This window comes from Carcharodon carcharias, chromosome 1 (genome assembly GCF_017639515.1).
Source record: "Carcharodon carcharias isolate sCarCar2 chromosome 1, sCarCar2.pri, whole genome shotgun sequence".
NCBI lineage: Eukaryota > Metazoa > Chordata > Chondrichthyes > Lamniformes > Lamnidae > Carcharodon > Carcharodon carcharias.
In genome coordinates this window covers 172325815-172824821 of record NC_054467.1, presented here as the reverse complement: position 1 = coordinate 172824821, position 499007 = coordinate 172325815, and the positions used below count along the sequence as shown (strand labels likewise).

The window sequence follows — 499007 nt, the reverse complement described above, 5'->3', positions numbered from 1 at the left end:
AAACTGGGGTTTCAAAATTATCTCTTGGCTCTGAACGTTTCCAGCAGAATTTATCACGAGGAAATGAAGAGCTCTGAAGAAGTCTCGAAACGTTAAACCTGCTGAGTATTTCCAGCATTTCCTGTTTTTATACCAGCATCCGCAGTATTTTGCTTTTATCAAAATGCAGAGATCAATATTTAAGTGGTGAAATCACGGGTTCAGGTGCAAAACAAAAATCCCAATATTTGCGAGCTCCGGCGTGTCCCGCTTTGAGGTGCTGCTTACAGTAGGACAGACATTACATTGGTGTTGGTAATTCAACCGTAGCAAATTCTGCTCTCTGCAATTTTAAGGCAGGCATTTACATGGGTTAATATAATAACTCCAGCAATTTATACGTTAATATTTCAGAAAAGAGCCCAGATTCGCCAGGTCGAGCTTTAACTTCACCAACAGCCAGAATGGGAAATTCCACCTCAGGAATTTGAGTCTATAATGCATTTAAAATAGTGGTAAAGTAAACAATGAGAGCTAACCTGCAATTTATATTGCAGGAGATCATATTCCAAGTGAAAATAAGTAATTGCTTATCTTATAATGCACTGCTACAACTGGGTTGGACCAACAGTTACCACCTCATTTTAGTTGCAGCATAGAAATATGACTCACTTAATAACTCAAAAATACATTCGTAAGCTCACGGAAATGTCAATACATGTCATTATATGTGCTTGCATTTACATAGCACGTTATCATGTTATAAAATGCTTCATGAACTTTTGGAGTACAATGACTAATGTTACATAGGCAAACAGAATATCTATGCTGCACTAGAATGTCACCGTAGATCATAAGTTTAGGTGCTAGGGGCTTAAACCCACAATCGAGTAGCCCGAAGACCAACCAATTCAGAAAATATGACAGTTGAAAGATCAAGATAAGAGGTAATTTTCAAAGAAAAATATAAATTCCATACATAATTGCTGTTTTCATTGTCTTAATACACAAAAAGCAAGTTCTGATGAAGAGTCAGTTGGATTCGAAATGTTAACTGTGCTCCTCTCCGCAGATGCTGTCAGACCTGCTGAGTTTTTCCAGGTATTTTTGTTTTTGTTGAAGCAAATTACGATGTCGTTCTGACGCCATCAAAAGTAAACAAAGCAGGTGGAAACACCAGTTTTTTCTGCATTCGCTTATTATATATTACTGAAGGTTTGCAGTTTTGAATAAACCACGAGGATAATTATCACAAATTAGCGAATTAAAAAGCAGGGGATATGTCTGTTGACTCTCAAAGGATTTTTTCCTTTTCCTCGGACTGATGTACGCAGCAGTGTAAATTTTAGAACAGACGACATATTAAGAGGCAATTCTCGCACTTCTTCAGGATACAGGCACTCAGTTTGTAAGCAGAATAATGAAAAATGCGTTTGTGCATCGTTAGCTCAATCTCCAATAGAATTCCTCTATATGAAAAGATATAAGCTGCTGTCCAATTCTCAGGACACGAAATTTCATGACCCCGTGACTATGAACAATGCACAGAACCTCAATCGCAACTTTTTATATCTATTGCTTTATTTTATCATTCTAATAACGTCAGTAATCCTGAACTTTTCTCTCCTGTTCTTTTCAATTTTCAATTACAACATCACCCACACTTGTGTGAACCTAGAAAGTGATTGCAGGAAATATCATTATTGAGCATAACCCCGTCCTCACTTGTAAAAATCATATCTTCATTGAAGACAAGGCTCGGAAAATATAGTTATCAGAAGAGACTTGAAATGCTGGATTTATGGACTTGATTGGATAAAGCTAAATAGAAAGGGCTTTGATTAAACCATAAGAACATAATATGTTCGAGCAGAAGTAGGCCATTTGGCTCACCGAGTCTGCTCTGCCATTCAATAAGCTCATGGCTGATCTGATAATCCTCAACTCCACTTTCCTCCCTTTTCACCATACACTTTGATTCCCTGATTAAAGATCTGTCTACTCATCTTTGAATATACTTAATGACTCAGCCTCTACAGCCCTCTGCGGTAAAGAATTCCACGGATTCACTATCCTCTGAGAGAAGAAATTCCTCCTCATCTGTTTTAAATGGGCACCCCCTTCTGAGGTTATGGGTCAAGGGGAATCAACCTCTCAGCATCTACCCTGTCAAGCCCCCTAAGAATCTTATATGTTTCAATAAGGTCGCTTCTCATTCTTTGAAACTCCAATGAGTACAGGCCCAACCTCTCCTCATAAGAAAATCCCTCCATCCTCTGGATCAACCTAGTGAACCTTCTCTGGACTGCCTCCAATCTCAGTATATCTTTCCTTAGATGAGGGGACCAAAATTGTTCACACTATTTAAGTGTGTTCTAATTAGTGCCTTGTATAGTTTTAGCAAGACTTCCCTATTTTTAAACTCTATTCCCTTTGACATAAAGGCCAACATTCCATTTGCCTTCCCTATTACCTGTTGAACATGTATGTTAGCTTTTGGGGATTCATGCACAAGGAGTCCCGGATCACTCTGTGCTGCAGCATTCTGTAGTCTTTCTCCATTTAAATAATATTCAGCTCCTCTATTCTTCCTGCCATAGTGGAAAACCCCTCACACGGCCATGTTATATTCCATCTGCCATGTTTTTGCCCACTAACTGTCTTTATCCCTCTGTAGACTTTTTGTGTTACCCTCACCACTTGCCTTCCCACCTATTTTTGTATCATCTGCAAACTTGGTGTTAGTACATTCATTTCCCTCATCCAAGTCATTAATATATATTGTAAATAATTGTGGCCCCAGCACTGATCCCTGTGGCACTTCACAGGTTGCCATCCCAAAAATGCCCCCCTTATCTCAACTCTATGTCTTCTATTAGTTAGCCGGTCCTCTATCCATGTTAATATACTACCCCCAACACCATGGGTTCTTATCTTATTAAGTAGCCTTATGTGTGGTACCTTATCAAACGCCTTTTGGAAATCCAAATATATTACATCTACTGGTTCCCCTTTATCAAACCTGCTTGTTACCTCATCAAAGAATTCTAATAAATTTGTCAGGCATGATTTCCCTTTCATGAAGCCATGCTGACTGCTTGATCAGATTATGCTTTTCTAAATGCTCTGCTATTACATCCTTTATAATAGATGCCAACATTTTTCCATGACATATGTTAAGCTAATTGGCCCATAGTTACCTGTTTTTTGTCTTTGTCTCTTTTTGAATAAGAGTGTTACATTGGCCGTTTTCCGATCCTCTGGAACTTTTTCAGAATCTAAGGACTCTTGGAAGATTACTACATCCACTATCTCTGCAGCTATTTCCTTTAATATCCTAGGATGCAACCCATCAAGTCCAGGAGACGTATTGGCCTTTAGGCCCATTAGTTTTCCTAGTACCTTTTCTCGAGTGATAGTTATTGTATTTATTTCTTCCCCTCTTTTGTCCCATAATTATTTAGAATTTTTGGTATGCTATTAGTGTCTTCCACTGTGAAGACTGATGCAAAGTATTTATTCAACTCCTCTGCCATTTCCTGGTTCCCCATTATTATTTCCGCAGCCTCATTCTCTAAGGGGTCTATATGGACTTTGGCCTCTTCCTTTTTATATATTTAAAGAAGCTTTTACTGTCCGTTTTTATATTCCTTGCTAGTTTACCCTCAAAGTTTATTTTCTTCCTCTATTTTTTTTGATTATCTGTTGTTGTTATTTTAAAACTTTCTCAATCATCTGGCTTACCACTAACCTTTGCCACATTGTATGTTTTTTCTTTCACTTTGATAGTATCCTTAACTTCCTTGGTTAACCATGGTTGTTTTTTCCCCTTCCTACAATCCTTCTTCCTCACTGGGACATATCTTTGTTGTGAGTCATGAACTGCTTTCATAAACTATTTTCTTAATTAAGTGAATAGGAAAGGACCATTTTCTACTGTTATGGACCCAGGAGTTAAGGATCATCAATTTTAAATTTTCATTAACAACTTGGATTTATACAGTATCTTTAATAGAATATTCAGTCCAAATTTGACACAAACCACATAAGGAGACATTAGAATTGATGACTAAAAGCATGATCAAAGAGGTAAGTTTCAAGGAGCATCTTCAAGGAAGAGAGGGAAGCAGAGGCAGAGCGGTTGAGGGACGGAATTCCAGAGCCTCGAGCCAACACAGCTGAAAATACACAGCTGCCTCTGGTGGATCAAAGGAAAAAGGAGATACACAAGAATTGGAGGAGAACTGAGAATAAAACAATCATATACAGCAATGGGGATAGTATACAGCTGTTTAGACTGATGATTTAAGATGGACTGTATGGCCTTCTGTATAATTATGTATTGAAAGAAATTTGAAAAGATTTCTTTATAGTGTTGTTGAAGCATTGAATGCTTTGCACAGTGCCCATTGCATTGTTTACTGGAAAACTTAATATGTTTTTGATGAAAAAGGTTATTAGGAGAGACAGCAATAGGATTCATTTTAGATTGCTTTAGCAAAGGGTCAGCACAGGCACTATATTCATGCAGCTTCCCTCTCTGCCACAAACTTTGCTATGTATGTATGTCACTGCTGGAAATCAGTCCTCAGTCAATCACTGTGTGGGGGTTATGGAGGCAATTCAACTGAAATGTGCTTAGGCCACTCTATTTATGGCTTACAGATTACTGTCTTCATTAGTTCAACACCTATGTGAATTACACAGCCAAAGAAAAATTACATCATTGGTCCAACTTGCACTCAAATGTTAAGGAAGAGTGCTCCAAAGTACCTGTTATAAAGACTTTTGAGAATGGAAAATGTCTTCTTCATTTTTGTCCCCTTGCTACTTTTTTGTCTTTGTTTTGCTCTCCAAAAAGACAATTTGAATGCTTTTTCACCTTTGATATAACGTCAAATTCAAGCCCAACTGCTAATGGAGCCTTACATGAAATAATGTTGGCAATCTCAATCCAGGTGCAAATTGGCATCACCCACAGCAGAAAACTGTAACTAATTTAGCAGGATTAGCAATGTCACAGAGAGAGGCCAAATGGAGGTGCACATAAATGCGTTTGCAAAATTTAGAAGATGATTGGGGTCTAGCCCCAGCCATACAGGGTTCAGCTAAGTAATACAATCCATTCCGTTTCTCATGCTTTGCCAAAAGCAAAAACTTGTGATTCTTCCTCAGTTTCTTTACTTCTGAGTTCCTTCTGAGCCTGTTTAGTCATTTCAACTAAAGGAACCTGAGGGCAGATTCAGATAGGACAAAATCAGAGCAGGGAGAGGATGACAGAAAAATAGCGGTTGACTCTGAAAGATAAAGAAGCAAATGTTAAAAGGCTTACAGCACAGGAATTTGGCGATGTTAAAAGGTATTTATTTAAATGTAAGGAGTATAGCAAACAAAGCCAATAAGCTGAGGGCATAGATAGACACATGGCAGCATGATATGATTGCTATAAAGGAAACCTGGCTTAAAGAGGGGCAACTGGCAGCTCAAGATCGCTGGATATAGGGTTTTCAGGGAACTAGTTAGGGGGCTAAAAAAGTGCAGGTGTAGCATTATTGGCTAAAGAATCAATTACAGCTGTGAGGAGGGATGATATACTAAATGAATCATCAAATGAGGCTATATAGGTTGAGCTCAGAAATAAAAAAGGGGCAGTCACACTGCTAGGAGTGTCCTATACGCCCCCAAATAGTGAGAGGGAGATACGTATGCAAATTTCTGAGTGCAGAAACAATAGGGCAATAATAGTTGGGTACTTCAACTGCCCTAATATCAGATAGGATACAAACAGCGTAATAGGTACAGAGGGTGCAAAATTCTTGAACTTGCATTCAAGAGAACTTTTTTAGCCAGCACGTAACAAGCCCAATGAAAGTGTAATTCTAGATTTAGTCTTAGGAAACAAAGCTAGGGAAGTGGATGAAGTAGCAGTGGGGGACCATTTTGGAGTTAGTGACCATAGTATAGTTAGATTTTGCATTATTATGCAAAAGGATAAAGGTAGAACATGAGTAAAATTTCTAAATTGGGGAAAGATAAATTTTACAAAGCTGCGAGGTGGTCTGGCAAAAGTGGACTGGATACAGCTACTTGAAGGGAAATCAGTGACAGACCAGTGGGAGGCATTCAAAAGCGAGATTCTATGGCACAGTGTACACATGTCGTCACAAAGAAAAAGGGCAATACTGCCAAATCTAGAGCCCCCTGGAAATCTAGAAGCTTAAAAGGCAAGATAAAACAGAAAAAGAATGCTTATGATAGTCCCAAAAACATAATACAGGAAAGCCTAGAGAAGTTTAGAAAGTACAAGGGTGAAGTAAAAAAGATAATTAGGAAAGCAAGAGGTGATATGAAACAAAATTGGCAGGTAAAATCAAAGAAAACCCAAAGATGTTTTACTAGTGCATTACGAGCAAGAGAATAACTAAGGAAAGGGTAGGGTCTATCAAAGGTGGACATGGTAACTCGTGCACTCTTGCTGAAGATGTGGGCAGGGTTCTCAATGAGTACTTTGTCTCTGTTCTTCACTAAGGAGAGGGATGATGCGGATATTCTATTTAAAGAGGAGAGTGTGAAATGTTAGATACAATGAGTATAGTTAGAGAGGATGTATGGAGAGACAGATATCCTTGAACGTGGATAAGTAACCAGGGCCGGATGGATCGTATCCCAGGCTGTTAAAGGAAGCCAGGGAGGAAATAGCGGATGCTCTGAGGATCATTTTCCAATCCTCACTAGATACAGGTGAGGTGCAAACATTGTACCATAATTTAAAAAGGGTGCAAGAAATAGGCCAGATAATTATAGTCTGACTTCAGGGGTGGGCAAATTATTAGAATCGATTCTGAGTGACAGGATAAACTGTCACTTAGAAAGGAACGGAATAATCAGAGATAGTCGGCATGGTTTTGTTAGGGGAAGGTCGTGTCTTACTAATTTAAACACATTTTTTGAGGAAGTAACAAGGAGGATTGATAACGGTAATGCAATTTATGTTGTCTATATGGATTTTAGTAAGGCATTTGACAAGGTCCCACATGGCGGACTGGTCAGAAAAATATAAGTCCTGGGATGCAGGGGAACATGGCGAGTTGGATTCAAAATTGGCTCAGTGACAGGAAACCAAGGGTAAGGGTTGATGGATGTTTTTGTGAATAGAAAACAGTTTCCAGCGGCATTCCGCAAAGCTCAGTTTTGGGTCCTTTGCTGTTTTTTTGTATGTATTAATGATTTGGACTTAAATGTGGGTAGCATGATTAGAAAATTTACAGATGACACAAAGGTTGGCTTGTAGTTGATAATAAAAAGGATAGTTGTTGTCTCCAGAATGATATCAACGGTTTGGTTGAGTAGGCAGAAAAGTGGCAGGTGGAATTCAATCCAGAGAAGTGTGAGGTGATGCATTTGGGGAGGGCAAACAAAGCTAGGGAATACACATCTAAATTGGTTTAGATCAGCTAAGGATCTGTACCTAAAGTGCTGTAACCTGCAAGGCTAAGGACTGGTGCTGGAAGGTGGGATTAGAATGGTCAGCTAGTTTTTAGTTTTTCTTTTTCGCCTGGCATAGGCATGTTGGGCTGAATGGCCTCTTCCTGTGCCATAACTTTTCTATGGTTCTAACCAGATTATGATTATTAACGCCCAATGCATGTTATCTGGGGTATAGCACAGTCCAAGTTTCTTGATTCTTATTGTCTGAAGTTCCAGTTGTGCATGCAGTTGTTCTGCAGTGGTGTCATTCTGTCCAGCAAGATAATCCACCATCATATTCCAAAGACTGCAAGTGCACTTATGTGGATCTCCCCTGTGGTTTCAGAGTGAGACTGCCAATTTTGTACTTGTTAATGTTCAATTAGATGCAATGTTGCACTATATTTCTGCAAGAAATTGGAATGGGGCAATTGGAATGGGTTGTGCAAAGTTTTTCTCAATCACAATCTTACAGTTCAGGCTGTTTTCTCAATTCTCTGCGTTCACAGTAAATTGCATGTTCCACAAACAGATCAACGTCCTCTACAGATTTAAAACTCACCTTTCTGTGTGCTGAGAATAGAAATATTGTATCATAGTATTCATAATTTACATTTTATTGATAAGCACTGGAGATCACATGAACTGCCCGCCATGCACTCCTGTCCACACTGAAGGGCAAAATACACCACTGCAAGTCCTTACCATTCAGTCAGAAAAAAGACCAAAGCAACAACATAAAGCAAAATGACGCCAAAGCAAAACAAAAACAAGAAAACTTAGTGGTAAAATAATGATAAAATTACAGAATTCAGATCAGTCTGTAAGAATTTAAATCACACTACTTTTCTCACAGTCCAGTAAGTTACAAGATTTTTGCAGATTTTCTGTTCTGATACTTAGCCTCGGAAGAGGTGATATACCTGCCCTGAGTTCAGATGTCATCTTAGACACTGCTGACTAGTTTGGGAAGAGTTGGGGATGAGTGTGAAGCAGGTCATGATCACTGTGAAGAGACTGGGAGGAATGTGAAGAAGATGAGGGTCACTGAAGTGAGGGAGAGTTAGAAGTGAGTTAGGCCTGGTGAGCGATGGGAATCAGTGAGGGTGGAGTGGAGCTTAAGACAGTGCAGAGAGTGTGAGACTTCATTTGGTGAGTGGTGGGAAACAGTGAGAGCAGAGCAGGATTATCTGCCACCACCAGGAGCCAGTCCGTGGGTTCAAAGCCAAATCGAGATGTGACACCACAGAGAAGCAAATAGGTGAGTATTAGGGATTATCACTATTAGTTGGGCTTAGTAGTATTGGTAAGATTTATTAATATTAGTAAGGTTTATTAGTATTGGTTAAAGTTAATTGGCAGTAGGAAGGTAATTAACTAACAGATACAGGGTCAGGGCTAGAGAGGAACTTGGAGTGAGAGGGGAGGGACCAGTTGTCATCGTCCATGTTGGTACCAACGAGATTGATAGGATTAGAAAGGAGATTCTGCTGAAAGAATTTGAACAGTTAGGAGCTAAATTAGAAAGCAAAAATCTCCAAGGTAATAATCTCGGAATTGCTACCTGAGTCACGTGTAAACTGGCATAGGATAAATAACATCAAGGAGTTAAATGAGTGGCTCAGAGATTGGTGTAGGAGGAATGTGTTTCAGTTCATGGAGCACTGGCACCAGTACTGGGGTAGAAGGGAGCTGTTCCGGTGGGACGGGCTTTACTTGAAATGTGCTGGGATCAATGTCCGGGCGAACCGAATAACTAGGGCTGTAGAGAGGGCTTTAAAATAAATAGAGGGGGATAGGGGGCTGGAAAGGGGATACGTAAGCTTACAAAGCAAAAGGACAAGGCAGCTTTGCAGGCAGCTATTTAGGTAATGATACCCAGAGTGTGATGGGAAGGGAAAGAGTGTACAAACATAAAAAACAGCAGCAAATATGGTCAAAAGGGGAAAAAAATAGTAAAACAGCAAAATTAATGGCCCTTTACATAGTATTCAGAACAAAATAAATGAATTAAAGGCACAAATAAAGGTTAATGGGTATGATCTTATGGCCATTACGGGGATGTGATTACAAGGAGATCAAAGCTGGGAACTAAACATTCAAGGATATGTAACTTTTTGAGAGGACAGGAAACAAGGAAAGGGTGGTGGGGTAGCTTTATTAGTACAAGATGGAATATGTAAGATAGCAAGAAAGGATCTTGGATTGGAAGATGTAGAATCCATATGGGTGGAGGTAAGAAATAACAAGGGGAAGACGACACTGGTGGGAGTGGTCTACAGGCCTCCTGACAGTAGCTTTACTGTAGGATGAAGAATAAATCAGGAGATAATGAGGGCATGTAAAAAAGACAGTACATTAATTATGGGTGACTTTAATCTTCATGTAGATTGGAAAAGTCAAATTGGCAGAGGTAGACACAAGCAGGAATTCATAGAGTGTATTCAGGACAGTTTCTTAACACAATATGTTGTGAATTCAACCAGGGATCAGGCTATTTTAGACCTGGTAATGTGTAATGAGGCAGGTTTAATAAATAATCTCAGAGTAAAGAATCCCTTTGGAAACAGTGACCATAATATGGCAGAATTTAGCATTCAGTTTTAGAGTGAGAAACTTGGTCGGAAACAACTGTGCTAAACTTAAATAAGGGTAATTACAGAGGAATGAGGGCAGAGATGGTTGGAGTGGACAGGGAAAGCAGTTTAGCAGAAAAGACTGCTGACGAACAATAGCAGATGTTTAAGAAAATAGTTCATGACTGTCAACAAAGATATATCCCAGTGAGGAAGAAGGATTCAAGGAAGGGGATAAACCAAGGAAGTTAGGGACAGAATCAAAATGAAAGAAAAAACATACAATGTGGCAAAGATTAGTGGTAAGCCAGAAGATTGGGAAAGTTTGAAAAACCAACAAAAGATGACAAAAAATAAAGAGGGAAAAAATAAACTTTGAGGGTAATCTAGCAATTAATATAAAAATGGACAGTAAGAGTTTCTTTAAATATATAAAAAGGAGGAGAGGCCAAAGTCAATATAAGCCCCTTAGAGAATGAGGCTGAGGAAATAATAATGGGGAATCAGGAAATGGCAGAGGAGTTGAATAAATACTTTGCTTCAGTCTTCATGGTAGGAGACATTAATAGCAATCTAAAAAATACTAAATAATCAAAGGGCAAAAGTGGGGGGAGGAAATAAATACAATATCTATCACTCGAGAAAAAGTACTAGGGAAACTAATGGAGCTGAAGGTCGATATGTCCCCTGGGCCTGATGGGTTGCATCCTAGGATATTAAAGGATGTCTCTACAGAGATAGTGGATGCACTGGTAGTAATCATCCAAGAGTCCTTAGATTCTGGAAAAGTCCCAGAGGATTGGAAAACTGCCAACGTAATACACTTATTCAAAAAGGGAAGGAGACAAAAAACAGGTGACTATCGGCCAGTTAGCTTAACATCTATCATTGTGAAAATGTTGGAGTTTATTATAAAGGTTCCAATAGCTTAGCATTTAGAAATACATAACCTAATCAAGCAGAGTCAGCATGGCTTCATGAAGGGGAAATCATGACTAACAAATTTATTAGAATTCTTGGAGGAGGTAACAAACAGGATAGATAAAGTGGAACCAGTAAATGTAATATATTTGGATTTCCAAAAGGTGTTCGGTAAGGTACCACACGTAAGGCTACTTAATAAGGCAAGAGCCCATGGTGTTGGCATGGATAGAGTATTGGCTAACTAATAGAAGACAGAGTTGGGATAAGGGGGGCATTTTCGGGATGGCAACCTGTAACTAGTGGAGTGCCACAGGGATCAATGCTGGGGTCTCAATTATTACAATATATATTAATGACTTGGATGAGGGAAGTGAGTGTACTATCACTAAGTTTGCGGATGACACAAAACTAGGTGGGGAAGCAAATGGTGAGGATTACACAAAGAGTATGCACTTTGGCAGGAAGAATAGAGGAGCTGAATATTATTTAAACAGAGAAAGACTGCAGAAGGCTGCAGCACAGAGGGATTTGGGAGTCCTTGTGCATGAATCCCCAAAAGCTAACATACAAGTTCAACAGGTAATAGGGAAAGCAAATGGACTGTTGGACTTTATTTCAAAGGGAATGGAGTTTAAAAATAGGGAAGGCTTGCTAAAACTATACAAAGCATTAGTTAGACCACACCTATAATAATGTGAACAATTTTGGTCCCCTTATCTAAGGAAAGATATACTGGCGTTGGAGGCAGTCCAGAGAAGGCTCACCAGGTTGATCCCAGGGATGGAGGGATTTTCTTATGAGGAGAGGTTGAGTAGGTTGGGCTTATACTCATTGGAATTTAGAAGGAGAGGTGACCTTTTTGAAACATATAAGATTCTTAGGGGGCTTGACAGGGTAGGTGCTGAGAGGTTGTTTCCCCTTGAGGGAGAGTCTAGGACCAGAGGGCATAATCTCAGAGTAAGGGGTGCCCATTTAAAACAGAGATGAGGAGGAATTTCTTCCCACAGAAGATAGTGAATCCGTGGAATTCTTTACCATAGAGAGCTCTAGAGGCTGGGTCGTTAAGTATATTCAAGGTTGAGATAGATATCATTTATGGGGACAAGGCAGGAAAGTGGAGTTGAGGATTATCAGATTGGATTATTGAATGGCAGAGCAGACTTGAAGGGCCGAATGGCCTACTTCTGCTCCTATGTCTTATGATCTTATAGAAGAATGGCAAGACTGCTACAACTTCTAGAGTGCACATCTTGTGCTATGTAGGAACTCCAGGACACTTCCACGCCCTGGATAACCATTTGTGCACGAAGTGCCATCAGTTGCAGCATCTTGAGCTCCAGGTTTCAGAACTTGAGCTACAGCTGGCAGCGCTGCTGTGCATCCATGAGGTTGAGAGTTTATGGATAGCACATTTATAGATGTGGTCACCTTGCAGTTTAAGATTATGCAGGGAGAGACAGTCAAGTAGAAACAGGCAGGTAGTGCAGGAACCCGATTGCCTCCCACTTTCCAACCAGTATTCAGTTCTGAATACTGATGAGTGATGGTTCATCTGGGGACTATAGCCAGAGCCAAGTCCATGGCACCTCAGGTGGCTCAACTGTATGGGGGCTTACAAGAAAGACTGGAAGAGCAATAATGATAGGTCTTTCAAAAGTTAGGGGAATAGACAGGTGTTTCTGTGGCCACAGACATGAATCCAGGATGGTATGTTGCCTCACTGGTGCCAGGGTCAAGGACGTCATTCAATGGCTGCAGAGCACCCTGTGCAGGGAGGGTGAACAGTCAGCAGTCATAGTACACATTGGTATGAATGACATAGGCAAAATGAGGGATGTGGTCCTGTAGTCAGAATTTAGGGAGCTAGGTAGGAAATTAGCAAGCAAGACCTCAAAAGTAGTAATCTCTGGATTACTCCCCATATCAGGCACAAGTGAGTGTAAAAATAGGAGGATAAAGCAGATGAAGGTGTGGCTGGAGAGATGGTGCAGGAGGGAGGGCTTTAGATTCTTGAGTGATTGGAACTGGCTCTGGGGAAGGTGGGACCTGTACAGGTTGGACAGATTGCACCTAAGTGGACTGGGCACGGAGTTTCTTATGGGATGATTTGCTAGTGCTCTTGGGGATCGTTTAAACTAAGTTGGCAGAGATATGGGAACCAGGAAGAATTATTGGAGAGGAATACCAAGTTGCACAGAACACTGGGAGAGATAGATAGCACTAGAATAGAGAATAGCAAATTAATAGGTGGAGTCAGAGTAAGGGAGAAAGTAATAAAAACTAAATCGGGGGCAGGATTTTTCACATGGCAGGTGGGCTCGGCACTGATCGCTGCCCGCAATCGGCTCTGTGCCACCATTTTGTGCGGGTGGGCCAATTAAGGCCCGCCTAGCGTAAATCATGGCTCCCGAGATCAGCGTGAACGGGTGGGCGGCAGCAGGAGGCCAATGGTCATTGGGTCCAATGGCGACCCGGTGGCCTATTCAAAAACAGCGCAGGCAGCTGTCCTCAGGCTGCCACTGATCTCGGTCAGGAGCATGATGGAGAACGTCCTTGGAGAGCAGGGCAGGTCGGGGGGGGGGGGGCAGTTGGCCTCGAAGTTCTCGGATGCGTACCTTGTTGCCCTCCTTGAGGAGGTGGCAGCACGTCGCGAGATCCTGGTACCTAGGGACGGGAGGAGGAGGCCACCACCCCCCACAACAAAACGTGCCTGGGAGGAGGTGGCATTACGGGTCAGCTCCCACGATGTGGTGAGACACACCTGGGTGCAGTGCCACAAGTGGTTTAATGACCTCTTGCAATCAGGAAGGGTGAGTACCATGTTGGCATGGGTCACTTAGCATAGCAGTTAGGTTGGTCCCACTTGCCACCTGCCGATCCCACACTTCAGAATTTTGTTTTTGTATTCATTTATTCACGGTATGTGGACTTTTCTGGGCGAGCACTTAATGCCCAACCCTAGTTGTCCCTGAGAGGGTGGTGGTGAGCTGCCTTCTGGATCCGCTGCATGTGGTGCAGGAACACCCACAGTGCTGTTCGGGGGCGAGATCCAGGATTTGGACTCAGCAACAGTGAAGGAGCAGCGAAACATTTCCAAGTCAGGATGGTGAGTGACTTGGAGGAGAACGTCCAGGTGGTGGTGTTTCCATCCATCTGCTGCCCTTGTCCTTCTAGGTGGTAGTGGCCATGGATTTGGAAGTTCTTAGAGTGTGAGTGGCGAATGTGATGGAGGCAGCATCTGGGCAAGGGGGTCAGCCCTGGCTGCTTGGAGTGAGTGTATTGCAGCTCCAGGGTCACGAATCAGATGAGCCCTGCAAGGTTTTCCTCGGGGGGGTTGGCCAGGCTGCAATGGCAATGCAGTTACAGGTTGGACTAATCAATGCTCCTCTCTCCTTTCAGAAGAAGAAGTCCCACAATAATGCAGAGCGGCTGCGGACTGGCGGAAGGCAGCCCCACCTCCTGATCCTTGCCAGATACAAGCAGGAGACACTGGAGCTGGAGAGACGCCATGCGCCCAGGTCAAGCATCCACAGTGAGGTTGGGGTGCCACTGGGAAGTAAGAGTGCATGCACCAAGGTCACAATGTCTGTCAGTGCAAACATTCTACTGTTGACTGTTGATTTCAGCCTCCAACATGGGATGTCCATTGATAATGGAAGGAGGAGCGCACCTTGATCCGGGAGGCAGGCATGCACATTAACATTGTAACGACTGCAACAAATTAAATGTCCTTGTTCTTCCTTTCAGCCTCACCAGAGCATGCCCGGACCCAGGAGGCTGAGGGTCCGCCACTGACTCCTCAGGCCACGGAAGACATTAATGTACCAGTGTCACACCTTCTCAGCCAGGCAGGTACCAGCGCAGATACCAGCATCTCGGTGGGAATAAGATCATCGGCTAGTATCTCGGTGCGCAGCAGTGAGGGCACTTCACACTCGCTTGAGGTGCAGGTGGAGGCAGAGAGTGCCCAGGGTGCCCAGAGGACTGCTGGGGACCAGGAACATGCTCAGTCGGTAACTAATGATGTTCCTCTGGAGTTGTCCCTGAGGCAGCAGATGCTGGAAGTCCAGCAGGGTGTGCAGGAAGATCTGGCGGAGATACATGAGGAAATGCGTGCCACGGTCTCCGTGATGGAGGAGTCCATGCGGAGCGTGAGCAATGCAATGACCCTCATGGCTGAGCGCAATGCCTCCTCCATGGAGAGAGTGGTGACTCTCATGGAGGGGCTCCTCCAGGAGAACCATCAGTGCTTTCAGGGGATGTGCTCGGACCTGCAAGCTTTCACACTGGCAGTGACCTCAGGTGGTCAGTGTCCGTGTGGGAGATGGATTGTGCACCCAGTATCCCAGCTAGGTGCCCAACCATCAATGGTGAGCAGGGAGATACAAAGTGATCTCATGTTGGCACACAAGCTGGCTGTCATCTCTGCGGGCTCCTGTCAGGGCACTCTGGATGACAGCAGCAGCTTCTCTGCCCTTCTGCCAGTGACTGTGGCATCTGATGAGGCTGGGCAGATGCCAGCCATGGCACTAGCTGCTCCCTCCCAGGCGGGGCCAGCATAGGCCCCACAGGCCAGAGGATGCCTGCTAATGTCATCAAGTCCAACAGGACAGCAGAGCGAGCAGGCTATCTCCAATGCCGGTACCAGCGAAGGGGGAGCACCTAGACGTAGCACCCACAAACAAAAACTTAAAACACCTTAGGCACAACATGGGCTTATCACTAGTGATTTTCTTTTGTCCCATTATTAGGTTACTTTTTAGTTGTTGTGCTGTTAACATTTTTTAGTGTACTTTGATTTCTGTATGCCAAGTTGCCAATCATTAAATGTTTTAGTTCTCAACAAGCATCTGGGTGCTTCATTGGTTCTGTAGGCGACGGGGAGCCCATGATGTTATGAGTGACTTGTTTGTTATTGAGCTTTATCGACAAGACATATAGTTCATGTTACTGACCAAGCAAATGTTGCTCTCAGGTATCGAGTATGGAGCCTGCAGCCCTGGCACGTGTTGGTAGTTCAGCTTTGGTGGGCTAGCTGAAGGAGTGTTGGATCAAAGCCTCCTGGGTGTCCCTGCCTCCCTGGAACTTGCCCAGCTTGGCATCTATCCCCTCAGCATTCTCCTGAGCATGATCATCCTCATTACTGGACTCATCATCTGCTGCCAGAGCAGCTGTGTCAACATCATCTTCCTCCACTGCATCGCCCCTTTCCAGCACCAGATTGTGGAGAGCGCAGCATGCAACTACTATCAGTGACCCACGATCTGGGTGGTATTGCAGTGCACCCCTGAACGGTCCAGGCATTGGAAGCGCATCTTGAGAAGACCGATGGTTCTCTCTACCACTGCCCTTGTGGAGGTGTGGCTCCTATTGTACCGCTGCTCGGCCTCTGTTGTTGTATGGTCGAGAGGCATCATGAGCCACCTTTTGAGGGGATAGCCCTGGTCACCCAGCAGCCATCCATCCAGCTGGGCTGGAGCACTGAAGAGCCCCGGCAACTGGGAGTGTCTCAGTATGTAAGCCTCATGGGAGCTGCCTGGATACTTTGCACAGACTTGCGGAATCTGCATGCTATGGTCACACACTATCTGCAAGTTCATGGAGTGGAATCCCTTCCTGGTGGCAAAGGCTCCCGGCTCACCCCTGGCACCTTGATGGCCATGTGTGCAGTCAATTGCACCCTGGACGTGGGGGAAACCAGCAATTACAGCAAAGCCTCTGGCTTGCTCGGTCTGGCTGGCCTTGTCCGTGCGGTAGTGAATGAAAGTCAATGCACGCCTGAACAGAGCGTCTGTCACCAGCTTGTCACAACAGTGGACAGCTGATTGGGAGACTCCACAAAGATCACCCACTGACCCCTGGAAAGAGCCGGAGGCATAGAAGTTGAGGGCAACCGTGACCTTCAGCGCCACTGGCATGGGGTGTCCACCCACACAGTTTGAGCTGATCTCAGAGCCGATCATCTGACGGATGGAGGTCACTGTCTCCCTTGAAAGATGGAGCCTCCTTCAGCACTGTACCTCAGACATAGAGGTAGCTGCATTGCTGCCTGTAAACCCTGGCAGCAGGATATTGGCCTCTTCTGTGGCCCTTTCTGCTTTGGACTTCCTGTTGGCCCTGCGCCCCTTGTGCCTGCACCTGCCCTCCCACAGGTGGCTCCCCTGGAGGCTGAATATGGAGTCCTGGACTTCTCCTCTTCTGGCCCTCTCTTCCTCCTCAGAGGAGGTGCCTCCAACAGAGACCACAATCCCCATTCCTAGGGTAAGGGAAGGCTGTCTGATACCTGGAAGGCCCCAAGTGTTATGATTCCTCCAGAGTCCTGAACTGAAGCCTGTTCTTTCTGTCAAAGCAGCTCTGAAGCAAAATGAAGTTGTTCTGTTCACACAAGCAAGTAGCAGTAAGTAATAAAATTAAAGTTCTAACAACTCACCTTAGCTAGCCCACTCACCCCTGTTATCCTGCCTGTGAATGAAGTTTTTAAAAATGTGGCCTATCCACCTGCCCATTGTGTCCGTGCGACGAACTGATAATCGCACGGGCTGTGAAAAATCATCTTCCATTGCTGCCACAAGGTCCTTAACTGGCCCATTAATTAATGGTGGGCACGCCTCAGAACTCATAGCGCTCGCCTTCCGAAATATCACGATGGTGCACGGTGACGTCGGGACACATGCCTGACGTTACCGCGTGTCATTTTACGCGTCAGTGTGTTGGGCCTAAACCCGCACGCTGACCGGAAAATTCGGCCCAGGGTTACTGTGCATATTTACGCATTCACGTTGTGAATGCACAGAGCGTGGTGAATAAAATTGGTGAGTTACAGGTGCAGATTGACATGTGGAAATATGATGTTGTGGCTAAAACAGAGACCTGGCTCAAAGAAGGGCAGGACTGCATGGAAAATGTTCCTGGATACAAGGAAAAAAAAGAAAAAAGGTGGGAGAAGATTAAATATGAGGGTAAACTAGCCAGTAATATAAAAGAAGATTGAAAGAGTTTTTTTTAGATATATAAAGGGTAAGAGAGAGGCAAAAGTGGACATTGGGCTGCTGGAAAATGATGCTGGAGAAGTAGTAGTGGGGAACAAAGAAATGGCGGAGGAACTAAATAGGTACTTTGCGTCAGTCTTTACAGTGGAAGACACAAGTAACATCCCCAAAGTTCAAGAGAGTCAGGGGGCAGAGGTGAGTATGGTGGCTATTACCAAGAAGGTGCTAGGAAAACTGAAAGGTCTAAAGGTGTATAAATCACCTGGACCAGATGGATTGCACCCCAGATTCTGAAGGAGATAGCTGAAGAGATAGTGGAGGTGTTAGTGGTGATCTTTCAGGAATCACTGGAGTCAGGGAGGGTCCCAGAGGACTGTAAAATGGCTAATGTAACCCTCCTGTTTAAGAAGGGAGTGAGGCAAAAGACGGGAAATTACAGCCTGACCTCGGTCATTGGTAAGATTTTAGAGTCCATTATTAAGGATGAGATTTCAGAATACTTGGAAGTAAAATAGGGCAAAGTCAGCATGGTTTCATCAAGGGGAGGTCATGCCTGACAAATCTGTCAGAATTCTTTGAGGAGGCAACGATTAGGTTAGACAAAGGAGAGCCAATGGATGTTATCTACTTGGGCTTGACAAGGTACCGCACAGGAGGCTGCTCAGTAAGATAAGAGCTCATGGTGTTAGAGGCAAGGTACTAGCATGGATAGAAGATTGGCTGTCTGGCAGGAGGCAGAGAGTGGGGATAAGGGGGTCCTTCTCAGGATGGCGGCCGGTGACTAGTGGAATTCCGCAGGGGCGAGTGTTGGGACCACAACTTTTCACCTTATAGATTAATGATCTAAATGAAGAAACTGAGGGCATCCTGGCTACGTTTGCAGATGATACAAAGGTAGGTGGAGGGACAGGTAGTATTGAGGAGGCGGGGAGGCTGCAGAAGGATTTGGACAGATTAGGAGAATGGGCAAAGAAGTGGCAGGTGGAATGCAACATGGGGAAGTGTGAGGTCATGCACTTTGGTAGGAAGAATAGAGGCATAGACTATTTTCTAAATAGGGAGAGAATTCAGAAATCTGGAGCGCAAAGGAACTTGGGAGTCCTAGTCCAGGATTCTCTGAAGGTTAACTTGCAGGTTGAGTCGTTAGGAAGGCAAATGCATTGTTGGCATTTATTTTGAGAGGACTAGAATATAAAAGCAGGGATGTGCTGCTGAGGCTTTATAAGGCTCTGGTCAGACCACATTTAGAATATTGTAAGCAATTTTGGGTCCCATATCTCAGGAAGGATGTTCTGGCCCTGGAGAGGGTCCAGAGGAGGTTCACGAGAACGATCCCAGGAATGAAAGGCTTAACAGATGAGGAACATTTGAGGACTCTGGGTCTATACTCGATGGAGTTTTAGAAGGATGAGGGGGGATCTGATTGAAACTTACTGAATACTGAAAGGCCTGGAGAGAGTGGACGTGGGGAAGATGTTTCCATTAGTAGGAGAGACTGGAACCCAAGGGCACAGCCTCAGAGTGAAGGGAAGACCTTTTAGAACAGAGATGAGGAGAAACTTCTTTAGCCAGAGAACGGTGAATCTATGGAATTCATTGCCACAGAAGGCTGTGGAGGCCAGATCATTGAGTGTATTTAAGACTGAGATAGATAGGTTCTTGACTGGTAAGGGGATCAAAGGTTACGGGGCGAAGGCGAGAGAATGGGGTTGAAAAATTTATCAGCCATGATTGAATGGCGGAGCAGATTCGATGGGCCGAATGGCCTAATTTCTGCTCCTATGTCTTATGGTACTCAGAGAAAGATGAGAAAGGAACAAAAGGGGGTGGAGTGGCAGTATTGATTAAGAAGAGCATTTCAGTGCTGGAGAGAGAGATTATCCCAGAAAAGTCAAGGACAGAATCTATTTGGTTAGAGCTAAGGAACTGAAAATGTGCAATTACATTGATCTGTGTAGTCTATAGACCATCAACTAGTGAAAGGGAATGTAGAGGAACAAATTTGCAAAGATATTACAGAAAGATGTTCAAAAATCTTTTCCACAGCAGTATGTTGCTGTCCAATGGGAGGGGGACACTTCTGGACCTGGTTCTTGGGAATGAGGAGAGCCAAGTGGATCAAAAGAACAGTTAGGGGATGGTGATCATTGTATCAAATGGTTTATGTTGCCTTTGGAAAAGGACAATCTAGAATAATAATTAACTGGGGGAAAGCCACCTCAATGGGGTAAGCATTGATCTGGACTGAACAAATTGGAATCAAAAGTCAGCAGGAATAATAGAAACACTATGGGCTATATTCAAAGAAGAGGTAGTTCAGGCACCGTCAAGGTATATTCCCTTGAAAAGGAAAGGTAGAGTAAATAAATCCAAAGCTCCCTGGATGACAAAAGAGATAGAGATTAAGATAAAGAAAAAGTCTACTTATAACAGATGTCAGATCGATAATACAATAGCAAACCAGGCTGAATATGATGCTGCCAGACCTGCTGAGTTTTTCCAGGTAATTGTTTTTGTTCTGAATATAGAAGATTCACAGAGGAAGCGAAAAAGCAAATAAGAGAAGCAAAGAGGGAGTATGAAAAAACACTGGCAGCTGACATAAAAAGGAATTCCAATGTCTTCTATAAACATAATAAATTGGTAAAAGGGTGATAAAAGGAGTAGGGCTGACTAGGGACCAAAAAGGGGATTTAACTGAGGTATTAAATAAATAGTTTGCATCTGTCTTTACCAAGGAAGATGATGCTGCACAGGCCACAGTGAAAGAGGAGGTAATTAATACATAGAGGATTTAAAACGAAAAAGAGGTATTAAATAGGCTGTCTATACTTAATTGTTAAAGCACAGGTCTGGATGAGCTGCATCCAAAGATACTGAGGGAAGTGAGAGTGGAAATTGAGGAGGCACTGGACATAATTTTCCAGTTTTCATTAGACTCGGGGTGGTTGCAGAAGACTGGAGAATTGTTCAAAAGAGGATGCAAAGATAAGCCCAGCAAATACATGCCAGTCAGTTTAACTTTGGTGGTGGGGAAATCTCTGGAAACAATAATTGAGGACAAAATTAATAGTCATATGGACAAATGCAGCTTAATTAAGGAGAGTCAGCATTGATTTCTTAAGGGAAACTCATGTTTAACTAACTTGGAGTTTTTTGAAGAGATAACAGAGAGGGTTGATGAGGGCAATGCTGTTGATGTGGTGTACATGGACTTCCAAAAGGCATTTGATAAAGTGCCACACCAAAGACTTGTAAGCAAAGTTATAGCTTATGGAAGAAAAGGGAAAATAGCAACATGGATACAAAATTGGCTGAGTGACAGGAAAGAGAGTAGTGGTTAAAGGATGTTTTTCTGGCTGGAGCAAGGTTTGTAGTGGAGTTCCCCAGAGGTCAGTGTTGGTAACCTTGCTCTTACTGATAAATATTAATTACCTAGACCTTGGTGTGCAAGGCACAATTTCAAAATTTGCGGATAATACAAAACTTGAAAGCATTGTGAACTTCGAGGTTGGTGTTAGAACTTCAAAGGGACATTGACAAGTTGGTAGAATGAGTGGACAGGTGGCAGATAACGTTCAATGCAGAGAAACGTGAAGTGATTCATTTTGGTAGGAAGAACATGGTGACAATATAAAGTAAAGGATACAACTCTGAAGGGGGTGCAGGAGCAGGGAGACTTTGGTGTATATGTGCATTAGTCATGAAAGGTGGCAGGACAGGTTGAGTGTGGCTAATAAAGCATACAGTATCCTAGGTTTTATTAGTAAGGGCATAGTGTACAAGAGCAAGGAGGTTATGTTGAACTTGTATAAGACACTAGTTCAGCCTCAGCTGGAGTGGTGCATCCAATTCTAGACGCTGCACACTAGGAAGGATGTGAAGACGTTGGAGAGAGTACAGAAAAGATTCATGAGAATAGCTCCAGGGATGAGGAACTGTAGTCATGAAGATATATTGGAGAAGTTAGGACGGTTTTCCTTGGAGAAAAGATGGCTGAGAGGAGGAGATTTGATAGAGGTGTTCAAAATCACGAGGGGTCTGGATAGTATAGATAGGGAGAAACTGTTCCCAGTCATGACAGGATTGAGAACAAAAGGGCACAGATTTAAAATAATTGACAAAAGAACCAAAAACAATGAGGAAAAACTTTTTCATGCAGCGAGTGGTTGGGGTCTGGAATGTACTGCCTGAGTGTGTGGTGGAGACAGGTTCAATTGTGGCATTCAGAATGGAATTAGACTGTTATCTGAAAAGGAAGAATGTGCAGGGTTACAAGGAAAAGGTGGCGAAATGGCACCAGGTGAATTGCTCAGAGATGATGGGCTGAAAGGCCTCTTTCAGTACTGTAACAATTCTGTGATTCTATGATTAGAAAAATTTGTATCATTTCTTCGAGTCTCCAAAGTAGAAAATTGAAAAGACCAAAATAGTTTTCTCCCACCAGGAAATTATGTTATTAATCAATATTACTACACATATTGAAGAGTGTGAACCTTATCTGATGGGATGTTTCATTTACTTTTAACATACGACCTGCATATGGCATAGCTTGCATGAAGAATAACCCTGTTTGTCATTGACAGTCACCTGCATATTTCTAATTTTTGCTGCAATCAATTAACAATTAGCAATCAACAGGACTGTGAGAAACCAGTTGGCTACTTTTTCAGAATGCAACTGGAAGTATGTGGAGCTCTCCTGTCACACTTTGTATTAACCACCTGAAAAGGACAACTGTTACCATTGGACTCATCTGCTTATGCAAATTCCATTTGTCTCTGATCAATTTTGTTTTTGTTCAGTATAGGCATTTTCAACGGACACAACTTTCCATTGTTTTGAGTTTGTATCCCTAATTCATTCTCAAATCTGCTATCTACAGCAGATCTGAAAGAATAGATTAGAGTTTTAGGGATTGTTTTCTTAAGATCTTCACATATGATTCACAAGCAGGCCCAACAAACTATTTTAATTTTAAAATTGAATACAGGGTTAAAGGTTAACTGATACTTGTAATATAGGGCTATTTATTTTCATTGAAATATTATAGGTTCATTTTACATGCCCTACTGGAATGAAACATCCCTATTATTCTTCATTCCTATATATTCAAGTGCCATATAATAATGATTTTATATGTAGTCTAGAAGCTATTTAAGTTCATTATTAAATAATTATTCATTTGACTTTGGTTAATATAAATTGTGGAAACACCAATGAAAGAGTAGCAAATATTTACACTTCTCAGGCAAGGAACACACTAGCACATGTAGCTTACATGAATCAAACCCAGGGACTTTTTGCAGGTTCATTGAATAATAATGGTGGCAGGTCTGAAGATTGGACAGGATATAAAAAACAGCAAAGATTAATAAGGAGGGAAAGATTAGAGTACAAGAGTAAGCTAGCTATAAATATAATGACAGATAGTAAGGCTTTCTATGGATATTTGAGGAAGAGAAGAGTTAGTCCTACAGAACGTGAGTCTGGTGAATTAAAAGGCAGATGAATTGAACCAGTATTTTGCATCGGTCTTCACTATCGAGGATGCAAGTAACAACCCAAAAATAGCCGTACATCAGGAATTGGAAGGGAGGGAGGAACTCAGGAAAATTACTATCATCAGGGAAATGGTACGGAGCAAATTGTTGGAATTGTGGGTTGACAAATCCTTGGGTCCTGATGAATTTCATCACAGGGTCTTAAAAGAAGTGGCTAGTGAGATTGTTGATGCGTTGGTTTTAATTTTCCAAAATTCACTAGATTCGGGGGAGGTTCCAATAGATTGGAAAATGGAAAATGGCAAATGTAGCTCCTTTGTTCAAAAAAGGAGACAGAGAGAAAGCAGGAAGCTATAGGACCGTTAGTTTAACATCTGACAAAGGAAAATGTTAGATGGTATTATTAAAGACATTATAGCAGGGCAATTAGATAAATTCAAATTAATAAGGCAGAGTCAACATGGTTTTGTGAAAGGGAAATTATGTTTAACCAATTTATTGGCTTTCTTTGAAGAAGCAACGTACTGTGCATAAAGGGGAACTGGTGGGTACACAGGACTTGGTTTTTCAGAAGGCATTTGATAAGGTGCCACATCAAAGGTTATTGCAGAAAATAGAAGCTTATGGTGTAGGGTCTAACGTATTGACATGGAAAGAGGATTGGCTAGCTAACAGGAAACAAAGTAGGCATAAATGGGTCTTTTTCTGGTTGGCAGAATGTGATGAATGATGTCCCACAGGGATCAGTGCTGGGGCCTCAACTCTTTACAATTTATATAAATGATTTGGATGAAGGGACCGATGGTTTGGTTGCTAAATTTGCCAATGACACAAAGATATGTAGGAAAATAAGTTGTGAAGAGGACATAAGGAAGCTACAAAAGGATATAATTAGGTTAGGTGAGTGGGCAAAGATCTGTCAAATGGAGTATAAAGTGGAAAAATGTGAAAGTGTCAATTTTGGCAGGATGAATAAAGAAAACATATAATCCAAATGGTGAGGGATTGCAGAGTTCTGAGAAGCAGAGGGATCTGGGTGTCCTAGAGCATGAATCACAAAAGATTAGTATGCAGATGCAGCAAGTAAATAGCAAAGCCAATAGAATGCTATCATTTATTGCAAGAGGAATTGAATACAAGAGTAGGGACGTTTTGCTTCAGTTATACAGGGCATTGGTGAGGCCACATCTGGAGTAGTGTGTACAGTATTCATCTCCTTATTTACGGAAAGATGTAAATACATTGGAAGCAGTTCAGAGAAGATATACTAGATTAATACCTGGAATGGGTCTTATGAGGAAAGGCTGGGCAGGCTAGGCTTATATCTGCTGGAGTTTAGAAGAGTAAGAGGTGGCTTGCTTGAAACATATAAGATCCTGAGGGGACTTGACAGGGTGGATATGGAAAGGTGTGTCTTCTTGCGGGAGAATCTAGCACTAGGGGTCACTGTTTAAAAATAAGGTGTTGCACATTTAGGATGGAGATGAGGAAAAACGTTTTCTCTCAGAGGGTTGAGACACTTTGGAATTCTCTTCCTCAAAAGGTGGTGCAGGCAGAGTCTTTGAATATCTTTAAGAGGCAGATAAACTCCTGATAAGCAAGGGGCTGAAAGGCTATCAGAGGTAGGCAGGAATGTGGAGTTGAGGCTAAAATTAGATTAGCCATGATCTTATTGAATGGCAGAACAGGCTCAAATGGCTGAATGACCTACTGCTCTTAATTCATATGTTTATATGATCAGGAGCAGAAATCCTGGCCAATTTTAGTCCATCCTTCCCAAGGAACAAGAAGAAAATTGTAACTGCCACCTCACTAAATCAGAACAGACTTGGGACCAAACCTAACTTCTCCCTCATCTCTGCATACAGCACCATAGTTAATCAAATTTGTTTCAGAAATTTAGATAGAATTTACTTTCAAGTTACAACTATTAAATCATTGCTATTACATTATTAAGATTCGCAGATCTGTTTCAGCATTGTAAACTGTTAAATTCTCCTGCTGTATTACATTACTTGATATAAATATAAATCAAAAAGGAACTCATAAGTAAAATGAGCTTTTTGATTTGATTTTATTAAATGAAGTATTTTCTTTGAAAAAGTTTGTCCAGTAGGGAATTTTTTTTTAAACAGATCACACATTCAAAATGCACAAATCCAACATTCAAATTTAACCCCCAATAATCAAACTTTCAACCTCTCAAATTAAAAAATGTCTTCTGTTTAAAACAAATGCTTCATTTTGTCTTTATATATAAAAATGTTTAATGTGCTTTATATCATATTCATCAAATCATTTACAAATAATTCAACTTTTCAATCTTTACATATCAAACTTAACAGCATAGATACTTGCCTTTATCACAAACACTTAGAAAAACCTTCAGACAGCTGTAGCAGACCGTAATCTAAAAAATGGAAGGAACCAAGCTGACCAGCAGTCAGGTATACACCACCGTACAAATGCAAAATACAATAGCCTGCAGTTTGATACTCAGGTTCATCCATCACTGCCACATGATTCTAAACATTATCTGATGCAAATTAGGTACATTACAGCAAAATAAATTCCAGTTATTTAAATTGTACATTGGCTATATGAATGTGCACCTGCGCATGTGCATGGGGACAGGAATTACCTTGGCATAAGTATAATTATTAATTCATATCAAGAATCAGTGTTATTTTTGGATGAACTCATCAGTCAATTACGAAAGATTATCCATTCTCAAAAGGAAAAACATTGGAAATAAATCAATGCAACATGCTAAATATTCTACAGTATCTCATGTATTTAAATCTTCATAGCTGATTGAGAACAATTTTATATTTGTCTTCTTTTTGTGTCCTGTAGGCTTTGGCAACTCTCCAGTTCTTCTTTCAAGTAGTCATTGTTTCTATATGAACCTAGGCAGTGACTTTCAGTAGGCTATCCAACTCTGATCCAAACAAAAACACTTTTCATAAGGGGTAACTGGATAACAGTGAATTGTTGGAGCCAATGCCAATATTTTCCCTCTTCCGAGGTTGGAGACAGGAACCTATTGTAGCACTGTACTAGCTCTCCTGGCTGAGGTCAGCTACCTCAGATCAGTCATATGATCAGCCTGAGTCTGCTTGGCTTCATAACATAAAAAATGGTGCATTTACTCACTAAACCATTGGAAATCCAAGTTGCTTCATCTAGCTGTAAATGCTAGCAGAATAGTGAAGGTAGAGTAGTATTTAACGTTTGAACAATTTTGAACTATTCTACAGGAGTGTATACACATTCGGAGCAGTTTCTTGCTCCGAGAGTGTAAACTGGACTTCAGTTTTCATCATCACTGCTGCTCCATTCATCCTGGAAGATGAGATTCTGAGAAGTTCTAGTTTCAAACTGCAGAAATAAAAAGAACAATTAGACAGTATAAATTAATGTTTTATCACTTCAAATTTATTATTTACCCAGTAAAAGAGATATGAAGTAGTTAACATTTCCTAAATTATAATTCACATTCATTATCACTGAATTTTTAACTTGTTCTTGCAGATTGCAATTTATTCAGATGATGGTGAATTGCAATAGTTCAACGGGTTCAAATTCTACAAAACTATTTTTGCCCTCCTTCTCCTATACAAAAGTGTGCCATCTTTCTCAGATGATGCAGCTAAACTCAAAAGACATTTGTACCGGGCCATTAATGTCATCTCTTCATAAAATTACCAGAAGGGGAAAGATGGGGGAAGTAATTCCTTCATATCTAGGTATTCTTTCATGACCTTCAAAATTACGAAATTACTTGACCTTAGAGAAACTCCAAGCATAAATACCAGTTGAGGCACAATGAATCTAAGGAGGGACTGCATTTCAAAACCAACATCCTTCTAAGGTTGCAATAGATGCATGCAATTATGAAGGAACTAGATTGGGGCCAGTGCACTCTTTCCAACTAACAGTCAGCAGCTCTATCTGGCCCAATTGTTTTTTTTTCTAATTTTGACCAGTACAGTGGGAAGAACCCCTCTGTTATCCTTCACGTTATGCCATGGGATATTTTACTTCCAGCCGAGAGGGAAGACAGATCCTCAACATAACACATTATCTGAAAGACAGCACCTCCATTAGTGCAGCACACTGTCAGTACTGCAGCACACCTTCAATAATGCAGCACACCTACATCATGTGGAAGCAAAATTGAAGGATGAATCTGACAACTGGCTCAAGAGAAGCAATAGCAGAAGTCTTATGCATTGAAGGGTGCATCACAACTGGAAGAAAAGGGGCTTAGGGCAGGGATAAAAATAAAATATATAAAAGATGTTTACCTGTGTAAATACCATAAAAACTGCCATACTAATTAGCTTTTTTTTGGGGGGGGGGGGGTGTCAAGCTACTGACAGTTAGCATTAGCAACAAAAGCAACATCATACATTGAGGTGACAAAATCAAATATTTAATTATCCAACTGGTTGGTAAAAAGGAAGCACTGGATGTGACCCCTGCACTGTAAATTCAACACACAAAAGACATTTGAATTTTCTTTTAAATATCTGCAGGATTTGTTTGAGATTGAGAGCAGAGAAAATATGTACATTTTCAAATGAGTGCAAAATGAATTAAGCTTTGTTTTACAATGTGTGCATTACATCAATTGCAAATACATATTGCTGTGAAGTCACAATATAAGTACATATAACACGTTTGACAAAGAATTGTCATGGCTCAAGGGGAAATATGCTCCACCCTGACTGGAATGCTACCCCATAAACAAAACATTTTTTCATGTTACATTAGTGTAGTGAGTATCTCAACTAAGAATGCATGAAAGATAACATGAAAATCTTGTCAATGCCAATGTCAAGCTCTGGAAGTCTCATAATATAAATAGTATTTTACATAGACCTTTTTGATATATTTTTGTTATTTTCTTCCCTTATTTAATAAGCCATTCCATAGCCACAACACAACACAACAACAATCTCAGGACAACTGGAGACAAGCATTAAATGCTGACCTTGCTAGTGACATTGATATTCCATTAATGACTAACAAAAATGGAACTGGAGTTGGTCAGTACTTAGATTTTAAGTGTAATTTAACTATTAAATTAACTACTGCTTAAATTAAAAGAACAAACATGCAATTATGTATTGCCTTTCATATCCTCAGGGTATCTCAAAGCACTTCAAAGCCAATGAAGTATGTTGAAATGTAGTCATGTTTTAAGCAATTTAGGTAAAATCAGCAGCCAATCCATGTATGACAAGGTCCCAGATGTAGCATTGTTTTGGTTGAGAAATAAATGTTGGCCTGGAAAACTCTATGGATTTCTTCAAATGTACCCTGGGGGCATTTATGTCACATGAAGGGGCAGACAGATTTAATATCTCATCCGAAAATGGATCTCCCTCTAAATGGCACGAAAGTACTAGATTATAAGCTTGATTTTCTGGAACATGGCTTGAACCTGTGACATTGTGTTTTAGAGGCCATCACTGAGCCAAGGCTGCAACTACATGGAAAAATTTTGGTAAAAGGCAAATGGAGAACTGATTATCATAAGATCCAAGGAAATTATTTTTTCTTTCATGGGATGTGGATGTCACTGGCTAAGCCAGTATCTATTGCCCATCTCTAATTGCCCTTGAGGTGGTGGTGATGAGCTGCCTTCTTGAACTGCTGCAGTCCATGTGGTATAGGTACACCCACAGTGTTGTCAAGAAGGGAGTTCCAGGATTTTGACCCAACAACAGTGAAGGAGCAGCGATACATTTCCAAGCCAGGGTGATCCAAGTCAGATTTTTGGATACCATATTGAACTAGTGAAGATTAAGGTTGCTTTGACTGAAAAAATAACAAAATTGATATATTTGCTTCACTTCTCCTTTTAACTCAAGAATCTCTTCAGGTCCAGGTCAGAGAAAAAGAGCAAGAAATAGTTGGGAATTCTCTTAGTTTGAAAACTTATGTTAGAAAAGAGAGTTCTGTGTGGTACGCGAAAGGTAAGTGTAACCAGTCAGTTAAGTGCGAAGAAATAGGATTAGATAGATGTATTTGGGAACTTGAAGTGGCTAGAAACAATGGCCATCTCATGCTCCAAAATTTCCAACTGGAAATTAGACGATGAATATTAGCAGACTATTTAACCATGCATCACAGTTGTGCCTGATCCTGTTCTCCACTGATATTCACACAGGTACTTGCCAGCAGTATCATTGGATTAGTCATGAGAACGATCTTTAGCTGACTGACTTTTCCTTTTACGAATCCAGGTGCACCAAATCTAATTGTAACACTGCAATTGCTTTTCTAGAATCAAACATTGACCCTACCATTTAGCTGAGAGAATAATTGAGCAATCTTTTCACCATGTAGGTCACCAAAAGAAATAACTCATTTTCTAAAAATGTTAATTAAACTTTTTTTGAATGAAAGTCATATTTCTATGTTCCTTCATTAAAAAGTGTTATAGTTTCAGTTGGCAGCCCTCCAAACATAATTCCCTGACTGATACAGACACCTATTCTAATTAAAGCGTTTGCTGAGAGGAAATAGAGCAGAAATGATAGAAGCAAAAAGTTAAGATGAATGGTGTTCCCCATACTGGAAGGCACGGACCCCAGATGCCAATGCTAGGTCCCGTGGGCCTAAAGCGGCAATCATTAATTTTGGTAATTTTATATTTGCTTCACTTTTGATTTTTAAATGTACCTGTAATGAATCTTACTTTGTAGACATTGATCTATTCCCAGATGTGACTGTACTTTGACTGATTAATCAATAATAAACAGGAGTGACGTGTTTTCCCAAGACTTTGTTTTTCACAGCTGGCATTTGGTCTACACCTTTGTTTTCCCTTTCTATGATTGAATACTAAAATAAAAGTTGTCTTTTTATTTATCATAAGCCCTTTTTCTTCTTACTGCAATCAATGACCCTTGAACTACAAGCCAGGACAATGACTTGCCTTACATGTGTGGTCAACTGTAGTTCGGAATCAGGAGATGGAGTTTCATTGAATGACATTCAACCTGATTGATGAAAGATGGGAGACACCATCAAAAGATGCGTAAACAACTTGAATATAGCAAAGTCCACGAAGCCTTGCTGTGGCTGTGAGGAGAATTGATAAGGACTTATGTTTACTGGACTTGTTTTGCGAATGTCTGAACAAGGCCTCGAAAGGCTAGCATGGAGCCTGAAGCTTGGCTTAAAGCGACACTGCTTTGAGGGTTCGGGATTGCAGCTTAAAGACTATGGCTGAAAGTGACTGGCCGAAGAGTCCACCCCCATGTAAGACTCTTCAGAAAATTGGTAATGTATGTACTAAGGGGCAGTTTTACCAATTTAGGGTCCTGTCAGTAAGTTGGGGTTATCCATTTTGGAGAGCTTTCGTGGAACCAACCTATATATATATATATATATATATAAATACACACATTTTTTTTTATAGGTTCTTTCCTTCTTTTTACTTCTCTATATTATCAATTTATATTTTTTATATTGTCAACTATAATTGTTATATTATTTTTATTCTAATCATAATTATCATTATTCAACATTCAATAAAGTTGTTGTTTTAACACTTTAGTTAGCATTGTCACTTATTCCTGTTATGTCCAGAGTACAGCTGTGAAACTAAGTGAATTTTTGGCGAGCTGCCAGGGCCTGAAGACGAACTTGGATGAGGCTATAGAGAAGTTTCTTAGAGAGCTAAGTTAACCCTGATAGAGGGATGGATTCAACTCATGATCCAGTCTTTGGGGCTGAACTCTGGACAGGGCAGGGAGGGGAATCCATCCATCCAGGACTATTAAAAGCAGTGTGGTTTTTGGTACTAAGGGAGAAATGCATGAGATTAGAGAGCAGATGATGCAAATAAGAGTGTGGTGTAATGATCAGGAGCTAGAGTTGGAAGAGTATAAAATTAAACTAGCTGACAAAGAGGCTAAATTGATATAGAAAGAAGAATTGGCACATCTTTTCAGAGACAAGGAAAGGCAGCAAGCAGTTACAGAACATACTCTGGGTCAGCTCCAAGAAGAAAGGGAAGGGAGAAAGGAGGACTGGGAAAAATATGCCACAAGAATTGACTGTTGGGCAGGAGAGGTGGAATATATTCAAAACCAGTATGTGGAGGCATGTGAAAGGCAGGGAGCTTTGGAAAAGTCAAATGAGGACTTTGGTTGGGAATGTCAAAGATTAGATAGGGAAAAGGAGGATGTGAAGGCGGCATTTAGAATGCTGCAGAGAGACAGAGAGGAACAAGGAGTTGGCTGCAATACAAAGTAAACTGCAATGGCAGCATGGGATGGTCTGTGCATTAAAGACATCAGACCCCCATGAGTTAGATAACTGTGGAACTCCTGATGAGGAAGGAGAGGATAGTGATGGACAAATGACTGACCGCCCTACAGGAAAACCAGGAAGAACGGCATTTGTGCAGCAGTCTATATATCAACAGCCCATCACAAGTGCACTGGAAGGGGCTTTAGGACCTTGGACAGGCAGCTTATTGTCCCATATACTTCAGAGGAATTACAGAGGATGGCTAGTAAAAATAAGATATTGAGAAGAGGGGAAGCGCCTTACGGACACTTCCTGGAAACTGATCAGTTTACAGGATTACATGGGTTAGGTGGAAATGAAAAAATCAAATTGTTCTTATTTACTTTTAGCTCCAGATGTTTACCCGGCCCTGCCTAGAGAAATGAAAATGTGACGGGGTACATGGGAAGGGATGAAAAATCAGGTAGTGGAGGCTATGGGTCTGACAAGAGGAATCCCCTTCAAGATGCTGGAGCAAACTCAGCAGTGACTGGATGAGAGTCCAATTGCATTCGCAGATAGGCTGAGAGCTGTTTATGCCAGAACAAATACAGCAGTTGGTGCAGATTGAGACAACTTAGTTTGGACAGGCCCCTAATCACTGGCTCTGGATCTTAGTTAGCCTTGCTCTACCAAACATAAGGGAGGGATTTGAAGATTTTGACCCAAAAAGCCAGCCAACAACCGAGGAGACGGTGGTATGAAAAATAACCCTTCATTTTGAGAAATGACTGAGGGAGAAAATGGCAAGAGGTTACAGGGAAAAGGGAAAGGTGGAGGAAATAAAAGTGGGGAAACAGTCGAAGCAGGAAGGATCCCACAAGGAAATGATGGCTTGGAGTGTTTTAATTGTAAAAAACCACTTAGAAAGGGAAACGCAAAGTTCCCTCAGGAAAAGGGAAAATCAGGGACGGAGGGTCAGAATCAGGATCTGGAAAAATGGATAGCAGCAGCAATTGATGCTGTATTAGAGAAAAGGAAGGGACTGATTGCAACTGTGAGTGGAGAGGCTTTCCCATCGCCATTGCCTCCAGTTCACCAATGACAGGACCACTCCTGGCCCGAGTACTTGTGTCCATTCAAGTATGATTCTTACAGGTGCCTTTACGTGTGTGTCGGAAGCTAGAGGGATGGGGCGGAAATTATTTAGTGGATACAGGAGCATCTCACACAGTTATTTATTGTGAGGTTCCATTTAACATTCCTTGGTCAAGTGGGGCAACTTACTCACTAGAATGTTTTGCTGGAGATGGTTCAATGGGAAGTGTCAATTCCTCTGGAGATTGAGGTGGGACCATACAAACTCAGTGGCCATACATATTAATCAACCCCAGACACAGGGGTTGGAATATTGGAATCAGATTGGATGAAGGCCCATGATGTTGTAGAAGATCGTTGCAATCACTGCTTGTGAAGGGGAATAGAAGAGGGGAAAGAAATTTGTTATTCCCCCAGTAAACATAAGCAGAAGGGACAGAAAACAAGTTTATGGTCGGACAATTTAACCGACCTAGTGCAGTCAGTCTCTCCTGGGTTTCAGGAGTTAACACCACAGAATGGAGAAGTTTTTGCCCAGCACAAAAATGATTGTGGGCGAGTTAAAGGGTAGAGATTAGAATTGATGGAGACCCCATATCACAATCTCAAAGATCGTGTAATTTTCCACAGGAAGCAGAGGCAGATCTGACTACTATAGTTGATTCCTTAGTAGAGAAAGGGGTATTTTTTTTAAAAACTCCATTCATTTGATAATTAGTTATGTAGACACATGATTGAAACTAGAAATGATGGGAAGTGCAGCCAGTAGGAATCAAAGCTACATGCGGAGACCCCCATGCATTTGCAATTTGCACCTACACCACTTGACCACTAACAGAGGCTCATTCTTTTTTAAAATCTTTTTTTCCCCTTTTTAAGACCAATTGTCACGCATGCTAGTTCTTCTATTTGGCCAGTTCGTAAATCAGATGGGTTTATGGAGGCTGATGGTGGATTATCAGGTCTTAAATAAGAATGTTCCTGCCTGCACACCTGCGATAGCCGCAGTGGCAGACTGGATAGCAGTTATACTTTCAACAAGTGTTTTCTGTGCTAGACTTTAAAAAAAAAAATTTGGTCAATTCCTATGTGTCAGGAAGATTACAAATTTGACTTTAGCTTGAATGGTCAACAATATATATGGACATCCCTTCCATAGGGTTTTCGCAATAGTCCCTCCATATTTCATCAACATGTGGCAAATGAAATGAGGGTTTTCAGCTGACCTGAGTGCTTGATTCAATATGTTGATGACCTATTCCTGATCATGAAGAGTGAGCAGGAACATGCTGCCTTCTTTTGAGAGCTTTAGCATTTGTAAAAGAGAGCAGGACTGAAGGTGAACCCTTAGAAAGTGCAGATAGGAGCAAGAGAAGTCCAGTTTCTGGGATTAGGTCTTAAATCAGGAGAAAGGAGTATTGAGCAATCAAAGAGGAAGACAGTAGCCAAGTTAGTGCACCCCACCTCAGTGACTACCCTACGATCTTTCCTTGGACTGATGGGTTATTGTAGATAATGGGGGCAAGTCAGTACCACTGCTAACCCTGTTGAAAAAGGGAGAACCGTGGAACTGGACATCCAATTGTGAAGAGGCCTTTGAGGAACTGAAAAGGGGTCTTCAGGTTATGCCAGCTCTAGGAATGATGAGTCAGAAAAAGAGATTTGTTTTGGAAGTAGCACTAGTAACAGCAGCCTTAGTGCAGTATTAATGCAGGAGATTCACGGGAAATGTAGACCAGTGGCATACGTCTCTTAACCAAAGTAGAGAAGGAGTACTCAACATGTGAGCGCCACCTACTGGCCACCTTCTGGGCCACAAAGCATTTTGCAGTTTACACTGGGACTCAAGACTATTATCTTATTAACCCATCATGCACCGACAACTGGAGGGAAAGATTAAAGATGGAACAGTATCCAGTGCCAGGATTGCTCAGTGGACTTGCTTTTACAGGACACAATTCTGAAAGTACAATCATTGCAAGATCTTAAATTCGCAGCAAATCTGTTACACAAAGGAGAACCACGAATGTTCGGTTGAAGGTATCTGGGTAACAGGGGAAAGATTTAAAGCAGGAATAGGCCCAAATGGGCGAGACATCTATGTCAAAAACAAAAACAGAATTACCTGGAAAAACTCAGCAGGTCTGGCAGCATCGGCGGCAAAGAAAAGAGTTGACATTTCGAGTCCTCATGACCCTTGAACAGATTGTGGGATTTATGATCCTGACAATCAGATGTAGTTAGGTCTAAAACTTCCTAGCCACTTGAGTGCTCAGCAGGCAGAGTTAGCAGCTGGAGCATATGTGATTATGAATCCAGGAAAGTTTCCACCACCACCATCTAATATCATTTGCTCAGATTCAACGTTCACATGCAATGCACTGACTGAGTTTCTGGCAATATGGGAAAGATGGGGATATACCTCAGCAGATGGGAAACCACTGACCTTTAAACCCCCTTTACAGATAATTTTGCAGGCAATCTGACAAAGCCCAGAGTAGTAGTACTACATCCATAAAGTGAAAGCCCATTCTAAATCAAAACCCAGATATTTTTTTTTTTGGGGGGGGGGGGAATTGTGAGGCCAACAAATGGCCAAGATAGAGACCAAAATGGGGATAACATGAGATCCCTTTTAAGGGGGAAAGGCACAAGGCATTACTAAATGTGGGACTGAGGGAATACAATTGCCCTGTAATCTAACCAAAGCCCAAAGTCAAGATCCAGCACTGATGGCAGCCATTGAGGCTATGAATAAAGGTAAGCCCATAAGAGGGCTGATGGGAGAAATCCCAAAATAAATATAAAACAGGGGATGTTATTTAAAGCTGATAGATGGATAGTACCAGAGACATGTCACCAGGAAATGATGGAATTTGTCCATGGAGGTCCGGGAGTGGATCACCTGGGCCCGGAAAACACTTGGGGAAAGGTTACGGCATGTTGGATCATGGCCTGAGATGAGAAAGAATGTGGGGCATATATGTCAGCGATGTTTGATCTGTGCTGCCAATAATTCTGATCCACAAAAGAGGGATACACTAAGAGGTGAGGGTCCATGGCAAGGGATCCAAATTAATTTTATAGGACCTTTACCTCAAACAAAGAGAGGGAACAAGTATTGTCGGGTACTGGCAGATAACTTCACCAAATGGGTAGGGGCATTCCTCTGCAAATCTGCAACTGCGCTGCGGACAGCTAAGACACAGGTATGAGAAATATTTAAAAGGTGGGGTTTACCTCAAATAGTGGAATCCGATCAAAAAAGTCAGTTCACCGGTCATGTAATGCAACACGTTCTACAGCTGCTACGAATTGAGTGAGGTAGCATGTGCTTTACAATCCACAATCATCCAGGAATCGCACGATTAAAACTGTACTGAGGAAAGGGTTAATGGCCCAGCGGGGGTGGGAAATGGGATGAAATTCTATCGTTGCTCTCTCCCTCTGTTTTAAGTCTCGCTGCTCTTTCTCTTTATGACGTCTCAATGCCCTCTCCCTCTTGCACTCGTTATGAAGTCTTGCTGCTCTCTTCTTCTTGCACTCATTATGAAGTCCTGTTGCTCTCTCCCTCTTGCACTCTTTATGAAATGTCACTGCTCTCTCCCTCTGTATGAAGTCTAGTTGCGCTCTCCCTCTCGCGCTCTGTATGAAGACTTGCTGCTCTCCACCTCTTGCGCTCTATTTGAAGGTTTGCTGCTCTCTCCTTCTTACACTCTGTATGAAGTCTCAAGGCTCTCTCCCTCTTGCGCTCTGTATTAAGTCTCACTGCTCTCTCCCCCTCTTGTGCTTCTTTATGAGGTCTCAATGCTCTCTCCCTCTCGCGGTTTGTGGCAAACCTCCTACAGCTCTTGCAAGGCCTCCACTATGAGGCTGCAGGAAAGATAGGGAAGATGCATCATACTAATAAATTGCTCCTAGAATCAGCCAAACCACAAGAGTGGAATATAGGTCAGCACGTTATGATGCGACATTATGAGAGAGCGGGTCTGTTTGAATTCCTGTACAAAGGACCAAACAGCATTTTGAATAAAGCCAGCCCAATGGTAGATATGGACTAACTTCCTAAATGGCTTAGGTAGTTTCGTATTAATCAGATGAAACTATTTAAAGGGCAATGTTTACTGAAAGGGAAAGTAGCCAACATCAGGCCCACGGACCCAACAGTATGGAATCCAGAAGAACCACTTCCCAAAGGGACACCTGAGGAGGAGTTCAAGCTGAGAGCCAGCCCTGTCCAGGAAGGTAAAGCGCCAGCAGAGATATGCATTACAAAGACAGTGTTAGGGCTCAAATGATTCACTCCTGCGCAGAAGTGATAGGGTTAATAGAGGTCACAGAAGAGACAGGCAATGTTGTTAACCCATAACTACTAGCCTGCGTCCAAAAGAAAAGTTTCACCCTCAGAGCTTGATGTATTTTGTTTTATCTTTCAGAAAGATCCAGGTTGATGACTAGTCGAAGATGTGAGCCCAATCATTAATGTTAATAGCTATCCATATTCTGGAAGAGTTGACACAAGTGCATTTTAGTAATCTAGATTGGAAAGGAGATACCTTTGACCAGTCCAGCCTTAGTTATCACAATTTCACTTTTTCCAAACCCCAAGTCATTCCTGGGGACAGTAGACAATTGGGAATATCATGGAGAGATTAAAGGTAACTGTCTAGTCAGTTGCTCTCTTCAAGGAAGATGATGAGCATAGCAAATAATGGAAGGAAAGGGAGTATGTTCATCTGTGAGTTTAGATGGAAGATACTTATGTCAGAGTCTGAAACTACTCTGCTCCTTAGACATTCCACGTTTATCACTTTGAGTCAAGTTGAGGAGAGTGTTGAATGGAAAAAGGTGGGGGGTTATAACCCAGGAGACAACCCGTGAATAATGATAACAGAATTACCTGGAAAAACTCAGCAGGTCTGGCAGCATCGGCGGAGAAGAAAAGAGTTGACGTTTCGAGTCCTCATAACCCTTCAACAGAACTGAGTGAATCTAAGGAGAGGGGTGAACTATATTTCACCCCTCTCCTTAGATTAACTCAGTTCTGTTGAAGGGTCGTGAGGACTCGAAACGTCAACTCTTTTCTTCTCCGCTGATGCTGCCAGACCTGCTGAGTTTTTCCAGGTAATTCTGTTTTTGTTTTGGATTTCCAGCATCCGCAGTTTTTTGTTTTTATCCGTGAATAATGATAATGGGCCCGCCTGATAATTTCCAGTTATATTGGTCCAATTGGCAAGGTAAATTCCATTCAGGAAACTATATATTTCTTAGGGGAGATGATGTTCCAGCAGTGTACGCAAAAACGGTGCTCCCTGAGGCAAAGTGTATGTCAGTCCCCATCATCCAAAGACAGAGAATGAACCAAGGGAAGGAGACTCCCATCTTACGCACCAAACTTAACCCATGTGGCCCTGACTGTGATCATAGTTGTAAACAAGGGGTCCCACGGATTTTGTTACAGTGAGCAGCTCCACAGTGTGTTTAAAGAACTATTAAACACATTCAGCACTCCTTAGGGCAAATGAATCGGGTTGTCCGAAATACAGTGGGGGGACCAAAAAATGGTTCGGTCTTGATTCCAATGGGAAAGATTGTATCATATGTACCACCATGAGGTAGTACCTGTGATGCTAAATTTGACAGGAATGACATTATCAAGTTGGTGCAATGCAAAAACATAGGTCCTGTACAAAAGTCTGTTGCACTAAGTTAACAAGTTGGGCATAAGGTTAGATGAATGACTGATCACTGGGACCAAATTTATGTTCCAAACAGAAGTAGTTCACCCAGAAGTAAAATAAATGATTTAGCAACAGGATTTAATACCAGAGCTTCAGTGGTAAATAGTATAGATCTGCCCACATTAAATTGTGCAATTAAAAATCTTAAAATACAACTGAAAAATATGCTCCGGGAGGGGAACACCAATCAGGACACTGAATTATGGGAAGATCAGGTAATGACAAATTACCTGAAGGATATTTTGGGCAAATTAGAGAATCATGCAAAACAATTAATTAATTAATCAGGGAAGGCTGTAATGTTTTGATAGAAGCAGTTCAAATGATGTGTGTGCTACGTACGGGTCCTGGCTGGCGGAACAAGCCCAAGAGAATATTAGACAGATACACAAGGGCGAAGTTCCCTTACGGATCACTAATGAATGTATAACTTCCCTGTCAAAGTATAAAAATAGCAACCTGCCAGCTCAGGGGATTGGTTCAGTTTTACCCTGTCCAGATCAAATATGAAGCTACTAATTGGACCATCATTAGTTTAATTCCGTGTCTATCAGTAGTGACGGGTGAGACTGGACCATTGCCAATATATCGCGTGGAAAACATAGGTTTTGATTTGGGACAGTAGTCATATACAATATCACAATACCTATCTATATGCAGTAAATTTGGGAGATTATGTATTAGGAACTCGGCTAGAAGTTGGGCGAAGTGATTGTGTGCTTGTACGAGATAAGGGGCCACCCTGAAGCAACATGTGGGTTTAATCAGACACAAGATAGATAGAGTGGACAGGATACAATTGTTTCCCTTGGTGGAAAATTCTAGAACCAGGAGACATAGATTCAAGATAAATGGCAGAAGGTATAGGGGGAAATATGAAGAAGAACTTTTTTACGCAGAGGGTAGTCGGTGTCTGGAATTCGCTGCCCAAGTTGGTGGTCGAGGCAGAAACTCTAAACTCTTTTAAAAAGTGCCTGGATCTGCACCTTAAGTGCTTTAAGCTGTAGGGCTACTGGCCGGGTGCAGGAAGGTGGGATTAGAAAGGGCCCCTGGGTGTCCTCGGGCTGGCATGGACAAGATGGGCCGAATGGCCTCCTGTGCTGTAACTTTTCTATGGTTCTAAGCAAATTGTACAATGGAAGCTGTTAGAGCTGATCTGAAGCAGACACAAACTGCATATGTAGAAGAAGGGAGGCTAACAATATAAAAAGAACATCATTTTGGAAACGAAAATCCATGACCTGTTTGCGAAACAGCCTTTTGTTTAACCCCAAAAACAACTGCCAGAATTGGTGATCAAGAATTGATGAATATTTACAATCACAATATCATAGAAATTAGTTTAAAAGATAGGATGAAAGGACAACTCTATGGGAGTTTGTGGAAAGATTTGGTTATAATGTCCCACGATTGTTAGAACTTAAAGAATTGAAAGACAGAATTGCTAAATCCCAGAAAGCATATTTCTGCTTGCAGCAACATAATGCGCCTTAACTTCCTTGGAGTGGCAATGAGCATCAGATTACCACGCCATATCCAATTACTTACACTAAATTTCTTCCGTACCTGTCTCGCCCAACCTTCCAACTCAGGCCGGGCGGGATCCAGGCAGCGCGGCTGTCCTCGAGGCCCAGTGTCACACTCCAGCAGAGTTGGATTGATGGAGAACATGCTCCCTTTTTTGACGGCACTAGCTGTAAGCCGTAAGGCGGGGGTGGGCTGTTGGTCAGGTCGGACCTGTGTGTGGAGGTGGCGGACAGATCAAGTTGGGTTGGGTGGGGGTGTTACCCATGCTGGTGAGAGTTGGGGGCGGGATGTGGAATACCAGGGGTGTGGGGGCAGTCCCCTGGCAGTCGGTCTGGGTCTGTATAATAGTTACCTAGAAGAGGCTTTAATTCCTAACTTTTTTCTGGGTAACTTTTTGTGCAATACAGCTGGAACCATCCGAAGTTTGCAGTTTAAAATCGCATTTTCGGATGGCTCCCAGCACAGGGTAAGTTGAGGAAGTTTGTGCTTCTGGGCAATTGCCATGCAAACCCTTACTTGTGAAGTGCTGAGAAGGATTCCCCATTTCAGTACCCTTCACAATCTAATGCCGGGAAACCCGGAATTCAAGACCCAATGTGTATATTAATAAAAATATTGGTGATATCAAAATTATCACATGGTAGGAAGATTTATGGAATTAGGGCACGAATGTAAATATTTATCTATGGATTAGGATTATATCGCATGTATTGGTTTTTGTTCAATTACTGATAATTCTGTTTCTGCTAATTAACTGCTTTATACAGCAAAGTGTGAATGAAGTGTGTCAATGACTGCGCTCACGAGTAAGGGAACTCGAGCTATGAAACTCCAAAGGGATATAAAAAAAGGATTACTCTAACTGGATAAATTACGAAAAAAAATGGTGATTTTGGATTATAAAATTTTGTATTTTTGTGTGGGGAGGCTGTCGGCCTACAGCTGGCAATCACTAATTTTTGTGATTTTATTTTTGCTTCACTTTTGATTTTTAAGTGAACCTGTAATGAATCTTACTTTGTAGACATTGATCTATTCCCAGATGTGATTGTGCTTTGATTAATTAATCAATAATAATCAATAGTGACATGTTTTCCCAAGACTTTGTTTTTCACAGCTGGTATTTGGCCTACATCTTTTACTTTAGTATTATGGTTTAGAAAGGGAAAACAAAGTTTTTTTTTATATCAGTAGTCCCTTTTCTTACTGCATTCAATGACCCTTGAACTACAAGCCAGGACAATGAATAGCCTTACATGGGGTGGTCAACTATAGTTCAGAATCAGGAGATGAAGTTTGATTGATAGCAGATGGCGACACCATCAAAAGATGCATAAGCTGCTTGAATATAGCAAAGTCTACGAAGCCTTGCTGTGCCTGTGAAGAGAACTGAGAAGGAATTATGTTTACTAGACTTGTTTTGAGAATGTCTGAACAAGGCCTTGAAAGGCTAGAATGGAGCCAGAAACTTAGCTTAAAGGGATTTGGGGCTGCAGTTGGAGTGGATTAGTCAACCACTGAAGACGAGGGAAGAAGGGACATCGGAGTGACTGGCCGATGAGCCCACTCCCATGTAAGGTTCTTCAGAAACTTGTTAATATATGTACCAAAGGTGAATTTTACCAATATATGGTCCTGTCGTGGAACAGATGAATTTGAGGTTCTTATTTGTGCTTTAAAAACGTCTTTCTTCTACTCTTCTGATATATATAAGATGCTTTCTTCATTCATTAAGTTAACTTTCTTTCTTCTTACTTTTCTATATTATCAATTTCTACTTTTTATATTATCAATTAAAATTGTTACATTATTATTCTAATTTAATTATTCAATAAAATTGTTATTTTAACACATTACTTGGCATTGTTACTCATTCCTGTTACATCCAGCGTACAGCTCCAAACCTAAGTGAGACTCCACAAGGGATTCCCATGCCCTTACAGTCCTCTTTTGTTCTCTATATACCTGTGATTTGGACTTGGGTATATGGAAGACAATCTCCAATGTGCAGATAAAAGTAGGAAGTTTAGCATATAGTAAACAAGAATGAAAAAAATTCAGGAAAGCTGGTGGATAGGACAGAGATAGGGTATGAAACTTAACGTGGAGAAGTGCAAGGCATTACACTTTAACTCGGAAAACAAGGAATGGGAGTATACACGTAATGGAAAGACACTGAAGGACATGGATGAATCAAAACATGCAGGAGCAGTTCAAATACAGAGAGGGAAAAATTTGTTTGCATAGCATCACTTCCCCAGGAATGACTGCAAGTCTGTTCATGGCTACTCTAATTTCTCCTCCATTATTCCTTGAAAGTTTATGGCTTTACCTGCCTGTAAAAAATGGCATGTTGTATTTTATACACTGTGGCATAGAGTACAAGGGGAAAGCAGTGATACAAAACATTGGTTAGTTTCTAGTACTGCATGCTCTTTAAGTATTCTATTATAGAAAGGACATTAAAGCCAAACAGAATGTACAAAGTGGTGTTACCAGAGTGACAGAGGGATAGGAAAAAATAGTCCCGAGGAGAAATGTGAGATAGTGGGAGTTTTTCCACTGGGAATCTTGAGTAGATTCTATAAATATTTTTTAACGTTATGATATTTTCTTCACTTGAGTCTGTGATGAGGGGATTCATCAATTCATAATTGCCACGAGGAGCCTGAAGAGATTTTAAAAGAAATTTCTTTACATGGAGCATGGAATAGTTGATACAGAGCCTATTGTATATTTTGAGAAAATTCGGTAAATACTTGAAGCAGGAAATACTATGGGAGAGGGTGTGGTAATGCAATTTGTTTTGAATTGGTCTGGAATAGGGAGAACACAGATGTGATCAGCCGAAAGGCTTCTTTCTGTGATTCTATGGTAGAGATAGTACAATGCCATATAAAGAGCGGTAGTTTCATTTTATAGAAATAAATTATGCTGCATAATTTTTTCTCTTACCCCCTTAGGTTCATCATTTTCCAAACCAGTTCGACCAAGATCTGGAATCCATGCTAAAATGTTAACATCACTGCCACCGCTGTAAAGTTCCTGCAAAGAGAAACTTACATTTAAAACACATTTCTGTACATAAAAACAAAAAAACTGCGGATGCTGGAAATCCAAAACAAAAACAGAATTACCTGGAAAAACTCAGCAGGTCTGGCAGCATTGGCGGAGAAGCAAAGAGTTGACGTTTCGAGTCCTCATGACCCTTCGACAGAACAGTTCTGTCGAAGGGTCATGAGGACTCGAAACGTCAACTCTTTGCTTCTCCGCCGATGCTGCCAGACCTGCTGAGTTTTTCCAGGTAATTCTGTACATGTTGGCAGACCAGTTCTCAATACAGCAGACTTTCAATGAGTGATAAAATTCACAATTTTCTCCTAACAGAAGATGTTTTTATTCTATAAAAAGAAACTAACTGTGGGGAGCCACTCAAGTTCAAAATTCTTGTTTCACCATCTTTGCTCCATGCACAAAAGAACTAGAGTTTCAACTGCAAGAACAGCTTATATTCGCATGGTACCTTCAACATAATGAAATGCTCCATGGCACTTTTTATAGGAGCATTATAAACAAAATAACACCAAGCCATATAAGGAGAAATTAGGTCAAATGCTTGGTCAAAGAGGTGAGTTTTAAGGAGTGTCTTTAAGGAGGAAAGTGAGGTACAGAGGTGGAGAGTTGTAGGAAGGGAATTGCTTAGCTGAGGGCCATGGCAGCTAAAAGCATGGCTACCAATGGTGGGGTGATTAAAATCAGGGATGCTCAAGAATCCAGAATTATATGAGTGCAGATATCTAGGAGGGTTGTTAGGTTCGAAGGGATTAGAGATAGGGAGGGGGTGAGGCCACAGAGGGATTTGAAAACAAGGATAAGAATGTTGAAAACAAGACATTGTCTCTCCACCTGCCAGTGTAAGTCAGCGAGCACAGGGGTGATGGGGAACTGGACTTGGTGCAAGTTAAGATACAGGCAGCAGAGTTTTGGAAGCCCTCAAGTTTACAGGTGATAGACTTTGGGAAGCCAGCCAGGAATGTGTTGGGATAGTCAAGTCTAGAGGTAACTGAGGCATGAATGGTGGTTTCAGCAGCAGATGAGCTGAAACAGGGGTGAAGTCGGGCAATGTTATAAAGCTGGAAGTAGGCGGTCTCAGCGATATTCAGAACCTAATCTCAGAGTCAAATATGATACTAGGATTGCGAACAGACTGGTTTAGTCTCACATTGTTGCCAGTGAGAGGAATGGAGTTGGTAGCTAGGGAATAGAATTTGGAGCAGGGACCAAAAACAATGGCATCAGTCTTCCCGATACTTATTTGGAGAAAATGTCTGCTCATCCACTACTGGATGGTCAGATAAGCCATTTGATAATTTAGCAACAGTGGTGGAGTTGAGAGATGTGATGGAGAAGTAGAGCTGGGTGTCACCAGCATACATGAAAACCCTGTGCTTTTGGATGATGTCACCAAGGGGCAGAGTGTAGCTAAGAGGGGGTCAAGGATTGATCCTTGGGGGACTGCAGAGGTAATGGTGCAGGAAGGGAAGAAAATCTATTGCAGTGATACTCTGGCTATGATTAGATAGATAAGAATGGAACAAGGTGACAGCAGCCCCACCCAGCTAGATAACTGTGGAGAGGTGTTGAAGGAGGATGATGTGGGTCAACAGTGTCAGCAGCTGCAGACAGATCAAGAAGGATGAGGAGAGATAGTTTAGCTTTGTTACAGTCGCATAGGACGTCACTTGAAATGCTAATAAGAGATATTTCAGTATTGTGGCAGTGGCAGAAACCTGATTGGAGGGATTCAAACATGGAGTTCCACAAAAGATGGGAATGGTTTTGAAAACCGAGAACGCGTTCACCGACTCTGGAGAGGAAAGGGTGGTCAGAGATCGGATGGCAGTTTGCAAGGATGGTGACATCAAGGGTTGGTTTGTTGAAGAGAGGGGTGATTATGGCAGATTTAGAGGAAAGAGGGACAACACCTGAACAGAGAGAACCATTTACACTTTTGGCTAACATAGAAACCAGGAGGGGAAGTTGGGTGATCAGCGGTTTAGTGGGAATAGGTTGAAGGAGCTGCAAGTGGGTCTCAATAATCTCTAATGGGTTGTAAATGAAACATCCACATAATGGAAAAACGTGAAGTCCTTAAGTTAGACATTTCTAGAAATATCAGCAATATCTCAGTCACTGCCTGATTGGAGGTTTCAGTTCATCGGTCAGCTGCACACCTTTAACCTATTGCAAATAAAGTATAGACTAAATAGTTTACTTACTTGGAAGTAAGCCTGGAATGTGCAGCAGTTTACATAATTATAATGTCCCCTGAGTTCAGTTAACAGTTGTCCAGAGAAGATGTCATACACCGCAATACAACTATCAACAGGAACAAAGGCAAAATCTGGACTGCAGCCACTGGACACTGTAAACTTGAGACCTTTTCGGCTTTCATTACACACTCTTCCATAATTGACCTGTAAATGTTAAATCATTGTTATTACTTCTTAGTTTTATACGTTTTTAGTTTTTAATAACTTTTCTAATTTTATTATCCTGAATTATTCTGAATTAGGCTAAAACTGCAGAATTTACGGGCAAATACAATAGTAGATAAACAAAAAGCAAATTACTGCAGACCCTAGAAAACTGACATGAAAATAGAATATACTAGGAACACTCACTTGGCCAAGCAGTGTCTGTGGAGAGATATACAGGAGATTAATCTTTCAGTTCTATGGCTTTTTGTCAGAATAGTTCAAGAGAATGTTGGTAAACTAATATAACTTGATTGAGGATTATCCCAAATTCCCCAAAAGGTGATGTGATGTTCTGATTTCAGTCGGATGGACTGAACAGAAGCAACCTGCTTCCTTAATTGGGAGAAAGGAGCAATTTCAAGACTGGCTGAATTTTACACTGCTCTGCAGGGCGGGTGTCTGATCTGGATTGCCGAATTCCACCCCCACCTTTCAAAGACACCTGATATTGTGTCTTGTGGCCCATTAACGGCCACCCAGCAGACAACCGGCCAACTGTTGAGGAGAATGGTTGGCAGCTGTCCCAATCAGGTAGGAAAATCAGGGAAACAGGGGGCAGGCCATGAATTGGAAGTCTCAGTCAGGGCCACCCAATCAAAGGTACCTCTGACATGGGACAGTGGCAGCTGCACCAGAAGAATTAATTTGAAGTCAGAAATGTTTTCAACATTTTTAAATCAATTGAACTATTGCAGCACTAGTAGTTAAGATCTTGGTTTTAAATGTTGATGACTACTGTGCTAGTCATGATCATTCAGGACCCTTGTCAGAGAGGAAAGAACATTTGAATGCAGCTGACTCATTCCCCTTATGGATAATAAGTGTTAGGAAAAACCTCAAAATCAATCTTTTCATAAATCCATGTCGACTCAGAAAATCATGATTAAACAAGTGCACTGTTACCACATCCCTAATAGATTCTAGAATTTTGCCCAGTATTACAGTTCCCCTTTCTTAAATAGTAGTGTTTGCTACATTCCAATTCTTGGGAACTGTTCTATAATCTAAGGAATTCTGGAAGATCAAAACTAATCCATGCACAATTTCTGCAGCTTTCTCTTCTAAAACCCTAGGATGTAGCTCATCAAATCCAGGGGATTTGTCACCACTCAGGCTCATTAATTTGTGCAGTACTTTTTCTTTACTTATACTGATTTATGGTCCTTTTTCTTGCTGGACCCTTTGTTCCCCATTATTTACAGAATGCTTTGTGTCCGCCAAGATGACAGATACAAAGCATTTGTTTGATGTCTCTGCTATTGCCTTATTATAACTTCGCCTATCTGTGCCTCTTATGGGCTGAGGTTTAACTTCACCAATCTTTTCTGATTTACATACACCTATTTTTATGTCTCTTGTTCGTCTCCTCTTATAATCTCTTTCCTTATCAATTTCATGATCTTTTTTGCTGAGTTCTGAAATTCTCCCAATCCTCAGGCTCACTATTCCTTTTGGCAAATTATAAGCCTCTTTGTTTGATCCAATGTGGTCTTTAACTCTTGTGAGCGCATTCCAGACCGTCACCACCCTCCGGGTAAAAAAAGCTTTTCCTCACATCCCCCCTGAACCTCCTGCCCCTCACCCTGAACTTATGTCCCCTTGTGACTGACCCTTCAACTAAGGGGAACAGCTGCTCCCTATCCACCCTGTCTATGCCCCTCATAATCTTGTACACCTCAATCAGGTCACCCCTTAGTCTTCTCAGCTCCAACAAAAACAACCCACGTCTATCCAACCTCTTTTCATAACTTAAATGTTTCATCCTAGGCAGCATCCTGGTGAATCTCCTCTGCACCCTCTCCAGTGCAATCACATCCTTCCTAAAATGTGGCAACCAGAACTGCACACAGTACTCCAGCTGTGGCCTCACCAAGGTTCTATACAACTTAATGCTAATCACTGATGAAATTAGCTACATGCCGTTTCTGAGAATACAAGCTATGTTATATAATTTCAAGTGTGACCCTTCACACTTTCTTGCCTGTCCTAAAAGTTTTACATTGATTTCAATCCCATTCTCACCCAATGTAAATTTGTTCTGCTGAATAAAAAATATTTCTTTAAAACGCAATCTTTGCTGGAAATGTTTATTTTTGCGTGGATCTTGACTGTCTTGTGTGGTTGACCAGTCGACAACACACAATAAATAGCAATGTACAGGACAGCCAATGTTGCTGTGGGACTATGACACCAGAATGAATTTCTGTATCTAGGAGAGAACTCTGAAAGGAAAAGCTGGAAGAAGGAAAACACTCATGCCTTCTTTACTTGGAACAGAGATCTCCACAGCAAGACAAGATCAATCCTGTAAAGTAATTTCAGCAATACCTGTGCTAGCAGAGGCATCAAGATTCTTTTTGTGATTGAATTTTCTGGATTCTTCCAACTACCAGGTAGTAGAGACAAATGCGAGAAGCTATCTTTTTGCACAGATCCGCAGTCTTGCTGACCTCCTCAATGATCCGATAAGCTTTTGTGTTGCTGATTCCTATGAATCAGGCTCCAATATTAAGGAAAGTTTCAAACAAATCAGTCGAGTCCCAAATGCAATTTTGCCAATAATTGTGCAAGATTCAGAAAAATACAACTGCACAAGTGAGAAAGGCTAAGGAGAGGGACTCCATAGATGCAACAGAGAGGAAGTCATTCAGTGGAATGACCTACTAATTATTTAACTGGAAACCTTGTGTGGCTTTTTTCATTTTCTTAAATATTTGCACATCTGTTGTTGCTCTGTCTCTGGCCTCAAAATATCATCCAACATCTTCCATTAACTAACTCTCTCTCTATGATTTCCTACTCATTTTTCACTCCATTTTATCCAATCTTACTTAAATGCCCGTTTATCCATCAGTCAGTTTTGATAAAGAGTACACACAGAAACATCACAACCTGTCTTTTTCTTACAGATGCTGACCGATTTGATGAGCATTTTTAGCATTTTCTGTTACCCATAACTTGTAGTTTTCCATTTTATTGATAACTTGCAAACATTTATTCTTAAGTAAATAAGGCAGCAGTTATTATATTCTTTACTAAGCAATCAAAAGCATTTCTCTAAAATACTTAATTAAATTACAATTATAGTCTAGCTCCATTTCGGCTTATGATGTGTGGAAAGCAGTTAAGTACCAGCGTATTGTGTCCCGTGGAACTATTCCAGAGTCTCATGCGATCGTCTGTGCCAATAGTTAAAAAGTGGAGTCCATCAGTTGTAAAACATAGACCATTAACACGCCCATTATGAGCAGTATTTGCTGTCAAAGAAGAAACAAAATGGGTTAAAGTTCATGCTTATTGATATTTCACTAATGACTGATAATAGAAATCATGGTATTCTTTAATTCAAAGGGTGAGCTTTAATGACAGTCAGCACCTGAATCATTAACCTGCCTTTCCTCTTCACAGATGCTGATGGTTTTATGATATTTCCAGAATTTTCCATTTTTACTTTGGGTTTCTAGCATTTGCAATAACTTTCTTGTTTGTCTAAAGAGGTCATGCATTTCCCCTAGTTAATTTGCTGATCTCAACTTGAGTAGTAGTGAGATTTTTGCAACTGGGTTCAGCTTCTCTGTTCTATGAGGTTAAAAATATGTAGGAATAGTTATATCACAAGAATTATCCAAAGACTACTGCTGAAGAGTGCATGTGTGGACATGTGACAGGACAAGACTGGACTCTGCTATTATACCTCATGTGATAGAATAGATAAACGAGGCTAAGTTCAAATACGAAGTAAAGCAACTTGAAAAATAAACAAAGTTTACTTTTTCCCAGCAAGAGTCAAATAAAAACAGGAAAGAATGGTTTCAGTAATTAGTAGCTAATTATAAAGTATTAGCAAACATATGAACAGTAGTAGACCATTCAGCCCTTTAAGACATTACACAAAGTCACATGTCTAGGCCAGACATGGGATTGGAGATGGGGAGGTGGTCATCAAGAAAGGGCTTGCAGGAAAATGAATAAAGTCTTACAAGCAAAAATTTTTACAAGCTTATTACCTGCCTCTGAAGAAGATTTAGCAATCTCACCATTGTGCTGATCAAGCAAAATTAAACTCCCAGAAGCTTTTCGTACATCCCAGATCCTAACTTTGCTATCGGCACTAAGAAGAAAAGTGAATAAAAAATATATTTTAGAAACAGGGAGCAGCAACCTACTGTTCTTGGAATCACTTCCAGCGAAGTAGAAAGGTATGTGTGAATACTAACAAATGGTGGGATCCAGCTCTACTGAGCTCTTGCTGCTACAACTTGAATATTAATCCTTCGGGTTATCAAAAATAAGACACAAAATGACCCTTTCCAAATTCAGGGGTGCCAAGGGCAATTGTAGTACTCCACTGCATAATCAGTCAAAATTAGTTGACTGGTCACAAATCAGGAATCCTGGCATTAATGTTCATTTACTCACTAACTTTACCAGCTGAGCGACCATGGGAGCTCTCTCCTGTTACCTTCTACGAGTGACCTAGATAATTCAGGTCTCACTGAATAAATGAACTAAGCCATTATTGGAGTCTCAAAGAAGACAGGGATCCAAATCAGCTCACATTTTCACTAATTTTCTGAGATTCTGGAAAGCATTAAAATAACACATTTATTTATTTTTAAAAATTGAAAACATTCTTGAAAACTACAGAGCACCAAGTTTAGCATCTACTGTAGGAAACACCTTCAAAATTATTTTGAGATTATTGGGAGAATACTTTGAAAAATAGTTGCTTGATAGTACAGAACTTGAATACTGCCGAAAGAGGAGACATGTTGCTGAAGCACTCATCAGGTCAAACACAAGAATGCCAAATTTCAAACAATCACAACAATTGATACGACAGGAGAAAAGGGTGCTGATTGGTTGGCAAGCAGCTTCTGATTGGCTGAGACATTGCCATGGAGAAAGCAATGGGAGAAAGAAATTGGCTCTCCAAGCTCCCAAGTAATTCAAGAAGGTGCAACGCTTAAATATATTCCTTTTGTTTACAGAGAAGCGGTCCTGCATGTGAATGTATGTCACTTCTAACAAACATAAATGAGCCACAAGCTTGATTGATTATATTAAATTGGTTGTTAGTGCAACTATTAGCACAATCAAGATTGTTCAGCAAGTGTTGCCCAATTGTGAAATCAAACCTAACAAAAGACATTTTCTTTTAGACTTTGCAAGTGCAGGGTGGTTGAGTATGATTACGAGAAACTGAAGGAACATTGCTGTTTGATTCAATCAGCCAATCATTGGGATGTACAGCCTATGTACCTGGCATCACACCAGTAGTGAAAATTATACACAATATTTCTCAATTATGTGAATTGCAGAATGTCTTTTGGACTGGCAGCAGCATCCTGCGAGTGAAAAATACCACTCATGTTGCCACTGCATACCAGCAGCATGAAGTGGCTTGCTTAACCTGTAGTTCAAATTTTTGAGATACTTTGTCTTTCTAGGGTAATTTGAAGTGGACTGGGCACTTTTCAGGTCCGAAAGTGGTAGCCTATGTGAGTTTGTACAATGCACAACAAACGATAATCTATGAGGATAGCCAACCTCACACAGGATACACTATTCCTGCGTCAAGCTTGCAAGGTGACCAAATGTCGAGGGCCATATGTACACTGAAAATTTACTATTTACTTTGAAAAATATAACTTATTGAAAGAGTTAGGATAAAGGCAGTGTTTAACCTGGTCAAGATTTTTGGGAACAAAGGAACAAGAGTAAGCCGCAGAGTTCCTCTTCCAAGACATTATTAGCTATGATGAACAGAAAAAACAATTGATACTGTATACATGGAATTTCAGAAAGCTTGGGAAAATATTCCACGTTGGTAATTTATGGTTAAAGCAAGAAAACAAGGTTCCCGACATTTAAAAAAAAAAGGCTTAAAAATTCAGGCAACCACGTCTCCTGCGACTAAGCTGCTTTAAGCAGTGCGTTGCGGAGCCCTACAAACCAGGAGATCCAAGGTTCAACCCCCAGTCCACACCGAGTAAGTGGATCTCAGGCTGCTGATAGAGCTCTATTAATGATGTCATTCATGTTACAGAAAGGCAAAAAATAGCTTGGGCTGTCATTCCTTATCACCATCATGTGAAACCTGATGCAAATAAATACATTCAAATAAGGACTGAAGGGGGAAAAAAACAGGTAATTACAACTCCATTAACTTAATACTCAGTGGAAAAACCTCTCAGCCCAGGCTACAGGTGCAAATGAACAGCTGGAGGGCATATATAAAACTATAATAACTGCTTCTTAATATGTAAGTGATATGTCACCCTTTACAAACCTACTTGATTTCTTTGCATTTATAGCACCTTTAACATAATAGAACATCCTGCAAGAGCATTATGGGATAAAATTGGACATTGAGCCTCATAAGGAGATAACAAATTGGATGACCAAAGGCTTCATCAAAAAGGTAGGTTTTAAGGTGTAACTAAAGGAAAGAGAGGAAGAGAAGTGGAGAGATATAGGGAGGAAGTTCCAAACCTTGTGTCTACAGCTGCCTAGGCCCTCAGTCAACAGTGGAGCTATTAAAATCAGGAATGTTCAATAGGCCAGAATTTGTAGAGTGCAGAGGTTTAGGGGGTTTTAGGGCTGAAGGAGATTAGAGATAGGGAGGAGCAAGGCCATGAAATGATTTGAAAACAAGGATGAGAATTTTAAAATCAAAGCATTGCTTGACTGGGAAACAATGTAGGTCCTTGAGCAAAATGAGACGAGCGAATGGGACTTGGTGGGAATAAGGTTATGAGCAGCAGAATTTTGAATGATTGCGGAGGGTAGAACGTGGGAAACAGGCCAGGAGTCTTTGAATACTTGAGTTGAAATGTAACAAAGGCAGGGAAGAGGGATTCAGCAACAGATAAACTAAAACAGGGATGAAGTTGGGTGATGTTACAGAGGTGTTAAGCGATCTTGGTGTTGGTGTGGAGGTGTAGCAGGAAGCTTAGGGTCAGATATAACACCAAGGTTATGAACAGTAAGCCAAAAGATGAGGATAAATCGGTAGGTGCAGTTGGATTTGAAAATGGTGTTTGCCAAAGTTGTTAATGTGAGATTATTAGAGAAGGTTAAAACTCAAGAATGGATAGTGAATTGTTTGTATGAACGAGAGTGCTGAGAACTGGAAATGCTCGTCCTAGAGAAAAAATGAATTATTCTGGGATCCCTCATGCTCAGAATATTTATGGATGATATTGAACAAGTATTTGTTAATGACAGAAGACTATGTGGAAAAGTTAGTAGTAGAAAGGTGATCAAGGGAATTTTTCATCTTCATAGCCTGTACGGTAAACTGGCATAGCAGGTCAAAATTCCAGATCTAAAATTGACAGGCGCTCCACTCCATCTATTTAGCACCCATGGGTGAAGGTGAGAATTACCCTCTTATCTTCAGACAGACTTGCACCAATTATGGAGAAGGATTGAAATACAGCAAATTATTCTTGTGCAAATAAATGGAGGGAAATTTATATAGGATCAAGGTTACATTAGTTGGTACATTTAGCCACTGAACAATTAGGTCAGTCTAAACACTGTTGGCGTAATAATCTAATTGCGCATCAACTTTATAATGCTGCTACTCGTACCAGAGCTGACCGTAGAGGCAGTGCTGGAAGGTAAATGAGACAATATTGATGTTTCGGCTGGTGCCTCAAGAGGTGTTTTTCATGAGCATTTCAAAGGCTCATGCTTACCCCCATAGTGGCAGTTTCATAACAGTTGCCTTGTATTAGAGAAGATCAGGCAGGAGGTTAACATCTTTTCAGCAAAACACTGTCTCATTCTAAAACTCATACAGATTTGCAATGAATAGCCGAATAGCACAGACTAGCAGAGGAGCCTGAAGAACATAACAAATAGGAGCAGCAGTAGGCCACACAGCCCCTCGTGTACTGCCATTCAGTAAGAACATGGCTATTCTTCTACTTCAACTCCACTTTCCCAGCCTATTTCCACATCCCTTGATTCCTTTTGTGTCCAAGAATCTTTCAACTTCAGTAATCAATATACTCAATGACTATTAAATCGTCTCCCAATTAAGTTCTCTTGGTATCCTGGCCAACACTTAGCAATTAACCAATAACTTCAAAAGTACACAAACACAAAAAATACTGGAAAAACTCAGTGGGTCTGACAGCATGTGTGGAGTGAAAGACAGAGCTAATGTTTCGAGTTCATATGACTCTTCTTTAGAGCCGAAGAGTAGAAATGTGGTAAAATATATGTTATATATATGTTTAAGGGGGGGCGTAACAGGTGAAGCTGGATAGAATGCCAGCAATAGGTGGAGGCAAAGGGGAGATTGCGAAAGGTGTCATAAACAAAAGGTCAAAGGGTTGTTAATGGTGGTGTGGTTAAAGGAGGTGCTAATGGTGACATTAAGAGTGGAAAGCAGAATGTGATAATGGCAGGATCAGGGTAAGCACTATGGAAAGTGACGGATGGCCCTAGTGGGGGTGGGTGGGGTGGGGGGAGCCGACGGTGGTGGGAAAATAAGATCGAAAACGCTAAAGCTGGGGATAAAACAATGAATAAAATAGAAATAATCTTTTTTTAAATAATGAAAATAAGTAGGAAATAAAAATTTAAAAATAAAAATGAATAAGGAAAAAGGGGGTGGGGATCAGAAAGGGGTGGGGATGGAGGAGTGTGTTCATGATCTGAAGTTGTTGAACTCAATGTTTAAGTCCGGTAGGCTGTAAAGTGCCTAATTGGAAGATAAGGTGCTGTTCCTCCAGTCTGCGTTGAGCTTCACTGGAACAATGCAGCAGGCCAAGGATGTACAAGTGGGTATGAGAGCAGGATGGTGGGTATGAGAGCAGGATGGTGTGCTGAAATGGCAAGCGACAGGAAGGTCTGGGTCATGCTTGCGGACCGACCGGAGGTGTTGAATGCGTAGGCTGCTGGGTGAAAAGTGAGGATAAGGGGGACCCTATCATGGTTCTGGGAGGGAGAGGAAGGTGTGAGGCCAGAGGCGCGGGAGATGGGTCAGACACAGTTGCGGGCCCTGTCAACCACAATGGGATGGAAACCTCGGTTAAGGAAGAAAGAAGACCTGTCAGAGGAACTGTTTTGGAAGGTGGCATCATCAGAGCAGATGCGACGGAGGCGGAGGAACTGAAGGAATTGGATGGAATCCTTACAGGAAGATGTGGGTATGAGAGCAGGATGGTGGGTCTGAGAGGAGGACGGTGTGCTGAAATGGCAAGCGACAGGAAGGTCTGGGTCATGCTTGCGGACAGACCAGAGGTGTTCCACAAAGTGATCACCCAGTCTGCATTTGGTCTCTCCAATGTAGAGGAAGAGACACCTCTGTGTGAGGAGCTGTAGCCGAGGTAGCTTTGGGAACCGGCAGGCTTGTAATGAATATTGGTGGACAGTCTATCACCAGAAATAGAGACAGAGAGGTCAAGGAAGGGAAGGGGAGTTTCGGAGATGGACCATTTGAAAGTGAAGGTGAGATGGAAATTGGAAGCAAAATTGATACATTTTCCCAGGCCCAGACGAGAACATGAAGCGGCACCGAAACAGTCACTGATGTACCAAATAAAGAGTTGTGGGAAGGGGCCTAAGTAGGACTGGAAAAAGTCCACATACCCCATAAAGAGACAGGCATAACTGGGGCCCATGCGGGTCTGAGGGTCACTGTTTCTTCCTTGAACAGTGGCCCGAACAATCTCCATCCGCCACCACTCTCCTCCGTCTGGCTGAATTTGTTCTCTCACTGAACAATTTCTTCTTAAACTCGTCTCACTTCCTTCAAATAAAAGGTATGGCTATGGGTACCCGCATGGGCCTCAGTTATGCCTGTCTCTTTATGGCATATGTGGAACATTCCTTGTTTCAGTCCTACTCAGGCCCCCTCCCAAAACTCTTTATTCGGTACATCGGTGTCACTTCATGCTCTCGTCTGGGCCTGGAAGTATGCATCAAATTTGCTTCCAATTTCTATCCCTCCATCACTTTCAAATGGTCCATCCCCGCAACTTCCCTTCCTTGACCTCTCTGTCTCAATTTCTGGCGATAGACTTTCCACCAATATTCATTACAAGCCCGCTGACTCCCAAAGCTACCTTGACTACAGCTCCTCACACTCTGGGATGGAGTCCTTACAGGAGGCATTCTCTCAGTTCCTTCGCCTCCGTCGCATCTGTTCCGTTGATGCCACTTTCCAAAACAGTGCTTCTGACATGTCTTCCTTCTTCCTTAACCGAGGTTTCCCACCCATGGTGGTTGACAGGGCCCTCAACTGTGTCTAACCCATCTCCCGTGCCTCTGGCCTCACACCTTCCTCTACCTCCCAGAACCATGATAGGAACCCCTTGTCCTCACTTTTCACCCCACCAGCCTACGCATTCAAAGGATCATTCTCCACCAACAATGCCACCACCAAACACATCTTCCCTTCACCCCCCACCAACGTCAGCATTCTGCAGGGACCATTTCCTCTGGGACACCCTGGTCCACTCCTTCATCACCCCCAACACCTCAACCCCCTCCAACGGCACCTTCCCATGCAGTTGCAGATTATATTATTTTTTAAATTTCTAATAGTTTGAGTAGATTCTACACAAATAGAAACATGGCTTTCAGCCATAGGGCTCAATTTATACCTCCCATGTTCCAGTGAAGCTCAATGCAAACTGGAGGAACAGCGCCTCATCTTCCAATTCGGCTCTTTACAGCCTGTGGACTTAACATTGAGTTCAACAACTTTAGACCATGAACTCTCTCCTCCATCCCCATCCCTTTCTGATCCCCTCCCTTTTTTCTTATTCATTTTTATTTTTACATTTTTATTTCTTTATTAAATAATTTTTTCCTACTTATTTTCATTATTATTTTTAAAATTTATTTCCATTTTATTCATTGTTTTATCCCCAGCTTTTAGCCTTTTCCATCTTTTTTCCCACCACCGTCCCATCCCTCCACCCCACCCCCACTCGGGCCATCTGTCACTTTCCAGAGTGCTTACCCTGGTCCGGCCATTGTTACATTCTGCTTTCCACTCTCAATGTCACCATTAACACCTCTTTTAGCCAGAACCACCACTATTAACAACCCTTTGACCTTTTGTTTATGACACCTTTCACAATCTCTTTGCCACCAACTATCGCTGGCCTTCTATCCAGCTTCACCTGTTCCACATTCCCCACCCCATTAAACAGTATATATTTCACATTTCTACTTCCCTTCAGTTCTGAAGAAGTCTTACCAACCCAAAACATTAACTCTGTCTTTCTCGCCACACATGCTGTCAGACCTGCTGAGTTTTTGCAGCATTTTTTGTTTTTGTTTTAGATTTCCAGCATCCGCAGTATTTTGTTTTTACACTTCAAAACTACTTCATTGGCTGTGAAAAGCTTTAGGACAGCCAGAAGTCATGAAAGATACAAAATAAATGCAAGTTCTTTCTCTTTCTAGGAAGGTCCCAGGTGTAATTCTTAGGTTGTGGTGAGTTAACCAATGTCAGCCAAAATGGTGGAAGGTTGATGACTGTTGCCACAAATGGCCAGAGCTCCTCCGCCTAATTCTCAATAAGCAAACAGTGCATCATTGTGAATATTAGTTGAGGACAGGATGGCGTTTGGCTCTGACGCCTTCACAATGAAAATGTTGGCTTACATTCATCATCAAGAAGCAAGTAGGCAAGATATCAGAAGGTGCTTGACATATGTGAGACATAAGGAAGGCTAATTTTGACTTTGTGCAATAGTGAAAAACAAGTGATAGTTATTGGGAAGCCCATTTTACATCTCTCCCAATTCTTATTTTCACTGGCTTCGATGAAGCTAAAAATTGGAAGAGATGTATAGGCTAATTCCCTATCACTCATTTTACATTACTGCACACTTAAAATTACATCTTATATCTTCAGGAGACAAGGCGATGGAGGAACTTGCCAGAGGAAGTTGGTAAGAAAGTACGAATTCATGGCATTTGAGAACGTATTTGCGATGCCGTTAAGGAATTTCCAATTACAGATCAGTCAATTTAACTTCAGTGGTGGGGAAGCTTCTAGAAACAATCATTGAGGATAGAATTAGTTGTTACATAGAAAAATATGGGTCGATTAGGAAGAGCCAGCATGGGTTTCTAAAGGGGAAATCGCATTTAACTAACTTGCTGGAGTTTTTTGAAGTGGTAACAGAGAGGGTTGATAAAGTTAATGCTGTTGATGTGGTGCACAAGGACTTTCAAAAGGCACTTGATACAATGCCACACAACAGACCTGAGAGAAAAGTTACAGCTCATGGAATAAAAGGGACAGTAGCAACGTGGATACAAAATTGACTGAGTAATAGGAAACATAGGATAATGGTAGATGGATATTTTTCAGGCTGGAGGAAGGTTTGTAGTGGAACTCCGTCCGGGGTTGGTATTGGGACCCTTGCTTTTCCTGATATATATTAAATGATCCAGAACTTGGTGTGCAGTGGACAATTTCAAAGTTTGTGGATGATATGAAATACGGGAGTATTGTAAACTGAGAGGAGGACAGTACATTACTTCAAAAGGACATAGACAAGTTGGTGGAGTGGGCAGATAGCTGGCAGATGAAGTTCAATGCAGAGAAGTGTGAGGTGATGCAATTGGGTAGGAAGAATAGGGAGAGACAATATAAAATACGGGGTACAATTCTTAAGGGGATGCAGAAACAGAGGGTGTATATGTGTATAGATCATTGAAGATGGCAGGACAGGAGGAAAGAGCAGTTAATAAAGCATACAGTATCCTGGGCTTGATTAATAGGGGCATTGAGTACAATAGGAGAGAGGCTATGCTGAGCTTATACAAGACACTAGTTAGACCTCATCTAGAGTACTGCGTACAGTTCTGGGTGCCACACTATAGGAAAGATGTGAACGCATTGGAGAGTGAAGAAGAGGTTTACAAGAATGGTTCCAGGGATGAGAAACTTCAGTTATGATGATAGATTGGAGAGGCTGTGGCTGTTCTCCTTGGAGAGAAGGCTAAGAGGAGATTTGATAAAGGTGTTCAAAATCATGAGGGGGACTGGATAGAGGAGATAGGGAGATGTTCCTGCTCATAAAAAGATAGAGAATGAGAGGTTACAGATTTAAAGTGATTTGCAAAAGAAACAAATGTGATGTGAGAAAGAACTTTTTCACACAGCGAGTGGTTTGAGTCTGGAATGCACTGCCTAGAAGAGTGGCGGACGCAAGCTCAATCAAGGCATTGAAGGGGGCATTAGATGATTATTTAAATAGAAACAATGTGCAAGGTTATAGGGAAAAGGCAGGAGAATGGCACAAAGTCATAATGCTTATTTGGAGAGCTAGTGCAGGCATGATGGGCTGAAAGGCCTCCTTCAGCACACTAACAATCCTGTAATTCTGTGAAAATACCAGAGATGCATTTGTACACTGGATCAAAAATAGATGTTTAATTAAAAATAGACAAACTACCTCGCTGTTACCAGGATGTGTTCATGGCGTGGTGACCATTTCACTGACAATACCTCTTCTCTGTGGCCTATGGTTGGGGGAGGGGGGGGGGGTGGTGGGGGAAAGTTTAAAAAAAAATTAGGAAGTATGCATGGGTGATTAATGTATAGACATTTATTAAGAGTAGGCACCTAGTAAATAAATAAGGCATTGGGTCTAGCCATTTAATTGAGAACTAGTGATTTTTTGATATTTCACCAATTTTACCATCAGCCACTTTTACAATTTTAACATATAACAGAATGTCAGTGGAGTATCTTTACTTAAACTTTATATTATTTTTAAAAATTCTAATAGCTTGAGTAGATTCTACATAAATAGAAACATGGCTTTCAACCATAGGGCTCAATTTATACTGCCTCCCATTAGGTTTTGATTTTTGTTGCATTTAAAGCTGGTAATATGTTTACTTTTCAGGCTATGACATTAAGCATTTTACATCTGTTCCCTTACAGAAACCAGATTTTATAAAGGGTAGTGTTTCAATTTTCAATGCTACTACTTAACAACAGATGCATACACTAAAATAGTTCTGCCCCGAGGTAAATAATATATAATTGCAAGTATTTAGCATAATAGTTACCCTTACTTATGGGCTTTTGTTGTTCTTGGCATGTCTTGCAGACATTTTGCATTATTTAAACACATTGACACCACACATACTGTTCCATTGCCAACGGTTGTAGCTTTCATTCGCTCTAAAGTAGCTTTGTAAAGTAGCTTTGTAAAGTAGCTTTGTAAAGTAGCTTTGTAAAGTAGCTTTGTAAAGTAGCTTTGTAAAGTAGCTTTGTAAAGTAGCTTTGTAAAGTAGCTTTGTAAAGTAGCTTTGTAAAGTAGCTTTGTTTTAGCACTGTTTAGTCTTCCTATGCACACTTACCCTGCAGAATGTGGGTGCAGGATCCAGACTTAAGATCACAAAGCTGTACTTTAGGATTCTTGGTACCAACTGAAACAAAGACAACATTGAGCTGTTTCTTTAAAAGAAAATAATCACATTTTTACTAATGTTACATACTATACCAAGGCCAAATGTCTACTAGTAGTCAGACACATTTAAACTGTTTTAAAACACTTTAAATTTTTGAATTTCTTCCTTAGCATAAAAGCAACTTTTTTATTCTGTTATACATCTCCAAACAGATAGAGCTTTCAATTATATAGACTCGGTAGTAAAATGCATGAAAACACCTCCTTTACACTTGAAGCTTCTGTTTGAACGATTCGTACTTGTTCATGGTTTGAAGGGCACCAGCAACCTTCAGTCCTTCGCCCAACTAGCCTGCCCTTACTCACCAGTCTGGAACATAAGTGTTAGAGGTTGGTGCCCTTCCTACGCCTACACACAAACTGTCAGAAACACCAGTGATGTGGAATGGAACCAATCTTTTTTCTCTTAATCAGCCTGGGGACATCAGGCCAATTAAATGCTGTTATCAGCACCTGGCTGAGATAGACTAACTCAACTGAAACTGATGAATCAAACCTGGAATCGTCTTCATCTTAAGGAAATGTTTCACACGAGGATGCACGTTTAGGAACATGGTTACATTAATTTGTGCCACAACACTAGGGAGAGCACTTCCTTCACGTGCACAGATGCAGCATCAGTGTCAGACTGTGCAAAATAAGAGAATCTTTTAAGTGCAGCTCTGCTTTCTGTTGCTGAATTATGCAATTTTTTTTGCAAGCTGGTGTCTTACAACTGTTTCCTTTATAACAAAATCAGTTAGTTAATGGAAAAAATTACAACTAGACAGCAACAGTTAAATGTCAAATGTGATTGCATTACAGTCAATGTTACTTAAAGCCTTGCCCATATGTTGGAGATATGATTGTCTCTATTACTCACTCAATTAAGCCCAAAAGGTCATCATCCTTTGTTGCCTGTTAAGCAATAAATCAGTCTTCTATTAACTCTAGAAATCACTACCCCCCCATCCTCCCCATCTTATCAGTAGACATATTATCACAATGCCACAACACTCAAGAAGCTTGACACCATCCAGGACAAAGCAGCCAGCTTGATTGGCACCACATCCACAAACATTTACTCCCTCCACCACCAACACACAGCAGCAGCAGTGCATACCATCTACGAGGTACACTGCAGGAATTCAACAAGGCTCCTTCGACAGCATCTTCCAAACCCACGACCGCCACCATCTAGAAGGACAAGGGCAGCAGACACATGGGAACACCACCACCTGGAAGTTCCCCTCAAAGTCACTCACTGTCCTGACTTGAAAATATATCACCTTTCCTTCACTGTCACTGGGTCAAAACCCTGGAACTCCCTAACAGTGCTGTGGGTGTACCTACACCACATGGACTGCAGCAGTTCAAGAAGGCAGCTCACCAGCACCTTCTCAAGGGTAACTAAGGATAGGCAATAAATGCTGGCCCAGCCAGTGAAGCCCACATGTCGTGAATGAATTAAAAAGAAAATCAATTTCTGGCAAGTTAAATCTTCAATTACTATAGTTGGTCCCTTATCAGTTGTTTCCTTATCTATTCCAGATCAAGGCTTTCACTGTAGTTTGGGGGTTTATGGCATTTCCACAATAAGTGAGCCATTACTGGAAAGTTTTTACATAATGGTTTGACATTGTGCACCGACCACCTACAGCAACCAACATTTTATTATACTAACCAGCTATCAGGCAGTGCTTGGTTGCAACTGGTGACATATGATGACAATAGACTGTTCCTTCGAAGCTGAACACTTCAGCAGGCTGCAAAATAAATGAATTAATCTTTCATTAAATTCTTAATCCATTCAGTAAAAATATTGGAAAAGACTGTGCATAAATATATTACATTTGCATTATAAGTAATGCAAGATTGCGGTCAGTGTTAAAGAAAATTTAGAAGAATGTTGCAATTTAACTTCATGATCTTAAAAGTCATTACCAAGCACCATTTGTATAGAAACACCATTTATGCTGCTATCTACAATATAGTCTCAGTATAACTTTAAATTTTAAGTGCTTTTTGAAACACAACATTGTGTTCAGCTCTTATAACTCAGTGTTGAACAGGCACTAAAGTACAGAACTCCCTTTATCAAAACTCAAGTTCTATAAAAGAGATTTATACAGTACTCAATTCACCATTAGATTTGAAGTTTAATTTTATTTATTATTTGATCAATCTTAAATGTGTAAAGTTGGAGACAAGGCAGTGAAGCAACCAACTGGAATCGAACTACATGGATTCGTTACAATATGACTTATCAGCTATAAAGACAGAGGCCTAGAATTACATGTTATCTATCTAATTTGTCAAGGAATGGCGTGGGGCTAGAAAACCAAACTGCTTGTTTGTTTTGTACTCAGTACAATTTCTACATTTTCCCCCATTCCTCTCTTTCATCATCCAATATGCAGAAGGTTCCAGCAGGAGTCACGTGGTAGCAGTGAAAAATTAGATTGAGCTCATTCTTCTCTTTCCTCGAACAATTATAGCACCACAGCTACCACCACCACCCTGAGACTAACTAGCACAGAACATAGGTCTTACTGATCTTCACAATTCAGTACCATATCAGGCAGGATATTTACTCACTAACCCACTGAAGGGGCTTTGCTTGCAAATTTCTGTGTGTAAAATACATAAAGGACAAAAATTCCATTCCTTTCATGTATTGAAGATCACCCTTCTGAATTGTTTTTCCAAGAATCGCCCTTCCTCATTGACTCTATGATACGTAAGCTTGAGATTTACAACGAAATAAAAATTACCCAAAACTCCCATTCCCGATCACTATCCAATGACCTTGCTAGGTTCCTTGTGTGTTGACACTGGAAGTGGACAAGGTCAGGATCAGCAGTGATACCTTTCAAAGTCAAATAGTCTCCCTTATTATTCCTGCATGACCCCAATAAGATATTGAGGTGTTGGCAACCATCGAACCATACAACAGTATGGGTTAGTGGCTTTAGGAGAGAAAGGGTGAAAGATAAAAATATGTTTAATCTGTGTCCTTATATTATTTATAATCAAACAAATAGAAAATGTAGGCAGCTTTTTGAAAACATTTCTATATGCAAACATAAAGGCAATAGTCATGTACTTCCATTACGAGAATTATTTGTACTTACTAGTAGTCTGTTTGTGTCCCATATTTTCAAAGTTTTATCAAACGAGCTTGATGTAAACATGCCAGTGTCACAAGGATACCACTGAACAGTCTCCACACTATATTTGTGAACGTGGCCATGGGACCTTTAAAAACATTATAAACGTATAATATTTTAAGTCAGCAGTTATGTTTTAAATGATAAGCACAGTAGTATTCGATTGCTGAAAAACAACATTTTGTTGAAACTTTTTGTCTTGCACTCATCAGGACAATCGCAAGAATACCAATGTCAGGGGGAGTAACAACTTTACACTGTATGAGAAGAGAGTGCCAATTGGTTGGCAAGTGGATTCTGATTTGTAGATGGGTTGCCATGGAGAATGCATTAGTTAATGGTGACTGACATTCAACTGCCAAGCATCATTTGAAATTTAAACCAGGCAGCTTGATTCTGATTGGTCAAGACATTGCCCCGTGGAAAGAACCAGCGAATAGTTATCACTTATTTTGTTTAGCTGAAACAGACACAATGTGTGTAAATGTTCTGTTTGCAAAGAACAGGTCCCTGTGTATTAGTATTGTAGCTTCCAGTACAAGCAAATGCACCACACTGCAAGCCCGACTGAATCTTAAATTGGTTGTCAGCATAATTTTTTTCTCATATAGTATAAAGTTGTTGCTTCCTCTGACATGGGTATTCTTGTGATTGTCCTGATGAGTGCAAGATGAAAAGATTTGACAAAATGTTTTTTTCTTCAGAAATATAGTAGTATTAACAAAATGGTGAATTAGATTTTTCTTACCTGCCCACTGTACAGATGGCCTTGCAGGTATACTGCAGTCTTTTAGTGGCATTCTCCAAATCATATATTGCAATTACGCCATCTGATCCACCGGACAACATGCTAATTGAAGGGTAAATAGGAGTAATGAGAACAATCAATTGCAATGTACCTGTTCGACAATTGGACAAAAGTTAAAATCCACAATGCAAATATTCAATAAAATTATATCATAAGATGATTACAGCATGGAAGGTGGCCATTCAGACTATCAGGTCTGTGCCCGGTCTCTGCAAGAGCAACTCAACTAGTGCTACACTACTGCCTTTTCCCTGTGGCCCAATGGCACAACATACTTCATGCCAAATAATGACTTTTAATCCACTGGTTGGAAAATTGAACTGAACTTTTGAGAACAGAGACTTTTTTAAAACCAGAGACTAAAATACGACTTGAGCTTACATCAGAGATGGTTACCTAATTTGCATCACTGTACTCTCCACATTGCAACCACTGAGATGGAGACACCGCATCTGCAAAAACCCATCAAGGACAATGGCCTAAGGAGAATATGAGTGAGCCACATATCGTGTCTTCATTAGCAAGACATCAAGGCCCTGGGATATTCAGTAGAGGGTTAGCAAACATTAATTCATCTAGCTACAATGGGAATATGCTAAAACCAATCACTTGAACAATGGGGCACTGGCTGAGAGAGAGGATTCTCAGACATGAACTGATCAAGTTACAAGGGGAAAGACACTAGTCACAACCATGTTTGAATTACTGGGTGATGTATGTGATAGGCCCACCTTGTGCATGTGTTTGAACTTCTGCTTTCTCAGAAGTAAGAGGCCAAGCTGAGATGCTGATGAGAGAAGACCCGAGTGGGGTACCTCCTTTCTTCGAACCCTATTTGCTGACTGACCAACCTGAGAGGCCCCTGCTGCAGACAGAGATTTCTTAAAAGAATTAAACCCAGCACAAATACGCCAGGTGAACAGCCAAATCAGCTGCCTGCTGTCTACTGTCTACTGAAGGAAAGTCACAAGACAACTGAATTCAACCTGATGCCAGTCGAGTCATCGAACTACAGAATGTATAATAAAAACAGGAAATGCTGGAAAAACTCAGGTCTGACAGCATCTATGGAGAGAGAAAAAGAGTTAATGTTTCGAGTCCATGTGACTCTTCTTCAGAGCTCTGAAGAATTTTTCCAGCATTTAATGTTTTTATTTCAGATTTCTAGCATCTGCAGTACTTTGCTTTTATTACAGAACGTATATCCCTTTTATTTATCCGACAAATCGATCCTTCTCCACTCTGTAGTCTATTGAAGTGCATGTGTGAACTTCAAGGGTGTGTATATGCACGCGCACGCATTTTACTTAGATTACATTGTTAAAAGTATAATAAAGCCAACCTCTTTCTTTGTTAAACTCAAGAAAACTTGTCTGATTGGTTCTTTTATGATCACAGTGCGTAAACAATTAAACAGTCACTGATGTGGCAAGTATGTTCTTTTCGAAACCTGTTGTAGTTAAAGGAGGAGACGGAAAAGAGGGGAGCCAATCGACTCCTCCTCACCCGATTGTACCACCAGCAATTTTTTTCTCTTCAGATAATTATCCAATTCCCTTTTGAAAACCATGACTGAATCTGTCTCCACGCTCTCAGGCGCTGCATTCCAAATCCTAACCATGTGCTGCGTATGAAAGTTTTTCCTCATGTCGCCACTGATTTTTTTTGCCAATCACCTGTTATGAGATCCAACCTACCCTCTTGTGGAAAGGAGGTTGGGAACTCCAGGTCCCGACAAGCCTTGGGAATTCCGCGCTTGCACAGACCGGGAACAAGCAGCGCAAGTGCAGTACAGCATTTGAAGCTGTTCAGGCTGAGGACAGGGGCCTGGTGCACCAGCACAAAAGGAAAATGGTGCAAAAACCCCAATATGATTGGGAGCTGAGTGCCATAATCAGGGTCAAAGATAAGTCCTCAGCAGGAGACAGGGAGAGGTCCCCAAGCAAGAGCCTCAGACAGGGAAGCCGCAAAGGGGACAGGGAGGGGTCCCAATAAAGAAGAAAGAGGAGCAGAGAAAGAAGCTCCAAGCAGAAAAAGAGCTGTGGTTGGTAGAACTTTTAAGAGCAGAGGGCTCAGGAGAAGGCCTGGCGGCCGAAGCGGGCTCAGGAGAAGGCCTGGCGGCCGAAGAGGGCTCAGGAGAAGGCCTGGCGGCCGAAGAGGGCTCAGGAGAAGGCCTGGCGGCCGAAGAGGGCTCAGGAGAAGGCCTGGCGGCCGAAGAGGGCTCAGGAGAAGGCCTGGCGGCCGAAGAGGGCTCAGGAGAAGGCCTGGCATTTGAAGATGACTCAGAAGCCTCTTTGGACTAGTGGCTGCACCAAGCAGAACATTAAAGAGAAGTTGTGGTTGTGAGTTGGTGCTCGAGTGCATACTGGGAAATCCAGGGGAACAGAATCTCGGGAGATGAGACTGAAACCCTGTGATGTGCACCGTCATTGAGGCGACATTTTGGAGAATTCCAAGGCAAGATCTTTGAAGGTTGAAGATTGGAATTCCTCATGAGAGAGACAGGGCTTCAATGAGATTGGCTGACTCACAGAATTTACTCATGTCTGGGTGAGTTATTGAGAAATCCATGAATTCTGTCTTGGTCACGCCATTTATTGTGTAGTCTGGTGTGTTTGACCACAGTTTGTCTGTTAATTCAACTGTACCTCATATTAACCCTGAATGTTGAGTATAAGATAGATATTGCTATCTAAGCTTTTTATCTTGCACTCATCAGGATAGAAATTATCAAATTATAATGGGGGAGTACAAGTTCTGTACTATGAAATGCCTGTTTATATACCTTCAATGGATGTTGTAAATTGTTTTAGCTTTCTGACCTTGTACAGTAAAGTTTATTTTTGGTTATTCAAAGATAGTGGAATCTTGTAGCTTCATTCGTTTTTTTATTCGTTCACGAGATGTGGGCATCACCGGCTGGGCCAGCATTTATTGCCCATCCCTAATTGCCCTTGAGGAGGTTGTGGTGAGCTGCCTTCTTGAACCACTGCAGTCCATGTGGTGTAGGAACAACCACCGTGCTGTTAGGGAGTTCCAGGATTTTGACCCAGCAGCAGTGAAGGAACGGCAACATAGTTCCCAGTCAGGATGGTGTGTCTTGGAGGGGAACTTGCAGGTGATGTTCCCATGCATCTGCTGCCCTTGTCCTTCTACGTGGTACAGGTTGTGGATTTGGAAGGTGCTGTTGGAGGAGCCTTGGTGAGTTGCTGCAGTGCATCGTGTAGACACTGCTGCTACAATGCATTGGTGGTGGAGGGAGTAAATGCTTACTATGGTGGATGAAATGCCAATCAAGTGGGCTGCTTTGTCCTGAATGGTGTCAAGCTTCTTGAGTGTAGTTGGAGCTGCACTCATCTAGATAAGTGGAGAGTATTCCATCACACTCCTGACTTGTGCCTTGTAGGTGGTGGACAGGCTTTGAGAAGTCAGGTGGTGAGTTACCCTCTGCAGAATTCCTAGCCTCTGAACTGCTCTTGTAGCCATTGCATTTATATGGCTAGTTCAGTTCAGTTTCTGGTCAATGGTAACCCCAGGATGTTGATAGAAAGAGTCTTGAATCTCAAACTTTGTCTACTTTAAACAAAAGTTATTGGTCCCTAATCAGATCATACCTAACATTTGGGGATCTAGTCCAGGATCATAACGCACCTTAAATCGATTTCCTCTCATTCTTGACCCTTCTGCAAACGGTAACGGTTTCTCCCCATCTACTCTTTCCGGACGCCTCTATCAAATCTCCTTTCAATCTTAGCTCTGAAGAAGAGTCATATGGACTTGAGACGTTAACTGTGTTTCTCTCTTTACAAATGCTGCCAGATCTGCTCAGTTTTTCCAGCATTTTCTGTTTTTATTTCAGAATTTCAGCATCCGCAGTAATTTGCCTTTACTTTATAGGGAGTTAACCTAAACATTTTTATTTAACTTTAAATATCTATATATCTCAGAATTTAATTTACTGAAAAATTCAGAACCCTTTAGTGTTACAATCCCTTGCTACTTAATTTTAAACTTTATTCCCTAGATCTGATTAATTAATGACTAACTTCTGATGATGGCACCAGGAACACGCGTAGATCTGCACTTGTCTCCCAAGTCTCTTTGGGCCTCCTCTGATTCTAGCTTTTCACCATTTAGAAAGCAATCCGATCTATCCTTTAGGTCCAATTTGGATGACTTAATTACTAAAACTGAAATCTATTTGCCAGAGTTCTTACATTGAAATTCAATCGTCACAGATCATAACCATTGCTCCCATTCTTTTTCAGATGGCAGCTATTGATAATGATTCTGCAATTGCCACTTAAAATGCCTCTCAGCCCATCGCTTGTTCCGCCACCTGTCCCATCACTATTTATTTTTGTCTTGCACCATAACACACTGGTAACTTAATTGCTATTGCCTTCACAGATTTTCCCTTTTTTTCTCAACTAGCCCTCCTTTTCCTGTCTCTGTACTTGCTGAAAATCTATTATATTGTCAAATGATGAAAGGTCTCCTCCAGCATCACCTCCAAAGACAAGTGCAAGGAGCTCTACTTTGTATCACAATGATTGAGACTATCTGTTCAGCTGCTTCTGCTGCTTTCATCCTTTCCCCCAATCTATGGGCCAAACTTCTCCTAAGGGCCTGGTTTCCTAAACTCACATCTAGTTTTTCTCCCATCTCCCCTCATGCCCTCTTCCCCCTCTCATGACCTCTGCTCATCTAGTTTGAGAGACTCTCCTGCTCCCCTGGCCCTATTCCCACCAAACTGTTGGCCACTCAACTTCCACTCCTGGCTCCCATGTTAGCTGATGTTAACAGCTCCCACTCCTAAGGCAGTGTTCCCCACCCTCTTCCATCATCATCCCTTTCCACAACAAAACCCCATAACATCTCTTTGTCCTTGCAAACTACTGTCCCATCTCTAACCTCCCTTTATCTAACATCTTTAAAAGTGTTATCTCTCCCAAATTCATGCAAAACATTTCTGCCATTTCCTGTTTGATTTCCTCCTCTACTACTGTACTGAAATGGCCTTTATCAAAGTCACAAATGACATTCTAAGTGACTGTAACAATGGTAAATTATCCCCCCTCATCCTTCCCGATCTGCAGCCACAGCATCATCTTGTTCAACACCTCTCCACTAACGTCCAGCTGGGTGGATCACCCCTTGCATAGTTCCATTCTTAGCTGAAGAATTGTAGCCAGAGATTCACATGCAATGGCTTCTCTTCTCCTGCTGCACCATTGCCTCTGGAGTCCCCCATGGGTCTATCCTTGGCCCCCCTCCTTTTTCTCATCTATATGTTTCCCATTGGCAACATCATCCAAAAATGCATCAGGTTTGCATGTACACCATCACCTCTTGACTGTTCCACTGTCTTTGCTTGTCCAACATTCAGTGCTAGCTAAGAAGAAATTTGTTTCAACTAAATATTGGGAAGATGAAAGCCATTGTCTGCCACAAACTTTGCTCCCTGACCATTGTTTCCACCCCGACAACTGTCCGAGGCTGCGTTACACAATTTGCAACCTTGGTGTTGTGTTTGACTCCAAGATGACCTTCTGAATATATCAGCGCCATCACCATGACTGCCTACTTTCTCCTCCATAGAGTTGCTTGTCTCTGACCGTGCTTCAGCCCATCTGTTGCTGAAAGCCTCATAAATGCCTTTGTTACCTCTAAACTTGACAATTCCAATACTCTCCTGGCTTGCTCCCATATTCTATAGCCCTGTAAACTTTAGGTCATTCAAAACGTTGCTGTCTGGGTCCTAAAATGCATCAAGTACCTTTCACAAACGATCCTTGTGTTTGGTGATCTACACTGAGAACCAGAGGACACCAATTTAAGGTGAATGGCAAAACAAAGGCAATATGAGGATTTTTTTAAATGGAGCAAGTAGTTAGGATTTGGAAAGCACTGCCCGTGAGTGCAGTGGAGGCAGATTTAATTTCAAAAGGGAATTGGATAATTATCAAAGAGAAAAGAATTTGAAGGCCTATGGGGAATGGGCCTGGGGAGAGGTCTGACTGGGGTGCTCTTGCAGAGGGCTGGGCACAGACATGATGGGCTGAAACCATTCTATGACCTGTCCTGATAGCTCATTTTGTGATTCAATGTTAATTCTTTTTTATTGATGTCGTTCTTGTTGAACACTTTGGGACATTTTGCTACATTAAAGGCACTATAAAAATGCAAGCTGCTGTTGAATTAGGAAGTAAGGGTTAAGTCCTTATGGACCGTTGGACGGATTATAGATATATGTATATACATACACATACGTGCGTAGATAGGTAGACATACTTACTATTTTCCCTCAACAGGGTCAATGTCAAGAGTATTAACTCCACTTCCATGGATTCTCTGTACATCCCGGTCTTTGTTTAACTCTAGATTTAACACCCTGGATATCAAAATAAAAGAAATATATATTTAGAAGTTATTTTCACAAAACTCAAAACAGGCTTTAAAAAAAAAGTTTGAAGGGAAGACCTTTGGCCTCAGGAAATTGTTCTTGAGCAGTCAGCAGTCTCCTAGGCCAGAATAAGTGCAGATCTCTCAGGTCTGCAGCTGTGCTATTTCCACACTCCTCCCAATCCCTGCACGATGCCTTGCCAGGGAATGGGCCATGCAAAGTACAAGCCAGGAAAGTAAAGATTACTTCTCACCTTCCAGATGCAGCAAACTTCAAGCACTTAACTCCTGTTGGTACCACCACCTCCCCCCACCCCCAAATAAAGCTGCCCATAAAAGAGTCTCAGTAGTCAAAATCCTTATACACGCCAACAACTTTGATCATTTCCCCTAATAATGCTTATGTGGTTTGGTGTCAAATTTTTGTTTGATTATTATGTTCCTGTTAAGCACTTGGGGTGTCGTAATATGTCAAAGACACCATATAAATGCAAGTTCTGGTTTCAGTCGTTGACAAGAAAAAAATTCATAAACACAGCTGAAGCTGGACAGAAGAAAAATTTGGACAGAGAAGAGCTTTTGGAATAAAGTTCCAAAGAGAAAAGGGCATAATGACTGAAAGATTGGGCACCAACATGAGATGCAGGGGCTCTCAGTAATCCAAAGATGAGACACAATGGAATAGATCCCTCACTTGGACTGAGATGTTAACAAAGATGTTGATACTTTGTAAAACAAGAAATCAGTGGCACTTGGCAAAGACATAGATGAAATGCATGTGGATTTTTCAGCAACTGAGGACTTCTGTCTATATATCTACATTAATGGAAATTAGTGAAAGGTAAGAGAGTTTGGCAATGGTGGCATGCAAAAAAGGGAACAGTAGCAGAGTGGTATCATCACTGGAATAGTAATCCAGAAGTCCAGAGTAATGATCCTGAGACACAATTTCAAATCACACCACGGCTGGTGGGAATTTAAATTGTCTAATGTTAGATGTGATTCTGTGATTGGGCAGCACTTGCTAAACAATTACAAGCGTGCTAAGAATTACACTAATAATCAATTTAAGACTAACAATCTGGCTCACAATATAACTCACTTATGGTTGCTAGAAGCCATATATTCATATGCAAGGTTCTCTGCAGGCGAAAGGAATATGTCTGGACATTGTACCTTTTTTGAATAAACAAAAGGATGGGGACAATAGCTCCCAGGTGCATTCACCATAATAACGTCTTGACTAAAAAAAGCCAACATGCCAACCAATCTGCATTCCTTTTCTCACTGTAGTATAAACTGTTGTTCCCTTTGAAATTTGGCATTCTTGCATTTGTTCTTATGAGCGCAAGATGAAAAGCTTCAACACCGTCTCTCTTTTTTCAGCAATACTTAAATTTAATTAATAAATCTTGTTAAGGACAGGAGGGGGTCAGTTCAAACAGCACTGTTTTTCTCTTACAAACCGATCCGTAAACAGAAGGTGTTTCGGATTAGTTTTTTAAAAAAGAATAAGTGGTGGCATATTGTATCCCAACCCCTTGGCTTTTGTGTGATCCAATTTTTTTTTTACAAATAACCCCAAACAAAGTTGAGTTAGGATCAAATCAGAAGGTTAGTTTATTTTTACACATTCAAAAACCCGTGAAATGGAATGTTGCAACTTCCCACTCTGTATTCACACAATAAAGAGAGGGATAGAGAGAAGGGGTTTACAGTAAAAGGACCACAGAAAAACAGTGAATATTGGTTCACGTTGGTCCCAGAGTCCCAAAGTCAGAGTCCAATGAGGAAGTCTTTCACATAGGCATTTGATGGTTGTCAGATTTGCCTTTTCAGGTAATGTTTATGTCGCAAGACGACGTAGGCATGCAGAGGTGGTGTCAGTTCTATAAGTGATGATACAAAATCTTCCAGAAGAATCAGGTTTGATGGGCCGGTGGTCCAACCTGGACAAAGCTTGTTTCTGTGTGGCCTGCCAGTTGGATGTTAAACAGCAGACTGGCTGCACAGCTCAAAGTAAATAGTAAACTGCTCAAAAGGCCATAGTCTTGGGTCATGTGACTTTCCTTCTCCATAGCGACCTCAACAAAAGGTTGAATTCAACAAATCCAGTGTCTGGAATTTGGCTTCGTTTTCAGGACTGATTATGTCTCAGCCATTAGGGGTTGAAAGGGGTGTCATTCAAATTGAGGGTCCAGTGTTTGGGAAGCCATTGTCTCAACAGATGCACAGTCTCCTTGAGCAAGATTGGTTATCAAATGCAAATTACATTCCTGTAGCTCCTTTTGAAAGGGGGAGGTGGTGGCACAGTGGTATTGTCACTGGGCAAGTAATCCAGTGACAATACTACTATGGGCCCAGACAATATTCTGGTAATAGTGCTGAATACTTGTGCCCCAGAAATTGCCACACTCTTAGCCAAGCTGTAACAGTAAGGCTTCAACACAGGCATCTACTTGGCAATGTGGAAAAATGCCCAGTTATGTCCTGTTCACAAAAAGCAGGACAAATCCAACTCAGCCAATTACTGCCCCATCACTCTACTTTCTATCATCGGTAAAAAGTGATGAAAGGGGTCATCAACAGTGCTATCAAGCAGCTTTTGCTTAGCAATAACCTACTCACTGACGCTCAGTTTGGGTGCCGCCAGGGTCGCTCAGGTTCTGACCTCATTACAGACTTATTTCAAACACGGACCAAAGAGCTGAACTCCAGAGGTGAGGTGAGAGTGACTGCCCTTGACATCAAGGCAACATTTGACTGAGTGTGGCATCAAGGAGCCCTAGCAAAACTGTAGTCAATGAGAATCAGGGGTCAAATTCCACACTGGTTGGAGTCATGCCTAGCACAAAGGAAGATAGTTGTGGTTGTTGGAGGTCAATCATCTCAGTTCCAGGGCACCATTGCAGGAGTTCCTCAGGGTAGTGTCCTAGGCCTAACCATCTTCAGCTGCTTCTTCAATGACCTTCCTTCCATCAAAAGGTTAGAAATGGGGATGTTCGGTGATGATTGCACAATGTTCAGCACCATTCGTGACTCCTCAGATATTGAAGCAGTCCATGTCCAAACGCAGCAAGACCTAGACAATATCCAGGCTTAGGCTGACAAATGGCAAGTAACATTTGCGCCACACAATTGCCAGGCAATGACCATCTCCAACAAGAGAGAATCTAACCATCGCCCCATGACATTCAATGGTATTACCATCGCTGAGTCCCCCATTATCCACATCCTGGGGGATTACCACTGACCAGAAACTGAACTGGACTAACCATATAAATACTGTGGCAACAAGAGGTCAGAGAACAGGAATCCTGCAGCGAGTAACTCGCCTCCTGACTCCCCAAAGCCTGTCCACCATCTAAAAGGCACAAGTCAGGAGTGTGATGGAATACTCTCCACTTGCCTGGATAAGTGCAGCTCCAACAACACTCGAAGCTTGACACCATCCAGGACAAAGCAGCCCACTTGATTGGCACCCTTTCCACAAACGTTCACTTCCTCCGCTACTGATGCACAGTAGCAGCAGTGTGTACCATCTACAAGAAGCACTGCAGAAACTCACCAAAGCTCCTTAGGCAGCACCTTCTAAACCCACAACTGCTACCATCTAGAAGGACAACAGCAGCAGACACATGGGAACATCATCACCTGGAAGCTTCCTGCCAAGCCACTCAACATCCTGACTTGGAAATATATCGCCGTTTCTTCACTGTTGCTGAATCAAAATACCTACACCACATGGTCTACAGCGGTTCAAGGCAGCAGCTCACCACCTTCTCAACAGCAACTAGAGATGGACAATAAATGCTGGCCTAGCCAATGACACCCACATCCCATGAACGAATTTTTTTAACAAAAAAAAAATTGGTCTATGCAGTCCCATGTGGTCTGTTAGAAGCTCCTTAGGCATAACGAGGTGTGACATTCCCAAAACTGAGAAGAGAATGCTTTTTTTCTGGAGACTGCTGGGGGCTAATTTCCAGATAAAGGGTTAACCGTCTTCATTGTCTGTGTTCAGCAGACAAGTCCAGTTTAAAATAAGAAATAGTAATAAGGACAAAGATTTAAAATATATACAGGGTTGGGTTTCTCTTCAGTGTTGCAGGGACCCAACAATCTGGAATTATAAAGCTATTCTTTGTAATGGTGCATACCGCTCGATTGGTGTAAAAGCCCATCTGCTGTCTTGTAGGAAAGGAACTCTGCCATCCTTATCCAGACTGGCTGACATTTGACTCTAGACTCATAGCAACATAGCTAGCTATTAACTGCTCTCTCAAAGTTTTGACATTGCGTAAGGTAAAAGCAAAATGCTGTGGGTGCTGGAAATCTGAAATAAAAACACAAAAAGCTGGAAAAGTTCAGCAGGTCTGGCAGCATCTTCAACTGAAGAAGAGTCATACTGACTCGAAATGTTAACTCTGTTTCTCTCTCCACAGATGCTGCCAGGCCTGAGTTTTTCCAGCATTCTCTGCTTTTATTTTATATTGTTGCAATTATTGCTTATTAATTTTGCTTCAAAATTAACAGCATTTACAGATCATAATCTCTTTACAATTTGGTAGCATAGGGGTAATGCTACAGGACTTAGTTCAGCGGTCTAGAGTAGACCAATGCTCCAGGTTCACAGGTTCAAATCCCATTATGGAGTTTAAAGTCAATTCAATAATAAATATGGAATTAAAAGCTAATGTCACTAAATAGAGGCCATGAAACAATTGGATTATCATAGAAAACAAATCTGGTTCACTAATGTCCTTTGGGCAAGGAAATCTGCTGTCCTTACCTGGTCTGGCCTACATTGACTCTAGATCCACACAATGCAGTTGAATCTTAACTGTAACAAACTCTGACATTTACCTTAAGGTGAGGTCATGAGTCACAGTTCGGGAGCTATGGTTCCCTACGGGCTTCAAGATTTTGAAGCATAATATGACTGGAAAACGGCCCTGCACACATGCACAGGAGGAAAGAAAACAAAGTAGTGAAATAGAGCAAAACTGGTGAGGTGACCTGAACTGGAGCATCACCTGCGAGAGGTGCTCCTAGCAAGCAGGACACAGGGAGGGGGGCATGGAGAAAGTCCCAAACCAGGGACTGTGACAGAAAGAGGCCCCCAGAAGAAAGTCCCAGGCAGGAACAACGACAGGGATGAAAGATAGATCCTGTTGAGCCAAGATAAAAGGAAAGAGCAGAGAAAAAGGCTCCAAGTTAAAGAAAGCTGCAAGAAGCAGACTTGAAGTTAAGTGGGCTCGAGAGAAGCCCAGAAGATCCAAGGGGTCAGCTGAAGGCTGGTGACTGTGCTGTGGACAAAGGTACCCTTTTGGAGCAGTGGTGTCCTGCTTGGCACAGCCAAAGATCTGAAAGTGCGCTTGGAAGGTGAAGTGTGAGGGTACTCAGAGATCCAGGGAAAAGGAGTCTCAGAAGGCGAGATTGAAACCCTGGAGGTGGATCTTTGTCGAAGCCACCCAAGTGGAAGCAACTTTTGGAGAAAATTCCGAGGTGAGTTCTTCGAGCGTGGAAATTGGAAACCCTCGTGAGAAAGACAGAGTTTCAGTGAGACTGGTTGGCTTATGGTGTGACAAGTTGTTGAGAAATTCATAGAACCTGCTTTGGTCGCATCTGTCATTTACTTTGGAGTGTGGTCTGTCTAACCACAGTTCACCAGTTGGCTCACATGTACTGCATATTTATCCTGAATATTACTGTGCACAATAGATATGGTAACTTGCTTTATCTTTCCAAATTTGTATGTGGCTGTAACAATACAGCTGGGGTTAAGGAATAGTGAATATTTGAATAATCTTTTTATGTTTATATTGAGATTTTTCCAACCTTTTCTGGTGTAATATAGTTCATTTTTCTTGTTTTAATAAATATTTTATTTTTTGTGTTAAAAGTTCATCAGTGGGCTCCTATGAATTTGTTCAATAACTTTTCTCCACAGTGTCATAAAAAGTTAGGATCTATCAAGCCAAGTTTCCCTCTGGAATTTGACTTGACCAGTAGTAAACATTGGATGGGATCTTAACATTAACTGACTTCTGAAATGTTTTAGCAAACCACTCAGCTGTACCAAACAGCTACTGAAAAATCAACAAGGAATAAAACTGGATGGACCACAGGCATCAGCACAGGCAGTGGAAACGACAATGGTAAACTGTGTTCAGTCAACCCTGCAAAGTCCTCCTTATTAACACCTGGGGCTTGTGGCAAATTTGGGAGAATTGTCTCACTGTCAGGCTGTTGCTTGCCTAGTCTGTCATATTCACCAAATCATAACTTACCATCAATATCCCAGACACATCCACCCCTGCGTATATCCTGTACCATCAGCAGGACAGACCCAGCAGAGCCAGTGGTACACAGCCAGGAGAAAGTTGCCCTGGGAACCCTCAACATTGACTCCAACCCTATGAAGAATCAGGACATCAGGTCAAACATGGGCAAGGAAACCTCCTGCTGATTACCACCTACTTCCCTCCCTTGTTGATGAAGCAGAATCCCATTTTGAATACCATTTGGAAGAAGCACTAAGACTAGCAAAGGCACAGAATGTGCTCTGAGTGGGGGACTTCCAATGCCCAACATCAAGGGTGGTTTGGTAGCACCACTACTGACCAAGCTGGCTGAGTTCCAAAGGATAGAACTATCAAACAGCACTTACACAGCTCATCGATGCACAGTTTGGGTTTCGTCAGGGTCACTTGGCTGCAGACCTCATTTTAGTCCTGGTTCAAACACGGACAAAAGAGCTGAACTCAAATGGTGATGTGAAAGTGAGTGCCCCTGACATGAAGGCAGCATTTTACCAAGTGCAGCAACAAGTAGTCCTAGCAAAATTGAAGTCAATGGAAATCAGTAGGGAAACTCTCCACTGGTTGGAGTCATACCTAACACAAGGGAAGATGGTTGTGGTTGTTGGGAGCCAATCACGTCAGCCCCAGGACATGGCTGCAGGAGTTCCTCAGGGTAGTGTCCTGGCCCAAACATCTTCAGCTGCTTCATCGAAGATCTTTCCCTCATCATAAGGTTAGAAGTGGGCACGTTTGCTGATGATTGCACAATGTTCACTACTGTTCACGACTCCTAGATATTGAAACAGTCCATGCCCACATACAGCAGAACCCGTACAACATTCAGGCTTGGGTTGGCAAGCGGTAAATGGCTTTTGGGTCACACAAGTGCCAGGCAATGAACATCTCCAAGAAAAATGAATTTAATCGTCTCCCCATGACATTAAATGGCATTACCATAGCTGAATCCCCAACATTGATATCCTGGGGGATATCAATGACCAGAAACTGAACTGGAACAGCCATATAAATACTGTGGCTCCAACAGCAGGTCAGAGGGCTGGGAATTCTGTGGTGAGTAACTCACCTCACCACCACACCCCTGATATGCCATGTTGATTGTGGACAGGCCTTGGGGTGACTCCCCCCAAGCCTGTCCACAATGTTAAAGGTGGTGGATGGGGTGCCAGTCAAGTTGGCTGCTTTGTTCTGGATGGTTTCGAGCTTCTTGAGTGTTGTTGAGAGTTGTACTCATCCTGGCAAGTGTAGAGTACTCCATCACACTCCTGATGTGTCTTGTAGATGGTGGACAGGCTCTGGGGGGGAACATGCTACACTTTTGGCTTGATAGGTTGAGGAGTTTCGCATCTGATCATATGTGTACTCCTTACATGTTGACAGGTAAAGAGAAAACGGTACCAAGCAGAGGAAGGACTAAGATGCAGCTCTGTTTTATTGCAATCTTGATCTCAAAGTTGTCAAAGGTGGAGCCATTCAACTGAATAATATCATGCATATTATCATGGAAGGCCTATGAAGATGGACAAGACAGCGTACCTTGGATCTGCCTGCTCTGAAACCATGCTGTGCCTTTGGATATATTCTGTTAGTCGATGGAGCCTCATTAGAATGACTCTGGCAAAGGTCTTCCCAATGATGCTGAGGAGCAAGATGCACCGGTAATTGTTATAATCCCCTTTGTTCCTGTATAAGGTGAATAACTTTGTGTTCCATGTATCCTGTGGGACAGAGCCTTCTCTCCAGCAAAGGTGGTGGTGGATGTTTGGCAGCAGGTGGGGGTTTCCATACTTGAGTAGCTCAGCTAGTATTCAGCCCTTTCCAGGCTTTTCATGTTGCCAGGGAATCAAAGGTCTTTGAGGATTCTGCATCAAGCTCATACATGACAGGTAGCTGCAAAAGATCATAAAGCACATGCAGAGAGATCCGTTCAGAGCAGTGCTCTCCGCAGTGGGCCGTTTGTTTGTTTCTGTGCGTAAACACATATCCTCCTGTGGATTTCAAAGGGACAACTTTGGTGATGGTGGGGCCAATTGCTCCTGATAACGTCATATACAGCGCAAAGGTTACCATTGTCACTAGCAGTTTGTATTTATACATAAAGATTGATGCAATACTTGCTGGCACAGTACCTTGCTGTCTTCTGCACAACTGCCTTGGCCAGCATGAGATTGTCATGTGCTTTAGGGTTAGGAGACAGGTTGTAAACCAGATTAGCTGTGTCCTTCCCTTCAATAACAGGAGTCATTTCTGCAAGGTGTGTCTCAAACCAATCTACGTTGCTGTTTCTTCTTTTAACAATCGTGGTTACTGCAGCTCCATAGATGATTGACCAGAAATTTCCATGCTGCATCAGCGAGATTTGGTGAGCCCTCAGGTGGAAGGGACATTGTTATCATCCCTGATATATGGCATGCTATTGGGTTTGGACATGTGTATTTTCCATGATTGCACCTTCATTCTGTTACTGACAAGCAAGTGATCTGTATTGCAATCTGCACTGTGATAGGCATTGGTGTGAAGAACAGATCACGTCTTCTGGTGATTATCAAGTCAAGTGATGTCAGTGGCCAGATCTTGGATGGCGCCATGATTCTTGTACCAATGTTTTCTCTGGAAGAGGGTGTTGGTATCGCAAAGTCCATTATGCACAATGTTCTTGTAGCCGCTGTTCATCTTGCCAATGCCATGACCACCAAGGCCCGTTTACCATGAAATTCTGTCTGATTCAATTCTTGCATTAAATTCCCCCAAGAGAAATAACTTTTCTCCATTTGGCAGATGATCTAGAAGAACATCTGGAATTTCGAAGTGATCATCGTCTTTAGCATTGGCATACAGGGTTGGTGCATAAACACAGATGGTGATGACAAAATTTCCAATGCTAGATGAAGAAAGATGGGACATTCAGAAGTCACGACAGGCATCTCAATTATCTACGTCGATCTACTGTTGACAGAAAAGATCACTCCATGTTCACGGTTGTAAAATGCACTTTTGCCATGCCAGTAGAAAGTATAACTGATATCATGTGCTGATCCAGTGTCGGTCAATCTAGTTTCTTGGAGAGCACCAATGTCGATGTCAATCTTATGTAGCTCATGGTCAATCAATGTTATCTTACGTACATTGTCTGGTGACGGCAAAATCTCATACATGCCAAGACACAGTCCTGATGTTCCAGATTCCAAGCTGCAGAATCTTCACCTTTTGTTTCTTGGGTACCCACTGACCATCTGCTTGTCAGGATAGGAACTCTAAACCTCATGTATTTATCAAGGAAGGCAGACATTTGTGGGTCAGCACCTTATTGGCAGGGGGCTGACTAGCTTGAGGCTAGTTGAAGGGTCGTGAGGACTCGAAACGTCAACTTTGCTCTTCTCCGCCGATGCTGCCAGACCTGCTGAGTTTTTCCAGGTATTTCTGTTTTTGTTGAGGCAGGCAGTGACTGACCAATAGAATGCAATGATCCTTCCTTCTGACAGAGGCATCCCTGTGGTGCCTTTCCCTTACGCCAATCGAGCTGGTCTTATACCTATAAGCCCATGAGCCGCTACCTCCTGTGTTGATCCCCTAATTGCTAAGAGTAAGAATGAAGTGTCCTCTCCAATACTTTTTGGAATAATAATAAATTATGCTTTCAAAAATGGGAAAGGATCAAGAAAATAAGGAGCTTATTCACTTGTGAAGAATTATAAATAACTCACCAGTGCAAGTTGTGATAATTCAGCTTCTCCGCCAGTTATATAAATACATACATCTCGGGATTAGAAATGGTGTCATTTGAAAGGGATGTGTTAAAGTAGAACAGCCACAAACTATTTTTAGAGAGAAATTATTTCCTTCATCATATTTCTGATTTTCCAGCAGGTGGCCTTCAAACTCAAAATTTTCTCCCATTCCCAAACTATTGACTCAGACCTTTTCAACAGTTAAGTACAGAGACTTTGGCAGTGACAGTCTATCAACAAAGTAAAAGTACTGCAGTCCAATACTTTTCACAAAGTCACTTCAGCATTACACTGCAATTTAGAGAATTCTACCAACAATATATAAAATTAATCAATTGACTTTTTCTGATCTTGAACTCTGGAAAGAATAAAGTATCATAATTAGGCCCCACACCTCTCCACCCATATTGGTGTCACTTGTTCTAAAGTGATTGTGAGGACCAGAAAATTATAAATCCTACTGGTTTTCAACCCATTTCCAGCTCTGATAATTTGCACCATGGTAGTTCCCAGCAACATGTAACTGCATGCTAGCACTTTGTTATGTTATTCTTCTGAATTTTTCTGCATGTTTAAGTGAAGGATGCCGATAAAATTTAAAGGACTTGTCCTATTTTGGATAGATTACTGATTTTAGAAACACAAAATATAAATTTAAAACAGTTAGATGTTAAAGGTAAAATAAACAATAATTTACCATAGTTGCAGGCAGTTCAATGTTCACCATTGCCAGCAACTCAAACTGAGACCTCCACTCCTTCCAAAGTTTTGGAAATAAATCTTCTCTGAACTGAAATTGTTTATCACTGCATTTATTGGAGGTTCAGGAGGATGCATATCAATTACTGGGAATGGAATTAAAGAAGAATCAGTGTTACTCTGGGTGTGTTGGAAGAAAATGACTAAATTAACAATACACTGACAAACTTCCTCACTGGCTGAGTGGTCAAGTTATTTTCTCAGCCTTATTGGCTGGGAAGATTCCAGGTACAAACCCAAATCTGTGATGAGCCAGCTGATTTCAGCCAGGGCATGAATAGGTGGCCTGCAATAAATCTCAGCGAACTAGAACTACAAAAGAAACCTGCTCCTGATTGTTATCCATCAGTCTCTGCTGGAAGTGTGTCTGATTGAGGACGTGATCAGGTTCAAGTATAATGTCCTTCACAGTCAGCCTGCCTACCGATTGACAGAATTCAGATGGATAAAGGTCACTTGGATGGAGGGTGTGGGCTGCTTATGGAACCACATCACAGCAATTCCATGCCTTCTAAAATGTGAACAAAACTCGAGATACTTAATCAATTCCACATGGGAATCATGGGAGGACAGAAAGAAAATACCAAGAATATTTACTTTCCAGTTAAACACAACAGAATTCAAGTAATGTTGAATAGTCTTCCTGCCAACTCCATAAATAGCTCTTTGGCTATATCAAAATGCATTTTAATGCAGTTTTTGCAAATTCATCAAATCTGGCTTGGACTCAAATAACAGTTTTTAAATTGTCAAAAATTAGTCTAAGTAAACCTAAAAAAAAGCTTACATTCCAAATGGTAACCAACCTGTAAACCATTTATTTAGCAACAATTTGTGCAAAACCTACTATGGCTTCAGATTGTTGTTGGTCTCTCTTTTTCCTCTCATGTTTCTTGAAGGCACTGGTCATCCTGGTGTTTGGTTCCACTAGTGCTGGTGAACTTTCAATAAGTTGCTCAAGTGACCATGTTTTACATACGAGATGGAGCCAAATGTCAACTAAACACCAGAGACATCACATCCAGGTTCTCACTGAATGGCCACCAATGTACACTCTCCAATAGAAGCCAATGCAGAATGTAAAGCAACTGAAACTTTGGCTAATTCTTCTTCTCTCCAGCCTGAAGGCACGGAGGCAATTACAGACCTCGAATGCTGCTTGATTGAGGTCAGCTAACACAACAGATCAGGCGTCAAAACTGGGATGCTCTGGTCCATATAGCTCTGTCACTTTTAAATAAAAGTGGGATGGAGAGCATATTCAGGTACATACTAGATTCAGATTCTGTTATCTATAAGTTTTGGTAATGGTGTAAAATTATTGCTTTATCTCTTTGAGGCTTAGCTTTTACTAACAGTTCCAACAAGCTGAGGACACAAACCCAGCCAACAAAGCCACACAAAAATATCAGGTGACGATGTAAAAATGACAGTAGGTTGGAAGCCATCATCAGTCTGATTTGGTTCAGCGTTTTAATGCCTACATCTTGAAAACGGTAAAGGGTTAATAAAGGACAGAGAAGGGCAAGAGTTTCAAGAGCGTTTCAGGAGAATTTTGTACATCAGTATATGTCCAGTCCATTGCTGGATCTAGTTCTGAGAAATGAGATGGGTCAAATGGAACACGTGTCGATAGGGGAATATGTAGTGATCGTTAAAACTTCCATCGGAAGATGAAACTTCTTGGGCAATTCCCATGGAGACCTTGTGTAGGGAATTCTAAATGGTCCTGTAGCACATCTTCCTAGTATACCCGGTCTCCAGCCACCTGGAGTCCGGAAGATCTGGACTGTTATATTGTCAACACAGGAAAAAAAAATTGCCAAGCAGATATTAATTTGTATATTTTTAAAATTTAAAAGGCAATTAAGTTAAACAAAATTTTGCTAAAAAACAATAATTGCTAAACCAGATACCAGTCCCTCAGATTCAGTTAAAATGGTACCAATTTAAAGACAGCTTCACTGACAAGTCTGTGTTGGACAACATTATTGCAATTGCTTCATCATTCGTTGGGGGAAGGGCAGGATGGTAAAGGTGAATACTTCAGCTGCTCAGCAACTTATTTTTCACCTTGGCTGTTGGGAGTTTGCTTTGCAGTATAAATGAAGTAGTTTGAACAGCAACAGAGCTCACAGCAAGTACACAAACTTTAGAAAAAGATTTGATACAATTAGTGTTGATCACAAATGTTTAGCTTCAAAACGAATATAAGGGGGAGGCAGTGGCATAGTGGTACTGTCACTGGACTAGTTATCCAAAGACCCAGGGCAATGCGCTTGGGGCTTGGGTTTAAATCCCACAATGGCACTTGGTGGAATTTGAATTCAATCAATAAATATCTCAAACCATTGTTGATTGTCATGAAAATCCACCTGGTACACTCACTTTAGGGAAGGAAATCTGCTGTCCTTATCTAGTGACTCCTGATCCACAACAATCTGGTAGACTTTTAAAATGCTCAGAGTGCCTAGCAAGTCACTCAGTTTATCAAACTGCTAAAAAGTCAATAAGGAAATCGATGGACAAGGCGGACGGACCACACAGCATCAACCCAGGCACCAGAAACTACAGCAGCAATCTCAGGCCAGTCGACCCTGAAAAGTCCTCCTTACTAACATCTGGGGCTTGTGCCAAAACTTGGAGAACTGTCTCAGACTAGACAAGCAACAACCTAACAAAATCACACTCACGGAACCATACCTTAAAGCTCCAGACACCATCGCCATCCCTGGATATGTCCCATTCCACTGACAGGACAGATCCAGTAGAGGTGGCAGCACAGTGGTATACAGTAGGGAGGGGATTGTCCTGGGAATGTTCAACATCGACCCCATGGAGTCTTATGGCATCAGGTCAAACATGCCTCCTGCTGATTACCACTTACCATCCCCCTTCAGCTGAAGAATCAATACTCCTCCATCTTGAACACCACCTGAAGGAAGCACAGAGGGTGGCAAGGGCACAGAACGTACACTGGTTAGGGTCATTAACATCCATCATCAAAAATGGTTTGGTAGTAACACTACAGACCGAGCCCTAAAGGACAAAGCTGTTTGAATGGTTCTGTGGCAGGTGGTGAGGGAATCAACAAGAGGAAAAAACATACTTGATCTCATCTTCCACAACCTGCCTGCCGCAGATGCATCTGTCCATGACGGTATTGGTAGGAGTGACCACTGCACAGTCGTTGTGGAGATGAAGTCCCGTCTTCACATTAAGGACACCCTCCATAAGACATAGGAGCAGAAAGTAGGTCATTCGGTCCATCAAGTCTGTTCCGCCATTCAATCATGGCTGATAAGTTTCTCAACCCCATTCTCTTGCCTTCTCCCCATAATCTTTGATCCCCTTACCAATCAAGAACCTATCTATCTTGGTCTTAAATACACGCAATGACCTGGCCTCCACAGCCTTCTGTGGCAATGAATTCCATAGATTCACCACTCTCTGGCCAAAGAAGTTTCTCCTCATCTCTGTTCTAAAAGGTCTTCCCTTTACTCTGAGGCTATGCCCTCGGGTCCTAATCTCTCCTACTAATGGAAACATCTTCCCCACGTCCACTCTATCCAGGCCTTTCAGTATTCTGTAAGATTCAATCAGATCCCCCCTCATCCTTCTAAACTCCATTGAGTACAGACCCAGAGTCCTCAAACGTTCCTCATATGTTAAGCCTTTTATCCCTGGATCATTCTCATGAACCTCCTCTGGACACTCTCCAGGGCCAGCACATCCTTCCTGAGATACGGTGCCCAAAATTGCTCACAATATTCTAAATATTCTAAAAAGAGCCTTATAAAGCCTCAGCAGCACATCCCTGCTTTTATATTCTAGTCCTCTCAAAATAAATGCCAACATTGCATTTGCCTTCCTAAACAGCGACTCAACCTGCAAGTTAACCTTAAGAGAATCCTGGACTAGGACTCCAAAGTCCCTTTGCGCTCCAGATTTCTGAATTCTCTCTCCATTTAGAAAATAGTCTATGCCTCTATTCTTCCTACCAAAGTGCATGACTTCACACTTCCCTACGTTGTATCCCATCTGCCAATTCTTTGCCCATTCTCCTAACCTGTCCAAATCCTTCTGAAGCCTCCCCACCTCCTCAATACTACCTGTCCCTCCACCTATCTTTGCATCATCTGCAAACTTAGCCAGGATGCCCTCAGTTCCTTCATCTAGATCATTAATGTATAAAGTGAAAAGTTGTGGTCCCAACACTGACCCCTGCGGAACTCCACTAGTCACCGGCCGCCATCCTGAGAAGGACCCCCTGCCAGACTGCCAATCTTCTATCCATGCTAGTACCTTGCCTCTAACACCATGGGCTCTTATCTTACTGAGCAGCCTCCTGTGCGGCACCTTGTCAAAGGCCTTCTGGAAGTCCAAGTAGATAACATCCATTGCCTCTCCTTTGTCTAACCTACTCATTACCACCTCAAAGAATTCTAACAGATTTGTCAGGCATGATCTCCCCTTGATGAAACCATGCTGACTTTGTCCTATTTTACCATGCACTTCCAAGTATTCTGAAATCTCATCCTTAATAATGGTATCTAAAATCTTACCAACGACAAAGGTCAGGCTAATCGGCCTGTAATTTCCCGACTTTTGCCTCACTCCCTTCTTAAACAGGGGGGCTTACATTAGCCATTTTCCAGTTTTCTGGGACCCTCCCTGACTCCAGTGATTCCTGAAAGATCACCACTAACGCCTCCACTATTTCTTCAGCTATCTCCTTCTGAACTCTGGGGTGTAATCCATCTGGTCCGGGTGATTTATTTACCTTCAGACCTTTTAGTTTTCCTAGCACTCTTCTTGGTAATGGCCACCATACTCACCTCTGCCCCCCGACTCTCTAGAACTTTGGGGATGTCACTCGTGTCTTCCACTGTGAAGACTGACGCAAAGTACCTATTCAGTGCCTCTGCCATTTCTTTGTTCCCCACTCCTACTTCTCCAGCATCATTTTCCAGCGGCCCAATGTCCACTTTTGCCTTTCTCTTACCCTTTTATATATCTAAAAAAAACTCTTGCAATCTTCTTTTATATTACTGGCTGGTTTACCCTCATATTTAATCTTCTCCCTCCTTATTTCTTTTTTAGTTGTCCTCTGTTGGTCTTTGTATGCTTCCCAATGCCCTGGTTTCCCAGTGCTCTTCGTGGCATTGTATGCTTTCTCTTTAGCTTTTATGCTGTCCCTGACTTCCCTCGTCAGCCATAGCTGCCTCGTCCTCCCTTTAGTATGCTTCTTCTTCCTAGGGATGAATTTTTGCTGGGTGTCCCAAATTACTCCCAGAAACTCCTGCCATTGCTGTTCCACTGTCTTTCCTGCTAGGCTCATCTCCCAGTTAGTTCTGGCCAGCTCCTCCCTCATACCTCTGTAGTTGCCTTTATTCAACTGTAATACCGTTACATCTGATTCCAGCTTTTTCCTCTCAAATTGCAGGGTAAGTTCTATCATATTATGGTCAATTCCTCCTAAGGGTTCCTTCACCTTAAAGCTCCTTTATCAAATCTGCCTCATTACACATCACTAAATCTAGAATTGCCTGTTCCCTAGTGGGCCTGCTCCAAAAAGCCATCTCGTAGACATTCCACAAACTCCTTTTCTTGGGATCCACTACCAACCTGATTTTCCCAGTCTACCTGCATATTGAAATCCCCATGATCACTGTAACCTTGCCTTTCTTACACGCCTTTTCTATCTCCTGGTGTATCTTGTGCCCCATATCCTGACTACTGTTTGGAGGCCTGTACATAACTCCCATAATTTGTATTTTTTACCTTTGTGGTTCCTCAACTCTACCCACACAGATTCTTCATCATCTGACCCTACATCATTTCTTGCTATCGATTTAATTTCATTTCTTACTAACAAAGCAACCCCACCCCCTCTGCCAACCTGCCTATCTTTTCAATAGGATGTATATTCTTGGATATTTAGCTCACAGTCCTGATCCCCTTGCAGCCATGTCTCCGTGATGCCCCACATCATACCTGCCAATTTCAATCTGCACTACAAGCTCACTTACCTTATTTCATATATTGTGTGCATTCAGATACAACACCTTCAGTCCTGTATTTCCCGTCCCCTTTCTCATTGTTGTCCCTTTATCTGATGTGCTTGAAGTTAGTTTTCTAGCCCTTTCCAAACACTCTGTCCTATTTTGTGTTCTGGAGACTTTAATAGCCTTTCCTGAGCTCTCCTTTCTTTTCCGTTTTTTCATAATTTTCCATGAAGTTGAATCCACCCTCCATCGAGTTGTGTGGCACCACCACCATGCTAAATGGGTTAGATTTCAAACAAATCTAGCAACTCAAGACTGGGTGTCCATGAGGTGCTGTGGGCCTTCAGCAGCAGCAGAATTGTAATCAATTTGTAACTTCGTGGCCCAGCATATCCCCCACTCTATCATTACTGCCAAGCTGGGGGATCAGCCCTGATTCAATGAAGAGTGCAGAAGGATATGCCAAGGGCAGCACCAGGCATACCTAAAAATGAGGTGTGAACCTGGTGAAGCTACAACATAGGACTAATTGCATGCTAAACAGCATTGGCAGCAAGTAATAGACAGAGTTAAGTGATTACACAACCAACAGATCAGATATAAGCTCTGTAGTCCTGCCACATCCAGTAGTTAATGGTGATGGACAATTAAATGACTCACTGGAGGAGCAGGCTCCACAAATACCCCCATCCTCAAAAACAGGGGAGCCCAGCACACCAGTGCAAAAAAAAAAAGGCTGAAGCATTTGCAACAATCTTCAGCAGAAGGGCTGAGTGGATGATCCATCTTGGCCTCCTCCTGAGGTCCATAGCAGCATAGGTGGCAGTCTTCAGCCAATTCAATTCACTCCTATATCGATATCAAGAAATGGCTGAAAACACTGGATACAGCAACGGCTAAGGGCCCTGACAATATTCCGGCAACAGTACTGAAGACTTGTGCTCCAGAATTTGCCAAGCCCCTAGCCTAGCTGTTCCAGTACAGCTACAACACTGGCATCAACCTAGCAATGTGGAAAATTGCCCAGGTATGTCCTGTACACAAAAAGGACAAATCACCACCCCATCAGTCTATTCTTGATCATCAGTAAAGTGATGAAAGGGGTCATCAACAGGCCATCAAGATGCACTTGCTTAGCAATAAACTGCTCACTGCTACTTGGTTTGGGTTCTGCAAGGGTCACTCAGATCCTGACCTCGTTCCAGCCTTAGTTCAAACATGGACAAAAGAGCTGAACTCCAGAAGTGTGGTGAGAGTGACTGCCATTAACATCAAGGTAGCAATTGACCAAGTGTGGCAGCAAGGAGCCCTAGCAAAACTGGAGTCAATGAGAATCAGGGGGAAAACCCTCCAATGGTTGGAGTCATACCTAGCACAAAGAAAGATGGTTACGGTTGCTGGAGGTCAATCGTCTCAGTTCCAAGACATCACTGCAGGACTTCATCAGGGTAGTGTCCTAGGCCTAACAATCTTCAGCTGCTTCATCAATGACCTTCCTTCCATCATAAGGTCAGAAGTGGGGATGTTCACTGATGACTGCACAATGTTCAGCACCATTCTGACACCTCAAATACCGAAGCAGTCCAAGTCCAAATGCAGCAAGACCTGGACAATATCCAGACTTGGCCTGACAAGTGACAAGTAACATTCACGCCACACAAGTGCCATGCAACAAACATCTCCAACAAGAGAGAATCTAACTGTCACCCCTTGACATTCAATGGCATTACCATCACTGAATCCCCCACTATCAACAACATTGTGGGGTTTACCATTGACCAGAAACTGAACTGGACTAGCCATATAGATCAAAAGCAAAAACAGAATTACCTGGAAAAACTCAGCAGGTCTGGCAGCATCGGCGGAGAAGAAAAGAGTTGACGTTTCGAGTCCTCATGACCCTTCGACAGTTTTGTCGAAGGGTCATGAGGACTCGAAACGTCAACTCTTTTCTTCTCCGCCGATGCTGCCAGACCTGCTGAGTTTTTCCAGGTAATTCTGTTTTTGTTTTGGATTTCCAGCATCCGCAGTTTTTTTGTTATTATTATAGCCATATAGATACTGAGGCTACAAGAGCAGATTAGATTCTAGGAATCCTGTGGCAAGTAACTCATCTCCTGACTCCCCAAAGCCTGTACAAGGCACAAGTCAGGAGTGTGATGGAATACTCTCCACTTGCCTGGATGAATGCAGCTCCAACAACATTCAAGGAGTTTAATACCATCCAGGACAAAGTAGCCCACTTAATTGGCACTTCATCCACCACCTTAAGCATTCATTTCTTCCACCAATGCACAATGACAACAGTGTGTACCATCTACAAGGTGCACTGCAGGAATTTACCAAGGTTCTTTAGGCAGCACCTTCCAAACCCATGACCAACACCATCCAGAACGACAAGGGCAGCACCACCACCTGAAAGTTCCCCTCCAAGTCACTCACCATCCTGACTTGGAAATATATCACCGTTCTTCACTGTCACTGGGTCAAAATCCTGGAACTCCCTCCCTAACAGCACTGTGGGTGTACCTACACCACAGGCACTGCAGCAGTTCAAGGCAGTAGCTCACCACCACTTTCTCAAGGGCAATAATTGCTGGCTTAGTCAGTGACACCACATCCCATGAACAAATAAAAAGGTAAAGACCTTTTTATTCTGACCTCCTTGTTCTGATATCCCTATCGCCCTTGACACAAGTCCAGAATAATCAACTCCTTATCACAACATTTCCCAAAATTACAATGCTTCCGGAAGTAATTAAGTTGTGATTTCTATCTGTCCCCTTTGCTACAGTCTTTCCTGGCAATAAGTCCAGAACCAGCTGAACTCCAACAGCTTCCAAATCAAACTGCTGTCTTTCTTCTTCTATGTGTATGTCACTAGGCAACAGCACTGTTTTTCTACTCATGTGTCTACCATTACCTTATAGCAGTCGTAAACACGTAAACACCTCATTAGAAATGCAAGCAACCTTTTAAAGTGAAACTAAAACTCAATTTGACCTCTTTTAACACATGGATACAGAAATACAAATCCAACTTAAACTTTAAAGGAATTCGTAAATCCAGATACAAACACATACTTAAACTATCCCTATTTCCTAACAACACTGAGATCAACAATTTCAAATCATAACCTCTGCCCCCCTTTTTTGTTCTTGAACAACAGTTGGTGATGATTCTGTTATTTTAATTTAGACTTCCTTTAGACCCATCCTATTTCTTGCCTTCCATCCTATGCTCTTTCCCTCCCACCCCTCTCACGGCTCTCTGTTACCAGTTCCAATGAAAGGTCAGCAAATTGAAACGTTAACTTTGCTTCACATTTCAAAAGAAATTAACTGAGTGTAAAGCGGTTTGGAACATCCATCCAACTTTGTTTCTAAATGGGCTCATGCTACTGCTGGGTTCACTGGAACAATGCAGCAAGCCAAGGACAGACACGTGGTGAAGCCCAACACAAACTGGAGGAACAGCACCTCATCTTCCGAATAGGCACTTTACAGCCTTCTGGACTGAGTATTGAATTCAACAACTTTAGATCTTGAACTCCCTCCTCCATCCCCACCTCCTTTCTGTTTCTTCCTCCTTCCGTTTGTTTTTCCAATAATTTATATAGATTTCTCTTTTCCCACCTATTTCCATTATTTTTAAATCTTTTATACCCTGCTAGTCTTTCCACCCCACCCCCATTAGAGCTGTACCTTGAGTGCCCTACCATCCATTCTTAATTAGCACATTCATTTAGATAATATCACCACCTTCAACACCTCTGTGTTCTTTTGTCAGTGTCTTCTTTTGATTATCTGCTCCTATCACTGCTTGCTCGTCCCTACAACCACACCCCCACCTTTAGCCAGCTTATATTTCACCCCTCCTTATATTCACTCAGTTCTGTGGAAGGGTCATGAGGACTCAAAACGTCAACTCTTTTCTTCTCCGCCGATGCTGCCAGACCTGCTGAGTTTTTCCAGGTAATTCTGTTTTTGTTTTGGATTTCCAGGATCCGCAGTTTTTTATTTTTAGCGCAGCTTTGTTAGTCCGCGTGATTTTGGGTTGTGGGAATTGAGGATTAAGAACAGTCACACTCGGTCCACCCAGCACTTACCTCCTAGTGGACTCGGCTCTCCTCACCCGCAGAGGCTCATCACAGCCGCTCTGACGAGCTGCCAAAAGAGCGAGCATCGCCGTAAGGCCCCGGTCATCCACATCAAACCAGCGGACGTCTTACCCAGGCATCCGCTGACATGACACCCGAGGCAGACGGTGAAAAAGCCAGCGGCCTCCGACCGCAGCTAGACTGGCACCCACCGTTCACATGACAACAGGTGCCGCCATGTTGGGAGAGAAAGGGACGTCGCCAAGAGCCAGTCTCTGATTGGTTGTCATATTCCAACGCACCAATAGGTCCCTGCGATGCTGGGAAGGGCAGAGAAGAAACTCCAGAAGTTTGGGATGTAGGTTAAAATCTCGCCTGTTCGGGTCCGAGACGGCAATGAATCAAGTCCGTTCGCTGTTGCGGAAAATGTTTGGGCTGGTTAAACATCACATGGGGACTGATCAGTTTGGAAACAAGTATTATTACATTCCTCAACAGACAAACTGGACTGGTGAGTATTTATTACTGTCATCGCGAGTGTGGGTTTTCTGCTCGAAACCCTCTGCAGTGACCAGATCGGCATTAAGTATGGATTTATTGTAACGTTCAATGTCTCATCCTCAGTTTGTGAAATTTGGTGCCTCCCAGCAGGATCTGGGATGGAGTTCAATTTTAGAGGAATTGAAATATTTGAAATGTCGTTCACATTTTACTGACTTGTGAGCGATCTTGAGATGCGCTCAGGAAACGCTCCATAATTTGTTGTTTGTCTTGTTATAATTTCACCAACCCTTCAGATAAGCCACGTGCAAAAGTCTAAATTTCCACACTTCACTCCAAATTTTAAATCCCTACTGTTCCTCAGCTTAGAGATGAGATGCACGAGTTGATGTGCCAAGCCCTCTTCAGGAGATCACTAGCTAGGTGAGTGTCTATGGACGTATGGATTTCACGATGGCATTTGATCAGGTTCTGCAGAAGGAGTTATTATAACCCAGTGACATACATTGGTGATTGGTTGAGTGGTAAGAGACAGAGTAACAATGATTTTTTTCTTATTTCATGGGATGTGGGCGTCAGTGGCTAGGTCAGCATTTGTTGTCCATCCCTAGTTGCCCTTGAGAATGTGGTGGTGAACTGCCCTCTTGAACCACTGCTGCCCATATGGTGTAAGTACACACACAGTGCTGTTAGGAAGGGAGTTCCAGGATTTTAACCCAGCAACAGTGAAGTAACGGCGATATAATTCCCATTCAGGATGGCGTGTGGTTTGAAGGGCAACTTGCAGGTGATGGTGTTCCCATATGGTGCTGCCCTTGTCCTTCTAGGTGGTAGCAGTCGTGGATTTGGGAGGTGCTGTCGAAGCAGCCTAGGTGAGTTGCTGCAGTGCATCTTGTAGGTGGAATACGCTGCTGCCACTGTGCATCAGTGTTGGAGAGAGTGAATATTTAATGTGGTGGAAGGGGTGCTGATCAAGCAGACAGCTTTGTCCTGGATGATGTTGATTTCTTGAGTGTTGTTGGAGCAGCATTTATCCAGGAACGTGGAGAGTATTCCATCACACTCCTGACTTGTGCCTTGTAGATGATGAGCAGGCTTCGGGGAGTCAGGAGGTGAGTCACTCACCACAGAATTCCCAGTCTCTGACCGGCTCTTGTAGCCACAGTATTTATGGGACGGTTTGAAGGGTCAGATAGATAAGGCGTTTGGAGGTTTGTGCATTCTCTCCATCATCTCAACTTTGCCTGTTTGTGTCCCCATTGAAGCCTGTCGATCTGTTCAGTGCCTCCCTAAATGAACCTTCTCCATTTTGATTGGTCACAAGCCTGGGACTCCCATGAGTTGGGGAGAATGTTTGATCTCTTTATAGATGCTTTGATGGCATCCCTGAAGTGTTTGCGTTGTCCTTCCTGGGAGTCTCCTTTTGTGACTGAATTCCTAGTAGAACAATTGTTTCAGGAGTCTGGTGTCAGGTATTAGAACGATGTGTGCTGTATGGTGGGTGTGGTTTTGAGTGATTAGCACCTCAATGCTGGGCATGTTGGCTTGGGAGAGGATGCTGCTGTTAGACCACACTTCTTCCCAGCAGATTTGGAGGATCTTGTGAAGGTACTGCTGGTGGTACTTCTCCAAAGCTTGCTGTAAAGCCTCTGAAGCACAAAGGAGCATGGGGATCACCAGCACCGTAGTCTCAGGTTTGATATCCTGGTCCTCAAACACTTCTCCTCCAGTGGGCCGAATGCTGAGCTGGCACATTGGAAGTGATAATGAATTTCGTTGTCCATATCTACCTTTGTTGAAGGGAAGCTCCCAAGAAATGGAAAATGACCCACGTTTTCCAGGATAATTTTAATTGATCGGAGGAGATTGTGTTGTGAAAGCTGGTTGAAAGAGGACCTTAGTTTTCTGGGTGCTGAGTGAAAGACCCATTTTCTCATATGCTCCAGAGGAGGAGTCATCAATGACCTCAGTTTCTGAGTGAGCATATGCAAAATGTTTTCTGAATACTGAAAGTTGAAGTGATTTTGATTTTGGATTGAAAGCGATGTCGGTTGATCAGTTTCTCTGCTATCTGGTAGATTATCTCTGCCTGTGGGTAATTTGCTAGAGGTGAGGTGCAGTATCACGGTGAGGAAAATGGAGGAGGGTTGGTGCAATGACAGCTTGCATGTCATCATGGAGTAGATGGAGCATGGCGACAAACTTGAGGGCAGCCAAAATTGAGGAGGGTGCTCCTTAAGTTGAGGTTGACAGAATCAAAGGCTTTTGTGAGTCTGAAAAAGGCCATGTGCACTGGTTGGTGCTGTTCCTTGCATTTGTTGTGCAATAAAGATCATATCTGTGGTGCTTCTCTTTGGAGGAAAACTGCATTGCGACTCTGGAAGGGACTCTTCAGCCACTGGGAGGAGGCGATTTTGAAGGATCCTTGCAATGATCTTCCCTGTGGCAGTTAGCAGGGAGATTGCTGTGTAGTTACCGCAATCTGACTTGTTTCCCTTCTTGAATATAGTCATGCCCAAAGTGTCCCCAACATCCTCCGCCAGGCACTCTTCCCAGATGAGAGATATGAGATTGTGCAACCGTGCCAAGAGTGTAACTCCGCTATGTTTAAGAATTTCAGCAGGGATTCCATCTACTCTAGAGGCCTTTTTGTTCTTCAGCTGTCGAATGATGTTTTCAACTTCACTCCGGACTTGGGTGCTTGGATGTTAACTGACCTGTAGATGGCTCCCCAATGAAAGTAAACACTGCAGCAATTACACTCCGTTTTCTTTTGTATTACTTTGTTACCAACAGAGACCCACAAAACATTTTATGGTCAAATAAATGGGAATACAAAAGTGAGGAATTGATACTTCAGTTGTACAGAGCTTTGGTCAGACCTCATCTGGAACACTTCAATTTTGGCATAAAATCTCCGGAAAGTTATGTTGGCCTTAAAGGGGGTATAATGCAGATTCACCAGAATGACACCAGGACTCAAAAGGGGTATGAGAACAGATTACATAACCTTGAGTTTAGAAAATTATGGGGTGATTAAGTTGTTAGGAATGAAATAAGGATTCAATAGGGTAGAAAGGGCAATTATTTCCTCTACTGGGGGAATCCAAAGTAAAGGACTAATAAAAAGGAAGCAAGACGTTTGGGAGTGAAATTAGGAAGTTTTTTTTTACGCCAAGGTTCGTGGAAATATTGAGCTCCCTCCACCAAAGGGCTGTGGATGCTGAATCAATTCCCAAGAGTCAGATTAATAGGCTTTTGTTAAGCAAGGGTATTCAGAAATGTGGATAAATGGAGTTGAGGTTCAGATCAACCATTGTCTAATTGAATAGCAGAATAAGTTTAAAGGCTGAATAACCTACTGCTATTTCTTGATTTTTCTTGTTGCGGACTATCAGGTTGGATAATAATGCCAGTAATGAACCTCCCCAACTGTTTTCAAAGATAAAAATGTCTGTGCTTATAGAGGTATTTTTGCTGTAACGCCGTTGTATTGATAAAGTGATCAAAGTACAGGCTCAAACTGTTACAAGCCGCTACTGAACCTTCAACATGATTAGGCAGAAGACACTGATCATGAGAGGATCACAAGCAACTGAGAGGGCTTCAACACCTGCCTGTAGCCAGAAATCTTCAGCTTGCTGAAGCATATTTCAGCTGCTCTCCTGCGTTAACCGTCATGTCTAACATCTGTCCCAGTCCTTCCACTCTCGATTAAACTGCATGAACTCAAAGACTAACATTGTTGGTGCGGGCAAACATATGGCAGATGCACTATAACGTGGACAAATGTGAAGTTATGCGCTTTGGTGTGAAAAACGGAAAGGCAGAGTATTATTTAAATGATGATATATTGGGCAATGTGGATGTACAAAGGGATCTGGATGTCCTTGTACACCATTCAATGAAAGTAAATAGGCAGGTGCAGCAAGCAATCAGGAAGGCAAATTGTATGTTGGCCTTCATTGCAAGAGGATTTGAGTTCAGAAGTAGGGATGTCTTACTGCAGTTATACAAGGCCTTGGTGAGACCACACCTGGAGCATTGTGTGCAGTTTTGGCCTCCCTATCTAAGAGAGGATATATTTGCCATAGAGGGAATGCAGCGAAGGCTGATATCGGGGATGACAGGACTGTCGTATGAGGAGAGATTGGTTTGACTGGGCCTGTATTCACTAGAGTTTAGAAGAATTGAGAGGGAATCTGATTGAAACGTATAAAATTCTAACAGGGCTAGACAGACTGGATGCAGGGAGGATGTTACTCCTGGTTGGGGAGTCTGGACCCAGGGGCCACAGTCTCAGGATACAGGACATAACTTTCCTGAGATGAGAAAAATTTCTTCACTCAGAGGGTGGTCAGCCTGTGGAATTCTCTACTACAGAGAGCTGTGGAGGCCGGGTTACTGAGTATATTCAAGAAAGAAATTGATAAATTTTTGGATATTAGGGGCATCAAGGGGTATGGAGAGAAAGTGGGAATATGCTTTGAGATAGACGACCAGCCATGCTCACATTGAATGACGGAGCAGGCTCGAAAGGCCGAATGGCCTACTCCTGCTCCTAGTTTCTATGCATCTGTTGTTATTCTTGTTAAGTAACATTGCAGGATCACCAGCTATGACAGGAATAGTCTCTGCACATAATTATTTCAAAAAGGAATATGATTTTACTTAGTTACACAAGTTCTAATCACCACCCTAATGAGAGTTTTTATTGCCTGTTCTCAGTGATCACTTGCATCCTATGATGCTCCTAGGAGTTGCTCCACCCATGGTTTTAAGAATGAGTGGTAGATGGCTGATGTGACTCATTCAAGGGCTCTGAGATGTTTGTGGTTGGTGACTTCACGGAATTTGGACTGAGAGGTCTCAGTTGCAGCAACTTGATGCCTGCTGAGGTTGGCATTAAGATTGCGAGGGTGATAAGGGTGCAGATATATCGTCATCCTAAGAGAGAGCACCATTGGAAGGAATGCTGTCCAAAAATTCAGCTAGGCCATCTGCTTTTCTGCCTGATCACTTTTGCCAGTGCCATTATTGGCTGTGTCCTTAATCTTTGCAGAGTTAGCAGTGTACTGGATCTCCTCCTGTTCTCATACTTTTTTATTTGGCCTTGTTTCACCTCCTGCAAAATGAATGGCTGTGGGTTAGAATATGACCTGTTGAACAGTTTTGACCTTAGTATGGAGGAAAAATCAGCAAATGTGGATGAGAGAGAAATCATTTTGAATGCAGTAGTTTCTGTTGTCTGTAATTGGAGGAGAGGAATGGGAAATGGGACAGAGAATAGTTGATTTGGAGCTCAAATAGGGTGGTGCTGTGCTCTACAGAGAGTGTGAATGATGCAAGTGTGAGTGATGCACAGCCCATCCTGGTGAGATCTTTAATATTCCTCCTTCCAATGTAGCCAGGTCCTTGGAACAGTGTGATGGCATTGATTTACTCAACATTCTTGCTGGCTAATTTAATGGAGCACCTGCCATCCATGGGAGTGGAAAAGGACCTGCTTTCTTTTAGTTTGTTTTATTAGCATCTCCATGGTTGCACCAGAGAAATGGGGTGCACTGGATGTCATGCTAGCTGCTGCTTCAATAACCTGTTTTCCCATGATATTGTAAAGTAAACATAAATTAACAGATTAATCATGGTCTTTAAGAACTATAAATTACCCATGGGATAGCAGATACAACAGAGACCATCTCACTGTGTTGGTAGGCAGTCCACTCTGCCTATAGGTCCCTGTTTCAGCTACATAGGTCTTCCAAGTCTTCCAGGTCTTCCAGTCCCTTTCCTTCCAAGAGTTACCCCTGATTCTCCACAGGCGGCAGCTTCCATATATACAGGGTTCCACCCGTGCAGTCTTCCTTGCATAGTGTACTTCCTTCTGGAACCTTCTCAATTCCTCTTAGCACTTCCGCTTCTCTTTCTGTCTGCATCTGTGTGCTCATCACCTTCTGTTTCCAGCCCTCCTGTCTTGTAGCTCTCCTTTGTGTTTGGCCACATGGCTTCCTTAACTTGCTTCTTCTTGGTATTTTTTCCAGGTCAAGGATCGCCATGTCAGATGGACCAGTATTTCTTATTATCCAAGAAAATTACAATTGATCCTTTTTGTAAAATTCTTTCATGGGATGTTGGCATTGCTGGCTAGGCCAGCATTTATTACCCAGCCCTAAGTGATGAGCCACCTTCTTGAACCACTGGTGTCCATCTGGTGTCGGTACCTTGTCAGCAATGCTTACATCCCATGAACCAATAGATTAAAAAAAATCACTGGACTATTTAGATGGGTGGCTTTTTCTTCTCTCTAACCCAAAGGATCTAATGCAAAAACAGAATTACCTGGAAAAACTCAGCAGGTCTGGCAGCATCGGCGGAGAAGAAAAGAGTTGACGTTTCGAGTCTTCATGACCCTTCGACAGAACTTGCGTAAAAGTTCTGTCGAAGGGTCATGAGGACTCGAAACGTCAACTCTTTTCTTCTCCGCCGATGCTGCCAGACCTGCTGAGTTTTTCCAGGTAATTCTGTTTTTGTTTTGGATTTCCGGCATCCGCAGTTTTTTTGTTTTTATAAAGGATCTAATGGTTGATTGTAAGGCTCCTTGTGTTGCTTGAGGTGAAGGATCCAGATTTCCTTGTCTGCACAGCTCAATATGCATCATGCCTGTGGTCCTTCCCACTGAAAAGTCTCATTGAAGACTTTTAACCAAATGCAGAGTTTATCAATTTTCTTATTCTCAGAATGTATACTGAAAATACTATTGCAATATGGTTTGTATTTCTGGTAGCATAAAAGACACAGGAGCATATTTTCCATCAATAGTGTTATTATTCATTGTTTGTGCTAATTTGAATGATGGATGAGGAGGAATAAATCTATGAATTCTGTTCCACTGTAATAAACACGGCATTTCTGTCCAGAAGATGGCAGCATTTTCAAAAGAAAAATCCAAAGGCAGATAGAAAATGTTAGTTTGGTCCACCATACTTATGTAAATTTGCTTGTCTTACAAAGTCATTTACAATTGCATATCAATAAAACATTTATTAATGCAGAAATCTGAATGTCTGATTTCTGCAATCACAGTTTGAAAAAAGCAAGTCAGTGATTTGGTGTTCAGTGCTTTTGTCCTATAGTTTGAAATTTCCAAGCATTTTCTTACCTGCAAAATTTCCCAACCGAACAACAATTAAGATACTTTACCTGACCCTGTTAAATTGCAGAAAAATAGTTGGCTAAGAATGATACTGGAGTCAATTTTTACTCAGTCTTACCTTTATTTACTGAGTGAACCATTACAAACATTTACACTTTAACTCAAATCCCCCACAGTTTCAATAAGTGTCTCTTCATATGTGTTCCGATAAACCCCAGTTAATGCCTTCCACCTGAGTTTACTTACTAGCAACTAGATTTTGTGACTGCAAGGGGCACAGGTACACAGTAGCAGCAGAATATGACACTTCTCAATTTATGGTAAAATATCCCTGTCTACTTCCGCCCTAATTAGTCCTTCATTTATCTTCCCGGTGCAGGTACACTATCCGCATTTTGGTTTTTCATGAGACATGTCTTACTGACATACTTCAAACCATTTGTGTGTTTTATTGATTATCTCTAAACTCTTTGTTATTCCCAAAAAATAGTTCATTCACATTATTACATAAACATGTTGTACATGTTTTATATTTAACAAGCATAGTGTGCATAGAAAATTTACTTCTAGATCAGCTTGGCGTGCAAATTTGCCCTTGGGGCTTGGGCAGAAAGAAAATGTTCATAACAGATAGATTTACTTGTTCTTTCAATTGCCTGTGCTCATGATAAGAGTACTGCTGTTTTCTTGACGACTTGCTTCATCATGTTTTGGTAATACAGCGGTCAGTAAGGTATTTTTTCAGTGAGAAGGCAATTGGTTAGTCTGCTACAGTAGTCATCTGGGCATGAGTTTCAATGTTATTCTTTGAATTTATAGTGCAACAATATTGGGCTATGTTGTTAAATTGCTAATATAATAGATTTAACCCGAATGTTTAGCAAACAATTCCACGTATCTTCATCCACCCCAGCTTACTCCTAGTAATAGTGTTGGCATTTTTTTCCCTGTCCTGCTGTCCTAAATCATCTGACATCAGGGTTAGAAAATTTTAATGATGCTGTCTTCGCTATTGTCTTCAAGGTCTGTCTTCACTTTTGATGCTGTGTGCATTTTGGTTGTGCTGCATATTTACCATTTCAGCAGAGTAACAGCAAAGTTGCTTGTTTTATGAGGAGAGATTGAGCAGTTTAGGCCTATACTCACTAGAGTTTAGAAGGATGAGAGGAGATCTAATTGAGGTATATAAGATGCTAAAGGGGATAGACAACGTAGACGTGGAGCAGATGTTTCTCCTCGTGGGGCATTCTAGAACGAGAGGCCTTGGTTTTAGGCTAAGGGGTGGTAGATTTAAATCAGAAATGAGGAAGAATTACTTTTCTCAAAGGATCGTGAATCTGTGGAATTCACTGCCTCAGGGTGCAGTGAATGCCAGGTTGCTGAATAAATTTAAGGAGGAGATAGACAGATTTTTAATTAGTAATGGGTTGAAAGGTTATGGTGGGGAGAGGGTGGGAAATTGGAGTTGAGGCCAAAATGAGATCAGCCGTGATCGTAATGAATGGCGGGGCAAGCTTGAGGGGCTGAATTGCCTACTCCTGCTCTTAGTTCTTATGTTATCTGCATCTATTCATCCAACTGAATATCACTACATAGGCCCAGATCTTCCGGTCTCTGGATGGTCGTACCCTGGAAGACACACTGGGGTGGCAGAGAAACTAAATGATTACTTTGTGTCTGTTCACCGAGGAAGACACCCCTCAGATGTCCCCATGCACTGAATATACAGGAATTGCCCAGGAAGTTTCGACTTCCATTGAGCAGTTAACCTGTGTCTGGAACCCTGCGAAACTCTGAGTCTGAGTCAGAGACTTTGGATGGCTCCAACTCACTGAGCAGACCCAGGAAAAGTTAGAAGGATTAAAACCAATTCTAACTCCTAGGTAACTATACTAATGAGCCCCTCATGACACCACCCTGACCACCTGACTACCCCCTTCAACCACCAGATGACTTCACCACACCGTCCTGACCTGGCAAGAAATGTGGAGCTCTAGTGCAAGGTAAGTAAATGGGATTGGAGTGGAGTGGCGATCAGGTGGTGATTGCCACTCCTTGGAAGATTTGACCCATGGAATTTCTGTTTACTGAAGGTTTAATCTGTCAGTTAGAATAATAATGGTCGTAAATTATAGAGGCTAAAATTGATTTTGAAGATTCATCAAAGTAAATTGAGTGGGCAGAATGAAAAGAATTATTAGTTCAAATAGTCGTTTGGTAGTACAGAACTCGAGTATTTCTGAAAAAAAGGTATGCTGTTGAAGTTTTTCATCTTGCACTCATCAGGACAATTTACAAGAACACCAAATGTAAAGGGAATAACAATCTCTACCGCATGAGAAGAGAGTGCTGATTGTTTGGCAAGTGGACGCTGTTAGAGATGTTGTCTTGGAGAATGCACCTGTTAACTGATGATTGACAGTTAACTGCCAAGCTTTGTTTAAATTCAAACCAGGCAGGTTGCTTCTGATCAAGGCATTGTCCTGGGAATGAACCAGAGACTGGCTATCGCCCATTTTGTTTAGTTGGAAAAAGTGCAGTGTGTGTGCATGTTCTTTCTGCCTGCAAAGGACAAGGCCCTGTATTAATATGTGTAGCTTCTGACACACATAAGTGAGTCACACTGTGTACTCAACTGATGTTCTTAAATTGGTTGTCAGTGTTATTCTAAGACACTCAGGGTTGTTTAGCAAATGTTGTCAAATTGTGGAATTGCACCTAATGTTGGACACTAGGTTCTGAGTTTTGCAAGCATGGCGAGTTGTGTATGGTCAGTACCTTGCCTGTTGCGAACAGCCAAAGGGACATGCTGTTGATACGATCCGTCATTCTTTGGGACACAGGGCCTACATATCTAGCATCACACCGGCACTGAAATTCATATACCACATTACTCATTTGTGAAAGGCAGAATGTCTTTTTGGCTTGGTGGAAGCATTATGTTAGTGGCGAACCACCCCTTGTGTTGTTACTGCATAGTAGTAGCATGAAACAGCTAGCTGCACCTGTTACTCAAATTTTTGAGATACTTTACCCTTCCAGGGTAATCTGAGGTACACTGGGCACTTTTTGGAATTGAAAGTGGCAGCTGTAGACCAATTCATGAATTTGCTCACTGTATACATGCAATGATCTGATCAGGGTAGCCATTATCTTGTAGGATGGCTCTGATGTGCCCGATTTCAGCATTAAGTCTGCAGAGTGAGCAAATGGTGTGGGGCCCTATTAACGAGGTTGCCGATAGTGCCAATCTTATAGTGCGTGACCCATTCATTCCTACTCTTTGTTTTCTGCCTGTTAACCAATTTTTAATCCATGCCAATATATTATCTCCTATCCCATGTGCTTTAATTTTGCTAACCAACCTTCTGTGGGGGACCTTATTGAAAGCCTTCTGAAAATCCAAGTAAACTGCGTCCACTGATTCCCCTTCATCAATTCTGTTAGTAACATCCTCAAAAAAACTCCAACAGGTTTGCCAAACATATATTTATGAATAGGAAATCATATAGACTATGCCCAATCAGGTCATTATTATCTAAGTATCCAATTATCACATCCTTTTATAACAGATTCCAGCATTTGCCCTATTACTGATGTAGGCCATCAGTTCTCTAGGTCCCCATTTTCTCTCTCGCTCCCTCTCTTCGTAAATAGTGGGGTGTCATTTGTTACCTTCCAATCTGCAGGAAACATTCCAGAATCTATAGAATGTTGGAAGATGATCACCAATGCATCCACTATATCCATAGCTACCTCTTTCAACACTCTCTGGATGTAGAATATCAGGTCCTGGGGATGTATCAACCTTCAGCCCCATTAATTTCTCCAATACAACCTTCCTACTAATACTAATTTCCTTCAATTTCTCATTCTCCCTAGTCCTTTGGATCTCTAATTCTGGGAGATTCCTTGTATCTTTCTCGGTGAAGACCGACACAAAGTAATCATTTAGTTTCTCTGTCATTTGTCTATTCCCCATTGGGCATAGTGAACATGCATTTATGAATGGGAAATCACGGTTGACGAACCAGTTGGAGGTTTTTTTTGAGGATGTTATTAACAGAATTAATAAAGAAGAGTCGGTGGATGTAGTGTACTTGGATTCTCAGAAGGCTTTCAATAAAGTCCTCCACAGGATGTTGCAAAATTAAAGCACATGGGATAGATTATATACTAGCATGGATTAAAAATTGGCTAACAGGCAGAAAACAGAGTAAGAATAAATGGGTCATTCTTGCGTTGGCAGGCTGTGACATATAAATTCCCCTGACTCTGCCTGTAATGGACTCAGAATTGTCTTAGCCAAACATTTCCTTTTTTGCATACCTATAGAAGCTTTTACAGTCTGTTTTTGTTTTTGGCTAGTTTACATTCAAATTCTGTTCTCTTTCTCTTTATCAGCTTCTTGGTCCACCTTTGCTGTGTTCTGAAATACTCCCAATCCTCAGGTTTACTACTGCTTCAGGCAACTTTATAGGCTTTTTCTTTTAATCTTAATCAATTGCTTTACTAACTGACGGTTGACTGATTTTTTGGGTTTTTGTGCCTTGAAGGAATGTATAATTGCTGTAAACTATGTAAGAATTCTTTAAAGACCTTCGTACCTTTTAATGTACCTCAGCCAATTTTCTGCTCATGCCTTAATAATTTCCTTTGTTCAAGTACAAAGGGCCCTGTCTTTTGCAGACTGAAAGAACATGTACACATATTGCGCCTTTTCCAACTAAACAAAACAAGCGACAGCCATTCTCTGGTTCATTCCCCAGGGCAATGCCTTGACCAATCAGAGTCAAGCTGCCTGGTTTGAATTTAAACAAAGCTTGGCAGTTAACTGCCAGTCATTAGTTAACTGTGCACTCTCCATAACAACGTATCTATCAATCAGAGTCCACTTGCCAACCAATCAGCACTCTCTTCTCATTCAGTATAAATTGTTGTTCCCTTTTATATTTGGTATTCTTGCAAATTGGCTTGATGGGTGCAAGATGAAAAGCTTCAACAACATCTTTTTTTTCAGCAATATTTCCAATTATTAGTTCCTTGGTAGTACAGAACTTGAGTATCGCTGAAAAGAGAGACATGTTTTGAAGCTTTTTGTCTTGCACTTATCAAGACAAACACAAGCATGCCAATTTCAAACAATTACAACCATTTATATTACAGGAGAAAGGGATGCTGATGGATTGGCAAGTCTGCTCTGATTGGCTGAGGCATTGTCATGGAGTAATATAAGTTGTTATGTAGCAGCAGTATTCAAATTACTAGCTCCTGCCTTCTGAGTCCTTATGTGTCTAAATTTGAAGAAAGAACACAAAATGCTGTTAACATTAATAGAGTCATTGAATTATTGAACGGTTACTGCATAGAAGTAGGCCAGTCAGCCCTCATGTCCATGCTGGCTTTCTGCAGGTGTGCTTTGGTTCTCGATCCTTCCACCATTGGGAACAGTTTTTCTTTATCTCCTCTGTCCAGATCCTTGATAATATTGGACACCTCTATCAAATCTTCTTTCAACTTTCTCTAAAGAGAACAAGCTCAGCCTCTTCAATCTATCTTTGTAACTGAAGTCCCTCACCCCTGGAGCCATTCTTGTGAATCTTTTCTGCACCTTCTCTAATGCCTTCAGATCCTTTCTAAAGTGTGGTGCCCAGAATTATACACACTACTCCATTGAAGCCAAACCACTGTTTCATAAAGATTCACAATAATTTCTTTTCTTTTGACTCTATGGATACAATATTACAGGCCCTTGGCCTGCAAAGTGCCTGGTGGGGGACCATAGAGTAAAAATGTTTCCTGAATGGCCTTTCAACTGTGCACCCCCCCACCACCCCCCAACCCCCCCCGACCCCCCACCCACCCACCCACCCACCCCGGACATGCTCGACCCTGTAAAATTGCAGACGAGACCGAGAGTGGCCACCTGCCCTCGCCCCAGTTGAGGCCCTTGGTGGCACTTAAGGGCTGCTTCCCGCCTGGCCTCAATTTTGAGGTTCTCCCCCATCCTAACGTTTGTGGCCCATGGATGCTTCTTCCCACACATGCCTCTCCCTCAAGACCCCCATTCCCCTCTTCCACCTAGGCCTCACCTCCCCTCCCCACTGCGAGACCCTTGGTTACTTGGTCTTGGACTCCAGGACGTAGAATCTGGGGACTGTTTTTAGTCCCAGCCCTGGTAACTGCTGGGACTGGAGAGCTGCCGGAGGTTCTCTGAGGTGAGACCTCTTCCCAGGTGAGGGGCGAAAGTCCTATCTCCACTCAATTAAAGCTCCTTGTAGTCTTAAATGGCTGGGGTGCTGCCGTGATCGGTGGGGATCCATCTCTTCGCGTGGCAGAGCTGGAAACTTTGGTATCCAATAAATTCTGTTCTAAAGCCCAGAGTCGTGTGTCACATTAACTGCTTCTCAACCTGTCAGTCACCTTCAGTGATTACATATACTTCCAGGTGCCTCTGCTCCTGCACTCCCTTTAGAATTGTATTCTTTTCTTTCTATTGCTTCTCCTGTTCTTCCTACCAAAATACATCTCATCACACTACCATCAATTAAATTTTATTTGCCATGCGGCCTTTCAACCAGCTTGTCTACTTCATCTTGAAGTCTGTCACTATCCTCTTCACAGTTCACAATACTTCTAAGTTTTGCGTCATCTGTAAATTTTGAAATTGTGCCCTGTACACCCAGCCTAGGTCATTAATATATATCAAGGAAAGCAGTGTTCCTAGTATTGACCCCTTGGAATCTCACTGTATACCTTCAGTCCTAAAAAGAACGATTCACCACTACTGTTTCCTGTCACCCAGCCAAGTTTGTATCCATGCTACCACTGTCCCTTTTATTCCAAGGGCTTCAACTTTGCTGGCAAACCTATTACATGGCATTTTATTGAATGCATTTTGGCTGTCCACCTATCAAATGCATTACTTTGTTGACCCTCTCTGTTACCTCAAAAAAAAACTCCCAAGTGAGTTGAACACTATTTGTCTTTAACAAGTTGTGCTGGCTTTCTTTAATCCACACTTGTCCAAGTGGCTGTAATTTTGTCCTGAAGAAGTTTAGGCACATGACCTATCATTTTGTTTTACGATGTCATATCAGTCAGTTAAAATACAGACTGCTACATTGAAGTGCTAATTATGTATGAAGAGTTTGGCTTCATTTACAAATGTTTCCTGATCCAATTTGTTGTGTGTCTCAGACATGTTAATCATTTTATTTTGTTTAACAATACTGTGCCCCTTTTGTTTTGCTGTTTGCAATATAGTTTATTTTAATATATGTGGTTACAACAAGGAAACAGGTATTCAGCATTTACCTTGCACAAGATCAATGATGAATCACAATCCTAAAGGAGACTTTTGAATGTTCCATTTGTTTCTGCATAGAAGTGAGAACAGGTAATCAGATGCTGTTATTTTGCTTCCGTCCTGCTATGATTATCTGAGCGAGGGAACCATTAGTTTGTAATAAAGTTTACTTCAACCTCCTGCCGTGCTGTGTTGTGCTTAAAGTGATAAATGACTCTATTTCAACAGAGGTGGCTTAATAGCACTTTATTACTAGGTCCAAGGTGGATCCATTTGTAGCCATGGAAAAGATAAAACTTCTTCAGTAAGCAAATTTTAAACAGTTACTGTGAAACTGCAAGGGTGGTGGACTTATGTGTCAAGTATAAAAGTGAACCACTAGCAGGGATCTGGGTGGTGTCGATTTTGAAATGTCATCAGCATCCAATGCAAAGAGTGGATGTGCCTTAAACTCCTGCACATTTTAGCAATACGGCCCATATCGCCTGCTTGATCCCTTGCCTCCAGTTATAAGGTACTAGTAAGTAAAACATGCATTTGTGGATGAAAAATTCAGGCTGAGTATAGCATGTCATGGCTAAGAAGGGGCAGTTGATTTATATGCTGCGTATATGCAAAACATGATTTTTGGGACCGGGTAAAATGGTGCCATTTTATAAGCCAACTTGTATGCCATGATTTACAGTAACTTGTACTCTGGCTTCTTTCTATTTAGCTGTAGTTCTGCACCTCAACTAATGCAGTAAAATAGTTTATTTCAACGTAACGTTCAACTTAACTAGCCACACTGAACTTGCAGGCCTTTAAGTACCTTCAAATGTTTTACCTTGTTAAAACGCTATATAAATATGAGGACTTGTATTACCAAGTTAAAACATCACACTGGTATGCCTTCTCCTGAAGAAGCAGTGCATCTGGTTTAGTTGTTTAGTAAAAGGCATTTTTCATTTGAGACAAAAATGGTATATCTTATATTAGACTTTGGCCCAGACTTTGCTTTGATAACGATGGTGAAACGATCAGCTCTCGATGTCAGTACTCCACTGAAATTGACAGAAACTTCAGGAGTTTGGGCATGTGCAAAATAACATGGAAATCCAATAATTGCTGTCAGTGAGCCCATGCTTTCCGTATGGTACGTTGTAGAGATTACCACGGATTGCTAACTCCCTTGACATCATGAATTGACCAGAAATTCCACTCTAACACTGTTGGTTTTGCAGTAAAAACCCTTGAAAAGGTCAACTGGGTTTTTAACCGTGTACTAACTTCATAATTACTGCTAAACACCCTCATTGGCCCTGAAAAGCTAACCTTATAACTATGGCATATGAAATTTCACCTCAATGATTTAAATCCTTTTTTTTTTAAAAAGCATTCTTTTAATAAAGCCTATTTACTTTTATTTTAACTTCTAAAAACAGTCAATCATTTGTTTATCTGAAAATTTAAATTAAAAGTGAGGAATTTTAAGTGCTTTTATTTTCCTTGTTTGCTTTACGTGTGAATACTTCAATTTGGTTGCCTACCAGCTTGCTGACATCACTGCTGCTGCAGTCAACACCCTTGATTTGATGCCAGATTTACTTTATGTGGAGAAAGGGTAAATTCCTGCCATTGAGATTACTACTAGGTTTTTGTAGGCAGCCTCTTTGAAGTCAGTCCAATTGCCCTTGGTTTGACACTGGCTGCAGAATCCAGGCCAAAAAGAATGGTGGCTTCACCCCAATTGTACAAAGGAACACTGATAACAGTTTTAGTGCAGTTTTTCTCACAGGTTGTAGCATAGTCCACATCAGTTACGCCGCCTATTTTAAATCAGCCAAAATGTCAATGTTGTTGCTTCCAATTTGGTTATTTCTTTTGGTGTTTATGCACTACAGAGTACCTACAAGCACCTAAAAACAACAGTATGATTGCAAAAAAAATTGTGGCTTTGACATCTTGTCAAGTGTAATCCATTGCAAAGTATTTTATCATGTTTAAAGCACAATATACTTGCAAATTGTTGTTCAATTGCATTTTTAGGACACATTTGGTACTGTGTTGGGACCAGGGAATTCAGGTTGCATGGGTTTGGAAGTTACCAGAATGGGAAACTGCAGAAGACCATGATGTGCGTATTGAATGAGTATTAAGTAACGGATGTGTGCTGTCATATTGGTCTAAATGTAAAAATGTTTGTTTTGATTTTTGAACAATGATACTTATGCTGAGAGAGTTTCTGTTACAATCTAAGGGATATATTAGCATTTCATAGGAAGAAAATCTGAAAAGTGAGTGAAAAATGTCCTTTTGAAGTTGTTTAGCATACTTTCTGTGGAACATTAGTTGGCTTATTTATTGGATTCTTTAAACTGTTACAAATTTCACTCAGGTTTTGGAGGACTTTATTCTGTCTGATTGTACTATCACTCCAATGTTCTACCCTCCCAGTGATATGGCACTGTGGCTGCTGAGGGACACGAGTTACTGCCTAATGACATGGCTCATGAGGTTCCTCACTGGTGCATGCATGTGAGCTTAGTGCTTGGCCTGCCACCCAGCCCCCCAAACCACCCACCCATTGCACTCATGTTCCAAGTTAATATCAAGGCTGTTTATGAATTATCAGCAGCAATGCATGGTCTGTTCATCTCAATATTGGGACCTTAAAATTGAAAACTGGCTTATTTAAAATCCTATCCATGTTTGTTTTTCAGGATCTGATTTTTATGAAAATTATTGGAATTTGAAGTTGTGGATCTAGTGTTACAATTGATCTTATAATGGGAATCGCACACAAGGCTCTACCATCTAATTATAGAAAGCGTGATATTGCTAGCACAATACCTCTATCTGTAAAATACAACCATAAATTGATATAGTGCCTTTAGCATTGTAAAATATCTAGGTGCTTCACTGTATGTAAACAGTGGGGATAAATCTTACAAAATGTAGTTCCATAAAATTGACCCTGTTGTGATTTAGAAAAGCTATGAAACATTTTTAAAAATTCATTCACAGGATGTGGGTGTCGCTGGCTATGTCAGCATTTTTATTGCCCACCCTTATTCCCCTTGAGAAGATGGTGGTGAGCCGCCGCCTTGAACCACTGCAGTCTATGTGGTGTAGGTACACCCACAGTGCTGTTAGGAAGGTAGTTGCAGGATTTTGACCCAGCGACAGTGAAGGAACAGTGATTTTGTTCCAATTTGTCCCTCTGCAGAATTCCCAGACTCTGACCTGCTCTTTTAGCCACAGTATTTATATGGCTGGTCCAGCTCAGTTTCTGGTCAATGGTAACCCCAGAATGTGACATTAATTTCTTAACTGTAGCAAAGTGCAGTACTGATCAAAATACATTCAGATACATAAATGCTGATATTTGAGCAGAAATACTGGTATCTTTGATATTCAATATGTGCAATGCAGAGGTGATGTTAGTTAAACTGTTTAATCAAAAGTTCTTGGGGTTATTTAGATCAATACAGTCTTGAATTTATTTAAAACAGCACATTACTTCCATTGCAGTACATCACAAATTTGTGGTATATAAATCCAATAATTAATTGGGCAACATATGCTCAAAAACAAGATGTCATGATATTGAGGAATATGTAATCTGCAGGCTGTTCATACTTTGTAACATCAGTTTGTGGGCTATTTTGAATATCAGATTAATACTTATCTTCTGTTAATATATACACACAGCATTAAGGTGTGATTACATTGCACATTTACCCCATTAAAATCTCTCATGTTTTTCCTGTTGTGCAGAGTTTATCATCTTTGTAAATTTCAACATGCTTTTTATTTGGTGACTTCAGATGAACTAAGATTGCAGACATAGGCCTGAATTTTTCGCTTGTTGGGTGGGCTTGGCAGGGCTGGTCGGGAACCCGACCACTGCCCACGATCAGCTGCGCACAACAATTTTACACTGACGGGCAGCTAAGGCTCACCCAGCGTAAGACATGGCAGCGGCAACAGCGAGAAGCGGGGAGACGGGAGCTCAATGTCTGCTGGGTCCAATGACGACCCGGCGGCTGATTCAATAGTGGCACAGGTAGTCCCTGAAACGCTGCCATGAGGGACGCAAACTTGTCATGATGGATCCAGTTGCTGATGGACACGGCAGGTGGGAGAGCAGGTTGGCAGAGCAGTTGGCCCCACGTTTCTCTGACAAGTGCCTCGCTGCCCTTCTGGAGAAGGTTGCAGCATGGTGAGAAATCCCTGTCCCCAGGGACGGGAGGAGGTGGCATCCTGGGTCAGTAACCTTGATGTGGTGAGATACACATGGATCCAGTGCTGGAAGCGCTTCAATGATATCTTGCTATCAAGAAAGGTGAGTACCGTTTTGGCATAGGTCACTTAGCACAGCAGTTAAGAGCTGCCCATGCCCCCCTTGGACATCACGGGTCTTACAGTGTGAATGGCAAATGTCATAGAGGAAGCATCTGGGCAAGGGGTGAGCCCTGGCTGCTTGGACTGAGTGTCTTGCAGCTCCAGGGTTACGAATCAGCTGAGACCTGTGAGGTGTTCCTCAGGTGGGGTTGGCCAGGCAGCAAGGGCGATGCAGGTACAGAATGGACTAATCAATGCCCCTCTATCCTTTCAGGAGAAAACATCCCATAACAATGCCAAGAGGTTGCGGATTGGCAGGGGCCCGCCCCACATACTCATCTTGACCTAATATAAACAGGAGACCATAGAGCTGGAGAGATGCCATGCACCTAGGTCAACCAGCCACGGTGAGGTTGGGGTGCCACAGGAAAGTAAGAGTGCAGTGTGCTGAGGTCAGAATGTCTGTCATTGCAACTGTTTCACTGTAGTCTCTATATTGATATGAGCCTCGAGCTTGTAATCCCCATTGATAACAGAAAGAGGAGGGTACTCTGATGCATATCTCTGTCTTATCCGAGTGCAGGCATGCACAATAACAGTGTAATGACTTCAACTAATGACATGCCCTTGTTCTTCCTTTCAGGCTCACCAGCAGCCCATCAGGGTGAGGAGCCTGAAGACCCACTCCTGACCCCTGAGGACAACACCCAGCAGAATGCACCTGCGTCACACCCTCTCTGCCAAGCAGGCACCAGCGCAGATACCAACACCTCAGTGGGCATTAGATTGGTGGCTAGTATCTCGGAGCACACTAGTGAGGGCACTTCACACTCGCTTGAGGTGCAGATGGAGGCAGAGAGTGCCCAGGGCGCCGGCAGTCGGAGGAGTGCTGGGGACCAGGACAATGCTCAGCCGATGGCTGATGATGAGCTTCTGGAGTTGTCCCTGAGCAGCAGATGCTGGACATCTAGCAGGGTGTGCGGGAGAATCTGGTGGAGATACATGTGGAAATGTGTGCCACTTTCTCTGTTGTGGGGGAGTCCTTGCGGAGCGTGAGCAATGCAATGACACTCATGGCCAAGAGCAATGTCTCCTCCATGGTGACTCTCATGGAGAGGTTCCTCTAAGAGCTGAATCAGGGGTTCCTGGGGATGGGCTCAGACCTGCAAGCCCTCACACTGGCAATAACCTCAGATTGTCACTGTCAATGTGGGAGATGGATTGGGCACCCAGTATCCCAGGTAAGTGCCCTTCCATCAATGGTGAGCATGGAGGCCCAGAGCAACCTCACGTTGGCACACAAGCTGCCTGCCATCTCTGTGGGCTCCTCTCAGGATGCTCCGGATGAGGGCAGCAGCTCCTCCCCCCCTCTGCCATTGACTGTGGCATCCAATGAGGCTGTGGCGACTGGGGAGATGCCAGCCATGGCACTGGCCACTCCCTTCCAGGCGAGGCCAGCACAGGCTTCACGGGCCAGAGGACACTTGCCAAAGTCATCAAGGCAAACAGGACAGCAGAGTGAGCAGGTTGTCTCCAATGCTGGTGCCAGTGAAGGGGGAGCAGCTAGACATAGTGCCCACAAGTGCAAACTTAAAACACCTTAATCGCAACATGGCCTGAGCACGGGTGATACTTATTTTCCCCACTTTTAATTTAATTCTTAGTTGGTGTGATGGAGAACACCTCTGAATTTCATTTGTTAACTTTATGGCAGGCACCATATCATTAAGTGTGTTTTTGTACAACAAGCCTCTGGGTGTTTCATTTGATCTGCAGCTGCAGGGTAACCCATGATGTTATGAGTGACTTGGTTCTCATTAAACTTTATTGCAATGGCACATAGTGCATGTTGTTGACCAAGCAAATGTTCCTGTCAGGAATCGAGTATGGAGCCTGCAGCCCTGTCATGTAGTTGTGGTTCTTATTTGGTCGGCTAGCTGAAGGAGCGTTGGAACAAAGCGCCCCGGACATTGCTCTGGTCAGCTTCTACACCCTCAGTGTTATCCTGACTGTGCTCGTCATTGGACTCACTACTAGACTCATCGCAGAGCAGCTGCGTCAACATCTTCTTTCTACACTGCGCCTCTCTTTCCAGTGCCAGATTGTGGAGAGCGCAGCATGCAACCACTATCAGTGACACACAATCTGGGGGGATGGTACTGGAGTGCGCCCCCTGAATGGTCCAGGCATCGGAAGCACATCTTGAGAAGACCGATGGTTCTTTCTACCACCAGCCTTGTGGAGGCCTGGCTCCTATTGTACCGCTGCTTGGCCTCTATTCTTGGGTGGCAGAGAGGCATCATGAGCCGCCTTTTGAGGGAATAGGCCTTGTTACCCAGCAGCCATCCATCCAGTCGGGCAGGAGCACTGAATAGCCTCAGCACCTGGGAGTGTCTCAAGATGTAAGCGTGGTGGGAGCTGCCTGGGTACTTTGCACAGACTTGTAGAATCAGCATCCTGTGATCACACACTATCTGCATGTTCATGGAGTGGTATCCCTTCCTGTTGACGAAGGCACCCGGCTCACTTGCTGGCACCTTGATGGCCATGTGTGCAGATGATTGCACCCTGGACGTGGGGGAACCCAGCAATTGCTGCAAAGCCTCTGGCTCATTCTGCCTGGCTGGCTTCATCTGTACGGTAGTGAATGAAAGTCAATGCACGTCTGAACAGAGCGTCTGTAACCTGCTTGACACAAGTGTGGACAGCTGATTAGGAGACACCACAAAGATCCCCCACTGACCTCCGGAAAGAGCTGGAAGCATAGAAGTTGAGGGCAACCGTGACCTTCAGCTCCACTGGCATGGGGTGTCCACCCACACAGTCAGAGCTAATCTCAGGGCCGATCCTCTGACAGATGGAGGTCACTGTCTCTCTTGAGAGGCGGAGCCTCTTTCGGCATTACATCTCAGACATATTGAGGTAGCTGCATCGCTGCTTGTAAACCCTGGCAGCAGGATAGTGGCATCTTCTGTGGCCCCTTCTGCCTTGGACTTCCTGTTGGCCCTGCACACCTTGTGCCTGTGCCTCCACTCCCATTGGTCGCTCCCCTGGAGGCCTGGAAAACAACACGGAGTCCTGAACTGAAGCCTCTTATTTCTGTCAAAGCAGCTCTGAAGCGAAATGAAGATGCTCTGTTCACACAAGCAAGCAGCAGCAAGTTATAAGCTAGAGTGGAAACTACTCAAGCTACTACTTAACAAGCACATTCACCCCTCCTCTTATCCCGTCCATGGATGAGGTTTTTGAAAATGTGGCCTGCCCGCCTGCCCGTTTTGCTCGTGAGTGAAAATCACATGGACCACGTAAACTCCGAGACAAAGGCCTTAACTGGCCACTTAATTAATGGTGGGCGAGTCTCTGTCTTCATCAAGCGCCTGCCTAACGAAATGTCGCGAGATTGCGCTTTGACATTGGCATGTTCAGCCAATGTCAATGCGCTTCGCTTCTCGGCCGGACATGTTGGGCGCGCACGTGCACGCTGACCTAAAAATTCTGCCCATGATTTCGGGTCAATTTAAGCTTTAAATGTCAGAGAATAATTGAATTTAGAATAATAAAATTGCGGTACAGAAGCAGGCCTTATGGCCCATCGATTCTGTGCATACCCCATGCAAGAACAATTTAACTGGTCCCACTTCCCCCACACTTTCTCTGTAACTATGAAATTTTTTCTCTTTAAGTTCTTATCCAATTAACTTTTGAAAGACACGATTGAATCTGCCTCCACTACACTCTCAGGTATTGCATTCCAGATCCAAACCAGTTGCTGGGTAAAAAATGTTTTCCTCCATGTCGCCTTTGGTTTTTTTGCCATTCACATTACATTGGTATCCTTTGGTTCTTTACCTTTCTGCCAATGGGTTCAATTTTACTCTATCCACCTTTCTTTAGACCCTTCATGATTTTGAACACCTCTATCAAATCTCATCTCAATCTTTTCTCTAGGAGAGCAACCCCAGTTTCTTCAATCTGTTGATTCATCCCTGGCACTATTCTCTTTCACCTCCTTTCTAAAGTGTGTTGCCCAGAATTGGACAGTATACTCCACTTAAAGCCAAAACCAACTTTTTATAAAGGTTCACCATTGCTTCCTTGCTTTGTACTCTGCCTCTGTAAAGCCCGTAGTCTTGTTTGACTGTGTAAGGGTCTTTCTTTGCTGCACCGAAGCAGTTTTCCCAAAGGCTATCCCTTCACTGAAAATTACCTCGCCCTCTGGTATTTCTGATCTGGATTTCACAGTGAGCAGTGAAGCGATTGTGCAATCCCTGACATGGATTTCCTCTTTTCCTGATGTTAGTTTTAATCTAACACCAAGTCAATGGTAATATATTGGGAAATGTGGATGTACAAAGGGACCTGGGTATCCTTGTACACCTGTTAATGAAAGTAAACAGGCAGGTGCAGCAAGCAATTAGGAAGGGAAATGGTATGTTGGCCTTCATTGCAAGAGGATTTGAATTCAGAAGTAAGGATGTCTAACTGCAGTTATACAAGGCCTTGGTGAGACCACACCTGGAGTATTGCATGCAATTTTGGTCTCATTACCCAAGAAAGGATATACGTGCCATAAAGGGAGTGCAGCGGAGGTTCACTCGGCTGATACCGGGGAAGGCAGGACTGTCGTATGAGGAGAGATTAGTGAATACAGGCCCAGTCCAACCAGAGTTTAGAAGAATGAGAGGGGATCTGATTGAAATGTATAACATTCTAACAGGGCTAGACAGACTAGATGCAGGGAGGATGCTTCCCCTGGTTAGGGAGTCTTGAACCAGGGGCCACAGTCTCAGGATACAGGGCAGGCCATTTCGGACTGAGATGAGGAAAGATTTCTTCACTCAGAGGGTGGTCAACCTATGGAATTCTTTATCACAGAAGGCTGTGGGGGCTGGGCCACTGAGTATATTCAAGAAAGAAATTGATAAATTTTTGGATATTAGGGGCATCAAGAGGTATGGAGAGAAAGTGGGAATATGGCGTTGAAAACAGCCACAATCATATTGAATGGCGGAGCAGGCTTGAAGGGCCAAATGGTCTGTTCCTGCTCCTAGTTTCTATATCAAGGGGATCTCAGATATCAGATATCATTAGTAGGATAAACAATCAATCACATAGAATCACATTTTTTTTCTCACGGCAAACCATGAAGTAATTCAGTTAATTAAGACAGAAAATGCAAGAAATATTCAGCAAATCAGGCAGCATCTCTAGAGAGAAAAGCAGAATTAATTTTTCAAGTTGATGACGTTTGATCAGAACTAGGAAAAGTTAGAGATGATAGGTTTTGAGCAAGGCTTTCATCATGTGAAAGGGTGGAAGACATGAGAGATTAATGACAATCTTCAATGTGCCCTATGGGAAAGTACAGAATTTCTTGCAGCAATTTTCAGATTTCCCTGTTTAACTGTGACTGTTCAGACTCCAGAGGAGCAATGATGGCAAATGCTGACAGTTTTGCTATCATTACTTCCACAGATTCCACACCATTTTTTTTGTGCACGTTAATTTGAGAGCTGTTGACACTGAAAAATGGACAGCTTTCCCATTACATGGAAAGCAATTACTGAATGCTGCTGTGCAGAGGGATCTGGGTGTTCTCATACATAAACACAAATTCAGCAGGTAATTAGGATGGCAAATTGAATGTTGACCTCAATCGCAAAGGGGCTGGAGTATAATAATAGGGAAGTGTTGCTACAACTGTACAGGATGTTTGTGTGACCACACCTAGAGCACCGTGTGCAGCTTTTGCCTCTTTTTACTTCAGGAGGCATATACAGCTTTAGGGGTAGTTGAGAGAAGGTTCACGGTTGATTCTGGGTTGAAGGAGTTGTCTTATGAGGAAAGGTTGAGCATTTTGGGTCTACACTCATTGGAGTTTAGAAGATGAGAGATGATCTTATGGAAATTTTGAGAGCGCTTGAGATTCTGAATATTGAGATTCTGAGAAGGCTTGACGAGATAGTTGCTGAAAGAATGTTTCCCGGTTTGGGGAAAGCTAGAACTGGAGACATGCGGCTGGATTCTATGGGGCACGGTATTTCCCCGCCCCCCACCAACTGACGAAAGTTGATCATCAGTCCACCTACCCAAAACCCAGCTGCCCCGCAGCAATATTATGCTGGGAGTAGCCTTAAGTGTTTAAGTGGGAATTTCGCCGCCACTTGGGAGGAAGTCCCGCCTTAGAGAGCTGAGGGTCAGTCTAATTGGTTGACAGTTCTGTAGTTCCAGCAGCAACAGGAGCAGTGGCCGCGGCTGGGACTACAGGCTGTCCCTGAGGAAGAAGAATGATGGAGCCTGGTCTAGGATTTTTGACGGGCCCAGATGGCAGACCCCATTGAGGTTTCAGGGGAATGGGGGCTGGGTTTGAGAGGCCAGAGGGGGGCAGGATTAAAAGGGGAGTATGCTCTTTATGGGGGTGGGAGGGTTGGGGGGAATGCCCCCAATGAGCACAGGGGAACCCAAAAGGAGTCCTGGAGTCCCCCCCCCCGCTCAACAGCAGCCCGCCCAGTGAAAGCTGCTGGGCTACTGCCTTGCCTTCACCTGGAGGAGGTGAATTGAGGCCCTTTATTGGCCATTTAAGGGGCTCAATAGGCCTCAGTTTAGGCAGGCTGCCTGATGCCTTTCCCGCCACCGTAATATGGGAGACAGGTCGGGGGTGGGCAGGAAGTTGGTGGGAAGGCCACCCACTTTAATTCGCAAGCTCCCTCTGCCTTCAAATATACTGGTGGCGGGATTGGTGTGGGGGCGGGGGATGGGGGATGCTGGGTGGGAAATCCAACCCATAGTTTCTGAATAGGGGTCACCCATTTAAGATGGAGACGAGGAGGAATTTCTTCTCTCAGGGTTGTGAATCTTGGGAATTCTCTAACCCAGAGAGCTGTGAAGGCTGAGTCATTGAATATGTTTAAGGCTGAAATGGACAGATTTTTGAATTGTAGAAGAGCCAAGGATTATGGGTAGCCTACAGAAAAGTGCCGTTGAGGCCATGATCAATCAGTCATGACCTTACTGAATGGCAAAGCAGTCTTGAGGGGCCTTATTACCTAATCCTGCACCTATTTCTTATGTTCTTCCGTTCTTATTGTGAACATCTAGCATTCTCATATAGCAGTCTCATATGCAATGGCATATTTAAAGATTATTGTACATGCAATAATGTGCAGTAGCCCCAACCTCAAGAGCAGCCTCTGCTGCACCAGCGTGAGATTTCCTTTTGCAAAATCAGATGCCCCAGTGGCTTGTCTGAGATTATCATGTATGTGCAATTCCTTTCTGTTAATCCACATCCATTTGGATCTGTTAAGACTGTTAACAGCAAGTAGGAACATTATGGATAGTAGATGGAACAGACATCTCAATCTCATTATTTTAGCTACATTTAACCCCTGGTACCAGGGATGAAATAACAACCCAGTTTTCCCCTGAATCTTTCACCTTTTTTAAAATATCCCTTTCCTTGGGTCTCTATGCATTTTCTATGTCTTTCCTTGGGACAATAATCTATTACTTAGCCAGTTGGCAGGAGCTGTATAAGGTAGTTCCAAACTTGTTGTATTATTTTCCCTTTTCCCTTATGATAGCATAGTGGAAATGCAAAATCTCTATTTGGAAAAAATTGTGGATTTATGTCTGAGTCCTATTGCTTGTTGTATGGTGCAGTAGATAGGAAATGCAATGCACCATGTATTTTCTCACTTTAAAAAAAAAATTCTGTGATGACACAATTAAAATTGGGAATTCTCTGTGGAGAACTGCTACTACCAACGCTTAGCCCACTGCTTGTGCTCTACCTAAAAGCCCACATGGCCATTATGGGCCAATTGGTCTCCTTTGCTGTAAACTTCCATGGTCCTAACACAGCTCCCCACTATTAATTTCTGAGAAAACCTGTTCTCTTTCATTCTGAAACCCTTTTCACTATTGTCCTTTCTTAGAATTTGTTAGCAATTTCATCATCCCAACCTAACCTTTCTCAAGTGTGATGCTGAATTGCTAATTTATCTACTTGGCTCATGCAGGTTTGAATATCTAATGCTAAACTATTATTGAAGAAAATAACATCTCGTTATCTCATGCATACATGAATTATCATCCTGTTTAAGTTTCCAAATTGATCCAATGAGAAACCTGCGTGTGGAATTCCAAATGCTCTGAGATCACATTATATAACGGAACTCGGTATAATGCAGCTATGTCATGAATCTCAAAACTTTTATGCTAGTTTATCATTTCAGAACATCATCAAAGTACAAATGCTCCACAAACGATTTAGAATCAGCCAATACGATGGCAACCTTGTGACTAAGGTGCCATTTTTCTCTGTAGAAATACTGGCCAAACTTACACTGATATCCATAAAATGATCACTGTGAAACTGTGTACTGAATTATGAAAGAGAAAATTTTGCACCATCTCTGAGAAGCTGAAACTCGTTGTCAAGATCAAAGAAGGTGCCACTCAGGCACCTGTTCTGTAAAGAATGGGGATCGCTGAATCAATGTTTTGTGGGTGGCTTAAAGATGAAGAGAAGTTGAGAAGGGCGTCGATGGAGATAGATGAAGGTGGCCAAGGAGGAAAACTTGAAATGCTGACAGCACACCTCTTGATAAAACTGTATACATGGGGGTTCATCAGCAGAGAGCTGAAGGCCTACCTATTATTCAAGCTCAGCCGGGGTCTATGGCCAGTGTGCTCAGCTGTTTCTTGCTGTCATGTGGAGTGAGTTTATTTGGCTGTCAGCCGTATAAAATAATTTTCATTATGCTATTGGAATTTATTGTAAAGTAGAGTAATAGTGGGGACTGTGTCTGTCTGTGTGTGTGACTTAATTGAATTAAAGGCATCTTGTTAAAGGCTTTGATGTAACAAGATAAACTAGGTTTGAAATGTTAAGTAGATAAACATAGGTGTAAAGGGAACACTTGCATTTTTAAATAAACCAGACTAGATTGATTTCAAAGGAGGGATGAAATATTACACCTAGCCAGGAGAAGTTAAGAAAAAGTGTGTTTATTTTTCCTAAAGATTATTGATGAAATTAGTACTTTGATGGATTTTATTATTGGAGAGGTAAAGTCCAAAGAAATAGTGAAACAATGGGAATTTGCATTCAAAGGGGAAAATATGGATAAAGGAGCGAAGGTTGTGTGCAAGGGCAGGCATTCTGAGATCTAAAACAAGCGTGAAAAAGCCTCCAGCATCTACGCCTCAAGCTGCTTTCTACAAAGAACTGAAGTTAAGAAAACTTACTTTGAATTGGATTGTTCAGGGTATTGTTTCTTTGCCTGGGTCCTTTAAAATCTATGCATCTATGCACCTTAGCAAAAGTGTAACAGGGAGTTAGATTAACTAGGGGATTTAGTAGTTATCACAGTAGTAATTTGTAGATCTATGTACTTAAAATCATCTCTTTTTAATATAGGTTTAATTTAGTTTTGTGAGAAACCTGTAAGACTTGGTGGTCTTATTATTACTGAATTTAAGGCACACATCTCGAAATTTATACAAATCGCAAAACAGTTGTGGTAGTTGTTTCAAGTTTCCCTTTGGGATTTGAGCAGCTCTGGATTTACCATCGGCTGTGCCATAACATTGGCTGAAGACCAGCACTTGTGATGGTGGGGACTTAAGAAGGTGGCCAAGAAAGTAGATGGCAACTCTTTGATTGGCAAGCTGGAACATCAAGATCACTTGCATGGGATTAACAGATGACTTGCAGCTGATCACTAACATGCACAAGACAGCTGTGATCGATATGGAACCTGATAGGCTGAACATTGACATAGCATCCCTACAAGAGACCAGGCACGCTGAGAGCGGAGCACTGAAAGAAAAACATTACACGTTCGTCTAACGGAAAGAATTTGGAGGAAAAATGTGAGCAAGGTGTAGGATTTGCTGTAAGGAACTTGCTGCTCTTGATGTTACAACCCCCCACAAATGTTTCCAAACATATTCTCTCCATTCACCTCTCAAATCAATCAGGGTCAGCTAACCTCTTGTATATCACGTGGCATAGATACTCAACTAAATTTAACAGCAATTCTGAAACATGAATGAATTCATATAAAAATGAACCTGTCCTGTCAAGATATAAAGAATTATTTTAGAAACTGGAGTTCAATGGCCCACAGGAGCCTTGTAAGAGAGGTTACACTTTGTCTTTTTCATCTCACTCAGTTACTGATGCTTTGAAGAACTTTAAGGATGGAGAGGAAAAAAACAACCAATATAGTTGATGCTTCAATGCATCATTTCAAAAGGACGGTTGCAGGAATGCTTGTGCTTGAGAATTCATGATTATGGCCATGTTAGCAGGAAAATTGGTGTGTGAATGTTGCACACTTGTCCAACAGAAGAAGACACCTGCTGGGATGGGAGTCTAAAACACGAGAGTACAGACTCATAATAAAGGGCCGATCGTTTTGGACTGAGATGGGGAGAAATTACTTCACTCAACAGATTGTGAGTCTTTGGAATTCTCCACCCTAGAGGGTTGCTGGATACATTTAGTGCTGGGATAGACAGCCTTTTGGTCTCTCTGGGAATTAAGGGATATGGGAACATGAAGTTGAAGCCCAAGATCAACCATGATGATGTTGGATGGTGGAGCAGGCTTGACGGGCCGTATGATCTTCTCCTGCTCCTATTTTTTTTGTGTTCTTGCAGGATGGATGAGAACACACATGTGAATAGGTTGGTGCTTTTTGAAACCTATAGCACATCAGATAATTAATGATCTGCCTGACTGGGCACAGGTTCTACTTCTTTTATTTGTTTGTTGGAATGACTTTTGAGGAAATAAGTTAAGATAAATGGGGAAAATAAATGCAATGCCACTTCTTGCAATGCAGCTTAATATGACTTTGGTGTGACTCACTTGTGCATGTTCTTCCTGCAGATTCAGACTTCAGTCATAAATCAAAAGTTGTCACACACATGACAATGTAGACCACAACTACATGATGATAAAAGCATTTGGATATAATGTACAACAGCAACACTGTGTTAGATAGTGCAACAAGACAACATTCTGCCAAAATTATTGAATACTTCAAACCAGTTTTTTTTTAATTGCAATACTTACAAATAGCCTCAGTCACAATGTTTACTTAATAATGTTGGGCTTAAATAGCTATTAACTTTGGGCACAGTTACATGCCTGAATATGAATATTTTGGAAGAGAATTTTGGTGCCATTTTTCAAATATATTAATATTTAACTATCAGAAGGCATTGAATGGTAGTGTGAGGGTGGGTGGACTGATGAGCTTTATAACAGCATTTTTTGTGTATGGATTTCTTGTTACACCATTGGATGTCAAAGAGCAGAAGCTGGGGGTCACTGTTTAGTGCATCTACTATTCCCACATGAGTTTTGAGTGCAGGGACTTGCATGTGTTTCATAACTTTTATTTTACGTTTAATGTTAACAAATAGTAAGCTAAAGTGACTGTTTAATGCTGTGATTTTTATTTATGTATGTGGCATGCTTTGTAGCTCTGCAACAAAGTGAAAATGTTGGCTGTGCAGAATACTAAATCCTCAACAATGAATAATGAAAGTGCACATTAATGCTTGGGCTGTCTGATTGAGCTTTGTGCATATTATTTTACAGGGCCTTTACCATCATTTATAATGTAATAGAGGTGGCTTTGCACTGGTAGGTCGATGTTAGTCATTTCTAGACAATCGAGAAGATCTCCAGACATTATTAGTGGGAATAAAATGCATTGTTTATTTCCTGATGAAGGTTCTTAACACTGCAGTGTAATTACCCTTTGTGCCCCATCTTCAAGTTGCAAATGATTGGGAAGCTTTGTCAGTATCTTGTAATATTTAATAGTATAATTAAGTCTTTATGAATCATTTTGATAAAATCATCAAACAGAGCACTGCCTGTGATTTATTTAATTTAACTTAGCAATTTTGAAAATTGACAAAAAATGTTTTTTGTCCCAATGTGCTTCCCTCATTACTATCTGAAATATTTCAAAACACAATGTCATTGTGTCATTAAACATATTCCTCTTTTTCATTCTGTTATCTGGGGTGTTAATTAGGGTTCCGATGGGTATGTAGGTGACTGCCAAGGCTGATCTATGCACTGGAGGTTTTGTTGCAGATAGGACAGGATGCCAAGGATGATTGAGCTTAAGACGAGTTGCTGAAGCAGGAATTCCTCTCCTTGCATTTTCTCTCTGCCTCTAATATGCGCTTGCTTTCAAAGGAGGCTGCACTGTTTTTCATTGTTTGATTGCACCAAGTGCAGTGATCCTGGGTGAGCTTCTCCCAGGACTTGAAGTTGATATCAAAACTCCTAAGCGAAGCCTTCGGAGTGCCTTGTAGCACTTCCTTTGATTGGTGTGGCAGTACATCCCAAACTCAAGCTTTCCCTCAAGATTTGCTTCATTAAGCAAATGTCAGATATCCTGGCTACATAATCAGACCCAACTCAGTTGTGACTGTCTCAGTGTGATGTGGATGTTTGGCTTACCAGCTCAAGTAATACCTCTGCGCCTGGTATTTTGTCCTGCTTTTGATCTTCAGAGGCTTCCGAAGGCAGCTCAAGTCAAAGTGGTTGAGCTTCTTGGCATGATGCTCATCGACAGTCAACATCTTGCACGTAGAGAGCAGAGTGGGCAGGGAATATTGCTGTGTACTTTCACTTTGGTATGCAGACGTACTCCACTTCATTCCCAAACTGATGTTTGAAGTCTGCCAAAGGGGGCACTTGTTTTGGCAGTTCTTGCACGTGTACCGTCATCAATGTAATCAGCTCGAGAGTGCTGCTGTGATAAGTTCAAATGGTCAGAAGTTGGGAGTTTGCTGATGATTGCCCAATGTTCAGCACCTTTATTGACTCCTCAGGTACTGAAGCAGTTCATGTCCAAATGCAGCAAGACCTGGACAATATGCAGGCTTGGGCTGACAAGTGGTAAGTAAAATTTGTGCCACACAAGTGCCAGGCAATGACCATCTCCAACAAAAAAGAATCTAGCCGCCACCCCTTGGCGTTCAATGGCATTACCATCACTGAATCCCCCACTATCAACATCCTGGGGGTTACCATTGACCAGAAACGGAACTGGACTCGCCATATAAATACTGTGGCTACAAAAGCAGGTCAGAGGCTAGGAATCCTGTGACGAGTAGCTCGCTTCCTGACTCCCCAAGGCCTGTCCACCATCTACAAGTGTGATGGAATACTCCCCATTTGCCTGGATGAGTGCAGCTCCCAGAACACTCAAGAAGCTTGACACCGTCCAGCTCAAAGCAGCCTACTTGATTGGCATCCCTTCCACAAACATTCACTCTGCCTCCAGTGAACAGTGACAGCAGTGTGTACCATCTACGAGATGCACTACAGAAACTCACCAAGGCTCCTTAGGTAGCACCTTCTAAACCCACTAGCACCTCGAAAGACAAGGGCAGCAGACACATGGGAACACTACTGCCTGGAAGTTGCCCTCAAAGCCACATTGCCGGGTAGATCCAGTGTTGTACCTGTACTGGAACAGCTTGGCAATGGACATGGCAAGTTCTTTAGTACTACTGCCAGAATATTGTGAGAGCCCAAAGCCTTTGCAGTATCTAATGCCTTCAGCCGTTTCTTGATATCACGTGGAGTGAATCGAATTGACTGACGTCTGGCATCTGTGATGCTGGGTACCTCTGGAGGAGGCCAAGATGGATCATCTGCTCAGCATTTCTGGCTGAAGACTGTTGCAAATGCTTCAGCCTTACCTTTTGCACTGATGAGCTAGGCTCTTCCATCATTGGGGATGGGGAGATTTGTGGAGCCTCCTCCAGTGAGTTGTTTAATTCGAACCTGGTCAGAGCATTACTCTGGGTCTCTGGATTACCAGTCCAGTGGCAATACCACTACACCACCGCCTCCCCTGACTTTTTCTTGAAGGTAGGATGTAATATTTAAAAACAAGTTTTACGCTAATCAGCATGGAAATGTATTACAAGTGGGAAACTGCCACAGGATGGCATGAGGCATGACGCGCCACAAACAAACTTAGTGTCTGCATCTCAACCTGCCATCACAATTTCAGCTCCCTGCTAATTCAGTCATCCTGAATGCATTTTTACAGGCTCCATAAAGTACACCCCCCACCCCCCGCCATGTACCTCCACCCTGATGGTGTTCCCTGAATCTAAAATGTTTGGTTTATGATCAGATTTGCTTGTTTATTTAATCTTCAACCCTAGTTCAGTGAGGAGTGTAGAAGACTATATGCCAGGAACAGCACAAGATGTACTTAAAAGTGTGATGCTGACCATGTGAAGCTGCACGAAGCAGCCTACTATGGTCAGTTCCAAGTGATAACACAACCCAACAGATCAGATCAAAAACCCCACATTTCATTTAACTTTTTACAAATTTGTCTGCATGGATATGTACACTTTGATTTTTGAAGATTTATGTAGCTGCACCCTTAGATCTCTCTCTTCCTTCACTCTGGCAAGTTCTGTTATTTATGACATAGTTCCTTTCAACTGCTTTTCTCCCCTAAAATACACTACTTAATCTTTGGTGCATTAACATTACAGATTTTGCAAGTATACAATTTGGCTGCTGTTGATTGTTTCATCAATGCCCAGTTTGGGGCTTCTAAGTCTATTTTTAATCTGTTCCACTTAGCATAGTTGCAGTGCCAAACTGCATTGCAGAGATGGCAATTTGTCTACATGTGGTGGTTGTACCAACCAGTGCTAGCCTGACATTTCTGATGGGTAGGTTTGTTTGTATATCTTTCTGTCTCAGACAGGCATCGAAGTAAGTAAGTATTTTCAAGACAGACTGTCAAAAATTAATAGTTTTACAAATTTGTTCATATCATTACATCAACATTAATGATGAAGATTTTGCCAATAATTCTCGAAGAACCAGTGTTCATATAGATGATTGGAAATGACATTCACTTAAAATCGACAAAATGTAAATATGTTAATTTTAAGTCTTAAGTTTAATAAATGATAAAATGATTTTTTGGACATAATTATAATCAACGTTTTTTTTTCCTCATTAGTGTTTTTGTATTTAAGGTGAGAGATTTTGATGATGGGAAATGGCATGCTTATTTACAACTGGTGCTGAATTAGGGACAGTGCCCAATCTACCTCAGATTACCCTGGAAGAGCAAGGTATCTCAAAAATTTGAGCAACACGTGAAGCTGGCTGTTTCACGCTGCAACTATGCAGTAGCAATGAGTGGTATTTGTCATTAGCAGGATGCTGCTGTCAAGTCATAAAGACGTTTTGCCTATCACACAACTGAGTAATGTGGTATATGAATTTCAGTGCTGGTATGATGCTAGGTATGTAGGCTATACGTCCCAAAGACTGGTGGATCATAAAGCATGTCCCTTCCGCTGTTCGCAACGGGCAAGGTACAGACCGTACCCAACTAGCCTGTGTATGCAAAACTCGAAACACAATGTTCAATGTTAGATGTGATTCTGTGATTGGACAACATTTGCTAAATAATTAAAAGATCTGAAGGAGAGTCATATGGACCCAAAACATTAACTGTCCACAGATGCTGCCAGACCTGCTGAGTTTTACTAGGGTTTTCTGTTTTTATTTCAGATTTCTAGTATCTGCAGTATTGTGCTTTTATATTTGCTAAATAATCCAGTCCAATATGTTGCTAATTCTCTTTCAGGGTGGAATCTTGGGAAGATTCCACCCGAAACAAGGCGTGACCATTCTGGATCTTTTGTAACAAGTGTTAAACTTTACTGCAATAATACTTCTGTATTATAACAAAGCATGATCGAAATTATGTGTTTTCAAGGAACACCCCATGAAGGAATTTTTCTATTGTTTAAGCTTGTTTCTATTTCAAATGTAATGTGAACTTCACATTTTTGTGGAAAAATGGCTGATCGAATCAATGCTGGTTTAAAATTTGCAAAGAAGATCACACACCAAAAATATGAATGTGAGACTAACATTGCAAAAACAGGCACTTCATTTTATTTGCCAATTTCTCTTCCCCTTTTTCTGTTGAATTCAATGACCCATACTTGAGGTATAACTCCATGGTTGCCAGCAGCCCTCATTGCTGCCCCGATACCCATTCTTCATGTGTGATCCTGTATAGCGAAGGGCCTTTGATTATGGAGATAATTACAGCTAAGACAAATTATGTCCTCAATCAGTGTGCACATCTACACACACTTTGTAGCAAGAGACGGTCACCCCTGACTGGTGGTTCTTCCTCTGTTATAGTTGGTTCTTCCTCTGTTACAGTCCAGATGACTGTGTTATCCAAGCTGAGATCAACTAGCTTAGTATAGACCAGGAGTCAAACCTTCAGCCTTCCAGTGTGTATATTGTAGGATTACACTTAGTGATGTCTTTACCCTATCTCTTTTTAATTGTATTAATTACAGCCTATGACTATTTTAATTAAAGAAACATACCTTTTTGTTCAAGCTGTCATTGAAGTAAAAGATATATGCTTTGACTTCAAATCATTTTGAAAATCAAGAACAATGAATTGTGCATAGTCTTGAAGAACAAAGGCTGAATGTGAATTTTATTATTATTAATAATTTAATTATGATCAAGACTATTCCACACCTTCCAATTGCATGTTTAGGGCAATCAACTAAAATTAGGCTTGCATAATCTCTACCCGCTTCCCCCATCTCTCTCTCTCTTTCTATTCGTATTTTGTATTTTTGATATTTTATATGTCATTTCCTCCATAGCTAAAAAAAACATGGAATTGTAATCATTAGAAAGGATGGAGGATGGTAGACATGGTGATTGTTTTTCTCTTGTTCTCTTTCAGTGTCCCTTTCCCCATTATGGCAATTTATTTCTATTATAATTTCACCTTTGCCCCCCTTCAGCCACTGTGTCATCCCCAATTATGCTATTTTTCTTGTAATAATTTGTTTTATCAGATTTTACAGTCAAACCAGCTATCTTCAGCAATCACCTTGCAGGTTCCATGACACAGCAGAATATGGTCTTCAGATTCTTCTTTGAATAGGCCAAACAAATTTCATTTTGGATAACATTCTGTGATACTGATTTGAAAGTACATTGATTAATTTTACATTTGCAAACATTAAAATCATTTGCTTAGACTTCACAATCTGAATTTTCATGCAAATTTTATAATCTTGTGCAGAATTTCAGTTGAGAGTGCAAAAGTTTTTTTTCTATTTGAGGCATAATTTTCATGAATTATCTTGGAATATAGTTATGACCATTTTACTAACCTGTGTAAATGATTCTATTGATCTAAATGATCTAATTTGTTTGGCTCTTTGTGACTGTATCATTCAGTGGTTGATAAAGGATTAAATCTTAAAGTCAGCAATAAAAAGGTGACTTTATATGACCTTAAAGCTACGTAGTTATTTACAATTTAAATAACCTACTCAAGGGCGAAGCACAATTTTATTTTGGAATTTCCTTGTATAAATTTCTAGACTTTCACAAACACACAATCATATATTTTTAGCTGAGTGGCTTGTGTGTGGCTGGCTACATGCTACAAAATTGTAAGTAGACATATTCTGCTCAGTCAACTCTAACTGTAGTTTAAAATGTTAATGTGGATCATGCTTCAAGAAATGTTTCCTCTCTTTAGAAATTACATTCCGAGCATAAAATTATTTCTTTTGTTCAGTTCATAGGACATACGTGATAAATCAATTACAAATAAAACTTTTAATATTTATGAAGATTTAAAAAGATTATACATCTTTAGAGTCACATTGGGCTGAATCTTCCAGTCAGCATGAGGGGGTGAGCCCGACACGCCAACGCATAAAATGGCATGCGATGATGTCAGGCATGCGTCCCGTCATCATCTCGATGTTTCATTCGGCGGACAATGGCCTATTAAGGCCATTAAGGAAGTAATTAAACTAGTTAAGAATGCTGCCCGTCCAACTTTAAGGTTGGTGGGCAGCCAAAAGGCCAAAGCGGCTTTCGCGTTTTTCAGGAAACCTCATCCACGGGTGGGATGAGGTTTCCTGAAGTTTCCATAAAATAAATAAATTTTCCACCTTCACAAACATGCCCCAACTCATGTGCCACTGTCATGAGGGGACATGTTTAAAAAAATTTTCACATCATTTATTAAAATGCCTTATTCTCCATTCAATCTCCCTGAGGCAACTCCATGCCTCAGGGAGATTGCTGCGCTCTTTCGTGCACATGCGTGAACAAGCACAGGCCCTGACTCCCCCTCCTCCCCCCCCCCACCCCCCCCGCCCGCATAGGTAGCACTGAGTGCTACCGCCATGCATTACATTGGGCGGGCCTTAATTGGCCCGCCTGCGTAAAATAGCGGCGTGCAGCAGATCATGGGCGGTGATCAGCTCCGCTTCCACCCAGCCCGCCCGCCATAGGAAAAACCCAGGCCATTGTTTTTGAATGGCTTATTATCTTAATGAATATTTCTAAAATGAACTGTGAGCCATGCAGCTTTAGAAGATATAGCATTTTTTTTTGAAAGGAAATGTAAAAAATATGTGCCAACATAAATTCATTTGGTAGCTGAGGAAGGTCAACATATTTGTTACAAAATCCAGCTGATGGTTGTCTTGTCTGAATAGGTGTGCATTTTACCAAGTAGCTTCCCACATTCTTCCTTAATATAACCATCTTAATTTTTAAGATTTGGCTTGTATTCAATTTACTTCTGCTGTACATGATGTCTGGTGCCATTTCTCATTAAATCTCCAATAATTGAAAGACTTTTAATTTACTCTGTATTGACACAAGATCAGTGAGTGAGTTGCACCACAAGAATCCCAGATTAAAATTAGATTAGGGAATGCATCTCAGAACATTCTCAAACTTCTAAATAGAACCTTTCTCCCCCCATAGTTTCACATTTACTGTAAATGACAATGTATAGTCAACCCAGCATATAAGATCACCCCATTTATCTGTCCCCAAAGATCAAGCTTTTACATATATTGATGTCTCAGTCAGCCTTTTCAGCTGCGACATGCAATACTGTCATAATTAGTCAATCTCAATTTTTCTCCCCGCAAATGCATGTTTTACTTATAACTGAGCACAAGGGATCAAGCAAGCGATACAGGCTGTGTTACAAAGGTGCATGGGAGTTTAAAACACACACGCACCCTTTGCGTCAGAAGCAGGAGACATTTCAAAATGGTGACCATCTATGCCAGCATTTCACTTCTATACTCGGCATGTTTGGAGGGGTGTTTTGAGGCTTTAAAGATCAACTTATATGCATATATGTTGAATAGTTACTGGGTGTTAGCAGTCTGGCAGTTTATTTCGAATAAACCGAACATTTTCAGTAACACCTCACAACTATTCCATCTTCCTCTGTTAACTTGATAACACCACATTGTGGTGTACAGTTTGATGATTTAAGCACAGCAGTGGTCCTTAACGGTCACAGTATGACACATCTTTCTTCAAGCAGAGCCTGAACAGCAGTGTCACTGTTTATTTCCTTTATTCCATTTCCCTGTGGTTTAAATTCAAATGTTGGAGAAATTGTGGAAATTTACAATTCAGTGTTTTGTCAGGGAAAATTTCATGGCTTGCTTTGACACAGTGATGGAAATTCAGCATGAAGATAGACCTCTCATGAAATTTGCAGATGCTGGTTGAATTTATATTTTCATCAAGACCATCAAGCAGTATTGCCTGCAGGGGTAGTGAAATGATAAAAATTGTGAGCTTTGCATCTTTTGAGGCACTGTGTTTACAGTTTTTTTTAAACGTTCTGCAACAAAAATAGAAAAATTAGCATTTTCCCTGAGGGAGAATTGCTTATCAGCTGAATTTAGCAAAAGGAAATTGATTTTAAACTCAAATTGTGCAAGTTTATATTAAAACATTAAAATATGTTTTAGTAAATCATTTCTATTGAATGTAAATCTGTAACTGGACTTTATTGCAGTGAATAAAATAAACTGAAAACAGACCAAGCTGTAAAATGGCAGATTGAAAGTAAAGATGAATAGTTTGTATTTCTTTTAAAGGGGTGAGTTACTGTGCTTCATCACCAGCCTAGCCTTTTATTGACAATGCAACTTAGGAAACACTATAAAGCTGTTCTTCTTATCTGGAGTAAACTTTTATCTAAATGGTTCTACATCAGTTTTTTTTCCCTCAAGATTGGAGTATTTCATAATATCACTGCAGACCACATACAGTGCTGAAACGTTCATGTTCTCATTTCTATGATATTGAGGTAATCCTTTTCTGGTATACTGCAGAAAGCAACAATTTTTATTCTAGGTAAATTTAATATTATGGAAACTGGAAGCAGTAACAAAGGTCCAATATTGAGCAACATGAAATGAAGATGGTAGTACAGACCTGACGCTGAATGACATGATCAGGGAGAAGCAGATCGTAACACGAATATCGTAGTAAGTGATATGAGCACAGGAAGACGTACAAAGCAACACTTGATGACATCACCTGAAACATTTTAAGATCATGGTTTTACATAGCTTACTACAAGGGGTGAAATATGATGAGCTGCAAGTTCTACTTTTTTTTGTGTTGTTTTATCCATGTTGCTACAAATTGACTCATTATTCGAGTGCAAGAGAAATGCCAATAGAGGTAAAAAGAAATGTTCACCTGAAAACAGTGTTAAAAGTATAAACCAAACAACATATCTTTAGTGAGGCACGTTTAGTTATGTTTTAGCTTTTTTTTTTCTATAATTATATTCCCTTCTAAATTCCACATGATTTGAATGAGCTTATTCCGTGAGTAGATGACACATATAGGTGAGGGAAATTCTAGATTCAATTCTTGAATTTATTGATTTCAGCCATATGGCGACGATAGTTATCAGTGGGGGAAATGGGCCATGTTTTCTGTCCCTGTTTTTTCGAAACTCTTGCTGGAAGTATGCAAATATCGACAGAATGCTTGTCAGCTATATTGCCGCCTAGTGGTTGATCAGCTTGCCAAAACATTTTGACAAGATATAAGAGGGTCACAAGCTCCTGGGAGAACATATCCTGGCAAGGAGGCAGCAGCTTCAGGGTATGCGAGGCAGGAAAGAAAGCAAAATTACGCCTTTCTTAATTTGCTTATGCAAAGGAAACTGAGGGGGTATGCAGCCTAATTCTGTGCTCAACTCCTAGGATGTACCAGGGGGTAGCTACAGATGATTTTCTCAAAAACAAGCCATTGGTGCCAGTAAACTTATGATGTAAGTTATTTTACAATCATATTTTTTCCTAAAATTTTCTCCCCTCAAAAATATATATTGGAAAATTGAAGTGTATTATTTAGAAAAGGAACCAAACTAAATACTGCTGTGAATTGATGTAAAACTGGGCCTCTCAACCAACATTAGCTCCAATAATTATAGCAGAGTGAGCTGAGGAGAATATTGAATGTCTTTGAATAGAAGAAACAACATTTAGATCCTTAACAATCAACAATGCCACTTGCAGTTTCCTAATGTGGGAAGTGATGCTTAGGTTAATTTATCATGCCAGTTGCTTAAATCTGCATGTACAATCCATTATGGAAAGCCCAAGCATTCAATAAAGTTTGTGGTAATTAAAAGTATTCATTTTCAAGTGAGTTTATGTGGAGATCTTATTTCAGGAATTTCTGCCAGTAATATACTAAATGAGTCCAAAGAAAAAAGAATTGGAAAGCTCAAAAACCCAGTCTTTGTAAATTTGATGACGTTTACAGTGGACGACTGAAAGCAAGTTGATGAATGCTTTTCTCATTCTTTATAGTGCATGGGTAACAATATAGGAAACCCAGTCTTTGGGGGTGCAGGGGGAGCGTATAACATAGAAGATACTAATAGCATTCCAAAACTCCGAAATAATCATGGGGCAAAAGGGGGAGGAAATAAATACAATAACTATAACTAGAGAAAAAGTACTAGGGAAACTGTTGGGGCTAAAGGCCGATAAGTCCCCTGGACCTGATGGGTTGCATCCTAAGATATTAAAGGAAGTAGCTACAGAGATAGTGGATGCACTGGTAGAAATCTGCCAAGAATCCTTAGATTCTGGAAAAGCCCCAGAGGATTGGAGACCGGTCAATGTAACACCCTTGTTCAAAAAGGGAGAGAGACAAAAAGCAGGTAACTATAGGCCAGTTAGCTTAACATCTGTCATTGTGAAAATGTTGGAGCCTATTATAAAGGATGTAATAGCCAAGCATTTAGAAATACATAATCTAATCAAGCAGAGTCAGCTTGGATTCATGAAGGGGAAATCATGCCTGATAAATTTGTTAGAACTCTTTGAGGAGAAGCAAGCAGGATAGATAAAGGGGAACCAGTAGATGTAATATATTTTGATTTCAAAAAGGCGTTCAATAATGTACTGCACATAAGGCTACTTAGTAAGATAAGAGACCGTGGTGTTGGGGATAATATATTAGCATGGATAGAGGGTTGGCTAACTAAAAGAAGAAAGAGTTGGGATACTGGGGGGCAGATTAACATTGAGTTCAATAACTTCAGATCATGAACTCTCTCCTCCATCCCCACCCCCTTTCTGATCCCCCTTTTTTCAATAATTTATAATTTAAAAAATATATATATTTTTATTTTCCCACCTATTTCCATTATTTTTAAATGTATTTCCATCCATTGTTTTATCTCTAATTTTTAGCCTATTTTGATCTCTTCCCCCACCCCACCCCCATTAGGGCTTTCTGTACCTTGCTCGTCCTGCTTTTTACTCATAATGTCACCATTAGCACATTCCTTAGCTAATATCACTACCATCAACACCCCTTTGTCCTTTTGTCTATGACATCTTTGGCAATCTCTTCTTTGGCCATCTATCACTGGCCTTGTCCTATCCCCCTCAACCAGCTTATACTTCACCTCATTTCTATATTTCCTTAGTTCTGATGAAGAATCACGTGGACTCAATGTTAACTGTGTTCTGCTCTGCAGGTGCTGTCAGACCTGCTGAGTTTTTCCAACTATTTTTGTTTTTGTTTCAGATTTCCAGCATCCACAGTATTTTGCTTTTATAAAAATAGGGAAGTCTTGCTAAACCTATACAAGGCACTAGTTAGACTACACCTAGAATATTGTGAACAGTTTTGGTCCACTTATCTAAGGAAGGATATACTGGCATTGGAGGCAGTCCAGAGAAGGTTCACTAGGTTGATCCCATGTATGGAAAGATTTTCTTATGAGGAGAGGTTGAGTAGGCTGGGCCTGTACTCATTGGAGTTTAGAAGAATGAGAGGTGACCTATTGAAGCATATAAGATTCAAAGGGGGCTTGACAGGCTAGATGCTGAGAGGTTGTTTCCACTTGTCGGAGAGTCTAGGACCAAAGAGCATAATCTCAGAGTAAGAGGGCAGCCATTTAAAGTAGAGATGAGGAGGAATTTCTTCTCTCAGAGGGTAATCAATCTGTGAGACTCTTTATTGCAGAGGGCTGTAGAGGCTGGGTTGTTAAGTATGTTCAAGGCTGAGATAGACAGACAGATTTTTAATCAGTATGGGAATCAAGGGTTATGGGAACAACACAGGAAAGTGGAGTTGAGGATTATCAGATCAGCCATGATCTCATTGAATAGCGGCGGAGACTCGATGGGCCGAATGGCCTACTTCTGCTCCTGTGTCTTATGGTCTTATGACGGGTGGCTGAAAACTAGCCAAAGTAAGACTAATTTGCTAAGCAAATTCCAATATAGAATCTCAAGGTCTGATGCCAGAATATGTTATATATAGAAAATGCTTGCCAGATTTGTTATTAGTTTTAGCCTCCTCTCCCAATTCATTATGTAATGAGTACGGGTAAACATCTCTGCATTTTTTAAACCCTTAACAAGCAACAATGCCATTTGTAGTTTCATACATTAATCAAAGTATAACTTCTTGTCGTACAAAGCCAGTTGCTCAAATATAATTGTACAAACCTTTACAGATTTTGCTGTACCACGTAAAGGATACTTGTAGCAACTGTCTTGTGCATTCTGGGCTTCGAATGAGAGTGATACTCTTCAACTTTCAATGGAAAATGAGCTTTCATCAGTTGTTCCCCATTATATTGCCCATTACAACATCTTTGTACAAATTTCTTTATTACTACTACACGAAAGGTAATGTCAGAATCCTTTGTTCTTAATAGTGAAAAGATAGCTGGGATTTTGTTGGTCCAGGGGAATCACGCTCACCAGTTAGAGAGCCGCTGGTGAATCTCTGTCAGTGTCGTGGGGGAGGCCCAGCAGAATCAAGTATCCTGCAGACACTTAAATGATCACTGCAACAAATGAACTGTTTCGAAGTTCAGACTCGAATAGAATAAATGATGACACTGGCAATGGTGTAAAATTTTTGAATAATTTATTGAACTATGTTTCAAAATCACAAGGATATGAATAGCACACTGGTAGCTGACGCAGAGGTGAATACAAAGTCCTTGCACGACGTTGATTCACTTAACAACGTTAAAGTGACACAATGCTAATAAAATAGTGTCAGTATATCCATTTAACATTGCTAGTTTCATTTTAATGTTGTTTGCCACAGCCTTCCCCTTCTGTGGCCTGTCTGTTTACCACCACCTTCTCACGGGCAATTAGGGATGGGTAATGGACCCTTTATAACAAATTCCAGGATCTGAATCTGCATCTTTGCAAAAACTAGTTGGTTCTTCCTTGGGCCATAGCAAATTTGTGTACCAAGTTTTGTTGAAATCTGTCCATTAGTTTTTGAGATATACTGTTTATAAACAGACTAACAAGCAGGTGCTAAAACATTACCTCACCCATTTTCAGTGGCGGAGGTAATTAAAATGCCATGAACAGGTACAGGAAATAATCAAAATGGCTAATGGAATGTTACTGTTTATATTCTAGAAGACTAGAATGCAAGGGGGTAGAAGTCATGCTTCAGAGGCGCAGGCCCAAGAGGGAGTCAGGAGGCGTTCCAGTGGTCTTAGCAATGATGTAACTGCAGCTTTTTAATGATATTGCATGAGGCATTTGGCAACCTCTCAGAAGCATCTCTGAATGAGTGCCTCCCTGGTCTCCCCAGCTCCCAAAAGCTGCTGCCCTGCTCATCATCTGTCTGGGCTCAGCATCTTCCTAGCCTCCAACACACTTCCAGCTGTCAGAGGTGATTGTGATGTGCTGCACCCATCCTTTGTTACTGTCTGTACGGGTGCACTGAGTCCCACTGAGGCGCCAGTATTTGAGTTGGTTCAAAGTGCAGGGCGAGGATGTGATGTGGGGGCATCTAAAGGGAACCCTCCTCCTCCGCTATTAATGGTGGACCATCTGGATCCTAATTTGGTCTGGACAATGATCCATCTGATAGATGAAAAACAGCCGTGAGTATACATAGCATTAACGAGGCAGAGTAAGTAACATATGCAGCATTCTACACATGGGCATGGCACACTTCACAAATATGATGCGGGATTTCAAAAGACCAGTCATCATAACCTCGTATTCCCTGCCCCTGAGCCCTTCAGATTTCATGCCACCCCCACAAAACTGTATCCCATTCATTTTCACCTTCCTCAGACACCCCCATCTCTCTTCAACCAGCAGACCTCACTCTTGCTTGCGTGTCAGCTCTAGAAGTGTTGGCACTGCCAGATTTGTATTGTGCTTCCTCTTCTGTGAGGGCGAGCACTGTATTAAGTCCCTATTCTACATGGCTGAGGGGTACATGGTCATCCCAAACATCATTGGGCCATGTGCCCAACACATTGCAGTACTTTTCCCTTCTAGGTATGCCTGCCATTAGCCTACCAAATGCATGAGCAGCCGTATACATTCATTCAAGATGTTAAGTGCCTTCCTTACACATCCTTGTAGCTAGAGAAGGTCATTGACCCTTTTCCAACACTGCACCCAGGTCTTGCACACAACTCCATAGCTGTTCACTGTCGTCACCATCTCTGTCCAGGCTTTCTTTGTTATCATTATCTCCTGTTAATCACTGACTGACAGCTTGCAGTCCCTCCTGCAGGCATCGGAGAAATGAGCTGCACGTGTTTGCACATTTATTTGCATTGCCACTAGCTTGGCTTTGTCCTCTGGCTGCCATGTTTCAAATCTCTGAACAGGTTGGTCCTGCCTGTGTTGCAGGAGAGCAGAGATTGGCTGTTACTGAGAGGGTCCTGCAACCGCACATGCAATCCACAATTGTTGTTTCAGTCTCTCCATTGTCATTGCACACTACTGGCAGCCTTTTTAAACTTCCTGCCTGCAGCAACCTCAATGGAAGAGGCAGACCTCCTGACATCTCTGGCCCTCTCAGCGAACGCCCTTCTGCAGTTAATTAGGCACCCAGCCATAATTGCTGTTGGCAGCCAGTGTTGGGCAGGAGTGGACATTACATCCTTCACACTGTAATATTCAGGCCTAGGTGTAGTCTAACCAAAGTTCAATACAGATTTGGCACAACTTGCTTACTCTCCCATCCTAACCCTCCAGAAATAAACCCTAGTGCTTGGCTTGTTTTTCTAACCTTGCCTTACTAACCATGGCTCAACTTTTAGACACTGGTGTATTTTTACTCCAAGGTCCCTTTTTTTCTTTTACCCTGCCTAGACTTTCACCCTCCAAGTAATAAGTGACCTCCCTGTTCTTCCTATCAAAATGTATACCTCACATTTATGTGTTGAATTTTATTTTCCCATTCTGTAAGTTTATTAACGTCCTCCTGTAATTTGTTGCAGTCCTCCTCGGTATTGAAATTGTGTTTTTGATTCCAAGTTTAAAATGTTACTGTAAATTGTGAACACTGCTGGTCCCACTGATCCCTGTGAAACACCCCTACCCACCCTCTGCCACTGTAAATAGCTACCCTTTACTCCCACACTCTGCCTTCTGTCTTGAAGCCAGGTAGTAATCCATTATGCCACTTGCCCCCTGACTCCGCATTCTGTGTTGTCATTCGTGAGCCCTTTATGGGGCAACCCATCACACGCTTTTTGAAAATCCAGATAAATTACAGCTACTGCATTACCATTATTTACTATTTCTGTTACCTCCTCCAAAAATTCAAAAGGTTCGTCAAGTGAGATTTTCCCTTTTGAACTTCATGCAGAGTATTCATTATTATATTTTTCATTTCTAGATGTTCTTTTATTCTCTCCTTTCATAGGGATTCCATTACTTTTCCTACCACTGATGTTAAGCAACTGCTCTATAATTCTTATGGCATTTCTTATGTAAAATCAGGACAGAACAAATTTTTTTCAGAGTGCATTTGTGAAAGACAAATATCCTATTTTAATCTTTTTATAAAGTATTTAAATGCAGATATAAAACTGGTTTACGCCAACAGTGCAGTAATTTGTGTTTGAATTCATGCTGTGGTTGGTTGCTTTGTTCTTATAATGGAGAAGTAATTTGCTGGCTCCCAAATTGCCTGTTATCCCTTCACTTCCCACTACCTTTTCCCCTTCATATCCTACCACCTCAATATCTCTACATCTCTTTTGAACCACTCACACCTCTAACTTTCCCCTCCCGCTTGCTCCATAGTCACCAAACTCGTTCCTTAACCCTTCATCTTGTCTCACTTATTTCCTATAGAGCACTTGGTAAGAGATCAGAGAATTCCTCTTGAACGATATTTTCCTACAATCCTCCCCGCTTACCTATATACCATAGGGGCTTTATTTATTTTCAAAACTGCACTCATTTAAAAAAATGATCTCTGCCTGACATCTGTAAACAATTTTTCTTACTTGTCAAAAATGCAGGTAAGATGATTGGTTTCTTCAACATTTAAGGTTATTTTTAATTGAAGCAGTTAGTTTCGAGAAAGCTTTTCTCTCATCTCTGTCACAACTTACTGCGCTTTCTGAAGTCTATAGAATTGAAAACAAAAGCCACAATGGAATTGGTACACTTTTTTCTCTTTTTCTTCCTTCCTCATTTTGCTTTTGCTTTTTGTTTAAATCATAATTTATCTCAAAGTTTTGAGATTTGTCCTAGTGTTTGTTTTCAAAATTATTTGAAGGAAAGCTACAGAGACAATATTGCCTCAAATGAGCCAGTGCTTCCAAAAGGTGAAGCAAGAAGAGTGGACAAAATGGATTGGGAGAGAAAATATTGTCAGAATTGTTGAGTGAAAATTGAAAGCTGACAAGGTATTTAAATTGTTCTTCAGGTTGAATAGTTAGTGAATATCAAACTTCCCTTATTATTGTCTATAAAATTGATTTATTCTTACTGTACATGGATTTACTGGTGTATTTTGTGTATTTGAATGCATGGAAATGAACAATATCCTGGTTTTAGGAACAAAAATATTAATTTCTCATAATTAAACATCATCACTTCCATAACCTTAGTTTTTATAATTATTTAAAATTGACTTTAAAATAAGTCATGAATTAATCCCTGATTTCTGACTCCAGACATCTCCATGGAATAGCCTACATTAATGTTTCACGGCATCTGTAACTTCTTGACATTAAATCTGCAATTCATGCCCTTGATGTCTTTTTCATCTCAATGCCCTCCATGGAGTCCTCTTTTTGTTTTCCTTTATAGGTTATATTTCATTATTTATAAAAATCGATGAGCAACTACTTCCTTATTGTGAAGCGAACTCGTATATATTTCACAAATGACATTTTCCAACATAGCATACTTTAACATTCTTTCAGAGAAGAAAAGGCTATTGAATGTTGGTCCTACCTGCAAAATGTTTGAAAGTTTCTACCACAAAGAAATGCGCAATATTCTAGCAGTAGAAACCTTGAATTGTTTACATCTGTTTATTTCCTTCAGCAGTAAAATGGAATAGTGGAATAAGAGAAAACCATTCTTGACTATCATCTCCAGCATGCTACGTTACATTATTGGCTAAAGTTAAGATTGAATCAAGTTTAAGAAAAAATTTTGGCTACCGAATTTCCACTTGTGCATGTAAACTGCATAATCTTTATAAAATCTCTCAAGTTCAAAGGCAAGGGCAATTTTAAATAAATAATGGCTTGAATTTTATATTGTCTGACCAACATAATGATGTGATTATTTTTCCAGCGCTCCTTAACCTTGAAATGATTTAGATTCAAATATCTACTCAACCTATTTGGACATGCAAATCCAAACTGTAGAAATAAAATCATTACATATTCACAGACTAAAGTCATGAATAAAGTCATGAATATCATAATGTTCATAATTCAGGGTTACTCCCAGTTTTAATATTTACTGTTTCCCTGCCCCACCAAGCATTTCAGTTACTATGGAGAGAACATTTATTCATGACAGTTAGGCATGAGCCAGATAAAGTACTTTCCAGGATTAATGTGAATTCAAAGCATGAATTATCAAAAATTTCACGAAGCCACAGAAATTGTATACATAATGCATTCATACTGCACTATGTAATATATCAGTGGGCTGAATTGCAACATATGCGAACAGGCTACTTTCTCCTTATAAGATTGGCAGAGTTGCATACCTTTCCAAACCAATGGTTGTATGTTTGTGGTCTAACGCACTTTTAGAAAGTTGCAGCTGTTCTTGCTTCTTTTACCAGACAGAGTACCTTACTGTGATGGGATGTTGTACTCCGTGGAAAATAAAAATTTGTCAGACTGCCTCACCTACTTTCAGGTAAACCAACTGTATCACATAGATAGTGAGTGCATTGAGTTCATCATGAGGTGTTCTCCCCGCTCTGAAAATGAATTAAAACAGTGGTGCCTAGCTGTCTGAAACCAGCAAAATCATGTTGGGGCAAGAACTGGTTTATCATTGCAGTGCTTGTTCCTAGGACTGCTGCATCAGTTCTGCAAATATAACTTACACTGTTGTGTCAAACTCTAATGCAATTACTACTGTTCAGCATGCTGTAAAATATTCCTTATAAATTGGCTTTTTTTTTGATGAGGAAACAGAGAGGGTTGATCAGGGTAATGTTGTTGATGTGATGTACATGGACTCCCAAAAGGCATTTGATAGTGCCGCACAACAGACTTGTGAGCTAAGTCATGGAATAAAAGGGGCAGTAGCAACATGGATATGAAATTGGCTGAGTGACAGGAAATGGAGAGTAGTGGTTCATGAATGCTTTTCGGATTAGAGGAAGGTTTGTAGTGGAGTTCCCCTGGAGTCTGTGTTAGGATCCTTGATCTTACTGATATATATTAATGACTTAGATCTTGGTTTGCAGAGCACAGTTTCAAAATTTGCGAAATGATATGAAACATGGAAGCTTTCTGAACAGTGAGGAGGATAGTGCAATACTTCAAAAGGACATACACAGGTAGATGGAATGGACGGATAAGTGGAAGATGAAATTTATGCACAGAAGTGCGAAGGGATTCATTTTGGTTGAAAGAACACAGACACAATATTAAATACATAGTACAATCCTAATGGGGATGCAGGAGCAGAGGGACTTTGCTGTATATAAGTCATTGAAGATGGCAGGACAGGGTGAAAGCATGGTTGATAAAGCATGCAGTATCCTAGGCATTATTAATAGGGGAACAAGAGTACAAAAGCAAAAAGCTTATGTTAAACTTGTATAGAATGCTGGATCAGCTTCAGCTCAAGTATTGCGTACAGTTCTGGGTGCCGCGCTTTAGGAAGGATACAAAGGCATGAAGAGAGTGCAGAAAAGATTCATGAGAATGGTTCCAGGGATGAGAAGCTTCAGTTATGAAGACAGATTGGAGAAGTTGGGACTGTTTTCCTTGGAGAAGAGAAGGTTGAGAGGAGATTTGGTTGAGGTAATCAAAATCATGAGGGGGTCTGGACAGAGTAGATAGAGTAAAACTGTTCCCAGTGATTGAAGGATTTAGAACAAGAGGGCACAGTTAAAGTAATTGGCAAAAGAAGCAATGGCAGCATGAGGAAAAACTTCTATGCAGCGCATAGCTGGGATCTGGAATGCACTGGGAGTTTGGTGGTGGCAGGTTAAACCAAGGCACTGAAGAGAGAATTGGATTGTTATCTGAAAAAGAAGAACTTGCAGGGCTATAGGGAATGGCATTAGGTAAATTGCTTCTTCAGAGAGCCATTGCCGACACGAAGGGTTGAAAGGCCTCTTTTTGTGCTGTAACTGCTCGTGATTCTGTGGTTACATTATGTAAAATTACTTCAAGTTGTCAATGATTCCTTTTGGTAACTTGAGATGGCTAAAGACTGGTGACTAATATTTATATTGCAACTCATTCTTGAAGCCCCAGCTGCAGTTGATCTATACAGACCATTTCATTCATCATTATCACAGTCTTTTTGTCCCTTCATCATCTCATATTCTCTTTTGAAGGTGCTTCAGCTTGTTCAGGATAGTTTAATGGATACTAGCAAACACTAGTCCCTTAGCTCAGTTGGCAAGATGACAAGCATGTAATGCAGAATTATGCCAATGGCACAGGTACCAGCTGTAGTAGCACATGGAGATCTACCTTCTCTCCTTACCCCATGCTTGCAGGTTGGCGCCCTTCAAGTTATATAATTGTTTCTCTCTAATGAAAAGAGATGCCTATGATCTTTTGTTGACTTATTACTAATTACTCTCGTCCCTTTGGCAAGTAAAGGTTCTTCCTATTTAGGCACGATAGTGAGCATCAGGTTATTTGACCATAGAGGACATAGCGAATGTTTTCTGTTAGTTGATCATGTGTAGTGAGTCCATTAAGACTCCCCAGGTCTCTTTTAACTTCATCCTCAGCTATTTCAACACCATGGGCTGACTTTTATACTGGGGTTGGGGTCAAGCCCACCTCCATTTGGCCAACCTACCCCTTAGCCATAATTGGCTTTCGGCAGGCTTTCTGTCTCCACCTCCAAGGGCTGCTGGCCAATCAAATGGCAGCACCACTAGGAGTGCTAGTCATTGTTATGAATGCAACAGTTTCCAAGGGAATTGAGCTGCGGTGAAACCCAGTTGAAAGTAAATCACAAGAGGCTGTTGCATAGTGTCACTGGGTTAGAAATCCAGAGGCCCAGGCTAATGGTCTGTTGGCATGGGTTCAGATCCCACCATGGCAGCTGGTGGAATTTGAAGCCAATTAATAAATCACGAAGGCAAGGGGAGGCAGTAACATTGTGATATTGTCACTGGACTGGTATTCCAGAGACCTGGGGTAATGTTCGAATCCCACCATGGCAGATGGTAAAATTTGAATTCAATGAAAACCTGATAACCACAAAACCATTACCGATTGTTATAAAAACCCCACCTGGTTCATTAATGCCCTTTAGGGAAGGAAATCTGCCATCCTTGTCTGGTCTGGCCTACATATGACTCCAGACCCACAGCAATGTGGTTGACTCTTAAATGCCCTCTGAAGTAGCCTAGCAAGCCAGTCAGTTGCATCAAACCGCTGCAAAACCAAAAAGGAATGAAACTGGGCAGACCACCCAGCATCGACCTCGGCACACCCAGCCATGCTGACCTTGTGAAGTCCTCCTTAATAACATCTAGGAGCTTGTGCAAAATTGGGAGCTGTCCCACAGACTAGGCAAGCAACAGTCTGATATAGTGATAATCACCAAATCATATCTTACAGACAATGGCACAGACGCAGCCATCACCATCCTGTTCCACCGGCAGGGCAGACCCACAAGAGGTGGCCGCACAGTGCTATACGGTCAGGAGGGAATTGCTCTGGGAGTCCTCAACATTGACTGTGGACCCCATGAAGTCTCATGGCATCAGGTTAAACAAGGGCTAGGAAATCTCCTGCTTATTACCACCCATGCCACCAATAGGTTTACAAGAATGGTTCCAGGTATGAGAAACTTCAGTTATGGAGATAGATTGGAGAGGTTGGGAGTGTTCTTCTTGGAGAGGGGAAAGCTAAGAGGAGATTTGATAGAGGTGTTCAAAATCATGATGGGGCTGGAGAGAATAGATAGGGAGAAACTGTTCCTGCTCGTAAAAAGGATTGAGAATGAGAGGGCACAGATTTAAAGTGATTTGCAGTAGAAGCAAATGTGATGCGGGAAAAAACTTTTTCACAGTGAGTGTAATGCACCACCTGGAAGTGTGGTGGAGGCAGGTTCAATCAAGGCATTCAAGAGAGCATTGGATGATTGTTTCTATTCAGATAATGTGCAAGGGCACAGGGAAAAGATTGGTACTAAGTCATGATACTCATTTGGAGAGTCAGTGCAGGCACAATGGGCGTCCTTCTGTGCCGTATCGATTCTGTGATGCTGTGATATGCATCCCTCCCTTAGCTGATGAATCAGCACTCCTCCACGATGAACACCAATTGGAAGAAGAACTGAGGGAGGCAAAGGCACAGAATGTACTCTGGTTGCGGGACAAGCAATAACACTACACAAATGCCAGGCAATGACCATCTCCAACAAGAGAGAATCTAATCATCCCCTCTTGACATTCAATGGCATTACCATCGCTGGATCCCCCACTATCAACATCCTGGGTGGTTGCCATTGACCAAAAACTGAAATGGAACAGATATATAAATACTGTGGCTATAGAAACAGGACAGAGTATATGATTTCTGTGGTAACTCACCTCCTGGCTCCTCAATGCCTGTCCACCATCTACAAGGCACAATTCAGGAGTGTGATGGAATACTGTCCACTTGTCCAGATGAGTGCAGCTCCAATAACACTCAAGGGGCTCGACATCATTCAAGACAAAGCAGCCGGCTTGATTGACACCCCATCCAGCACATTAAACATTCACTCCCTCCACCGCCAACACACAGTGGCAGCATTGCATACCATCTACAAGATGCACTGCAGTAACTCACCAAGGCTCCTTTGACAGCACCTTTCAAACTCATAACCTCTACCATCTAGAATGTCAAGGGCAGCAGATGCATGAGGAAACCACCTTCAAGTTTCCCTCCCAGCCACACACCATCCTGACTTGGAGCTATATCACAGTTCCTTCACTGTCGCTGGGTCAAAATCCTGGAACTTCCTTCCTAACAGCTCTGGGTGTTCCTACAACACATGGGACTGCAGCGGTTCAAGAAGGCAGCTCACCACCATCTTCTCAAGGATAATGGAGATGGGCAATAAATGCTGGCCTAGCCAGCAACACCCACATCCCGTGAAAGAATAAAAGAAATGTCCGGGGTGTCGCTAGGCCCAGCCTACCCAGTGAGGGGGATGAGAAAGGGAAACACAGAGGGGAATATTTGATGGAGCTCCGGGAACAGGGGGCACAGAAATGAGACACCTTCCCCCACTAACCCCCACCTCCACTTGCCTGGCCACCAGTTCATCAGATTTCACATCCCCCATCACTTTCAATTGGTCCAGAGTCAAACAGGCTGCCCGACACTTCCACTGCCAGTGGCAAAATTGCAATGGGAGTGGACAGGGTTGGGTAGGCTCCAGGAAAGGTGCCACTGGCATGGTGCCCAATTTTACTCTGGCTCACATCTATTTGTCCTTCCTGATTTTCCTTTCTATGTGCAGTCCTTCATAATTGTCTGATCCTGACCTGATATATGACCATGAAATTAAGAATAAGAATTTTGGGCCAGTGGCGAACTATAAAAACCTCAGCCCAAGATGCTAAGACAAATAGTAGTGTAATATCTGCTACCTCAACTGAGATCAGTTAGTGCAGCAAAAACAGGAAATGGAACCAGTAACCTTGATTTCTGTGCACTTTAACACTCTACCAGATGATGGTTTTGCCCAGTGTCTGGGGGAAATCTGATTCCAATTTTCAAACAGTTATAGAGAAGCATTTATTTCATTGTTGCAACTGATTCTTGTGGAATCTGTCCTCTGTGGAAATGGAATTTCACAGCATGATTCTGCAGTGTTAAAGGGCTTTAAGAAAACTCCACGATAACCAAACCCTTGTGGGATAAAGTTAAATGTAATGTTTATGTCTGTGTGGCTCTTGTGGCATCACACATGATAGCCAGAGGGCATGGTCTCTCTCTTGACTGTCTTTGCCATATCTTTACCTGTCTTTGTTCTTTTGCTTTGATTTCTTTGTAGCTCTTTTCTTCTCTTCAATTTCCCACCCCCAACCCAATTCCTTTTTGTTTCTGCTTGTTTCTCTGGTGGATGTTGTGAGAGATAAATTGAGCTGCTGATGGGGTACAATGCACATTTTTAACCCCCCCCATTTGCTCCATTACTGTAATTGTGTTCTCAACCCCTTTGATTCAGCGCCAGCATCCTCACTCTATCACACTGTTGCTCCACTTGTTCCCCCATTGCACTATGTATTCTACATGTATCTTTGCCTTTTCCTTACTCCATTCTTACCATTTGTCTGTCTTATCTTTCCATTCACTTGCTGACTCCCCAATGCTTCCTTTTCTTTATATCCTTCTTGAGAACAGGTAGTGAGGCCAGCTTGACCTCTCCCTCCATCACCACCTGTTTTCCTCAGCCTATTCATATATTGACATTTGCTATCCCCAGTATTGCATTAAATACTCTCCATCTCATGCCACCTCTATCATCTGAGAGTGCTAGCCCTCCGTCTCCTTTTGAGCTCTGCTCCTGTCTGCATTGTGCACTCTACATTCCCAATGCAGCCTCTATAGCAACCTTAGAGGAACACTTCAGGCCTACTGCTACCCACACGGCCTCATTGCCTTGCCAGATTGTCCCTGTCCTAATCCCATTCCTGTTTTCCTGTCCTGCTTTCTTCACCTGTTACCTGTTCCCTTGCTCTGCTATGAGTTGCCTTCTGTCTACTGTCTCTGCCAGACAAAAAAATAATTGCATTTGCAAGAAATTTCTAAAGATGTATCTTCTCCAATTATTTCTTAAATAGTTTTGGGTGTTTTGTCACTTTCCTAAAGTCCATTCAATGTGCTATGATGATTTTCCTGATAATCCTGAATTTGCCTTATAATACTAGCATGAAATTTTGTACCCTTATCCAACTCTCAAAAGCTAGTTTTAATGTTATTTTCTAGATGCACTTTTTCCATACTGTTTGCTGTCATATATACCTCTAAGATCACTTCTTGGATGTCTCCTTTCAAGGTTGCACAGCTAAAACCCTGGTTTTTCTCCAAAACTCAAACTTTTGACATAAAGCTCCAGCCTCAATCTCTGTTTTCTCTACCTCGAGCATTTGAAGGTCTCCTTTGTGATCTAAACTAGGCAGAGTACTCAGGATGTGTTTGTTGGATTTCTGTAGAGGTTCGCCTGATCTCCCAACATGACTTGGACATAAACCCTACAGAATTGGCTATTTATAACATTTTAGCCTTGGTTTTTGCCTGATCTTCTGCCAGTTATGAAAGAACTGTGGATTGTATGAATACTTATTCTTGTTTTCAAATCTTGTCATGGCCTTGCTGCTCCCTATTTCTGTACTCTCCTCCAGCCCACAACCCTCTGAAATACCTGCATTCCTCTAATTTTGGCCTCTTGTCCATTCCCAATTTTAATTGTTCCACCATTGATGGCTGTGCCTTCAGTTGCCGAGGCCCTAAGCTCTGGAATTCCCTCTTTACACCCCTCTGCCTCTCTACCTACTCTCTTGTCTCTTTGACCAAGCTTTTAGTCATCTGATCTAATATCTCCTTTGGTGGCTCAATGTCATACTTTGTTTGTAATGCTGCTGTGACGAACCTCGGGATGTTTTATTATGTTAAAAGTACCAAATAAACATAAATTGAAATTCTAGGTAGGATACAAGTTGAACAAACTCTTTGCCTTATATTTGACTGTTTTGGCTATGCATTCCACTGACTTTATTGGTTACTGTTTTACATTTGTTGGACTCATTGAGTAGCGTTCACTAAGATTCCTTAGTTATTTTAATAAGGTGAAGCATGTTTCTTGCTCATTTTTTCCCTTCTGCATATGGTATTTTACATCTATCTGCAGTGAATTTTATCTGCTATTGTACTGCCTCCTTGCATACCTTTTGTGCAACTCGCTCTGTTGCAATCTGCAATTGCAATGTGTGTGCCCCTAATTCATATCATCTTTTGAATTTGACCGGCTTGCTGTGAGTTTTTGAGTCAAGTTCCTGAGGTAATATTGAAACAACATCGGTCCTTTGGGCACTTCATTCAGTACTTCTCCCCCACCCCAACCTCACTCTTTTAAGAGCTGGTTATCTATCATTCAGCCAATTTCCTATCCATTCTCAAATGGGGTGGGGGGAGGTTGGAACTGAAGTGGACGCAGACCCAGACGCGATCGGGTCCATGCCGCCATTTTACGCAGGTAGCCCAATTAAGGCCCGCCCAGCATACTTCACGTGCATAATGGGAGTGGGCAGGCGGCGGCGGACACGCTCAGCCCGTAAAGGCTGGGCGAAGGGCTCTGCAGAGGGGTAATGGAGGCTTTGCAAGTCCAGAGGGTAGGCCATCAGGGCAGGCCAGGCCAGAAGGTAGGTCATTGGGGCGAGCCAGGCCGGAGGGTAGGGCGGGGGGCCACTGTGCCTCTCGTTTTTCCAATGAGTGCCTTGCTGCCCTCCTCGAGGGGGTGGCAGCATGGCGGGAGGTTCTTTAGGATGAAATGTGCGTGGAAGGAGGTGGTGAGCTCCTGTGACGTGGTGCGGCGCACCTGAATCCAGCGTTGCAATCACTTCAACGATTTGTTGTGCTCTGGAAGGGTGAGGACAATGTTAGTGTTGGCCACTTAACCCAGCAGGTCGACTTTCCCCTCTGCTGCCCCACCCCGCCCCCAAGTCTGGGTGTAGTGACTGCAATGACTCATTGACAGCGTGTGTCCTTTGCTGGGTGGGCCAGCAGATATTGCCCATGCCAACGTCAGCCTGAGAGTGTGGTGAAGAGATGGGCTCTGTGCCCACAACATGTGTTACACTGAAACCCACATGACTGTTTTGGGGGAAACCTGGAGGAGCTGCGCCTAGGTGCTGTGCTTGAACTGCAGGACATGTCCAAGTCAGGGTGATGACATGCTGGGAGGGAAGCTTCAAGGTGGCGTGACAATGAACCATCTGCTGCCCTCTGTGCTCCACGTGCTTGCGCCTCCTTGCAATGGAAGGATATACTGTGTGGTGCCTAATGTAATGTAGGCAGCATGTGGCCAAGGGGGGTGGTGGGGAACAGGCCTAGCACCTTTGTGTGAGTGTTCGGTAGCAGCGGGGTGAAGAAGCGCTGGAGCCCTGATATGTCCCACTCTGGTTGTATTTTGTCATTGTCTCCACATTAACTGATCCTCGGAGGACTTCAGGGGACCAGGCACATCATCAGGTACCAACTGAGCATGTGCTTGGTCCCCTGCAGTCATCCGACTGCTAGCGCCATGGGCACTCTCTATCTCTGCCAGCTCCTTGAGCAACTGTGAAGTGCCCTCAATGTTGTGCCCTGGGACACTAGCCGATGTTCTAATTCCCATCGAGGTGCTAGTATCTGTGCTGATGCCTGCCTTCAGGTATGGTGTGTCGCTGGTGAGACTTCAGGGCCATTAGGTATGACAGAGGTCCTTTGATGCTTCTCCTCCCGGCCCTGCTCCGCTGATGCTGAAAGGAAGAACATTGGACGCAGCAAATGCAGGAAATGTGGGAGCATCTGGGGGAAATAAATGAGGCTATGCTTGGCTTGGTGTTCATGGTGGAGGAGTCTACGTGGACGATCGCTGAAGTAATGAGCCACATGTCCGAGCACCATGCATCCTCCATGGAGAGAGTGGAAAGCCTCCTCCAGGAGACCCATCAGGGCTTCTTGGGGATGCGCTCTGACCAGCAAGCCCTCACATCGACATTGACCTCAGCTGGTCAGTGCCAGTGTAGGAGATGGTGTGGGCACCATATTTCCCAGCTCAGTGCCCATCCATCCACGGTGAGCAGGGAGGTCCGAAGTGACCTCATGTCGGTGCAGGAGCTGCCTGTCAACTCTGCGGGCACCTCTCAGGGTGCTCCGGATGAGGGCGGCAACTCCTCCGCCCCTCTCCCAGTGACCATGGCTGTGACAACTAGGGAGATGCCAGCTGTGGAACTGGCAGACCCCTCCCAGGCGAGGCCAGCACAGTCTCCATGGTCCAGAGGATGGCTGCCAAGGTCATCGAGGCCAACATGACAGCAGAGTGAGCAGGCTGTCTCAGATGCCACTCCGAGCGATGGGGCAGCACCAAGACATAGCACCCGGAAACGTAAACATAAGACACCTTAGGCAGACCGCGGGTTTATCACTGGTGCTTTTGTGTTGGCCCGAGATGAGGTCTTTATGATTTGGTTTGAATTGGAACTCCCTTGTCATTAAGTTCCTTTGCCTGTGATATTAAATTCTGACGTGACCATGGCTGAGGTTGCCTCTTTTCTTCTGCATGTGTATGATTTCCAAAAATGTTAGGAGTGCTTTGTGGGACATTCAGCTTTATTAACAAGGCCCTTAGTTACTGTTCCTAACCTGGAAGATTTGGAATCAAGGTATTGAGTATGGAGCCTACAGCCCAGGCTTCTCCTGGAGGTCCACCTGTGGTGTGCTAGCTGAAGGTTCGTTGGATTAATGCCTCCCGGGTGTCCCTGCCTCCCTGCAGTATGCCCGGGTCAGCATTTACCCCCTCAGCATTTCCCTGCGCATGCTCATCCTCGGACTCACTGCTCGACTCATCGTGTACAGCTGCAGACACTGCGTCAACATCTTCATTGTCCACTGCGTTCCCCCCTTTCCACTGCAAGATTGTGGAGAGTGCAGCATGCAACCACTATCACCAACACATGATTTGGGGGGCACTGGTGTGCCCCCCCCCCCCCCGCCGAGTGGTCCAGGCATCAGAAGCGCATCTTGAGAAGACCAATGGTTCTCTCCACCACAAGCCTTGTGGTGCCGTGGCTCCTATTGTACCACTGCTCAGCTTCTGTTCTTGGATGTCGGAGAGGTGTCATGAGCCACCTTCTGAGGGGATAGCCCTTGTCACCCAGCAGCCATCCATCAAGCCAGTCTGGAGCACTGAAGAGCCTTGGCACCTGGGAGTGTCTTGAGGATGTAGGCATCGTGGGAGCTGCTTGGGTACCTTGCACAGACTTGTAAAATCAGCATCCTGTGGTCGCACACTATCTGCATGTTCATGGAGTGGAAGCCCTTCCTGTTGACGAAGGCACCGGGCTCACCTACTGACACCTTGATAGCCACATGTGTGCAGTCTATTGCACCCTGGACACGGGGGAAGCCAGCAATGGCCGCGAAGCCTCTGGCTCGCTCTGTCTGACTGGCCTTGTCCCAACAGAAGTGGATGAAGGTCAACGCACGCCTGAACAGAGCATCTGTAACCTACTTGACACAAGTGTGGACAACTAATTGGGAGACACCTCGAAGATCACCCACCAAGCCGTGGAAGGAACCAGAGGCATAGAAGTTGAGGGTAGCTGTGACCTTTAGAGCCACTGGCATGGGGCATCCACCCACACAGTTCACGGAGATCTCAGGCCCAATCACCTGACAGATATAGTTGACTGTCTCCCTTGAGAGACAGAGCCTCCTTCAGCACTGCACCTCAGACATATTGAGGTAGCTGCTTCACCACATGTGTACCCTGGCAGTAGGATAGTGGCGTCTTCTGCAGCCCCTTCCGCCTTGGTCTACTTCTTGGCCCTGCACCCCTTCTGCCCAAGCCTGTCTTCCCAAAGGTGGCCCCCCCCAGAGCCTCAATGTGCACTCCTGGCCTCCTCCCCCTTCTAGCCCTCCCTTCCTCCTCAGAGGAGGGACCTCCAGTAGAGAGTTCAGCCCCCATTCCCAGGCATTCAGAAACCTGCAGGCCCAAAAAAGATTCCTCACTGCAGAGTGCTGACCTGAGGATTAAGAGTCCAGACAAAGCAGCTGGTATGTGTTTTGAAGTATTGGAGATCACACAGGCAAGTTTCAAAAACTTAAAAAAATCAGTACTTGAGAGAGCACAGTCGCGACCCAAGTGAGCCCTCTTATCCCACCTGTGGATGAGGTTTATACAAATGTGTCCTACCCACCTGCTCGTTACACACGTGCACCAACCCGAAGATTGCATGGGCGCCAAAAAATCGGCGTTGTTTAGTGAGTCGAGGGCCTTAAGTGGCCCGCTAATTAATGGCGGACACGCAGCGGATATCATCACGCGCACGTCCAATGAAATATCGCAATGGCGCGCAGTGACGTCGGGACGCTCGTCCGATGTCACTGCATGTCATTTTACACGTGGACGTGCGTGGCCCGCCCCCACATGCCGCTGGGAAAATTCTGCCCTTGGTCTGTAAATCCCTCTGTGGCCTTTCCCACCATATCTGTGCAATATCTTTCAGACTGGTATTCTCTGCTAAATGCTTGGTTCCTCTATTTCCAGCCCTTTCAAATTCTTCTCTGCATTGTGCTGATCATTGGAACTTCCTCTCTAAATCTTTATATTTCAAAACAATATATTTTAAAAAATTCTTCAAACTGCCTTTTGGTCACCCTTCCCAATATTTCCATTCTTGATCAGTGTCCAATTTCCTTGCGTCTATTTGAGAATTTTCTGTGTATTAAAAGCACCACATAAATGCAAACTGTTTCATTTATTGCCTGCTTTTTCTTCCCTTTCTAGTCATAAGTCTGTCGATATTCCAGATAAATGAACACAGGCTAAAGAATAGTAACTTCTGGTGATTCCACTTTCTTTTAAGAGGCTTCAAATCCAACTTTTCTAATGTACAGACAAAATTTTTAATGTAATAGTAGGTCAGCTGTGAAAATATTCACACAAGACTTTAACATAGCGGAAATACCTCGCCACGGGAACACAGTAGCTGCAAGATTTTCTAAACAGTATTTATGCTGACAAAGTTGATAGGCCAGTTGAATATTTTCTGTCCTGTTGTCTTAAGTGCACCATATGCACCTTTTTGGAACAATTATGTAAGCTATTTAGAGGCTGTGTACATATTTAATTTAGAGGCACTGTAACAGAAAATGATTTGTAATTTCATGCACAGGGTGTTCTGCCTGAAGTTTTATTTTTCAAATTAGTATGTTAATTATTTTCCTTCTAATATTGTCTAATTTCTAATTACCTAGCAGCAGCACATCAAAGTGCTTTATTTTGTACATCTTTTCTTGACCATTAGTATTCCTGTAATAATTTGAGGATTGAGCAAGAGAATGAAATTAGACGAGGTGACAACATAGACAGAGATGCCAATACAGATTTAATGCCCCACATGGTCTTTTTGTGTGCTGGGCAATTCTGTAACTTTGAGATGGTCAGAGTCATGATGGTAGTGTCCACCTTCCTATAGGGTTGGGATAGTTTTCAGGATTTCTTTTTTCTCATGCAAGCCTACTAGTCAAATAGTCATTGGAAGGTGTGCTTCCCAAACTTGTTCTTACTGTGACCCCCATTTTGAGGCTTGAAAATTGCTGTGACCCCAGAGTGTATGTGGAAGAGCAGTGTGGGGGAAGCTGTGAAAGCTGTGAGAGCGGAGTGGGGGTGGGGAGACTGTGAGAGTCGGGTGGGGGGGTGGTGGTGGGTGGGTGATGTGGAGAGATCAGCGTGGTGGGGGCAGGGCTGTTTAAACTGCAGGGGTTTTTTAAATAAAAAGCACCTTCACTGGCCTTTTTTGCAAGCAGCAATCGGGGTTCAAAGATTGGTCAGTTAGGCCATAAGTATAATTTAAAAAGAAGAGAATTTAAAGGGGCCTTGCAGCTGTCAACACTGTGTCAGAGCCGTATGTCAGCCATTGCTGCCTTAGAGCTCGCAGCCCCAAAATTTTACCCACTGTTTGGGAAGCCTGGCTTAAGCTATAAACTCAATCACTATTATTTTCGAAGAGATTGAGTTAAATGGAAAGATTGTAGATACAAATAAGTCTCACATTGGTGGGAAAAAGTGATATTTCAGTCTGGTAAGTAAGCAGACCATTGTTGATCTTATGTTGAATTTTATTTTGCAGGAGTGTACCGGAGAATAATTGAGAATCAGATTTCAGGTTTAGTGTAGGAAGCAAGGCTGCGATTTGGTGGCTTGTCTTAATTCAGGGTGTGGCATCTTGGAATCTTAGAAATGTTGATTTAAAGAGTTTCAGGCCTTCCTGATTGCCCCAAATTCAAATCCCTTCTTGTTGCTAATATAGCACAATTCAATTTCTCAGCTTTCTCCACATCATTATCTTCATCCTCTTAGAATTTTCTTTGTAATGTTTCATTTTGAGGACCCTGCCTTTTTGGTTTGGGCCGTTCACCGCATAATAATATTTTGAGTCATAGCTGAAGCACTTGTTACCAGCTCCTTGACATTCCTGAGATTCATCGATCCAACATTGTTTTTCCAATTTTGTCTCCTGATATAGTAGCCAGATCTGCTAAAGGTGCCTTCACCTATCATTCTGCTTGTCTTTAATCCTTCTGTTGTATTGGCATCTGCATCTAATATCTGGACTTCTCTGAAATTTGGAAATCATTGAGTCATCTATTCTTTGTGCCACTTTGGGATGTCTCATTTGTCTGATAAAGGCTGATGACAATGATTGTTTCCCCAGGATTTTTTTAAGGCAGCAGACATCTGATCCAACAGAGTCTTCTTCTCGAGAACAGAACACTAGTTAGAACCAATTACCTGTCCATAAGAGCTACCTTGGCGCAACCCAGTAATATAAATGCTAGTACCAATTCAGGGATCCCTAAACTGTATAAAAAGTTAACAAAATTCAATCTGTTGAAGTCCGTGTTATATCTTTCCATGAAATGACCATTTGTTTTCCAAAATCTATCAAATTATATAAACCTAATGGCCATACTCCCAAAGCCACTGTCCAAATAATTCATAAAATGAAGAGGACCAATCCATAAGGAATGCGACTTGTCTCCAGGTCGAATCTGGAGTAATGTAGAGTGAGGTTCTTTTTCAGAGACATTTTGAAAGTCCAGGTGAACCTTATTTACTAGGATACTACCTCTACTTCTAGTAACTTCCTCAAAAGGACTCTTAACTAAATTACTGGACACAACCTATTTTCCCAGAAGCTATGTCAGATCTTTTTATTGGGTTCTTCTCTTTTGTGTTGATTAAAAAGGGCATCTGGACCTTGGTAGAACACTGTTCAGATGGCCAAAAAAGTTCTCCTCCAGGAAGTCATGTTTTCTTAACTCTCAAATGGCCAGCAGATCAAGAAAACGTTATCAAGACATTCTGAAGCTCCCCTTAAAGTGCAGTGGCATTGATTTTTAAAAATTCATTTACTGGATATGGGTGTTGCTAGCTGGGCCAGCATTTATTGCCCATCCCTAATTGCCCCTGAGAAGGTGGTCGTGAGCTGCCTGCTTGAACCACTGCAGTATATGTGGTGTAGGTACACCCACAGTGCTATTAATTACTGGGAGAAGTTTGTTACCAATCGCTCAAAATGGAAACAGCTTGTCCATCGAGCTGCATCATACTTTTAGCCCCTATGCCTTAATGATGAGGCAGCGTGGTGGAAGGAAAAAAAGGAAGCAAATCCTGCACTCCAGATCCCACTACCTTGTGGGGTATCCTGCCCCATGTGGCCTCCTGCCTTGCCCAAGACGCCTGGAGGAGGATATGTAGGGAGTTATGTCCCCTCCCCCGATCTTGCTATGGCCGTACCCATGAACAAGATCCCGAGGCTTTATGGTTGCCCTGAATGGCTGATCACGGGCAGAAAATTTGTTGGGTAGGATGCTGAAGAAAGGGTGGTGCCAGGCAGCTGAGGGGGGTAGTTACAGGCAGCCAGGGTGTTGCAAGATGCTGAAGAGGGGCTGGTCGCAGGCAGATGAAGGATCTTATTCAAACAATTATAATGCACAATTCATAGGCGTTCTTCCAATGGAATGCAGCTTGCTCCAACCGAGAATACTGCAAAGAGGTGTCATTCAAACATGCTGCCAGTCCCTTCTCCCAGGTCATAGAATGAAGCAGCCACCACCTTACCTCCCACCTCCAATTGTAGATTCGTCGGCGACCCCACTTTCTGGCCACTAATTGACCAGCCAGCGCACAATTGCGAAGGAAGAGAAAGACTGGAATGGGAGGCCTTCGCCACCTGCTTCTGCTTACAACCACGCAACCCCTCCAGGTGGCGTTAAATTCCAGCCTTTCTCTATTATCTCACCAAAACGCCTTTTCCTCCTCCAATCTAGTTTATTTAGCCTGAGTAATATGAAAATAGATTGAGTCAAATATAATGTTTAATTCATATAAATATTTGCACTGAATAAGCTCATCTATTTTAATGTCAAAATTTTAGCTGCTGTAACTTAATGATGTTGAATTTGTTATTGTAGAATAAAGTGCCTTTGGAAGAATATTCATCCTAAGTGACTCCAAAAAAAGTCATCTCTGAAATGTGGTGTCATTTATAAAACAGCACTTTCTAAAACAAACCAGTAGCACCAGATTAACCTGCAATGTCAGTTGCTCCCCTGTGGGAACGTTCAGAAGTAGCATTGATTGAAAATCCAAGAGAGTGATTAGTTCTTCACAGTTGTGGAATATTGTGCACAAATTGTTGAAGGTCACAGGTCAAGCTGAGAAAGCAATTAAAAAGGTGTATGGTGTCTTGAACTTTATAAATAGAGGCATAGAGTACAAAAGCAAGGAAGAATGAACCTTAATGAAAATGTCTTAACTGGAGTATTGTGACCAATTCCGGCCACTGCACTTTAGGAAGAATGTGAAGGCTTTAAGGAAGGTATAGAGAAGATTTACAAGAATGGGTTCCAGGCACTGGGTACTTCAGTTATGTGGATAAATTGGAGAAACTGGGGATGTTCACTTAGGAGAAAATAAAATTGAGAGGAGATTTGATAGAGGTGCTGTTGGATCCAGTGCCCGGGTCTAAAGGACCAGGTTGCATTCTTGTTTCGGGTGACCGAGTTGGTACCAAGACAGAGAAGATCAGTAGACCATCCTTAGAAGAAATACATTCTGTTTATTTACAGAAGGAACTCAGCAGCTACACTTGTGTGCTTACAACTCAAAACTCTGTCTTTACACTTCAAACTCTAGCTCAAGACTACTGACTACTAGCCCTCACTACTCTGCTAGATCATGTGATCTTCCATTACAACATTTGTCTTAAAGGTATATTACACATCAGATTACTACATCCCTCCCCCTTTCCTCAGAAATGAATTTTACAATTTTTCTCAAAATATAAAATTATCCACACACATCAAGAATTTACAAAGTCAGTCTTTCTGGGGGTTTCCTCTACAGCTCTGATGTTTGATTTGGAACCTCTTTCACTGTAGTCGCCTGAGCATCTGATTCTTCAGTAAGTACCTCTTAATCTGATTCTTGGACTCTTTCAGGTGCAGTCGGCCCTTCAGACACATCTGTGCTCAGTTATGTTCTTTCAACAGGAGGCATTGATTCAGTCACAAATACTGGTGGAATTATTTCTGGGTATTTTGTTTCTCTTCTTATATGATCCACATGTCTCTGTATGATTCGATCTTCCACTTTCACGTGGTGGGAAAGAGGTCCCGTTACTACACTTATTTCACCAAACAAACATGTTGATCCTTTTCTAAAATTCTTCACATATACTTTCTCTCCTACATTAAACATCCTGTCATCACTGTACAGTCCTGTCCAATTTTCTGACTTTCCTGACTTCTTTCCACCTTCCCTCACAAGTTTGGCATAATTAGGCTCAATCTTGATAGGAGATGGTGTTTCATCAACAGTTCCACAGGCATGACACCTGTCGTATGAGGGGTGGTCCTGTAATGGAAAAGAAAACATGCTAGTTTAGTCGCAGTAGAATCTCCAGACAATTTCTTCATACCAGATTTGAACATCTGAATGGCTGTCTCGGCCAGTCCATTTGAAGAAAGGTGGTATGGTGAAGTTTTAATATGAGTAATACCACTGAGGATGATAAATCGGTAAAATTCAGCACTCGTGAATACTGTTCCATTGTCTGATACGACCACTTCAGGTAGTCCATTGCTTGCAAAGCTTTGTCGTAGCTTGCTTATTGTAGCAGAAGATGTCAGTGACCTCACTTCATATATGTCCATCCATTTTGAATGTACCTTGACAATAAGTAGAAACATTGTTCCTATAAAAGGTCCCACATAGTCGATGTGTAATTGCACCTTTGGCCTTCCTGGTAACTCCAAAGGGTGTAGTGAAGCTGTTGAAGGTAACTTTTGTACTTGCTGACACTGCATATGTCCCACTAATTTCTCTATTTCTCCATCCATTCCAGGCCACCATAAATAGCTACTTGCTATTACTTTCATTTTGAAAATTCTGGGATGTGCACTGTGAAGTTCAGATAAAATGGCTCTCTCCTTTTGGAGAAACAATCACTCTTCCCCACAATAAGATACCTTCTTGGCTGGTTATCTCATATTTTCTCTGAAAATACAGTTTCATTTCATCAGATTCCTGTTCTTGAGGCCAACCATGAAGAACTTGTTCTCGTACTTGGATGAGACTGGGTCTCGACTTGCTAATTTCTAATCTGCCTAGCACATATTGGTGATGAGTCCAGCAAGTTCAATAATAAAACGAATTCTTGAGGAATTGGAACATCCTCATCTTTTACTTGCATGGGCAAATGACTGAGTGCATCTGTGTTTGCAATTTGACTTCCGGATCTATGAATGAAAGTATACTCATACACTGCCAAGATCAATGCCCATTTTTGTACTCTTGCTGAGGCTATGGAGGGTACAGCCTTATCTTTGCTGAATAATCCTAATAATGGCTTGGGTCTGATATAGTGAAATGACAACCGTGAACATATTGGTGAAACTTCTAAACACCGAAAATGATTGACAGGCCTTTTTCTATTTAAGAGTACCCTTTTTCTGCTGTATTGAGTGTTCTCAATACATATCCTATAGGCCGTTCTGATCCATCATCCATTCAATGGGAAAGCACTGCTCCCACTCCATGGAGAGAAGCGTCACACGTTAATACCAATTCTTTTTTTGGGTCAAACTGTACTAGAAGTGTGGATGATTGTAACAACTGTTTCACTTTTGTAAAAGCTTCTTCCTGTGGTGTTTGCCAAGATCATCACTGGCTTTTCTTGAGCAAGTAATACAGTGGTGCCAGTTCTGTCAACAAACTAGGCAAGAAGCGTCCACAGTAACTAATCATCCCCAAGAATGATTTCAGTTCTGATGTATCCTTTGGCACTGGTGCCTCTCTAATGCTTTCGCTTTTTCCTCAACTGGATGTAGACTTTGTGTATCTACCTTGTGACCTAAGTAGGTTACTTCTTGCGCTTGGAATGTGCATTTTTCTTTTTTCAAGCACACTCTCTCCTGTGAAAAATGTTTTAAAACTTCTTTGAAGTTTACCAAATGTTCCTTTTCAGTAAGTCACCAGAGTGACATCTAAATAAACTACAACCTGGGGTATTCCCTGTAGTAAACTTTCCATGGTTCTTTGGAATATGGCACAAGCTGAAGCTACGCCAAAAGGTAAACAGGTGTATTGGTACAACCCCTTGTGTGTATTAATGGTGACAAACTTCTGGGAGGCCTTCTCTAATTCGAATTGTTGATAAGCATGACTCATATCAAGCTTCGTGTAGGCAGTTCCACCTGCCAGTTTAGCTTACAAGTTTTCAACTTAGCCACTTTATTGACTGTTAATTTGTAGTCCCCACAAATTTGAACGCTTTGGTCAGGTTTGACAGGTACAATTGGTGCTGCCCATTCTGAAAACTGCGCTGGTTGTATCACTCCCAGTTTTTTCTAATCTGTCCAGTTCGGCACCAACCTTTTCCCGTACTGCACAAGGTACTGGTCTTGCCTTCATGAACCTGAGTGTTGCCTCTGGATCCACGTGAATTTTTGCTCATAGCTCCTCAATCTTTCCAAGTTCATCCTTGAAGACTGAGGCATATTTTTGTAGTTCTCAGTTGGAAGATTTCAGTTCATTCCAATTTAATTTCTTTCAGCCGTTTCGTCCAAGGAGACTAGGATCCTTGCCTGCTACTACAATTAAGGGTAATTTCACGTAGCGTACTGTGACTTTATATATGCCCTTGACTTGTATGTCTTCTCCCATGTAAGTTTTCAATTTGGCATCAGTTTCTTCCAAATTTATTTTACGTTCCCCATGATTCAGGTATTTAAAAGTATGCTCACCTATCACTGTGATGGAAACTCCTGTATCCACCTCCATTCTGATTGGCTTCTCATTCACTCTCATGGCTACATAGATTCTGTACCTCCTACATTTAAATTATCTAACAAATAAATATATGAATCTATTATTTCAGGCTTTTCAATCTTAATAGGTTTTTGTTTTGTCTGAAAGTCTCCCTAATTCTATCTTTACAATGTCCATGAGGTGTCCGTTTCGATGACAGAAAAAATATTCCTTTTTTTCAAACTGTGGTTCATTACAAGGTTACCTGCTTCCACCTCTGTTACCATTATGCCATGTTTTTTGCTGCTAAGTTATCTCTATCAATTTGTCTGCTAGCGGTGGCTGCTTCCTGCTTCTGGTTAAAGCTTTGCACTTTTGTGCTCCTTTTGGCTGAGGCTCCCCACCCAATGTGGAAGATGGCGCCATTTTGCACTTTGTATATGGCTTTCGAGTCCCGCACTGCACCTTCCACTGCCAGAGCAATTTCCAATGCCTTCTGAAAATTCATATTTGTTTCAGATAGTAATCTCTTCTAAAAGGCATCTTCATTTATATTGCACAGCAAATGATCTCTAAGCATATAATTTATAGATGTACCAAACTCGCAATATTCTGTTGGTTGTTTCAGACTTGGCACAAAACAAGCAACGGTCTCCCCCGTGGCTCTATTCCTTGAGTTAAATTTGAACGTTGTATCGTCACCAAGGGCTTTGGCTGGTAGTAATTCCTTACTAAGCTCACTAAGTCATCAAAACTTTTTGAATAGGGGGCACTGGGTGCCAACAAATTCCAAATTAGTCCATATGTCTCACTCCCACACATGGAGAAGAGGATCGCGTGCTTCTTCCCCTTCCTCACAATGTCATTCTTCCACAATGGAAGAAAAACACAATGCATTCAACATAGAGACCAATCGTCCAAGACTGGATTGAAAGGTTCAACTCTGCCAAATTGTGGCATTCTCTCAGGGGATTGTTTCGACAATCAGGCCGGGAATTTTTCTTTACTTACAATTACTGTGTGAGGTGCGGCCCGATTTTGGTCCTCTTGATTTCCTTTGTTCTTTCTTGCTTTTCCTCATCCTTCCATGTCTTTTTCCTTTGCTTTTTACTCTCATCGTCAATTTGTTGGATCCGGTGCCCTGGTTTGTTGGGGCTAAAAGAACCGTCAGCGTTTGCCGGACGGCCTGAAGACCTGGCGTGGGCCCCTCTTCTACAGGAAAAATCCCAGCTTCAGCTGGCAGAGACCCTTATTTATCCACTTAACAGCCTCAATTGGCCCTTGGGCAAGTGGGCCGCCTGATGCCTCCCCGCTGCAGGTAAAATACCCCTGGGATGAGAGTGGGCAGACAGGTGAGGAGCGTGATGCTGCTGGCATGGCATCCAATTTTATGTCTGACCGCCTGTCATCCTGCCCCTGGGGGAGTATAAAATTCAGCCCCTTTTTCTTTGCTTCATGATAAATAAATCATGCTGATTTCCTCAGCAAGGTAGTTTTTTTCATATAAACATTGTTAATTGCATTCTCAAAAATGTACATTCACATTCATGAAGATATTTGGGAGCAATGTGAGGTAGTAGATGAAGAAAACTTATAAATAATTGACTCATAAGCAAATTATTTTGAAGTTAAATTATGGAGCATTTCCATTTGGCAGTAGTGTAACTGAAAAGTGCAACAATCATTTTTTCAACATGTAATATTCTTATTCTGTTTTGTGTGAAGTTAAACACACTGAGTACAATTTCCGCTAGTTTTATTATCGCAGTCACCATGGTTGATGCCATGTGGAGCAAGTTCCTGAAGCGTCCCTCCCTACTCTATCAGAATTTACATATAAAAACGCTATATTCATGAACTGACTACAGGCAATACCATGGGTAATTCGCAAATGATGTTTTATGGTTAAAAAATAATTTTGGCGCTCTTTTGAAGGCATTAGATGCTGTGAAGGTTTGAGGAGTTAGGGTCCAAATTAAAAAGCCGAATCTCAAAAGTAGTTATGTCTGGATTGTTACCTGAGTCATGTGCCAATTGGCATAGGGATAGACAGATTAGAAAGTTAAAAGTGTGGCTAAAGGAATTGTGTGGGAGGCAGGGGTTTCACTTCATGGGCCATAGGCACCAGTATTGGGGAAAAGTAGGAGCTGTTCCATTGGGACAGGCTCCTTAAAGTGGCCTTCAATGGTGCCTTGGCGATTTGAATAAGTAGGGCAGTAGACAAGGCTTAAGGGGAGATGGGAGGGTAAATTCAAATGCTGCAGAAGAAATGTCGAGGCTCAAGAGCAGAGCAGCATATTGAGTAAAAATAAAGAAGAGTGGGTCAGGAAGGGGCAATGAGAGTAACAAAGGTAATGGGGTATTTGTGACAAAGGTGACATCAGAGAAAATTCAAAAGAAGTTAAAGCTAAAGGCACCACATCTAAACGTGTAAAGCATTTGCAATAAATCAGATAAAATAATAGCACAAATAGAAATAAACTAGTTTTCATCTAATAGGTATCGGAGAGATGTGTTTGAGAACTAAATATTACAGAATAATTAATTGTTAGAAAAGATTGGCAAAATGGAAAAGGAGGGGGGATATCCCTGATAATAAAGGATAGGATAAAGACAGTAGAAAGAAAGGATCTTAGCTCAGAAAATCAAGAAGTAGAATCAGTTTGGGTGGAGCTAAGAAACAGCAAGTTCAGAAAACCTTGGTTTATAGGCCCCTTAACAGTAGTTGTAGTTTAGGGAAGAGTATAAATGGGGAAATTAGAAGTGCATATAATAAGGCTAAAGCAGTAATCATGAGGGACTTCAACAGTGATATTGTGGAGGACGAGTTCATGGAACGTATACAACTATGTCAAGGAACCAACTTGGGTACAGACTAAAACAAAAACAGAATTACCTGGAAAAACTCAGCAGGTCTGGCAGCATCGGCGGAGAAGAAAAGAGTTGACATTTCGAGTCCTCATGACCCTTCGACAGAACTTGAGTTCGAGTCCAAGAAAGAGTTGAAATATAAGCTGGTTTAAGGTGTGTGTGTGGGGGGCGGAGAGATAGAGAGACAGAGAGGTGGAGGGGGGGCTGTTGTGGTTGTAGGGACAAACAAGCAGTGATAGAAGCAGATCATCAAAAGATGTCAACGACAATAGTACAATAGAACACACAGGTGTTAAAGTTAAAGTTGGTGATATTATCTAAGCGAATGTGCTAATTAAGAATGGATGGTAGGGCACTCAAGGTATAGCTCTAGTGGGGTTTTTTTTTTATATAATGGAAATAGGTGGGAAAAGGAAAATCTTTATAATTTATTGGAAAAAAAGAGGGAAGGGGGAAACAGAAAGGGGGTGGGGATGGGGGAGGGAGCTCACGACCTAAAGTTGTTGAATTCAATATTCAGTCCGGAAGGCTGTAAAGTCCCCAGTCGGAAGATGAGGTGTCCACCTGGAGAATTGAGGGTATAGTGAGAATGAGAAACTTAAAGAAATTAGTGGAAGTAAAGAAATAATACTGGAGAAATTAATGGAAACTGATGGTGACAAATCTCCTGGACCTGATGACGTGCATCCTAGGGTTTTAAGTGGGTACTGTCAGGTATTGGTGAGGCCACATCTAGAGCACTGTGTGCACTTTTAATCACCTAACCTAAGGAAGGACATGTTTGCCCTGGAGGGATTGAGTTGACTCTTGACTGGGATGACAAGTGGTCCTTTGAGGAAAGATTGTGTAGGCTAGTCTGATATTCCCTGGAATTTAGAAGAATGAGATGTGATCTAATTGAAACATATATAAAATTCTTAAAAGGACTTGACAGGTTAGATGCTGAAAATGTTTGCCTTGGCTAGGAAATCTAGAACTTCGAGGACAGAATCATCCCAGATTTATACTAAGTGTGATGGTGGGTGGGTAGAAGGACGTTTTACCCGCCGGCCACAATAGCTGTGTTTTGCGCCGTATCGTCCCATTCGCGCCTCTTTAATTATGCAGGCACAGGAAACATGCTCGCTTGCAGGCGATTTGCCCACGACGCCGTTACATCACCACTTCCTTATTTAAACTGCAGCTGCGTGCACACTTCTCAATGCTTGCAGCCCAGAAGGGCACCAGTGAAGACATGGCCCCGAAATCCAAGAAGAGTGCAGCCCCCAATTCAGTGACATATCGCTGGGACGCCTCCTGGATATTGTGGAGGCCCGCCGCAATGTGCTCTACCCCGGCTCTGGCTGCAGGAGGCTCATCAGTCTCACCAATCTGGCTTGGGAGGGTGGTGGCAGAGGTGGTCAGTATCAACACTGCACACAAGAGGTTGACCATCCAACACAGAAAACAGATGAATGATCTCATGCGTGCCACCAGGGTGACCATTTCATCACTCTAAACTCACATACTCACAAGGCCATCTCACTCACCGCCAGCTCAAGGGACATTACCACTCACTTTCTCACACAAACCCTCATCACCATCTGGCTTCATCTTCTCTAGAGACTGCCTCCTCAGCCCTCACCATCTTGAGGCCACTTGCACAGATCAACATGTGCTCCTACACACACACTCTGGGATATCCCTTTCTCCAGTACAGCCCTCGCCCTGCAGCCTCTTCCATTGCCCCACGCCACTTCTCCCCCTTACCCAAGCAAGCCCTAGCCCTGCAGCCGTTGAAAAGCCACCCCTGTCTTACAGCTGATCTGGTAGGTAGAGACCTGCCTGTGAGCCCCTTAAGTGATGTGGTGCTACCTGTAAAGCCTGGCACTAATGATCGCGAATACTGCCCAAAGAAAGGTAGGCAAACGAACCTCAAAGTCCTGAGTGAAGTACAACTCGCCAGGTGCATGCTACTTCTGTACAATTGTGAAACACATTGGCGTGGATCCAGTGTGGTTGGAAGATTCCAACAAGCAGGCCTTATAATGGTATGCAGATGTATTAAAATGACATTCCTGACGTCTGGCAGTGGGAAACATGGCCCGACATTGACAGGAAGATGGGATGATCGCAAACTGGTTTCACAACGTTGTGAAACCAATTTTTGGCCTTCCGGACATATTGTCTGCTTACGGCTGCCATGATGCCCAATGCCAACAGGGTTGGAAAATTCTGGCCAGAGTCACAGCCTTATAATAAGAGATCAGGCATTTCAGATTGAGATATGGAGAAGTTTCTCCATTCAAAGCCTTATGAATCTTTGGATTTCTCTAACATACGAGTATACGAACAAGGAGCAGGAGTAGGCCATTCAGCCCCTTGAGCCTGCTCTGCCATTTAATAAGATCATGACTGATCTGATAACAACCTGAAATCTGCACCCCACCTACCACTGATTGCCTATCACCCCTTACTTACCAAGAATCTATCCATCTCTGCCTAAAAATATTCAAAGGTAGCTTCCACCACCTTTCCAGGAAGAGAGTTCCAAACACTCACGACCCTCTGAGTGAAAATTTTTTTGCCTCATCTCTGTTTTAAATGGGCGCCCCCTTATTTTTAAACAGTGACCACTAATTTATTTTTAGGGATTGGTGGATGTCTCAAGCCATTCACTTGTTCAATTACATCTTCCTGCCCAATACTCCAGTTATCAAAGGACTCAAATTGTACCCCTCCCCAGGCCCTGGTCTATGAGGTCACCCCTCTGCTTATGTCTTGGATAGAATCTGGTTAATTTCACCCAGACAGGTAACTAGTTAAGTGGGCATGAGCTTCCACTGTACCAAGCCCGGAAATGTCTCCATAAAGACCACCTTTTGTTGTGCCTTTGGTCAGATAGCAGGCTTTATCCTGATAAAAATGTAAATCTATCCTGACTGCTATTCCATATCTGTGTCAACTCTGGCAGGCTGTTGAAGAACTTTTCTTAATAAGGAAGAAAGAGAGAGCTGTTTCTAAAATTATTCAATTCATTTTTTAAGATTTTATAAGATCATTAGACAGCCATTTCTTACAAGGTACAGCAGGTGATTAGGAAAGTAAATGCTGTGTTAATCTTTGTTACGGAAGTTTAGACTATAAGAGTGAAGAAATGTTACTGCAATTGTATAGGGTCTTGTTAAGATCACACCTGGAGTACTCTATATAGTTTTGGTCTTTGGTAGAAAATGGGGAATGTTTTGTTTCTAATTTATGAACCAAGCAAAAATGAGCTTATTTCACAAACTGGAAAAAACATTGAAATGGTGCCATTTGACAGTTGTGCTGCTTTGAAACAAGTGTAATTCGTAAGATGCATTTATTAAGAAATGTAAGTTTTAATCCAAATATTGTCTGAGAATAGAGTCATAGCCTTAGGTTACAAAGTCCACCCTTGAAGCTTTTTCAATATCTGGAATAGGTAGCTGAAAGAATTTCAGCTTCCAAATTAAAGGTGTGGCTATGGGTACCCACATGGGTCCCAATTATGCCTGTCTCTTTATGGGGTATGTGGAACATTCCTTGTTCCAGTCCTATTCAAGCCCTCTCCCACAACTCTTTTTTTAGTGCATCAGTGACTGTATCGGTGCTGCTTCATGCTCTTGCCTGGATCTGAAAAAATTTATCAATTTTGCTTCCTACTTCCACCCCTCTATCACCTTCACATGGTCCATTTCCGACATTTCCCTTCCCTTCCTTGACCTCTCTGTCTCCATCTCTGATGATAGTCTGTCCATCAATATTCATTACAAGCCCAATGCCACCCACAGCTACCTCAACTACAGCTCCTCACACTCTGCTTCCTGTAAGGACTCCATCCCATTCTCTCAGTTCCTTCACCTCCGTCGCATCTGTTCTGATGATGCCACTTTCCAAAACGGTACTTCTGGCATGTCTTTCTTAACCGAGGTTCCCCCCAACTGTGGTTAACAGGGCCCTCAACCGTGTCCAACCCATCTCCTGCACCTCTGCCCTCACACCTTCCCCTCTCTCCCAGAACCATGATAAGGGTCACCCTTGTCCTCACTTTTCACCCCACCAGCCTCTGCATTCAAAGGATCATCCTCCACCATTTCCGCCAACTCCAGCATGATGCCACCACCAAACACATCCCCCCCCCCCCCACCTGGTCAGCATTTCATAGGGACTGTTCCCTCCAGGACACCCTGATCCACTCCCCCATCACCCCCAACACCTCATCCTCTTCCCACAGCACCTTCCTATTCAATCGCAGAAGGTGCAACCCTTGCCCCTTTACCTCCTCCCTCCTCACTGAGGGCCCAAACACTCCTTTCAGGTGAAGCAGCACTTCACTTGCAGCCCCTTCAGTTTGGTCTACTGCATCCGCTGCTCCCAATGCAGTCTCCTCTACATTGGAGAGACCAAACGCAGACTGGGTGACCGCTTTGCGGAGCACCTCCAGTCTGTCTGCAAGCATGACCCAGACCTCCTGGCCACTTGCCATTTCAACACACCATCCTGCTCTCATGCCCACATGTCTGTCCTGGCCTGCTGCAATGTTCCAGTGAAACCCAACACAAACTGGAATCTCCCACAGGGCCATCTGTTACTTGTTCCATGTTGTTCTTTCACTGCGCGTCATTCAGATCCTCAGTTCGGCGAGGGCGCACCGGAATTGACTGTGCACCTGCCGAACTTTCTACGGCCTGTTAAGGTCATTTAAAAACCAAATAAAATAATTAATCCATGGGCGGGATGAGGTTTCATGAAGGCTTTTAAAGTTTTAATAAAAATTTTTAATACAATTCATTGACATGTCCCAGCTCATGTGACACTGTCACATCAGGGGACAGGTCTTAAAATATTTTTCTTTTCTTTATTAATATTTTAAAAATTCAAACTAATCTCCCTGAGGCAGCTCTGTGCCCCAGGGAGATTTCTGCGCTCCTTAACGCACATGTGTGAAAGACCACAGGCCCTGACTCAGTCTCCTCCCCCTGCCCACACAGGGAGTGCACAGCACTTCTGGAGTGCGCTCAGCACACACCACCACCACCACCCCCCCCCCCCCCCCCCCCCCCCCCCCCCCCCCCCGACCCCGACCCCAACAAAGAGAAAATTCTCCTCATCAGTGTTTCTGAGCAGGAACTCTGAAAGAATCTGGTTTCTAGAGTGAAAGGTGAGGTGTATTTTTGAAGAATTATTTGTTACTATTGTTTCATTTTTTGATTAATAAAATGCATTAGACAATATAAGTTTGATTCTGTGATTTGCTGCACTAACAAATAATGAATAAGAAATAGTAAAGTATAATGAAGTAAAACACCAAACAGTGCAGTTATAGCTTTTGTTATTCTGAACTTTGGTAAAGTGGGAGAAAGCATTTTGAGCTCGCTAACACAAATTTGAAGTAAATCCATCACTGATAATGGTGAGAACATTTTGAAGCAACAAATTACAACCATAAAGCATATTGGCTTAAGTACAATATTTTACATAGCTAAATAAGCCTAAGAATAGAAAGAATCAAGGACATTAGATCATATAACAACCAGCCTCCTTTTTTGAGCTGATCTCATTGCTACATCATACAGATTCAAACACAAACCATGGGACTTTGTATGAGTGGAATTTCATTCCTGCATTCACTGCTAGGTGGCCCTTCATTAGAGAAGGCACTCAGAAGAATTAGAACATGCACCCAACACTGCTCAGATTGGAGTATCAGGGAGAGTAGTCAGTAAACAAATGAAGTGCTAAGAAAACATAAGTACCCTTTTTACTTCTCACACTAAGGACTAAAGTGCTGTTGCTGTTTTTAGACAGCCATTATGGCTACTGCAGATCTTTCAGGCTATGGGAATATTTGACACGCTACTGAAAATACAGATGCATTCAGGAAAAGTACATTTTAGTTAAACCCACCTGGTTAACACCCAGAAAGGGGGAGGGGAACTAGGAAAATTGGCCCCATTCCTTCGTGGTAGTATGCGACTTTGTCATGTTTATTATGTAGGACCTAGGCCTAGAGAGGAAGCGACTTGAGTTGACCTTTATGGTGATGTATAGCTTAACTGGTGTGGCACCTGAACCCACAAGCATTCTAACTCTAAAATTTAAATGACACCAGCAAAACTGACAATTGTATTGTGTAGATTTTCATCATTGGTAAATGCAGCCTGACACTGGGCATTATGGAACTGGAAGCTCCCATATTTTGTCTTTGCATTGATCTCAGCTTCAGTTGTGATGAGATGCTACAAATGGTCTTAGTGCCTCTAGGTTACGTAGGGAAAATAGCAAGGTTCCTACTCCCTAATTGATATCTGGTAACTTCAGCTGGAAATGTGCAAATATTGACATGAGTGGGGTCTGGATCTTCTGCTGTCTCGCCAATACCTGCTGTGCTGGCAAACAAATGAAGAATGGTCACTTTTGGGAAGTTATCAGAGAGCAGCTGTGAAAACCTTACCCTTGGGAGAGGAAAGAGAAATTTGAAAAAGGTCTAGGAATTATTAAAATATGTTTTGTGAACAATAACCTTGACCTTTTCAAATGACTGTGTTTTTGCATTTTCATTTTCTATGTTGGAAATCTAAGTCTGTGATTCTCTCTTGGGTGTATTTTATGATTACTGCAGCACTGTAGAAAGACAATGGATAATATGATTATTGTGTGTTGAATATTCATTCTATAGTGCATCATCATTTATCATGTTACACAAAAGTAGGAAAATGGGGAAGTATTACTATATTGAATATTACACAATATATCATTGTTTCATTACATTGTGACACCACTACATTACATACAGAAACAACTGGAGCAAAAAGTATTGTTTAATTAATTTAGCCACACCAAATGCTGATGTGTGCCCACGGCATCTTTATCAATCTTTCAGCTAGCCTGTAATGAAATTTCATGTAATCTATACTGAAGCAGATTGGCTAAATCACAAGTACGACTGGGATTCTGGATGTACTTTAACCATATGGTACTGAGTTAGAATATGAAGTATTCCACGAGCTGAGTAGCTAATTGCATGTTTTTGATTTTTTTTCTAATGTGTGTGCATTTCTATTAGACAGTAGGAACAGCTTTGGTAATTGAAAAAGGGAAATATAAGCAGCGAATATTTGAATAGAAGTATTTATTCATCAGATTGGGTTATAGAATTATAGTGATTTTTAAAAAAAATTCACTCTGTTCATGATACTCAATCTCTATGTAAAAAAAAGTGCAACTCAAATCATCACACATAAGATGGCCTAACAATTTAATCCTGAATTTAAAAAAATTCACACAACAAAAAAATTTACTTTCCAAATTTTGAGACTCATCAAATAATTTTCTGATACTGTGAGATCACTTGGCTACATAGTCTGCAATTGCTTCTTGCCCTGTGCTCAAATGATCATCTGCAGCATTCCTACAAGATTCTATCCTTATGCCTCTCCTATTCTTTGTCTGAATGCTATCCCTTAGACACATCACCTGCAAGCATGGAGCTGGCTTCCAAACATATTTATAGGAGTACCCGTTATAGATTCTACAACAGCATGTTCAACCTGAACCGGGGATAAGAAAGAATATTCTCTTACTAGAAAAATTAAGATCATCCTGCTGTGCCGACACAAACATCATATCCTAGCCTCTGATTTCTATTCCTCTCCCTAGCTGCTCATTTATCAGGGGCTTCTGGTGCAATCTTAGTGTTCCATCTGACACTGAACTGAACTTCAAAATTATGCATCCAGTTCACCATCAAGACCACCTATTTACATCTCAATAAAGTGGTCTGCTTCTGTCCGTATTTCAGTCTCATCACCATTCATTACCTACAGGTACAGTTTCTCCAATGCTATCTTTGTCAGCTTCCTCTGAATCATCCTACATATACTCCAACTCATCCAAACTCCGCTCGTATCCTATCAAAACCCAAAAAGTAAGTAGTATAATCATAAGCAAGCTGAACCTACCGTAATACTACTTCCAGATTTGACGCCTCTGCCCCAATCCAGAGATGACAGTTGTGTCAACAACTGAACAAAATATCACCATGAATGAACTCAACATTTCAGAAGGCAATCTTTCTTATAATCCTAACCCAAAATACCTGGGCATCTCCCTGGACAGAACTCTCAACCTTTGGCTTCATCTCTTAAACACTAACCAAAAATAAAAATCAGGGTGAACCTTGATCTGGAAACTGTGTGGAATGTCATGATGGAGCACAGGCAGAACACTTTGCGCTGCAACAATGGCCTGCGTCTACCCTGCTGCAGAATAATGCTTATAGTCCTGCAGCTGCCTCACAAAGATGATGGACGTGTAGCCAAACGCTGCCAGGATAGTATTCGGGGTGTCTCCTAGTGCTGACCCATAGCAACCTGCATGCTATTCACTGTAATGCCATTGTGATCCATGAGATGGAAAAAAATCATGAGCAACTCCCATCTTTCAATTCAAGAAAATGTTTGAGAAAGATCTGCCGCAATATTGCTTAAAATCGTGCCAGTGATTCTGATAAACAGCAGCTAAGATTCATGCAGCTGGTATCAATCCACTATGCAGATGGACAAAATCATGCAGCATAAACAATAAACACCTCATCACTGACTCAACAGCAGAGATCCCTGGCTTCATCTGCCTCCAAGATAATGGGCAATGCTCAACTGAATCCATACAGGGCCTGGATAATGGTGCCACCTGCTCCACAAGTGGAAGACAAGGAACAACCAGAAGTGTGTGTGTGGCTATGAGTCCCAGACCATGGAACACATCATATCAACCTGCTCATTAAGGGCTTTTACAGGAAGCACTTAATTTCTCTACTTGGGATCTCAGGAGGCCCATTATAACCTTATCCCATCGTACAAAAGGCATAGTAGTAGTAGTAGTAGTAGCATAAATCCCATTTGATACTCCATCCTCGATTTCCCCCGCTGTCTCCATGTCAGCCAGTAAACTTGATTTCAAAACCCCTGTTCTTGTTTTCAAGTGAATTTGTGTTCTTGCCCTATCCTTTTTCTAGCTGTACTTTCCACTCTTCAAATTTTAGCCAAATGCACAACTTCTCCTCTGCCCAATCCTTCTTGTCAAACACCTCCATTTTCCACATCTGTCCCCATACTCAAAAGCCTTTCTAAAAACTATCAGCTCTGTCTCTGCCATTGGTCATATCCTTCAAATCTCATAAGACTTGCACAATCACTATGAACTCAATACCACCCCATCTCACGAAGAGCCTTGGCATGTTATATTACATTAAAGGCACTATTTTTTTTAAATTTGTTCTTGGGATGTGGCGTCACTGGCTAGGCCAGTATTTATCCCTATTTGCCCATGTTCAGAGGGCATTTAAGAATCAACCACATTGTTGTGGACCTGGAGTCACATGTAGGCCAGACCAGATAAGGACAGTAGATTTCCTTTCTAAAGGACATTAGTGAACTGGATGGGTTTTTACAACAATTGACAATGATTTTATGGATCATTAGATTTTTAATTCCAGATGTTCATTGAATTCAGATTCCACCATCTGCTGTGGTGGGATTCGAACCCAGGTCCCCAGAGCAGCCCAGTATCACTATGCCACCGCTGCACCAAGATAAACACTTGTTATTTAAAACCATCTATTTGCCTCTGTGGTCATTCAGCTGTTCTTGAGAAACAAAAGTAAGTTTAAAAACAAAATTTTATTGTATGAAAAACAACTATGCACATTGCATTTAAAAAAATGTCCACGTGGTCCTCATTACCTTTTGAGCTTGTATGTGAAAATATCTGCCAACTGTGTACTTAATGTGTTAAAACAGTCTTCATTTGGTATTGCATCTTTCATCAATCATTAATATTCACTTTCCCTCTGATATGCCCTGCCCCCACTCATACTCTTTTGTACCTGGTAGATCATACGGAGGCACAGTTCTGCGGACTGTGGCAGCCCTCCAGTTACCTTTGCACATAGCTGTTCTTGATAGATCAATCTGTGAAATGAATGTTGGTAGGCCATTTAAATAGGACATCATTGTTTAGCTGACTTCTGATCATAGATATCACTTCCAATGGGTATCAAATAGATAGTCCAGTGATGTCTTGGTCCATTCTACCACTGTATTTCTATTCTTCTTTGAAATAGTGTTGCAGAAACTTTTATGTCCACCTGAAAGGACAGGCAATACCTCTGACAGTGCATCTCTCTCAGTACCACACAAGTGGCAGGCTGAATTGTTGTGCTCATGTTCTGGAGTGGGACTTGAACCCACAACCTTCTAACTTGGAGAGCAGAGTACTGCCCACTGAACCACGGTGGAAATTTAGCTAACTATAGAACCCCTTTCTCAAACTAAAAAGCAACACTAACCTGGGATCAAATCCAGGATCTTCCCAGTCTATATGAAAATATTTTCTTATTGTCTTTAATTGAAATTGTTAGTTTAAATTACTCAAAAGTGCCATGACACTATATCATAGTTAAGTTCTTCTGTTCATTGTGCGTTTAACTGCTTTCTTAATAGTTTTGATTAAATAGCTTTGTACAGTTGAATGCATAACCATGGGTAGCAAGAATTAGTTGTTTTTGTGAATACAGTTGAGAATGCACATAGAAGTGAATTGTGTCCAGTAACATAATGCTGCATTAATACTTCAGTGTCAACTGAAACCGTCTTCATTTTGTGCACAGCAAGCTCCCACATTGCAATGTAGTAATGGCCAGACAATCTGTTTGTGATATAGATAAATATTGGCCAAGAGATTGAGGATAATGTTTCTATTCTTCTTTGAAATAGTGTTGCAGGAACTTTTATGTCCACCTGAAAGGACAGGCAACACCTCTGACAGTGCAGCTCTCTCAGTACCACACAAGTGGCAGGCTGAATTTTTGTGCTCATGTTCTGGAGTGGGACTTGAACCCACAACCTTCTAACTTGGAGAGCAGAGTACAGCCCACTGAACCACAGCTGACATGGTTGGAAGTACCTGTTTTCACAGAGGACTATCAATCTCGAGTAAGTTCAAAAGCAAAATGCACCTGTTCCTACAAGTGAAAGGCACCTCCAAATTATAGAAAGGAAATGGAATCAACAGTGTCAGTGATGCCAAGCACCATGGTCTGCTGGAGCTTGCTTGAGTGCCTGCAGGGGTTGGAGACAAATTTCCTGGAATTATCCTGTTTTTGCCTCTCTCAGGAAATTGCATAATTGTGTGGGGCAGGTAGATGGATTTAACAATACATGCAGATTTCATCAAGTTTGGACAGAACAAATTTGAAGGACCTGTTTGTGTTTTTGTGTCATTTCCCCCTTATTCTACATGTTGCAGTTGACATTTGATCTCTTGTACTCCTCAACTGAACCACACTGCTTGCTCAGCTGCTGTGACTCTGCCCTTCCACTCAATTTCTTCAAGTTTAAAATAGCTTCTTCCAACTTACGGTGACCATTCCCAATGTGTTGCTGTACCCTGCTGGTCTTTAGTACTGGCTTCTTAACTTTATTTTGCTGCTATGTTGAGTCCTGGAAATCCCTTTTCCTCTGGACTAAATTCCATTACTCCACTGGATTTTGGGTTTTACTGTGACTGACTTCCACCTTTGCCACTGCTTTCTTCTGAGGTTGGACTGCTTGGACTATTTTCTGCTGGTCTGCCTTTATGCCATTACCTGGCCTGTTTCTCCAGGCTCAGCTTTCTGCTCTTCTGCTGGGGCTTTTCATTCTTAGCTGAGTTAACTCTGATTCATTCATTCTGGTTCGCATCCTACTCTGGATCCAAGCCTCCTGCTGCTAAATGATTATCTGTTGTGCTGATATCCATATATTTCCAATGATTGATGACACTGCTCAGCTGCACTCATCCTTCAGAATACCTTTGTCGCCCTTATCTGGGTTAGAGTCATAGAGCTGGATCTTACAGGCGCTTGGTCCCTGGCTATAATGTCGGTGGGAACTCTGTCCAGGGGAAGAACGGCTGCCGTACTTTTATTTAATGGCCAATTGGTCATTAACAAGCTAGAGGTAGGTTTTCTGTAGGTTCACTAAATTGGTTCTTGGGATGAGGAGGTTGTCCTATGATGAGAGACTGAATAAATTGGGCTTATATTCTCTGGAGTTTAGAAGAATTAGAGGTGATCTTATTGAAACATATGAGATTCTCAGGGGACTTGACAGGGTAAAGAGATTGTTTCCGCTGGTCGGGGAATCTAAAACATGGGGTCACATTCTCAGGAAAAGGGGTTGATCATTTAGGACTGAGATAAAGAGGACCAAGAAAAGGATTAGGAAAGGGAAAACAGAATGCGGGAGTAAACAAGCAATAAACATAAAAACAGACTATGAAAGCTTCTACAGGTATGTAAAAAGGAATAGATTAGCAAAATTAAATGTGGGTCCATTACAAGAGGAGTCAGGAGAATTTGTAATGGGAAATTAAGAAATGGCAGAGATACTTTGTTGTCTGTCTTCATGGAGGAAAATACTAAAAAAAACTTCCAGAAATAACAGAGAATCAAGGGACTAGTGTAAATGAGGAACTGCAAAATATTAATATCGGTTTTTTTAAAAAGTACTAGAGAAGTGAATGGGAATTAAAGTTGATAAATCCCCTGGACCTGATGATCCACATCCCAGAATATTGAAAGAGGTGACTGTAGAAATAGTAGATGCATTGGTGGTCACCTTTCAAAATTCTTTAGACCCTGGAATGGTTCCTGCAAATTGGAAGGTGGCAAATGTAACTCCACTATTTAAGAAAGGAGGGAGAGAAAAAATGGAGAACCACAGATCTGTTAGCCTAACATCAGTCATAGGGGAAATGCTAGAATCTGTTGGGATTTTTTTGAGGAATTAATTAACAGAATAGATAAGGGGGAACTGGTGGATGTGGTATATTTAGATTTTAAGAGGAGTTTTGATAAAGTCCACCCAAGAGATTAGAAAACAAAATGAGAGCACATGGGATTGGGGGGAATATACTGGTGTGGATTGAGCGCTGGTTAACAGACAGAAAGCAGAGAGTAAACAGAGAGTAGGAATAAATAGGTCATTTCAGGTCGGCAGGCTGCGGCAATGGGGTACTGCAAGAATCAGTGCTTGGGGCCCAGCTATTTACAATCTTTGTTAATGATTTGGACATCGGATTAAATGTAATATTTCCAAGTTTGCAGATGATACAAAACTAGGTGGAAGTGTGAGTTTTGAGGAGAATGCAAAGATGCTTCAAGGAGATTTGGAGAGGCTAAGTGAGTGGGCAAAAATTTGGCAGATGGAATACAATGTGGAGAAATGTGAAGTTACCTACTTTGGTAGGAAAAACAGAAATACAGAGTATTTCTTAAATGTGAGAGGCTGAAAAGTGTTGAACTTCAAAGAGACTTGTCCTTGTTCATGAGTCACTGAAAGCTAACATACAGGTATAACAACCAATTCAGAAAGCAAATGGTATGTTGGCCTCTATTATGAGAGGATTTGAATATAGGAGTAACAATGTCTTACTGGAATTACATAGAGCTTTGGTGAGACCGCATCTGGAGCACTGTGTGCAGTCTCCTTACCCAAGGAAAGATACACTTGCCATAGAGGGAGTGCAACAAAGGTTCACCAAACTAATTCCTGGAATGGAGGGATTGTGCTATGGGGAAGGATTAAATAGACTGGATCTGTATTCTCTGGAGTTTAGAAGAATGAGAGATGATCTCATTCAAACATACAAAATTTACACAGGGCTGATACAGAAAGGATGTTTCCCCTGGCTGGGGATGGAGTATCTAGAGCCAGGGGACACAGTCTCACAATTTTTTTTTTTATTCATTCATTCACAGGATGTGGGCTTCACTGGCTGGGCCAGCATTTATTGCCCAACCCTAGTTGCCCTTGAGAAGGTAGTGGTGAGCTGACTTCTTGAACCGCTGCAGTCCATGTGGTGTAGGTACACCCACAGTGCTGTTAGGAAGGGGGTTTCAGAATTTTGACCCAGCGACAGTGAAGGAACGGCGATATATTTCCAAGTCAGGATGGTGAGTGACTTGGAGGGGAACTTCCAGGTGGTGGTGTTCCCATTTATCTGCTGCCCTTGTCCTTCTAGGTGATGGTGGTCATGGGTTTGGACAGTGCTGTCTGAGGAGCCTTGGTGAATTCCTGTGCATCTTATAGATGGTACACACTGCTGCTACTGTGCATCGATGGTGGAGGAAGTGATTGTTTGTGGATGTGGTGCCAATCAAGTGGATTGCTTTGTCCTAGATAGTGTCCAGCTTCTTCATTGTTGTAGGAACTGCACTCATCCAGGCAAATGGGGAGTATTTAATCACATTCCTGACTCGTGCCAGGTCGATGGCAGACAGGCTTTGGCGAGTTAGAAGGCGAGTTACTTGTCGCACGATTCCCAGCCTCTGACCTGCTCTTGTAGCCACAGTATTTATATGGCTAGTCCAGTTCAGTTTCTGGTCAATGGTAACCCCCAGGATGTTGATAGTAGGGGATTCAGTGTTGGTAATGCCATTGAATATCAAGGGGCAATGGTTGGATTCTCTCCTGTTGGAGATGGTCATTGCCTGACACTTATGTGGCGCTAATGTTACTTGCCACTTGTCAGCCCAAGCCTGGATATTGTCCACGTCTTACTGCATTTGAACATGGACTGCTTCAATATCTGAGGAGTCAGGAATGGTACTGAACATTGTGCAATCATCAGCGAACATCCCCACTTCTGACCTTTATGATGGAAGGAAGGTCATTGATGAAGCAGTTGAAGATGGTTGGGCCTAGGACATTCCCCTGAGGAAATCCTGCAGTGAAGTCCTGGAGTGAGATGTCTGACCTCCAACAATCACAAGCATCTTCCTTTGTCCCAGGTATGACTCCAACCAGTGAAGTTTTCCCCTGATTCCCATTGACTCCAGTTTTGCTGGGGCTCCTTGATGCCACATTCAGTCAAATGCTGCCTTGATGTCAAGGACAGTCACTCTCACCTCACCTCGGTAGTTCAGCTCTTTTGTCCATGTTTGAACCAATGCTGTAACGAGGCCAGGAGCTGAGTGACTCTGGCAGAACCCAAACTGGGCATCAGTGAGCAGGTTATTGCTAAGCAAGTGCCGCTTGAAAGCACTGTTGATGACCCCTTCCATTACTTTACTGATGATGGAGAGTAGACTGATGGGGCGGTATTGGCCGTGTTGGATTTGTCCTGCTTTTTGTGGACAGGACATACCTGGTCAATTTTCCACATAGCCGGTAGATGCCAGTGCTGTAGCTGTACTGGAACAACTTGGCTAGGGGCACGGCAATTTCTGGAGCACAAGTCTTCAGTACTGTTGCCAGAATATTGTCGGGACCCATATCCTTTGCAGTACCCAGTGCCTTTAGCCGTTTCTTGATATCACATGGAGTGAATCGAATTGGCTGAAGACTGGCATCAGTGATGCTGGGGACCTCCGGAGGAGGCCAAGATGGATCATCCACTCGGCACTTCTGGCTGAAGATTGTTGCGAATGCTTCACCTTATCTTTATCTTTGCTGGGGCCCTCCATCTTAGAGGTTGGGGATATTTGTGGAACCACCTCCTCCAGTGAGTTGTTTAATTGTCCACCACCATTCATGACTGGATGTGGCAGGACTGCAGATGCATTGGTTGTGGGGCCGCTTAGCTCTATCACTTGTTGTTTATGCTGTTTGGCACGCAAGTAGTCCTGTTTTATAGCTTCACCTGGTTGACACCTCATTTTTAGTTACGCCTGGTGCTGCTCCTGGCATGCCCTCCTGCACTCTTCATTGAACCAGGGTTGAGCCCCTGGATTAGTGGTAACGTTAGAGTGGCGGATATGCCACGCCATGAGGTTACAGACTGTTCAAGTACAATTCTGCTGCTGCTGATGGCCCACAGCGCCTCATGGATGCCCAGCCTTGAATTGCTAGATCTATTCGAAATCTATCCTGTTTAGCATGGTGGTAGTGCCACATAACACGACGGAGGGGTATCCTCAATGTGAAGGTGGGAAGCTCGTCTCTAAAGTGACTGTGCGGTGCTCACTCCTGCCGATACTGTCATGGACAGACGCATCTGCGGCAGGCAGGTGGTTTGGATGAGGTCAAGTATATTTTTCCCTCACCACCTGCCACAGACCCAGTCAAGCAGCTATGTCATTTAGGACCCGGCCAGCTCAGTCAGTAGTGGTGCTACCGAGCCATTCTTGGTAATGGACGTTGAAGTCCCCCTTGCCACCCTCAGTGCTTCCTCCAAGTGATATTCAATATGGAGGAGCACTGATTCATCAGCTGAGGGAGGGTGGTACGTGGTAATCAGCAGGAATTTCCTTGCCCATGTTTGGCCAGATGCCATGAGACTTCAGAGTTGATGTTGAGGACTCCCTCCCAACTGTATACCACTGTTCCATCACCTCCGCTGGGTCTGTCCTGCTTATACCTATAAGGTATGATTCCATGAGGGTGACCATGTTGACAGACTGTTGCTTTACAGTCTGTGAGACAGCTCTCCCAATTTTGGCACTAGCCCCCAGATGTTAGTATGTTCGACAGGGTTGTGATTGCCGTTGTCGTTTCCGGAGCCTAGGTCGGTGCCAGGTGGTCCGTCCGGTTTCATTACTTTTTTGTGTCTTTGTAGTGGTTTGTTAGAACTGAGTGGCATGCTAGGCCATTTCAGAGAGCATTTAAGAGTCAACCACATTGCTGTGGGTCTGGAGTCAAATGTAGGCCAGACCAGGCAAGTGAACCAGACAATGGTTTCATTGTCATCATTGAACTTTTAATTCCAGATTTTTATTTAATTCAAATTCCAACATCTGCCCTGGCGGGATTTGAACCTGGGTCCCCAGAGCGTTATCCTGGATCTCCGGGGATTACTCGGCCAGTGACAATATCCGCATGTCCACCGGCCGCTTAAGGTAGATAAGGACAGGTAGATAAGGTGGTTAAGAAGGCATATGGGATACTTGCCTTTATTAGCCAAGGCATAGAATATAAGAACAGGGAGGTTATGCTGGAACTGTATAAAACACTGGTTAGGCCACAGCTAGAGTATTGCATGCAGTTCTGGAATCCGCATTATAGGAAGGATGTGATTGCACTAAAGAGAATGCAGAGGAGATTTACCAGGATGTTGCCTGGACTGGAGAGTTTAGTTATGAGAAATTGGATAGACTGGGGTTATTTTCCCTGGAGCAGAGCAGATTGAGGGGGGACATGATTGAGGTGTATAAAATTATGAAGGTCATAGATAGGGTACGGAATCCAACCCATAGAGACATTTATGGCACAGAAGGAATCCTTTGAGTGCATGCCAACTCTCGTGGAACAATCCAGTGAGACTCACTCCCCCACTCAATTTCTATAGCCCTGCAGGTTTATTTCCTTCGCATGCCCATCCAATTTCCTTTTGAAATCATTGATTGTTTCCGCTTGCACACCTCTGCGAAAGCCACTCATTATTCAAAGTTCACTGTAGAGTACAGGTAATCTGCAGCTTCTTTTAAACTTTACCAAACATTTACTAAATCCATCTCCCCGACTTCCCCTCATTTACCTTCAGCTATAAGTTAGATGGACATCATGGACATCCTTGTCACTTCGATTGAGAAACCATCTGCTCAACTGCTCCTCTGTGTTCCTTAAACCCAGCTCCCCAATAGCCCCTTATAACCCCTCTGAGCTCAACTTATCTGTAAGACCCACCATCTGCTGCTATAACCCCATTCCACCAAACTGTTAATCACCCAATTTCCCTTTCTTGCTCCAGTGCTGAGCTAACATTTGTAAATGGTTCCTTTTCCTCATGTGCCAGAATAGGCCAGAAAATGGCAGATGGAATTTAATGCGGAAAAGTGTGAGGTGTTACATTTTGGAAGGTCAAACCAAGGTAGGACATACACAGTAAATTGTTCCTCCACACTGAGGAGTGCGGAGGAACAAAGGGATCTGGAGTTCAGATACATAGTTCCCTGAAAGTGGCGTCACAGGTAGACAAGGTTGTAAAGAAAGCTTTTGGCATACTGGCCTTCATAAATCAAAGTATTGAGTATAGGTGTTGGAATGTTATGGTGAGGTTGTATAAGACACTGGTGAGGCCAACTTTGGAGTATTGTGTGCAGTTCTGGTCGCCTAGATTGAGAGAGTGCAGAGAAGATTTACTAGGATATTGCTGGGTCTTAAGGAGTTGAGTTACAGGGAAAGATTAAACAGGTTAGGACTTTATTCCTTGAAACGTAGAAGGATGAGGGGAGATATGATAGAAGTTTACAAAATTATGAGGGGTATAGACAGAGTAAATGCGAGTAGGCTCTTTCCACTTAGATTAGGCGAAATAAACACGAGAGGACATGGCTTTAGGGTGAAAGGGGAAAGGTTTAGGGGGAACATTAGGGGGAACTTCTTCACTCAGAGAGTGGTGAGAGTGTGGAACGAGCTACCATCTGACGTGGTAAATGCGGGCTCACTCTTAAGTTTTAAGAATAAATTAGATAGATACATGGATGGGAGAGGTCTGGAGGGTTATGGACTAGGTGCAGGGCAATGGGACCAGCGGAATAATATTTCGGCACAGACTAGAAGGGCCGAATGACCTGTTTTCTGTGCTGTAGTGTTCTATGGTTCTATGTTATGATCACAGCTGATGTTACCACTGGACAAGTCAGATTCCAGGGTAAATCTGGCTTGATAGATCCTAACTTTTATTTTTTGTTTAGAAACGTGGTTGGGGGGGTGTGCTACTGAACAGTCACAGAGTCTGCTGATGTACTTTTAACAAAAGAATTAAACATTTATTAAACAAGAAAAAGATGAACTATATTACACTACTCCTTCACCCACAACTATATCTTTACAGATATATACAGATTCGTAAGAATGACACAAGTTACAAAAGTTATCTGTACTCTAATGTTCACAGTAAGTACAGAGTCCATGTAAATCAATAGGCAACCTGTGGTCAAACCCACTACACTCTGAAACCAAGTGTTAGACGCTATGGACCTCATTAACCACCCCCAGATGCTTGTCACGCCTCGAGACAACCAGTCTCACTGAACTCTGCCTTTAACATGAGGATTCCCAATCTCCACTTTCGAAGAGCTCTCTTTGGAATCTTCTCCCAAATGACGCTTTCTCTTGGACACCTTCCACAAGGGTCCACTTCCAGGGTTTCAATTTCTCCTTCATACGTTCCTCACCCCTGTATCACCAGATGCATTCAGGCTTCGCCTTCCACGACTCTCTCACAGATACCGAGCCATGTCAACAGAACACCATTGCTTCATGTGCCCATAGTAAGAAGTCACAAACCTTTGGCTCCTCACAAGCCCGTTTTGCCTTGAGTCTGCTTCTTGCAGCTTTCTCTTTACTTCAGAGTCTTTCCTTCTGCTCCTTACTTTCACTGAACGGGACCTGTTCCCGATTCCTGTTCTTGTTCCTTGACTTAACTGTCTTCCTGGGACTTTCTTTTGTCCCCACTCTCTGGTTTCTGAGACTTTCTTCTATCCTTTTGGGAAATCTGCTCTCTGCAATTCCCTCTCCTCTCCAGCTTCCTCGCCCTGTGGTATCCACAGACCAACTGAACTCAAACTGCTTTTCTGTTTCTCTCTATATCTGTGTGTGGACCCCCTGTTGCTAGGCTACAGCCCAGATTTTTCTTCTTTGTTTTAACTTCCCTAAACCACTTCAAGAGTCATAAAACTTTATTAAAAATGCAGGTGTACAAACAGAGCTTAGGGACTTCTCATCTCTACTTCACAGAACCTCTAAAATGAAATCAAACCCAGGATTCACTTTTCTCAACACTCAAATTTAAAAGTATATATATTAAACTATCCCTAGTCCCTAACACTCTAGTTACCTTTCAAAACAGCCATTATCCCTCTCGACCAGTGTGTTATTTTAAACAATCACCCTATCCCATCTTCGTTCATGGGATGTAGGCATCACTGGCTAGGCCAGCATTTATTGTCCATCCCTTATTGCCCTTGAGTAGGTGGTGGTGAGCTGCCTTCTTGAACTGCTGCAGTGCACCACCAAAATCTTCGACATGAATACTGTAGACATCCAGCTTTACCTCTCGACCACCTCTCCCAACCCTTAAGTGCTTCTTTGTTGTTAGCTCCTTTTCCAACAGCTAGTTTTGAATATGCCACAGTTTCCTTCAGTTAAACACTTAGAAGACCAAAGCCATTGTCTATGGCCTTTGCTTTCCATGCCCATACTGATTAAATTCCCCTTCCCCATTCACAATGTCAGCTCAAACCAGATTGTTTATAACCTTGGCATCCTACTCAATCCACAGTTGAGCTTCTGGCTCCATGCCCTCTCTGTCATCAAAGACTACCTTCTCCCACCTCCACAGCTATCTCAGCACAATCTTATTTATGTCTTTGTCACCTCCAGACTCCCATATTCTAATACAAAACAAAAATACCTGGAAAAACTCAGCAGGTCTGACAGCATCTGAGGAGAGGGATACAGTTGACGTTTTGAGTCCGTATGACCCTTCATCAGAACTAAGACATATAGAAATGAGATGAAATATAAGCTGGTAGAAGGAGGTGGGACAGGAGAGCTCGATAGGGGGCCAGTGATAGGTGGAGGCCCAGAAGAGACTGCCAAAGATGTCATAGACAAAAGGACAAAGGGGTGTTGACAGTGGTGATATTATCTGAAGGATGTGTTAATGGGGACATTAAGGGAAACAAGCTAGTGGCATTGGCCCTAGTGCGGGTGGGGTGGGGGGAAGGGATTGAAATGGGCTAAAAGGTGGAAATGAAACAATAGATCAAAATAAATTTAAAAATAGGAGGGAAAAGAAAAAATATATAGTTGTAAAAGGGGGTGGGGATGGAGGAGAGAGTTCATGATCTGAAATTGTTGAACTCAGTATTCAGTCCAGAAGGCCGTAAAGTGCCTAGTCGGAAGATGAGGCGCTGTTCTTCCAGTTTGCGTTGAGCTTCACTGGAACAATGCAGCAGGCCAGGGATGGACATGTGGGCATGAGAGCAGGGTGGTGTGTTGAAATGGCAAGCGACAGGGAGGTCTGGGTCATGCTTGTGGACAGACCGAAGGTGTTCCACAAAGCAGTCACCCAGTCTGCATTTGGTCTCTCCACTGTAGAAGAGACCGCATTGGGAGCAGCGAATGCAGTAGATTAAATTGAGGGAAATGCAAGTGAAGTGCTGCTTCACTTGAAAGGAGTGTTTGGGCCCTTAGACGGTGAGGAGGGGGGAAGTAAAGGGGCAGGTGTTGCACCTTCTGCGGTTGCATGGGAAGGTGCTGTGGGAGGGGGTTGAGGTTTAGGGGTGACGGAGGAGTGGACCGGGGTATCCCAGAGGGAACGATCCCTGCGGAAAGCTGCCAGGGGGGCGAAGGGAAGATGTGTTTAGTAGTGGCATCATGCTGGAGTCGGCGAAAATGACGGAGGATGATCCTTTGAATGCAGAGGTTGGTGTGGTGATAAGTGAGGACAAGGGGGACCCTATCATGGTTCTGGGAGGGACAGGAAGGTGTGAGGGCGGATGCACGGGAGATGGGCCGGACATATTCTAATGTTCTCTTGCCTGACCTCTTATCCTCTGCACTCTCTAAATGTTAGCACCAAATATAGTCACCCCTCATCTTTGTCTTTGCTGACCTGCACTGGCTCCAGTCCCCCCACATCTCAAAATTAAAATTCTCATCATAATGTTTAAATATTTTCATGGCCTTGCACTTTCCTCTCTATAATCCTAATGCTCTGATCATCTGACTTACTTACACATTCCCTCTCCGTTTACCTGACCTCTGGTGGTGATCCCTTCAGCTGCCCTTGTACTCACACACTGGAATTCGTTCTCTGAACTGTTCCGAATTATCACTCCCTGACTTTCTTTAAAATCTAGCCCTTGAAGATTTTCTATGCTTCTAATATCTTCCTTTGGCTCAGCACCCATGTTTTTCATCATACCTCTGAGAGAACTTGGGAGTTTTTTTTCTAATAAAGGCCTGATATATTTGCAAGTTGTTGTTGGATTAACTTGAACGTTCTCTAGAAGTCCTCTACTTTTATTGCTCAGTAAACTCAATCAGCTGTAAATTTGTCATCTTGTGGTTATGCAATAAAATATTAAGCCTGCCTTGGACAACTATAGTAACATTTCTAATTCAAAAGAACAGCAGAAACAAGAAGACATAGAGTAGTGACTGTTTGGGAGTGAACATAAAATGTAAAATTAAAGCGCATGGGATTGGGGGTAGTGTATTGAGATGGATAGAAAACTGGCTGGCAGACAAGAAACAAAGAGTAGGAATAAACGGGTCTTTTTCCAAATGGCAGGCAGTGACTAGTGGGGTACCGCAGGGGTCGGTACTGGGACCCCAGTTATTCACAATATATATTAATGACTTAGATGAGGGAATTAAATGTAATATCTCCAAATTTGCTGATGACACAAAGCTGGGTGGGATGGTGAACTGTGAGGAGGATGCAGAGATGCTTCAGTGTGATTTCGACAAGCTGAGTGAGTGGGCAAATGCATGGCAGATATAGTATAATGTGGATAAATGTGAGGTTATCCATTTTGGTAGCAAAGACAGGAAGGTGGATTATTATCTGAATGGCTATAAATTGAGAGAGGGGAATGTGTAACGAGACCTGGGTGTCCTTGTACACCAGTCGCTGAACGTGAGCATGCAGGTGCAGCAGGCAAATGGAATGTTGGCCTTCATAGTGAGAGGATTCAAGTATAGGAACAGGGATGTCTTGCTGCAATTGTACAAGACCTTGGTGAGACCATATGTGGAATATTGCAAACAGTTTTGGTCTCCTTATCTGAGGAAGGATGTACTTGCTTTAGAGGGAGTGCAGCGAGGATTTACCCGACTGATTCCTGGGATGGTGGAACTGACATAGAAGAGATTGAGTCGATGAGGATTATATTCGCTGGAGTTCAGAAGAATGAGGGGGGAGCTCATAGAAATCTATAAAATTCTAACAGAACTAGACAGGGTAGATGCAAGAAGGATGTTCACGATGGTGGGGGAGTCCCGAGCCAGACGTCACAGTCTGAGGATATGGGGTAGACCATTTAGGACTGAGATGAGGAGAAATTTCTTCACCCAGAGAGTGGTGAGCCTGTGGAATTCGTTACCACAGAAAGTAGTTGAGACCAAAACATTGTATACTTTCAAGAAGGAGTTAGATATAGCTCTTGGGGCGAAAGGGATCAAAGGGTATGGGGAGAAATCGGGAACAGGCTACTGAGTTAGATGATCAGCCATGATCATAATGAATGGCAGAGCAGACTCGAAGGGCTGAATGGCCTATTCCTGCTCCTAGTTTCTATGTTTCTATGATATGATTGAATGGTTCAGATGACATCCTAAACTGCAAGAGCTGAATGTGAGTAATTTATAATTCCCTAGTTTTTGTCTTTGTTTCAGTTTTATACCTCTTATTATTTGTGTGAATTTTATTCTGCTTCAGTCATTTATTGTGATTGAGGTGGCATATGTCAATTTTCTGCACATCTCACATTTTTAACTCATCTTAAAATTCACAAGACATGATTTTGATGCAATTAATCTAGGATTCTTGTCAACTTGCATAGAACACCTTCTAGCTATGCCCACATAATGGGAATTTAATGGCCCCTCCAGTGGTGTATCTGAAGGAGGGGTGGGAAGGTGATGTAAGATAAAAAGGGAGCCAACCCACCGCCTTCCTGCCCACACCCAAGCAGTCTCCCATATTTCAGTGGGCGGGCAAGGCGTCAGCCAGCCCACCCACCCTTAGGCCCAGTTAGGCCCTACAGTTGCCAATTAAAGGCCACTTAGGGACATCTTTCCATCTCCACTGCCATAATATGGTGGGAGGGAGAAGGCAGGAGGAAAGTGGCCAGCCATTACTTTCCCAGCTTGGGGTAAAAAGCAGGAAGGAATGTGGGGTACTTCCTTTTTGGGGGGGGTGGGGTGGGTCTGTTTCCATCAGGGGCACCCCCCTCCCCAAGATGGTACCCTCCCTCCAACTTTCTGCCTCCATCCCTGGCTTCTCAAACTCAAATACCCCGCCTCCATCCCTGCCCTCTCACGAGGTCCCTGATCCCTCCCCAACCAAAAAGCCCCATACTTACTTTAAATCCCGGTATCCATGAACTTCATCTCAGAGCTCCCTAGTTGTCCCAGCTGCAGCCACTGATGCATTCTGGCACTGCTGAGACTACTCACCTGCCAACCAAATAGATTGGCTGGCAGATCTCAAAAGCAGAGCTTCCTTTCCCTGAAGTACGCAAGTCCCGCTCTCACCTTGTTAAAGCTGCTCCCAGCGTATTATCACAGTGGGCGAGCCTAAAGTCAGTGAGCTGCCGACTGACTTTTATACTAGAAAAGTGAGAAGAGACTTCATTCAGTGCAGAGTGGGAAAGAGGTGCTTCAGGTTTACTAAGGTTTACAACAAGAAGTGAAATGTGCTGAGTGGGGAGTTTGGTGAAAGGTGAGGAGGAGGTGTTTTTTTTTCTTCCACTCTTTTTTAGCCCCCAGTATTTGATTTCCACTTTGGAAGAAGTAGGTAAACTAGTAACTGGTACTGTTAGTTTTATCAGTATTGTGAGTACTGTATTGTTTTATTACTATTGTAAAGTTTACTGGCAGTGTCAAAACTTATTGGAAGATGTAGGTTTTATTAGTTAGAATTAATCAATTAGCAATTATTAATTAACACATATTGGAGATGGCAGGGCAGATGATGTGCTGCGATTACAGGATGTAGGAGCTTCTGGATACCGGTGTGGTCCAGGGCAAACATGTCTGCAGTAAGTGTTTGCGGCTACAGGAACTTCAGCTCTGAGTTATTGAGCAGGAGGCCGAGCTGCAGACACTGTGGCATATCAGGGAGGGGGAAAGTTACCTTGACACTTTATTCCAGGAGGCGGTCATACCCCTTAGGAAAGAATCTTTTGGTTTGGTCAGTGGTCAGGGACAGGAGGGTGTGACTGCAAGTGAGGCAGGTAAGAGGACCCAGAGGCCAGGAGTGCAGGAGCCTTGGTCCTTGCAATTGTCCTACGGGTTTGAGGTCTTTACAGCATTTTTGGATGAGAGTGGGGCTGCAGGGTGGATGAGTTAACTGGCCATGGCACCCTGGCACAGGAAGCCATTCAAGTGGGGGGAGTTGCAAGGAATGTAGTGGTAGTCGGGGAAGGTATAGTCTGAGGGATTGATACCATTCTCTGCAGCAAACAGTGAGAGTCCAGACTGCTTTATTGTCTGCCTCATGCCAGGGTTCAGGACATCGGCTCAGGGCTGGAGAGGAACTTTCAGAGGGATGGGGAGGACCCAGTCATCGTGGTCTATGTTGGTGCCAATGACAAAGACAAAGAGAGAGGCTCTGCATTATCAGTACAAGGAGCTTGGCACCAAATTAAGAAGCAGAACCTCAAAGGTCATAATCTCTGGTTTTGTATCTGAGCCACATACAAATTGGCATAAGACAAATCATATTAGAGAGACGAATGTGTGGCTGAAAGCCTGGTGTTGGAGAGGTGGGTTCTGATTCGTGGGGCACTGGCACCATTACTGGGTAAAGTGGGATCTGTGTCGTTGGGACGGTCTACACCTGAACTGCGATAATGAAAGAGAGTAACTGCTAGATACTTAAAACAAATAAACATAGTACAAAACTATGTTGGGCTTTTCATTTAACCTTGTTTAAGTAAGATGCTTACTGAAATGCAAATGTAAATGAATGTATGGAAGTAGAATACAAGTTACTTCAGCGAACAACACTATGGTTCAATAGTCTAATGAGAAATAAGAAGAGCTCATTAACAGGCCTTATGAGCAGCCTTAGATATAAATAATTATAGTGGAATAGACACAAATAAAGAAACTTCTGGGAGTCAGTTTAACAGCCAAAGATATAATGTTCTGGGAAGGATGCAGCTAATCAGGGAGAACAACTTGAGATGAGGGAAGGAAAAGATAATGCAAGACCTAATTGATCAAGGAAAGAAGGTACTTTAATTATATGATCGCCCACCACCATTCATGACGGGATGTGACAGGACTGCAGAGCTTTAATCTGATCTGTTGGTTGTAGGATCGCTCAGCTCTGTCTATAGCATGCTGCTTGTGCTGTTTAGCATGCATGTAGTCCTGTGTTGTAGCTTCACCATTTGGCACCTCACTTTTGGGTCCTGTATGTCTAATCCTATTCCTGGCATGTTCTTCTACACTCCTCATTGAACCCAGTTTGGTCTCCTGGTTTGGTGGCAATGGTAAAATGAGGAGCATACTGGGCCATAAGGTTACATATTGTGGTGGAATATAATTCTGCTGCTGATGGCCTGGGGCATCTGATGGGAGCTCCATTTTGAGCTGCCCCATCTATTCTGAATCTATACCATTTGTCGTATAGCCACAGATCACAATGGAGGGTGTCATCAGTGTGCTGACAGGACTGTGCAGTAGTCACTCCTATCAATTCTAATGGATAGGTACTTCTCTGATGGGTAGATTGGTGAGGACAAAGGCAGCAGGTTTTTCCCTCATGTTGGTTCTCTCACCACGTGCTGCAAGCCCAGTCTGGCAGTTATGTTCTTCAGGACTCAGCCAGCTTAGTCAGTCGTGGCGCTACCAAGCTACACCTGGTATGGACATTGAAATACCCACCCAGAATACATTCTTTGCTTATGCTACTCTGTGCTGCTAGTTGTGTTCAGATTAAAAGGTGTACCTATTCATCAACTAAGAGAGGGTAGTTTGTGGTAATCAGCAGGAGGTTTCCTTGCCCATGTTTGACTTGATGCCATAAGACTTCGAGGGATTCGGAATCAATGTTGAGGGCTCCCAGGGCCACTCCCTCCCGACTGTATATCACTGTGCTGCCACAGTCCTGTCAGTGGGATAGAATGCACCCAGGGCTAGTGATGGAAGAATCTGGGACATTGGCTGTCAAGTATGATTCTGTGAGTATGACTATGTCAGGCTGTTGCTTGACTAGTCTGTGGGACAGCTCTCCCAGATGTTAATGAGGAGGACTTTGTAGTGTCCACTCGGCTGGTTTATACCTTTGTCGTGTCTAAGCCTTTTTATCACAGTTTGCTCAAACTGAGTGGCTTCCTAGGTCATTTTAGAGGACAGTTAAGAGTCAGCTACTTAGTTCTGGATCTATAGTCACGTATAGGATAGATGGGGCAAGGACAGCAGATTTCTTTCCCTAAAGAACATTAGTAAACCACATGAATTTTTAGGACAATCCAGTTGTTTTCATGACCACCATTATTGACCCTAGGTCTACCAGGTTTCTTTAATTAACTGAATTCAAATTCCCCAGCTGCTCTGTTGAGATTTGAACTCATGGCACGTCGACGGGTAAAATGATGCGCGGTGACTTTGAGCGTGCGTCCAGACGTCACCACACGTCATTCCGATCTTGCATTCGGCAGGCTCGTGCTGGAAGCGGCTGCGTGCCTGCCAAACTGTCAAAGACCTGTTAAGGCCATTATGACACTAATTTAGATAATTGACAGGGCTGCCCATCCAACCTTAAGGTTGGTGGGCAGGCGAAGAGCCCAAGCGGCCTTCACGTTTTTCAGGAAACCTCATCCACGGGTGGGATGAGGTTTCCTGAAGGTTTTATTAAATAAATAAATATTTTTTACAGAATTCATAAACATGTCCCAGCTCATGTGACACTATCAAATGAGGGGACATGTCTAAATAATTTTAATCTTTATTTAAAACTTTCAATTTGAACTTAATCTCTCTGAGGCATGGAGCTGTCTCGAAGAATTCTGCACACTTTCACGCACATGTGCGAAAGAGCACAGGCCCCGACTCTCCCTCCTCCCCCCCCCACCCACACAGGTAGTGCTGTGCGCTACCGGCCATGTGTCATGCTGGGTGGGCCTTAATTGGCCTGTCTATGTAAAATGGTGCGCAACCGATCGCGGGTGGCAATCAGTCCTGCGCTGCTCCCAACTGGCCTGTCCAACGGGCAGAAAACTCTGCCCCATGTCTCCAAATAATTAAAGCAGACCTCCAAATTACTAGTTCAGTAACATAACCACTATGCTACCATTCCCAATGTGTAGACCAAGATTATGTTCTGAGGCCTGTTGTTAAGAGGTTTTTGTTTGTTTTGACTGTTTATTGAAACTGAATAGTTTAAACTTGAATCTGAAATAATTTAGATGTTTAAATTAATTTGTTACGTACCTGTGTGGGTGGGGGGGAGGAGGGAGAGTTTTGAAGTCCAGTTTGTCCCATTGAAATGGATAAAGATGGAAACAAAAGTGAAAATTGTTGAACTTCCTTTATATACTGCACCCAAACATCCTCAGAATTACAGCTTAGAATTACAGTGAATTTAATTGTAGTGCAAATTATTGCCATTTTAAAAAAACATTCCAGCAAATACTGTGTCCATGTTCTGTGCTAGGTAAATGAGTCTCTAAATCATTGCTAAATATGTCCAAGTATTGTTTAAAAAAGTAATAGTTCTTTTCATTTGAAGATAGCTGACTGTGGAAGCTCTCAAACTGTGGGAAAACAGCCAAAAATCAGTACATATGACTGAAACAGGCAGCCACAGTATCGAATTTAAATATTCATTTGACCTAGTTGTCGAGACAATCCATAAACCTGTATGCAAGGCATACTCTCCTCTGTTCAACAGTGTAAGCCAATGCAAGAACAATTGCATTACCAGTTCATGTCAATCAAAAGGCCTGAAATTGATGGCAGGTTTGAAGTGTTCTCTGGTTGTGTTTGGTCTCCTTTGCAAAATGTATACATTTTCTCTCTAAATTTGTCTCACTGTTTTTCCTGTGTATCCACTCCTACAGGTACACAAAAGAAAAAGTGTGGAAGCTATTAAAACAAGCTTTGAGCCAAATTTATATTACAACATTTCGAGATTGTATTTACCCTCTCTTCCTTTAGCTTGGATTGTCTGGCCTTTAGCTTTCTCACCAGTTGTCAGTATTGCTCATTAGTTTTCTGATCAAATTGCCGCATCTTAAAGTGAAAAATGGAATCACAGAATAGATTTTCATTTGGAACATTGTGACAGCTGGCAACATGAAGAAAATGGTTTACAGAATGATGAATTTCTGGGCACTGATCAAATTGAAGTAAGTTGTGTGATTTAGTAAACTAGGAATTACTAAGTGAGGTAAGACTAAGATCCATCCGGTTTGCTTTCTACTATTCTGATAGTTTCTGGGTACAATGATGATGGAGTTGTTGGCTAATCGTTTCAATCGATCTCTATCGTTTCAAAGGAAAACCTTAGTGATGGAGCCAAAGTCACCTTTCTCATCCCAAGGAAAATACTGCACATATCCTATTCTATGTCCCAAAATGTTATTTTCTGGAAAAAATGAAATTTGAATTTGAATGAATCAATACCAACTGCTTCCATTGTCTCCATAGGGAGTATTTTCCATAATTGACCACTTGCTAAAGCAGTATTTCCAAAGAGGGGCTTTGAATTTACCCCTATTCAAGTGGAGGCCGTGTCCTCTGCTTTCACTTTTGCTTTATAAATGCCAGGTTACAAATCATAACAATAGATTGCAAACTTTTTTGATCCTCTTCTGAGGACTTGATAGCACTATATGTTAACACATTGGCTTTTTGCATGGAAATTCTGTTCAGATCAAGTAAAACTGACATTGAAAGATTCCTTTCCTGATGATTGAAGGAATCCTTAATGAAATGGTTATAAAAACAAAAAAACTGCGGATGCTGGAAATCCAAAACAAAAACAGAATTACCTGGAAAAACTCAGCAGGTGTGGCAGAATCGGCGGAGAAGAAAAGAGTTGACGTTTCAAGTCCTCATGACCCTTCGACAGAACTTGAGTTCGAGTCCAAGAAAGAGTTGAAATATAAGCTGGTTTAAGGTGCGTGGGGGGGGCGGAGAGAGAGAGAGAGAGAAGTGGAGGGGGTGGTGTGGTTGTAGGGACAAACAAGCAGTGATAGAAGCAGATTATCAAAAGATGTCAACAACAATAGAACAAAAGAACACATAGATGTTAAAGTTGGTGATATTATCTAAATGAATGTGCTAATTAAGAATGGATGGTAGGGCACTCAAGGTATAGCTCTAGTGGGGGTGGGGAGAGCATAAAAGATTTTAAGATATTTAAAAATAATGGAAATAGGTGGGAAAAGAAAAATCTATATAATTTATTGGAAAAAAAAGGAAGGGGGAAACAGAAAGGGGGTGGGGATGGGGGAGGGAGCTCATGACCTAAAGTTGTTGAATTCAATATTCAGTCCGGAAGGCTGTAAAGTGCCTAGTCGGAAGATGAGGTGTTGTTCCTCCAGTTTGCGTTGGGCTTCACTGGAACAATGCAGCAAGCCAAGGACAGACATGTGGGCAAGAGAGCAGGGTGGAGTGTTAAAATGGCAAGCGACAGGGAGGTTTGGGTCATTCTTGCGGACAGACCGCAGGTGTTCTGCAAAGCGGTCACCCAGTTTACGTTTGGTCTCTCCAATGTAGAGAAGACCACATTGGGAGCAACGAATGCAATAGACTAAGTTGGGGGAAATGCAAGTGAAATGCTGCTTCACTTGAAAGGAGTGTTTGGGCCCTTGGACGGTGAGGAGAGAGGAAGTGAAGGGGCAGGTGTTGCATCTTTTGCGTGGGCATGGAGTGGTGCCATAGGAGGGGGTTGAGGAGTAGGGGGCGATGGAGGAGTGGACCAGGGTGTCCCGGAGGGAGCGATCCCTACGGAATGCCGATAGGGGGGGTGAAGGGAAGATGTGTTTGGTGGTGGCATCATGCTGGAGTTGGCGGAAATGGCGGAGGATGATCCTTTGAATGCGGAGGCTGGTGGGGTGATAAGTGAGGACAAGGGGGACCCTATCATGTTTCTGGGAGGGAGGAGAAGGTGTGAGGGCGGATGCGTGGGAGATGGGCTGGACACGGTTGAGGGCCCTGTCAACGACCGTGGGTGGAAAACATCGGTTAAGGAAGAACTCGCAGACACTTCCTCCTACCTCTCCCTGGACCATGACCCCACCACTGAACATCAAGCCATTGTTTCCAGGACTGTCACTGACCTCATCTCCTCTGGGGATCTTCCTCCCACAGCTTCCAACCTGATAGTCGCCCAACCTCGGACGGCCCGCTTCTATCTCCTACCCAAAATCCACAAACAGAACTGCCCCGGTAGACCGATCATCTCAGCTTGCTCCTGCCCCACAGAACTCATTTCTCGTTATCTTGACTCCCTTCTCTCTCCCCTTGTCCAGTCCCTTCCCACCTACATCTGTGATTCCTCTGACACCTTACGTCACATCAACAATTTCCAGTTCCCTGGCCCCAACCGCTTCCTCTTCACCATGGACGTCCAATCCCTCTACACCTCCATCCCCCACCAGGATGGTCTGAGGGCCCTTAGCTTCTTCCTCGAACAGAGGCCCGAACAATCCCCATCCACCACTACTCTCCTCCGTCTGGCTGAACATGTTCTCACGCTGAACAATTTCTCCTTCAACTCCTCTCACTTCCTCCAAATAAAAGGTGTGGCTATGGGTACCCGCATGGGCCCCAGCTATGCCTGTCTCTTTATGGGGTATGTGGAACATTCCTTGTTCCAGTCCTACTCCAGCCCCCTTCCACAACTCTTTCTCCGGTACATCGATGATTACTTCGGTGCTGCTTCATGCTCTCGTCGGGACTTGGAAAAATTTATTAATTTTGCTTCCAATCTCCACCCCTCCATCATTTTCACGTGGTCTATCTCTGACACTTCTCTTCCCTTCCTTGACCTCTCTGTCTCAATCTCTGGTGATAGACTGTCCACCAATATCCATTACAAACCCACCGACTCCCACAGCTACCTCGACTACAGCTCCTCACACCCCGCTTCCTGTAAGGACTCCATCCCATTCTCTCAGTTCCTTCACCTCCGTCGCATCTGTTCCGATGATGCCACCTTCAAAAACAGCTCCTCTGACATGTCCTCCTTCTTCCTTAACCGAGGTTTTCCACCCACGGTCGTCCACAGGGCACTCAACCGTGTCCGGAACATCTCCCGCGCATCCGCCCTCACGCCTTCTCCTCCCTCCCAGAAACATGATAGGGTCCCCCTTTTCCTCACTTATCACCCCACCAGCCTCCGCATTCAAAGGATCATCCTCCGCCATTTCCGCCAACTCCAGCATGATGCCACCACCAAACACATCTTCCCTTCACCCCCCCTATCGCCCTATCGGCATTCCGTAGGGATCGCTCCCTCCGGGACACCCTGGTCCACTCCTCCATCGCCCCCTACTCCTCAACCCCCTCCTATGGCACCACCCCATGCCCACGCAAAAGATGCAACACCTGCCCCTTCACTTCCTCTCTCCTCACCGTCCAAGGGCCCAAACACTCCTTTCAAGTGAAGCAGCATTTCACTTGCATTTCCCCCAACTTAGTCTACTGCATTCATTGCTCCCAATGTGGTCTCCTCTACATTGGAGAGACCAAACGTAAACTGGGCGACCGCTTTGCAGAACACCTGCGGTCTGTCCGCAAGAATGACCCAAACCTCCCTGTCGCTTGCCATTTTAACACTCCACCCTGCTCTCTTGCCCACATGTCTGTCCTTGGCTTGCTGCATTGTTCCAGTGAAGCCCAACGCAAACTGGAGGAACAACACCTCATCTTCCGACTAGGCACTTTACAGCCTTCCGGACTGAATATTGAATTCAACAACTTTAGGTCGTGAGCTCCCTCCCCCATCCCCACCCCCTTTCTGTTTCCCCCTTCCTTTTTTTTCCAATAAATTATATAGATTTTTCTTTTCCCACCTATTTCCATTATTTTTAAATATCTTAAAATCTTTTATGCTCTCCCCACCCCCACTAGAGCTATACCTTGAGTGCCCTACCATCCATTCTTAATTAGCACATTCATTTAGATAATATCACCAACTTTAACATCTATGTGTTCTTTTGTTCTATTGTTGTTGACATCTTTTGATAATCTGCTTCTATCACTGCTTGTTTGTCCCTACAACCACACCACCCCCTCCACTTCTCTCTCTCTCTCTCTCTCCGCCCCCCCACGCACCTTAAACCAGCTTATATTTCAACTCTTTCTTGGACTCGAACTCAAGTTCTGTCGAAGGGTCATGAGGACTCGAAACATCAACTCTTTTCTTCTCATTAATGAAATGGGTTTGATGCAGTCTAAATCCCAATTCCTAATGCACTTGGGTCACACTACAAAACTAAGACTAAATTGACATTGTGAAATGTGGCGCTTCAACAAATGGTAAACCCCAGCGAATTTCAGAGATGGTTCTTGAAGTATTTCATAGTCAGCAATCTAAAGTACATTGTTTAAAATTTATGGTGATGTTATCTACCAAGAGGAAGAACTGGTATCCATAGGTAGCTTACATACAAAAATGATCTCCTTAACAAAATACACTGTCTTGGTTGTAGATTGGATAGACTGCTTTCTGTAATCTGTAGAATGTGTTATTCACCTGTTGCAATTGGCTGGTCATCAGGGTTGAACAACTCAGTCAGGGCCTCTCCACAGATTCTGAAGCAAAATTTGAAGGATCCTTCTATTAGCAGCTATAGTGCAGTCTCCAGCAGGTTCTGTGCTAGAATAATCCTCATGATAATGAACTGGTTCACTGTCTTTTGTTCCCTATTCTAACAGAGAACCTGCTCGAGATTGAACTCTTGCCACAGTAACACTATCTTCCTGAGTTCTCATTTAAACTTTTAACAAAATTACTTTGCATAAAGAGCAAAATGGTGCATAGTGCCTTATAAAATATATTGGGAAGATCTAAAATAAATAAAATAGCACTAATGAACGACAATGTATATTGTTTAATGCAGCAACATTCTGCTACACCACCTAAAGGGGCACATGCTGAGTTCACAATTCAAGCATTAGCTGTTCGAACATAATTGTGTCGCATTACAATGGATCCTTTAGGACATCCCTATAACCCGAGTCAAGACAAATCAGTGCCTGAACAAAGCATCAATTTTGTAACCTTTATAACAAAGTGTGTTTGTAGGAGGAATATTTTAAGATTGTGTTATAACACGTGTGGAGGGAAAAAAACACACCAGTGAAACTTCAACCACTAGTTCATGGAGGGGCCATGTAAATTGGCATGTAGAGAAGGAAAAAGCCAAAATTAGGGTTCAAACTGGATCTTTCTTTTGGTGGAGAGAGGTGGCGAGGGATGGGGATTGAAAATTGATGTCTTTCTGATTCATAAGAAACAAAATCAAGCAGTGGAATTTTGTGTGGCATTCAATTACATCATTCCACCTTGCGATGGGTGGAGGGCTAATACTGGAGAAAACAGAACCTGAATTTTTCAGGCACCTTGACCTTGTTGAGCAGGTACATAAAGGAGCAATGGAAAGCCGGAGGTGCACACCTTGCTTCTTTCCTGGCAGTGCGCCCTCCCTCCCTGTCTTCAGGCCAATGCCAAACTGAGTCAGAATCACTCAGCTGCCCTCAACAGGGGAGTAGCACAGACACCTTCCACCAGGGACTGCAAGAAGTTTTTTTTTCTTCGTTCATGGGATGGGCGCATCACTGGCTAGACCAGCATTTATTGACCATCCCTAATTGCCCTTGAGAAGGTGATGGTGAGCTGCCTTCTTGAACCGCTGCAGTCCATATGGTGTAGGTACATCCACAATGCTGTTAGGGAGGGAGTTCCAGGATTTTGACCCAGTGACAGTCAAGGAACTGCGATATATTTCCAAGTCAGGGTGGTGAGTGGCTTGGAGGGGAAGCTTCCAGGTGGTGGTGGTCCCAATTTTCTGCTGCTCTTGTCTTTCTAGATGCTAATGGTCATGTGTTTGAAAAGCACTGACTAAGGAGGCTTGATGAGTTGCTGCAGTGCATTTTTTTTATTCATTCACAGGATGTGGGCTTTGCTAGCTAGTCCAGCATTTATTGCTCATCCCTAGTTGCTCTTGAGAAGGTGGTGGTGAGCTGCCTTCTTGAACCACTGCAGTCCATGTGATGGAGGTACACCCACAGCGCTGTTAGGAAGGGAGTGCCAGGTTTTTGACCCAGCAACAGTGAAGGAACAGCGATATATTTCCAAGTCGTGATGGTGAGTGACTTGGAGGGGAACTTCAAGTTGCTGCCTTTGTCCTTCTAGATGGTAGTGGTAATGGGTTTGTAAGATGTTGTCGAAGGAGCCTTGGTGAATTCCTGCAATGCATCTTGTAGATGGTACACACTGCTGCCACTGTGCGTCGATGGTGGAGGAAGTGAATGTTTGAGGGTGGGGTGCCAATCAAGCAGGCTACTTTGTCCTGGATGGTGTAGAGCTTCTTGAGTGTTGTTGGAACTGCACTCATCCAGGCAAGCAGAGGATATTCCATCACACTCCTGACTTGTGCCTTGTAGATGGTGGAGAGGCTTTGGGTAGTCAGGAGGTGAGTTCCTTGCTGTAGGATTCTGAGCCCCTGACCTGCTCTTGTAGCCACAGTATTTATATGGCTAGTCGAGTTCAGTTTCTGGTCAATGGTAACCCCCATTGGGGGATTCAGCAATGGCAGATCTCGCAGGTCAGCTGCAATTTCCAGCATCATTAACTGGTTGCAAAGAGCCAGTGGGATTCTAAGGATATGAAGTACAACACTGCCTCTCGAGAGAGACCGGTTAAGCAGTAGACATGAATTAGAGTAAGTGGATTATGTTTTGATGGTTAGCGGCCTGAAGAGACACCTGCTGGTGTCTTATTGATTGGAAGGGAATGAGGACTCTCGGATCCATTAGTAGATACCTGGAGCTCCTTGTGGCTGTTGTGTCCAGGTCTACTATATTCTTCAGCACCGACGTGGCGAAGAGGATGTTGGAATAGAAGAACTAGTGCCGCAGGTAACGAGGCATTGGGCCACGCAGCAAGGAATATTGTGAGTGAAACCAGGGCTTCCACCTTGATAGAAGCTCATGCTTCTGCTCATGATGCTTTGTGTACCTGGAAGGTGCAGTGAATCATATTTTTGTCTCTTACTGAGGCCTTGTGGGATCAGATAGCTGCCATCATGCCTGCTTTCAGATGACTGGAGCTCCTGCTCAAGACTGCAGTGGAAGGTTAGGAAATGCAATCTAGGAGCCTGCTGCTAACATATTTTAGAGTGGCGGCCCCAGCCTTCCAACATTAAGCATGCTTCTAAGGACATGACAAACTGCATGAGGCAGTTCAGAATATTCCTGCCGAGACACAGCCAGCATCAGTTGTGTTTCAAGAGTGTATGGTCGTCGGCGCAGACCCGGAGCTGATTAGCCCACCATCTTTCTACCACTCTGCAGGGAAGATAATTGCAAGTGGGAGATGCAGTTTTTGATGGTGAAATGGGGGAGAGAGAGAGCCTAAAGAGAAACATTGGGTGGAATTTAGTGGACCTGCCCCACCAGCAGCAAGTTTGAAAGCAGGTGGGCACTTACAGGTGCAGATTACAGACCGTGCTACCTTCCTGTTTCTGTCCGGTTCAGTCCTGGGCAAGAAGACTCGAGTACAGCCTGGATGTTAATTGAAGCCTGATGTTAATTGGTTCTCCAGCCATTGGCCAAAACCCCCATCGCAACATTAAGTCCATCTGATGTGTACATTGTGCTGTCATCAGTGCCAATAATGCCATACGAAGATAAGATTGAGTTACATTGTGGTTGGGACCGAAAACATTTGTGATTGAAACTTGTATTAGCTATTTGGTAAGTATTACTGTGATTAATTTGAAAGTAGGAACTTAACCAAAATGTTCAGATCATGTCCTAAATTGAGAGTTCAAGACAAGGTTCTGCAACCACCTAAACTCTGAGATGAAAGTGGGATTTCAATTCTTTCCTGGTGTTCATCACTTTTTAGAGTTTGCCTGTAAACTGTTTGTTTAATCTGGAATTTTTTTTAACTGTTTTTGCTAAATTTGTACTGCATGTGACTGTCGATGCAGACTCGCATTCATGCCAAGTACTCCTTGGCAGTACATGACTGTGTTTAAATGAGGAGATTAATGATTTGTAATATCGTTGTTTAGGTTTGTTGTGAAGTAATCTGCATTTCAATACTGGAAATTTCTGTACTGAGTAATCTCACAAATAAAATAGTAATTTAATATATTCAAGGCTGGGTTGCACAGATTTTTGATCTACAAGGGAGTTAAAGGTAATGGGGGGGCAGACAAATAAGTGGAGTTAAGGCCACAGATCATCCATGATCTTATTTAATGACAGAGCAGGCTCGAGGGGCCAAATGATCTACTCCTGCTCCTATTTCTTATTATATATGCTATCAATTAGAACTTGGCATATTGGCAACTTCCCATAAAACTATACCCCACAGAAGGAAGCTATTTGGTCCATCATGCCTATGCTAGATATGGGAACAAGGTCAGTAAATGTGATTCGAACAATTTGCTCATGTTGAGGACAAATATTAGCATTTACTGGTTGGGCCAGTTGGCCTATTTATGTGTTGTAACTTCTATCCATAATTTTGCGGGAAAACTTTGGCACAAATCAATTACATATTAGATATAAACATTTTACACACTATGGTAATTGTGAAAACAGGCAATAGAGACATGAGGGAAAACTTTTTCATGCCATGAGTGGTTAGGATCTGGAATGCACTGCCTCAAAGTGTGGCGGAGGCAGGGTTAATCAAGGCATTCAGGAGGGAATTGGGTTATTATTTGAAAAGGAAGAATGTGCAGGGCTACAGGGAGAAGGCTGGGGAGTGGCACTAGGTGAACTGCCCTTTCAGAGAGCCAGCAGACATGACAGGCCGAATGGCCTCCTGTGCTGTAACCATTCTGTGATTCCAATCCATATAGTTAAAAGTCACCTTATACATCTCACCTTTTCAAATGACGTGCCAGAGCATCAAGCCTATAAAATGTCACTACTACAGGGTAAAAAAAATGTGTTTGGCTTAAATAACCATTTATCTGTTATTGCCATTAAGCAGCCAGTTGCCTAAATGAAAAAAAAATTAGAAGATGTTTTGAAAATTACCAAAGAGAACCAGAAAGCCAGCAAAAAATCAACCAGTCAAATCTCTTGATTTCCCCCTCTGCAAAGATACCATTCACCAACCTAATATGTACCACAAAACAGGCCCATCAGTTTCAAAAACAGAATTACCTGGAAAAACTCAGCAGGTCTGGCAGCATCGGTGGAGAAGAAAAGAGTTGACATTTAGAGTCCTCATGACCCTTCAACAGAACTAGGTGAATCCAAGGAGAGGGGTGAAATATAAGCTGGTTTAAGGAGGGTGGGTGGGGGGTGGTGTTGGGTGGGGGGAGAGAAGTGGAGGGGGGGTGTGGTTGTAGGGACGAGAGCAAACAGTGATAGGAGCAGATAATCAAAAGATGTCACAGACAAAAAAACAAAAGAACACAGAGGTGTTGAAGTTGGTGATATTATCTAAACGAATGTGCTAATTAAGAATGGATGGTAGGACACTCAAGGTATAGCTCTAGTGGGGGTGGGGGAAGCATAAAAGATTTAAAAATAATGGAAATAGGTGGGGAAAGAAAAATCTATATGAATTATTGGAAAAAACAAAAGGAAGGGGGAAGAAACAGAAAGGGGGTGGGGATGGAGGAGGGAGTTCAAAACCTAAAGTTGTTGAATTCAATATTCAGTCTGGAAGGCTGTAAAGTGCCTAGTCGGAAGATGAGGTGCTGTTCCTCCAGTTTGCATTGGGCTTCACTGGAACAATGCAGCAGGCCAAGGACAGAAATGTGGGCAAGAGAGCAGGGTGGAGTGTTAAAATGGCAAGCGACAGGGAGGTTTGGGTCATTCTTGCGGACAGACCGCAGATTTTCTGCAAAGTGGTCACACAGTTTACGTTTGGTCTCTCCAATGTAGAGGAGACCGCATTGATGCTGCCAGACCTGCTGAGTTTTTCCAGGTAATTCTGTTTTTGTTTTGGATTTCCAGCATCCGCAGTTGTTTGTTTTTATTTAGGCCCATCAGTTTACTCAGCAAGATCCTTACACAAATTTCATCCACAACTTTTCTTCCAAGGATTTACCAATCTAATTAGTTACTAATGGCTGCAAGAAGCTTTTCTGAGATATGCTTGTTCTTTTGGGTGTAGCCTGACAGTTGAATTAGAAATTTCACCTGGACCTGGATACTGAGAATTTCCAGCTGCTTTTGACAACTGTTTGTGCCTGTGGGTTGCTTATGTGAGTAGCAGTTTTCACCAGAGGGAACTGCAGTTGATCAGACAAAAACATTTAAATATAACAGCTGTGGGTCTAGAGAGCAAAAAAGAAGATTTTATATCTTTCAGCTTTTTATATGGTTTATGGCATTAAATATAAATGCTGAGGGGGAGACTAATATTACAGCGGAATCAGAGGTGGGATATTTGAGATGCTTCAATTTAACCTAGAATGCTGAACCTTATATCAGTCAGCCAAGCACAGACTATGAAGAATTACCTAAAAACAGAAGATGCTGAAAATACTCAGGTCAAGCAGCATCTGTGGAAAGAGAATTGAGGTTTCAGGTTGATAACCTTATTGGAGACGATACAGTGCACAAGCACCTACAAAGACACCGGTACACCAGTGACAGTTACAGTAAGAAATATAAGTTTATCCTCAAAAGTAAAGAAAATAAATAGCTTTTGTAATTATCTAAATAGCCGAGGAAAGTTTTTGAAAATGGAGCAAGATCATAAGATATTTATGATGAGAATGCCCTTCAACCCATCTTAATGAATCCAACCAAAGGCAAGATAAACAAATAAACATTTTAAGCAAACATGTCAAATTCCTAATGGGACATAGAGCAAAAAAAACAAACATCTTATAATTTAAATAACTGGGAATAGGAGATTTGAGGGAGGAAATAACAGGAAGTTTCTTGTATCTTAAGCAACTTTTGTGATTGACAAACTGTATTAAAATGTGTTTGAGACCTGTATCTTTTAGTTTCAGTATGATTTATAATATTTTTTTGCCTCAAGTTAGTCACATGATATATTTCAGTAGATATCTGTATTTCATTGTTGGGCCATTTGCTTTTGTATTTAAGCTGCAGCAGAACTGCTGAAAACATCAAAGCTACACTATAGGTCCAAACCTGTCAGTGATCAACACTACAATGAGTTATATTATTGTATTAATAAATGTGTTTGCATTGAATGGTAATAGAGCTTTGCTTTTGGATTTGTACCATGCATTACAGTGGGAATATTGTAGTGGTGGGGTGAGTGTGGGGTTTGGGAGAGTAATAGCTTAATTTAGCTTTTCGAGGTATTAGCACTTACAACAACAACTTAGGTTTATATAATGGCTTGAACGTAATAAAATATCGCAAGATTCTTCACAGGAGCATGATTAAAAACAAAATATAACACAGAGCCACATAAGGAGATTAGGTCAGGTAGCCAAAAGCTTGGCCAAAGAAGGAGAGCTGTAGTGGGGAGGTATTCCAGAGCTTAGGGTCTAGGTAACTGAAGGCACAGCACCAATGGTAGAGTGATTAAAATCTGAGTGCTCCAGGGGCTAAAGTTAAGAGAGCTTAGATACTTTGAAGGGTTGCGGGGCTGGAAGAGATTACAGAGAGAGAGGCAATATTATGGAGGGATTTAAAAAATAAGGATGAGAATTTAAAATCTGTTCTAAATATGCTGCTTGAGTAGGAGCCAGTGTAGGTCAGCGAGCACGGAGGTGATAGGTAAATGGGAGTTGGTGTGAGTAGACACATGCAGCTGAGTTTTGGGTGCTTGCAAGTATATTGAGGGTAGAATGTAGAAAACTAGCCAGTTTTGGAAATTCAAGTCAAGAAGTAACAAAGGCATGCTTGAGGGTTTCAGCTGCAGATGATCTGAGATATGGGCGAAGTCAGGTGATACTACAGAGATGGAAATAGGCAATCTTCGTGATGGTGTGAATGTGAGGTCAGAAGCTCATCTCAAGGTCAGGTATGACACCAAGACTGCAAACAAACTGGCTTAATCTCTGACTGTTGCCAGGGAGAGGGATGGAGGTCAGTACCTAGATAATGGAGTTTGGAAAGGAAACAGAAAACCAGGGTTTTTGTCTTCCAATATTTACTTGAAGGAAATTTCTCCTCTCCAGTATTGGATGTTAGGTAATCATTTGTTCTTGGTTCTAGGACAGACTATTCGTTCAAAAAGAATAATTGAAGCGGTCAATCCAAAAGAAATTGATTATGAAATTGGAGACATTCCTTCTGAATGGGAAGGTAAGAATATGCCTTTTCAACATGTAAGCTTAGAATGTTTCATAGCAGCTTGTGTTCTAGTCAACAGTTAATTGTGAACTTGTGGGGTTTGTTTAAGCATTCTTTTCTAGTTTATGCCAACCATAAACAAGTTACTTGCCCTATTTCTGCTCCATATTGCTGTATGAAATGGAAAAGCTTTGTAGCTGGAAATATTTCTTAAATTAAAAACAGGAAGATAGTCTTATTAATACTTACCCACCGTCCTCCTTTACTTTAAACATATGTTCATCAGTCAACAGAGTACCTCCAACCGGAACAAGTGAGGATAGCTGGTCCGAATCAGCAAAAATTATAATGAAATACACATATATAATGATTAACACCTGCAAAATCACAATAGAGGTGTTTTAAAGAACGAATACATTACTTGTGCATTGCCCTAATTACTCATGTCTATGACCTTAAATTCTTGGGACTGTGCCACACTGTGTTGTATGCTAATTTCCTCCACACATATATTGTACATTCCCAATATATTGTGCTTTCCTGAAGGAATACTGAAGAATTCTGCAGTGGCTTTTACTTGATTTCTTCAAGGTGTAACGCATTGTCAAACATTTGTCGCTTGCTCATTGGTATTGGAGTATGATTTTCGCTTAAGTTTGAGCAAATTAATAATTATAAAGAGCTCATACAAAGCAATGATCCTACCCTACCTGAAATACTTACGCAATTCTGGTCACTGTACTGTTTGAGGCCATCATGGCATTGGTGGAGATATGTTGAGCAGCAACTAACACCTGGAATTAGTTGTAAGGAAAAAGCTATGGAAACTGGAGCAAAGAAGGCTTGGAGACTATTTTATTGAGGTATTCAGGACTCTATAGGGCATGGATAAATTAAACCTGAATAATAAGCACAAACTCTACAATAAGAGGAAACTGACTCGAGCTCAGTAGACAGGGTGATGATAAATGTTTGGTCTTAACTGTTTTACAAACTATGAATCAGACTGCCAGGGAGGCTGTGGAGGTGAACACACTTGGTAAATCTAAGAGAAAATGGATAGATAAGTGATTGAAGGGCATGAGAGAAAGAGTAATGATGTATGATGTTTTTTCAAACATTTAGATTAGCCGAGTAAACAAGTCCTGTACGTTCATTTGAGCAAATAATGTGGTCCAGAAAAAGGCCTATATATGTTGTCTGGATAAGTTGTTAACCTTCTAGAAGACAATATGTGTAGTGTGTATCTTTTCCCATTGACTCCATTCCAATTTTTAGCTTTATATCTTTAACAGAGAACATTTATGTTTCTTTTAGTATCTTCAAATCCCAACTCCCCCATCCAAGCTTTCCTTGCTTTTCAAACATTGTTTGAAAACTGAAATTAGGAAGTTTTTCAACTACCCAGTGAAGATCAGAACTTTATTGGTTTATTTTTTCAGTTCATAATTGGGACTGTTTAAAACTATTTATAATACCTAAATTGTTCTGTGGCCAGCCTTCAATAGATTTGGATATATTTTAACACATCTCCTCACTCATCCTAGGCATCTACCTGATTTATTTTGAGATTTTTTGCCTTATCCTCTTGGTAAGCAAGTAGTAGAAGCTATAAAGCATAGTTTGCTGTGGGGATTCCCCTTTCTCTTGGGCTACTCAAGCCAGACTCCCAATTGACAGTCAGCTGCACAGCAAAATATACTGGAATGCCAGATCACAAAGTCACAGGTTTGCAATCCCATCCATCCTCTCTTCGTTTAACAGTCTCTGTAACTCAGCCAGACGTACATGTGAGGATTTACAATCCCTCTAGGGGTCTAATAAATTTGCTTGATTTTCTTGGCCCAATGGAGCAGAATCTCAAACTGAAGGATCATAGAAGCATAATTAAGTTGAGGTAACAAATTTGACCTCAAGGCTTTTCTTTTGATTTCCAGAATGACAATGGGCAACCAGCATCTATCTTCCTTCATTTCATTAGTAATTCTAATTATCCTGTAGCGCTGTTTCTGAGGATCATAGCCCTCGACTGGTATCACAAATTTTGGAATCTGTAAATAGTTAGATGAAGGCTGCCAGCATCATTTGGGCTGAGGTGAGACTAGAATGTCCAATAGAACTCTTCAATAATAATCGTCTGTTTTAGAAGCCTCTTCTTTTATATGTAACTTACCCAAGCTATCTGCTCTGTTATTTATTAGTTTTTATGACATTTTTGCATGACTAAGGAGAATGTAGACCATTTGTGCTTTTGAAAAAATGCGAAATGAAACAACAGTCTTCATAATCTTCTCCTACATTGCATATAGAATGACTTTGTTGTCTTGAGGTGCCCTGTTTCTAACTTCTAAGTTCAAAAAGCCTACATTTCCACATGGATAAGTACAAACTGCAATGATTTAACAGCCTACATTTTAAACTGAGCTCTGGTGCATGGTCTCCTTTATATACACACTTGTCAGAAAAATAGCTTTTCTGCCCTTTCTTCCCCTCATGGATGACTATCCAGTCACGGCCTCATGACTCTTTTTAAAGTCTCCCAATGTTGCTGCCAACAGTACTGACCCTGTATCCTCTTGAAGGAAGATCATATGTTCTGTCTCCATAGCTTTTTTGACAAGTGAGCAACTATTTTTCAGGGATCCAGTGATATTGAATAGTAGCTCTGGGAAAGTATTTTTATTGTTTTTGTATATGTATTTTATGTGTAAATATTATGCATGTAAAGGCATTCTCTGAATCGCATGAAACACAAGGATCACGTGGGAGTTGTTGGTGATGTCAAACCCAAGTAATCTAAAACCCAGTCCTCCAGGCCCAGAATTTTTAAAGTGCTCAAGATATTCAAGCTCCAAGTATTCAAGCTTCAAAAGTGGAGAAGAAGGAGGAAGGTGAAGGGAGGAAAAAAAGGAAGGGAAAATTTGGTTGTTCATATTCATGGGTGGTCTTTTTTGTGTGTGAGGGTTCCATTTTTTTTTCGTATGTTGGGATTCTTACTTTTTTGTACCAATATGAGTCTTGCTTTTTTGTGTATTGGGTATGGAGTCTTGGAAATGGAGTACTCATTCTTCATGTGTGGCAGACAAAGCAAGGGAGGATATTGAGGGGTTGAGGAAGTGAGAGACCTTGGACTGCATGTCCACAGGTCCCTGAAGGTGGCAGGACAGGTGGACAAGGTGGCCAAGAAGGCATATGGAATGCTTTCCTTTATTGGACAAGGTATTGAATACAAAAGCAGGGATGTAATGATGGAATTGTATAAAACGCTGGTTAGGCCACGCAGAAATTTTGTGTGCAGTTCTGGTCACCACATTACAGGAAGGACATAATTGCTCTGGAGAGAGTACAGAGGAGATTTACAAGAATGTTACCAGGGCTTGAAAGTTGCAGCTATGAGAGAGATTGGATAGCTAGGACTGTTTTCCTTAGAACAGAAGAGACTGAGTGGATTGCCTAATTGAGGTGTACAAAATTATGAGGGGCCTAGATAGGGTAGACAGGAAAAACCTGATTCCCTTAGCTGAGGGTCACTTACCAGAGGCATAGATTTAAGGTGATTGGTAGAAGGATTAGAGGGGACATGAGGAAACGTTTTTCATCCAGAGGGTAGTGGACGTCTAGAATTCACTGCCTAACTTGGTGGTTGAGGCCGAAATGCTCAACTCATTTAAAAAGGTACCTGGATCTGCACCTGAAGTGCTGCAACCTGCAAGGCTACAGGTCAGGTGCTAGAAAGTGGGATTAAAAATGAGTGGTTAGTTTCTTCTTTCTCTCTCTTTATTTTTAGCTGGCACAGACACGATATACTGAGTGGCCTCTTTCTGCATCATAACTTGTCTACGGTGTAGCAAGTTCTTGCATTTATTGTGTAGGACCACTTAGAATTTGTGTGTGATCATATAGAGCTCACTCATTACCCTTAGGCATGTGTATATGACCCTCACATCCAAAAGGTAGGACATCCCTGCCCTGTGGGGCTGCACATTTCCCATGGATCTGCTGCTTCCAATATGGTGCATTGGGTGCAGAAGATTGAGAACTAAGGGCAGATTTTTGTGGAGTCCTTCTGATTCCGTGGACCTTTTAAAAATGGCGTGTGGGACCTGAATGCAGGAAGCCCTCCCCCATTTCCGACAGATCCTGTAGGGAAAGGGGCAAGGCGTGATCACACAGGGGGCTAAACCTAAACTCAGCAGGGCCATTTGAACTCAGTGCTGAATTCAAACAAACCCCATTTTGGCTGTTGCAGGAGCCTTAACCCACATTGTAGGAGTCACGAATGGATGGAGTTAGATGTATGTGCTCCTGAAGATAGAAAAGGTCTGTATAACTGTCATGACCTGAAGTTTTTTAAATCCCCTGTTCTTTTTTAAGAAAAAAGACTGAAGCTGCCAATGAGTGTTTAAGAAAAAGCCCTCTGCTGGACTGCTTTGATTGACAGGCATTTCACAGCCAAAGAAGTATTTTTGAAGAATGGTCGCTGTTGTAATGTAGGAGACATGGTAGCTGACCTTCATGCAACAAAGTCACACAAGTAGTAGTGAGAAAAATGGGCAGCAAATCTGTATTAATGACGTTGGTTGAAGGATAAATATTGGCTGGAGAGAATTCCACTCCACTTCAAAACAGTACCTATGAGATCTATTATGTCTACTTGAGTTGGGGCCCTGGTTTAGCATTTCAGCCAAAACATGGCACTTGTTTATTTGTTTATCAGATATGGAAAAGTCAACTTTTATTGTCCACTCCTAATTGCCCTTGTGATGGTAAGCAGCTTTCTTGAACTGCTGCATTCCTTGTAGTGCAGGTTCTCCTTTGGTGCTGCTAGGTAGGAAGTTCCAGGATTATTAACACAGCAACAATGAAGGAACTGAGATTTTTTTTTATTCATTCATGGGATCTGGGCTTTGGCTGGGCCAACATTTATTGCCCATCCCTAGTTGTCCTAGAAGGTGGCGGTGAGCTGCCTTCTTGAATTGCTGCAGTCCATGTGATGGGGTACACCCACAGTGCTGTTAGGGAGGGAGTTCCAGGATTTTGATCCAGCGACTGTGAAGGAACGGTGGATATTTCTAAGTCAGGATGGTGATTGGCATGGAGGGGAACTCCTAGGTGGTGGTGTTCCTATCTATTTGCTGCCCTTGTCCCTCTAAATGGTACTAGTCATGGGTTTGGAAGGTGCTGTTGAAGGAGCCTTGGTGAATTCCTGCAGTGCATCTTGCAGGCGGTACACACTGCTGCTACTGTGCATCGGTGGTGGAAAATTTCATCGTACTTTGGCTTGTCCTTTGTGACATCCCATTCATCTTCATCTGTTGCCTGTAAGGCTCCATCAATGTTTGTGGATGTGGTGCCAATCAAGCGTGCTGCTTTGTCCTGGATGGTGTCAAGCTTCTTGTGGGAGCTGCTCTCGTCCAGGCAAGTGGGGAATATTCCCACTCCTGACTTGTGTCTTGTAGATGGTGGACAGGCTTTGGGGAATCAGGAAGTGGGTTACTCGTCATACTATTCCTAGCCTCTGACCTGCTCTTGTAGCCACAGTATTTATATGGCTAGTCCAGTTCAGTTTCTGGTCAATAGTAACCCCCAAGATGTTGATAGTGGGGGATTCAGTGATGGTAATGCCATTGAACATCAAGGGGCGATGGTTGGACTCTCTCTTGTTGGAGATGGTCATTGTCTGACACTTGTGTGGTGTGAATGTTACTTGCCTCTTGTCAGCCCAAGCCTGGATTTTGTCCAGGTATTGCTGCATTTGGACATGGACTGCTTCAATATCTGAGGAGTTGCGAATGGTGCTGAACATTGTGCAGTCATCAGCAAACATCCCTACTCCTGACCTTACGATGGAAGGAAGGCCATTGATGAAGTAGCTGAAGATGGTTGGGCTGAGGACACGACCCTGAGAAACTCCTGCATGATGTTCTGGAGCTGAGCTGACTGACCTTCAATAACCGCAACCATCTTCCTTTGTGCTAGGTATGACTCCAACCAGTGGAGAGTTTTCCCCCTGATTCCCATTGACTCCAGTTTTGCTAGGTCTTCTTGATGCCACACTCTGTCAAATGCTGCCTTGATGTCAAGGACAGTCACACTCATCTCACCGTGGGAGTTCAGCTCTTTTGTCCCCGTTTGAACCAAAGCTGTAACAAGGTCAGGAGCTGAGTGGCCCTTGCGGAACCCAAACTGGGCATCAGTGAGCAGGTTATTGCTAAGCAAGTGCCACTTGATAGCACTGTTGATGACCCCTTCCATTACTTTACTGATGATGGGGAGTAGACTGATGAGGCAGTAATTGGCTGGGTTGCATTTGTCCTGCTTTTTGTGTACAGGACATACTTGGGCAATTTTCCACATAGCCAGGTGGATGCCAGTGTTGTAGCTGTACTAGAACAGTGTGGCTAGGGGCTTGGCAAGTTCTGGAGCATAAGTCTTCAGTATTTTTGCTAGAATATTGTCAGGCCCCATAGCCTTTGCAGTATCCAGTGATTGATTTCATGTGGAGTGAATCAAATTGGCTGATGACTGGCATCTGTAATGCTGGGGATCTCTGGAGAAGGCCAAGATGGATCATCCACTCGACACTTCTGGCTGAGGATTGTTGCAAATGCTTCAACCTTATCTTTTGTACTGATGTAGTGGGCTCCTCCATCATTGAGGATGGGGCTGTTTGTGGATCCTCCCCCTCCAGTGAGTTGTTTAATTGTCCACCACCATTCATGACTGGATGTGGCAGGACTACAGAGCTTAGATCTGATCCATTGGTGTGGGATCACTTAGCCCTCTCTATCACTTGCTGCTTATGCTGTTTGGCATGCAAGTAGTCCTGTGTTATAGCTTCACCAGGTTGGCACCTCATTTTTAGGTATGCATGGTGCTGCTCCAGGCATGTCCTCCTGCACTCTTCATTAAACCAGGATTGATCCCCTGGGTTAATGGTAACGGTAGAGTGGGGGATATAGCGGGTAATGAGGCTACAGATTGTGTTTAAGTACAGTTCTACTGCTGCTGATGGCCCACAGCGCCTCATGGATGCTCAGTCTTGAGTTGCTAGATCTGTTCGAAATCTATCCTATTTAGCACAGTGGTAGTGCCACACGACACGATGGGGGTATATCCTTAATGTGAGGCCGGGACTTCGCCTCCACAACGATTGTGCAGTGGTCACTCCTACCGATACTGTCATGGACAGATGCATCTGCCAAGGTCAAGTATGTTTTTCCCTCACCAACTGCCGCAGACCCAGTCTAACAGCTAGGTCCTTTAGGACTCAGCCGTCTCGGTCACTCTTGGTGGTGCACATTGATGTCCCCCACTCAGAGTACATTCTGCGTCCTTGCCACCCTCAGTGCTTCCTCCAAGTGGTGTTCAACATGGAGGAGCACTGATTCATCAGATGAGGGAGGTTTCCTTGCCCATGTTTGACCTGATGCCATGAGACTTCACAGGGTCCAGAGTCCATTGGCAACTCCTTCCCAACTGTATACCACTGTGCTGCCACCTCTGCTCGGCTAGTCCTGTGGTGGGACAGGACATACCCGGGGATGGTGATGGTGGTGTCTGAGACATTATTTGTAAGGTATGATTCCGTGAGGATGACTATGTCAGGTTGTTGCTTGACTAGTCTGTGAGACAGCTCTCCCACTTTTTGCACTAATCCCGATTTTAGTAAGGAGGGCTTTGCAGGGTTGGCAGAGCTGAGAGTGCCGTTATCGGTGCCGGGTGGCCTGTCCGGCTTCATTTGTTTTTTGTGACTTTTTGTAGCAGTTTGTTACAACTGAGTGGCTTGCTCGGTCATTTCAGAGTCAACCACATTGCCGTTGATTTGGAGTTACGTGTAGCCAGACTAGGTAAGGACGATTGATCTCCTTCCCTAAAGGCCATTAGTGAACCAGATGGGTTTTTACAACAATCGACAATCACTTGACTTTTAATTCCAGATTTTTATTGAATTCAAATTCCACCATCTGCCACGGTGGGATTCAAACCCGGGATCCCAGAGCATTACCCTAGGTCTCTGGATCACTGGTCTGGCAACAATACCACTATGCTATCGCCACAGAATGGTGTGTGATTTGGATGGAAACTTGCAGGTGGTGATGTCCCTATGTTGTTGCTGCCCTTGCTATACCTCAGAGGGTAAATGGGTCCTCGATTTAATGTTTCATTCACAAGGTCTTTCTGAAGTGTCAGCCTAGATCATTACTTCAAAAATTCACATCCTTCTGGCTCAGAGGTAAGACTACTACCACTGAGCCATAGCTGATCTCATTTAGCGCTACAAGTTGTGTCAAATCAGTTTTGAAAAGCAAATTCTCCATGCTCCCTGTGCAAATTATCTAATTGCATGATGCACCTAGAATGCTGATGTCACCTTGCCTCTTCAGAGTAACAACTTGATTACAATGCAGTTTAATTTGAGTGCTTAATTTTACGATCATTATAGCTATTCTGCACCAGTCCTCACATTAAAGCTTGATGCAAAGCTCATACATACTAATAAGCATGCAAATTAAAAAGTGAACAAAGAGTATTGAAGTCTAGAGGTATGCTGATGTGATGACCTACAGCAGCTTTTTATGAAGAATTTAAAAAATAATTATAAAAGGACTCTTTAACCCACAAAAATACTTTTGTATTGAAGTGCTTGTAGATACATAGTTATTCTTTCCACGAAGCAATGTTTGAGTGTCCTGCTAATTTTTGCAATTAAAGCAGTTCAGACAACACTGTTTTGGCTCAAAGTGTGGCTCAGGTCATTCAGAGTGATGCATACAACAGATATTAATAATAAATGTGGCTTTTTTTAATACTTGAAATTCATTTGGAAGCATGAAATCTTGTTACAGCCTCTTTAAATGTGTGTTTAGTAATTCCATTTTCTTCTAATACTGAATTAAATTAGTTCTTTTTCTTTAAGTTTTCTTTTACTTTCTGTTCTTTTTTTATCCTCCTTTTCCTTTAAATTTTTCTACATTTTTATCATGGCCTTAATATCATCTTGTATAGCCCCGAAAATCCTTGGGCCTGAATTTTCAGCTCAGCGGGCAAGCGCGGTCAGTGGGCCCAGGAGTGGTCGGGAAACAGACTGCCGACCGCGATTGGCCCCCGACTGCGTTTTCACGCTCAGTGTTGCCAAGGTGTAGACGGGAGGCGGGTGGGCCCTATGTCAGCATGGGCTCAGACGAGTGCTGAGAGAAAGCTCCCCGAAGGCGGAGAACTGCCTCAAGAAGCTGCAGACCTGAAAACCATGAAATAAAGTTTTGAAAATCCGGAAAAAAAAATGTCCAAGCATCACAATCAGGCATTTGAGCATATAGATAATAAAAATGCTGTCCACAGATTTTTATTTTTTATGTTTATTCTATTTAATAAAGGAAATCTCATTCTGCCCTTGGAGGAAGTTTGATGAAAAGTGCAAAGTCCACTTGACTGATTCGCCCATCCGCCAACCATAAGATTGGATGGGCCACAAAAAATTGGAGACAATTGCACCGTTAAGGGGCGTAATTGCCCTCTTAATTGTCGATGGGTGCACTTCTGACTTCTGTGCATGCCTGCCAAGCGAAATATCATGCAAGTGTAGGGTGACGTTGAGATGCTCGCCTGACGTCTTTTCATGTGATTTTACACCTCATTGGGTTGGCAAGTGCCTGCCTGCGGGACTTAAAGTTCTGCCCTTGATTTTAGTTTCTGTGCTTTCTTGCCACTCTCCTTTCCTACAATTGGTCTTAAGCCCATTCCCTGATTAGCATGAAACTTTCTGGAAAATTAGGAAAAATATAAAAATTTATTTTATGGAGAAGCAAAATGAATCCGAGCCTCATATTTATATTTTCCTTTTTGCAAATGTTAGCTTTCTGACAGCTAGTATTGAAGTGGTAGATTTTGTCTTCCTGCCTGTGATTCCCATAATCAATTTTTGATCTTAGTCCTGGGAGATTTAGAGCTGAGATTAAGCACTTTCCAATTAGACCGAAGGATTTGCAATCATTGTGTCTTTCCCAGAAACCAGATAGAAAACAGCATGAAAACTAAGAAAATATGGAAAACAATAAAATTGTTTATTCCATTAAACCTGCTCCTTTTTAAGACCATCAGCAATTGTCAATTGTTTCTATTGTAAATTCTATTCAACCCATTCAAACTCCTGCAATAAGTTTCTGCAAAATTCCTCCTTTCTTCCTTAAAGTAGTTAAAGCAAGCTCCTTAGCAATTGCTATAACTTTAATTGCTGTCAAGTCTCGTTTTTTGATAAGATATTTCTTCAGGTCCAAGCAGCTCAGCAAGTATAGTAGGCAAAGTGGGAGATTTGAAAATTGTTTTTAAAAATGTTTCATTTTTGGACAGTGTGTCTGAGCTACTGGCTGAACTTTGTTACGGCTTGTGCTAGAGTTACTTGCCTTCTTTACTCATCCGAGATGGGTGACCTGGTGGCACTGGAAACACCTTTGGGAGCCCTTCAAAATTCTGTGAAAAACTGACCCCAAAATTCAGCTAAGATCAGTGGCAGAGACATGGAGTAGGCAGAAGTTGCATTGGCTGAGAGGGACATCTGCCTTGGTGTTTCAAGTTTTGCCTGTTAATAGATTCACTATCCAAATTACTTACTTCAACTTGGTCAACTGCTCTTAAGGTATATCTCAGTCCATGATTAACCATACTGATAACTGTCTCACGTTAAACGGTTTATGAATGACCAATTACTACAAACTCTTGTCCCTTTCCATTCCTACTAATGAGCATCCCTAAATCATGCACATGTTTTATGTTTATCTTGATTTTTAAAAAATCCTCCATTTCTTAATCTATCTGCTAAATCCCATTGAATTCGATAAATCTCCTCCTGTAATCATTACTTGTACACATGGCTTAGTGCTTTTTTTCCTCATCTTGTATGGGATGTGAAGATTGCTGACAAGGCCCAGCATTTGTTGCCATCCTAATGGCTTTTGAGAAGTTGGTGGTGAGCCTCTTTCTTGAGCCACTGCAGTGCATCTGGTGTAGGTGCATCAAGTGCTGTTAGGATGGGAGAACCAGAATTTTGACACAGTGACAATTCAAGTCAGTATGGTGTGTGGCTTGGAAGGGAATTTGTAGGTGGTGGTGTGCCCATGCGTCAGCTGCCCTTGTCCTTCTAGCTGATAGAGGTTGCGGGTTCTGGATCTTTTCCCTGCCCAGATGAAATTACATTGTTTCATAATTTGCCATGGTGAGATTTGAACTCTTGATCTTGGGGTTACAAGCCTAGTACCATCACCACTTGGCTATCATACCAGAACTGGTTGCGGGTTCTGAAGGTACTGTCAAAGGAGGCTTGGCAAGTGGTTGCAGCTGTAGGGATTTGGGCTCTATACTAAACCCCAGAGTAAGAAAATTGTAGTCAAGGAATGAATACCTTATTGGCAAAAAGGACCATCTCTAATATAGAATGCAAATTAACAAAGTTTATTGGACAATAAAGATTGATACTTAACATTTCACTAGTCGAGGTATGGCATGTTCAATGCATGTCAGATTGTCTTTCCCATGGATCCCTGGTCTTCTGGGGTCTTCTCTTCTTGGTCCTTTGAACCTGGTCTCTTGACTCATGATGTTCTTTAAGATTTTAGCTTAGTCAACTTAACCCTAACATACACACAAATCCCTTTTCAGTTACTCAGCTCTAGTGGATTATTTTTCAACCCATAACTTAGCAGTCTACCTTAACTACTGAAGTTTCCAGTCCACCTTAACTGCTGAAGCTACATGCTTTACAGCTGCCTGCTGCTGAGTGTTCTCTCTCTCCACCTCGCTTGCTCTCTTTTCTTTCTCGCTCCGTCTCTCGCTCTCACTTTCTTGCTTTCTCTCTCACTCTCTTACGCGCCCTCTCTCCCAGAAACAGCTTCTGAACAAAGACTGTAGCTTTCACAAAATGACCACAACCACTACCACTGATTCTCCCAAGCTCTACTTTAACTGATTGAAGCACTGATCCCCAATACTGGATTCTTACGGCAACCCTCAGCCCTGGGACAATTATTTCAGTTACTAAACTTAATACTCGGTTCTAACAGCAACTCTTCAACTTGTGACAAATATCTGTGGACTGGCATTGTCCTACAGAAATACTAACTTCCTATTAAGTGCCTACTCCTAACTCTCGCAACTGCCCTGTGACTAATACTATCCCTCGGCAAGTGCAAAGTGCTCAGTGAGGCACCCCTATTTTTATATCTTTTTTGCAAGTAGCCTTGCAGCATTTAGTCCAAGTGCACTTGTGTCAACACAACTAACAACATCTAATCCAATATTTGCAACTCTTGACCAATAGGAAGAGCACTCCTGGCTTCCTCACAACAATCGAACCTTAACTTGTTTCTCTTAACTGGAGGTCCTCAGAACTTCTAGTCCTCAGACCATCTTCCTGGCCATTCAGTATTGTAGTTTTGGCTTCTGTTTACTGCTAAGCTAGACTCGCTAGAGCCCCAATGCACCAATGTATCCTAACTATAACTCCAGTTCACTTTGTGTTCTTTCTTACAGCTACATCACAGTATTTGGCACTTAAAGAGATGCCAACTTTAAGACTTTCTTAACAACAAGCCCCAAAATTCATGAATCATCCCAATAATACATACAAGTTTGGCCTTTTCATCAATAAATTTATTCACAGTACAATTTGACAACTTAAGCATTATTATTTACACAATGTACTAACGAGGTAAAGTCTAACATAGCACATTTTGTATTTGCTATTTGTATTTGCTGCCATCATACGTCGGTGATGATGGAATTGGATGTTTAAGGTGGGGACGGGATACCAATCAAGCAAGCTGCTTTGTCCTGGGTGGTGTTGAGCTTCTTGAATGTTGTTGGAGCTGCACTTATCCAAGCAAATGGAGAATATTCCTTCAGTCCTGAACTGTGCCTTGCAGAAGGGCAGTCAGGAGGTGGGCAGTCAGGAGGTGAGGGCCTCACTGCAGAATTCTCACTCTCTGACCTGTTTTTGCGCTCACAGTATTTATATAGCTGGACCAGTTTCTGGTCAATGGTAACCCCCAGGCTATTCAGGGTAAGGAATTCAACAATAGTAATGCCATTGATTGTCAAGGGGGGATGGTTAGATTCTTGTTGGGGATGATCATTGCCTGGGACTTGTGTGGCATGAATGTCATTTGCCACTTATTAGCCCAAGCCTTGACTATTGTCCAGGTCTTGCTGCATATGTCACAGACTGCATCAGTACCTGAGGAGTCATTAATGGTACTGAACACTCTGCAATCATCAGTGAACATCCCCACTTCTGACATTATGGTGGAGGGAGGGTCGTTGATGAAACAGCTGAGGATGGTTGGGCCAAGGACACTACCTTGAAGAACACCTGAGGCTGAGATGATTGACCTCCAACAACCACACCATCTTCCTTTGTGCTAGCTATGACTCCAACCAGTGGGGAGTTTACCCCCGATTCCCATTGACTTCAATTTTGCTAGAGCTCTTTAATGCCACACTCGGTCAAATGCTGCCTTTTTGTCAAGGGCAGTCACCGTCACCTCACCTCGAGTGCAGCTCTTTTGTCCATCTATGGACCAAGCCTGTAATAAGATCAGGAGCCAAGAGGCCCTGGTGTAAACCAAACAACTTATCAATGAGCAGCATGTTACTCTCTAAGTGCTGCTTTATAGCACTATTGATGACACCTTCCATCACTTTGCTGACGATTAAGAGAAGACTGATGGGGTGGAAATTGGCAAGATTGGATTTATTTTTCTTTTTGTGGACAAGACATTCCTGGGCAAATTTCCACAGTGTTAGGTAGATGCCAGTGATGTACCTGTACTGGAACAGCTTGGCTAGGTGCGGGGCTAGTTCTGGAGCACAAGTCTTTAGTACTACTGCCTGAATGTTGTCAGCGCCCATAGCCTTTGCTTTATCCAGTGTTTTCAGCCATTTGTCCATATCATTTGGACTGAATCTATTGGATCAGGACCAGCATCTGTGATGCTGGGACCTCAGGAAGAGACTGAGATGGATCATCCACTCTGGTTGAAGATGGTTGCAGCTGGTTCAGCCTTCTTCTGGAGCACTTGTGGTGTTCTGCAGGGATCAGTGCTGGGACCTTTGCTGCTTGTAGTATGCATAAATGATTTGGAGGAAACTGGGCTAATTAGTAAGTTTGCAGACGACACTAAGGTTGGAGGGGTTGCAGATAGTGAAGAGGATTGTCAAAGGATACAACGGGATAAAGATCGGTTGGAGACTTAGGCGGAGAAATGGCAGATGGAGTTTAATCCGGACAAATGCAAGGTAATGCATTTTGGAAGGTCTAATGCAGGCAGGAATTATACAATAAATGGCAGAAGCCTTAAGTGCATCAACGGGCAGAGGGATCTGGGTGTACAGGTCCACAGGTCACTGAAAGTGGCAATGCAGGTGGATAAGGTAGTCAGGAAGGCATATGGCATGCTTGCCTTCATTGGCAGGGGTATTGAGTATTAAAGCTGGGAGGTCATGCTGCAGCTGTATAGAACCTTGGTTAGGCCACACCTGGAATATTGTGTGCAATTGTGGTCGCCACATTACCAGAAAGATATGGAGGCATTGGAGAGGGTGCAGAGGAGGTTTACCAGGATGCTGCCTGGTCTGGAGGTTATTAGCTATGAGGAGAGGTTGGAGAAACTCGGATTGTTCTCACTAGAGCGACGGAGATTGAGGGGTGACTTGATAGAAGTTTACAAAATTATGAGTGGCATGGACAGAGTAGATAGTCAGAAGCTTTTTCCCAGGGTGGAAGAGTCAATTACTAGGGGACATAGATTTAAGGTGAGAGGAGAAAACTATAGAAGAGATGTGCAGGGCAAGTCTTTTACGCAGAGGGTTGTGAGTGTCTGGAATTCGCTGCCAGAGGGGTTGGTGGAAGCAGGTACGAGAGTGGTGTTTAAGAGGCAGCTTGACAAATACATGAATAGGATGGGAATAGAAGGATATAGACCCCGGAAGTGCAAAATGTTTTAGTTGACGGGCAATATGATTGGCGCAGGCTTGGAGGGCTGAAGGGCCTGTTCCTGTGCTATACTTTTCTTTGTTCTTTGTTGTTCTATTTGTTCTTTTTCCCATTGATCTGCTCTGCTCTTAAATTGACCAGAAACTGAACTGGACCAGCCATATAAACACTGTGTTCGTAAGAACAGGTCGGAGAGTGGGGATTGTGCAAGACAACACCCTCCTGACTGTATACCACTGTGCCTACCTCTGCTGGGTCTGTCCTGCCATGGAACAGGAATTACCCAGGGATAGTGATGATGGTATCTGGAAAATTGGCTTTAAGATATGATTCAATGAGTATGACTTTGTCAGACTGTTGCTTGACTAGTCTGTGGAACAGCTCTACTAATTTTGGCACAAGCCCTCAGGTGTTAGTAAGGAGAACTTTGCAGGCTTGACAGGGCAGGATTTGCCATCATCACTTCTGGTGCCTAGGTAAAAGCCAGATGGTCCATCTGGTTTTATTCCTTGTTTTGGTCTGAAGTCACATATAGCCCTGACCAGTGTCATAAACATGTAATTATGATATTGCAGATTTTAAGGACATCTTAAAGGTACATTTCTGTTTGTAAACATTTACATTGAGTTTAAAAGATTTTTTCAAAATGGAAGAATGGACAGACAATATGGCACCTTTCTGTTTTGGTCAAACCTTGTCAGACTTCATTTTCTCTAGAGCTGGCTATGAAGAATCATTAAAATGCAAAGATCCTTCCTGGAATGCCTATTGAGTCTTCTCAAAGGTGTGAAAAACCCATTTAATTTTAAGGGAACGGGAGATGGGAAGGGATTTCAAAGGACCAGAATGTAATTAACTTCTTTGCCCGATGAAACAGCGACTCCTTGAAAATGAACATATCAGCCATTTTGTGTTTTTTGAACTGTATAAAGGGGGTTTGAGTGGCAGTGTGAGAGACAATAGCAGCAAACAGTTTCACCTGAAACAGCCAGGAACCCCCCAAGAGGAACTTTGAGAGATGTCATCCAAGGGGGTTTTCTCTCTCCCACCGGGAGTCTCAGAGGAAGGTATTAAGAAATCAGCTGCTTTTCTGCTGAAAGAGTCCAGGTGTCGTAACAGCAGAACTAATGAGGAACAAGAAACCTCCTCTCTCTCTCTCCCTTGACCTGCTAAGTCCACCTGAAAAAGGTGAACATCAACTGGTCAACTGCAAAAGCTATTGCAACTGCTCAACCAAAACTCAAGTTTCGATGCCTTCACTTCAGAAAGATGCAATGGGCCTGCAATGAGATCTCAAAGACTGATTTGAAATCTCATCTTGGTATCTTTTTATCTTCATCTGTTTTTAACCTTTGTATCTGCATTTTATTTCATAACTTTATCCCTTTTACCTAAATAACTTTCAACAGTAGTTTTTGTAATAAACTAATATTTATCTTGTTCAAGTTTAAAGCTTGTTTGCTTGGTTATTTTTAAATTGAACCGCTCATAAATTAAAAGGGGGCGATATGTGCACGCGCACATTCTTAGCTCACAGACCACTTTAAGGAAAGTCCTTTTATGTGATCATGACACCAGGTAAGGATAGCAGGTTCAAAACAAAAACAGAAACAAAAATACCTGGAAAAACTCAGCAAGTCTGGCAGCATCGGCAGAGAAGAGTACAGTTGACGTTTCGAGTCTTCGCCAATGCAGCCAGACCTGCTGAGTTTTTCCAGGTATTTTTGTTTCTGTTTTTGTTTAGGATTTCCAGCATCCGCAGTTTTTTGTTTTTATATAAGGATAGCAGGTTTCCTTCCCTAAAGGACATTAATGAACTGAATAGGTTTTTATGACAATCCAATAGCTTCATACTCACCATCACTGAAACTAGTCTATTTTTCATTTCAGGTTCATTAATTTATTTACTATCAGCAAACCTTATATGATTATTATTACAGGAAGTGCACTCCTCTCTTACATAGTATGAACGACAGGCCAGCCAGAAGTGGTTGTATCCATCTGCAGCTTTTTTCATTTCCCCTTCTGCTTTAAATGTTCCTCCAGGTTTGCCGATTTCATGAATGTAAATCTTCTTTATAAGCCTCAAATTTGGAACTTCTCATATGCCTTTTTCGAATCCAAATAGATTATTACATTTTCTGTGTTTGTGCTTGGCAAGCAATTTAGTTGCCTTCAAAAGAATTCCAGTGTAAGCACAAGGCTCATGTTGTTGGGTATATTATATAGTCTACGCTGTCTTTAGATGAACATTGATGGCATCTTATAAAATGCTCTGGAATTTTTTCCGTCGCTGATATAAGACTTATAAATTAAAATCATAGAATGGTTACAGTACAGAAGGAGACCATTTGGCCCATCAGCCTATGCCAGCTAGGAATATAGGAACACAGGTGCAGGAATAAACCATTTGGCCCCTCGAGCCTGCGCCGTCATTTAACTAGATCATGGCTGATCTTCTACCTCAACACCATCTTCCCACACCATCCCCTAGAAAACTATTGACCTCTGCTTTGAACATACCCATTGACGGAGCCACCATTGCATTCTGGGGTAGAGAATTCCAAAGATTTACCACCTTCTGACTGAAGAAATTCCTTCTCCTCTCAGTCCCAAATAGCCTATCTCTCACTCTGAGACTGTGTTCTCTGGTTCTAAAACCCCCTACAACTTGGGTAATCATCCTTTCTGCATCTGCCCTGTCAAGCCCTATAAGAATTTTGTGCACTTCAGTGAGATCACCTCTCATTCTTTGAAACTCTGGAGAATACAGGCCCAGTCCCCTCAAGGAACAATCCCTCTGTTGCCAGGATTAGTCTGATGAATCTTCATTGCACTCCCTCTATGGCCAGTATATCCTTCCTTAGGTAAGGATACCAAAACTGTATATAATACTCCAGGTGTGGTCTCAGCAAGACTCTATACAACTGCAACAAGACATCCTTATTCCTGTACTCAAGTCCTCCTGCCATAAACACTAACATACATTTGCCTTCCTAATTGCTTGTTGTATCCGCATGTTAGCTTTCAGTGACTTATGAATAAGAACATGCAGGTCCCTTTGGACATCAACATTTCCCAATCTCTCTCCGTTTAAGAATTACTCTGCATTACTGATTTTCCTACCAAGGTGGATAACTCTACATTTTTCCAAGTTATATTCCATCAGCCTTTTTGCATCCCACTCACAACTCACATTTCCACCAAGTTTTGTGTCATCAGCAAACTTGGATGTGGGAGCGAAATGTAATATTTCCAAATCATTGATATAGACTGTGAGAAGTTGGGGCCTAAGCACTGATCCTTGTAGTACCCCACTAGTCACAGCCTGCCAACCTGAGAATGATCAGTTTATCCCTACTCTGTTTTCTGTCAATGAACCAATTCTCAATCCATGCCAGTATATTTCCCCCAACCCCAGGAGCCCTAATTTTGCATACTAACCTCTTGTGTGGGACCTTAATGAAAGCCTTCTGAAGATCCAAATACACCACACCTACTGGTTCTCCCTTATCTATTCTGCTACTAATATCCTCAAAAAACTCCAGCAGGTTTGTCAAACATGATTTCCCTTTCATAAATCCATGTTGACTCTGCACAATATCACTATTATTTTCTAAATGCCCAGTTATCACAGCTTTTAGAATAGATTCTAGCATTTTCCCTACTACTGATCTGCAAGAGCAACCCAACTAGTTCCAGTCCCCATGGCCATGCAAATTATTTCTTCAGGTGCTTATCTAATTCTCTCTTGAAATCCACAATTGAACCTGCCTCCACCATTCTTTCGGTAGTACATTCCAGATCAGAACCACATGCTGTGTAAAAGAAGTTATTCCTCATATCACCTTTGGTTCTTTCGCAAATCACTTTAAACACGTGTCCCCAGATTCTCAATGCCTCTGGCAACGGAAATAGATTTTCTCCACCCACTCTGCCTAGACCACTCTAGGTTCATGCCTTATTTTTTAAATGTTACATTTGCTTTCATTAGGTGCATGGCATTTGATTCAAGATCCCTCGACGCATTTTAAGTATCAGCTATGCTCATTGTTAGCTCTGTCATCTCTCATTAAGAAGATGTTGGGTTCAAGACTCGACCAGATCAGAATCTAGGCTTACAGTTCAGTAGTTAGGCCATTGCTTGATATGCTACCTTTTGAATGAAATATTAAACTGAAGTCATGTTTCTCCAGTCAGGTGGGCATAAAAAATCCCAATCCACTATCTGGCTCTAGCAACGTTATTCCTCAAATATAAACCACCCAAGCCAGATTAGCTCACCTTCTGGTTCCCCAAAGCCTGTCGGCCATCTACAAGGCACAAGTCAGGAAACTGATGGAATACTCCCCACTTGCCTGGAGTGCAGCTCCAACAACACTCAAGAAGCTTGACACCATCCAGGGAAAAACAGCCTGCTTGATTGGCACCCCATCCTCCACCTTCAACATTCACTTCTTCAACCACTGACGTACAGTGGCAGCAGTGTTTACCATCTGCAAGATGTACTGCAGCAACCCATCAAGGCTCCATTGACAACACATTCCAAATCTGTGGTCACCACCAAGAAGGACAAGGATAGCAGATGCATCAGAATACCACCACCTGCAAGTTCCCCTCCAAGCCACATACCAGCCTGACTTGGAACGAGATCGCTGGGTCAAAATTCTGGAACTCTCTAACAGCACTGTGGTTGTACCTACACCACAGGGATTGCAACAGTTCAAGAAGGCAGCTCACCACCACCTTCTCAAGGGAATCTAGGGATGGGCAATAAATACTGTTTAAACTGTTTAAAAACTGATTGTTGTTTACATTACCACGTGCAGATTTGCATTTGCCTATACAACGATTATGTTTCTAAAGTCATTTATTGGCCATGACACCCTGAAGCCATGAACGATGTTATATAATGAAATTTCATTCATCTTTAAGTCTGCATTTCTTCATGGCATAAACCATACAAACATACAAATTAGGAGCAGGAATAGGCCACTCGGCCCCTCAAGCCTGCTCCACCATTCAGTAAGATCATGGCTCATCTGTAGGTTGTTTGATTGTCATCTCTGATAGAATTGGCACATAGTATGAAGTAGCGGGGAAGGAGATTGGAAATATCTACCGAGAGACTCTTTAAATTTAAACCAAATAAGGGCTTGAAGAGATTCATTTAAAAATTGCACAAAAAGCTACAGTAGATCGGATAGTTAAAGTACTGAAAGGCTGAATTCTCAATCAGCAGTCTTTAGTGTTATAAGCTGTTTGATTGGGGTGACTTTGCCTCTGAGCTTCACCTCCTTTCACACAGTGTCCACAAATAGATACTTCCTGTCAGGGGTTACTGGATCATAATTAGGAAGGGGAATTCAGGCTGCTTTTTGTTTTGTTTCATCACTAAAAGTTACCAGGCATGGAGATGTGGGAGTGTAAGGTTACATCTATAAAATACGTGCATTTATATGGCACTTCTCAGGACTTCAGGATATGCTAGAGTACTTTTCAACCAATGAATATTTTTTGAAGTGCAATTATTGATGTGGGAAGTTAGCAACAGCATAAGAAGAGTTTTTATTATTTTGAACTATCTGCAACATTATATTCATCTGCACAGAGCATCTTATTTGTCTGTTCAACTGGGTGTTGGTGATGCTATGGCATGGTTTGAAGAAAAGCAGCAAGTTCTCCTATTGTGTTGAGTAATATTTCTCTTTCAACTGATAAAAAAATAAAACAGATTAACTTGTAATTCTTAATCTTATTGTTGTATACAGGATAATGCTGGTGCAGAATGGCCAATGCATCCACAACTGTCTTTGCACAATAAAAGGATCTCATTTTATGAAACACTTTGACAATGCGGAAGTTCTATCTAAATCCATGAATTATTATATTGACTCCTGATGCTTAATTGCCTCAATATTTTAGCCAGTCATGTGTTGAAGTGCAGTTCAATATTTTATAATAAGCTTTTCAATATAAACAGAAGTTAACTAAATATCTTGTGAAATATTTGATCTGTGCCCCCTCACCATAGGAAAAACTTAATCGATGGTCTGTTATGATATGTACTTTAAGCTTGTACTCTTTATCTTAGAGTAATAGCTGCACTACAATACAGAATTGTTGTAAAAAGAGCATGAATTTTAGAAGATAATTTTTAAAAACTTGAAAGAGATATGTTAATGTTTTGAATGGATGCCAGCATCAGAACTTAGGACATTTTGTCACTTATTTGACTTATTTATTTCTTTTCCAAACACATAGGAAAATATTGCAAGATATTTGATTTTAATAAATTTTGATTTTCCTTTATTCTTAACAGCTTGGATACAAGGGCGCAGAAAGGACCCACCCACCATGGAGGTAAGTTTCAAGGTCTTTTTATTACCTTTTCCTTTAAAATGATTACAAAACTGTATGTTAAATATCTAACAAGAAACATAAATATAATAAATTAACTTAAAACTTGTAAAATGAACATCACATCAAACTGAAAAATAGCACTCCTTGTTAAAAAAAAATGGCATTTAGTGCATATAGAACACTGTCCCTGTTGCTCAGAAACTACAACAGATAATTTCTTTTAAAAATTCCAGCCTTCATTGTAAAAACTATAATCATGGTCCCAAAAGCTGGATTATATGCTAGCATTTAATAAGGTCTTTATTGTGAATAAACTCTGTTAGTAGTGTAATTCCTGACACATTTTGGTTTAAGTGCCCTATTTGTACTTTGGAATAAGTGCATGGATCGCCTTAACATGGGAAATAAGGCAATCACTCCCTAATGCATGTATTTTCCAGCAGGAAGAGTACAGCATGATATCATTATTATTCTGCAGCATTTGGCAGTCAGCAGTTAGCCAAGATGTAAAAGATCAGTAAAGGCTTAAAAGGTTGGAGGAATTACAATTGTGCTCAGGCAACTGGGTCAGAACCAGAATTTGAAGGATGGTAAATTGAACAAAGCTTCAAAAACCTGGATACAAACCTAAAAGAAATGGGTCCCTGAAATGGGCACCAGAGCCACAAAATTAGTTTGGTTCAAAATACAGTTACTAAAATAAAGCATTTACATATTTTGCTTGAGGTTATATTATAATCTTGCAGCCTAATAGCCATTTATAATATTTTCACCTCTTGCTGGAAAATAAAGCTACAGAAAGATGCCTGTACAATAGCCACCCTGTGGGCAGAATTTTACGTTCGGCATGCAGGTGCACGGCCGACATGCTGGAATGTAAAATGACGCGCGATGATGTCGGCTGTGCGTCCCAACGTCACCGCGTGCCATTGCAATATTTCGCTAGGCAGGCGCGCGATGAGGATGGAGGCGTGTCCATCATTAATTAACAGGAAGTTAAGGCCCTTGAGGCGACAATTGCCTGTAATTTTCCGCAACCTGTGTGATTTTCAGGGTGTCGCACAGGCGCAACGGGCAGGCGGGTAGGCCACATTTTCAAAAACCTCATCCACGGGCGGGATAAGAGGAGTGAGTGGGCTCACTAATGCGTGTTGTTTGTACTTTAGCTTCTAAGTTGCTGCTGCTTGTTTGTGTGAACAGGACAACTTCATTTCACTTCAGAACTGCTTTGACAGAAATAAGAGGCTTCAGTTCAGGACTCTGGAGGAGTCATACCATCGACCCACAGAAAAGTTACAGCACAGAAGGAGGCCATTCAGCCCATCTTGTCCATGCCAGCCCGAGGACACCCAGGTTCCCTTTCTAATCCCACCTTCCTGCACCCGGTCCATAGCCCTGCAGCTTACAGCACTTTAGATGCAGACCCAGGTACTTCTTAAAAGAGTTCAAAGTTTCTGCCTCTACCACCAACTTGGGCTGCGTAAAAAAAGTTCTTCCTCATGACCCCCTACACCTTCTGTCACTTATCTTGAATCTATGTCCCCTGGTTCTAGAATTCTCCACCAAGGGAAACAATTTTATCCTGTCCACTCTATCTATTCCCCTCATAATTTTGTACACCTCAATCAAGTCACCTCTCAGCCTTCTTTGTTCTAAGGAAATTAACCCCAACCTATCCAATCCCTCCTTGTAGCTACACTTTTCTAACCCTGGCAACATTCTTGTAAACCTCCTCTGCACTCTCTCCAGAGCAATTATGTCCTTCCTGTAATGTGGTGACCAGAACTGCACACAGTACTCCAGTTGTGGCCTCACCAGTGTTTTATACAATTCCAACATTATATCCTTACTTTTATATTCTATACCTCTGCCGATGAAGGACAGTATTCCATATGCCTTCTTTACAACCTTGTCTACTTGAACTGCTGCCTTCAGGGACCTGTGTACTTGTATGCCAAGATCTCTCAATTCATCTATCCCTCTTAGTATATTCCCATTTATTTTGTAATCCCTATAACTGTTTGACCTTGGGGCCTTCCAGGTATCAGACAGCCTTCCCTTACCCTGGGAATGGGGATTGTGGTCTCCACTGGAGGCACCTCCTCTGAGGAGGAAGAGAGGTCCAGAAAAGTGGGGGGGTGGGGGGCAGGTGTCCTTGTTCAGCCTCCTGGGGAGCGACCTTTGGGAGGACTGGCGCAGGGCCAACAGGAAGTGCGAGGCGAAAGGGACCGCAGAAGATGCCACTATCCTGCTGCCAGGGTTTACAGGTGGCAATGCAGCTGCCTCAATATGTCTGAGGTGCAATGCTGAAGGAGGCCCTGTCTCTCAAGGAGACAGTGACCTCCATCTGTCAGGTGATCAGACCTGAGATCAGCTCCAACAATGTGGATGGACACCCCATGCCAGTGGTGCTGAACGTCACAGTGGCCCTCAACCTCTATGCCTCCGGCTCTCTCCAGGGGTCGGAGGGTGAACTTTGTGGAGTCTCCCATTCAGCTGTCCAAAGTTGAGTCAAACTGGTGACAGACACTCTGTTCAAGTGTGCATTGACTTTCATTCACGACCGCACAGACGTGCCAGCCAGGCAGAGTGAGCCAGAGGCTTTGCCGTGATTGCTGGGTTCCCCTGCATCCAGGATGCAATTGACAGCATGCATGTGGCCATCAAGGTGCCAGCGGGTGAGCCTGGTGCCTTTGTCAACAGGAAGGGATTTCACTCCTTGAATGTGCGGTTAGTGTGTGATCACAGGATGCAGATTCTGCAAGTCTGTGCGAGGTACCCAGGCCGCTCCTATGACGCTTACACCCTGAGACACTCCCAGGTGCTGGGGCTCTTCAGTGCTCCAGCCTGGTTGGATGGATGGCCGCTGGGCGACAAGGGCTAACTCCTCAAAAGGTGCTTCATGCCGCTTCTCCACCATCCAAGAACAGAGGCTGAGAAGTGTTATAATAGGAGCCATGCCCTCATAAGGGCTGTGATGGAGAAAACCATCCGTCTTCTCAAGATGTGCTTCCGATACCTGGACCGTTCAGGGGCCGCACTGGAAAAAACCCCCAGATTGTGTGTCACTGATAGTGGTTGCATGCTGCGCTCTCCACAATCTGGCGCTGGAAAGGGGCGACGCAGTGGAGGAAGATGATGTTGATGCAGCTGCTCTGGCAGCAGCCGATGAGTCCAGTAGTGACTCCAAGGACAAGCACGCTCAGGAGAATGCTGAGGGGATAGACGCTGACCCGAGCAACCTACAGTGAGGCAGGAACACCCAGGAGGCTTTGATCCAATGCTCCTTCAGCTAACCTACCAAAGAAGAACAACCACCACATGCCAGGGCTGCGGGCTCCATACTCGATCCCTGACAGGAACATTTGCTCGGCAAACAACATGCACTATGTACCATTTCAATAAAGTTCAATGACAATAAAGTCACTCATTACACCATGGGCTACCCTGCACCTGCAAAACTTATGAAGCACCCAGAGACTTGTTGAAGACAAACACACTTAATGGTGTGGTGCCTGGCATACCATAATACAAATTAAATGGAAAGGTGTTATCCATCACACCTAATAATAATTAATGTAAAAGTGGGGAAAAAAAATATTATCAGTGATAAGCCCGTGTTGTGCTTAAGGTGTTTTAAGGTTTCTTTTGCGGTTGATACATCTCAGTGCTCCCCCTTTTCTGGCACTGGCATTGGAGGCAGCCTGCTCACTCTGCTGTCCTGTTGGCCTTGATGACCTTGGCGGGCGTCCTCTGGCCCGTGGAGCCTGTGCTGGCCCTGCCTGGAGGGAGTAGCCAGTGCCACAGCTGGCATCTGCCCAGCCGCCACCGTCTCATCGGATGCCACGGTCACTGGCAGAGGGGCGGAGAAGCTGCTGCCGTCATTCGGAGTGCCCTGAGAGGAGCCCTCAGGGACAACAAGCAGCTCATGCGCTAACGACAGGTCGTTTTGGACCTCCCTGCTCACCGTTGATGGACAGGCGCCTAGCTAGGATACTGGCTGCCCAATCCATCTCCCGCACTGACAGTGACCACCAATGCAAGTCCGAGCGCATCCCCAGGAACCTCTGATTCAGCTCCTGGAGGAGCCTCTCCATGAGAATCGCCACTCTCTCCATGGAAGAAGCATTGCCCTCGGCTATGAGGGTCATTGCATTGCTCATGCTCTGCATGAACTCCTCCAAAACGGGGACCATGTCACACATTCCCACCAGATCCTCCCACACACCCTGATGGACTTCCAGCATTTCCTCCTCAGGTACGACTCCAGAGGCACATCATCAGCCACCGACTGAGCATTTCCCGGTCCCTAGCAGTCCTCCAACTGGGCACTCTCTGCCTCTGCCTGCACCTCAAGCAAGTGTGAAGTGCCAGCCCTGCTGTGCACCGAGATACTATCCGCTGATCTAATGCCCACCAAGGTGCTGGTGTCTGCACTGGTGCCTGCTTGGTTGAGAAGGTGTGATGTAGGTATATTTCTATGGTCGCTGTCCTCTGGGATGAGTGGTGGGTCTTCAGGCTCCTCACCCCAATGGGCTTCTGGTGAGCCTGAAAGTCATTACACTGTTACTATGCATGCCTGGCACCCGGATCAGGGCGCCCTCAACTTTCCATTATCAATGGGGATTCCACGTTCGAGGCTCATATCAATATAGAGACAACAGTGGAATGGTTGCTATTACAGACATTCTGACCTCAGTGCATTGCACTCTTACTCTCTGTGGCACCCTCAACCTCACCGAGGCTGCTTGACCTAGGCGCATGGCGCCTCTCCAGCTCCAGGGCCTCCTCTCGTATCTACTCAAGATTAGAAGGTGGGGCTATTCTCAGCCAGTCCACAACCTTTCTTCATTGTTACGGGACGTCTTCTCCTGAAAGGAGAGAGGAGCATTGATTAGTCCACCCTGTACCTGCATTGCCATTGCAGCCTGGCTAACCCCAGCTGAGGAATTCCTCGCAGGGCTCAGCCGATTCGGGACAATGGAGCCGCAAAACACTCCTTCCAAGCAGCCAGGGCTCACCCCCTTAACAGATACTGCTTCATTGACATTTGCCATTCACACTCCAAAGAACTCTGAGGTCCGGGGGAGTGGGTGACCCATGCCAACAAGGTACTCACCCTTCCTGATTGCAGGAGATTATTGAACTGCTTACAGCATTACACCCATGTGCGCCTCACCACATCATGGGAGCTCACCCTGGATGTCCCAGGTATTTTTGGTGAGGTGGGGGGGCCTCCTCCTCCCGTCTCTGGGGAAAGAATATCTCTGTGCGTTCCCGCCGAGCCCACCCGACGAATGTAAAATTCTGGCCTATGTGTTTTAATACCATCTTTGCAATGGTTAGCTTATAAAATCAAGAAATGACTCTTTATTAAATTATTCTTTCTCTTGGTGTGTACTTTTATTGCCTTTTCCTAGTTACCCTTAGAAGGTGCTGGATTTTCATGAACGACTGCAACCTGTGTGGTGAAGGTACTCCCACACTGTTGTGAGCTGGAATTTCAAGCAATTAAACCGAGCAATGAAGGACAAGCAATAAATGTCCTTGACAGGATTGTGTGTGACTTGGAGGGAAGGTTGGAGATAATGGTTGTTCCCCATGCACCTGCTACCTTTATCCTTCTGAGTGGTGAAGGTCAGGCGTTTGGGAGGTGCTGTTGAACAAGCCTTGGCAAAATGCTGCAGTAAATCCAGTAGGTTATTCTGTCTTTGTAGTATAAGTCTCTAGAATGATCAGGGTGGTAGTCCAAATTGCTAAAGGCATCGTGAGGGTTCATTTGACCAGCCAGGAACTGCTTGGTATAGTTGGCCTACATTGAAAAAGTATGTAAAACAAAAACATAAACAGAATTACCTGGAAAAACTCAGCAGGTCTGGCAGCATCGGCGGAGAAGAAAAGAGTTGGCGTTTCGTTTTCTTCTCCGCTGATGCTGCCAGACCTGCTGAGTTTTTCCAGGTAATTCTGTTTTTGTTTTTGTTTTGGATTTCCAGCATCCACAGTTTTTTTGTTTTTATCTCTGTGTTGAAAAAGTATATGTTGTCAAGGTGACATCTGGAAGTTTTTTTTTGTTTATTTTCTCATTATTTCTACACTTTGCTATATTACCACGCATCCACCTCTATGAAGGACTGGAAAATTAGCAATACTGATAAAAATAACTCCAATTTGAGATAAAATACTTTAGCTTCCATCTACACAAAAGGTTTTTCTTGTTTCTTTTACATTTTTTTAGATCCAGTTTCATTTTATTTGGGATAAATGGACTCACCATTTGTATTGCACCATGCAGTTACCTCATTCTCAGAATTAATCTGGATGATGTGCAATGTGAAAACAAATTTAAAAAATCAAATGTAAATTATATTCTGACACTAAATGAAATAAGGATAGGGCACACTGCATTAACATAAATTCTAACCCATAGGTTAAATATTCAAATCAGCCTAAGGATTTACTCCAGAGTCTCCCCACTATGAATTGAACATAGAGTCAAGGAGCTCCTGCGCTGGCAGGGGGATTTAAAGACGGAGGGGGGCTCATTAAATCCAATGGGTGGCCTGCCCGCCACCTAACTGCCCTCCCCTGCTTCCATTGCAATGATATCAGTGGCAGTGGGTGTCAGGGAGCCTGCCTGCCAGTGGGCCAATTGAGGCCCTTAAGTGGACAATTAATTTCCACTTGAGGGCCTCATCCCTCTGCCATTGGGATTTAACCGGTGGCACGAGAGGCCCTTGCCAAGCTGCCAGCCCAGCAGGTTTCCATTCATAGGCAAAGTGGTGTTTCCTTAACTGGTACCCTGGGTCCACCAGAGGGCCCTGCCAAGGTTAACTCACCCCAGCTACCCCCCACCCCCCCCCCCGTAGGGTTGCCCTCCCCTCAATGACATCTGAAACATCAGCCCTCCACCGTCCCTTGCTGGGGAATGCCTGCATGGCACCCAGCAAGACCCCCAAACACTGACCTAAATCCCAAACCTGCGGTGCATGCCTCTCTCCCAAAGTACTGGAGAGTTGCCGGCCTCTGTTTCGCTGGCAGCTCTCTGAGGCAGGACTTCCCTTTCCCTGAGGGGTGGAAATCATGCCTCTTTTCTGATTGTGTTCCATCATGTTTCCCTCAGCGGTCTCCCCCCAACCCCCCTGACTTTTTAGCCTCATATAATTCATTGAGTCATTATGGCACAGAAATAGGTTATGCAATCCATTGAGTCTGTGTTGGCTCTCTGTATTTGTGGTACATTGTACAGCTTCAGAAAGGCTAATAGACTTCAGTTTGTGGTAACTATTTGTCAGGTGTCGTAGTGAATCATGTTGCAGACAGAATTTTTTTTCATTCATTGATGGGATGTGGGTGTCGCTGGCTAGGCCAGCATTTATGCCCACATTCAATGAATGAATAATAAAAAAAGAATGGAGTACTGTGATCAGTAACATATGGATGTGCATCAACTGGAACAACCCTGAGGGAAGGCCCAAAGTGATGTCCATAGTACAAAAAATAAGTAATCTGCAAGGTTATTCTTTGAAATTATGCAAATGAAGAAAACCCTTTACATTGACAGCACCCTACCCTAAGAATTTCCATTCTTTTTATCAATTTACATTTTATATTGTCGGATTTCTATATATATTTCTCTTACCATTCATAAAAAATGATTTAAAAAAATCAAGTCCTTTTTCTTTTAATTTTATTCACTTTAAATTGACTTCAAATTTGCTTATCAATTGCATTTTTCAGTCATTTAATTGATTATCTTATTTTAGTTTTTTGCCTTCATCTTGCTTTTCTCTTTGTCGTTCACTATCTTTCCTTGATGTTTTTAGGGAGGGCTGTTTGGGGGAATCATTAGAGACAGCTCTCACGCTTCGAAGGAGACAAAGAAGCTAGTGGAATATAATTTATAAGACTTTATAAAGTCTCTACTGTATCACATGACATTTACAATTCAACAGGCATCTCCACTAATAAGCCACACTTTTTCTCTAAGTATGGGAGACTGTTAATTTGAAAAGCTTTAGTTATCTCGGTGTGTGTGATTGTTTTCTGTTGTATCCTTATGAAAGATTTTAGATGCACTTAATCACATGGAAGTGCCACTGGTGGTCATTTTGAATTTTGATTTTGCTTTTGCTGATTCCTGTCTCACTTCCAGAGGAATTTAAATCTCGATAGGACATTTAATAGGATTTGATTGGTTTTCAGATTTACTCTGTTCTCAAGAAAATTCAAGTGCTTTGCTTTTATCAGGTTATCTAATTTAGAAATGAAGCAGGATTCTGCTAACAAGAATTAGATTTCAGATTTGCTAGCTAGTTGAACAGTTTTATTGTAGCCTTTTATGTCTTGTAAACTCAAATTGCATGCCTTCATGTACACTTGATAGTTGATGCTCGCTAGCTATAATGGAGACCGACTTAGGAACAAACTGTGATTGTTTATTGCAACAGAAGGCAGAGCACTAAATCCTTGCATGTTCTCACAACCACCTCTGGCTCTAGACTTACAGTTGACCAGTAGCCTGCGCTGTACAGTGATTGATCAGTACGGTCACATGGTTAGTCCACTTGCATTCTCTTAAAGGTACATGGTACTCCACTTTACCACATCCCTCCCCTTTACTTAAAAAATACAGTTGACAAACTTAATAACGGGCACTATTTACATTAATAACTACTTACAAATCAAGCCTCTGAGGAAGCTTTCTCGGATGAGTTGAGCGTTGCAGTTCAACAACATCGGTTGATTTTTCCAAGACCTCCTTTCCAAGGGACAGTTGTCCACTAGGTCCCTCAGTGGATGATTTCACCATCTTCCAGGTGCTGTCACGTTCACTCCTGCTGCCCCTCCCCTCCAAGCTGAAACAGATAAAGGGCAACAAGCGCAAAGCAATACAGCGGTGAGCTGCATAAGGTCTGAAGAGAGGAGAAAGAGGAAAAGGGATAAAACAATTTTTGTTTTTCTTTTCAAGGATTATCAATAATTCCTCTTTTTTTCCTGAGTGTCCTTTTCTTGGTAGCACTGATCCATATCTCGGTTTCTCTTTAATTTTGCTGTTGGCTTTACTAGACTCAGGTGTGAGCTGAACATGAGTGAGTTCACTAGTTGGATTTTCTGACAGCTCTTCTGAGAACTCAGAGCCCTCTAGTTTTAAAACTTCAGGGCTTCTATGCAGCTGCTGCTTCAACTCTTTCAATTCTTTCCTATTCTCATTAATAGTTTCCTGGAGAATCTCACATCCTTGCCCCTTCTCAGCTAATAACATTCCTTAACTCTGCCAGGGGCAGGTTTAACTCTTTTCTTCTTCATATCTTTTCAGTGGCACAGATTGGGAGCTGATTGAATTCTGTAGCACATGAAAGTCCTTTAATAGGCTTTCATTTTCTCGAAGGATACTAACTTCAGCTTGAACTCTGTCCCGGTAACACTTCTACAGGCTTCTCTCGTTGGGTCTTTGCACTTTTTTTCTGCATTGATGCTCCTGGTTTCCAATTGGGAACTTAGTGGACCCTCAATGTTTATCTCTCCCAGCCAGTCCCTTCCGAGGAGACTCAGTCCCCTGCCTGACATTACAAATAGGGGTAATTTTGTAGACTGTTCCTCTTAGTGCTCCTTGACTCGACATATTCCTTTTGGTCTTATTTCTTCACTGGTGTATGTTTTCAGTTTAATGTTCAAAACTTCCAATCTTAAAGGATGGGTTCCTTTATTCAAGTATCTGAATGTATGTTCTCTAATGACAGACATCGACGCTCTAATATTAGCTTCCATCTTAATGGGTTGTCCGTTGACCATAATGACTATTTGGATTGGCTTGGTTCTACCCACTTTCAGGCTATACATTGAATGGATTTCTGATTCTGTTTCTCCTAGTTCTTCCATGTATTTCAGGATTTCTCCGTTTGCCTTTAAAATGCTGTCTTGAACTATCTCTGCAGTGTCGCATTATGTAACTGTAGCAGTGGCAGAAAAAGTATTCGACTTGTTTGAATTGTCGATTGTCCACTGGATGCCTGGATGTATTTCTCACATTCACTTTGTGGGTTTTCACTCTAGTACTGCAGTTTTTTACTGATCTGTACGTAGGGGGCATTTCCCGCCTTTCTGTGGGGTCCGATGTTTTTGCATCTTTTGTTGCCGGTCTGTCCTGCCCTACCAGATGGACTGCACCATTTTGTGTTTCTCTTATAAATTCCGAATTTCTAACAGCGCTCTCCATGGCTGTGACTAATTCTAATGCCTTACTGAAGTCTAGATTAGCTTCGGCTAGCAAACGCCTTTGAATAGTATCATCTCCAATCCCGCATATCAGTCGGTCTCTCAACATATCACACATTCCGAATTCATAATGTTCGATTAATGCCTTTAAAATGGCAAAATAGTCAACAGTTGCCTCCTCTGGAAGCCTGTTCCTTGAATTGAACTTGAAGCACTGCATAGTGACTGAGGGCTTTGGTCTCAGGTGGTTTTGTACAATTTTTATTAACTCATCGAAAGTCTTTGAGTCGGGGTATTAGGTGACGTGAGGTTGCGGATCAGCCCATACGTTTTGCTCCCACATGTGGACAAAAGAATCGCTCTTTTCTTTTCCTCCCCTGTGATGTCGTTAGCGATAAAAAAAGAACACGAAGCGTTTGACATACTGAGACCAGTCATCTGAAATGGGGTTGAATGGATCGACATGCCGAAGTGCGGCATTGTGAACGGCTGCAAGGGGACTGCACTTCCAACAGGCTTTCCAGGTAATGGACGAATTTAGGTGTTTGGCTTACCGTGGCTCTCTTGGCTGCCGTTGATCGATTCATATTTTGCCTTCCACAGAGTTGCCCTCTCTCTGGGGTGTCTCATAATTTTCTGTCCATAGCCATTTTTCTTGTACTTACACTTTAAATGTATTGCCATTTTATAAGCAGTCACCATTTTTATTTAACTCCGTCTCTGCAGCTGTTGGCTTTCCTGTACAGTGTTTCGTGCTCTATTTGAGTTTTGGCGAGATCCCTGCAATTGCGATTCTGCAAAGTTTTTTTTTCTTTTTTTTCGAATTGAAAACTGCAGCACTGCTTTCTGCTCTGATTGTAGCCTATTTTACAACTTAAGTACAGATTCTCTTCCTAATGATTTGCTCACCCGTCTTGTCAATTCTCACTCAGGGATCTTACACTTTCACTATTTTCATCCTCATCGCCAGTTTTATGTCCTGAGTCTGAGTTCACTAATCAAGTAAACTCAAATTGCATGCCTTCTCTGTACATTTGTTAGTTGAGGCTTGCTATCAATAATGGAGAGAGACCGACATAAGAACAAACTATGATTGTTTATTGCAACAGAAGGCAGAGCACTACATCCTTGCGTGCTCCCACAACCATCTCCAACTCTAACTTACAGTTAACCAGTAGCCTGCCCTGTACAGTGATTGGTCAGTACTGTAACATGGTTAGTCCACTTGCAATCTCTTAAAGGTACATGGTACTCCACTTTACTACATAGCCACAAAATGTTTGACACAGGGTCTATTTGTTTTTAAAGGGAAACAAGTATTGATTGTCGTTCCATATAAAATTTAGTAATAGTTGGTGCAGATTTTGTGATCAGCTGCAAAGTGATGGCACTTGCCATCGATCTTGAAGAAACCTGCCACAAAGTTCTAGAGATCTCTATGGTATGTATTTCCCCTTTAGCAGTGTTAAGTTGAATCTGGTGCCAAGTCAAAGAAATCTCCAGCCTCCCAGCAATACTGATATCATCAAGGAGGAGAATCAGCAAATCACAATGAAGAATTCCTACAGACAGCAAACCAAAAAGTAAAAGCAAAATATTATGGATGCTGGAAATCTGAAACAGAAATAGAAAATGCTGGAAAAACTCAGCAGGTCTAACAGCATCTATGGAGAGAGAAACCGTTAACGTTTTGATATGACTCTCTTCAGAGCTTAGGGGTCTTCTTCAGACAGATGCTGTTAGATCTGCTGAGTTTTTCCAGCATTTTCTGTTTTTGTAAACCAAAAAGTAACATGTGATGATTACCCTTCACTTTTAATTGAATTTTACAGAGAGTGAAATAAACGATTGTGATATATGTATATAGGGGATTAAGATAGAAGCTGAAATATCAACAACAACTTATGTTTATATAGTTTCTTTAACATAAAACTTCCCAAAGCACGTCACAGGAGCATTATAAAATAAAGTATGACATAGAGCTGCATAACGCGATATTAGATCAGATGACCAAAAGCTGGTCAAAGACGGAGATTTTAAGGTATGCTTTAAAGGAGGAAAGTGAGGTAGAGAGATGAAGAGGGAAAGTATGTTAGAGCTTGGTGCTTAGACATAAATATGTGGAATTTTTTCATCATACTGGAAAAAATTGGCATTTTACAAATTGAAAATTAGATTTTTTAGGTCAGTTTTTTTTCAGCATTAAATATGAATCTAGTATGCTGTTAAAAATCAAGATACATCTCATTCAGAAAGGCTTTTCAAGAGATTTTGCAGCAATGCTAATAGCATAAAAGGTAAGTTTTAATCAGTTCACTGCTTTCTATTTGATTGCAGTTTGGGGGGACTTCAACAGCATATCCTATGGGAAGCAAGGAATCACTGATAACAACTTCTGAATTTCCATGTTTTATTGTGCATGTGCAGAATCCGGAAGTTGCTGACATTTTCGCAGTAGTTACTAATTTAAAATTCAGACCATTAATTCTTTGGATCATCGTAGAGTTAATACATCTTTTCCAATTTGCGCTTTTTTATTAAACAAAATGATGGGTAGAAAGCTAAATCTAAAATTCAGTGATTACAGTTTCAAAATAGTTGTTATGAAAACAAACTGCCATTTGCCAATAGAGGGAGCTAATTGGTTGCTTTGCAATGACCATCATTACAGCTACAGGATGTGAAATTGGTCTTTGACGAAAGCAGAAGGTGTGATCGTGAATCAACAGCCTGTTTTAATTTCTAGCAAATGTTCTTTCCCATTGAAACAATGTAAAATGAACTGACTATTCACTATGGCTGGACATCAATTGCACCTCCATAGTTTCTCATTTAGTGCTCATATTATTTGATAACATTTTCATTAAAATTATTACTGTAGTACTGAACGGTACGCTCAAACAATCTTAAAAAATGTAGTTTGAAGTGTTTTCCCTTTTCCACAGTGTAATTGAAGACCGATCTCATTCAGTATAGTGCTGCAATTTCCAAGATTTTGAATGCTGCATTGTGATAGCTATTTACATTTGGACTGTGTGATTTCTTCATTATATATTTCAGAAAATGCTGAAGGTTTTTAAGCAGTCTTTGTTGCTTCACCCTCGACAGTTCTTTACAAAATGTTAAAATATTTTTAGAAATACTTGGATGAAATGACAGCTACTTTTAATTATCTGATTCAGTTTCAATTAAATACCTCAGTTAAAGCCTTATTTTATAAAAAGGTAAAAATTCTTGGTTTATTTCATTTCTTATGCTGTGTAATATTCCTTACCTTGCTCAGGTTCATAAGAATACGTGGGATCAGAGCAGGAGTAGACTATAATACCCTTCGAGCCTGCTCTGCCATTCATTATGATTGTGGCTGACCTACTGACTCAACTCCACTTTCCTGCCCACCCCCAATGTCCCTTCATTTGCTGAGAGACCAAAAGTCCATCTATTTCAGCCTTAAGTATATGAAAAGATGGAGCATCCACAGCCCTCAGTGGTACACAGTTCCAAAGATTCACAGCCTAGAATTGAGTGGAAAAAAAATTCTCCTCATCTCATTCCCAATTCAGCAACCCACTATACAAAGGCTCTGTCCCCATGTTCTAGATTCTCCAGCCAGGGAAACAGCCTGTCAGGACCAGACTTTTGCCAAGTCAGGTTGACATGGGAGTCCTTTAAAAATGGTGGGCAGAACCTAATTCCAGGATTACCAACCCGATTACTGTTTCTGGCAATTTTGACCAGTGCAATATGAGGGTGTGGGTAGCCACTGCCACCCAGGGAGTGGGAGGTTTAAATCACCCCCACCCCCAATGCAACTTCTATGGAGCCTGGCCCCATCCATAAGTAGATGTGGTTCACGGCTACTCAAAGGAGCTATGAGCCATGATGGATCACTAAAACACAAGAAATAAAAGCAGGAGTGGACCATACAAACAAGGAGCAGGAGTAGGCAATTCAGCCCCTTAAACCGGCTTTGCCATTTAGTAAGATCTTGGCTGATCTGATTGTAACCTCAAATCTGCATCCCGCCTCCCCAGTAACCTTTCACCTCCCTTACTTACCAAGAATCTATCCACCTCTGCTTTAAAAATATTTTAAACAGTGACCCCTGGTTTTAGATTCTCCCACAAAAGAAACATCTTCTCCACATCCACACTGTCAAGATCCCTCAGGAGCTTATATGTTTCAATAAAATTGACTCTCACTCTTCTGAACTCCAGCGGATGCAAGCCTAGCTTGTCCAACCTTTCCTCATAAAACAACCATTCCAGGTATTAGTCTGGTAAACCTTCTCTGAACTGCTTCCAATGAATGCACTTACATCCTTCCTTAAATGAGGTGACCAATACTGTATACAGTACTCTAGATTTGGTGTCACTAATGCTCTGTATAACTGGAGCATAACCTCCCTACTTTTGTATTCAATTTCCCTCACAATAAATGATAACTTTCTATTAGCTTTCCTAATTACATGCTGTTCCTGCATACTAGCCTTTTGCGATTCATGCGCTAAGACACCCAGATCTCTCTGCATCTCACAGCTCTGCAGTCTTTCACCATTTAGATAATAAGCTTCTCTTTTATTCTTCCTGCCAAAATGAACAATTTTACATTTTCCCACACTAAATTCCATTTGCCAGATCTTCACCCACTCACTTAACCTATCTATATCCTTTTGTCCTTATGTCCTCTTCACAACTTACTTTCCTACCTATCTTTGTGACATCAGAAATTTTGGCAACCATCCCACCCATCTCTTCATCCAAGTCATTTGCATAAATTGTAAACAGTTGAGGTCCCAGCACTGATCCCTGTGGCACACCACTTGTTAATTTTGCCAACCCGAGAAAGACCCATTTATGCTTACTCTCGGCTACCTGTTAGCCAGCCAATGTGTTATCCCTTATACCACGAGCTTTTATTTTGGCATAGTGGGATTCTGGACTAGTAATCCAGAGACCCAGGGTAATGCTCTGGGGACCCAGGTTCAAATCCTGCCACGGCAGATGGTGGAATTTGAATTCAGTAAAAAATCCGGAATTAAAAGTCTAATGATGATCATGGAACCATTGGCAATTGTTGTAAAAACCCACCTGGTTCACCCACCAATGTCCTTTAGGGAAGGAAATCTGTCGTCCTTACCTGGTCTGGCCTACACGTGACCAAACCCACAGCAATGTGGTTGACTCTTAAGTGCCCTCTGAAATAGCCTAGCAAGACACTCAGTTGTAACAAATCGCTACAAAATCACAAAAAAGGAATGAAACTGGATGAACCACCCGACATCGACCTAGGCACTGGAAATGACAACGGCAATCTCAGCCCTGTCAACCCTGCAACGTCCTCCCTACTAACATTTGGGGGCTAGTGCCAAAATTGGGAGAGCTGTCTCACAGACTAGTCAAGCAATAGGCTGACATAGTCATCCTCACGGAATCATCCCTAACAAATAATGTCCCAGACATCATCATTCCTGGGTATGTCCTGTCCCATCAGCAGGACAGACCCAGCAGAGGTGGCAGCACAATGGTATACAGTCGGAAGGGAGTTGCCCTGGGAGTCCTTAACGTCAACTCTGGACCCCATGAAGTATCATGGCATCAGGTCAAATATGAGCAAGGAAACCTCCTGCTGATTACCATGTATCGCCATCCCTCAGCTGATGAATCAGTGCTCCTCCATGTTGAACATCACTTGGATGAAGCACTGAGGGTGGCAAGGGTGCAGAATGTACTCTGGGTCGGGGACTTCAATGTCCATCACTAAGAGTAGCTCAGTCGCACCATTACTGACCGAGCTGGCCGAGTCCTAAATGACAATGCTGCTAGACTGAGTCTGCGTCACGTGGTGAGGGAACCAACAAGAGGGAAAGACATATTTGACTTCATCCTCACCAACCTGCCTGCCGCAGATGCATCTGTCCATGACAGTATCAGTAGGAGTGACCACCGCACAGTCACTGTGGAGACAAAGTCCCGCCTTCACATTGAGGATACCCTCCATTGTGTTGTGTGGCCCTACCACCATGATAAATAGGATAGATTTCAAACAGATCTAACAACTCAAGACTGGGCATCCATGAGGCGCTGTGGGCCATTAGCAGCCTCAGAATTGTACTGGAACACAATCTGTAACCTCATGGCCCGGCATATCCGCCCACCCCCACTCTACCATTACCATCAAGCCAGGGGATCAAGAGTGCAGGAGGGCATTCCAGGAGTAGCACCAGGCATACCTAAAAATGAAGTGTCAACAAAGGTGAAGCTATAACACAGGACTACTTGTGTGCCAAACAGCATAAGCAGCAAGTGATAGAGAGGACTAAGTGTTCCCACAACCAGCGGATCAGATCTGAGCTCTGCAGTCCTGCCACACCCAGTCGTGAGTGGTGATGGGCAATTAAACAACTCACTGGAGGAGGAGGATCCACAAATAACTCCATCCCCAATGATGAAGAAGCCCAGCACATCAGTACAAAAGATAAGGCTGAAGCATTTGCAAAAAAGGCTATGGGCCCTGACAACATTCCAGCAATAGTACTGAAGATATGTGCTCCAGAACTTGCCACACCCCTAGCCAAGCTGTTCCAGTACGTCTACAACACTAGTGTCTCCTGGCTATGTGGAAAATTGCCCAGGTATGTCCTGTGCACAAAAAGCAGGACATATCCAGCTTGGCCAATTACCGCCCCGTCAGTCTACTCTCAATCATCAATAAAGCAATGGAAGGGGTGATCAACAGTGCTATCAAGTGGCACTTGCTTAACAATAATCTGCTTGCTGATGACCAGTTTGGGTTCTGACCGCGTCACTCAGCTCCTGACCTCATTACAGCTATGGTTCAAACATGGACAAAAGAGCTGAACTCCCAAAGTGAGGTGAGAGTGGCTGCCCTTGACATCAAGGCACTTTTGACCGAATGCAGCATCATGGAGCCCTACCAAAATTGGAGTCAATGGGAATCAGGGGGACAACTCTAAGCTGGTTGTGGTTAATTGGAGATCAGTCAACTCAGCTCCAGGACATCACTGCAGGAGTTCCTCAGGGTCCTCGACCCAACCATCTTCAGCTACTTCATCAACAACCTTCCTTCCATCATAAGGTCAGAAGTGGGGATGTTTGCTGATGACTGCACAATGTTCAGTACCATTTGCGATTCCTCAGATGCTGAAGCAGTCCATGTACCCCTTGATGTTCCAGAGCATTACCACCACTGAATCCCCCACTATCAACAACCTGGGTGGTACCATTGACCAGAAACTAAACTGAACCAGCCATATAAATAATATAGCTACAAGAGCAAGTAAGAAGCTAAGAATCATGTGACGAGTAACTCATCTCCTGATTCCCCAAAGCCTGTCCACCATCTACAAGTCACAAGTCAGGGGTGTGACGGAATACTCTACACTTGCCCAGATGAGTGCATCTCCAACAACACTCAAGAAGCTTGAAAACATCCAGGACAAAGCAACCCGCTTGATTGGCACCCCATCCATAAACATTCACTCCCTCCACCACCGACGCACAGTGGCAGCATTGTGTACCATTTATTAAATGCACTGCAGGAATTCACCAAGGTTCCTTCGACAGCACCTTCCAAACCCACAACCCCTACCATGTAGAAGGACAAGGGCAGCAGATAAATGGGAACACCACCACCTGGAAGTTCCCCTCCAAATCACTCACTATCCTGACTTTGAAATATATCGCCATTCCTTCACGTCGCTGGGTCAAAATCCTGCAACTCCCTTCCTAACAACACTGTGGGTGTACATACACAACATGAACTGCAACAGTTCAAGAAGGCAGCTCACCATCACCTTCTCAAGTGCAACTAGGGATGGCAATAAATGCTGGCCCAGTCCGTGAAACCCACATCCCGTAAATGAATAAAAGAAGTAATAACATTTGATGTGGCACTTTATCAAATGCCTTAAGTATAGTACACCCACTAGTCCCCCATTATCCACAGCACATGTTACTTCCTCAAAGAACTCCAGTAAGTTGGTTAAACATGATTTCCCTTTCACAAAACCATGTTGGTTTTGCCTGATTACCTTGAACTTATCCAAGTGCCCTGCTCTAGCTTCTTTAACAATAGCTTCCACCATTTTCCCCTCTAACAGATGTTAAGCTAACTGGCCTGTAGTTTCCTGATTACTGTCTCCCTTTTTGAATAATGGAGTTACATTTGCTATCATCCAATCTAATGAGACCTTCTTCGAATCTAGGGAAGGAGTTTTGGAAAATTAAACCAATAGATCAACTGTCTTACTAGCCACTTCTTTTTTGTTTCCCTAAGATGAAATCCATCAGGACTTGGGCACTTATCAGCCCGCACTCCAACAATTTACTCAGCACCACTTCCCGGCTGATTGTAAGTTTCTTGAGTTCCTCCTTCCCCTCCATTTCCTCATTTATAGCTGCTTCTGGGATGTTACTTGTATCCTCTATAGTGAAGACTGATGCAAAACACCTGTTCAATTAATCTGCCAGTTCCTTGTTTTCCATTATAAATTCTCCAGACTCATTTTCTATGGGACCAATGCTCACTTTGTTAACTCTTTTCATGCCGCTTGTTGAGCCTACTCTGCTATTCAGTATGATCATGGCTGATCTTGAGCTTCAGTGCCACTTTCCTGACTATTCCCCATATCCCTTGATTCCTTGAGAGACAAAAAAATCTGTCAATCCCAGCCTTAAATGTATTCAACATGGAGCATCCACAACGAAGGTAGAGAATTCCAAATATTCATAGCCCTTTGACTTAAGTTAATTTCTCCTGATCTCAGTCCTAAATGATCACTCCTTAACCCCATGTTTTGGATTCCCTAACCAGTGGAAACACTTTCTCAGCATCTACCCTACTAAACCCCTTCAGAAATTTGTATTTTTCAATGAGATCGCCTCTCATTCTTCTAAACTCTAGAAAATATAGGCCCAATCTACTCAGCCTCTCATCCTAGGGATCAACTTAATTAAACTTTACTGTACTGCCTTCAATATAAATATATCCTTCCTTAAATATGGAGACCTAAACTGCACACGGTATTCCAAATGAGGTCTTCCCAAAACCCTGTACAGTTGTAGCAAGACTTCATTATTCCTGTACTTAAACCCCCTTGCAATAAAGGCTAACATGCCAATTGTGTTCCTTAGTCTCAAGTGGGGAACCAAAAAAAAACAACCACCTGCTCCTGGAATTCTTTGATTGACAGGTCACTTGCTTTGAAATAGAAAAAAAATCTATTATTTCCATTTCAATTGGCTCTCTTGGAGATGGTTTGTTTTGGCAGCTGAGCCTATTATGAATGCTTGGCTGAGTTTCAAAAGAACCACTTATCTCAGCAGATGGCTGTGTACACAATTTGAGTTTTGAGAGGTTATTAAAGAATTATCTTTCTTTGATGCAGTTACTGAATAGATGTTTAATTGTTTTTACAATTAAATAACTACTTGAGGGGATTTATGTTTTTTTCATTGGGTCTAGAGTTTCTTTTCAGGATGGTGTATTTGAGTGACAGCTCAGTTAGGTTGTTTGAGTTCTTTCTCATGTCCATTTCAAAACCTTACCATTTCTATTACACGGCTTCTAAGGTCTGTCCACAGTGGATAATTGGTGAGTGGCAATTAAGGGCATGGAGGGGATATGAGGTGGCATGTGGGGTGGGTGAGGAGTGAGGGTTTAAGTGCCTGACATTACAACTCCGGATGATGTCCCAGTAAACAGAGGTGGGCATTCTAGCCTGCCAGCCCTGCCAGCAGCCCGCCTCTGCTATCGCCATGGCCCTGCGTCCAGAGGCGGCGGGCCCAACTGCCCCCGCCTCCCCAAAATGAAAATATGGCAGGTAGGGGGCCTTTTAAAAGGAGACTGGTCTGCCGAGGTGGGAAGTTTCCTGACCCGATGTTCCCGCCTCCTTCATGAAAATCTGGCCCTTGGTGTCTACTTTGTCAAGCCTCTTGCATGTTTGAACGTTGGATGTTTCAATGAGATCATCTTTCATTCTTATAAACTCCAGAGAATATAGACTCAGTTTATTCAAGCTCTCCTCATAGGGCAACCCAATTAACCCTCAATCTAGTGAACCTTCACTGTGCTGCATCCAAGGCAAGTGAACTGATAGTGCAAATAGAGATAAATAAGTACGATCGAATAGCCATTACAGAGACATGGCTACAGGAAGGGATTGATTGGGACCTGAATATTGAAGGGTATGTGACTTTTAGGAAGGGTAGGAAGTTAGGAAAAGGTGGAGGGATGGGTCTGTTAAATAAAGACGACTTTAACACAATGGAGAGGGGTGGCCTAAGTTCAGGAAACCAGGATATTGAAGTGGTTTGGGTAGAGATGAGGAATGGTAAAGGCAAAAACTCACTTGTGGGAATGGTGTACGGACCCCCTAATAATAATCGCACGGAAGAACGGGGTATGAAAGAAGAAATAGTGGGAGCCTGTCAGATAGGCAAAGCAATTATCATGGAGGATTTTAATCTACACATAGACTGGAACAACCAGATGGGCAAAGGTAGCATGGATGATGAATTCATAGAATGTTTTCAGGATAATTTCTTAGATCAGCACATTCTGGAGCCAACTAGGGAGCAGGCTACACTAGACTTGCTATTGTGCAATGAGATAGGATTAACTAATGACCTCATAGTGAAGGGACCCCTAGGTAGAGGTGATCATAATGAGATTGAATTTTACACACAGTTTGAGGGAGAAAAGACTGAGTCTAAGACTCGTATTTTAAGTTTAAATAGGGGCAATTACGAGGGCATGAAAGCAGAGCTAGTGAAAGTGAACTGGCAATTTAGGTTAAGGGATAGGTCAATAGAGATGCACTGGTAGACATTTAAGGGGATATTTTGGAATACACAGTAGATACATTCCAACAAAGAAAAATTCCAAGCGGAGGATCCACCATTAACTAAAAAAGTTAAAGATAGTATCAAACTTAAAGAAAAAGCATATAATTACGCAAAGATGGGTGGCAAGTCAGAAGCTAGGACAGAATATAAAAAAAGCAAAGAATGACAAGAACATAAATAAGGAGGGAAAAATTAGAGTGCAAGAGAAAGCTAGCTAGAAATATAAAAACAGTAAGAGTCTCTATAGATATTTTAAAAGATAAGAGTTAATAAAGTGTTGGACCTAGAAAAAGTTAATCTGGGGAATTAATATTGGAAAATAAGGGGATGGCAGATGAATTGAATAGGTATTTTGCATTGGTCTTCACTAAAGAGGATACAAATAACATTCCAGAAATAGCTGTAAATCAGGAAATGGAAGGGAGGGAGGAACTCAAGAAAATTACAATCACCATGGAAGTGGTACTTAGTAAATTGTTGGAACTGCAAGTTGACAAATCCCCAAATCCTGATGGATTTCATCCTAGGGTCGTAAAAAGAAGTGACTAGTGAGATAGTTGATGCATTGGTTTTAATTTCCCAAAAAACACTAGATTCAATTAGATTGGAAAAGAGCTAACGTAACTCCTTTATTTAAAAAGGTGGGGAGACAAAAATCAGGAAACTATAGGCCAGTTAGCTTAACATCTGTAATGGTGAAAACATTAGAAGCTATTATTAAAGTTACAACAGGGCACTTTGATAAATTCAAGGTTATCAGGCAGAAATCATGTTTAACCAATTTATTGGAGATTTTATTCTATTCGTCCATGGGATGTGGGTGACACAGGCTAGGGGGTGCTGGCTAGGCCAGCATTTATTTCCCATCCCTGTTGCCCTTGTTCAGAGGGCATTTAAGAGTCAATATTGCGGTGGGTCTGGAATTACATGTAGGCCAGACCAGGTAAGGACAGCAGACTTCCTTCCCTAAAGGGCATTAGTTTTTACATCAATCGGCAATGGTTTTGTGGTCATCATCAGACTTTTAACTGCAGATTTTTGTTGGTTTCAAATTTCAACATCTGCTGTGGTGGGATTTGAACCCGGATCCCCCAAGAATTACTCTGGGTCTCTGGAATACTAGTCCAGTGCCAATACAACTATGCCACTGCCTCCCCCTTTGGGGAAGTAACAGGTTCTGTGGATAAAGGGGATGTACTGTACTTAGATTTTCAGAAGGCATTTGATCAGGTACCGCACATAAGGCTACTTAATAAGATAAGAGCCCATGGCATTGTGGATAGTATATTAGCATGGATAGAGGATTGGCTAACTAATAGAAGAAAGAGAGCTGGGATAAGGGGGGCATTTTCAGGATGGCAGCCTGTAACTAGTGGAATGCCACAGGGATCAGTGCTGGGGCCACAATTATTTACAATATATATTAATGACTTAGATGAGGGAAGTGAATGTACTATTGCCAAGTTTGCGGATGGCACAAAATAGGTGGGAAGGGAAGTGGTGAAGAGTCTACAGAGAGATATAGTGAGTGGGCAAAAACTTGGCAGATGGAATTTAATGTGGGAAAATGTGAGGCTATGCACTTTGGCAGGAAGAATTGAGGAGCTGAAAATTACTTAAATGGAGAAAAACTGCAGAGGGATTTGGGGGTCCTCGTGCATGAATCCCAAAAAGCTAACCTACAAGTTCAACAGGTAATAGGGAAGACAAATGGAATGTTGGCCTTTATTTCAAAGGGAATGGTGTATAAAAATAGGGAAAAAAGCAAAAAACTGTGGATGCTGGAAATCCAAAACAGAAATAAAAATACCTGGAAAAACTCAGCAGATCTGGCAGCATCTGTGGAGAGGAACACAGTTAACGTTTCGAGTCCGTATGAATCTTCAACAGAACTAATTAAAAATAGAAAAGAGGTGAAATATAAGCTGGTTTAAAGGGTTGGGGGTGGGTGGTAGAGCTGGATAGAAGGCCAGTGATAGGTGGAGAGAGCCAAAAGATGTCATAGACAAAAGGACAAAGAGGTGTTGAAGGTGGTGATATTATCTAAGGAATGTGCTAATTAAGCGTAGAAAGCAGGACAAGCAAGGTACAGATAGCCCTAGTGGGGGTGGGGTGGGGTGAAGGGAAGGGATCAAAATAGGTTAAAAGGTAGAGATAAAACAATGGATGGAAATACATTTAAAAATAATGGAAATACGTGGGAAAAGAAAAATCTACATAAAGTATTGGGGAAAAAGGGGGCGTTCGGAAAGGGGGTGGGGATGGAGGAGAGAGTTCATGATCTAAACTTGTTGAACTCAATATTCAGTCCAGAAGGCTGTAAAGTGCCTAGTCAGAAGATGAGGTGCTGTTCCTCCAGTTTGCTTTGAGCTTCACTGGAACAATGCAGCAGGCCAAGGACGGACATATGGGCATGAAACAGGGTAGAGTGTTGAAATGGCAAGCTTCAGGGAGGTCTGGGTCATGCTTGCGGACAAACCGAAGGTCTTCTGTAAAGCGGTCACCCAGTCTGTGTTTGGTCTCTCCAATGTAGAGGAAACCGCATTGGGAGCAACGAATGCAGTAGACTAAATTGAGGGAAGCCTTACTAAAACTATACAAGGCATGAGTTAGACCTCCCTAGAACACTGTGAACAGTTTTGGTCCCCTTAACTAGAGAAAGATATACTGGCATTGGAGGCAGTCCAGAGAAGGTTCACTAGGTTGATCCGGGGAAGGAGGGATTTTCTTATGAGAGGTTGATTAGGTTGGGCCTGTACTCATTGGAGTTTAGGAGAATGAGAGGCGACCTTATTGAAACATATAAGATTCTTAGGGGGCTTGACAAGGTAGATGCTGAGAGGCTGTTTCCCCTTGTGGGAGAGTCTAGGACCAGTGGGCATAATCTCAGAGTAAGAGCCTATTTAAAATAGAGATGGGGAGGAATTTCTTCTGTCAGAGGATAGTTAATCTGTGGAATTCTTTACTGCAGAGGGCTGTAGAGGCTGGGTTGTTAAGTATATTCAAGGCTGAGATAGACCGGTTTTTAATCATCAAGGGCTATGGGAAAAGGCAGGAGAGTGGAGTTGAGGATTATCAGATCAGCCATGATTTAATTGAATGGTGCTGAATGGCCTACTTCTGCTCCACATCTTATAGTCTTATGTGCCTCATCAAAGATTATTGCAGAAGTTAAAAGCTCATGGTGCAGGGAATAACATATTTGCATGGATAGAAGATTGGCTAGCTGACAGCAAACAGCAAATGGAGGGAACACCACCACTTGGAAGTTTCCCTTCAAGCCACTCACCATACTGACTTGGAGATATATCGCCGTTTCTTGACTGTCATTGGGTCAAACTCCTGGACTCCCTCCCTAATAGCCCTGTGGGTGTACCTACACCAAATGGACTGCAGTGGCTCAAGAAGGCAGCTCACCACCACCTTCTCAAGGGCAATTAGGGATAGGCATCATATTGGGATCACATATTGGCTTGGATAGAAGATTGGCTAGCTAACAGGAAGCAGAGAGTTGTCATAAACGGATCTTTTTTGGGTTGGCAGGATGTGATGAGTGGTGTGCCATAAAGATCAGTGCTGGGGCCTCAACTGGTTATAATTTATATAAATGACTTGGATGAATGGACCGAAGGAATGGTTGCTAAATTTGCTGACAACACAAAGATAGGTAGAAAAGTAAATTGTGAAGAGGACGTAAGGAGGCTACAAAGGGACAAAGATAAGCTGTGAGTGGGCAAAGATCTGGCAAATGGAGTATAATGTGGGCAAATGTGAAATTGTTTATTTTGGCAGGAAGAATAAAAAATAAGCTTATTATCTAAATGGTGAGAGATTACAGGGCTCTGAGATTCAGAGGGACCTGGGTGTGCTAGTGCTTGAATCACAAAAGGCTAGTATGCAGATACAGCTGGTAATTAGGAAAACCAATAGATTGTTTATTGCGAGGGGAATTGATTACAAAAATAGAGAGGTTATGCTTCAGTTGTACAGGGCACTAGTGAGACCACACCTAGAGTATTATGTACAGTACTGATCTCCTTATTTAAGGAAAGATGTAAATGCATTAGAAGCAATTCAGAGAAGGCTTACTAGATTAATATCCGGAATGGGCAGGTTGTCTTATAAGGAAAGATTGGACCGGTTAGGCTTGTATCCACTGGAGTTTAGAAGAGTAAGAGGCAACTTGATTGAAATATATAAGATCCTAAGGGGACTGGACAGGGTGAATGTGGAAAGAATGTTTCCTCTTGTGGGAGAATCTAGAACTAGGGGTCACTGTTTCAAAATAAGAGATCGCCCATTTACGACAGAGATGATCAACATTTTTTTCTCTGAGAGTTGTGAGACTTCGGAATTCTCCTCCTCAAAAGGTGGTTGAGGCAGAGTCCTTGAATATCTTTGAGGCGGATGGATTCTTGATAAGCAAGGGGGTGAAAGGTTATCGGGGGTAGGCATGAATATGAGGTTAAAATCAGATCACCATGATCCTCGAGATCAGCGGAGAATGCTCGAGGGGCTGAATGGCCTACTCCCGCTGGTAGACCAGTATCAAATGAGCAACCATTCAGTCAACTGCACTACACTACAGCTACAAAGAGGGATGCTACTGATCCTCAGTTGTAGTCATTTGCTGCACACTCACCATCCCTATCTAAAACAGCTGATTTTGCACTCATGATAATGTGGCAGTTTGAAGCCAGGTATGTCATGGTGCCGAGTGATGAGGAATGGGTCTCTTACAGAGTTGCAGCTCATCGCTATTCTGCTCACCCTAATGAGGCAACATCTACCATGGAAACATTGGTAACATATTCCGGATTGGCCTTTAGCTGATGAGTGAGGATGAAGTGCCGCCCATTTGTATTTAAAAAGTAACCTTTCCTGGATTTTCTCAACTGGGTTTTTTGTTGCAGTATGACAGCTCTATGTTAAGAGGTTGCATACTTTGAAAGGACTGATAGTCAATCTGTGTTCGTTAGTCACATAATCCCTACTATTATTCTCATGGATATAATCGTATATATACTAGTTTTGTGTGGAAAGAAATTAACCTCACATGGGCACTATATTCTCTAACTCAACAGAGACCTAATGCCGATTGTTGCAATGTTTGAGCATTAGCTCCTAAGTTGAGCTTTCAGGTTTATTTAGGAGGTCGTTTCTGCTGCTGTTCTTCTGAGTTACTTCGGGGATTCTGTTCTTTTGGGTCCTCTATGTGCTCAGCTTATTGCCAAGAATCACCTGGAATGGTCTGTCTTAAAACATCACCTCTGTGGTCATAACCCACTGAGGTACATCTTTTGACACCCTGACCAGTAAGCCAGTGTGTCAGGCAGTTCCCATCTAAACAGCAACATAGGTCTGGATTTTCTGCCATTTAATGGCAGATGGGACCCAATTCCAGGAACCCAGCCACCATTCCTGGCACCCTCAATTTTCTTTGGTGTGGGATAAGGGTGTAGGTACCAAGCCCACACCCTGGACTTCTGAACTGGCCAGCTCTGCTGCAAATTTTGTGGAATCGGGTCAGCTTCTCCATGATTTGTAGTTCATGGTCCTTCAGAGGAGGGTAAGTTCAAAATAACCCCCATAACCCCCATGCTCCTTCCATGTCCCCCATGCTCCCTCCATTCCAACTCCCATGCCAATTCCCCCCAGTATGCACTATGTACATAACCAATGAGCCATATAATATAAATGGCAAGCGTGGAACTTCTGAGAAAAAGAACACTAATTCACAATTTTTTTTTTTAATTGCTGCTCCGACAACCCCATAGAAGTGTCACTCAGACAGACCGTTAAATATCAATCACAGAGGCTTCAAGCAGTTCACGCCTCTTAATCATGTCCAAATAAACATTGAAACGTTGACAAGAGAGATCACAAAAAGAGCAATTTCTTGTAACCACTTAAATATGTCAATGAAGCAAAGTTAACAATTTAGTTCACTTATCAAAACAGAAGCCCTTGCTGAGCTAATGCTTTTCTTGGTCTGGACTGATAGCCAAGCCACATGCTACCCACCTCAGTAGCCAAAATCCAGCAAATAGTTTCTGTCTTCTCCCTTCTGTTGAAAATCCTTTTCTAAGTAGACGGTAAGAGCAAGAACTTGGTCACAAGTTCTATTTGGTCTGAAGCCTAACAGGTCATTCTTCAGAGCCTGCTCTACAATGAACATAATACTCTGCAGAATTAGTTGCTCCATAAATTTGTAAGCACAGTTCAGAAGTGATAAAGGATAGTAGCTAGCTGGAAGAAAGTAGTTCTTCCCTGATTTTGGCATATCTTGTACATCTTGTTCTCCTAGATAATATGAAATAAAAGTTTAACAGCCATTTTATTCTCTTCTTTCCAAACTGTAGAAGCATTTCTGATGAAATTTGTCAATGCCGCATGTTTTCCTGCTTCCATGAAAATCAGTGCCCTCTATGACCTCGGTGGAGTATAACTGGGAGGTAGCTTCATCACAATAGTTGAAGCGGACTAATGCCACTTCAACCTTACTGATTTTTCAAAGAGATCTTGCTTGTTGGCTTTTGCAAAGTTATTCAGTCGCAGTATTGTTCTGGGACATTTCACACTGATATATAGTTTGCTTCGTGCAGCCCCAATTTCCTCATGAATGACCGCTTTTTTGCTGGATCTTTTATGTCTATTATCTAATGTAGCTTCACCATTTTTACATCAATGGAGAAAGTTGTTCTGCTGATGGTTTGGAAAGGTATTTACTCAAGAAGTTCTGAATCAACTCATTTGCATATACAAACACACGAATCAGAAGTGGGAGTTAGCCATTCAGCCTCTTTAGTCTGCTTCAGCATACAATAAGACCATGGCTGATCTCATTGTGGCCTCTACTCCACATTCCACATGCTTTGACTCCCTTGTTAGTGCCTCCACTGCTGCCTAGGGAAGAGAGTTCCAAAGAATAACGACCCTCTGAGAGAAAAAAAATTCTCCTCATCTCAGTCTTGAATGGGAAAACCCATATTTTTAAATGGCGTCCTCTAGTTCTAATCTCTCCCACAAGTAACAGTTAGCGTAAAACCCGTGTAAAATGAGAATACCGTGTTGGAGTGTATGGGCGTAAGAGTGCAGCCTTTAGCAGAGCAGGCTGGAGCAGCAGCAGCCAAGTCGAGAAAGAACAGGGATTGCTTTACCTTAAAGCCTAGTGCCTGCCTTCAGTTTGGAGCGATAGGATCTGGATCTATGCTGTGATTCCCCAAAAAATGGCTCCCCCCAGCTTTAGCTAAGTAATTACAAAGGAAAAGAAAATCATAAAAGATATCATCATGGACTGTCATGTGTACGTTTTACTGTCTACTTACAGGATTGCATTAGCAAAGTCTGATTGAGAACAGACTATTTACCAGCAGACCATAGATGCATTTAATGGGAAGCTAGACATGGATGCACAGACAAAGAAGTCAAATAAATATATGAATGAAAGAAATTGAAGGATATGCTGAGAAGGTTGGATGAAGAGGGATTACAGGAGGTTCACGTGGAGCATAAACACCAGCATAGACCGGATGGGCTGAATTACCTGTTCTGTGCTGTAAAATTCAGAAGCTGTTTGTAGGCAGAATGCAAAAAAGTCGCTGCACAAATCAGTACTGAAACTCTCTGTACTTTACAGGCTTACTAGCTCCTCTCTTATAGCTGTCCCAATTGATGCCAGTAACAGTTACGCCTTAAAATTTTCAGTCTACCACACCATGGGAGATCCATTAGCAGTATATAAAAATGTTAAACATGCACAGTATGTTCTGTGATTTTGATCAAAATTCTTCACTGTCCACTCATGTTTTCCCTATGTGCACTCCAGAAATGGTTCAACTTGTGTTTTATTACAAGCTGTGTGAAAGTGCCCCCAGTTTGACGGGCATTAATGCTTAAAATTGCAGATACTGCAACTTTAATGTACACAACTGGGCTGTGCTTTTCTGGCTATATCTTATGGATCCTGACAGAAAACAAGCAACTGACTTCATTTGAAAGATATTCTTGTGATTAATGCAATTGCAAATAGACTAGGTTATTAATTTGGCAGATATTCAAATAAGAGAAAAGCTTTTAAAATAAAGCTGGATTTGCAAAAAAACAAAACAGAGCAAGGCATTGTCCCTCAATTACAACAGCTATTCAGATTAATTTGTTGATTGCTGTGATGTCTTTGTGAAGGAAGAATAAATTGTTACGATTTACAAACGTATGCCAAAATAACAAGCCCATTACAAATTTTAATTAGTGTCTTGTTAATCAGAAGATCTGTACAGTGACGCTAAATATTCAATGAATAAGTTAAACAATAGAGTGTTTGTCAGATGCTAACTATTGGCAAGCAAAAGCACGCCAGCCAACTCTGCCTACAGACTGAAGCCCCTTACGATTATCTGTTTATTACGTTCCTATTTAAACAGTTGAATATTGAACATACTTTGAACTTCATACTACACAAATATGCCTCATGTCCCTTTATTTGAATATGAGTGGTAATGATAACAGTAATTAAGATGAACATAGTTGCACAGATCATAGGATAAGAATAAATCTGCACCTTCATTTCACTTTAAAGGTACTTAACTCACAAGCAAGTAACATAAGGCTGAATAGTACGGGCGGTTGGGGGTGTGTTGGTGGTGCAGCATGCAACATCCGCGCCCCCCCCCCCCCCCCCCCCCCACACCGCCGGAATCCATGTCGGCATGGAACTGATGTGCTCCATGTCAACCTGCCCTGCAACCATAAAGCACTGCAGGGAGGACTAACAAGGGCCGAGTGGGACTTCTGCCCCTCACTGAGGAGGAAGTCCCGCCCTCTGCAAAATCGTGATCAAAACTCAAAAAGAGTGCGAAACCCAGCACAGAAAAGCCAACAGCTGCAGAGATGGAATTGCAAAAAGTGGTGACTGCTCTTAAAGCAGCAATACTTTTGAAGAGATACATGCAAGAAAAATGGCTATGGACAGAAAATTATAAGGGACCCCAGAGAGAGGGCAACCCTGCACAAGGCGAACACAGATCGATCAACGGCAGTCAAGAAAGCCGCAATAAGACAAACACCTGAATTTGTCATTAACTGGGAAGCCATCGGAAGCGCAGTTGCAGCAGTTCATGATGCTGCAGTTTGGGCATGTCAATTCATTCAACCCCATTTCAGATGACTGGTCTTAAGTTTGTTAAACACCTAGCGTTCTTTTTTTACTGCTAACGACATCGCGGGTGAGGAAAAGAAGAGGGCGATTTTTTTGTCCACATGCGAGAGCAAAACGTATGGGCTGACCCGCAGCCGTACGTCACCTAACACCCCCGACTCAAAGACTTTCAATGAGTTAATAAAAATTGTACAAAACCATATGAGACCAAAGCCCTCAGTTACCAAGTTCAATTCAAGGAATAGGCTTCCAAGGAAAACAACAGCTGACTATGTTTTAAAGGCATTAACTGAATATTGCGAATTTGGAACGTCCACTAGTGATATGTTGAGAGATCGACTGATATGTGGGATTGGAGATGATACTATTCAAAGGTGTTTGCTGGCCGAAGCTAATCTAGACTTCAATAAGGCAGTAGAATTATTCACAGCCATGGAGAGTTCTGATAGAAATTCGGACATTAGAAGAGATACACAAAATGGTGCTGTCCATCTGGTAGGGTGGGACAGACTGGCAACAAAAGACTCAAAAACTTCGGACCCCACAGAAAGGCGGAAAATGCCCCCTAAGTACAAATCAGTAAAAAACAGCAGTACTACAGTGAAAACCCACAAAATGAATGAGAGAAATGCATTCAGGCATCCAATGGGTGATCGACAGTTCAAACAACTTGAATTGTTTTTCCTGCCACTGCTATGGTCACATAATGCATTTTAAAGACAAAGGGAGAAATCGTGGCACATGTCTCATGGAAGAACCAGAAGAAATGGAATCAGACATCCATTCATTATATAACCTGAAAGTGGATATAACTGAGCCAATCCAAGTAGTCATCATAGTCAGTGGACAACCCGTTAAGTTGGAAGTTGATACTGCAGCGTTGATGTCGGTCATTGGAGAGCATACATTCAGGTACCTGAATAAAGGAAACCATCCTTTAAGATTGGAAGTTTTGGATACTAAACTGAGAACATACATGGGTGAAGAAATGAGACTGAAAGGGTTTTGTCAAGTCTCGGTGACGTATGGCGATCAATCTGAAAGGTTGCCCTTGATAGTGGTAGCAGGAGAGGGCCCCAGCTTAATAGGCCACAACTGGCTCGAAAAGATTAAATTGAAATGGGCCAAAATTTTTCAAATTACTACAAAAAGCTTACAAAATTGTTGTAAAAGTATGCTTCTGTTTTCAATAACGAGTTAGGAAGGAATCGAGGACAATAGGCCAAGATCTATGTCGACCCAAATGCAACCCCCAGATTTATAAGATCCAGACTAATCCCTTATGCTCTATGGGACAAAGTTGAAACTGAACTGGACAGACTGAAAAAATTGGGCATCCTACAACCAGCGCAATTTTCTCAGTGGGCGGCACCGATTGTACCTTTATTGAAGCCATCAAAGCGTGCGTTTATGCGGCAACTATAAGTGTCAATAAAGTGGCCAAACTTGATAGACACCGATAATCAAGATTGAGGAATTGTATTCAAAGTTGGCAGGGGGCACCACATATTCGAAATTAGACATGAGCAATGCCTACCAGCAGGTAGGGTTGGAAAAGGATTCTAGGGAGTTTGTCACCATTAATACACACCAAGGATTGTATCAATACACATGTCTACCCTTTGAGGGGGTCTCAGCATGTGCTATCTTCCAAAGAACGATGGAAAACTTGCTCAAAGGATTGCCCCATGTTATCATTTACTTGAATGATGTATTGGCCACGGGACTGACCGATGATGAACACTTAGCAAATCTAGAAGAGGTGCTCAAGCGCTTTGCACAAGTGGGATACGTTTAAAATGAGAGAAGTGTCTGTTCCAAGCTAAGGAGATAGTTTACATGGGCCACAAGGTTGATGCGCAGGGCCTGCATCTTGTGGAAGAAATAGACCAGGCCCTGCACATCTGCTCTGAGAAATATCATAGAGTTTAATGCCTTCTTAGGTGTGGGAAACTACTACGTCTGATTCCTCCCAAATCCCTTGACTGTGCTGGCCTCACTGGACAGCCTGTTAAGAAGAACCAGAAATGGAGTTGGCAAGCCCCACACCATGATGCCTTCCTGAAAATGAAGTGATTGTTAAGATTGTCTGCCTAGTTAGCCCACTTTGAACCCAAGAAGGAATTAATTTTAACATGCGACACGTCCCCTTATGGAAGAGGGCTGTCCTTTCACATCGGATGGCAGATGGCTCTGAACAACCCATTGGTTAAACATCTCGCACACTTAGTGTCGCAGAGCGACGATATTCCCAAATTGAAAAAGAGGGCTTATCTGTTGTGTTCAGCATCTGAAAATTTCATCAATATCTCCACAGTCGCCATTTCCATATAATAACCAAACCACAAGCCCCTACAGAGGTTATTTGGAGAAGATAAAGCGATACCCCTATACATCGGCTTTCATCCAGAGTTAGGCACAAATGTTAGCTGTCTACGAATACACTTTTGTTCACCATTCGGGTAGTCAAATTGCACATGCCGATGTACTAGGCCACTTTCCCCTGCCAGCTAATAACTGGGAGGCTCTGATTCCCCAGGAACTGGTCTTAGTGCTAAATTTTCTGGATTCCTCACCTGTTCAGACCAGACAACTCCGTGAGTGGACAAGCTGGGAACCTCTATTGTCTAACGTCCGGGAGCAATAAACAATCCTATGTTGGCCCTCTCCGTTATTGATGGCAAGCATCAACTAATGAGTGTATATGATGGTGTGCAATCCAAGTATACTCAACTAGTGAACTCATAGACTCAAGACATAAAACACACCAAATGTTTTATGGCATAAGCAGCATATTATTAGGGTCATTATTATTGATAGCAAGCCTAACTTGCTATCATTCATTTGATTATTCATTTAAGTATGGTGGGCGGCGGTTGCCGAAATCAGCAGCTGACCTGCCCCCTTACCACTGCCCCCTCCCCAATATTATGGGGAGAGCTCAGGGTGGGTGGAAAGGTGGTTGGATGGGTGCCGCCCCCCCCTCCCCCCGACAGCCAAGGGAAACACCTTCACTGGGGACACGTAAAAGTCAGCCGATAGTTTGTACATGTGCCAGTTTTTGGTTGCAACATTTAACCCTCTGAATGCTATTCTGTGATATACAATAGAGCAGGCAAGTAGATTTATTTCGGTGGGTATAAATTGGATAAGACACATTAAGGTGCGGCAATAAATTTTGATAAAAGATGCTATTTCCGAGAAGCACATTCTCCCCCAGCCTTTCAGCTGCATGCACATACATAACTATTATCAGGGGCCATCTGCTGATTAGATGCAGCTCTCCCTATGGGAGATATTACACATCAACATTTTGAATCTTTTCAGGCTTCTTTCCAAGTACACACAAGTGTGTAAATGTACAAGCATGTTAATATTTCAAATCATGACCACTACGTCTTTGAGAAAAACAGTACCATTAGCGCAACCTTCCTCAAACTATGATTGGATATATAAAAGTAAAGGCTGATTTGTTGTTAAAAAAGAATAAAACCTGTTTGTTAAAAAAATTCTCTATATCGACGTTAAAAATGGACTTTATTGAGGTCTAATTGTCAGACTGTATCACTATTTTAGAATTAAAAGTTACAGTTGAAATTGGTAGCCATCCTTTTCTCCCTTAGGAGTTCCTCAGAGTAGTGCCCAAGGCCCAACCATTTTCAGCTGCTTCATCCATCACCTCCCTTCCATTAAGGTCAGAAATGGGGATGTTTGCTGATGATTGCACAATGTTCAGTACCATTTGCGACTCCTCAGATACTGAAGCAGTTCATGTCCAAATGCAGCAGGACCCGGACAATATCCAGGCTTGGGCTGACAAGTGGCAAGTAACATTCATGCCACACAATTACCAGGCAATGACCATCTCCAACAAGAGAGAATGTAACCATCGCCCCTTGACATTTAATGGCATTATCATCGCTGAATCCGCCCCCCCATCACCATCCTGGGGGTTACCATTGACCAGAAACTGAAATGGACTAGCCATATAAATACTGTGGCTGCAAGAGCAGGTCAGAGGCTAGGAACCCTGCGGCGAGTAACTCACCTCCTGCCTCCTCAAAGCCAGTTCACCAACTACAAGGCACAATTCAGGACTGTGATGAAATACTCTTCACTTGCCTGGATGAGTGCAGCTCTGACAACACTCAAGAAGCTTGACACCATCCAGGACAAAGCAGCTGCTTGATTGGCACCCTTTTCACAAACATTCATTCCCTCCACCACCGACGCACCGTCGCAGCTGTATGTACCATCTACAAGATGCACTGCTGAAACTCACCAAGGCTTCTTAGGCAGCACCTTCCAAACCCATGACTGCTACCATCTAGAAGAACAAGGGCAGCCGATAGATGGGAACAACACCATCTGGAAGTTCTCCTCCAAGCCACTCACCATACTGACTTGGAAATATCACACCATTCCTTCACTGTCGCTGGGTCAAAATCCTGGAACTCCCTCCTTAATAACACTGTTGATGTACCTACACCACATGGACTGCAGCGGTTCAAGAAGGCAGCTCACCACCACTTTCTCAAGGGCAATTAGGGATAGGCAATAAATGCTGGCGTAGCCAGCAATGCCCACATCCCGTAAATGAATTTGAAAAAAGATCTGAAATTTAGCAGTCTTCAGCTGTGACAAAATCTAAGTTAGTATTAAATTCAAAGGGCTGAATTTTCTGGTCCCCGTCGCAGTGGGTTGAATGGCGGGAGGGCGAACGATGGGGACGAGAGGAATGAAGAGATGGGGTGGGTGTGCAGACCTCAAGGGGGACGGGGGAAATTAGGGTGTAGGGAAAAAAGAGATTCAGCAGGGGTCTTGCAATGGATGAGTTGGTACGGAGCAGGAGGGTGCAAAGGGCCATGTTAGGTTGCAGTGGGGGGGAAGGTGGGGGTGCTTGTGTATGTGTGAAGGGGAATGGGTGCTTGTGCAAAGGTGTGGACGAGCATGGGAAGTTTACTGAGGGGAAAGAAGCTCAGAGAGAGGAGTTAGTGGAGGACTCCAGAAGGGCAAATGAGGGTACTGGTGGTAGGAGGGGATGGTGACAGTTAAAGGGGGCAATGGGAACCAGTAGGGTAAGAGAGCACCAATGCCATGTGACGGGGTGCTGAGGGTTGTTGTTGGAGATGCAGAAAGACCATAACACCATAAGGATCATAAGTAGGCCGTTCAGCCCATCAAGTCTGCTCCACCATTCAATGAGACCATGGCTGATCTGATAATCCTCAACTCCACTTTCCTGCCTTGTCCCCATAACCCTTGATTCCCCTACCGATTAAAATTCTGTCTTTCTCAGCCTTGAATATACTTAACGACCCTGCCTCTGCAGCCCTCAGCGGTAAAGAATTCCACAGATCAACTGCCTTCTGAGAGAAGAAATTCCTCCTCATCTCTGTTTTAAATGGGCACCCCTTACTCTGAGATTATGCCCTCTGGTCCTAGACTGTCCCACCAGGGGAAACAACCTCTCAGCATCTACCCTGTCAAGCCCCCTAAGAATCTTATATGTTTCAATATGGTTGCCTCTCATTCTTCTAAACTCCAATGAGTACAGGCCCAACCTACTTGACCTCTCCTCATAAGAAAATCCTTCCCTTCCTGGAATCAATCTAGTGAACCTTCTCTGGACTGCCTCCAATGCCAGTATATCTTTCCTTAGATAAGGTGACCACAACTGTTCAGAGTAATCTTTGTGTGGTCTAACTATTGCCGTATACAACTTTAGCAAGACCTCCCTATTTTTATACTCCATTCCCTTTGAAATAAAGGACAACATTCCATTTGCCTTCCCTATTACCTGTTGGACTTGTAGGTTAGCTTTTTGGGATTCACACACAAGGACACCCAAATCCCTGTCTGCTGCAGCCTTTAGTAGTCTATTTAAATAATACTTAGCTTCTCTATTCTTCCTGCCAAAGTACATAACTTCACATTTTCCCAAACTACATTCCATCTGCCAAGTTTTTGCCATTCACTTAACCTGTCTATATGTCATCCCACCTATTTTTGTATCATCTGCAAATTTGCCGATAGTACATCCACTTCCCTCATCTAAGTCATTAATATATATTGTAAATAATTGTGCCCCAGCACCGATCCCTGTGGCATTCCACTAGTTACAGGCTGCCATCCTGAAAATGCCCCCCTTATCCCAACTCTTTGTCTTCTATTAGTTAGCCAATCCTCTATTTATGCTAATATACTACCTCCTTTTTCAGGCATGGTTTCCCCTTTATGAAGCCATGCTGATTCTGCTTGATTAGACTATGCAATTCCAAATGCTCTGCTATTACATTCTTTATAATACTCCTATGTTTTCCCAATGACAGATTGGCAGTTTTCCAATCCTCAGGGACTTTTCCAGAATCTAAGAATTCTTGGAAGATTACTACAATTGCATCCACTCTCTCTGTAACTACTTCCTTTAATATGCTGGGATGCAACCCATCAGGTCCAGGGGATTTATCGGCTTTTAGCTCCATTAGTTTCCCTAGTACTTTTTCTCTAGTAATAGTTATTGCATTTATTTTCTCCCCCCCATAACTTTTATTTACTTCACAAACATGTCCCAGCTCATGTGACATGTCACGTAAGGAGACATGTTTAAATTAATTTTCACTTTATTTCTTGAAAAATTTCCACAACCATTCAATCTCCCCGAGGCAGCTCTGTGCCTCGGAGATTGCTGCACTTTTTTGCGCACATGTGCGCTGAGCACTACTGGCCGCCCATTATGCTAGGCAGGCCTGAATTGGCCTGCCCGCGTAAAATGGCGGTGTGCAGTCAATCGCGGGCGCCAATCGGCTCTGTGCTCGCCCCCACCCACTCCCAAACAGCCCACCCGCCGTAGGAAATATTCACCCCTTAGTATTTTTGAAATGCTATTAATGCCTTCTACCATGAAGACTGTTGCAAAGTATTTATTCAACTTTTTTGGTTCCCCATTATTATTTTCCCAGCCTCATTCTGTAAGGGGCCTATGTTCACTTTGGTCTCTCTCTTCCTTTTTATATATTTAAGTTCTTACTGTCTGTTTTTATATTACTTGCTAGTTTACCCTCAAAGTTTATTTTCTCCCTCTTTATTACTTTCTTGGTGATCTTTTATTGGCTGTTAAAACTTTCCCAATCCTCTGGTTTACCACAAATCTTTGCTACATTGTATGGCTTTTCTTTTAATTTGATACTGTCCTTAACTTGCTTGGCTAACCATGGTTGGTTTATCCCCTTCCTTGAATCCTTCTTCCTTACTGGGATATATCTTTGTTGTGAGTCATGAACTCTTTTCTTAAATGTCTGCCATTGTTCATCAACCGTTTTTCTGCTAAAACCCTATCCCAGTCCACTCCAGCTAACTCTGCCCTCATTCCTTTGTAATTATTTAAATTTAACACAGCTGTTTCCGCCATAAGTTTCTCACTCTCAAACTGAATACTAAATTCTACCATATTATGGCTACTGTTTCCTATGGTATCTTTTACACTGAGATCATTTATTAAACTTGCCTCATTACACATTGCCAAATTCAAAACAGCCTGATCCCTGGGTTGGATCCACAACATATTGTCCTAGGAAACTGCAGCGAATACACTCTGAATTCTTCCTAATGGCTACCTCTGCCAATTTGATTTTCCTCATCTACATAAAGATTAAAGTCACCCATGATCAATATACTGCCTTTTTTACATGCCCTCATTATCTCCTGATTTATTCTCTGTCCTACAGTATAGCTACTGGTTGGAGGCCTATAGACCACTCCCACCAGTGTCTTCTTCCCCTTGTTATTTCTTACCTCCACCCACATGCATTCTATATCTTCTGATCCAAGATCCTTTCTTGCTATCGTACTTATTCTATCTCATACTAACAAGGCTACCCCACCACCCTTTCCTTCCTGCCTGTCCTTTCGAAAAGTCTCATATCCATGAATATTTAGTTCCCAGCTTTGATCTCTTTGTAACCACATCTCCATAGTGGCTATAAAATCATACTGATTAACCTCTATTTGTGCCGTTAATTCATTTATTTTGTTCCAAATACTACATGTATTTAAGTAAAGAGCCATTAGTTTTGCCTTTCTGCCATATTTTCCCCCTTTGACCCTATTTATTGCTGTTTTCATGTTTGTACACTCTGTCCCTTCCTGTCACATTCTAGGTGTCAATACCTAAATAGCTGCCCTGCAAGGCTGCCCTGTCCTTTTCCTTCATAAGCCTACGTGGCCTCTTTCTAGAACCCTCCCCCAGGAAAGTGACTCGGATTCAGGGTATCAGAAGGATGAAGGGGGGCATGTCTATAGTTATGGGGGTTGGATTTTCGGGAAGGTAAGGGACCTCTTCATTAATCTGGACGGGACGGAAGGTGATGGACGAGGGTTGAAGGGAAATGGTGGGGAGGTGAAAGTGACTCCTCAGGTTGGGGGGTTGGTGGGTAGAGGTCAATGGTTGTGGGGGAGTGGGTGTGAGTGACCCGGGAAGGGGAAAAGGAGCTAGGGTACAGCTCAAATGTTACCAGCACCATGGCTGGTCACAACTATGCAGTGCCTTGTGGTAGAGATCTTGAGAAGCTGCATGGGAGTTGGGTCATCATGGGTGGGCAGAGATGCAGGTCATCTCAACTGGACAACTGAAGGGGAACCCCGCATGTAGCACTTACAACGCTAGGGCCTTGGGACAGATAAGAGTGTAAAGGGCAAAGGCTCAGCGTACACGGGAGACTTCTTGCACACATCTCGCAAGGGCCCTGGCAAAGAACTTTGCCTCCTTGCAGATGCCTGATTCCATGGGACATGGGGTGCCCAAGGAAGATGATGGAAGTTGGCTGTGGTGGGGGGGCGTGCAAAAGCTTAAGGACTAATGCAAGTAAGCCACATCAGACATGATTAAAGCGCAAGTGAGACAACAGTGTGACACATGTAACAACCATAGTGCACCCATGCAACCACTTGAATTCAAAACTTTTTAACTTTTCTTTCTCTTGCACTTCTTCTGAGTGCTCCCCTGACATCCGCAGGAGTAGCGGCAGCCTGCTGACCAGTTGGCCCTGTTGCCTTGCATGATCTTGGCAGCTGTCCTCTGGAGACCCAAGGCCTGGAGGGCCTTGGCTTATTTTGGACGTCCTGCAGTGGGGCAGCTGCTTCCTCTGCCGTGACAGAGGACGAGGTTGAAGAGGTCGAGGGCAAATGGGATTCGGAAAGGCCGGGCAACCTCAAAGTCCTGAGTGCAGGTCCCACTCCTCCTTCTTTTGGGTGCCCAAAGCCCCTTCCTGATTCCTTGAGGGGACGGGGCATCTGGTGGGTGGTCAAGGTGCCCCTTGCCCCCCTCACGTAGATGCTGCAGAAGCTCACCCATGGCTACCGCAGGGCAGGCTGGTTGATGCGTGCCCCACAGTGCAAAACGTCAGAAAATCCACGACAGCATAATTAATGAGGCCGCTGTTGTGCGATTTTCCAGGGGCTTCCACGGCGAGAAACACTCCCCATCCCTGTCCCCACCCTGTCATGGGATTTACTCCTGGAGGGGAAATTTCCACCCAAGGTTTCTTCAACATTGGGAATTTTCACTTAATTTAATTAGCAATTCCATTGAAAGACAAATACTTTGCCGCGCATAAGCATCCAGGCTGTTCATACAAATAATTCTTGCATTGCCTGTGAGTTTTAAACTCCACACACAGCACATTGGGTCATGGAATACGGGTCACATTCTGGCTCAATGCCAATCCGGTTTGTTCTTAACAATTTACCAGAGCTACAGTCCCGACTGAAAACGGTCAGGGTAATGACAGTAACATCATGTGTGATTTACTCGAATGCTCAGACAGTTGTAATAATTACCTTGGGCTTTTTTCGGTCTCACTTCAGTGATTACAGATGTCTCTGATGCAGATGTGGCTAAGTTAGTCTCAGATATCTAACTCTCCTTCCTTATAAAAGGATAAGATTATGCTTTGTTAATATGAAAATAATATATTTCTGCTGCTAACTTGTGTAGTTTGGTTTCTTGAAACAGGAACCTAATTCCATTTCAAAACCTAAAAGGTACATACTGTATGATGCTGAGGTATTGTAATTATTCCTTAAGTAGCAAAGACCTCATTCCAGAAGGAATTCTATAATTATCATTGTAGTTCACTTGTTACTGTTGTGACTGGAATGGAAGGAGGACACAGTTTATCTAGCCCCCCTACTCCACAGATTATACCTTAGTGTAAATGTTTAATTCACTTACCAAAATGGTTGATTATTTACCTTCACTACTATTAGACCCAGAATAAAAGATACTTTAACCAGGCTTCTTTCAATAACTCATAATGATTGATTTATTTAAAATGAAACTTCTTTTTAAAAACAAGTTGCAAGAGCAGTTAACACACAATTTATAATTTGGAAGGGTAACTATCTATCCCTTATAAAATTAACTAACGCATACACAAATAAAGGACAAACAAATAGGGTCTCTGCAAAGATGGGTGTGTGAAGAAAAAACTTCATGAAAGGGATAAAGTTCACAGGTTTTGACACTGTCACTTTGGTGCTCCCTCATGTGAGGATGGGTCACTAGTCCCAGTAGATGTCTGGAGGTCTTACCAATGGAGCTTCAGCTTGGAGGACAATAGAGCCAGATCAATCATTCTCAGCCTCTTGGGTTTCCAAATACAGACAAGTTCCCCTGAGATAAGAATTCCTAGCTGGAAATTGATACTGTATTTCAAGGCAAGGCGAGCGTGAGCTGGGCAGCTTTTCCCCTTCTAGTTCATTCCCAACTGAGTTCAAAACAAAAAGTTCAAAACATAAAGTTCCTCCATCAAGTGATTTCCAGTAAATCATCTGGCCTTTGCCTTTAAAACAGTTTTTATCCCCATCAATTAGTGATTGCAGTTCAAATAAACAAAAAGCCCTCCTCCACAATAGCCATGCTGATCATTTAACTGACGTCATGTGATTTCTTGGAAAATGCATGATTGCTCCAGTCCAAGATAAACTTATGACCTTTTTTAAAAAGAAACCGAAGGCAGTTCCCAAGTGTCCAACTAATGCATTGTCCTTCCAAACTTTAAAAGAAAATAGGGTTCTAACATTACCATTACCATTCATTTTTTAGATTAGATCGGGGCCCACTTAAAGTACAAATTCATATTAGCAGTGTTTGAAGCTGGGGTAGCATTTAAAACATGGACTATTATAAGTCCTCACAGAAGGTTTTTTGTTGTTGGCGCTAAAGCTGGTTTAACCTTTAGCTCTGCAGTACACTTTGCAGTATATTATCATAAGTACCAGTAGTAGGAACCATGTGGCATTTGTAGCATCTATATTTCACTAAATGAGATAAAGAACAAATTTGCATTTATGTAACACCTTATCAGAGTCTCAGAACATTACAAATTGCTTCACTACTAGGAATTACTTTATAGTGTATTCACTGTCATATCGCCAATGCAGCAGTCAGTTTACACATGACAAAGGCCTGGATTTGCATCGTGATAGAGAAGCATTGTGGCAAAAATGGCAGAAATGCCTGATATTTATAAGTCCCACCCTGAAACACAAAACTTTCCACTTTCCGGGGGGCGCTTTGCATTTCTCACATGTGTGATTCAGGGAGGCAGCTGACCATTTAAACCATCAGCTGCCTACATTGAAGTTAGATTTAGGTAGCCTTGGAGTGAAACCCGAAGTGTGCAGATTAGCCCTGGTAAGAGCAAGTCTGAAATTTATAAAGAGGTAAGATACCTCTTTGGATATGGTCCCGGTACACCTTAAAGGTAAAGTACTCTTTGGGGGAAGTCAGGTGCCCTTTGGAATTGTTAAAATTAGGCATAAATATGTGTAAAAAGTGCATAAGCTCATTAACTGTCAAGTTCATTGGAAATGTCAACAGACCTGTCAGAATGAACTGTTAAAAACATCTTTCAAGAGGACATATCAAAAGTGTCAAGAGCAACTGCCAAAAGCACCTGTCAAGGAGACCTGTCAAAAGTGTTAAGAAGAATTATTAAAAGTACCTCCTGTCAAGCTATCAAGGCATTTAAAAGTCCTGTCCTTTAAATCTTTGAAAAGATAGAGCGTTAAGAAAAAATCATTGCCTGCTATTTCACTTTGTCTGTTGACAAGCCTGTTGGCTTCCATGACTTGAAGACTGCTGCATGACTGATTTCACAACCATACATTATCACAGTTGAGTGCCTGCCATTTCAGTTTGATTGACTGCTACAAGTGGTTATAGACCCTTTGAATTGGGACTATGTATTCCAATGCTTGTTGTTATAAGGGATTGTGCACTTAACTTACAACAACAAATGTTTCATTTATTTAGTTGAAGGAATGTAAATAAAGGGCCATGGGGGTGGGTACTGGGGAATAGGTTGGTCTGGAGGGTATGAGGATTTGTGGGGGTGTGGGTACAAGGCATGAGGTGGCATGGGTTATATTGAATGGGGCAGGGGGAGTGTGTGGGAGGGTGAGGGGAGTGAGAATTTGAGGAATGTTTTGTATTTTATTCTTTTTAAAATTTTGGACACAATGCCAGAGCCCCAAGGCAGACGTTCTGTCCAGCCTACCTCTGCATCTCACATCCTCCTCACTACTTACAGGATGGCGCATGCAACTTCTAATATAACTCCAAACCCTGGTCCAAAAATCCGACATCTAGACAGCCATTTTTAAAGTTTGAGTTTCTGGAGCCAGGAATTCTCCTGATTCTGTGCATCTAACTTGCACAGGATGAAAATCCAGCCAAAGTCACTGAAACAGCAAGCTAGATGAATTAGTGTTTTGGTCATGTTGATTGAGGAAATTGTATTGAGAAGGACACCGAATGAGAGAAGTTTGTGGAGGGTATCCAATGACAATGTCATCAACAAACTAGTATGCCCAGCCCTTTTTTCAGGTATTTGATTGCCATTGACATAAATGAAAACATCAGTGAATGAAAAAAGGCAATGGGAAGCTCCTGTCATTAGGTAGAACCTGGGGACATCACTGTCCCCCGCCCTTATCAAGAATTGTGTACTCTACCAAGAAACTCAATAGCCATCAAATCAAGAATTGTTGATAAGAGATAGATGTATCAAGGCCCATTGTGCCAAACCATGATAAAAATCTTTTCTAAGCCCAGGACTGCTCCAATGTGCACTCTTTCTGGGGTAACCGAGGAATGTGGCTTGAAAATTACACATTGACAACATCAGCCTAATGGTGTGCTGAACTAAGAGGATCTTTCTTCATCATTACTACTGCTCCCATAGTTAGATGCTTACTGGTCATATCTAGGTTATCAAGAGTTATGAAGATGTTTGGATAAATGATGCTGCAGCCTTAAATGAGATAAGTCAGTTATTTTGTGGTTCCAGACTAGTATTCTAGATGGTCACAGCCTGGAAAAATTTACAGGACTGGCAGATGGTCATTCCCAACACCTTCCCTGATCCTTAGGTCTGAACATCCGCAGGTCATAACATATGTTCTATTGGTGAGGACAAGGATGTTTAGGGAGTTGAAACTGCTACTTTGACAGTTGGACTACAGGGATTCAAGATGTAATAGTTCAAATCTCAGTTATATCCAGCAGTTCTTTGCCTCTAATGTTATTAGACCATCTACCCATGCAAGATGCTTTGCACTGAAATTCTCCATATCAGCATACTGTTTCCATATTGGAAAGCTCTGCTGAATAGGTCCTGTGTTGGAGGAGTCCCTGGTGGATAATAGACAGACGTAACACTTAATAACCTTTGTCCTTGTTCCAGCTAAATTTTGGCTGCACATTCCTACCCACAGGTAGTGCCAGAGACAGCAATTTCATAGCATTCCAGGCTACAATATATGAGGAAGGCTGTTCCACCTTCTTTCCTCCTTTCCTTATCCAATCTAGCAGCTGTGGTTCAGTGTGTTGAATCAGCTTTTGATTAATAGGTCATACTTATTGAGGCTCTGAGGGCATTGGCTTTCTGTAGTATTCTCCAGAGCTGTCCCTTGTTTTTACAGATGTCTGTAACATTCACATGTAACATGTTTATTCCCTTCACAGATGGCACTGGTGGGACTTTGTTTGAGGCCATTTATTCATTGGAGCCATTCATGGACTCTATTGTGGTCACTTGTGACTTATGCCCATGATTAATGACTGTCACCATACTCTTCATCTTGTCACCAAGCTTCTTGATAGCATCCTCATAAATAGTTAGTAGAGTATTGTTTGAATTTATAGAGACTGCTTTTGATGATTCCAATGGTTTCCTACCCATTTATCATTCTTGTTTCTGCTTACAGTGCTGGCCTTTGTCCTTTTGCAAGATGCCTACAATCAGCCTCTTTGATGCAGCCACCTTTGTATAAATCTGCTTTTCAGTCTTTTTGCTGCTAAAGTTGCCCACTGGATTTTGTGGTTTCTTAAACAGAGTAGTTTCATGTACATGCTGAATGGAGTCCATCATAGTCAGTGCATTTGGCATCATGCTTCAACCAAGAGCACTGGGATTCTGATCCCCTGGCAGATCATACACATTTTCTGCTATTTTTGAATTGAGCTATTTTTGTCCCTATATGGTTTTTAATATGGAAACTGTCAGGTAAATGACTTAAAACATATAAATTGATTTTAAACACATTTAAGAAGATCTTAATTGCTGCCAAACAACCAACCTGGCACAAAAAAATAACTTTCATAATTCTCTTTCTCTGTCTCTGTCGCTCGCTCACTCTCTTCATCCCATATTTCTTTCTGAATCTTATTTTGCTCTTTGTACATAATTTGGCATTGAATTGACTATTCTAACTTTCACGTCCTGGCTTCAGCTCTGAAGAATCTTTACAGAGGTATGCTGTCTGGTTAAGGAGACATTTCTTTGCTTGCCCTGTTTGTACAGGTTCCTGCAGAGGACAGCGTACTGTTTTTTGGTTTCTAATAACCCCAAACTGCATTGAAAAGCTCATAGAGGGTAGGATTTTACGCCTTGGCAAGTGGGGGCGGGGCCCGCTCGCCGACATGTAAAATGACGCACGGTGACGTTGGGGGAAACTCCCGACATCTCCGCACCCCATTTAAATTTTCAGGAAGGCAGAGGCACAGCGAAATCAGCTACGCACCCGCCAACCTGTTAATGGCCAATTGAGGCCATTGATAGACAAATTATGTAATTAAAGGACCTGCCCATCCAATCTTAAGGTTGGCGGGCAGGCCAGGAGCCCTGGCGCGAACTAGATAGAGCATGAAACCTCATCCACGAGCGGGATGAGATTTCATGTAGGGTTTTAAAAATTTTAATAAAGTTTTTGTGATAATTATGGACATGTCCCAACTCATGTGACATTGACATGTTAGGGAGATTTTACTTTTCTATTTTTAGGTTTTGTACATTCTGAGCCAATCCCCCTGAGGCAGCACTTAGTCTCAGGGAGATGAGTGCGCTCTTTCGTGTGCATGCGCGAAAGAGTGCACTCTCAATTTTGGGATTCCCCCCACCCACACAGGGAGCACATAGCGCTTCCGTGCGGACATGACGCTGGGTGGGCCTTAATTGGCTTGCCCACGTTAATTGGCACTATGCCCCTAATTGGGGGCGCTGATCGGAAGCGCACCTGTGCGCGCCCGCCATTCAACTTCCCCCTTGACGAGGGGAAAATTCAGCCCAGAAAGTCAGTGGCCAAGTGTAAGTGCTATAGCACTTTTATTTGTTGGTGAAAGCAATTTCTGGGCTTTGTGTTCATGTATAGTTCTGTAGAGTCAATCCCCGAAATAAAGAAGGATGAAAAATCATGCACGTGTGATATTTGTAACCTTTTACAAAAACCTCTTAATGGAATATATTTATATTGTTACAGACAGGAGGGGGATTAATTTAAACAGCCCTGATTTCTTCAACCACTGGGCAGAATTTTGTGCTTGATGGGCGGACGGGCCTGACCGACTCGGCAGCGGGCGGGCAGCTGATCCCCACCGCCGAAACGGGCCGCGCCGTCATTTTGAGCGGTGGGCCAATTAAGGCCCGCCCAGCAGGATTCCGACTCCCATATTCATCAGGAAAATTAAATCGGCGGCGGGTGTGTTCAGACCACTGGTTCCATTGGGGAACCGGCAGTCTGTATAAAGAGTGGCCAGGCAGCCTCCTTTAGGCTGTTCACCATGACCAGTCATCGGGCAGCACAAGAGGTGAAGGCAGTGGAGGAAGAGGGGGTAAGGCTGCAGTGTAGGCCAGCGGTGGGCCACTGTGCCCCTCGGTTCTCAGGTACCTGCCTTGCTGTCCTCCTCGAAGACGTGTCCAGCCATCGGGATGTCTTGTTTCTGGAGGATAGGAAGAGGAGGGCCCCCCACGTCACCAGGAAGATGGAAGTTGTAGCACCTAAGTACCACATGTGGAAGCGCCAGGCAATGCTGCTCATGCTGATCCATGTGTGTGGAGCTAGCTGAAGGTTCGATGGATTAAAGTGTCCCGGATATCCCTGCCTCCTTGGTGTCGTAGCGGGTCAGCATGCAACCCCTCATCATTGCCCTGTGCTTCCTCATCCTCTGAGCCACTGCTGGATTCATCATGTGCAGCCTCATCCACTGCGTCAAGGTCTTCATCCTCAACTGCATCCTCCCTTTCCAGCGCAAGATTGTGCAGAGCACAACATGCTACCACTATCAGAGAGACGCGATCTGGAGGGTACTGGTGTGCGCCCCCTGAGCGGTCCAGGCAACGGAAGCGCATCTTGAGAAGACCGATGGCTCTCTCCACCACAGCCCTTGTGGTGCTGTGGCTCCTATTGTACTGCTGCTCAGCTTCTGTTCTTGGACGGCGTAGTGGGGTCATGAGCCACCTTCGCAGGGGATAGCCCTTGTCACCCAGCAGCCATCCATCCAGCCGAGCCGGAGCACTGAAGAGCCCTGGCACCTGGGAGTGTCTGAGGATGTAGGCATCGTGGGAGCTGCCTGGTACCTTGCACAAACTTGCAGAATCAGCATCTTGTGATCACACGCTATCTGCATGTTCATGGAGTGGAAGTCCTTCCTGTTGACGAAGGCAGAGGGCTCACCTGTTGGCGCCTTGATGGCCACATGTGTACAATCTATTGCACCCTGGACGCAGGGGAAGCCAGCAATGGCCGCAAAGCCTCTGGCTCACTGTGCCTGACTTACCTGGTCACAGCGGAAATGGATGAAGGTCAGTGCCCGTCTGAACAGAGCGTCTGTAACCTGCTTGACACAAATGTGGACAGCTGATTGGGAGACACCACAAAGATCACCCACCAAGCCCTGGAAGGAGCCATTTGCATGGAAGTGGAGGGAAACTGTGACCTTCAGATCCGCTGGCATGGGGTGTCCACCCACACGGTTAGGGGAGATCTCAGGGCCAATCATCTGACAGATATAGTTGACTGTTTCCCTTGACAGATGGACCCTCCTTCAGCATTGCACCTCAGTCATGTTGAGGTCGCTGCTTCGCCGCCTATATACCCTGGCAGCAGGATAGTGGCGTCTTCTGCGGCCCCTTCCATCTTGGACAACCTCTTGGCCCTGCACCCCCTGTGCCTGCGCCTGTCCTCCCAGAGGTGGTTCCCCTGGAGGCTGATTGTCCACTCCTGGCCTCCTCTTTATTTTATCCCTCCCTTCCTCCTCAGAGAAGCTCTGCCTCCAGTGGAGATGTCAGAACCCATACCCAGGCTAAATGGAGGCCTCCGGAAAGCTGCAGGCCCGATAAAGATTGCTGTCTGCAGACTGCTGAGCTGAAGCTTCAAAATACAGAGAAAGCTGTTGGAAATCGATCTGAACTGCTACCGATCACACAGGCAAGTTTAAAACACTTTCTGCATTAAGTACTTCAGAAAAAACATAAACAACCCCTCTGAGTCCATATATCCTGCCTGTGGAAAGGTTTGTTAAAAAAATCAGTTACCCGCCTGCCCTTTGGGCCCGTGCGCTGAGGCGAAGATCGCACGGGCTCCTCAAAATCAGCTTCAATTGCCGAGTTAAGGGCTCTAACAAGTCCTTTAATTAATGGTGGGCGCACGTCACGCTCGCCCACCTAAATATCGCTATGCCGCACGCTGACGTTGGGACATGCGCACGACATTTCAAGCACTGACGTGCGGGCTCCGCCACCCGCGCATTAGCCATAAAATTCTGCCCACTACCCATCCATGAACAGAAAAGTGTTTCTGACTTCTGATTTCCCCCTTTATAAGTGGTGGCGTATTTTCCCCAACCCTTCAGTTTTGGAGTTAACTAATCATCCACTAATAACCCCACAGCAAACCTGAGGTAATGTAAAATAAAAGAGTTGGTTTATTTTATACGCACAAAACGTGGAAAAGGGGTTTCGCAACATCCATCCGTGTTTGCACTCATACAATAAAAGAGAGATAAGGGAAAGAAAGAAATGCACGGCAATATTACAGGTTCTAGCAGCCTGGGGGAGGTCATGTGACATTCCTGTCAACACTACTCCTGAGTGTTGAACAAAGGATGTATTTTCACAGGTCTGCAATCTTGAGGTGTTTAACAGAGGAGTCAGGGTCCCTCTTGTCCTTTGTAGACTTACCATCTCTGTTGGCCAGAGCTTTGCCTTAGAATTGTAAAACAGGGCGGAGAGAGGAGGGGGTTGGTGCATTTCTTTGGAATTTGATTGTCAGCAGTCACAGAGGGCACTAGCACTTCCTTAAAGATAATGAGGTCCTTGCTGCTTTCTGAAGGATAGAAATTCCTCTTGTATGAGTCATGGCTAGTCAGGATAAAGCTTTGCCCATTTTTAAAATAAAAATAATGTTATAAAGTAGCCAGGTTGACGTGGATATATATATATCTCCTGTCTTCTAGCCGGGACGTATATATCAACTAGTTGTTCATGTAAAGTGTTGACTTTCAGTTTTTCCTATCTATTTCATTTTACGGCACAGTTTTGTCCATTGATTTAACAGTGATCAAAATTCCTACCAAAATGACTAATGAGACAGGAGAAAAGGATTGTTTTGTGAGCTAGAACCACAGTACTGAAGCAAATTTACAATTGAAGTACTTCATTGTTTCAATTCTTTGTACTGTTTCCCTTCCATTGTTCAATGCAGAAATTGAACAATTTGTACTAAACAGAGACTGAGTTTGCATTTCAATACAGAATCTAGATCCATTTTCATAGAAATCATGAATTATAGTATTGTATTTAATTATAATAATGTGTAGTTTAAAGTAATATAAATTCAAACTTTTCCGTTATATTTTAAATTTAACTAATGAAAATTATGATCTTGATGTAGTTTAATTTTTGCCTTTTTTTTGCATTTTGGGTTATCACTTTAAGTAAAATATTTTCTTGTCCCACCTGTACAATTAGCATTAATGTATTATCCCTAGTTAGTGTAGATGGTCTAGGACTGTTACTACAACACATTTAATAGACAGAAAGTAAACATTAACGGAGATATATACTCTGAATATGGCAGTGTTTTTCAAATATTGACCTCAAAGGAATACTGTGAGATATAATAAGCTTGTCCTACAGCTCCAACGGTGCATCATACTTTGTTTACAATTTATTTTACTACTTCACTATTAAGAAATGTATTTTCTTTTTCAATGCATCCCTATGGCTGGTCTTTTTGCAGGACTATAAGTAGGTTCGAATGTAGGCCTATTTGTTTGTGTCCTTCCTGCATACCAACTCAGATCATGTCTTAGAGCATTCAGGCTTACACCAGCTTTCTGACAACCCAGATATGCTGTCAATCACCCTTTAATGGGAAAATATTTCCAGTTTGCAGTTTTAAATGAATTCTTTTTGCTTAGGGTCCCCACTTTTGATTTGGTCCTGGTTTGAATTGAAGCAAGGCATTTTTGTGCCAAACTTCCTGAAACGTGTGTCTTTGTCATTTATCTCTAGCTACCTCCACCAGAAACTCCATATCCTAACTCAAGCTTCCATCCCTCTATCTTCTCCATTACAAAGACCACCTACTTCCATCTCTGTAACATTTCCTGCCTCCTCAGCCCATTAGCTGCTGAAGCCCTCATACTTGCCTGTTACCTCCAGAATTGATTAGCCTAATACTCTCCTACCATTCTCCACTCTCCGTAAACTTTAGCTTATCCAACACTCTTCCAATCAGATCCTATCCTGCAGCAAGTTTTGCTTGCACATCACTCTTGTTCTTATCGATTTACATTGACTTCCAGTCTCACAATGCCTCAAATGTAATGCTTCAATGATTTTGCCCCTCCCTATCTCTGACCAGGTTTTTAAATTAACATGCCTCCTAATCTATCTTTGGCTTGGCACATATTTTTCCTTTCACTTTTGCGCATTTTTCAATGTTAACTGCCTCCTAATGGACTACTTTTAAAGCTGTTGTTTAGTTAAAAACCTCAGTCAGCCTTTTAAAGCATATTTCATATAACCTTACTGCACTGAGTTGAAAAATTTAATAGTGATTTGTATTCTAATCCAATGAGTAAAATGATGGCTTTGATCACAGAATAAAATAAAACACCAGTAAATGTACAGGATGGCACGGTTATAATTGAGATGAGGCAGTTCTGCCTTATCCTAGAGTAAGCACTGCCTGAAAAGTGGAAGCAGATTCTGTAGTAACTTTGAAAAGGGAATTTTAAAAAATATTTGAAGAAGAGAAAATTGCAGGGTTATGGGGAAAGAAAAGGGAAGTGGGAATAATTGAAAAGCGTCAGGGACAAATGGTCACCTGTGCTCTAAGATTCCATGGTTATTCAAAGGGACAGGATATCTGTTAATTTGGTAAAATTTACCCTCAGCCCTTGGAGAGTATGGTTGGTCTTGAATACTATTAAATTATTCCGTTTTGCCGCATTGTACCCAGCTTCTCGGTCAGATGGAGCGGTGGACGCCATAACCAAGTTTGAACATCTTTTACTCCACCACAAACTTGCTGAGGATGAAAAATCACTTTTAATGGGATATGGGCAATGCTTATTTCTCTTTATAACTTGTAATCCATTAATGAAGTCGCATTTTCAAGAATTTCCTCAGTGGGTCATTAAGTTCAGAGAAAAACTGGGAAAATTTGGTTCCACTGTTTGCTTTGCCAAGTTGCATTTAAAAATGGCGTCCTAGAAAGTGTAACAGGAAACCTGCCCTGATTGTGATTAACTCTTTTAAAAATAATCATAGAATTTTGAGTTGGCAGATTTGTGATAGCCGAATCATATTACGAGGGGGGGATGGGGACATAGTGGTAATGTCGCTGGACTAATAACCCAGAGACCCAGGCTAATGCTCTGGGGACCTGGGTCCAAAACCCACCATGGTAGTTGCTGAAATTTGAATTCAGTTAATGAATCTTGAATATAAGAGCTAGTCTCAGTAATGGTGACCATGAAACCACCATTGATTGTTATAAAAACCCGTTTGGTTCACTAATGTCCTTCAGGGAAGGAAATCTGCCATCCTTAGCCATTCTGGCCTACATGTGACTCCAGATCCACAGCAATGTGGCTGACTCTTTACTGCCCTCTGAAATGACCTAGCAAGGTCTGTTCAAGGATATTTGGGGATGGGCAACAAATGCTGGCTTGGCCAGCGATGCCCTCATGCCATGCGCTCCCTGTGCAGGCGGGGGGAAATCCCTAAAATTGAGCTAAGTGCTGCCTCTGGGAGATCGCCTCTACTTTCAACAATTTCAAAAATGGAGAAAAAAATATCCCTTACAAGTCCCCTCATGTGACAATGTCATGTTCATAATTTCCATAACAACTTTCTTAAAATTTTTTAAATCCTGCATGAAACCTCATCCCACTGGTGGATGAGGTTTCATGTTTTTTCTAGTTGCCGCCGGGGCTCCTGGCTGACCCACCAACTTTAAGGTTAGACAGGCAGGTCCTTTAATTGGTTAATTGATCCTGTCAATGGCCTCAATTGGCCATTGACAGGTCAGCGGGCACGCAGCTGATTTTGCTGCGCCCCTGCCTTCCTGAAAATTTAAATGGGGTGGGGTGACGTTGGGAGTTCCGCCCAACATCATCCTGCATCATTTTATGCGTCGGCATGTGGGCCCCGCCCCCACTCACCAACGGTAAAATCCTGCCCCAAGTCTTTGCCCTTGACTCTATCAACTGTTCCGGGTCCCACAAAAACCTTAATGATGATGAATTTTGTACTGCCCACCTTCTTTGATCCATCCAGAAAGACTGTAAAGTTCCCCACATTGCAGTATCTAATTTCTTCACAAATGATTCCAGATTTTTGCATCACTGTTCTATCTGGAAGCTTATTCTATGAATTGATAAGTCTCTTTTTGAAGAAAAACCTATTGATGTTGATCCTAAATTAACTTTGTACTAATTTGAATCCCTGTTCCCTGTTACACCTCTTGCAATTTAACTTGCCTATTCTCTTCTGTTCTCTTAACTTTCCAGCATACCTCTATAAGACACTTCTCAGGCAATTCTTTCCTTGATACAAAGCTCTTCATTAGCTCAGACCCTTGACATTTGGTATTTAGCCCTGTTGTTCTCTAAGTTGCCCCCAGTGTTTGAGTATCCCCCTTCTCTTTCAACAACAGAACTAGACTCAGTACTCTTAGTTGCGATCTGACCAAAAAAAGTAGTTTTCTCATAACTTCCTCTGACTTATATTCTAATGTTTTGCCCATATAGTTCATCATTATATTGGCTTTGTTGATTGCTGCTCAGCACCAGTTAGACAGGCTGAGTGTCAAGTCTAGTAAGCCTTACGAGTTTCTTTCAGCCTTATCTCTAGCTATTTCAGTGCCATTCACGGATTGTTTGTGTGACACATTTCAATGTGCAGCACCTTACATTTGCCTTCATTAGTTTGATATTAAAGGAGAGATGTTTGGAATTATTTTTGCATCCAGAATTGCGCTGGTGTAGTAAGCAATTTTAACCAAAGGGGGGAGTGACTATACAACCAGAGGTGACCCAGCCAGAGTTACCAGGTCAAATAAATGTAAATAACATTTTTATGTCCTGCTGATTTGAGGCTGTGGAGGTAGTTGTTATATAATCAAGGGGGTTGGTGGGAATGCAGTAGAGTGGAAAATCTGAGATCTGAAGGGAACAAAGGAGCTGATAAAACTGTAACACTTAAAACAAATATTTGTGCAACCAAAATATTCTGGTTCATTTTAAAATGTCTTCAAAAGTTTTTACTGCTGTAGCCCCAACAGAAGAACGTTCAACTAGCACACAGTTGACTTATATGTGAGCTTTTAAATTCAGGGGATCACTGGGTCACAAGAGGAAGAAAGGTAAATCTGTCCTTTACCATAATGTTGAACGGTGTATTCCAGAAGGATGGCTATGCAGTGACATTGATATGTTGTGTTTCTAAAGAAAATAACACATCCATGAGTGAGAATTGTGAAGAAAGTGAGGAGAGCTCCTCAGATAGAGCAACTACTGTGCTAGAAAATTCTTCTGTGATAAATTGGTCAATTCAATGTCTTCAGTTGTGTTTGCTTTAACCAAATCCTAAGACTTTTAAATCTTTTGGAAAACTTGATTAATTGCAAAAATAAATTGCTCATTAGATTATACAAACTAAAGCAATGTGAAAAATTGTATTTAAAAATATATTCATCTTTTTTGTATTTGCACAGGAAATTCTGCGCAATGAAAAATATAGAAAAATGATAAAGATACATGCCCATGAAGTACAACAGAAGGAGGAGATTAGGAAAGAGAAAGAATATGAGGAAGGTCTTGTTGCACGGCCAGTTCAAACTAGAGTCATAGGACATGCCTCTGCAACTTACTTTGGAGAGGATAAGCTATCTCCAGATCCTTCAAGTACAGCAAATACCTTCCAGCCTGGAGGCTGGTTACCACCAGAAAACACAAACAAGAAAAAATAACAAATGTTTGTCTTGCGGTTTAAAGACTATTTGTCTGAAATATCTGCCATATAAACAAAGGAATTGTGTACACATGCAGTAATTATTTCATATCACGATTACAGCAGTCAGTGCATTCTGTTTCTTTGGTTTATAAATTTTCAAATTCAAATCCCTGACACTTGAGGATTCTTCTAACAAGATTGTCAGTTTAAATTATTTCTTAAGTTAGTAACCTGTTACTTCTGTTACTGTGTGATAATTTTTTTTAAATCTGTTTTTCTCTGGGTAGTTTATTTAATCTCCCAAATGTTAGGACAGAATGTTTGAAAATCTTTGCTTTAATCTAATTTGCAATAACATTATTTAGACAATTTCAAATATGCAAAACAAAAATATTTCAGAACAGTGGAATGAAAAGGAACTAATCCTCAGCAAGAATGGACACGTAACACAGACTCGCGTTTTATCTAAAATTGATTGCTAAATTGCACTAAGTGCCCAACTCTCAATCTTGAGTGAATTAACCTGATGTAACTCCAAGGGATTTCCCTTTAATCCAGAACTCTGAGTTGTGTAATCCAGTTTGTTAATATTGAGTCAATTTAATAGATTGCTTGTAGTGAGATACAACAGGATGTTGCATTTTACAACATCATCTGAAATGGCGTAAAGTTAGTATAAAAAAGGAAAATTTTCATTTAGTATCGCTTTTGAAAAAGTAACTTAATATTATTGAATCACAATACATGTTTGAAGTAACTCACTTTACGAAAAAATTAAACCAGTCTGTGCTAATTACTTTTTGCCAATGTCCTGTTGGAAGCTTAAACTGCCATTAAACACAAATGCAAGTATGAGTTGTGTTGCTTGCTTTTCTCTATTAAATTATTTTGAATGTTTCTCTGCTGGTGATTAATTTGCTGGTCTGAATATTTAATTTCCATTCTGCTGGTAAGAATTATATGTAATATAACTTCAATAAACACATGCAATATACCAAAAATAATTTTGTTAATTTGTAAATAACTTACTGTTGTATACAATAGTCACTAATGAACCACCCACCTATATTGTATAATTGAAGACAGGCCACTTAATTTAACAAATAAGGCCGTGGACTGAATCCTTCATTTGGTCTGTTTACCTCAATCCCTGAGTATTTAGTCATATTCGGACATTGTTCTGTTACCATCTAATTTTTTTTCTTGTCCTCTGCAGATTTCAAAAATCGTTATCCCACTTATTCAAAACTTTTTATGTTAACTGACCCACTTATGGGGTAATTGACTCTCACCAAGCGTGTATTTGATCACGGCTGATTCTCCTCCAATGCACCTAACTTGTATTCAGCAATTCAACCAATTACAGTGAAATAAATTAACAACTCTTAATCCCAACATCAGTGTCTGTTTCCCCACAGGGATAATCATGGTTCATGGCTTTTTGGTCCATAAAGTTATGTAGGTTAGGAATCCCCAAGAAGCACTAATCTACAAAATACCAGTGCCCATGGGAACCATGAAAGCAGCCTTTGAGACCTACAGATAACATTGGAGAGATTGAATATTTTTTGTCAAGGAATCTTAACGTCCACTTTGTTGCAGTCAGCGTGCTGCTTATGTGGTCTAAAGTGATGGGATAAAAACAAAAAAAAAAACAAAAAAAAAAAAACTGCGGATGCTGGAAATCCAAAACAAAAACAGAATTACCTGGAAAAACTCAGCAGGTCTGGCAGCATCGGCGGAGAAGAAAAGAGTTGACGTTTCGAGTCCTCATGACCCTTCGACAGAACTTGAGTTCGAGTCCAGGAAAGAGCTGAAATATAAGCTGGTTTAAGGTGTGTGTGTGGGGGGCGGAGAGATAGAGAGACAGAGAGGTGGAGGGGGTTGGTGTGGTTGTAGCGACAAACAAGCAGTGATAGAAGCAGATCATCAAAAGATGTCAACAACAATAGTACAATAGAACACATAGGTGTTAAAGTTAAAGTTGGTGATATTATCTAAACGAATGTGCTAATTAAGAATGGATGGTAGGGCACTCAAGGTATAGCTCTAGTGGGTTTTTTTTTTATTTTATATAATGGAAATAGGTGGGAAAAGGAAAATCTTTATAATTTATTGGGAAAAAAAAAAGGGGGAAACAGAAAGGGGGTGGGGATGGGGGAGGGGACTCACGACCTAAAGTTGTTGAATTCAATATTCAGTCCGGAAGGCTGTAAAGTCCCTAGTCGGAAGATGAGGTGTTGTTCCTCCAGTTTGCGTTGGGCTTCACTGGAACAATGCAGCAAGCCAAGGACAGACATGTGGGCAAGAGAGCAGGGTGGAGTGTTAAAATGGCAAGCGACAGGGAGGTTTGGGTCATTCTTGCGGACAGACCGCAGGTGTTCTGCAAAGCGGTCGCCCAGTTTACGTTTGGTCTCTCCAATGTAGAGGAGACCACATTGGGAGCAACGAATGCAGTAGACTAAGTTGGGGGAAATGCAAGTGAAATGCTGCTTCACTTGAAAGGAGTGTTTGGGTCCTTGGACGGTGAGGAGAGAGGAAGTGAAGGGGCAGGTGTTGCATCTTTTGCGTGGGCAAGGGGTTGTGCCATAGGAGGGGGTTGAGGAGTAGGGGGTGATGGAGGAGTGGACCAGGGTGTCCCGGAGGGAGCGATCCCTACGGAATGCCGATAAGGGGGGTGAAGGGAAGATGTGTTTGGTAGTGGCATCATGCTGGAGTTGGCGGAAATGGCGGAGGATGATCCTTTGAATGCGGAGGCTGGTGGGGTGATAAGTGAGGACAAGGGGGACCCTATCATGTTTCTGGGAGGGAGGAGAAGGCGTGAGGGCGGATGCGCGGGAGATGGGCCGGACACGGTTGAGGGCCCTGTCAACGACCCTGGGTGGAAAACCTCGGTTAAGGAATAAGGAGGACATGTCAGAGGAACTGTTTTTGAATGTAGCATCATCGGAACAGATGCGACGGAGGCGAAGGAACTGAGAGAATGGGATGGAGTCCTTACAGGAAGTGGGGTGTGAGGAGCTGTAGTCGAGATAGCTGTGGGTGTCGGTGGGTTTGTAATGGATATTGGTGGACAGTCTATCACCAGAGATTGAGACAGAGAGGTCAAGGAAGGGAAGGGAAGTGTCAGAGATGGACCACGTGAAAATGATGGAGGGGTGGAGATTGGAAGCAAAATTAATAAATTTTTCCAAGTCCTGACGAGAGCATGAAGCAGCACCGAAATAATCATCGATGTACCGGAGAAAGAGTTGTGGAAGGGGGCCTGAGTAGGACTGCAACAAGGAATGTTCCACATACCCCATAAAGAGACAGGCATAGCTGGGGCCCATGCGGGTACCCATAGCCACACCTTTTATTTGGAGGAAGTGAGAGGAGTTGAAGGAGAAATTGTTCAGCGTGAGAACAAGTTCAGCCAGACGGAGGAGAGTAGTGGTGGATGGGGATTGTTCGGGCCTCTGTTACTGGACCCCTCCCTCTGGATTCTTACCTTCTCTCAATCTTTTCATTGAGAACTGTCGGCGCGACATTAGTCGTCTCAATTTCTCTGCTCCTCTCACCCATTCTAACCTGTCTCTCTCTGAACTTACTGCACTCCATTCTCTCAGGTCCAACCCTGACATTGTCATCAAACCCGCTGACAAGGGTGGTGCTGTTGTTGTCTGGCGCACTGACCTCTACCACGCGGAGGCTGAGCGTCAACTCGCAGACACTTCCTCCTACCTCTCCCTGGACCATGACCCCACCACTGAACATCAAGCCATTGTTTCCAGGACTGTCACTGACCTCATCTCCTCTGGGGATCTCCCTCCCACAGCTTCCAACCTGATAGTTGCCCAACCTCGGACGGCCCGCTTCTATCTCCTACCCAAAATCCACAAACAGAACTGCCCCGGTAGACCGATCGTCTCAGCTTGCTCCTGCCCCACAGAACTCATTTCTCGTTATCTTGACTCCCTTCTCTCTCCCCTTGTCCAGTCCCTTCCCACCTACATCCGTGATTCCTCTGACACCTTACGTCACATCAACAATTTCCAGTTCCCTGGCCCCTACCGCTTCCTCTTCACCATGGACGTCCAATCCCTCTACACCTCCATCCCCGACCAGGATGGTCTGAGGGCCCTTAGCTTCTTCCTCGAACAGAGGCCCGAACAATCCCCATCCACCACTACTCTCCTCCGTCTGGCTGAACTTGTTCTCACGCTGAACAATTTCTCCTTCAACTCCTCTCACTTCCTCCAAATAAAAGGTGTGGCTATGGGTACCCGCATGGGCCCCAGCTATGCCTGTCTCTTTATGGGGTATGTGGAACATTCCTTGTTGCAGTCCTACTCAGGCCCCCTTCCACAACTCTTTCTCCGGTACATCGATGATTATTTCGGTGCTGCTTCATGCTCTCGTCAGGACTTGGAAAAATTTATTAATTTTGCTTCCAATCTCCACCCCTCCATCATTTTCACGTGGTCCATCTCTGACACTTCCCTTCCCTTCCTTGACCTCTCTGTCTCAATCTCTGGTGATAGACTGTCCACCAATATCCATTACAAACCCACCGACACCCACAGCTATCTCGACTACAGCTCCTCACACCCCACTTCCTGTAAGGACTCCATCCCATTCTCTCAGTTCCTTCGCCTCCGTCGCATCTGTTCCGATGATGCTACATTCAAAAACAGTTCCTCTGACATGTCCTCCTTCTTCCTTAACCGAGGTTTTCCACCCAGGGTCGTTGACAGGGCCCTCAACCGTGTCCGGCCCATCTCCCGCGCATCCGCCCTCACTCCTTCTCCTCCCTCCCAGAAACATGATAGGGTCCCCCTTGTCCTCACTTATCACCCCACCAGCCTCCGCATTCAAAGGATCATCCTCCGCCATTTCCGCCAACTCCAGCATGATGCCACTACCAAACACATCTTCCCTTCACCCCCCTTATCGGCATTCCGTAGGGATCGCTCCCTCCGGGACACCCTGGTCCACTCCTCCATCACCCCCTACTCCTCAACCCCCTCCTATGGCACAACCCCTTGCCCACGCAAAAGATGCAACACCTGCCCCTTCACTTCCTCTCTCCTCACCGTCCAAGGACCCAAACACTCCTTTCAAGTGAAGCAGCATTTCACTTGCATTTCCCCCAACTTAGTCTACTGCATTCGTTGCTCCCAATGTGGTCTCCTCTACAGTGGAGAGACCAAACGTAAACTGGGCGACCGCTTTGCAGAACACCTGCGGTCTGTCCGCAAGAATGACCCAAACCTCCCTGTCGCTTGCCATTTTAACACTCCACCCTGCTCTCTTGCCCACATGTCTGTCCTTGGCTTGCTGCATTGTTCCAGTGAAGCCCAATGCAAACTGGAGGAACAACACCTCATCTTCCGACTAGGGACTTTACAGCCTTCCGGACTGAATATTGAATTCAACAACTTTAGGTCGTGAGTCCCCTCCCCCATCCCCACCCCCTTTCTGTTTCCCCCTTCTTTTTTTTTTCCCAATAAATTATAAAGATTTTCCTTTTCCCACCTATTTCCATTATATAAAATAAAAAAAAAACCCACTAGAGCTATACCTTGAGTGCCCTACCATCCATTCTTAATTAGCACATTCGTTTAGATAATATCACCAACTTTAACTTTAACACCTATGTGTTCTATTGTACTATTGTTGTTGACATCTTTTGATGATCTGCTTCTATCACTGCTTGTTTGTCGCTACAACCACACCAACCCCCTCCACCTCTCTGTCTCTCTATCTCTCCGCCCCCCACACACACACCTTAAACCAGCTTATATTTCAGCTCTTTCCTGGACTCGAACTCAAGTTCTGTCGAAGGGTCATGAGGACTCGAAACGTCAACTCTTTTCTTCTCCGCCGATGCTGCCAGACCTGCTGAGTTTTTCCAGGTAATTCTGTTTTTGTTCTAAAGTGATGGGGATGGGTAGTATGGGGGAAAGAAAAATCAGAATTGAAGTGTAGTGTCAGCTGAAGCTAAATGGTAGCACCCTTGCCTCAGAGTCAGCACTGAACTCCAAGGATTTGAGCACATAATTCAGACTAACACTTAAATGTAGTACTGAGGGAATGCTACTCTGTATGAGGATTCGGCTTTTTGGTTGAGGCATTAAACTGAGGCTGCTTGCTTGTCCCTACAACAACACCCCCCCCACCCCCCCCCACCAACCTTAAACCAGCTTATATTTCACCCCTCTCCTTGTAAAGAAAAATCAGTTCTGTTGAAGGGTCATGAGGACTTGAAACGTCAACTCTTTTCTTCTCCGCCGATGCTGCCAGACCTGCTGAGTTTTTCCAGGTAATTCTGTTTTTGTTTTGGATTTCCAGCATCTGCAGTTTTTTGTTTTTATAACTGAGGCCCTGTCTGTTTCTTGGGTGCAAGTTAATGATCCCATGGCACTATTTCGAAGAAGTGTAGGGATTTCTTCCTTGCCAAATATTTGTCCCTCAAACAATATCAAACACATCTGATTATTATCATGCTGTTGTTTCCAAATTGGCTGCCACTATCCTACATTGTAACAGTGACTATATTTTTAAAAGTACTTAATTGGCTGTAGATTGCCTGAGGTAGGAAAACATTCTATATAAATGCAAATCTTTCATTGACAAGATCACAAAGCATTGTTTCCCTGCTTTAAGTGTATTGTCTCTTGTTTAAACAGAACAAAAATGCAGGTGAAAATGAGCTGCGTAGGAAAAAGTCTGATCATGAGAGGCAGCAATGAAGCATTCATTGTATTCATCAATCAAATATTCATTGAAAACCCCCAGGGTTTTCTAAGCATTTTTATTCTTCAATGGGAAGATTATAATCCTTGAATCAAAATAAAAGGAAATTAGAACAAATTTTAACTTGAAAAATAGGAAGCATTTGATATTCATAGGACAAATCATTAAAAGGACAAATTTAACAAGATTGAAAAATGTGGGTCATGAGGACTCGAAACGTCAACTGTTTTCTTCTCCGCCGATGCTGCCAGACCTGCTGAGTTTTTCCAGGTAATTCTGTTTTTGTTTTGAAAAATGTGGGGTTGTTTTCTTTGGAGAACAGAAGATTTGGGCAATATTTTTAATGAATTGACCCTTAATAAGATATTTGAGATTGCTTAAAAACTCTAGAAAGAATTTTTAGGAGGCACAGACTCAGTTTCAAAAGATGAAAGACTTATAGGCACTTTAGATTTAATTATTTTATTAAGAGAGTGATGCACATGGTAAATGTGAAATGCACTGCTGAGGGAAGCAGTCAATATGGGAAAATATACATCTGAAATGGACAGAGATTTGGTGGATTGAACAATTAAATAGCATTAGATTTTGCAACTGCATTATCTTGTCTGGTTCCTTGTGGAAAGGTTTCTTCACAATACCTTCAAGGGAACCAAGATCACCAATGCCTGGACCTCAGAACGATGTTATTGTTTCCTAACTTCATGGACAGCAGAATATACTTGCTACAATTACAAGCTCATTGGGAAAAAAAAAACCTTAAGTTAATTTGAGTACAGAATTCTTTTTTCTTTTTTGTTCCTGATATTTATATGTGGATTAATGCAAATCATCCAACTACATAGACTTCTCATTTTGCCTTTGTCACCTTTCTGAAATCAACTAAACATCTTTAGCTAGGTTACCTGGGTCTGTTGCCCTTGACATTGCGAAAAAAGAGGGTGTATGATGATGAATGTCAGGTGAATTCTTCAAGCGAGAACCAAGCCAAATATAGTAAAAGAGAGGAAGGTAATGGGAAATTCAGACTGGCAAAGAATATGAGTTTATAAAAGGTACCCCAAAAATCTTCAACAATAACGATGATGTAAGGTCATGATCCGAAGCATGGCCTGGATTTTCACGGAGTCGTGGAGACTCCAGCAACCTCCCAAAATGGCAGGTGAGACCCAGATTCCGCCCCCATTTCTGACAGGTCCCATTTTCGCCAGAGATAAGGACAGGGGTGGGTCTGCACTGCAGTGCTGCTATGGGCTGCAATAGAGTTCTTAATTTGGAGCTTGGTGAGAGAGGGACTTTTAACAGTGAATTTCTATCTAAAGTCTAATCTTTCTTTAATTTAACAACTAACTCAAAGTTGCTCTTTGAGTTGGGAGAAGGTGAGTTTTATTCCAGCTTTAAAACAAGGGTCAGACAGGCTCTGCTTGCAGCTGCAGCTAGTTAATTTGTTAACTGACTTAAACAGGTTTTCAGAAGCGAGATTCAGGCAGCATAAAAGCAAGCCATCTACAATGCTTTTGTCTGCACTGGAGTGCTGCTTTGGGTTGCATTAGAGAGCTTCAGTTGGAGTTTGGTAAGAGAGGGAGTTTGGTCAAGAGGGACGTAGGTGATCCTTTCATTTTCTACCTTTCCTCAGTAAGAAGAGCGGTGTCCTTGGTAAGTAGGACCTGGTAACTATTTCTTCTGAGCTTAATACCCCCTAAACTAGACGAAGTAAAAGTAAAGTGAGTAATTTAAGGGTAAGTCATAGGGCAGCTCGGCCAAGTGGAGTGCTCCTGTGTGATGTGGGACGTCAGGGACACTTCCAGTCTTCAGGGAGACCATATGTGCAGGAAGTATCTCCAGCTGTAGCTGCTCGAAATCCGTGTTTCAGAGCTGGGACTGTGCCTGGATTCACTGTGGATCAGCTGCAAGGATGAGATCTTCATGGATAGCCCATACTGTCAGGTGGTCACACCGCAGGTTAAAAGTACACAGGCAGAAAGGGAATGGGTGACCGCCATGCAACAGAGTAAAAGCACTAGGCAGTTAGTGCAGGAATCTCCTGGGTCCACCTCCCTCTCCAACAGATTTTCCATTTTTGATACTACTGGGGAAGATGGTTGCTCAGGGGAATGCAGCCAAGTCCATGGCACCGCAAGTGGCTCAGCTGTACAGAGTTGGGGGGGAGAAAGAGTGGGAGAGCAATAATGAGGAAAACAGATCGACATTTCTATGGACACAGACATGACACCAGGATGGTATGTTGCCTCCCTGGTGCCAGGGTAAAGGATGTCACTGAGTGACTACAGGACATTCTGAAGGGGAGAGAGAACAGCCAGAAGTTGTGGTCCAAATTGGCACCAATGACATAGGTAAAAAGAGGATTGAGGGATGCTGCATTAACAATAAGGTAGACGAATTAACAGTGCAAATAGATATAAATGGGTGTGATATGATTGTGATTACAGAGACATGGCTGCAGGGTGACCAAGGCTGGGAACTGGATATCCAAGGGTACACGATATTCAGGACAGACAGGCACTGAGGAAAAGGAGGTTGCGTGGCATTGTCAGTTAAGGATGAAATTAGTGCAATAGTGAGAGAGGACATCAGCTCAGAAAATCTAGATGTAGACTGGGTGAAGCTAAGAAGTAACGAAGGGCGGAAAACATTAGTGAGAGTTGTCCATAGGCCTCCAAACAGTAGTGATAAGTGATATGTAATGATAAAGGGATGGCATTAAACAGGAAATTAGAGATGCATGTAATAAGGGTGCTACAGTAATCATTAATCTTTAATCTACATAACAGACTAGGGAAACCAAATTAGCAATAATACTGTGGCAAATGAATTCCTGGAGTGTGTACAAGATGCTTTTTTATAACAGTATGTCAAGGAACTGACTAGGAAATAGGCTATCCTAGATTTGGTATTGTGCAATTAGATGGGGTTAATTAATAATCTTCTTGTGTCAGGTCCTTTAGGGAACAGTGATCATAACATGATTGACTTCTTCATTAGGATAGAAAGTGAAGTAATCCAATCTGAAACTAGGGTCCCAAATCTAAATAAAGGAAACTAGGAAGACCTGAGGCTTGAGCTGGTCAAGATAGATTGGGGAACTTCATTAAAAGGCATGACAGTGGATAGACAATGGCTAATATTTAAGGAACAAATATATGCATTGCAGCAGTTGTATATTCCTTTCTGATGCAAAAGCACAACAGGAAAAGGGGCCCAACCATGGTAAACATAAGGAATTAAGGATAGTATTAGATCCAAAGAGGAGTCATATAAAGTTGTTAGAAAAAGTAGCAAGCATGAAGATTTGGAGCAGTTTGGAATTCAGCAAAGGAGGACCAAGAGATTGATTAAGAGGTGAAAAATACAATGAGAATAAACTTTTTTTTTATTCATCCGTGGGTTATGGGCCTCGCTGGCTGGGCCAGCATTTATCGCCCATCTCTAGTTGCCCTTGAGAAGGTGGTGGTGAGCTGCCTTCTTGAACCGCTGCAGTCCATGTGGTGCAGGTGCACCCACGGTGCTGTTAGGAAGGGAGTTCCAAGATTTTGACCCAGGGACAGTGAAGGAATGGTGATATATTTTCAAGTCAGGATGGTGAGTGACTTGGAGGGGAACTTCCAGGTGGTGGTGTTCCCATCTATCTGCTGCCCTTGTCCTTCTAGATGATAGTGGTCATGGGTTTGGAAGATGCTGTCGAAGGAGCTTTGGTGAATTCTTGCAATGCATCTTGTAGAAGGTACACACTGCTGCTACTGTGCATTGGTGGTGGAGGGAGTGAATGTTTGTTGATGTGGTACCAATCAAGCAGGCTTTGTCCTGGATGGTGTCAAGCTTCTTGAGTGTTGTGGGAGCTGCACTCATCCAGGCAAGTGGGGAGTATTCCATGACACTCTTGACTTGTGCTTTGTAGATGGTGGACAGGCTCTGGAGAGTCAAGAGGTGAGTTACTCGTCGCAGGATTCCGAGCCTCTGATCTGCTCTTGTAGCCACAGTATTTATAAGGCTAGTCCAGTTCAGTTTCTAGTCAATGGTAACCCTCAGGATATTGATAGTAGGGGATTTGGTGATGGTAATGCCATTGAATATCAAGGGGTAATGGTTGGATTCTCTCTTGTTGGAGATGGTCATTGCCTGGCACTTGTGTGGCTTGAATGTTACTTGACACTTGTCAGCCCAAGTATCTGTGGCAGGCAGGCTGGTGAGGATGAGGTCAAGTAGTTTTTCCCTCTTGTTGGTTCCTTCACCACCTGCCGCAGACCCAGTAAAGCAGCTATGTCATTTAGGGCTCGTTCAGTAGTGGTACTACCAAGCCACTCTAGGTGATGGACATTGAAGTCCCCCACCCAGAGTACACTTTGCACCCTTGTCACCCTCCATGCTTCCTCTAAGTGGTGTTCAACGTGGAGGGGTACTGATGCATCAGCTAAGGGAGGGTGGGAACATAAAAGCAAACTGTAAAAGCTTCTATAAGTATGTAAAAAGAAAAATATTAGTGAGTACAAATATAGGGGGAGGGCGGGGGGGAGTCGGTGTTGTAAGTTCACAATTTGAGTTGATTCAGCTCAGAAGTTATTAAAGGATTAGCTGTCTTTGATGTGGCATTATGAATAGAAATGTTTGTTTTCTTGGGGGATTTTAATGTGCTGAATGGGCTTTTATGAATGGGAGTTTTTTTAATATGGTGAAGTCTGTAAAAATATTTAGAACTTTATTTTGTCTCATCTCAGCATGTCTCCTGAGGGCTGCCTATGGTGGATACTGGGTGAGTTTGCATGGAGGGTTTAAGAGCAAAGAGTTGTGGGTGGGGGGCGTGAGTTTTCACTGAGTTGACATAAGGACTATAAGGAGCCATAGGGATAGGTGGGGGCATGATTTGGGACTAAGCTTACATAGGGGCTATATGGTGCCATTTTGAGTGAGTTGCAGGCATGGGTTGGCGTGGATGAGCAAAGGGTCAGGAGTGATGGAGTGTGAAGAGGCAAGGTTAGAGGGCCTAACGTTTAAGAAAACAATAGGGATGAAGTCCCAGAGAACCAAGGTGGGCTTTTTAAACAGCCTATTTCAGCAATCGGCAGCCCCCGTGAACGCCTCCAATCTGCATCCGATCAGCAGTGGGCCCAATTCCATTCCACACTGTCATCCTCCCCAGAACAAAGATCCCACTATTGATAGCCACCAATACTTCATGTTCATGAGGACTTAAGCTTATAGGCTCATCCTGAGACTGTTCTGTAGCCCTCCTTTCAGTGTGTAAACTATTCAAGCTGTGACCTCTACTTGCACTTTGATATCTTTTGAAACCACCACTGTAAGATCTCTCTCTCACATGGCTGGAGACTCTTTCTCCGGTACATGATTGTTTTCTAAGGCAAAAGTCGCTCTTAGACTCACCATTGGAATTCGCACTGTTCTTTCTTACTTTTCATTCTGTCACCCCATTCCATCAGTCCATGGACCCCACCTCTTAACCAATATTTAAACTTGCCAGTAGCTTTCCCTGCACATCCCACGATAGCCACATCCCTCCATTCACTGTGGAACATTTTGGGACATGTATCAACTGAGTACCCATTTTAGGCATTTGGCCTTTGGATGTGATAACTGTGTAATTAATCCTGATTAACTGTGAGGAATGAACCTTTGTAGTTTGATTACCATGTTGGATAATCACTGTCTTACCATCATGCCCTATTATTGTGAGCCTATGCCCCTTTAGTTTTGAAAACATGATTTTTCAACTTTCAACTGACTGAAAATTTTGCAATTTGAACTGAGACAGAGCAAGCTGTTTAAAAATGCAAGGCCACATTCCAAGATGAAGGTAAGAAACAAACAAAGTGAGAGACATTTCCAGACACCCATTGGAACACATAACTGTCTAAGGAAGAGACGTTAAAAATGCAACATATGGGATATTGAAACAATGGCTGCCACAGACAGACACACCCAAAACCTCTTGGAAATACACAATGGGTGAAGTATTTCAAGGCAAGGCTGTTCAGTCACTTGGGAAAGATTGCAAGTGACACAGGCAGTGTCAAGAAAGTCTTCAGCAGAGGAAACAGGCTGAAGGCTGCTCTTTCTCCCTCTCTCTCCTTTGGAATAAGTATGTCACCAGGTTCAAGAAACCAACTTTACCAGAAACCTACCAGCGAACCGAGTTCTTACAATAACTGTAACATCTTCTATGTCTGACCACATCCAAGAAACCAGCTAACCCAAATCGTCTGCAGCATTTTAAAATGTGTGCTTCAAGGATAATCAAAGGATACTTAACTGCATATTCTTTGAATTTCTTTATTGGATTCTAACTCCTCTTATTTCTGATACCTGTGTGTGTTGGGGGTGGGGGGTGTTGCAGGGCGAATGACTGCATGAGGGTCAAATGCTAGACACCGCGTTTTTATTATTTTTCTCAGGTTTAGTGGTTAATAAACTCTTTCTTTGACTCAAGGAAACCTTGTTTAATTGGCTTCTTATTACTCACAGCTTAAATAGTTAAATACATTCTGATTTGGAAGCGGCATATTGTGAGAATAGATTTTTTTACAATATTTTGGGGGAATATTGTGTTATTCTGTGAATAAGTCTGTGTGTGTGTAAATGATTTAATTAAGCTGAGGAAAGGTTACTAGAGACAGGTTGCTTGGGAGGTTAAGACATGAAAGGATAGAGACATTAGGTATGCATTTGTAATGAGATATTATGGTGGGTTTGAGGTACAAGTAAATAGGTTGGATCTAACATTTGCATTTTTAGATAAAGTGAGAGTTTGTTTGAATATCAAAGGGAAGTCAGAGGTACCAAGCAACATTTTTGCATCTTACAGGACTTCCATGGGTAAACAGAAGAGGCTCTATTACATTTTATTGACCTGAAAACAGTGACAAAATAGAAACATGAAAGATTTTATATTTGGAAGGATTTGAGTTCCCATTGACCAGAAACTGAACTGGACTAGCCATATAAGTACTGTGTCAACAACAGCAGGTTAGAGGCTAGAAATCCTGTGGCAAAGAACTCACCTCCTGGCTCCCTAAAGCCTGTCCACTATCTACAAGGCACAAGTCACTTTACTTGCCTGGATGAGTGCAGCTCCAACAACACTCAAGAAGCTTGACACCATCCAGGACAAAGCAGCCAGCTTGATTGGCACCACATCTACAAATATTCCCTCCCTCTACCACTGACGCACTGTGGCAGCAGTGTATATCATCTACAAGATGCACTGCAGAAATTCACCAAGGGTCCTTAGCACCTTCCAACCCCACAACCGCTACCGTCTGGAAGGACAAGGGCAGCAGATACATGGGAACACCACCACCTGAAAGTTCCCCTCCAAGCCACTCACCATCCTGACTTGGAAATATATCGCCATTCCTTCACAGTTGCTGGAACTCCCTCCCTAACAGCACTGTGGGTGTACTTGCATGACATGGACAGCAGCGGTTCAAGAAGGCGGCTCACCACCACCTTCTCAAGGGCAATTAGGGATGGGTAATAAATGGTGACTTAGCCAGTGATGCCCACATCCCATAAATGAATATCTTTTTAAAAATATATGGCTACTCCAGTTCAGTTTCTGGTCAATGGTAACCCCACTGGTTGGTTGATTTGCTAAGATTTTATGTAGCATTTCATCTATTTGTTTCACAGAGTCCATAGCTGAAAGTCTTTCAGCTGCAGCATCCCTGACCACAATTTTCATGTTTTCACATCTTTAAAATCGTCATTAGCAAATTCGCCGCCATTATCCGTAAGAAACTTAGCAAGTGCCCAAGTCCAGTCCCTATCAATTTCTCCATGACTTTCTCTACAATTCCCCTTGTGCCTTTGCCATGTACCATTGCAGAATGACTAAATTTGGTCACCATGTCAATAAAATGCAGAGTGAAAATATTTCTATCTTTGTCCTATGCCTTTAGATTCATGGCAACTTCCCCATTAAAGTCATGTGCTAATAGAAGACTTACAATAGGATGTGACAGTGTCCTCTGATACTTTTTACAGATTTCACATTTTGCAGTAATATCTTCGATGCGCCTTATGTACTTCTTATCCACAATGCCTGTATACTTTAGCAAGATTTTTCATTTTGACAAAAAGGATGAGCAAATTGTCTGAGCAGCTTTTTGCTTTTTTTCCCTATGAACAGAAGAAGGATTACAAGAACTGATAGATTGACTCGTAACAGCAGGCATGAACTTTGGAATGAAAGTGAAAGTGATGCATATCTCAAAATCACCAGGAAACATTTCTATATTCACAGAAGGAAGAGAACTAGAACAGGTGCAAGAATTCTAGCATTTAGGAAGCATAATACCTGCGGATGGAAGATGCAGCAAAGAAATAAGAACAGTGATAGCAACGTGAAAGGCCATATTTGGTAAGAATAAAGAAGGTTGCTAACCAGAAAGCTGAATAAACAAGTCAAGAAGCAACTTGTACAAAGCTTGATTTGGAGTATTCACTGAATCACAGTGCAGAGGGAGGCCATTTGGCCCATTGTGTCTGCACTGTCCCTCCAAATGAGCAATTCGCTTAATGCCTTCTCACTCATTCTCCTGTCTTCTCCCTATAACTTTGCACATTCTTCCTCTTCAAATACCAGTTTAATTCCCTTTTGAATGCTTTGATTCCACCTACGTCCACCACAATCTCAGGTAGGGAATTCCAGATCTTAATCACTCGCTGCGTGAATAAGTTTTTTCTCATATTGCTTTTGCCTCTTTTGTTTTTTCTGGATGTGAGACTTGGACCTAATGGAAGGAAGAGACCTACTTGATAAACAGCTTTGAAATGTGGGTTTAGAGAGAATGGAAAGAATCACAGAATTGTTACATTAACTCAAAAAACTCCAGCAAGTTAGTTAAACACAATTTTTCCTTAAGAAATCCATGCTGGCTCTTCCTAATCGACCCACATTTTTTCATGTGACTATTAATTCTATCTCGAATAATTGTTTCTAGAAGCTTCCCAACCACCAAAGTTAAACTAAGATAAAAGCAAAAAACTGCGGATGCTGGAAATCCAAAACAAAATCCACATGTCCATCCTTGGCCTGCTGCAATGTTCCAGTGAAGTTCAACGCAAACTGCAGGAACAGCACCACATCTTCTGACTAGACACTTTACAGCCTTCCGGCCTGAATATTGAGTTCAACAACTTTAGATCATGAACTCTCTCCTCCATCCCCACCCCCTTTCCGATCCCCCTTTTTCCAATAATTTATATATATTTTTCTTTTCCTACCTATTTCCATTATTTTTAAATGTATTTCCATCCATTGTCTTATCTCTACCTTTTAGCCCATTTCGATCCCTTCCCCCCACCCTGCCCCCACTAAGGCTATCTGTACCTTGCTTGTCCTGCTTTCTGCACTTAATGTCAACATTAGCACATTTCTTAGCTAATATCACCACCATCAATACTTCTTTGTCCTTTTGTCTATGACATCTTTTGGTTATCTCCACCTATCACTGGCCCTCTATCCAGCTCTACCTGTCCCACCACACCTTAAACCAGCTTATATTTCACCTTTTTTCTATTTTTCCTCAGTTCTGTTGAAGAGTCATATGGACTCGAAACATTAACCATGTTCCTCTCCGCAGATGTTGTCAGACCTGCTGAGTTTTTCCAGGTATTTTTGTTTTTGTTTTGACCAAAGTTAAACTGACTGGTCTGTAATCGCTGAGCTTATCCTTACCACCTTTTTTGAACAGGAGCAGCTGGACAGAAAAACTAACAAATGATGAAATGCTATGGAGAAATTGGGCAGAAGAAAGCCATTCAGCCCATCTTACCTGCACCAGCTCTCTGAGTGAGCATTATGATTTAGTGCCAATTTCCTGCCACCTTTAATGACTTATGCACATATACACCCAGGTCGTTTTGCTCCTGCACCTGCTTTAGAGATGTACCCCTTATTTTAAATTGTCCCTCCATGTTCTTCCTACCAAAATGAATCACCTGACACTTCTCTGCATTGAACTTCATCTGCCACCTATCTGCCCACTCCACCAACTTGTCTATGTCCTTTTGAAATTCTGTACTGTCCTTCTCATAGATTACAATGCTTCCAAATTTTGTATCACCCGCAAACTTTGAAATTGTTCCCTGCACATCAAGATCTAGAACATTAATATATATGAGGAAAAACAAATGTCTCAATACTGACCTCTGGAGAATTCCACTACAAACCTTCTTTCAGCCTGAAAAATATCTATTAACCATTGCTCGTTGTTTCCTATTACTCAACTAATTTTGTACCCATGTTACTACTGTCCCTTTTATTCCATGAGTACTAACTTTTCTCACAAGTCTGTTGTGCAGCACTGTTTCGAATGCCTTTTGGAAGTCCACATCAACAGCATTATCCTCATCAACCCTTTCTATTCCCTCTTCAAAAAACTCCAGCAAGTTAGATAAACACAATTTTTCCTTAAGAAATCCATGCTGGCTCTTCCTATTCGACCCACATTTTTCCTTGTGACTATTAATTCTATCTTTAATAATTGTTTCTAGAAGCTTCTCCACCACCAAAGTTAAACTGACTGATCTGTAATCGCTGAGCTTATCCTTACCACCTTTTTTGAACAGAAAAACTAACAAATGATGAAATGCTATGGAGAGTGAACGAACAAAGAGATTTTCTGAGCATAATTAGGAGAAGGCAGAAAGATTGGGTAGGGCCCATCTTAAGAGGAAACGGACTAGTAAGAAAAGCTATGAAGGGAAGATTTCAAGGAAATAGAGGAAGAGAATATCAATGCTGGATGGCTTGAAAATTGAAGGAAGTTATTGGCAAACAAAAAGAATGGCACAGGGTGGAGAGACATGGAAAGACTTCTGTGAGCCAAGGACCTGCCTTTGGACAAAGCACACATGATGATAATGATGGTGATAAAGCAACCTAAAAAGAATGATATTTCCTTTCACTTATTACACTAATTGTTGCTGAGTTAATAAAATTGACTGACTTTAGGTATAGGGCAGACGTTAAAATATTACAAGCACCCTTCTTTCAGAGAGAAGAGTAATTCTCTGATACTTTGGGAGTGAATTTAAGGGCCTTCGCCTGCCCTTTCACTCCTTGTGCCATTTTCTCCAGGATGCGGTTCTTATAATGTAATTATGGTAATGATCAGGAGAACCCATGCAGAAATTCATCCCCCTCCCGCCCCCAATCTCTCCAGCATATTGTCCAGGCTGTAAAGTACTATTTATATAGTCAAGTGGATAGTTTTTTGTCTGAACTGGAGCTCACTGGATCCAGTAACTCTGTTCGTTGTCTTTGGAAGCCTTTGTTACACCAGGTGCAGAATCTTTGGCTCAGTGAGCGGGAGTGGGGGTGGGTCCCGCTTGTTGAGGCATAAAATGACGCAGGGTGACATTGGGCGTGTGTCCTGACATCGCCATGCATCATTTAGATTTTCAGTTTGGCGGCCACGCAGCCAACTCAGCTATGCGTCCGCCAAACTGTCAAAGGCCTGTTAAAAACCAATTCAGGCAATCAGCTGAGCTGCCCATCCAACATTAACGTTGACAGGCAGGCAAAGAGCCCAGGCGGCCTTCGCATTTATCATGGAACGTCATCCACGGGCAGGATGAGGTTTCATGAAAGATTTAAAATTTTCACAACAATTTTTATTAAAATTCATGCACATGACCCACATGTGACAGTTTCACATGAGGGGACATGTCATAAAAATTTTCTTGACATTTTATTACACTTTTTGGACTTAAAATTAATCTCCCTGAGGCACCTCTGTGCCCCAGGGAGATTTCAGCGCTCTTTTGCGCGCATGCACAACAGAGTGCAATCCTGACTCAGGGAACCCCCACCCTGCCTGCACAGGGAGTGCACAGCGCTTCCGGGTGCGCGTCACACTGGGCAGGCCTTAATTAGTCCACCCATGTAAAATGCCGGTGCCGACCCAATCAGGGGCGCCGATTAGGTCCATGCCCGTTCCTACACCCCCCGCCCGACAGGCAGAAAATTCTTTCCCAGGACCTGAAATTCACTCTGGGTGTCAGTGGAACATCCAGATTGCATCAAAAGGCAATGCCATTGATGGACATCTCAGGACAAGAAAGCAGCATCCTACAACTTGTCATATTTGCAAAGTGATCCACATAAGCATTCTTCCCTCAAAAGCAAGACTTATGAATTATTGGCCCCAAATTCTTCAGCCAAAGGTCCCCACCTCCTGATCCACCAGCCAACCTTACTGTCCACCTGCAGCTGCCTTCTCCTGCATCATCTTGTAAAGTATTTTCTGAATCACTGAGTGGGAGTTTGTGTGAGGAATGGAGTGACTGTCAGCATGATCACTTAACTACTAGAAGCAGGTGGGTCTGGCTGTTGTTCGTCCTCCTCCATTTCTTTATCTGGCACACCTGGAGAATAAAATAAGACTGGAATACTGATGGGCAGTGTTCACACTTGACATTCAAAGGGAGGAATGACAGGGTGATTTACTGACGAGATGATGTGAAATAAATGGAATGACAGTGAAGTAGGATCTCACGACAAACGTGCAGTTGGGAGCTCCCCTGCTGGTTGCCATTTCTGATTCCCTCTGTCTCCAGTTTCCATAGGATCTCTAAAGCTTCTTCCCTGTATGGAACGAAGGGGCCAAGGCTGAGGCATTCATCACCAGTCATTATAGATGGTTTCCTTCTTCAAAAAGAATGAAAAAAGAGATGAAGTCCCTTGGTTGTCATGAGAAGGAGTCAAACCCAAGTGTCAGCAGGTTCAGTGCATTTGGGATTTGTGAAATGTGTGTGGATCAACTAATCACATAACATGAGAGACTTTTTGCTAGTGTACATACACCTAATGCTTCTAAATATTTTTCAATACTTAGTAGTACATGTCCTGCCCTAGCCCTGGCCATATCTCTTTGGGAGACTTTGCTGCTATGTCTCAAACAGAACCCCCCTCTTCTACCTCACTTGATCTAGCAATACTTTCCCCGGAAAATCTGAAGATTCTGTGCTCTCCTGGAAAACTGCCAAGCTGCCCCCAAGTCAGATTTTGGTGTGTCAGCCCTTTAAGCTATAGCTATTTACCCCAGTTGGATCAGCTCCCACTGAGAAACATTTACAGGGCATAAAATCCAGGTCGTGGAAACATGACAGGATCAGATTTTCCAACACAGCTGCTATATCCAAACTGTCCCAGATTGGGTTCCCAATATTTTGCCTATAGTCAACAGCAAATCAACAGTTTCACATAAGCTTGAAAGAGAGACAAGCAAAAACACACCTATCTCTGGAAATTCACAAAGTTACAAAGATGAAAACACAAAGATCCAAAGTACATTAACATCAGTACAATAGGCAACCAGAGCAATAAAAGGTGATACCAGTTCTCGAAACAGTGCCTTGGGCTATCTGTGAATGTCTAAATAAGGTAATTCTTTATAAAGTGTTACCTCTGCTTTATTTACACTGAACCACAGATATTGTACATTATGATTGTGTATGTAGGATGATGAGGTACATTTTGGGAAACCCGGCTGCAAGCAAGACCTTGCATATGCCCAGCATGCACAGGAAAATCACAGCTGCCATTTTTCAAAATGCAAAAGACCTCACAAAATTTATATTTTAATAAATATATAGATAACACTGCCTTGTATATGATAGTAAATACAATTAAAAAGAATAAAATGCCGCCATTTCCGTTCTGGGAGCTGGGCTTGAATGAAATCCACATGGATTGGATGAAAGTTTCTTCTGGCTGCATTGAGCCCGAAATGAAATTTGCTTTCAATCCAGCTTTTGGCACTTACAAGCTCATTACGCAAAATTATGAACGGTTGCAGTTAAAGCACATTACCGATATAATGCAAAGAGCTTCACCCTTTTTTATTTACTATATTTAAGGTGGGAGTGATATATCTTAACACTGCGAACGCTGCAGAAAATTCTCGCTTCTCACTACTGACTTTCTTCATTTTCAGCAAATGACAATTAGAAAGAAAGAGAACCACGAACCCAAAAGAATTCAGAGTTAAATGCATAAACTGCTTTAGTTGTAAATGTAAACCTAATTTTATTTTGTTTTTCTAACTCTAAATCATGTGGAAATACAATCAGATCATTGCAGTTCAGTCTGCTGAAGTGGCTATGCATCTGAAAAGCTTTCAGAGTAACAGTTTCAAATTGCCGCAGTCAGCTGGGTTAATGTAAATACCTGGCAATGTCTGTGACAATATTTGTAATATTGCAAAGTAAACTCAGCAAGCACCAACAATGTGACTGTTTAATATCTTAAAAACAATGTCCAACCCAGACCCTTGGTCAAATAGTGGAAGCAACAAAAGTCACTTATCAAATTGATTTTAAGTTTAAATTAAAACATATTAAATAATTGTTGCTATAATTGTGAATTTATTTCAATATTAGCTTGCACATACTTAACGGAACACAAAACCCACAAGTTAAGATTGTATGCACATAACAGCTTGAAAATGTTACCAAATCCAGGCCTCCGTTATCTTTCCTGGTACACTGACACACTCCGTTCACCTTTCTTTAACAAAGGTATGGCTAGGCCACACCTGCAAATGTTGCTGTTGAACCTTCTCCTGATTTGTGAGAATGGCAGCACATTAACCAACTGCTTTGTTTTCTTTCAGGGGAAACTTTGATCTGCCCCTGACCTCATTATAGCCTTGATCCAAACATGGTCAAAAGAGCTGAATTCAAGAGAGGAGGTGAGAGTGACTGCCTCTGACATCAAAGCAGCATCTGATTGAGTGTGTCATCAAGGAGCCCTAGCAAAACTGGAGTCAATGGGAATCAAACAGATAACTCTCCGCTGGTTGGAGTCATATCTAGCATAAAGGAAGATGGTTGTGGCTGCTGGAAGTCGATCATCTCAGTCCCAGGAGCTCCTCAGGAGTATCCTGCAGATACATTAAGTATGTGCAAGCTAATATTGAAATAAATTCACAATTATAGCAACAATTATTTAATATGTTCTAATTTAAACTTAAAAATCAATTTGATAAGCGACTTATGGTGCTTCCACTAGACGACCAAGAGGCATTTTCAGCTGCTTCATCAGTGACCTTCCTTCCATCATAAGGTCAGAAATGGGAATTTTCACTGATGATTGCACAATGTGCAGCACCATTCGCGACTCCTCAGATACTGAAGCAGTCCATGTACATATGTAGCAAGATCTGGACAACATTTAGACTTGGGCTTGTAAGTGGGAAGTAACATTCGTGCTACACAAGTCCCAGGAAATGATTATCTCCAACAAGAGAGAACCTAACCATCTCCCCTTGATATTCAATGGCATTGCCATCACTGAACCCCCACTATCAACATCCTGAAGGTTACCTTCAATCAGAGACTGACTCGACCAGCAATATAAATGCAGAGAGGCAGAGGCATAGTGGTATTGCCACTAGATTAGCAATTCAGAAACCCAGGGTAATGTTCTGGGGACCTGGGTTCGAATCCCACTGCAGCAGGAGGTGGAATTTGAATTCAATTAAATATCTGAGAGTCAAAAACAAATGGTGACTATGAAACCATTGATCATTTTCATAAAAACCCATCTGTTTCACTAATGTCCTTTAGGGAAGGAAATCTGCCATCCTTACTTGGTCTGGCCTATATGTGACTCCAGATCCACAGTAACGTTGTTGACCCTTAACAGCCCTCTGAAAAGGCCAATCAGTTGTATCAAACTGTTATGACATGGCCGATGATGTGTGCCAGGTGAACTAAATCCACGAGGGAAACTTGGTTGCTCTATCACAATGGTTTTGCAATTTGTATTTATTAGGAGATGTGTGCACTGAATTCAGAAGTAATAAGTCCACCAAGGCCTTTAGAGATTTTAAAAAATAAATTAAAATATTTATTAACAAAATAAAAGATTTCAAGTACGTACATAAAACTACACTTACTATTATGATAACTCCTAAAATTCCGAATTAACCTGGCTCCCTTACACTCCAGTTACACCCCCTTTAAGGCAACATTCCACAATAGATTTTAGACTTAAACCAAACTCAGCAAGTTAACACAATACCCTGGACAGTGGAATTCCAAATGGCTTTTCCCCAATGTCAGCTTCATTAGATAGTGGAGTTATGCTGGAGGCTTCAATAAGGCTATTTCACATACTCTTGTTAGATCTTACATGCACTTCTGACACATAACCTTTCATTCTCCTTTAATTTTTTTCTCCTTTTTAATATGTAAATTCTATTGTTCCATATGTCTTTAAAACTGTAATCTTCTTCATAACATAAACATTTTCTTGGTGCCAATATTGCCAGTAACCTTTGGGAAAAAAAATAAACACATTCCTTAGCTTTGCTTATCTGGCTAGTTGTACAGAGACTAAAATCCCTTTGAAATCCAAATATCCCTTCATTTACCTAAAAATACAAATTCCCTTTACATCTTACATGCTAAGCCAGCATCCATGGTTACTCATTAGCATGTCAACCACCTAGCTTATTTTGATGACTTAGAGCTTGCAGTCTGTTTGACTACAAAATGTAATTAAATCACACACAGACCCAACTAACTATACATCCCCCATAAACCTACTTCACAATAAACCGGAAAAATATTATGAAAAAAATGTTGGTTTCATGATGCAAACCACTGAAAGCAAGTTAATAAGGAACGAAATAGGACAGACCATCCGGCATCGACCTAAGAAATGACAATGGCAAACTCAGCCCTGTCGACCCTGCAAAATCCTCCTTACTAACATCTGAGGGCTTGTGCCAAAATTGGGAGAGCTGTCTCACAGACTAGTCAAGCAGCAGCCTGACATAGTCATCCTCACGGAATCATACGATACGGATCATATCCCAGGCACCACCATCACCATCCGTGGGTATGCCCTGTCCCACTGGCAGGACAGACCCAGCAGAGGTGACGACACAGTAGTATTCGGTTGGGAGGGAGTTGCCCTGGGAATCCTCAACATCGACTGAGAGCCCCAGAAAGTATCATGGCATCAGGTCAAACATGGGCAAGGAAATGACCTCCTGATTATTATGTACTTTCCCCTCTCAGCTGATGAACATCACTTGGAGGAAGCACTGGGAGTAGCAAGGGCGCAGAATGTACTCTGGGCAGGGGACTTCAATGTCCATCACCAAGACTGGCAGTGTTACGATGCAGCCTTTGGTAAAGGCTGAGTTATTCAGGTCCCAGAGGGAAACTTGAAACAACTGTCATAACCCATTTTTGCAATTTGTATGTTTCGAGGTGCAGGCTTTGAATTCAGTAGTAATAAGACCACCGAATCTGAAGAGGTTTTTTATAAAGCTAAATTAAACATTTATTAATAAAAGAAAGATTGTAAACACAGACATCTGTCTACAAAATTACTACTATAATAACTGCAAAAATCCTCTAATTAATCTGACTCTCAGTTACACCCCCGTTAAGGCAACAATAAATCTCATAGATTTAAACAGACATCAGGCAAAGCACACCCTGCACAACTGCATTCAAAATGAGTTTCTTTCAGTTCTAGGTCCTTGCAGAAAGCAGCTTAAGGCTTACAGGCTGGAGACTTCTCACATTTGTTAGATTTTAAAATGCCTTTACCTTACAATCTCCTTTCTCCTTTATACATATCTTTCTCTTTGAATGTAAATTTTCAATTGTATCACTGGGGTTTTAACTTTACATAACATCCTTCTATCCCAATAATTTTATTAGTAAGCTGAAAAAATATAAACACATTGCTTGGCGTCTTCTAGCTAGGTGTAAGATTTCAACCATTTGAAACTTGAATGGTTTCTTTTAACAAATGCAAATTTATACTTTATCTTCTATCCTCTTTACGTTTTCCTAACCAACATCTCAAAACTACAACATATCAAATCATTCAGACTAGCTGTCTTTAATCCAATTAAGACACACACAGACACACAGACACAGACCCCTCTAGAACTCTATTTTAAAAAATAATTTTGAATAACATTATTATATCTCCTTGACACTCGGAAGCACCACTACAGACCGAGTTGGCTGAGTCCAAAAGACGTAGCTGCTGGACTGGGTCTGCAGCAGGTGGTGAGGGAACCAACAAGAGGGAAAAACATACTTGATCTCATTCTCACCAACCTGCCTGCCGCGGGTGCATCTATCCATGACAGTATCAGTCGGAATGACTACCGCACAGTCCTTGTGGAAAGGACGTCTCGCCTTCACATTGAGGAGTATCACAGATGACAGTTTTCAGCCTATTCAATTCACTCCATGTGATATCAAGAAATGGCTGAAGGCACTGGATACTGCAAAGGCTATGGGCCCTTACAATATTCCAGCAATAGTACTGAAGATTTGTGCTCCAGAACTTGCCACACCCCTAGCCAAGATGTTTGAGTAAGTACATCTACTACAGTGGCATCCACTTGGCAATGTGCAAAATTGCCCAGATAATTCATGTACACAAAAGCAGGACAAATCCAATCCGGCCAATTACCGCTCCATCAGTCTACTCTCGATCATCAGTAAAGTAATGGACTGTCACCAACAGTCCTGTCAAATGGCACTTGCTTAGCAATAACCTGCTCACTGACGACCAGTTTGGGTTCTGGCAGGGTCACTCAGCTTTTGACCTCATTTCAGCCTTGGTTCAAGCATGGACAAAAGAGCTGAACTCCAGAGGTGAGGTGAAAGTCACTGCCTTTGACATCATGCCACACTTGACTGACTGTGGTATCAAGGAGCCTGGGCAAAACTGGAGTCAATGGGAATCGGGGGAAAAAATCTCAGTTGGTTGGAGTCATACCTAGTACAAAGGAATATGGTGTTGTCTGTTGGAGATCAATCATCTCAGTTCCAGGACATCACTGCAAGAGTTCCTCAGGGTAGTGTCCTTGGCTCAACCATCTTCAGCTGCTTCATCAATGACCTTCCCTCCATCATAAGGTCAGAAATGGGAATGTTCGCTGATGATTGCACTATATTCAGCAGCATTCACGACCCTTCAGATACTGAAGCAATCCATGTCCAAATGCAGCAAGACCTGGACAACATCCAGGCTTGGGCTGACAAGTGGCAAATAACATTTGCTCCACACACGTACCAGGAAATGACCATCTCCAACAAGAAGGAATCTTGCCATTGTTCCTTGACACATTACCATCGCTGAGTACCCCACCATCAACGTCATGGTGGTTACTGTTGACCAGAAACTGAACTGGAGTAGCCATATAAATACTGTGGCTACAAGGGCAAGTCAGAGGCTAGGAATACTGCAGCAAGTATCTCACCCCCTGCCTCCCCAAAGCCTGTCCACCATCTACAAAGCACAAGTCAGGATTATGATGGAATAATTCCCACTTTCCTGGATGAGTGCAGCTCCCTCAATACTCAAGAAGCTTTTGACACCATCCAGGACAAAGCAGCCTTCTTGATTGACACCCTATCCAAAAACATTCACTCTCTCCACCACCAAAGCAGAATGGCAGCAGTATGTACCATCTACAAGATGCACTGCAGGAACCACCTTCCAAAGCCATGACCACTACCATCTAGAAGGAAAAGGCAGCAGATACATGGAAACACCCCAGCCTGGAAGTTCCCCTCCAAGTCACCCACCATCCTGACTTGGAAATACGTCGCCATTCCTTCACTGTTGCTGGGTCAAAATCCTGGAAATTCCTCCCTAACAGCACTGTGGGTGTACCTACATCACACGGACTGCAGCGTTTCAAGAAGGCAGCTCAACACAACCTTCTCAAGGGAAATTAGGGATGGGCAATAAATGTTGGCCTAGCCAGCGATGGCCACATGATATGACCTGACAGGCATTAGCATCTTGCAAATTGGAAATCATAGTGACACTGTCATAAGACTCCTCAAACAGCAATTTCCACCCTGGATGCCTGTCCCTCTTCCACATCTTTAACACGCCCAGGTGGCCCTGGGCATGGAGCACAGAGTGTGCACTGCTACAGCTCAGGCCTTTCACAATCAATGGCCACTGCATGGATTGTGTTGTCAAAACGGATAATATAATTATTATTTAAGTTTCCATTGTTTTTATGAAGGCACTAAGAGTAGAAGGGACAATGATCATATTCGTGGTGTGGGGACTTCAAAATGCATTACCAAGAGTAGCTCAGCAGTCACAGCACTGACAAGGCTGGTAGAGTCCTGAAGGATATTGCTGCTGGACTGGGCTTGTGGCAGATGGTGAAAGAAGCAACAAGAGGGGAAAACCTATTTGACCAGCAATTTGCCTGTTGCAGATGCACCTGTCATGACATTAGTGGTTGGAGTGACAACCACACTGTCCTTACAGGGATAAAGTTCCATTTTCAACTGAGGATATGCTCCATTGCACCACCACTGTGCTAAATAGGATGAATTTAGAACAGCAGTGTGAAACTAGCCATCCAATAGATGCTGTGGGCCAGTAGCAGAATTATGTACCACCATAACCTGTAACTTCATGATCCGGCACATCCCTCACTCCTCCCATGATAAATCCATAATGACTCTCTTTGATCAGCATTAAAATTCCTGGACAGGATTAATGAATGTCAGAGAGAATTTTAAAAATGCCCTCATTGGATGCACAATGATGCCTTTTGCAAAAATGCAACATTGTTCAGTAAGTGTATGGAAAAGTTATGGAAAATCCAGGAATATCTTCAAACATGCACTTGCCTTTCCTACTATTAGTTCAACAGAAGCAGATGTGCCCATCTTCTCTCTTTAATACAGCTTTAATCTGCTGTTTAAATCTGCATTTGACGTCCTGATTGCTACATGCATAATTAAGGATAAGGATAAGCAAAAAGGAAAAAGAGGTGGGTTAGCATTGTTAATAACAGTTCAGTGCATTAGTTAGAGACGATCTTAGATCCGCAGATCAAGATGTAGAATCAGTTTGGGTGGAGCTAGGAGACAGCAAGGGATAGCAAACATTGGTGGGAGTTGTTTATAGGCCACCAAACAGTAGTAGTAATGTAGGGCATGGAATAAATCAGGAAAGTAAAGGTGCATGTAACAAGAGCAATACATTAATCATATGGACTTCAATCTACACATAGACTGAGTAAACCTAATTAGCACCAATGCTGCGGAGGACAAATTCTTGGAGTCTATACAAGATGGTTTTCTGGAACAGTATGTTGAGGAACCAATTAGAGAACAAACTATTCTAGGGCTAGTATTGTGCAATGAAAAAGAGTTAATTAATAATCTCATTGTAAAGCAGCCTTTAGGGAAAAGTGATCATAATATGAAGGAATTTAATATTAAGTTTAAAAGTAATGTAGTTCAATCTGAAACCAGAATCCTAAATCCAAACAGCGGAAACTATAAATGAATGAGGGGCAAGTTGGCTCTGGTAGATTGGAAAAATACATTAAAAGTTAGTATGGTAGGTAATGGCTAGCATTTAAAGAATTAAGACATAGTTTACAACAAATATGCATTCCTTCGAGGCACAGAAACCCAACAGGAAAAGTAATCCAACTGTGACTACCAAGAGAAGTTAAAGATTGTATTAGATCAACGAAAGAGGCTCATAAAGTTGCCCAATAAAGTAGTTAGTCTGAGGATTGGGAGCTTTTTAGAAATTAGCAGAGCAGGACCAAGAAACTAATAAAAAAAAGGAAAATGGAAAATGAAAGTAAACTAGCCAGGAACATAAAGGGGAGAATTTTCTGCTTGTCGGGCAGGTTGGTAGGGAACGGGTGCAGGTGGGTGCGGAGCCCAGTGTGAAGCACGGTTGGTAGTGCTCAGCGCTACCAGTGCAGGCGGGTGGATGAGGGAGAGCCGGGACCTGCGCAGTTTCGCACATGCGCGCGAAAGAGCGCAGAAATCTCCCCGAGGCATGGAGCTGCCTTAGGGATACAGTCTCACATGAGCTGGGACATGTTCATGTATTGTGCAGAATTTATTTATTTAATAAAACCTTCAGGAAATCTCATCCTGCCCGTGACTAAGGATTCTTGAAAAACACAAAGGCCGCTTGGCTCTTCGCTTGCTCGTCAACCTTAAGGTTGGACGGGCAGCGTTGATAACTACTTTAATTGGTTTTTTTAATGGCCTTAATAGGCTGTTGACCTTAATAGGCGCCTCCAGTGCACACCCGCCAAACATAATATCCAAATGCTGCGCGCTGACTTCAGGAGTGTCATTTTACGCATCAGCGTGTTGGGCTTGCCTCTGCATGCCAACGTTAAAGTTCTGGCCAAAAACAGACTGTAAAAGCTTCTATAGGTATGTAAAAGGGAAAAGATTAGCCAAGGCAAAAGTGGGCCCATTACAGGTAAAGACAGGAGAATTTATAATGGGGAATAAGGAAATGGCAGAGAAACTAAACAAATACTTTGTGTCTGTCTTCACAGAGTAAGATACAAACCCACCCCCCCACCCCCCCACCGACCCAGAAATACTAGAGAACCAAGGGAATACTGTGAATAAGGAACTGAAAGAAATTAATATTAGTAAAAAAGTAGTCTGGAAAAATTAATTGGACTAAAAATTGGTAAATCCCCTAGACCAGATTGTTGAAGAGGTGGCTGTAAAGATAATGGATGCATTGGAAGTCATCTTTCAAAATTTCATAGATTCTGGAATGATTCCTGCAGATTGGAAGGTGGTGAATGTAGCCCCACTATTTAAGAAATGAATGAAAGAGAAAATGGGTGCTACAAATGTGTTAGCCTGATATCAACAGTAGGGAAAATGTTAGAATCCATTATAAAGGATGTGATAACTGGACACTTAGAAAATAATGGTAGGATTGGGCAGAGTCAACATGGATTTATGAAAGGGAAATCATGTTTGACAAACCTGTTGGAGTTTTTTGAAGATGTAACCAGCAGAATAAATAAGGGAGAATCAGTGGATGTGGCATATTTGGATTTTCAGAAGGCTTTCAATAAAGCTCCACACAAGAGGTTAGTAAACAAAATTAGAGCATTTGGATTTGGGGGGTAATATACTAGCACAGAAAACAGAGAGTAGGAATAAACGGGTCATTCTCAGACTGGCAGGCTGTAACTAGTGGGGTACCGCAAGGATCAATGCTTGGTCCCCAGCTATTCGCAATCGATATCAGTGATTTGGATGTGGGGACCAAATGTAACATTTCTAACTTTGCTGATGACACAGGATTAGGTGGGAGTGTGTGTCATGAGGAGGATGCCAGGAGGCTTCAAAGGGATTTAGACAGGCTAAGTAAGTGGGCAAGAACATGGCAGATGGATATAATGTGGAAAAATGTGAAATTATCCACTTTGATATGAAAAAAAAATGTAGAGTATTTCTCAAATGAGAGATTTGGATGTTTTGATGTCCAAAAGTACTGGGGTGTCCTTGTTCATGAGTCACTGAAAGCAAACATGCAGATGCAACAAGCAATTAAGAAGGTAAATGGTATATTGGCATTAATTGCAAGAGGATTTAAGTACAGGAGTAAAGATGTCTTGCTGAAGTTGTATAGAGTCTTGGTGAGAAGGCACATGCACTACTATTGTGTACTGTTTTGGTCTCTTTACCTACGGAAGGATACACTTGCCATAGGGGGAACGCAACAAAAGTTTACTGGACTGATCCCTGGGATGGCGGGATTGTCCTATGAGGAGAAACCACTGAGGAGACTGGGCCTGTATTCTCTAGAACCAGGGGTCAAAGTGTCAGAATAAGGGGTAGTCCATTTGAAAATGAGATGAGGAGGAATTTCTAACTCAGAGGGTGGCGAATCTTTAGAATTCTCTACCCCAGAGGGCCTTGGATGTTCAATCACTGAGTAAGCTCAAGACAGTGATCGAAAGATTTCTAGATTTTTTTAAAAATTCATTTAAGGCCTGTGAGCGTCGCTGGCTAGGCCAAGATTTATTGCCCATTCCTAATTGCCCTTGAGAAGGTGGTGGTGAGCTGCCTTCTTAAACTGCTGCAGTCCATGTGGTGTAGGTTCACCCACAGTGCTGTTAGGGAGGGAGTTCCAGGATTTCATCAAGGGATATGGGGATAGTGCATGAAAATGGTGTTGAGGTAAAAGGTTAGCCATGATCTAGTTGAAAGACGGAGCAGGTTCAAGGGACCGAATGATCTGGTCATGCTCCTATTTCCTATGTTCCATCTGCCAGATGAACCTTGAAAGGTACCAGTCAGATAGAAAATTAGTGTAACATTCTCCTCCTGTACTGTCTCCAAAAACACCAGCAATAACTGGAGTTGCCTTTAATGTCATAAAGTCACCCAGTGGTAATTTATATATATATATATTTTCCTTGTGCCATAAACCATATATATCATAAATGAAAATATCAGATATATAGAATCCTTAATTCATTTTAATTCTGTACGTAGAATTTTACAGTCCAGTCTTCCCATTGTGTATTTGTCAGATCTCTGAAAAAGCAATCCATTTCCATTTGTTCTCCTGTCCTTTGAAATCTTCTTTTCCTGATTTCCTTTTAAAAGCTATTGTGGATTCTATTTCCAAAACCATTTCCGGTGAGGTACTTCCATGGCCTAATAATTTTCCAGAATAAATTTCCACTGCTGATGATTTTAAATGTGTGCCATCTAGTTACCAACTCAGTGGAAATTGCTATGCCACACATTACAGAACCCTGCTTAATTTTTTCACACCTGTCTCACAGCTTATCTTAACCTTCTCTGTTCTACTAAAAAGTGCTCCAGTTTCTCTATTCTTGCTTCATAACTAAAGCTTCGCATCCCAGTGAAGCTTCCCAGATCTCCTCTTTTCCCTATCTGTGGCCTTGATATAATTCCTAAAGTAGGATGTGCAAAACTGAGTACAATGGGACTGATTTTCTGATCAATAGTGACGCTCATGGAAGATGCTGATTGGAATATCCAGGGCCTGCATCTGATTAAATAGATGAAAAAAATCAAGAGATGCAAAGCCATGACTACCTGGCCAGCTGTATCTCCGGGTGTCACTCATCACTGAGTGCCCAATGAGGGAATCAGCCTTAGTATTTTAACTCCAGCTCAAAACCTAGGCTAAGGCCAATCCTGTACCCATCCTTAAACATGGCAACACATCATCACTCTTTCCTTGATACTACTATGCCAATGACCTGGAAATGAGCTCCTTCTGTGCCATAAATAACTCCATGATTCTATGATTCCCTTGAATAGGTACTCAAAATGCGATATCACTTGTGAATTTACAGCTCCCATTGATTGGATATTTAGCGAGATTCAAGATCAATAGCCCCACAGACTCCACGTCTGCAAGCTCCGTACAACAAAGAGAGATGTGGAAAACCAGATTATCACAAGTAGGTGTGAACGGACAGCATACATATCCCATTTTGTACAATGGTTTCTAACTTTGAATCATTTGTGTGGACAATGGAAGTATTAATCATGTGATTACATCAAAAAAAATGATTTCAGATAACAAATCTCATTACTCCAAGAACTAGCCAGAGACAGGTCAGTCTGGAACACAAGAATGACCATTCCTCCAACAAGAAGACAGAACTCTGCCTAATGCAACCAGTCAACCCAGGCAGAGAGAGAGAGAGAGAGGGAGGTGGGGGGGGGGGCTAATTTGCCTTACCCACAAAGATTCATCTCTACAGAAACTTGATCATAGCCATAATGTTATTTCAGAAAATAAAAACCCATGGTGTAGGGGGTAACGTATTAGCATGGGTAGAAGATTGACTAGCTAACAGGAAGCAGACAGTAGGCATAAATGGGTCTTTTTCTGGTTGGCAGGATGTGATGGGTGGTGTGCCACAGGGATCAGCGCTGGGGCCTCAACTTTTTACAATTTATATTAATGACTTGGATGAAGGGACCAAGGGAATGGTTGCTAAATTTGTTGATGACATAAAGATAGGTTGGAAAGTAAATTGAGAAGAGGGCATAAGGAGGCTACAAAGTGACATAGATAGGTTAAGTAAGTGGGCATAGATCTATCAAGTGGAGTATAATGTCACAAATGTGAAATCGTTCATTTTGGCAGGAAGAATAAAAAAGAAGCTTAATATCTAAATGATGAGAGATTGTAGAGCTCTGAGATTCAGAGGGATTTGTTTGTCCTAGGGCATGAATCACAAAAGATTAATATGCAGGTACAGCAGGTAATTAGGAAAGCTAATGGGATGTTATCATTTATTGTGAGGGGAATTGACTACAAAAGTAGGGAGGTTATGCTTCAGTTGTAGAGCGCATTGGTGAGACCACATCTGGAGTATTGTGTACAGTACTGGTCTCCTTATTTAAAGAAATGTGTAACTGTGTAAGAAGCAGTTTGGAAAAGGTTTACTAGACTGATATCAAAAATGGGGGGTGGGGGTTGATATGAGGAAAGGCTATACAGGTTAGGTTTGTAACCACTGGAATTTAGAAGAGTAAGAGGTGACTTAATTGAAACCTTTAAGATCCTGTGGGGTCTTGACAGGGTGGATGTGGAGAGGATGTTTCCTTTTGTGGGAGAATCTAGAAGGGGGGTCACTGTTTAATAATAAGGTGTCGTTTATTTAAGACAGAGATGAGGAGAAATTTTTTCTCTAAGAAGGTTGTGAGTCTTGGAACTCTCTTCCTCAAAAAGCGGTGGAAGCAGAGACTTTGAATATTTTTAAGGCAGAACTAAATAGATTCTTGATTAACAAGGAAATGAAAGGTTTTCAGGGGTAGGCAGGAATGTAGGGTTGAGGTTACATTCAGAGCAGCCATGATCTTATTGAATGGTGGAGCATCTCAAGGGGCCGAGTGGACTACTCCTGCTCCTAATTCACATGGTCGTATGTATAATATCATCTGGAAACCCAGAGACTTCTAACTTCCATTTATCACCAAGGATCCACAAGAGAGAAGCCATCCAGGCCTGCATCTTAAAAAAAAACTGATTTACATTTACATTTCTGGGTATTGTGTGCATAAACATTTTCCATTTCTTTGATCTAAACTTACCAGGAAGCCTGTTTTGTGTCTATCTTTGAAAGTCACAACACTCAAAGGGTTTTAACATATTCCCTCAAAAATACACCTCTTGTTGTGGACAACAGAGAGGTGAAGAGCAAAGGTAAAATTTATCCCACCATTTCTCTCCCATCTGTAACAGCCTTGATATTGTGCTCAAGACTCTCCGTAACCTTATCACTGAGCTAAGGCTCGCCACCTGGGGAAAAAGCTTGAGAAAATTTTCTGCCCCCACATATATTATTCTTAGATGCTGCATTTTCAATATAATTGGAAATAATTGTTTAAGTTTCTCCAATGTGAAGTGAAATTCAAATCCAATTTATATCCCATTAATTATGGCAGCAATGCTCAATCAAGAACTGTACCAGAGTATATTAGCTCCCAGACTTCATGTGACTAAATCCACTGTGAACAATATCATATAATAGAGGAAGAAACATAGTGCTAGTATTTCTGTTATAATGAGGCCCAAATTAATGAAGCTCTTGATGACTTATTGCATGATACTCAGAGTCATTATGGTACAGAAGAAGGTTATTCAGTCCACCCAGTTCATGTCAGCTTTATGTAGGCCAGTCAGTCCCATTCCACCACTCTATCCTGGAGCCCTGCAAATTTATTTCCCTCAAGGGCCTATCTAGTTTCGTCTTGGAAATCATTGATCGTCTCTGTTTCCAGCACCCCCTTGAGTTCCAGGTGATTACCACTCACTGCATAAGAAAGTTCTTCCTCACATTCCCCCTTTATATCTTGCCTAAAACATTAAATCTGTGTCCCCCCAGTCCTTGTACCACCAGTTATGGAAGCAGTTCTTCTTTGTCTACCTTATCTAAACCTGTCATAATCTTATACACCTCTTTCAGATGTTCCCTCAATTTCCTTTGCTCCAAGGAGAATAACCCCAGCTTCTCCAACCTAATCTTTTAGTTAAAATCTCTTATCCATGGAGCCATTCTAGTAAATCTCCTCTGCACTCTCTCAAGTACCTTCCTATCCTCCCTAAAGTGTGGTGACTAGAACTAAGCAATATTATAGTTGTGCCCTAACCAGAGCTTTATAAAGGTTTAGTGTAACTTCCCTGCTTTTGTACTCAATGCCTCTATTTATGAATCCCATATGCTTTGCTAATTACTCTCTCAAAATGTCCTACCACCTTCAACAATCTATGCACTTGAACCCCCTCTCTCTCTGTACACATTTTAGAACTGTGCCGTTTAGTCTATACTGACTCATGCTACCCTTTTGCCAAAATGCTCTCACTCTTCATTGTATTCAATTCCATCTGTCATTTATCTGGCCCGTCTGCTAGCCCATCTATGTCATGTTGCAGTTGATTGGTATCATCCCTTCTACCACACCTCCAAGTTTTGTATACTGGCAAATTTTAAAATGTTACTCTCTATTCCAATATCCAAGTCATTTATATATATCAAAAAAGCAGTGGTCCTAGCACTGACCCTTGGAAAATAGTATTGCCTACCATTCTCCAGTCCGATAAACAACCATTTACCATGGCTAGTTGTTTTCTGTCCTTAAGCTAATTTTTTATCCAAGCTGACACTGACCCTCCTATTCCATGAGCTCAATTTGTTAACCACCCTTAAATGTTATAATTCTGTCAAATGCTTTCTTAAAATCTATATAAATAACATTCTCTGCATCTTCATCAACCTTCTGTTACTTCATCAAAAAATTCAGTTAGTCAAAAATGATCTGTCTTTTACAAATCCATGCTTGCCCTCCTTAATCAACACAGGTGTCCCCAAGTGCTTGATAATTCTTTCCCTGATTATTCTTCCTAAAACCTTACCTGCCACTGATGTTAAACTGTCTGGCCTGTCGTTACTAAGAATATCGTTTTTTGAATAAGGGTGTCACATTTGCTACTTTGCAATCTATTGGCATCTCCCAAGTATCTAGAGAATACTGGAAGACATGCCAAGCTATCCCCACCCTCACTTCCCTTAGCTACCTAGGATGCAAGCCATCCAGACCAGGCAGCTAATCTACGCTCACCATTATAAGCCATCCCAGTACATTCTCCTTATCAATTTTCACCCCATCCTCAAAAGTCCTCATGAACATGAATCTTTAGTGGCTACAAATAAACTATAGGAGAAACTAATAAGAGAAGCAAAACAAAACGAATTGGATGGTTGGAAGGAATTTGGAGTTTACCCTGAAGAACCAGATAGGAGACAGCCAGTATTGTCACAGAGATGAATTTTTATGGTAAAAATCCTTGCATATGAGACTTGTAAGGCTAAAGTGAGACTAGTTGCTCGGGGTTTTGAAGTGAGACTGAGTGGACTATACCACAGAGGGAAAAGTAATCCTGGAAGCATTTTTAATTCTTTTGGCCATATATTCATGGGCCTGTAGATCAACTGACATAAAAGCCACGTTTTTATAATGTGAAAACCACCAAAAGAGGTGAGCAATTCAGAAATGAAACTATGGAAACTAGACAAATGCTTTTATAGTCTGAATGATGTCTCGAGGGTGTGGTATTATTTGGTGAGATCTGAAAGTGGGTTCTGTTCAAATAAAAGCAGATCCTGCAATGTTCTATTGTTATCAAAAAGGGAAACTTTCAGGCATCTTTATGGTATATGTTGATGATTCCTTATGAGGATGTACTGTGGAATTTGAGAAATGTTTTATTAGTGCGATTAAAGTGGAATTTACAATTGGCTTCAGGGGCTTTTAAATATATTGGCATAGGTATTAAGCAGAATAGATCTGGAGTAACTTTGAATCACAAATCCTATTTAGAGAGTATTACTCCTTTCATGGTTAATCGTGCTGGGTCATCACAGAAAGATAATGTCACATCTAAAGAAGAAACACAACAGTATGAAGCTTGCCTGGTCAGTTGAATTGTTATGCACTCAGACAAGACTTGTTTGATGTATTGAAACTAAGTAAAACCGTGAAACACTTAAAAGTTGAGGATGTTTTAAGGGCAAATAAAACATTTTTTAAAATTACATTTGGAGAAATACACACTTAAGTTTCCATTCTTTGGTGACCCAAAGAACATGAAATTAGACAAAAGCAAAATACTGCGGTTGCTAGAAATTTGGAATAAAAACTGAAAATGCTGGAAAAACTCAGCAGATCTGGCAGCACCTGTGGAGAGTGAAAGAGTGAAACAGAGTTAATATTTGGAGGTTGTATGACTTCTTTAGAGCTCTGAAGAAGAGTCATATGGACTCGAAACGTTAACTCTGTTTCGCTCTCCACAGATGCTGCCGAACAAGAAATTAATCCTTTTTGATGGTGCTTCTCATGCCAATCTTCCTGATGGGTATTCGAGTGCAGTTAGATACATAATATTTTAGGTTGGTGAAAATAGGTTATGTTGCCTTTTAGCCTGGGAAGTTAACAAAATAAAAAGGGCTGTTAAAAATATTTCATCTACGGAAATACTGGCTCTTTTGGAAGCAGTGGATATGGGATTCTATTTGTCAAATATTATAGGGGAAATTCTATACAAGGGGTGTCTCAAAAACAGTTTGCCCATTGAATGTAACATAGATAATTGTCCTTTATTGGATAGTGTGCATGCTACAAAAAGTGTAAGTGAAAATAGATTAAAGATTGACCTTGCTAGCGTGAAACAAATGTTAGAAAAAAGGAAATCGCCAAGATCAAATGGGTTGATGCAAGTCATCAATCATCTGATTGTTTCACAAAAAGGAGTGCTTATACCAAAAGATTATTGGGGATCCTAGAAGAGTTGCATCTTGTAACGTAATGCTTGAAACAGAATAAGGAAAATCTTTTCTTCTTAGATTTGTTTTGAAAAATTGTTTGTGAATATTATTTGTTGAATTTTATTTAAAAAAAAAATCAATGAACCTGGGGAAAATCTATAGTGAGTCAGTCTTCAATTTCTTTGAGCGAATGAAGCATGATTTTGAATATTTCAAAACTGTATTAATTTCACTGGTCATGTCCCCTGACTATACATTTGGAGTTGTTTGTTGCTGACAGTACAGCTGTACCTCAGTGATCACTGTGCTTCCATATTTAGATGGGTTTAGATCTTTTTAAAAATACCCAAGTGATATATCCAGTAAGACCTTTCATAGATGCTAAGATGCCAGTTACATTATGTATCTCAGGACTTTCATTAGATGTAATTTCATTCAGTTGTGGCATAGAGGAAAGCATATCATAAAACCAACCATGTCTGCAGTAATAAAACTGTACAAGCGGTATATTATAATTTTATATCTAAAATAATGGCAACTAGAACAAAGTATTTGGCCAATGTTACATTCAGATCACTACTCCAAAGATTAAGCATTTATGTAAGCATTTTTGCATTTCACTTATCAGTGGGCCTCATCATTGATCACCCTTGAATTATCTAGAATTACTGCTTCACATTGCACTAAAATTAATAGGCCTGCAAATGCAACATTGGCAGTTTTCACCACCGGCATATTGGTATTAAGGAAGACTGACTATATTGCTAGCCTTCCCTGTGATTGCAATAAATTTCCAGCACCTGGAAAAGAGATGCTAGGAGCTAGGCTGGGAAGCTGGGGGTGGATTTTCAGTGAGGCAGATTTTTTTAAACAGCTGCTGCTTGCCTTAACAGGAAGTGGTTTTGTGAAATTTGGGGATAAATTTTGGTGAAATCGGCAATGCAGGCAAGAGGCAACATGGAGAAGACTATAAACAAAATAAGGATGCATACTTGTGCACATTTTATTGGTATCTTGTGTATATTTTATTAATATTGATGCCTAATACACATATTGAAGGAATAATAGCTGCGAGTTGCAGCAACTTCAGGAGCATCCAAACAAGCTGCTTCTTTTACCTTACAATTGCAGGAAATGTTTCCACAGCACACAATATATTTGTACTGTGACATCTAACTGTTGAAAGGCTTTCCTTAAAGTCTTAACTGAACACATTGGGTAATGCTCACACAAGCAAGGATGCACACAAGCTGCAGGCCTCATGCCTGGTTGCTCTGGCAGTTTCTAATATCTGGCTGTCTTGTCAGTGCTTCCAGGCAAAAGCTGCTCACTGCCACCAGGAGTGAGCACGAACTGTGTGGGGGCCCAACCCACAACTGAAGCAGAAAATTTGGAGATTTCTCTTAGCATATTTAACCCCAGGTATATGGGATAAATCAGGAAGGGAAGGTGCCACCTCCACCTAGCAAATAATCAATTCACTCATCATTACTACCGCTGACCCTCCCACTGAGTAATATGGGAGCACACAATGCACAAAAATAGAATGAAACATACACATTGGCCGTGTACATCTGTTATAAAGCAACCCACGCTGAGACCATGATAACATTTCTTTATTTTTCTCCTTCTTTTGGCTTTTCCCAAGATGAGGTAGAACCAGCTGGTAACAGCCAAAAACACAGCACTTCACAGTGGGTTGCATGAGACACTCCATCTGCTGCATAAACCATCGCTAAACCAAACACCTCAGGGTATTTAGATAGTTTAAAGGAGGAGAACCAGGTAAAGAACAAATCACAATTGAGGAGGAACAATTGGAGGTAGCAGCTGGAGAACAGATAGCGATCACCTTTGTTTTAATCCCCGAAATGTTATTCAGCTGTATAGGCTGCGTTTAGAAGAGGACAAAAGGCCTTCATAACACTCATTGAATACCTTGCAAAGGATTTTGGCTTATGTGTAAGAGAACAGCTCCAACCTCCCTTCAATAACATGTGAAGGGTTTTCACATCTGCAGTGTACCATGGAATAAGTGGCCATTTTAGCAGGCAAATACAATGGAATTACAGAAGACTGAGGGCCTGTAGTTGGACCCGATTTCTCTTATGAGACTTTAGAAGCCTTTGGCTCCATACTTTCAAGCAGCTGTTTCCAGTCCACTTTTGCCAAATCACATCTCAGCTTACTAAAATTGCTCTTTCCCCAATCTAAACATGTCACTCCCCTTTTCATAACTAAGCTAAATCTAACTGAATTATAATCACTGCCACCAAAATGTTCTCCCATTGATATCCCCTCCACTTTCCCAGCTTCATTCCTTGAAACTCAGTTCAGAAATGCACCTTCTTTAGTTAGGCTTGCTAACTGGATTCCAAAGGTTGTATTCCATGGATTTTGCACAACAAAAAATGGTATTTATATAGTGCCTTTAATATAAAATCTGTCTCAAAGCGCTTCACAGAGGCATTATAAAACAAAATATGGTACCAAACCACATAAGGGGATGTTAAATTCGATGGCCGATGGTGGAGTAATTAAAATTGGGGATGCTTTAGAGGCTGGAATTAGAGGAGGGCAGTTATCTCAGAGGTTTATAGAGCTGAAGAAATTGCAGAGATAAGCAGGAGCAAGACCGTTAAGGAATTTTAAAACAGGGATGAGAATTTTAAAATCAAGGTGTTATTCACCCAGAAGCCAGTGTAGGTCAGCATGCATGGGGGTGATAGATCAATGGGGTCTGCTGGGAGTTAAGACATGGGCAGCAGAGTGTTGAATGAATTCAAATTTATGGAGGGTAGAATGTGAGAGGCCAACCACAACTGTATTAAGATAGTCAAGCCTTGAAGTAACAATTGCATGGATGAGAACTTCAGCAGCAGAAGGACTGAGGCAGAGGTAGAGATATGATGTAACGGAGGTTCTTAGTGATGCCTGGAATATGTATCTGAAGCAGCTTGGGTTAACCTGAGACAGTTGTCAGGGAGAGGAATGGAATTTATGGTAAGGGAGTGGAGTTTGTGGTGGAGCGAAAGACAATGGCCTGGATTTTCGCTACCAAGGTGGGTAGCTCAAGTCAGAAAATTTCCTGACTCATCGGACCCACTTCAGAATAAAAGGCCCTTGAGTGCTGTGGCCTTCGCTCTGGGCAGGGGGAATGGCGTGAAGGACAAATGGAGGATGAAGTTGGGTCTGCCAACCCTTGAAGCAGAGCGTAGGTGGCTATGGAAGTGGGTAAGGTCCGAGACAGGCTGCTTAGAAGGCTTGCCTCAGTTCTCTAGGACTTTTTCCCAGTTGTGTATTGAATTTTAGGCCCTCTATGCCTCATGCCCCATTACCCTCAGCGAACCCCCACAGCCCCTTATAGCCTCCATGCCAGTTCATAGCCTCCCACCCCTTGTCCTTTAAGCCAGCCATGCTGAGTTAAGTGCCCCACCTACCCTCATTGGTATGTATACCTGTCATGCTAATTCATGCCCTCTATTCACACTTACATGGCAACTCATGCCCCACCCACTCCCCCATGTGGCTCTTTATACCCCCATTCCAACTCATGCCAACTCATCAAGTATCCACTCAGATCAGACCTGATGATAAAGTAGAGTTGAAAAATCAAATACAGATTTCACTATACAGACTTGATAGGTAGAATTTTTCTTTTTATAAGCAATTAAGTGCTTGAGATTTTTAAAAAGTTTTGAATGGCTTTCAAGAATGGATTTTTTTAACTATTCCACATTTTGTATTCCACATCAAAGACAGCTCATCATTTTTTAGACTCTTTAACCTGTCAATCAAACTGTGCACCAGGAAGCCCAATGCTGAGATAATTGTGCCTTTGCAAATCAGCCAAGCATTCATAAAGAGCTCTTAGGGACATGTCAACATATCTCACTGACATCTGTAGCCTGTTTTATTTACTCTTTCCAAAGCACTGGGGATTAAATAACTTCAGATCATTACAATTAAAAATACCTCATCGGACCTTCAAGAGTGCTTCTGTGTCTTCAACAAATTTGTGACTCCTATGCTTTGGGCTGAAGCCCTTGCAACAGCCAAAATGGGTTCCATTTCAACTCAGCACTGAATTATTATTAATTTACGGGATGTGGGCATCGCTGGCTAGGTCAACGTTTATTGCCTATCCCTAGTTGCCCTTGAGAAGGTGGTGGTAAGCTGCCTTCTTGAACTGCTACAGTCCCTGTGGTGTAGGCACACCCACCGTGCTGTTAGGGAGGGAGTTCCAGAATTTTGACCCAGCAACAGTGAAGGACCGGTGATATATCTCCAAGTCAGGATGGTGAGTGGCTTGGAGGGGAACCTCCAGGTGGTGGAGTTCCCATGTATCTGCTGTCCTTGTCCTTCTAGGTTATGGGTTTGGAAGGTGCTGCCTAAAGAGCCTTGGTGAGTTACTGCAGTGCATCTTGTAGATGGTACACACTGCTGCCATTGTGCATTGGTGGTGGAGAGAGTGAATGTTTGTGGATGGGGTGCCAATCAAGCTGGTTGCTTTGTTCTGGATGGTGTCAAGCTTCTTGAATTTTGTTGGAGATGCAATCACCCAGGCAAATGAAGTGAATTTCATCACACTCCTGACTTGTGCCTTGTAGATGGTGGACAGGCTTTGGGGAGTCAGGAGGTGAGTTACTCATCACAGGATTCCTAGCCTCTGACCGGCTCTTGTAGCTACAGCATTTATATGGCTAGTCCAGTTCAGTTTCTGATCAATGGTAACCCCCAGGATGTTGATAGTGTGGGATTCAGCGATGATAATGCCATTGAACATCAAAGGGCAATGGTTAGATTCTCTTTTGTTGGAGATGGTCATTGCCTGACACTTGTGTGGTGCGAATGTTGCTTGCCTCTTGTCAGGCTGAGCCTGGATCTTGTCCAGGCCTTGCTGCATTTGGACATAGACTGCTTCAGTATCTGAGCAGTCATGAGTCTCCTGAACATTGTGCAATCATCAGCGAACATCCCCACTTCTGATCTTATGATGAAAGGAAAACCGTTGATGAAACAGCTGAAGATGGTTGGGCTGAGGACACTACCCTGAGGAACTCCTGCAGTGATGTCCTGGAACTGAGATGATTGACCTCCAACAACCAAAACTATCTTCCTTTGTGCTAGGTATGACTCCAACCAGCGGAGAGTTTTCCCCCTGATTCCCATTGACTCCATTTTTACCAGGGCTCCTTGATGCCACACTTGGTCAAATGCTGCCTTGATGTCAAGGGCGGTCACTCTCACCTCACCTCGGGGGTTCAGTTCTTTTGTCCATGTTTGAACCAGGGGTCTAATGAGGTCAAAAGCTGAGTGATTCTGGCAGAACCCAAATTGTGTGTCAGTGAGTAGGTTATTGCTAAGTGCCACTTGATAGCCCTGTTGATGACTTCTCCCATCACCTTGCTGATGATGGAGAGTAGACTGATGGGGTGGTAATTGGTCGGGTTGGATTTGTCCTGCTTTTTGTGTACAGGACATACCTGGGCAATTTTCGCATTGCCGAGTAGATGCCAGTATTGTAGCTGTACTTGAACAGCTTGGCTAGGGGTGCAGGAAGTTCTGGAGCACAATCTATTGCCAGAATATTGCCAGGGCCCATAGCCTTTGCACTTTTCAGTGCCTTCAGCCCTTTCTTGCTATCTCATGGAGTGAATCGAATTGGCTGAAGACTAGTATTTGGGATGCTGGGGACCTCTGGAGGATGCCGAGATGTATCATCCATTTGGCACTTCTGGCTGAACATTGTTGCGAATGCTTCAGCCTTATCTTATCAAATGGCCCTGCTGAGTTTGGGTTTCCTTCATGTGTGAATCACACCCCATCCCCTTTCCCCTGTCTGAAATGGGGTGGGAACTTGGCATACTATTGCTATTTTGAAGGTGCTTGGAGTCCTTCCAATTCCACAAAGATCTGGGCCGATGACTTCAGTCTTTCCAATATCTAATTTCAGGAAAATTATACTCATGCAGTACTGGGTGTCAAATAAGCAGTTTGACAATTTAAAGACAATGGAGGGGTCAAGAGAGAGGTGGTGGTGAGTTAGAGCTGGGTGTCAGAAACTAACATTGTGTTTTTGGATGATGATGCCAAGGGGCATGTCAATGTAGATGAGAAATAGGAGGAGCAAAGAATAGATCCTTGGGGGACACCAGAGGTAACTGTGCATAAAAAAGAGAAGCCATTGATGATAATTCTCTGGCTACAATTAGATGAATAAGAATGGTACCAGGCAAGTGCAGTGCCACCTAGTTGGATGATGGTGGAGAGGCATTGGAGGAGCATGGTGTGATCTTCTGTGTCAAAGGCTGCAGACAGGTTGAGAAGATTGAGGAGTGATCATTTACCCCTAACACAGGCTCATTGAATATCATTTGTGACTTTGATAAGAGCTGTTTCAGTTCTGTGGCTGGGGCGAAAACCCGACTGGAGGGATCCAAACATGAAGTTCCGTGAAAGATGGGCATGGATTTGGGAAGTGACAATACATTCAAGGACCTTGGAGAAGAAAGAGAGATTGAAGACAGGACAATAGTTTGCAAGAATGGTGGGGCCAAGGGTTGTTTTTTTGAGGAGAGTGGTGATGACGACAGATACGAAGGAGAGAGAGAACCCGAGAAAAGAGAATCATTAACAATGTCAGCTAACTGGGAGCCGGGTAAGGAATTTGGGTGGTCAGTAGGTTAGTGGAATTAGGATCAAGAGTGCAGGAAGTGGGTGTCATAGACAAGATAAGCTCAGAGAAGGCATGAGAGAAGAGAGAAGAAAACCAGGGAAGGAAACAAATTCAGATCTTATACAGAGGGGAGGGTTAGAGAAAATATGGTCTGGTGGAGTAGGTGAGGGAAATGACAGGCAGCTGATTGGATGGTCTTAATCTTGGTGACAAGGAAATCCACAAACTCACACTTGCTATTTGTGGGTTGAGAGTAAAGAAGTACAGCTTGCAGTTGTGAAATGAAATCAAGTCATTTGCCATGGTGGGATTTGAACCTAGGTCCCCAGAGCATTACAGTGGATCTCTGAAATACTAGTCCAGTGACAACACCACTATGCCACTGCCTCCCCAGTCAAGAACATATTGATTTTTAAAATTCTCATCCCTGTTTTCAAATCCCTCTATGGTCTCTTACCTCACTATCTCTCTAATCTCCTCCAGCCCCACAACATTCCAAAATATCTGCACTCCTCTAATTCAGGCCTTTTATGAATCCTTATTATTAGTTGCTTCACCATTGTGGGCCATGCTTTCAGTTGTCTAGGCCCCAAGCTCTGGAATTCCCTCCCAACACCTCTCCGTCTCTGCATCTCACTTTCCTCCTTTAAGACACTCCTTAAAACCTATGTTTTTGAATAAGCCTTTTTCCTTTGGTCATCTGACCAAATATTTCCTTAAGTGCTCAGTGTCATACTTTGTTTTATATTGCTCTTGTGAAACACCTTGGGGTGTTTCATTACATGGCAAAAAGAGTAAATGTAATGTGAGGATATTTTTTTACCCAGAGGGTGGTTGAAGTCCGGAATGAACTTCCTGAAAGGGTGGTGGAGGCAGGCTTAATTTAGGTATTGAAAAGGGAATTGGATTTCTACAAGAAAAAAATGAATGTGCAAGGTTACAGTGATAAGACAGGGGTGTGGGATTAGGTGGAATGCTCTTTCAGAGAGTTAGTACAGACTCGATGGGCTGAAGGGCATCCTTCTGCACTGTAAAGATACTGTGATACTGTGATGTCTCCATTGCTCCTTTTGCCAATTACCTTCAGTCTGTGTCCTCTGGTTCTCGATCCTTCTACCAATGGGAACAGTTTTTCCCCATCTATTCTGTACAGACCCTTCATGGTTTTGAATACATCTATTAAATCTCCTCTCAGCTTCCTCTTCTCCAAGGAAAACATCTCAAATTCTCCAATCTATCTATGTAATTGAAGCTCTCTATCCCTGGAACCATTTTTGTGAATGTTTTCTGCACTCTCTCTAATGCTGTCATAGGTGTGGCACCCAGAACTGGGCACAATACTCCAGTTGATGCTGAAAAACTGTTCTATACAAGTTTAACATAACTTATGTACTCTATGCCCCTATTAACAAAGTCTAGATTCAAATACATGGAAGTAGCAGGCAAATTTGCCCTCGAAAGCCCCTAAAAAATCAATGATGGGGAAGCAAATGAGAGAAAAGTCTCCTCCGTAAGTGGCACATGTACGAGGCCCAGCTCATGGTCCATGTGGTGACATCACAGCATATGAGCCGCCATGGGCTCGAACTGCTGCTATTATATGTGGAAAGAAGACCCCATTGTACTTTCTTAATTTTGGCCCTATTTTCACAAAGCAGCTATCCTTCAACTCAGCATGAACATCGCTATGGGATAACAGAAACAAAATAAGTGTTTGAAGCATGCAGCAGATCAGTCAGGATATGTGGAGGGAACAAACAAATCAACTTTTCAGGTTGGGTCTTCCTTCGCGACTGAGAAATAAAGGACAAACAAGCATATTAATAGAATCAGAAAGGAAGTTGGAGGGAGAGAAAGAAACATACAAACACAATATCCCAAATCTTCTGGTACCTGGATTGTTGAAGATGGGACTTAAGTTGGGAGATGACTGTCAGGACCACACAGAATTCCTAACACGAACGTGTTGAAATTGCCCAGGAAGTTGAAAGTTCCGATGGGCTGATTTCAGCTGCCCAGGATGCTCCTTGAATGTCTCTGACACTGAGCTCAGACTTGGAGACTTGGGCCAGATATGCAGGACTTACTTGCATACTTACCCTGGGAACTTTACGTTGGTTAATACCTAATTTGCCCAACAACTTGGCCAATTTATGTTGTGCAGAGCCGGTCGTAGATAAGGAAAAGGTCTGACTCAGAAGTTAGCCAGTGTAACTCAGCTGAGCATCAAAACCAACCCTCCAAACCACCTCAGGCCACCCGACTATGTCCCCGAATGCCTGACTACTTGCCCCAACCACCCAACTATGCCCAATCACTCACCTCACCCACTCATCCATTGACTCGTCTATGACTATGAAGATTCATAATGGTCTCGAAACATTAACTCTTTATTTCTCTTTATACAGATGCTGTCAGACCAGCTAGGTTTTACCACCACTTTCTGTTTTATTTCAGATCTCCAGCATCCTAAATATTTTCCTTCTATTAAATTGAACTTTGCCCATTTTCAAAATATGCCCAAAAATTCTCTATATCTTTTCTACATGCTGTTTATCTATTACTACTCCCTCCTTTAATACTGTCAACAAATTTTGCATGCTTATATTTGCTTTCATTACAGTGTCAGTTGGGTACAATGTTCCCAGGAAAACACACTCAACTCTTCTGGTAGCACTTTTGCTTCTGACAGAGAGGGTTGTGTTGAAATCTGACTCCAGAAACTTCAACATAATACTGTTGGAGTTCAGCATTTCAAGGACTGTTTTTTAGCTGAGATGTTGAACCAAAACTTCATCCAGTTGCTCAAGTTGACCTAAATGGCCCCAACTGCAGTTTTCAAGGAAGAATAAGGAACTTCCCTCAGAGTCCTGGCACTACTTATCTCTCAATCAATATGACTGAAGTAGATTAGCTAGTCATTTGTTTTACTGTTTTTGCTATTTGTGCCACCTAGCTAAAGGATATCATTTTTTAAAAAAGTCAATACAAATACAGAAAGTAATGTCGACTAGGTGACGGTATTTCCTAATAAAGGGGTTTGAGTATTGCTGAAAAAAGATATTTTTTGTTGAAGCTTTTCATCTTGCACTCATCGGGACAATTTGCAAGAATACCATATATAAAGGAAGCAACAATTTATACTGTATGAGTAGAGGGTAGTCATTGGTTGGCAGCCAATAGCTGTCACTTATTTTAGCTGAAACAGGTGCAATGTATGTACATGTTTTTCTGTCTGTGAAGAACAGGGCCCTGTGTATTAATATATGTAGCTTCCAGTACACACAAATGCACTACATTGTGAGCCTGACAATCTTAAATTGGTTGTCAGGGTAATACTTAGCACACTGAGGATTATTTAGCAAATGTCCAATTGTGGAATCACATCTAACGCTGGACACTGTGTTTTGAGTTTTGCAAGTGCGGGCTGGTTGGGTGTGGTTAGTACGTTGCCTGCTGCAAGAGTGGAAGGGACATATATGACAGCATGATGTATATGACAAGGTTAATCCTCACGACTTGTTATGTCCGCATATGTATGGGCTGCCCAAGACACACAAAAGTGATGTCCCTTTATGCCATTTATTATCTTTGACTGGTTCTGCACGACATGAATTGGCCAAATGGTTGGGTGAATTGTTGCAACAATTTTGAGCATGTTTCCTACACACACAGTAAAGGACACCTTCACATTTGTGAGGGCCAACCAGGCCTTGTGTCCATCTGCTCATTTGACATTGCTAGCCTGTTCACCAATATTCCTCTTAAAGAAACCATAGATATTTGCACTGCAGCACTGTACCATGACGATCTAGACCTGCCATCATTGCGTAAATCAGTATTGATCAAACTTATGAACTCCAAAACTTGCACAGTTGTTTTAACAGCACCATGTATGCCCAAATAGATGGTGTTATCACGGAATCCCCTCTAGGCCCAGCTCTCGCAAACATCTTTGTTGGGTTCCATGAAAAATGTATCTTCAATGGAATGGCACCTAACCTCCGACCCTTATTTCCGATATGTGAATGATAAATTTGCTCTATTTAAATCTGTAGCTGCATGTAATAATTTCCTTACATGTCTTAATGGGTTCCATCCTGTGCTTAAATTCATCTTTGAAATGGAGCAATCAAATGAACTCCCTTGTAAAAGCAAAGAACTGTGGATGCTGGAAATCCAAAACAAAAACAGAAACAGAAATACCTGGAAAAACTCAGCAGGTCTGGCAGCACTGGTGGAGAAGAGTACAGTTGACGTTTCGAGTCCTCATAACAGTTCTATTGAAGGGTCATGAGGACTCGAAATGTCAACTGGGCTCTTCTCTGCCGATGCTGCCAGACCTGCTGAGTTTTTCCAGGTATTTCTGTTTCTGTTTTTGAAATGAACTCCCATTCCTTGACATATTAGTTGAGAAATCTGCCAGGGTGTTCTCTACCATGGTCAACCGCAAACCTACCTTCACTGGTCAACATACATATTGAGATTCTTACAGTTCCATGCGTGAAAAGATTGGCCTTATTGGCAACCTCATAAATAGGGCCCTAGGCATTTGCTCGCCATGCAAGCTTGATGCTGAAATAGAAGCGTCAAAGGCATCCTGCAGGATAATGGCTACCCTGATTAGATCATCTTGTGCTGTATATCACACAAACTTATGAACGGGTCTACGGCCGTCACTTTTGGACCACAAAAGCGCCCATCTTATCTTGGATTACCCTGGAAGGGCAAGGTATCTCAAAAATTTGAGCAACAAGTGAAGCTAGCTATTTCACACTGCTACTCTGTGGTATTTGCTACTAACAGGATGTTGCCAAAAAAGACATTCTATCACACAAATGAAGAATGTGGTATATGAATTTCAGTGCCAGTGCGACGGTAGGTATGTAGGCCATCCATCCCGAAGACTGGAGGATCATATCAGGCAGCATGTCCCTTCCAGTATTCGCAAAGGACAAGGTACAGACCATACCTAACCAGCTTGTGCTTGTAAAACTCGAGTGTCCAACATTAGATGTGATTCCATGATTGGACATTTGCTAAATAATCCATAGTGTGCTAAGAATTACACTGGCAACCAATTCAGAATTGTCAGTCCGGCTGCAGAGTGGTGCATTTTTGTGTACTGGAAGCTATATATATTAATACACAGGGCCCTGTTCTTTGCAGACAGAAAGAACATGTACCTGTTTCAGCTAAAATAAGTGACAGCCATTGGCTGGTTTATTCCTCAAGGCATTTCCTTGAACAGAGTCAAGCTGCATGGTTTAAATGTCATACTTGGCAGTTAATTGTCAGTTACCATCAACTTGTGCATTCTCCACAGCAATGCCTCTACCAATCAGAGTGCACTTGCCAACAAATCAGGACTCTTCTCATACACTACAAATTGTTGTTCCCTTTACATTTGGTATTCTTGCGAATCGTCCTGATGAGCACAAAACGAAAAGCTTAGACAAAAATCTTTATTCAGCAATACTCAAATAATGGAGTTAGTGAGAATGAAAAGGTAGACTTCGAGAAAAATCTCAAAAAGAGCCTGAGAAAAATAAATTGTTTGGCCCCTGCTGCCATATCAGAAAAGTTGGTTGGCCTTGAAGATTGTTGTTGTCTGCTTGAATGATATTGAACCAACTTGTTAAATTTTATTTGTTTGGCACAGACTGTGTGGAATGCTTCCTAGAAAGAAATTGCATTTAATTCCTTAATTTTGTTGAGGTCTTGGGAGTTGTAATTGCCTTCTCAAATCTTCTTTGATGTGGGAAATGCCTGTATTAAGGGTACAAAGTTGATATCTGGTGGAACTGACATGTTCTTTGATAAATGCCATATTTGCTCATTGAAGAATGAGGTTGGCACAGTGGAATCTGAAAGGTGCTCAAAGACTTGAGGAATTATATCAGAATCTCTACAACTCTTGAGGAAGTTAAGGTTGTTTAAAAGCTTAAAGGATGCTGATAGTCCCTTATGAGTCCACACATCAACAGGTTCTTCCTCAGCTTGACAAAATAACTAAAGATCACATAAACATCTCACATTGCTGATTCTAGCTTGGTGATGTTGGGTACCCAAGCATTTAACTTGGCAACTGTAAGTATTTAGCACTGAGCGTACTTACTTAAGTGATAATTTGCTGGTCTAAACTATTAAAAGGAAAAAGAAAGCCTAGGATACTGTTTCAGTATTTTAAGGATATTTGAGTTTGATTGTGTGTTGATACATTATCCAAAGTCTGCAATGTCAAAAGCATTTTCCTTATACTTTTCAGGGTCCCAGGGACTTACATCAGGCATCTACAGGGGTGCATTGCAGCAAGTGGCCAAATCTTTTGCCACACCTCCCAAGCTTGTCAACTACCACCAAGGACAAGGGCAGCCAGTTCATGAGTGCACTATGACCTCCAAGTTACCCCTGACTCATATACCACCCCAACTTTCAAATACATCACTGTCGCTGGATCAAAATCCTGAAACTCCCAATCTAATAGTATTGGGAGCAGATTTTCACCATACTGACCGCAGCAGTTCAAGAAGGCAGCTCATCAGCTTCTCAAAGGTGGGCAATAAATGGCAGCCTTTCCAGCATTAACTGATGCCAAGAATGAATAGAAGTAAACACTTGCCATTGATATATGGCAAGTGATGCAAGTAGTATGTTAACTTTTTTTAAAATATTCATTCATGGGATTTGAGTCTGTTGCCCATCCCGTGGAGGTGAGCTACATTCCTGAATCACTGCAAGTATATGTGGCATAGGTACACCTATGTGCTGTTAGGAAGGAATTTTCAGGTTTTTAATCCAGTGACAGTGAAGGAACAGCAATATAATTCCAAGTCAGGAATGGTCCATGGCTTTGACGGGAACTTGCAGGTGATGGCATCCCCACACATTCTTCTCTTGTCCTTCTAGATAGTAGAGGTAGTGAGTTTCGAATGTGCTGAGGTGAGAGTGACCGCCCTTTACATCAAGGCAGTATTTGACTGAGCTCAGCAACGTGGCACCTAGAAAAATTAAAGTCAATGGGAATCGGGGGAAAACTGTCCAATGGTTGGGATCATAGCTAACACAAAGGAAGATGGTTGTAGCTATTGGAGGCTAATCATCTCAGCCCCAGGGCACTGCTGTAGGAATTCCTCAGGGTAATGTCCTAGGCCCAACAATCTGGCTACGTATCCCTATGCTCCCACACGAAAACATCACAACGCAACAGAGTCAATGCTTCAATAACCTTCCCTCCGTCATGAGGTGAAAAGTGGGGTCATTCGCGAAGGATTGTATAGTGTTCAGTACCATTCACAACTATTTTGATGTAAAGAACTCTTGAGCATGAAATGAGACTGAAAATGAAGGCTCACCTAATTACAAATTTCCATCATGTTTTGGTCAGTCACATCTACAGCAATCAGAAATACCAAGATAGCTCACAGGTAATAACTGTACCAGTACAGGTTTAACACAATATGTTAGCTGATAAAAACAGAAAATATTCAGCAGGGCTGACAGCATCTGGAGAGAGAGAGAGAGAGAGAGAGAGAAAGTTCACATCTCAGGTCAATAACCTTTTCTAAGATGTTTCTTCCTCTAAGCTGCCAGACCAGCTTAGCATTTCCTGCATTTTCTAATTTTTTTTTTGAATTGAAGATGACTTCCAGCATTTGCAATACTGGCATATTTTGTATGATGAAGCAGATTTGGTGCAATCATCAGTAAATAGCTTCTAATCATTTTTAAACTTTTAAGGAAGAAAAGTAGTACAGAAATCATCAGTAAAGGAAGAAAAGTAGTACAGAAATACAAATGAAATTGATGTGCAACAATGAGCCACTGATGGGCATACTTCCATAAGCAACTTAGTCACACTCATTAGCAACACCCCAGTACCATTATCAGCAATTTCATTAACAAAGATTGAGATTTTATACAATTTTCAGAGCTTGTACAGATACCCTATTTTGCAGTGTACAATGCCCAATGATGTAGACTAATATATGAGTTATGCCATTAATGGTCAACATTCTTCTCATACCATTCGATAGAGCAAAGGACAATTTTCACAGTACAAAAGGTACCATTTAATATAATTACCATTAGGAGCATAGAGAAACTAAAGAGCACCGTCTGCTATAAACGTATTTGGCAAAAATTTTGTTTTGAGACAACAGACCACCTTGCAAAATGTTTATAACATTACATGTAACTGGTGTAACGGTACATTGTATCAAAGTATAATTCATGTTGGCTACTAGCTAACAGAAATATCTTGCCAAAGACTTTCACTTGGAAATTCAGCCTTGTCCTTCAATGGCTTTACTGTGGATCATGTTGCCAAATAAAATTGTTTTAGGTTTTTCCTTCACCTCATATCATTTTGCAACTGTGAATTAAATTCAGTCAATAACAGTTCAGGTTTTTAAGCAAAATAGAATTCGATATAAATTAGAGGTTATTTTCAAAATCAGAAACCGTAACCTTACATTGATTTCCAAACATTTTTATGAATTTATCAATATATTGATTTCAGAGCAATGGTTCAGTACACTTTCATAATCACAAGATTACAGATTTTATGAAATAGGTATACAAGGAATGAAAATGCATACTTATTTCAAATAGGAAACAGTACAGTAGAAAATTAGCTGTAAAGCATGAGTGGAAATGTTCATCCCAATATTAAAGGATATAAAAACCCAAAACTTGAAATATTAGAAGATAAATGCACACATCTAATGAAGCAGTCACTGAATTATGGTGCCATCCTTGGAAGTTATTGCCAAATATAACTGCAATTGTTAAATATGAAAAACAGGGTGCATTTTTGTTCAAGATACGGAATGTTTCCTCATTATGTGTTCAGTCCTTCTTTGGTCTTTTTGCTTTATTAATATTTTCTTGACGCTTTTGTTTCTTCTTCTGTTCTCGATCTCTGGCCTCAATCATTTTTGCCAGTTTCCATGACAGCACTGCACTTGCTAAGAACAGCGGGGTTAGTGCCAAGATAACTGTTGAAAGGAAACCATAGGGATCTTTTGCAGCCCATTCAACAATGTACTCTGCCCAGCCTCTGATGTCCAACATTCTTGCTTACACAAAGACCTGTAAAAGTAAACCAACACATTAGCATCAATACAATTATTTACTTTCTGATAGCACTCTGTCTATCACCCCTCCAATTTTCTTCTTGAAATATATCCTTCATTCACACTATCCTTACACAAGATGATGCAACAATCTACTCCATGGATATTTTTACTGTTGTTTGCATTACAGAGCAGTGTGCTGACACTACTTGCTGCCTTCACATACCACTGATGCCAGGGAAAAATCAAGTGCAAATATTAACCCAAAATAGGAATCACGGTTTCAGCTTGTGGGAGCTCCTAATACCACAATGGCTGCACCAGGAAAAACTAGCAAGGTGCACCACAATCATACATTTACTAGGAATCACACATGCATTGACAGGTGCAGTGCTAGTCAAGTGTGCATGTGCCACTATTCCTGTTGCCTAACCAATCAGCATCAGAAGTTGTGAAAATAAAATGTAGAAGCAATGCAGAGCTTCAGGAATGCACTTTAAGGCCTAGTTCTTCCAAGTAAGTTGGAGTAGGCCAGCTTTTCTTGGGGTGCAGATGCCATGTTAGAGGGGCATGTGCATGTGGAGCAGTGAGAGCAGCACAAGGTAAATACGTAATCAAGGTTGCTTATTAGATTACTGCAGCTTTGATTTGCTTTTGCAAGTATATACATAAATTTCAAAACTTCAACTTATTCTTCACTTAGCTTTTAATGTTCTATGAAAAGTCAACTCAAAGTTTTGTTTCCCCATTTTTGTCATTCCCTCACTAAAGGTGTTGATTCTTGTTGAGGTCTTATGCTATGGGTGCTGGCAATGCAGGATTTGAATCTGGGGCCTTCAGGTCTGTACTGGCATAGTAATACACTGAAAGGTGCCTTGGCTCACTAGAAAGATTATAGGTATATAACCAATCAAAAAATCTTGCATCTGTGTGTATGTCCTGTCAAGTTATAGTGACATTTATAATGTTAACTGAAACTTCAGTTAAGTGGGGATATGAGAAAAGCTGAGGTTGTTCTCCTTAGAGCAGAGAAAGTTAGGGGTAGAGTTAATTGAGGTGTTCATGAAGGGTATTGATTCGGTAAATAAAGAGAAACCGTTTCTGGTGGCAGAAGGGTCAGCAACCAGAGGACGCAGAGTCAAGGTAACTGGCAAAAGAACCAGAGGGTATCAGATTTGTAGACCCAACAAAAACCTGATCTAAATTCTGCTGGCAGACAAGGGATTGAAATATCGAAGCATAAATTCTGCTTCCAACACTGAGTCCCGAGATACGTATGAAGGTCACAAGCAATCTCAGTTTAACATTGAGATAGGCAGCTCTGTGATTAGTTGTTTATGCACTTCTGAAAATTAGTTGTAAAAGTCTTCTGTTCCAGCCAGAATTGCTGCAGAGATTTACATTTTTAGAAGGGATGATGATGAATTTAATAGTGAAGTGTGTGTGGTTTTAGGTTAGAATTTTGGTGTTTTGAGAAAATTAAAAATTAGGAATGGATTCCCTAACAGGTGTAGAACAGATTGCAGGTGCACTTGGTAACACCTCTCTTAAAAAGTGCAGAGAGTTTATGAAAACCCAGCTCTAGGAACGTTAGGTTGAGAGTGAATACAGATCACTGCGCTCCCCACAAGATGCAATGACTGCCTTTGAGATGCCTTTTGGTGTTTCAACATTTTCTTTACTATTTTCCCCCTGGTAGTTCTTGCAACACCATATTGTAGATCAGAGTAAATCAAGACAGAAAGCAAAATTCTGCAGCTACTAGAAATCTGAAATAGAAACAGAAAATGGTGGATGTACTCAGCAGGTCAGACAGCTATGGAGAGAAAGTGCGAGATAGGGCTTTTATTTCTTTCACAGGATGTGGATGTTGTTGGCAAGGCCAGCATTTATTGCCCATACCCAATTGCCCTCGAGGTGGTGATGGTGAGCCATCTTCTTGTAGTCCATGTGATGTAGGTACACCCACAGTGCTGTACAGAGCTGGGTTTGCTATTGTTGCTTCCGGTGCCTAGGCCGATGCTGGGTGATCCATCCGGTTTCATTCCTTTTTGTACTTGGTAGCAGTTTACAACTGAGTGGTTTGCTAGGCCAATTCTGAGGGCATTTAAGAGTCAACCACATTGCTGTAGGTCTGGAGTCACATGTAGGCCAGACTGGGTAATGGTGGCTGATTTCCTTCTAAAGGACATGAGCGAACCAGATGGATTTTAATGGTTTCACAGTCACTATTACCAAGACTAGTTTTTTTTTGTATTGAAAGATGACCAACTACATTGCTCACATTAAGCTGAGGCCGTGAAACAGAGGGTATGATTTCATTATTGCATTTAATGCATTGTTACAATATAATTATAAAGGTTGTATGTTTATTTACAGCAAAAATTTATCTTCATTAGAACTGTTCATTTCTCAAGCATTTATAGACAGACAGGAGCCCCCACAAAAATAGCTTTCCAGGTCCAGATGTAGCCCTTTGGCCGAAAAGTTTGTCGATCCCTATGCTAAATCATTCAAACTGAACAAATTTCTCAGTCCTCACCATTGACTCTGGACACCATGGAGTCTCATGGCAAAAAGTCAAATATGCAGAAGGAAACTTCCTGCTGGTTACCATCTACCACCTCCCCTTCAGCTGATGGATCAGTATTGAATACCAATAGGAAGAAGCACTGAGGGTGGCTAGGGCACCGAATGTACTCTGGATGGGGGACTTCAATGTCCATCACCAAGAGTGGCTTGGTAGCACCATTACTGACAGAGCTGGCTGAGTCTTAAAGAACTGGGTCTGCGGCAGGTGGTGAGGGAACCAAAAAGAGGAATAAATCTATTTGACCTCATCCTCACCAACCTACTTGTCGTAGACGCATCTGTCCATGACAGTATCGGTAGGAGTGACCTTCTGGAGATAAAATCCTGTCTTCAGATTGAGGATGCCCTCCATTGTATTGTGTGGCACTACCACCGTGCTAAATGGGACAGATTTTGAACACATCTGGCAACTCAAGACATGGCATCCATGAGGCACTGTGGGCCATTAGCAGCAGCAGAATTATTTTCAACCACAATCTGTAACCTCGGTCTGGCATATCCCACAGCCTACTATTACCGTGAGGCTGGGAGAATCAACCATGCTTTAATGAAGAGTGCAGGAGGATATGCCAGGAGTAGCACCAGTCAAACCTAAAAATGAGGTGTCAACCTGGCGAGGCCACAAAATAGCATGCAGTAGACAGAGCTAAGTGATTCCACAACCAACAGATCAGATCTAAACTCTGCAGTTCTGCCACACCCAGTCATGAATAGTAGTGGACAACTGGAGGAGGCGGCTCCAGAAATATCTCCATCCTAAATGATGGAGGAGCCCAGCACAGTGCAAAAGTCAAGACTTAGGCATTTCTAACCATCTTTACCCAAACATGTTAAGCGAATGATCCATCTTGACCTCCTCCTGGGGTCCCCAGCATCACAGATACCAGTCTTCAACCAGTTCGATTCCCTCCACCGATAGCAAGAAACACCTGAAGGCACTGAATAGTGCAAAGGCTATGGACCCTGACATCATTCTGTCGAGTGTACTGAAGACTTGAGCTCAATGACTTGCCATTCCCCTTGCCGAGCTGTTCCAGTACAGCTACAACACTGGCATCCACACGACAATGTGTAAAATTGCCCACGCATGTCCTGGCCACACAAAGCAGATGAAATCCAACCCAGCCAATTAATTGACTCTTCATCATCGGCATTTGGGGTCATTGACAGTGCTATCAAGTGGCACTTGCTCAGCAATAACCTGCTCACTGATGCTCAGTTTGGGTTCTGCCAGGAACACTCAGCTCCTGACCTCATTACAGCCTTGGTTCGAACATGGACAAAAGAGCTGAAGTCAAGAGGTGAGGTGAGAGTGAATGCCCTTGACATCAAGGCAGCATTTAACCATGTGGGACAGCCATATAAATACTATGGCTACAAGAGCAGGGCAGAGACTGAGAATTCTGTGAAGAGTAACTCACCTCCTGACTCCCCAAAACTTGCCGATCATCTACAAAGCACAAGTCAGGAGTGTTATGGAATGTTCTCCACTTGCCTGATGAGTGCAGCTCCAACAACACTCGAAGCTCAACACCATCCGCACAAAGCAGCCTGCTTGATAGCACCCCATCCGCCACCTTAAACATTCATTTCATCCACCAATGACGCACAGTGGCAATAGTGTGTACCACCTACAAGCTGAACAGTAGCAACTCATCAAGACTCCTTCGATAGCACTTTCCAAACCTGTGACCTCGAGCATCTAGAAGAAGGGCTGCAGATACATGGGAACACCACCACTTGCAAAATCACACACCACAAGCCACACACCATCCTGACTTGCCTTTCCTTCACTGTCACTGGGTCAAATTCCTGGAACTCCCTTTGTAACAGCACTGTAGGTGTACCTACACCACATGGACCGTAGCGGTTCAAGGTGGTGGCTCACCACCACCTTCTCATGTGCAATTATGGATGGGCAATAAATTCTGGCCTAGCCAATGATGCTCATATCCCATAAATAAGTAATAAAAAGAAGTTGTTAGGCTAATATTGGAGTTGATATTTCATGGACCCAACAGACATACAAGCAAATTAAGAAAATTGACACTAAACAAATTAAATGAGTGTTTATTCAACTTTCGTTCAATTATTTTGAAGAAAATCATAGAATCATACAGCACTGAAAGAGGCCATTTGGCCCTGTGCCTGCTGTTTGAAAGAGCTACCCACTTAGTCCCACCAGCCACCATGTCCTTCTCCTCTCGTCTTACAAAATTTTTACTTTGAAATAGAGAATATCCACTTCAATTACCCTTCCTTTTGCAAAAAATACCCTGTTCCTACATGTTCACATACCTATTTATAGAACTAACTTCATGGGACTTTGTTCACAAAAAGAAATGAAAGGCAAATTTTATTTTAAAAAGATGCACTGCAAGCAAGCTAATTTAATCAACATGTGAGGCAGTTTCCTTTCCTGGCCCAACTTTCCTTTTAATCCGACTTTGCACTGAGCCAACAAAACCATTCGCCGTCGGTGAAGCAGCCTTTGTCGGTTTCTCCTCCTATCATCCCCAACCCCTCTGGAGATAAGCTGCTTAGTTACTTTGAGGTGAGCTCAGATCATGCATCAGTTTCTCCTCCCATGAGGTAAGATGTTTAGTTACCATGAGGTATCCCTGAAGCGTACCTAGAGTGAAGGTCATGACAGCCCATGTCAGTTTTTCCCTCCCTTGAGGCAAGATGTTCAACAACCACGAGTTAACCCAGCTGGCATCATTTGAGAACTGACAAAACATATCACACGTGGTTAGATTCAAATCACAGGCAGCAGAGGGATTCAACCCCACATGATTTCAAAGGCAACACTGCATCTACTATAAAGCTGATTATTTTTTTATTTTGAATCTAATGCAGTGTAATAGCTGGGAAATAAATTTAAGGCAGAGAGGCCCTTTAACAATAAGGGAACATTTATTTATTAATCTTGGTACTTTTAAAATTTTCCAATATTCATCTCATTAAAAATTTTCAGGAGCCTGACCATGGATTTAACTCGCTGATAACATTGCGATGAAATTTTAAGAAAATAAAAAATTGGTGAAAGGGTAAGCCATTCACACCCCTTATGCATGCTCTGTCACTTAAGAGAATCATATCTGGTCCTTGACCTCAACTCCACTTTCCCCCCTGATCTTTATGTCCGTCAATCTTAGCCTTGAATATGCTGAGCATCCAGAGCCTTGTGGGGTAGAGAATTCCAAAGATTTGTAATCTTTAGTGAAGAAATTTCTCATGTCAAACAAAAATGACCAACTCCTTAAACTGTGACTATGCACCCCGCTGGGGGTTCTAGGCTCTCAAGCCAGGGGAACAGCTTTTCAACAGCTACCCTGTCAAGCCCTCAGAAGCTTCTAAATTTCAACAAGATCACTTCTCATTCTTCTAAACTACAGAGAGTGTATAGGTACAATGTATTCAATCTCTCTTCATAGGCCAACCCTCTCATTCCAAGAATTAATCTAATGAACCTTTGTTGCACCTCTCTTCTAAGGCAACTATATTTTTCCTTAGGTATGATCTCACCAAAGGCCCTTACAATTGCAGCATGACTTCCTTACTCTTGTACTCCAAGACCTTTGCATTATAAGCCAACATATCATTTGTCCTAATTGCTTGCCTGTCAATTTTGTGTTTCTTGTACAGGGATATAAAATCCCTCTGAATACCAACATTTAATAATTTCTCACCATTCCAAAAACATATGCTTTCTACCAAGTGAATAGCTTCATATTTCCTCACATTATATATCATCTGCCAGTTTCTTGCCCACTCACTTAACCTAATTATAACGCATTGCACACTCTTTGCATACTCCTCTCAGCTTATTTTCCCACCTAGCTTTGTACCCTCAACAAACTTAGTCGTTTCATCTAAGTCATTAACAGTTTGGAAGCAGCCGAGGTCCCAGCACTGATCCTTGCCACACTCGATCAGTAACAGCCTGAAAATGACCCCATTTATTCCATTCTCTTTTTTCTTTCCTTTAAACCACGATCCTTGTTAATTTTCTAGGAAACGATCTTGAATGCCATGAATTTGTCCTCCAAATTACTTTTGCCAATTTGATTTGTTCAGTCTTTTTGACGATTAAAGTTCACCCACGATTACTGCATTGCCTTTGTTACAGGCTCCTTTTACTTCTTGCTTAATACTTTGTCCATCAGTAAAGCTACTGTTAGAAGGAACTATAAACTACTTCTGCTACATTTGTTATTTCTTATCTCCACCGATATGGATTCAATTTCCAAGTCAAGATCCTTCTTTACTACTGTCTTGATGCCATCCTCTATTATCAGGGCCACCCCCACCAGTTTAACTTTTTTTGCCTTTTTGAAGTGTCAAGTGCTCTGGAATATTTAGTTCTCAACCTTGATCATTGAACATCTTTTAGTTCCCAACCTTGAACATCTCAGTAACAGCTATTAGATCAAACCAATTTATCTGTGCCATTAATTCCTCTATCTTACAAAAGCTTCTTACAATTTTTTCTAGATTTGCCCTTATTCACTGATGCAGTATTACCATTAAACTTTTTGTCTCTTCCTGTGCCACTCTGGTCATCTTTTCCAAAAGGTTACACTAAAACCTTGACTGTTCTATTTAGATTTATAAATTTTCTCCCACATGAACCATCTATCTCCCACAACCTATTTAGTTTAAAGCCCTATCTGTAGCCCTGGTTATATATCTCACCAGGACACTGGTCCCAGCCCAGTTTAAGTGAAGCTGTCCCAATGGAACAGCTTCCTATTTCCCAGTAATGGGCCATGTATTGAAACTCATCTGCCACAGCCACCCATTCAAGTGTCTGATCTACATGACCCTATGCCAATTTGTGCATTAGTCAGATAGAAATTCAGAGATGAAAACCTTCGAGATTCTGCTTTTTAATTTGGACCCTAGCTTCTAAAACTCTAAGCAGAACCTCCTTCTTGTTCTACCTATGCCATCGGCTCTTAAATTGAACATGACAACTGGATCCTCTCCCTCCCACTTCAAGTTCTTTTCCAGCAAATTTTAATCCCGGCACTGGGCAGGCACAGCCGTTGGAATTCTTTGTCACAGCTGCAGAGAAATGTCTGTTTTCAGACTACGATGACTCCTTTTCTCTTTCTTCAATTGAATAGTCTCCTGCTGACTTTGTCCTGAACCACAATATTTACCTTTAACGTGAACCTTTACAAGTATTGAAGACAAAAAGCTGCAGCTCCTTCCCCTTCTGCACCAAATTCTCAACTTTTACACTGCTTCCAAAGCACTCTATTCTGTGCCAATTTTCACTTTTCTTGCAACATAAAATTGTGAAGCCATGAAAATATTTTTAATGCACAGCGAGGAAACTTTGCACTCTCTCCCCATAACAGAAGTCAATAAATGAATAGTAACAAATTACTTTTAACATTCAGTTTACATTGCTAACCATGTTAAAAGAAGCATTAAGATATTTACATTGGAAAGTGTTTCCTGCATTTCCTTTCCCTTTTAATGGTTTCTGTGGTGTAATAAACATTTAAGCAATTTTACTTACTTGAGAACTGGCAGCAGTAACTTCTGGTATAAGCCATAAAACAGGTTTGGTAAAAATATAACTTATATAATTAAATCAAAGTACATATTCTGAAAAAAAAAATTCACTTTCAGTATCAGGAGCAATAATGCACAGATTACCTCAAATACTAATATACCTATTTGAGGTAAGAAAAAATCCCAATTCAAATTAGCCACCTGTACCACACAGAAATTTGTATTTTTTTTTAAACAGAGGAAAATTACTTAAGATCTTTACAGTTTAGAGTAATGAAAATTTCAAATCTTACACAGCTCTGGAGTTGGTGCACTTTTTGTAATAATTTGAAACAAAAGACGGAGTCAATTCAGCCCATATTATCTACACCAACTCTCAGAGTTACCCACTCCATCTCATTTCTCTGCCTTTTCCCACAAGATTGAAATTCTTTTTCTGAAGTTATTTATTTGTTGCCCGTTTCTGCTTCCACTATTGTTTATTCCAAGGGAGCTCAAACCTTAAAGCAATAATAATTCATTTAACCTCTCATTCCATTTTTTGGTCATTTTAAATTCACTGGTTACCCAATCATCTGGTGGAAACATTTTTTCTGCATTTACCTTCTCAAAACCTTCATAGTATTGAACACATTTTTCTGATCTGATCTTAACCTTCTAATAAAAAGAGCTGCTGTTCCTTTCTCCCTCCTCATAACTAAAGTTTCTAAAACCTATCATATTAAATTTCTCACACCCTTTGACATCCATCCTGTACTGTAGTATGAAGCACAACACTGGGTACCATGGCCCAAGGTTTTGCATTGTGTCAAAGGAACAGGGTTACTGTCCATTACTTTTATAGCTTCCTGCAGATTCTATGGGCTTTTGAGCAGCAACTTATGGCTACTAAATGATTTTTTTCAGTGCAGTGCCCTGCAGAAGATCTGGGACATGCCTGAGCAGGAAGAGCAATATCCTGTTTCTTCAACCAGATTGAAGAATCATTACTGAGACACAAGAATGTAAATCAGAAGTATAAATTAGAATACTTAATTCAATGCAAAATTGTGCACAGAAAGCAAATTGAGAGAGAAAGAAAAATGAGAGACAGAAAAGAAAAAGTAAAATAATTACATCTCCAACAATAATTAAATTCTGAAGGAATTAGACCTTGCTTGTAAAATTACACTTTCCCAGCCAAAGGGGTTAATTGGCAGCAAGTGGAGCTTATCACATATCACTTATTCATGAATACACCAGTCCAAATTATCATAACTTGACATGCTTCGTGTAGCTTAATCCCAAGCATATAGATGTTACCATTGTAGCAAAGCTTGCAGAAGAACAAGAGAAATTGGATAGTAACTTACTGATTTCCTGGTTTCACTGCATGTATGCAGACACTGAATGATGCTGTCCAATTTATAGTAACCATGAACACCCCACCATTATTTCTATTGCAAAATTAAATCTTTTTGGGGAGGGGGAATCTATATGCTCTTGAATATTCAAATGTTGAAAAACTATGATCTGTTCAGATTCTTGTGCATCTCAGGCCCTCTTTTAACTATTACAAACTAGAATGTTGCCAATTTTTCAAATTAAATATTGCAGTTTAATATGCCAGCATAGCCCTACATGGTGCTCCAGGCACAGATTGTCTCATAACTGCAATCAATTATCTTCTGAAGAATCTGCTTGGAATAGATCAGACAACACTAAATTCAATCCACCACTGAGCCCCTGAAATTTATTTCACCATGCAATTAGGTCCCAGCTGATCTGCACTTCACTCCATTTACCTGCCTTTGTTCCACAAGTCTCAATGTCCTTAGTTGACAAAAAATACCACCATATACCATTTTGAAAATTTCTACTCTCACAGCATCCAGTCTCCTGGGAAGGATTTCAGGTTTTTACAACCCTTTGAAAATGTGCTTCATTTCACTCTTGAATGGCCCAGCTCTAATTTTATTATAGTATAAATTGCCAGGCATTATATTTAAAGCCCGCATTGGGGGGTGTGGGGGGGCTATCCGAACATTAACGTTTTAGGTTTTTTCCCCACTGTGAGGTTTCAATCTAGTTTGCGTTCTGTTAATTGGAGTGTGTGCTGTGCCACTTTCTGCAGTAGCTGCTGAAACTGGGCTGGCATCTTTGCGTTTGAACCGACGGCCCCAGGAGGTTCGATCTGAAAAACTTCCACATTCTCCACAAGAAAGGTCCCTGAAACGTTAACTCTGTTTTTCTCTCTACAGTTGTTGCCAGACCTGCTGAGTACTTCCAGCGCTTTCTGTTTTAACAGAAAAAAAACCCCTTCCCTGGATCCAGCCTGAGCTCGGAGTGGCTTCTCTCCGCTGTCTCCGACTGCAGGCTGAGGCCCAGTACCCCAGGCCTCGCCGGCTGTCCGCTGAGGGGACTGAATTATAGCCAAAGCCTATCTCCCTCCCCCCCCGCCATTCCCCCCCTCCACTCACCCCTCCAGATCTCACCTGCACCAACCGGAACAGAATCCAACCCTGCCCGCCGCGCATGCGTATATTACAGACCGCACCGGAAGTACATGTGACAGAGCCGGAGGTCAGAGGTCATGTGCACAGCTGGCTGACAATAGAAAATGTCATTATAGTCAGTGTCAGAAGGAGCAGTGGAAAAATACAATGCAGAGCAATGATAGAGTGGGCAAGTGATGTTGCGCTACAGTAAGTACAATACAGCACCAGCTTGTAATATTCCACAGCAGTAAACAAAGTTCAGCATAATAGAAAGATCATTTTACAGAGCAATACAGCACAGTGCAAAAATAGTATGCAAAATAACACAGAAGTGAATAAAGTACACCATGATGCTGAAATAAAACAGCAGTTTTATACAATATAATCCGAACGAGAGTACAGATTCGCCAAGTGCAAAAATGAGCACACAGTAATAACAGTACAATGCTAAAATGAGAATGGAGAGTATGGTACAGTACAGATTAAATAGAAGTCATTCAATGTATTATCTTATGCAACATGTATTTACTGTGGTTTCAGTAAAGTACAATGGTGGCTACATGGAATTTTTAAACAGCTAACATGTATTTCAAAATCCAGCAATATAATCACATACTCTATCCTTCCAAATTATAGTTGTGATATCAAAAAAGCACTTTGAGCTTTACAACACTAAGGTGAAGCAGTGCTAATAAATTATTTCTGTGTTTTCCAAACTTTTCAGTGTTGGGAGTTTCTGCAAATATTGGCACACATACAGGAACCTCATTGTCCTAAATTGTGAAAGACACAAAAGAAAGCTGTACCAGGCCTGCACAAACTTTTAATTAGTAAACAGAAATTTATAGAATGTATTCATAAAAGAGTTGACCCTATGAATTGTGGCTTTAAAAAGTGTATTTTTTTCATATACCTCATGTAAAAGTCAACCCTAGTTTTTGATTTGTAATTATTAATCACTTACTGATAATTACCACGGTTCATCAATGTAATGACACATGCAGGAACATTTAGATTTTCCCTCTGCCAATTGTAGTGGCAATCTCTCAGCCAATCAATAAGACTAATGTGTGTCACATGATCTATTATGATGTCTTCGAGAAAGAATAGGCATATTAAGTCCATATGGGCCAGTCTGGGGAATGTTACAGCTCACATATGTTACACCTCACAACACGGGTCAGTTGTTTTATCCCTGGCCCGTTATTTATTTTGAGAATCAAGAGACGTTTACTCTGAACTTGAATCCCAAGGAGGAGGAGAGTTAGCTAACTTTATTGACAGACACAAGTAATCACTGAGGGAGGAAGGAATCAGAGAGACAACCCTCTTGTTGACCGGGTACACAAATGAAAAGGGTAAAATCAGTCAGCCGCCTAAATCACTAGAGGCAGCCTATTATAGTCAGGAGAAAATCGCTCAAATTCGAATTCACAGTCATATTGGACAAGAAAAACTTAAAAACTTAAGTTTTTTAAAAACATTTATTCAGGCCAGCATTTATTGCCCATTCCTAATTGCCCTTGAGAAGCTGTTGGTGAGCTGCAGTCCAAGGATTTTGGCCCAACAACAAATGAAGGAATGGCAATAGATGATGTGTGGCTTGGAGTGGAACTTGCATATGGTGTTCCCATGCACCTGCTGATCATGTCCTTATAGATAGTAGAGGTTGTAGGTTTGGGAGGTGCGGTTGAGGAAACAGTGGCAAGTTGATGCAGTTCATCACACAGGTGGTACACACCTCAGCCATGTTGCATCAGTGGTGGATGAGTGAATGTTTAAGGTGGTGGAGGGGGTGCCAATCAAGCTTTATCCTGAATGGTTGCTGAGTTTCTTCAGCATTATTCGAGGTGCACTCAGCCAGGCAAGTGGAAAGTATCCCATCACTCTCCTGACTTGTGCCTTATAGGTGGCGGAAAGACCTTGAATGAGTGATTCACTCACCACAGAATTCCCAGCTTCTGACCTGCTCTTGTAGCCACAATATTTACATAGAATCATGGAATCATAAAATGGTTACATCACAGAGCACAGAAGGAGGCCACTCAGCCTGTTGTGTCAATGCCGGCACTCTGTGAGGACAACTCGGCTAGTCCCTTTCACCTTTTCCCTGTAGCCCTGCAAATCTTCACTCCAGATAATTATCTAATTCTCTTTTTAAGCTACAATTGAATCTGCCTCCAATTCTTAAAATTTGCTGAATAAAACGTTTTCCCTCATGTCGCTTCTGGTTCTTTTGCCAATTGCTTTAAATCTATGCCCGCTAGTTATCTTCTGCCAATGAGAACATTTTCTTCCTTTCTACTCTGTCCAGAATCCTCATGATTTTGAACATCTCTCTCCCAAATCACCTCTCAACCTTTTCTTCTCTAAAGAGAACAATCCCAACTGTCATGAAGCTATTAAAGTATTTAATATTATTGGAAAATATTTTTCTTTTGAAATAGAGGCTTAGGCTATGGGTATGTCTTAACTGGATTAAAGCCAGCTAGTCTGGGTGCTGTGATGTGTACTAGTTTTGATATATAAGAAAGATAGCGTGCATTTGCATTTTTTGAATAGAGTATTCAAGAAGTGGGGTGAAAACTGATACCTATCTAGCAGATACCAAGCAATATGTTTATATTACAAATAAAATTGGTACTATGAAAGGGGATTTATTGTTACAGAGGTTTAGTTCAGAGGTTGGTGATACAATGAGAATTTACATTCAATGGGCTTTTCTAGGAATAAGTTCAGCAGTGTGGTGTGTTTAGAACAGAGGCAATGTAACATCAAAGCAGCTGTGAGCCTGCCACTGTCTGCACAGGAAGCAAAATGAAAAGAACCTTATTTTGAATTTGTAAGGTGAACAGGCTTTACCTGGTGTCTGGTTAAGTCTATGGGTTGCTATTGCCTTAATAGAGATTTGTTAAAAGTTGTGATAGTAGTAATTTGTAGCCACGTGTATATATATTTTGACCTGTGTAAATGAATAAAATGTTTCATTTAGTTTAATGTAAAACCTCGAGAACTGGTGGTCTGATTCCTGGATTTAGTGTCACATCGCAAACATAACACTTAAAATTATAGGTTATGACAGTTGTTTAAAGTTTCCCTCTGGGATTTTTAAATAACTCAGCTGTACCAACTGCATCAGTCATAACACCAGCTTTACCAATCTTTCCATGTAACTGAAATCTCTCATCACTGGAACCATTTTTGTAAATCTTCTCTGCACTCTCTCTAAAGCCTTCACATCCTTCCTAAAGGGTGGTGCCCAGAATTGGATCTAAGGCTCCAGCTGAGGCTGAAACCAGTGCTGTATAATGGTTCACTATAACTTCCTTGCTTTTGTATTCTTTGCCTCTATTTATAAAACCCATGAGCCTGTATGCCTTGTTAACCACTTTCTCAGCCTGTCTTGCCATTTTTAATGTTTTGTATACATATACCCCAGGTCTCTCTGCTCCTGCACCTCTTAAGAAATGTATACTTACCAAAATGTCACATCACATTTCTCTGCATTAAATTTCATCTCTCCCATGTCTGCCCATTCTACCAACCTGTCAATGTCCTTTTGAAGTTTGGTACTATTCTCCTCACAGTTCACAGGACTTCCATGATTTGTGTCATCTGCAATTTTGAAACTGTGTCCTGCACAACCCTGTCTAGGTCATTAATATAGATAAAGAGAAGCAGCAGTCCTAGTCCCTGGGGAACTCCACAACACACCTTGAAATGGCTAGTCCAGTTAAGTTTTGCTGTCTAAGATGCATCCTCAGCATCTCTTGGTAGGACAAGGTCACCTGGGATGGTGGTCATCTCCAGAGGTTTTGGAACATAATAGTTGCATTGGGATACACTCATTGCTAAGCCAATGACATCTGTGCTTGCTTGGCCATGTCCATCAGATGGATGACAGCTATCCCAAAGACCTTCTGTAGGGTGAACTGGCCACTCGGTCATTACGTCCTGGGCATTCATACCTCCACTGCAAGGACACCTGCAAGTGAGATGTAAAGATAGTGGGCATTGTCACTGTCTGCTGGGAGATGGTCATTGATGACCATGACCTCTAGTTGCTGACTGCTTGGAGGGCATTGGAAGAGGCAAAAAGAAATGAAAAGCTCTGCTGGCCAAGAAAAGGGTCTAGAGAAAACAAAGGCCAGCAAATCATATGCTTTCTCAGCGCACTGTCTTCCCCTGCAGACAATGCAGCAGAGACTACCATGCCAAAGTGGGGCTCCTGAGCCACACCTGGCAAAGCATGATGCAGAATTGACCACCAGGAAACAAACCATCATCTTAAGAGTTGGAAGGCTGCCACCAGTTAAGTTTCTGGTCAATGGCACCCCCAAGGTGTTGATGATGGTGAATTCAGCAATGATGATGCTGTTGAATATCAAGGAGAAATAAAAAAAAACTGCGGATGCTGGAAATCCAAAACAAAAACAATTACCTGGAAAAACTCAGCAGGTCTGGCAGCATCGTCGGAGAAGAAAGGAGTTGACGTTTTGAATCCTCATGACCCTTCCACAGAACTGAGCGAATATAAGGAGAGGGGTGAAATATAAGCTGGTTTAAGGTGGGGGGAGAGTGAAGAGAAGTTGGGGGGCAGGTGTGGTGTGGTTGTAGGGACAAGCAAGCAGTGATAGGAGCAGATAATCAAAAGATGTCACAGACAAAAGAACAAAAGAACACAGAGGTGTTGAAGGCAGTGATATTATCTAAACGAATGTGCTAATTAAGAATGGATGGTAGGGCACTCAAGGTACAGCTCTAGTGGGGTTGGGGTGGAAAGACTAGCAGGGCATAAAAGATTTAAAAATAATGGAAATAGGTGGGAAAAGAGAAATCTATATAAATTATTGTAAAAAAACAAAAGGAAGGGGGAAGAAACAGAAAGGGGGTGGGGATGGAGGAGGGAATTCAAGATCTAAAATTGTTGAATTCAATATTCAGTCCGGAAGGCTGTAAAGCGCCAGTCGGAAGATGAGGTGCTGTTCTTCCAGTTGCCTTTCTGTTTCTTCCCCTTTCCTTTTGTTTTTTTCCAATAATTTATAGATTTCTCTTTTCTCACCTATTTCCATTATTTTTAAATCTTTTATGCCCTGCTAGTCTTTCCACCCCACCCCCACTAGAGCTGTACCTTGAGTGCCCTACCACCCATTCTTAATCAGCACATTCGTTTAGATAATATCACTACCTTCAACACCTCTGTGTTCTTTTGTTCTTTTGTCTGTGACATCTTTTGATTATCTGCTCCTATCATTGCTTGCTTGTCCCTGCAACCACCGCACCCCCCCCAACTTCTCTCCACCTCTGCCCCCCCCACCTTAAACCAGCTTATATTTCACCCCTCTCCTTATATTTGCTCAGTTCTGTGGAAGGGTCACGAGGACTCGAAACGTCAACTCCTTTCTTCTCCGCCGATGCTGCCAGACCTGCTGAGTTTTTCCAGGTAATTCTGTATTTATCAAGGAGAGATAGTTAGATTCTCCCTCGTTGGAGATGATCATTGCCTGGCAGTTGTGTGGTGTGAATATTGCTTGTTACTTATCAACCCAAGCCTGAATGTTATCCAGGTCTTGCTGCATATGGACATGGACTGCTTCAGTCTCTGAGGAGTCATGAATGGAATGATCATTGTGTGATCATCAGCAGACATCCCCACTTCTGACCTTATGATGGAGGGAAGGTCATTATTGGAGCAGCTGAACATGGTTGGGCATAGAACATGACCTTGAGGAGCTCCCGCAGCGATATGCTGGTGCTGAGATGATTGGCCTCCAACATCTACAACCATCTTCGTTTGTGTTAGGTATCATCTGACTCCAATCAGTGGGGAGTTTTCTCCCAGTTCCTATTGACTTAGGGCTACTTGATGCCACACTCGGTCAAATGCAGCATGTTTGTCTAAGGCAGTCACTCTTGTCTCCTCCCAGGAGTTCTTTTTGCCATGTTTGGACCAAGGCTTTAATGAGATCTGGAGCTAACTGGTCATGGCAGACGCTAAACTTAGCCACAATGAGATTATTGGTGGATTAGTGCCACTAGGTAGCACTGTCGATAATGCCTTCCATCACTTTGCTGATTATTGAAAGTAGATTGATGGGTCACTAATTGGCCAGCTTGGATGTCCTGCCTTTTGTGGGCAGGATATATTTGGGAAATTTTGCACATTGTCAGATATATGCCGATGTTGTAGCTTGGTTCAGGGCATGTTTAGTTCTGAAGCACAAGTCTTCAGTAATACAGCTGGAAGATTGTTGGGGCCCATAACCTTTACTTTATCCTGTGAACTAACCTGTTTCTTGATATCACATAGGGTGAATCAAATTGGCCAAAGACAGACTTCCATGAAAGTGGACACTTCAGTAGGAAGCCCTGATCATCTACTCAGCACTTCTGGCTGATGATGGTTGCAAATGCTTCAGCCTTGTCTTTTGTACTAGCACATCAATCTCAGCCATCATTGTGGATGAGAATGTTAACGAGCCTCCTCCTTCAATTAATTAGTTAATTGCCCATCACCATTTAGGACTGGGGTGGAATTTTTTGCTGGTGGTCCCACCAAAGTCAATGGAATTTTGAACAGCTTGCCGCATTTTACAGCCTCGCTGCCACCACAATGGGGCCATAAAATTCCGCCCTGGATGTGATAGGACTGCAGAGCTTTGATCTGATCTGTTGGTTGTGGGATTGTTTAGCTTTGTCTATAGCATGCTGCTCCATTGTTTGGCATGCCTGTAGTTCTAGCTTCATTGGGTTGACACCTTATTTTTAGTATGCCTGGTACTGCTCCTGGAATGCACTTCAGCACCCCTTGTTGAACCAGGCTTTGTCACCTGACTTGTTGATAATTGTTGAGTGAGGGATTTGCCAGATCATGAAATTACAAATTACAGATTGTGGTGGAATACTGTTCTGCTTTTGCTGATGGCCCACAGCATCTTAGTTTTGAGCTACTAGATCTGTCCTGATTCTATCCATTTGGCATGGTGATAGTGCCACAAAACATGATGGCGATTGACCTCAGTATGAAGACAGGACTTAGTCTTCACAAGGACGGTATGGTGGTTACCCCTACCAATGCCATGAATAGATACATCTGTGGCAGGGAGGACAAGTAGGTCTTTCCTTTGTGGTCGTTCTCTGACTACCTGTCACAATTGTGGGCTGGCAGTTATGTTCTTCAGGACTCACCAGTTTGGTAGTGCTGCCACTGAGCCACTCTTGGTGATGGATATTGAATATTCCCACCCTGAGTATATTCTGTGCTCTTATAGCTGTTAGTGCTTCTTCCAAGTGATATTCAACATGATAGAGTATTGTTTTGTCAGCTGACGTACACACTCCTGTATTTGAGAGGCTCAGACGACCTACAGGAGTAACTAGCAATTCTGTACATGAAAGAATGTCAAAGGCAGATCCAAAACTTGTAATCCTTGCAGTCTGAGATATCATGATGTCACATATAAGGCATTTGCTCATTCTATTTTAGCCAGATGGTCATAATTAACAGGTTCCAGCCTGAGCCATTCCTGTCAAAGCAGAAGAACAAAAGACTGATTGAAAATCCCATCCCTTATAGTCTCACCATTCCCTGGGCTGCATTTTATGGCCTCCCCCCACCACCACCCCGACCAACCCTGGGGTGGGTTGGCGATAGAGTGGGGGAGGGGGGGGGGTCTGTAAAATTGAACGACATGCCAGTGGCAGCTTTACTTTCAGCTACTAAGGCTCTAAGCTCTGTCCTTATAGCACTGTGGGTGTATCTACACGACATGGACTGCAGCGGTTGAAGAAAGTGGCTCACAACCGCCTTCTCAAGGGTAATTAGGGAGGGACAGTAAATGCTGGCCTAGCCAGTGATGCCCACATCCCGTGAAAGAATTTTTAAAAATTCTCTCGCTAAACCTCACTGCCTTTCTACCTTTCTTGCCCTTTAAGAAACTCCTTAAAACCTATCTGTTCGTGGATGACGTGAAAATTGATGGGGTGGTAAACAGTGAGGAGGATAGCCTTAGATTACAGGAGGATATAGATGGGCTGGTCAGATGGGCTGCTCAGTGGCAAATGGAATTTAATCTGGATATGTATGAGGTGTTGCACTTGGGCAGGACAAACAAGGCACGGGAATACACGATGAATGGTAGGACCCTGGGAAGTACCGAGGATCAGAGGGACCTTGGTGTGCATGTCCACCAGTCCCTTAAGGTAGCAGGACAGGTAAATAAGGTGGTTAAGAAGGCATACGGGATACTTGCCTTTATTAGCCAAGGCATAGAAAAAAGAGCAGGGAGATTATGCTGGAACTGTATAAAACACTGGTTTGGCCACAGCTAGAGTATTACATGCATTTCTGAAATCATCATTATAGGAAGGATGTGATTGTATTAGAGAGGGTGCAGAGGAGATTTACCAGGATATTGTCTGGGCTGGAGAGTTTTAGTTATGAGGAGAGATTGGATAGATTGGGGTTATTTTCCTTGGAGCAGAGGAGATTGAGGGGGGACATGATTGAGGTGTATAATATTATGAGGGGCACAGATAGGGTCGACAGGAAGGAACTTTTCCCCTTGGTGGAGTGATCAATAACCAGGGGGCATAGATTTAAGGTAAGGGGCAGGAGGTTTAGAGGGGATGTGAGGAAGAATTTTTTCACCCAGAAGGTGATGAGAATCTGGAACTCACTGCCTGAAAGGGTGGTAGAGGCAGAAACCCTCATAACATTTAAGAAATATTTGGATGTGTACTTGCGATGCCATGACATACAAGGCTATGGGCCTAGTGCTGGAAAATGGGATTAGAATGCCTAGGTACTTGTTTGACCAGTGCAGACTTGATGGGCCGAAGCGCCTTTTCCTGTGCTGTAGAACTCTATCTCTTTAACCAAGTTTTTGGCCACCTGTTTTAATATTTCCTTATGTTGCACCTTTGAAGTGTGTTCCGCCATTTTACTATGTCAAAGACGCTATATAAATACAAGTTGTTGTTGATGTGCTCGAACAAAACAGCCTAACAATACATTAGGAGAGTACTGATATCAGAAAAGTCCCCTTACCACGATTTAAGCACCAGGAGGAAATGAGAATCAAAGTAAGTAATTTAAAATGATTTTTTTGTAAATTTAGTTAATTATAATGATTCAATTATAGTTCTAACAATTATAGTGACGCAACTGAAAGTTTTTGTGTATTGAATTGGTCATCTTAATGGGCCACTTGTGGTCATGTCCCTTAAGTGGAACTTCTCTATGATGTTTTGAGGGGTTTAAGATCAAATACTGCTCTTTTAAATCTGTTAGGTGAGCTAAAAAATAAAATTCTGAAGGTTTTTGGAAGAGTTAGAAAGTTGTCAAGAACTTAAATTTCAAAGTTCATCTTTATAAACTGAGATATAGAAGGTTGGAAGATAAAGGGTCAGTTTAGTATTTAGCCCAAACAGAAGGAACGTTTTCTCCAGTTAAGCTTAGGAACATCAAAGATATTATGTCCTGCACCAGGTCCGGTGTACCTATCACTTCTGTTTTTGCAGACGTATTGGTCCCGCAAGCTTTAAATCATAATTTTCATCCTGTGTTTAAATCATTTAATGGCTTTGGTCCTCAGTATCTCTCTAACCTCCTCCAGTTATACAATCCCCTCTGTTCTGGCCAATTGTGCAGCCCATCTTCCTTCATCCTATCATTGGCAACCATGCCTTCAACCATCTGGGCACTGGAAAGTTTTTTCTAAATCTCTCCACTTCTCCACCTTCTCCTCCCCTTTTAACACCCTCCTTAAGACCAAGCTTCTGACTACCCTTCCTACTATCTTATTCCATGTCTCAGTGCCCTTTTTAAAAATCTAATTAGGCCTTTCTATATTAAAAGTACTTTATAAATGCAAGTTGTTGTTGTTGTTGAATATGGGTTGATTTGTGTTTACGCTAGAGATGCCAAAGGGGTCCTTAAAGATGAGGAAGCGTCCAATTTGCATGGGGCATGGGCACTTAATATTCCTGGCTACAGTGTATTCAGGAAATATAGGGAAGGAAAAAAGGAGTGTTGATCAAAGATACAGATACAACATTAGAAAGGGTTGAAATACTTGAGAGTTCAAAGACAATACCTATTTGGTTAGAATTAAAGAACAATAGAGGAGATATTAAGCTACTGCCAGTGAGAAGGAGATAGAGGAGCAAATTTGGAGGCAAACTGCAGCAAGTTGCAAGAATGTTAGGGTACTGTTGTGTGGGAATTTCAATTACCTTAACATAGACTGCGAAAATAAAAGTGTAAAGGGAAAAGAGGGGGAAAAAATTCCTGAAATGCATAGAAGAGAGCTTTCTTATTCAACATAATAGAACCATAGAACCACAGAAAAGTTACAGCACAGAAGGAGGCCATTCAGCCTATCTTGTCCATGCCTACCTGAGGACACCCAGGTGCCCGTTCTAATCCCACCTTCCTGCACCCGGCCCATAGCCCTGCAGCTTACATCACTTGAGGTGCAGATCCAGATACTTTTTAAAAGAGTTAAAGTTTCTGTCTCTACCACCAACTTGGGCAGTGAATTCCAGACACCCACTACCCTCTGTGTAAAAAAGTTCTTCCTCATGTCCCCCCTACACCTTCTGCCACTTATCTTGAATCTATGTCCCCTGAATTATCCTCCAAGGGAAACAATTTTATCCTGTTCACTCTATCTATTCCCCCCATAATTTTGTACACTTCAATCAAGTCACCTCTCAGCCTTCTTTGTTCTAAGGAAAATAACCCCAACCTATCCAATCTCTCCTTGTAGTTACACTTTTCTAACTCTGGCAACATTCTTGTAAATCTCCTCTGCACTCTCTCCAGAGCTGTTACGTCCTTCCTGTAATGTGGTGACCAGAACTGCACACAATACTCCAGTTGTGGCCTCACCAGTGTTTTATACAATTCCAACATTATATCCTTACTTTTATATTCTATACCTCTGCCGATGAAAGAGAGCATTCCATATGTCTTCTTTACAACCTTGTCTACTTGAACTGCTGCCTTCAGGGACCTGTGTACTTGTACGCCAAGATCTCTCACTTCATCTACCCTACTTAGTATATTATAATGGGCTAATATCAGTGAGTTGAAAGGGGATCCAAGCTGGATTGGAATCAATGACTGGCAGGTGAAATAGTAAATGAGCAATGGGAGGCCTTCAGAGGAGCTAGTTTGGGGATAGACTAAGACCCAAAGACATAGGAGCAGAAGTAGGCCATTCGGCCCATCAAGTCTACTCCCTCATTCAATGAGATCATGGCTGATCTGATGATCCTCAACTCCACTTTCCTGCCTGTTCATCATAACCCTTGATTCCCTTACTGATTAAAAACCTGTCTATCTCAGCCTTGAATATACGTAATGACCCAGCCTCTACAGCCATCTATGGTAAAGAATTCCACAGATTCGCTACCCTCTGAGAGAAGAAGTTCCTCCTCATCTCTGGACCTAGACTCTCCCACAATGGGAAACAAACTTTCAGCACCTACCTTGTCAAGCCCCCTAAGAATCTTATATGTTTCAAAAAGGTCGCCTCTCATTCTTCTAAATGCTAATGAGTACAGGCCCAACCTACTCAACCTCTCCTCATAAGAAAATCCCTCCATACCCATGATCAACCTCGTGAATCTTCTCTGGACTGCCTCCAATTTCAGCTTATCTATCCTTAGATAAGAGGACCAAAACTGTTCACAATAATCTAGGTGTGGTCTAACTAGTGCATTGTATAGTTTTAGCAAGACTTCCCTATTTTTACAATCCATTCCATTTGAAATAAAGGCCACATTCCATTTGCCTTCCCTATTGCTTGCTGAACTTGTATGCTAGCTTTTTGGGATTCATGCACAAAGACCCTAAATCCCTCTGTGCAGCAGCTTTCTGCAGTCCCGTTAAATAATATTCAGCTCCTCTATTCTTCCTGCCAAAGTGCATAACCTCCATTTTTCCACATTATGGTCCGTCTGCCATTCACTTAACCTGTGTATATCCCTCTGTAGACTCTTTGTGTCATCCTCACCACTTGCCTTACCACCTATTTTCGTGTCATCTGCAAACTTGGCAAGAGTACATTCACTTCCCTCATCCAAGTCATTAATGTATAATGTAAATAATTGAGGCCCCATCACTGACCCATGTGGCACTCCACTAGTTACAGGTTGCCATTCTGAAAATGCCCCCCCTCATCCTAATTCTCTAGACAGATTCCCATGTGGGGAAGAGAAAGCTTGAATTCCCTAGATGACTGAAGATTTAGGGATAGAAATTGAGTTACCCCAATTTTGGGGTGGCGTTTGCAATTCATGATTCATACACGTCCATCCAGATTGAGAAGGGCAGCATCCAAATTTGGTCATCCACCTCATCTGAATGATTGTTGCATAGGGTCGAGTGGGACCCCCTTTGCTGACTTCTTAATGCTGCCAGATGCCTCTGCGCTCATCAGGAGAGCACAATAACATTGTTCTCAAGCGATATGGTGCAGTCAGGCTGCTCTTCTTAAAGACAGGCCGTCCCCTTTAAAGGGAAGCTTCACTGAATAACATTGCTACAATTTAAATTATTTAAGTGAACAGCAGGGCAAAGAGAGTTTCAAGGTGAAAAATAAGAGGGTGAGAGAGTTAGTGTTCAAGGTGGGCAGGAGGAAAGATGCAATGATTTTGAGGAGGGCTAGGAGGCCCTTAAGGACCACCCTTAGAAGGGAGTGGGAACTGGTGGCCAGGGCGGTCAACCTTTGGAGTCTGAAACCGAGGACCAGACATCTCTTACCCGTTGTTCAATGCACTCCAGTCCCATCACTCAGCCAGCAGCACTCCCTGACACTCAAGACTCATGCCTAACATCCAGGTATTCCACTTCACCCTCACACACTTCTCAATGCTGCCAGCCTAACTCTCAATGCTGCTAGCCTAACACCCAGCTCTTGTTGCCTTCATATTTCCCCATCTTTGCAGCCATGGCATGTACATCACCCAAACACAGAGCAACACAACTGATATTCTTCACTCTCTCTTGCAGGGCAAGGTGGCACTCAATAGAAGGGATAACTGGCTGGAGACAATGATGTCTGTACAGAGGAGGCTCTCTGTATCTGCAGTGGAGCCCAAGGCATCTGACATCGCTGAGAACATTGAGAATGGTTTTATGCTCCTGCTTTATGGATCAAGTCAACTCCCAGAACACCCTCATCTTGCTATCTGGCATGAGGAGCAAGCTGCTGTTGGTGTCATCATAGATCTCTTGTTCTCCATCCACCTTCCCTCACACCAACCTTCCCTTCTGACTTCCTACTTTTAGTTAGCCAAGAATTGCTGGCCAGTCACAGCAGCCCATGGACAAAGAGAGAGAACCACTGCACAGCACTGATGAAGAGGCCCCATCACTGGAATTGACTCTCAACCACCAGCTCGGGTATTAGCACTGTATAATCCCTTGGAGGCTATTATAGAGTTGGGATCAGCATGTCATGAGTAATCTGGGCATGAATAGACTGCAGCCACACCAGGGGTAAAGATTAGTTCATTTGCCAGCTCATCGGAGGGCCAGGTCACAGATGAATTATGCTGTAGAAGACTCAAATACGGACCCTAATGGAGCGGCACACAGGAGAGCACTAATGGATATACACAATGAGAGGAGCCTCCTGTCATTGTCAAGGGGCTTGACAGTCCAGCTCTGACCTGGTGGAGGGTATGGTGCAGTATGCAGTATGGTGCCTCTCCATGGCTTCTGCTCCACCTCCATGTCCTGCTGCAGACCCTGAGGAACAGCTGCTGCTAGCCCCATACCTGCATACTGGTTGTAGCCTTTGTGTGGACAGTTGTGTTTCCAGGGGTGAGAAACTTCAGCTATGAAGATAGTTTGGAGAGGTTGGGACTGTTCTCCTTGGAGAGAAGAAGGCTGAGAGGAGATTTGATAGAGATGTTCAAAATCATGAGGGGGCTGGACAGAATAGATAGGGAGAAGCTGTTCTCACTCATAAAAGGATCAAGAACAAGAGGACACAGTTTTAAAGTTATTTGCAAAAGAAGCAAGTGTGATGTGAGAAAAAACTTTTCCACACAACGAGTGGTTTGGGTCTGAAATGCACTGCCTGGAAGTGTGGTGGAGGCAGGTTCATTCGAGGCATTCAAGAGGACATTAGATGATTATTTGAATAGAAACAATGTACAGGGGTACAAGGAAAAGGAAAGGCAATGGCACTAAGTAATAATGTTCATTTGGAGAGTAGATGCAGACACGATGGGCCAAATGGCCTCCTTCTTTGCCATTAAGATTCTGTGATTCTATGAGGTCATCTATTCTTCTGCACCCACTTACCCCACCGAGAGGATACAGCAATACTCCCTAGCCAATCCAGGAACTCATCATAACATCTCCAAAGACACTCCAAAGCATTTCCAGACACTGCAATAAAAAAGGTTCTTAAAAATCATCTCATCTGTAATTTGGTGCCTGATCCTTTAAATAATGCTAGACTGGGTCCCGTATTGTAGCAGAACATTTGTTGTTTGTGTAGTGACCTTCAAATTCATTGGCAGGATTAACATCGCCCAAATTAGGGAACCTAGTGTCACAGCTGACTGGGCTGTGTGAAGTTAAGATAACATTGATTCAACACATTCCGGTGCATGCTAGGTGACCCCTGTGCATGCCCTTCTCTCAGAATGGCACCTAGTTCACGGAAAAAGCAACTGGAGATGCACAGCACCTCACAAAATCACCATTTACATCCTCCATAAATTATGAAATGGCAACAGGAAAAGGAGATACAATAAATGTCAGGTTCATAATTATGTAGAGAACCAAGCTGAATACGAAAAGTACAGGGGAGAACTGAAAAAAGAAATAAGAGGGTCAAAGGGAGTGTATGTAAACATGGATATAAAAATATAAATAGTAAAAGGGCAGTCAAGGGAAGGGTAAGACTGATTAGGAACTGGAAAGGAGATTTTCTTGAGAAGGTAGAGGTCATGATTGAAGTAATAAGTGAGTTATTTTCATCTGTCTTCATAAAGAAGAGGATTCTATCAATGTCATAGTAAAGGAAGAGGTAGCAGATAAACTGTAAGGAACAAAAATTGATAAAGTAGTAGGTGCTTAAAAGTTTGTTAGGTATTTAAAGTAGAAAAATCACCCAGCCAAGTTGGGGTGCAGCCGAGGTTGTTGAGTGAAGTTAGGTTGGAAATTGCCAAGGCTCTGGCTACAATCTTTCAATTTTCCTTAAATATGGGAGTGGTGCCAGAGGATTGGAGGATTGCAAAAGTTACACTGCTGTTCAAAAAGGGGGAGAAGGATAAACTGGATAACTACAGGCCAGTCAAAATATCTTTTTGAAACAATGAGGGACAAAATTACTTGATGCTTGGAAAAATATTGGTTAATAAGTAAAAGCCAGCATGGATTTATTCAAGGCAAAGTCATGTTTGACTAACTCTGATTGTGTGTATGGTCTTCCAAAAGGCGTTTGATAAAGTACCACATAATAAACTTGTTAGCATGTGATTAAAGAGAAAGTGGCAGGTAGATATAAAATTGGCTAAAGGACAAAAAGTAGAGACTAGTGGTTAACAGTTGCTTTTCCCACTGGAGACAAGTGTGCAGTGGAGTCCTTCAGATGTAGGTGTTAATATATGTCCTTTTGATATATATTAATGACCTAGACTTGGGTATATGAAGTATAATTTCAATGTTTTCATACTTGAAAACGTAGTAAACAGTGAGGTGGACAGTGACAGACTTCCTGAGGACATAGCCTGGTGAAATAGGCAGACACATGGCAGATTAAATTTAATGCGGGGAATTATAAAATGATTCATTTCAGTCGGTGCAGGAACAGAGAGACCTGGGGGTGTACATACACAAGTCTTGGAAGGTGTTATGACAGGTTGAGAAAGCAGTTAAAGAGGCATATGGATCCTTGGCTTCACAAGTAGAAGTATAGAGAAGAAAAGCAAATAAATTATACTGAACCTTTATAAAACACTGGTTAGGCCCCAGCTGGAACATTGTGGTTAATTGTGGGCACTACACCTTAAGAAGGATGTCATGGCCTTAGAGAGAGTATAGGGGAGATTTATTATAACTGTGCCAGTGATGAGGGACTTCAGTTATGTGGCAAGAATAGAGAAATTGAGGTTGTTCTCTTTACAGCAGAGAAAATTAAGGGGAAATTAAAGAGAGGTGTTCAAAATCATGAAGAGTTTTGATAATTAGGAGAAACTTTCCAATGGCCAAATGGTCAGTAACCAGAAAACTCAGGTTTAATGTAATTGGCAACAGAACCAGAGGTGACAAGACGAAGAATTTTTTTATGCAGTGAGTTGTTATGGTCTGGAATGCATTGCCTGGAAGGGTGGTAGAAGCATAACTTCAAAAGAGAATCAGAAAAAAACTTGAAGAGAAAAAATTAACAAGGCTTTGGGGAAAGAGTGGGACTAATTGGATAGCTCTTTCAAGGTCTCAGTACAGGCACAATGGGACAAAAGGCCTCCTTCTATTCTGTATCATTCTATGATTCTATGTTATAAGTATGCAACTGGTTGACAGGGATAAAGGGATAACATCAGCATTTAATTATCTTGGAAAACCTCTTCAAGATGTTGCTTCTTTTCTACATCTGCAAGGAAGGTCTCCTAACAGTAGATACAACATTAACCTACTCCACCAGCACATCCCACTCAGCCTGACAGAACTCTTGTAAGGAGTGTGTCGCACACAACCAAAAGTGGCATAACACTTTTACACAACCTCCCACAGCATGACTTCTGGAACTACTGCATAAGGAAACCACCTTTCCTCCTCCTTGAGTCTTTGCAGTCTCCAAGATCATCATCTGGTACACGGCTATCGATAGATTTCAGTCCCACCACCCAACCCACAAACACAAAAGTGTAATTTTCTTTTTAAGGAGCTCTGGCTTCAACTTTAACCTCCCACTTCAGATTTCCACCCCCTGGTCTCCACATTCCCAGCACTGGACCCAGTTGGTGTTGGGACTGCACCACTCAGAAAGTCCCCTCACAGGCCCTTGACAAGAAACACCCTGGTAGAGTGTGGATGTGTCATCAGCTGAAAATTTGCCCTTTAATCACAAAATTGACGTATTAATATCTTGGCTGCTACTTTTTTCTAAAAACCTTCTGAAATCATACTTGAGGCAGGATTTTTCCTGCAGGCTTCTGAATCCCACTGTCAGGCTCAAATCTGCGTCAGAAGCACACGCTGGGCGGAATTATCCTAGATTTGCACGAAGTGCGGCAGTGGGCAAGAAAACCAGCTTTTTTCCTGGTGGCTGTGATGGCGGTTTTTCACGGCATATCGTCCCAACCCTGCCGCATTAATTATGCATTTCCGGGATGCACACTGTTGTGATGGTGGGTGGGCTCCGATTTGCCTGTACACCATCACCTCGCTGCTTCATCATGCCGGCACCACGTTTAAAGTGCAGCCGCCCTCACTGCTTCCGGCCCAGGACTGCAGGAAAGAAGACATGGCCCTGAAGGGCAAGAAGACTGCAGCACTCAAGAATCTTTCGGACACTGGAGGCCTGCTGTGATATCCTCTACACCAGCTATGTCCGCAGGAAGGGCAGCAACATTATCGCTCCGGCTTGGTAGGCAATGGCAGTGGTGATCAGTGCCAAAGTTGCACAAAAGAGGTTGGCCATCCATTGCAGATAGAGGATGAATGACCTCATCCATGCAGCAAGATTATGGCAACCATCTCATCACTCGAAACTCACACACTCAAATCCATCACATTTTCACTGGCATCTCACTCATTGCCAGCTCAAGGGACATTACCATTCTCACATGCACATACCTTCACATGTTCATCTGGCCTCATCTCCTCTGGATACTGACTCCTCGGCTATGCGGAAAATTGCCCAGGTATGTCCTGTACACAAAAAGCAGGACAAATACAACGCGGCCAATTCCCGCTTCATCAGTCTACTCTCGATCAACAATAGAGTGATGGAAGGGGTCATCAACAGTGTTATCAAACGGCACTTATTTAGCAATAACCTACTCACTGATGCCCAGTTTGGGTTCCACCAGGGCCACTCAGCTCCTGGCCTCATTAAAGTATTGGTTCAAACATGGACAAAAGAGCTGAACTCCAGAGGTAAGGAAAGAGTGACTGCCCTTGACATCAAGGCAGCATTTGACCGAGTGCAGCATCAAGAGCCCTAGCAAAACTGGAGTCAATGGGAATAGGAGAAAAACTATCCACTGATTGGAGTCATACCTGGCAAAAGGAAGATGGTTGTGGTTGTTGGAGGTCAGTCCTCTCAGCTCCAGGACATCACTGCAGGAGTTCCTCAGGGTAGTGTTCTAGACCCAACTATTCTCAGCTGCTTCATCAATGACCTTCCTTCCATCATAAGGTCAGAAGTGGGGATCTTCGCTGATGATTGCACAGTGTTCAGCACCATTCACTACTCCTCAGATACTGAAGCAGTCCATGTGCAAATGCAGCAAGACCCGGACAATATCCAGGCTTGGGCTGACAAGTGGCAAGGAACATCCACGACACATAAGTGCCAGGCAATGACTAGAGAGAATCTAATCATCGCCCCTTGACGTTCAATGATATTACCATCACTGAATCCTGCGCTGTCAACATTCTGGGGGTTACCATTGACCAGAAACTGAACTTAACCAGCCATATAAATACTGTGGTTATAAGAGCAGGTCAGGGGCTGGGAATCCTGCAATGAATAACTCATCTCTTGACTCCCCAAAGCTTGTCCAAAATCTACAAGGCACAATTCAGGAGTGTGATGGAATACTCCCCTCTTGCCTGGATGAGTGCAGCTCCCACAACACTCGAGAAGCTTGACACCATCCAGGACAAAGCAGCCTGCTTGATTGACACCACATCTGCAAACATTCATTCCTTCCACCACCGATGCACAGGAGCAGCAGTGTGTACCATCTACAAGATGCACTGCAGGAATTCACCAAGGCTCCTTAGACTGCATCTTCCAAACCCATGACTGCTATCATCTAGAAGGGCAAGGGCAGCAGATAGATGGGAACACCACCACCTGGAGGTTCCCCTCGAAGCCACTCACCATCCTGACTTAGAAACATATCGCCGTTCCTTCACAGATGCTGGGTTAAAATCCTGGAACTCCCTCCCTAACAACACTGTGTACCTACACCACAAGGACTGCAGCAGTTCAAGAAGTCAGCTTACCACCACCTTCTCAAGGGCAACTAAGTATGGTCAATAAATGTTGGCCCAACCAGCGAAGCCCACAGCCCATGAATGAATTTAAAAAAAGGGTGTGATGGAAGGCTAATTGAGGGAGAGGTCATTTCAAAATGTAGGTACCCAATCTCCAACTTTTTAATTGTATATCAGAAAAAATGGCTTTTGCCTACCCCTCTGCAGGCTGGCCTGCAGCTGTACCCAGGTAAATGGGGAGTGCCTCTAAGCCTGCTTGGAGTATTGGACCCCCCCAGTCCACTGTTGGGAGGCCGCCTCTAGGCAGTTATACTGGCCCCTGTGCCTGCGGGAAGCTAGAGGCTAACTGGGAAATTTGTTAATTTGGCCTTAAAGGCCCTTAATTACTTGGATCAGCTACCCACCGCATGTGGGTGGGGAGCCCTGCGCTTCCCTCACCCAGCAACTGCCTCCACGAAAATAGCTCAGGGGAGGGATGGAGTTGGGAGAACTGGCTCACTGCCACCTTTGTTACTGATCCCAGCGGGACCTAAAAATCAAGCCCTTGATGTTTGAATTTTGTTGGACTGTTATACTGTTTAAAATTCAGCTAATGAAAGATATACATGCTTTCTGTCAAAGTTAAATAACTCTGGCATACTAGTAAACATTCTTTCTGGAATGGAGAAGTGTCTGATTTCAGTGAGACAACAGGCTTCCACTTGCAGAGCCAACTTCTGATTCATTATCTTCAAAGGGTTCTCATGGGATGACTTAGTACAGTGTCACTGAATGTATCATGAATACAGCATTGTTCAGAGACACCGGGCATCTGCAAAAAACATGATTCTATTCTTCAGGTTTTTCATGATGTAAATAATCCTCAGTGAATTTGTTCAATGTATTTCGCTTTTAAAAGCAACATATGAGTGGCCTTAGTGGCTGAATTCATAAACACACTGATGCAAAGTACACAGATCAGTCGGTTGTGGGCAATACCCAGTCAGTCTCTCACTTGGTGACACCTTTTGTCTGGGGATTTGGAAAATGGAAAAACACAAGAAATAGGAGCAGGAGTGGACAACATGGTCCATCAAGCCTGTTCCGTCATTCATTACAATCAAGCTGAACTTGGGCTTCAACTCTACTTTCCTGCACACTCCCCATATCCCTTGATTCCCTGAGAGACCAATAATCTGTCTATCCTAGCCTTAACTGTATTCGGTGATGGAGCATCCACAACCCTCTGGGGTAAAGAATTCCAAAAATTCACAACTCTTTGAGTGAAGTAATTTTTCCTCATCTCAGTCCAAAATGATCGACCCCTTACCCTGAGACTGTGCCCCTGTGTTTTAGATTATTTCCGCTGGTCAGACAATCTCTCAGCATCTACCCGATCAAGTTCCTTCAGAATCTTGTAGATTTCAATTTTTTTTATTCATTCAACGGATGTGGGCTTCGCTGGCTGGGCCAGAAATTATTGCCCACCCCTAGTTGCCCTTGAGATGGTGGTGGTGAGCTGCCTTCTTGAACCGTTGCAGTCCATGTGGTGTAGGTATACCAACAGTGCTGTTAGGAAGGGAGTTCCAGGATTTTGACCCAGCGACAGCGATATATTTCCAAGTCAGGATGGTGAGTGGCTTGGAGGGGAACTTCCAGGTGCCCTTCTAGATGGTAGTGGTCGTGGGTTTGGAAGGTGATGTCTAAGGAGCCTTGGTAAATTCCTGCAATGCATCTTATAGGTGGTACACACTGCTGCTACTGTGTGTTGGTGGTGGAGGGAGTAGATATTTGTGGATGAGTTGCCAATCAAGTGGCCTACTTTATCCAAGGTGGTGTCAAGCCTCTTGAATGTTGTGGGAGCTGCACTCATCCAGGCAAGTGGGGAGTATTCCATCACACTCCTGAATTGTGCCTTAAAAATGGTGGACAGGCTTTGGGGAGTCAGGAGGTGAGTTACTCGTTGCAGGATTCTTAGCCTCTGACCTGCTCCTGTAGCCACAGTATTTATATGGTTAGTCCAGTTCAGTTTCTGGTCAATGGTAACCCCCAGGATATTGATAGTGGGGGATTCAGTGATGGTAATGCCACTGAATGTCAAAGGTGAAGGTTAGATTTTCTCTTGTTGGAGATTGTCATTGCCTGGCACTTGTGTGGCACGAATGTTACTTGCCATTTGTCAGCCTAAGCCTGGATATTGTCCAAGTTTTGCTGCATTTGGACATGGACTGCTTCAGCATCTGAGGAGTTGTGTATGGTGCTGAACACTGTGCAATCATTAGCGAACATCCCCACTTCTGACCTTATGATGGAAGGTCAATGATGAAGCAGCTGAAGATGATTCGGCCGAAGACACTACCCTGAGGAACACCTGAGAATGCCTCTCATTCTTATAAACTACAGAGAATATAAGCCCAATTTACTTTGCCTCATAAGACAACCCCCTCATCCCAGGGACCAATTTAGTGAGCCTTCGCTGTATGGCCTCCAATGCAAATATATCTTTTCTTAAGTGTGACTCTGGAACTGCACACACTATTCCAGATGTGGTCTCACCAAAACCCTGTTCAATTGGTAGCAAGACTTCTTTATTCTTGTGCTCCAATCCCTTTGCAATAAACCCAACATTCCATTTGCCTTACTAATTGCTTGCTGCACCTGCATGCTAATCTTCTGCATTCCTTGTACAAGCACACCTAAGTCTCTTCAAATGTCAACACTTACAGGTTTTACACTTTTAAAATATATATTCTGCTTTTTTATTCTTACAACCGAAGTAAATAACTTCACACTTCCCTGCATTATACTCCATCTGCTATCTTGTTGCCCATTCACTTAACCTGCCAAAAACTCTGTTGCAGCCTTTCTGTGTCCTCCCTACAGCTTACCTTTCCACCTGGCTTGGTACCATTAGCAAACCAAGATACATTACACTCTTTTCATCTAAGTCATTAGTATAGATTATAAATAGCTGAGGCCCCAGCACTGATCCCTGCAGCACTCCACTATTCACTGCCAACTTGAAAAAGCCCTGTTTATGCCCAATCTCTGCTTCCTATCTGTTAACCAATCCTTTACCCATGCTAATTTTTTCCCCCAATTCCATGAGCCCTTATTTTGCCTATTAACTCCTTGTGTGGCACCTTTTTGAATGCCTTTTGGAAATCCAGGTATACTACATCTACTGGTTCCCCTGTATCTATCCTACTAGTTACATCCTCAAAAAAACTCTAATAATTTTGTCAAACAGGATTTCCCTTCAGTAAAACATGTTGACTTTTTCTAATCACACTCGGCTTTTCTAAGTGCATTGTTAAGCTTTCCTTAGTAGTAGTTCCAGCATTTTCCCAATAACTGATGTTAGGCTAACTGGTCTATAGTTCACTGTTTTCCCTCCCCCCTTTCTTGAAAAGTAGTGTGTAACATTTGTCAACTTCCAATCTGATGGGACCGTTCCTGAATTTAAGGAATTATAGAAAATCACAGCTAACACATCCACTATCTCTGCAGCTGTCTCTTTTAGAACCCTAGTAGCAGTGGATGGAGGAAAAATAATTGGAGAATACACCAATCCAGATTATCATACATATCCCTACCAAGCGATTCAGAGAGATTTCCTGGAATTGACTCATATTAGGGAGTGATACTAATTGGACTGCTTTTTTAAATGGTCTTCCTCTTTGCCTTAAAATTCTGTGATCTCTCTATCCTTGGCAGAGGAAGGTCATTGGGAAATCCAGGTTCCATGAAGAAGTAGAGGTGTAAATTGCACATTTAATTACTATATGTGTCGTCCCATTTTCATTACATTGTAACTGCATTTGGAGCTAATTAATATCAAGAACTTTGTAGTAAGATGTAGTAAGAGGTTGTGTTGTGTGTTAATTGTATATTAATTGGGTGTTTTCTTATAATCAGGTGGTGGACATTAATTGACTAGTGCCCATGAATATAGGAGCAGGATGAAACCATAGTGAACGAATCTTGAGGTGCATGACATGTAATGTGTGTCTCTGTGAATAAAAGATTGTAAATGTATGAAGACTTGGCCCCAGTTCTATCCTTCACCAACTGGCCATTTGAGTTGTAATGGTTTGGGCAGGAAAATTCAGAATCATTATAAAAAAGCTATTCACAACCAGGTAGAGGTTTCAAGAAATGTAGTAAGTTTTAATCATTATCTAGACACATTTCTTGAGAGGTTAGACACAGGAATGAGCACTAAATTATAAGTGAGATGAAATTGTTAACCAGCTAGGAGGCACACTATTGATTCAAGGATTTTTGTTAAGACAGTAAAATGGAAGACAGCTCAAACCCGTCAGTGTTTATAGCAGCCTGAGAAAAAAAATGGCACGGCCAGTTCAGTGTAAATATGTTCAATAACAAATTGAAGGAGGGTGACAGAGAAAGATCAGTCATGGAAGACCTCAAAAATCAGAGGAACAAAATGTTTGCCAACAAAGTAGATATGTGTCAGTAAACACTGGCACAGAAAGTCAAGGTTGGGAGAGTGTTCCATTGTAAATGATGGGCAAATTTGACAATCAGCCAGAAACGTTTCTACTTGACACAGCGCTTGAATTGTCTGTTGTATCAAAGGAATGCTGTAAGGAAAAGAGAGAAAACAATTTAAATACAAGTTGAATTGCCAGCAGCAGCTTTCATTACTTGTGAGCTGTTACAATCATTTACTGCTTCATTTTTTAAAAATAAATTGATGAGCAGTGTCTAAGACAAGTACGATGTTTTCATCTATATCAGCCAATCTGGATGAGCCCATGCAATGACAGCATAATCCCGATGGGATTTGACACACCAGGCAAGGTGTGTCAAGAATGCTGCAAATTGGCAAATTCCAACTACTGGAAATGTACAAACTTATTTCTTTATTATAAAATACTTAATCATTTAACTTAAAATAAAAGCAGAAAATGTTGGAAATACTCACCAGGTCAGGCAGCATCTGTGCCAAGAGAAACAATTAGCATTTCAGGTTGATGACCTTTCAACAGAACCACATGCGCACACACAAGCACACAAGAAGGAGATAGGAAAGAAAAGTTTTACAGCTAGGAATAACGTAAAAAGAAACAAAGATATGGATATTAATTCACGTGAATGCCAGAGTCCAGTGAGGATTCCTTCATGTAGGAGTTAATGTTCAGGCGAATTCAGCTAGTTGAAAGCAGGAGCTGCAGGAGCCCAGGAATGTAACATTAAAACTTTTCAAAGGCCAAAGGAGCTTAGGTCATGCAACACCTGCCCCTTTACTCTCACCGCACCCCCCCCCCCCCCCCCCCCCCCCCCCCCACCACTGTCCAAGGGCCCAAACACTCCTTTCAAGCACTGCCCTCCATTTGGTTACGCTGCTCCCAATGTGGTCTCCTCTACATTGGAGAGACCAAACGCAGACTGGGTGACCGCTTTGTAGAACACCTTCAGTTTGTCCGCAAGCATGACCCAGACCTTCCTGTCGCTTGCCATTTCAACACACCATCCTGCTTTCATGCCCACATGTCCGCCCTTGGCCTGCTGCAATGTTCCAGTGAAGCTCAACGCAAACTGAAGGAACAGCACCTCATCTTCTGATTAGGCACTTTATAGCGTTTTTAACATTGAGTTCAACAACTTCAGATCATGAACTCTCTCCTCCATCCTCACCCCTTTTTGATCCCCTTTTTTCAATATTTATTTTGTAATTTTTATATATGTGTATTTTTTCCCACCCAATTATTATTATTTAAAAAAAAAATTTCCATTCATTGTTGTATCCCCACCTTTTAGCCTATTTTGATCTTTTTTTCCCACACCATCCCCTACCCTCACCCCACCCCCACTAGGGCCATCTGTCACTTGATCATCCTGCTTTCTACTCTTAATGTCACCATTAGGACCTCCTTTAGCCAGTATCATCACCATCAACACCCCTTCGACTTTTTGTTTATGACATCTTTTGCAATCTCTCCTTTGCCTCCACCTATCACTGGCCTTCTATCCAGCTTCACCTGTCCCACCCCCCTTAAACAGTATATATTTCACCGCATTTCTTCTCTTTAGCTCTGAAGAAGAGTCTTACGGACTCGAAACGTTAAGTCTGTCTTTCTCTCCAATGATGCTGTCAGACCTGCTGAGTTTTTCTAGCAATTTTTGTTTTTGTTTCAGATTTCTAGCAACCGCAGTATTTTGCTTTTATCTTAGGTCATGTAGTATTGTCCATTGATGAGTCAATTTTGTGTTAACAATCAGCTTTGATGTCTCTTGTCAAAATCCATTGTTTAGCTTAGGAAGTAGATGGTGGCTGTTAGCACCTCCTCAGTTGTAACAAATTAGGATGGCTCTCTCTTTGTTATAAATCTAGGCTGGGGAGTCAGGCCACCTGCTGCTCCCTTGTTTCGTTGATTGTTGCGGGTCCACACAATGATAGGTGTGAGATTCCACAAGGGTGAGCTTTGTCCTGTAATTACTGTTGGACATTGCCAGAACTGTAGCAAACTTGCAAATATGTGACCTGTAGCAACCATGTTTTTGGTCCAGCAAAGTCCATCTTTAAATAAGCAGAAAGTAAGGATTGCTTTAAACAATTAATGTATTTCATGTCTGGGCATGACAGTACACTAAACATTCATGCTGCTTCAGTGATATAATTGTTGCTGACTCATAAGAATGGACGTGATCTCATTCCATTTTTTGAAGGTTGGAAAATCAATCATCATCTTTGATTCCTTAGGTCCAGCTTCCATATTTAAAATGTCCCCAAAAACTAACCAACAGGGTCTAGACAATTTAAGTGCTCATTTTTTGGTGTTTCGAGGACTTATCCCAGTTTAATGTTTTTGGTTATCAGGTCCGCATTGTCTGGCAAATGCTAGTAGTGCCCTTGATATTAACACATTAGTTGGTGCTTGAAACATAGAAACTAGGAGCAACAGTAGGCCATTCAGCCCTTCGGGCCTGCTCCACCATTCATTATGATCATGGCTGATCATCCAACTCAATAGCCTGCTCCCGCTTTCTCCCCATACCCTTTGATCCCTTTCGTCCCAAAGAGCAATATCCAACTCCTTCTTGAAAACATACAATGTTTTGGTCTCAACTACTTTCTGTGGTAATAAATTCCATAGGCTCACCATTCTCTGAGTGAAGAAATTTCTCCTCATCTCAGTCCTAAATGGTCTACCTCATATCCTCAGACTGTGACCCCTGGTTCTGAACTCCCCCACCATCGGGAACATCCTTCCTGCATCTACCCTGTCTAGTCCTGTTAGAATTTTATAGGTTTCTATGATATCCCCCCTCATTCTTCTGAACTCCAGCGAATATAATCCTAATCAACTCAATCTCTCCTCATATGTCAGTCCTGCCATCCCAGGAATCAGTTGGGTAAACCTTTGCTGCACTTCCTTTATAGCAAGTACATCCTTTCTCAGATAAGGAGACCAAAACTGCACACAATATTCCAGGTGTGGTCTCACCAAGGCCCTGTACAATTGCAGTAAGATATCCCTGCTCCTGTACTCGAATCCTCTGGCTGTGAAGGCCAACATACCATTTGCATTCTTTACTGCCTGCTGCACCTGCATGGTTACCTTCAGCGATTGGTGTACAAGGACACCTAGGTCCCGTTGCACATTCCCCTCTCTCAATTTATAGCCATTCAGATAATAATCTGCCTCCCTGTTTTTGCTACCAAAATGGATAACCTCACATTTATCCACATTATACTGCAACTGCCATGCATTTGCCCACTCATTCAGCTTGTCCAAATCACACTGAAGCATCTCTGCATCCTCCACGCAGTTCACCCTCCCACCCCACTTTGTGTCATCTGCAAATTTGGAGATATTACATTTAATTCCCTCATCTAAATCATTCATATATATTGTGAATAACTGGGGTCACAGCACCAATCCCTGCGGTACCCCACTAGTCACTGCCTGCCATTCGGAAAAAGACCCGTTTATTCCCACTCTTTGTTTCCTGTCTGACAACCAGTTTTCTATCTATCTCAATACACTACCCCCAATCCCATGTGCTTTAATTTTACACCACCAATCTCTTATGCGAGACTTTGTCGAAAGCCTTCTGAAAGTCCAAATAAACCACATCCACTGGCTCCCCCTCATCAACTCTACTAGTTACGTCCTCGAAAGCATGATTTCCCTTTCATAAATCCATGCTGACTCTGTCCAATTCTGCCACTGTTTTTCACGTGTTCAGCTATTAAATCTTTTATAATGGACTCTAGAATTTTCCCCACTACTGACGTCAGGCTGACTGGCCTATAATTCTCTGTTTTCTCTCTGCCTCCCTTTTTAAACAGTGGGATCACATTAGCTACCCTCCAATCTGTAGGAACTGTTCCAGAGTCTATAGAATTTCGGAAGATGACCACCAATGCATCCACTATTTCTAGGGCCACTTCCTTAAGTACCCTGGGATGTAGATTATCAGGCCCCGTGGATTTATCGGCCTTCAATCCCATCAATTTCCCCAACACCATTTCCCTACTAATACTGATTTCTTTCAGTTCCTCCCTCTCACTAAATCCAACATTTCTGGTATGTTATTTGTGTCCTCCTTTGTGAAGACAGACCAAAGTAGGTATTTATTTGGTCAGCCATTTCTTTGTTCCCCGTTATAAATTCCCCTGTTTCTGACTGTAAGGGACATTTGTCTTCACCAATCTTTTTCTCTTCACGTACCTATTGAAACGTTTACAACATAGGCAGAGAGACCGATTAACTGAAGAAACACTGGTGGTTTATTGGAACTAAGAACAGAGCACTAACACCATGTGTACTTCTTCAATCACTTCCATCTCTAGACTTCCAGTTACCCAAGAAGCACGTGCTGTGTAGCGATTGGTCAATACAGTCACATGGTCAATTAACTACCTTCTCTTAAAAATACATTGCACTCCAATTTACTACATACCTCCCCCTGTACTTGAAAGCACAATTTACAAGCTTCAGAACATCCAAATTATTTACTTGAAAAACTGAGAGTCAAGTCTCTCAGGAGGCTACCTCGGATGTGTTGAGTGTGGTAGCTCAACGGCCTCGGCTAGTTTTTCTGAGAACCCCTTCTCAGGGGTCAACTGTCCACCAAGCTCTTCGGTGGAAGTGGGCAAGTTTGCGTCTTCAACCCTCTTGGGTCCAACAGGCCCCACCGGTACTTCCAAATTGTGTGACATTTCTTCCACGTGCAGTGCAGACTTAGATGCAAATGATGACAGCATTCCTTCTTGTGGGACTGTCTTACTTCTCCAGAGATGATCCACGTGTCATCTAATTATTCGGCTGTTTACCGATACTTTATAAGAGAGAGGTCCTGTCACGGCACTCACTTCGCCTAATAACCAATTGGGCCCATCTCCAAAGTTCTTCGTGAGAACAGTGTCTCCCAACATGAAATTTCTTTCATGATTATAGCCATCATGTCTAGCCTTCTGGGCCTCTTGGCTTCTCTCCACCCTCCCCCCTAAATTCGACCTGATAAGAGTTAGATGGGTGCGGAGACGTCTCTTCATTAGTAATTCAGCGAGGACAATACCCGTTGTGTACGGCGTCGTCCGGTTTGCGAACAGGAACCATGACAATCTGGTGCTGATGGCATCCCAGGCCAGTTTTTTACCCCGGACTTAAAAGTTTGGACTGCCCGCTCAGCCAAACCATTCAAGGCAGAGTGGTAAGGCTAGGTTTTGATATGAGTTATTCCATTGAGGGTTGTAAACCTGTGGAACTCCCCGCTGGTAAATGCAATCCCATTATCTGACATGAGCACCTCTGGTAACCTGTGCACTGCAAATCTGTATCGCAAACGGGCTACAGTCCATGCAAACGGTCATAGATATCCATCCACTTGGAGTGGGCATCCATTAGAAAAAGGAACATCGTGCCCAAGAAGGGCCCCATGTAGTCGACATGGAGGCGCACCCATAGCCGCCCCGGCCATTCCCAGGGGTGCAATGTAGCTCAGGGGAGTAACTTTTGTACCTGCTGGCATTGAAGACAACTTTTGACTAGGGTTTTGATGTCCAAATCCATCCCTGGCCACCAAAAGTAGCTGCGCCCAAGCATCTTCATCCTACTAATGCCAGGGTGAGCGCTATGTAATTTGGCCAGTAATGGCCTTCGCCCTCTCGGGGCCATGATAACCCTTGCTCCCCATAGCAATATGCTGTCCTGGAAGGTGAGCTCATATCTGCGATTGAAATAGTCATCAGACTTTGGTTCGCCTGACCATCCATTCAAGATCCGCTCCCGGATGTGAAATAAAAGTGGATCCCGGCTTGTCCACTCACGGATTTGCTTGACCTGGACAGGGGAGGAATCCAAAGGTAAGTTCCTGGGGAATTGGAACCTTCACGTTGTTATCTAGCTCAGCACATCAGCATGTGCAATCTGGCTTCCCGATCAGTGAATAAATGTGTATTTGTAAGCAGCCAATATCAGTGCCCACCTCTGGATGTGAGCAGATGCGATGGTGGGTATTGCCTTATCCTCTCCAAATAATCCCAGCAGAGGTTTGTGGTTGGATATAATGGGAAAATGGTGACCGTGGAGGAATTGATGGAACTGCTAAACACCAAACACAACAAACAAGCCCTCCTTCTCAATTTGAGAATATCGTTGCTCTGCAGCACTGAGCGTGCGAGATCTATAATCAAAGGGTTGTTTGGAGCCATCCGCCATCTGATGTGAAAGTACAGCCCCTACTCCATAAAGGGATGCGTTGCAGGTTAAAATCAATTCTTTTTTTGGGTCAATGTGGTACAGTAGGGCCGATGATCTTAAGAATTGCTTTACCTTCAGAAACACATCCTAATGCGGAGCTTGCCAAATCCAATTATGGATTTTCTTAAGCAGTGCATATAATGGAGCCAGTATGGTTGATAGATTTGGGGGAAATCGCCCAAAGTAGTTTATCATGACTAGTTCTATAGTGTTTCTTGGTGAAGGTGCCTTGCGAATAGCCTTGACCTTTTCTTCCATGGGATGTAGGTCCTGTCCGTCGACCTTATGGTCCAAGTAAACTACCTCTTTGGCTTGGAAAAGACATTTTTCTCGTTTCAAGCGCACACCCGCTTGTGAGAAGTGTTTCAGCACCTTCTCCAAATTAGCCAAGTGTTTTTCGTCAGTTCATCCAGTGACTAAGACATCATTCAGATAAATAACGACATGGGGCAGTCCCTGAAGCAGATTGTCCATGGCACACTGGAAAATAGCACACGTCGATGAGATCCCAAAGGGTAGTCGAGTATATTGATACAATCCTAGATGTATATTGATGGTCACAAATTCCCTGGAGCCTTCTTCCAACTTTATCTGCTGGTAGGCGTGGCTCATATCGAGTTTTGAATATGTGATGCCCCCAACCAATTTTGAATATAATTCGTCAATCTTCGGTATCAGGTGTCTATCAAATTTGGCCACTCTGTTTCCAGTTAACGTATGTTCACCGCATGGTTTCAGTATGGGTAGTATGGGTGCCGCCCACTCGGAAAATTGCACCGGTTGTAAGATACCCAACTTTTCCAGCCTGATAATTTCGTGTCTCAGCCTTGTTCCATAGAGCATAAGGGACTGGTCTGGCTCTGATAAATCTGGGGGTTGAGTTAGGGTCTACGTGGGTTTTGGCTTGTAGCCCACAAATCCTTCCTAGCTCGTCAGTGAAAATGGAAGCATATTTTTGTAACAATTCCTGTAAGTTTCTCGTTCTGATTTGAAAAATCTCGGCCCATTGCATTTTAATCTTTTTGAGCCAGTTGTGACCAATTAACTGGGGTCTGCCCCAGCTACTACTATAAGGGGTAAACTTGCAGACTGATCCCCATACTGCACCAGGACTTGACATATCTCTTTCACTCATATTTGTCGGCCGTATATGTTTTAAATTTAGTGTCCAATTCTTCCAAACTTAAAGGATGGACTCCTTTATTCAAGTATCTGAACGTAAGTTCTCCTGTGATAGACATTGATGCCCCAGTATTGATCTCCATCTTGATGGGTTGTTCATTGACTCTAAAAACTACCTGGATTGGCTCAGTTCTACCCACTTTCAGGATCTATATAGATGTCAGATTCTGCTTCCTCTGGTTCTTCAACGAAGCAGACTTCGCGATTTCTACCTTGTTTTTAAAATGCTGTCTCAGCCTATCTTGACATTGCTGTGTTATGTGACCATTGCGATGGCAGAAAAAGCATTCAATATTTCTGAACTGTCAATCACCTGCAGGCTGCCTGGAGGCATGTCTCTCATTAATGGCATGGGTTTTCACTGTACTGCTGTTGTTCTTCAATGGTCTGTACATAGTGGGCGTTCCCCGCCTTTCTTCAGAGTCCAACATTTTTGTGCCTTTTGTTACTGGCCCTTCCCACCCTACAAAATGGATGGCACCAGTTTGTGTATCTTTTATTGCCTCTGAATCTCTAACAGTGTTCTGAATGGCTTTTGCCATTTCTAATGCCTTACTGAAGTCTAGATTAGTTTCAGATAATAATCATTTTTGAATAGCATCATCCCTGATTCTGCATATCAATCGGTCTCACAAGTTGTCATTAATTGAAGATCCGAAATCACAATATTCCATTAATCCCATTAAAGCAGCTACATAGCCAGCAATTGTCTCTCCTGGAAGCCTATTCCCTGAATTGAATTTAAAACGCTGCATAGTGACTGAGGTCTTTGGCTTCAGGTGGCTTTTTACAATGTTTACTAACTCGTCGAAAGTCTTCATATCGGGAGTGTTAGGTGATGTGAGGCTGCGGATCAGCCCATACGTTTTGCTTCCGCATGTGGACAAAAGAATTGCCCTCTTCTTGTCCTCCCCGCATGATGTTGTTAGCAGTAAAGAAGAACGCTAGGCATTCGACGTAATGAGACCAGTCTTCGGAAATGGGGTCGAATGGTTCAAGATGCCCAGAGACGCGGCATACTCGATGACTAAGGAGTCTGTGCTTTCAAACCGCTTTCAAGGTAGTGGCAAAGTAACGTAGCTGGCTTACCGCAGCTTTCCTGATCACTGTCAATTGATCCAGTTTATCCTTGTCACCGGTTTTATGGTTTTGGTTATTAGGTTTGATTTGCCTGGCGAACGCTAGCTGCATCCTTGATATTAACACATTAATTGGTGCTCGAAACAATATAGGCAGAGAGACTGATTAACTGAAGAAACACTGGTCGTTTATTGGAACTAAGAACAGAGCACTAACACCATGTGTGCTGCTTCAATCACCTCCAGCTCTAGACATCCAGTTACCAAAGAAGCCCGCGCTGTGTAGCGACTGGTCAATACAGTTACATGGTCAATTAACTGCATTCTCTTAAAGGTACATAGCACTTCACTTTACCACACCCATCTTGCTCAGTTGCTTTGAATATACTTATTTTCTTTGCCCTCTGCATATATTTTGAAAACAATATTGGTGATGTTTGTACTCATTGGGGTAAGAGAGAAAAATGTAAGTGCAAATAAATCATATTTTGACCAAGTGACAAGATCACGTATGGCATGGTGAGGTGGAAAGAAATTAATCATCTGCACTCTTCTCAACAGTGTGACTAAGTCTCAACCTCATAATGTTGGCCAATTTGATATTTCACATTTCTTATACTAGTTGTCATATGATCTCTGTGAATCAGATTGCTAACTTAATGTCAAATTAGAGCCAGTTTTGTACCATACATATGGTACAGATTTCTGAGCCAAAAATGCTTGTCTGGAGTTGTTATTTGCAATGACCAATGAAATGAATCCTTTTTGTTGTTTAAATCACAGACTCAATACTTAGTCGTAAGTATTACTAAGTTATTAACCAAGCTGTATAGGAGTTATTACACCTTAATTCAGACTTAAATACAAATGTTTAGCACATAAAAAAATGCAGAAACTGGCAGCTTGGTTTATTTTTGAAAAATCCGCCCCTTGATAATTGGTTGCATTAAGGCTTTAGGCATAATGTATTCATCTTGGTAATATTCTGTGTGAAAAATACAGATTTGGGTCAAAATAATACAAAGAAGACATTACCTTCAATGGACAGATACCAGTTGGCGGTAACATTCTTACAAACAAAATAATTCTGACAAGAACATTGATTTCTCCATCCCCAGTCCTTCATTGTTTCTTAACTTTGTTCATGAATTAGACACTTTGTTGCTTGTTGCAGTTCTTCCATACCCCACTAGTCTAGACTTGCCAATCAGCAAGTAACATTTCTTCTGGCTCAAAAACAATTCATTTTTCCAACAAGAACATGTGTCATTAAATGTTTGATTTTACTATTTCAATCTAATTTATAATTCTTAACTGACATTTTTTCCCTCTTTTATTGTTATTTATTTCTCTCATTATAGTCAAGGTTGTGTTGTAGCTTAGTGGAAATTCTAAAGAATGTTCTAACAATTCAGGCTAATTGTCATCCTCAACAAGGACCTCCTGTGATGGCATTACAAGGAGGTTCAATTCTGTACTCTTACAACCAAGTTGTTACAGAGTATAAATTACACATCGTTTGTTGCAGTGATAAGCCGGAATAAACAAATTGAGAGTGGTCTATCGTTTTACGAGTTCATTGTCAATAGTTGCGTAAAAGAGACTTTTTGTAACACCAGGTCCTGAGTTTGATATTGACTCTGCAGCAATGAAGAGCAGTTATATGAGACCATTGCTTTTTATATCTCTACAAAACTGTCAGACTTTCACGCACTGTGCTAGGTGATTCATCTAATTTCATTAACATCTCAGCTTCATTAAAAATTCACTATTAACTTCTGAATATGCTTACTCAGCAGAATTTGGCAAATAGATATGCATGACTCTATTAATGATCAAACAGAATTACATTAACAATGTTTAGCAATCAGATGTTGAAATATAGATATTAGTGCCACCTAATAACACTGCAAATAATACTGAAGATACATGATCTAAGAAGTTCAAGCTTTGTGATCTCTGCTCATTTTAGGCAAACTGTTTGACGAATAACCCCCAATGGTAGTTGAAAGACAAATGAAAATGGTGACCAGCCAGCTATGGTAACATATAGTACCATTACTTGTTTTACTGACTGGCCTGATTTGATTTTAACTAACAAGTCCGGTAATGTATGATTTGATGTATCATCCTGGAATCATAAACATCATGTTAAAGGATTTGACTTGATATCACCTACCATTAATCTATGCAAGTATAAATTTACCCATACAACAAGAAATGCCTGGAATGGAGCAACTAACAACATTTTTTTAAATTTGCAGATATATTTTGGGACACTTTTAGTTGGTTTTTTTGGTATGGTATGTTTAGATGAAATAAAAATACTACTGTAATAGTTAATTTGCAGGTGCAGTAAATTTGAAAAAAAATCTTGCTCATGGGTAAAATCATAAGCTAAACAAGTCCACTTAATAAAATACAATGGATAATTTCTACTTGGATGTTCTAGTGCTTTGTATATTTCATTTCTTTTATATCATGGAAAGGCACACTTGGGAAAATGAATGAGTTTCATGTACATTGAGAAATTAAATATGATTATACTTATTGCATGTATATCATTCTGTTGCAAAATAATTCAATGCTATCATGGGTGTATATAAGTTAAACTTGTGAGTGGGTGTGTATATTTGTGTATGTATAGAGGATTGTGTGTGTGTGTTTCTGTTTTTATGCCAGGTGAGGTGTAGAAAAGTTCTCCCCCACCCCTTTTTGAATGAATAGCAGACCAAAACTAGCATTCACAAAAGGAATTGATATTTAGACAAGGTGCTGTTGTCAGACAGCCTAATGGTCAAGGCTAGATTTTCTGATTAACTATCCCTAATTAATGGGTATAAAGAATTTGACAAATTGGTAGCGATGTGCTGCAGTCCTATGCATTTAGCACCCCACTGATTTTCTGATTATTAGGCTTTTTTGGCAATTGTAGTTTTTAATCCATATATTTTTTGGCTATTTTTTTCTGGTACAGTTGGATTAGAACCGTAGCTAATGTTTAAGCCCAACCTAAAAATGCCAAATATTACCTGCCAATTCACCAGAAATCCAAAAGAAATTGAATGTGCCATTCCCCACTCCTCCACTCTCTCCTTTTGCCATTTTCCCACATGTTTATAATTAAAATTTAAAATGCAGACAGCACGCATGGGAAAAGTGTGCGATTCGGCAGCAGGATTGTCATTGGTGAAACCCACCATCAGCTGACAGTGTTGTATATATGGCTGGCCTATTAAAGAGTTTCCTAGTAAACAGGGAGGCAGTGCATCACACCAGGATGCTCCAGTACTGGAAATTGCAAGATTCTTCTGAGTTTCATACAAAGACTCCATCAGATCTGATGTCTGACCACTGAAGCCAGACCCATGGTTCAGTGATGTCTCTCTGCAGATTCTTCTCCAGGCCATCAGAGAAAGGCAGGAGGTACTCTATCCTCCAGATGGCATCAGAAGACTCTCCCGCCAGACCAAGGCAACCTAGACAGAGGTAATAGACGAGGTGAGCAACTGTGGGGTCTGTGCAAGAACCTGGGTCCATGCAGGAACCAGATCAACAACTGCCTCTGATCTGCCTGGGTAAGTGCAGTGTCGCATCTCTAACAGGACTGCCTCACATGGCCATCAGTGATGTATTTGTGGGCAGCTACACCAGAAGAGTGAATGTGTGATCAGCCAGAGTGACACATGGCAATTGATGCCAAAGCATGTGGAAGTTTGCCTTATCTATGCGCTTGGATGCAACATGTGAATGACAGGTCCTATGTGTGATGGGGATACATGCAGACCAGGGGGTTAGGTGTCACTTGACAAGGCACTAATTCTGCACTTTGTCATGCAGGACAAGCAGAACCACAACAGCAGGGCGAGAAGCACAGGAGTGGGATTTCCTGACCTGAGACTCTTGACAGCTTCTAAAGAAGAGGTGATGGAGATCACTAGGGAGGAGGGAGTGTGACATTGTCTGCACTAGAGTGCTGCTTTGGGCTGCAGTAGAGTGCTTAAGTTGGAGTTTGATGATTGAGGAAATTTAAGGGTGAATTTCTATCTAAAGTCTGGTCTTTCTTTAATTTAGTAATGAACTAAAAGTTGCTGTTTGGGTTGGAAGAAGAGTTTTAGGCCAGCTTTAAAACAGGGTTTATACAGCTCTGCTTGCAGCTACAACTAGTTAATTAGATAACTGGCTTAAACAGGTTTCAGAGGCTAGATTCAGTGAGTATTAAAACAGACCATCTTACACTGCTGACTTTGTCTGCACTGGAGTGCTGCTTTGGGTTGCAGTAGGTTGATTAAGTTGGAGTTTGGTGACTGAGGGAGTTCAGTGAGATGGGAACGAGGTGCGTACAGACGGGTAAGTATTTACTACTTTAATCGGTTATAACTTTTAAGATCTTATTTTGTGGTTCATTGTTTGTAAGAACTATATTCTGTAACAACGAGGAGCAGGGAAGAAGGCCCTACATTAATTGATGTTATTTGATATTAAGTATCTTGCAAAAGGTTTAATTTAATTTAAAGGGGTAAGTCATGGCAGGAGAACTCAAAGCCGTGGTGTGCTCCTCCTGCTTTATGTGGGAAGCCGGGAACATTTCCAGTGCCTGGGGCCAGCATGTGTGCGGTAAGTACCTCCAGCTGCAGCTCCTGGAAGCCCAGCTGGGGACACTGTGGAGCATCCGCGAGGCGTAGAGTATTGTGGATAGCACGTATAGAGAGGTGGTCACACTGAATGCTAAGAGTTCACAGGCAGGAAGGAAATGGTTGACCACCAGGCAGAGCAAGAGGACTAGGCAGGCAGTGCAGGAATCTCCTGTTGAAGTGAATGGCCTCTCGGGGGAAAGCAGCAACAGCCAGATTCGTTGCACCACGGTTGTCTCTGCTGCACAGGGGAGGAATAAAAAGTGTGGGAATGCAATAGTTATAGGGGATTCAATTGTAAAGGGAATAGATAGGCAATTCTGTGGCCGCAAATGAGACTCCAGGATGGTATGTTGCCTCCCTGGTGCTAGGTGTCTCAGAGCGGCTACAGGACATTCTGAAGGGGGAGGGTGAATAGCCAGTGGTCGTGCTACACATTGGCACAAACGACATAGGTAAAAAAAGGGATGAGGTCCTAAAAGCAGAATATAGGGTGTTAGAAAGTAAGTTGAAAAGTAGGACCTCAAAGGTAGTGATCTCAGGATTACTACCAGTGCCAAATGCTAGCCAGAGTAGAAATAGCAGGATATATCAGATGAATACGTGGCTGAAGAGATGGTGTGAGGGGGAGGGTTTCAGATGGGACAATGGGACTGGTTCTGGGGGAGGTGGGACCAGTACAGATTGGATGGGTTACACCTGGGCAGGACTGGGACTGATGTCCTAGGGGGAATATTTGCTAGAGTGGTTGGGGAGGGTTTAAATTAAAATGGCAGGGGGATGGAAATCTATGCAAGGAGTCAGAGGAGGGGGAACCAAGGACAAGAACAAAAGACAGAAAGGGGAATAAGTAAAGTGATAGGCAGAGAAATCAATGGCAAGAATCAAACAGGGCCTTAGTGAAAGATAGTGGGAACGGGACAAGTAATGTTAAAAAGACAAGCCTTAAGGCTTTGTGCCTTAACGCGAGGGGCATTTGCAATAAAGTGGATGAATTAACCATGCAAATAGATGTAAGCAGGTATGATATAGTTGGGATTATGGAAATATGACTGCAGGGTGATCAGGGATGAGAACTGAACATCCAGGGGTATTCAGTATTTAGGAAGGACGGACAAAAAGGAAAAGGCATTGGAGTTGCATTGCTGGTTAAAGAGGAAATTAATGCAATAGTGAGGAATTAGATATTAACTCTGACAATGTGGAATCTGTAAGGGTAGAGCTGAGAAACACCAAGGGGCAAAAAACGTTAGTGGGGATTGTATATAGATCCCCAAACTGTAGTGGTGATGTTGGGAATAGCATTAAACAGGAAATTAGAGACGCATACAATAAAGGAACATCTATAATTATGGGTGACTTTAATCTTCATATAGATTGGGCAAGTAAAATGAGTAATTCCTGGAGTGTTTACGGGATCGTTTTCTGGACCAATATGTTGAGGAACCAACCAGAGAACAGGCCACCCCAGACTGGGTACTGTGTAATGAGAAAGGAATAGTTGGGGATGAACAACCATAAGACGATAGAATTCTTCATCAAGATGTAGAGTGACATAGTTGATTCTGAGACTAGGGTCCTGAATCTTAATAAAGGAAACTACGATGGTATGAGATGCGAATTGGCTATGATGGATTGGGAAACGTTATTTAAAGGGATGACGGTGGATAGGCAATGGCAAACATTCAAAGGGTGCAGGGGTGAACTGCAACAATTATTTATTCCTGTCTGGCGCAAAAGTGAAACAGCAAAGGCAGCCAAACCATGGCTGACAAGGGAAATTAAAGATAGTGTTAGATCCAAGGAAGAGGCGTACAAATTATTCAGAAAAAACAACAGACCTGAGGATTGGTAGCAGTTCAGAATTCAGCAAAGGAGGACCAAGGGATTAATTAAGAAGGGGAAAACAGAGTACGAGAGTAAGCTTGTAGGGAACATAAAAGCTGGTTGTAAAAGGTTCTATAAGTATGTAAAGAGAAAAAGATTGGTGAAGACAAATGTAGGTCCCTTACAGTCAGAAACGGGAATTTATAATGGGGAACAAAGAAATGGCTGACCAAATAAATACATACTTTGATCTGTCTTCACAAAGGAGGACACAAATAACATAACAGAAATGTTGGGGAACACAGGGTTTAGTGAGAGGGAGGAACTGAAAGAAATCAGTTTTAGTAGGGAAATGGTGTCGGGGAAATTGGTGGGATTGGAGGTCGATAAATCCCCAGGGCCTGATAATCTACATCCCAGAGTACTTAAGGAAGTCGCCCTAGAAACAGTGGATGCATTGGTGGTCATCTTCCGAGATTCTATAGACTTTGGGACAGTTCCTATGGATTGGAGGGTAGCTAATGTAACCCCACTATTTAAAAAGGGAGGTAGAGAGAAAACAGAGAACTATAGACCAGTCAGCCTGACGTCAGTAGTGGGGAAAATTCCAGAGTCCATTGTAAAAGATTGAATAGCTGAGCACTTGGAAAACAGTGGCAGAATTGGACATAGTCAGCATGGATTTATGAAAGGGAAACCATGCTTGACAAATTTACTGGAATTTTTCAAGTATGTAACCAGTAGAGTTGATGAGGGGTAGCCAGTGGATGTGGTTTATTTGGACTTTCAGAAGGCTTTCGGCAAAGTCCCACATAAGAAATTGGCAGTGTAAAATTAAAGCGCATGGGATTGGGGTAGTGTGTTGAGATGGATAGAAAACTGGTTGTGACAGGAAACAAAGAGTGGGAATAAACAGGTCTTTTTCAGAATGGCAGGCAGTGATTAGTTGGGTACTGCAGGGATCAGTGCTGGGACCCCAGCTATTCAGAATATATATTAATGATTTAGATGAGGGAACTAAATATAATATCTCCAAATTTGCAGATGATACAAGGCTGGGTGGGAGGGTGAGCTGTGAGGAGGATGCAGAGATGCTTCAGTATGATTTGGACAAGCTGAATGAGTGGGCAAATTCATGGCAGATGCAGTATAATGTGGATAAATGTGAGGTTATCCACTTTGGTAGCAAAAACAAGAAGGTAGATTATTATCTATAAGTTGAGAGAGGGGAATGTGCAATGATATTGGGATGTCCTCGTACATCAGTTGCTGAAGGTAAGCATGCAGGTGCAGCAGGTACTAAAGAAGGCAAATGGTGTGTTGGCTGTTATAGCGAGAGGATTCGATTACAGGAGCAGGGATGTCTTGTTGCATTTATACAGGGCCTTGATGAGATCATACCTGGAATATTGCAGTTTTGGTCCATTTGAGGAAGGATGTACTTGCTATAGAGGTAGTGCAGCGAAGGTTTGCCCGACTGATTCCTGGGATGGCAGGTCTGACATATGAGGAGGGATTGAGTCGGCTAGGGTTATATTCGCTGGAGTTCAGAAGAATGAGGGGGGACCTATAAAATTCTAACAGGACTAGACAGGGTAGATGCAGGAAGGATGTTCCCGATGGGGAGTCAAGAACCAGAGATCACAGTCTGAGGATACGGGGTAGACCATTTAGGACTAAGATGAGAAGAAATTTCTTTACCCAGAGAGTGGAATTGACTACCACAGAAAGTAGTTGAGGCCAAAACATTGTATGTTTCCAAGAAGGAGTTAGATATAGCTCTTAGGCAAAAGGGATCAAAAGATATGGAGTGAAAGCGGGAGCAGGCTTTTGTGTTGGATGATCAGCCATGATCATAATGAATGGCAGAGCAGGCTCGAAGGGCCGAATGGCCTACTCCTGCTCCTATTTTCTATGTTTCAATGTGATCTGTGGCAGACAGCAAGGCTGGACAGGCCAGGTGTAAGGAGGAAGATGTAACCATTCTGCTGGTGGCAAGTAGGCAGGATGTATTTAATGAAACGTGAAGCGCTCAAACCATGATGATTCTTAATGTGATTCTTTTTGTTCTCCACTACAGGTCATCTCCATCCAAGGACGAGGCTGCAGACACGGAAGGATTCCATTGACTCCAGCTCTGCGGTCAAAGAAGCCACTGCTGCAGAGGATGCACCATCATCTGCCTCATCATCAATCTCTGCCAGCACAGTTACACCCACACAGCTTATAGAGAGGGTTCGTGTCTAGATTTGGAAGCATAATCTGGTGAGCACACCACAGACGCACCCCAGCAACTTAGAGAGGATGTCTAGCCTGGTCCCCAGACGATTGGTGAACTGCTGGGGACCAGGTCTCTGCTGAGGCCAACACTGATGATGGGCCTCTGGTCCTATCCACATGAAGCCTGTTGGCAAGGAGAAAATGTGTTGGAGATGTCAGGGATTAACACAGTTTAACGCGGGTTATGGAGGAGCCTACACATGCCATGAGTTTTGCGGTATCTATTTAAAAGCAAGGCCTCATCCATGAAGAGGATGGTGACAGCCATGGAGAGCCAGGTTGAGCATTCAATCGATATGCGCTCTGACCTGCAGCAGTGACTAGCTGAGAGGGTTAAGGCTCCCTGAGCCCCTTCTACTGAGGGAGCCAGGGAGGTGCCATTGCGCACCCTGATGGAAGAGGAACACGTCGGCAGCTGCTCTGGGGCCTTCCTCTCAGGATACTCCTGGGATTAGAGGTGTTTCCTCATCCCCTCCCTCAACTCCACTCCATAATCCCCCTCACCACTGATGCATCCTTGCCGGTCATGAGCTGCCATTCTCCTGCTCTACTCTCTCATGCCACAGAGTTAAGCAAGGAAAACTGCTGGCTTTATATACAATTGTACAAAATGGACAGGTGCACACCACCTTTAAATGATTATGAACCGGGAGGCACAGGGTTCTCATGTACTGCTAACTTTATCCCGAGAGTAGGATTATTAAAACTTGTTTTATGCTAATGAGTGTTCATGACATGCAAATGTATTACAGGCTGGTGTAAGGCTTGACAAGCATGCCACTGACTTTATTGCTGCATTTCAACCTGCCGTCAGGAATTCAAAATTTAGCATCCTGCCTGATTAAGTCACCCACACGTTACGTTTCCTGTTTTTGCGGGCTCCACAAAATCCCCCACGAAGAATTTCTAAAGCCTCAGCTTTAGATGCAAAAGTGGGGAGAAGAAGGAGCTCTCGAGCAACAAGGCATCTAAATGCAAGTTGCATATTTTTGTGGCAGTTGGCAAGTCAAGATCAAATAATTGGTCAGTAGATCTGAAGTCCCAATTACAGTATTTCGCAGTTGACAATGAAAGAATTCATGCAAGGGAGATCAGCAGGCAACAGATTCAGACTGCCTACAGCTGCCAGTATGCCAGCAACAATATCAGCAGGCTTTGGCATATCTATAATGCACTGACTTGGCTGAAAAGTCTCCACTTGCTCCAAGTTAGCAGAGAGCCTTACAATCTTCTGCAAGGACACCTGTAGCGAACTACAACACAAAGAGTCAAAGCCAGTCACAGTGAAATTCAACTCCTCCCTCAGCTTTTCTGCCCCATTGCATTGGTCAACATGAGACCAGGACTTTCACCCATTGCCCACTAAACAGCATCAATACCAAACTACATCTGCCAACAGACCTTTCATTACAAGATATCAACTGTATGTGATATTTGGGTGATTATGTGTGGGAGTAATTAAGAAGGGAAACTAAATATCAGTTGGACAGTAATAGCCCAAAACTTGGAGGAGGCCTGTGACCTCACCTTTTACTACTCTGTTGATGCTTTGATATGCAAGGGTGCCCATGTACCCTGTTCTAAGGGAATCTTGGATTAATAGTTGCTGATCCCTCCTTCAGGTGGGTCGGTTCCCTTAGTGAGTAAATACTAATTTTACCCACCAGCAAAATCTATTGGAAACTGCGGAACTAAAAGTAAAGGGCAGCACTCCCATAATTTTCCAATAGGCACCAACAGTGAATGAAGTTTCTTGCCAGCAAAATGTAAGCTAAACTTTCCTCTCCTGCCACATTGGCAGTGCTTCTTCCAAATTCTGTAAATGCCTCTGCTAACAGCGGAGACTGATCACCAAAGTCATTACAATGTAGAAATGTCAAAGCCAGCTGTTTCCTTCTGCCTGTCGTTTTGCTTATGGCCAGCTGCTGCTTCACACCAATTTTAGGCAGGCGACAAATGGGGGAGGGTGGAGTGCATGCATATGAGGCCCACATGTTTAAGTTCCCTGGGCCTGTCACTGATGAGTTTATAGAGGTTTGGCATTCAACTCAGCCCCACCAGCTTGAGTCAAAATCAGTGCTTCATTGCCCAAGTTCAAACATGAGAGTGAGCAGGTTGGTCAAGTGAATGCTGAATTATGTCCAACAATGATTCAAAAGAGATGAGGAGAGGGCAGATAGAAGGACAATAGAGAATTAAAAACTAACCAAGGACATATATTTTATTAAAACAATGTGCATTTTGCCATTAAGCTTATGTTCAGCCAACAACTCCTAGCATGCAAAGCAGCAGATTTATAATATCTCATCACTTACAGATGGCAATATATATTGTGAGCTGGAGAGTAATTATTCACTTTCCTTCATTTTTCAGTTATTTACTTTTTACTTAAGACTCTGTCTCTTTTATCTCTGTCAATCCAATGTTTTTTTCCATCCTTTTTTGACATTCTGTGCCTGCTTTGATATTGAATTCACTATTCTAATATATACTTTCTGATTCAGACAGTTCTCCTCATTTCACAGTGCTTCAATGTGATTGATTAAGGAGATACAGGGTGGAATTTTCCCAGATTTGCACTAAGTGTGGTAGCGCACGCGCGCGGGTACCACAATATTACCCACTGGCCGCGATGACGCTGTATCGTCCCAAACCCATCTCATCATTTATGCAATCCAAGGAAACACGCTGTTTCCATGGCAGGCGGGCTGTCTTTCACCCGCCGGCCATCACCCTGCTGCCGCATCGCGCCGGGCACTATGTTTAAAGTCTAGCCGCAAGCACAGTGCTCATTAGTTCCAGCTCACCACTGCTGCACAGAAGATACGGCCAGCAATGGAAAAAAGACTGCAGCCCCCCACTTTAACAAAGGGTCCCTCGAGTGACTGCTAGATGACGTAGAGGCCCACCTGATGTCCTGTACCCCTGTTCTGGCTGCAGGATGGGCTGCAACGTGACCAATCCAGCTTAGGAGGCAGTGACAGCGGTGGTCAGCGCTCAGAAGAGGACAACCACCCAGTCCCACAAGAGGATGAGTGATCTCCTCCATTCCACTAGGTTAAGTCACTCTTCTCATCACTCTCAACTTACACACTCACAGGGCTGTCACTCACTGCCAGTTCAAGGGATATCACCATTCACTCTCTCACAGACACCGTCATTGTCCTCATCCCATCCATGGGACCACCCACCACCCACACAGGCTAGGCATGCTTATCATCTGGCCTGGCAGGCATCCTGCTTACTCTTTCTCCATCTCTATCCATGCAGGACCAGCTGGCACACAACAAGAGAGAGAGTTTGCAGACTGATGGCAGAATGCACGAGATCAAGGTCCTCACAGACTTTGAAAACAGAGCCATCCAGCTGGCCAGCCAAGATCTGGACCATTCCTGTGTTGACAGTGAGGTTGGTGGTGCTCTACCAAGTGAGGATCCAGCGATGCAACATCTATCAGACAACCATGCTGTGAGTGATGTGTCCTGTTTCACAGGCCACTGCTTTGCACTCATTATCTCTTTGTTTCACATGCACATCTGTCAAACAGCCAACAGAGCCCATGACCCACGGCCTCCAATCAAGCCCTGAAGAAACCTTTGGCGAGGAATCTGGAGGCTCCCTCCCTGAAGTCCCCTCACAGCACTCACTCACACCCTCCACCAGCGCAGAGACACACACCTCGGTGGGACCTAGCTTTAGAGGGGTCACAATCTGGTGAGCACATTGCACTGTCTGATCCACAGCAGGCGGTGGCAGGGACTTCGCAGGTGTCCGGCACTCAGGGGACTGCTGGAGGCCAGAACTTTGCTGAGTCTGAGCCAGATGATGAGCCTCTGGACTCGGTTATGCCACAGTTGCTGGAACTGCAAAGGCAAGCTTGGGAATATCAGGAAGGGATGTCTGCTGCACTCCCCAGATTGCAAGGCACGCTGGAGGAGTCCCTCCACCTTCAGGCTGAAGTGATAGCACCGACATGCCAATGAACCGAGGTCAACACTGGTAGATTGGCAGCTGCCATGGAGACCTTGCTCCAGGACTTCGCTGTGCACAGGCTGAACTCCATTGCTGATGCCATACAGTCTGTCCATGAGAGGGGTGCCAGGTCTCACTCCAGCTACCCCTGCTCCTCAAGGAGTCTGCCTGGGGCCCCCTGGCATCCATAGGGAGGAGGATCAGCAGGCGTACACTCTGGGCCCATCTATTCAGGTGACTTCAAGAGTGTCCAGCCACTCCGACTCCCCTCTTCCTGTGACCTCAGCAGCTCCAGCTCCACAGGCCGAGGAGGGCGCCACTGCCACATAGCAGGACCCTGAAAGCAGCCCAGGGCCCACCAATTCTTGGCCCTCCAGAGGACGTCCGCCAAAGTCATCACAGACAGGGTGTTGCAGTCAGCAGGCTGCCTCCACTTCTGCTGTGTATGTCTGGGGAGCAATAAGACGTAGTGGCAGGGTTTGGAAATTTAAGCAGAATCAGTTGCACCGCCTGGGCACGGGCGTTAATGACTTGAACATACTGTTCACTACTGTCAATAAACTCCTAAGAATGTCTCCTTGCCTATGGCTCCTTGTTCTGATGAGCAGTGTTCGTGTCACTCAGATGTGAAGCCTTTCTGCACAAGATAAAAGGCAGTTGTCTCAGTCCAAGGCCTCTTCCCTGTGCTCTGTGCGGCCTTCAGACCACAGTGATGGTCCAGTCTCACACTCCCTGGAAACATTATTGATGCCTGCACCTCGGCAGTGCTGGTCATTGCTGCCAGAATGTAGTGGGCAGGCGCCAGAGAATTCTCTCATACTCTCTGTGTGCTCTCAGGGATTTAAGGTGGAGCTGGCCCCCATCACACCAGCACCTGTGACCAGTGATGCTGTGCTGCAGCTCCTGAAGGGCTGAGGTGCTGAAGGAGGACACAGCATCAGATGGATCTAAAGTTTCATGGCTGTGTCTCTGAGATGGCCCTGATCATGGAGCGCAAGCCCTTGGACAGCCAGGAGTCAGACATTCTCAGAGGCTATGTGAAGATCCAAGGAGTGTCCTCACTGCATGTTGTCATCATCCTCTTGTGATCGAGCGTCTATTAGGGCTTCCATTGCATCTCCATGACAGGAGTATTCTCACAGAGGGTATTCATGCTGCCAAGAGCCAGACTGGAATCAAACATTCACATCTGTGATGTGAGGATCTACGGGGACACCTAACTGCATGTCGTCATCAGTCTCCACAAATCTGGCAGCTATGAAGGCCTCCCGAGCGAACCTGCCTCATCTAGCCAGTGCAAGGGCCTCATCTCCGTCATCATCATCTCCAAGGACCTCCTCAGCTTCATCCCCATCGGCATCCTCCTCATTGGTGGAGACATGCAGCTCCACCTCCTCCTCAGCCAGCTCCTCACCCCGTTGCAGCACTAGGTTGTAAAGGGCGCAGCAGACAGCGATGATGCATGACACCCTCTGCGGACTGTATTGCAGGGTTCCACCAGACCAGTCCAGGCACCAGAACCACATCTTCTGCATCCCTATAGTCTGCTGCACCAGGTTGTGAGCTGCAGCATGAGCCTCATTATAGCGTCGCTCTGCTGCAGTCTGAGGCCTTTGCACGTGTGTCATCAGCCACGGCCTCTGCGGATAGCCCTTGACCCCAAGGAGCTTCTGTGGACCCTGGAAGACTCCAGGGATCTGTGACCGACTGAGGGCATCGGCATCTTGCACACTCCCTGGAAATTGTGCGCATACCTGCAGGATGCGTTTCTGTTGGCCGCGTACCTGCTACACATTCAATGAGTGGAATCCCTTGCAGTTGATGAAGTCCACCATGTGTAGCAACAGAGACCCGAGCGCCACATGGGTGTAGTCAATCACACCCTGCACCTGTGGGAATCTCGAGATCCGGGAGAACCCAATGGCCCTTGCATCCAGGCTGTCACGGTCCCGGGCAAAATGCACAAAGTTGTGTGCCCTCGAGAAGATGGCATCCGTGACCTCATGGATGCATTTATTGGTAGCAGCTTGTGATTTCCCACAGAGGTCACCTGTGGAGCCCTGAAAGGAGCCACCGGCATAGATATTGAGCACCACTGTCACTATCACAGCCACTGACAGTGGATGCCCTCCCATGTCCCCTTGGCGCTAAGTCCTGCAGTAAGTGGCAGATGTGAACAACCAGGTCCTTAGACATGTGCAGTTGTCAGCGACACTGGTTCTGGGTCATCTGACAGGAATGACAGGCAGCGTCTATAGACCCTGGGTGTCGCTAGGTGCTGACTAGCCATGGCTCGCTTCATTCCTGGGCAGTGTGCATGGGATCTCCTGTTGCCCCTTCATGAGGCTGCTGCTCCTGCCTTTGCACAGCCAGGTGCCTCAGGCGCTCTCTCCTCCACCTTCTACGATCTCTGTAGGCCATCAGGCATACAACTAGGTCACTAGGCTCCATGGTCCTGCTCTGGTCCTCTTGCAGCATTAAAGAGAGAGAGGCATGGTTTACATGGGTGTTACTTAGCATCTCTCCTGGGCCAGTGTGATGGCCCCTTAATACTCCCCGGAGAGTGCTGGCTACCCTTTGGATGGCCACAGATAAGTGCGCTGCATGTCTGCCCTGTCAGCCTGTGACATGGGGGACACTGATCCAAACTAGGATGCTGAGATTGCAAGGGGCTGTGAGTGCCTCCAGCAGTAACCACTACATGGCTAGCGTTGGCAAGGAGGTTGTACAACACGTGCAGTCCAACTGCTCGCAGTCTGTGCCGGTGTGGTGGGGGGGTGGGGGGGGTGGGGGGTGCAGGGGTAGTGCTTGGTGGCATTTTGGTACCTCAGCGTTGCTTGCAATGGTGGGCATTCTAGGAGTCCCACCCCAATTATATCACTGTGGCTGCGCCTGAACTGTCTCAGTTGCAGAGGGATGGTCAGTTTATACAGGTGTCCCTACTGCATGGCCACGTCCCTCGCCTACCCTGCCCCCCACCTCGATTTCTTGTGTGTGGGATTCAATGTCAGGGCAGCAGTTGCCCCCCAGCCCCCTCCCCCAACAACACTTGCCTCCGCAGTTGGACAGCAGTTGCCCCCAGACCCCTCCCCCACCCCCACCCTGACAACAGTCGCCTCCATAGCAGGGCGGCACGTCATCCTGGCCACCCGACGCCTCTGAAGACTGCCAAGCAACAGGTGACCATGGCGAGCTCTGCAGAACAATGCTGTCCATTCACCTCCAGTTCCCCCAAAGTGATGGCTGCCAAGCGCACATCGCCTGGGTACTGTTGTGAAACATGTCGATGTGCTTTCCCACTGACGTGGACGGACGATCCGGTGGGGGTGCAAGAGCCTGGCCTTTTAATGATCTGCTGCTATATTACAATGACCTTCCTGATGACTGTTGGTGGGAAACACGGCCCGCCATCAGCAGGCTGAGTGGACGATCGCGACCTGTCTTCCTGCCGTCAGTGAAACTGATCGTGCCATATTGTCGGCACACGTACCTATCAAGCCCACTGCCTGCGGGCACGGTTCCTTGCCCTGTTAACTTAGATCTCAGATGCCCTGTAGAGGGCATTGCACTGTTTCAAATTCCCATTTACAACAACTTGCTGTGCAAAATCTCATGAAAACAAAATGGTAAAGAGCAAAAATTAGTCTGCTAGTTTGTTTGTCAACTACCATACACAATATGTTTTGTGCCATAACCTTAATTGATTACATTTAATTCACATAACAAATAAAAGTCAAAATTGTAATGAAATATAGAGGTACTTTTCATGTTATTAATCATTCGTGCTAATTGTATCAAATTTAAACGTTAGGAAATAGGCTTCCTCTACCCCCCCCACAAAAACAAATGCAGAATTATTTTTACTGGTTAAAGTGCTTCCAGTAGCACAGGAAAACTGAACAGTGAATGAGAAGGACAGTGTATCTCAGGACGTTGCAGTTTCTGAGTTAAATCTCACAAGTATTAGTCCTGTGCAACTTCCCTAGAATAATCCTTTAATTTACTGTTAATGATAAATTAAGCTGCCAAATAAAATGTTAGCTGCATTCATGCAACTGTAATGTTATAACAGTGGGAAATGAACTACTCAACCTTTATTAGCGGGTCAGACTTTATTCCTGATCACTGCAACGGATGCATGGAGGCATGTAAAATTCTGAGAAATGGCATCAATCACATTTAAAGGGGTGCCAGCTTTGAATTTTAGTGAAGCAATTTATTAAAATAAAGGCCCATTATTACTTAAAACAGAAGGAAAAAAGGATGCAAATGATGTTAGGAAAGTCCTGATTTTCCTACAGGGCAAGATTGCTCACCAGAAGTCCAGGAATTCTGCCTGCCCAACTTCAGTGTGATTGCCCCCAGCAAAGGCTCCAGGGTCAACTTCATTATGACAATGAAGGCAAGAATCTTACATTGATACAAACAATGAGAGGCTTTAGTTATGAGGAGAGACTAGAGAGAAACGGAATCCCTTTTCATTAGGTAAGTTAAGAGATCTGATGGAAGTGTTCAAAATTATATGTTAGTAACAGGAGGGCAAACATTTAAGATCATCAATGAAAGAAAGAAGGGGGAGGTTATGAGATGTTATTTTACGTACCAGAAACAGCGGGGCAAGGCCTATGACGAGAGCCGATGCGCCATTACCTGTTTTACATTCTTACATTTCTACTTCATTGGGAGCTTGTCCATTTGAGATCAGGAAATGACACGTTGCTGCAGGATTTAAATGCCTGCAGTATCTAAAAGGGCTACTGTCAGTGAATCTACCACCTTGAGAGCAGAGACTGAAGGTTTGCAGCTGAGAAATGTCTATTAGTTCTGAAACAGGGTACAGGTTTCTCTGAGACAGTAGCGGAAGTGAGACAGAATGAGGTCTTGTGTGGGTCTCCTGCTTTGTGCACAGGATGTACAACATGGGTCTTCAGCACTGCAGCTAGAATGTTATCATAGCCTTTGCTGTGTCCAGTGCATTTAACCACTTCTTAACGTCACACAGAGTGAACATATTGGCATATGTAATAGTGGAGATCTCAAGAGGAGGTCGCGAGATCATTCATTTGGGACTTTTGACAAAAGAAGCTTTAAATGCTTGACAAAGTTTCCAATTCTGCTAAAAATTATTTTCTCATCTAATATTAAAGTGATGATAAAGCTATAAATAAAAAAAGCTATAAATAAAAAATTCAAGCATTATTCTTTGTACACTTCACTCATTCCATTTGTATCTCACAACGGGCTCCACAACTTTATCAGCCTGTATACAAAACATCAAATGCAAAATTCTCCTTTATTTTTTAAAACTTTTGATTAGACTTGAAATTGTGAAGGTACTCATGCAAAGTTGGTTTTACACAACATGGTTATTCTTGCTTTGAATAAATTTAATCAACTTCTGTCTCCCACACACAGCCCTAACATGGTTTGTGGACAGGAATCCTTTCACAGCAGTCAAAAATGTTACATATACTTATATCTCTTGTAAATAAGAAACACACGTAAAGTAAGTGTAATGTTCCCAAATTGCTCCTCAGCACTTTCAGAACTGACATGGTAAATGGCTTGTTACAGGCAAATCAATCTCTGTAATTTTTTTGCCCATCCCAGATGCTGCACGTTACATGACTTCACTGTCATTTCCTGTGGTTTCAACAGGAACTCAGGAAGAAAACATCTTTAAAATTCTCCGGATGTTAATCCTTCAATACTGAAAATGACTGGTTGGGAGTTATTCATTTTCTCTGGACCTGGTAGTTGCTGTGTAGTCCATGCCTGTGTGCAGAAATGCCCCATTTCAATCACTTGGCTGATGTTGTCATTACTACCCAAGTTGTTTCTGCAGTCTCTTGCTTCTGTTTACAGGGCTGCATTTCAAAACTGTCCACCCTGTGTCGTAGTACTGATGAAAATGCAATAAATGTCGATCTTCCCAGCAATGACCATATCCTGAGAATTAATCATTTTTCAAAAATTAGGAGGGAATCAGTGAGCTGATATCCTGATTGGGCACTCCTCATTGAGGAGGAATTTTGAATTTAAAAATGATGGATTCTGGGTAATTTTAAGCACTATTACATTTCCCAATTGATAATGTTTAATCTTAAAAAAACTAGTGGCATTTGTGTTTCCAACTGGATCATCATAAACCCAAAAATTACTTCAACAGTCCCTCTACGACATCCAGCCCCATTCTTTTGGCATAGATGTGCTCTACCCTAATAGGACCCAATTCAGAGAGGCGCTGTATTGTATCCAACCCATCATTCTTTAAACTGTCCACCCAGGACACCCTATCCTCCTCCAACTCTTCCAGTCCACGTTAGCATTCTGCTCTTTCTCCCTGCAAATCAACTGACATTCTTGGGCAGAACTTTTCGCTCAGCGAGTAAGCAGGTGGCTGCATACCTGGTTTGCTCAAGCGTAAAATAATGCATGATGACGTCGGGTGAGTATCCCGACATCATCGTGCGATATTTCGGTTGGCTGGCAGTGTGGCAGCTATGCCCGCCATCAATTATGAGGCCAGTTAAGGCCAGTCAAAAGGCAACTAAGCTGGATTTTACATTGCCCATGTGATTTTGCATTCGTTGCACGGGCAGAAGGACAGCTGACAATTTGCTAAACCTCGTCCAAGGGTGAGATAAAAATGATCAGCAGCATTGCCAGTGTGAGTAGTGAGGAGTTTTGGAGATAGTTTTTTGCTGGTTGCTTATTGGTACTTGTTTTAAAATTTATTCATGGGATGTGGGATTTGTTGGCTGGGCCTGCATCTATTGCCTATCCCTAGTTTCCCTTGAAAAGGTAGTGATGAGCTGCCCTCTTGAACATCTGCAGTCCATGTTGTGTAGGTACATCCAGATGCTGTTAGGAAGGGAGTTCCAGGATTTTGACCCAGCGACAGTGAAGGAACGGCAATATATTTCCAAGTCGTGTAGATGGCACACACTGTGGCTACTTTCCTTCAGTGGTGGAGGGACTGAATGTTTGTGGATATGCTGCCAATCAAGCGGGCTGCTTTATCCTGGATGGTGTCAAGCTTCTTGAATGTTGTGGGAGTTGCACTCATCCAGGCAAGTGGAGAGTATTCCATCACATTCCTGACTTGTCCTTGTAGATGGTGGACAGGCTTTGGGGAGTCAGGAGGTGGGTTACTCGCCACACGATTCCTAGCTTCTGACCTGCTGTTGTAGCCACAGTATTTATATGGCTAGTCCGATTCAGTTTCTAGTCAATGGTAACCCCCAGGATGTTGATAGTCGGGGTTTCAGTGATGGTAATGCCATTGAACATCAAGGAGCGATGGTTGGATTCTCTCTTGTTGGAAATGGTCAGTGCCTGACACTTGTGTGGCACAAATGTTACTTGCCACTTGTCAGCCCAAGCCTGGATATTGTCCATGTCTTGCTGCATTTGGACATGGACTGCTTCAGTATCTGAGTGTCATAAATGGTGCTGAACATGGTGCCATCATCAGCGAACATCCCAGCTTCTGACCTTATGATAGAAGGGAGGTCATTGATGAAGCAGCTGAAGATGGTTGAGGACGCTACCCTGAGGAACTCCTGCAGTGATGCCCTGGAGCTGAGATGACTGACCTACAACAACCACAACCATCTTCCTTTGTGCTGGATATGACTCCAACCAGCAGAGATTTCCCCCTGATTCCTATTGACCCCAGTTTTGCTAGGGCTCCTGATGCCACACTCTGTCAAATGCTGCCTTAATGTCAAGGGCAGTCACTCTCACCTCACTTTGGGTGTTCAGCTCTTTTGCCCATGTTTGAACTAAGGCTGTAATGAGGTCAGGAGCTGAGTGGCCCTGGCGGAACCCAAACTGGGCGTCAGTGAGCAGGTTATTGCTAAGCAAGTGCTGCTTGAAAGCACTGTTGATGACACCTTCCATCACTTGAAGGCGATGATCGAGAGTAGACTGATAGGGCAGTAATTGGCCGGGTTGGATTTGTTCTGCTTTTTGTGCAGGACATATCTGAGTAATTTTCTACATAGCCAGGTAAATGCCAATGTTGTAGCAGTACTGGAACAGCTTGGCCAGGGGTTCGGCAAGTTCTGGAGCACAAGTCTTGAGTACTATTGCCGGAATATTGTCAGGGCCCATAGCCTTTGCAGTATCCAGTGCCTTCAGCCATTTCTTGATATCACGTGGAGTGAATCGAATTGGCTGAAGTCTGGCACCTGTGATGCTGGATACCTCTGGAGGGGGCCAAGATGGATCTTTCACTCAGCACCTCTAGCTGAAGATTGGAGCAAATGCTTCAGCCTTATCTTTTGCTCTGATGTGCTGGTCTCCTCATCGCTTGGCATCCTCATCTCTGTTCGGGGCTTCATTGTTAACATTTCTAGGCACTGACCACCTAAGGTCATTGCTTGTATGAGGGCTTCCAGGTCCAAGCGGAACCCTAAGAGCCCCTGATTCTGTGCCTGGAGCTGCCTCTCCATTATAGCCTTGGTTCAAACATGGACAAAAGAGCTGAACTCCTGAGGTGAGGTGAGAATGACTGCCCTTGACATCAAGGCAGCATTTGGCCAAGTTTGGCAACAAGGAGCCCTAGCAAAGCTGGAGTCAATGGGAATCAGGGGGAAAACTCTCTGCTGGTTGAAGTCATACCTAGCACAAAGGAAGATTGTTGTGGTTGTTGGAGATTAGTCATCTCAGCTCCAGGACATCACTGCTGGCGTTCCTCAGGACGGTGTCCTAGGCCCAACCATCTTCAACTGCTTCATCAATGATCTTCCTTCCATCATAAAGTCAGGAGTGGCGATGCTCACTGATGATTGCACAATGTTCAGCACCATTCATGACTCCTCAGATACTGAAGCAGTCCATGTCCAAATGCAGCAAGACGTGCACAATATCCAGGCTTGGGCTGACAAGCGGCAAGTAACATTTGCGCCACACAAATGTCAGGCAATGACCATCTCCCACAAGAGAGAATCCAACCATCATCCCTTGATGTTCAATGACATTACCATCACTGAAACCTCCACTATCAACATCCTGGGGGTTACCATTTACCAGAAACTGAACTGGACTAGCCATATAAATACTGTGGCTCCAAGAGCAGGTCAGAAGCTAGGAATCATGCTATGAGTAACTCACCTCCTGACTTCCCCAAAGCCTGTCCACCACCTACAAGGCACAAGTCAGGAGTGTGATGGAATACTCCCCATTTGCCTGGATGATTGCAGCTCCCACAACATTGAAGAAGCTTGACACCGTCCAGGACAAAGCAATCCACTTGATTGACACCACATCCACAAATATTCACTCCCTCCACCACTGATGCACAGTAAGCGCAGTGTGTACCATCAACAAGATGCATTGCAGGAATTCACCAAGACTCCTTGGACAGCACCTTCCAAACCCACGACCACTACCACCACCACCTAGAAGGACAAGCGCAGCAGATAGATGGGAACACCACCACCTGGAAGTTACCTTCCAAGTGAGTCACCATCCTGACTTGGAAATATATTGCCTTTCTTTCACTGTTGCTGGGTCAAAATCCTGGAACTCCCTTCCTAATAGCACTGTGGATGTACCTACACCACATGGACTGCAGCAGTTCAAGAAGGCAGTTCACCACCACCTTCTCAGGTGAGACTAGGGATGGGCAATAAATGCTGGCCCAGCCAGTGAAGCTCACATCCTGAGAATGAATAAAAATAAAGAGTCGCCACTCTCTCAATAGAGGAGGCAGTGCGCTCGGCCATGAGTGTCAACACAGCGCTCATGCTCCCACAAAAGAGACCATTGCATGCAGACCCTAATGGATCCTCACCAGATCCTCCTGCACATCCAGTTGGACATCCGTCATCTGCCGCCTAATGGATGACTCCAGAGGTTCATGATCTGCTTTCAACTCAGCATCGCCCTGGTCTCCAGCAGTTTTCCTACTGCTGGTGCCCTGGGCACTCTCTGCCTCTGCTAGCACTTCAAGCGAGTGTGAACTGCCCTCACCAATGTGCACCGACATTCTAGCCACTGATCCAATGCCATCAAGGTGCTAGTATCTGCGCTGGTGCCTGATTCAGAGAGCGAGTGTGGCACAGATGCAAATAAAGCCTGGTGGTCCTCCGGAATCAAGGGCCTTCAGGGTCTAGAGAGTGAGTACATGCTGGCAAATCTAAAAGGGTGAGCAAGGACATATCATTAGTTAAAGCCATTACACTGTCACTGTGCATGCCAGGCATCCTGGTGAGACAATGGGGATCTGCATCACGGTGCCATTATTTTTCAATGATCAATGGGGACTCCAGGTTCGAAGCTCCCATCAATGAAGAGATACACTAGAATGGTTGCACAATCCAAAACTCTCACCTCTGTGCATTGTGCTCTTACCTTTGTCTGGCACCACCGCCTCTCCACGCCCAGTTGCATTTGGAACGTGCCGACTCTCCAGCTCAAGGGTGTCCTGCTCGAACCTGGTCAGCAGCAGCAGGTTGAGTGGGCTTCCGCCTGTACGTGACCCCTCTGATTGCTTATGGTTTGTCTTCTCCTAAAAGGACAGAGGAGCATTGATTAGTCCACTCTCTACCTGCATTGCCATTGCAGCCTGGCCAACCCCAGCTGAGGAACATCTCATAGGGCACATCTGAGTTGTGGCCCTCGAGCCGCATGGCACTCAGTCCAAGCAGCCAGGGCTCACCCCCTTGGCCAGCTCCGGTGTCATTGACAGTTGGCACTTGGACTCTATTATTCATGAAACTATCCACTGGCAGGATGAAGCTTCATGTCCATATTGTAAAAAATTAATAAAGTGTCTGTGTTCTTTATTAACATATCCCATCTCGTGTGACATTGTCACATGACAGGGACATGTTAATAATTTTTTTATGTTTCTATTTTTAATGTTTTTTACACTGTCATTATTCTCCCTGAGACAGGACTTTGCTTCAGGTAGAAGTGTGCTCTTTGACAGCTGGGGATTCCCTCCTTCCTGCACAGGAAGCGCGTAGCACTTTCCGTCGGGGATGTTGCTGGGCGGGCCTTAATTGGCCCGCTCACTTAAAATGCTGGTAGGCCCCGTTTCAGTGGCGGGGGTCAGCTGCCTGCCCGCCACCAAGCTGGTGGGGCCTGCACGCCATCCGAGGGCAAGATTCTGCCCACAGTCTTTTAAAGGTGTATTACACCTCAGATTACTACTCACCCCATCCCTCTCTGTTACTGTAGGCATTCTTCTCCTCATCCCACCAGTAAGCACCACTGGTAGCTTCTGCACACCTCTCTCTTTTTCATTGACAATTATCACACACAGAGTTTAGCTTCATTGGGAATTGCTCAGCAGTCGATTTCTGTAGCAGATGATCTGAGGTAGGGTGGAGACAGACAATAGAATGGAGGTGGAAGTGGGCAGTCTTTGTGATGGGGTGGATTTAGTATTGGAATCTCATCTCTGGGGTCAAGCACAGCACCAAGGTTGCAAACCATTTGATTGAGCCTCAGACCGTGGCCAGGGCAATGGGTGAAGTTGGTGGCTAGGGAAAATAATGGCTTCAGTCTTTCTAATATTTAATTGGAGGACATTCCTGCTTTTACTGAGCCAGATATGGGATAGGCAACATGATAAATCAGAGGCAGTAGAGGGCTCAGAGATGTGATACTGAAGTAGGGCTAGGTGTCATCAACGTACCTGTGGAACCTGACATCCTGGGATCACCATTCATCAGAGACTCAATTGGACCAGCCACATAAATACGGCTACTGGAGTAAGTCAGATACTCAACTTTTTCTGGCCAGTAGCTCATCTCCTGATTCTCCAAAGTGTCCCCACCACTTAGAAAGTGAAATTTAGTGTAATGGAATACTCTCCACTTTCCTGGATGGGTACAACTGCAACACCACCCAAGGAAAAATAGCCTAATCGATTGGCACAATCTTAAATAACCATTCCCTTTACCACTAATCTACTGTGGTTGCAGTGAGCACTTAGGTTGGTTCCAATTTTAGGTTTAGGAGGAGACTCTGAAGCTGAGACATCCGCACACTGACATTCTCACCTATAATTCCGCACACAGTGAGTGCTTGATCTTTAAGGGGATGAACTAAGCAGATATGAGGAAAGAGACGTGGAAAAACAGAGCTCTAGTTACCCAGGGCAACCCAATACATGCCTTAGCCTTCAGAGGCCTGTGAGTAGAGCTCAGTTCCATTTTTTTCAGTCATTGAATCACGCAGCACAGAAGGAAGCCATTCAACACATTGTGCCTGAGCTGGTCCTTTGAAAGAGCTATCCAGTCTCACTCTCCTGCTCTTTCTCCATAGCCTGGAAAATGATCCCCTTTCAATTATACAGTTCCCACTGTTTATACTAGGCAATTCAATACGAATGTAATTTGCCTGTTACACAAAATGGCTGGCATTGTGGCGTAGCACTCTAATATGGACAATGCCATTCACTGAAACAACTGAAACTCTCGCCTGAAACTAAGGAGGAGGTTGTCTGCAACCTGCAGTTCAAGGGCTGTAAATGCTGGACTATCAGACTCTTTTGAATGTAACATTGTAGTACAGGAATCTATACTAAATAAATCCTGTTGCACATTACCACAAAAATGGTGTAAGTCCTGATAAGATTAGAAGCAAAAATAAATTAAAAAGCTTTGTCTTTATACTCTCCCAGTGCTTGTGTTTCCCAATGGGTGTAGTATCTCTCCAGTTGCTTTCTGAGACATGTTTTCCAGATGTACAGGACATTTACAGTTGATAAGTTATTGGTTCTTGAGATTCAAGCAATGGGTGGATATTAGTGGCTTTCCCGGGCTGTACAATCTGATTTCCTAAGTGCTTTGATCCATGTGGGTCATTAGTACACCCAATATGATATGAATATACCTCATCTTCTGACTAGGCACTTAACAGCCTTCCGGACTGAATATTGAGTTCAACAACTTTAGATCACAAACTCTATCCTCCATCCCCACCCCCTTCCAATACCACTTTTTTCCAATAATTTATATAGAATTTTTTTCCCACCTATTTCCATTATTTTTAAATGTATTTCCATCCATTGTTTTATCTCTACCTTTTAGCCTATTACAATCCCTTTCCCCCACCCCAACCCCACTAGGGCTATCTGTACCTTGCTCGTCCTGCTTTCTACCCTTAATGTCACCTATTAGCACATTTCTTAGCTAATATCACCACCGTCAACACCTCTTTGTCCTTTTGCTTATGACATCTTTTGGCTTTCTCCACCTATCACTGGCCCTCTATCCAGCTCTACTTGTCCAACCCCCTCTTAAACCAGCTTATATTTCACCTCTCTTCTATTTTTCCTTAGTTCTGTTGAAGAGTCATACGGACTCGAAACGTTAACTGTATTCCTCTCCTCAGATGTTGTCAGACCTGCTGAGTTTTTCCAGGTATTTTTATTTTTGTTTTTGTTTTGGATTTCCAGTATCCGCAGTTTTTTGCTTTTATCTTAGTGTTTAATTGACTGCCACTTCTCTTCAAGGAATGCCTACCTTGAAGAAGTATTGCTCTTCTCTCCGACAGGATTTCTGCCTCTCTCTTGCCTTGTTCACCTTCATTGCTTTCCATTTCTCTCCTGGTGTTTGACAAGGTGTTTACTAAAACTCGCTTTCACAGCCATATTTCCTTCCTCAGTGACTGTCTCCGTCTCCGACTTACCACACTTGGATTTCAATTGAAGTTCCATCCCTCATGGTTCGAACCCACCCAGGATTACCAGTATCTCCAGGACATACAACGGTCCTCAGACTGCTGTTCTCAGTCGCATCCTGAGATCCACACTCAGTGCCATGCGCTGCCATATGAACACACTTGACCTCTCCCTCCAGTAGCACCGACACACCCTATTTCTAAGCTGCCCGTGCCCCCAGTTTCATTTTATTCTTCATCTCATCCAACGCCTCAACAAGAAACTTTGCCTCTTTCTTTCAGGTGCAAAGGAACGCAAGCTTCAACAACTCATCGACACCAGCGCCCATCCAGGAACGTCCACCCCTGTCCATCCCTCAGTCCCCATCCCATCATCCAATTCCAGCCCCGGCCGTGAATTCACCATACCCCCTGACCTTCCCCTCTCTGATGCTGAACGTTCAGTGCTCAGCAAAGGACTCACTTTCACACCCTTACACCCTCATCTCAATGCATTTCGGGCTCAGCACGATACTCAACTCTTCTTCTGCCGCCTTCGTCTCCGTGCTCACTTCTTTGGGCAGCAGTCCTCTCCCCATTCAACTGATCCTTTTACCCGCTTCCAATATTCTCCCTCCACCTGGACCCCTCCCTCTGGATTCTTACCTTCTCTTGATCCTTTCATTGAGAACTGTCGGTGTGACGTCAGTCGTCTCAATTTCTCTGCTCCTCACCCACTCTAACCTGTCTTTCCCTGAACTTGCTGTACTCTGTTCTCTCAGGCCCAACCCTGACATTGTCGTCAAACCTGCTGACAAGGGTGGTGCTGTTGTTGTCTGGCGCACTGACCTCTACCTCCTAGAGGCTGTGTCAACTCGCAGACACTTCCTCCTACCTCCTCCTGGACCATGACCCCACCACTGAACATCAAGCCATTGTTTCCAGGACTGTTACCAACCTTATCTCCTCTGAAGATCTTCCTTCCACAGCTTCCAACCTCATAGTTTCCCAACCTCGGATGGCCCACTTCTACCTCCTACCCAAAATCCACGAACAGGACTGTCCCGGCAGACCGATCATGTCAGCCTGTTCCTACCCCACAGAACTCATTTCTTGCTATCTTGACTCCCTTCTCTCTCCCCTTCTCCAGTCCCTTCCCACCTACAACCGCGATTCCTCTGATACCCTACATCATATCAACAATTTCCAGTTCTCTGGCCTCAACCACCTCCTCTTCACCATGGACGTCCAATCCCTCTACACCTCTTTCCCCCACCAGGATGGTCTGAGGGCTCTCCGCTTCTTCCTCAAACAGAGGCCCGAACAATCCCCATCCACCACTACTCTCCTCCATCTGGCTGAACTTGTTCTCTCACTGAACAATTTCTCCTTTAACTCCTTTCACTTCCTCCAAATAAACGGTGTGGCTATGGGTACCCGCATGGGCCCCTGTTATGCCTGTCTCTTTATAGGGTATATGGAACATTCCTTGTTCCAGTCCTACTCCGGCCCCCTCCCACAACTCTTTCTCCGGTTCATCAGTGACTGTTTCGGTGCTGCTTCATGCCCACATCTGGACCTGGAAAAATTTATTAATTTTGCTTCCAATTTCCACCCCTCCATCATTTTCACATGGTCCATCTCTGACACTTCCCTTCCCTTCCTTGACCTCCCTGTCTCAATTTCTGGTGATAAACTGTCCACTAATATTCATTACAAGCCTATTGACTCCCACAGCTACCTTGACTACAGCTCCTCACACCCCGCTTCCTGTAAGGACTCCATCCCATTCTCTCAGTTCCTTCACCTCGGTCACATCTGTTCTGATGATGCCGCTTTCAACAACAGCTCCTCTGGCTCCTCTGACATGTCTTCCTTCTTCCTTAACCGAGGTTTTCCACCCACCGTGGTTGACAGGGCCCTCAACCATGTCCGGCCCATTTCCCATGCATCCACCCTCACACCTTCCTCTCCCTCTCAGAACCGTAGTATGATCTGCCTTGTCCTCATTTATCACCCTACCAGCCTCTGCATTCAAAGGATCATCCTCCGCCATTTCCGCCAACTCCAGCATGATGCCACCAACAAACACATCTTCCCTTCGCCTCCCTGGAGGCATTCCGCAGGGATCGTTCCCTCCGGGACACCCTGGTCCACTCTTCCATCACCCCATACACCTCAACCCCCTCCCACGGCCCCTTCCCATGCAACCTCAGGAGGTGCAACACCTGCCCCTTTACTTCCCCTCTCCTCACCATCCATGGCGCAAACACTACTTTCAAGTGAAGCTGCATTTCACTTGCACTTCCCTCAATTTAATCTACTACACTTGCTGTTCCCAATGCGGTTTCCTCTACATTGGAGAGACCAAACCCAGACTGGGTGACCGTTTTGCGGAACACCTTCGGTCTGTCTGCAAGCATGACCCAGACCTCCCTGTCACTTGCCATTTCAATACTCCACCCTGGTCTCATGCCCACATGTCCATCCTTGGCCTGCTGCAATGTTCCAGTGAAGCTCAATGCAAACTGGAGGAACAGCAGTTCATCTTCTGTCTAAGCACTTTACAGCCTTCCGGACTGAATATTGAGTTCAACAACTTTAGATCATGAACTCTCTCCTCCATCCCCACCCCCTTTCCAATCCCTCTTTTATCTAATAATTTATATAGATTTTTCTTTTCTCAACTATTTCCATTATTTTTAAATGTATTTCCATCCATTGTTTTATCTCTACCTTTTAGCCTATTTCAATCCCTTCCCCCCACCCCTCCCCACTAGGGCTATCTGTACCTTGCTCGTCCTGCTTTTTAACCTTAATGTCACCTATTAGCACATTTCTTAGCTAACATCACCACCGTCAACACCTCTTTGTCCTTTTGTCTATGACATCTTTTGGCTATCTCCACCTATCACTGGCTCTCTATCCAACAGTCCTGTTGAAAAGTCATTCGGACTTGAAACATTAACTGTATTCCTCTCCGCAGATGCTGTCAGACCTGCTGAGTTTTTCCAGGTATTTTTATTTTTGTTTTTGCTTTGGATTTCCAGCATCCGCAGTTTTTTGCTTTTATCTTGATATGAATATAGTTGCTGTTGTTGCTAAATTGAGTGCCTTAGGAGGGGAAATTATCAGAGACTCTCTAAAATTGGTTGAGTTCTTTCCTATTGGGTTTTGCAATTTGATAAATTCAAAGATCCTTAATACACCTATTTCTGCCAGAAACAAAATGGAGAACTTAGATGCCATAACCGGCAACTTTGAAATTGATGCATTGCAAATGGATAATGGTTGTCACTTTTAGGACAATAGAAGCAACTGCCTGTTTTAAGTATGGACATTTAAGCAGTGAGGACTTTACACCCAATTCAGCTTTTAAAGTTACTGTTGAATTTGCTTCTATTGTCCTTTCAGGCAGTGCATTCTGGATTATAACAACTCAAACTGTTTTTTAAAAATTCTCCTCATTTCCGTCCCCCTCAATTATCTTTGATCTGTATCCTCTGGCAATTGACTCACCTGCTAGTGGAAACTTACTCCCCTTTACAAAACCTCCTTTAAATCTCCCCTTAACCTTCTTTGTGTTAAGGAGTACAATCCCAGATTTTCCAGTCACACCACATGACTGAGGGCCCCAATCTCAGTCAGGGAAGGCATGTGTCACAGGTAGACTGCAGGATTGGAAACAAAAGAATTAAAAAATAAAAGCACAAAAAGGTTTAAATTTGGTGAATGTTTGATTTCGAGAGTCAAAACTTGAATGTTTGCACACCAACATTGGGCAACTATAGGGTATTCATCGAAACATTAGAGGGGGAACTAGAACATTTTTATTTTAAACAACAATCATCAGCTAACTGTATCACTTATAGCAACCCAGGAATTTTCCTGTCAGTAAATAATTCTTGTTTATAAAGACAAATGACAGGCAAGGTAATAGCTTGGCTGAACTTGTTCTCTCACTGAACAATTTCTCCTTTAACTTGTCTCACTTACTCCAAATAAAAAGTGTGGCTATGGGTACCTGCATGGGCCCCAGTTATGCCTGTCTCTTTATGGGGCATGTGGAACATTCCTTGTTCCAGTCCTACTCAGGCACCCTCCCACAATTCTTCTTTCAGTACATCGATGACTGTTTCAGTGCTGCTTCATGCTCTCGCCTGGACCTGGAAAAAAATCAATTCTGTTTCCAATTTCCAGCCCTCTATCACCTTCATATGGTCCATCTCCGACACTTTCCTTCCCTTCCTGGTGATAGACTGTCCACCAATATTCATTACAAACCCACCAACTCCCACAGCTACCTCAACCACAGCTCCTCACACCCTGCTTCCTGTAAGGACTCCAACCCATTTTCTCAGTTCCTTTGCCTGCGTTGCATCTGTTCCGATGATGCCACTTTCCAAAGCAGCGCTTCTGACATGTCTTCCTTCTTCCTTAACCGAGGTTTCCTACCCATTGTGGTTGACAGGGCCCTCAACCCATATCCCGCACCTCTGCACTCATGCCTTCCTCTCCCTCCCAGAACCATGATAGGGTCCCCCTTGTCTTCACTTTTCACCAAACCAGCTTCCACATTAAAAGGATCATCCTCCGCCATTTCTGCCAACTCCAACATGGTGCGACCACCAAACACATCTTCTCCTCACCACCCCCCCGTCAGCATTCCGTAGGGACTGTTCCCTCCAGGACACCCTGGTCCACCCCTCCATCACCCCCTACACCTCAACCTCCTCCCACGGCACCTTCCCTTGCAACCGCAGAAGGTGTAACACCCACCTCTTTACCTCCTCCCTCCTCACCGTCCAAGGGCCCAAGCATTCCTTTAAGGTGAAACAGCGCTTCACTTGCACCTCCTTCAATTTGGTCGACTGCATCTGCTGCTCCCAATGCTGTCTCCTCTACATTGGAGAGACAAAATGGAGACTGGGTAACTGCTTTGCGGAACACCTTCAGTCTGTCAGCAAGCATGATCCAGACCTTCCTATTGCTTGCCATTTAAACACGCCATCCTGCTCTCATGCCCGCATCTCCGTCCTTGGCCTGCTGTAATGTTCCAGTGAAGCCCAATGCAAACTGGAGGAACAGCACCTCATCTTCCAATTAAGCACTTTACAGCCTTCTGGATTTAACATTGTTCAACAACTTCAGACCATGAACTGTCTCCTCTATCCTCACCCCTCTTTTAATCCCTTTTTTCAAAACGCGTGTTTATTTTTTATCTACTTATTTTTATTTTATTTATTTTTTATTTTTATTTTTATTCATTCATTCATTGTTTTATCCCCTTTTAATCCCCCCTTTTATCCCATTTTCATCAACTCTGTTTCTCTCTCCACAGATGCTGTCAGACCTGCTGAGTTTTTCCAGCATTTTCTGCTTTTGTTTCAGGGTAGCAGTTTTCTTCAGCTTACGAGAAATTTTGGTATATCCCAAGAATGTCTGTAAATGGAAATACTTTGTCCATGCTCAGCATCGATGAGCATCCATTTTAATGAATTTTGATAAGGTGAGGGATGTTTCTGCTTGGCAATAGATCAGTAAAAATAATTTGAGTACCCAGGGATTTAAATTTCTCTTATTAAATGTGCATTATATTTTTACTAATTTTTATACACAGAAACTAAAACAATAACTCTTTTTGAGAGTATCAGATATGTTAAAAGCAGTGCACAACTGAGGAGCCAGTCCACAAGTGTTTGTTAAAATTTTGTTCAACTAGTTGACCAGCCATTTTTTTCTTTTATTCACAGGATGTGGGTGTTGCTAGCTAGGCCTATCCCTAAGTTGAGAGTCAGCCACATTGCTTCCCTAAAGGACATTAGTGAACCAGATGGGCTTTTACAACAATCAACGATGGTTTCATAGTCATCATCAGACTTTTAATTCCAGATTTTTATTGATTTTAAATTTCACTGTCTGCTATGGTGGGATTTGAATCCAGGTCCACAGAGCATTGCCCTGGATTTCTGGAATACCAGCCCAATGACAATACCACTATGCCACCACCTCCCCATTCTGACCACCTCCCTATTTGACTAATGTAAGTGGTGCACTCTAAGCCAATGCAGCTGCAGAGTATACAATTTCTGTGGAAAAACAAAGGGAAGTCACAGATGATGAAAACCATGATTTACGTACTGTCATGACCAGTGGAGGCATGTCCTATTCATCACTTTAAACATGGCCTGCATTCAGTATATAATTTTCTGGAACTGCCTTTTATTTAAAATTGACACTAACAAGACTGATAAGATGGCTGCTGAAGGTCAGGTGATTTTGCAATTTTTCCTCAAGTCTCTGGAAAATTCCTGATTGAATAACCATGGGTGGCTATTCCAAGGTTATAACTTTGAATGGACATGCCAAGATGAACCCCATCTATGGGGTTTACACCCATTGTTTGTGGACTCACCGGAAACTCACTATGTATAGACCCCAAGACTCCCTGGCTGCGAGTTTAATAATCAACAAAATAAAGCTGCAGAAGCCAGTTTATCATAAGTTGGTGTGAACAGATCCCCATCTATTCTCCATTGTATAGCAATGACTTCTAGCTTTAAACCATTCTGGGTGGACAATGGAAGCATTTGATCAGGTGGTCACCTGACTGAAGCAGTCTTCCGATAATGAATCTATTAGCCACAGAACCAGTGCAAAACTGCTTAGTCTGCAGAGAACACATCAAGAAACAGAAGCTGCAGAAAAAGGCAGTAACACCTATGCTTTTTAAAACTTGGAGATGGCTACAGCTTAAAGTCTCCCAGCCATCCCTTTTCAAAGACCATTCATACAGAAACCTGACCTCCTGGTGAGAAAACCACAAGTAACCAACTTTGTGATCTGCTGAAAAAGCCATCACTTCGAGGGAATCCTGTAACAATATTGAACAGCTATTGAAACTATCTAGACAACCATTTCAGAGTAAAAACACCTTCTTCAACAGATGCCTTCCTAAGACAAGCCAAACACATGACCTATGAACTGTTCCTTTTTTTGTATGTGCTAAAATTGCATTATCGTGTTGAACTGTATCTTTATTGAGTGTGTGTGTGACATTGTGTGGACTTTTATGGCCCCATCGTGGTGGGGGCAAGGCCAGAAAATGCAGTAAGTCATTCAAAAGTCATTGACTTCAGTGGGATTGGAAAATCCCGCCAACAGGAGGGTCAGTAAAATTCTGCCATAGTGTTTAGACTTTTGGGATGCATGCATGAATAAATAGTCTTCTTTATTTAAACCCACGAAAGGTCGATGCTGATTATTCAAAATTGATCACATACTCAGGGGTTGAGAAACACACAGCTCTTCTCCAAAAACACACTGATTATGGAAAAGGAACAAGGGTTTCAGTTCTCTCCCACCCCTATCCCTAACAATGCAAAGATCTATAAACAATAACATAAAAAACTGCGGATGCTGGAAATCCAAAACAAAAACAAAAATAAAAATACCTGGAAAAACTCAGCAGGTCTGACAGCATCTGCGGAGAGGAACGCAGTTAACGTTTCAAGTCCGTATGACTCTTCAACAGAACAGTTCTTTCAGTTTTTCCAGGTATTTTTATTTTTGTTATAAATAATAAGTTGATTTGAGGGTTCATAGAAATCACCTGTACAGTGTAGAACAACAATCTGTTAATTGCAGGCTATGAATTCAGGGTCATGTAATCTGAAGCTGGAGAAAGATCCACATGAAGTATCTTACTTGAAGAAAAATGCCATGATGAGATGAAGAAGACCATAGAAAAATGTTATATAGTAGGAATCCATTGATGCCGTCAAAATAAATAAAATGTTTTCTAACTCAGGATGAACTACAGAAGACACCATGCATAGCAACATGCCAAATTCCATGCCCACCATTAGAGAAGGCAATAATAGACAAAAGCAGCTGGGGGTCATGACATAGGCAACAGGCACATTGAAGAAAAAGAACCATCTATTGGTTCTTATACTTGAAACTATATAACCTTTGTGTGGTAACTTTGCTCAGTACATGTAAGCAATGAATGTGTTGAAGCACCATGTTTGCCATGTACTCCCTTTGCAATAACATATGTAAATATGTACAACTATTTGGACACCATTTTCTGACATGAATATGAATCACTACATTCATTGTCGCTCGGTCAGTAACTTGGGATTCCTTAACTAATGTCACTAAATATAAGAATATAAGAAATTGGAGCAGGAGTGGGCCATTGGCCCTTTAAGTCTACTCTGCCATTCAATAAGATCATAGCTGATCTGACTGTGGCCTCAACTCTACTTTCCTACCTGCCCTTCACTATCTGACGCCCTTGTCAATTAAGAATCTGTCTAACTCAGTCTTGAATATATTCAAAGACCCAGCCTTCACTGCTTGCTGGGATAGTGAGAGAAGAAATTCCTCCCATCTCTGTCTTAAATGGGAGACCCTTAATTTTGAAACTGTTCCCCTATTACATTCTTCTATTCATTGTAAATGTACCAGTCATATGACAAGGATTGGTAAAACAATAATGTGGGTTCTTAATTAGATGATAAGACTATATACATGCAATGTTAACTGGGAGGCTATGTGCATATGCCTGACTTCTACAACTGCTGCTGTATCCTGAGTACAGAGACATGGGACTACATACTACATCACATCCAATCCCAGTGGTAGTGATCGGCAGCAGTTTAAGATATGCTCCATTAAAGGTACATTTACCTCATTTCACAAAAACTCCCCTAGCTCTAGATTCCCCCATGAGGGGAAACATCCTCTCAGCATCTACTTTGTCAAACCCCCTCAGAATCTTATATGTTTCAATCAAACCACCTCTCATTCTTCTAAACTCCAATGAGCATAGGACAAACCTGCACAACATTTCTTCATAGGACAACCCGCTCATCCCAGAGATCGACGCAGTGACGCTTCTCTGAACTGCCTCCAATACAAGTATATGCTTTCTTAAATTAGAAGACCAAAACCGTACACACTACTCCGGATGTGGTCTTGCCAATACCCTCTACAGTTGTAACAAGACTTTCCTACCTTGATCTCAAACTAGTTCTACACACTAGTCACAAATATTTCAAACTCCCATCTTACAAACTCTATTAATTATGTGCACACATTGAAAGACGAGTTGTATTTTCAAGGCACTTTGCAAATAGTAGTTAAAGTCATTATGCAGTAAACGTCACCCTTCTTTTACAAGCTTGCTACTGCTTGATGGAGGGGTTCAAATCATGAACAGTTTGGCCGAGTAAATAAAGAACAAATGTTTCCATTAACAGGATGATGATCAGAAGATACAAATTTAAGGTTATTGGCAAAAGAACCAGAGGTGACATGAAGAAAAAAATTATGCTGTGAGTTGTTGTGGCCTGGAATCCATTGCCTGAAAGGATGGTGGAAGCAGACTCAGTAGTAACTTTCAAAAAAGGATTGGATAAATACTTGAATGGAAAATATTACACAGCTATGGGGAGTGAAACTAATTGGATAGCTCAAAGTACTCGCACAGGCATGATGGATTGAATAGCCTCCTTCTGTTCTGTATTATTTTATGATTCTATTACATACTCCAACTCCCTTGCAATAAAGGCCAACATTTCATTTGCCCTCCTAATCATTTGCTGTACCTGCCTGCTAAATTTTTGTGATTCATGTACAAGGATACCCAGATCCATCTGTACAGCAGCATCATGCAGCTTCTCACTATTTAGATAATATCCTGCTTTTCCATTCGTCCCACCAAAGTGGACGATCCAACATTTTCCCACCTTATACTCGATCTGCCAACTTTTTGCCCACTCACTCCACTTCACAACTTGCTTTCCAATCTTTGTTTTGTCAACAAATTTGGCTACAATGCACACGGTCTGTTCATCTAATCATTAATTTGGATTGTAAATAGTTGAGTGCCCAGCACTGATCCCAGTGGCACTCCACTAGTTACAGTTTGCCAACCTGAAAACTACACAGTTATCCCAACTCCCAGCTTCCTGTTAGTGAGTCAATGCACTATCCATGCTAATGTGTTACCCCCAATAGCATAAGCTTTTATCTTGTATAATAACCTTTTAAGTGGTACCTTGTTGAATGCTTTTTGGAATTCCACATACACTTCCCTTTTTCCGCCCTGCTTGTAACATTCTCAAAGAACTCTAATAAATTCATCGAACGTGATGTCCCTTTCATGAAACCATTATGATAGCATCCACAGAGACTGCAGTGGTTCGAGGAAGAGGCTCACTATTACCTCCCCAGGACAACAAGGGCTGTGAAATAAATGGGGCCTTGTGCATGTTATCCAAATTCTGAGAACAAATAAATAAAGTGTAGTGCATTGACACGGATATAAAATAGATTATTCTCAGTGCTCGCATTCTTAACTCTAAATCCGAAGGTTGTGGGTTCAAGTCACATTCCAAAGACTTGAGCATATAATCAAGGATCCAGTGTGTTATTGAGGGAATGCTGCACCGTTGGAGGTGCCAACTTTTGGATGGCACATTAAATTGAAATCCCCCATCAGTTGGTAAAAGATCCCATTGTACTATTCAAAGAAGAGCAGGGGAATCCTCTCGCAGTGCTGGTCAACGTTTATCCCTCATTGAACATGTAAAACATATGATCCAGACATTTATTCCATTGCGTTTGTAGGAGCATTCTGTGGGCAAAAGTTACTCTTGTGTTTCCTACATTATAACAATGGCAACACTTCAAGTCAACTTGCATCTATATAGTGCCTTTAACATAGTAAAATCCACTCAAGGCACTTTATGGGTGCATTACCAGATAACATTTGACACATAAGAGATAAAGAGATGGTTTTTAAGAGATGACTTTAAGGAGGAGAGACAGACAGAGAGAGAGAGGCTTAGTGAGGGAGTTCCAGACCATTTTTAAAAATTCATTCATGAGATATGAGCATCCCTGGCAGTCCATGTGGTGTAAGGACATCCACGGTGCTGTTAGGGAGGGATTTCCAGGATTCTGACCCAGCGACAGTGAAAGAACAGGGATACAGTTCCAAGTCAGGATGGTGTTTTAAAAAAAAACAACTGCGGATGGTGTTTTGCTTGGAGGGGAACTTGCAAGTTGCCTAGACAGTTGGAAAAAATGACTGCCAAAGGTGGAGTGATGAAAATCAAAGATGTGCAAGAAGCCAGAATTAGAGTAGCTGCAAAGATCATGCAAGGTTGTAGGCTGGAGGAGATCACCAAGATGGAGAAGGGTAAGACCATGGAGGGATTTGAAAACAAGGATCAGAATTTTATAATAGAGGTATTGCTGGACCGAGAGACAATGAAGGTCAGTGAGCACAGGAGTGATGTGTGAATGAGATTTAGTTTGAGTTAGAATATGGGCAGAAGCATTTTGGATGAATTCAAGTTTATGGAGGGCTGTTGGTGGGTGGCTGGCCAGGTGAGAAATGAAGTAGTAGAGAATGGAAGTAAGAAAGTCGCGGGTGAGGGTTTCATCAGTAAAATGTGATGTTATGCAGGTGGAAGTAAGCTGTCTAGGTAATGCAGAGGATTTGGGGTTGTTAGCTCAGCTCCAGCTCAGTCAGTTTGGTTCAGCCTCAAACAGGATAGTGAAAGAGCTGGATTCAGTAGCTAGGTAATAGAGTTTGTAGCAGGGGCCGAAAACAAGAAAAACTACTTCATTGGCTATAGAGTATTTTTGCACATCCTGAGGTAGTGAAAGTCTTTCTTTTTTCTTGCAATTTGTGATTTAATATGATTTATTATAATTATAATTTAAAAATAATTCTGTTCCAGCTCAAATTCAATTTGATTTAATCAGTGTGCCAGACTAAGGGGGCCATAATTACCTAAAGAAGAAAAGTTATCCCTTTGATCTTCAGGAATCCCATTTACACCTAAATTAATGTTGGAACCCTCCTTCCTCCCTGACTAAAGCACTGCTTCAAAGTTCTTTCCTCTTGCTCCTGCTCCACCCTGCCAACAAAATACAGTTCCTAGTTTTATCCATTCTCTCCCTTTCATTACCATCCATTTTCCCCTTCTCTATTGCTTTCCATTTCACGACCATTCTCCTTTTTACCACCATTCATTCTTCCCTTCCCTTCTCATTGCAGTCAATCTGACCCCTCTCCTTTTCATATTTATTCCTCTGTTCATCTATTCCTACTCCTCTAGTCATCTAATCCTCCTCCTGCTCCCCTGCTATCCATTCTAATTCTTTTGCTTGCCAGTCATTCTCCCCTTCTCCTTCTTATTATCCATTTTTCCTCCCCCTCCCTGTCATACATTTACCTCTCCTTTGCAATCTATCCTGCTGCATGTCTTCCTTTAATTTTCCCCTTCCTCCACTTGCTATTGACCTCACCTCCCTTTCCCTTTGCTATCCTTTCTGCTCATTCCCATTGTCATCTATTTCTCCAGGCTCTCTCCTACTTGAAAGGATAAAAGACTTGCATTTATATAGTGCCTTTCACAGCCTCACATTATCCCAAAGCACTTGAAGTACTTTTGAAGTATAGTCACTGTTGCAATGTATACCTAAGTCTGATAGCTGATAAATGTAACAAGTTGTGCTTCTTTGAGACACCCATTGGTGGCAGTCCCTTCAGCTGCCTAGATTCTAAGGTCAAAAATTCCCTTTGTAAAACTCTTTGCTTCCCTTTTCTCCTTTAAGACCCTTTTTAAAACCTTCCCCTTTCTGATCCTAATAGCTCATAACAAAGTATTTTAACATTCCTGTGAAGCATTTTGGGAAATTTTAGGCCATTAAAGGGGGTATATAAATGGAACTTGTTGTAATAACTGGGATAACTGCCTCCATATACTGAGTGAGCACTGATTCATAGGAAAGAGTTCCTGCCTATTGTATACCAAGGACAGTTCTGGCCATTAGCTCTAGGACTGTGCTGAATGGAGCACTGGAACCTGTTCAAGACATTAGACTGTGTCCAATTGACTTCATTGAGAAAGAAAGTCAGATGCAATGTAAAATGGGCTTTGCTGAAAAAAGAGATATGTCTAAGCTTTTCATCTTATCAGGACGCTTGCAAGAATACCAACATAAGGGGGAAAACAACAATTTATACTGTATGTGAAGAGAGTGCTGATTGGTTGGCAAGTGGTGTTGCCATGGAGAAACGCACCACTGATGGTGACTGACAGTTAACTGTCAAGCATTGTCTGAAATTTAAACCAGGCAGCTTGACCTTGACCAATCAGGGTCAGCAATACTCAAGTTCTGTACTGCCAAACAACTACTTGTAAAATGGGCTGTTGATTCACCATAGTCCGTTTTGTGCCATGACAGATGACCAATTCAAGTCACTGTAGTGCGGATGTGCACTACAGTGATGGAGTGAATAAGTGAGTACATGAAAAATTATGGTTGACATGAGAAATAAGCTTGGGAGAAGCTTCTGACCTCATCTCCCCCACCTATTGCCAACATATTTAGAATCCCCAGGCCCTGTCATAAGGATTCAGCAGTCACTGCTTAGGAGACACATTCCTTTTTGATTCCTGCTGACATTTATTTGCAGCTCTATCATGCAGGCAGATAGTAAAGTGGAGATATACTGTAACAAGGGATTTTAGAGATCTGGGCTGTCTTGTTTTTTGTTTCAAAGATGCACACAGGCCATCGACATTGTAGCTGAGCTAACTGTTGATAACACATTTTCCTTTCATAAACACGTGTCTGCAGTAATTGAAATCTATCTAAATTGGCTCCCACATGTGCTACCTGACCTTCAACTCCCAGGTCAGGTGGCCCCCTAACTAGTACAGAGGACTGTATAATATCAAATACTAGAGTCCACTACCACAATCAACAATTATCATGACATTGCCCTTTTTTTAAAAAAAGTCAAAGTTTTATACAACTCAAGTACACAAAGTCTCTTATCTATTCTTTCTAATTCTGTTTTGATCAGTCTGTATCTCTGCGGTTTTTTTCACAAGTCTTCCACTGGATGTTTTGAATGGTGACAGAGGTGATTTTGAAGGACAAGGAGCCTTCTCCAGCTCTGTGTCGCCACCACCCCTTGGATAGTTTTCAGGATTATCAGACTTTGTCTGGTTATCTGTTGCTTCACTGGTGCATTCTGGTTTTTGATCTTCAGATACACTTTCTGGTGCAGAGTAGGGTAGCATTTCATTTGTTTTCCATAAGAATTTCCGGTTTATCCTGACTGTTGTCTGTTTGGAGTCTGCACTATGTGTAAGACCTTGGTTCTCCTATGATTCTTGTGACAACAGCAGGATTCCAGATCCCTTCATGCTGAATCCTCACTGCCTCTCCCATGTTCAGGTCAGGTAGAGGTCGGGCGCCTCGATCAAAGTGCTGTTTTTGCTTCTGCTTTCTCAGTTTGAGGAGGTCCTGCACACTGTAGCGCACTGGATGTGGAAGTAACAGTTGGGGTGCAATTGGAACCTTAGTCCTTAGTCTTCTCCCCCATAAGGAGCTGTGCTGGAGATAATCCATTGCCCTCTAATGGGGTATTCCTGAAATCCAGCAGATTCAGGTAGGGGTCTCTTCCGTCTACCTTTGCCTTCTTCAACAGGTGTTTTAAGGTCTGCATGGTATGTTCCACCATTCCGTTAGATTGTGGATATTTGGGATTTGACGTAATGTGGCAAAACTCCTAGTCCTGTGCAAATTTGCGAAACTCAGTGCCTGAGAATGTGGACTGTTATCAGGGATGAGCACTTCAGATATGCCATGGCGAGCAAAAATTGATTTTAAACGAGTTATTACAGTAATGCTCTATCATTTCTCAGCAGCACAGATTCAAAAAGCTTTGAGTAATAATCTACTGCTTGTAGATACTCAGTGTGTCAAACATGAACAAGTCCACTCCAATTTTCTGCCAGGGTCTCACTGGAACACTTTGTTGTTGAAGCGGTACTTTTTGTTGTCTACTTTTGGCACATTGCACACGCATTCACTATTTCTCCGATTTGTGCTCCCATTCCAGGTCAATACATTACATCTTGAGCTCTCCTCTTGCCTGTTTCTACGCCGAGATGACTTTCATGTATGCACTGCAGCATTTCTTTCCTCAGTGTTGCAGGAATTATGATCTTTTCTCCCTTGAAAAGTATTCCTTCTGCTACATAAAGTTCCTCATGAAAGTTCTAGTACTCTTGTACAGTAGAAGGGGCTCCACTCCGATGTGTGGGCCAGCCAGTTTGCACAATCTGCTGCAGTTTTCTCAGGGTGGTGTCATTCTTGGTCACTTCCCTGATCTCATCCAGTTTGGTTACAGCCACAGGTAAGTTCTTTGTCAGCCTGTGAATCTGTGCTTCCATTTCCTTATCCTCTTCCTCTGTGATGGGTAGGTTGTGCACATGACAGAGTGTCTGCGATGGACATTTCCTTGCTTAGTGTGTAACTTTGACCTGGTACTTCTGCAGATGTGTTAGTAATCTTTCGATTCTTGGTGGTGCACAGTTCAGGTGCTTTTTAAGTATATCTTCAAAAGGCTTATGATCAGACTCTATCTCCACGTCTTTGCCATAGACAAACTGGTGGAAGCATTCTAGTACAAACAGAATTGCTAGAATTTCTTTCTCTATTTGGGCAATCCGCTGCTGTGTTTCAGTCATTGCCTTTGCAGTGTATGCCACTGGTGCCTCATTTTGTAAGAGGACAGCTCTGAAGCCAGTCTTTGAAGCATCCACTGAGATCATGACCGGCTGACTGACATCGTAATACTTTAACTCTGGTGCCTGGGTCAGTGTTCTCTTCAGGCTGGTCAAAGATTCCTGGTGACTTTGTTCCACATCATTTTGTATAAGTTCTCTGAGAGGCGCTGTCAAGTCTGACATGTTCAGAATGAGTTTCCCAAGATAGATCACCATTCCCAAAAACCTCTCCAGGTCTTTCTTACATTCTAGGGGCGGCATGTTCACGAGTACTTCGATTTTACTCGGGTCCAACTTCAGTCCCCCACTTGTTAGCACATGTCCCAAGCACTTGATTTCATGAAGACCTATTTTGCATCTTTCCTTCTTCAACTTGGGTTCATTTCCCTAGCTCTGGCCAGCACCTGCTTCAGTCTGTGGTTGTGTTCTTCTCATGAGGCTTCCCAGACCAGCACATTGTTGATATAGGTTTCCACGCCCTTTATCCTTTCAAACCGCTGCTTCGTTGGTTCTGTGGAACACCTCCGGAGCTGAATTAATACCAAAATGTAAGCATAAAAACCTGTATCACCCATGAGATTTGTTGAAGGTACTGAGATAGAAGCTGCATTCATCCAGCTTGACCTGCCAGAAATCTGAACTCACATCCAAGATTGAATAGTATTTAGCATCAGCTAGCTTACATTTTATCTCTTCTACTGTGGGCAGCTGGTAATGCTGTCTTAGTACTCCCTGGTTTAGGTCTCTAGGATCCCGACAGACTCACAGATTCCTATCTGATTTTTCTACAATTATGATTGGATTAACCAACTTTGTCAGTTCTTCAATTTTCTTGATGACTTGAAGTTCCTCCATTCTGTCCAATTCTGCTTTCAATCAACCTCTCAGCATTTTCCAGGGTGGGTCTATTTTGGGTGTCGCAGTTTCGTCAACCTTGATGGTGTGTTCTCCTTTTAGGCAACCAATCCCCTGGAACACATCTTTATTCTCACTCAGGGTATCATTATTCTTTTGATTAGCTTCAGATTTTCACAAGCTTTGATTCCAAGAATGGGTTTTGCATCAGTTTTCACCATTATGAATGGAAGTGCTTGTGACTGTTTTTTGTAGTTCATTTTAAGTGTGCGCATGCCTTCTACTGCAATTTTTTCACCTGTATAAGTAGACAGTGTCACATTTGTTTTAGTTAGCTGTTTTTCTTTGCTTATCTTGCGATACAGGCTTATGGAATGACATTTGCTTGTGCACCTGTGTCAGGTTGAAATTCACTATCACGTTGGCAATTTTTAAGCCAACCTTCCATACATCTTCTTTGGAATTTGTTGTTATTGCACCAGTGAAAAGTTCAGTTTCACGTTCTTCAATTTACTCATCTCAGCAAAGTGATTTAGTTTATCACAGTCCTTACACTGCTTTCCGTAAGCTGGACAACTGCGTGGTAAATGGTCTGTTCCACATCAGCTGCATTTAAATGTTTTAATAGCAGTTTTGTACTTTTTATGAACAGATTGTCTATTTGTTCTTTCCCGTGGCTGTTTCTGTTTAACTGCATCTAACTGCTTGACTGTGTGCAGCTTATCATCTTCTGCCACCTGTTTAATCTGGCATTTTGTTGTCTCTGTCACATTGTGGATATGTGTTGCTTTCTCCAGCGTGAGATCAACTTCTCTCAGAACCCATTGTCCCAAAGCGTCATTTGCGATTCCATAAATTATTCTATCTTGGATGAGTGATTCTTCAAGCTCTCCAAATTCACATGATTTCACATTCATTTTCTCAGCTCAGTAACATACTGACTAATGTCGCTGCTTTGTGTGCACGTAAAAAAATTGATATCTTGCATATGTGATGATTTTCTTAGGACTGCAGTAGGCTTCTAATTTTTCCATTGTTTCTTTCAAGTCATTTCATTTCTCATCACATTCAAACATAAATGTGTTACAGACTTCGAGGGCGTCTTCCTCTGTTACGTGAAGAAAGATGGAGGACTGTCCCTGAGAGTCTTTTCTATCACTGCCTGTCACTGTGAGGTACAGCTCGAATCGCTGCTGGAACCTCCTCCAGTTTTCAATGAGTGTACTCTCCAAACTGAGCTGTCGGTTGTTTCAGAACCTCCATTGTTGCATTTAGTTTACTTTTGACACCTTGTCTTGTTTTTTGTTTAAATGATGCACACAGGCCATCAACATTGTAGCTGAGCTAACTTTATTGATAACACATTTTCTAACATAAACACATACTTGCAGTAACTGAATTCTATCCAGACAGGCTTCAATATAGTTAACTTTATTGATAACACATTTTCCTAACATAAACACATACTTGCAGTAACTGAATTCTATCCAGACAGGCTTCATTCAATATGTGCTATCTGACCTTCAACTCCCAGGTTAGGTGACCCCCCCCCATCTAGTACAGAGTACCGTATAGTATCTAATACTGAAGTCCATTACCACAATCAAGCATTATCATTACATGGGTGACCCCAGTACCTGACCCAGCAGCTACCTGATATGAGCCAGTGAACATACAGCATGTAGGTACATGCTTGGTGTTTGCCACGTTTCATGGTTTCAGGGCAATTGCATTTTTTAAAAAAATCATTCTTTCATGGAATGTGAGCATCATTGGCAAGCCCAGCATTTGTTGCCCATCCATTATTGCCCTTGAACTGAGCAGCCTGTTAAGAGTCTTGTGGTCGCTTGTTAAAAGTCAACCACATTGCTGTGGGTCTTGAGTCATATGTAGGCTAGATGAGGTAAGGACAGCATATTTCCTTCCTTAAAGGATATTAGTGAACTAAAGGGTTTTACAACAATTGTTTCATGGTCACCATTACCAAGACTAGCTTTCAATTCCAGATTTTATTAACTGAATTTAAATTCCAGCAACTTTCATGGTGAGATTTGAACTTATTTCCCCAAATCTTTGACCTGGGTCTCTAGATTACTAGCTCAGTGATATTACCTCTATGCCACCTTCTCCCCTAACTTTTATGGTGGTAGTGTAGAGCGGCTTGGTAAAACCTAGACATACCTATGTATTTGGAAAGTAGATGAATAGTTGCTCGAGAACATCGTACTGCCCCTCTATAATATTATAAAACATCTACGTGACACACTATAAAGATACCATGTAATACATTGTTAAAATTCTGATATAAAATATGTTTGTGCATACATGCTTTGGCAATATTCCTACTTCTACTGGGAAGAAAGCACTGATTCACTGTACTATTTCCAACAAGGCTGCTCAGGCAAGTCTGCTGATTCTTATGAGAGTGCACTCTGCTCCAAAAAGGTCCACCCTTCTCCCTACCACTCAGATATTTTAAAAAGAAAAGAGTTAACAAAGTGAACATTGGTCCTATAGAAAGTAAATCTGGGGAATTAATAATGGAAAATAAGGAGATGGCAGATGAATTGAATAGGTATTTTGCATCGGTCTTCACTATAGAGGAAATAAGTAACATCCTAGAAATAGTTGTAAATCAGGAATTGGATGAGAGGAAGGGGCTCAAGAAAATCACAATGACCAGGGAAGTGGTACTGTGCAAATTGTTGGAACTGTAAACTTGCAAGTCTCCAGATCCAGATGGACTTCATCCTACGGTCTTAAAAGAAGTGGCTAGTGAGAGAGTTGATGCATAGGTTTTACTTCTCCAAAATTCAGGAGATTCAAGGAAGGTTTCAATAGTTTGGAAAATAGCTAATAGCATTTATTCAAAAGGGAGGGAAACAGAAAACAGGAAACTACAGGCCAGTTAGCTTAATATCTGTCATAGGGAAAATGCAAGAAGCTATTATTAAAGACATTCAAGGTAATCTGGCAGAGTCAACATGGCTTTGTGAAATGAAAATCATGTTTAACCAATTTATTGGATTTCTTTGAGGAAGTAACTCATGCTGTAGATAAGGGAGAACTGGTGGATGTACTGTACTTGGATTTCAAGAGGGCATTTGGTAAGGTGCTACATCAGTGGTTATTGCAGAAAGTGAAAGCTCATGGTGTGGGGTAACATATTGGCATGGATAGAAGATTGGCTAGCTAACAGGAAACAGGATCATTTTCTGGTTGGTAAGATGTAATGAGTGGTGTGTTACAGGGATCAATGCTGAGGCCTCAACTTTTGACAATTTATATAAATGATTTGAATGAAGAGACAGGAGGTATGGTTGCTAAATTTGCTCATGATACAAAGATAGGTAGGAAAGTAAGCTGTGAAGAGGATATTTGGAGGCTACAAAGGGATATAGATAGGTTAAGTGCATGGGCAAAGATCTGGCAAATGGAGTATAATGTGGAGAAATGAGAAATTGTCTATTTTGGAGGGAGAAAAAAAGAAGAATATTATCTAAATAGTGAGAGATTGCAGAGAACTGAGATGCAGAGTGACCTGGGTGTCCTAGTGCATGAATCTCAAAAGGTTAATATGCAGGTACAGCAAGTAATTAGGAAAGCTAATAGAATGTGAATGGAATTCAATACAAAAGTAGAGGGGATATGTTTCAGTTATACAGGGCATTAGTAAGACCACCCACTGCAGGACCAGAAATTCCCACCCGAAGTCAATGGACCTTTAGCTGGTCTATCAGATTTTCCATCCTGCCCACAGCAGGAATTGACCAGAAAACCTTGGCCCACATCTGGAGTGCTGTGTACAGTATCGGTCTCCTTATTTAAGGAAGGATGTAAATGCATTAGAAGCAGTTCAGAAAAGGTTACTAGGCTAATAGATGGGATGGGCGGGATGTCTTATGAGGAAAGGTTGGGCAGGCTAGGCTTGTATCCACTGGAGTTTAGAAGAGTAAGAGGTGACTTGATTGAAACACTTAAGATCCTGAAGGATGCTTGACAGGGTGGATGTGCAAAAGATGTTTCCTCTTGTGGGAGAATCTAGAATTGGGGTCACTGTTCAAAAATAAGGGAGCGCTCTTTCAAGACAGAGATGAGGAGAATGTTTTTCTCTCAGTAGTGAGTTTTTGGAACTCTTCCTCAAAAGGTAGTGGACGCAGAGTTTTTGAACATTTTTAAGGCAGAGCTAGATAGATACTTGATAAGCAAGGGGATGAAAGGTTATCGGGGTAGGTGGGAATGTGTGGTTGAGGTTGCAATCAGATCAGCCATGATCTTATTGAATGGCAGAGTGAGCTCAAGGGCCTACTTCTGCTGCTAATGTATATGTTCTTGAGAAGTACCTGCATGTTAGCTTGCAATTGTAAATTCTGTCATTTTTCAAATATGGAATCGGTTCTGCTGTTTGTGACCAACAACCCATTAAGATGTGCTTGGGTTGTATGTTTCAGCTTCTGATTCCTGTGTACTGTCAGTGTGCACCAGAAGTGCCAATAATTTATTTAAATGAATGTGTCTCATTTGAAACATGATGTCAGCAGTATGTACTATAGGTACGTGCAATGCCTTGGTGTCTCTGCGCTGGGACTGAATTATTAACCTTTTCATTGCCATACCACTGGACCTTGAAGCATTAACCTTGACAGAATTGTTTTTGCTTTTTCATTTTACGCCTTTTACTTGAGCAAAATAAACAAAGTGTGGTAAAATGTACCTATATACACCAGTATATAATACAATATATGAAGTAAGCAATCATTGAATACTAATAAAACCTATGACAATAAAAGAGATGGGATTGCATGTAGCCACCTTGTAGAAGTAAACTGTATGTGTTACAATGATAAACATCCTACTGAGTGCCCAAGTGGGCGTGAGCCATCTCCTGAAACCCCAGGGTTATAAAGCCCAAGGCCAGGCACTGTTTATTCAGTGTATGTACACAATTGAGAGTAGCTGCTTTTGCACCAATCTGTTTCTCAGCATGAACCTGATACAAGACCATTGTGGAGCCACAATGAGGAATACTGCCCACAGCCCATTGTTCCCATTCATTGTGTCACTGAAGCGAAACTTCATTATGTCACCTGAGGGGGTGCTCTTTACAACACAGCTGCTTCCAAGCTGCCTCTAACCAACAGCTGTAAAGCACAGGAGACAACAAGGGGGTGACTGAAACACAGCTTTGTTGCTTGCACTTAGGGTACCCCCTGTTTAATCCATCTAAGGTTGTTTATTTATACTGCTTAGATCTAGCAAGAGGCATAGGCTCAAACTAGTCGGAAGGCTGCAATGTAAGGTTTCTAAGAGTTTATCATTGTTCAGAGATCTTGGAACATTCAAATTACCATACTGAGAATTCTGCTACTATCTATTTACAGCTAGAGTCTGAATTCCCATAACCTATTCATTGTGTCAGGTATGCCTTACGTAGCAATTTAAGCATGATTAATCCAGCTTGCAATGTGCATTATTAGCTTAGCAACAAGTAATGACCTATTATGACACTATCTTAGCAACAGGGAATGATTGTTAATGGCATCATTAATTTAGTAACTGTACAGGCTTCATGATAGACTAGTATTAGACCAATTTCATATTTAATTTGCTGTTAACACTTTTTAATGCTTGTCTTGTACATTTTGTAATTGAGTTGTCAAGAACATAGCATTATTAAATTTTCATCTCAAAATCTTCTGAATCTAAAAATCCGACACATTAGTAGATATTTGCAAGATAACTGAATGATGAAGTGTAATAAACCAAACAAGTCACCAGCAGCTATTTTTTCACAACCACAATATCCTGCAACTTAAGCTTTTCTAGTGACTTTCATGTATTGGAATGTAACTATGTGCTTTATGGAAGGGGGTTTGGGATTGTGTGTTAGTCATCCAGGCAGGACTAGGGAGGAAATTAGAAGAAACAAATGAAAGCACAAACAAAGTGTGGTTTTGTGAAGGCTTGTGCTCCAATGTTGAATTGGCAAATCTCGCAAAAGCAGCGAGAATTGAGTTTTTAAAAGGATTTTAAAATGAACTTGAGGATTCAAAGGTCAAGGCACCAGGGGGCAGACAACCAATAGAAATCAATAAGGATAGAGCTGCTAGGAGACCAAAAACAAATGCAAGATAGCTATCCAGAGTTCCACACATATGTAGGTTTGAACTTGACAGCTCAGGTAGGAGATCAATTTGCGGAGTGTTAAGAGCAATCAAGCCAGAGGTAATGAAGGTATGGTTGAGTGTTCTGTGGCGAGAGGATTGAGATGGGGATGTAACCAGGAATTGCTGGGAAGGTGAAAATTGTTGCATGTTCAATAGGTCTCACAAAGAGATTCTAAGTCTTGTCTGATTGAACATTAAATGTTTATTGATAACACATAACTATATACATACATATATACAGCTTTGAGCTAACTCCATGCTTTCTTCTACACAGGTCTCTGTTCAGCCCACAACTCCCCCTAGGCTCAAGTCATTTGTTTCTAAATCATTGTGGGTGGCGCTGTTTCCCATTCCAACATTAACCCTTGCTGTGCCATATACCGTTATATTTCAAAAATAGACACATTTGATGATACAATAGATGTGGCACTTGGAGCTTGACTAAGGATCAAGCAGGACACCAAAGTTTTGTACTCACACTAAGCTAGCCAGCACAGTCCAGGCAGGGAAATGGAATGGAATGAAATGGAAACTGCCTTAACTGTATGGTTTCTGGAAGGAACTGAATGGGATAGCCCCAGTCTTGCAGGTAATTTAAAAATTAAAATAAAAATAGCAAATACAGGAAATCAAGTGTCCACAGTTGAAATGCCAACCTATTGGTGCTTGGCCTGCTGAGCGTTTGCTGCAGTTCTGTTTCAATCTTGCAGATTTTGAGCTAATCACATCAACAATGCAATAAATTACACCAAATGTTAAACATGATCAAGTTTATATCTGGACTGTTGGAGACTGGACGTACAGCCCAAGGTGCACAAAGTCCAAATGCACTGACTCCATGAGAATTTCCCAGGAAGTTTGAACTTCCGATGGGCAAGTCCCTCTGCTCCTGCTCTGAGGACGGAATCATCCGAGATTTGCACTAAGCGTGGTAGTGGCGGGAGAAAGGATGTTTTACCTGCTACTGCTAATGGTGGCTTTTCGCACCGTATCATCTGAATCCCGCATCATTAATCATGCATTCCCGGGAAACTCACCAGGTCGCTGGTGGAATGTCCTCTAATTCGCCCGCCCCACTGTCACCTCAGGCCCTCAGTAAACTGGGTGTCATATTTAAAGGCTGCTGCTGCACAGATCTAGCACTCTTCAAGGGATAGGAAGCTGCTGCAAACTGATGGCTGCCAAAGGGAGAAAACATGCAATGGCAACGGTTATCAACACCAATTCTCTGCAAAAGAGGACAGCCATCAAGTGCAGAAAGAGGATGACCGATCTCCTCCATTCCACCAGTGCAAGTCACTCTTCTCATCACTCTCAACTCACAAACCCATCACACATCCACAGGGATCTCATGCACTGCCAGCTCAAGAGACATCACCATTCACTCTCTCATACACTCCTTCATCTGCCGTGGGGATCATGTCCTTATCCTGTCCATGGCACCACTCACCATCCACACACATGCCAGGCACACGTCATCTGGCCTGGCAAGCATCCTGCTTACACTCTCTCCATCTGTACTCATGTAGGGCAAATGGCACATAACAAAAGGGAGATGTCGCAGACCAGTGGAGGAATGCCTGACATCAAGGCCCTCACGGACTTTGAAAACAGAGCCATCCAGTTGGCTGGCAAAGATCTGGACCGTTCCTGTGCTTACAGTGAGGTCAGCGGTGCTCAACCAAGTGTGGATCCAGCAGTGTAACATCCATCAGATAACCATGCTGTGAGTGATGTGTCCTGTTTCACAGGCCACAGCCATGCACTAATTATCTCTCCTTGCTTTCGCAGGCACATCTGGGAAACAGCTGAGAGAGTCCACAGCCCAGGTCCTCGACTCAAACCCGGAAGACACCTCAGAAGAAGAATCAGATGAAATCCTCATTGAAGACCCACCACAGCACTTACCCACACCCTCCATCTGTGCAGAGACACACACCTCAGAGGGACCTAGCTTTAGAGTAGCCTCGGGGTCACAATCTGATGGGCACATCGTGCTGTCTGATCCACAGCAGATGGCGGCAGGGACTTCCCAGGCTTCTGGCACTTGGAGTACTGCTAATGGCCAGAAATCTGCTGAGTCCGAGTCAGATGATGAGCCTCTGGGCTCGGTCATACCTCAGTTGCTGGAGCTGCAAAGGAAGCTAGGGAACATCAGGAAGGGATGTCTGCTGCACTCGTCAGATTGTAAGGCACAATGGAGGATTCCGCCTAGCTTCAGTCCAAGGTGATTGTGCCAGCATGCCAATGTTCCAAGTCAACACTGGTAGGATGATGGCTGCCATGGAGACCTTGGTCCAGGACTTCGGCACTGCACTGCTGCGTGAGCTGAACACCATCGCTGATGCCATAGTTGGCCTCCAACAGTGTCAACATAAGAGGAGTGTGGGTCAGCTTGATCTCACTCCATGTACCCCTTCTCCTCAAGGAGTCAGCCGGGGCCCTCAGGCACCCATATGGAGGAGAATCAGCAGGTGCACAGCCCGGAGCCATCCACCCAGGTGATTCTGGGAGTGTCCAGCCCATCCGACTCCCCTCTTCCTGTAACCCCAACAAATCCAGCTCCACAGGCTGAGGCCCTCCAGGTCTTGGCCCTCCAGAGGATGCCCGCTTAGGTCATCACAGACAAGATGTAGCAGTCAGCAGACTGCCTCCACCTCTACTGTGGATGTCAGGGATGGGGGGGACACCAAGATGTAGCAGCAGGGTTAGGAAGGTTAAGAAGATTTAGTTGCACAGTCTGGATTTGGGTGTTAATCACTTGTACATTATGTTCAATAGTAAACTCCCAAGAATGCCTCCTTGCCTAAGGCTCCTTGTTCTGATAAGCAGTGGTCGAGTCATTCAGATGTGAAACCTTGGTTCCTGCACAAGATAAAGACAGGTTTCCCAGCACACTGATGGTGCGCCTTCACTGTCACTGATTAAGGCAGTCATGTCTGCACCTCGCTGGTGCTTATCATTGTTACCATAATGTCCTAGGCTGGCTGCAGAGAATTCCATCATTCTCTCTGTGAGCTCTCAGCACCTTTGTGGTGTGGTTGGTCCCCCATTTCATCAGCATCTGTGTCCGGTGACAGTTTGGTCGTGAAGGATTCAGCTCAGGAAGGATGCCATAGGATCAGAAGAAGTGAAAGTTTCCCCACTGCATCTCCATGATATAATCCTGTTCACAGAGAGCGAGCGAGCTGCCATCAACCAGACAGCAGTCAGACATTCACATAAGCCATGTGAGGATCTATAGCATCTCCTCACTGCATGTTGTCATCATCCTCCACAAATCTAGCTGCTATGTGGGCCTCCTGAGCGCACCTGCCTTGTCTGGCCAGTGAGGTGGCCTCATTGCCGTCATCCTCGCCTCTGAGGACCTCCTCACCCTCATCCTCTTCGACGTCCTCAGCGAAGGAGGTGTGCAGCGCCTCCATCTCCTCCTCAGCCAGCTTCTTTGCAGTGCCAGGTTGTGAAGGCCGCAGCAGGCAACGATGATGCATGACACCCTCTGTGGACTATATTGCAGGGCTCCATCAGACTGGTCCAGGCACCAGAACTTCATTTTCAACGTTCCAATAGTTTGCTCCACCAAAGTGTGAGTTGCAGCAAAAGCCTCGTTGTATCTTCTCTCTGCTGCAGACTGTGGCCGCCGCATGGGCTTCATCGGTCATATCCCTTGTCCCCGAGGAACCAACCCTGTAGCCTTTCTGGACCTGGAAGACGTGGGTACTCCCTGGGAGCCATGCACAGATCTGGAGGATGCGTTTATGGTTGTCGCGCACCAGCTGAACATTCAGCGAGTGGAAGCCCTTGTGGTTGACCGCTTGTTGCCACAGAGATCTGAGTGCCACATGTGTGCAATCTACGGCATCCTGCACTTGAGATCTGAGCAAATCTTAGTTCTCTTGCACCCTGGCTTTCCTGATCCCAGGAAAAATGCACAAAGTTGTGTGCCTCTGTGACCTCATGGGTGCATTTGTGAGTGGAGGTTTGTGATATTCCACAGAGGTTACCTGTGGAGCCCTGAAAGGAGCCACTGGTGTAAGGAATTAAACCGGACAGACCACCCTGCATCGATCTAGGCACTGTGGGTGTACCTACACCACACAGCCTGCAGCGGTGCAAGAAAGCAGCTCACCACCACCTTCTCAGGGGCAACTAGGGATAATAAATGCTGGCCCAGCCAGCAATGCCTAAATCCCATGAATGAATAAAAAAAAATTGAGTGCCGCAGTTACTTTCACGGCCACTGGCAGTGGATGCCCTCTGTGTCTCTGTGGCGCCAAATCCTGCAGCAGGTGTAGATGTGACCGACAAGTTCCCTGGACATGCACAGTCTTGGCGACTCTGGTTCTCGGTCATCTGAAGGAATGACAAGCGCCATCTATAGACCTTGGGTCTAGCTAGGCACTGACCAGTGACAGCTCGCTGTGGCTCTTCAGTGGTGTTCACGGGAGTCCCAGCTGCCCCTTCTTCTTGAGGTGCTACTCTTCCGCCTGTCCAGCCAGGCACATCCGTCACTCTCTTCTCCTTCTTCTCCGCTTTCTGTAAGCCATGAGGCATGCAGCTAGATCACCAGGTTCCATGCTCCTGGTATACTCCAGCAGGATGAAAGAGAAAGATGCGTGGGTTAGCTTGGGTATGCTAAGAAATTCTCTTGGTTAAGCCTTAATGCATTCCAGAGAATGTTGGCCACCACTTGGAAGGCCAGAGTTTGATGCGCTGCATGGTTGCCCGAAACCCCACCCTCCTCCGACCCTTTCCACCTGACTGATTGGTGGCAGCTTTGCCCACTGGACTGCATGTTGTGCTCTCAGCTCAGGCACAGGCATTCTCCTCACCCACGCTGCAAGGCTGCATTGTTGGCTTGAACCATGGGAGAGACTGATCCAAACCGGGATGATGACATTGCAAGGGGCTGTGAGCGCCTCCAGCAGTGACTGCTCCAGGGCCACCTTTAGCAAGAAGATTGTGCAACTTGCACTGCCAATTGTTCTGCAGTCCACCAAAATGCTCATTAGTTTGCAGTCTGTGCCCGAGGGGTGAAAAGTTCTGGAGCATTTGGTGGCACTTTCATGCCTCTGCATTACTTGAGTGGGCTGATAAGCTAGAGGCCCAATTTCAAGCATGTCAATGGGCCTGCACCTGAACTGTCTCAGCTGTGGAGGAATGGTCACTTCATACAAAGTTTCCCTTATGTGTGGCCAAATCCCTCCTCCCCACCCCTAACATGTGCTTATTCAATACCATCAGATGCAGTGTAGTCCTTGCCCCCCAACTCGCCTCAGACACAGTGCAGCCTTTGCCCCAGCACCGCACTGTCAGCCGGCTGGGAAAAAACGACTTGCCTGTGCCCTCACCTGAATGTGCAGTGCCTCAACCTTGAAGTTGAATGGGCGACTCTCATGAGCACTGCAGAACATTAGTGTGTATTCACCTCTGAGTTTTCTTCAGTGCAGCTTGCCAGGTGCATGCCTTATAGGTGCTGTCGTGAAACACGTCGGCGTAATTGTGCCCAGATGATCCAGCGAGCAGGGCTTATAATGATATGCAGATATATTAAAATTACTTTCCTGATGTCTGGTGGCAGAAAACGCAGCTCGCCATTGTTGGGCAGAGCGGAAAATCACAAACTGTTTTCACGATGTCATGAAACTGATTTTTGGCCTTCCCACCATATTGTCCACTCACCTCTACCTCGCGGAGGCTGAGCGTCAACTCGCAGACACTTCCTCCTACCTCTCCCTGGACCATGACCCCACCACTGAACATCAAGCCATTGTTTCCAGGACTGTCACTGACCTCATCTCCTCTGGAGATCTTCCTTCCACAGCTTCCAACCTGATAGTCGCCCAACCTCAGACGGCCCGCTTCTATCTCCTACCCAAAATCCACAAATAGGACTGTCCCGGCAGACCGATCGTGTCAGCCTGTACCTGTCCCACGGAACTTATTTCTCGCTATCTTGACTCCCTTCTCTCTCCCCTTGTCCAGTCCCTTCCCACCTACATCCATGATTCCTCTGGTACATTACGTCACATCAACAATTTCCAGTTCCCTGGCCCCAACCGCCTCCTCTTCACCATGGATGTCCGATCCCTCTACACTTCCATTCCCCACCAGGATGGTCTGAGGGCTCTCTACTTCTTCCTCAAACAGAGGCCGAACAATCCACTACTCTCCTACGTCTGGCTGAACTTGTTCTCACATTGAGCAATTTCTCCTTTAACTCCTCGCACTTCCTCCAAATAAAAGGTGTGGCTATGGGTACCCGCATGGGCACCAGCTATGCCAGTCTCTTTATAGGGTATGTGGAACATTCCTTGTTCCAGTCCTACTCCGGCCCCCTCCCACAACTCTTTTACCGGTACATCGATGATTACTTCGGCGCTACTTCATGCTCTCGTCGGGACCTGGAAAAATTTATTAATTTTGCTTCCAATTTCCACCCCTCCATCATTTTCACATGGTCCATCTCTGACACTTCCCTTCCCTTCCTTGACCTCTCTGTCTCAATTTATGGTGATACACTGTCCACCAATATCCATTACAAGCCTACCAACTCTCACAGCTACCTTGACTACAGCTCCTCACACCCCGCTTCCTGTAAGGACTCCATTCCATTCTCTCAGTTCCTTCGTCTCTGTCGCATCTGTTCCAATGATGCTACCTTCGAAAACAGTTCCTCTGACATGTCCTCCTTCTTCCTTAACCAAGGGTTTCCACCCACGGTCGTTGACAGGGCCCTCGACCGTGTCCGGCCCATCTCCCACGCATCCGCCCTCACGCCTTCTTCTCTCTCCCAGAAACATGATAGGGTACCCCTTGTCCTCACTTATCACACCACCAGCCTCCGCATTCAAAGGATCATCCTCCGTCATTTCCGCCAACTCCAGCATGATGCCACCACCAAACACATCTTCCCTTCATTCGCCCTGGCGGCACTCTGTATGGATCATTCCCTCCGTGACACCCTGGTCCACTCTTCCATCACCCCGTACTCCTCAACCCCCTCCCATGGCACCTCCCCATGCGAACGCAAGATATGCAATACCCGCCTCTTCTCTTCCTCTCTACTCACCGTCCAAGGGCCCAAGTACTCCTTTCAAGTGAAGCAGCATTTCACTTGCACTTCCTTCAACTTAGTCTACTGCATTCGTTGCTCCCAATGCGGTTTCCTCTACATTGGAGAGACCAAACGCAGATTGGGTGACCGCTTTGCAGAACACCTTTGGTCTGTCCGCAAGCATTACCCAGACCTCCCTGTCATTTGTCATTTTAACACTCCACCCTGCTCTCTTGCCCAAATGTCTGTCCTTGGCTTGCTGCATTTTTCCAGTGAAGCTCAACGCAAACTAGAGGAACAGCACCTCATCTTCTGACTAGGCACTTTACAGCATTCTAGACTGAATATTGGTTCAACAATTTTAGATCTTGAACTCCCTCCTCCATCCCCACCCCCTTTCAGTTTCTTCCCCCTCTTTTTTGTTTTTTCCAATAATTTATATAGATTTTTCTTTTCCCACCTATTGCCATTATTTTTAAATCTATACCTTTTATGCTCTTTTAGTCTTATTTCACCCTACCTCCACTAGAGCTATCTGTACCTTGCTTGTCCTGCTATCCATTCTTAATTAGCACATTCCTTTAGATAATATCACCACCGTCAACACCTCTTTGTTCTTTTGTCTGTGACATCTTTTGGTTATCTCCTATCACTGCTTGCTTGTCCCAACAACCACCTCACCCCCCCTTAAACCAGCTTATATTTCACCCCTCTCCTATTTGTACTTAGTTCTGTTGAAGGTTCATGAGGACTCGAAATGTCAACTGTACTCTTCTCCGATGATGCTGCCAGACCTGCTGAGTTTTTCCAGGTATTTTTTAGTTTTTGTTTTGGATTTCCAGCATCCATAGTTTTTTGTTTTTATCACCACCATCATGATGCTCCCACCAACGGACACGGAAGATTCCACCCTGAGTTAGATTCGGAGACTTAGGAGAGTTCCACTTGCCTGGATAGTTATCCAGAAATGTTAGACAGAAAAATCCTTGTCTAACTTCTGGATTACTATACAACTGCCCTCTAATTACTCACTCGGTTCCCCATGACCCCCCCGAACCCCTGCGACAACCCCGTCTGACATGACCTGCCTAGTCCCACCTGCCGACTACCCCTCTGACCAGACCTGACGAGCCACCATCATTCAACAACCAACTACCTCATCGACCAGGCCTGCCTATCCCCCAAAAATCTGACCACAAATCCCCCCCACCGCCTGGCCCGACTATGCCCCACCCACCTTGCCACTCACCCACCCATGTGCCACACTACCTCTCTGTATACCTTCCCGCCCTACCACTTCAGTCACATGCCACCCTCCCCACCTGCCATCCTGCCCACTTGCCGCCCAACCATCTCACTCACCTTCCACCTTACCCACGTGCCACCCTACCACATACCATCCTGTCACCGTACAGACCGTGCCAACCTGCCACCCTACCACCTACCACCCTGCCAACCTATCACCACACCCATCCACCACCCTACCCACCTGCCACCCTACTCAATTACATTCTCACCCATTTACTACCACACTGAAAAGCTTTGGGAACTTTAAACACATCAGAATATGGCAGCTTGGGGTGGGTGGGGATGGGAGGGTGCATGGTTTCTGCACTGATTCTCTCCGCTGCTCTTTTTTGTGGATTCCCGCACTGAAGGAGTTCTTCTACATCATGGTTCAGACGTTTGGCCAGAAAAATCGTATCCAGGTAAATGGGAGGTTTTCTGTCTAACCAGCATCAGATACAACAGTTCTGACACTGATTGGAAGTTTTGGGCCGAAATATATGTTGATTATCAACAGCAACACAGGAAGAAAACCATGGTCAGTTCAGTTTCCATCATCAACATTAAAGGTGTATTCTGGTGCTGCTGGTTGGATTAACATAGTGCAGCTGAATGCTACTGTCAGCTGTGAAGCAACACCATCATGTGAAGCTTATTTTTCAAGCAGGATGTAGTAGCTGAAGCTGAACCAGGAAGAAAGATTACAGCTCACTTCCACCAGACAATTAATATCCTCAGGATATCCTGCATAAAACTTGAGGGAAGGAAAGAAAGGAAGAATGGTGAGGTTGAGAATGTTGCATTGGTTATGTTGCTCACATGGTAATTGTGATAACAGAGAACGTCCATAAACACTGATAATATGTCTGGAAAAGTGAGCACTCCAGCCATAAGGAAAGTCAACACCATGTTGACACAGATGTGCTCGTGGTATATGTGCGTGTGACGGTATAACCTATTGGTGTTGTAATTCCCCCATGCTTTTGCAGACCCACAAGCCACATGAAGTCTATCAGCTGAACTGTTGAATTTACACTGATGCTCCTGGAACTGGATTCCTGTTGAACACAACTCCTAGCACGCACAGATTTATCTGTAGACAACGTATTTATGGGAATTAATATGGTAATTATAGTTGCGAAAGAACAGTTGTCAGGATTACTATTTCTATTGCTTATCATGAGAGGCTAATTGCCCGTACTAGCAGCACCTGAATCCAGAAAATAGGGCCTGATAATATACTTAATTAGTAAAACAGATGCAAAAGATGAGTCTCCAATCCACATAAAGTGAAACTGCACCAGAATGTTAACTGTAACCTCTTACTTAATTACAATAGTATTCAATGCATGTTGACTTAAATGACTGAGCTATGGTGCTCAGAAGTATTAAGAAGTAAAACATGACAAACACAAGGGGCTGGATTTTCCCATCTGAAAGCAGAGTGGAATGGAGATGGAGCAGAGAAAAACTGGTCTCCATTTCCAGTGTACTCACTTTCAGCAGATCTGTGCCGTAAGGCCAATTGAAGTTATTTAGGCCTTAATAAAAGGTCCTTTTACACTCAAAGAAACTTTGCAGGAGGCTTCTAGAATTTGGGAACCCTCAGAAGTTAGGCCCAAGAAGGGAAACAGGAACAGAAGCAGAGGTGAGTCAGAAGATAGGGAAACTTTTCTGAAGTTCTGGGCAAAGCTTTCACTTGGCTGAAAGGGTTCACTGCATCGACTGAGAAGTTGCAGGAGTTCATCAAGGGAGAAGAGAAGAGGCAGGGTTGAGGTTCTTGCCACCTCAGGGGCTTTGTACCCACTTGGCATCAGTTAGGCATTGGATCATTGAATCCGGCTGCTTGGACATCATCTGATCAAAAAGAGTGCACCTGGAAATTGGTGCTGAACCTTCTCAAATAGAGACCATCAAGGCAGCACAGTGGCAGGATGCACAACAAAGAAGGGACCTCAGGTATTAACAGAGGGACAAAGGATACACAGGATATTATCCAGAGCATAGAATCTACTGGAATAAGCGAAGCTACCTGGACATGATGGAAAATGAAGGTGACCTCCACTCTCGAGGCAGATGGTCACAGACATCATTAGTGACTTGCTCACACCTCACTCCACTCATAGCCAGGCCCTACCAGTAGCAGTCAAGGTAACTGTGGCCTTGAATTTCTCTGATCATTTTAGCCCTCTGCCACATTTCATAATCGGCTGCACATAGCTACATCACCAGGTCACAGATGTCCTCTTTGCCAAGGCTGGAGACTACATCAAATGCCCTACCAATGGAGCCTCCCAGTCTCAGAGGACACTTGGATTTGCTGCAATCACTGGGTTCCCACAAGTCCAGGGCATCATTGACTGCATGTATGTGGTCATCAGGGCACCCAGTTAGAGGCCAGAGAGGTCCCTCAACAGGAAAGCCTACCCATCCATGAATATACAGCTGGTCTGCAAGGACAATAAAATCATGTCTGTGCACACTTTCCTGGAAGCTGCCATGACACATTCATTCTTTGCCAGTTGAGCCTTCTGCTGCTCTTACAACACAGCCCTCAGGTCTGTGAATGGATTCTGTGGGAGGGCTACCCTCTGAGTTGATGGCTCCTCAAACCTCTGCAAGGGCTACAAACAGAACCCCAAATGCAATACGATGACAGCCACCTGCTCAAAAGAACCTTCATTGAGCAGTCCATCAGCCTGCTCAAGATGCGCTTTCACAGTCTGGACCACTTGGATGGTGTTCCACAGTACATACCTGCCAGAGTTTCTCACATGATTATAGTCTGCTGTGTGCTTGGCACAGCAAAGGGGAATGACCCTTGAGAGACAATGGGTATGATTTAATTGAAGGAGGAGGAGCAGGATGTGGGAGAGGATTGGTTAGAGGGTGTGGAGGGGGAACCTTCTGCTGCATGAGGTGGTCTAGGTGACCACGGAGGTGGCCAGGCCTGGGGTGTCACAACAAGGTCTGTCCAAGAAGCAAGGCACAATTTGATCCAGCAAAGATTCAGCAGATAAACTCTGAGGCCTGTGGGACTAACTGCCTGGCTATGAATGCAGCAAACATACACTGGCACAGGAAAGACAAACCCTGTCCAGCCTATGCAATCTTACGGTTAAAGAAAGATGGATTACTGCCTGCGTTCTTCTCTGTCACCTGTGAGACGTTAATGTTTTGTTCACACACTTGTGCTACTGTTCGACACAAAGTTAATAAAATCATGCCTACCATGATAACAAACAGTGAGTTTAATGACAATGTGAGCCTTACTTAATAATAACATTCAACACCTACATAACACCACAATGATCCACTTAGTGCACATACTCATGCGGTGCCCTCCGCACTTGGACACTGCTGCATAATACTCTTGACACTGTTTTAAAATTAGGGGTCACCCTTTCAGGACGGAGATGAGGAGAAATCTTTTCTTTCAGAGGGTCGTGCAACTTTGGAACTCTCTGCCTAAGAAGGTGGTGGAGGCGGGGTCATTGAATATTTTAAAGGCAGAGATAGATAGATTCTTGTTAGGCAAGAGAATCCATTGGAGGTAGATGGGAATATAGAATTCAAAACACAAACAGATCAGCCATGATCTTATTGAATGGTGGAGCAGGCTCAAGGAGTCGAATGACCTGCTCCTGCTCCTATTTCGTATGTTCACATACTCAAAACCATGTTGACTCTGCCCGATTATATTAAGATTTTCTATATGTCCTGCTAGTACCTACTACAGATGTTAGGCCAACTGGCCTTTAGTTTCCTGCTTTCTGTCTCCCTCTTTTCTTAAACAGAGGTGTTACATTTGCGGTTTTCCAATCTGCTGGAACTTTTTTGGAATCTAGGGAATTTTGGAAGATTATAACCAATGCATCCACCATCTTTGCAGCCACTTCTTTTAAGATCCTAGGATGCAGGCCATCAGGTCCAGAGAACTTGTCAGTTTCAAGCCCCATTAGTGTTCCCATTATTTTTTCTCTAATGACAGTGATTGTTTTAAGCTTCTCCCACCATTTTGCCTCTTGATTTACTACTCTGCCATTCCTTATTAATTCCCCTTCTGGTAGAGTCTTTCTTTCTCAATGGAATATATCTTTGTCACTTTGTTGAGAATTATGAAAGATTATGGAGAAGAATTATACCCCATGATTTTTTATTTGTTTTAAATTTTACAAATTCTGACTTTGTTTTTCTGGTAAGGTAAATTAAAGGGGAATGGAACATCCTTTTCTACTTGACCCTGACTGAAACAACTTCCAGGTCATGACCCAGAAGGAAAAAACAGTTTGGACCAGATTCTTATTTCCTAGTTTTTGCTGGTGTTCCACTTTAAGGTGCACAAGACCAGCTTGGACCAGTATTCTTATTTCCCAGTTTTGACTGTTTTTTTCCTTCTGGAGGATGACACGCCTCGATGCAGAAAAGGAGATAAAAACAGAAAATTCTGGAAAAACTCAGCAGGTCTGGCAGCATCTGTGGAGAAAGAAAAACAGAGTTAATGTTTCGACTCCAATATGACTTCTTCTGCAGCACCAAAAGTTGGGCAGTTCAAGGGGCAAAAAGTGTTCTGAAGATCAAAAATTTAAGGCCTTGGAAAGGGTGTTAATGAGAATTACTAGAATAGCAATAGACATTAAGGATTTCAGTTACGTGGAGAATCTAGAGAAGCTGAATTGTTCTCCTTACAACAGGGAAGGTGAGAAGAGATTTAATGGAGGTGCTCAAAATTATTAGGGGTCTTGATAAGGTAAGGAGGAAGTAACAATTTCCATTGGCAGGAGTGACAATAACTAGAGGACACAGATTTAAGATAATTGGCAAAAGAACACAGGGGAGATGTGGAGGAATTGTTTTACAAAGCAAGTTGAGAATGCGCTGCCTGAAGATATGGTAGAAGCAGATTCAATAGTAACTTTCAAAAGGGAATTAGATAAGTACTTGAGAAAGGAGAAATATGCAGGGCGATAGGAAAAGAGTAGCAGAGTGGAACAAATTGGATAGCTCTTTCACAGAGCAAGGGAGTGGAATTAAATGGATAGCTCCTTCAAAAAGCCAGCATAGGTAAGATGGGTCGAGCGGTCTCTGTCCCTGCTGTTTGATTCTTAAATCAACAGCCTAATAGGCTTCAGCAAGGACAAGGCCTACAAATCAGGAAAGTGGCAATGGGAGGGAGAAAAGGCTGCTGCAAGGCCCTGTTCCTCCATTGGGTCACCTCAGGGCACGACCACAACTTTTCAGAGCCAGCTGTTGTTGAATACATTTAAGGCTGGGATAGACAGGTTTTTGGTCTCTCAGAGAATCAAGGGATACGGGGAGTGGATGGAAAAGTGGAGTCAAAGCTCAAGATCAGCAATGCTTGTATTGAATGGCAAAGCAGGTTCAACGGGTCGTATGGTCTACTACTGCTATTTCTCGTGTTCTAAATAATTCTGTAGGGAGTCACAAGGAGTGGTAGTAAACAGGGTGATGAAAGGGAAATCTGTCTCTCATCTGCCATGGCTGAGAGGGAATATGGCAGAGAAGGAACAACTAGCAGTGGACCAGGAGAGGGAAATATTGAAAGAAAGAGAAACTTTCTTTTATATAATGCCTTCCAAGCACACCAGGCATCCCAAAGTGCTTTATAGTACTCGTGAAGTGTAATCACTGTTATAATGTAGGAAAGGCTACACTTAATTTGTGCACAGCCAGATCCCACAAACAACAATGTAATAAAAACAGAAACAGAAATATCTGGAAAAACTCAGCATGTCTGGCAGCATCGGCGGAGAAGAGCACAACTGACATTTCGAGGCCTCATGACCCTTCAACAGTTCTGTTGAAGGGTCATGAGCATTCGAAACATCAACTGTGCTCTTCTCTGCCAGTGCTGCCAGACCTATTGGTATTTCTGTTTCTGTTTTTGTTTTGGATTTCCAGCATCCGCAGTTTTTTGCTTTTATCAACAATGTAATAATGTGCAGATAATGGCCAGGATTTTACAGCCCCAGCAGAATATCACAGTCCCACCGAACTGAATGGAAGACAAAGCACTTGCACTGACAAACTGTGTGCAACTGATACGAAAATGGGGCAGATATACCATGCATCCTCTTTTCCTGGGTCTCTGCTGATTGTATAATGAAAGATAGGGGCATCTATTGATAGTGAACTTTACTCCTGGTTCCAAGTCCACTTAAATCCTCCATTCCCAGCAGAACCTGGGTTATAAAGGGACATTTAGCCATCCAGAATGTAGGGATTTTCTTTCCACAGAGCCAGTGATATTGTTTTAGGAGTAGACATTCCAGCTGCTGCTTTTGCATAGCATTTGGAAGGCACCAAAATCCATGGCAACTGCTACTGCAGCAGGCTTCTTAGACCCGTAGCTGGCTTTGTCATTTCACTTGTGCTTTTAGGTGCAAGACTTTGCCAAGGGGCCGACCTGTGCAGGGAAACATCGGGAAGCTAGAAATAACTTGAAGAATGGAAGGACAGATGGGTTCAGGTGAGGTTAGGCAAGTGCAGGAGGATGGAGGAAAATTGGCCTTACAATCTTTTTGCTTTCTCCCAATAAAATATTTTGAAAACTTTTCAAGTACACATCCTTATGGGCTATCTGGAAGAGAGGATCAATTTAATGTCAAATTGTGAGCAATTCTGTTCCATGGGGCCATAAAGGAACAGGATTGAGTCTACCCAAACCCATTTAATTTAGGAACTTTACAATCAGTTAGCAGAACAGACTTTCATTGCATTGTTGTGAGCTGAATTCAGTCTCAGATCCCACTACAAAAGGAAGTATGCTAATCTATTATGTTACCAATTCTCTGCCAAATCTTTTAATCCTGCATCATTAGTGTTAATGCAAGTGATGCAAAAAATGCAAAATATACCTTAGGAGGCGTTATCTTTTAGAAGATTGTAAAACTATCTTGCCATTAGAGAGACCAATCAAAAAACATGCAGACGTATTGTCTTACAAAGTATATTGTGCCTATTTTCCAATTTTATTTTTGTTTTTAACTGCATTGTTACCACACTGACATATTTCAGTTTTAAATCTATGAGTCACTGAGAAATATTGAACTAGATAAAAGCACAGAGCAGCTGATTAGAATTTTAACCTATATCTATAACTTTCATCATAGTTTTCACATCATTCATTTAATGCAAGGCAAATAATGAATCAGAATATAAAACGTAAGACTTTTCCAGCTGACGGTAACATGGTTAGGCTCAGAAATTGAGCAATAACTACATATTTTCCCTAAAGGCAAAAACTATGGAGAATTTGGATGATGAAAGTTGTTTCCTGCAGACCTGAAACACTCCTGTAAGGTGGGGCTAAAGCTCATATTTGTGGTCCACATTAGATTGCTAGTCCCACTCCCACCTATCATGCATTACACAGCATCTACCCTAGAGGGTCACAATCATTTCATTGCCTTCTTTATGTGGAATGCAAATGATTATTTTTCAGTCTCAAGTCAAGTCATGTTAATAAAGAGAAATTAGAATACTGACAAGAGGATGAATATTTTTCTTTCTCTCCTGGCTGTCCAGCCTGCAATTATAGATCTACCCTTGCCAAGATGCTAACCAAAGTCTACACAATTTGCATTCCAGAGTAACTTTTGAACCAGATTCTATGCCCATACATCACTATATACACTTTGATGGTGCCTTTCAAAAAGGAGAGATAATCTCATGTGATATTAATTTGGTTCATGTTTCAAATTTTTAAAATTAAGTTGCGTTTTCCTATTGCGCTGTATGTTTTAAACAGAGAGTACCTGGGGGATATTTGTCTTCTTATTGAGTTCAAAATAAAAATAAGTGTGTGGGGGTGGTGGTGGTGGAACTGGAAATGTTGTACACTGGGTTAGTACTCTTTTCTGCAGAGTTCAAATGTCACCAGGATCAATGAAGGACTTTCTCCCTGCTAGCTGTAAACATTCATTATCGAACGAGCCTGTACCCAATCCCAAGAGTTGAGACATAGCACAAAACTGCTGCTAAACTAACAAGTCCATTTTGAGCTGGCTACAATGATGATTGATTTGAAAAGTGGTATTATCACACTTGTATGAGGAGCTCCTCTGAAATTCAGGTTAAGACACATTGCTTGTATTGCATCTACTTGCAATAACAGAATGAAATTAACAAGTATTAACTCTGAATTAGAGCATAATTAACGTGCTATGTTAATCATATGCTGCTGCTTTCCTTCCTTGGGCTTGTTTGTTTTGTTTGGAGACAAGTTCTGGGTTTCAATGCAGAAAAATGGATTGTAACAGTGTCTTCTGCTAGATGCTCAGTCTGATATCTGGAGCAGTGTGTTCAACACTTCCTGCTACAGCTCAGGAAGGTTATATTGGTCTTGGAAGGGGTACAGCATAGATTCAACTGAAATATGCAAATTCTTAAAGGGTTAAATTGTGAAGACAGTTGCATAAACTTGGGTTATATTCCCTTGAATTTAGAAAAATGAAGGATGATCTAATTGGGGATCAGGTAAAATAGAGAGAGAGAAATTATTTCCTCTGGTGGGGGAATCCAGAATAAGAGGGCACATTCTTAAAATTAGAGGCATTTAGGAGTGAAATCAGGAAGGTAGCGGTAATGTGATATTCCCTCACCCAAAAGGGTTGTGGATACTGAATCAGTTGAAATTTTCAAGACTGAGATCAACAGATTTTTATTAGCAAAGTGATATCCAGAACTCCTTATTCTGAACAATCCCACTTTCTGGAAATGATACATCACCACTGGACACATGGGTTGTAACTGTAACTTATCTATTTCTCACCCAGAGATAGGGATTCCTCAAGGGCCCCTGTCACTGAAATTGAGATATTGCTGAAAAAAGAGACATGTCTAAGCTTTTTGTCTTGCACTCATCAGAACACTCGCAAGAATACCAATATAAAAGGGAAAAACAACGATTTATACTGTATGTGAACAGAGTGCTGATTGGTTGGCAAGTAGTGTTGGCATGGAGAATGCACCAGTGATGGTGACTAACAGTTAACTGCCAAGCATTGTTTGAGATTTAAACCTGGCAGCTTAACCCTGAGGGCCAAGGCATTGCCCTGACCCTGATCAAACAGGGACAAGCTGCCTGGTTTAAATTTCAAACAATGCTTGGCAGTTAACTAACTGTCAGTCACCATCACTAGTGCATTCTCCACGGCAACACCACTTGCCAACCAATCAGCATACAATATAAATGGTTCTTTCCTCCCTTATATTGGTATTCTTGTGAGTGTCCTGATGAATGTGAGATGAAAACCTTTGACTTGTCTCTTTTATTAGCAATATTGAAGTTCTGTACTACCAGATGACAAATTGAGATATGGTAGATTTCATTTTAGTAACAATATTTTCTGGTAACTGTTTTACATAGAATGTTCGGCCCAGTCATGCATGCGTGGGTGCCGGAGCTGCATCCACTATTAATTAAGAGGCCAATTAAGGCCATTAAAAAGTCAATTGATGCCGATTTTTTTCGTTGCCCATTTGATTTTGCGCTTGTCACACGGGCAAAATGGACAGGCAGCCATCCAACAATTTCAAAAACTTCATCCACAGGTAGGATAAAAAGAGCCAGCAGCATTGTCAGTGTGAGTGGTAAGGAGCTTGGTAGATAGTTTGCTGCTGGTGACTTATTTTATTTTTTATTCATTCACGGGATGTGGGCTTCGCTGGTTGGGCCAGCGTTCTTGATTGGTAAGGGGATCAAAGGTTACGGAGAGAAGGTGGGAGAATGGGGTTGAGAAACTTATCAGCCATGATTGAATGGTGGAACAGACTTGATGGGCCAAATGGCCTAATTTCTGCTCCTATGTCTTATGGTCTTATTGCCCATCCCTGGTTGCCCTTGAGAAGGTGGTGGTGAGCTGCCTTCTTGAACCACTGCAGCCCATACAATGTAGGTACACCCACAGTTCTGTTAGGAAGGGAGTTCCAGGATTTTGACCCAGCGACAGTGAAGGAACGGTAATATATTTCCAAGTCAGGATGGTGAGTGACTTGGAGGGGAACTTCCAGGTGGTGGTGCTCCCATCTATCTGTGGCCCTTGTCCCTCTATGTGGTACTGCCTGTGGGTTTGGAAGGTGCTATCTAAGGACCCTTGGTGAATTCCTGGAGTGCACACTGCTGCTACTGTGCGTCGGTGGTGGAGGGAGTGAATGTTTGTGGATGTGGTGCCAATCAAGCAGACTGCTTTGTCCTGGATGGTGTCCAGCTTCCTCAGTGTTGTGGGAGCTGTACTAATCCAACGGGGAGTATTCCATCACACACCTGATTTGTGCCTTGTAGATGATGGACAGGAGGTGAGTTATGCATCGCACGATCCCTAGCCTCTGACCTGCTATTGTAGCCACAGTGGACTATGGCTAGTCCAGTTCAGTTTCTGGTCAATGGTAACCCCCAGGATGTTGATAGTAGGGGATTCAGTGATGGTAATGCCATTGAACATCAAGGGGTGATGATTGGATCCTCTCTTGTTGGAGATGGTCATTGCCTGAGACTTGTGTGGCGCGAATGTTACTTGCCACTCGTCAGCCCAAGCCTGGATATTGTCCAGGTATATGGCAGCTTCATCTCTATTCGGGGCTTCATTGTTAGCATTTCCAAGCTTCATTTCAGGATTCGTTGGTGTCTCCAAGGAATTTGGAGAATTCAGACCGTGTGGTCCCTTCCAGGTATCAGACAGCCTTCCGTTACCCTGGATTGTGGTCTCTGCTGGAGGCACCTCCTCTGAGAAAGAAGGGAGGGGTAGAAGGGAGAGGATGCCAGGTGTCCCAATGCAGCTTCCAGGGAAGCGACCAGTGGGAGGAGAGGCTTAGGCACAGGGGGCACAGGGCCAGAAGGTAGTCCAAGGCGGATGGGACTGCAGAAGATGCCACTATCCTGCTGCCAGTGTTTACAGGCGCGATGCAGCTACTCAATATGTCTGAGGTGCAATGCTGATGGAGGCTCCATCTCTCAAGGGAGATAGTGACCTCCATCTATCAGATGATCGGGCCTGACTAGGGCTATCCGTTGAAAAGGTGGCTTATGACACTCCTCTGCTGACCAAGAACAGAGGCAGAGCAGTGATATAACAGGAGCTGTGCCTCCACAAGGGCGATGATAGAGAGGATCATATGTCTTCTGAAGACTCGCTTCTGATGCCTGGACCGTTCAGGGGGTGCACTACAATACCCCTGTGTGTGTCACTGATAGTGTGTCACTGATAGTGGTCACAGCTGCTTGCTCCATGATTGCACTGGCAAGGGGGTGCCCACTGGAGGAAAAAGGATCTTGACGCAGCTGCACAGGCTACAGATGATGAATCCAGTAGTGAGTTGGAAGAGGAGCACAGTGAGGATCATGGTGAGGAGAACGCTGATGGTGTGCAGGCAGACCTCTGTAACTTCTAGAGAGGTAAGGACACCAGGGACATCTTGATCCAATGCTCCTTCAGCTAGGCTACTAAATAATTACTTCAGCTTCATGGCAGGGCTGCCGTCTCCATCGCAGATGTCTGAGATGGCCCTCAGTGCCTGTGCAATAAAATTTCCCAGCATTCCCGTCCAGCATTACATACTGGCGTACCCTGCACCACATTAAATAAAAAAGGTGAAGCATACTCAGGTTATTATGACAAAAGAAAATTTATCTCATGTTGACAGTTAAAAAAAAATTAACAGAACATTCTCTGGTGTTCAACCCCATACCAGTTAAGATAGACAAAACATTGCACAACAGAAGATCACCCGTGACCAGTCCCTTATGTGCTCATGGTGCCTTACACTTATGTTTGCGGGTGGTGAACTCTGAATTCAATGAAAATCTGGAATTAAAAGTCTGCTGATGACAATAAAACCATTGCCGATTGTTTCAAAAACCTATCTGATTCACTAATGTCCTTTCGGGAAGGAAATCTGCCATCGTTACCTGGTGTGACTCCAGACCCACAATAATGTGGTTGACTCTTAACTGCCCCCTGAACAGGACATTTAGGCCTAGCCAGCAACTCCCACATCCCATGAATGAATTTTAAAAAAACTTTGAGGCAGAGAATTCCAAGGTTACACAACCCTCTGAGAGAAAAAAATTCTCCTCATTTCTGTCCTAAAAGGGCGACCCCTAATTTTGAAATAGTGTCCCCTAGTTCTGGACTCACCCACAAGAGGAAACATCCTTTCAACGTCCACCTTGTCAATGCTGTTCAGGATCTTATATACTTCAATCAAATTACCTCTCACTCTTCTAAACTCCAGTGGAAATAAGCTCAGTCTGTCCAACCTTTCCTCATAAGACAACCCACTTATTCCAGGTATCAATCTAGTAAACCTCCTTTGAACCGCTTCCAATGCATTTACATCCTTCCTTAAATAAAGAAACCAAAACTGCACACAATATTTGAGGTGCAGTCTCACCAATGCCCCATATAACTGAAGCATAACATCCTTACTTTTATGTTCAATCCCTCTTGTAACAAAGATTAGCATACCATTAGCCTTCTTAATTACTTGCTGTCCCTACATGCTAACTTTTTGTGACTCATGTATTAGAAGACTGAGATCCCTCTGCACCTCAGAATTATGCAGCCATTCTCCATTTAAGTAATCCTCTGCTTTTTTGTTCTTCCTGCCAAAGTGAATAACTTCATATTTTCCCACATTAAATTCCATTTGCCAGATCTTTGCCCACTCACTCAACCTATCTATATCTATCTGCAACCTCCTCATGTCCTCTTCACAACATACTTTCCTACCTATCTTTATGTCATTTGCAAATTTAGCTACCGTGTCTTCATTCCCCTCATCTAAGTCATTGATGTAAATTGTAATAAGTTGAGGCCCCAGTACAGACCCCTTTGGGATGCTACTCGTTACATCCCGCCAATCAGAAAAAGATCCATTAATACACACTCTGTTTTCTGCCAGCCGGCCAATCTTATTTCCATGATAATATGTTATCCCGTACACCATGCACTTTTATTTTGCATAATAATCTTTGATGTGGCACCTTATCATAGGCTTTCTGGGAATCCAAATGCAGTATGTCTACAGACTCCCCTTTATCCACTGTGCATGTTACTCCTTCAAAAAACTCCAACAAATTGGTTAAACATGATTTTCCTTTCACAAAACCATGCTGACTCTTCCCTATTGCCTTGAGCTCTAAATGCCCAGCTATAATCTCCTTAACAATCGATTCTAATAACATCCCCACTACAGATGTCAAGCTAACTGGCCTATAGTTTCCAGTTTTCTGCCTCCCTCCCTTCTTGAATTGAGGGGTTATATTTGCTACCTTCCAATCTGATGGAACCTTTCCAAAATCTAGCAAATTTTGGAAAAATTAACACCAGCGCGTTGACTACCTCATTAGCCACTTCTTTTAAGACCCTAGGATGTAATCCATTAGGACCCGGAGACTTACCAGCCCACAGCTCCATCAATTTGCTCAGAACCATTTCCCTCGTGATTTCAATTTCACTAAGTTCCTTTCTCCCATTCACCTCCTGATTTGCAGCTATTACTGGAATGTTTTTTGTATCCTCTACTGTGAACTCAGAAGCAAAATATTTGTTCATTTCTTCCACCAGTTCCTTTTACTATTAACTCCCCACTGTCACCCTCTGGAGGACCAACACTCAATTTACTTACTCTTTTCCTTTTTAAGTTCCTGTGGAATGTCTTGCTATCCATTTTTACCTTTCTCGCTGATTAACCTTTTAGTCATCCTCTGTTGTTCTTTATGTTCTGTCCAATCATTTGTTCTGCCACTCACCTTCAGAGTTGTATGCTTTTTCCTTAAGTTTGATGCTTTTCTTAACATCTTTAGTTAATCACAGATGGTAGGTCCTCCCCTTAGAATTTTTCTTTACAGCAGGAATATACTTATTCTGAATACTCTGAAATATATCCTTAAATGTCTGCCACTTCTTCTCTATTGATCTCTCCTATAGCCTAGTTTCCCAGTTCACTTCAGCTAGCTTAGCTTTCATCCCCACATAGTTGCCCTTATCTAAGTTTAAGATACTGGTCTTAGAAACTTAAGACCTTTTCAAACTGGATGTAAAATCCAATCATATTGTGGTCACTGCTACCTAGCGGTGCCTTTACTCTGAGGTCATTAATTAATCCTGTCACGTTGCACAACACCATGTCTAATATAACCTGTTCTCTGGTTGGTTCCAGAACATGCTGCTCTAAGAAACTATTGAAAAAGCATTTTAAGAACTCCTCATCCAGGTTACTACTGCCAATCTGACTTTTGCTCTTAGTGTGTGGGCTCGGCAGAGACAGTTGAGAAGCCGACTGCAATCGGACCTGGAATGCAATTTCACGCTGGCAAGCCAATTAAGGCCCACCCAGTGTGAAACGTGAGTGGCAGCGCTCAGTGCTGCCTGTGTGGGCGGGGGGAGGAGTACAAGCTGGGCGAGTGCAAACTTTACGCATGTGCACAAGTGCCCGCTACATAATCTCCCTCAAGGAGATGAACTGATGTAAAAAAAAAATAAAGATTTTATAGATGTGACTCTGTCATACAAACACGGACATATTACTAATGAAAAAGTAAAGGGCAGAGTTATACATTTGGCATGCGGGGATGGACCTGGCATGCCGGAAAGTAAAATTACGCATGATGATGTCAGGTGTGCGTCCCGATGTCATCATGCTGTCTCACTACTTCATTCAGCGGGCACTTGCCAGAGTCGGCTGCACGCCCGCCAATAATTGAAAGGCCTGTTAAGGTCATTAACTAGGTAATTAACCTTAACTTTATGCTGTCCGTCCAACCTTATGGTTGGCAAGCAGGTGAAAAGACCAAGCAGCCTTTACAAGTGGGATGAGGTTTCCTAAAGCTTCTACAACTTAAATAAAAAGTTTCTTTGAAAAATAAAAACATGTCCCATCTCATGTGACACATGAGAGGACGTTTTATTAAATCTTTAATGTTTGTTTTTTTGAAAAGCGCTTCAATCTCTTCAGGGAGACTGAAGCACTCTTTCACGCACATGCGCACGAAAGAGTGCTGGACCTGGCTCTCCCTTCTCCCCCAGCCCGCACGGGTAGCACTCAGAGCTGCCGCTCAGGATCTACACTGAGTGGGCCTTAGTTTGCCTGCCTGTGTGAAATCGCAGTGCTGAGCCGATGGCAGGCGGTGGTCGGCTCCATGACTGCTCCCACCCGTGGATGAGGTTTCCAAAAAAGTGCAAAAGCCATTTGGCCTTTTCACCTGCCCCCCGCCCCCCCCACCCCACCACCCCCAACCGTAAGGTTGGACAGGCAGCGAAAAGTTTCTTTCAATTAACTTTTTAATGTCCTTAATAGGCCTTTTAATTGTCGGCAGAATTGGCACTGCCAAAATATAACACGAGTGCTTGGTCAGGTCAGGCACGTGCCCGCCCGCCGAGCTAAACATTTTACCCTATGTGTAGATTAAAATCACCCATGATTATTGCCGTCGTTTTGTCACAAGCACACAATACTTTCTCTTGAATACTTTGTCCTACATTATGGTTATTGTTAGGGGGCTTGTAGATCACTCCCACTGATGACTTATTTCCCCTACTATTCCTCATCTCCGCCCAAACTGATTCTACATCCTGATCTCCTGAACCAAGGTCATCTCGAACTATTGCGCCAATGCCCTCTTTGATCAACAGTACTATCCCTCTACCTTTAACTAGCTTCCTATTCTTCTTAAATGTCATGTACTCTTCAATATTAAGGACCCAATCTTAGTCGTCGTGCAGCCACATCGTAATTGCTATCAGATCATACTTGTTTACTTCAATGTGGGCCATCAATTCATTTACTTTGTTATGAATGCTAGGCGCATTCACATAGCGAGCCTTCAGCTTTGTCTTTTTGTTACATTTGTAACATGTAGTTTTGACTGCTGATGTGTTCTTAGGTTTCTTCTCTGTCCCTTCCTGCCATTCTCTGACCCTCATTTCTCATGTTACTATGTTGCTCTCTGTCTTGACTGTACACCTTGAATTACTACTTCTACCCAAGCTTGATCCCTCACCCCTCTTGTTTAGTTTAAAACCCTCTCTACTTACCTAGTTATGTGATTTGCGAGGACACTCGTCCCAGCACGGTTTAGGTGTGAACCCTCCCAACGGTACAGCCCCCACTTTCCCCAGTACTGATGCCAGTGCCCCACAAACCGGAACCCACTTCTCCCACACCAGTCTTTGAGCCACACCTTCGTCTCTCTAATCTTATTTGCCCGATGTCAATTTGCACGTGGCTCAGGTAATAACCCAGAGATTATTACCTTTGAGGTTCTGCTTTTTAATTTGGTACCAAGCTCCTCATGCTGACTTTGCAGAACCTCTTTCCTAGTTCTACCTATGTCACTGGTACTTATATGGACCATGACAACTGGATCTTCCCCCTCCCGCTGCAAGTTCCTCTCCAGCCCTGAGCAGATGTCCTGAACCCTGGCACCAGGCAGGCAACATAGCCGTCTGGACTCTTGTTCTTTGCTGCAGAAAACAATGTCAATCCCCCTCACTATACTATCCCCTACTACCACTACATTCCTTTTTGCTCCACCTGCTTGACCACAGTGCCATGGCCAGCCAGCTCATCCACACAGGTTGTGAGCACCTCAAACCTGTTTGACAATTGCAAAGCCTGAGGCTGCTCCCCTACTGTCTGCTCGGTCCCATTATCTGCCTCACTGACAGCCACATCCTGTCACTGCTGACCAAAACAAATGACCCTATTCTAAGAGGTGTGACTGTCTTCTAGCACAAAGTGTCTAGATATTTCTCCCCCTCCCTTATGTTGCGCAGTGTCTGCATTTCAGCTTCCAAATCAATAATCCTGATCTGGGATTCCTCAAGCTGCTTACAGTTCCTGCAGACGTGTTTGTCATGGATCGCCTTGGCGTCCAAAAACTCCCACATCTCACAGCGGCAACATAACACCTGTCCCGCCATTCTAATTTATATTATTTAGTTAATTTACTTTAATTACTTTCTTCCAATTAATTCTACAATTTACTGTGTTTATTGAATGCTAGTACCACTGACAATTAAAGGTTATATGCTTCTTAACTACAAGGTATGTGCTTTAGATGTTGTTTAAATTACTTTATTTTTATTGCATTTTTTATCTTTATTGTTTGATTTTAATTTTAAAGTTTTCAAATCTTGGTTTATTATTTTAAAATTTTAGCTCTTTTCATTTATAAATCTACCTTAGCTCGCCCATCATTAGCTGGTTTCTCACACACTGTCCCTTAGACTGAGCACTTATCGGCCAATCAACTTACTAGCTTCCTGTGGCATCACGGTTGCTTTTTTTTTCTTTTTCCCCGGCTGCAGCTTCCCAGCAGCCGAAACAGTGAAACAGCGTGCTCTTCAGCTCACGACTGTCTCCTGCTGGTGTGCTTCGCTCCGACTCCCAGCAAGGTAGGTCTCACCGGACTTCTTGATCTGTATTTATAGGCGCTCCTCAGCTTCCGACTTTTATCCCACATGTCTGCTCTGCTCCAACTCCCAGCAGGGTAGGCCTCACCTGAATCCCCGGTCTGTATTTATAGGTGCTTTTCAGCTCTCAACTGTCTCCCGCAGGTCCGCTCCGCTCCGACTCCCAGCAAGGTAGGGCAGCGTGGTCAACCCCACTTGAGGTGCACCTTGCAAGGCACATCCAAGTTGTGGTCCTCGAGCTGCAAGGCATTCAGTGCAAGCAGCCAAGGCTCACCACCTTGGCCAGCTCCAGCATCATTGACAATTGGCACTCAGAGCCTAACACCTCTGAGCTCCACGGTGGTGGTGGTAGTGGGAGTGGGGGGGGAGGGGGGGGCGGGCAGAGCCAGACCTTAACACTTAAACACACTGATCCATGCCAACACAGTACTCACCTGAGCACAGCAAGTCGTTAAACCTCTTGCGGCACTTGACCCACATCCATCGCACAACATCATGGCTGCTGACCAACACTGCCACCTCCTCCCAAGCTCTTTTTAGAAGGTGCAGTAGATTCCTCTTTCCATCCCTGGGGACGAGGTCGTCCCTTCTGGCAGCAACCTCCTCCAGGAGGAGAATAAGACCATAAGATGTAGAAGCAGAAGTGGGCCATTCAGCCAATTCAGTCTGTTCCGTCATTCAATGAGATCATGGCTGATCTGATAATCACCAACTCCACTTTCCTGCCTTATCCCCATAACCCTCAATTCCCTTATTGCTTCAAAATCCTTCCTACCTACCTATCTTTATATCTCAGCTTTGAATTTACTTAAATGACCCAGCCCTCTGCCATAAAGTATTCCACAGATTGACTACACTCTGAGAGAAGAACTGCTTTCTCTTGTCTATTTAAAATGGGCGACCCCTCACACTGAGATTATGCCCTCTGGCCCTAGGCTCTCCCACAAGGGGAAACAACCTCTCAGCATCCACCCTGCCAAGCCCCCTAAGAATCTCATATGTTTCAAAAGGTTGCCTCCCATTCTTCGCAACTCCAATGAGTACAGGCCCAACCTACTCAAACTTTCCTCATAAGAAAATCCCTCCATACCCAGGATCAACCTAGTGAACCTTCTCTGGACTGCCTCCAATGCCAGTATATCTTTCCTTAGATAAGGGCTCAATTTACAAGGCTCAAATTAGGAATGTGATGGAATATTCCCCACTTGCCTGGATGATTGCAGCTCCCACAACACTCAAGAAGCTTAACACCATCCAGGACAAAGCAGCCTGCTTGATTGGCACCACATCCACAGACATTCACTCCCTCCGCCACCGACGCACAGTAGTAGCAGTGTGTACCATCTACAGGGTGCACTGCAGAAATTCACCAAGGCTCCTTAGACAGCACCTTTCAAACCCACGACCACTACCATCTAGAAGGGAGGCAGAGATGGGAACACCACCAACTGGAAGTTCTCCTCCAAGTCACTCACCATCCTGACTTGGAAATATATCCTCCACTGTCGCGGGGTCAAAATCCTGGAAGTCCCTTCCCAACAGCACTGTGGGTTTACTTATACCACATGGACTGCTGCAGTTCAAGAAGGCAGCCCATCACCACCTTCTCAAGGGCAACTACAGATGGGCAATAAATATTGGCCCAGTCAGCGAAGCCCACACCCCATGAATGAATAAAAATAAACTTCTCACAGTGTTCTGGGTGTGGTCTAACTAGTGCCTTGTATAGTTTTAGCAAAAGTTCCCTATTTTTATATTTCATTCCCTTTGAAATAAAGGCCAACATTCCATTTGCCTTCCCTAGTACCTGCTAAACTTGCTTGTTAGATTTTTATGATTCATGCACGAGGAGTCCCAAATCCCTCTGTGCTGCAGTTACTGCAGTCTTTCTCCATTTAAATAATATTCAGCTCCTCTATTTTTGCTGCCAAAGTGCATTACTTCACATTTTCCCACATTATACTTCATCTGCCAAGTCTTTGCCCACTCACTTAACCTGTGTATATCCCTCTGTAGACCCTTTGTGTCATCCTCACCATTTGACTTCCCATCTATTTTTGTGTCACCTGCAAACTTGGTGATAGTACATTCACTTCCCTCATGCAAGTCATTAATATATATTGTAAATAATTGTGGCCCAAGCACTAATCCCTGTGGTACACCACTAGTTGCAGGTTGCCATCTGAAAATGCTCCCCATATCCCAACTCTCTGTCTTCTATTATTTAGCCAATCCTCTATCCATGCTAATATACTACCCCCAATGCCATGGGCTCTTACCTTATTAAGTAGCCTTATGTGTGATATCTTATCAAACGCCTTTTGGAAATCCAAATATATTACATCTACTGGTTCCCCTTTATCTATCCTGCTTGTTACCTCCTCAAATAATTCTAATAAATTTGTCAGGCATGATTTCCCTTTCATGAAGCTATGTTGACTCTGCTTGATTAGATGATGTATTTCTAAATGCTGTGCTATTACGTCCTGTATAATAGACTCTAACATTTTCCCAATTACAGATGTTAAGCTAACTGGCCTATAATTACCTGTTTTTTGTCTCCCTCCCTTTTTGAACATTGGCAGTTTTCCAATCTTCTGGGAGTTTTCCAGAATCTCAGGATTCTTGGAAGATTACTACCAGTGCATCCACTATCTCTGTAGTTATTTCCTTTAATATCCTAGGATGCAACCCATCAGGTCCAGGTGACCTAACAACCTTCAGCCCCATTAGTGTCCTTAGTATGTTTTCTCTAGTAGTGGTAATTGCATTTATTTCCTCCCCCCTGACTTTTTGCCCCTTGATTATTTAATATTTTTGAAAGCTATTAGTGTCTTCTACCATGCAAAGTATTTATTCAACTACTCTGCCATTATTATTTCCCCAGCTCATTCTCTAAGGGGCCTATGTTCACTTTAGCCTCTCTCTTCCTTTTTAAATATTTAAAGAAGCTCTTACTGTCTGTTTTTATTTTACTTGCTAGTTTACCCTCAAAGTTTATTTTCTCCCTCTTGATTTTTTTTGTCATCTTTTGTTGGTTTGTAAAACGTTCCCAATCCTCTGCCTTACCATTAATCTTTGCCACATTGTATTTTTTTTTTCTTCTTTCAGTTTGATACTATCCTTAACTTACTTGGTTAACCATGGTTGGTTTATCCCCTTTCTAGAATCCTTCTTCCTCACTGGGATATATCATTGTTGTGAATCATGAACTATTTTCTTAAACGTCTGACATTATTCATCAACCATTTTTTCTGTTGAACTCCTTTACCAGTCCACTCCAGCCAACTCTACCCTCATTCCTTTGTAATTACCCTTATTTAAGTTTAGCACAGCTGTTTCCGACCCAAGTTTCTAACTCTCAAACGAAATGCTAAATTCTACTATGTTGTGGTCACTGTTTCCTAGGGGATCTTTTCCTCGGAAATCATTTATTAAACCTGCCTCATTACACATTACCAGATCCATAACAGCTTGACCACAACATATTGTTCTAGAAAACTGTCCTGAATACACTCTATGAATTCTTGTTCATGGCTACCTCTGCCAATTTGATTTTCCCAATCTGCATGAAGATTAAAGTCACCCATGATTAATGCACTGCATTTTTTACATGCCCTCTATCTCCTGATCTATTCTTTGTCCTACAGAATAGCTACTGTTCAGGGGCCTACAGACTATCCCCACCAGTGTCTTCTTCCCCTTGTTACTTCTTACCTCCACCCATATGGATTCTACATCTTCAGATCCAAGATCATTTCTTGCCATCATACTTATTCCATCTCATATTAACAATGCTACCCCACCACCCTCGCCTTCCTTCCTGTCCTTTCGAAAAATCACATACCCTTGAATATTTAGTTCCCGGCTTGGATTTCCTTGTAAACATGTCTCTGTACGATGACACCAAGATTGGAAGAGTTGCAGATAGTGAAGAGGATTGTCAAAGGATACAACGGGATATAGATCGGTTGGAGACTTAGGCGGAGAAATGGCAAATCGAGTTTAATCCAGACAAATGCGAGGTAATGCATTTTGAAAGATCTAATACGGGCTGGAATTACACAGTAAATGGCAGAACCCTTAAGTACAACGACAGGCAGAGGGATCTGGGTGTCCAGGTCCACAGGTCGCTGAAAGTGGCAATGCAGGTTGACTTTATTTATCCTATGCCAGTTTGCCTGGGCTCAGGTAGTAATCCTGAGATTATTACCTTGGAGTTTCTGCTTTTTAATTTAGCTCCTCACTGTTCAAATTCTTTCAGCAGAACCTCCTTTCTAGTCCTAAGAACATGGATGATGACAACTGGATCCCTCCCCTCCCACTCCAAGTTCCTCTCCAGCCCTGAGGAGATGTCCTTAACCCTGGCACCGGGCAGGCAACACAGCCTTTGGGACTCATGCTCATGGCTGCAGAGAACAGTATCGATCTCCTTAATTATACTGTCCACTTCCACTACCACATTCCTATTTCATCCCGTGAGGCACTTATCAGAAAGCCAGAGGGGCCGAGTGCCCACCAGACTTGTCCTCCCACATGGCAACTGCTGCCACATTGGAATCCATAATTTTTAATCTCCTGCTGTCAACACTGAAGTTGTTTTCCTCACTGGCAGCCTTCCAGGACCTGACTGTGCTGGTTTTAAACTGGCCACTGGGTCGCCATTGAAATTGCAGTCAGGGGCCAATCACAGGCGGTGGGCCATTTCCCTGCCACTCCCAGGGCCATCGGCCACACCCACCCGCTGACCTCAAAATTCTGGCCTTTAATTTTGAACAATAATAGTGTTAAAATGACTGATGTCAATTATGTGACAGTATCAGCTCCAGACAGTTCTAGCTAATACCTAACTACATGTGGATATTCACAGCCACCTGGGAAATCCACATACCCCTTTGTTTAAGGATAGAAGGTCAACAAAAGGACTATAGGATTCCAGCCAATTCATCTTTCTGATTTACCATGGACGAAAGACACATCAAAACTCAATGTGTGTTAGATGAATGTGCAGGGTCCTCATTGACCTCCCATTGTAGTATGATGGTCCCTAATCCCAACCCAGACTGGGTAAAATTTCAAAGGGTCAACTGACAAAACAGGATGTTTATCAATCTGAACACCTACTTTATTTAGAAAAGGACTTTGGGCTTGTAACAGGTCAAATGGGTGAGTCAACCGTGTTTATTGCCTGCTTTCAAAGCAACAAGAATCAGCTCTGTAGAGACTGAGAGACCATCAGAAAGCTATTGAACCAACTGTAGTCAACTAAGCAGACAGGATAATAAACAGCAATACTCTGAAAGTGGGAAAAGGACTCTCCCCAAACTGCTCCAACTTCTGAAGAAGAGTCATATATACTCAAAACTTTAACTCTGTTTCTCTCTCTACAGATATTGCCAGACCTGCTGAGTTTTTCCAGCATTTTCTGTTTTTATTTCAGATTACCATCATCTATAGTATTTTGTTCCAAATTCAATTTCAACTGAGCGCCAACTTCCTAGAGATTCAACTACAAGAAGCCTGTCAGCTTATTGAGAAACCTCTGCTTACAAGATCTTCACATCAACTAAAAGCATCAACTCATCTATGAAATTAGAGGCTTGTCACAGAAGAGAGACTGAGAAAATTATACATTGTAATCCTATTGTTTTTTTACTTAATCTGTATCTAGTTTTTGTGTGAGTGATCGTGTGTGCCAGTCAAATGAGTGAGACGTCACACTCATAAACATTCAGGGCAAGTGGGTGATATTAAATAACCTTCTTTATTTTTAAAAATCACAAAAAAAGCTTTCTGCCAGAGTTATTTAAATTGGGACAATCACTCAGATTAAGAAAATACAGCATCTTGCATACAAAACACATTGATCACAGACAGTAAGACAAGATAAACCTTGTCCGTGACATAATCTATTTGCTATTTCAGAGGTTAGTGCTCTCCAAAATGAGGATAATATTCTTCCTTAGTCTAAATGAGTGGTTTAATTTATCAATACTATTTAATTAGTGCACAGGAAGTCCTTGCTTAATATTGTTAATTGGTTCCTGGAAAACACAACATTATACAAAACGATATTATGTGAAACAGACTGAGGCTCATTACCCCCTCCTAAGATTGCCTGTTTCCTAGCTTACCCCAGACCCGAGACCTAGCTCTCGCAGGTTCAACATGGGAGTTACATGGGAATGTCCAGGCGAAGTACTTGGTATAATACAAAACTAGTAAATGCCCTTAAAAGGCAAAGACTCCAATTTTGTAGTTAAGTAGCCATAGTTTAAAAATGGGTAGGTAATTAGTTAGGAGATAGGAGACAGTGGGCAAGATTTTCCTGATGGCTTCAGGACTGCAAAGTTTGGACTAAATAGGGGTCCTAAACCCACACTTACTGGGACCCAGACTGGGACAGCTATTTTCCCATAGAAGGTCTCCCAAATGGCTGCCTTTGCGCTGCTGCCCTCTTAAAAACAGTGGAAAGGCTCCTGATGCTGCCAGCCCAATCAGAGGGGTGCAGCTCCGGAGCCTTGGCAGCTCAACAGGAAGAGGCGGGCGCTCTGAGGCTGGCCTGAGAATCCGAGGGTGCCTCAAAGTGGAGGCGGCCTCAACGGCATAAATTTAAAGTAAACATTCAGAGTGGCCCAAGCATCTAGGCACCTCACTGTGGAAGGAAAACCTCTCCAGTGGCATGCTGCATTTGTGATGTGGGTGTAGTCTCTGCTGCTGGCAGCCTCTTCTTTAGGGGATGGAGCCTCTGGCTCTGATGGTTCCCCCAGACTGCTGCAGTGGGGTCATTTCCATGGTGCCGGTTGCCTCCACATGTCGTGGGGAGGCCAAATTGCCACTGCCAAAAAGTGGCTGGCCCTTTAAATCGACTCTAATTGGCATCAAAATTATTTAAATCAGCGGCCTGCTTCCATGGTGCGAGCAGTGAATCTGCATTCCTACCTTTCCCAGGAAACTTCCCCAACAAAGAGGACACATCAGGGAATGTCCGAACACGGCATCTTCCAATCCCCACCTTCCACCCCACCCAGTGTTCCCCATCTCCAGCCCGCCATCCCTGGGCTGGGAAAATTCTGAAATTCTGCTTTGAGGTTGAGAGAAAAAAGTGATGTTCCCCAAGAATCTGTACAGGGCCTCAGTTTTTCACCATATTTATTCATGTCTCGGTGAACATAAGAACAAGAATGCAAGAAACAGGAGCAGGAGTGGGCCACTCAGCCCATTGAGCCCACTCCACCATTCAATGAGATCATGGTTAATCTTCTACCTCAACACCATTTTCCTGCACTATCACCCATATCCCTTGATGTTTTTAATATGTAGAAATTTATCAATCTCAGTCTTGAACAGACAATGAAGGAATAGAGTTACACATCCAGGTTTGTAGATGGCATTACTTAGGAGGCACAGTAAGTTGTGTAGATGGGAGAAGAAAGTTATAAAGAGATATTGATAAATTAAGTGAGTGGGCAAATCCTATAGCAGCTGGAGTTCACTGTGGCCACATGTGAGGTTATCTAACAAGAATAAATCTTTGAATGTTGACAGATTAGGAGCTGCAGAGAAGCAAAGGAATTTAGGTGTCCATGTAGCTAGTCCATAAATGAGCTACTCCTGTTTCTAGGTATGGGGAGATGGTGGCATAGTGTTAATGTCACTGGACTAGTAATCTAGAGGCCCAGGCTAATGCTCTGGGTACATTGGTTCAAATCCTATTTAAATTCAATTAATTTAAAAAATCTGGAATTAAAAGCTAGTCTCAATAACGAAACTATCATTAATTCTTGCAAAAACCCATTTCGATCACTATTGTCCTTCAGGGAGGGAAATCCAATAACCTTACCTGGTCTGGCCTATATGTGACTCCAGATCCACAGCAATTGGCTCTTAAATTGCCCTCTGAAATGGCCTAACAAGCCACTCAATTCAAGGGCAATTAGGGATGGGCAACAAATGCGCACCTTTCCAATGACACACAGATCCCAAAGAATAAAAGGGAAAAAAAGGTTCCTGAATGTCTATTAAATGTAAATAATGGAGTTGTTTCAAGATGAAAGGTGCTACATAAATGCAAGTATTTATTTATTCATAGAAACATAAAAAATTATGGCATAGAAGGAGACCATTCAGCCTTCTGTACCTGTGCCAGCGAGAAATTTTCTAACCTCTACCATCCTTCCAGGTAATGAGTTCTAACCTCCCACCACCTTCTGTTCCAAAGAAAACAACCCCAGCCCAAACTTCCTCAGTGCTAAACTTTTCCAGTCCTGGCAACATCTGGGAAAATCTCCTCTGCACTCTCTCTTCTGCAATTACTCCAGTCCTGTAATAGACCAGAACTATACACAATACTTCAGCTGTAGCCTAGCTAGTATCTTATCCTGTTCCAGCATAACCTCTAATAAAGGCAAAATGCGGCCGATGCTGGAAATCTGAAACAAAAACAGAAAATGCTGGAAAACTCAGGTCTAGCAGCATCTGTGGAGAGAGAAAGAGTTAATGTTTCCAGTCCAGCCCTGAAGAAGGGTCATACAGACTTGAAATGTTAACTCTGTTCCTCTCTCCACAGATGCTGCTAGACCTGCTAAGTTTTGCCACGTTTTCTGTTTTTGTTCCAGCATAACCTCACTTCTGTTATATTCTCTGCCTCAGCTATATTTGTCTGCACTCGGGTGCTGCCCAGGGCTGCAGTAGAGTGCTTAAGTTGGAGTTTGATGACTGAGGGAGTTCGGTGAGGAGGGAACGAAGTGATCCTTTGAGTACTGTGAGTACAGTGGGGCAAGTATTTACTACTTTTATCACATAGTTTTTAATGTCTTATTTTGTGGTTCATTGTTTGTAAGGGCTATATTCTGTAACAACGAGGAGCAGGGAAGAAGGGCCCTACAGTAATTGATATTATTTGGTATTAAGTATCTTCCAAAAGGTTTAGTTTAATTTAATTAAAAGGGGTAAGCCATGGCAGGAGAGCTCAAAGCCGTGGTGTGCTCCTCCTGCTCTATGTGGGAAGCAGGAACATTTCCAGTGCCCGGGGCCAGCATGTGTGTGGGAAGTGTTTCCAGCTACAGGTCCTGGAAGCCTGGGTTTCACAGCTGCAGCGGTGGCTGGGGACACTGTGGAGCATCCATGAGGCAGAGAGTATTGTGGATAGCATGTATAGAGAGGTAGTCACACCACAGGCTAAGTGTCCACAGGCAGGAAGGGAATAGATGACCACCAGGCAGAGCAAGAAGACTAGGCAGGCAGTGCAGAAATCTCCTGTGGCTATTCCCCTGCAAAACAGATATACCGCTTTGAATACTGTTGGGGGGAATGGCCTCTCAGGGGAAAGCAACAACAGCCAAATTAGTTGCACCACGGTTGGCTCTGCTGCACAGGGGAAGAGTAAAGAGTGTGGGAATGCAATAGTTATAGGGGATTCAATTGTGAGGGGAATAGATAGGCATTTCTGTGGCCACAAATGAGACTCCAGGATGGTATGTTGCCTCCCTGGTGCTAGGGTCAAGGATGTCTCAGAGTGGCTGCAGGACATTCTGAAGGGGGAGGGTGAACAGCCAGTGGTCGTGGTATACATTGGTACAAACGACATAGGTAAAAAATGGGATGAGGTCCTAAAAGCAGAACTTGGGTGTTAGGAAGTAAGTTGAAAAGTAGGACCTCAAAGGTAGTGATCTCAGGATTACGACCAGTTCCACATGCTAGTCAGAGTAGAAATAGTAGGATGTATTGGATGAATACCTGGCTGAAGAGATGGCTAAGGGGGAGGGTTTCAGATTCCTGGGACATTGGGACCGGTTCTGGGGGAGGTGGGACCAGTACAAATTGGATGGGTTACACCTGGGCAGGGCCGGGACTGATGTCCTAGGGGGAATATTTGCCAGGTTGGTTGGGGAGGGTTTAAACTAAAATGGCAGGGAGATGGGAACCTATGCAAGGGATCAGAGGAGGGGGAATCAAGGACAAGAACAAAAGACAGAAAGGGGAATAAGAAAAGTGATAGGCAGAGAAATCAATGGCAAGGATCAAACAGGGCCCCAGTGAAAAATAGTGGAAAAGGGACAAGTAATGTTAAAAAGACAAGCCTTAAGGCTTTGTGCCATAACGTGAGGAGCATTCGCAATAAGGTGGATGAATTAACTGCGCAAATAGATGTAAACAGGTATGATATAGTTGGGATTATGGAGACATGTCTGCAAGGTGACCAGGGATCACCTGAACATCCAGGGGTATTCAGTATTTAGGAAGGACAGACTAAAAGGAAAAGGCAGTGGAATTGCATTGCTGATTAAAAAGGAAATTAACGCAATAGTGATCAAAGATATTAGCTCCGAAGATGTGGAATCTGTATGGGTAAAGCTGAGAAACACTAAGGGGCAAAAAACATTAGTAGGGATTGTATATAGACCCCCAAACTGTTGTGGTGATGTTGGGAATGGCATTAAACAGGAACTTAGAGACTCATGCAATAAAGGAACATCTGTAATTATCAGTCACTTTTTCTGGACCAATACATTGAGGAACCAACTAGAGAACAGGCCATCCTAGACTGGGTATTGTCTAATGAGAAAGGAATAATTGGCAATCTAGTTGTGCGAGGCCCCTTGGGGATGAGCGACCAAAATATGATAGAATTCTTCATCAAGATGGAGAGTCATGTTGTTGATTCTGAGACTAGAGTCCTGAATCTTAATAAAGGAAACTACGTTGGTATGAGATGTGAATAGGCTATGATGAATTGGGAAATGTTACTTAAAGGGATGACAGTGGATAGGCAATGGCAAAGATTCAAAAAGCGCATGGGTGAACTGCAACAATTGTTTATTCCTGTCTGGCGCAGAAGTAAAATAGGAAAGGTGGCCAAACCATGGCTTACAAGGGAAATTAGAGATAGTATTAGATCTAAGGAAGAGGCATACAAATTGGCTAAAAAACATCAGACCTGAGGATTGGGGGCAGTTCAGAATTCAGCAAAGGAGGACCAAGTGATTGATTAAAAAGGGGAAAATAGAGTACGAGAGTAAGCTTGCAGGGAACATAAAAACTGACTGTAAAAGTTTCTATAGGTATGTGAAGAGAAAAAGAGTGGTGAAGACAAATGCAGGTCCCTTACAGTCAGAAACAGGGGAATTTATAATGGGGAACAAAGAAATGGCTGACCAACTAAATACATACTTTGGTCTGTCTTCACAAAGGAGGACACAAATAACATACAAGAAATATTGGGGAACACAGGGTTTAGTGAGAGGGAGGAACTGAAAGAAATCAGTATTAGTAGGGAAATGGCGTTGGAGAAATTGATGGGATTGAAGGCCGATAAATCCCCAGGACTTGATAATCTACATCCCAGAGTACTTAATGAAGTGGCCCTATAAATAGTGATGCATTGGTGGTCATCTTCTGAGATTCTAGAGACTCTGGAACAGTTCCTGCAGATTGGAGGGTAGCTAATGTAACCCCACTATTTAAAAAGGGAGGTAGAGAGAAAACAGGGAATTATAGACCAGTCAGCCTGACGTCAGTAGTGGGGAAAATTCTAGAGTTCATTTTAAAAGATTAAATAGCTGAGCACTTGGAAAACAGTGGCAGAATCGGACAGAGTCAGCATGGATTTACAAAAGAGAAGTCATGCTTGACATATCTACTGGAATTTTTCGAGAATGTAACTAGTAGAGTTGATGAAGGGGAGCCAGTGGATGTGGTTTATTTGGACTTTCAGAAGGCTTTCGACAAAGTCCCACATAAGAGATTAGCGTGTAAAATTAAAGTGCATGGGATTGAGGGTAGTGTACTGAGATGGATAGAAAACAGGTTGTCAGACAGGAAACAAAGAATAGGAATAAACAGGTCTTTCTTGGAATGGCAGGCGGTGACTAGTGGGGTACATCAGGGATCAGTGCTGGGACCCCAGCTATTCACAATATATACTAATGATTTAGATGAAGGAAATAAATGTAATATATCCAAATTTACAGATGACGCAAAGCTGGGTGGGAGGGTGAGCTGTGAGGAGGTTGCAGGGATGCTTCAGTGTGATTTGGACAAGCTGAGTGAGTGGGCAAATGCATGGCAGATGCAGGATAATGTGGATAAATGTGAGGTTATCCACTTTGGTAGCAAAAACAGGAAGGTAGATTATTATCTGAATGGCTATAAATTGAGAGAGGGGAATGTGCAACGAGATCTGGGTGTCCTTGTACACCAGTTGCTGAAGGTGAGCATGCAGGTGCAGCAGGGGGTAAAGAAGGCAAATTGTATAAAAGCAAAAAGCTGTGGATGCTGGAAATCCAGAACAAAAAACAAAAACACCTGGAAAAACTCAGCACGTCTGACCGCATCTGCGGAAAGGAACACCATTAACATTGAGTCCATATGACCCTTCAACAGAACTAAGTAAAAATAGAAGAGAGGTGAAATATAAGCTGATTTAAGGGGGGGGGTGGGACAAGTAGATCTGGATAGAGGGCCAGTGATAGGCGGAGATAACCAAAAGATGTCACAGACAAAAGGACAAAGAGGTGTTGAAGGTGATATTATCTAGGGAATGTGCTAATTAAGGGTAGAAAGCAGGACGAGCAAAGTACAGATAGCCCTAGTGGGGGTGGGGTGGGGGGAAGGGATCAAAATAGGCTAAAAGTTAGAGATAAAACAATGGATGGAAATACATTTAAAAATAATGGAAATAGGTAGGAAAAGAAAAATCTATATAAATTATTGGAAAAAAAGGGGATTGGAAAGGGGGTGGGGATGGAGGAGAGGGTTCATGATCTAAAATTGTTGAACTCGATATTCAGTCCAGAAGGCTGTAAAGTGCCTAGTCGGAAGGTGAGGTGCTGTTCCTCCGGTTTGCATTGAGCTTCACTGGAACAATGCAGCAGGCCAAGGACAGACATGTGGGCAAGAGAGCAGGGTGGAGTGTTGAAATGGCAAGCTTCAGGGAGGTCTGGGTCATGCTTACGGATAGACCGAAGGTGTTCCGCAAAGTGGTCACCCAGTCTGTGTTTGGTCTCTCCAATGTAGAGGAAACTGCATTGGGAGCAGTGAATGCATTAGACTAAATTGACTGAAGTGCAAGTGAAATGCTGCTTCATTTGAAAGGAGTGTTTGGGCCCTTGGACAATGAGGAGAGGGGAAGAAAAGGGGCAGATGTTGCACCTTCTGCGGTTGCATGGGAAGGTGCCGTGGGAGGGGGTTGAGGTGTGGGGGGTGATGGAGGAGTGGACCAGGGTGTCCTGGAGGGAATGATCCCTGCGGAAAGCCGCCGGTGTGGGGGGGTGAAGGGAAGATGTGTTTGGGGGTGGCATCATGCTGGAGTTGGCGGAAATGGCGGAGGATGATCCTTTGAATGCGGAGGCTGGTGGGGTGATAAATGAGGACAAGGGGGACCCTATCATGTTTCTGAGAGGGAGAGGATGGTGACGGCGGATGCGCGGGAGATGGGCCGGACACGGTTGAGGGCCCTGTCAACCACCGTGGGTGGAAACCCTTGGTTAAGGAAGAAGGAGGACATGTCAGAGGAACTGTTTTTGAAGGTAGCATCATCAGAACAGATGCGATGGAGGCGAAGGAACTGAGAGAATGGGATGGAGTCCTTACAGGAAGCGGGGTGTGAGGAGCTGTAGTCGAGGTAGCTGTGGGAGTTAGTAGGCTTGTAATGAATATTGGTGGACAGTCTATCACCAGAAATTGAGACAGAGAGGTCAAGGAAGGGAAGGGAAGTGTCAGAGATGGACCATGTGAAAATGGAGGGGTGGAAATTGGAAGCAAAATTAATAAAGTTTCCAGGTCCAGATGAGAGCATGAAGCAGCACCAAAGTAATCATCGATGTACCGGAGAAAAGTTGTGGGAGGGGGCTGGAGTGCGGCTGGAACAAGGAATGTTCCACATATCCCATAAAGAGACAGGCATAACTGGGGCCCATGCGGGTACCCATAGCCACACCTTTTATTTGGAGGAAGTGAGAGGAGTTTAAGGAGAAATTGTTCAGTGAGAGAACAAGTTCAGCCAGATGGAGGAGAGTAGTGGTAGATGGGGATTGTTCGGGCCTCTGTTCGAGGAAGAAGCGGAGAGCCCTCAGACCATCCCGGTGGGAGATGGATGTGTAGAGGGATTGGACGTCCATGGTGAAGAGGAGGCGGTTGGGGCCAGGGAACTGAAAATTCCAAATGGCATGTTGGCCTTCATGGCGAGAGGATTCGAGCACAGGTGCAGGGATATCTTGCTGCAATTATACAGGGCCTTGGTGAGACCACACTTCGAATATTGTGTGCAGTTTTGGTCTCCTTATCTGAGGAAGGATGTTCTTGCGATAGAGGGAGTGCAGTGAAGATGCACGAGACTGATTCCTGGGATGGCGGGACTGACATATGAGGAGAGATTCAGTTGGTTCGGATTATATTTGCTGGAGCTCGGAAGAATGAACTCAAAGGTTACGGGGAGAAGGCGGGAGAATGGGGTCGAGAAATTTATCAGCCATGATTGAGTGGCGGAGCAGACACGATGGGCCAAATGGCCTAATTTCTGCTCCTATGTCTTATGGTCTTATGGAATGAGGGGGATCTCATAGAAACCTATAAAATTCTAACAGGACTGGACAGGGTAGATGCAGGAAGGATGTTTCCGCTGGTGGGGCAGTTCAGAACCAGGGATCACAGTCTGAGGATATGGGGTAGACCATTTAGGACTGAGATGAGGAGAAATTTCTTCACCCAGAGAGTGGTGAGCCTGTGGAATTCACTACCACAGAAAGTAGTTGAGGCCAAAACATTGTATGTTTTCAAGAAGGAGTTAGATATATCTCTTGGGGCCAAGAGGATCAAGGGATATGGGGTGAAAGCGAGAGCAAGCTATTGAGTTGGATGATCAGCCATGATCATAATGTATGGTGGAGCAGGCTCGAAGGGCCGAATGGCCTACTCCTGCTCCTATTTTCTATGTTTCTATGTTTATTCTTTCATGAGATGTGGGTGTCGCTAGCTAGGCCAGCATTTATTGCCCTTGAGAAGGTGGTGGTGAGCTGCCTTCTTGAATCGCTGAAGTTCATCTGGTGTAGGTAGACCCTCAGTGCTATTAGGGAGGGAGTTACAGGAATTTGACCCAGCAACAGTGAAGCAATGGCAATATATTTCTAAGTCAGAATGGTCTGTGGCTTGGAGGGGAACTTCTAGGTGGTGGTGTTCCCATGCAACTGCTGCCCTTGTCCTTCTAGGTGGCAGAGGTCACTGGTTTGGAAGATGCTGTTGAAAGAGTCTTGGTGAGTTGCACCAGTGCATCTTGTATATGGTACACACTGCTGCCACTTTGGTCAGTGATGGAGGGAGTGAATGTTTAAATTGGTGGATGGGATGCCAATCAATAGCCTGCTTTATCTTGGGTGGTGTCAAGCTTCTTGAGTGTTGTTGGAGCCGCACTCATCCAGGCAAGTGGAGAATTTTCTATCACACTCCTGACTTGTGCCTTGTAGATGGTGGACAGGCTTTAGAGAGTCAGGAGGTGAGTTACTTGCCTCAGATTTCCCAGTCTCTGACCTGCTCTTGTACTGAGGGTGTACCTACACCAGATGGACTGCTATGGTCCCAGATTTTCCTGGAGTCGGGCTGATTCTGAAGGTATTTAAAAATGGTGGCCGGGGCCAATTCCCATACTCCTGCCCCCATTCCTGGTGCTGATTATTCTCACCAATGAGGGATAAGAGCGTAGGTAGTGAGCCCAGACCCTGCATTCCCAATTTAGACAGGTCTATTAAGGAGATAGGCATCTCGTAATTTTTGTAGTGTTGGGTCAGCTTCTCCATAACTCATGGCTTACAGTCCCTCAGAGGATCGTGAACCATAGTCTGGATTTAGGAACCTTTTGAAAGTTAAGTTCAAAAGGTCTTACCCGTGCCCATATGCTGGTCTGTGCCCCCAATCCTTCTATGCCTTGTCCATGTCCACTCACCTGTGTACCATTGAGCCATAAAATAACAATGGCAAGTGTTGAAATGCTGAGAAAAAGAAAACCTATTCAGTAATAAGTTATTGTTTGAAAAGAACAGTTGTTCCTACACCCCTATTAAAGAATCAGGCAGGACAATTATTGTGTCAGTAAGCTTTCACCACTTTACATTTCTTAATGTTGTGCAAACAAACTCAGACATTGACAAAAGAGATCACTAATAAAATGACTTATAACCACATAAAGATATCAATCAAACAAAGTGAACAAAAATATAAAGTGCTGGAAAAACACAGCAGGTGTGGCGGCATCAGTGGAGGGAGAACCAGGATTAACGTTTCGACTCAAATGACTCTCCTTCGGCGGGGGGGGGGGGGGGGGGGGGGGGGGGGGGGGGGGGGGGGGGGGGGGGGGGTGGTGGGGGTGGGGGGGGGGTTGCGGTTCTGCGGCCAGCAATGCTACTCTGTGCTACTTCTGCCAATCCAGAGCAAAGATTGGGTTCTTTTCAAGCCATATTGGGATCTTTTAAATGGAGGACAAATCAGAAAGATTTCCCAACTTGAGCTATCCATCTTGGTAGTGAAAATCTGGGCACATTATTTATATGGCTAGTTCAGTTATGTTTCTGGTCAATGGTAACACCCAGGATGTTGACAGTGGTGGACAACAGTGAGAATGCCATTGAACGTCAAGAGGATATGGTTAGATTCGTTTGTTAGAGAAGGTTATTGCCTGGCACTTTAGTGGCAAATAACATTTGTGCCACAGGTCAGCCTAAGCCTGAATGTTTTTCAGGTTTTGTTGCATCTGGGCATGAGCTGCTTCAGTATCTAAGGAGTCACAAATAGTATTGAAATTGTGCAGGTATCAGACAATATCCCCACTTCTGACCTTATGATGGGAGGAAGGTCATTGATGAAGCAGCTGAAGGTGGTTGGACCTAGGACACGGTTATTCACAATGAGAGGTTGTGGTGGAAGAATTAATGCAGGCTGGTCTTTTGGTTCAAGCTAATTTATTTTCAAGACAGCTTCTCAGTGTTTCTGATTTCCAAGTAGCTTCCACACAATGTGTTCTAGCTGTTTCTTTTTATTCTATTTAGATGGGATAATCAATGTACATCACCTGTTTAACCAGCAGTTGTCTTGAACAAGGTGATTGACAAATTCCCCTCTTTTCTTTTTAAATTAAACCTTTGAAAAAACATTTTGTAAAACAAACAGAAGGAAATAATGTCACATATATATATATTTCATTGCATCATTATAACATAAGATACCCCTCTTCCAATACATTTAATAATTTCTTAGAACAGGCACTTCTTTTCATAAAACAGTCTGATAGTTGGTGACTTGTGTCAATCCATTGTATCTTAGAGATCTCTCTTCTTTCTAACATTTCTTTTATGCTGGCTAGGTCTATTCTTAGCCTTTTCTCAGCAACTCTCTGTGGAATGAACATTGTCCCAAAGAGACCGGTTATCAACATAACATTCTATGGGTAAACTTTTCTCACATTGCCCCTTATGTAATATTTCTGTCAGAATATTGGATAAGTAAACCCCCAGATCTAATGCCTCTATTAAAGGTGCTTTTCACTACCCTTTTTATTTTGTTGGCCTTCCAAGCCAGCAGGCAACATTTATCATTCTTTCCCACCAGGAATGTGATAAACCCTGCTGTGCTAGAGTACATGTCTGGAAGATTGGCACGTGAAGCATCGCTAAAAATGACCAACCTCATATCTTCTGGATCACCCAAGGCTGGAAACTTGAGCACACATCTCAGAATTAAGTGTTTTATTTGTTCTCAGAATTTGCTCAACTGTAGCATGTTTCATCATGGTACTCAGCTCCAACACATCATAACTAGCATCAGGCCTAGTCTGAGTGCACAACCAGTTCAACTGCCCAATCAAACTTCTCAACTGTTCCGTTTCTTCCTTGGTAGCAGGATCCTCTTTGTGAGGATCTGACCTGAGTTATTGGGATATGATTAACATTTTCTAAATAAGATTGTTGATTCAATGCACTCCTAACCTACTCTGCTTAATATCTAAACCTAAGTATTTAAAGGCCCCTGAAGCCTGACTTCCGACCTTGAATTCCTTCTTTATCTTTGATTACCCATTGTTTAAATTCTACAGAGCCTCCCCACAGGAAATCATCCACATGCATGATAAATATTTCAGCTAGCTTCTCCTTATGGTACCAGTAGAATATCGCAGGGTCTGCCTTTAACTGAATTCAACCTGTTTTCAATAGGACAGATCTCACGGAAAAATATCAGACTCTTGATGCATCATTCAATCCATAAACACACTTGTTCAATTTCCATAGCTTTCCTTCTACATCCCCAACTTCTTTGGGTGATTTCAAAAAAACTTCCCTTTGAAATTTCTGACCCTGTAAAAATGCATCCTTTATCATTTGATTTGCACTCCCAGGAATAGGAAGCCAAAATAGCTAAAAAAAATCTTCAAACTCACTTTCCCTGCAGCAGGCGAGTCCACTCCGACATCCTGATCTCCTAGTCTCTCTTCAAAGCCTCAGGCTACTAATCTCACTTTGGCTTTATATGTGCCGTCTGGGAGTACCTTTTCTGTACAAATCCATCTGTGAGATGAAGCTGGCTGTCCTCTGTCAGGTATTTCAAAATATACCCCAAATTCCTTCCAACTTTTTAACTCTTTCCTTTATCAGCTTATTTTCCAATTCATTAGCAGCTACTAGAATCTCTTGGTCATAAGGACTTCAACTCCTATTGAAATTCCTAGCTTGCTCTCTAGTCCTCATTCTTGTTAAGCTACGGCCTCTACTCACATTCCTCTTCCTTTCAGGACTAATACTACTATATGATATTTCTCCCATGTGAGCAGAACCCTGTTTGCCTTTCCTGCTCTCCCAATAATGGTGGCATCCCTCCACACACTGCTCCTTTCTGGTATGTATGTTATCTTAGTTCCTACTTTGGGTAGTTGCCCTTTTGGATGAATAGTGTTATCTTGTACCTCAGTGTCTCTTTGTTCATAGTCAGTCAACCCTGTATCTGCCATTCTGCCCCTCATAACTACCCAGTGTGTGTGTATGTGAAGTGCATGGTGCCTCCTGTTCAGAACCTGTAAAGGTATTGTCAGTACCAATTAACTGCAAAGAATGTACCCTAACAGTTTGATTGCAGTGTTGCACAATTACTACTTTCCCATCACTTCCTATTACCTTGCGAGGTCCTTTCCGCTCTTTCTGGCCTTCCCTTTTATAACATACCATGTCTCCTTGTATAAATTGTATTCGTGATGGCCTTATGTGGTGCCATAGGGCCCGCTGAATTTTCTTAGCTTTAATTAAAGCTTTTCTGCCCACATGCAAAGCATTCAGATAAACAGAAAAGGTGGAGCTAATGCTAGTCCCTTCTAGAGCAGGGGGAGCATCTGACAAAACCAAAGGTAACTTCAGATTTCTCCCTTACAAGAAATGGTAGGGACTGTACCCTCCCCAACCCCACCCCCCAGCCATTTGCAGAGAGCTCTTTGCATGCACTACCCATGCTAGTACTGTTTGCAATTTACAATCTGGTTGATCAGCTAATATTTTATGTAACATGTCATCTATTACTGCATGGTTTCTTTCACAAAGACTATTACTAAACAGGCTCTCAGCTGCAGTGTGCTTAACTATGATGTTTAAATTTTTGCACTATCTCAAAATTCCTCATTGGCGAATTCCCCACCATTACCTGAGGAACTTCGTTGGTGTTCCTAACTGGTTATTCTCAGCAGTTAACAAAACTTCATGAACTTTTTGATGAGAAATCTGGCTTCCTTAGTGGCAAACAGTAATGGCCTGACCAGGTAAGATGTAGATCCACATTTTTTCCAAACATGACTGCTGTATCATTCTTCATATCTAGCATCATCTGAGCCTTATCACAAATCACAGATCAACTTAACAGTAGTGGTTTCTAACTCGAAATCACTTCAGCACTGAAAAATGGATAGATCCCTGCTATCTTACAAGGGAGGACCACCCATTTGGAGGATGTTAATGTATTGTCATCTCCGAACCTGAAGCAGGTAGATCTTTCATTCTCCTTGACCTTCAGCCGGTCTGCCTCATCGAGAGACTCCAGGTAGTAGTCAAGCCAGTCCATGCCGCACACCATAGAAATGCAACTACTGTCCAGAACTGTACAGTTGAAGGAATCTACCATCAAGATACTCATCACCGGATTCAAACTCTCAGTGATCAGTACAATTCCATCATGGCAGTCACCATCATCATTTCCAGATGAATCCATCTCGTGAGTCAATTCCAAAATACAATTCCTTCACTGTGGGCAGTTCATCACATAATGATACTGGGAATCACACTGAAAACACCGATTAACCATTCCCCATGCATTTTTTGGGTTTAAGCGTCTATAGTCAGCATTGCAGACACACTTTTTGTCCCGAATCGCAAATTGGCTAGGGTTACAACCATTTTCAGATCTCTTGTCATTAACCCCATCTTTGTATTGGAATCTTCATCTAATATTTGGTTGACCTCAAAATTCGGCCACCATTGAACCTTCTATCCTTTGTTTCACACCAGAATTGTTTGCATTTGCTAAGAAAGTGGCAGGAAATGACTTTCCCCAGAATTTTTTTAAGGCAGCAGCCATTTGATCTAGGAGACATTCTTTCCCCCATAACTGAACTTCTGTTAGTACTAAAAGATTATCAAAGTGGGAAATGCAAGCAAGACCCAGTAATTTAAATGCCAATAACAACTCCAGAATTTCAAGTTCAATTCTCTGTAGTCTTCTGTACCACTTATCAAAATCCATGATATATTCTTCCATGGACTAATCATCTGATTTCCTAAACCTATCAAAGATCGTCCAAGCTTCATACGCTTCCAATAACTCATCCTATTTGTGAAACTTATCCAAAAATTGTAACAGAAGGTTCAATCCCTCTTCATGATCCAAATCATCCACTTTCCACTCTGAAAATACCTTGCTCCTTATCTTACTTTTGGCTGGTGATGATAATGCCTAAGCCATACCTTGCTTCTTCCAGGGTATGGAAGTAACCCGGGTCCAAATTTCAACTTCAGTGATTTTGCACCGTCCTTCCGCCATTCCATAACTTAAATTGTCAGCAACAATACACTTCTTTTCTCTCAGAGGATTGAGACAAAATCTCCATATACAGCAATCAATCAGCAAAGCTTAAAGTTCATCCTCTGCTACCATGATATTCACAATAACACAGGCTGTGGTGGAAGAATTAATCCAGGCTGGTCCTTTGATTCAAGCTGGCTTATTTTCAAGGAAGCTTCTCAGTGCTACTGACTTCCAAGTAGCTTCCACACAGTGTTCCAGCTATATCTTTTTATACTATTTAGATGGGATAATCAATGCCCATCACCTGTTTAGCTAGCAATTGTCTTTAACAAGGTGATTGCCATGCAGTATGATTATTTATACATTGACATACACGACCCTAAGGAACTTCTACAGTGATGTCCTGGCACTGGGATGATTGACCTCCAACCACAATCATCTTCCTTTGTGATGGTTATGACTCCGATCAGTGGAGAATTTTCCACCGATATCCATTGGCTTAAATTATGCCATGACTTCTTGATGCCACATGGTCAAATGCTGCCTTGATGTCAAGGGCAGTCACTCTCACCTCACCTCTGGAGTTCAGAGTAAAGTCAAGACTCCGATATGACCTCTCAACCACCCACTACCTTCAGGGATCTGTGGGCATGCACTCAAAGCACCTTCTGTTCATTACCCTTTGGGCAGAATTTTACTCCTTGTGGGCGTGCATGTGCCCAACCCGATCAGGCATTAAATAGCACAAGAAGACGTCGGGCAAGGATCCCGATGTTATCCCGCATGCGCACAACTTTCAGGTCGGCGGGTGTAGCTCCAATTAAAAGGCCATTTAAGGCCATTAAAAACCCAATTCATCCAGATTTTATGTTGCCTTTGTGACTTTGTGTTCATCGTATAGGCAAAATGTGCAGGCGGGCAGCCCATATTTTGAAAAACCTCATCCAAGTGTGGGATAAAAAGGGTCAGCAGCATTGCCATTGTGAGTAGTGAGGAGTTTAGGAAATAGAATCATAGAGTCATAGACTTATACAGCACAGAAAAAAGGCCCTTTGGCCCATCATGTCCATGCTAGCCATCAGGCACCTATCTATTCTAATCCCATTTTCTAGCACTGTATGATATGGCGTTTCAAGAGCTCATCTAAATACTTCTTAAATGTTGTGAGGGTTCCTGCCACTACCACCCCTTCAGCTGGTGTGTTCCAGATTCCAACCAACCTCTGGGTGAAAAATATTTTCCTCAGATCCCCTCTAAACCTCCTGCCCCTTACCTTAAATCGATGCCCCCTGGATATTGACATTTAAGTTCAGGGGATAAGTTTCTTCCTATCTACCCCATTTACTTTGCTGCTGGTTGCTTATTTGAACTTGACAACTTCATCTAAGTTCTGAGCTTCATTCTTGGCATTTCTAGGCTTAATTTCAGGACTTATTGGTGTCTCCAAGGCCCACAGAGGATTCAGACCATGTGGACTCTTCCAGATATTAGACAGCCTTCTGTAACCCTGGTAATGGGGATCATGGTCTCCGCTGGAGGCACCTCCTCTGAGGAGGAAGAGAGAGGCAGAAGGGAGAGAAGGCCAGGTGTCTCAATGCAGCTTCCAGGGTAGCAACCTGTGGGAGGAGAGGCGCAGGTACAAGGGATGCAGGGCCAGCAGGTAGACCTAGGCAGAAGGGGCCGGAGAAGACACCACTATCCTGCTGCCAGGGTTCATAGGCAGAAAGTTCCGTTCAAGTGGGTACTGATATTTTTATTCATTTTTGTACAGTCAAGGCCAGCCAGACTGAGCAAGCCAGACGCGTTTGTAGCAATTGCGAGATTCCCCTGCATCCAGGGTGCAATCGACTGCTCACATGTGGCCTTCAAGCCGACAGCGGATCAGCTGGGTGCCTTTGTCAACAGGAAGGGCTTCAGCTCGATGAATATCCAGATAGTTTGTGACCACAAGACGCAGATTCTGCAAGTCTGTGCACTGTACACTGGCAGCTACCTTGACACTTATATCCTCAGACACTCCCAGGTGCCAAGGCTGTTCAATGCTCCAGCCCAACTGGATGGATGGCTGCTGGGATATAACAGCTATCCGTTGAAAAGGTGGTTTATGATACCTCTCTGCCACCCAAGGACGAGGCAGAGCAGCGTTATAATATGAGTCATGTCTCTAAGGGCAGTGGTAGAAAGGACGATAGGTCTTCTGAAGATGAGCTTCTGATGCCTGGACCATTCAGGGGGAGCACCACAATACCCCTGAGAGCAGGTGTCACTGATAGTGGTTGCATGTTGCGCTCTCCACAATCTGGCACTGGCAAGGGGGGACCCACTGGATGAAGAGGACCTTGATGCAGCTCCACAGGCCACAGAGGATGAATCCAGTAGTGAGTCAGAAGAGGAGCACAGTGAGGAGAATGCTGATAGTGTGGAGGCAGACCTCTGTATCCTTCAGGGAGGCAGGGACACCAGGGACACCTTGATCCAATGCTCCTTCAGCTAGGCTGCCAAAGATCTGCTTCCACCTCATGCCAGGGCTGTCACCTCCATCCTGGATGTCTGAAATGACCATTTTATTTGAACCCAAAGTCTACTCAGTGCCTGTGCAATAAAGTTTAGAGCCACTCATATCCAGCATTACATACTGGCGTACCCTGCACCAAAAAAAAGCTGAAGCATACTCAGGCCATTACGACAACAACAAAATGAAGTAATTTTCACACTCAAAACAAATTAACATTACAATCTTTGGTGTTCATCTCCACACTAGTAAATCTACAAACAAAACATTACAGCACAAAAGCTTACTTGTGACCAGTCCCTCTTGTGCCTTAAACTTATGTTTACGAGGCCTGCATCTTGCTGCCCCACACCAACAACCGCCCCCCCACCCCAACATTGCCTTGCTGGCAGTGGCATTGGAGACAGGCTGCTGACTCTGCTGTTTTGTTGGCCTTGATGACCTTGGCGGTTGTCCTCTGGCCAGTAGAGCCTGTGTTGGACCCACTTGGAAGGAAGCAGCCAGTGCCACAGCTGGCATCTCCTCAGTCATCTCAGTCTCATCAGATGCCACGGTCACTGGCAGAGGTGCGGAGGAGCTGCTGCCATCACCCAGAGCACCCTGAGAGGACACCATAGAGACAACAAGCAGCTCGTGCATCAATGTGAGGTTGCTCTGGCCCTCCCTACTCGCCATTGATAGACGGGCACCTAGTTGGGATACTGGGTGCCTCATTCATCTCCCACACTGGCACTGGCAACCTGACGTCATTGCCTGTGTGAGGGCTTGCAGGTCTGAGACCAGCCCCAGGAACCCCTGATTCTGTCCCTGGAGCTGCTTCTCCATAACAGTCACCAATCTCTCAATGGAGGAGGCAGTGCGCTTGGCCATGAGGGTCATTGCAGTGCTCATGTCTCTGCATGGACTCCTCTACAACAGAGGTCATGGCATGCATACCCACATGGATCTCCGCCAGATCCTCCCGCACATCCCACTGGACATCCGCATCTTCTGCCTAATGGACGACTCCAGAGTCTCATCATCTGCCTTCAACTCAGCATTGTCCTGGCCTCCAGCAGTCCTCTGACTGCCACTGGCCTGGGCACTCTGTGCCTCAGCCTGATCCTCAAGCAAGTGTGAAGTACCCTCACCACTGTGCTCTGACATTCTAGCTGAAGATCTAATGCCCACCGTGGTGGTGGTATCTGTGCTGGTGCCTGGTTCAGAGATCGGGTGTGACACAGGTGCAGCTGAAGCCCAGCATCCTCTGGCTTTAGGGGTGGCTCTTCGGGGTCCTGCATTCGAGTCCGTGCTGGCGAATCTAAGGGAGGACAATGACATGTCATTAGTTTAAGTCATCACTTTGCCACTGTGCATGCCAGGCAACCTAGTGAGACAATGGAGATCTGCATCATGCTGCCATTGTCTTTCAATGATCAATGGGGAATCCAGTTTTGAGGCTGCCCTCAATGAAGAGACAACACAAGAATGTTTACACCTTCCGACACTCTCACCTCTGTGCACTGCCCTCTTACCTTTGTCTCACACCCCAGCCTCTCCATGACCAGCTGAATGAGATCCATGTCAGCTCTCCTGCTCCAAGGCTGGACACCTCAAATCTGCTCAATATTATGAGGCTTGGGGGGTCTTTGCCTGTCCGTGACCTCTCAATGTTGTTATGGTTCATCTTACCCTGAAAGAACAGAGGAGCATAGATTAGTCCACTCTGTACATGCAGCGCCATTGCAACCTGGCCAACCCCACTTGAGAAACACCTTGCAGGGCAGATCCGAGTCGTGGCCCTTGAGCTGCAAGGCACTCAGTCCAAGCAGCCAGGACTCACTCCCTTGGCCAGCACCGGTGTCATTGACAGTTGATATTCAGACTCTAATACCCCTGAGCTCCATCTTGGCCAGCCTTTAACACTTCACCACACTGATCCATGCCAACACGGTTCTCACCCTTCCTGAGCACAGCAGGTTGTTGAACATTGAGCGACGCTGCACCCACTCAGCTGCCATCAACTCCCAAGCTTTTTTTTTGTCTGGTGCAGTGGCCTCCTCCTCCCATCTCTGGGAACGAGGGTGTCCCTCCTGGCGGCCACCTCCTCCAGGAGGACTGTGTGGCACTCGTCTGAACAACAGAGGGCCAAGTGCCCACCCGACCTGCCGTCCTGTCAGGTGTCTCCAGCCGCTGTTGAGGTCATAGCTTCACTCTCCAAAAAGCAGATTATATGATTCTTCCCTAGTAGCCTTCAAGGAGCTGCCTGTGCCATTTTTAAACTGCCTACTGGGTTGCCATCCGGCCTGGCGCCCGACAGGCCAGCACCCCCCCCACCCCCACCTGCCCCTTACTGACCATTGGGCAGACACGTTTCATGCTGGGAGGGCCTTAATTGGCCAGCTAGCATGAAATTGCGGTTGTGTGCTGATCACATTTGGGGGCATGGTTCATAATGAATACTTGGCCAATGTCATCGCAAAAAAAGGGGGAAAACAATGACAGGCGTTATTGTTAAGGGGGAGAAGTGTGAAATATTGGATCGAATAAACATAGTAAGGGAGGAAATATTAAGGGGTTTAAAATCTTTGAAAGTAGACAAATAGCCTGGACCAGATGAGATGTATACCAGGCTTTTAAGAGAAGCAAGGGAGAGAATAACGGAGGCTCTAACAGTTATTTTCCAAACCTCTCTGGTTGCTGGCATGGTGTTGAAGTATTGGGTAACTGTTAACATGGTACAGTTGTTTAAAAAGGAAGGGAATAGGCTGAATAAATAAAGGCCAGTCAACCTAACCTCTGTGGTAGGAAAATTATTGGAACAAATTCTGAGGGACAGTATGTATTAGTCATCATTTAGAAAGGCACAATAAATCAACGTTAGTCAGCAAGGATTTGTTAAAGGAAGGTCATGCCTGGCTAACTTGATTGAGTGTTTTGGTGGGAGTGGATGAATGTAGCATACTTAATGCAGATCAAGTTACTTTTTTGATCTCTAACAGGCCCTACTCTTTGCTTCTCTTGCTTATCCTTTTGACCTTTATAGTTATAAAATACTTTTGGCTGTTCCTTGATTTTCCTTACCAATATCTTTTCTTGCCCTCGCTTTGCTTTCCTAACTTCTTTTCTAATTGCATCCCTGCACTTTCTATAGGCTTTCTGCAGTGATGAATTCTCAGTATCTGGAAGAAGCTTCCTTTTTGCCTTGTCCTACTTGCTTTTTAGACTTGAGAGTCCCACCTTTTTACTTTGTGGGAAAATATTTGTTCCAAATCCTCACTATCTTCTCATTGAATGCCTCCCACTGTTCCAACACTGATTTACCTTCAGGTGGCTGTTTCTAGCCACTTTTGCTAAATCATATATCAGCTTAGCAAAATTGATCTTTCCCCCATTGAGAACTTTTATTCCTGATCTATCTTTGCTCTTTTCCATAACCAGGTTGCACATGTTTCTGCTGTCGAGGACTCAGATGAGGATTTTGAAGGACCAGGCTATATTCAAGGGCTAATGAGTGCACATTTAATAATGCTTGGTGCATTGGGAAGCCTGTGTCCAATGTCAAAGAGCATGGAGGAGTCCAGCACCAACTTGGCACAGGGTTTTGTGCAGAGCCTGGATCTCATCTTTTCCAGCAAGGAACTGGTGGACAACTCCATCATCCCACTTGTGGACCCAGCCATGATGCTGGGCAGAACTGTCCCAGATTTGCAATAAGTGTGGTAGCGGGTGGGAAAAAGAACATTTTACCCACCAGCCGTAATGGCGGCTTTTCACGCCGTATCACCCCAATCCCACCTCATTAATCATGCATTCCCGGGAAACTCGCCATTTTGATGCGGGCAGGCTCTCATTCACCTGTCATGCCATCACCTCGCCGCTTCCTCATATTGGGTGCCATATTAAAAGTGCAGCCACACGCACGCCTCTCAGTGCTTCCAGCCCGGGACTGCGGCACAGAAGGCATGGCCCCAAAAGGCAAGAAGACTGCAGCTCCCCAGTTTAATGAAGTGTCCCTTGAGCATCCATGGAGCCCGGCCATGATGTCCTCTAACCCCACTCTGGGCAAAGATCAGCAAGAAGGTCACCAATCCAGTATGGGAGGCAGTGGCAGCGTTGGGCAGCACCAATGCCCGACTAAAGAGGACAGAACACACCCAGTGCTGAAAGAGGATGAATGGTCTCATCTGTTCCTCCAGGGTAATTCACTTTTCTCATCCCTCTCTGCTCACACACTCACAACCCCATCGCACATCCACAAGGATCTCACACTTCAAGGGACAACACCACGAACTCTCTCACACACCCTCAAATTTCCATTAGGTTCATATCCTCTTGAGCTCAGTCCTCATCCTGTACATGGCTCTACTCACCACACAAACATTCTGTGCAGTGCCAGGTGTCCTGCTCACACTCTCTCCATCTGTTTTCATGCAGGAGAAGCTGGCTCACAACAGCAGGGAGAGGTCCCAGACTGGGGATGGAGTGGACCACATTAGGCCCCTCACTCGCTTTGAGGACCGTGCCATCGCACTGACTGGTGAGGACGTGGATTATGCCTACAACGACGGTGAGGTCGGCGGCAAACACCCACATGAGGATCCTGCACCACGTCATCCCTCTCTCTACAGAAATGTAAATGCCCTCTCTTCTGCTTTTGACTTTTCTGCCAGTCACTAATTATCTCTGCGCTGCTAAGCGACTAACACCTTCAGCCAGCCAGTCCCTCAGCTTCATCCAGGTCCTCATTTCCAGCCAAGAGGACACCTAATCCATTGAAGAGCTGGAAATAAGCAGCCTGGAAGACCCACCACAGTCCTTACACACACCCTGCACCAATGCAGAGACACACAACTCGGTGGTACCTAGATCTAGAGCAGGCTTGGGTTCACAATCTGGTGGTCACCGCATGGACACATGTCCACAGCAGCAGGAGGGGGCAGATTCAGCCAAGCAACCTGGCACGTGGAGAACTGATGGGAAACAAGCATTTGTGAGGTCCAAGTCAGATGTATAGCCTCTGGACTTTCAACTCATCGTGGGTCAGCAGAAGGCGTGATAACTTCATGCAGAGCCGATCGAAACCCTCAACTGAGTGGCACGCAAGTTGGAGGAGTCTGTCTGTCTGATCTCTGATGAAGTGGTGCCCACATGTGCATGCTTGGAGGTCTTCATGAGAAAGATGGCAGATGCCATGGAGACCCTGGTCCAGCAGAACATGGAGATGCGTGCAGACCTGCAACCCATTGTGGCAGCCATGGGTGAGTTCCTGCAGTGGCAATGCGAGAGGGAAACGAGGCACCTCAATGTCTGTCCAAGTGTTCCTTCCCCTCAAGGAGTCAAGACCGAGGCTCTCAGGCACCCGAAGGGAGGAGCAGCAGCTGGACACCCCTGGATCATCCACTCAGGAAACTCAGAGGCTGTTCTCTCCCTCCAAGTCCCCTTTGCCTGTGACCCCCTCAACCTCGTCCTCTGTCTCAGCAGAGGGAGCAGCTGGACCACAGAAGGACAGCAAAGCAAGCTGTGGCCCTCAAAGCCTCAGCTCTCCAGAGTCATCAGAGCCAGCAGCTCCAACCATTGTACAGGCTGTCTCCACCCCTGCTGTGGATGTCAGGGCAGCACCTAGAAATCCAAGGCATAGCAAAGTTAAGAGATTCTGATCACAGTTGGTTGCATGGGTGAACATATTTTGCCACTTTGCAATCTGAAAATATATTCACTTTCACTGAGTAATGTGTAATGGTGTCCTTCAGCTTCATTTATAGGCTTTGCGAGTCCTCTCCCTGCATCCCCACCCCTCCCCATCCCCACTAGCAGTTTAGCTGCACGGAGCTGGCCCACAGTGATTCTGGAGAGAGAAGTGTGTGTGTGGCAGAGCCTTTTGGAGCCTCATGCAAGCCTCTCCCACGCACATGGAACTTTCCCGCATCACACTTATCTCAATGTCGTAAGCATTTTCAATGTTGTCTGCTGAGGTTCGCTTTCAGTTGTCCATCTGAGCTGACCTAAATCTCCGCCCACCCACTGACCATACTGCCATGCAGCACCTGATCTCGCCCACCACAAGTCTCATTTCCCTTTCAAATTGGCAAGCGAACTAGTGCTACAGTTTTTCTTGCGGTCCCCTGTCCTTTCTCCACCCCCCCAGTCACCCATTTACTTTCTGCCATCACTGCCAAACCCCCTGGCATCACCTTCCACCTCCCCACCATCACCTGCCAGCCACAACCCTTTTCCTTCGCAGATGTCCTAGTGAACATGCACATTCCATTCATTCCTGAGAATCCTGCCCCCATCCACATTCACCTCCCCAACCTCCTCCTTCCCACCCCCAGTGTTCATGTCTGCCTCCCAGTCCCCACCAACAACCCTTCCATCTCTTCTACCGATACCATTGCGCTCTCATTAACAGTCATTAACTCCAAAGACCCATTTCTTGCATGTTCATCTGGACAACCCCCCACCAACTCCAGACTCCTTCCCCCCTTGGAACTCCTCCCACACAGACTCCTCCCCATGGATTTCTTCCCCCGCCTTAGCACTTCCCCTTTCCTGACTCCTTCCTCCACCCTTACTTCTTCCCTTCTTCAGGCTCCATACTCCCCCAGACTGCTCCTCCTCTCCTGACTCCTTCCTGCCCCACAACTCCTTCCTCCCTGTGGATTCCTTCCTCCCCTGGAACTCCTTCCCCTCTCCAGACTCTTTCCCCCTCCAAACTCTTTCCTCCCCCCTCACATCTCCAGCTGCTGTTGCCATCTTCTCCCCCGTTACCCTCTCCTCCCCCTTACTTCCTTCCCGCCAACCTCACCCCCCAACACCTTCATCCCCCCCCCTAACCTTCCTGACACCTTCATCCCCCCTCCAAACCTCCCTGACACATTCATTCCCCCCCATTCCTAGCCTCACCCCTTTCTGACACTTTCCTCTCAGTCGAACCTAGACCTTCCTCTCCCACACCCTTCTCAAACACAGCTGGACCTTCCTCTTCAACCCCTTGACCATCATCCGTGGTGAGAAGATCCTCAACGGCGATTTTCCAACTTCTGTGAGCTGCTTCATGAGAATCCACCTAGTATGCCATGGACGTTCCTCCAGGGTCCCTTTGCTGTCGGGCTCCAGCATCTCCTGCTCTTTGGATATCCGCGATGTGAGCAAGGCCCTGACGGTTAGTCCCGACTTCTGCATGCCCCACTTATCAAGACGCGTTCTGCACCAGTTTGTTTTCCCACCGATGTGTTTGGATGATCCAGCTTGGGGGCTGATTCCAGTGGTCTAGGCTTATTATGTGTTGATGTATTATAATGAAGTTCCTGATGTCCGAAGGCAGAAGACGTAGCCTACCATTGACAGGCAAAGCGGACAATTGCAAACTGATTACACGACATTGTGAAACTGATTTTTGGCCTTCTTGCTACATTGTCCGCTCATGCCGCCAAGCACGCCTGACGCCAGCAGGCACGGAAAATTCCACCCACTGTATTTGATGGCCAGTTTCAGCTTGCCTTGTAGCACAAGCAACTTCCACCAAATATCTCAGTGCAGCGGTGGAAGCTCAACCTTCATCTATCATGGCTGTGGATACCAGTGTTCAAGGAGGTTCGCAGGATGTCACAGCTGTCCAGCATTCTATCCTTCAGCAGATCACTAGGATTGCTGAGGTTTTGCCCCGGGGGGGGGGTGGCAGTGACTTTACAGAGCATGAACCTGTTGGTCGCTCTCAGTATACCAGTGTCATAATTCTACCACTACTGCTCTGCTATTGCCCTTGTTTTTACCTGCCAACCAACCAGCCCAGATCGTTGTCTCTTATACCCAGATGGTACAATCTAAAGCAGGGCCTTGTAGGCCTAGAGCTGCCTGAAAGCATCCTTCTAAGCCATCTGAGGCCTCCCCCATTGAAAGTTCAGTTTAATTTTATATTCAATATGGCATGATTTAATTGTAAAGTTCAATTTGGAGTGTATATTTTGTGTTCGTTTTTATTCTTGCATTATGATCAAGAGGATGATGTGATGATCAGTGACTGAGGGAAGATAAGGATAAGGTGGAGGCAACAGCTGTCCCCTTCTGATGTCAAGGTTAAGCAGCATGCAGCCTACCACCACAAACCCTGGTAGCTACTCAGCCGAGTACTGCAGGGCTTATCCAAAACAATCCAGGCAGCGGAATCATCGTTTCAGCATGCTAATGGTCTGCTCTGTTGCATTTTTTGTAGCAGCATGACTTTCACTGTATGCATGCTGCACAGCTCTGAGTGGGTTGCAAACTAGAGCCATTGGCAGAAATCGAAGTGAAACACTTGAATTGTGACTGACAGGAAAGAACTGCGATGGACAGGAAATGTGCACTATATGCGTGCTCATGTTTCAAACAGTATGTTTTTATTATTGGCAATGAACAAACCATCATCTAGATATGATTCTATGTGGACCAACAGTTACTTGTTCAAGTGGCTCTCCTTTACGTGAACAGCTATTTGACCATGTAGCGTCACATGCCCTAATCTGACACTCATCATGTACGTTTCCCAGCAAGACTCCCAGATAAGAGTCAGAAACATGTGGAATTTTCCCAGCATGGTGGACGTGGGTTCTGGTTGTGTGCAGTGTGGAAACGCCCTAAAATTGACATTGAATCTGGATCCCCACATCATCTTCTGGCTTTCTCCAGGATGGGATTGAAGGAGAACAAAAATATCTCCTTGGATTTGTCAGGTAAGTAATTAAGAAGAGGTTGAGGTGGTTAAGAAGATAATTGAAACCAGTTTTAACTCTTAACCCTGGATTTCCCAGCCAGGAAAGCTATTTCCTGATTTGTCAGCAACTCGCCAGGGTCACCAAGGTGACTGCACAGTGGAAGGAGCTTCTTTAATTAAACTGAGTCTGTGAAGGCTTTGATCAGATACACTGAAGAGCTCCAGCAATGGCCATTGAGAAGCTACTGATCAAAGTACTTCTCTCAGAGAGTGCTGCTCGTTGGATGGCAATTTACCTGCCTAACATTTCATCTTCAGCTGCACTTCCCTGCTGTCAGCCTTGAGCACAACATGGGAGCATCTAATGTAGCTCCACTTCCACCTGTCCTGCGGGTCAAGACCAGAGGCCTCATCACCACTAACAGCTCCAGCAGCTGTCTTCTCCTCATCCACATGTTCCTCCAGAGCGCAGAAGGGATGGAAATAGAGATCCAGCTCCAAGGAGGTGATGTCCACAACACAGGATCTACAGGTAGAGGATCAACTCTCTTGACATGTCTGAACACCAATGTCTCAGGAGGCTCAGGCTCTCACGGCAATTCATTCATGGTTGACGTCTAGAGCCTCCTGGAACAAGACCTCCTTCCCAGTGGCCCAATGGTCACATGTTGCCAGGTGACTCTTACTGAAGGTCGCCCCCACCCCAGGTCTCTGCCTCTCGTCAAAGAGAGAAAATGGAGACATTTATCAAAATCCATCTGGTTTAAATATTGCAATGAATAAGTGCAAGTGCTGGTAAGGGCTTACGTGGAGAGCAGAGAAGGACATTATTTTTGGACATGGGTGTGGGAGGACAATAGTCTGAGGGCGAGTGTTGGCTGCTCAACTGGGGATAGGAGGTGCTTGTAAGGGGATGAATGAGTAGAGTGGCAATTATTGTTATTAGTGTTATTCTGAGGAGTGTTGTGCAAGAGACTGCTGGGCAAGTCAGAGTTTGAGGCTTAGCATCTAAATGTGTTACACCACTTGCCTGTTCACCTGACAGGCTCTCCTGCATTCCTAGATCCTCTTGGTCTCCAGGTTAGAGGGACGACACCTGCTGCTGATTTACCCAGCTACTTTCATTATTGCCTACTTTGTTGGAGATGTTGTCCTCTACCTCAAATACTTGGAGAGCTCAACTCAGTGCAACCCCTCAGATCCAACAACAGAGTCAGAGTCTCCAGGTAAGAGTGAGAGACATGGGAGTAGACGTCACAGGTCTCCTCTCCATTTCTAGGGTTACTACAGCATCAAAAATCCAAGTGCTGATGAGCCTGCATATCCCTGCTGTGGTCCCTTTAAGTAGAAATCCTCTCTTTGACAGGATGGCTGCATTACCCCACCCACCTTCCCTAATTTTTAAAAATTCATTCATGGGATGTGAGAATTGCTGGCTGGGCCAACATTTATTGCCAATCCTTAATTGCCCTAGAGAAGGAGCTGATGAGCTGCCTTCTTGAATGCTGCAGTCCATGTGGTGTAGGTACACCCATAGTGCTGTTAGGGAGGGAGGTCCAGGATTTTGACCCAGCAACAATGAAGGATCGACAATATATTTCCAAGTCAGGATGGTAAGTGAGTTGGAGGGGCCCTTCCACGTGGTGGTGTTCCCATCTATCTGCAGCCCTTGTCCTTCCAGACGGCAGTGGTCATGCATTTGGAAGGTGCTGACTAAGGAGCTGTGGTGAGTTCATGCAGTGCATCTTGTAGATGGTACACATTGCTGCCACTGTGTGTCGGTGGTGAAGGGACTGAACGTTTGTGAATAGGGTGCCAATCAAGGGGGCTGCTTTGACCTGGGTGGTGTCAAGCTTCTTGAGTGTTGTTGGAGCTGTACTCATCCAGGCAAGTGGAGAGTATTCCATCACATTTCTGACTTGTGCTTTGAAGATGGTAGGCAGGCTTTGCGGAGTCAGAAGGTGAGGTACATGCCACAGGATCCCTAGCCTCTGACTTGCTCTTGCAGATACAGTATTTATATGGCTAGTCCAGTTCAATTTCTGGTCAATGGTAACACCCAGGATGTTGATGGTGGGGGATTTAATGATGAGAATGCCATTATATATCAAGGATCAATGGTTAGATTCTCTCTTGTTGGAGATGATCATTACCTGGCACTTGTGTGGTGCGATTGTTATTTGCCACTTGTCAGCCCAAGCCTGAATATTGTCCAGGCCTTACTGCATTTGGACACGAACTGCTTCAGTATCTGAGGAACCATGAATGGTGCTGAACATTGTGCAATCGTCAGCAAACACCCCCACTTCTGACATTAGGATGGAAGGAAGGTCATTGATGAAGCAGCTGAAGATGTTTGGGCCTGGGACACTACCCTGAGAAACTCCTGCAGTGATGTCCTGTAGCTGAGATGATTGTCCTCCAACAGCCACAACCATCTTCATTTGTGCTAGATATGATTCCAACCAGCGGTGTGCTTTCTCCCATATTCCTATTGACTTCAGTTTTGTTAGGGCTCCTTGTTAGCACACTTGCTTAAATTCTGCCTTGATGTCATGTTTGAACCATTGAGGTCAAGAGCTGAGTGACCTAGGCAGAACCCAAACTGAGCATCAGTGCTCAGAGCAGGTCATTGCTAAGTAGGTGCTGCTTGATAGCACTGTAGATGACCCCTTCCATCACTTTACTGATGATTGAGAGTAGACTGATGGGATGGTAATTGGCTGGCTTGGATTTGTCCTGCTTTTTGTGTACATTACCAGGTAGATGCCAGTGTTGTAGCTGTACTGGAACAGCTTGGCTAGGTATGTGGCAAGTTCTGGAACACATGTCTTCGATACTGTTGGGAATGTTGTCAGGGACCAAAGCATTGGCAGTATCGAGTACCTTCAGCTGTTTCTTAATATCATGTGGAATGAATCAAATTGGCTGAAGACCGGCATCTGTGATGCTAGGGACCTCCAGAGGAGGCCGAGATTGATCATCCACTCGGCATTTCTGGCTGAAGATTCTTGCAAATGCTTCAGTCTTATCTTTTGCACTGATGTGCTGGGCTTCCCCATCATTGAGGATGGGGATATTTGTGGAGCCTCCTCCTCCAGTGGTTTGTTAGTTAGGAGACCCGGAGGTGGGATGATAATTGGTTTGCTCTGATAAAGAGCAAGAGGCAGGAGCGCAAATCAGTGAATCAGGTTCCCGACCTGAGAATGGTCCCACTGTTCCTGCAGGGAATAAAGTGAGAAAATTCCATGGATTCCTCCTTTCTGTAGTTCATGAGCTATGATGTTATTCTAAAGTATCTGCTGCCAAAATGGCTGAAATCAGTTGCAACAAAACATCAAAATTCGAGCCTATCTAGTCTGAAGGGCTCAATCGCATATTGGACTTTGCATTTACTTGAGGCAGAAGGAAAATGTACTGAAGCTATCTAGAGGAAAAGAGTGATTCAATACTGTTGAATGCCATTGGCAATGGACACACAACTATATAAACCTACCAGAGCTGCAATGCCTTTGGTTCACTCAGGAGTCAGAGACGCATGACCCAGGAGTTATCTCAGCTGAATTTTGAAGAGACACGGTGCCACCAGCGACTGTGAAGTTAATAGTCACCTGTTATGACCATAGCTGGTGCTAATTTTGCACAAACCAAATCCCAGAGGGAAACTTGATTTACAGGCCATACCCTTCTTTTATATTTTGAAATGAGAAGATGTACCAATCTCAGCAGTAAGAGGTCCAGTAACATTTTTGGATTTTAAAAATTATAAGTAAAAGTTTTATTAACAAGAATAAAAGAAAATATAAGCACATAAGGTTACAGTTACACAATTAAGGTTAGTCTTACAAAACATTCCCCAAAAAGACTCTACTTGGTCAGACTCACAAGTAAAAACCTCCCTTATATATGTTAACTATAAAAGAAATCCAATAATATTACACAAGGCAAACTGCTGTAGCTTCAATAAAGGCACATCGGATGACCTTTACCCTCATCCACTCTGCGGTGGAATCCATTTCAGAATAAAACTGCTTGCTGCAGACCAAGACTTTTCTGGCTTGACTGGATGGTTGATTCAAACTGCTCCTTCTCCCAGCCCAGAGTTAACAGCTCCCTGCTCAGCTCCAGCTATCTCCCCAGTAACTCTAAAATACCTTTTATCCACATTCATCTCCAGTTCCAGTGTTCCAACATCTCTTTGAAATTCCAATTCTTCCAAACATAGAATCTTTTATGCTTCTATCTTGTCTTTGCGTCCAGGTCAATAAAATATAATATCCCCTACTATTTACCTATGGAACTCCTGCAAGATGCAAGTATGTTTCTTGATACCCTTGACTCCTCTTTGATATTCAAATAAGCTCTCAACTTATCTAAAATGCAAATGTTAGATCTAACGTATATATTTGTACCTCGAGCTTAACACTCTATCCTTTGCATGTTTAAAAGCCCCCAGGCAACCTGACTCCTATCAATCTCTTATCCAGCTTAATTAAATCTTAGACACGCACACACACACAAAGACACCTAGCCTTCTTTACAGAATAACAGACTATTGTGCAAAAATATTTTTAAAAAAATAACATCCATTCTCAGATCACCTCAAACCTTTTTTTTGCCTTGGCTCTTTCCAGACCACCACTGCTACCATTAATTGGTGTCATGAATATCAGTTGGTTTGCAGTGCACCATTACACAAACTAAATGACTGATGTCCAGTTTGCAAGAAAGTGCATTTGCATAATTTTCCACATGGCCAAAGCAGAATAACTGAAGAGAAATCTCAGATATTTTCAAAATGTGCAGAGGTTCAGGGTGCCACTGATGTATACATATAGCCTTATATGCTCCTACAAACAGGAACACTAATGCATGAACTGCAATGGTTTTTATTCAACAAATGTTCAACTTAAGGATAACCATGCAGTCAGGATAATGCAGGATAAATGATTGCTTCCCTGATAACAGTCTTCTTGCATTCATCTTCTAGCAGGCTACTGCACCACCCCCCCCCCCCCACCCCCCCCCCACCACCCCCCCGACCCCCCACCACCAACACCCCCACCCCTCCCCATCCCTATTATTTGCTGATACCCAACAAGTTAAATATTGGACCCTGAGAAACTAAAGAGACCCAATGCAGCCTTGACTCACAGCCTGAGTGGCTTCCCCAAATCTAAATGGAGCAAAAATACATTGAGGTTCAATCTCCACCAGCTCCATTATCAAACACAACATAGCCATGCTGAAACAATACAGTAATTGCAATTTCTTGACAGATCAGTTTCCAGGCTAATCATAATCTTCTATATTCTCCACAACCTCATAACTCAAAAGAGGCGACTGCATGGAGAAGCTGGAACAACAGCCTTCTGATAAGCAACCAGAGGACATTGCTGAGGAAGGCAAACAAGAGGCAGTGGTAATATAATGATATTTTTCACCAATGCAAAAACTATATATAATTTCCTGGTACAGGACACTTTCTCCAAATCACTTTATGAACTCCTCCCATTATCACTTCCCATATTCCCTGCACGTATCTTGCTCATGCCATGGAAATAAAGCTGAACGCTCAACATTTGCACTGCCACCTTGTTTATCTTCCAGGCATTACACACCATCCGTCTTCACTGCACACTTTTCCCACATACATAAAAAAATCTCTACACATACTGCAATTCCAAGTTATTCCACAAAACATGTTGAAGCTGTAGCATTTGTTAGCAGCTGGCTTCCCCTTCCTAATAGGGCAAGAGTATTGTGCTGCAGTAGCTAATCTGGAGCAACCCTGGCAGCTGAAGCCTGTGAGATGGTTGGGAATATATTTTAAGACTGAGGTGACTCCTGAGCTCTGTGAGAGCCTCCTTAAGGTTTTTTGTGATAGGCTGCAGCATCTGCAGCTGTGGTGTCAGTCTGGCCTTGCCAGCTTCCTGATACATGTGAAATGATGAGAAAGGAGTCACAGAAATGGCAAGGATGTGTTGCCGCTCGGGGTGACAACAACATCCCACATTGCCAGTTTGTCTAAGTAGCTTCAAAATGTAATCCACTGGAAAAGATGTTAGGCTATTATATAAATATAAATTCTCTCTTTCTAGACCACACTGCACAGAATGCACACCAATATTTCTTTGGTGGCATTATCTTAAGACTGATGCTATCCCATTAATTTTAAATGTTAATGCCGGAGTTAAGATATTGCTGATTGGACACATCAAATGCTATTCACATCAAATCTAAATCAGTTCACTTTTGAAGAAATTTTTTTAAATTTCAAGGAGTCCATATTATGCTCTTTCTCTTATTCTACATTCCTTTTAAATTTACAAACATCACTGTCATTAAAACAAAGTTGAGTATTGCTGAAAAAAGACATTTTGTCGCAGCTTTTTGTCTTGCACTTTGTTTAGCTGAAACAGGCCCAATGTGTGTACATGTTCTTTCTGTCTGCAAGGAACAGGGCCCTATGTATTGATATATGTAGCTCCCAGTACATGCAAATGCACCAAACTGTGAGCCCAACTGGCAATCTTAAATTGGTTGTCAGCGTAATCTTTAGCACACTGAGGATTATTTAGTAAATGTTGTCTGATCGCAGAACCACATCTAAAGTTGGACACTGTGCCCTGAGTTTTGTAAGCATGGGCTAAAAATAAGTGATAGCCATTCGCTGGTTCATTCCTCAGGGCAATGCATTAACCAATCAGAGTCAAACTGCCTGATTTAAATTTCAAACAATGCTTGGCAGTTAACTGTCAGTCACCATTAATTGGTGCATTCTCCATGGCAATGCCTCTACCAATCAGAGTCCACTTGCCAACGAATCAGCACTTTCTTCTCATACAGTATAAAGTCGTCGCTCCCCCAGACATTGGTATTCTTGCAATTGTCCTGAAGAGTGCAAGACAAAAAGTTTCGAAAATGTCTTTTCTCAGCAATACTCAAGTTCTGTACTACCAAACGACTATTAAAACAAAGTTCCCATTTGTAACAAGCTGACGCATACTCATGAACCATTGGTCAATTAGACACACGTACTGGATCTTAAAGCAAATTATGTTTATTCACTTATTTTGTATCTTTACTTACAGGAATGAAGAGAACAGCAAGGGGTATTACTAATTTTAGTTCCTTCCTCTCTCTCTACCTGAATCCTTTCTTTGCCTTTTATTCTTAGCGTCTGGGAATCGTTCCTGATTAAAGTCAATTAAGGTCAATAATTTCTTAAATCCAAATCACCTTTTATATAACTTCTTAAAATTTAGCCCTATCTTTGATACAAAGCTTTCAACATCATATGACTCTTTGTTACATCATTGTCATAAATAAGTAAAAATTAAATTTTGAAATCTTTTAAGATAAAATTACCTGCCAAATTAAGTATGCTGCTATAAAAGAGTCTTCTTTTTTGTGAACTGCAGGATGAATGCTATTATCACATTATAAGTTGTTAATATGTGCACAGGACCATGTTGTGAGGTCCTTTGCTGAATAATTGTCATTCCCTCCAGTGACTTAGGGCAAAAGTGCTCTTGTGGTAATGCTCCAAGCATCTGTGCGTGCACCGTGTTAATCAATTGGAAGTGCAATTATAATGCTTATATGTGATTATGAGATGCAGACTTCATTAGAAATAGTAGGATATGATGCAAATATGAATGACAAGACTTAGATTACCTGTTCCTGCCACCACAACACCCTCAGCCCCACCACGCCGCCCCCCTCCCCCTGTCCCACACCCACCCCATCCCACCATAAACATGTTGGTTAAGAATTCACTGTAGCCAGTGAACGAACAGTGCCCATTGTTTGTTACGTTTGCCCTTTCCCTTTTAATTCCTATGACCTTTTGCTCTGCATGTTGCTGTGAATTAGAGGTTATAATAGCATGATTCCCTCTACAGGGAATCTGGGACCTGCGGGAACAAGGCAGGCAACTTTGTATCCCTTAAACAATCAGATTGAAATATTGTTCATGAACAGCACAGATTTTGAACTAGGTAAGTTTAAACAGTATACTCAATATCAAACCAGGTACAGATCATAAAATAAAGAAAGGACAAGAATGATTAGATTAAGAGAGAAGGAAAAAAGACACAGAAAGTAAAATTCAAAACAAGCAATTTAATATTTCTTAATCTCCCAAGAACAATTAAAATCTAAAAGAATAAAACTCCATACTTGTGAAAGATCCTTTTCCTTGCAAGTAATGTTGTTTGACCATAATTATTGTGCTGTTCGAGGGGATTTAGAATGAAGTAGATATGCTCTAACTTTCTGTGATGAGTTTAGTTCATCTCCACAACATAAGTACAGGAATTTCACACCATTCATTACATTCGAATGAGAATCAGATGGAGAGATTTAATTTAAGCATAGTATATCAACATCCAGATTTTCGTTTTTAACTGCAGACCTGTACTCAAAGTTGCTGACTGATTTGCAGGTAAATAATGATAAACATTGTTAGCTTCAAAATTACTTTTGCAGTATATTCTTGCCCATTAAGATATATAGAAATTACAACATGGAAGCAGGCCATTCAGCTCAATGAGTTTGTGTTGGCATTAAACTCCACAAATGCAAAAATTATATTTATCCACTCTTCCGATATCCTATATCGATTCCAATTCCTTCAACTGATATTTTTAAAGGTTAACAATAGTTTTTCTCTCAACCACTGACTCTGAATATGAATTTCCTGGCCTCACTCTGTGAAGATGTTTCTCCTGTTATCAATGATAACTCCCTTCCATTTAATTTTGTATCTCTGACATCCCTTTCTTTTCCCTTCTTTCTTGATCCCTCAACTACTGGAAACAGTCTGCATCTATCCACCCCTGACCCACCGTTTCATATCTTTAAACACATCACCCTGATGTGACCCCTTATTCTGTGTAGTTTTAATGAAAGAAGAATTAATTTCCCCCCCAATTTTCCTGCTTTGAACATGGACACAAGGCATCCAACATTCTTCAGAAAGGGAGCTTTGTGAAACCTTTATAAGTCACTGGTTAAGTCTCACCTGGAGTATTTTGACTATTTCTGTGCACCAAACATTAGGAAGGATATCAAGGACTTGGAGACAAAACTTACTTGCATGCTACCATGGATGAGGGATTTCAGTTATATGGAGAGACAAGAAAAGCTGGCATTGTTCATGTAGAGCAAAGAAGATTAAGCGGGGAATTTAACAGAGTTATCCAAAATTATGAGGCCTTTGATAGGGTAGATAAGGAGAAAATGTTTCCTTTGCAAGAGGGATTTGGCAATCAAAACCACAGATTTCAGATAATTTTCAATAGAGCCAGAGAAGGGAATGAGGAGATAAAAATTAACATATTGAGTTGTTGTGGTCTGGAAAGCACTGACTGAAGGGTAGTCGAAGCAAATTTAATAGGAACTTTCAGGGGGAAATTGGATAAATAGTTGGGGAGAGGGTTCCAGGATTTTGACCCAACAACAGTGAAGGAATGATGATATAGTTCCAAGTCAGGATGTTGTGTAACTCGGAGGAGAGTTTTCAGGTGGTGGTGTTCTCCAGTATCGGCTGCCATAATTCTTCTTCTGGGTGGTCGAGGCTGCTGATTTGGAAGATGCTTTCAAAATAGCCTTGGCAAGTTGCTGCACTGCATCTTGTAGATGGTACACATTGCTGCCACCTCTGGTAGCGGGAGTGCATGGTTAAGGTGGTGAGCAGGATGCCGATCAAGCAAACTGCTTTATCCTAGATGGTGCTGAGCTTCTTGAATGTTGTTGGAGCACTCATCCAGGAGAGTGGAGAGTATTCCATCACACTCCTGACTTGTGCCTGTAGATGGTGGACAGGCTTTTGGGAAGTCAGGAAGTGAGTTACTTGTCGCGATGCTCTCTCTTGGTGGCCCTCTGATTGGGCCAGTAGCATCAGGAGCTCTTCCCCACTGTCCTGGATTGGATGGTAAACCCAGAGTGGCTCAACAATTTTACCAGTCCCACTGCTGGTTAGTGCAGGCTTGGGACCCCCATTTCATCTTGATGTGGAGTCCTGAAGCCTGTGGTGAAATCCTGTCCAATGTTCCTTGTCCAGGTCTTGCTGCTTCAGTATCCAAGGGGTTGCAAATGATACTGAACACTGCAATCATCAGTGAGAATCCACACTTCTGACCTTAAGATGGAGGGAAGGTCATTGATGAAACAGCTGAAGAATGGTTAGGCCAAGGGCATTGTCCTAAGAAAATTCTTGTAATGATGCCCTGGGACTGAGATAATTAGCTGGCAAAAATGACAGCCATCTTCTTTTGTGCTCGGTATGACTCCAATAAGTGTGGAGATTTCCCCCTAGTTCCCATTGACTTCAGTTTTACAAGGGCTCCATGATGCCACACTCAGTCAAATGCCGCCTTGATGTAAATAGCAGTCACTCTCACCTCACCTCTGAAATTCAGCTCTATTGTCCATGTTTGTGCGAAGGCTGTAATGAGATCTACTGCCTGGTGATCCTGGCAGAGCTCAAACTGAACATCGATTATTGCTCCAGCACATCACTCCTCACACCAACTTACCTTGTAGGTACATACATCCCTCCCTGTTGATGCATTTCCTCACATCCCCATCTGTCCATGTACCACTGACAATATACCCTTATACCTTGGTTCAAATATGGACAAAAGAGCTGAACTCCAGAGGTGAGGTGAGAGTGACTGCCCTTGACATCAAGGCCGCATTTGATCGAGTGTGGCATCAAGGAGCCCGAGCAAAACTGGAGTCAATGGGAATAAGGGGAAAACTCTCCGTTGGTAGGAGTCATACCCAGCACAAAGGAAAACAAAAACAGAAAAAGAAATACCTGGAAAAACTCAACAGGTCTGGCAGCATCAGCAGAGAAGAGCACAGCTGATGTTTCGAGTCCTCATGACCCTTCAGCAGAACTGTCATGCAAACTCGAAATGTCAACTGTACTCTTCTCCGCCGATGCTGCCAGATCTGCTGAGTTTTTCCAGCTATCTCTTTTCCTGTTTTTGTTTTGGATTTCCAGCATCCGCAGTTTTTTGTATTTATCTCTAGCACAAAGGAAGATAGTTTTAGTTATCGGGGGGGTCAGTCATCTCAGCTCCAGGACATCACTGCAGGGGTTGCTCAGGGTAGTGTCCTAGGCCCAACCATCTTCAGTTGCTTCATCAATGGCTTTCCTTCCAACATAAGTTCAGAAGTGGGGATGTTTGCTGATGATTGCACAATGTTCAGCACCATTTGCGACTCCTCAGGTACTGAAGCAGTTCATGTCCAAATGCAGCAAGGCCTAGACAGTGCTTGGGCTGACAAGTGGCAAGTAACATTTGCGCCACACAAGTGACAGGCAATGACCATGTCCAGCAAGGGGGGATCTAACTATTGCCCCTTGACATTCAATGGCATTATCATTGAATCCTCCACAATCAATATCCTGGGAGTTACTATTGACCAGAAACTGAACTGAAATAGCCATATACTATGGCTACAAGAGCAGGTCAGAGGCTAGGAATCCTGTTATTGGGCTACTAATCCCTAGGTCTGGACTAATGATTTGGTGACATAATAAAAAACTAGGATCAGTAATGGTGACCATTAAACTACTGAATTGCTGTAAAAACCATCTGGTTCACTAATGCAGTTTAGGGAATGAAATCTGCCTTTATGTGGAAGGAATCCCTAAGTATGACTTCAGATCCACAGTGTGATACCATGGCAGGACAAAAACAGTGGTGCGTACACATGGGGCAGGATTTTTCACTGAGGTGCATGCTTGACCTGCTCAAGCATAAAATGACGCATGATGACGTCGGGTGAGTGTCCAGACATCATTGCGAACTTGCACAATATTTCAGTTGGTGGACGCACAGGGGAGTCAGCAGCGCGCCCACCACCAATTGAAAGGCCTATTAAGGCCATTAACAATGTAATTAAATTACATTTTTGTTGCCCGTCCAACCTTACGGTTGGCGGGCAGGCAAAAAGGCCAAGCGGCCTTTGTGCTTTTCAGGAAACCTCTTCCACAGGCGGGATGAGGTTTCCAATAGCAATTTTTTTAAAATGTAAAAATTTCATCCAAATTTCTAACATGTCCCTGACAAAGGGGACATGTTTTTTAACAATTCAAAAATCATTACTTTTATTTGTCAAAACTCTTCACCTCCCTGAGGCAGCTCTGTGCCTCAGGAAGTTTTTCCAGTGCACACCCGCACATATGCGAAAAAGTGTGCTCTTGCCTTCCTCCCTCCCCACCACACAGGCAATGCTGAGCACTGGAGCATGCTTTTCACGCTGGGTGGGCCTTAATTGGCAGTGAGCAGTGGTTGGCTTCCTGCCCATCCCCGTCAAACCCGCCTGATGAAGGAAGAATCCTGGCCGTGGAGTTCTAGTACCCAAGTGAACTGATTTATTCTGGTTTTGGTTTAAATACATACACAAATGACCACAAAAGGGTGCTATTACACTCTTCCCTCCTAATGAAAAAGTTACACAATTAGTGGTTTGGTAGTACAGGACTTGAGAATTGCTGAAAAAAGAGACATATCTAAGCTTTTCATCTTGCACTCATCAGGACATTCACAAGAATGCCAATATAAAGGGAAAAACAACAATTTATAACATATGTGAAGAGAATGTTGATTGGTTGGCAAGTGGAGTTGCCATGAACATGCGAAGACACACAAAGTGATGTCCCTCTATACCCCACCTTACCTATGACGGGTTTACATAACATGAATTGGCCAAATAGTTGGGTGAATTGTTACAACCAGTTTTGACCAAATTTTCTACATGCACGGTGAAGGATTCCTTCCCTTTTGCGAAGGCCATACTGGACTTGCATATTGATAGCAATGCTGAGTCCATGTGCTCATTTGACATTGCTAGTCTATTCACCATTGTTCAAGTTAAGGAAGCCATAGATATTTACGCTGTAGCAACATATCATGGCAATCTAGACTCACCACCATTACGTAAATCAGTATTTATTGAGCTTATGAACTCGGCAATTCATGCAGTTGAGTTCAGCTTTAACAACACCATGTATGCCCAAATAAATGATGTTGCACTGGCCCAGTTCTCACAAACATCTTTGTTGGATTCCATGAGAAATGTGTCTTCAATGGAATGACACCTAACCTCCTACCCCTTGCATATTTCAGAAACGTGGATGATAAGTTTGCTATATTTAAATCCGTAGTAGCATGTAATAATTTCCTTACATGTCATAATGGGCTCCATCCTGTGTTCAAATTCACCTATGAAATGGAGCAGTCAAATGAACTCCCTTTCCCTGATGTGCTAGTGGAAAAATCTGCCAGGGGATTCTCTACCACGAAACTGCAATCCTACCTTCACAGGTCAATATACACATTGAGATTCTTACACTTCTACACACTATAAGATTGGTCTTATCAGCAACCTTGTAAATAAGGCCCAAACCATTTGCTAACCATGCAAGCTTGATGCTGAAATAGGGTGCATCAAAGGCACCCTGCAGGATAATGGCTACCCTGATCAGATCATTTTGCGCCTGTTTCAGCTAAACAAAATAAGTGACAGCCATTCTCTGGTTCATTCCTAAGGGCAATGCATTGACCAATCAGAGTCAAACTGCCCGATTTAAATTTCAAACAATGCTTGGCAGTTAACTGTCAGTCATCATTAACTGGTGCATTCTCCATGGCAACGCCTCCAGTAATCAGAGTCCACTTGCCACCCAATCAGCACTTCCTTCTTATACAGTATAAAGTCATTGCTCCCCCTGACATTGATATTCTTGTGATTGTCCTGAAGAGTGCAAGACAAAAAGTGTCGACAAAATGTCTTTTCTCAGCGATGCTCAAGTTTTGTACAACCAAACGACTAAATGATTCATTAAGTTCACTATGTTGGGTACCCATTTTTGGAAAACCTGTTATACTGCTTTCAGCATTTTGATCAGAGCTTTCAACATTAAGGATATCACATTTCCCACACCTCTGCCCTCATCCCTTTCCCTCCTTCCCCGAACCATGATAGGATCCCCCTAGTCTTCACTTTTCATCCCACCAACCTCCGCATTCAAAGGATCATCCTCCTCCATTTCCTCCAACTTCAGCATGATGTCACCACCAAATATATTTTCCCTTCACCCCCACCCCCCACCCAACTGTCAGCATTCTGTAAGGACTGTGGTCCACTCCTCCAATACCCCCAACTCCTCATCCCCTTCCCATGCAATCAAAGAAGGTACAACACCTCCTCCCTCCTCACCAGCCAAGGTCCCAAACATTCCTTTTAGGTGAATCTGCACTTCACTTGTACCTCCTTCAATTTGGTCTACTGTATTCGCTGCACTAAATTGGGAAGACTAAAAGCAGACTGGGTGACCGCTTTGTGGAACACCTCTGCTCAGTCTGTAAGCATGACCCAGATCTTCCTGTCGCTTGCCATTTCAACACACCACCCTGCTCTCATGCCCACATGTCAGTACTTGGCCTGCTGCAATGTTCCAGTAGAGCCCAATGCAAATTGGAGGAACAGCATCTCATCTTCCGATTAGGCACTTTACAGCCTTCTGGACTTAACATTGAGTTCATTGGTCAGACATGACCTCCCCTTAACAAAACCATGCTGACTGTCCTTGATTAATCCCTGCCTCTCCAAGAGGTGGGGAAACTATTGGAAGCAATTCGGAGGGACAGAATTAATCTACACTTGGAGAGGCAGGGATTAATCAAGGACAGTCAGCATGGTTTCGTTAAGGGGAAGTCATGTCTGACCAATTTGATTGAATTTTTCGAAGAGGTGACCAGGTGTGTAGTTGAGAGCAATGCATTTGACATAGTCTACTTGGACTTCAGCAAGGCTTTTGATAAGGTCCCACATGAGAGACTGATAACAAAGGTAAAGGCCCACGAGATCCAAGGCAATTTGGTAAATTGGATCCAGAATTGGCTGAGTAGCAGGAAGCAGAGGGTGATTGTCAAGGCGTGTTTTTGTGACTGGATGCCTGTGTCCAGTGGGGTTCCACAGGGATTGGTATTTGGTCCCTTGCTGTTTGTGGTATATATAAACAATTTGGACTTGAATGTAGGAAGGTTGATCAGTAAGTTCGTGGATGACACAAAAATTGGTAGGGTGATAAATAGTGAGGAGGGTAGCCTTAGATTACAGGAGATATAGATGGGCTAGTCAGATGGGCTGATCAGTGGCAAATGGAATTTAATCCGGATAAGTGTGAAGTGATGCACTTGGACAAGACAAACAAGGCACGGGAATACACAATTAATGGTAGAACCCTGGGAAGTAGCGAGGATCAGAGGGATCTTGGTGTACATGTCCACTGGTCCCTTAAGGTAGCGGGACAGGTAGATAAGGTGGTTACTTGCCTTTATTAGCCAAGGCATAGAATATAAGAGCTGGGAGTTTATGCTGGAACTGTATAAAATGCTGGTTAGGCCACAGCTAGAGTATTGTGTGCAGTTCTGGAATCGGCATTATAGGAAGGATGTGATTGCACAAGAGAGAGTGCAGAGGAAATTTACCAGGACGTTGCCTGAGCTGGAGAGTTTTAGTTATGAGGAGAGATTGGATAGACCTCCACCCCCTTTCCGATTTTCCCCCTCCTTTTTGTTTTTTCCAATAATTTATATAGATTTTTCTTTTCCCATCTACTTCCATTACTTTTAAGTGTATTTCCATCCATTGTTTTATCTCTACCTTTTAGCCTTTTTTGATCGCTTCCCCCCACCCCACCCCCACTAGGACTATCTGTACCTTGCTAGTCCTGCTTTCTACCCTTAATTAGCACATTCCTTTAGATAATATCACCACCTTCAACACCTCTTTGTCCTTTTGTCTGTGACATCTTTTGGTTATCTTCACCTATCACTGGCCCTCTATCCAGCTCTACTTGTCCCACCACCCCCCTTAAACCAGCTTATATTTCACCTCTCTTCTATTTTTACTTAGTTCTGTTGAAGGGTCATTCGGACTCGAAAAGTTAACTGTGCTCCTCTCCGTAGATGCTGCCAGACCTGCTGAGTTTTTCCAGGTATTTTTATTTTTGCTTTTGTTTTGGATAGACTGGGGTTATTTTCCCTGGAGCAGAGGAGATTGAGGGGGGACATGACTGAGGTGTACAAAAATATGAGGGGCATAAATAGGGTAGACAGGAATGATATTTTCCCCTTGGTGGAGGGATCAATAACCAGGGGGCATGGATTTAAGGTGAGGGGCAGGAGGTTTAGAGGGGATGTGAGGAAGAATTTTTTTTACCCAGGGGGTGGTGGGAATCTGGAACTCACTGCCTGAAAGGGTGGTAGGGGCAGAAACCCTCATAACATTTAAGAAGTATTTAGATGTGCACTTGCGATGCCATGGCATACAAGGCTATGGGCCTAGTGCTGGAAAATGGGATTAGAATAGTTAGGTACTTGTTTGACCGGTGCAAACTCGATGGGCCGAAGTGCCTTTTTCTGTGCTGTAGACCTCTATGACTCAACAACTTAAGACCATGAACTCTCTCCTCCACTTTTACCCCTTTCTTAACTGGATTTTTTTGTTTAGTTTTTTTAATTTTACTTCTTATTTTTATTTTTTATTTATTTACTTTTATTTATTTTTTTCCTTTTTTCCCAACCTCCCCCCACCAAACCACCCCCAGAGAGCCATCTGTCACTTGTTTCTATGTTGTGCTTGCACAGAGCACTGACTCTTGTTCTGCTATTAACACATTCTGCTTTTACATTTATGCCCCGATCAGCACCTTCTTTAGTCTTTACCACAACCATTTACACTCCCTTGTCTTGTGTTCATGAAATCTTTGTAAACCTCTCCTTAGCTCCCACCTATCCCTGACCTTCCATCTTGCTCTACCTGCTCCATCCCCTCTTATATGGTATCGAATCCATCACATTTCTACTTCTCTTTAGCTCTGAAGAAGAGTCATACAGACTCAAAACGTTAACTCTGTTTCTCTCTCCACACATGCTGCCAGACCTGTTGGGTTGTCCAGTACTTTTTATCTTTATTTCAGATTTCCAACATCTGCTGTATTTTTGCTTTTATCTAGAATGTCACCCATTTACCC

The 499007-nt window shown here is 42.9% G+C and overlaps 3 protein-coding genes and 1 long non-coding RNA gene across 12 annotated transcripts; 2 read left to right on the top strand and 2 right to left on the bottom strand.

Moving 5' to 3' along the window:
- Window positions 1–25688: 25688 nt before the first annotated feature.
- ercc8 (excision repair cross-complementation group 8) lies at window positions 25689–91599 on the bottom strand. 3 transcript variants are annotated; one of them, XM_041195844.1, is made up of 14 exons: window positions 91355–91599; window positions 81177–81324; window positions 70322–70417; window positions 63964–64065; window positions 63180–63303; window positions 61730–61811; window positions 59957–60025; window positions 59041–59107; window positions 49606–49709; window positions 48731–48855; window positions 45338–45535; window positions 43014–43103; window positions 41315–41447; window positions 25689–26820 (listed from the first exon to the last, which is right to left on the bottom strand). In XM_041195844.1, exons 4-13 carry the CDS (start codon window positions 64062–64064, stop codon window positions 41328–41330), a joined length of 1080 nt encoding a protein of 359 aa, XP_041051778.1. In that variant the 5' UTR covers window position 64065; window positions 70322–70417; window positions 81177–81324; window positions 91355–91599; the 3' UTR covers window positions 25689–26820; window positions 41315–41327. The 3 variants fall into 3 exon arrangements, with proteins under 3 accessions (XP_041051778.1, XP_041051761.1, XP_041051768.1); XM_041195827.1 differs by lacking the exon at window positions 81177–81324; XM_041195834.1 differs by lacking the exons at window positions 41315–41447; window positions 81177–81324.
- Window positions 91600–91637: 38 nt separating this feature from the next.
- Window positions 91638–279875, top strand: ndufaf2 (NADH:ubiquinone oxidoreductase complex assembly factor 2). Its single transcript, XM_041195856.1, has 4 exons — window positions 91638–91856; window positions 203550–203639; window positions 224936–224976; window positions 278785–279875. The coding sequence occupies exons 1-4, from the start codon at window positions 91742–91744 to the stop codon at window positions 279037–279039; spliced, it is 501 nt and encodes a 166-aa protein (XP_041051790.1). The 5' UTR covers window positions 91638–91741; the 3' UTR covers window positions 279040–279875.
- Window positions 279876–331156: 51281 nt separating this feature from the next.
- On the bottom strand, window positions 331157–342851 carry smim15 (small integral membrane protein 15). 7 transcript variants are annotated; one of them, XM_041193633.1, is made up of 3 exons: window positions 342781–342829; window positions 337410–337506; window positions 331157–332201 (listed from the first exon to the last, which is right to left on the bottom strand). In XM_041193633.1, exon 3 carries the CDS (start codon window positions 332181–332183, stop codon window positions 331959–331961), a length of 225 nt encoding a protein of 74 aa, XP_041049567.1. In that variant the 5' UTR covers window positions 332184–332201; window positions 337410–337506; window positions 342781–342829; the 3' UTR covers window positions 331157–331958. The 7 variants fall into 7 exon arrangements, 6 of the variants coding, with proteins under 6 accessions (XP_041049567.1, XP_041049583.1, XP_041049558.1 ...); XM_041193649.1 differs by having other exon boundaries at window positions 342766–342787; XM_041193624.1 differs by lacking the exon at window positions 342781–342829 and adding an exon at window positions 341659–342700.
- On the top strand, window positions 342849–357221 carry LOC121281061. The gene is made up of 2 exons (XR_005943804.1): window positions 342849–342990; window positions 355805–357221. It is a non-coding gene; the product is annotated as an uncharacterized LOC121281061 (long non-coding RNA).
- Window positions 357222–499007: the final 141786 nt, after the last annotated feature.

Bases quoted from the DNA above. Each gene is read 5' to 3' on its own strand.
- ercc8 (XM_041195827.1), bottom strand. From the start codon at position 91,431: ATGCTCGCTCTTTTGGCAGCTCGTCAGAGCGGCTGTGATGAGCCTCTG. The intron at 49,710-59,040 runs GTAGTTTGTCTA...TTTTCTTCTTAG, and splicing joins CACATCCTGGTAACAGCGAG to TGCCGATAGCAAAGTTAGGA. The intron at 43,104-45,337 runs GTAAGTAAACTA...TTCTCTTTGCAG, and splicing joins CATTCCAGGCTTACTTCCAA to GAACTTTACAGCGGTGGCAG.
- ndufaf2 (XM_041195856.1), top strand. From the start codon at position 91,742: ATGAATCAAGTCCGTTCGCTGTTGCGGAAAATGTTTGGGCTGGTTAAA. The intron at 91,857-203,549 runs GTGAGTATTTAT...TCTTGGTTCTAG, and splicing joins TCAACAGACAAACTGGACTG to GACAGACTATTCGTTCAAAA. The intron at 224,977-278,784 runs GTAAGTTTCAAG...GTATTTGCACAG, and splicing joins AGGACCCACCCACCATGGAG to GAAATTCTGCGCAATGAAAA.
- smim15 (XM_041193633.1), bottom strand. From the start codon at position 332,183: ATGTTGGACATCAGAGGCTGGGCAGAGTACATTGTTGAATGGGCTGCA.